Source organism: Panthera leo, chromosome B3, assembly GCF_018350215.1.
Source record: "Panthera leo isolate Ple1 chromosome B3, P.leo_Ple1_pat1.1, whole genome shotgun sequence".
Taxonomy (NCBI): domain Eukaryota; kingdom Metazoa; phylum Chordata; class Mammalia; order Carnivora; family Felidae; genus Panthera; species Panthera leo.
Genome location: NC_056684.1, coordinates 60942544 through 61501843, shown reverse-complemented (window position 1 = coordinate 61501843; position 559300 = coordinate 60942544). Strand labels below are relative to the sequence as shown.

The 559300-nt window shown below is 45.0% G+C and overlaps 10 protein-coding genes, 1 long non-coding RNA gene and 4 pseudogenes across 35 annotated transcripts; 8 read left to right on the top strand and 7 right to left on the bottom strand.

Moving 5' to 3' along the window:
- The first annotated feature begins 13019 nt into the window (after positions 1-13019).
- RTF1 (RTF1 homolog, Paf1/RNA polymerase II complex component) lies at positions 13020-64037 on the top strand. The gene is made up of 18 exons (XM_042942353.1): positions 13020-13217; positions 25178-25288; positions 39019-39166; positions 41238-41442; positions 46458-46572; positions 47262-47373; positions 54337-54472; positions 54961-55138; positions 56097-56179; positions 57510-57597; positions 57691-57798; positions 58381-58458; positions 59084-59205; positions 59400-59457; positions 59888-59965; positions 60460-60555; positions 61498-61609; positions 61866-64037. The coding sequence occupies exons 1-18, from the start codon at positions 13020-13022 to the stop codon at positions 61970-61972; spliced, it is 2133 nt and encodes a 710-aa protein (XP_042798287.1). The 3' UTR covers positions 61973-64037.
- Positions 64038-72624: 8587 nt separating this feature from the next.
- ITPKA (inositol-trisphosphate 3-kinase A) lies at positions 72625-81104 on the top strand. The gene is made up of 7 exons (XM_042940522.1): positions 72625-73138; positions 79014-79110; positions 79196-79412; positions 79544-79748; positions 79978-80079; positions 80336-80407; positions 80523-81104. The coding sequence occupies exons 1-7, from the start codon at positions 72650-72652 to the stop codon at positions 80724-80726; spliced, it is 1386 nt and encodes a 461-aa protein (XP_042796456.1). The 5' UTR covers positions 72625-72649; the 3' UTR covers positions 80727-81104.
- Positions 81105-81339: 235 nt separating this feature from the next.
- On the bottom strand, positions 81340-89414 carry LTK (leukocyte receptor tyrosine kinase). Its single transcript, XM_042943127.1, is given in 28 exon segments — positions 81340-81423; positions 81551-81844; positions 81936-82026; positions 82103-82237; positions 82344-82372; positions 82374-82421; positions 82771-82887; positions 82983-83014; positions 83017-83095; positions 83470-83535; positions 83537-83570; positions 84072-84267; positions 84724-84816; positions 85260-85412; positions 85950-86047; positions 86969-87132; positions 87135-87166; positions 87214-87287; positions 87289-87353; positions 87559-87581; positions 87584-87622; positions 87625-87694; positions 87831-87997; positions 88455-88553; positions 88556-88621; positions 88715-88762; positions 88765-88847; positions 89398-89414. Coding segments are annotated over 28 exon segments (2496 nt in total).
- A 2454-nt stretch (positions 89415-91868) lies between these two features.
- Positions 91869-109241, bottom strand: RPAP1 (RNA polymerase II associated protein 1). Of its 2 annotated transcripts, XM_042942351.1 has the most exons (25): positions 109202-109241; positions 108125-108381; positions 107668-107816; positions 107295-107384; positions 106472-106592; positions 105479-105700; positions 104421-104600; positions 103268-103383; positions 102888-102986; positions 101942-102043; positions 101549-101716; positions 101122-101307; positions 100863-100997; positions 100585-100755; positions 99907-100064; positions 99284-99442; positions 98958-99159; positions 98417-98526; positions 97900-98095; positions 97533-97685; positions 97186-97328; positions 95837-96593; positions 92664-92840; positions 92466-92525; positions 91869-92358 (listed from the first exon to the last, which is right to left on the bottom strand). In XM_042942351.1, exons 2-25 carry the CDS (start codon positions 108303-108305, stop codon positions 92209-92211), a joined length of 4185 nt encoding a protein of 1394 aa, XP_042798285.1. In that variant the 5' UTR covers positions 108306-108381; positions 109202-109241; the 3' UTR covers positions 91869-92208. The 2 variants fall into 2 exon arrangements, with proteins under 2 accessions (XP_042798285.1, XP_042798286.1); XM_042942352.1 differs by lacking the exon at positions 101942-102043.
- Positions 109242-109405: 164 nt separating this feature from the next.
- Positions 109406-150247, top strand: TYRO3 (TYRO3 protein tyrosine kinase). Of its 5 annotated transcripts, none has more exons than XR_006203634.1 (20): positions 109406-109542; positions 119317-119500; positions 119740-119840; positions 120608-120778; positions 122258-122344; positions 123143-123258; positions 125020-125197; positions 125891-126036; positions 126587-126731; positions 127118-127247; positions 127331-127431; positions 127926-128021; positions 128360-128440; positions 128887-128979; positions 129408-129529; positions 129956-130065; positions 130249-130408; positions 130622-130758; positions 132934-134562; positions 138647-138953. XR_006203634.1 is itself a non-coding variant. In XM_042942349.1 (19 exons), exons 1-19 carry the CDS (start codon positions 117377-117379, stop codon positions 133322-133324), a joined length of 2667 nt encoding a protein of 888 aa, XP_042798283.1. In that variant the 5' UTR covers positions 117356-117376; the 3' UTR covers positions 133325-134681. The 5 variants fall into 5 exon arrangements, 1 of the variants encoding a protein (XP_042798283.1); XR_006203632.1 differs by lacking the exon at positions 109406-109542 and adding an exon at positions 116984-117004; XR_006203633.1 differs by lacking the exon at positions 109406-109542 and adding an exon at positions 117354-117494 and having other exon boundaries at positions 138647-138955.
- LOC122222161 lies at positions 150208-150702 on the top strand (annotated as a pseudogene).
- A 22721-nt stretch (positions 150703-173423) lies between these two features.
- Positions 173424-341322, top strand: MGA (MAX dimerization protein MGA). 12 transcript variants are annotated; one of them, XM_042942329.1, is made up of 25 exons: positions 173424-173475; positions 248198-249328; positions 269836-270784; positions 271582-271660; positions 271778-271873; positions 283720-283851; positions 284302-284406; positions 285381-286039; positions 287372-287720; positions 309275-309501; positions 310596-310772; positions 311370-311442; positions 313186-313700; positions 316124-316421; positions 317698-318324; positions 321886-322176; positions 322365-323878; positions 326830-326960; positions 328506-328517; positions 329464-329515; positions 332284-332490; positions 334140-334251; positions 334536-334769; positions 335877-336053; positions 337412-341322. In XM_042942329.1, exons 2-25 carry the CDS (start codon positions 248265-248267, stop codon positions 338677-338679), a joined length of 9348 nt encoding a protein of 3115 aa, XP_042798263.1. In that variant the 5' UTR covers positions 173424-173475; positions 248198-248264; the 3' UTR covers positions 338680-341322. The 12 variants fall into 12 exon arrangements, with proteins under 12 accessions (XP_042798263.1, XP_042798265.1, XP_042798269.1 ...); XM_042942331.1 differs by lacking the exon at positions 173424-173475 and adding an exon at positions 241367-241682; XM_042942335.1 differs by lacking the exon at positions 173424-173475 and adding an exon at positions 241367-241706 and having other exon boundaries at positions 313186-313370; positions 316271-316421.
- On the bottom strand, positions 179833-180329 carry LOC122222156 (annotated as a pseudogene).
- On the top strand, positions 206526-206999 carry LOC122222157 (annotated as a pseudogene).
- Positions 284423-284666, bottom strand: LOC122223492 (annotated as a pseudogene).
- On the bottom strand, positions 339519-344402 carry LOC122222159. The gene is made up of 3 exons (XR_006203630.1): positions 344315-344402; positions 339701-339772; positions 339519-339606 (listed from the first exon to the last, which is right to left on the bottom strand). It is a non-coding gene; the product is annotated as an uncharacterized LOC122222159 (long non-coding RNA).
- On the top strand, positions 344080-397781 carry MAPKBP1 (mitogen-activated protein kinase binding protein 1). 8 transcript variants are annotated; one of them, XM_042942347.1, is made up of 33 exons: positions 345510-345587; positions 356421-356506; positions 357047-357230; positions 367280-367501; positions 369400-369491; positions 380290-380352; positions 380586-380643; positions 381399-381569; positions 381964-382101; positions 382357-382539; positions 383116-383276; positions 384088-384277; positions 384857-385003; positions 385217-385392; positions 386179-386270; positions 386541-386666; positions 387032-387102; positions 387241-387362; positions 387658-387733; positions 387847-387958; positions 388137-388200; positions 388460-388594; positions 388814-388950; positions 389156-389211; positions 391121-391360; positions 391791-391957; positions 392183-392328; positions 392432-392629; positions 392797-392881; positions 393164-393447; positions 393670-394266; positions 394707-394792; positions 395254-397781. In XM_042942347.1, exons 4-33 carry the CDS (start codon positions 367478-367480, stop codon positions 395479-395481), a joined length of 4425 nt encoding a protein of 1474 aa, XP_042798281.1. In that variant the 5' UTR covers positions 345510-345587; positions 356421-356506; positions 357047-357230; positions 367280-367477; the 3' UTR covers positions 395482-397781. The 8 variants fall into 8 exon arrangements, with proteins under 8 accessions (XP_042798276.1, XP_042798279.1, XP_042798282.1 ...); XM_042942343.1 differs by having other exon boundaries at positions 367280-367555; XM_042942344.1 differs by lacking the exon at positions 345510-345587 and adding an exon at positions 348034-348049 and having other exon boundaries at positions 367280-367555.
- A 124-nt stretch (positions 397782-397905) lies between these two features.
- LOC122222153 (bifunctional peptidase and (3S)-lysyl hydroxylase JMJD7) lies at positions 397906-415477 on the top strand. 2 transcript variants are annotated; one of them, XM_042942326.1, is made up of 25 exons: positions 397906-397994; positions 401591-401744; positions 401822-402075; positions 402689-402745; positions 403216-403311; positions 403509-403585; positions 406977-407049; positions 407353-407489; positions 407614-407745; positions 408103-408143; positions 408348-408390; positions 408649-408703; positions 409282-409412; positions 409658-409741; positions 410041-410078; positions 410660-410795; positions 411441-411577; positions 411788-412010; positions 412139-412256; positions 412553-412690; positions 412903-413007; positions 413179-413358; positions 413709-413875; positions 414360-414546; positions 414638-415477. In XM_042942326.1, the coding sequence occupies exons 1-25, from the start codon at positions 397931-397933 to the stop codon at positions 414847-414849; spliced, it is 3039 nt and encodes a 1012-aa protein (XP_042798260.1). In that variant the 5' UTR covers positions 397906-397930; the 3' UTR covers positions 414850-415477. The 2 variants fall into 2 exon arrangements, with proteins under 2 accessions (XP_042798260.1, XP_042798259.1); XM_042942325.1 differs by lacking the exons at positions 406977-407049; positions 407353-407489; positions 407614-407745; ... (14 more) ...; positions 414360-414546; positions 414638-415477 and adding exons at positions 403810-403969; positions 404066-406025.
- A 264-nt stretch (positions 415478-415741) lies between these two features.
- SPTBN5 (spectrin beta, non-erythrocytic 5) lies at positions 415742-461292 on the bottom strand. Its single transcript, XM_042942262.1, has 69 exons — positions 461182-461292; positions 460775-460942; positions 457938-458054; positions 455768-455925; positions 455005-455233; positions 453560-454197; positions 452149-452287; positions 451816-452048; positions 451430-451583; positions 451147-451347; positions 450860-451066; positions 450256-450456; positions 449411-449563; positions 446339-446469; positions 445865-446104; positions 445283-445570; positions 444061-444301; positions 443753-443892; positions 443478-443577; positions 442576-442746; positions 441854-442018; positions 441189-441403; positions 440613-440799; positions 440184-440384; positions 439812-439928; positions 438543-438700; positions 438014-438149; positions 437610-437755; positions 436718-436832; positions 436501-436611; positions 436105-436284; positions 435173-435376; positions 434847-434996; positions 434519-434623; positions 433954-434121; positions 433265-433414; positions 432952-433143; positions 432631-432726; positions 430877-430992; positions 430673-430787; positions 429764-429877; positions 429433-429554; positions 429007-429169; positions 428600-428788; positions 428249-428326; positions 427447-427619; positions 426346-426436; positions 426068-426214; positions 425309-425446; positions 424968-425224; positions 424596-424782; positions 424131-424340; positions 423450-423646; positions 423142-423346; positions 422655-422849; positions 421415-421570; positions 420957-421174; positions 420603-420792; positions 420206-420382; positions 419934-420038; positions 419461-419598; positions 419122-419190; positions 418519-418605; positions 418331-418422; positions 418100-418185; positions 417229-417279; positions 416908-417001; positions 416519-416670; positions 415742-415833 (listed from the first exon to the last, which is right to left on the bottom strand). Exons 1-69 carry the CDS (start codon positions 461290-461292, stop codon positions 415766-415768), a joined length of 11196 nt encoding a protein of 3731 aa, XP_042798196.1. The 3' UTR covers positions 415742-415765.
- Positions 461293-464944: 3652 nt separating this feature from the next.
- Positions 464945-552776, bottom strand: EHD4 (EH domain containing 4). The gene is made up of 6 exons (XM_042942305.1): positions 552435-552776; positions 530951-531127; positions 521466-521563; positions 487977-488389; positions 477969-478133; positions 464945-469094 (listed from the first exon to the last, which is right to left on the bottom strand). The coding sequence occupies exons 1-6, from the start codon at positions 552668-552670 to the stop codon at positions 468558-468560; spliced, it is 1626 nt and encodes a 541-aa protein (XP_042798239.1). The 5' UTR covers positions 552671-552776; the 3' UTR covers positions 464945-468557.
- Positions 552777-559300: the final 6524 nt, after the last annotated feature.

Genomic DNA, 559300 nt, shown 5'->3' with positions numbered 1-559300 from the left:
GAGCCTACTTAAAAATTTTTTGAGAAATCACCATCTTACATTTCCACCAGCAATGCACAAGAATCATTTTCTCTACCTCTTCAGCAACACTTGTTATTTTCTGTTTGTGTTTCTTTTTTTAGAAGGGCCATCCTAAAGTATGTGCAGTGATATCTCATGGTGGTTCTGATTTGCATTTCCCTATTCATTAACTGTTTAAGTGTATGAAACCCCATGGGTATTCCTTAGCAGTGGGGAAAGAGAGGCTGAAGGGAGGGAAATTGATCAAATCAAGAAGGAAGGATGTGAGAATGGCAGGCAAAAGAGAGGGTGGAGGCATTATGGGAGAGAATAAAGACAAAGGGTTGAGAGAAATTATTATTTTGGTTAATCCAGCCAGGTCTGTGCTGCCTTCTTTCTTAGCCTCCCAGGAGCTCCCAGGTAGTGGGCTTTACCAGAACTTAACTGTAGCTTTGTTCATAACAAAACTAAAACCCATCCAAATTAGAAATGGAGCCAACAGAGGACGGTCTTTTTATAGACATAAGGCAGCCAAATGCCTTGAAATGATAACATGACAAAAGAAACACAGTGAAGCAGACCAAGAACAGCCATTGCAAAGAGAGACCTTCTCACTCAAAGTGAGATGGACCTTAAAAGTATCATCTGGAGACGTGGAACCAGAGGACATTGTAGCTGCTGTGCATCAGGACATGAATGAGTAAAGCCCTGCAGTTACCTATGTTGCAGAGAGAAAAGAGGCAAAAGTGTTGTCCGGTCCTGGCCAACCTTAGTAGGTAGGAGGACCTTGATATACTTTCCAATTAACATTAATTGACATAATATATGTAAAGTGTTTAGCATATTTCTTAGGATTTTTTATTAGTGTTCAAAAAAAAAAAAAAACCCTAGCTATTATTGTTGAACTCTGGGACAGTCTCAGCAAGACATAGTCTAGTATAGGGCATGGCACCAAATGAATAATAACAGCACAGTTTGAGAGGAGTTCTAGCAGAGGCAGGTACCAGATACAGGGACGGGGTCATGAAGAGTGTAATGAACACTTATGGGCCAGACATTGAAGTTAACATTTTGGGGGCATTTTCCCTCTTAATCCTCACGGTGGTCCTGCAAAGTAGGTACTAATATTAAACCTGCTTCACAGGTGAGTAAACTGAGTCTTAAAGATGTTAAGTAACTTGCTGGTCGCAGGCCTGTCATAGCTGGTGAAATGGTGGAGCTGGGATTCACACCATGACTGCCAGTTATCTCCAGGGTACATGCTCATTATCCACTACTTTGTATCACATCTGCTTATTTGCTCACCTTAAGGAACAGTTCTGAGGGGAAGGACATGATGAGTGTTGAATGATAAAGCATTTAACAGGCAGAGAGGAGGAAAATCAACCCAGAGAAGGAAGCACACATGCGCAAAGGCATGGCATTATGCAACAGACATTATATCTGGAGAAATGTAAGAATTCTGCTTGGCAGAACGGTGACAATTTCTATTGACTAAATTAACACCCACAGTCAAGCCTAGACCCAGATATTTACTATATCATGTCTTTTATGCCTTACCACAATATTGTAAGGCAGATACTTTTTCACCTCTGAGGAGAATGAAGCTCAGAGAAGTTAGGTGACCCGACTAAGTCCACAGAAGCAGAGAGGTGGTAGAACTGGCCTCTGAATGCAAGTTTGGCAACTCTATGCACTTCTTTGGATTGCAGGGTGTGGTGAGGACCCTGCAGAGGGAAGGAAGCAGTAAAGTAGTTTCTCAAAGATTTTTTTTACTGTGACCCACAGTAAGAAATGAAATTTGTCGGGGCGCCTGGGTGGCTCCATCAGTTAAGTGTCCAACACTGGGTTTCGGCTCAGGTCATGATCTCATGGTTTCATGAGTTCAAGCCCAACATCAGGTTCTGTGCCGGTAGCACAGAGCTTGCTTGAGATTCTCTGTATCCCTCTCTCTCGGCCCCTCCCCACTAGTGTTGTCTCTGTCTCTCTCAAAATAAATAAATAAATTTTAAAACTTAAAAAAAAAAAAGAAATTAAATTTGTTATGAGCAAGTGTATACACACATATTAATAAGGTAGAATTTTCCAGGGTTTTCCATCCAGGTTTTCTACCCCTCCAGGCATATTGGAGGATTATACCTGTCAGCCTCCTTACAATTAGGCAGCCATACTATACAACTAGTTCTAGCCAATGGATTGTGAACAGACATGACATTTATCAATTTCAGGCCAGTGTTTCATTTCAGTTTTAAGACTATCCAACGTTCTCTTCCCCTGCTGCAGTTACTGTGAAAGTGTATACTGAGATTGATGCACCATAGCATCGAAACAACCCGCATCACTAATCCAACAAGAAGAGGACAGTTGCCCCAGAGCGTCTCTGAGATCCACAGCAGACTTTGCACGAGTGAAAGTAAGCTTGGCTGTGCTTCTCAGTAAAGTTCAGTAACCACTCTATTAGATCATAAATGGGGATAATGTGTTGTTCGTCTTTGTTTCCTTGGCACCCAGTTCAGTGCTTGGCACAGAGCAGGTGCTCAATTGAATGATTGACACCAGAATGTAATAAGTCAGGGAATCCTGGTTGTTGCTAAATAAGCCACAAGTTTGGCTTTTGATAAAGAATTTAAATTATGGAATTCATTTGTATTAGTGTTTCTGAATTACACTTATGATATAGGTCTCAAGAATAATCATACTAAAAAAAGTTGGCAAATAATTACAAAAATAATTTTATTTTTTAAATTTTTTAGAGACAGCACAAATGGGGGAGAGGGGCAGAGGGAGAGACAGAATCTTTTTTTTTTTAAGTTTATTTATTTATTTTGAGAGAGAGAGAGAGAGAGCACATGTGCATGGAGGGGAGGGACAGAGAAAGAGGGATAGTGAGAATCCCAAGCAGACTCCATGCTGTCACACAGAGCCTGACATGGGGCTCCATGTCAGGAACCACGAAATCATGACCTGAGCTGAAATCAAGAGTTTGATGCTTAACTGACTGAGCCACCCAGGTGCAGAGAGAGAGAGAGAATATCTTAAGCAAGCTCCATGTTCAGCATGAGCCTGATGCAGGGATTGATCCCATGACCCTGGGATCATGACCTGAGCTGAAATCAAGAGTCAGATGCTCAACCAACTGAGCTATCCAGGTACCCCTATAAAAATAATTTTAAAGATACAAGGTTTGGGCACCCCGGTGGCTCAGTCAGTTGAGCATCCCCCTTCGGCTCAGGTCATGATCTCACTCTTCCCAAGTTCGAGCCCGATGTCAGGCTCTGTGCTGACAGCTGACAGGCCTGGAGCCTGTTTCAGATTCTGTATCTCTCTGTCTCTGCCCCTCCCCCACTCGTGCTCTCTCTTTCTCTCTCTCTCAAAAATAAATAAACATTTAAAAAAATTTAAAGATATAAGGTTATCCTTATGGAAACATACTGTTCACTTCCTGGCATTCTGACATGCCTTCTAGAGGGTTTTGTGGGGGTTTTTTGAGTACAAAGGACCCATCAGGGTATGTACATATCAAATATACACACCTGTTATGTGTGCTAAGGTAGGAACAAAAGGTTATTAATCATGCAGCTATACTGAGAGAGGCCAGAGAGAGGGCTGGACTCATAACATCTTAAAATCAGTTCTCACTCACCAGAGGGAACACTTACATGCAAGGAAGTCCCAGGTTCATTGGATATGTACAACTTAGTCATGTGCTCAGGCTGACAGAGGTAGACGTTAACTTGTAGTCTCACATAGTGTTTTCTGACTCCTTTATGCCCCCTTGGCCTGGCTGTCAGGCCAGACTAACACTGCTGGGAGAGGTTACATTATAGGATAGTACATGTTGCATGATCCTGTTTTTGGATGTGCTTACATATGTGTCCTAAAAGGCCTGGAACAATATATACCAAACTGGTCCTAGGGGTTATTCTTGGGGAATGAGATTGGAAGAGAAGGGGAATGAGGATGAGAGCTTCTTTTTTACTTTATAAACTTCTGTATTTATATTTCTTATTTATAATCGATATACATTAATTTTTTATTTCAAAAAATAAATTTAGGGGTGCTTGGGTGGCTCAGTTGGTTGAGCATCCAACTTTGGCTCACCTCATGATATCACGGTTTGTGAGTTCAAGCCCTGCATTGGGCTCTGTGTTGACAGTGCAGAGTCTGGAGCCTGTTTCAGATTCTGTCTGTCTGTCTGTCTGTCTCTCTCTCTGCCCTCCCTCCCTTGCTCATGCTCTGTCTCTCTGTTTCTCTCTCTCAAAAGTAAACATTAAAAAAATTTTTAATAAAAAAAAAAATTTTAAACGGCCTGGGAGTGGTTGAAACTGGCTCACATTCTCCCGCAACTCTCCAAATTATATTTTACTCAAGGGAACAAAACCTAGAAACAGATGTAGCACTTCCTGGCATCCAAAAAAACACTTGTTGGGGCGCCTGGGTGGCTCAGTCGGTTAAGCGTCCAACTTCAGCTCAGGTCACCATCTCGCGGTCCGTGAGTTAGAGCCCCGTGTCGGGCTCTGGGCTGATGATGGCCCAGAGCCTGGAGCCTGCTTCCGATTCTGTGTCTCCCTCTCTCTCTGACCCTCCCCCATTCATGCTCTGCCTCTCTCTGCCTCAAAAATAAATAAACGTTAAAAAAATATTAAAAAACAAAAAAAAACAAAAACAAAAAAAACAAAAAAAAACACTTGTTGAATGAATAAAGAAAGAGCTTAGAGGAGACACTTAAGCTCTGCCCTCAATACAGCAGGAATTTACCTTCTTCCTTCCCTTTTGATTTCATCTTTTCCTCTTTTCTCTCTCCTCCTCTTTTAGGCTCTTCTTCTTCTTCTTCTTCTTCTTCTTCTTCTTCTTCTTCTTCTTCTTCTTCTTCTTCTTCTTCTCCTCCTTCTTCTCCTTCCTCCTCCCCCTCCTCCTCATCACCCTCCTCCTCCTCCTCCTCCTCCTCCTCCTCCTCCTCCTCCTCCTTCTTCTTCTTCTTCTTCTTCTTCTTCTTCTTCTTCTTCTTCTTCTTCTAAATCAATCAATCAATCCACAGTGCAGCAAAGGAGTTTTACGATGCCACACTCCTGGAGTAATACAGAAACACGGAAGTACATGAGAGGAGTGGGTAGGAAAATATGATTTAATTCACACAACGGGGTATTGGAGGATGATTTCAGGTTGAAAAAGACAGTCGTCCAGTCCAAGGCAGAGAAGTAAGAGGGGAGAAAGAGGAAGGAGCCATGAGAGAAAAGCATGGCATTATGCTGAAGGGAACACTAAGCTCAGAGTCTCCCCAGATGGCCACCTCTCCTCAAAGTCTGCCTGCTCATTTTATCACTGAAAAGTGATCAGGCTCTGGTAAACCAGTCCTACTAACCAAAGACAGAATGATTTATAATATTGACTAACAATTTACCATGAGCAGTAGGTCTGTCTGCCAAGCAATACAGTCTATCCCCATGAGGGAAAGCCTTCTTGGATTAGGGGGCTGCTTAGAGAACAGGGGCTTCGATGCAGATGGATTTGGAGGCTGTGAAGTGACATTTTCTCCAAACTATGAAAGTCTAGAATGTCACTCGCGGGCTTGCAGGAGAATGTGACTAGGGGCTCAGGGCCCCTCTCCTGAGGCCCTGGGAAGGCATTAGAAAACTCTCCCATCCCTAGACCCACTTTTGGCTACTATGTTTATACCTCCCTACCCCGTCTTGACCACATGTATGATCTCACTCCTCCACCTGTTTTACACTAAAGTTATTTCCACTGTGCTGGTTCTGATTGCCTTAGGTAAGCAGGCTGTAGTTGCTTGTCTACCCGACCAGGGAGAGGCACAGAACTGCTGACGGTGGTTAAGAGCACCATCCTAGTGTGGTGCCTGGGTGGCTCAGTTGGTTAAGCGTCCGACTTTGGCTCAGGTCATGATCTCATGATTTGTGGGTTCGAGCCCCACGTCCGGCTCTGTGCTAACAGCTCAGAGCCTGGAACCTAGAGCCAGATTCTATGTCTCCCTCTCTCTCTGCCCCTCCCCACCTGGCGCTTAGTGTCTGTATCTTGAAAATGAATAAAAATGTTAAAAAAAATTTTAAGAGCACCATCCTAGAGTCAGACTTGTTCCATTACTTACTAACTGTGTGGCTTTGGGAACCTCTCCATGCCTCAGTTTCTGGAAGGACACAGAGATTTGATATCCAGTAAGGAGGGACTTGCTGGCCCAAAAATGGCCTGTAGCTTTCAGATACTTCAGCATTTGGCTATGCTCCAGAAAGACCCTATATTCAAGGTCACAGCCTTTCCACATGGCCTACATCTAATGAATGACTAAAGCAGGGCTATAAAGTTCTGGCCATTTCAACCCAGTGTGGGACAACTGACCATCTGTTTTGGCTTCGGATTGCCCATGTGATTGGTTGACACTTGTCAGGTACACACTGCAGCTATACTTCTCCCACTTTTCCCTCCTTCTATGGTTGTCAGTCCTAGGTACACTCCCTAATAAATATTCTGCACACTAAACTCCATCTCAGAGTCTTCTTTTCGGAGAACCCAACTTACAATGATTGGTAGGGGTGATCTGAGAAAGCAGGCAATAAAATGTTTAGAAACAGGGTCACTTACCACACAGCTGGAAGTGAACATCTGGTGGTCCAATTGTTAAATATTTTATCATTGTTGAACAGGAATACTATGCTGGCAGAAGGGAATGTGCTAGCTGGTTTGAGGTATCAGATAAAATATGGGGGCCATACTAACTATAAGAATAATGAAATTGGGTCACTGTTATGGAAAGCCAAGTGTGAAAGCCAGAGGGCCTCTTTAATGGCGTATGAAGAGGGCTTCAACACCTATAGTGGGAGGGCAGGGAAAGCTGAGGCCCAGAATAATCATCAAAATAGTCTAAGATCCAATAATGTTAAACTCCCAAGTAAGGTAATTTGGCTAAAGACCCACAATGGGAAATAATGGGACATGATATATGGGATGGAGATATCTGATTGGTGCCCCTGAAGATCTTGAATTCCTAGATTCTCCTGAACCCTCTGAACATGCAAAAATAGTCCATCACCCAGCACTCCCCTCTTGTTTGTAGACAATGCAGAAGACTATACCCTGTACATGTAAGACTGCATGTACCCTTCTCAAAATCTGCTCTCACCTCCCTCAGGGATACTAGGTAGATAACCAGGGTTAAACACTACATAACCCAGTGGGGGACATATTGGGCCTCATAAGGGAGGAACACATTAAGGCACTATCCCCCAAAGAAGTTGCAAGAACTAGCCAAGCATGTAATGGCAGGAGCTAGGAGGGTAGCAAGGGACTGGATTCTGCAGGTGCTTGATCACGAGGACCAGATCATAAAATTGGATTAGGGAGAGTTTATTGATTAGGGAGCATTCTCCTGAGTTACAGCATTTATCACTCTGCCAAGGACCCAGGAAATGGTGCAAATGTGCTACGAGAATGACTCTATAGAAACATGGAAAACTACAGTCCACACGAAGTAAAAAAAAAAAAAAAAAAAAAAGCTAACACAAGATAGTGTAGAAAGGGATTTAAAAACTTAGAGAACAACAGTGAAGTAGATGTACTGGAGAAGATTGGAAATCCCACTGAATGATGACGTTCCATGGGAAGATTAAGAGGATACTCCACTTACCAAGGCCATAGGGAATGGGATGGTAAAAAGGTGCACGGGCATCACTGAAAGTTCAGTGCATACTAAAAATGCAGGCCAGCACTGACAGAAGAGACTGTTAGAAAACTAGGCTCACTAACAGCAATGGGGTGATAGGAACTTGAAACAAGAGGGCATATGGCAGCACTTAACTACCAGAAACCAGGCAGATGCAATTGTTATAATAAGCAGAAAGGGTGCAGTGCCAGCCAGGGAGTCCTGAGCCTCAAAGAACTATGGAGATGGTTAACAGAATACAGCATCTGCAAGGACTATCAGGGGTTCTCCTCAATTTTCAATCAGAAGAAATCAAGATTGGGTGATCAGAGGCTGAGGGCAGTTGCTCCAAAGAAAAGTGACACTCCTGCCCATCTTTGGATCTGAGCCAGTTTTCAGACCCTGAACTCATTAATTAAGAGATGGTCAGGTAACCAAAAGGAGGACCTTGCAACACCATAGCAAACATATCCAGTAATGGTTTCCCCCGTCCTTCTCTCAACGTTCACATACATACATGGCCATTTTCTGTCTTTCTTTTCTTTAAAAAGATTTTATTTATTATTTATTTATTTATTTTGAGAGAGAGACAGAGAGAGAGAGAGCAGGGAATAGGGAGAGAGAGAGAAGAAGAGAATCTCAAGCAGGCTTTAAGCTGTCAGTGTAGAGTCTGACACGGGGTTTGAGTCCATGAACTGTGAGATCATGACCTTAGCCCAAGTCGGACGCTTAAACGACTGAGCCACCCAGGCACCCCTTAAAGATTTTATTTTTAAGTAATCTCTACAACCAATGTGGGATTCGAACCCACAACCCTAAGATCAAGGGTCACACTGACTTTGCCAACCAAGCACCCTATGTATCACCATTTTCAAGTATATTTTTAGATATGGTTGTAAGGAACAGAATACAAGTTCATTTAAAATTGTTAGTGAATCCATAGTTTTTGTCATTATGCATTTTCTTAAACAACAGATGTTAAAAATGTCTTTTGTGCTCTGATGTGGTCTCCATAAAAAGGGAGGTTCTCCGAGCATTTTAAAAGTGCATGCCTGGGACGCCTGGGTTGCTCTGTCAGTTAAGTGTCCAACTTCAGTATTCTTTTTTGTTTGTTTTCTAATGTTTATTTTTGAGAAAGAGACAGTGTGAGCTGGGGAGGGGCAGAGAGAGAGAGGGAGACACAGAATCCGAAGCAGGCTCCAGGCTCTGAGCTGTCAGCACAGAGCCTGACACAGGGCTCGAACTCACAGGACTGCAAGATCATGATCTGAGCCAACATTGGACACTTAACCGACTGAGCCACCCAGGCGCCCCTAAGTGTCCAGCTTCAGCTCAGGTCATGATCTCACGGTTTTTGAGTTTGAGCCCTGTGTCGGGCTCTGTGCTGAGAGCTCAGAGCCTGGAGCCTACTTCGGATTCTGTCTCCCTCTCTCTCTGCCCCTTCCTCGCTCATGCTCTGTCTCTGTCTCTCAAAAATAAATAAACATTAAAAAAATATTTTTTTAAGTGCATGCCTTTTGTAATGTGTGTGCGTGTGTATAAAGGTAAGCTCTTGAGAGCAAGGATCTTGTCTTGATCACTTATTCGTCTTGTTCAGTATCTAGCTCAGTGCCTGAGGTCAGGCATATAGTAGGTACTTGGTAAGTATGTGTTGAATAAATATATGCACATGCAAACAGTTGTTTTGGTAGAGTGGGCGGATATCTTGGGATGTAGAATTTTACATAGTTCTTTTTCCTTTATACTTTTCTTTAACTTTTATTTAAAATTTTTCTTTAAATGTTTATTTTTGAGATATCTATCTATCTATCTATATACCTATATATCTATATCTAGATATATATATATATATAGATAGATAGATAGATATAGATATAGATATATATAGAGAGAGGGAGAGAGAGAGAGAGAGGGCACAAACAGTGGAGGGGCAGAGAGACAGAGACGGAATTCAAAGTAGGCTCTAGGCTCTGAGCTGTCAGCACAGATGCAGTACTCGAACTCACGAACCATGAGATCATGACCTGAGCCTGAGTCGGACTCTTAACTGACTGAACCATCCAGGCACCCCTCCTTTATACTTTTCTGTCCTTCAATTTATTTACAATAAATAGGAATATTTTAAGTAATTTTTTTTTTATTTTATTAAAATTTTTTCTTAATGTTTACTTATTTTTGAGAGAGAGAAAGAGAGCACAAGCAGAGTAGGGGCAGAGAGAGAGGGAGACACAGAATCTGAAGCAGGCCCGAGGCTCCAAGCTGTCAGCACAGAGGCCAGTGTGAGGCTCAAATACACAAACCACGAGACCATAACCTGAGCCAAAGTTGGTTGCTTAACTGACTGAGCCACCCAGGTGCCCCTAAGTTTTTTGGTTTTTTTTTTTTTTTTAATCTATTTATCTGAGGGAGGCAGAGAGAGAAAGAATGAGTGGGAAGAGGCAGCAAGCACAGGGAGCACAAGATTCAAAGCAAGCTCTGTGCTGACAGCAGAGAGCCTGATGTGGAGTTTGACCTCACCAACTGTAAGATTATAACCTGAGCGGAGTTCAGGATGCTTAACTGACTGAGCCACCGAGGCACCCCAGTAGGAATACTTTTTTTAAAAGTAATCTCTACACGCAACGTGGGGCTTGAAATCATGACCCCGAGATCAAGATTTGCATGCTCTATGGACTGAGCCAGCCAGGTTCCCCAGTAGGAATAATTTTTACAATCAGGAAAAAATATTCTAGCTGACATCTATTGAGGGCTTACTCTATGCCAGGGCTTACTTGATGCAAGGAAGTATTCTCAGCACTTTTTTACATATGTTAACTAACCTAAACCTTATTACAACCCAAAGAGGCAGGTATTATCATTATTCTCATTTACTGAGGGAAAACTTTCACAGGTTGGGTTCTCCAGGAACCAAATGAAGAGGAAGTTTAGAGCACAGCATATTTATTCATTCAATTTAGACACCGTCTAGGCTCAATATGGACCAACTCCAGCCCATGAATTATTAGAAGGGCTACCTGGGTGGTTCAGTTGGTTAAGCATCCAACTTTAGCTCAGGTTGTAACCTCACAGTTCCTGAGTTTGAGTCCCGCTGAGCCTCTGCTGTCAGCACCGAGCCTGCTTCAGATTCTCTGCCTCCCTCTTCTTCTGCCCCTCCCCCCCCTCTCTAAAATAAATAAGCATTAAAAAAATTAAAAGAAAAAAAAAAAAAAGATCCCTTACAGAAAGATTGAAATCAACAGATTTCACTCAAAGAAAGAACATACCCTTTTTTCTTGAGTTTTTAAGTAATCTCTACACTCAACATGGGGCCTGAACTCATGAACTCAAGATTGGAGCCACAGGTTATCCCAACTAAGCCAGCCAGGTGCCCTAGAACATATGTTTGTTAATTGCAGTCAAGGGACATTGACTTTTTTTTTAAGTTTATTTTTTTGAGAGAGAGAAAGAGAGGGGGGCAGAGAAAGAATCCCAAGCAGGGTCCCCACTGTCAGTATGGAGCCCTGCTCCATACTGAGTGTGGGGCTCAAAGTCATGAACCATGAGATCATGACTTGAGCAGAAGTCTGGATGCTTAACCAACTGAGCCACCCAGGCGCTCCTGGTCTTCTTCTATTAACACATTTAAAGAGGGTCCTCACAGAAAGCCACCGAAATTCAGGGTGGCTAGAAACTAGCCTGGTCATTTTGAGTCATTCTGGCCATGGGCTCAGTTCCAAGGATATGTTGGAGGAGAGTGGCCTAGGGGTTATATCTTATTCAAAATCTTTTGGAGTAAAGAGGTAATTGGACCCTAGGTTGTTTTCTCTACCTTAATCCTGAACACATTTTCAAGCTAACTGGAAGCAAATTGGACATTTAGGTATGTGTTTACTTCCAGGGATTCCTCTAAGTCTGGTATATTTTCTTTTACTATCACTTTACGGCATGCATGTTTGTGACATGTATTGTAGCTTATGGGAGAAAATAAAATTTATACAGTATAAGGGAAAAGAAAAAGGGAGCCAGAGAGCAAGGATTCATCAACCTGCCTGTGCCCAGTAATGCCTAGAAAAGACTGGGGTCTACTTCCTAAATTCACTACCAGAATAAAGAATTAATGGTCTCCCAAAAAGTTTTGAGAACATTTTCAAATTCTTATTGCTTATGCTCTCTACCCTATATTCAAAATCCCACAAAGAAATCACTTCTGAAATTGCCCTTTTTTGTTAAGTGATCTCTCTGCCCAACATGGGGCTCAAACTTATAACCCCAAGATCAAGAGTCGCATGCTCTATCTACTGATCTAGCCAGGTGTCTCTGAAGTTGTCCTTTTAATCAGCTGACCTCAACAGGTAAAAAACTGAACTTATTTCCTGCATACACCAGTCTTCCAAACTTCCTTTACACTTATGTTACTTATCTTGATGAAGCACCCACTCACCACCAATAAGATTAGATTCCTAAGCCAAATTCTAAGCATTATTTGTTTTGGACTTCGTCTTACCCCTCTTCCAACTAATATTCAATTCCTGGGAATTCTGTCTTCCAAATTATCCAGAATCCATCCACTTCTCTCCATTTCCACTGCCTCTTCCTTAGTTTGGGGCACCATCATCTCTTGCCATAATGCCAACAGCCTAAGTGGTCTCCTAGCCCTTAGGCTCCCTCTCTTCTAATTCATTCATCAAACTGCGTTCAGAGTAATCTTTTTAAAACACAAATCTAATAACGTCATCCTTCAGTTTAAAATTTTTCAATACTGAAGTTCAGGATTCTGATCATAGCTTATTCGGCACTGAATAATGTCGCCGCTGCGTTCCTCCACATACATCATATTCTGTGTTCCATAATGAACTTTATCCCTGAACCCAATTTTTTTTTTCAATTATCTACGGGCCTTTGCCCACGCGGTTCTCTGCTTGGAACATCTTTCCTTCTAGTCTTCTTTTGGGTAACTCGGATGCATCCTCCAGGTTCCAGCACAGGTGTCATTTGCACAACCCAGGTAGGCAGGCTTAATCCCCGACGGATGCCTTCTAGATGGTCCAGCCAACTTGTGTCTAACAGGCGGGAGGTCCCTGACATCGCCCCGACATTCAATCAGTGTGGGCCAGTTGAAAGACTTGTCAGAGAGGACCCAGATGCTCGCAGGCCCCGTCCACGATAGGTACGTAGCACACCAATCTTCGGGCGGGTAGAAGAGACACACCCAAGGTTTCCCGGCGCCCGCGCAGGGTATGGGACCGCTGTCCACTGCCCGGAACCCAGCCCTGTACGGGGCTCCGCCTCCCACGCTGCGTCGGGGGTGGGGTAGGGCGGGGTGCGGGGCGCCGGCGAACGGCGTGCGACGAGCGGGGGGCGGGGCCAGGGGCGGAGCGGAGCGCGCATGCGCGGTCGCCTTTGTGTGGGTCGAGCGGCGGCGGCGGCGGCGGCAGTGGCGGTCCCACTGGCAGGCGGGCAAGAGGGGAGTCCGGGCGGCGTCCGGCGTGGGAGCCGGGGGACCACCATGGTAAAGAAGCGGAAAGGCCGCGTCGTGATCGACTCGGACACGGAGGACAGCGGCAGCGATGAGAACCTCGATCAGGTGAGGGCAGGCCGCGGAGGCGCGGGCCGGCGGAGCGGGAGGGCTGAGTCCGGGCCACGGGAGCCGGGAGCTGGCCGGGCCCGGGGCCTCCCGGCCCGAGCTCCCGGCCCGCCCCGTGCCCTGACCTCCGCTGCCACCTCCTTCTTGTGTTCCCCGCAGCGCCCGGGGCCCTCGGAGTCCGGCCGGGGCCTGGAGAAGGAGCCCCGAGGACTTGGCGCCTTGGGCCGGGAGGCGGGGCAGGGACCAGGCTGGTGGGCCTCTGGCTTGGGGAACCAGACCGGTCCGTGATCTGCTGGGGCCAGATCGGAGCGGCGGGCGGCGGGCTGCAGGCCGGGCGATCCGAGCCCGGAGAGATAGGAAGTATTGCCCGCCAACCCAGGAGCCTGGGAGATTTGGGAGGAGGTGCAAGGGTGAGTGTGGGGTGGTGGGGGTGGGGGGCGAGAAGGTGTGGGCTCTGGAAGATGAAGTTTTTCAGACAAGGGGTGTAGACCGAGAGTAGAGACACTCTTAAACCTTCCGGGGAACCTCTGCCGTGCTTGACGAGAAAGACTTAGCTGTAGGCACAAATCTATTTGGCAACTAGGGTCGTTTGTGGTTGAGAAGGGTCCTTGTTGAGATGTCAGACCGAAGAAAACTCTTGGGAGGAGGAAAGTGGGCAGAAGTGGAGAAATATATAGAAGGATATGGAAGGACTATGGCTGAGGCCTCCGGGCTCTTTTCATGCAACATCCCAGAATTCTTTCTTATTTGAAGATTGTGCAGGAGCCATTGAAAGTAACTTTTGGTCTCACTGTCTTAAGGTTGAATTGTTTTTATATCCTAGAAAATACTGTAGGGAGGAGCTGTCCTTTATAGCAGTGCTCTAGTGATACTAGAAGATTCAAAGAGGATTCTTGCCATGTTTTGTGAACAAATGGTATGAAGAAAGAATATTCATGAAGTAGTAGCTTTATAAGTTGAGTAGAGAGAGTAGTGAATTTAGAATCTGAAATTTTGAGTTCCAGGCTGGCCATGCTATTTTTTAGCTATGTATCTTTTGGCTGTAACTGTAAAATCTAGATACAACATTAACCTTGAGTATCTAATTGGGCTATTACAAGGATCAAGTATTTGTAAGAATTAATATTGGTACAAGCACTTGCAAACTAAGGCTTTTGTATAAATGGCTTGTTGGGGGGTTTGTATTAGGCCACAGGTCTCAGGACTGAAGTATTAAGGCATGAAAGGGGTGGACTTTTGAGGGGGGGGGGCTGAAAATGTATTGAAAAGAGGACTGTTTTGAAAATGGTGGTAAGGAGGTGGGAAAGTAGTGGGGCTTTATCAAAGGAGGAAAACCTGTTTGGGGGTAGGAACTGAAAGGCTCCTGAAATTTACAAAAATATAAAAAATATATTCTTGGAAAAAAATATATTCTTGGTTTGGAAAAGTTTGGTTGATAATTTTAGACTGGCACTTAGGATTAGAACTTTTTTTTTCCTGATCTAGAAATGTAGGTATTTCTAATAATAACATCAGCTACCATTTACATAGTGTTTGGGGTGAACTAGTCAACCTCAATTGAGTAGTTTATTTACATTGTCACGTTTTCAAATGATGGTGAAGTTGGTACCATATTTTCAATTTTACATATGAAGAAAATGGAGATTGAAGAAGTAATTTACCTAGATTCACACAACTTGTCAATGGTAGAGTTGAAATTTGAACTGTATCTGCATGACTGCAAAGCCCATACTCTTCACTATACCAACTTAATCTGTTAGTCTTTTAATTTTTTATAGTGCAAAATGAGAATGATGTTTCATGATCATTTTCCATGTTGCTAGAATCCATGTTTGTAAAGTCCATTGAATAGTTTGGAGGATATTGTTACATCACTTGAAAAGATTATTTGGGCGCTTCCTTAGTAAAGCGCTCTGAGACTGATGATGAATGAACTAAGCTGCAAATTACTCTGTCCGTAGTGATTTTCCACAGAATTCTAACAAATGAAATGAATTGAGAGTTTCCTTTTCTGATAGAGAGGTTCTACCTGATCCACAAAGAGCCTATCCGTAGTGGACACTGGAAGGGATTGCAACTTTAAATCCAGCTTTATCTATTTATAAAAAGAAATTAGCGTAACATTTCTAAGTAATACCTAATACAATTTAACAGCAATTTCAACTTTTTCCTCTGCAACCACTCTCATTGGCATTCTTTTATCAGATGGGAACCAGATCAAAATTCCCTTTCCCTGCACATCCTAACAGAGGCACCAGTGCCTTGTATCTATCTATTCAGTGCTGTGTCAGACTCTCAGAGGAATCAAAAACAAAGATCTCTGCCTTCCATAAGTTATCACCAGAGACCTTTAGCAGAAGTCCCAAGTCAGGCTGGTTTGGGGGTCTTTGGAATCCTCAGAACAAAATTAATGCATCCTGGGCCTTTATAACCAAGATAACCTTGGGCTGCTCCATCTGGTTCTGGCTCTTCATTGGGGGTGTAACATCATGTTTGCTGTCTAGTGTAAGGTTCTTGTGGAAAAGACCATACTGCTACAAATCTGAGGTCTAGTGTGAGTGAAGCACAGTTAGAAAGGAGGTCCTTTGTCCCTGGGTTTTCCCGGTGGGAACCTAAGCCATTATGTTAGAAATATTACATCCGTCTTAGTCCTTGCTGAAACTGAGGCAGGTGAGCCTTCTATACAGGTTCTTCCTGGTGGTGGGAGGAGGACCACCTGTGTCAGAAGCTGCCTGAGTTACTTATTTAAAATGTACTTTGCAGGGGCTCCCATCAGACCCTCTTTGGATAGAGCCCTTGACTCTGCATTTTTACTAGGAACAGCCCAGGTACTTATTTTTGTGAATGATTGAGACCGCTGTCTACGTGCAGTTAATCTTTTTAATAAGACACTCTAAGTAGTTTGTTTGGGAGAGAAATAGCTTCCTCTCCCGGCCATAGTGTGTGCAGAACCGAAGAAACTCAACAGAGATGTTTGAGATGGCAAAGCTGTTGGCTTTTATAAATCTCTGAAGCTATTTGAATTGTTGGGATACTTTTTGTTGAGGCCTGTTTCTTTTTCCTTTCTTCATGATGGGAAGGAAGGTGTGTAGTAACTGAATCGAAGTAGCTTAAAATTGTTTTAACTTTAAAAGATTTTAAAAACTCAGACCTTTGAGAATTTGAAGGATTTCTTTTAACATATGACCTGTTAGTGACCTTATTTTTTTTATGTTGGGCACACCCTTTCTTCAACATTTTAGAATTGCAAATCCTGAAGATACTTGGTTTTGGCACCTTTTGGAAAAGAGTTTGAGACAAACCTAGTTTGTTTGTTTACCCCATCATGTACTTCCATGGAAATAATGTGTGTCACTCTTAATGGAATAATATTTATGCAGTGGGTCTTAGAAAATAGAAAGTATCCAAAGGTAATAAAGTAATAAGAGTTCTTTATTCAGATCAATACAACTCAGTATTTATAAAAACTTTACTCTGCCTTTCTCAAGAAAAAAAAAATTGAGCTACATGCATACTAGAACGCTTTATTTCATAATTTCCTTTCTTGTTTCAAATGGTGATTATGTTGTCATGTCCTCTTTTTCTCTGCTCATGATACTTGAAGTAGCAATAATTAAGTTTGTCTTTGAAAGAATAGGCCCCTAAGTATTTTCTAAGGAGTTATCTTTAGACATATGTAAAAAATACCATTGTTATAAAGTATCCTTCCGTAAACCTTCCCCATAAAAGTTGGGAACTTTAAAAGTTGTGCCTCTCATATAGTCTTCTTTATATTAGAGCAGAGTTTGGTAGAAGTCTAGGATGAAGAACTTGTGAGACGTGTCATTGTTGACTACTGAAGTTTTTTAATTTGTGTCATAGTGTTGCATTCAGCTTGATGTAACTCCTTTGCTAATTTCACTCACCTTTTCTGTGCAGAGAAGATAGAGTCCCATGGGAGCTTTAACAGAGAGGCTTTTAAGAAAAATTCAAAACAGATCTTTCACCCCCAAATCTGTTGGCGTACCACTTATTGCTCCCTTCCTAGACTATAAGTTCCTCAAGGGCAGAGATTGTTTATCTTTCAATAAATGTGCTAGACAGTGCTAGGCACCAGAGCAATTACTGGGTGAACAAAATGGAAACAGTTTCCACCTTCAGGGAGCTTAGAGAAAGGTGGGGGGTGGGAGGGGTGGGGGGATGGGGGGGAGGAGAGGAGAGGAGAGGAGAGGAGAGGGCAGGGCTGAGCCTGTGGCAGAGCAAACACTGCTCACTCAGAGAGTCACTTCCTCAGTTTTGCTAGAGGCTATGAGGGAAGAGCAAGGATATTGTGAGAGTGTGACCCTGGAGGGAGTAACAGTTAAATTGAAACCTGGAATATGTGTTAAGGAAAAGATTAGGAGACCAAAGAGCACAGAGACATGTTGAGTGTTCATGGTTGAGGGACCAGCATGCACAGAAGCACTGGGGCAGGAAGGACCTAGCACCCTAAAGAAACTGAAAGAAACACACAGTGACTGGAATATAACAAGTTGGAGAGAGAAGGTACAAATGAAGCTGCAGTAGTCTCTATTTGGACCCTTTGAAGATGGAAAAGTCAGTTTAATGAATCACAACCAGCATTAAAAATGAAAATGAAATTGAATCAAATGGAAAACATCAGGGTTACCTAGCTGTCTTAGTCAGTAGAGCACATGACTCTTGATCTTGGGGTTGTGAGTTTGAGCCCTATGTTGGGTATAGATACTAACTTTTAAAAACTAAAATTTTTTTAAAAAGAAAACATCATGTGTCAGACTTAGTAAAAAGGAGTATTGTTTTCTGAAACCTATGTTTCTTGTATACTGGCTCATGAGGTATCATTGATCTTACAGGTTAAAAAGTTTTAAAGTTGTTGGTAGGGCCATGTTGGCAACTTTAAGGACTTTGGACTTGCTTCTGAGGATGTAATGAGAAATCACTGAAGGATTTTAAGCCAGAAGAGGTGTTCAGATTCGTCTTTTAAAAAGTTTCCTCAGGCTGTTACGTGGAGAGTAACCTAGAGAAGGGACACCAGTTAGGTGGTAGAGAGAGGAGTTCAGGTGAGAGATGGTGTAGAGCAGAAGTTCAATTAGAATGGAAGTTCCAGGTAGGCAAGGTGGTTTGTTCACTGTAGTATTCCTGCACCTAGGACAGTGCCTGGTATGCAGCAGATACCCTGTCAATGTTTGTTAAATGAATGCTTGACTTGTACTGGTATGGTACTTACAGAGACAGCAGAAAGGAGATTTGATTGGACATAATATTAAGGATAAAATGAGAGGACTTGATGATTGAATGTTGAAGGTGAGGAAGAGGAGGTTCTGGCCTGAGATGGGGAACCTTGGGAAAGAGCAGGTTTAAAGGTAAAGAGCATGGGGGGTGCCTGGGTGGCTCAGTTGGTTAAGCGTCCAACTTTGGCTCAGGTCATGATCTCACAGTTTGTGAGTTTGAGCCCCGCATGGGACGCTCCGCTGTCAGTGCAGAGCCCACTTTGGATCCTCTCCCCTTCTCTGCCCCTCTCCCAACTTGCGTGGGCACACTCTTTCTCTCTCTATTTCTCTCAAAATAAATAAACGTTAAAAAAAAAAAGGTGAAGAAATGGATTCACTCTTGGATGTAGAGATTAAAGTTGTGAGATATTTAAGTGGAAATGTCAAGTGGGTAGTTGAAAATAATGTGTGCTTGGGGCCTGACTGGCTCAGTTGGTAGAGCATGCGACTCTTGATCTTGGGGTGATGAGTTCACACCCCATGTTGGGCATGGAGCCTATGTTAAAAAAAAAGCTGGAGGGGCAGCTGGGTGGCTCAGTCAGTTAAGCGTCCAACTTCAGCTCAGGTCATGATCTTGAGGTTCATGGGTTCCAGCTCTGCGTTGGGCTCTGTGCTGACAGCGTGGGGCCTGCTTGGGATTGTCTCTCCCTCTCTTTCTGCCCCTCCCCCACTCTCATAATAAATAAATAAACATTTTAAAAAATCTTGTCTATATTCCCGTCTCTCCAGGTTTTTGGGTTTTTGTTTTGTTTTTGTTTTTTTAGTTTATTTGTTTTGAGAGAGAGAGCATGTACACCGGCTGGCAGGGAGGGGGAGAGAGAGAATCCCAAGCAGACTCTGCACTGTCAGCACAGAGCCTGATGTGGAGCTCGAACCCACGAACTGAGATACATGACCTGAGCTGAAATCAAGAGTCAGACGCTCAACCAACTGTGCCACCCAGGTGCCACTAAAGAGAAGGTTTTTAAAAATAATAATATTAATGCCTGCCTGACACAGAGTAGGCACTTAATAAACCTTTGTTGAATATGCAAATGCTTCTTGGCATATCCACAGTGGAAAGTTTTTTGACTTTTCTGGTTACAGAAGAGTTAGAGACAGGAGATAGTGTCAGTTTGGGAGTTCTTGCTCCAACCCCTCTGATTTAATACTAATATCCCTTTAAGGGGTAGAAGAAATGTGCATTACTTAGAAAGTATATTAGAAGAGGGAACTAGATAAGAACAAGTAACAATAGAATTTTTTTAATGTACATTTTGAACAGGCTGAAAAGTGATTTTGTTAGTTTTATAACATTGTGGACATATATGGAACTCAGTATTTTATCTACAGTTATAATTACTTGGCTGGAAATATGAAGGATACGTTGCCACATTTAGTGCCAATCATGAGAAACATAAAGGATTGTTATACTCCCACTTTGGAATTACTTCAGAAGGGTTTTGTGTATATGTTCATTGTTTTAATTTGTTTTCTTTCAATAAAAATAGTAGATGCTTAAAAAAAAAAAATGGTAGATGCTTGTTGAGACACTTCCAACAAACCAGAAATACCTCCCTGCCTCAAAAACATACATACACACAATGGCTCCATTTCTTACTCCTGAAAAGTAAACCAGTGTCACCATTGGAATCTTATTCTACCTACAGTTTTGATAGGAAAGAAAGAATAAGAATTAACATCGCAAATTTAAACCTGTGTGAATTACCACTCTTCCCTCAGTATCTTTCTAGTCCTCCCTCTTCTCCCTGTCCTTATCCAGGTCACCATCCACTCTGATCACACTGCTCTGGATTCCTTCTGACTCCTTCCTGCACTTCCACCCTGGCCCCTCTGGTCTGTTCCTCTGTCATTTAGAGTGCTCTTTTAAAAACCGTCTGAAGATGGTTACTCCCCCTGAAACAATTTGATGGCTCCCCATTGCCTTCAGATAAGATGCATGCTCCTGATACTGCTTTATAAACCTTGAAATGATCTGGTTTCTTTTTACCTCTCACCAGTCCTACTCCATTCTCCCCGTTGCCTGCTAAGCTCCAGTCACACTGGTTCTCTTTCAGTTCTTCAAATACACCAAGCTGTTGCCAGCTTCAGGGCCTTAGCTATTCCATCTGGAGATCTCTGTCCAGAAAACTGCCCCTCTGTTTCCTCTTTCAGAGTTTCTAGTCTCAGCCTAAATACCATTGCCTCAGAGAAGCCTCCACAGATCACCGTATCTTGATACATTCCTCATTCACTTGATTCACTTCCTTCTTAGCACTTATCATAAGATATAGTGAATTGTTTCTTGTTTATTGTCTGTCTCCCTCACTCAATTTTAAATTCCATGAGGTCAAGGACTATATATCTTAAAAAGAATTTTTTTCATGTTTACTTATTTTTGAGAGAGAGAGCAGGGGAGGTGCAGAGAGGGGGACAGAAGATCTGAAATAGGCTCTGTGCTGACAACAGAGAGCCCGATGTAAGACACGAACTCAGGAACCACGAGGTCATGACTTGAGCCAGAGTTGGACGCTTAACCGACTGAGCCATCCAAGTGCCCCCTCTTTTTTGATGACTGTCTACAGGGCTTGGTGGTACATAATAGGTACTCGTAATAGGGTGTCCCTGTTTGCCTGGACTGAGGAATTGAGTTTTCAGGATTTGCAGTGCTAAAACCACGACAGTCCTGAGCAAACCAAGATGTTTGGTCACACTAGCCAGTAGTAATTGTTTACAGTAGTTATATTTGTGGAATGAATAAGTGAGAAAGAGTTCAGCATGCTAATTAGCCATAAAAACCTCTGAGGCTTATCCCTGTAGGCTTTTATTCTCACTTGTGGGGTGCAGACTATGTATCCCACTTTCATGTGATCATGGGAGATTTGATTAAAAAGAGGAGATTTAATTTCCTTTAAGTAAGTAAGAGAGAGCTAAGTTGCTTTATTACTGATCGATCCCAGCATAACATCACAAAACATGCAGTGTGAGTGATGGGGTTGGGGAATGAAATCTTAAGGTTTACGAGTCTTCATGTATTGATGGATTAGAATTCTAATCTTAACCGGAATGGTGCTATTTTAATAAACATTACGTTAGTGCAGTTAGACTTACCTTATTTTAGTGTCTTGGTTTTGGCAATCTGATTTAATGTTAAATATCGCTTTTAAGCAAAGTTGAGGAAACTGCTCTAGAGGCCAGATGTGGTATCCTGCACAGCCATACGTATACTATGTTGGGCATTGGCCTTAATTTAAGCAGATCTTTAGTTCATCTTAAACTTGATATTACATGCTAGCACCCGTGACTGCCATCCCCTTAGACAAATACTGCGATAAGTCGGAAGGTTTTCACTGGATGAGATGAAACACAGGGGCAGTGGTGAGAAAGAACCACTGGACACACAGAAACATCTCAACCAGCGTGGTACAGTTGAATCGGGCTGGCAGGAGAGAGCTGCAGCTGGACCCATGCATGTGCATGAGTCAGTTTTAGATTGGCTTTTTAAGTCCATGTGTTGGATCCGTCATCCCCTACAAGTAGTAAATCTGATGATGGTTTCTTCACGTATGCATGTTGGAAAGACTTTCCGTTGCACCTTGGTCTGTTGAGCTGTACTTGACAAGCCCTCAGTAGACTAAGGGACTTAATTGTAGAGTAGCCTTGCCATGTGCTCCCCCATTAACTTCTTGTGCAATTCTTAACTTGTGGAAAGGGTGTCTTTCACACTGTTAGGAAGGTCTTTGCTGTCACCATACTATTGTTAATATGGTATTGAATGTCTTAGGAGAAGAGGGACTGTGTCTATCAGATGCAATTGTTTGTTGATGAAAGAGCATAAACTCTACCATGGAATTGGCAGAGAGTGAGGGAGAGAGAGAAATCCCAAGCAGGCTCCACACTGACAGCACAGAGCCTGATGCCAGGCTTGAACTCACGACCCTGAGATCATGACCCAAGTCAAAACCAAGAGTCGGCCGCCCAACCTACTGAGCCACCCAGGCGCCTCTAGAGTGGAACTTCTTTAACAGGAAGGCAGTATTAACATTTTAACACTTTAGTTACAGTAACTTTTAATGGATGCCTGCCGCTTGTAATAGTTAATGTTTCAGGGTAGGATTTGATTGCTAGGTATCCAAATCCCTGTTATAGTGAGTTGGTGTAAAAACAGATTTCTAGGGCATTTGTGAACCTCAGGAAAGAGATAACGTATCAGAAATCTTTCTGAATTTTATAAACTTGCATTAAGGTAATGTGGCAAGGGAGATAATAGTAGAGGCCATCTGCCAATTACCATATAACTCAGAAATCCCCCTTCTAGGTATATACCCAAGTAAAATAAAAACTTACATTTACACAAAAACCTGTATATGAACATGAATTGCGCCAAAATGGAAACAACCCAAATGTTTTTCAGCTGGTAAATAAACTGTGGTACATCCACATGATGGAATACTCCTTAACAATAAAAAGAAATAAACTATTGATATATACCGCCCCATGGGTGAATATCAAATGCATTTTGCTAAGTAAAGAAGCCAGACTCGAAAGGCTACATACTATATGATTCTATTTATATGATATTCTACAATGGGTAGATCTGTCTGTAGGGTCAGAAAACAGGTCTGTGGTTGTTGTGGGATGGAGGAAAGGATATGAGGAGCAGTAATTTCCTGAAAAGAGCATTAATTTCCTGAAAGAACAGTCTTTTTTTTTTTAACACCAAAACTGTAACTCCAGTTGACCAAATGCAAATTACAGTGGTATTTGTGAGGATGATGGAACTGCCCTATATCTTGATTGTGGGAGTGGTTAAACTGTATTTGTCAAAATTCATAGTATACCTAAGAAAGGATAAAGTGTACTTTATGTAAATTATATCTCAAGTTTATAATTTTTTTAAAGATTTTATTTTTTTTTTTTTTTAATTTTTTTTCCCAACGTTTTTTATTTATTTTTGGGACAGAGAGAGACAGAGCATGAACGGGGGAGGGGCAGAGAGAGAGGGAGACACACAGAATCGGAAACAGGCTCCAGGCTCCGAGCCATCAGCCCAGAGCCTGACGCGGGGCTCGAACTCACGGACCGCGAGATCGTGACCTGGCTGAAGTCGGACGCTCAACCGACTGCGCCACCCAGGCGCCCCTAAAGATTTTATTTTTAAGTAATCTCTACACCCAATGTGGAGCTCGAACTTACAACCCCGAGATCAAGAGTCACTTGCTCCACTGACTGAGCCAGCCAGGCACCCCCTCAAGTTTTTTAAAAGACCATAAACACATACACATATTGCTGTAATTTGCATTTGGTAAATAGAAGTTATTGTTTTGGAGTGAATAAGTAGAATGTGCTTACGATCTTCAGCCTTTTCATAAAGTTGGTATGCTAGCTCTCGTTAATGAAATGAGAAGAGTAACATTTCATGACTGCATATGAAGAAGAGAGCGGGTCGGCTGTTAATCTGAGAAGGTCATTTTCTCATTCTGGCCAAGGAGAGTATACTCCTAAAATAGAAAGAGACTGGAAGAAGAAAATAGATACTTTGTAGCAGTCTATTATTTTAAAATCCATCTTTGCACTTGATGTATAATTGTATAGCACCATCATCATCAAGAAATAATACTGCTAGTATTTATTAGTTGTATTTTTCTCTTTTTTGGCAGAAGGGAAAAAATGTTTTAGACTGGTAGACCTTGACTGAATTAGGAGCTAGGATTCTATCTTCCACTAGTTTGAATCTTGGCTCTCTCATGTACTAGCTGTGTTACCTGGGTAAGTTACTTAACCCTTCCTGTTGCTTGGTTTCTTTATCTTCAAATGGGAATGATAAAAGAACTTACCTCAAGGTTGTCGTGAGTATTAAATGTTAGATACTTAGAAAAGCACCTGACGCCAAGTAAGTACAGTATAACATTGGACTGGTACTGATATTACAGAGATCAAGAAACAGAGAAGTTTCCTTTCGTGGCATTTTTGGGTGACTGGTCTGAGTTGGCAAGAAGTAACTGGAGAAAGGAACCATGTAAGAGAGCAAATTCTGGTTGTAGTCATGACACTTATTGGCACATCCTTCCCCTTCTAATCTGTCACAATGACCAGGACAAGGCAGAGGTGGTGAATGGAAACATTTGGGTTATCAAATTAGGATTCTCATGTAGAAGCCAGCACACTTACTGCTTGTTATCAGACTTGGGGTTAAACACCAAAAATATACCTCGTTTTTTCTGATTCAAGCATTCAAAATAAGAAATGATCTTAGAACCTTGGAGTTTGTCAGCTTATTCAGAACAGCCCACAAATGCTAATTTTCGCATGAATTACAGTAAGAGGATGCTTTGAGTATTAGTTAGCTATACCAGTAAGATCAATGAGCAGATTACCTTTGAAAACATGGTTCTTCTATCAGTTCCTCAGAATTGGTGCTTATGTAGCAGGTTGCAATTTGGGGGTACCCTTCAGTTCAGTTTTCTAGTCACTTTTCCATTTCAGACATACATTTCCCATTAAGAAGAAAGGGGCAGATTTTTGAAAACATTTCTTTAATGCTTAGGAATACTGGCACTTAGTCTGTTTGTGTGGTAAAAGTTCCCATGGTGACATTTTTCGATGGAAAGCACAAAAAGGTAGAAGAGATCTAGGGAAGGTGGGCATTTCTTGTCCTTGAATGTTTTTCTCTGTTGAACAAAATTCATGTGTCTACTTCTGCCCTGTTAGGAGCTTTTGTCCCTGGCAAAGCGGAAGCGCAGTGATTCCGAGGAGAAAGAGCCACCTGTGAGTCAGCCTGCAGCCTCCTCAGACTCTGAGACGTCCAACAGCGATGATGAGGTGGGTGTGCAGGGGCTTGGCCCCAGGGACTGAGTGGTATTTGAGGGTCCTGATCTGGTGGCTTCTGACAGCCGCTGTTCCTTAACCTGAGATTTTACTACCTAAGATCTGCGAGAACTTAGGGAAAGAAAATGGTGTAAAGAAAGCTCTTGAATTGTCATGTTACCTTGTACTGTCATTTACCTAGTGGGCCCCTCTACAGAGCACATGTGGCCATTGTTTACTTGCTTATTTCTAGCCCTGTTGCAAAAGAAGAGGCACAGCCTGTTAGTCTTCATCTCTTTGTTTTATTTTATTTTATTTATTATTTTATTATTTATATTTATTTATTTATTTCAACTTTTTCTTTCCATGTTCGTGTTAGAAAAGAAATTATTTTTTTTTTAGGTGTTCATTTATTTTGAGAGAGAGAGAATGCACACATGCGCCTGCTTGCAAGCAGGGGAGGGGCAGAGAGAGATGGAGAATCCCAAGCAGCCTCTGTGCTCTCAGAACCCAGTGTAAGGCTCAGTCTCACTAATCGTGGGATCATGACCTGAACCAAAATCGAGAGTTGGACGTTTAACTGACTGAGCCCCCTTGGAAGAGAAATTCTGTCAAGAATGCCATATGTTAGGAGCACCTGGCTTGCTCAGTTGGCAGAACATGCAACTCTTAATCCTAGGGTTGTGAGTTTGAGCCTCACGTTGGGTGTGGAGCCTACTTAAAAAAGTTAAAAAAAAGAAAAAAAAGAATGCCATATGTTAGTGGGAAATACTTTAGCAAGATAAGTTTTCTTTGGATGGATTGAATTGATGCCCTCAGAGTGGTGGTTGTAACTTTTAAGGAAGAAAATCCAGCTATTCATTGTTTAAACCAAGGTGATTTTCCCAAACTGTCTACCACCAAAAAAAGCCCTAAAAGATCTAGAACTTTAATGGAAGAGAGAGACAAGGGGAAAGTTCTTTGAAGCCCTCCTACATGTTCCTCTTTTGATTTAAAATATTTTTTTTCAGGCGTCCTTGGGTATGTCATTTGGTTGAGTGTCCCATCTCTTGAGTGTGGCTCAGGTCATGATCCCAGAGTCGTGGGATTGAGCCCTGCATCTGGTTCCATGATGAGTGTGGAGCCTGCTTAAGATTCTCTGTCCCTCTGCCCCTCTCCCCTACTTGCATGTGCATGCTCTGTCTCTATCATAATAAATAAATAAAGTAAGTAAGTACTTTGTTCCTTTTAGTAATTTCCTGGAGAGAGGCCAGATACCCCCTTTCTGTTGGATCTCAAACCCTGCAGTCTAGGAAAATGTATATATTTTTTAAGTTTACTTATTTATTTTGGGAGAGAGCGAGAACTAGAGAGAGCACAAGGGAGGGGCAGAGAGAGAGGGAGGGAGAGAATCCCAAGCAGGCTGCATACTTTCAGCGCAGATGCAGACTCAGCGCTTAATCTGCTGAACCATGAGATCATAACCTAAGTTGAAATCAAGAGTCAGACGCTTAACGGACTGAACCACCAGGCACCTCAGGAAATATTTTTTTTTAATATGAAGTTTATTGTCAGATTGGTTTCCATGCAACACCCAGTGCTCATCCCAACAGGTGTCCTCCTCAATGCCCATCACTCACTTTACCCTCCCTCCCACCCACCATCAGCCCTCAGTTTATTCTCAGTTTTTAAGAGTCTCTTATGGGGGCGCCTGGGTGGCTCAGTCAGTTAGGTATCCGACTTTGGCTCAGGTCATGATCTCGTGGTTCACTAGTTCAGGCCCCGCGTCGGGCTCTGTGCTGACAGCTCGGAGCCTGGAGCCTGCTTCTGATTCTGTGTTTCCCTCTCTCTCTGACCCTCCCCCCATTCATGCTCTGTCTCTCTCTGTCTCAAAAGTAAATAAACGTTAAAAAAAAAATTAAAAAAAAAAAAAGAGTCTCTTAAGGTTTGGCTCCCTCCTTCTCTAACTTTTCTTTTTCCCCTTCCCCTCCCGGGACCATGGTCTTCTGTTAAGTTTCTCAGGATCCACATAGGAGTGAAAACATATGGTATCTGTCTTTCTCTGTATGACTTATTTCACTTAGCCTAACACTCTCCAGTTCCATCCACGTTGCTACAAAAGGCCAGATTTCATTCTTTCTCATTGCCAAGTAGTATTCCATTGTGTATATAAACCACAATTTCTTTATCCATTCATCAGTTGATGGACATGTAGGCTCTTTCCATAATTTGGCTATTGTTGAGAGTGCTGCTGTAAACATTGGGGTACAAGTGCCCCTATGCATCAGTCCTCCTGTATCCCTTGGGTAAATTCCTAGCAATGCTATTGCTGGGTCATAGGGTAGTTCTATTTTTCATTTTTTGAGGAACCTCCACACTGTGTTCCAGAGCGGCTGCACCAGTTTGCATTCCCACCAACAGTGCAAGAGGGTTTCCGTTTGTCCACATCCTCTCCAGCATCTATAGTCTCCTGATTTGCTCATTTTAGCCACTCTGACTGGCGTGAGGTGATATCTCAGTGTGGTTTTGATTTGTATTTCCCTGATGAGGAGCGACGTTGAGCATCTCTTCATGTGCCTGTTGGCCATCTGGTTGTCTTCTTTAGAGAAGTGTCTATTCATGTTTTCTGCCCATTTCTTCACTGGATTATTTGTTTTTTGGGTGTGGAGTTTGGTGAGCTCTTTATAGATTTTGGATACTAGCCCTGTGTCTGATATGTCATTTGCAAATATCTTTTCCCATTCTGTCGGCTGCCTTTTAGTTTTTATTGTTTCCTTTGCAGTGCAGAAGCTTTTTTATCTTCATGAGGTCCCAATAGTTCATTTTTGCTTTTAATTCCATTGCCTTTGGAGATGTGTCAAGTAAGAAATTGCTGCGGCTGAGGTCAGAGAGATTTTTTCCTGCTTTCTGCTAGGAAATATTTTTAATGGAGTACTTACTTTGTTTTAAAGTTCCACTAAAGTAAAACATGTTTTTATTATAATGAAGTTTAATTAACAGAACAGTGTTTACCAGTGCCCTGCATATGTTAAATTAGGAATGATTGCATTCTGGTCGACTGTAGTTAAGTTCTCTTAATCTTAAATAATTTAATAGACCTAAAATTGTTTTCCACAGCAAGAGGTAGTGAGTGTGAGTTTTTTTCTGTTTATTTTTAATGGTGGAACTATAATTCCTCTCAAATTGGTAAAATAAATCTGTTAGAAAAGCAGTGGGCTCTTTGAAATAAGTTTTTGCTTTTTCATTTTTCTTAAAAAATATTTAGATAGTACAGGAAAATCCTGAAATAATTCCCTTTCCCACTATTCCTACATCAACTAGTTTTATTTTTCATGTTTCAAAAGTCAGCTTCTGTGAGTCTGTCCCCCACCTCCACTCCCCACCCCCCTGACAATATCCTGTGAAGTTTGAACTCGTGTTGAGTCTGGAATACCCTGTAATATGTTTTTGGTCTTTGCATTTTCTTAAGATACAAGCAATAACTATCCTTTGAGGTATTTGGTTCTCCATATTCCTGTCTTAGATCAGAGTCCCAGGTATGCACTTATTGTAGGGAGTCCCCTTATCCTTTTTAACTGCTTCTACCGGGAGGGTAGAGTCTGTGTCAACCCCACTGCATTAGAGGAGTCCAAAACGTTTACTAGAGTCATCCAGCATCTATAAAAACCTTTACAGCTTATGGTTCCCTTTGTCATTCATAGCTCCTTAACCAAGTCTGAATGTCCTCACCTTAGAATGCTACCCAACAATTTATGCACTTATTAGAGAAAAAGCCGAGACACAAGCTGCACCCTGCTCAGTGGGGAATGAAACTTTGAGTGACTTTCCCTCACAAAGTTCTTAATTCTTGCTGTTGCCTCCGGGTCCCAGGCCCACCTGCTGCTGGCAACTCTACTCCATTCACTTTCTCCCCCACCCCACTGGGAATAGCAGCCTCTATAACATAGTCATTCTGAAAGGTGCCACTTTGGTTTGCATTATCATCAGTCTTTCACCCAAGCTAATAGCTTAGCACAGATCACCTCAAAGTTAGGGTGAGTATTTCGTTATTTTGGACAGTTAAGCGAACTGTCCAAAAAGATTAAAATATATATTTTTAAAATCCTGACAACTACTGGAAAACTCAGTGGTATTACTGTGAACTCAGATTTATGGCTGCCTTAAAGATATTCTAAGGTCAGTAGGGGACTTCTGAGAGATCCTTAAAATGTGAAGTTTGAGATGGAGCCTCTTATTTTTCCCTCTCTCACAATAAATATTTATACATCTTTGTATTACTTCACATACTAAACTAATTTTTTATGTCTTCTGATTTCTGCTATGGCACTTATATCCTTATGACCTAGCTTTTTTGAAATTTGATTGTTAGAGGGGCACCTGGGTGGCGCAGTCGGTTAAGCGTCCGACTTCAGCCAGGTCACGATCTCGCGGTCCGTGAGTTCGAGCCCCGCGTCAGGCTCTGGGCTGATGGCTCAGAGCCTGGAGCCTGTTTCCGATTCTGTGTCTCCCTCTCTCTCTGCCCCTCCCCCATTCATGCTCTGTCTCTCTCTGTCCCAAAAATAAATAAAAAAACGTTGAAAAAAAAATTAAAAAAAAAAAAAGAAATTTGATTGTTAGAGTGGCATTTCTCAGGTGGGGAGCCTATGATCTGAACTCTGTACCAGAGGCTACTCTGGAGTTTTTTTTTTAAATACATCTCCCATCCTTTATCCTCTTCCATCTCTTTTATTATTTCTTGTCATTAGTAAGCCACGAATACAGATAGAAGTATGTTGGTCCCCTCAGATTTGCTAAGACAGAAAACTGGTCAAGAACAACTGAGTTAGAAGGTTAATGGGTGGTTTGTTATAAGAAGAGACATGCCCTGACTTTAGAGCCTGAAAGTATCTACCTAATTGACCTGGGGCAGGGAAGGTGTGGGGGCGGGGGGGGATAAAGAGAAGTTATGGACATTTCCTATGCAGAAAAAAGTGGGCACGTTGTACATTAAGTGCAAGGTGCCAGTAGGGAGGGAGTAGTAGATGTTTCTCATACAGTATCTTTGCAGGGAGGAAAACCTAAATTTAATGAAAGAGAATATACTTGTGTATTATTTTTTGGTGAAGAGATTATTCTCAGTGATATCTTGGGGGCACGTGTAAAAATAAGAAGCAGGACTCTTTATGTAAGGTTTATATTGACCAAGCTGAGAAATTGGAACGCACAGCTCAGTGGTAGGTAGGTCACAGTGCTATAGTGTGATGTTTGGGTGCTGTCATTTCCTGTCCCTGAAAGCATTTGATAGGGAAAGAGCCAGTAAGGGTGCAAACAGGAGTGGCAGAGAGGAAAAATAACAAGGTCAGGAGGAGAGAGCTAGCAATTGCTCATTGACAAGATGAGGTTTAAAAAAAAAAAAAAAAGGCCCAAACAAAAAAGTCCATTTGTTAGGAGGAACTGAGTCCTAAATCAAGTAGTTCAGAATCCTTTTTAAAAACATAGTGGATCTTGGGGCGCCTGGCTGGCTCAGTTGGTGGAGCGTGTGATTCTTCATCTTGAGGTTGTAAGTTCAAGCCCCATACTGGGTGTAGAGATTACTTAAAAATCTTAAAAAAGCACAGTGGATCTCCTAGAAACAGCTGAAACTAGATAAGGAAGCTTCAATTTTCTTGCTTGTAAAAATCACATCAAAAACCAAGAAAATCCTTTTTTATTCAGAGTTGAATAAAACTACATTAGTCAAAGTAAGGAGATAGCTGAATTATCTTCTAATACCCTCTGCCTAAGCAAGAATTATTTTTAAAAGTTTCATGTATAGTCTTGTTTTCAACATTTTTGAGAAATAAAAGCATTTGGCTCAGCCCTGTAGTTCAGTACTTGTCACACCTGTTTTTTATTCCCCAGAACTTCTGTCCATCTTCCTGCTGGTGGTTATGCCCCCACTTGCCTTTTGGAAGACTTTGCTCTTCTTGCTTTTCTCCCATTTCATTTTGCTCTACTGTATTTCTTTCTGAAGCTTCTTCCTTCTCTTTTTTTCTTATCTGATCTTTCAGGTTCTTTCATTTGGATTTAGTTTTGCTCTTTTTCCCCACTCTGTTATCTCTTGGCTGGTTCCAGTATTTTTTTTTTTAACGCTTGTTTATTTTGAGAGAGCACACATGAGCGCACACACGCATGAGAGAGGGGAAGAGAGAGAATCCCAAGCAGGCTCTGAGCTGTCAGCCCAGAGCCTGATGTGGGGCTTGATCCCACAAACCATGAAATCATGACCTGAGCCACAATTGAGAGTTGGACATTCAACCTCCTGAGCCACCCAGGTGCTCCTCCAGTATTTTTTTTTTTTTTTAAGTTTATGTATTTTGAGAGAGAGAAAGCATGTGCACAGGATAGGGGCAGAGAGCGAGGGAGAGTGTTCTCAGCCTAGAGCCTGATATGGGGCTCGATCCCATGACCCGCAAGCTCCGACCTGACCCTAAATCAAGAGTTCGACGCTTAACTGACTGAGCTACCCAGGTGCCCCTCCAGTATTTTTATACTATAACAGTTTGATGTTCTTTTACTTTTTTTAAAATTATTTATTTATTTATTTTGAGGGAGACAGAGACCATGTGAGTAGGGGAGAGAGAATCCCAAGCAGGCTCCACGCCGCCAGCACAGATCCTGACTCGGGGCTCAAACTCACAAAACCACAAGATCATGACTTGAGCCGAAACCAAGAGTCACATGCTTAACCAGCTGAGCCACCCAAGCATCCCATGATGTTCTTTTACCTATACGATGAACTATTTACTTTTAAATTCATTTAGTAACAGCTCCTCTAGGAAGTTGACTTAGCTATCCAAGAGCATTTTGTGATCGCTTTACCATACAGGTAATACCTAATTAGCACATGCTCTCAAGAAAGGCCTTCACTGCTAAGCTAATATTTCCCTGTGTGTATATTGGTTTATTGAAGTTTTGGTACACAGCATATCTCTGGAACAAGATGCTCCACATAGACGAATTACCCCAGTACTGAAACTAAATCTTTGAAAATTTAAAATATAAAATCACTATACTTGAAGAAATTTTTGAATACTTACCTGGCAGGGGAGATACCATGATCAGGAAGAAATTTTTGATAGGTATTAGTATATAAGTTTTTCTTGCTGATTTAGTCAACTATTATGAATGGCAGTTGTATTGTGAAATATGGACTTCCAAAATAACTGAGCTGTGTAGTTTATGCATTTTATGCCTTATCTTTCTCCTCTGTTAACGTAGGTAAGAAGTGGCCATCGTTCTCCCCTCTTGGTAGTCTCTCTGCTCCCATCTTCCTGCATCTGATCTGCTCTGGGGTCAGGAGACCAGATGACCCTCTAGAGTTTAGGTTGGAAAACTCTGCTTTAGTGTTTGAATTTAGCGACAGCTATTTGGATTGCTTACACCCTTTTTTTTTTTTTTTTTTTTTCCTCCCTTAAACATACTTCTTGGTTCTCGGCTATGTAGATAACCAGACAGTAGCACCTCTTTTATCTACACACCATAAAATCTCATCATTAGAATTTGGAAAAATGAAGTGATTTTCATGGACCACTTGCTCAGACTTGTTTACATTCTGACACTTCCACCAAACAGTGGAATGGAGGTACTGATTATCTTTCACATTTTTTTTTTTTATGACTTCTGTTTCACTTTTGTTTTTGTCTCTATACCAGACTGTAAGTTTTTGTGACTGCGTTTAGGGATTCTCTGTTTTCCAGTTAAATACATGTGATGCCTGATTACAGAATACAGTAGTATCTTTTGTACTTTGTCGGATTAATTACACAGTAGAAGGAAAAAGAAAGCCGAGCTATCCTTCATATTCTTTATATCTTTCATACTCTTTAATATTCTGTTACATTGCATTTACTTTTCAACTCTGCTGACCCTTATCTACCTTCAGGGGGAAAAAAAAACATAAATCAGGAACCATGTCCTCCCCATATACCTCTTTGCTGGCCACTGTCAAGGTCTAGAATAATGATTACAGAATCCTTTAGACAGTTGCTTTGACTTAGTATAACACTCAGTTTATGAAGAATCCTACACCTTTAAAAACCCACACAGTCATAGAGATCTGGATTCCCCTATTTCACTTATGAAAACAGGCTAACAGAAGTTCTGATTTCCTTTTCCCATCATAAAATAGTAATATCCTGCCTTAATACAGAACTTCCTGGATTCTGGAGTGTGCTGTGTACTTCTCTTATTCTGTCTCCTTTGAGTCTCAAACCACCCTGATAGGTGGTCAAGGCAGTATTATTATTTCTACTTTAGAGATAAGTAGTCTCAGGTTGAGGGTTAGGGCTGAATTCCATTTACCCCCAATTTCAGTGTGGTTTATCACTAGCCCAACTGTTCTTGAATACTACTCACCTCAGTGTATTTCATTTTACTTGTAAATTCATTTCAGAGTAACTGGCCTGCAGTGGTTTCTACTCTGGATTCTGAGACCTAGAATATGATCTTCCTTGCCCGTTAGAGATAACCTCTCTGAAATATATTTATTTTTTAAGTTAATTTATTTAATTTATTTAATTTGAGAGAACGAGAGCAGGGGAGGGGCAGAGAGAGGGAGAGAAAATCCCAAGCAGTCTCCGCACCGTCAGTGCAGAGCCTGATGCAGGGCTCGAGCTCTCGAACCACGAGATCATGACCTGAGCCAAAATCAAGAGTCAAATGCTTAACCAACTGAGCCATGCAGGTACCCAGCCTCTCTGAAATCTTGAAGTTTCTTTGCTTTTCTGCCTCAGGATGTTCAAAGTCCTCAGCCTCTCCATCTATCCAAGTCCAAAGCAACCACTTGCCATCCCATGTTCTTTCCTGTCTGTCAGCTGGGTGCCAATGAGGTCAGCTGCTTCTCAGAGTAGGACTTGCTTATACCACCCTCACATACTCAGGCTGGCACAGGGTTGTAGTACTAACCTCCCTTATATCATTAGATAATGCCATTATAGTAGTTATTACATCAGTGAGAGTCAAAGTGCTAATCTCTTTTAATAGTTAAGAAAACACCTTCATTCCAGTCTCTGTTTTAGGTTTTCTTGACTGCCTGCATACATGATGCTTTCTTGGTGGTGTGTGTCAGCCCACCTCCATGTAGAATGCCTGAGAGAACAGGAAGTCATGTATATGACAGTCCTGACTGGTAACATATATATCCTTGCCCTTTCCCAGATTGTTTCTGAGCACCTGTCACTGGGGGGGTGCCCTGGCCTTTGTACTCAGATGCCCATCAGCAGGAATTCATCTTCTCGTTCTTGCCTTCTGTGTGGTGCATTTTAGGGCATTTTTAGGGTCAGAGCAGAGCCTGCCTTTCAGTAGAGTCACAGTTCCCAAAACAAATTTTAAAATGCCTCATCATTTCCTGTACTCTCTGCTGGATGGGGAAAGCCTAAAAGTATCCCTTTTAATCCTGTCCTTTACTCTTTAGACTTCCATTTACTACCTACCACACTCTGACAGTGAAAGAATATTCCTTCTGTCTTAGAGTCAACAGAGTAAGGCTTTTGCAGGGACAGGGGAGCAATCTCTGGGCGATATAACTGGATTAAGATATTTCTGTATTAAAAAAATACAGATGTTGCTGTTGTTGATGTTGTTTGCCATAAGCCTTGACACTGTCCTTTATGGTTTATCAGAGACTGTGATCTTGGGAGAAGAGATGCTGAGTAAATATTTTAAATAGGTGATTAGACCGGAAACATTCAGGAACCTGTGGTTTATGAGAGTAAATGTAAAATATGACAAATGTGATCTGAAACTAATATACCACTGTATGTTAACTATACTGGAATCAAAATAAAATAAAATAACAAAAATAAATGTGATCTATTCTCCAGAAAAAAAAAAAAATCTTTGGAAGATTATTGGAACTCATTTGAAGTCTTTCTCTATGAAATAATAATACATGAGTAATAATGAGACTGGCCCCCAGATTTTAAGTGATTGTTTATCTTTGGGTGGTGAACTACAAGTGTTTTTTGTTGTTTTTTTTCTTTTTTTTTTTTAACTTTAAAAATGCTTTCCTGTGTATTCAAAGGTTCATATAATGAACATACATTGTTTTTAAAATTAGATTTTGGGGCTCCTAAGTGGCTCAGTCAGTTGAGGGTTGGACTCTTGGTTTCAGCTCAGGTCATGATCTTGTGGTTTTTTTGGGTTTGAGCCCCAGTCAGGCTCTGTGCTGGCCAGGTGGCATGGAGCCTGCTTAGGATTCTCTCCCTCTCTCTCCTCCCCCACACCTCCGCCTTTTCCCCACTCGTGCTGTCTCTCTTTCTCAAATAAAATAAATAGGTTTAAAAATTTTTTTCTTATTAATCTTTATTTATTTTTGAGAGACAGAGCATGAACAGGGGAGGGGCAGAGAGAGAGGGAGACACAGAATCCGAAGTAGGCTTCAGGCTCTGAGCTGTCAGCACAGAACCTGATGCGGGGCTCAAACTCACAAACCGTGACATCATGACCTGAGCTGAAGTCAGACACTTAACTGACTGAGCCACCCAGGTACCCCAAAATAAAATTCGATTTTATTTTATTTTTTTTTTTTTAATTAAAAAAATTTTTTTAATGTTTATTTATTTTTGAGACAGAGAGAGACAGAGTGCAAGCGGGGGAAGGGCACAGAGAGAGGGAGACACAGAATCTGAAACAGGTTCCAGACTCTGAGCTGTCAGCACAGAGCCCGACGCGGGGCTCGAACCCATGAACCGTGAGATCATGACCTGAGCCGAAGTCGGACGCTTAACCGACTGAGACACCCAGGTGCCCCTAAAATTCGATTTTAAAGATTTATCAAAAATTGGATACTTTTTTAGAAAGTAAATATACAAACACCTTAGTCCAGCCTCTCAGTCCTGAAAGGCACATTTGTAAGAATTTGTGTTCTTTGAAAAAAAAATCTCTCTTTTTTTCTTTTTTTTTTTTTTTTTGAGAGAGAGCTTGCACACACATCGGCAGGGGAGGAGCATAGGGAAAGGGAGAGAGAGAATCTTAAGCAGGCTTCATGCTATCAGCACGGAGCCTGACAGGCTTAATCTCATGACTGTGAGATCATGACCTGAGCTGAAATCAAGAGCCAGATCTTAACCAACTGAGCCACTCAGGCGCCCCTAGAATTTGTACCTTTTAAAGTAAAGTCACCTATGTTATTACAGTTCCCCTAAAACCCTGTCACATATAAATGAACTTGGTTGTTCGCCAGTGGCATGACAGACCCTGTTGAGTCAGCGTCATGGGAGATGAGGTCGCTTTATTGTCTCACTTCTTTTGAAATTGTAGGAAGGAAAAAAACGAGGTTCCCTTTGCTTGCTCAGGTTTAGCCAGGTCAGGAAAGCCCTTTTTAAGTGAAAACATTTTATTTTCTTCTATTTTTTTTGGTAATATTTACTTTTTTATTTTTGAGAGAATGTGCACGTGTGCTCAAGCCAGGGAGGGGTAGAGTGAGGCAGGGGGAGAGAGAATCCCAAGAAGGCTGCATGGTGTCAGTGCAGAGCCCAATAGGGGGTTTGCTCTCATGAACCACGACATTATGACCTGAGCTGAAATCAAGAGTTGGTTACTTAACTGATTGAGCCACCCAGGTGCCCCAAGACCTAGCCACCCTTAACACATGTGTGATGTTGGTAGCTAACCTTTACCCTCTCAGCCTCTTCATATTCTCAGTGGTAGAAGTACAAAGGGCCAAGACACTGGAAGAGGTTTCATAACTAACCAATAAATATTGACTACCTATTATGTTTGTTGTTGTGCTATTTCTTATAACCAAAGACAGTACAAAAGGTGTTTTATGCATTATTGCCTGTAGAAAGATACATATTGTCAGCATAGGAAGTTGATACATTTTAACTCAGTTAACTAAGAAATTGAACCCTTTGGCCTCTTTTGGATTCTTTCACACTGACCTAAAAATTATCTTCCTTGAGTGATTAAAATGTGAAATGGTTGAAAAGTAGGCTTCAGAGGAGAAGCATTGGGATTTCTTTCTAAATAGTGATGTAGGTGTTGAAATGTTAAAGCTTGAGAGGTAAATTCACTTCTAAAGGAGAGTTGCTGTCCATTCGTTTAATATATCATTCTAGAACATGTGGCTGGGTTTTTTACCCCCACTTTTCCCTTCTTCCTAACTCTTAAGTACACAAATAAGTAGCAATTAAAATGAGGGTAAATTAAAACAAAAAATCAAAAGATTAAAATCCCCTTCACAATATTTTAGTCTGGCAGTGTGTGGGTTCTTACGAATAGCTCATAAAGGAGGCACCTGGGTGGCTTAGTCAGTTGAGCATCTGACTTCGGCTCAGGTCATGATTTCACAGTTCATGAGTTCGAGGCTCACACCCAGCTCACTGCTGTCACCTTGTCAGTACAGAGCTCGCTTCTGATCCTCTATCCCTTTCTCTCTGCCCCTCCCCCACTTGCACTCTCCCAAAAATAAATACATATTAAAAAAAAAAAAAAAGAATAGCTCAGAAGGAACGTTTTTCTTTCTTTCTTCCTTTCTTTCTTTCTTTCTTTCTTTCTTTCTTTCTTTCTTTCTTTCTTTCTTTTTAAGTTTGTTTATTTTTGAGAGCGAGAGCAAACACATGCGCTTTCAGCTCAAAGCCCAGTGCTGGTTTCTGTCTCACAAACCATGAGATCATGTCCTGAGCTGAAATCAGGAGTCCAGTGCTTAGCCAGCTGAGCCACCCAGGCACCCACAGCAATATTTCTAAGATGGAAACACCATCAGAACTATCCCTCCCCCTGCCCCCAAAATACACCTCCAAAATAAATTTACTTCTGATCTTAACTGTTGTGAGGTAGGAGATTAATTTATGATTACATTATAGAAGAAGCAAAGACTTTGTTAAATAGTAAACGTAGACATTTTATATTAATACCGGATCTATTCAATGTGATGCTGGAAAGACAAGGATTATTTTTTGTAGTACATAAAATAAAGAGGTATGGTTTAACATAACCAAATAGTATTTGTGAATTTTTAAAGTAATCACATAGTCCTTTTATAATTAAAGTGCTTGATGAAGGCAATTTTATTGGCCTTGTGGTAATTGTGTATTACCTGCCTGTTATTTGATAACACAAATTTCAAGATCCTTCTATTTAGACGTAACATCTCCTGTGGATGATACAATTTAAACATCATGTTGTAGTGTTATATATTGAGGTTGAAAAAAGAAAAATAAACACATGTATATATATTTAACAATCTACTCTCTGCCTCCTTGCAGTTGGTACCAGTGCTCCCATCCATGCCAGGGATCGGCCCTTATCCTTTCTGTGCTTTGTACAGTTTTCTCCTGCTAACAAGCTTTATTCCCTGCCTTCCTGGGACCCATTCCAGAATTAAACCATCCTGTGTATAAAACCCGCACATACCAGCCCCTAGCAATTACTTCCCTCTCTGCCACAGGAAGCATTAGAAGCTGTGTTTTGTACCAACTTAGTTAGTTCAGTTGATTTGCCCTAAGTTTCACATCTTTGTATTTCTGTTGTGATTTAAAAAAAATAACATTACTTAAATTTTATGTTGATTATATCCGTTATCTACTATCTCTCAGAAATTACAAATTGGGAGTTCTGAAGTTTTAAAACCAGGGTTTCAAAAATCCATACCGTTCTTCATATAAAGTATATTTGTTTTGGGTCAAAAATAGTAGAGACTCTTGTAATCATTTTGATGAATATCAGAGACTCAACTCTTGACTTTTCTAGCTTTTCCCAATAAAGTGCCTGTTTCAGTTTTCCTTTTTCTTTTCTGCTTGTAGTGGACATTTGGGAGCAATAAAAATAAGAAGAAAGGAAAGGCCAGAAAAATAGAGAAGAAAGGAACCATGAAGAAACAAGCCAACAAAACTGCTTCCTCAGGCAGTTCGGATAAAGACAGTTCTGCTGAGAGCTCAGCCCCTGAGGAAGGTGAGCCAAGCAGCCCAGACCTGGGGGTGAACCCCCACTCTTGCCAGGTTGAAGCTACAGAGTCAGAAATGGGGGGGAAGGGGCCTGCATTACAGCATCGCCCCTGTCTTTATTGCAGTGGTCCATAACCTTTTCAGTGGTCATGGATCCTTTGAGAATCTGAATGAAGCAAGGAAAACAGATACAATTCCAAAGGGTTAGTGAGACCCCTGAAGCCCATCCAGGAAACCTATGAGGACTTCCTGCATTAGAGTCTCAACCCACTTTACCCTGAGTGTATTCCCCTTTCTAATGTTTTTTATTTTTGAGAGACAGAGACAGAGCAGAGCGGGAGAGGGCAGAGAGAATGGGAGACATAGAATCCGAAGCAGGCTCCAGGCTCTGAGCTGTCTGCACAGAGCCCAATGCGGGGCTTGAACCCACAGACAGCGAGATCATGACCTGAGCTGAAGTCAGACACTTAACCGACTAAGCCTCCCAGGCGCCCCTTTCATTTCTTTTCCTTTACACATGCATAGTCTGGCCAGGGAGAAAAATCCCTGAACCAGATACAAACTCTGTTTGAAAAAAAAAAAAAAAAAAAATGTTCTTGAGGCACCTGGGTGGCTCAGTTGGTTGAGTGTCCTACTTCAGCTCAGGTCAAGATCTCACAGTCCATGAGTTCAAGCCCTGTGTCGGGTTCTGTGCTGATAGCTTAGAGCCTGGAGCCTGCTTCAGATTCTGTCTCCCTCTCTCTCTGCCCCTCCCCTGCTTTCTCTCTCTTTCTCTCTAAAAAATAAATAAAGATTAAAAAAAATTTTTTTTAATGTTCTTATTTTGAAATCAAGTGCAGAATTTTTGCTAATACTAGAATGAAGGGGAACTTGTTCCAAGACTAGAATGATAAACTTTACATTTCTTTTAAGAAATAACATGTATGTACAAACTGGCTTGTATAGAATTAGTCCAACCTGGTTTTAAGCACATGCCTGTGAAGGTTTGATCAAATTGAGTCAAGCAGAGTTCTTATTAAATTGCTAGTTTAACTTTATACTCATTTGTAATGTATACTGCCTTTTTCCATCACCACTTATCCTGTCAAGATCCAGTTTCATTGGGAATTCACCAGTGTCATGACTCATTAAAACACCGAATTTTTTTAATACTAACTAATAGATGTAGAAGAAATGATAGAAGATCACTGTTTTTCAACCATCATGGTAACAATTGCTTTACTTAAGAATTGTGAGTATTAAAACCACTGGATGAAAGTTTGTTGGAGAACAAGCTGTTTACACAGTCTCAAAGTATCTTCTTAACTTCAAAGGAGAAAAGGGTGCCTTTACAAAGGAAAAAATCTGGGGGATACTACCTAACCAAGTAATCCAAATTACTGCCACTACTAATAGAACAAACATATGTCAGGTGCTTCCTGATGAAATATTTTAAAAAGATACTTTAAAAATCACTTATGGATTATTGCCAAAAATTCGTAACCTGAATAGTTTGTTGTTGAAACCAGCCAGCCCAAGTTGGAGAACATTTGACAACAGAATTTATTTAAATTTGAATTAGTTAAAAATTAAATAAAATTTAAAATTGAGTTTTTCAATGAGTTGTACTAGCCATATTTCAATTGCTCAGTAGCCACACGTGGCTTCTGTTCAGATAGACAGTATTTTCGTTATCACCTCACAGAATTTTCTTAGATAGTTCAGGCTTATACTCTTCAAAGATTCAATGGCATATGAGGCACCTGTCTGGCTTAGTTGGTTAAACGTCCGACTTCAGCTCGGGTCATGATCTCGCGGTCCGTGAGTTCGAGCCCCGCGTCGGGCTCTGTGCTGACAGCTCAGAGCCTGGAGCCTGTTTTGAATTCTGTGTCTCCCTCTCTCTCTGACCCTCCCCCGTTCATGCTCTGTCTCTCTCTGTCTCAAAAATAAAAATAAACGTTAAAAAAAAAAATCATTAAAAAAAAAAAGAAGAAAGCAGAGGTGATAGTGATTATCAACACTGGGTTGGGGTGGGGGGGTTCCCCTGTGTGGCCCTAGTCTTCTGTAGCATAACCTAATCTTGCGTTTCGGCCTTGTAGGTGAAGTGTCAGACTCTGATAGCAACAGCTCCTCCTCCAGTTCAGATTCAGACTCTTCTTCAGAAGATGAAGAGTTCCATGATGGCTATGGAGAAGACCTCATGGGTGATGAGGAAGACAGGGCCCGTCTGGAGCAGATGACAGAGAAGGAGCGAGAGCAAGAACTGTTCAACCGCATAGAGAAGAGGGAGGTGTTGAAAAAAAGGTAAGGTTGTGACTTCTTAATGATAAAATAATTCTCCAAAATTCACATTTGCAGCCCATCATCCCAGGATTCAAGACTTAGAACTTCTTATGATTTGTGAGTTACATATCTGATCATCTTTTCAGCATGGTTTATGTATTTTTGTTTAAAGTCTCAAACATTAAATTGCTTTTTGATAGTCAAAAGCTGCTTCGTTGTTTTCTGAATTACTTTTGCCTTATTTAAATGGTAAAAGTTCTTCCTTATCTCATAAAAGAATCTCACGGTAAAAATAAACATGCTTTGGGGCGCCTGGCTGTCTCAGTCAGTGGAGCATGTGACTCTTGATCTCGGGGTTGTGAGTTCAAGCCCCATGTTGGGTGTAGAGATTACTTAAAAAAAATTTTTTTAAAGAAATAAACGTGCTTTTTGTCTCTAGAGATAAAATTGTCCTCAGAAGTAGGAACCTTTTCTGCCTACTTAATGTCATGAAAGAAAAACAGAATTTGTTCTGATAGCAGTTAGTTCCATTTCATCTGGGAGCCTGGGTTCCCTTGTGGAGACCATATTAAGTATAGTAAGTTATCCTAAGCAAGAATGTTTGGCTTTCAGTCAGCTGCAAGTAATAGACATTTGTTTTGAGTATAAATGCTTCTGAGGTTACCTGTTTTGGAACAAACAGGACAGAAGAAACTGCTGGAATTGCCCAGATGGTTAGGGATGACTTAAAGTTTGTATTTCTTTACAGTAGAGAGCAGAGGGTCTTCTATAAGGCCATCAAAGCCCTATATTAAAATCACATAGTAACTCGAGAGTAAGGGGTGGCTTATCTCCAGCTTGGTTTTTATATTTTTCACCTTATATGAATGAGGCAATTGACTGAGTCAGTGCCTTTTTTTAGTGACTAGAGGAAATGTTTACAGAAATGATAAATAAGATGGAAGCTCAGAGCCATACACAGAAAATTGAGATTTTTTTTTTTGTAGTTCATTTGTTTAGCTATATGACAGTGCAGTGGTGTAACTCAGTAACTTTCTCCTTTTCACTTAATAAGTTTTTATGTGGATCTCATTTAATCTTAATAACGATCTTTATATGTAAACACCATTAGCATCCCACTTTATAACCAACAGCACCAGTAGTGAGATCCTCTGTTCAGTAATGAGATCCTTGTTAGGTTCTTCACCTATTGTAGGGCTGCCTCTTTTAAAAAAATTTTTAAGGGTGTGAAAGGCTCTGTGCTGACAGCAGGGAGCCCGAGTGTGGGGCTTGAACTCATAAACTGTGAGACAATGACCCAAGCCAAACTCGGACGCTCAACGGACTGAGCCACCCAGGCGCCCCAAGAGTCTTAGAGTTTTAGATCATTGATCCATTTTTAGATCATTTTTTTATGTGTTGTGAGGTAGGCATCCAGTTTTATTCTTTGGCATCTAGGCATCCAGTTAGTCTCAATACCACTTGAAGAGACTCTTCCTTTCCACAGTCTTGACACACTTTTCAAAAATAAGTCCTTACATATATAGGTTTATTTGTTACCTCTCAGTTCTATTCTTTTTATCTATATGTCTGTCTTACATGGTTTTGTTTACTGTAGCCATAGCCGTGTGGTCCATTTTTAACTTGGGAAGTGTGAGTCCTCCAACTTTGCTTTTCTTTTTCAAAATTGTTTTGGCTATGTGGGGCCCTTTGCATTTCCATATGAAATATGTAATATCAGCTTGTCCATTTCTGCAAAAGTGAAAAAAGCAGTTGGGATTTTTACAGTTGGGAAATTGTGTTGAATCTGTATATATATCAAATTTGGAAATGTTGCCATCCTAACAATATTAACTCTTTCCATGAACCTGGTATCTTTCTACTTATTTAGGTATTCTTTAATTTCTTTAAACACTGTTTTACAGTTTTTGGTGTAGAAGGCTAGCACTTGTTAAGTTTATTCCTAAATGTTGTATTCTTTTGGATGCTATTATAAATTGAATTGTTTTCTTTGTTTCATTTTCAGATTGCTCCTTGTAATATATAGAAATACAGTTAATTATTGTATATTGATCCTTCCCCTTCCAAACTTGCTGAGATCATTTATTAGTTTTTAGTAGATTCCTTTAGGTTTTCTATACATAAGATCATGTTATCTGCAAAAAAAGATAAATTTGGGGGCTTCTGGGTGGCTCAGTTGGTTAACGGTCCAATTTCAGCCTAGGTCATGATCTCACAGTTTGTGAGTTTCAGCCCTGAGTCAGGCTCTGTGCTGACAGCTGCGAGCCTGGAACCTGCTTTGGATTCTCTGTCTCTCTGTCTCTCTGCCCCTCCCCTGGTCACACTTTATCCCTCTCTCTCCCTCTCTCTCTCTCTCTCTCTCTCTCTCTCAAAAATAAATATTAAGACATTAAAATTAATTTTTAAAAATAAATTTTATTTCTTCCTTTCAAATATGAATTCCTTTTATTTTTCTTGTCCTCCTGTATCATGTTGAGGAGGAAGAGTGAGAGCATCCTTGTCTTATTCCTGATCTATGGTGGAAAGCGTTCAGTGTTTCATCATTAAGTGTTATATTACCTGTGGGTTTCTCATAGATGGCTTTTGTCCATTTGAGGAAGTTTCCTTCTACTCCTAGTTTGTTGAGAGTTTTTATCAAGACAGGTTGTTGGATTTTGTCAAAAATATTTTCTGGGTCTGTTGAGATAGTTGCGAAATTTTTGTGCTTTATTAATAATCGATATATTACAATGATTGATTTTCTTATGTTGAATCAACCTTGCATATCTGGGATAAATCCCACTTGGTCATGGTATGTCATCCTTTTTATAAGTTGCTGGGTTTCATTTTCTGCTGTTTTGTTGAGTTTTATGTCAGTATTCGTAAGAGATATTAAGCTATACTTTTCTTTTAATGTCATTGTCTCGTTTTGGTGTCAGGGTAATACCGGCCTCACAGAATGATTTGAGAAGTGTTTCCTCTTCTTTTTTTTTTGAAAGAGTTTGTGAAGAATTGGTGTTAATTCTTTTTTTAAATGTTTAGGAGGATTCTTCAGGGACACCATGTGGGCATAAGCTTTTCTTTGTGGGAAGTTTTAAAATTACTATTTCAGTCTCTTATTACAGATTAGTCTAGATTTTTCTGTTTTTTTCTTGAATCGGTTTTGATGGTTTTTGGCTTTCTAGAGATTTTTCCCATTCCATCCAAATTACCTACTGTTGCCATACAGTTGTGCATAGTGTTCCCTTATGGTATCTTTTTTATTTCTGTATGGTTGATGGTGTTGTCTCTTGTTTCATACCTGATTTTAGTAATTTGAATCTTCTGTCGTTTTATCTGCGCCAATTTAGATAAAGGTTTATCAGTTTTGTTGATCTTTTCAAATAGTCAACTTCTGGTTTCATTGATTATCTCTATTGTACTCCAATTCCATGTTTCATTAATTCCTGCCATAATCTTTATTAATTCTTTTTTTCTGCCTGGTTTACATTTAGTTTGCTCTTCTTTTTCCACTCTGTTAAGGTACAGGTTAAGTTACTGATTTGAAATCTTTCTCCTCCTCCTCCTCCTCCTCCTCCTCCTCCTCCTCTTCCTCCTCCTCCTCCTCCTCCTCCTCTTCCTCTTCCTCTTCCTCTTCCTCTTCCTCTTCCTCATCCTCATTCTCATCCTCTTTCTCCTCCTCTTCCTCCTCCTCTTCTTCCTCCTCTTCCTCCTCTTCCTCCTCTTCCTCCTCTTCCTCCTCTTCCTCCTCCTCTTCTTCCTCTTCAAGTAAGCTCTATACCCAACATGGGGCTTGACCTCACAACCCTGAGATAGGAGTCACGTGCTCTACCAATTGAGCCAGCCGGCCACCATCTTCTTTTTTTTTTTTAATTTTTTTTATTTATTTTTTTGAGAGAGAGCATGTGTACACACACCTCAGAGTGTATGAGTGGAGGAGGGGCAGAGGAAGAGAGAAAGAGAATCTTAAGCAGTAAATTCATTAACAGTTCTCTTTTATATTCCCTTATAAAAGTACATTAACAGCCTTAATTATGAATGAAAAGGACATAACAAAAGAAATTTGTGTACTGTGTTAAAAATTAAGTTAAAAAATTGACGGGGTTATTTTAAAGGGTTATGGAAAGAGTTTAGTGTTTTTTATATTCCTTTATTCCTTCCATAATGTTCCTTACATTTACGTACAAAAAAATAGTTTTGTTTTATAAAAGCCTGATTTTTGTTATAGGAAAGGAGCCTAGATTACCATTTGTTAAAGACAACAGGATGTTTATTCATTATGTTTGCTGGTATGGAGGTGGCGTTGTGGCATTTTTCCTAATGAAAGATGGAAAGTGGTGGGGTTTTTTTGCGCCCCCCTTTTTTAAGGTTTATTTATTTTTGAGAGAGAGAGACAGACAGACAATCCCAAGCAGCGTTCTGCACTGTCAGCACAGAACGCAATGTGGGGCCTCGAACTCACAAACTGTGACAACCAGACCTGAGCCAAAATAAAGGGGCGGACACTCAACCAAATGAGCCACCAAAGCACCCCTTGCTTTTGTTTTTGTTTAAAGATTTTGTTTTTAAGTAATCTTCATACTCAACATAGGGCTTGAACTTACAACCCGGAGATCAAGAGTCTCACGCTCTACTGACTAGGCCAGCCAGGCATCCCAAGAATGGTGTTTTTAAGATACAGCCTTTTCCTGAACACCTTTAAAATTTGACAGTGGCTCTCTGTGGTTTCATTCTATTTCCAATAGGACATCATTACACTTATCCAGAAATCAACTGTTATGTGAAGGTTGAAGAAGAGCTATGTGTTACCAACAGGATACAACAGTATCCTAAATATTTTCTCTGATTTTAAGTCTATTCCAACTTAATGCTTTGAACTATGTTTGGTGTACTTAGGTTCAATATTTTTAATGTACTTATGAGGAACATTGGAGTTTTCTTGGAGGAAACCGAAAGTTTAACTCCTTCCCCCTTAGTAGTTCCTTTCTCGTATCTAATAGAAATCAGTTTTTGTAAATATTTCATTGCCATCTAAAAACCAAATACCTTTTAACCAGATTTGAAATCAGGAAAAAACTAAAAACAGCCAAAAAGAAAGAAAAGAAAGAAAAAAAGAAAAAACAAGAAGAGGAGCAGGAAAAGAAAAAGCTGACACAGATTCAAGAATCTCAGGTAGGAAATTCAGTGGTTCTTGCTTACCCAAAAAATAAACCTCTGCTTTGAGTGTGTGTGTATGTAAAAGATGGTTTTATTTTTTTTAATGGTTTTATATAAATCAGCCTAGTTCAATTAGTGCAAGACTTGTCTTCATCTTATAGGTTCATTAATCTCTGGACATACCATTTCACCATTAGCTATGCTGTTCAATTCCTCAGGAATTGTTTACTCAAGTCTGCGTTTAAAAAAGGAACTCACTGCTGGGTGGGCATCCCTTAAGGGAAAGTTGATAAATGTCCTGTCCCAGGTAGCCAGGTTGGTTAGGATGTTCACTCAGGTGTATGTCATCCTGGACTTGGTAATAAATGTAGCTGTGAAAATTAGTCGTCTCTACATTCATCACAAAAAGCTTTGTTGACAGTGTCAAAAAAAAATATTAGCTGTGATCTAGAGCGTCCTTCCAGAAAGTGTTTATTCCTATAATTCTTAGGTTTTCTGATTGTCGGGCAGGTAAGACGGGGGCTGATTTTACTGCTCTATTCTCTTTTTCCACTAGGGGATGCTCTCTCCCCTTAAACAAGCTTCAGTTTCTAGAGCCAGTATAGATTCACATTGGAAAACGGAATGATTAATCGTTAGGTATAGAGAATGTTGTCATTAGCTATTAATAAAAAGAGCCATCCTACATATTTTTCCCTTCCCAGGTAACATCCCACAACAAGGAACGGCGTTCCAAACGGGATGAGAAACTAGATAAGAAATCTCAAGCCATGGAAGAGCTAAAAGCAGAGCGAGAAAAACGAAAGAACAGAACAGGTCAGTGGGGAAAATGTTGTAATGGCTACTTTGTGTCTCTCATTGTATGATTTGACTTTTTGGTGCCCATTTTTATGTCTCCCCCTTTTAGGACACCCCCCCTTTTTAGCTTTTTTTTTTTTTTTTTTTTTTTTTTTTTTTAATTTGAGAGAGAGAAAGAAAGAGAGAACCAGGGGGGGAGGGATAGAGAGAGGAAGACAGAAGATCCCAAGCAGAATCCCACTGACAACAGAGAGCTCAATGCTGGGCTCGAATTCACAAACCATGAGGTCAGGACCTGAGCAGGTGTTGGACACTTAACCGACTGAGCCACCCAGGCGCCCCCTGTTTTAGCTTTTTATTATGGAAAATGCTGAACACATACAGAGAATAGTATAATGAACCTCCATGAACCCATCATCCAGCTTCAACAATCAACTCATCACCAATCTTGTTAAATCTATACTCCCCTCTTTTATTGGGTTATTTTGAAGTAAATCACAGCATCATTGTATTTCACCCATAAATATTTCCATATGTGGCTTTAAAAGATAAAGACTCTTGTTTTAAGCATACTACAATATCCTTATCACATGTAAAAAATAGTAACAGTGACTCTCAGTATTCTCAATTATCTAGTCAGTGTTCAAATTTCTCAGTTGTTATATCATTAATACGAATTTGGTTGTTTGAATCAGGATCTTAAACAAAATCCACACATTGTGATTTGTGAATATGTCCCTGAAGTCACTTAATCTGTATAGATATTCCTATACATCTCTTTTTTTTCCCCCTTGCAGCCTATTTTGAAGAAACTAGGTCATTTGTTCTATAGTTTCTCAGATGTTGGGTACATCCCATCGGTGGTATTAAATGCATTGCTCTAATCTCTTGAATTTCCTGTAATTTCTAGTTAGAAAACTGGACAAATTCAGACTTGCTCTGTGTCTGTTTTTGTTTTTCGGGGGAAGGCTAAGTTTTAGGTGGTGCTACATTCTTCCATCAGGAGACACATAATATCTGATTGTGTCTCATTTTATGATATTACCAGCTCTATCACTTAGCTTTTACCACAATAATGTGAAATGAAAGACTATTCCAAACTCGTAAGTACTCATTTGCTCCTGCTCATGCATCTGCAGTTCAGGAGAGGGTTGCCTGATGTACAAGTTAGCCTGGATTGTCTCCAGGCTGCAGGTTGGGACCAGGTCTGTTATACCTATCTGTTTTTCCTCTGACCTCGGGCACATTTTTCTCATGATGATGATACCTAGGGCACATTCTTCTTATGGTGATGGCAGAAGTGTAATAGGGGCAGGCAGAAACATGAGATGCTTCTTAAGACCTTAGACTTGGAATTGGCAGACACAGTGTCAGGTGTGTGCATGTTTTATTGGCCAAAGCATGTCACATGACCAGGCCCATCATTAATGGCTGGGAGGACTATCAAGACATATGGCAAAGGGCATGGGTACAGAGAAGGGTGAAGAATTGGAAATAGTCGTACATTCTTTCCCCACAGCCACTGATAATCATTACCTAGATGTTTTAATTCATTATGAGTTACAAAATAATGATATTCTAATCTGTTATTCTTTCTTCATTTATTGTCTTCTTTCTTCACTTACCTCTGTAAACTTCTCATCAGCTCTTTAGTTATCATCAGGTACATTTTGTATAGGAAAGGCAGAATAAATGGTTGATTTTTCTCCCCCTTTATTTACTAGTTTTCAACAGATTGAGATAGTACCTCAGCAACTTCCAGAGGTGACCAACGAGGTTTGTTTGCTTATTTTTAAGAATATCCTTGTGAACTAATGGATTTAAACATACTTTTGTGTATTTTAATCCATTGCAATTATGTATTCTCAAATTGTCCCATCTTAGGGTCACCTGGGTGGCTCAGTAGGCTGAGCATCCGACTCTTGATTTCAGCTAAGATCATGATCCCAGGGTTGTAGAATCAAGCCCCACGTCGGGCTCCATGCTCAGCATAAGATTCTCTCTCTGTCTCTCTCTCCCTCCCTCTCCCTCCTCCTCCTCCTCCTCCTCCCCCCCCTCCTCTCCCCCCTCTCCCCCACTTATGCTCCTCATGAGTGCTCATGCTACTGGGTTGGTGGTGATTTCTAAGCCTTTTCAGTACACAGAGGTTGGATCTTTTTTAAAAGATAAATTTTATCCTTGTGAGCTTCATACTGATAAGTCCATTTCAGAATCAGAAAGCAGAAGTTTGTTTTGTTTTGTTTTGTTTATAACTGTGTTATTGAGATATAACAAAGGTGGTATACTGTTTACTCATTTAAAGTGTACCAGGCAGTGGCTTTTAGTATATTCACAGAGCTGTGCTATAAAACTCCATAAACTTTACAATGTTTCATTACCCCAAAAAGAGACCTCGTATCCTTTAGCCATCACCACCCCCAGACCTATCACTCCCCAGTCTTAGTCAACCTGTAATTGGCTTTCAGTCTCTGTAGAGTTGCCTATTCTGGACATTTCATATAATTAGAATCCTATGACATACAGTCTTTTGTGTCTGGCTTTTTTCACTTGGCATAATTTTTTCCAGATTTATTCATGTTGTAATATACATTGATTCATTAATGAATATATGCATTTTGTTTATCCATTCACCTGTTGATGAACATTTGGGTTCTTTCCACTTTTTGACTATTAAGGATAATGCTTCTGTAAGCACTTGAGTATAAGTCATTGGGTAAACATATGTTTTCATTTCTCTTGGGTATTTACTTACGAGTAGAATTGTTGAAGCATATGGTAGCTCTATGTTTGAGAAGCTGCCAGACTCTTTTCCAAAGAGGCTTCACCATTTTGCATTCCCACCAGCAATGTATAAAGGTTCTACTTTTTCCACATCTTTACCAGGACTTGATTGTCTTTCTGAATATAGCCATCTTAGTGGGTATAAAGTGGTATTTCAGGGGCACCTGGGTGGCTCAGTCAGCTAAGCGTCTGATTTCAGCTCAGGTCATAATGTCGATGTTTGTGAGTTTGAGCCTCACGTCAGGCTCTGTGCTGACAGCTCATAGCCTGGAGCCTGCTTTGAATTCTGTGTCTCCCTCTCTCACTGCCCTTCCCCAGCTCGCGCTCTCTCTCTTCCTCTCAAAAATAAATAAGCATTAAAAAAATTTCTTGGGGGTGCCTGTGTGGCTCAGTTGGTTGAGCATCCGACTTTGTCTCAGGTCATGATCTCACAGCTTGTGAGTTCAAGCCCTGTGTCGGGCGTGGAGCCTGCTTTGGATTCTGTGTCTCCCTCTCTCTTTCTCTGCCCCTTCCCCACTCGCATTCAGTCTCTCTGTCTCTCAAAAATAAATAAAACAAAATTTTTTTAAATTTTTTTAATAAAAATAAAAAATGTGTGTTTCATTGTGGTTTTGATTTGCATTTTCGTAATGATTAGTGCTGTTGAGCATCTTTTCATGCACTTATTGACCATTAGGGTATCTTTTTTTGATAAAGTGTCTGTTCAAGTCCTTCATCCATTTTTTGTTTCATTTTGTTTAGAGCATGGGCATGGGGGAGAGGCAAAGAGAATCCCAAGCAGGGTCCATGCCCAGGGCTCCATCTCACAACCTGTGAGATCATGAACTGAGCCAAAAACAAGAGTTAGATGCTTAACCCACTGAGCCACCTAGGCACCCTTTTTGCCCATTTTTTAATCAGGTTCTTAGTTTTTTGTTGTAAGTTTTTCAAATGTTTTGAATATTAATCCCTTATCAGATGTATGATTTGCAAATATTTTCTTCCATTCTTTAGGTTTCTTTTCACTCTTTTTTTTTTAAAAATTTTTTTAATGTTTATTTATTTTTGAGACAGAGAGAGACAGAGCATGAATGGGGGAGGGGCAGAGAGAGAGGGAGACACAGAATCCGAAGCAGGCTCCAGGCTCTGAGCTGTCAGCACAGAGCCCGACACGGGGCTCGAACTCAAGGACCTTGAGATCATGACCTGAGCCGAAGTCGGACACTTAACCGACTGAGCCACCCAGGCGCCCCGGTTTCTTTTTATTCTTGATGGTATCCTTAAGTGGATACAGTTTTTAATTTTGATGAAGTATAATTTATCTTAAATTTTTTTCTTTTGTTGCTTGTGTTTTTGGTGTCATATCTAAGAAATCATTGACGAATCCAAGGTCATGAAGCTTTCCCCTATGCTTTCTTCTAAATTTTATAGTTTTAGTTCTTACATTTACCTTTGATTCACATATGGTGTAAAGTAAGGATCTAACTTCATTTTCTTTTCTTTCTGTTTTGTTTTTTTGTTTTGTTTTTTTGGTTTTTTGGGTTTTTTGCACATGGTATATCCAATTTTCCCAGCACCACTTTTCAAAAAGTATCAACCCCATTCAGTGGTTTTGACACCCTTGTCGTAAATCACTTGACCATATATGCAAGGTTTTCTTTCTGGGCTATTTCATTGATCTATATGTCTGTCTTTTGAATTCATTTTAAAGTTACCTGTTACATGGGGCGCCTGGGTGGCTCAGTCGGTTAAGCGTCCGACTTCAGCTCAGGTCACGATCTCATGGTCCGTGAGTTCGAGCCCCACGTCGGGCTCTGGGCTGATGGCTCAGAGCCTGGAGCCTGCTTCTGATTCTGTGTCTCCCTCTCTCTCTGCCCCTCCCCCGTTCATGCTCTGTCTCTCTCTGTCTCAAAAATAAATAAACATTAAAAAAAAAAATTAAAAAGAAAAAATTTTAAAAAAATAAAAAAAAAATAATGTTACCTGTTACAGTTCCTATTTGTGTGATTGTGCTATCAGTTGAATACTGTATTTCATTTTGCTCGTGATACGTAGAGGTAACTTTTTATTATTATTTTGTTCCATGATTACATGAAATACAAGGTTCTAGGGGCACCTATCTGGCTCAGTCAGTAGAGCATGGCTCTTGATCTCAGGGTTGTGAGTTCCTGCTCCACGTTGGGTGTAGAGCTTACTTTAAAAAAAAAAAAAAAAGTGGGAGGTGCCTGGGTGGCTCAGTTGGTTGAGCGTCCTACTCTTGATTTCTCCTCAGGTCATGATCCCAGGGTCATGGGATTGAGTCCCACTTCGGACTCCACACTAAGTATGGAGCCTGCTTAAGATTCTCTCTCTCTCCCTCTGTCCCACTTCCCACTCACGTGCATGCTATCTCTCTAAAAAAAAATTTGAAAGAAGGAAAGAAATACAAGGTTCCAAATCAAGGCGTCAAAGCTACTAAACAAGGTATATTCAAAGAAGTTTAACATCTATACCTTTCTGTTTCACCCTTGGCCTCCCTTCTGTAACAGGCAACCACTTAAAAAATTTTTTTTACATTCTTCCTTTTTTTTTTTTTTTTTTTAATTTTTTTTTTTTCAACGTTTTTTATTTATTTTTGGGACAGAGAGAGACAGAGCATGAACGGGGGAGGGGCAGAGAGAGAGGGAGACACAGAATCGGAAACAGGCTCCAGGCTCCGAGCCATCAGCCCAGAGCCTGACGCGGGGCTTGAACTCACGGACCGCGAGATCGTGACCTGGCTGAAGTCGGACGCTTAACCGACTGCGCCACCCAGGCGCCCCACTTCCTTTTTTTTTTTTAAATAAAAGAACACAGATTCACCTTCCATCTTAAGTTAATGGTAGCTCACCATACATACTTTCCTCTACCTTGCTCTTTTCACTTAACTATAGATCTTAGAGGTTATTCCTTAGTTTTTATGTCACATGGTGTTTGGTAGACTACCTGTTTTGTTTTGTTTTGTTTTGTTTTGTTTTGTTTTTGAAAGTTCTTTTCCTTCTGTTTCAGGTCACTTTTCTTTTTTTCATGTTTTATTGATTTTTTGAGAGAGTGAGTACAAGCGGGGGAGGGGCAGAGAGAGGGAGAGAGAGGAGGACAGAGCATCCTCAGCAGGCCCAGAGCCCAACTTGGGGCTCGAACTCACAAAATGTGAGATCGTGACCTGAACTGAAGTCAGATACTCAACCGACTGAGCCACCCAGGTGCCCTGTTTTGCTTTTTTCAAGTTTTATTTCAGTAATCTCTGCACCCAACATGGGGCTCAAACTAATGACCCTGAGAACAAGAGTCTCATGCTCCTCTGACTGAGCCCGCCAGGCACCCCTAGACTACCTATTTTTATAAATAGAATTTTATTGGAAAGCAGTAGTGCCCATTTGTTTCATAATTGTTTGTAGCTGCTTTTTTTTTTTTTTTTTTTTTTTTAATGTTCGTTTATTTTTGAGAGAGAGCGTGCAAACGAGGGAGGGGCAGAGAGAGAAGGAGATAGAAAGAAGACTTGAAGCAGGCTCTGGGCTGACAACAGTGAGCCCAGTGCAGGGCTGTAACTCAAACCATGAGATCACGACCTGAGCTGAAGTTGGCGCTCAACTGACTGAACCACCCAGGCACTCCATCTATAGCTGGTTTTTATCTACAGCTGCAAAGTTGAGTAGTTGAAATAGTGACCCCATGAAGCACAAACCTAAAGTATCTGCTGTCTGCCCCTCCGAAAAATATTTTCTGACTCAGGATTTAGTGTGATGGCTTGTTCCTTTTTTATAGCTGCATAGTGGTCCATTTGGGTGGCTGTACTAGAGGTGATTCAGCCATTCCCCTGTGCAGACATTTGGGTTGTTACAAAAGACCACTTTAAATTGAAAGTAAAGTTTTTCTCCAAGACCCTCTAAAGACATCATAAAATTTTTCCCCATCTTTCTTGCCCGTCTTCAGGTGTCTTGAGTGTAATAACAGACACCTGTGCATAGAGTTGGTGACGCTTTCTGCCCACTTAGCAACAAGCATCCAGCCCCTTTTTTTGTCTGTTGAGGCTTGTGCCTGAATGATTTAACTCTAGTTTAACTCGCCTCTGTATATAACCCAAGTAATCACAGTGCAATCCACAGAGGACAGGGCTCCATGTCCCAGTTCTTTTTCAGGGATGAAAGATGTTTCAGTTTCTTATTGAGAGAACATGGGTAAACATTTCCCCTTTGATTTTAGCCGAGCTCCTCGCTAAAAAACAGCCATTAAAAACCAGTGAGGTGTACTCTGATGATGAGGAAGAGGAAGAGGATGACAAGTCCAGTGAAAAGTCAGACCGCTCATCCAGAACATCGTCATCTGATGAAGAAGAGGAGTAAGCTGTGTATATTTTGGTCTAGTAGTCAGGATTAGGTGGGTTCTTTGGGAAGAAGCTTAGTGTAGTTTCCAAAATCGTCTTGTTTGGATGGTGAACTTTGATTTGGTTTAGCACCTTCAATTGCAGAGCTGAGTTCCCCAAAAAATATGCTCCTGCCTTTGGCTCTTAGCTAACTGCACCCCTGGACATTTTGTCTGGGCCTGGCAGGTAGGAACTGACTTCATGTCATCCTCAGACCGTCTTGGAGCTTCCATTTGTTTTCTTACTCTGATAGGTTATCTGGGATGACCACGTCATTGAAGACAGTTCACAGTACCATTAGGAACAGGATTCTATTACCACTCTTTCCTGTTGCTTCATTTATTTCTTCGGTGGTTAATCACATGTACTTTGGTCAAGTCAAGTCTTAAGAAACTGGTAGTATTTATGTATCTTGATCTGTTTTTATGAGGAACACTTTTCTCAGTGTCCTTTATTCCTCACAGGAAAGAAGAGATCCCTCCCAAATCACAACCCGTCTCCTTACCCGAGGAATTGAATCGGGTTCGATTATCACGGCATAAGCTGGAACGTTGGTGTCACATGCCCTTCTTTGCTAAAACTGTCACAGGATGTTTTGTACGGATCGGCATTGGAAACCACAACAGCAAACCAGTTTACCGGGTTGGTGTTTCTTTCCTGGACAATTGTCCGTGTTTTAAATATAATGATTCTCAACTGGAATAGGAGCTGCTGAATGACACAGATCTGTCACTTTTCTGCCACCATTTGATGGGAAAATAGACTCTAATTGAGACGCCCATAGAATAATGACAGTCTGAGGTGACCAGAGATCCTTCATGAACTATTGACGGTCGTTGGAGCCCAAGGGTGGGGGGGGTTTGGATTTAGAATAATTTTCTTTCCCTTCCATATAAAAGCAAGAAGGGAAACAGCAAGAAGGGAGTATTCATTGGTTGTTACATAATCTGGAAGCTTTGTTCATTTGAAAAATAAATAAATGAAGAATTTCCATGTTACATACCAAGAGACTTCTGAAACAGAATTATATTGAGGTTTAAAAACAAAAACACAAAAAAACCACCCTCTGACCTAATAGAGGTGGTTTTGTGAGTTCTGGCACTGCTTCTGTGATCTGGATGGCTGGAACATAGCTGTTTGATGTTTTTTCTTTTTGTTTTTGTTTGTTTTATCCTGGGTTGTATGGTTTTAATATGTGTTTACCTCCTTCTGTGAGGACCAGCAGCCATGCCACATCCCGGAAAGCTTGACAAACAGAAACTGACCTCCATGGTCTTCATGTTTGATTGATAACACTGACCTCTGAAATCCCAAGTGTATCCCCTTAGTAAGGGAGGACTGGGTCAGAGGGGAAGCTCCTAATGGGCCCTGCCAGGCTAACCACCTCCTCTCCTGGCGCTCACTCACTCTGTGCGTGGGGCGCCTGGTGCTTGGCCATCTGGGTTGTAAACCTGAGGAAGGTGCCCAGAACGTCTGGCAGCTGTGGGCTCCTCTTAGTGCAGGGTCACTCTTTGTAGTTAGGTCAGGAGAGCCAGAGAGAGTGGTGTGGAGAGCTCTGAAAGAGTCTGTTTTTAACTGGTGTCTCTGTCCTTTCACTTAGGTGGCTGAGATCACGGGTGTTGTGGAAACCGCCAAGGTCTACCAGCTTGGTGGCACCAGAACAAACAAAGGGCTACAGCTACGGTAGGGGAGGTGCGGCGGTGGCAGCCTCTGCACAGGCACTGCCTGTTGGAGCTGTTGTTCTCTCCCAGTGTGACGTTTCTTGTTACAGTAAATTTCTGTTGTGCCCAGTGGGGACTTAGAGGGGAAACTTATATTCTGCCTTTGCCCGTAAGGAAAGGTAGGGTGTCTCCCTCTCACAGGGGAGATCCAGGACAAGACGTGATGGGACGTAGAGAAGGAAAATGTCAAGCTCCCCTCATCCCAGAGCCCTGCAGGCATTTCCTTGGTGACCGTGGTCAGGAGGCTTGCTTCTGTTTCTGGCTGTCACTAACCTCATCTTCTGACAAGTCAAGCCACCTTTCAGGACTTCGTTTCTCTTCAGTAACATATTTGCTGAGTGCTTGCTATCCGCCACTGTTCTGGGCATCAGGATAGAGGCAGAAACAAAGTAAAAACATGAAAATCCCTGCCCTCTTAGAGCCTGAAAATTCTAGAGACCCTATATGAAAAGGAATAGAAGTAGTTTGCCAGGATCACCGAAAATAACAGATAATAGACCCAGCTGTAGCCTGGCCTAATTTGGTCTCTGTGGTCTCCATTCTCTTCTCCTGGCACTGTCATCTTTCCTGGTCTTCTTGAAAAGGGCCAGTTGGGGGGCACCTGAGCAGCTCAGTAGGGTAAGTATCTGACTTCAGCTGAGGTCATGATCTTAGAATTTGTGAGTTCGAGCCCCGTGTTGGTCTCTGTGCTGACAGCTCAGAGCCTGGAGCCTGCTTCAGATTCTGTGTCTCCCTCTCTCTCTGCCTCTCCCCCACTCTCACTCTGTCTCTCTCTCTCTCTCTCTCAAAAAAAATAAATAAGTAAACATTAAAAAAAAAAATTTTTTTTAAAGCAGTTTCTTTCTAAGGAATGGAATTTCCTTGTCATTCAAATATCTACATAGTATTTCATATTCTCACTGCCAGTTGATTGTAACATTTTATTATAAATGGACTTTTGAAGCACTAGCCAAGTCGTTTTGTTGTTGTTTTTTTTTCCAGTGGTAGCTGTGATTCTTTATCCTGGCTGCCCATTAAACAGCCTGGGAGGTATTGTTTGTTTAATTTCATTGCCTGGTTCCTACTCCCAGAGATTCTGTTTCAGTTGAGCTAGAGTGATGCTTTGGCATTAGAGTTTTTAGATCTTCCTAGATGATTAGATGATTGGAATTTCTAGATCTTCCTAGATGATTCTAAGGGGCAGATAGGGTTGAGAACCACAGAGATAGGTGGTTCACAGTCTGGTAGTGTTGTTTTGCTGGTACTGCAGTTAACATACCCATTCTTGGAGATGCTTTCTCTTTTTTATGTAGGCATGGCAATGACCAACGAGTGTTCCGCCTAGAGTTTGTCTCAAACCAGGAATTCACTGAAAGTGAATTCATGAAGTGGAAAGAGGCGGTAAGTGGATAGATAGCACCTACCAATTGTTCATGAAGACCCTGAGAAAGTCTCTAAAATCCCTTAATAAGCTTTTATCATGTTTTGGTCTAGATGTTCTCTGCTGGCATGCAGTTGCCCACTCTAGATGAAATCAATAAGAAGGAATTGTCTATTAAAGAAGCTCTTAATTATAAATTCAATGATCAGGACATTGAAGAGGTAAGAAACCTGGTACCCCAGAGATTGGAGGTTCAGTAAGAACCAGTGTTAGAGAAGATCATGACTTTCTTTTCTTTCCCTATATCTTGATATGTTTAACTCTGCGTAAGGATTGAATAAGGATGAGAGAATATTGATATTACTACTTTATTTATAATTCATTAAGATTTTCTCTATACGCTCTCATTTGAAATCCTAGAGTAAAGACGTGTATTTAGAGTTCAAGGATCTGTTTTCTGCTAGGCTTGGTCCTTCATGAGTTTCCTTTCTCCAAAACATTTTGGTAAAATTCTTTGATCTCTGTTCTCTTGGACAGTGGCTAGCCTTACAGTACCAGGTCCCTGGGCTGCTGCTGTTTATTGGTGCATGTTCCTTCAGACTGTCCCAGAAGAATCTCCGTGACCCTGGAAGCAGCATAGTATCCCTTGGAATGAACTCGCTTTCTCTCTCTGGGGCATGACACTGCTGTAGGAAGAGCAGCCCCCTCTTAACTAGCTGCTTGCCTCCAAAATGGGCTCATTTAGCCTGTCTACAAAACTAGTTTAGGAATACCTCACTGCTGGTATCTCCTCTCTGGTACAGATTGTAAAAGAGAAAGAAAGGTTCAGGAAAGCTCCACCCAACTATGCTATGAAGAAGACTCAGCTGCTAAAGGAAAAGGTGAGGACTTGCGTTTGAACCTCTTTCCTCATCCTGAAAGGTGTAGAAATCAGACTTGTGTGTCCTCTGCTAAGTTAGTGGTGGCAAGATGGGAGGGAAATGCTGGGCTCCAGCATAAGCAACACAGGGCTTTCCAAGCAGTGAGGCAGCATCCCTTGGCCATTTTCCTTTCTATAAATTGAAATTGATTGTGTCTGTTCTGTTCCCCTTACTTTCTAGAAAGTCCCTTTAGTTTCGTGTGTAATAAGACAGAACCCAGGGTAATATGAGCACTGGGTCTGAACAAATGATACTGCCAAACCCAGCTGAGGTGGGTGGCTTTCCATTCTTCACATCACGATGGGGTGAGCCTTGTTAGGGTGAGTCAGCCCCATGGGGCCTGGGTTCCAAGGTTAATGTTAGATATCGCTGCAACCGGGGGCCCAGAGCCAGATAGCTATATGACAAGGTGTTACTACTGTAATAAGAATTATACCTTGCATTTGTAAAGTTTGTTTTCAGCGTTCTTTCCTATCTCCTGTCATTTGTTCACTGAGTGAACAAATGTCTTGCCTGTGCTGAAAGTAAGGGGATACTTGTTACAGAGCCAGTCATAGCCAAAAACTCACACTTCTCTCTTGTGCAGGCCATGGCTGAGGACCTGGGGGATCAGGACAAGGCCAAACAAATCCAAGACCAGCTGAATGAGCTAGAGGAACGGGCAGAGGCCCTGGACCGCCAGCGGACCAAGAACATATCTGCCATCAGGTGTGTTACTGATCTGTTTTGGTTGGGCTCCTATCCTGGACCCACAGACCTTGCCACAGTTATCAGGTGAGCCCGTGGCCTTGCACATGCTGTGCTTGCACTGGCTGCATGAGGCTCCGGGGTCAGGGGTCAGGGCTCAGTGGTTCCCTCCCTCCTTCCCCAACCGACTGACTCACCCTTTTACTCACCCACAGTTACATCAACCAGCGGAACCGGGAGTGGAACATCGTAGAGTCTGAGAAGGCCCTTGTGGTGAGTAAACAACTTTATTTGGATCCCTGAAGACATTTTAATTAATAAAATGATATGAAATCTTCTATACATCTTGCTCCAGTTAATTTTTTTAATTATTGAAGTAACATGTACTCTTCACATCCACGTGTTTGTGTGCACACATAGACCCATAAGATGTATTGATTTATAGTGAAAAGCAGCATTCTTCTGCCCTTCTTATCCCTCCCCATCCCATAGATTCTGCTCCACAGGTGTTCGTCTTTCTCGGTTTCCAGTTTTGTTCTTTTGTTGTTGCTCCCATATCTGGTCTGGTGTTCTTGAAGAGAAGAGGATGATACGTGACTTTGACTCTTTTAAGCTCTTGCAAAGACTGTTACGTATGTGTAAGCTAGGATAAGTGAAGGCGGGGAAGGAGACGCAGTCCTGTAACGCATGCTCTCTGTTTCAGGCTGAAAGTCACAACATGAAAAACCAACAGATGGATCCCTTTACCAGGCGGCAGTGCAAACCTACCATCGTTTCTAATGTGAGTGCCTAAAGAGGACGTTTTTAGTCGGGACCTAGATTCTAGGACATAAAATGAATTCCATTAGGAGATTAATAAGGAAGTTAAAAATAATGTTGTCTTAGTGGGATTTGCTTGCCTCAAACTCTTGGGTCTGGCTCTCTCTCTCTCTTTTTTTTTTTTTTTTTTTTTTTTTTTTTTTTTTAAATCTAGCTATAGGACCTATAGGTAGTGAAAACCTGGCATGGATTTGTAGAAACGTCTGGACTAACCCCTCTTTGGCAGGGTGGGTTTACCAATGTGGCAGACGTTAGGAATGTGTGGGCTGGGCCACCTAGGGCCAGGCTGGCCTGGGCTGGGCTTCAAAGCTTTTAATTGCCTCTTTTTTGCTGCCTTGAGGAAAACCCCACTGAGCTGCTGATGGGTCCACTGTGGTGCTTGTGATGTTAGTGGTGGTCGGTGTGTAGGACTCTGTGAGCTTTAAATCTCTAAAATAACTTGATTTTCTCTCTCAGTCCAGAGACCCGGCTGTTCAAGCTGCCATATTGGCCCAGCTGAATGCAAAATACGGTTCTGGAGTGTTACCAGATGCTCCAAAGGAAATGAGCAAGGCAAGTGCAGCACTGTCCTGTGGGCTAGACGCTTGGCTTCGTTGGGGCCTGATCTCTCCCACCTGGAGGAACATAGCCTTTCACTTGCAGCCCTTTCCCCATCCTGATTGTTTACAAATGTAATAAACAGCTACTGAATTTTAGTCAGACAACCTAAGTGCTAAACCCAACACCACTACTTAACTAAGGCCTTGATTACAGCTTTAGGCAACTGACATCTAGCCCTCTGAGCCACATTTTCTCCTATGTAAAATGGGGATAATACTCTATATCCTGCTGCTCCACAGGGTACTGGGAGGAACTGATGACACATAAGCATCAGACCGTTGTAAAGGTGAAAGCTCTTTGAAAACTGAATGTCAGGGGCACCTGGATGGCTCAGTTGGTTAAGCGTCCAACTCTTGGTTTCGGCTCAGATCATGATGTAATGGTTCATGAGTTCAAGCCCTGAGTCGGGCTCTAGGCTCATAGTGTGGAGCCTGCTTGGGATTCTTTCTCTCCCTGTCTCTCTCTGCCCCTCTCACACTGGCTCGCTCTCTCAAAATAAATAAATAAACTTTAAAGAAATTTTTAAAAAAAGAAAACTAGAATGTTAAGCAGAGAAACTGCCAATTTAGAAGCAGATTTTTGCCTAAGTTAGGTCTTTTCCTGTGGAGTGCACACTGTCCCAGGAATTCCTGAAATCTTGGGTCAGAAAGTAATTTATTGTCTTAAGCCCACCCTTTCTGCCCCACACCACAGACATGAGCCTTCCCTCTCCTCTTTCAGGCTTCAGAAAAGAAACCACCTTAGTGGCCTCTCCTGTCCTCCCTCTGAGGGAAGGAATCAGAAAAGGGCCTTAGCTTTTTTTTTTTTTTTTTTTTTTTACTATTAGTGGCCGCTGCTTCTTGAAGTCCTCTTGTATTTATGCTTTTATAGTTAGTTTTTCTCTTCACATTGCAGGGTCAGGGAAAGGATAAAGATTTGAATTCTAAGTCAGCCAGTGACCTCTCAGAAGATTTGTTCAAAGTACATGATTTCGATGTGAAGATTGATTTACAAGTTCCCAGCTCAGGTAGGTACAGGTGGGGGGAGTGGTGATGGCTGAGGACCAGATGGCAACATGGCTCTCTCGGTCAATGGGGAGGCCTGATTTTAGGGAAGAAGTGCAGGTGTCTACTCATCATTATTTATAGAGGCCAGAGTAAGCGGGGCTGTGGGCATGTTTTGAGAGGGAGCAGGGACAGTCAACCCGACTGGAAGGAGTGAAGCAGGAGACTCAAAGGACTTCGTAGGCGCCTCAGATGCCAATTTGCTCTTCTTTCCCACAGAGTCAAAGGCTTTGGCCATCACCTCCAAGGCTCCACCAGCCAAAGATGGGGCTCCAAGGAGATCTCTAAACTTGGAAGACTACAAAAAACGGCGAGGGCTTATTTGAGCGCACCCAGCCTGCTGCTTCTGACCCTGCATGCCCCATCACAGTGTCCCACCTTTCCTCTTTTCCTTTGATTTGCCCTCTTTGGGCTGGAGCAGCAGTAGAACTGGGAAGAGACTCTAAACTGCCAGTCATCTGTAATATAAACCATTTGCTGTATAGACCTCCCTTGTCTGCACCATCTCCCACCAACCCCCCAGGCCTCTCACCCAGTGTGGGCCTGGGCTCTCTTGGGTTTTATCCATGTCTTTAGATTTGTGTTTGCCTTTTTTTTTTTTTTTTTTTAAAAAAAAAAAACCAGCACAGTTCATTGGCCACTCTGCACACATTCAGTATTAGCGTGGAGCTGGGATTCTTGCTGTAGCCCCTGGGGGCAACAGCAGCAGCCCTGGGCGGCCTCCTCCGCGGGCTGCCTTGGACCCAACCATTGAACATTTGGCACCGGACACTTGTGGAGGGAGTGGGGACTGGGCACCTGCAGCCCTCCTCCCTCTCTCCTCATCTTTCTCTTCTTCCCATCTCTGCAGAAGAGAGGTTTTCAAATCCCATTTAGTTTCCAAAAAGTGTACATTTGTGGGGAGGGAGGGGGGGCTGTTTGAGAGAGAGAGAGAGAGAGAGAGTGTGTGTGTGTGTACGTACGTGTGTGTTTGTGTGTGTCTGTAAGTGCGTGGATTTTTTTATCATTTTTTTAAAATGCAGTACTCTTTGTATCAGTCTGTCATGGGTCTATAGCTGTTTCAGATTTTTTTCAGCTGTACATGAGCATCTGAAACTGCAAGAAAGAAACTCATTAAATGTGATTCTTCTTACTAAACAGGCCTGACTGCTGTAGCTGTGTAACATATCCTCCCCCACATCCTCTCCCCCCCCCACCTCCCCCACCTCAGAGAAAACACCCCAGTTTGCCCCCTGCCCTGTAGGCTGTGTCCTGGCAGGTGGGAGGGAAGCCCACGGCCAGGTAGCAGAGAAGGCAGTGCAGGTGTCTTGCTCAACCCATGGGTACAGCCTACAGCTTCTCGGCTGAACAGAGAGTGTCTTTTTCCCACCCCATGTTCTTGTCTCTTCCTAGTGATTCTGTTTTGCTCTTTCGGAAAGAATAATGTTTTGTTTTTTAAGAGAAAGTATTCAACGTGAATGTGGAGAGAACGAACACAAAAAGATTTAGGTTGCAAATGTTACAAGCATGTGCAGTTTTGTGTGTGTGTATACATATATATATGGTAAGCATATATATTGTTGTGCAGCTAGGGTGAGGCCAGCAAAGAAGTGTGTATGTCTTTATGAAATGTTTGAAAAGAGATAAGCTGACTGCTTGATAATCATTCTCAGGTGTAAAGCTCCAAGTGTAAATAAAAGTGGCATTTAACAAATCTTTTCAGAACAAAGTACAGCTGACTATATATACCAAGAACTAAGCTAAAGAAACAGCTGAGAGCTGCTGAGTCCCACAAGAGGGAGAGGAATTTAGAAGCTCTGCTTTGTACTTCATCACCCTACTTTTCTGTAAGGAAGTGGGATGATGGGAAATCATGGACTTAAGTTGTATTTAAACATACAAAATGAACTTGGTGACTCTTCTGGGTTTAGTAGAGCCTCGGTGTTGCTTTAACTTAGTTTACACTTTTTTTATTTTAAAAAAACAGCAATGGATGGTTTTTTAAAAGTATTGTGACTGTAAAATTGGTAAACTGTGACTGTAACATAGCTCTGTGGTAGCTGTGACGCAGTTCGGTTGGGCTAAGGTGGGCAGTGGACTCATTAAAATCATATATACTTGAATAGTCCATTGACCGAAACCCTTTATAGACTGTTGTGTAAATGTGGAATCACAGACTGCTAAACATTGCCCAGACTCCGGCAGAGCCCTGGAAGCTGCTGGGACCTCTCCTATCATGACAAACCTGGACTGTTTTTTCTTTCTGGTTTTAAAAAACATGAAATTATAGAATCCATATAATTTGCTGGAGTCATTCTGATCCACCATGTAGATCTGTATTTAGTATCATTTGGATTTGGAGAAGTGTCGATTACATTATGGCTGTGTAATAAAATTTTTATTAAAACTGCATCACACTGTAGCCACTTTGCCACTACCTCCCCACACACAGCTGCCAAAAGTTTCGTTCTGAGATGCCAAAACACAGCGAGGAGAGAAGCCAACCAATTTATCACCTGAGTCGTCTCCTTGGTGATTGGAATCAGGACTGAGAATTTGTCTCCAATCTCCACTGAGGCAGGGCCTCTGAACCAAGATCTTGACCAGGCAGAAGATGTTGGCTTTATTACACACCCCTCCTCCACAGCCCCCACACCCCCACCCCCAGCTGGGCTTCTTGGCTGTTCACTTGAGGTATTTCTTACGCTGGGGAGTTGCTGCCATGGCTCCCTACTCCACACCTCCCCCACTCCATGTGGTTTCAGTGTTGAAGGGTGCGGCACCTAAGGCTGTTTAACACATTTTTCACTTCCTTCCAAGAGGCAAAAAGGCCAATGTCCATATGCCTGGCTCATGATGTATAGGTCTGTTTGTCTGTCTTGCTTCTGACAGGTGCAGGGAAAGTCTGCCTGCAACTTCCCTTCAGAAAGAATGCTTTTGTTCTGTTTCTGTGAAGTCCCGAGCTGTCACTCAAACTGTACAGATATTTGTAAATAAACTTTACACCCTGTTTTAACAAGGGGATCGGAATTAATCCAAGGATTGCATCCTCAGTGGCAACTCTCAAAGTCACGTTTTCAAAGTCCAAGAAAGCCTCTCTTTTGCTTGGTTTCCCTCCTTCCCCTTCTCTTAGCCTAACACCCCCCAAAAGTGAAAGTGACTGCTTTCAACTCTTTAGCAACCTGGTTACCCAGAAGCTTCTCTAGTATGGTAGTTGTCTACAGCCAGGGAGCCCTCCACTTGGCCTGGTTTACTTCCTATCTTGGAAGATACCAGCAACCTTTAACAGAACTAGGTAGGGCCCTGATAACACTGCCTAGCCCTAGTGAGAGGCTGGTGCTTCCAAGCTTTCAGTTGGCCTTTGCTATGCTGTCTCCTGCCTATCATGAGTGTGCAGAGGGAACCCAGGGACTGGTGACCATGGAGAAAATACTGATAGCCTTTCATCGATCCCCCAAGCTAGGGAGATCTGGAACGCCTCCACTCCCCCATTCGCTGAGGATATGTCTCAAAACTTTCTGGCCATGCTTTAGGAAGCAAAATCCTGGATCATCTATTTCCCTTTATAGACGGGAAGGTGTGAGGTGACAATCAATGGTAGGATCCCAGTCCAAGCCTGCCTCTGGTATTGGGAGAGGTGGGTCCCTAGGGCTAGCCCAGCAGCTGTGCCCAATGAGGTTTTCTCCCAACTCATCAACACTCCCACTACCTGAGTGCTGGCAGCAGTGGGCTAGCTAGGCCCTAGAGAGCAGGGATTCTGAGCAGAAAACAGCCCTATCTGCGTCTCCCAGGATGCAGTGCCTTGGGGCAGGCATACCTGAGGGCAGAAAGGAAGCTGCCATAGGCAGAAAGATGTGGAAGGGAAAGAGGTGCAGGGTCAGTCAACTTCATCTTCTGGCCTTGGTGTGGGCAGCTTTCCTTGGGTAATCCTAGGTGGCAGTGTCCAGCACCTCTTGGGAACTAGGAAACCATCAACCCCCAGCATGGAGTTTTTGCGTGACTTCACTGACCACTGAGGGCCTCTGAGCTCCCTTGAGGAGGAAAGTGTTGGGGGGCTGGAGGGAACAGCAGCACTAAAAGAGGGCCAAGGGGTAGCCTGCCTTCTCTGCAGGGTTCCCCAGGCCAGCCCCAGTCCTGGCTGAGCAGAACCTGGAGCTGGTGTTTCTTGGCTCTGCGTGGGGGCTCAGCTACCGCAGCATAGGCACATCTAGGGATTCCAGATGGTGCTCTGGACCCAAAGGAGAGCCAGGAGCCACAGGACATTGCAGGCTCAGTACAGGGTTCATATCCCTGCTCTGCCACTTACTACCTAGGCCTGAGCTGGTTAACTCCTCTGAGCCACAAATCTCCCATCTTTACAACGTAAGATCCGTCAGAGTGGTCGTAAAGATTAAGTGTACCTTTCCCCAGAAGGGGTTCAATAATGCTGTTGTTAGAGCAGAGGCCACTGTTCTTGGGAGGAGAGACTTCAGGGGCAGAGTGGCGGGGGCGGGGGGTTGGGATAGAGTGGGCAGTGAGTTGAGGGACAAGGTAGAAGCTGTAGGAAACCAGGCAGAGTGGGGGGCAGCAGAACCGCCAGAAGCTGAAGCACTTAGTTCAGGAACTCCTGGCAGCAACCACCTCCAGGGTCAAGAAATTCTGCTTTCAGGTTGAGATTACGAGCGTGGGCACTGGAGCGGGTCTGGGGAAAGTCCAGGGAAGCAGAGCTGCTTTTTGGCCTGCCCTTGCTGCTTATGTTCTCTCCAGAATGGACAGTCTGAAAGTGGCTCAGAAGACTCCCACCTCACCACCACCCCAGCAATCTCAAAGATTGTGAGGCTTGACCTACTCACCACCACCAAGAGTAATTAAAACATACAAGCAGTACCAAACTGGAAAATATGTGTAAAGATGACTAAGAAAATGTTCTGATCTTTCCCACAAGGACTATCTGGATACCTTCTTTAAAATATCAAAGGAATTTTTTTTCTTTTTCAGCTGTCAGTGACCCTGGTTTGAAAAGTGCATGCAGAACAGACACATGAAAAGATGCTCAACATTGCTCATCGCATCATCAGGGAAATACAAATCAAAATCACATTGAGATACCTCACACTGGTCATAGTGGCTAAAATCAACAACTCAGGAAGCAACAGATGTTGGTAAGGGTGTGGAGAAAGGGGAACACTCTTGCACTTTGGTGGGAATGCAAACTGGTGCAGCCCCTCTGGAAAACAGTGTAGAGGTTCCTCAAAAAAAAAAAAAAAATTAAAAATAGAACTACGCTACGGCCCAGCAATAGCACTACTAGAAATTTATCCAAAGGATACAGGAGTGCTGATTCATATGGGCACAAGTATCCCAAAGTTTATAGCATCGCTATCAACAATAGCCACATTATGGAAAGAGCCCAAATGTCCATCAACTGATGAATGGATAAAGAAGATGTGGTATGTGTATATACATACATACACACAATGGAATACTACCCCTGGTGAAAAAGAATGAGATCTTGCCATTTGCAACAATGTGGATAGAACTGAAGTGTATTTTGTTAAGTGAAATAAGTCAGAGAAAGACAGATACATATTTCCACTCATATGTGGAATTTGAGAAACTTAACTGAAGACCATAGGGGAAGGGAAGGAAAAATAAGTTAACAAACAGAGAGGGAGGCAAACTATAAGACACTCTTAAATACAGAGAATAAACTGAGGGTTGATGGGTGTAAGAGGTGGGGGGGAGGCTAGGAAAACGGGTGATGGGCATTGAGGAGGGCACTTGTTGGGATGAGCACTGGGTGTTGTATGTAAGTGATGAATCACAGGAATCTATTCCCGAAGCCAAGACTACACTGTATATACACTGTATGTTAGTTAACTTGACAATAAACTATTAAAAAAGAAAAAAAGAAAGTGTAGGCGGAGACCAGGTCTTGCTCAGCCGCAGACACATTCACCTCTCACCTGGAATGCACTGGTCTATCTCCACTGATTTTCCTTGGAGAACACCTCCTCACCCTACAGAGCTCAGCCGAAAGGTCACCTCCTCCTGGAAGCCTTCCTTGATCTCCCCTCCCAATCTGGTTTGGGAGCACCTTCTACTGGCTCTCCCTAGAGCAGCACTCACCAGGTAATAATTTATGAGTCCCCACCCTGAGCCTGTTAGCTACTTGGGTCTGCCGCATATCCGCAGCACCCAGCGCCACCTGGCACTTAGGTAACGCCCAGTAAATGTGGTGGAGGGAAGGGGGGCAAGCGGATGTCCAGCGGAGCCGACGCGTTCTGGGGCATTCGATCCCACCTGTCCCTCCCATCCTGTCCCCGGACCGCAGCGCCCAGTCCTTTGGGACTCGACCAAAGCCAGCGAGAAACGCGGCTGCGGCAGGTAGGCCCGTTCACCCCAGGGCTAGTGTGCCGCCCAGCCCGGACGAGCCAACACCCTTGACTTGGGCTCGCCCACTGGGGCCGGCTGCCCGCACGTGCGCGCGCACCTCCAGCCGTGGACGCCAGCAGGATGCGCTTCCCGGCGACATCCCGGGTTTGGGAGCGGGGCCTCGGCTTTCAACACCCGCGTCTTGGGGCCTGCGCGCGACTTCCCGGTGGCTCTTTTTGTCCGGCCACCGGATGCCTTGTGGAGTCGGCCGCCTAGCACCAGGGGTGGAAGTCAGGCTGCAGAGAGGTCACCAATGGAATTAGGGGAGGCACCCACGCCCTCGGGCACAAGATTCAGGGAGATGTCCTGCGGGGCACCTCGGGGACAGAGGCCGACCGACGGGCACCCACAGCATTCTCAGAGCAGTTCCTTCGACCGACCGGCAGCCGCATCCCTGACCTCATATGCTCTCGGTCCCCTCTGCCTCCACTAGGCCGCGGGAGAGATCCTGCGGGTTCTGAGTTATGAAGAGAGGGAGGAGGGAGAACCACAGGAACACAGGCTCCTGGGAGGGATGGGAAACCTTGTTTCTGAAGTGTGTCAGGAGAGAAAATGTTCTTATTGCGCATACACAGGCGCGGTGACACATTTTGTTTGTTTTAAACCAGAGTGATTCAGATGGTGAAGGGTCAGCAAAGGCTGCTGGATCCCTAGCCCTGCTAAACTAGCCTAGCTCGAAATCCCAGAATATTCCCATCAGGTCTATCCATAATGAGGTCAAAGATTGCACGGGGAAGGAAGAGAAACCTTCTCAAAGAAAAGGGTCTGGGGCTGTCAGGTGAAAACAGCCATTCACTCCTCTTCCCAGGAGGAAGGAGACCTCCAATTCTAACCCCACCCTCAAGTTGCCATTGGCCCTGGCTTTGGCCAGTCCTCCAGCGCCCTCTCTAGTTTGTTCTGGGCAGAGATGGGACCCAGACCGACCAGGATGGGGAATGGTTGGGATGCATGGAGCCCCTGAAAGGGCAAGGTCTTAGTGACAGCCCCTTGGAAAAAGAGCCATATAGCACCCTGGGGCCTGTTTTCTGATGGGTCCTTTCTGGTTTCCTTTCTCCAGAAGACAAGTGTAAAATGATACACCACCATTCCATATAATGAAGGGAGGTCATTATAGGAACTACTCCTTGTATCCTTTTCACCTAGCACAGTGCCTGGTTTGAGGAAACTGCTCAAGGGAAGTTTGTTTTCTCTGTGAATCAATGAATGGATCACAGGTATTGTCACAAAATATTGGAATCTTGGGGTCAGGAAGTCCCTTGGAGGACACCAGTTCTCACAGAGCACATCTAGGAGTTGTTGACCAGAATAAGAACCTGTATCACTTGGTCCAGAGGAAGATTTGCCACCACCCTGCCCCCAACACACAGACACAGACACACACATGCACACACTATAGAGGCTCTGCTTTCTCTAGGGAAGCTTTCAAGGTCCCTCAAAGCAAAGGCAGTGCTCTGTCCTTTCTCCCTCAGGTGAAAGGGCCCGCCTGTGGCTCTTGGGAAGAAGAAATTAGTCCTGTGCCTGGCAGGGAATGGCGAGCAGTGATTTTACTCCTGCCCCTCAGGGTGGGGAGAGAGGGGCAGAGCTAAATAAGGCAGGTTGGGGAATGAAACCAAGCCTCCAGAAAACCCTCACCTCACACACCCTATTTTCCAGGCCTCCCCCTTTCCCAGCTTTGTGCCCACTGTCTTTACTGCCTAGGAGGGATGTAGCTCCCAGGCCTGATAAATCCCGAAAGCCATGGAGAGGAGTGAAGACTCAGACACTCTAGAGAGAAGGCCTCAAGGGTACAGGAGGATCCCTGAACTGAGATGCCACAGAAGAAGAGAGATCAGTTTTCTCATCAGACACATAGCTGGCCTTGTGAATAAGGCAGAGAGACGCACATGGCCTATCTCAGATTAGCCACCTCATGTCCATCAAAACCTTGCAACATTCCTGTATGCCCCCGTTTCCCATTTTTGCAACACACAAGAGGCCTTTCCTCCGTCTATATAGTAGTCTGATTTTCTCCACAGCACTCTACGCGTAGCCATCTACTCACAGCTTCAAGAACTGTGGAAACTGAGGCACAAACAACATGATTCCAGGATTTGAAAGGTCATTCCTGGCTCAACTAAGACAACATGAGACCCCCTGACTTGTCCCACTGCTATATCGGGACCCCCGGCTCTGCCCCAGTATGTGCCCCTATGCTTTCTGCCTGTAGTAGGTGGAGGCAGACTCTGCCTTCCTCAGATAAGGAACTAGAGACTGAACTATAAGATGCTAATAAAAGAAAGTATGCACGGCACAGGAATAGAAGTCAGTGGATCTAGCCAAGACTCTCTGGCTTTTCCACCAACTAGCTGTGTGGCCTTGTGCAAAGACTGTAACCTCCTGGGTTGAGCCATTTAACTCCTTTGTTACTTCTCCTGTGTTTTGAGGAGAACAGGATGCACCTAAAGGTCCTTCCCACTCTAAAAGTCTATGAAATTGGGGCCCCTGAGTGGCTCAGTTGGTTAAGCAGCTGCTGACTCTCGGTCATGATCTCATTGTTTGTGAGGTCAAGCCCTGCATTGGGCTTCCTGCTAACAGCAGGGAGCCTGCTTGGGATTCTCTCTCTTCCCCTCTCTCTGCTCCCTCCTCTCTCTAAATAAATAAATAAACATTTTCTAAAAAGTCTATGAAATTAGCTCTCATTTCAATACCCATTCCCAAGTTTGCCCTTACCTTTCCACTGAGGGATACTTAGAAAATATGGCAAAGAGCTCTTCTTTGGTTTCTGGGCTTAGGACAAGTGCCTAATAGAAGAAGAAAAAGAATTGCCCTTGAGTTTTCTCTTGGCAGCCAGCTCCTGGCTTGCTTGTGCTTCCAACATTGTCATATATATATATATATATATATATATATATATATATATATATATATATATATATATCTCACAAACATTGACAGGTGCACAGTGCATGTTCCCTCCTCTCATTTCCCTCCCACCTTTTCAGTTCTGGCGAGTCCTTGTTGACTCTCCCCATCCTGGGTTTGCCCCCAGCCTGCCCCTACTCTGAGGGCAGTACCAGTGCCACCAGAGACCAAGTAGCCCCGAAAGAGGGAAGTGAGTGCAGGAGACATGGCTTTTGAGCCACCAAGCTCTAGAGTACACCCTTCACACACATCCAGGCTCCTCTAGATCTCTGTGCCCAGAGAAAGTAGCCATGCCATTTCCCAGGTTCTCTGAATAGTCAAACTCCTGTATTTCCTTCTTTCTCTCCTTCCCCTCCACTCATCCTTCCACACTTTTACTTTCTTCATCAATTCCCCCAGGACCTTCTCCTTTTTGCTCTGCTGAAGCTTCCCATTTTCTCTCTCTGAACCCTCCTTTTGTCTCCTCCTGGGCCATCCTTGAATCTAGCTGAAGGGAGATGAGGGGAAGGAGAGCTTCTTTTGGCTTTCATCAGCATCAGAGGCAATCCTTCTGGGGCATCCTGCCCCACAGGGTCCCCAACAACCCTGAGGCACGAGGCACCTGAGGAGGGATCCTCCCCGGTGGCATTTTGGGGGAAGACAAGAAATGCTGTGAAATACAAACTCTACTTAAAGCAGCCCTGCAGTTCAGCCGACCACTAACTTGTGAAGTGGCCAAATACTGCACCACGATGCCACGGATGAGCCAGCGTCGTGACTCTCTTCCCCTGTCACAGCCACAACTCTGGGTCAGGTGAGGTTTTCCTAAATTTACAAAGGGAAGAGACGTCAAAGATCACATCTAGAGTGTGATGAACCTGAGACTGGCTCTTCCTACCACCCACACTAAAACTATTCTCATATTGTATAGATTTTACATCTTTCATTTTATTTTATTCTCATAGAAATCCTGTGAGGTAGACGACAACCCTGCGGAAAAGAATCAACAGTTCAAGGAGGTGAAATGACTTGCTTAGGATCACACAGCAGACTCCACGCTCCGAATTCCACAGAAAAAGGAATCAGAAGGCCACAGCCCCCGCCAGCCAGTAGCCAAGGGATGCTGCCCAGGACTGCGCCAGGACTCGCCGCGAGATTCAGGCCCCGCCCCCCTGACCTTGTTCTCTGCCAGCTGAGAAGTGGGGAGCTTGGGGGGAGGAAGCCTCAGGTCTTGCCCAGGACAGAGTCCCCACTTGGGCGCACGCCCTGGGGTGAGGCTTCCCCAGGAAGCTGATGGCCTTGCATTCCATGCTGAAGGAAAGCCCGGAGACCAGGAATCCTTGGCCCAGGATGGATCGTGGAAAGGAGCCGGAGGGACTGGGTAGGAGAGCGAGAGCAGGACCAGCTCCAAGGCAGTAGGGCCCGGGGGCGGAGCGACCCCTCCGGTCTCTTCGAGAGCGGGGACAGAGAGGCTGCGAAGGCCAGGCCCTGACTTTGTGTCCACGAGGTCTGAGCTTCCCGGTCACCTGGAGGAGCAACAGGGAGCCCTTGCAGGCCCGCGCTTTCTCTGAAAGTGAAAGGAGTGGGCGGGGGGCGCGGCCGAGGCGGGGCCCAGGCGGGCAGCCGCGCAGGCTCCGCCTCGGGGCAGTCTCGCGCCGGGGGCGCTGAGCGTCTCCAGTCCTCGCTGCGCCGCGGGCTGGTGGGCTTCGCTGAGGCTCGCGTGCGGGGAAATGACCCTGCCCGGGGGCCCGACGAGCATGGCGCGGCCGGGGGGCGCGGGGCCCTGCAGCCCGGGGTTGGAGCGGGCCCCGCGCCGGAGTGTCGGGGAGCTGCGCCTGCTCTTCGAGGCGCGCTGCGCGGCGGTCGCTGCCGCCGCCGCCGCAGGGGAGCCCCGGGCCCGCGGGGCCAAAAGGCGTGGGGGACAGGTCCCGAACGGGCTTCCGCGGGCTCCCCCTGCCCCGGTGATCCCGCAGCTGACTGTGACAGCCGAGGAGCCGGACGTACCCCCGACCAGCCCGGGGCCACCGGAGCCGGAGGGTGGCTGGCTCCCGGCCGTGGGCTCCTCACACCTGCAGCAGCCGCGCCGCCTCTCCACCTCGTCGCTCTCCTCAACTGGCTCCTCGTCGCTGCCCGAGGACTCAGAGGACGATCTGCTGAGCGACAGCGAAAGCCGGAGCCGCGGCAACGTGCAGCTGGAAGCCAGCGAGGACGTGGGTCAGGTATGGGCCGCGGGGGCGGGGCCAGCGCGGGGCGCGGGGGCTGCGTGCGGCGGACCCAGCTCTGACCTGGCTGAGCGCCGACTTCTGCGCTAAGCTCCCTCCGCCTGGGGTCCTGCTTAGCAGGAGCATGGGGTTCTCAAGGACGCGCTGGGCTGACCTCCCTCCTTGGCAGTTTTCACCCGGCTTCCACCTGCGGGTCGCTGCCCGAGCCCTGGGGCGTCTAAGAAAGAGAGGGAGGAGGAGTCTGCGACCGGTCGCGAGCACCGGGTAGGGCGGAGGTGGAGATCGTGACTTGCTGGCTGCGAAGTGGGGCTGAGGGATCGGAGGGGCTTGGTCTTGCCCCGCGAACTCTCGAAGAGAGACGGGTGAAGGAGTCTCCCTCTCTCCCCACCCCCTCTCCCGCGCGGCGGCCCCACCCCCCGCCGTTGCCACGGTTTCCCTCTCCTGAGTGGGAGTGGAGAGGCGCTCCAGGCTCTGCTCGGGAACCGCCGCCGTCTGCTCCCGGCGCCCGCACAAGATGTGGACGCAGAGAAGGGAGGGGCTTGGGGCTGGGGGCTCCGGTAGGGAGTGGGACGCAGCCCTCCCTGGGTTTCCTGCTCCTAAGGAAAGCCGGGAGGAGGTAAACTGAGGCTGAAAAGCGGGATCCGCCTGCTAGTCCCTACTCCGGTAACCTGGCTGTTCCGGTGCCAGGTTTGACCCTCAGATAACCCCGGCCAGGGTGCAGCGAAGTCATTCCCATGCCTGCCCCTCAGGGGTGTGCGGCGCCCGGGATAGCCATCTTGACCCCCTCGTTTTAACCAAGGCCAAATACTTTAAATAACTACCCGCGGTCAACGCGAAGGAGTTGCTCTACATCCACGTTATGCAAGTGTCCCTGGAGTGGAGGGAGAGGCGAAGGGCGTCCCGCAGGCTCTGGTGGTTCCGAGCCTGCCCAGAAGGGCGGTGAGAGCGGAGGACACTGGGCGCGGTGGGGAGAGCCCAGAGGCGCGGCCTCTGCCTGCTGAACCCGGGCTTCGCCGCTCGTTCGGACTGGATGAGGCGGAGGAGACCCTGTAACGACTTGCAATGGATCTGTGAATCAGTTACCCGCTGAGACGTACATTCTCCAGAAGGCAGCGTGGTTTGTAAGGTACAAGAGGGAAAAGTCTCATAGAGCAGGAACACACAAACGCGCACACACGCGCACACCCCGCCGCAGTCAGGTGTAGGGTGCGGGGAGTCCCTCTCTCCTCCGCGGATGAAAAAGATACCCCTCCCTGATCCGTGATCATTCCTAGTACAACCCTGGCTCACAGAGGGATGCGGGTGCCATCGAGGAATCTCCAAAGCCGTGGAATGTGGGGCAGTGAGAGGCCTCCTTTCCTACCTCCTCCGAAATCCGGAGCAGTAGTTCTGGGTGCACCGTTCCCCGGGTCAGATCTCTGACAGCGGAGAGGCGGGATCAGGAGAAAGGACGCCAGGAGGGAAGCCTACCCCCCCCCCCGCCCCCGCCCCTGTTTCCCTCTTCCGCCTACAGTCGGAGGAGGGCCCGGGGCCCAATCCTGCCTGCAACATAGGCACCCCGCCTGGGGTCAAGACTCCGAAGACCAGCTGCAGCCGTGCCCTAGGCGTCTTCGGCCGGCCTCTCCCTCGCCGAGCTTCGCCTTCTATCGGCGCAGCCAGGAGCTGGAGCAGAAGGCCGCTGCGGGCCCTTACAGCTCCAAGGCTGCGTCTCCCAGGCCCTCCCAACCCCCAGCCCGCCGGGGCCTCCCCGAAGGCAAACAGCCACGGAGGCGGCAGATAAGCCAGTAGGTGTTGACAGAGGCTGCCTGCGCCCGCGTGGAAGGGCCAAGCGCGGACTTTGCCTCACAGCCGGTCGGGGAGCGGCACAGAGTGCCCGCCTAGGCTGCCTTCAGGGCTTCCCTGGTCAGGAAGCTGAGGCCATCGGTTGGCTGACGGTGAAGGATGCGCTGGGAGAAGGGTCCTGCAGCAGAGCTCGGGAGCTCCCAGCTTGCCAGGCCCTGACACTAGGGTATGGGTAGATAATGGTATAGCTGGAAGCAAGAGGCGGCCCTGAAAGTCTCCACTTTGCCTCTGCCTGACACATCTTTCCCCAGCTCCTAGGAGCACCACACAGCCTGCCCAGAGCCTGGAGCTGGGCTCCGGCAGGGTACTATCCTGGGACTGGGCAGCCTGCCTCCTTCCTGGGGCCTTTCTTCTGGAAGAGGGAAAAGTCACGGGCAGGGAAACCCAGACAGATCAGGAGAGGAGTTGGGGGCCTATCCCCAAGAGCACCCAGCATGACTGTCCTCTTAGGCCTTGTCTGCCTCTTAAAACAGTTTTGGGGTGTTGCTGTAGGGAGGGTATCTGGCTCCTGTTCATTTGGTTCTCCTCTTTCAGTGCTCTAGGATGGGTAAAGAGACCTCGATGCCATCCTGTCCTGGACCCAGAACTCCCACACTTCACTTTTCACTAATTATAGAGCAGAATTTAGGTTAACAGACTTCCTTTTTAAAAAGCAAATGCCCCTGGGAGGGTGAAGTCGTGGGTCACTTATACCTTAGTGCAAATCATTTTATAAATTTAAACTGATTGCTCCCACCACCACCACCACTACCACCACCACCACCACCACCACCACCACCACCACCACAGGGAGTGCAATGGGAACATGAGGAGGGGGTTGGGCTGGAAGAGTGCTTCAGCCCAAGACTGAATGGCTGGAGGTAGGGAGCCAGAGCCAGAGTCAGGAAGAATGGGGATGAGTATCTGGTGTGCTGTAAGAAGCAGGAGTCCTCAGGGCTTCCAAATGGAGCTTGGACAAAGGAGGGTCTGAGGCTAATGTCCAGCCAAACCCTTCCCAGAGAGAGATGGTCCCTGTTTAGCCCCAGGGGTATGGATCAGAAGGTGCCCCTGTGACTTCCTCAAAGACTCTTTCACATAATCAGCTCTCCTGGTTTTTTTTTTGCCCCAAGATGCCCAGGCAGCCTATGGGTGTGAGTTGGTTTCCCAGACTTCTATGGAGGGTAGGCTGGACCCAAGGTTGGGGCTTTGGCCCTGTTTCCAGCTAGAAATAACAAATCTGCTTTTTGATATCCATATAATAAAAGCCTTACCTGCTCAAAAATATCTTCCTTGCTGTTGTTCATGTGCCAAAATTCCCGCCCACCCACTAAAGAATGACTCTTCAGGAGCCTTTTTGAATACATGCATTTTTATCTGCATTATGTTCCCTGGAGGAGGCAGCTTCCTAAGATGGATGGTGGTGAGTTCATTGATACTTGCATAGACTCCTTCCGTGTTTGACCATATCCCTCACTGGCAGGGGAGCTAAATTCTGTCCTACCAACCTCAGGAAGTGGCTGGGAGGGTTCAGATGAAACCCCCTTGTAACCTGCATGGCTGGAACCAGCCTTAGTTGCTGCTACTCTTGGCTGATATGATCCTCACAAAATTGGAGGAGAATAGGTGATGACCCCATTTTACCTCAGCTTGGAAGCAAATCAGTGCTGCGTTATCATGCATCAATCAAGTGACAGTAGCCCAGGACTGCAGGCACTAAATCTTCTACTGGGCCCACCTCCCACCTTCCATCCCCACTCACTGCTCTCACAAAATCCCAAAAGAAGGGATGGTGTGGTTCTCCCATCTCACCTAACCCAGGGCTGGCTCCCTCTTCCCCTGGGGTGGCTACAGAACTAGATATACCCTCCAAGTCCATTCTGGCCCCACTGTCCCCAAGCTTCTGTCAGTAGGCCCCTAAAGCTGCCTGAAACCATACCATTAAACCCATTCCTTTGGATGAAGACAGAGATGTCCAGCCAACAGAGAGGAGTTTGCAGGCAGATCTCAGTGTTTCCCCAGAGAGCAGACAGCCCACCTTGTGGCTGCAGATTGCTTCATCTTACACAAAGCGCTTTCTCATGCAGGGTCCCATTTGACCCCCAAAGGGAATTGGGGTGGTAGAATGGAGTTTGGAACCTGATGGAGTAATTGGGACATGGGGGAGGAGGTTGGGCTGGTAGAGAACTTCAGCCAGAAGCTGGGAGGCTGGAGGCAGGGAGTGAGGGGATGTTAACTCCTCTGAGCCTTGATTTCCTTCTGTAAAATGGCAATAATGCTACCACCCCATGCTCTTGCTTTGCATGTGAATGATTTGAAAATCATGAGTGGGAGAAGGGGGTATAGGATGGTGCCACTGAATACACATGGCGCATACATCTTCCTGGAATTTTACTTGAAGATTTGGAGGTGGGAGAGTTTTATAATAAAACTTGGATTTATTATGCAGCAGAATGCAAACCTTGCATGTATTTAAAGAGTAAAAAAAGGAGTTTTGAAAGAGATGTCATGTTTCTAGTGGGCTGCTTCTGGCTACACCCCCAGATCCCTGGGGGTTGGACACGTGATCACACCCTAGTGTGCCATGTAGGGACTTCAGTAGGAAAGTAGGAGCAGTGCTTTCTGATGGAAGATGAGAAGCGCCTGGCAGGCAGTAGGCGGTCAGTAAATGGTGGCTCGTGTTATGGCAGCAGCTCTATCCTCCCAGAGGAAACAGGCTCACACAGATGAAATCCTCACTTTGGTTCACTCAGCTAAAAAGTGACAGAACACATGATTCCAGTGCCCTGTCACTAACCCCTATCTCCTCCCCATGGGAAAGCAGCAGACTTCCCCTGTTTAGGCCAAGTTCTCCCTCTCCCTCTTGGAACTCTCTCTGATCAGGGAGGCTGTATTTCTGTGTTCCAGCCCTATAACTCCTGCAACACATATGCAACTCCTCTGAGGCAAGTACCCCTACGAGGAGGCAGCAGACACACAGTATGGATGAGCAAACCTGTGTACTTTAGAGGGTGGACACAGGGCTGATGAGTTTTGGGTGGGAAAAGGAAAGGTCCAGAGTATGAGCTGCTCTCTGAATTGGGTGGAGGCCAGAAGCCATGGTCATGAGGCAAGAAGCACACCAAAATCTACATTTCCTTCCCAGTTTCATCTAAAATGATAGGCTCTCAGCTCTGCATCCCATTTTCAAGGCTCAGGTTTCTGGGTCTAGATCAAAACCAAAGATGCCCCGAGCCTTGCCAACTGGTGAGGAGTGAAAAGGCATCAGGAATAGCAAGAGGGTCTCAGGGAGCCCTAAGCCATTCTTTTCCCAGGCCCTGCCAGGCTAGCCTCTCTGTCCTGGGCCTTTGCAAAAGTTTGTTTCCATGTTTGTCTCCCTAAATGAGAGTAACCAATGGTCCAAAGTGAACGAAACAAGAATCCAAATTTGTCCAGTTTCTGCTTCATGCCAAGGAATGGGGCTGGGGAGGATGGAGCCTGTTACACTCAAGCCTCATTTACTACTCATAACAACCCAGGGAGAGTGATTATTTCCCCATTTTACAGATGAAGAAACTGACACTCAGAGGCCTGTTTCTCAGGCCCCAGAATCTCCTGAGGCAATGTTAGAAATGCAAATTTTTGGCTCCACCCAGACCTACTTAGAATTTCCCCCTGGGGCAGACCTGAGCGTCTGCATTTTTTAACCGGGGTGAGCATCAGGTGATGTTCAAGCTCAGGAAAGTTCTAAATCCTTGACAGAGCACTTTAGTAACCTGCTCACACAGCTCAGAGCAGCAGGAGTGGGGTGCAAACCTGAGCCCTTTGGTATTAAATTCAAGGCTGTTTTCAGTACAGTCCATAAGCTGGATATCTGCCATCACCCTGTGCCCATCTCAGTGTCCTCCACATAGGCTCACAATAAACTTTCCTTGAGTGAGTGAGTGAGTGAGTGAGTGAATCGTGGGGCCCTAGCTACTTGCGGTGGGTTGGGGCAGGAGACCCTATTCCAAAGGAGGGAGGGCTTAAGCACTGCTGAGACGCCAACGTGCACGCTGGACCGTGTCGCTTTCAGAAAAGCCACTGGCAGAAGATCCGGACCATGGTGAATCTGCCCGTCATGAGCCCTTTCAAGAGGCGCTATGCCTGGGTGCAGCTGGCTGGGCACACGGGTGAGCACAGGGCAGGCGCCGGTGAGGTGGGTGGGTGTCTGGAGTAGGAAGGGACCAGGCAGCGCTAACTGGTGCCAGTCTGCAGGGAGTTTCAAGGCGGCTGGCACGAGCGGGCTGATACTGAAGCGCAGCTCCGAGCCGGAGCGCTACTGCCTGGCGCGGCTCATGGCGGACGCGCTGCGCGGCTGCGTGCCCGCCTTCCACGGCGTGGTGGAGCGCGACGGCGAGAGCTACTTGCAGTTACAGGACCTGCTCGACGGCTTCGATGGGCCCTGCGTACTTGACTGCAAGATGGGCGTCAGGTACACGTGTCATGCCTGGCTGGGCGCGCACACAGGGAGGGGATGAGCGCTCTCCCGGGTGCCCAAAGCCGCCCTGGACCGGGTCCAGGTGTGCGCCCTCTTACGCCCCGCCGCTGCCCGCGCCTCCGCAGGACTTACCTGGAAGAGGAGCTGACCAAAGCCCGCGAGCGGCCTAAGCTGCGGAAGGACATGTACAAGAAGATGCTGGCGGTAGACCCTGCGGCTCCTACCGAGGAGGAGCACGCGCAGCGCGCGGTCACCAAGCCACGCTACATGCAGTGGCGAGAAGGCATCAGTTCCAGCACCACACTGGGCTTCCGCATCGAAGGCATCAAGGTGGGCCAGTCCCGCTTCGCTTTGCAGAGCCCTGTCCCTCCCTCAGCCCTAACCCCGCCGTGCGGTATCTGCCCTGTTGTTGACCCCCACCACGAGGCACCCTCTGGCGGCCTTTCTGCGGTCCCTGCAACTAATGTCCTGGGAGGTATTGCTGCTCTAGTCTGATCCTCTCCCCTTGAGCTGAGGAGAGACACGGGGACCCTGACCCTTCCTGTCCCATCTCCTTCAGAAAGCTGATGGCTCCTGCAGCACCGACTTCAAGACGACGCGAAGCCGGGAGCAGGTGATTCGTGTCTTCCAGGAGTTTGTGCAAGGGGATGCGGAAGTGCTGGTGAGCGCCGGATCCTAGAACCCTGGGGTGGTGGGGAAACCTGAAAACGAGGGTTGCCCCTAGGTCATCCGGTTTAACTCCCTCGCCTGTGATCCGCACCCCCCCCCCCAATCGTAGCATTTATCCCACCTGGGGGCCTGTGTCTTCCTCACCACGGTATTTGCCATGCCAAGTATGCTTCGTGGCCCCTAATATTAGCAGAGGCTCAATTAGTGTTTAATTAATTTGCCTTCCTCTCCTACCCTGTTCTCTCCAGAGGAGGTATCTGAACCGCCTGCAGCAGATCCGGGACACCCTGGAGGTCTCTGAGTTCTTTAGGAGGCACGAGGTAAGAGGGGTGTAGGCTCAGGTGCGGGAGTTGTGGTCTGCGAGGGCTACAGCAGGATTAGGATGGGGGGCTTCTCCAGGAAAGGGGCGTGGCCTGACCATGTGGGGCTCGACAGGTGATCGGCAGTTCGCTGCTCTTCGTGCACGATCACTGCCATCGCGCCGGTGTGTGGCTCATTGACTTCGGCAAGACCACGCCCCTCCCCGACGGCCAGACCCTGGACCACCGGCGGCCCTGGGAGGAGGGCAACCGCGAGGACGGCTATTTGCTGGGGCTGGACAATCTCATTAGCATCCTGGCCAGCCTGGCTGAGAGATGAGGCTGGGCCCTGGTTCTGACAGATGGACCTGCGGCCGTGTCCACACCATGCATGCAGCCAGAGACTGAAACCCTGTGGTGCCGGGAGGTTCACACGGTTCTGAAGGCCAAGTGCCAACCACCATGGGACACACTGCACGAGCAGGGGGCTGTCTCCCATACAAGCCCCAGAGTTCCCAGAACCGATGGCACTAATTAACCCAGGGAGGGGGGGTAGGGAGGCTGGCTGGGACAATGGCCTCCTTCCTCAGCCCAGCTCTCTTGAGGGGGCTGCATATCTCTCTAGAGAGGCCAGATAATGAATTTTATTTCACAAACACTAGATCTATTGGTCTAACCTCCCACACTACAATGGACAGCCTTTGCCAATAAAACTCAAAGACACCAGCTTTGGTGACTCAGGCCTCATCCCCTCCCTCCTCTGGTCCCTTTCTTACTTCCCTAGCATCCTTCATGTCTAGGCAGATCACTGGAGGGTATGAGAAGAGCTCTTTATTAGAGGCATTTGTAGGGTTGAGGGCTGCCCAGATGAAAGACACTTATGGGTGGGGGAGGGAAGGGTAATCCAGAGAAGGCTTCCTGAGGGAGGCGATTTCAACCTCTGGTCCCAAAGATCAAAGGCTGGGAGTGTCCAAGCTCTTCTCCAGGAAGCCTGGGCTGGTTTCCAGGATGGGGAGTCCACTGGTGCCTGGCCAGTTCTGAGACAGGCCCAGACACGCAGTACAGACTGCAGGGGACAGAGGCTACTGGAATAACAAGCTACCTAGAAGCCTGAGGAAGAGTGCAGGGAGGAACCATTGCTACAGGCACTGCCTGAGTCCTCACCTTCCGGGCCCCAAGTGAGTCCTCACCTTCCGGGCCCCTTGGGGCCCAAGAGCCATAGGGGGGATTCCAAAGGTTCTGAGGTTGGAGGTCCCTGGATTTGGGGTCTTGGGACTCGAGGGCAGTCAGGGGCCAAGGAGGCTCCCTATTCAGCTCTTTAAGCTCTCCAGATTCAGTTCCTGGGCCCGTGGGGAATCTTAGGCCCTCCAAAGACTTGCTCCCCAGCCCAGAAGCCTTTTCCTCATCCAGAGTGGGCAGGAGCTCCATTGGCAGGAATAAATTCAGCACATCCGGGTCCTGTAATAGAAGGGCAGGGGAGCAGCTTTGTTTTATGGCTTCCTTCCTGACCCTCAAGATCAAGATGGTCAAGGCAGGTGAGGGGGCACACCTGAATGCAGTACTGAAGATGCTCCAAGATGCTGGCAAAACAGGGGCACAGCTGAGGTTGGTGCAGCCAACACCGTGTCATGGTACAGTACCTGGGAGAAAGGTAGGATTTTGTGCCCACCCATGGCTGTGAAGGACCTCCGTCCCTGGACAACACTCCATACTCACACAGGCCCTGGGCAGCCCCTGGGAGGGCCCATCTGTCCCCCTCCAGTGACAAAGTACAGTATGTCCTGGTTGGTGCACCCAGGGTAGGGCATGTAGCCTAATAAGAAGATTTCCCAGAACAGGACCCCGAAAGACCTGCATCATGAGTGGGGGAAGTTCAATGAAGCCCATTAGACACAGCCTCCCCTTTCCCTCATGTAAGGTGGCCCAAGGCCAGGGAAGGGGGCAGGCATGTTATCACCAGGAGTCTGTCTTGGATGTGAAAATGAATGCCCTCCAGAAAGGCCTCTTCAGGCATCTACTTGACTGGCAGCAGAGCCTACCGCCCCCCCCCCCACTCCTAATAACTGGTTCTACAGGAGGGAGGAGGGGAGTGAGACACTGCTCAAATGCCACCAGAGTGCTGGTAAATCTCTTGGAGCAGCAGCAGCTTTCCCCACGTCCCCAGACCCCACACCTGTAATATCATATTTTGCCATCCTGAAGTCCCCAGTACCAACCACTGGGCTGAGTCCAGTGCAGCCCAGCAGGCAGTTCCTGGCATCAATGTCCCTGCAGGCAAAAAAAAATCACTGCCAGAACTCAGAAGCTCTGACCCTGAACTATTTCTATAAAAGTTATGTGGAAAAGCTATTCCTTAGGGATTAGAGATTGGGCTGCTCCCCCACCTGCTCTGAGCCAGGATCACTCCCAACCTGTGGATTTTCCTTCAGGTAGTGGCAGCCCTGGGTTATGTCCTGAGCCAGCTGGAGCAGGTCCCACATGGCCAGAGGTGATGGCTGACCCTGGGTAGCGCAGAGGGTGTGTTAGTCCATGCTTGTTTTGGGACACATGGACAGGGTCTTTAGATGGGCCAAGAGGGCTGGGAGAAGGGTCTTACCAAGTGTGGCCGGTTGTTCCTCAGGAAACTGTTATGTCCCCTCTAGACCTCAACTCCAGCAGAATTAGGCGAGGGGCAGTCCAGAGTCTGAGCCCCACTCAGCGCACAATGTTCTGATGGTTGAATGTGCTGTGTGGGAGGTGCACATACCCCAGTCACTGACAGGGAAGGAAACCAGGCTCTAGGCTCCACAAAAGTGGAGACAGGCTCTGTATCCCTAGAACTGCTACCTCTCAGCTCCAGGGTGAAGAGAAGCTGTCCCAGCAGGCAGTTCAGTGCCCACCTTCCACCCCTGCCCCTGGGCCCAGGTGCACCTGATGCGGTGAGAAATCCAGCTCATCCTGACTAGAGCAGAGTTCTGGCAGGGTCTGGGGAGGAAAAGGGCTCCTGAGCTCCCCCAGACATTTCAGGAGGCCAGTTGATCCTAGCTCTAGCAACTGTTCCTCCCCCCATGGAGCCCTGCTCTACCCTGAGCCAGGAGTTCCACCCCTCTCCCCTTGACAGCCACCTGCAGGGGGTTGGGGTCCCCAGGAAGGCCAATTACCAGTCCTTCAATAGACTTCTCCCAAGGCGCCATGGCCCAGTGCTCTGCAGGAAGACAGGTTGGAAGGGAGAGGGTGGCTGGGCCTGGGGAAGGGTCCTGGAGGGTCTAGTGCCTCCTTTACCTCCCTTGCCACTCCCTATACACCCAGGTGGCCCTATCTGAGGACTCTGAGGCTTTTCTGCATCATGGCATCTCCCCAAGTACAAGCCCTGCAGAGGCAATGCTGACTGGCACAGAGTTAGGGCAGAAGAGAGAGCAGGTATGGGCTTAGGGTGAGGGTGGGAGTCTGTGATGAGGTTTTCCTTATGTCCTTGCAGATACTTGCTCCAAAGAAATCATGGGGTCCCTAGCATCCCAGGACTGGGGATGACAACTGACCTATACAAGTCACTGTGCCTTTTAGAAATTCTCTGGCCTCTGTCTCCTCCACAGAGGGGTTGAGGCCAGATTCTCTCTGGGAACCATAATTCACCACAGCAGGGAACGGGGTGGAAGAGGGAGGGATTCAGAGTGCATAGGTTCTCAGAAGGAGGGGGAGAACTCACCTGAGCAGAGTGACATTGGCTGGGGAAACCTCTGTAAGTCCTGGGGGCAGAGGCCAGGACTGGGCGGGGCCAAACCCCACCTGGCAGTAGTAGAGGTTGAGAGGTGTCCTGGTGGTGGAGGTTTGAAGGTAGCTCAGCTTGAGCTCAGGGTCATGCAGCCTCATCTACCACAGGCCCTGCCACTTCTTATGGTTCACTGAAGAAGATGGCAAGAAGATACCCACACTGTTTGCTACCCTTCTGCACAGGACATCTCTCCAGATGTCCATTAAGGCAAATGTTTTCCCTGGGCCTCCACAGCTACTTCTACTCTTAGAACCCTAGAGGAGTCCACCACTGCTCTGCTGGAAGCAGGGTTTTTGTTTTGTTTTGTTTTGAGAGAGTGGGCACATGAGTGCTAGTGGAGGAGGGGCAGAAAGAGAGGGAGCATAGAGGATCTGAAGCGGGGTTCCATGCTGACAGCAGAGAGCCCAAGGCAGGGCTTGAACTCATAAACAGTGAGATCATGACCTGAGCCAAAGTCGGACATTTAACTAACTGAGCCACCCAGGTGCCCCAGAAGCAAGGGTTTTGAAATCAGCCTCGTCTGTCCCTGGGACCCCGCGCAGCTCAGTGACAAGGTGGGCAGCCATACCTGTTGGATGTTGCTTACCCAGAATAAGAACCCCACACACCATAAGGAGGCTCAATGTAGAGGTCACAACAGTCACCAACAGAACCAGAGGGCCTGGTGAGGTGGGCAGGTCTAGGGAGAAAGAGAGATGCCTTCAGTGGGAAGCTTTTCTCTGTCCCCCTACCCAAATTTTACCCAGACCTCAAGACTCAGCCAAACTGTTAACTTCTCCATGATGCTTTCCCTATTTATCCTAGACAAAAGCAACCTTTCCTTTCTGAGAACTCCTAAAACATTTTAAACCTCCCATGGCAATTGTCACTTTAATAGATTTCTAAATCTAGATCTAGATAGATAAATAGGTAGGTACATAGGTGGATAGGTAGATATCACCCCTCCCATACTAGACCACTAGACTACATGCTCCTTGAGGGCAGAGCATGCACTGATGCATATCCAGCCTCCTGCCCAGCACCTAGAATGGTGCCTGGCACATACCAGTCATCTTTCCCAGCAGCCTACTGCTCCTCCCAGCCCGTGGCCCCAGGAGTCCAGACCTTGGACAAAGGCAGGACTTACCTGTAGCATGCATGTAATGTTACCTGCAGCTAGCTCCATGCCCCCTGGGCACATGCATTTGGCTAACCAGAGCTCTGCCTGCCACTGGCAATGGCAATGACTACAGCTGAGGAGGAGTCAGCTCTCTACCTCTCTGTGGCTCTCCATGACTATGAGTAAAACAACTGATACTGCAGGGTGAAGGTGGGGGACAGACATACTTTTTCCAGCTATGTGGTTAACTCTAGCCCTGGACTTTGAACAATGAGCAACACCAGAGGCATTGAAGGGGTAGGGGAAGGGCTTGCAGGACTCTGTCAAGTCCATATACTCCCTCTTCTGGGATCCTGGAGCTTGGAGGATTGAGTTTAAGAATTCATAGCAGGAGGGGCACACCAGGCTCTGTGCTGACAATATGGAGCCTGCTTGGGATTCTCTCTCTCTGCTCTTTCCCTGCTCACACACTCTCTCAAAATAAATAAATAAACATTAAAAAAAAAAATCATAGTAGGAGATATTTGACAAGCACCCCAGAATGCCTCATACTGGCATCACAATTGACCACCCAGTTCTTGACAACTCCCGTGCTGTCCAAGAAACAGGTGGTTCAGAGCAGAGTTGGTGGCTCAGATGGGAGTGGGCTCAAAGATTGAGGAAGAAGGCTAGACCCAGCTGAAAGCTGGGGGGGTGGGGGTAGGGGCCAATACCTGCCAGAGGCTGCAGAAAGCGTTCGCTGCAGGGGTGTATGAAGGATACCCCATCTTCTCCATCAACCCAGAGGATGTCAGTCTCTGAGGCCTGGAAACTGAAAGTGTTAGAGTGTTTGGCTACAAAATGAGGGAGGGAGGGGGGCAGGGGCATACAGATGGGAAACTGGCTTGGGAACAGTAGGGAAGCTGTTGTCTCCCTAGCGCGAATCCCCTGTGGCCCTCTCTACACTAGCATTACAATACCGGTGCTGCCCGCTCAGAAGTGGGAGCCAGGAGCCAGGGAGGTGGGATGGGCATAATCAGCTGGAACCTGAAGGCCTTGCTCAGGGACAACCTGAGCTGGGGCAACCTTCTGGTCCACCTAAAACCCTCTGATTTCAGGTCCTCAGATATAAAATGGAAGAGGCCCAAACCACATGTTCCATTTTTGTGATAATGGAGATGTGTATAAAGTACTCATGAACAGTATGGCTCAGACAGACCCCAAAGCTCTGTCTCTTTACACCAGTGATTTCCAAACTCTGGAGTGTATTAAAATCACCCAGAAGATTGATTAAAACACAGATGGCTAGGAGACTTCCCTAGAGTATCTGATTCAGTAGGTTGGAGAGGGGCTGAGAATTCGCATTTGTAACTTCCTAGGTGGTGCTAATGCTACTAGTTTAGGAACCACACTTTGAGAACTGCTGATTTAAATTATCCCTGACTTCCTGCCTCTCTGCTCGGCTTGCTAACTCAGCCAGCTCTAAGTCTTGCGGCTGCTGTAGAACACGGAGACCTGTGGTGATGAAAAAAGTCCTGGATTTAAATGAAAATCTAGGGAGTCCTGTCTGCTTGTATGAGTTCTGTCTGCTTGCAACTTATTTGATCTCTTTTTTCTAAGAGCTATTACTTTTATTGCTCTGGCCCAGGACAGGGCTCAAGCCCTTTCCCACCTGTCCTTTAGAGGGCTTACTCTAAGGTTCTCACTTCACTTAACCCTGGGAGCTGCCCAGCTGCCCTCCCCAAGAGTGCACCTGTCCGAGTAGCGGCCGCCGCCGCCTCCACCCGCAGTACAGGCCCCGCCGCCGCCCCCGAAACCTCCGGCCAAGTGTAGCCCAGGCCTCTGCGCAGCCCTGGCCGCCCCCCCGCCCCCCGCCCCCTCCAGCAGTGGACGGCCGGCCTGCGGAGAGGGGGCCTGGCCCGCGACGTCCAGCCGCCCCCTCCACCTGCGGGGCGACAGCAAGATGACTGGCAGCGAAGATGGGGGCTCTCCCCACGGCCCCGCTTCTCCCGCTGCTTCCGGGCGTCGCCGAGCGGCTCTCCAGTTTCTCAGGGGCAGTCTCGGTCCTGGCGCCTCAGGTAGGCCCGCCCGCCTCCTCCGGCCGCCACCAGCAGGGGCTCCAGCTCGCCGACGCGCAGCTATGGCGCCGGCTGCGCGTTGAGGGGCGCGCCCTCCAGCCGTCGAGGGAGGACCCGTGCATCAGGCACCCGAGTAAAGGCTCAGGGACTGGGGACCCCAAGTCCGGGACGCAGAGCGTGTGTGCGCGCGTTCGCAGGAGGAGATTTGGGACCCCAACGCGGAGCGCTGAGGGCGGGTGCTGAGCGCGCCGAGGCAAACACGTACCCGAAAGATGTAGGTGGCGCCCCGCCGCCTCCCGCCCAGCGCCGCGACCCCGGGACCCCTTCGGCCCCTCCGTCGCCGCGTGCTCCTCAGCGGTCCGAGTCTCTCCGAGACAGACGCGCTGGCTCTGCCGGCTCCCCTGGGGACATGGGGCGTCGGATGCAGCGGGGCCCCATGCTCCTTTCGCGGTGCGGCTGTCTTAACACCGCGGAGTGCCCGGCCCTAGCCCTACTCCTGCGGAGCTTAAGCCGCCTTTTCCCACGGGCCCCGCTTACTCGGGGACAGGCATCCTCTCCCCGCTGCCCCACTAGGATGTAAAGCGGCTCCCTGCGACCAAGGGAGAAGAGGGCGGAGACGAAGACGCCCTGCGCCCGCCACGGGTGGTTCTTGGCGCCTTTGCTCCCCGCGGCTCCGTAAGCTAAGGTCCTGCGGAGAGCAGGTGCTCGGTCCCCAGCCCAAGCATCTTTGGTCGTCGGGCTACCCGCCTGCGGCAGAGGTCGGAAACAGAAGCGGCTCCAGAATTTATCTCAGGGACTTAGGCTGTAGTCGATTTTGAAGGGTTGGGGAGACCCAGGGTTACACACCAGAAAATTAGATTTTACACTTACTTTAGCAGGCGTAATGGAGATGAGGGGAGGCTCAAGGCACCCGTTGGTGCCGCAGGTGGTTAGGGGCAATCCATTTGGTGGGAACAGGCTCCTAGATACTGGCTCACTCCGTGGCGACTATTGCCACCCTCCCCCGGTTCTGCTGGAAGAAGGGACAAAGTCTCCAGGGCGCACATGGTTGTAGAATACTCTAAGACAACGTGGTGTTCATGAGGCCGTTGGTCCCCTGACTTTAGAACCTCAGACTGGGAGGTCACCACCCACCTCTCCCTGCTCTGCACTTACAGGTACCTGTCAGTGCCCTGTCCCACCACAAATGTACGCCTTTCAGAGTCTTTTGGACCCCCACTGTCGCCACCAGGCTGCTGCCTGTGTACCACTTGTCACAGTTTGTGTGGGTCCTCCACAGCCGCTGTCCCCGCAGAAGAATAACCAAGGCCCTTCAGTGCCTGGAAGCAGGGAAGGAGGAAAAGGTCATATAAGCACCTGCCCTAGACTGGTAAGGTGAGCAGAGGAGAAGGGAGGAAGGAGCTTGGAGCTTACCTGGGGAATTAGGGGAGAAGCTGGCTCCAAGCCACTAGGTGGGGTGGTGATATTCCGTCTTGGGGGCTTGGAGCTGGCAGCCACAGGGGCAAGGATGATGGAAACGGTGCCTGGGACCGTGACTGGAGCAGAGACTGGCTCCTGAAAGGTGACAGTGAGATAGCGGGGTTGGGAGAGGGGGCAGGATGTTAAATGGGAGACAGAAGATAAAGATAGACAAATGCAGACACTTGCCTCTCGCAGCCATGCTCCTATCGCCACTCAGCCAGGGCACACCAGCATCTAGAAGCAGCCCCCCACCAACTGCTGTTGCTGAAGCCCCATGGGGTGCTGGCTGATACCTCTGCAAGTTTCTCCCCTGGGGAGTCCTTGTGAATGACTTGGGGGCTGCCCTGAGATTGTTCCTGCAGGTCCCCCACCCTTTCCTTGACTTAGCTAGGTAGTCTCACCCCCAGGCGGTGCTGAGACCCCAGGGCCTGTCCCTCCTTCCCAAGCTGAGAGATGGGGAACCTTGGATTGAGGTATGCACCTTGCTTCTGGGACCACTCCTGGAGCACTGACCCAGAAGTGTTGGCCTTGAGAGTTCCAGACCTCTGTGGGAGCCACAGGACCTGTCTGCCTTCACTGCTTTTGCCAAGCCTAGGAAGATGCCTCTAGCCAGGTGGTTCCTTGACAGACAGAAGGTACTTACGCATGGCTCCAATCCATAGCAGCAGCCAGCTCAAGCAGCCCATGGCTTGTTCAGCCTGCTGCACTGAGGGTTGTAGGCTCAGACCTTGCCACTTTGCCCGTCTTCCCCTTATAGGAGCCTCCAGCTACTTGCTAGACACTGATGGTCCTAAAGCCTGCCTGGCCACTCCCACCTAAGACCCTGGCCACTCCCATGCTGAAGGAGGGGAAGGTGGGGCAGGTGGGCAGGGAGGTCCCCACGCTTTCAGGAAGAGGCTTGGGAGCACACATCCAAGGGCTCCGTGTCTGGATCCACTGGGTTGGCTGCTGGCTGTCTCAGAGAATGAGGTGAGTGCAAGGTAGGGGAGAAAGTGCCCCCCACCCTTTTGAGGCTGGAGCCTGAAAAAAATGGCAAGCCACACCCTAGATACTTGCCCAAGCTTCTAGGTCTTTCTAACTCCCACATCGGGAGCAGTGTGGTGACTGCTTCATTGGTGGTGGGGTGTGTGTGTGTGTAAAACACATAGGAAGTGCTCTTTAAACAGCCCCAAGTTAGGCAGCATTACTTGTCATTACTTGTGTCTTTTCAGTGCCTTTGTAACTGAAAGGCCAACTCTCCAGATACTCTCAGAAACATGCGCCTCTGGGTTCACTTCATACATTGATTGCCTGTTGTTAACTCTGTACAATTTCTTACTGTGATGGGGTGAAAGCCTGAATCCTGATGTCAACGATCTAAGTGCCAGTACTAGCATTTCTAGTCAACAGGTGACGCTGTTCCGGTCACACTGTTCTGAGGCGGTTTCCCCACCACCTATAAAATCATATGAAGGGGGGATTGCTCTGTAAACCGCAAGAAACCCTGTAACTGTGAAGGTTACTTAGCCGTCAGGTGGTTTTGTGTCTTCTTTATTCTTTTTCCAAAGTATTAATTTTTTAAAAAGTTTTCTTTATTTATTTTTGAGAGAGAGAGAGAGAGAGAGAGAGAGAGAGAGAGAGCAGGGGAGGGGCAGAGAGAGAGAGAGAGAGAGAGAGAAAACCCCAAGCAGGCTCTGCACTGTCAGCACAGAGCCCAACGTGGGGCTCGAACTCCTGGACCATGAGATCATGACCTGAGCTGAAATCAAGAGTCTGACGCTTAACTGAGCTGCCCAGGTGCCCCCCAAAATACTAATTTTAAAGGCTGAGGCCTGTGTGTAATATAAAGCACTGGGGAAAAAAAGAAGTGACAGTAGTTAGCTAGTTGGTGAAGCCTCTGAATATATAGTGCTAGATAAAGACACTACAGTGATTTTGTAAACACTCTAGTACTCAGACCCTATTTAGCTCTGTTGGTATCCTACTATGAGGTCACAAAATTTCTTTGGTAAGGTTCCCGTAGGCCAGTGGTTCTCCAAGTGTGTGTTTGGGCTTGGATAACAGCGTCAGCACCACCTGGGAACTTGTTAGAGATGCAAATTCTTGGGTTTCACCCTAGGTCTACTCAATCAGGAACACTGGTGCACTGCCTAGCAATCGATTTAACACACCTGAAGACATTGCATTGCTGTTTGCAGATGCAGTAGCTGCTTAATAAACCTACTGGAGAATTCTGTGTGCAGCAGCTCCATTTATGGGAAATGGGTTCTCTCTGCCTGCTGATAGGGCACACTGCACTCACTCTGATGACCTGTAAACACACTATAGGTAATTCCACACAGAAAATGACACTCTAAGAAAGCTTGAGTGTTAGAATTCAGATGAAAGAACCTAGAAACTCTATCAAGAGATGAACCAATGAATCAGAATTCATGGTTTGATCCACTCCTTCCCAGCCCTTACCTACTACCACTCAAGTCCACAATGGAAGGGGTGTTGTGTGACAACACTAATAGACCGAATATTTGTGCCCTCCATCCCTGCCTCATTCGTAGGTTGAACCCTAATACCCAATGTGAGGGTATTTGGAGGCAAGGCCTCTGGAAAGTGATTAGGTCATGAGGGTTCCACCCTCATTTCCCTTCCACCACGTGAAGGCTGTCTACGAACCAGGAAGTGGGCTTTCACTAGAGACCAACTGTGCCAGCATGTTGACCAACTTCCCAACCCCAAGAACAGAAATGAATTTCTATTGTGTATAAGGCACTCAGTCTTTGGTATTGTTACAGCAGCCCAAATAGATGAAGAGACAGCTAGTGCACAGTCTGATTTCGGGTTTCTTCATATCTCAGATAGCAGTTAACAGACCATAAGAAGACAAGACGCCGACCTCATTAAGGATACTTATACATCAAGTGGACTGCCCAGAGTCCTTCCAGAAGTACCCCTTCCCAAGAGCATTACTCTGGCCCAGCTCTACTGCAGAACTAGGACCCATGTTTTTGTTTTCCCAGACGTAGGCTCTGTCTTCAGCTCTCCCATCTCTCACAGGAGCCCAGCTTCTCCCCTAGGATAGCCCATCTCTCCATACCAATCCTGAACTAACATCTGAAATCAGTCCAAATCAGATTCCCAGGAGATACAAAAAATTTTTATTTCAGTACACATCTACAGGATTTATGTATCTGGTCTGGGGCAGGGGAAGGAGGAGATATGTACATAGTTTGTCTGGTCTCCGAGAGAGGGGCAAGTTAGCCTTCACTTCCATACAGACCAGATCCTGAGTTTCAGACATCAGGATATAATGGGAGGGCTCACTCTGCTCCAAAAAAGCTCACACAGCCTGCTCCCAGGAAAGCAAGCCTTCTCCCTTGTCTCCTGCCCACCCTTAAGCCACAAAACCCTTCTGTCTGGCCAGGCCCGTGTTGGTGAACCCCAGGAGAATGTATCCATCTCTTCATCTGTAGCAGCCATACTAGGTCTCTGATACCCCATTTTGGAGCATCCCTGAGGTCAGTCTCTGGAGGTACTGCTGACGCAGAGAGGGCAGCTGGAGATACAGCTCAAAGCCTTCTGGGAGGGCAGGATTAGGGAGCTTATAGTGGAGAAGGTGCTGCCGGAGACCCTGCAAAAGGGGCAGAAACTTTATGAAGTAGGTAGTGAGATCCTATTGAGATTTCCGTGCCCCAAGACCTCTTCTCTTCCCACCCTCCAGGATGTGCCCCATCCTACCTCATTCGTCAGCATCCAAGTCTTCTGCAACATGCTCCTGCGGGCAGCCTTTACCTCGTCCTAGAGGCAGAACAGGGACAGGGGACACTGGGCCAAGGGCTGTACCCATCACTGGCCTTGTCTGGCCCTCATCTCCTCCCCAGATGACCCAAAGGCAGCTCAATCACAGTCTCCCTTCCTCCCTTCAGTATAACTTACTGAACTCTTTGGGTCCTGGGAGAAGATGAAGCTGTTGACATGAGCCACAGCCACAGCATAGAGTACAGGGCACCAGCGTGCACAGAGTGCACCAGTAACCAGGACACGGAAGTAGAGCTGAAGGAGGGCCAGGTTGTCTTCAGGAGGCTCTGTATAGTACTCCAAGGACACAGGCAACTGTGACAGGGGGAATGAGACATGCTGAGGGTGAGGGTGGAATGTCTATCACCGCACAACAGGGTGGATGGCTGGTGGTCACATGGACCAAATCATGAGGGCAGAGATCAGGTCCTGGACAGACGTCCATTCCTATCACAAGGATCAAGGTTAAAGACTAAAGAGCTGAGAAGCAGGGAAAACTGGGAAACTAAGAAGCAGTACTGAATTTCTACTGCCTACCACTACTTTAATCTACTTAAAACTTTCAAAATGTCACATTCACCTGCTTGATTACACTATGAAACCTTTCAAAAGTTCCTTTTCTTAGGACCAGTAACTCTCTAAAAAATCACTCTTAATTCCATGCAGAAAGGATTATGAGAGGGGCACCTGGCTGGCTCAGTCAGTGGAACATACCACTCTTGACCTTGGGATTGTGAGTTTGGATCCAACGATGGGTGTAGACTACTTAAAAAAATAAAAACATTAAAAAAAAAGTGATTAGGCACCTGGGTGGCCCAGTCGGTTGAGCATCCGACTTTGGTTCAGTTTATGATCTAGCGGTTCTTGAATTCAAGCGCCATGTCAGGCTTTGTACTGATAGCTCAGAGCCTGGAGCCTGCTTTGGATTCTGTGTCTCCCTCTCTTTCTGCCCCTCCCCCTGCTTGCACTCTCTCTCAAAAATAAACAAACATATGGGAATGCAAGCTGGTGTAGCCACTCTGGAAAACAGTATGGAGGTTCCTCAAAAAACTAAAAATAGAACAACCCTAAGACCCAGTAATTGCACTACTAGCCATTTACCCACGGGATACAGGTGTGCTGTTTCAAAGGGACACATGCACCCCCATATTGATAGTAGCACTATCAATAATAGCCAAAGTATGGAAAGAGCCCAAATGTCCATCAATGGATGAGTGGATAAAGAAAATGTGGTATATATACATACAATGGAGTATTACTCAGCAATCAAAAAGAATGAAATCTTGCCATTTGCAACTATGTGGATGGAACTGGAGGGTATTATGCTAAGTGAAATCAGTCAGTCAGAGAAAGACAAAAATCATGACTTCATTCATGAGGACTTTAAAAGACAAAACAGGTGAACATAAGGGAAGGGAAACAAAAATAATATAAAAACAGGGAGGGGGATGATACAGAAGAGACTCATAAATATGGAGAACAAACTGAGGGTTACTGGAGGCGTTGTGGGAGGGGGGGATGGGCTAAATGAGTAAGGGGCACTAAGGAATCTACTCCTGAAATCATTGTCACACTATATGCTAATTTGGATGTAAATTTTAAAAAATAAAAAAATTAAATTAAAAAAAATTAACAAACATAAAAAAATGATAATGAAAGAAAGACATAAGGTTTACCTCCAGTGGTATTTGTCATAGTGTTACTTCAAATAGCAGAAAATTAGAAACAATTTTCATGCCCACCAAGGGGTTGATAAAATAAACAGATGCACCTACACAATGAATTATTACATAGTAAAAAATGTTGATTTCTTAGAATATTTAATGATTGGGAAATGCTTATTATGTAATATTAAATTAAATGAAGAAAATTAAATGAAGAAAATATTATGCAGGGATCCCAATTTTATAAAAATATATATGTACATAAAAAGACTAATCCTTAAAAATGTATTTTTGTTTTTTTATATAAAATACTTACATTTTATATACATGTTAAATGTATTTATTAAAATATTTAAAGTTTACCAGAATAGGGCACCTGGGTAGTTCAGTTGGTTAATTGCCCAAATCTTGATTTTGGCTCAGGTTATGATCTCTTGGTTCATGAGTTCGAGCCCCACAACGGGGTCTGTGCTGATGGTGTGGAGCCTGCTTGGGATTCCCTCTCTTTCCCTCTCTCTCTGACCTTTGCCTGCTCACTCTCTCACTCTCTCTCAAAATAAATAAACTTTAAAAAAAAGTTTAGGGGTGCCTGGATGGCCCAGTCAGTTAAGCATCCAACTTCAGCTCAGGTCATGATATCGCAGTCTGTGAATTCGAGCCCCGAATCAGGCTCTGTGCTGACAGCTCAGAGCCTGGAGCCTGCTTCATTTTCTGTGTCTCCCTCTCTCTCTGCCCCTCCCCCACCTGTGCTCTGTCTCTCTCTCTCAAGAATAAACATTAGAAAAAATTAAACAAAAAGTTTACCAGAATAAGATATGATGAAAATAAAAACTCAAACCTTAAAAAAATAGTAACTCTCTACAGCTTATAAGTTTAACCCTTTAGCCTGATTTTTGAGGCCCTCTAAGATTTTATTAGCCTTGTTTCCAACAAGTTCCTAAACTAAAATCTGTTCTAGACTCCTCCCTCTTCCTACCCTGTTATACTCCTTCCTGCCTCTGAGCTTTTGCTGATGCTATTCCACTAGGTACATTCTTTTACTTTTTGAGAGAGACCTTGTGAGTTGGGAGAGACAGAGAGAGAGAGACAGAGAGAGAGAGAGAAAACCCCAAGCAGACTCCACACTCAACAGAGGGCTAGATCTCACAACTGTGAGATCATGACCTGAGCTGAAATCAAGAGGCACTTAACCGAATGAGTCACCCAGGTGCCCCTCCACTAGGTACATTCTGTCCTTCATCCTCAACAATCCAAATTCTATCCAACCTTCAGTGCCCAGGTCAATCTGCACTCTTCCCCAAAGCCTTCTGCTTATGGGAAGCCCACTTTGATATTTCCCTTTTCTGAATCCTGACCTAACATCTAAAATCTGAATAACTTTGAACGTTAGTTTGTAGCACGTCTCTTATCCAGGTTGTAGCAACATGAACAACGAGCTGTAGCTTGTTAATAATATCCAATACGTACTATATGCCAGATACTCTGTGGAGTATCTCCTTTCGTGGAGTCTCTTAATCTCCTCAAAATCCCCAAGAAGTGAGATAAGGAACCTGAGGGCCACCAAAGCTCCCCACTGCTCAGGACCACCCCCAAGGCCCAGTACAGGAAGGCCAGTACAGTACAGGCTGTGCTGGGCTGAGAAAGTACCTGGGTCAGAGGCAGGCCCAGAGCTCGCAAGGCTCCCACATGCTCCCCAAAGAGGGCAAGGCGCAAAGTGACACTGAACCGACGCTGCAGGGGAAGGAGAACCAGAGCTCCAAAGAGATGGTCCCCAAAAGAGACAGCCTCAAAATGCTCCAGGAAGTTGGCATAGAGGTCAGGGAAAGATGTCAGGCCAGGAAGCGGACAATCCAGCTTGAGGTCTGGCAGGACTTTAGGCTGGCAGAGCCGGGCAAGGAGAGCTGCCACCAGACGTTGTATTGGGGATTCCCGGAACAGCTCACTGTCTACCAGGAACACACACATGAGCCGTGCCAGGCGGGCAGCAGGCGGTACAGCCCAGAGGGCCTGGGGGCGCCAGCTTTCCAAGATGAGCACCCACTGCAGAGCCCGCATAGCTGTGCCTACTGTGTCAGCAGGAGGAAGCCCCGAGGGCGTGTCTGAGGCCTGGTGGTAGAGGTGGATCAATGGCAGGAAAGGCCAGTCGGTGGGCAGCAGCGGCTCCTTAGGCACAGGGAGCAGCAGGGCTGGGATTTGCCGTAGCTCCCCTCGGTACAAGGCCTGAGATGCTAGTAGGCTGGCTCGGGCCAGTGAGCAGTGGGTCAGGTAGCAGCTGCGGATGCTGGGGAGGTCCTGGCAGGCCTGAACCAGCAGAGCCCCTCGCCCACACGCAGAGTCCCTGCCACTCCCTAAGGACAGCCGATCAGAGAAGTCAGCTGCCTCTGGACCACCTGATGCTCTTTCCCTGCAATAGAACCCAAAAGCCAAAAATGAGGGTTTGAACCACGGCACTCTGAACACCATGCCACCTCTCCAGGGCTTCCCAGAGGTTCCTAGGTCCAATCCTGCTCCTCCCTGTTCCCCTAATCACTTTCTATGTTGTGTGTGTAGATTAAGAGAATGGATACTAAAGTCAGCTGCTTAGGGGCAGGTTTACGGAACTTCTCTGTGCCTCAGTTTCCTCATAGGAAAATGGGGATAATAACAATACCTATCTCATGGTACAAATGAAACACTTAAAATACAGACAGATACTTAAGGAGATGCCAGACACAAAGTTAGCACTCAGTAACTGTTAGCTATTACTCAAGTATAGCTAGTTTATGCACCTATTTTTAGCTATACAGTCACATTGAAATCACATTATAATTCTCTAACGTGGATATCTTCATCCTCACTTTACTGATGAGAAAATGGAAGCTCCAATAGATGAAGTACAATCCATGCAAGAAAGAGGATTAAACCCAGGTGTTCTAGCTCCAAACTCAGGGCTGCTCTGTCAATAGCCACAACAGCCTCTCAAAGGGCTGAGTTGATGTCACCAACCCTGGACTTACGGGAGGAACTCCAGACGGAATACACAGCTCAGCAGTAGCTCATGGGCGAGGTACTCACTTCCAGGCAGCACTCGGCTCAGCAGGGCCAACACCATACTATGATGGAGAGCGGCATTGACGGCCAGAACTGGCTGGACTGTTGCCTATGAACAGAAGACCAAGGGGTGGGAGGGTGGGTGGGATGTGAGAGGGCACAGAGCAAAGGGAAGTGAGAGTCCATGCAAAGAGGATATATACTGAAGGGTACAGATCCTGGGCACATCTAGATGGGATGAACTGCAGGGGTAGGGATTATGGGGGGGGGGGTGTTGTGGACAGAGGTGGAGAGGGGGCTGGGGCATACCCACCGCTCTCTGGGCCAGGGTGAGTGCCAGGTACTGTAGGTGGTACTCATGGCGCAAGGCCCACGCAGAGAAGGGAGTGAGTTGTGGGGCAGCCATAGGAGCCACACACTGGAGGAAGTAGTTCTGGAGTCCTGGGGCAGCCAATATGGTAGCCAGCTGGAGGAAAGCAAACTTGTTCAGATCTAAAGTGACTTTGATCTCTCTCCTAAAGTTCCCCAGGTGGCTGCCCCCTCCCCAGCCAAACTCAGAGAAATGGGTGCTGGCAAAAGAGACCTTTCTGCCTCAAGTGATACCCTCACCCTTTTGTTCTGACTCCTATCTTGCCCCTCCACCCCAGCCTCCAACCCCTAACCAGGTGCCTATGTCTCACCTGGCCACATAGCCCCTTGTGGATCCGGGCCAAGGTGTTGAAGAGAGACAGGAGGGCAGTGAGGAACGGGAAGGGTGAGGCTGAGCCAGCCAGACTGAGAGAGGGGCGTCCTCCTGTGCAACCCAGTGACACCAGGCTGGGGAGAGCTTCAGGGGCCGGAACACAGAACTGCGGGTTGCAGAGAGGGGAGCAGCATCTGGAGGCAGAATGAAGAAGCTGAGGGGGGCTCTGGCCTGATGTACATCAGGCTAGAAAAGAGCTGCTTGGTCTGCGACCAAGGCCCACAGGAACCTGGCTATATGTACCAGTACCCACATTCCTCAGAGCCCTCAAGTGCTGCTTGCTAGGGACTCAGGTTTCCTTCAGGCTGAGAAGGTCTACTTGGGATGGGCCAGGGAGCTAGATCTAGGAGTCCTACAGGGAGTCAAACGGCCTCCTCCCTACTGCCCCCACCTCCCAACCACACACACACACACACACACACACACACACACACACACACACACACACTACATACCTAAGAGAATCCCACAGGCTGCCCAGAGTGGGTGGGTGCAGTAAGGGTAGCAGCAGCCCCTCTGACAGGCGCTCCATATCCTGAAGCCAATCCCCTGGGCACAGGCTTGGCTAGAAGACCAAGGGGCTCAATGAGCTGACAGCAAAAGGAGATGCATTCTCCTAGACCCTGTGTACCCAGGCCAAGCCCATAACTTCCAAGAGCCCAAGAGTCAGTGTTTGTAGGCTTCTGCCTTCTGACCCTTCTGGAGAGAGAAAAGACCCTGAGGTTGCCCCGACACCCTCTGTCCTCAGAGCATGAAGTCTCCAGGGAGACAGAGCTGCTGCTTGGGGTTCTCTGGTCCCCACCAACACAGTTCCCTGACAGCTCCAATGGATATGGAAGCAGAAAGAGGAAGGTGGGAGGGAAAAGGCGGAGAATAGGAAAAAGTGGAATGGGGAGGTAGGAGTGGAGAGGTCGAGACAGAGGGAGACACAGGGTGGTATGTTAAGATGGGGGCAGGCGCCCAGGATATGGAGGAAGGTAGGCAGGCAACACTCACCTGCTGGCTCCAGGCCTGGTAGTATGCATCCAGGAAGAGTAGGCAGGCAGTGGGCACTGGGCCTAGAGCATGCCAATTCTCAGATCTGGGCAGCAACTTCAAGGTCTGTCTTAGAAAGGGCTCCACAAGGGGTTGGAGCCCGGACACCTGTGTCCAAGTGATCAAGGAAGGAGTGGCCGACAGACTGGCCTCAGCAGAGTCACTAGAGGAGTGCCAAAGGGGTCACAGTCAAGGTCTGGCTGCCTTGACTCCTCCATAAGGTCTACCCACCCTCTCACTCTGGAGGAGTGCTCCCACCTGTCCTGAAGCTCAGAGCTATAACATACCTGCTGGACTCAGGGACAGTGCTACTGGCTGCCAGGGTCAGCTGGGTGAGCAGAGTGAGCAAGGAGGCTATCCGCTGCACAGACAGGGGCTGAGGGGGCTGGGTGCTGAGCTCCTCTGGCACAGCCTGCAGGGCCCGCATCAGCACTGGGTATAGCTCCCTGGGGGAGAATGATTACTGCCTTTCAGTGTCCAAAGACACTGGACATGGAGACACATGACACAAAGCAAGGCACTGCCCCAAGGACCTGCAGTTTGGTTAAGGAGGCTTGGGAGAAAGAGGCCCCAGGGCTGGGCACTCTTGGAAGGCTTCAGAGGGAAGGAAGGCTGGAGGCTGAAGGGAATGAGGGTAGACCTTCCAGGCTTCCTTCCAACAAGGGATTTAAATCTGATTTCACAAAGCTACTAAGGCTGTTGTGCACAGAATGTGGTTAACTCGGCTTTTTTCTACTGTCCTCTGGCTAGTCCTGGCCCCCAAGCCTTCTTCATTCCTCCCAGAATCCCCTCTTCCTCATCCTCAGCCTCCCTCTGAGCTTGAAACCTTGAGCAAGGCTGAGTCATCAGATTAGGCCAGAGTACAGAACCGGAGAGGTCTGTAAGAGAGCCTACTCTTGTCTCTCCTCACCTGTAAAGGTCACTACCCTGGCCATAGGAGGCAGCCACAGCCCACAAACGGAAGGCCTCAGTGCTCAGCATCTCAGCTTCCTCTGGGGGCAAGGCCATTTCCTGGGGAGCCTCTGCTATAAAGCGGCACAGGCGGCTCCGGAGATCGAAGCTGCTCAGCTGAGGGTGAGAGGGCAGAGAGTCTGAACATCACAATCAGCAGGGAGCCCAAGTAGCCTCAGGTTCTCTTACTATGGAGACTGGCTCAACTCAACCCTGTTCCAGGCCACTCTCGTGCTACAGGGTCTTAACTCTGGACCAGGATGAAACTATCTCATCCATCCCTCCCTCCCGCTCCACCTTCCTTCCCTCTCTGCCTCTCCCCCCCTTCATTTTAGCAAGCACCTGCTTGGCCCCTTTTCTAGGGCTACTTGGCTATGGGTGACGGCCGCCCATCTGTAAGTGGCTCTTCTGGTCTGGGCCCATCAGTTAACGAAAGCACAAGTAGGCCTATAGGATACACTATAATCTAGATGACTAGGTTTCTGGCTGGTGGTTCCTACTGCATTTCTAAGCAACTGGATCAGAGATCAGAAAAGGAAGATGGCATGAGACAGTTACCCAGAGTCCAGAGGCCATGCTTAGCCCCCAACCCAGCCCTGTCTTAAGCCCCTCATCCCTCGACCTTTGTCCTGCTCACCAGCCGGGCAGCAATATTCCTACCAGCCGAGGCCAGGACACGAAGTAGTTTCATGGCAGTGGCACAGGGCACTTTGTGTAGACTGAGGACAGGCCCCACCCCCATGGGGGACCAGCTGGTGGGCAGGAACTCTCGAACCACGGTCTCTATTAGTCGAGGGCACTCCAGGACCTGTGGGGGTCAGGAAGAAAAGGGAAGTAGGGAAGTAGGGAGGCTGAGGGTCAGCAATGGGGTCAGCTAGGCTCTTTGTGCATTCCTTGTCTCCTTCTCGTTCTTACCCTTGTGGCTGACTCCAGGGAATGCCGGGCCAGACGGATGAGCACAGCCAGGATATCAAGGACCACAGAAGGGGCTGGGCAGGTCACCTCTAGCACGTAGCGCAGCCGTGGCAGCAGGTTGGTAGCCAGAAGCCCCTGGTGATCAGAGAGATAAACCCAGTGCCAAAAGCAACTGAGCCCCAGGCCTTGATGACCCCTCTTGCCTAAGATGTGCTCGCTTCGAGGTCATGCGACAGGTGCAGCTGCCCCAGCATTTTACCTTGATGATGTCATGTCGGGCCAAGTCAGATGGAGGCCGGTTTCCTTCCTCAGGGCTCTTTCTTTTTGCTTTTTCTGCTGGGGCCTCTTCATCTTCATCCTCATCGTCCTCCCTATCCTCCTGGCTGGGCATCAGAGGAAACGTCAAAGCTCCATGGTACCAGGAGAAGGAGCTATCGAGGAGCTCCTGACATGAGAGAGAAGGGTGTGGGAAGAAGAGGAAGGAGTCAGGCCCAGAAAAAGCAGCAGCAGCAGCCACCCACCCAGAACAGAAAGGCAAGGCTGCTGGGCTTTGGGGCCCATAGAAGGCAGTGGTGCTGCCATCCCATTCTCTGCTCTGCCTGGCAAAGCCTGGGCAGTGAGGGCATGTCCAGCAACAGGAGTAGGAATGCTGATGCCTCAAAGCCCTACTCCTATCTGTGCTGTACCTCATCTCCAGGAGCCACCAGCAGAGCCTGAAGAGCCCGGACGGCAGCTGCAATGACTGCGTCCACTCTGTCATCCAGGGAGAAGCGCAGCAAGAAGAGGAAACCAGCATCCAAGAGGAGGCGCAAGACACTGCCCACTAGCCGGTCCCCAAACTCGCCAGCCTGGGCCTTGGGGATAGGATAAAACTTTGCTGAAGATGTAGAAGTTAGAGTCTTTGTCCTAAACCCTTCACTTGCCCACCTATGACCCTGGGTTTATCCCATTCCCAGTCTGCCCCAGAGACAGTTGGTGTATGGGCTAAGGGGCCAGAATGAAAAGGGCAGGAGGTGGGGAAGTCTATGGTTGGGGGAGGAGGCGTGGGGACAGGCAGGACCAGCCAGCAGTCCACTCACCCTGCTGATGACCTGGGCCAACACATGCAGCGCTAGTGCTCTCTGCTGGGACACCTGGCTGCGCGTGAGGTGGAACAGCTCCTGCAGGGAGTACCCCGCTCTCTGGGGCAGGGACAAGAAATCAGCAGCCAGGACACAGGGCAGCACCCCAACCAATACACAGAAATGCCTCCATTCTAGGCACTGACTTAGTTGTCCAGGGGAAGGCTAAGATAAGTAAGTGATATCTCTTGCCTCTGCTCTCCATGGATCCTCAAACTGGTAAAGAAGATGGGACTTGCACACGAGTAACCATGCCATAAGGCAGATAGGGAAGAATTCAGTAATCAGTGTTTAATTTACAAGAGAAGAGAGAGAGAGAGAGAGAGAGAAGGGGGACCTGGAAAAGTGATGAGGTCTCAGTGGGTAGGTAGAGCTTTGATGGCCTGAAGAATAAGCCCTGGAGGTCCTTGAGCACACGGCGTACATGGCAAGTGGGCTCCAGAATGGCGCAGGAGTGAGGAAGGCAGAGCTACAGGGGCAGCGGGGATAGAGGGTCGGAGGACTGTCTTGCCAGGCTAAAGAGCCAAGACTATTCTGTGAGCAGAAGAGAGCCAGGAAACTTTCCGAGGCACGGCACAGCCTGAGCGGGGCCAGAGGGAATCAGTATGGCAGTCCCATGAGGGACGGATGGCATGGCTGAGAGAGTGGAAGACATGGTGACTGAGCAGGTAAGAGGGAGCAAGGCTCTCCTTTAGAAAGCCTCAGACGAAGCGACATAGAACTGGCAAGTTCAGGGAACTGAACGGAATGTGAAGGAATGAGGAGAAACATTTTGAGCCCAATAACCTATGGACACCAAGGCTGAGAACTGGAATAGAGTACACAGAAGGTCCGAGGCAACTGACCAGAGGTCCTTTTCCACTTGCCAAGAGCTGCCCAGTCCTCCCTGGGCCCCATGCCTCACCTCTGCCTCTTCTCCATGGTGGTGCAGGCCCAGATGGGTGGGCAGGTCCACATCAGGGGCCAGAAGCTCTCCCTGAAGACTAAATCGGGCCTGCATCCTCTAACGGGAAGAGAAAGAAGACTATAGGCTGGGGATGCAGCAACTTACCCATACCCACTCCTCACCCATCTCCCGGGCCTCCGGTCCTGACTCTATGCCTGAGTGGAAATGGAACTTCTTTGGCCCCAGGGGCCAGGCAGGGTGGTGGGAGAGGAGGAGGAGTGCAAAGGAGAAATGCTTCTCCAGCTCCAGGGAAGAAAATGGCCTGAGTCCTGGGTGCAAGGGCCCCAGCCCCATTTCCGGCCCACTCCACCCCCTGTAGGTCAGCTGGCCCTCCTCACCTCCTGCGTTTGCTGCCGCCGGAGTGGGGGCAAGTCCTGGGTCCACTGGAGCTTCTCCAGCTCCACAGTGTCCATGTGCAGCCATTCTTTGTGGGGCGTCACAGGTGGTGCCAGAGCTAGGAAGATGGAAGCAGAGTAGTAAACCCTAAGGGGCTCAGCTCGGTGGTCCACTGGGGTCCTGGCCATCACCCAGCGGTTGCCACATGCACCTCTGCCCAAGGGTCTGGCAGCCTCTGCCTTCAGCTATAGTTAAGTAGCATGGCCCAGCAGCTAGAACCCCTGGGAACTGGACAAATGTCTCAGATATGGGAGAACACACCTAGTCCAGGGCTCTAGCCCCTTGCTCATCCCAAGGATTTGCTGGAAGGGGCAAGAGAAAGTGGAGGAGGTAAGGAAGAGGAAAGAGAGGGAGCAGAGGAAGAAGGGAGGACCATATATATCAGGGACAACATAGCTCTCAACTGTCTAGTACCGACCTTCTCAAGAAGCAGGAGAGTGGGCAATGAGGGACAGCTATCCTGCTTCTGCAGGGCAAGATACAGAAACATACACCCAGGACACCCCCCTGCTTCTCCCCCCCTCCCCCGCCCAGACCTGCTCAGCTGGCCTGGACCTCACGGAGGGGCAGGAGGCTCCTGACTTCCATAATTCAATTTCTTCATTTGTTAATCACTAATAAAATAATCCAGGTCCTGGGAAATGAGTGCTCCCACTGGCCTCTCTGCTTTGGGTCTGGCATGTTCGTAAGGCCTGTGTCAGACTCTTCTCCCATCATCACCCTGGCCCTGCCATCTTGCTCATAACACTGACAGCAGAGGCAGAAAACTGTAGGGTGGCTAGAGCCAGGGCTGGGGCAACTCTTGCAAAGGCAGGCTGGAGATGATCTGCAGGGGGAGGGGCCATTCAGCCATCATGCTCTGCTGCTGCTTACCAGGGAAGAGCGAGAAGGAGTGGCAACAAAGCAAGAAAACAGGAAGCATATGCAGGAAGAATATATGCATCAGCAAATGAAGACTGATTTCCAGATGATAATGGAAGATTAATGTTAGATGTCAAGGACAGAGAAGATTCTCTTCTTTTCCCATCTGCCAAGCCTAGACGGGATACTTCCCTCTACTTTTATTCCCCAAAAGATGTACCCCTTTTTCCAAACCTGGGGCTTCTGGCTCCAGCTCGTCTTCCTGCCTGGGCTCACTTGGAGAAGTTGGCACAGTGGGTTCCTCTCCAGTGACCTCAACAGAGGGTCCTCCTGGTCTCTGCTCCTCTGTGGCCTTCTCTCCTGCTTGCTCATGGACATGGCTGTGGGACCTCAAGAAGGCAACCAAGTTGGGATCTAGGGAAGAGGATGGAAGGGACAGTGGGTGTTGGTGGATCCTCCCCAGCCTTGTACAGACCTGACACCTGCTGAATGTTGCCTGCCTATGAGTGCCAAGGCCAGGACAAGCCATTTCCTCCTCCTGGCCTGAACCCGCTGGGCTCTCTTGGGGCTTCAATGACCCACACCTGTCCCTAGGACCTGCCCACCCACCCTTCTCTCCATCTTTCACAGTCCCCTGGCCCAGGTTTCCACCTATCCCAGTGCTTGGCTCCAGATCAGAGGCCCAAAGTAAGTGGCTGTGGAATAAATGAATGAATGTTGACTAGAGCCAAAGAGAAGGCATTTAGGGGAACAGTTCCTCTCTCTTTTAGCTAATTTATTTACACACAAATATTTACTGAAACCTAATCTATGTATGCTCTATTAAGGTGCTAGATACACACTTTGGAACAAGACTGACTTGGTGCTACTGTTTTGGTGAATAGAAACTAGGAGGGAGGTATGGCAGAGTTGAGTGTCATATAATAGAACATGTCATAGCCGTACTAGATAGAGCATAACTACATTACATTAGAGTACGTTACACTAGAGTAGTACAGGATACACAGTGTAGTGGTTAAGAGCAGGGACTGTCAGACCTCACAGACCTAGGTTTACATCTCATCCATGTTCTTTACCAGCCATATGACCTGGGGGAGAATTTCTTCAAGATATGACACTCAGTTTCTTTTCATAAGTAAATGAAATTAGTACTTACAGGAACCATTCGAGGACAGAATGAAATAATGCATTCAAGTACTCAGCAAAAAGCCTGGCATACACAGTAAGCCTTCATTAATAAGTGGCAGTCCCTTCCTAGCCTGGCCTCGGCTGCAAAGACTGATATGCCATACCGAGCTGAGCTAGCAGCCGCTGCTGTTCTTGCAGGATCTCTTCAGGAGCCATGGCTTGTAGTTTTGCTATGTTCTCTTCATGGATGGTCTGGGCTTCCTGCTCAGCATCCTGGCTCCTGAGCCCCTTCCCTGTGACTAGATTGGGTCCCTGGAAGCTGTGGCTGCCCCATGGAAGCTGGTAGCCCTGCTCCCTAGGTGTGAGTGCCTCACAGGATGCAGCACCTGGAAGAAGTGTATGATTAGTTTCACTGCCTCACCCAAGCCTAATCCCGTTAGTCCTGGAGACAGAGGGAGGCCCCAGAGATTTCCCAGGCAAAGAGTGGAGGCCCCTCCCCACAGCCCACACCCCCACAACACAAACATAGGCTGGGCCGGGTGGTGACCTCTCTACTCATTTTTCCCCTTTTAGAGGGATGTTTCCCTAAGAAATATCCTACTTTCTGACTCTTCTCTTAGATGTCCAGTCATCTGCCTCCAGAAGCCTGCCTCCGGCTCTTCTGTTAATAATTTGCATCATTAAAGGAATCTTGGCCTTTATCTTTATTTTATAGTCCCTGCCAGATATCTCTGACTCCTTCCTTCTTCCTAGAGCCGAATAATGGCCTGCACTCTCCCTGCACCTAAGACTCAGATGTGGACCCAAGCCATCCATACTCAATAGTGTATGTAGGGATAAGGGACAGCTTCCTCTTCAGATGGCTCAAATGCCACTTAAATGTGCCTTCCTGGGTCGCCTGGGTGGCTCAGTTGGTTAAGTGTCTGACTCTTGATTTCAGCTCAGATCATGATCTCACGGTCCTGAGATTGAGCCCCATGTTGGGCTCTGCACTGGGTGGAGACTACTTAAGATTCTCTCTCTCTCCCTCTCCCTCCCCCCGCAAAATAAATAAATATGCCTTCATATTTGAGGGGGAGAAGACACATACCCAAAGGTGACTCTATGATTGTATATTAGAAAAAGGGCGAGCCCAAGCCTCCTCAACCTCAGCTTACCCTCTAGTGGATCCAGGGTAGACACAACTTCTCTAACTGGTGGGACCCTAGCTTCAGACACTCTCTTTGCTGCAATTTCTTGGGCAAAGATGCTTCTCTTACCAGATGTTGCTGACTTCCCCTATGGGCAAAAAGAAAACCCAGGTGACTGATGCTCCTTACCCCGTCCTCTTCTCAAACTCTTTACACTAAGGCCACTGGAACAAAGGGATAAAAGGGTCTTGCTTCATCTCCAAGGGTCACAACCCTATTTCTCAGAAAAAGCAGTGCTCTATAGGACAGGTCTTGAAGTCTGACAAATCTGGGTTGGATTTCTGGCTCCTGTATCTATTAGATGTGTGGTGTTGGACAAGTTATTTATCTTTTCAGGGTCTCAGTTTCCTCACCTGGAAATGGGGATAATGATACCTACCTTACACGGCTGTTATGAGGACTAAGTAACGCGTGTAAAGTGCTTAGCATGGCGCTGCTTTAACAAGAGGGTTGCTTATCATTATTCAGATTCTCTGCCTGAGGAAGATGCACTATGGGGCATCTGGGTAGCTCAGTTGGTTAAGTGCCGGACTCTTGCTTTCAGCTCAGGTCATGATCTCACTCACATTTTGTGAGTCTCAGCCCCACAAGCCCCTATCAGGCTCTGTGTTGATAGCACGGAGTCTGCTTAAGATTCTCCCTCTCCCTTTCTCTCTGCTCCTCCTTGGCTCACATTCTCTGTCTCTATCTCAAAAAAATAAATAAACATTAAAAAAAAAAAAGAAAAAGGAAGAGGCACTATAAGGCTCATCTGAATGTCCCCTAAGCACCATCTAAGCACCGTGCCTACCTGTCTCTCCTGTGAGCGATGGAACACAGGAGGGAAAGCAACGCCACTGGGCACAGGCAGATTCACAGCCACTGAACTTGTATCTCGTTCCTGCAGCAACAAAGCACAAAGTAGTGAAGATACCAAGCTTTCCCCAGACTGGACACTATCCCCCTAGCCCCAATTCTGTATGACTAGAGTCTCTCTCTAGGGAGAAATGGACCCACTTTGCTTCTTAGGGGACAGTGTTTCTAAAGCAGACCCCAAACTGACTGCAGGGGGAATAAAGTCCCACCTTTCTGAATCACCCTCTACTCCTAAGGCTCACCACCCCTACCCAAATATCCTTGCTGTCCTAGGAAAACTTGTCCTACTAAACAAGGGTGAGACGCACAACGATCTTAGTCAAGACAGCAGTGATGTGTTGATCGTGCCTATTCAGCCTCTCTTCAGGATCCTCATGTTCAGGCGGGGGACGGCCAGGGCTGGGTCTGGCTCTCTTCGGGGGAGCAGGAACCAAAGCTGGGGGCAAATCTGGGAGATCTGGGAAAGAAAAAAAACCTCAGATGTGAGGATACCCACACCTTTCCAGGAAGAGACTGAGGGCAGGAGGAAGCCAAAGAAAGAAGGGCAGTTGCCGTGGGGCCCTGGCTCAAGCTGTGTCACCTTGGGCAAAGTATGTAAGCTCTGTGAAACTTAGTTTCTGCATGTGTAAAATGGGGCTGCAGCAACAGAGATTATGCAGTGTCTGAAATAATGACGGGGAAAAATCCAACCACATCAGGAAGAGGGAGAGGACATTCAGGTCATATCCTCTCTCGTTCCTCAGCCTGACACCCACAATCACTCACTGTCCAGCGTCACCACATCCCGATGATCTTGTAGCAGAGGATGGTCCAGGTTAGTGTCGCCACCTCTCCTACTTCCTTTCTTCACCAGTTGTACTGCTGGAGCCGCACCAGCTGCAAGAAACTGACTCTGGAAACGCAGCAGGTCCACCTCTGACTCCCCTGGCTTTGGTCTGGACAGCATCTTGACACTCCAGCTGCCTCTCTAGAGCAACTCTTTCCAGCACTGCTTTGGTGTGGTGATTCTCTCTCATTCACACCTACAAGCAATAAAGTTGATAGCCCTCTGCAAGCGAATCCTGATTCTCTTTATTGTGTATCAGAGACAACTCTTTTCTTGGGTTCACATCAACTCATTTCTTCTCACTCATACCTTATTGCCATTCCCTCCCTATACAGCCCTCCCTGATGTCACCAGCCTAACAACAAAGTTTATTGCCGACTTAAAGTTGTTTACAATCTGTGGATGATAAAAATTTTCAGGAACAGCTGTAGGGAACCTAAGAAAAATGCCATCAGGAGACAGGCAGATAAATGTCATATCAAGGAGTAATGATTCTGTATCAAAATGGAGAGAACATGCCTGGCCTAAAGGTGTTCAAATTATTAAGCAACTACAACAACAACAACAACAACAACAACAACAACAACAAAACCTTGGGCTATAAAAAACAACATATAAAAATCATCTGTATTTTTATACACCAGCAAAAAGAACAATCAGGAAATGAAATTAAGAAAACAATGTCACTGACAATCGCATCAAAAAGAACAAAAACTCTTAGGAATAAATTTCACTAAAGGAGTACTTGTACACTGTCGGGCCTCACAACTGCCCCTAGGGCTCTGCGGTCGCGGACACTCCCGGACCACTCGAGTCAGCAAAGAAATCACCGGATCCCAGCCTATGCAGCCCGCTGATGGTGGGCCGCGGCCGGGATCTCCACACCGAAGAGGCCGCGGCCACTCCAGTGCACAGCAGATACATTCAGGGAGGCTCCAACAAGGAAGCTGGATACCCTACCCCAGAGTCCTCCCCCGGGGAACCCTGAAATCCGTCCCTCCAGCGCAGCCCCTTACTTCCTCTAGGATCGCCTGGGCGCCGCCATCTTGCCCCGCAAGTGCCACGCTTCCGCCGCCACCAGGTTTGAACATCCGCCCCGCAGCCCAGCCCCGCCTTTCCAGGGCCTGGCTCCACCCTTTCTGGGATTGCATTCTGGGCGCCCAAGACCCCCCGTACCCCCCTTTTTTTTGTTTAAGTTTATTTAAGTAATCTCTCCACCCAACTTGGAGCCTGGGCTCACAACCCGGAGGTCAAGAGTCGCATGCTTTTCCGGCTGAGCCAAGCCAAGACGCCCCTGCGCTCGGGACCCTTGAGGGGGAAGATGCACGGCTTGCCCTGCCCTCCACTACCCCACCAGGTAAACTCTATGCCAACACTGAGAACACTCATCCTTCGGATGTGCAGCAGACACAGGCCCTTCTACACACACGACACCCGTGACAGAAGGCAAAGTGTACTTCAGACGATCCTTCTGCACTCACCAGCCTGGATAATCACATCCTAAACCCAGCGCCCAAGTTTCTGGGCAGCACCCAGCAACCTACAAACACCAAGGTGACCTCCCCAGTGCATTTATTGGTGACCAAGAAGGTAAGCATGTAAAAGGAAAGGCAAGGCTTAAGGAAAGAAACACTGTAGGAGTGATGGTGGTGAGGAGAGAAGAAAACAGTCTCCTGATCCCCTTCCTGAGCATCCTGCCTCTGTTCACTGCAGTGTCTCTTCTTGGAAATCCTCTCTTTCTTCTCTCCCACACCCTACCCCTAAAGTCTTTCTCTCCCTTTAAGGCCAAGCTGAAGTGAACTCTAAAACCCCTGCCAACCAGGTCTATTCACTGAACTTTCCTTGAAATCTTACACCTGCACCACTTGTGTGGCTTGTTGGGAATGCACTGCCAATTATCAACTATTACTGGCCACCTTTTCACAAGCATGTATGCTATTCTCTTGAATAGACTGAGTTCCTTGGGGGCACCAGGCCCTCTTTGTTGCATCCATAGTGCTCAGCACCCAGCATATGGCCATGAAAATAGGACCTTAGTAAACCACTGCTTGATTGAAGGCTATGTTAGGGAAGCCAGTGTTAGTCCATTCATCCTTAAACTTTAGCAGGCATCAAAATCACTTTGAGGGCTTGTTAAAACAGATTACTGGGCCTCACCCTCAAGAGTTTCTGAATCAATAGGTCTTGGATAGGACCCAAACAAATTTGCATTTTTAACAAATTTCTAAGTATTCTATAGAATCATTCTTTAGTTCTCTTGGTCTCAACTGTAGCAGTAAATTTCAGCTACTAGTATTTAGCCATCTTTGGGGTCCAAAATAGTCCTGGGCCTGGTCAGAAGTTATGGGGAGTGAGGGAGGAGAACTGGAACCAGAAATGCTGGAAGAATGATAGTAGAAAATCATTGTTTGCAACCACCAATGAAATAATCGCTCCAGGCAACTATCATTAATGACTGATAAAACTATTGGGGGGGGGGGTGCCTGGGTGGTTCAGTTGGCTGAGCGTCTGATTCTTGATTCCAGCTCAGGTCATGATCCCAGGGTCATGGGATTAAGCCCCACATCGAACTCTGTACTGACAGTGCAAAGCCTGCATGGGATTCTCTCTCCCTCTCTCTCTGCCCTTCTCCCCTGGTTGCACTCTCTGTCTCTCAAAATAAATACATAAGTTAAAAAAAAAAACTGTTAAGTGAAAGGTTGATTAGGATTTTATGTATGATGGATCAGGTTGCCAATTTATGAACAACAAACCTTAACATCACTAAAAGTGAGACCACTGGACATAATGTGTCCCCGATGTGATACAATTAGAAGTAAAAACATTTCCCAAGAAAGTTTCATGCCAAAAAATTGGAACCAAATCTAGTGAAGCATCTAGATCTAACTACTAATCTACAGGAAATATGGGTGTTAGAGGAACATGTTAAATGATAACATGAGGATACAATTAACAAAACCCAAATTGTGGAAAATTCTACAAATGACCCAGTTTCTTCTATAATAGATTCTTCTCTTATATATTTACAAATACATAAGAGATTATCAATGAAATATATGGCCCTTCTTTGGATCCTGATTCAAACAAACCTAATATAAAAAGACATTTTTTGAGACTGTTGGGGAAAATTAAACACAAACTGGGTTTTATATGATATTAAGGATTTTTAAAAAAAATTATTGGGTATGGATGTGTTTTTTTGAAAAATAAACTTTATTTTAGACTAGTTTTAGATTTACAGAAAAATTGCAAAGAGTTTCCATTTACCCAAAACATAGTTTCTCCATTTTTTTAAGATTTTTTTTTTTTAAAGTAATCTCTACAACCAGCATGGGGCTCAAACCCACGACCCTGAGATCAAGAGTTGTCCACTCCACTAACTGAACCAGCCAGGTGCCCCTCATTTTTTAAATAAAGTTTATTTATTTATTTATTTGAGTTATCTCTATCCAACATGGGGCTCAAACCCACAACCCTGAGATCAAGAGTCATGTGCTCTTCCAACTGAGCCAGCCAGGCATGCCCCCCATTTTTAATGTTTTACTTCATTATTTATTCTAGAGAGAGAAGGATAGGGAGAGGGGCAAAGGGAGAGAGAGAGAGAGAGAGAGAGAGAGAGAGAGAATCTTCAGCAGGCTCCACACTTATCACAGAGCCTAATGCTGGGCTCCATCCCACAATTCTAGGATCCTTCCACTCTGAGACAAAGTCAAGAGTCAGTTGCTCAACCAAGTGAGCCACCCAGTTTTTTAAAGTAAAGTCTACCCCCAATTTGGGGCTTGAACTCAGGACCCCAGGATCAAGAGTCACGTGTTCTACTCACTGAGCCAGTCAGGTGCTCCAGTTTCCCGTTTTTAACATCTAACATTCAATGGTACATTTGTTAGACCAATGAACCAATATTGATACATTATTACCAACTAAAGTCCATATTTTATTCATATTTCCTCAGCTTTACCCTAATGTCTTTTCTCTGTTCCATAAGAACATTTAGTTGTCATGTCTCCTTAGGCTCCTCCTGGTGTTGACAGTTTTGTAGACTTTTTGTTTGTTTGTTTGTTTGTTTGTTTGTTTTTTTAATTTATTTTTGGGACAGAGAGAGACAGAGCATGAACGGGGGAGGGGCAGAGAGAGAGGGAGACACAGAATGGGAAACAGGCTCCAGGCTCCGAGCCATCAGCCCAGAGCCTGACGCGGGGCTCGAACTCACGGACCGCGAGATCGTGACCTGGCTGAAGTCGGACGCTCAACCGACTGCGCCACCCAGGCGCCCCTGTTTGTTTGTTTTTGATGAGTTGGACAGAGTAGTACTGGTAGAATGTATAGAATGTCCTTCAGTTGGGTTTTGTCTGATGTTTTTCTCATGATAATACTGGGGTTATAGGTTTTGGGGAAGAACAACACAGGGATGAAATGCTATTTTTATCACATTGTGTCAAGGCACCTACTACCAATATGACCTACGACTGTTGATGTTAACCTTAATCACCTAGAAATTTCAGATCTTTGTACTGTACCACCGCTGCTTCCAATCCCATCCTCTTTGGAAGGAAGTCACTCTGCGTGGCCCACACTTGAATGTGGAGGCTTGCTTCCTCTCCTTAAGGGTGGAGTGTCTACCTAAGTTATTTGTAATTCCTCTGCATGAGAGATTTGTCTATGCTCCCCATTAACTTATTTATTCAAAATATTTGGCCCTTTGATAGACCTCATCATTGTGTGTGGGGAGGATGGGGGAGGGTTTGGGTTTGGGTTTTTGAGCAGTTCTTTTTGGCCCTGTAAGATGCTCTGAGATCATTTTGTATATTTTGTGCCCAATCCTGGAATCAGCCATTTCTCCAAAAGTCCTTAGTTCCTTTTATTGGGAAGTGGAGTTAGAAATCAAAATTTGGGTGCTAGGTATGTTCATTGCTACTGAGGTGTCTTACTTTTAGGCCCTTCTCAACTGACAAAAGAAATATATCTATATATTGTTATATGTGCATATCTATAAATATTTCTATACATAAGCAACTGAATTTATATATGGATGAGGTTTTTATTTGTTAAGTCTGCTACAGTGTAATATTTATAGCTGAAATAATAATATGGCTAAGATTTGCTTTTAAGAACTCCAGGAAAACAACAAAAAATGGGAAAACAGAATACAATTGGCTAAGATAATCTGTGAAGTGGAGTGATAATTACATTGGGGATTATACTGTACTTTGGTCTCTACTCATATATATATTTAAAATATTTCATAATAAAAAGTTAAAAAAAAAAGTCACTGGCCAGGCTGTAGTTAAAGAGGATCAAAAAGAGAAATACAGACAGCTAGATATACAAACAAATATACTCACGCTCACACATATATTTCCTTTGTCAGTTGACAAAGGCCCTTACACATGGAACTCTTCCTTTCAGGGCCATTCCCTAGATGAAATTTTTTTTTTAATGTTTATTTATTTTTGAGACAGAGAGAGACAGAGCATGAACGGGGGAGGGTCAGAGAGAGAGGAAGACACAGAATCTGAAGCAGGCTCCAGGCTCTGAGCTGTCAGCACAGAGCCCGATGTGGGGCTCGAACTCACGGACCGTGAGATCATGACCTGAGCCGAAGTCGGATGCTTAACCAACTGAGCCACCCAGGCACCCGATTCCCTAGATGAAATTTTGAAGAGGACACATTTTTTCTTCCACACATTTAGACCCATCTGCTGTTTCAGAAACCTCAAACTTATTGCTCTCTCCTACCTCCTAAGTTTGCTTTTTGGGAAAAACTCTGACCATTTGAAAGTCCCTCTGTGACTCTACATCCAAGTTCGGTCTCTCCTAGGGATTTACCTTTCTGTTTCATCTTCAGCTGGGCAGGGAATGGCACTGTTTCTGACTCAGGAGCTTCAGGCAAGGGGTGTTTTGCAGGCACAACTGGCATCACACCTGCAGGCAGTTTTCCTCCAAGCCCTGGAGTGGATTCCCTGCCTTCTCTAAGGTGATGGAGAGCACAGTCTTCGACCTTCCCATTCCCTAAGTGGAATTTCCCAACTTTCAATGGGTCCCAAGGATCCATTCTTTCTTAGTAGCTGGGAAATAATGGGTCCTTGGTCACAGGGCAGTGAGACTACCTTGACCCCATCGCTCACCTTGGTTACTTCTTGGTCCACCCACTCTTGCCTGAGTAGGAAGGACAGGAAGGTCCTAACTGAAAAAGAAGCTGAAGCAGATGCTTCCTGAAACTGCTGGAAATTGCCATCAGGGAGTTCTGCTACTATGGGCAGATGGTTTTTATTTTTATTTCCAGGTTTGTCTGTGTCCTCTCTATCTATCCCTGGCCTCCTTGAGCAGTCCTGGATCATAAAAGGCAGAGTGGGCAGATACTTACTTCATCCAAGTAGGGAGATACCATGGCCCAACCTAGCTCCATCCATAATAATGGGTTGCTGCTGGCCTTTCCTCTCCCTGTATCCCCTTCTTACTCCCCTGGGATAGATCAGAGCTGGCTTTGGTACTGTTCTGAGGACAGGAACTCTTGGGACAGCTGCTCCTGCATTATGTCAAATACATTTCCTGTTGATTTGATTAGTTTCATTCGAAGCAATGCATTTATGAAAGGAAGGGAGATTTTGCAGGCATGAATTTGCACAGGCAGCCAACCTCCTTCAGACACACACACACACACACACACACACACACACACACACACGCATTTTCTCCCCATCCACCCACAAAGTGTCAGTCACATTTAGAGTTTGCACAAATGCACACCCTCCCTCATACATCACAATGCACACCCTCTTACCCACCTACACACTTCTTCCACAAAATCACACCTGCTCACATACCCTTAAAGCATGTTCCATGCCAGAAAGAGAGAGAGACAGAGATACATAGAGAGATGGGGTAGATAGGTAAGAAGAATGGGTTTCGAGGGCTCAGGAAAGCAAGCACTCTATGTGGGAGCTGGCTGGCAAGTCAGGAGACCAAGACCCCACAGTACCCCCTACCTTGTAAATAGAAATACTAAGAATTGATAAGGATTCAAAAGCGGGTATAGAGGAAGCAGGGACTCAGGGCTCCTGGCCCCACATGGAAAGTGTGCTGGCCCAGGGTGACAGAGATGTGCCTGAGGCCTACAGCTGAGATAGGAAGTTTGTGAAGGCTGTGAGTACAGAATGCAGTGGCATCCATGACATATCCAGGAAGCCTATTTTGACTGATGGGAAAGGATGGTCCTTAGGCTGGGATTCCCTGTCAGAGTTCAGGAAATGATGGGGAGGAAATGAGGGGAGAAAAGAAAGTGAAAGGTTGGGTTTGGGCTCTAGGTTCAACATCCTCTAGGAGAAGTATTTCCAGTGTCAAACAGAGTCAATAGGAGGAGGCTGCCTTTCATGGGAAACTTGAAATCCCCTGGAGAGAGGAGAGGTGGGGGAGATGGCCTCAAGCAGTGACAAGTGCTTAAGCGTAGAGCTGCAGCAGCCACTGTATTGCAGTCTTGCAGCCACTTTGCCACAGTCGTATGGCCCTGGCGAACCTGGCTTCAGCTCCAGACTGTTGTCTGCCTACCCTTATCCAACTCAGCCCAAACTCAGAAGCTGTGGATTCTGGAATGGAGCAAGTCTTTTCCTTTAAGAAAGGGTCCTGAAGCCCACCCACAGTACCCAAGAAAATTGGCAGAGTGCTCAGCTAAACCAGACTTGTGGCCCCTGCCACGTCTGACAGCCCTTCTGGAATCTCTCCCTGTGTTGCCACCTGGGGGCGCCCCCAGCTGGGTCTGAGGCTGCCACCAGCACTGCTGTTGTTGTTGTCATTAGTATAATTAATAAGCAAGCACTGATGGGGCCAAGTGGAGGAAGAGGCAGGCCCCTGCTGCTCAGGAGAATCCCTGATAAGATCCAGTGTGGAAACAGGAGGCTAAGTGGTTTGTCCTTCCTCCTTACCCAGCACTTCTGGAAGGGCCCTCTGGAGTAATCTCCAGGGGACAGGTAGAGGCAAGGGCAAGGGGAGGGAAACTCTTGGTAGGCTGCATTTGGAATCAGCTGTGTATCTTCCTGACAGGATGTCTTTGAGCACAGCCATCCCCCCGTGATTACTGTGGGGCAGGCCAAGCTCTGAGGCAATTATGAATTAATTTAACAGACATCTGTCTGTTTCTTTATGGAATGCCTATTGTGTGCAAGGTGGTCTACTAATAATAGCTAATGTTTTATTGGATTCTGTGAGGACGTAGCCAACTTCCACACCATGTCCTAGGGAATGGGGGATAGAAGCAGAGGAAGCAACTAGGAAGAATGACAGCCCTAAAAGATATAGGCCATTGGGCTTTGGCCTATGTAGAGTAGCAATGGGGATGTCAGATGAAACCTGAGGATTACCAAAAAGATCTTGGAAAACTCGAGACCCAAGGCTCAAGATCTTGGAGATAAAGGGGTGGGAAATGGCGCGCGAAAAAGGGAAATTTGGGTGAAAGCCTCAAGAAAGAAGCACGAAGGGGTGTTAGTCCAGTGGGGGAAGCCTTGAGTCACGATTTCGGGGCTCTGATGGTTGGGAATCTAGGGGACTGAGATGCTTTATGTCCTGAGAGGGGGGACGAGGTTCCAGCATCAGAGCCTGGACAAAAAATTGGGGTGCGGTAGAGGCTCGAGCGAGGTTTGACGGCAGGATCAGGAGTGCTAGGTTTGAAACGATGCTGGAGTGTGTTTAGGGAAAGGAGGGGCGTGGCTGGCTGCACCACCCGGGCACCAGCAGATCCTCGGGTCGGCACTGGGGAAGCTGGCCCGGGGTGCCGCCGCGGTAGGGGAGCCCCGCGGGCGGGCGCGGGCCGGGAAGGCGGCAGCAGGGTGGGCGCTCGGAGCGAGCCGCCCGAGGCTCCGCGGGGGGGCGGTACGAGCTCAGGCTTGCGGGCGGGCTGGTTGGGGAGGAGGCGGCGGCTCAGAGAACATGAATCAGCGGCGGCGGCGACGGCGGCGACGGCTGTGGAAGGAGCGCGGTGGCCCATCAGCGGCCCCGGGGACCCCGCGCTGCTGACGGCGGCCGCCGAGACTCGCTGCGCGCGCGGGTCTCGGAGGCGCGGGCCCCAGCGCCGCCCCCGGACCGGCCCCCGCCCCTCCCGCGGCCCTCCTCTCTCGTCCCTCCTCCTCCGTGCCTCCTCCCTCCTCTCTCCTCCCTTGTCGCTCGCGGGCCGGGCCCGGCATGGTGCGGCGTCGCCGCCGATGGCGCTGAGGCGGAGCATGGGGCGGCTGGGGCTCCCGCCGCTGCCGCCGCCGCCGCCGCCGCTGCTGCTGCTGGCGAGTCTGGCCGCTCTGCTGCTCGCTGAGCCCGCGGCCGCAGGTAGGGGTTGGTCGGGAGGCGGCGGAACGCTGGGGGCTGCGGAGGGGCGCGGCCGGGTGGGCGCCGAGGAACAGCCGAGCCGAGCGAGCCCCGGGCCTGGGCGGGCCGGAGAGTTGGGTGGGGGGACCGGAGCTGGAAGGCCGAGATTGGGGGCAACGCGGGGTGGGGGGGTCGGCTCTGCGCCGGGTCCGCTGCCGGCTCTCGGGCCGGGGCCCCACCCCCAACTTTCTCGCGTCCGGGGCTCTTCGGGTGGAAGGGAAAGGAGTGGGGCTGTGGGCTGAGCGGTCAGAGGGGGGTGTTCGGGACTGGATTTTCCCGCCTCGACGTACCTAGATGTTTACTCTCCGCTCCCCGTCCTGGAGACCCCAATTCTGCCCACCCTACACACGAAGGTCCCACTCTGAAACCACTGGAGCTGGACTGAACAGCCAGGAGGCACACCTGCACCATTGAGGGTACAGGGGCTGTGAGGGTGCCCGGTCACAGAAAACATCTGTACATACTATAGGTCCTGTACCCACTCAAAGCTTCCTGAAGCGGGGATTGTTGGAGAGGATAGGTTGGAGGAAGGTTGCTGGTCTTTGTAGGGGTTAGCCTCCTGTTCCCACATGGCCACTGAAGCATTTGCCGGTTGTGGGAGTGCTCCTCACAGCACTCTGCATCTCCAAGTTCACACTACACCCCTCTGGGACTGTTGGGTGTGTATGGGGTGTGAGGTTATCCCTCCTTGCCCTGTGACTGGCCCTGTGACACAGGCTAAAGTAGCAGCCATGGAGCTGGCACCTTGTTTTGAGACAGCACTCCCTGGTATATCAGATTCTCAGAGAAGGGAAGGGAAAGAGTGACAAGTATTTACAAGCTGAAAGGGTATATCTCAGAATTAGGGAGCCAAGGAATTTGCCTAGAGTTGCGCAGCAAAGGGTAGGAAGAAGCAGGACTGGATTCAGCTATGTGGATAGTTCACCTGCCCCTCTCTGCTTAAAAACATACCAGAAGACCAGGAGGGGTGTGTGTGTGTGTGTGTGTGTGTGTGTGTGTGTGTGTGTGTTCGCGTGCACGCGCTTGTGTGTGTGGATGCCTGCAGAAGGTAGTGCTCCACAGGGTGGCTCCTGTTGGTGTGACAGTAGCTCAGGGGTCTTGGACTCCCTGTTCAGGGCCCCTCCCCTGCTTTCTACCTCCTACCTCCCTAGCACCCGCCCCTGCACACATTCAGGTATTAATAGAGCGGGTGGCTGCCAGGAAGGCTGCCATGTGTTTGATCTGACGTGGTTCTGTAGCCATATGTTCTCCACTTCAGAGGAGCACCCCCTCCTTCTCTTCCTCAGCCTCCTTTCATTTGCCAAGGTGGGATGCGGGTTGAGGTAGGGGGGTGCCAACAGCAGTGTGAGTTCTGGCCTGAGACCTTGGGCAGGGAGCTGGCCGCCTGTTGCACTGGATGGGTGCAGCAGTCATTCCCAGGGCAGTACCCTGCCCCAGGTGTATAAGAATGCCCCACCTTTTCAGCCTGGCTTGTCTTCCTTCTGGTGGTTGGGCTTGAACTTAACATTGCCCAGTAGCGAAGTATGCGGAAGAGGTAACTATCTTAGAGCTGGGGGGAACTTGACAGTGGCAGAAATGGTGCCTGGAGAGCTTGTCACATTCCTCTCCCCAGACAAGGCCCAGGCCACCTTCCTTCCCACCCTGTCCAACATCTACTTTCTTGACCATTAGCTGAGAATGAGCCCTCCGACCCAGAAATTACGTTCTGGAAGAGAATAGGTGATATTTCCAGAGACAGGGGCCCTCTCAAGCATACTGACACCTTCTCCTTCCCACCTCTCAGGCCTGAAGCTCATGGGAGCCCCGGTGAAGCTGACAGTATCTCAGGGGCAGCCGGTGAAGCTCAACTGCAGTGTGGAGGGAATGGAGGAGCCTGAGATACAGTGGGTGAAGGACGGGGCTGTGGTCCAGAGTGTGGATCAGGTGTACATCCCAGTCAGTGAGCAGCACTGGATTGGCTTCCTCAGGTGCAGGACTGTGGGGGGAGGTGTGGCATGCCAGCCTGGGGGCAGGTTATGCTTTATGGGGGGGGCTTGGGAACTGGGACAATGCTGCTGTCCAGAGGTCTGGGTTTTTTGTTTTTTTTTTTTTTCTCGGCATTGTTTGGAAACATCCAGAAGTGGGGGCAGGCTGAACCCACTGAGTCTGCTCAGCACAGCTTCCCCTCTTGACCCTGGGAGGCGAGCCTGGTGTCCTGTTTCCACAGCCTGAAGTCAGTGGAGCGCTCTGATGCAGGCCGGTACTGGTGCCAGGTGGAGGATGGGGGAGAAACCGAGACCTCCCAGCCAGTGTGGCTCACGGTAGAAGGTGAGGAGGCAGGGACACAGGTGGGCATGTTGGCCTGGAGCAGGTGCTGTCTGCTAGTGACCACACCTCTGCAGAAAAAAGCTTGGTGGAAGCTGGGCTGCTCAACTCCCTCTGGGGCCTGACTGACCAGGCTCCAGGCCTTCCCCAGACATTGGAACACCATACCCATTGGAATCTGGGTATTTCAGAGCCAAGGGGGCAACTAGGACTTACAACCTATGGGGTGCAGTCAGTTTCAGTTGTCTGAGCAACAAGCCTCAACCACCCATTTGGGGCTGGACCCTGTTTTGCCAAGTGGCCAGGCCAGGAGGGATGGGGGAGGGGAGGAAGGATCTGCAGCTGCCGGAGCTCAGAGCTGTTCAGCCCAGGAAAACAAAGTGACTAAGAAAGTAACAAAGGGCCCTGAACGGGATCTGGGGCCTGCCAGCAGAACTCTGCTAAAGCTTCCGCCCACTCCCCCTCCCTTTCTGGCCCTCCCCCACTCCCCACCCTCTGCCTCCTCCCTTGCTCTGAGAAGGGCTGTCAGAGCAGGTCTGGGAAGAGAGAAGCTACCATGCCCAAGAGGACAGCATAAAGTATATTCCTAAGGTGCCCAAAGAAGAGAAGCTCCCTCTCCAGCTAGGTGGCCTGTTCTGCAGTTGACCCAATCATAAGGGCCTGTGGGACCTTCTGCATAGAGGGCTACAAATGGTAGCAAACTTGTGGTTTGGGGTGGTTGGAAACTGAGAGGTGGCAAGGCTCATTCCCCACCCCCCCTTTCTCCTTAGGTGTGCCATTTTTCACTGTGGAGCCAAAAGATCTGGCAGTGCCACCCAATGCCCCTTTCCAGCTGTCTTGTGAGGCCGTGGGTCCCCCTGAACCTGTTACCATTGTCTGGTGGAGAGGAGGCACAAAGGTTGGGGGACCTGCTCCCTCTCCTTCTGTTTTAAATGTAACAGGTGAGCAGCATCAGGAGGGGCTTTGAGCAGGGGTGGTGAGGCTGGCAGAGTTCAAATCTGTGTAAATCACCAGGTATGGTATTGTGAATGTCCAGAAAACACCCCAGTGCCTGGGTACCTGACCTGCACCATTACTAAGCTCATTGAGTCAGGTGTGCTAGGCTGGCAGATAGGCCGATTAGTGGTGATCCTGCTGGGTGTGTTTGGAGGGTGCTGGAGCCTCTCCCTGTCTTTCACAGTAGTCCAGGCCATGCACAGCTGGCCCTGGGAGATGGAATCGTGTGGAACCAGGGGCACCCATTCCCCCCACCCCTCCCAAGGGAAGGAGCCAGGAACCAGCCCACGCAGAACTAGGAGGAGTGTCTGGCAGACTTGCCTAGAAGACAAGAGTCTGGGGCTGCAGAGTGGGGAATGGCAGGGAGAAGGAAAGGTGGGGGGTGGCAGCACAAAGATACAGGAGCCGCCTCTCCTAATGGCCCTTTCCAGAAATTTCTAGACATTTTCTCAAATAACTATATTTATCCATACCTCCACACAGATACACCCAAAGCAGTAATGCACACCCACCTGGACCCCAAGATCCTCACACACATACTGAGGCTCGTGAGGTTCACTTATCTGTGAAATAAAGCTAAAGTTCCTGGTTGAGGCTTGAACTGACCAAAAAAGTTGAGAATCTGAGCTTGGTCTCACACACTGGAAGGTGGGAGGGACAGGTTCTGTTGTGCCAAGTGCCCTAGCAATATGAATCTTGAGAAGAGGTGGGCTGCGGGACCTGATGAGGAGGTGCTGGGCTGGAGCAGATTAGAGGGAAGTTTGGGTTCAGTTTTCTCCAGATGTACGTGGTTGGGACCTCAGACAGCCAGCCTGATAATAAGCACTCACTGAACTCCTACTCCACACATCACACTGTGCTAGGCACCACGGGGGATCTAGGGAATACAAAAGAAATAGAAGCCATCAGTCCAGCCCCCAAGGAATTAGTGTAATTGGGGAGACAAGACACATGCATAAAGAACTGAGAACTATTGCAAGGCAAAGAATCTGCAAATGTAACAACGATAAGGCATAGAGCAAATAAAGAAGGGCTCTGGAATGTGCAATAAAGGAGTGAACAGAAAAGGGAGGGAGATTTGTGCTATCTTCAGGAGGTGGGATTGAGGTAGGGGGGAGTAGTAGAACATTCCTCAAGTGTTCACTGTGCCATGCAATTTATGTGTGTTACGTCATTTGGTTCTCACAATTCTCCCATTTGGGAGATGAGAAGACAGAGCCCCAGCATTGGGGTTTATATCCAGGCGCATTAGACTCCAAAGTCCCTGTTGTTTCCAACATATCCCATTGTTTAGCCCTTCCCTCTGGCTTGAGGGACTTCTAGGATACTCAGATCCAGAGCCTACATATCCCCCTTCCCTGGTGGTCCCAGAATAAATGCAAGTTGCTGCTTAGGGGGCGCTGACTGAGGTTTTCTGGCCTCAGGGGTGACCCAGAGCACAGTGTTCTCCTGTGAAGCTCACAACCTTAAAGGCCTGGCCTCTTCTCGCCCAGCCACTGTTCGCCTTCAAGGTAGGAAGACTGGCAGGAGGACTGGTGGGGGGGAGGGAGGGAGGGAAGGAGAGTGGGCGAGTCAGGGGCGTTCTCAGCCAGCTGATGAAGTTACAGTCATTTGGTGTTCTAGCTTCCCGCAGCCCTGCTGGGATCTGAGGGGTGAGGGGTTAATTGGCAGAGCTCCATCCCTAGTGAGGGCACCTGAGACCCTGCCGTGGCTGAGATGAGAATAGAAACCTGACGTCACAGCAGATTTCCCATCACGAAGCAGAGTCCTTGCGAGGGAGGGAGAGAGGGAGCGAGCAGGAGATGGTCAAGGCTCATGCCCAACCTTGCTTCTGCCAGCCCCTGTGGAGGGAATGGGGCTGGGGAAAACAGCCTAGCAGGTTGATAGAGGAGATCCAAAGGGCTGGTATGCACAAAGGGAGGGAAAAGGGAGGGAGAGAGCCAGTGTGTGGAGGAATGGCTTATGGCTGCAGGGACAGCTTCTCATTTGTATCTCTCAAGGCCGAGGCGCTGTCCCCACATGCACCCACTGTCTTACCCTATTCCTTGGTCAGACAGGGCCCCTGATTCATAGAGAGGCGACCTCTCTCTCCAGCCAACGCACCCTCCTGGGTATGAGCAGCTATCCCTTACTGGTTGCTTGGCTTGTATATTACTATGGTCCTGGGAGTGCTGAGTAGCCATCGTTAGGTTGGGGGAAACTCTAGACCTTAGGGAGGGACTCAAGGCTTGACTCCCATGCCTTCTGCTTCCTCATATCCTTGATGGGCACTGAACTCCAGGGCACTGACTCTCACTCCCTGTCCACAGCACTGCCCGCAGCCCCCTTCAACATCACAGTGACAAAGCTCTCCAGCAGCAATGCTAGTGTGGCCTGGACACCAGGTGCTGATGGCCTAGCCCTGCTCCAGTCATGTACGGTCCAGGTAGGCTGAGAGGGAGGACAGACTCTCCTGGCCATGTTTGTTCTGTGGCTGCCTTGGTGGCACTTTGTTCGCAGTGGTATCACTTTTACCTACACTTGCCCATAGGACTTGGTTTCTGGCCCTGTTCAGGTGTTGCTGTCTTACCAGGAACAACTCAACCCACTGTCCCTTATTATAGGATACTCTGGTAACCAAGTGACTTGGCAAGTTGGCTCTAACCTGTACATTCTTCAGGCTGGAAAGCAGATCACTAGAGCAGATTTGGGATGCCTGGAAGGATTTTTCTTATGTCGGCAAAAACCCAAACCTTTGATTTAGCTGATACCTGTACCTTTATGCCCCACCCCCTGACTCATGCCAAAGAGAACAAGGGGATCTGAGGGGTTCTAAACACCAGAGAGTGGAAAATCTGGGTAAGGTAATAACAAAAACAAGAAGCAATGCATGAAGCCTTATTTTCATCTGTTTACTCAAAGGTATTTAATGAACACTTTGAAACTGTTCTAGGCAGTCCCCCGCCCCTGGCAGGAGAGGTCCCTGCTACTCTGGTCTATACCATTTAGAGGATGCCACTGTGGCCTTTCTTTGGCTGTACCCCTTGCCCCTGGGCAAGGAGTCTGTAGAGCCAAGGGGATATGCCTATCTAGATTATGAGGACACCCCCTTCCCTTTCCCCAACTGCCACACTACACCATATTCTAGATACTAGGGATGTCTTGCCTTATGGTCCCCAGTCTGCTTCCAGGGCCTGGCTCATCTTTGGTTTGTGCACCTCTAAGTCCAAAGGGCAGCCATTGTGGGGGATGGGTATGCAGGCAACATTGTCCACACCCGGGCATCTGATGTTCCTCTTGGTACAGACCCTTGGCTCGGAGGCTTCGTCTTGTGCCACCACATTCTGGCTTGGGAATTAAAGGAATCAGAGGTTTATAAATGCAAACCTGACCTTCCAGGTTGTTTGGAAGCTTTATTTGTCAATATACGAAGATGGAATATTTTATTTAATAATTTGTTAGCTGATTTATAACATTTAAATTTTTTTTTCAACGTTTATTTATTTTTGGGACAGAGAGAGACAGAGCATGAACGGGGGAGGGACAGAGAGAGAGGGAGACACAGAATTGGAAACAGGCTCCAGGCTCTGAGCCATCAGCCCAGAGCCTGACGCGGGGCTCGAACTCACGGACCGTGAGATCGTGACCTGGCTGAAGTCGGACGCTTAACCGACTGCGCCACCCAGGCGCCCCTATAACATTTAAATATTTAGCCCCATGGTACATGGGTCTCCATTTGTACTCTTGCCCTGGGCCCCCAAAATGTAAGAAGTCTTGGTTCATGGTGCCCATAGGCTCTCAGTTACTCTGCTCTTGAGAAACTGAGACTTTGCACTTTTACAATACATGATAACTCTTATAACCCAATTATGAACTGAGCATAAAAGGGCATGAGTTTTCTGGAGTAGATGAGAAAGTCTTTGATAGAAAAAGTGGTATTTGCACTCAATCTTAAAAGATGAGTTGGACTTTCCTATGAAGAGCAAGCAAGATCATTCCAAGCAAAGGAACAGCATTTGCAAATGCATGGAGATGTGGAACCTGGTGTGTTATTGGAGTGGTGGGCGGTGGGAGGGGGTGGGTTGCAAGTGTTTGCTGATAGGCTTGGAGGAGTCATTAACTCAAGATCCCCCACCCCCCATGCCTATGCCACAATACCATTTTCTATCTCCGTTCTCTCCCTCATTACTTTGCTGCTTTTCTGTAGGTGACACAGGCACCAGGAGACTGGGAAGTCCTGGCTGTTGTGGTCCCTGTGCCGCCTTTTACCTGCCTGCTCCGGGACCTGGCACCTGCCACCAACTACAGTCTCAGGGTGCGCTGTGCCAATGCCTTGGGGCCTTCTCCATATGCTGACTGGGTGCCCTTCCGGACAAAGGGTCTAGGTAAGGGACTTAGCAAAGTGGCTGGGCAGGGCTCCAGTGGGGAAGAGGTGATGTTGGCTCCAGTTCTGAATGAGGTTGCTTGAGAGAGAAGCTACCCGAAAAAGAGATTCCTGCCTCATTCAGCAAACACTGAGTGTCTGCTGCATGCCTATGAACTAGATAAATCCAGCTCCCTTCCCATGCAGCTTTAGTTCTAGGGGGGTGGAACAGACAAGCAGATTAGAAAAGATCAGATAATACCAGAAAAGATTGATAAAGAGTGCCCCAGGGTGGTCCAGGCATACCCCCGTAAAGAGACTGAGGTTTGAATGATAAGGAAGGAGCCACACCGGGGGGAATCAATGCAGAAGAGGGCTTAGCAAGTGCAAAGATCCTATGATAGGAACTTGCTTGTATTTCTCTTAGCAATTGCAAAGAGGCTGGTGGGGCTTTGAGGGGGAAGTGGTGAAGGATGCTCCTGAGGCAGTAACCAAGAGCAGCCCTGTACCTAGCAGGGTGCTGTGGGTCCTGCCTTTACTCACTGGTCCTCCACAGGATTAAAAGTGAGAGCAGTCAGGACTGGGAGGCAAGCTTTAAACCCCACCCGTAGCTCTCTGAGCTGTGTAGTTCTTGGGAGTTGGTTCCAAAGGCCAGCATGGGATAGTGATAGTGGGAAGGGCAGGGCTCTTAGTAGCCTTCTCTCTTCGGGTACAGCCCCAGCCAGCGCTCCTCAGAACCTCCATGCCATCCGCACAGACTCAGGCCTCATCCTGGAGTGGGAAGAAGTGATCCCTGAGGGCCCTTTGGAAGGCCCCCTGGGACCCTATAAGCTGTCCTGGGTTCAAGACAACGGAACCCAGGTAAGGGGCACCCAGGTAAGGGGAGACAAGCTTCCATTCTTCAGGTGTACCAGAGTCAGCTCTCAGGGCTCTAAGGCCTTTAGAGCTTCTGAATGGCCGTCCTTGGTGGGCTCAGCCTCCCACCACTCGAGTGAGAGGGAGTCCACTTTTCCCCACCTCCCCCTGCAGGCTTCTTCCCTCCTTATTGGATGGTGTCTCCAGTTAGGATTGCATCCGGTGGGTGGCTGCTTTGTTTGTAAAGCAGGAAGCACATTCCTGCACCAATTGGGGAGGGGAGGGTGCAGATAAGACCATCTTATCCCAAGCCTAGTTCCCTCCCATCCCCCACCTCTGCCAGCCAGGACTGAGCCTTGTTTGTGTTCAGGAGAGGCCTCTGCAGCCTGGAGCAGGAATGTGATGACTCCCAGCATGTTGTGTTCCTGAAGCCCCTGAACCCACAGTGTCCCTTGCCTCCTGTGTTCCTAGCTAGACCTTTTTCTGACTTTCAGGCCCCAGCTGGAGGCCTTTTCCTCAGACTCAAGTATGGGATGGGGGCTTTTCCTGGCTGCAGGGTGAGCTGACAGTGGAGGGGACCAGGGCCAACTTGACAGGCTGGGATCCCCAGAAGGACCTGACTGTGCGTGTGTGCGTCTCCAATGCAGTTGGCTGTGGGCCTTGGAGTCAGCCACTGGTGGTCTCTTCTCACGACCATGCAGGTAAGACCTACAGGGGAAGGGCACAGGGGAGCAAGGCTTTCAAGGGCAACCTAGACTGGTGGAAGGAGGCTGGCAGTACCTTTCCTGCTAATAGACCCAAAGACTCAGCAGTTGAGGCCAGGGTTGGTATTTAAACTAAAAGTCATTCTCCTCCCCCTGCCACAGGACTAGCATAGGAATCTCTGGTCGAGTTGTAAGTCCCAATAGCCAGGGCCAATCACTGACAGGATAGGAACTCTTGGGTCTTCCTTTGGAGCTGCTTTCCACTTGGGACTTTTATTGACTTAAGAGAACCTCTTGACCAGACCAGATGGCCATCATTGGAAAATTCTAAAGGGACTCTTTTATGTCAGCCTAGCTCATGCCACTCCCCCTGTCTCCCACAGGCCAGCAGGGCCCTCCCCATAGCCGTACATCCTGGGTGCCTGTAGTCCTGGGTGTGCTGACAGCCCTAGTGACGGCTGCTGCCTTGGCCCTCATCCTGCTTCGAAAGAGGCGGAAGGAGACACGGTTCGGGTAAGGGGGTAAGGACATGGAGGGAGAGGCAAGTGGTGACTGTAGATCTTGGAGCTGATTCCAAGTCCTGGGTTTCTTCTTAGGCAAGCCTTTGACAGTGTCATGGCCCGGGGGGAGCCAGCCGTTCACTTCCGGGCAGCCCGGTCCTTCAATCGGGAAAGGCCTGAGCGCATCGAAGCCACACGTGAGTGTGGGGAATCATAGGAGGAAAAATGGACTGTCTTTTTTTCTTCCTTTCTTTTTTAATGTTTATTTATTTATTTTTGAGAGAGAGGGAGAGAGTTCACCTGAGCTGAGGAGGAACAGAAAGAATCCCAAGCAGTCTCCACACCCAGCTCTGAGCCTGACAAAGGGCTCCATCTATGGGGGGCTTGATGCCCCCACCGTAAGATCATGACCTGAGCCATAATCAAGAGTCACAGGCTTAACCGACTGAGCCACCCTGTTTTTTGATGTTTATTTGTTTATTTTTGAGAGAGAGAGGGAGAGAGCCCCTAACTACATTCTTTTTGCTAGCTCATTAATTTGACCAGTGTGTCTGATCTACCCTCATGGATATCTCCATCCCAGCTATGGGAGAGCTAAACTAAGCTCATGTCTGCACTGAGGGTGGAGCCGGGGGTACGAGTCAGGAGCAGGAGAGGCCCCTCTCCTTTCTTATCACCCCTCTCCCCACAGTGGACAGCTTGGGCATCAGTGATGAACTCAAGGACAAACTGGAGGATGTGCTCATCCCAGAGCAGCAGTTCACCCTAGGCCGGATGTTGGGCAAAGGTGTGTGGGGCTGCACAGTGATTGGCAGGAGTGGAGTTTGCCATATCTGGGTGTGTTTGGTTGCTCCTGTCACTTTGGGGGTGTAGATTTAGGGCAGCTCCTATAAACAGGATCTATTTGTAAATGCCTGAGTTTGGGATGTTTGGAGGAATGGTGGCTGGGGATGAGGAGGACTGAGGAGCACTCCCAGCATACTCCCTTTGGCTGCAGACAAAGGAGCCTCCTGCAATGTCCCCAGAGTCTAGTGATTTGTGTCCCTGTGAAGGGTCACCTGGGAGGAAAGGAGGTGGGAGGCAGTAGGGCAAGGTGGCCTCACCGTCATTTGGGTCGGTTCCTAGGAGAGTTTGGTTCAGTGCGGGAGGCCCAGCTGAAGCAAGAGGATGGCTCCTTTGTGAAAGTGGCTGTCAAGATGCTGAAAGGTGAGTGAAGAGTAGTAGACATGGAGTGAGAAGTGGAAGGGGTGACTGATACAGAAGCAGGCTCTGCTGGGTCCTTAGACTTTCCAAGAAGAGTTACTCATCACTAAGTAGGATGCTGCCTGTGCCCTGTGAATAATTCAAAGGCATAAACCCACACAAGTTTGTGCCCTAGCCTTTGCTCTCTGCCATCAGCAGTGACTCCTCTGAGCTCATTCAGGGTGATTAAAGCTGTGGTTGCTTGAGCTTCTGGACTATCTAAACCAAAGGGAAGACCATTAGCAAGCAGAGAGGTTGTTGGATAGCCCCACTCCATGGGGGTTTCTCCTGCTCATGCCAGTCTGTTTCCTGAACCCCCTGGGAAGCCCAGGAAGGACAAAGCCTAGGAGTCTTGGATCAGAATTGTGGGCACATCTCCCTCATTCCCTCTCTCCTATCTTTTTTTCCAGCTGACATCATTGCTTCCAGCGACATTGAAGAATTCCTCAGGGAAGCAGCTTGCATGAAGGAATTTGACCACCCACATGTGGCCAAGCTTGTTGGTGAGCTCCTTCTTAGGGGAGGCAGATATACAATAGAGCTACAACTGTGTTCCGCCAAGGTGGGAGGGCAGCCTGTGGGAGAGAAGTTTGAACTTACGTGGTGAATAAGCAGATAGCAAAATAGCAAGGAGAGTCCTGGCTGAAATCTGATCAGACTCAGGTAAGGAATTTAGTGTGCAGGCCCTGTACCAAAGGTCTGCACATGAAGACTGCCCGTTTGAACAGAGGCAGAGAAGGAGGGGACAAGAAGATGCTCCAGAGATCTAGGGGCAGCCAAATCTTGAGTAGTCACCAGGCCACTGTGGACTTATGGAGAAGGAACAGAGCCAGGGCTAGAGGTAGGACCTAGCAGTTGGGAGGCTCACGCAGACCCCTAAGCTGTCTCTTGACGTTTATGTGCCCTGCTTCTGACTCTCCCTTGTCCCCAGGGGTGAGCCTCCGAAGCAGAGCCAAAGGCCGTCTCCCTATCCCCATGGTCATCTTGCCCTTCATGAAGCATGGGGACCTGCACGCCTTCCTGCTCGCCTCCCGGATTGGGGAGAATCCCTTTGTGAGTGCCTGGGGTGGAATGGCCAGGAGTTTGAAAGGGACAAAGACCCTGGGAGAGAATTTGGCTTGGTGAGCAGGGCTGATCAAGCTGGTTGGGAAGAGGCAGGTTGGGTTTTACCCTTTTTATGCTAGGAGGCTTCCTTCTCCCTCAGAGCCCTGCTGGGCATTTTAGTCTGGGCAAGGGCCCTTTCTGAGAGAAGAGATCTGTGGAATCCCACATGAGGAGTGTCTTGACTCTTGGGTGCTGTCTCTCTCTCAGGTCTGCCAAAGCTTCTTTGTCTTGGGAAGTCCCTCCATCCCCCTCCTTTCATTAATTCCAAGGACAGTCATTAGGCTTTCTGGCCAGAGAAGCCCCAGGGAACCCCATTCATCTTGCCCTGGCTGGGTGGGCAGATCTAGCCTGAGTTTGCTCTGTCTGCCCCACCAGAACCTGCCCCTGCAGACCCTGGTCCGGTTCATGGTGGACATTGCCTGTGGCATGGAGTACCTGAGCTCCCGGAACTTTATCCACCGAGACCTGGCTGCTCGGAATTGCATGTATGTGAATTCCGGAGGGCTTGGGTGGGAACGAGCAGCTAATGACAGGAAGACTAATGGTCAGTTCTCGCCTGGGACTGTATCTGCTATGCGTGGGGACAGCTGGGGAGCAAAGATACTCTGATTTTAGTATGGCTGCCAGCATGGGGGAAGGCTGACTCCACCCTCCAACACCCCTCACAGGCTGGCAGAAGACATGACGGTGTGTGTGGCTGACTTTGGGCTCTCCCGGAAGATCTATAGCGGGGACTACTATCGCCAGGGCTGTGCCTCCAAATTACCCGTCAAGTGGCTGGCCCTGGAGAGCCTGGCTGACAACCTATATACTGTGCACAGTGACGTGGTGAGCCGGGGAGCACAGTGAGGCCTGGTGGTAACATAAGCAGTGTGGCCCAGTGTGTGGGTGGAACTTTAGAATCCTCAGGGACCTAGCCAGGTCTCTGGGCTTTGGCTGCCCCCTTGTAACACCTCTATGCTCTAAGATGTGCTTGTCTTAGGGTTCTGCCCAGCTCAGGGAGCCTAATGACATCTCCCCTCCAACCTCGCTTTTTCCCAGTGGGCCTTCGGGGTGACCATGTGGGAGATCATGACGCGTGGGCAGACGCCATATGCTGGCATTGAGAATGCTGAGATTTACAACTACCTCATCGGCGGGAACCGCCTGAAACAGCCTCCAGAGTGTATAGAGGACGTGTGAGTGCCCTGGGAAGGGGATTCTGGGAGGAAATAGGAATTTGGGGGTTCAGGTGCTGGCTGCCAGTACAGCTGCTGGTCCAGTGGGAGCTCAGAACCTCAGTTGGACCTTTTGTTTTTTGGTCCTTGTCATTAGAGGGACCCCAAACTGCCTCTTTATCTGCCACCTCCTGTTTTCTTTCTCTCTCCCTTTCCCATCCTGTGTTTCTTGTTCTACCTTTTTTTACATGTTTTCTCCAGTTTTCAGGAGGAACCAGGAACCCTGAGGGCAGAAGGTACAGGGTTGAGCAACAGTGCAAGTTTCTGTCACCTTCTTCCCACCCCCGCTACTTCTCAGTCCCCAGCTAGTCTAAGAAAACCTCCTAGGCTGAGCCCTCCCTCCCCCTCAGAGAGGGCTGCATCAGGGCAAGAAAAAACTGCTGCTCTATCACATTCCTTGCTAGACAAGGAGGGGGCGCTGGGGGCGGGAGGTTGGCCTCCTCTTGAGGGAGTGGAGAGACCTAAGATCCTGGGGAGAAGGGACCTGCCTTCTTTCCTTTCTGGGAGCCTGGAGCCTTTGGGAGTGGGACAGGGTAGGGATACACCCACTGAATAGGGGAGTGTTGTGAGCCCCTCGTGACTGGAAGACAGTGTTACCAGCATTAGCTGGGTACTTTACAGGCATTCTTTCAGGTAATCCCCCTCTAACCCTGTTAGGAAAAGTCTGTCATTATCACCGTTTTGTAGATGAGGAACTGAGATTAAAGAGGTTAAGTAACATGGCCAAGGTCATACAGCTATTAAGTAGATGAGTTGGGATGTGAACCTAGATCTCTGTGATTTTGGAATATGTGCCTTTTAACCATGACACCAAATGGAATTTGTTCTAGTGTTATTTCCCACACTGTGCAAGCCAGAGTTTCCCTGGCGCCCTGGAGGACCTTTTCACTAGTACCGGGGGGAGGGCATCCACATTGATCCAGTGAAGGAATCTGCTCCCTATTTCTTGCTGTGGGGTTGGACCACCAGAGGTCCAAGAAACATGGATAGGTAGAGGAAGTCTCAGCCCGAATGGTGGAGTCCTGTTTCTCCAGGGCAGTGAGCTTGAAGTGCCCTGAACCTGGACTGTGTGTCAGAGGGAAATCTGAGCGCACTAGCTCGGCCTTACACCTCCTACTTATTCAGCACAGCTCAGGACATGGCAGGATCCGAGGTCTCCTTGTGGCTGTAGCCACAAGGAAGATCTGGAGCTGTAGAGGCTTTGCTGAGCAGTGGGGACCAGGCCCGACTTAGTTGCCTCCCAGGCTGGAGCTACTGTTGTCAACAGGGCGGGCGCTGGCTTCCTACCAGGCAGCCTGGTGGACAGGCGCCAGTTGGCTCCTAGCACAGCCTTGACAGTGTATCCCAGCCTGGCCACGTACTCATGGCCCCGACCATTTCCATGGCCTCCTCGATGTCTGGCACCATTCCTCCCATCATTGGGGGCCCTTGTCAGGAAGGCTAGTGTGTGGGGAGCATTTAGGGCTTCCTGTTGTGGGCACAAGGGAGTCAGGCATTTGTGCTGCCTGGATCTGGTCTCAGCCTCTTGCAGTTACTTCTTTTTTTTTTTCTCTTCCTTAAGCCTGAGGCATTCCCCAGGAACAGGGATAAGACCTCAGGGAATCTGTAAGGCTCCTGAATGTGTATGTAAAAAGTGTTCCTGCCCGGGGGAGAGGGCTGGAAGCTTTTCTAGGTTCAAATGTGTCCGTGAACAATGAAGATTTAAGTCTGCCTGAGTGGGTGAGGATTCAGGACAAAGGGCGGCTATTCAAATCCTTTCCATTAAAATAACAGTGACTCCAAGCTGTGTTCTGCAAGACAAAAACACTCCTAGTGCCCCCTCCCAATATAACATAGGAGGGACTCTTGGAACCTCACTTTCTACCTGCTTCTACATGTGTGACCTTAGTCAAGGTTTTTAACCTCTCTCGGCCTCAGTTTCCACATTGGTGAAATCGGGATCATTTATTTCACACATTTATTTGTGCGAAGTAAATAATACATGTAAAATACTTAGAAGAGTGCCTGATACATAGTAAGTGCTTTATATGGGTGTGTTAAAGAAAAGTTTTCAAACTCCTGGTTCTGTATGTTTAAGGGGCCTCAGCTTCCCCTTTGGGCTCCTCACTGTCTCCCCATACCCTTCTGTCTGCCTAGGTATGAGCTCATGTACCAGTGCTGGAGCGCTGACCCCAAGCAGCGCCCGAGCTTCACATGCTTACGGATGGAGCTGGAGAGCATCCTGGGCCACCTGTCAGTGCTGTCCACCAGCCAGGACCCCTTGTATATCAACCTTGAGAGAGCCGAGGAGCCTGTGGAGGGAGGCCGCCTGGAGCTGCCTGGCAGGGACCAGGCCAGCGGCGGGGCTGGGGATGGCAGTGGTGTGGGGGCGATGGGGGGCACCCCCAGTGACTATCGGTACATCCTCAGCCCTGGGGGGCTAGCTGAGCAGCCTGCACAGGAGGAGCAGCAGCCAGAAAGCCCCGTCAGTGAGGGCCAAAGGCTGCTGCTTCTGCAGCAAGGGCTACTGCCCCACAGTAGCTGTTAGCCCACAGGAAGAGGGCGTCCCGAGCCATGCTGCTGGCTCTGCTGGCCCGCCACTGGCTGAGGAAGCCCTCTCTGACCCCAGCCCAGGCAGCAAGGCATGGAGGCTCCTGTGGTAGTCCTCCCAAGCTGCGCTGGAAGCCTGGACTCACCAAATCGCCCAATCCCAGTTCTTCCTGCGGCCACTCTGGCCTGCCTGGTGTCAGTTCAGGCCTTGGCTGGGTGGAGGTGGGCCAGGCCTGGTTGTCTAAACCCAGGCAGCTGGCAGGAGGGGGGAGGTTATGTTTCCATGGTTACCATGGGTGTGGAGAAGATTTGGGGGAGGGTAGATCTAGCCCTGTGGGCCTCTACTCTCTGGCTGAGCTGCCCCTGCTGCTTTAGTGCATGCATTGAGGTGTCTCTGACCAGGGGCCTAGCTCTGCCCATGCTTGGGGTTTAAATTCCCAGGTTTGCTCCTCCTCACAAAGAGATGCCCTTGTATTATTCCCTTTAGGTGAGAGTTGGTAAGGGGTTGATACAGGCAGGTCCCAAGCCCTATGGTAGGAGACAGTGGGGCATTCTCAGGTCTGAATCGTTATCCCCTTCCTGATGACCCACCTACCCTGCCTAGGCCAGGAGTAAAGTGCAGCTTTACTGACCAGGTCACAGCAAGGCATGCTGGATTACTGCAGGCTACCATTCGCCCAGCCCATAAGGGCAGTGCACTAAGCCTGGCAAGAGGAAGGGGTGCTGTAGGCCCTGCCCAGAAATGCGTGGGGCCAGAGAGGAGTCCAGGAGCCCCTCTTTACGCCCTCCCACAGTCTGTCTGAGCATGCTACCAAATCCCAAAATATCCTAAGACTAACAAAGGCAGCTGTGTCTGAGCTCAGTCCTTCCACGCAGCATCCATCCCTTAGTCCCAATTTTCCCTCTCTGGAGACCCTCTTCTGTCCCAAGTCTCCAGAGAAAGAGAGAAAATAGGCCTGATGGCTGACGTGGGTGAGGGGGAGTTACTGGAGCCTGGACCCCAGCCCTGCTAGGGGAGCCCCCTGGATTGCATGGGGCAAGGCCCTTGCTGTTAGGGATATTTCCAAGCCGTTAGAAGCTGTTTAAAAACAGAAATAAAATTGAGAACTAAAGGCTCAAGGCTTTGTCTCTTAACTGTTTACTTTTTTCCAGATCACAAAAATGAAGCATCTCTACATAGAGAAAAGTCTGGAAAGACATATGCCAAAATGTTAACAGCTGTTATCTTTACATGATGTGAGTTAAGGACTTGTTTTCCTTTGTGCCTTCCAAGTTTTTTGCATTGAGCACAAAATGCTTTTGTAATTAGGGGCGCATGGGTGGCTCAGTTGGTTAAATGTCCAACTCTTGGTTTTGATGCAAGTCATGATGTCGGTAGTTTGTGAGTTTGAGCCCCACATTGGGCTCCGTGCTGACAGTGCACAGCCTGCTCGGGATTCTCTCTCCACTCTCTTTGCCCCTACCCCACTTGTGCTCTTTCTCTTTCTCTGTCACTCTCCTCTCAAAAATAAACTTTAAAAAAAAAGCTTTTGTAATTAGAGAAGAGCCCAAAGAATATTATCACATTAAAGATAATACATAGGGTGCCTGGGTGGCTCAGTTGGTTGAGCGTCCGACTTTAGCATAGGTCATGATCTTGCGGTTTGTGAGTTCAAGCCCCGCGTTGGGCTCTGTGCTGACAGCTTGGAGCCTGCTTCGGATTCTCTGTCTCTCTCTCTCTGTGCCCCTCCCTTGCTCACACCCTCTCTCTCAAGAATAAATAAAGATAATACATAGTCCTTGTAGACAATTAGGAAAATGTAGAAAATCATCCTACCACCTAGAGATAACCACCCTTGATCTTTTAAAATGTAAATGTTATGGAAAGGTTCTTTTTCTTGGAACAAGGACAAAGACTACTTTGGCTGTCTCCTACCCCTCTGTCAGACTTTCCTTCTATCATTGGGTGTGGAGCCTTTGTTCTCACCTTTACATTGTTGCTGGGAGCCAGGGGAAACTCAGGGGAAGAAATGGGCTAAGAGAATGGCATGCCTCTTAAGCATTAGAAATAAGAGCATAAAGTTTGCTTCCAAGTATTTCCACTGGAAAATTTTAGGTTAGAAGCTTTCAGAGCAAACTCATGAGAATATGTAGCAGGAGGCGTGAGAACTGGGTCCCTCTCTGTGTGGAGGGGTGTGGGAAGACAGGGAGGGACACAGGTATTGCCCTGCTGGCTGAGAGCAGTGGAATGAGGCGGGTGCTTCTGAAAGCAAATATCCTGAAAAACCTGTTGCTGGCATCCCAGATTCTGGTTCCCACGTGGATCATAAGACCTGAATTCACTTCCAGGGAAATGGCTTTCAGAATGTTTCCTGCTGTGATTGGCTTTAACTGCCTGTAATGATTATCTGTGTGGTAATGTTTGAGAATTCTTGATTGAGGAGACCTTTACTCTCAAATCATTATTTACCATTAATGGGCTCCTGTTACGTGCTAGGCACTGGGCCAAGCACTTCGTCTGTATTATCTCATTTAATACAGAGAACATTCCTGTAAGATGGGAATATAATTATCATCCTCCAATAGGGCAGAAATGCAGGATAAGTAACTTGTCCAAGGTTATGTGGTTAATGAATGGTCAATCAATTCAGGCTTGAAACCCACTAAATCAGAGAGTCCCCTAAAGACTGCTTTTTCCCTCCCTACCATTCCAGAGAGCACCTTAAACAGTTCTGTCATAATCATATTATCTTTTGGGTGAATGCAGGTCAGTACTAGGTACCTTTTAAAATGTACAAGAGTTATGATATGAGTATGTGTGTGTGTGACAAAGTGAGAGTCATCTACCAGTAATTAAATCTGCGTAAATAATTTTCTCAGCTCAGTCTCTTTTCCCCAAGTGTCTTGGCCCCCCATGATCAAGGGGTTTGAGGTAGGTGATAATAATGGCATTTTTTTTTTTTTTTAATGCTTATTTATTTTGACTGAGGCGGGGGGTGAGGGGTAAAGTGAAAGAGAGAGAGAGAGAAAATCCCAGGCAGGCTCCACACTGTCAATGGCTGACATAGGGCTCCTTTTCACAAACCATGATCATGACCTGAGCCAAAATCAAGAGCCAGTTGCTTAACCAACAAGGCTTTTTTATTTAAATTTTTTAAAATGTTAATATTTACTTCTGAGAGAAGAGAGAGAATGGGGAGGGGTAAAGAGAGAGGGAGACACAGAAAATGAAACAAGCTCCAGGCTCTGAGCTGTCAGCACAGAGACCGATGCAGGGCTCGAACCCACGAACCACAAGATCATGACCTGAGCCGAAGTCAGAAGCTTAACCAACTGAGCCACCCAGACACCCCATGATAGTGGAGTTTTTAAAAACCTTTTTTGGGGGGCATGTGGGTAGCTCAATTGGTCAAGCGTCTGACTCTTGACTTTGGCTCAGATCATGATCTCATTGTCATGGGATCAAGCCCTGTGTTGGGCTCCACAGTGAGTGTGGGCCCTGGTTGGGGTTCTCTATCCCTCTCCCACCCCTCCTCCTGCTCTCTCTTCCTCTCTCTAAAAAAATAAATAAACATTGAAAGAATAAATAAAAACCCTTTTTTTTGAAGTATAGGATTCATCCCCCAAAAATATGCCAATCAGAAGTGCACAGTCCTTAAGAATTTTTCACAAACAGATCCAAATAACCAGCAACCAGATCAAGAGACAACATTACCAGCACTCCAGAAGCAACTTTTTAGGCCCTGCCCCAGCCTCTGCCTCCTCCCCCCTCCCCAAAGGTAACCTCTATCCAGATTTTTAACATCATGGATTAAAGTACTTCTTTTTAAAGTTCATATAGAGTCATACAGGTTGGATTATTTTGTGTGTGCTTTCTTGCACTCTGCAGTGTGTTTTCCAGAATCATCTAACCACAGCAATTTTGAGAAGTGGGGGTCAAAAAGAAGAGACAAGAGTAGAACAGTGGTTTTGTTCTGTTTTATATTTTTGTTTTTTATTAATGTACCTAGCTCAGTGCCTCTCATACTTCAAACAAGATCCCCAGACAGATCACCTGGGACTCTTATTAAAATGTAGACTCTGATTCAGTAGGTCTGGGGTGGGACCTGAGATTCTGCATTTCTAACCAGCTCTTAGGTGATGCTGATGCTTCTGGTCCACACTTTAACGTGCAAACACTATTCTCCATCAATAATTTGAAAGGGTGCAGCAAGTATTTGCAAACTCGTTCAGTGACTGCAATATAGAATCATTCTAACAGAATAACACTAATGGAAAAGATTGGAGCATAATTTAATTTCTACATCTTATAAAATTTAATTACTTTTTATGTGTTTCTGATTGATATCTTTCTACTTTAAAATATTATTTTTTCAAATAGATGTCAAATACCCATGGTAAACAATTTTTAAAGTATAGAAAGGTAGGGGCAGCTGGGTGGCTCAGTTGGTTAAGTGTCTGACTGACTCCGGCTCAGGTCATAATCTCACAGTTTGTGGGTTCCAGCCTTGCATCGGGCTCTGCTGTCAGCGTGGAACCCACTTCAATAACTTTTTTTTTGTAATGTTTATTTATTTTTGAGAGCGAGAGAGAGACAGAGTGTGAACAGGGGAGGGGCAAAGAGAGAGAGGGAGACAGAGAATCTGACACAGGCTCCAGGCTCTGAACTGTCAGCACAGAGCCCAATACTGGGCTCAAACCCACGAACCGCAAGATCATGACCTGAGCTGAAGCGGGATGCCCAACAGAACCACCCAGGTGCCCGAACATGGAGCCCACTTCAGGTCCTCTGTTCCCCTCTCTCTCTGCCGCTCTCCTGCTCACTCGCTCTTTCAAAAATAAATAAATACTAAAAAAATACATGTAGAAAGGCAGACAATGAAAATAAGTTGCCTTGTGCTTAGCTCTTAAGTTTCTATTCCCAGAGGCAACCACTGTTACTGATTTTTTGTGAAATTTTCAATAACCTATACACTTGTATTTTTGTTTTGCACAAGTGGTAGGTTATTGTACATGTTGTTTTGCTCCTTTGCTCTTTTTATTAACAATATGTGTAAGTAAATAGCTAATGGTATATACTCTGGATATTGTTCTAAGTGCTTTCGGTATTTTAACTGTAATCTTCACAACAACCTTGTGCAGTAGATACAATTACTGTTTCCATTTTATGGATGTAATTCAAATCTAGTATACCCTCCAGAGCCTCTATTATGAAACTTTTCCCTAGCTGTATGTATGCATCTTTGCTCCTTAACATTGAACATTTAGGTTGTTTCCAATATTTTGCTATTATAAATAGTGCTGCAATGAACTTTTTAGGCATATCATTGCATACTTGTAGGGTTGTATCTATAGAAGAATTCCTAAAAGAAAAATTGCTGAAGGAATTTGCATTTTAAATTGTGGTTGATACTGCCAAGAACCCAAGAATCCAAGGTGAGTTCTGTTCATCTGGTAAGTGAGAGCAGTATTTCATTGTAATTTCAGTTTGCACTTCTCATTATAAGTGATACACCTTTTCGTATGCTCTTAGCCATTTTGATCTTTACTGTGAACCGTTTGTCATAGACTTTTTTACTAAGTTGTTGGTCCCTTGTTACTAATTTGTAAGTGTTCATTTTATATAAAGGAAATTATTCTTTTGTGGTACATGGTGTAGATGATGTTTTTGCTGTGGTTATTTGAGTGTGTATGTGTATAGGTTCTGGGTTTTGTGTCATACTTAGAAAGGACTTCTCACTGCAAGATTATTATTTTTTTCAAGTAGGCTTCACGCCCAGCCTGGGGCTTGAACTCACAACCCTGATGTCAATAGTCGGATGCTTTACCAACTAAGCCAGCCAGGTGCCCCATGCAAGAAGACTATTTTTAAAAACCTGCATTTTCTTCTAGTGCTTCTAAAGTTTATTTTTCACTGTTTCATTTTGAGTCATCTAAAATGTATTTTGGAATAAGAAGTGAGATATGGATCCAAATTTATTTTTTTCCAGATGGCTATCCATTGTCCCAACACTATATACTGAATGATCTATATTTTCTGCACACTTCTTTAATAATCCATCTCTATGTATTTATATACTTCTTTTGTTATATACTATGTTCACATATGTATTTGGGTTAATTTCTAGACTCTATATTCCATTTCCATGTGCCAGCACGACTACTGTAGATGTATTGTGTAGTTTTCCTACGTGCTCCTCTTATATTTTTTTGCAATGTTCCTCAAGGTTTAAGGAACAGCATCATGGGTGTTAGCATATGGGGATAGCTCATAGGGGATAGCATGCCTGCAGTCTACTGAAGGACTGCAGGTCTCCCAAGGCTTTACAGAGTGATTTGTCTATGATGTCATCCAGCAAGAAGGGACAGTCAGTCAGGATAAGAATCCAGGGATTTACCTAGTTCCTCTTTCCAATGCCCCAGCCTTAGAGGGTAGAGGTGGTAGAAAGACTGGATTGACTTTTTAGTCATCCTCCACAACTAACAGTTTTCTAAGTCCTATTGAGTCCATTCTCCCAATTTCTTTTGAATGGGTTCTTCCTGCCATCAGCATCCTCAGATCTCTCTCCCCTGTTCCCCAGACTGCTGCAACAGTTCTGGAAGCTTCCTGACCTCTCTCAAGCCAGACCAGTGACTCTGCCTGTTATAAAGTCCCATCCCTCAGCACCTGGGGAATTTGTCTTCGGGGCTCTCATTCCCCTTTTGTAATTAATTAGTTGTGATTATCCAGCCTCTCCCCATGTAAGTTGAGTGAGCACAGCATCTTGTTTTATTCATTGCAGTATCCCCAGCATCTTAGCCCAAAATCCTAACCTCAGTTTTCTAAAAATGGAAAGGTAGAATGGGAAAATAATATTTATTTTACAAATCCTTTTGATGATTAAGACAAAGGATCTGTGCCTAGAGGAGGGCCTGGCACGTACCCATGGTTCAGTAAGTAGGCACAATTTCTCACCTTTCCCTCAAATTACTGTTTTTCCCTGGGGTAAAGCATAAAGGAGAAGCTATCACTTCCCCTGCCACCCCCTCCCCAAGACACAGACAAGTGGAGAAAGACCCTGAATCATTAAAAGGGAGAAAGGAATTTTACGTCTTGACCCTTGAGAACCCAAAAGGCCCAAGTCAGATGGCCTTGCCTGAACTTTACTCAAGGGCTCCAGATATGTCGGGTGGGGGCTCTTCTACCCGAGTTTCTGACAAGGGAAGCCTGGGGCGGAGACTGAGGCCGGGGCCTAGCGCGGCCTACCCAACGGCTTGGCGGGCCCACTGGGGACCGGACCACACGCGGGGCCACGCGAAGGATCACGCGCGGGCTCGCTCTGCTCCGGCCTTTGCGGAGGCCTCCCGGCGGCCAGCTGGGAAAGGCTCGGCCGGGGGGCGGGAGGGGGGGGTGGGGGCTGCGGGACACAGGCCCCTTTGTCCGCGGCGTGGAGGGGACCCAGCTGCAGGCCCGCGGCGGAGCGCGGTTGGCCGGCGGGCACCGGGCTGCGGCGGCCTAGGGAGCGCTTCCCCAGAGGGGGCGCCCAGAGACTCAGAGAGGGGGAGCCAGTCAGTTCCAGGTCAGCTGGGTGGGGCCTCCCGCGACTCGGAACAGGGCACCAGCGCCGATGCCGGCGCTTCTTTGTTAAAAGCGGTCCAAGGTTTTTCTCTTCTGGGAGTAAAATTTCATTGAAGGATTGACTTGGCCGCGAGGAATATAAAAGAACTATGAGCTCGTTTTTCCGCCCTAGGAGCTTAGGTTTTGGGAAACGAGGAAAGCGTCCCTGAGTTTATCCTGAAAGAGCTAAGGAGCATGTGGACAGTAGGCGCCCTGGGAGGGAAGAGGAGGAGAGAGCTGGCGGGGGTGGCTGGAGCCATCTGGGCAGAGCGGAGGCCGGAAAACCTAGCCCGGTGGCTGGAGCCGTGGGGATGCCACACGGAAACAGGGTCTGCAGATGCTTACTGACCAAACTGTAGGTGAAGAGTCCGAGGAAATTGCTGAAGCAAGCAAGCAAACAAACCCATAATCCACTTCAACAAACAATTCTTCATATTTTTTAAGTTTGGTAGCAGAAATCTTTTATTAAAATGAAATATGTATAACATCAATATATAAAATGGTTGAAAATATATTGGTCCTCAAAACATTTAAGTCTTCATTGTTTGTTAGGAAATGCTTTCTTTTTTGTGACCTTGAGGTACCTTCATCCGGCTACAGAGAAAAAAACAAATGGAAAAAAAAAAAAAAAAAAGGATAGCCAGAATCCTTTCTTAGTTGCTGAAACTTCCATCCTAACATGGAACATATATTTCTACCAGCACTATCTCACATTACCCTGAGTTGCAAACTTGGGATGAGAAAAGTGTCAAACCTCGTGGAAATAGACTTTCACAGTGCACCAGTAGCGGTCTTCTAGAAATACAGTGAGTATTGTTGGAACTGGGCAGCTTTCTTCCAAACCTACTATTATTTCTTTTAATCAGGTCATGCCCCTTTTTTGATACCTAGAAACTATTTGACACTATAATCATTGTTCCTAACAGTCTCTGTTCAAGCACATACTGCATACCAGCTACTCTTCCTGTACCTTTGTAAACCTCATTATTTTTAATTCTCAACCATAGTATGTTTTAGCTTAGGTAGTGAACATAACTGTTTACTTTGTGTTTTGTTGTTGTTGTTGTTGTTGTTGTTTGTTTATTTTGAGAGGGAGCACAAGTTGGGGAGGGGCAGAGAGAGGGAGAGACTGAATCCCAAGCAGGCTTCCGGCTATCAGAGCAGATCCTGATATGGGACTCCAACTCACAAACTGTGAGATCATGACCTGAGCTGAGCTCAAGAGTCACTTAACTGACTGCACCACTCAGGTGCCCCCATTTTGTGGGGTTTTTCAAAATAACCTTATAATATTAACATGTTTAATCTTAACAATTATATAGGGTAGACACTAATCCTTATTTTAAAAAAAAATTTTTTTTTTTAAGTTTATCCATTTATTTTGAGAGCGCGAACTTGAGTGAGGGAGGGGCAGAGAGAATCCCAAGCAGGCTCTACACTGCGGGTGTAGAACCTGATGCAGTCTTGTACCCACAAACCATGAGATCATGACCTGAGCCAAAGTCAGATGCTTAGCTGGCTGAGCTACCCAGATGCCCCAAGATTTTTTTTTTTTAAGTAATCTCTACACCCACCGTGGGGCTCAGATTTACAACCCAGAGATCAAGAGGCACATCCTCTACCAACTGAGCCAGCCAGGAGCTCCCAAACCCTCAATATTTTTTCAATTAGAAAATATTTTGGGGCCGCCTGTGTGGCTTAGTTGGTTAAGTGACTGACTTCAGCTCAGGTCACGATCTTGCGGTTCGTGGGTTCGAGCCCCGCCATGGGATCTGTGCTGACAGCTCGGAGCCTGGCGCCTGCTTCAGATTCTGCGTCTCCCTCTCTCTGCCCCTCCCCCACTTGTGCTCTGTCTCTGTCTCTCAAAAAATGAATAAACATTAAATAAAATATTTTGAATGCTCGGAAAAGTTTTGAGACAAATACAAATCTCAGTCTTTTTCCATATTTGATTTTGATATTTTGGAAAGAAATAAAACATTGTAGATACGGTGGAAGCCTCCCAGGAACTACTCCCTGATTTCATTCCCATTTCTCCTTTCTCTCCCCAGACATGCATTATTTGAAATTGGTATCTATCTTCCCCTGCATGTTTTATTCTTTTCACTACATTCATATACCCATATATGAAATAAAAATACATCAATTTATTTTTAAGACTTACCCACTTTGATATGTAGGTCTAGTTCATTCATTTAAACTGTTACTTTTCATTGTATGATCACAACACAATCATTTCATTCTCCTATTGATGGACATTTGGTTTCTACTTTTTGTACTCTGAACAATGCTGCAATGCATATTTTTGCTTAGGTCTTATATACACAAGAGAGAGTTTCAGGCTGGTTTTTAGGAATGCACATCTCCAACTCTGCTAGATATTGCCAGGCTCTCACAGTGGCTATAAAAGTAACATTTTCACCAGCAGTAACTGAGAGTTCCTTTTGGTCCACAATCTCAATAGTACTTAGTATTGTCAGATGTTTTAATTTTTAACAAACCTAATGGATGTGAAATGATAATCCATTTCTGTCTTAATTTCTATTTCCTGAATTACTAGTGAGTCTGAGCATCTTTTCGAATGTTTATGGGACACTGGATTTTTCTTTCTTTGATTTGTCTTTGCTCATTTTTATTTACTTACCAATTATAGAAATCCTTTATGTGTTCTGGATCAATCGCATATCAGCTATATATGAGGCAAAAACCTTCTCTTGGTTGCAACTTTTCACTTTTTTTTTTCCTTTTGTACAGAAGTGTAAACGTTAACGTAGTCAAATGTATTGCATATTTTACTTAATAGCTTTTTGTGACTTAAGAAATTATTTCCAGGGCACCTGGCTGGCTCAGTCAGTGGAGCATGCAACTCTTTTCTTTTTTTGATGTTTATTTTTATTTTTAAGAGAGACAGAAACAGAGTACAAGCTGAAGAGGGCAGAGGGTAAGAGAGACAGAGCAGGCTCCAGGCTCTGAGCTGTCAGCACAGAGCCCAACTCGGGGCTCATACTCATGAACCATGAGATTGTGACCTGAGCTGAAGTTGGTGCTTAACCATCTGAGCCACCCAGGAGCCCCTGGAGCATACAACTCTTGATCTCATGGTTGTGAGTTCAAGCTCCACATTGGGTGTAGAAATTACTAAAAAATAAAATATTTAAAAAGTAGGGGTGCCTGGGGCGCCTGGGTGGCTCAGTCGGTTAAGCGTCCGACTTCGGCTCAGGTCACAATCTCGCGGTATGTGAGTTCGAGCCCGCGTCGGGCTCTGTGCTGACTGCTCAGAGCCTGGAGCCTGTTTCAGATTCTGTGTCTCCCTCTCTCTCTGACCCTCCCCCATTCATGCTCTGTCTCTCTCTGTCTCAAAAATAAATAAATGTTAAAAAAAAAAAATTAAAAAAAAAAAAAAGTAGGGGTGCCTGGGTGGCTCAGTTGGTTGAGCGTTCACCTTTGGCTCAGGTCATGATCTCGCAGTTTGTGAGTTAAAGCCCCGGGTCAGGCTCTGTAGTGACAGCTCAGAGCCTGGCACCTGCTTCAGATTCTGTGTCTCTGTCTCTCTCTGCCCCTCCCCCACTTGTGCTCTGTTTCTCTCTATCAAAAAGAAATGTAAAAAAAAAAAAAAAATTTAAAATAAATAAATAATAAAAAGTGAAAAATAGGAGGGGTGCCTGAGTGACTCAGTCGGTTAAACGTCTGACTTTTGCTCAGGTCATGAATTCAAGCCCTGGGTCACACTGTGTGCTGACAGCTCAGAGCCTGGTGCCTGTTTCAGACTGTGTGTCTCCCTTTCTCTCTCTGCCCCTCCTCCACTTGTGCTCTGTGTCTCTCTCACAAAAATAAACATTAATATTTTAAAAAAAATTGAAAAATAAAAAAATAGGGGCATCTGGGTGGTTCAGTTGGTTAAGCATCTGACTTTGGCTGAGGTCATGATCTCATGGTTTGTGAGTTCGAGCCCTGCATTCGGCTCTGCACTGTCAGAAGCTTGGGATTCTCTCTCATTCCCCCTCTCCGTATTTATTAAATAAATAAGTAAAAATTTTATTTATAAAGAAATAAATAATAAAATAAATTATTTCCTACCCCCAAGGTCATATAGTTTGTCTCCTATATATTGTTTTAAAAGGTTTAAAGATTTTCTTTTCAAATCAAAGTCTTTATATTTGTATATGGTATAAGGTAATTTAATTGTTTTTCTTATGCATGTTTAATCCCAGCACCATGTACTGACTAGACAAGAACAATTCAATTCAAAAAAAAAAAAAAAAAAAGAGAAACAACTATAGCCTGGGTACGGATGGGTGGGTGTAGAGATTTGGAGAGAGCTCTGAAGGGAAGAAATGGTTCCTAGGGCCCACCCAGGTCCAGTCTGGGCTCAGGGTCTCTACCTAGATGATGTTGTTGTGTCCTGGCATCAGAGACGGGTTTAGAAAATTCTGAGGAAGGCATTTCTGATCACCTAGACTGCTGTGGGACCTGGTTCCAAATTGGGATTTCCCACCCAATTGGCATTTCTGGCTCCAGCCATTCCCAACTACCCAAGGGAAGGCACATCAAAGCGTGGACTCCCTGAGGCAGGCTAATGTCTGGGGCAGGGAGCCTGCTTGGCAGGTCTAAGGGCAGTATTGACTAACATGGCTTTTTCCACCCATTTTCCCTAGAGCTAGAAGCTCCATAGGTCTCTGTCTTCCACATTTTTACAGGGAAGATTTTTTTCCAAAATCTGATATGTCACCAAATATCCAGCTTTCAAAATCCGGTTCTTTGTCACAAGCTACCTTTCCAATAAGTCAAAACCCTACGTTTTAGATTATTGTTATGGCAGCAACCTCATTTCCATGTACCAGTTTCTACATTATTAAATTATATGGTACACTGATATAACAAAGAGACTACAGAATACAATGGCTCAAACAAAATAGGAATTTCTTTCACTCTCACCCAGCCATCTGGAGGTGAATGGCTTATAGACAGCTTTGTTCCAGATGCTTATTCAGGGACCCAGGTCCCTTCCATCTTGTTCCCCCACATATTCCTAAGGTGTGAGGTGTTGACCTCTTATTGTGGTCAGAGCTGGGTTACTCCTGGAACTGCAATCTAGCTGCCAGTCTTTATGTCGCTCTGGTCTTCCTTTGGTTGATTTCTCAGAAAGAACTCATGAGAACAGCAGTCTCTGAGTTTTGGCAGTACTCTCAACAGTTTCTCTCTAGCCTTGATACTTGAAGATCAGTTTGGCTGGCTACTGAATCTGTGGTTCACATTTTCTTGTCATTGTCTTAAACATGTTACTGTATTACTTTCCGGATAAAGTGTTAACTAGCAAAAAAAGTATAATGTAATTTTTTCCTCTTGGCCTTTTTTTGCCTGGATGCCAATAACCATTTATTTTCTTTTCAAGTACAATAGTTTCAATAGACCATGTCTTTTTATTGGTCATTCTGGATCCATTTTCCCAGATACATGGCATGTTCTTTCAATATAGAGTTCCAAGTTCTAGAATAGAGCTCCTTTTCTGGTTGTATTCATAGAGTGGCTTTAAAATAAATCAAATCAGTAAATAAATAACCTTATATTTTATGAGATTTGCCTCTCTTGCTTCCCTCCCTTACTTTTATTTGGACCTACTTCCTATTTGTCCCTGTCCCTGGGATTTCATTCCCAGCAGCTTCTCCTTATTGAGGACCTAAAGAGCTTTGCCTTGGAAGCTTTGTTTGTAATTCTGAGAGCTTGTAGGACCCAGTCTGCCCCGTCACTATGAGACCTTTATTGGATCTTCACGGTCCTCATCAGTGAGCTGGACTCTGCAGGATCCCCTCCCTGCTTCCACTGAGAGTTGTCGATTGGGGGTTTGCCTGCTTTCAGGGTTGCCGAAAGCCGAATTCCTTCCCTTTGCCTCCCTCTGCACGGATTCTGATCCCACACAAGTCTTGTAGCTAACAGGGTTTATTCTTGCCAGCTTGAATTGTGGATTCAGAAGAATGCCTTGTTTATGGAGATGTTATCCATGGATTTTTGGTTGGCTCTCCCAGTTGCATTTTGCTGCCATGGTCGTCTACCCTCACTCTACTAATTTTGCCATATATTACATTTATTGTCATCCAACCCTAAATCTTTTATTATTTACCCAAATTTTCTTTATAACCCAAATAAACTACACCTCTGAACCCTTTTTTTTTAAGTTTATTAATTTTTTATTTTTTGTGAGAGACAGAGAGCAAGTGGCGGGGGGGGGGGGGTGGGGGACAGAATTCTAAGCAGGTCCCATGCTGTCAGCTCAGAGCCTGAAGCGAGGCTCGAACTCATGAACCTCGAGATCATGACCTGAATTGAAACCAAGAATCCGAAGCTTAACTGAGTCACCCAGGCGTCCCTACATCTCTGAACTCTTTTAGCAGCTATGTCTGTCAGTCTTTTCCCTTGGGTGGAGAAACTGCCCCAACCCCTGCTATAAGCACTGAGCCTGACTCTAGTTCCTGACCTAGGCTGAAGTACTTTTTGTCTCCTAAGCGCCTGGCTGCCTCCCCTGCATCTCTACTAGGATCCTCATAGCCCTGAGGCTTCAGTCCTACTCATGACTTTAGGTTTCTGTTTAGTTCAGGGCCACAGAGATTACAATCTTGTTTTTGAGCTCAGCACTATCATTTTGTTGTTTTCTTTTTTGTGTTTTATCTATCCCTGCTATGTGTTTACAGCAGAGGGAGTGCCAAGAGAGCGAACTCACAGAGCCATCTTGACTCAAAGTATCTCAAAAAACATTTGAATGCACAGTGCACGATGAACTGATGAGCCACTATGGGGATACAAAAATGAGTAAGAAAGGCTCTCAGTCTCAGAGAGATGAAGAATCTAGTGAAAGAAGGTGACCCATAACATGCCACCATAAAACAGACTGAAAACTTCTCTATGAGAAGTGGTTAGTAGAGCTGGCAGATCCCAGGAAGACTTGTGAGGGGGCCGAGGAGGGCTCCTCAGAGGTAGTAGCTTTAGAACAGCTCATTTAGAAATATGGTTGTGGGAGTGGATGTGGCAGTTTGGGGACACCATCTGTGAAACTGGAGCACAGGCTGCTTTGGTGGAGTGTGGAGGATGTATTGAAGGAAGAGGCTGGAGGTTTGAGCACAGACTGTGGAGTTCACACAGACTAAGTTCCAGTCCCGCCTCCACCACTAACTAGAGGTATGAGCCTGGACAGTGCACTTCATCTTTCTGAACCTTAGTTTCATCTATAGAAAGGGAATAGAATATCCCCTGCCTCAAAGGGTTATAAGGAGTGTAACTGTTGGTGATGTATATAAAGACACAGTAAACTCTTTTTTTAAAAAGCTTATTTATTTTGAGAGAGAGAGGGAGGGAGGGAGGGAGGGAGAATCCCAAGCAGGGCCTGAACTCATGAATTGTGAGATCGTGACCTGAGCAGAAATCAAGAGTTGGACACTCAACTGATTGAGCCACCCAGGTGCCCCAAGACATAGTAAACTCTTAGTAAGTAGTACTCATAACTATTATGAGCATTATGAAGGGTCTTGAATATTACGCTATTAACTTTTTTAAAGCTTTGTCAAGGTATAATTTACATACAATAACAAACTGAGCACTTTGCCATTTACTAGTCCTCCTTCTGTTCTCTGGAACAGTCCCTGGAATATTACCCAGACTGTAACGTCTCCAAAAATGTCTACTTGTTAATCTCGGGAACCTGTGACTATGTTAGGTGGCATGACAAAGGGGAATTAAGGTTGAAGATGGAATTAAGTTTGCTAATCAACTACCCTGGAGATGAGCATATTATTCTGGATCGTCTATGGGCCCAATGTAATCAAGAGAGTCTATGTGCATAGAAAAGGGAGGCAGAAGAGGGAAAAATCAGACTGTGTGAGATGACTTTGCTGGACATGCCTTTGAAGATGGAAGGGGCCATGAGCAAAGGAGTGTGGGCAGTCTCCAGAAACTGGAAAAAACCAGGAATCATTCCCCCCTGGAGCCTCTAGGAAAGCAGCCCTGCCAACACCTTGACTTTGACCCAGTGAGACCCACTCTGAACCTCTTTCCTCCCAAACTGTAGATAATAAGTGTTGTTTTATTTTATTTTGTAACAAATTAAAAAAATTATTTTTAACATTTATTCATTTTTGAGAGACAGAGCAGAAGCAGGGGAGGGGCACAGAGAGAGGAAGACACAGAATCCGGAGCAGGCTCCAGCTCTGAGCTGTCAACACAGAGCCTGATACGGGGCTCAAACTCACAAACAGCGAGATCATGGCCTGAGCTGAAGTCAGAGGCTTAACCGACTGAGCCACCCAGGTGCCCCTATTTTGTTTTATTTTAAAGATTTATTGGGGTGCTTAGGTGACTCAGTCGGTTAAGCCTCCGACTTCAGCTCAGGTCATGATCTCGCAGTTCGTGAATTTGAGCCCTGCGTCAGGCTCTGTGCTGACAGTGCAGAGCCTGGAGCCTGTTTTGGATTCTGTGTCTCCCTCTCTTTCTCTGCTTTTCCTCCCTTGCTCACGTTCTGTCTCTCTCTCTTGAAAATAAACATTAATTTTTTTTTTCAAGATTGATTGATTGATTGATTTTGAAGTAATCTCTACACCCAACATGGGGCTCAAACTCACAACCCCAAGATCAAGAGTTGTGCACTCCACCCACTCAGCCAGCCAGGTGCCCCAGAAGTGTGTTATTTTAAAACACTATATTCCTAGTAATTTGTTGTAGCAGAAATAGAAAACCAGTAGAGTCTTGAATAACTGCTTGTTGACTACCTGAATTAATGAATCAAGGACAACTCTACTACCTTTTTCTTATAATAATCCTAATTTTAGAGGAGAGAAAATTTAGTTTGGATCATGCCCTCTCCCCGTAAGCTACCCATATCTTAAATAACATGGACTTCTTGGGGTGGTGCTAAAGTGATTTTGAGGTTGATTGAAGAGTAAGTGTTTGTATTCCCCAAAATTCCTATGTTGAAGCCTCATTCTCAATGTCAGAGTATTTGGAGGTGAGGCCTTTAGGAAGTGATTTGGTCATGAGGGTGGAACCCTTATGAATGGAATTAGTGCACTTATAAAAGGGACTCCAGAGAGCAACCTTGATCCTTCCAGCATATAAGGACACAGCAAGGAGATGGCTGTCTCTGAACCAGGAAGTGAGCCCTCACCAGACATTAAATCTGCAGGTGCCTTAACCTTGGACCCCCAGCCTCCAGAACTGTGAGAGATAAATTTCTCCTTTGGCTTTTGGCTTGGATGAGGCAAAGGTAAAACTGTCTTTGGTTGTCCCTGATCCAGGTGCATCTGACACCAGCTGCCTCCACCATGCTGCCTAAGTTCGACCCCAATGAAATCAAAGTCGTATACCTGAGGCACACCAGTGGCGAAGTCCGTGCCATGTCTTCCCTGGCCCTGAAGATCAGCCCGCTGGGACTGTCTTCAGAAAGCGTTGGTAATGACATTGCCAAGGCAGCCGGTTATTAGAAGGGTCTAAGGATTATAGTGGAACTGACCATGTAGCACAGACAGGCCCAGACTGAAATGGTACTTTCTGCCTCTGCCCTGATTGTCAAAGCCCTCAAGGAACCGCCAAGAGACAGAAAGAGGCAGAAAAACAAGCACAGTGGAAATATCACTTTTGATGAGATTGTCAACATTGCCCGAAAGATATGGCACCGACCTTTAGCTGGAGAACTCTCTGGAACCATCAAAGAGATCCTAGGAACTGCCCAGTCTGTGGGCTGCAGTGTTGATGGCCACCACCCTCATGAAATCATAGATGACAGCAATAGCAGTGCAGTGGAATGCCCAGCTAGTTAAGGGCTACAAAAGAAAATATTTCAACAAAGGATCACTTGATAACCAATGGAAAAACAAACAAACAAACAAACAAATTTCTGTTTCTTATGATGGACCCAGTCTATGATACTCTGTTATAGCAGCACGAATGGATTAAAAAGGAGTTTGGGGTAATTCCCGATTGGATGCACCATTAATATAGTAATTATTTATTTTATTTTTTTTTAAGTTTATTTATTTGGAGAAAGACCGTGTGAGTGAGGGAGAGGCAGAGAGAGAGGGAGAAAGAGAATCTTAAGCAGGCTCCTGGCTGCCAGCACAGAGCCTCACACTGGGCTTAAACTCACAAAACTGCGAGATCATGACTTGAGCCAAAACCGAGTCAGACACTTAACTGACTGAGCCACCCAGGTGCCCCAACATGGTAATAATTTAAACCATATTCCCTTTGCTACACCTCTTGGTGGGCCAACAGAAGGCATGCTGACCCCCACAAAGCAGCTTGCTTTCTTCTTCCCTCTGGGTGACTTCTTGGGCAGGGGTTCTCAAAGAGGTGGAGGGAACAACATATCAGAGTCAGCTGGGTAATCTTACAAACTATAAATACCTACTACCCCCTTCTTTCTTGCCTCCTCAAGGAATCTTCCCTTCCTTCTCACCCTCCACCCCCTTGACAATTGTCTTTTTTTTTTTTTAATTTTTTAATCTTTATTTATTTTTGAGAGAGAGAGACAGAGCGCAAGCAGGGGAGGAACAGAGAGAGGAGACACAAAATCCGAAGCAGGTTCCAGGGTCTGAGCTGTCAGCACAGAGCCCGACGCGGGCTTGAGCCCAAGAGCTGCGAGATCATGACCTGAGCCGAAGTCAGATGCTTAACCGACTGAGTCACCCAGGTGCCCCAAGAATCATTGTCTTAAAGCAAATGCTATATGGGCAGAAGGGAGAAGTATACACATAGGGATATGCACAGAGAATTCTTCTGAATTAAAAAAAAAAATCTCAAAAAAAGAAACAAAGACCTCATTCTCATTTAGAGCTTGTTCTAACTCTTATCCTATGACTATGTTCAAGCTGTTGACTTTTTCCATGGCCGGATCTTTCCCAGAGCACAAAAAAGCCCCAGGAAGACTGAACCCAGCTGTGAGTTTCTTACCTTCTGTTCCTTTCTGTGTCACCTCAGATCCTGGGAAGACCAGGATCTGTTAGCTAGTTTTCCACCTGAATGCTAGAGAACCCTCCTGTCTTGCTTGGTACCCAGTCATTCCTGTTTTGCTTTGGGCAGGGTTTTGTGTCCCAGAGTTTGGAATTTCATTGTGCTATGTCTTATCTGGGTCTTTAGTAAATGGATCGCCTTGGCTTCAGGCTTATCTTGCAAAAGCCAGAAGCTTCCTTGGCCCTTTGCTGGGGTTGCCAGGATCAGGACTTCCTTTACTGACCCCTGTTACCTCTCTGACTTGAAATACCCTGTCTATAGTCCTTTTACCCCAGTATATCCTAGTCCCGTAAACAAAAAGGACTGTAGATAATCTTCAGGTTCCTTCTTAGCTCTGTGATTCTGGGATTCTTCTGTCTCTACCATGTTTTCAAGTCAAATTCTTAATTTTTTGGATGAAGAAGTCATATCTCTCCACTACATTATTCTCACTCAGTCTGCAGCTTATTTTCTCTAGAAGTTACTGCTGTCAGGATAATTGCCATTTTGCCCATGTCTGGACCATACAGTTTGTCTTTAGGGATCCCAAATACTTCTATCATTATTAATTGGGTAAAAAACAAAAAACCTTCTTGCCTTTTAGATTTGTTTTTTAGATTATCTTCTCTTAGCTGCTCTGGCAGTTCCTTTGTTCCAATCCCAAGGATGGTGATTCACACAGCTCAGGTCTAGCTCACGGTCCTTAGTCCTGCCCATTCACTGGTGCAACTCCTTTTCTTAGCTGCAGACATCCACTCAGTTGGGGTGAGGAAGTGAAAAATGGACTCCATAAGGCCACAATGTTACCTTTTATAATGCATATTTTTTTAAACATTCTTGAAGACATTCTTTAAAAGAAATGTTTTTAACATTTATTTATTAAAGTTTTTTTTTTTTTTTTAATTTTTTTAATGTTTATTTATTTTTGAGACAGAGAGAGAGCATGAACGGGGGAGGGTCAGAGAGAGAGAGGGAGACACAGAATCTGAAACAGGCTCCAGGCTCTGAGCTGTCAGCCCAGAGCCCGACGCGGGGCTCGAACCCACAGACCGTGAGATTGTGACCTGAGCCGAAGTCGGACGCTTAACCGACTGAGCCACCCAGGCGCCCCTATTAAAGTTTTTTTTAAATGTTTATTTATTTTAGAGAGAGTACAAGTAGGGGAGGCGCAGAGAGAGAGGGAGACAGAATCAGAAGCAGGCTCCAGGCTCTGAGCTGTCAGCACAGAGCCTGACGTGGGGCTCAAACCCACAAATCGTGAGATCATGACCTGAGCTGAAGTTGACGCCTAACCAACTGAGCCACCCAGGCGCCCCAACATTTATTTATTTTTGAGAGGTAGAGTTCGAGCGGGGGAGGAGCAGAGAGAGAGGGAGACACAGAATCTGAAGCAGGCCTCAGGCTCTGAGTTGTCAGCACAGAGCCTGACGCGGGGCTCGAACCCACGAACGAACCGTGAGCTCGTGACCTGAGCTGAAGTCAGACGCTTAACCGACTGAGCCCCAGGTGCCCCTTCTATAATATTTTAAAACAAATGTTAAACCAGAATGTAATCAGCTCCCAGCACCAGAAAGGGCATCTTTCTCCACAAGGAGAAGGTGTGTGCATGTACTCACCACTGTTGAAGTGGTCTCAAGGCATCATTTTGGCACCACGCGGGAGTAGAAGTTTGCAGATGATGTGTTCAGCCCAGCACTGTCCCTTCCTGAGGTCCTTGGGAGTACAGTAGCTTCTCTTGAACCATATTCCTTTCCAGCAGGAAGTTTCTGGGCTTTTCCCATTGCTACCATCAAGAAGTAGCCTGTGTGCCTGCCAGTCTGCAATCCCAGCACCGACATCCCTCTCATCAGCACCATCCCAGGGAGCTCCTGACTATGCTCAGGGTTTAATGGCCCTCGAGGGAGGCCACATTGGACTCCTTGTAGGTTTAGGTTATGTTCTATGTTAGCTATGAGGGGTCCCAGATTCAACCTGATTCCAATTCAACATTTCTAGGGGCTTAAAATCAATTCTGCCTGTCTATCGTTGGGCCAGAGATTTTTCTAGGATCATCTGGACTCCCTTGAGTTGCTGCCAACAGGCCAGCAGGGAAACTCCAGCCCAGCCCAGGTTGACTGGCCCTGGGACACCAGTGTGGTATCCTGTGGTGTCTTCCACTCACCAACAAGGTCAACCACAGCCTGTTCCTTGTGTTTCAGAGTCCTTACAGTGGAACTGTTTGGTTCCTGCAGGAGCACAGAAAGAAAACAGTGAGGAGGAGGAGTGGGGAGAGAAAGACTCATGCAGAAGAGGGAGAGGAAGTGAGTGATGCTGAGGGACGAGAAAAAGGCAAACAGCAACAGCAGCAACAGCAGGAGCAGAAAAAAAATAGGAATGTGAGGGCGGGAGGGAAAGGCAGAAAGGCAGGGTTCTGCTCATAACAATATTAACCCAAATTCCTGGGTAACATTTTACAGTGACCCATGAAATCTGGGTGAGAAAATAAGGAAGGAAGCTTGCAGTTTTAATTAATGGTAAAGCCTAGTGTTTCCATGGTCCCCATCCCTGGGAAGATCTATGGGCTAACTTCCCGGGTTTCCTCTGCAACACCCTTGGCAGTTCAGAACTGGGGAGACTAGCAAAGCCAAGTGGCTTTGCTGCACTCCTGCACCCCCATGCAGGCAGAGGGTCCCATATCACAAGGGTTGAGATACCAACAGCTCTCTGAAAACAGTTCACTTTGTCTCTTTCTTTCTTGACTTTTCCCTCTCATTCTGCTTTGTGTCCTCTTTTGTGGATCCTCTTGACTCGAGAACACTTTCTCGGGCCTTTTCACTAGAGTGCTGCAAAGATTGGATCCGCTCTCATAAAATGCTTTGCATGTTGCAAATTACAACAAAGGTGATCATTGTGATGGCTGTAACCTAGGACGAAATTGCTTCCTCAACATACAAGCTGGCAATCCCTCAGTCTGACTGTCAGAAAGGGTGCTACTGGTATGTTTTCAGAATTTCTCGATCTCCTAAGCCAGTCGGAAATGTTAATAAGAACTTGGAAAACAATGACCTGTTCACTGGGGTTGACATGAAGTTTGTCCTCTCAGTTGGTCTTGTTTTTGGCTCTCTGGACAATGGTCCACCTTGCATGTTCACAACTCATAGCCTTGCTCTCCCTTCATTTAGTTAAGCAAGTATTCTAGGGCCAAATTCCCCAAGAGCTATGGATCCAGGCTCTGCAAATCCATTTAGAATAAGTCTAGTTGGGCCCAGAACATCTGGACCCCATATAAATACCGAGTGAGTATATATGTGTGTTAGGGGCATTAACATGAAATTTGTACAGAAATAAATAATGGAGTAGGAAGGAGAGCTTTCTGTATGATTCTGGTGAGATAACTCTAACAACAGGAGAGTAGAACAAATGACTGAGAAAAGAAGAGCTGATCTCTGGTAGAACTGTAAAGACCAAAATCTATGTAGCTACGCAGTGACTAAGAGGGAATGAAATACGACGTAAACACTCAGGCAGAGGGTTTTAGCTTGTCCAGGAGCAGAAGTAACAGGGGAAAGACAGCCTTTCATAGTCTGTAGGTATCTTCTTCTGCTAGGAGAGGCAGACATTTGGTGGGTCTTCAGGGCAACATAGATGATTACTGAAAAGACATGAAGAGAGCTTCAGGTTAAACGGCACAATCGCAAGTCATCCTCAATCTGTGATTTATTTGCTCGTGTGGATGCACAACAGCTGTCTCTGATTAGAAACAGTAATTAGAACACTGCCTTCTTCTGTTTCGAAAAGTATTTGCTGACAAGTGAGAAGCCCCAAGGACTGCGGCTTGATAGCGGTGGTAAGTTGTTAATGTAATGGTTTTGACCTTCTCAACTGCGTCTGCTTTAGTGTAAGGCAATGCTTATCTTTACCCAACCTTTGCAAAGTACGGTTAGAGAAACTGTAGGCTTCTTTTTCCAGTAAAGGACTAGATGTTGCCATTCATCACTCCTCTTGTGTCTGTCCACAAGGAACAAAGAAGTAGGTCAAAACTTACCTACCCATCAGTCCCTTTGAACTGGCCTCTGCTGGAGGTCTCTCAAATGGCCCCAGTTCGTTCTTTCCACCTCATTGTAAGGAACTGGCCTTCCCTCCGTGTCCACCAGGAGGAGTCAGAGAGCGTGCCCGTCTGGGCGATGCCCGGGGCAGCCTTGCTTCCCTGGGTTTGCAAAACTTCCCACTGCTTCCTTTCTTGGACAGCAAATGCAGAGGTTAGTGAGCCTCAAGTTTGTTTCCCAGAGTGGGGAAGAAGGAAATGGGGGAAGGGAGCAGGCATATCAAAATGCACTTCCAGAACAAAAATGATTTCTGAAGCACATGGTGCTACCGAGGGAGAGGTGATGACAGCCTCCTCCCATTTCCGGAACAGCTCCCAGAGTTGTCTGTGGGCGGATTCACATGACACATTCTTACACCCAATTCCATTCTGTGCTGTGTTTGCTCCTTGTTCGCATCTCAGGAACAATGGATCTGTACATCTTTGTATCTGAGTTTGATTCCCAATTGGTTGTATAGCTGAATTCTAGGCTTCCCGGTTTGTAATGTATTTATGCCAGTATTTATGCTTGTGAGTCATGAAACCTCATCAAACTAGCTTTACCTGTGCATGTGAGCTGGAGTATTGAATTGTGTGTATGTCCATGTGAACCGGAATACTGAATTGTGTATGTCCGTACTTCAAAAGAATTATTTATCATTAAGAAGTTGCTATTCTTCACAATGTTTTCGTGTGAAAAAATATTGCTGGAGGAAGTAATAGCAATGATGCAAATTTGCCTGGAAACTGTTCTGAAACCAATTTGCCTTTCTGTGAAGTACAATTTGGGTTTTGGCATTTTTTGATTGATGTCTCTATATGAGGAGGTTTTTGGCTTTTTAGTGTTGCTGCTTTTCTGTTCTCACTCCTCTAGGAATCTTTGCCAACACACCACTGACATTTGAGGAAGAGAATAGAGACAGTTTGGCTTCTTGTAAATTTTTCAGTTTCCTTGGTGATGTAAATAATTATGGAACATATAAAAAGTTTTCAGCAAATTCAAATTTGGTTTTGAAAAAGCAGGTGCCAGAGAGCCTGGGTGGCTCAGTTGGTTGAGTGTATGACTTCAGCTCAGGTCATGATCTGGCAGTTTGTGAGTTCGAGCCCCGCATCGGGCTCTGTGCTAACAGCTTGGAGCCTGCTTTGGATTCTATGCCTCCTTCTCTCTCTCCCCCTCCCCCACTTGTGCTCTGTCTCTCTCTATCAAAAATAAATAAAATATATTTAAAAAAAAGAAAAAGCAGGTTTGTCACCTGTGATAAGGGCTGCAGGAATGGGCTCAGCAAGAAATTATCTTTTCCTCTTAAACTCACTTTATTATTTTTATTAATGTATGTTTATTTTAAGAAAGAGAGAGAGCAAGAGCAGGGGAGGGGCAGAGAGAGAATCCCAAGCAGGCTCCACGCTGTCAGCACAGAGCCCGACTCAGGGCTCAATCTCACAAACCATGAGCTCATGATCTGAGCCTAAACCAAGAGTCAGATGCTTAACCGACTGAGCCACCCAGGCACCCCTGAGACCACAATTCTTTTTTTTTTTTTAATTTTTAATGCTTATTATTTATTATTTTGAGAGAGAGAGAGAGAGAGAGAGAGAGAGAGCAGGGGAGGGGCAGAGAGGGAGAGAGAGAAAGAATCCCAAGCAGGCTCTGTGCTACCAGTACAATCTGATATGGGGCTCAAACTCACCAACCATGAGATCATTAGCTGAGCCAAAATCAAGAGTCAGATGCTTAACTAAGCCACCCAGGTGCCTCCTGAGACCCCAATTCTAATGGCAATATAAAACATGCTCTTTATGAGGTTCAGTAAAATTACCCAGGTGTGCGGGTGGCTTCAGGCCCAGCTCTGATAGGACAATTCCCTGCCATTTTCAGGTTTACTAGGAGACTCCTGTCCAATGGGTAGACCCAGAACCCAGGAACCTGAAAAGAAAGGCTGAATCACCTAAAACTGAGTGAGCAATTATCCAAATCTCAGATGTGGATTCTTCAGGTGGAGGAGTTCTCGCAGGAGAACATAAGCGCCTGCTTCTCTGGGAGAGGTCTGATTTAACAGTGCCCTCCTCAGTAGCATATTTTTCACTCTGGCTATTCTAAACTTTCTTATATTCTTCAAGTCCCCATTTTCCCTTTTTCCTTCCTTTCTCACCACTTCCTCTTTTAATCTTGCCAAATTGCCTTCCTCCCTTCACACCTCGTGGGGAGAAAAATGAGCTCTGCCATTTATTACCTTTTTCATATTGTTAAAGTTACCTCTCTTTTCAGGGACTCTTTAATTGTTAATGGGGATAACAACAGAACCCACCTTATGAGGTCGCTGTGGGGATTAAATGAGTTAATGCATAAAAATGTTTAGGCCAGCGCCATGGTGAATGCTTAGTAGATGTTAGCTCTTAGTATTACTGAGAAGACAAAGGTCAATACCATGAACTCCATCCAAACTCCTCTCCCCCTAAAAAATCACTGTCACTATCCATCACCACCTCCTTCTCCTTACCTCAGAGGACAAGACTAGCTTATTGTCTAAGTCTGTGCTCTCCACCCGTGTCTGGATTCCATCATTTCCTATCTCCTCAAGGGAACTGGTTGGATGAATTCTTTTCTCCCTCACATGTTAAATGGATTCCTTTTTCCTCACTCCCTTTTCTCATTCTCAAACAGGCTCAGGTCTCTCCTAGTTTAATGTTTATTTATTTTTGAGAGAGAGTTGGGGAAGGGTAGAGAGAGAGGTAGACAGAGAATTGGAAGCAGGCTCCATGTGTCAGCGCAGAGCCCAACTGGGGGCTCAAACTCAATGAACTGTGAGATCATGACCGGAACTGAAACCAAGAGTTGGATGCTTAACCCATTAAGCCACCCAGGCTACTTTCTATTTCTATGCTATAGTCTTTTACATATGCTATTCCTTTGCTTAGAACCCTTTCCCTCTCTCCCACAGTCAACTTCTTCTCTTCCTTGAACAATCATTGCCAACTGCCTTGAGCAGGTCAATTCTACCTGCTATATATATTTCATAGGAGTATGTTCCTCTTGGCAGCATTCATTATAAATTGCAATTTTATATTTATTTAAAGAATCCTTTGATTTGTATCTGTCACCTCAATAAGTCTCATGAAGGCAAAAACTACATGTATATATTTTGTGGGGGGGGAGCGGCATTGAAAAATGAATACAATTCTGTATCTCTGTTTATAACACTGTTTCACTCTAATGTAATAGTATGACACCCAATGTGGCTAAGACAAAATTCATTATTTTTCTCCCCAAACCAATTTCTCCTTCATACTTACCCATTTAAGAATGCTTCCTTGGGGCACCTGGGTGGCTCAGTAGGTTAAGCATCCAGCTTCAGCTCAGGTTGTGATCTCACAGTTTGTGGGTTTAAGCTCCACATTGGGCTTGCTGCTGGCAGCCTGTCAACACGGAGCCTGCTTTGGAAATCTGTCCTCCTCTCTCTCTGTCCCCTCCCCTGCTCACGCTCTCTCTCTCAAAAAATAAATAAAAAACATTAAAAAAAAATTTTCTTAATGTTTCCTTATTCTCTAGGGCACACAGACTCAGTTTCTTGCAGATATTCAGTTCCTTTTGCTCTCTTGTCTTCAACATTTAGGACCCTTCAAATCCTCACGTACTCTGGATTCTTTTGTAAGTCCTTGTATTCCAGCCTTTGGTATAGTGTCCTTAATGCTCAGTAAACATTTGTTAATATCAGATTTTTGGGATATCTGTAATGAAGAAAATGGTTGCAGCCATGATGTTGGGTGAGCCTTTAGAGACTGCCAAAGGGTGAGAAAGAGAAAGAGAGAGAGAGAGAGAGAGAGAAAAGCAGATAATGGAGGATGGCAGTGGATGGAGACTCAAGAGACACCTATACCACAGAAGGCTGGGAAACACCAGTAAAATAATGAAAGGAGCAAAAGGAGCCCCTGGCTAATGTATAATAATTCATTAATCATTTACTGAGCATCTATTACCTGCCCAGTACTTAGATTATGGTGACACAAAAATGAGTCAGAAGTTTTCTCTTTCCTGGGGTGCCTGGGTGGCTCAGTCAGTTGAGCGTCTGACTTTGGCTCAGGTCATGATCTCACGGTTTGTGGGTTGGAGCCCCACATAGGGCTCTGTGTTGACAGCTCAGAGCCTGCAGCCTGCTTTGAACTCTGTGTCTCCCTCTCTCTCTGCCCCTCCCTTGCTCACACTCTGTGTCCCTCCCTCTCTCTCAAAAATAAACACTAAAAAGAAAAAAAAGTTTTCTCTTTCCTGAAGAAAGTCAGAGTCTAGTAGATAAACATGTAAACAAAAACTTACAGTATAATGTGATAAGTATTATAATAAAAGTTCTCACAAAGTGTTCTTTGAGCAAGAGCAGGTGGTGACTAAGACAGTCTCAGCACAGGGATAGGGAAAGGTGGGTGTCACAGGATGACTAGGACTTGAGGAGCCTGAGATCGGGGAATGACATACCAGGAGGATAGAACAACATCAATAAGCCTGGGCCCGTGTGGAACTGCAAATCATTTTGTTTAGCTTTAGTGTAAAGGTTGGGAAGGGAATATCCTGGGAATTCAGGCTGGGGCTACTTTGTGAAGAGTGCCTCAGCAAGTGAGGATCTTAGTCTTTATATTCTAGTTAATAGAGAATCATCAAAGTTATTATTTTTTTTTACAACAACTTCATTAGGTGTAATTTATATACATTATAATATATAGATTTCAAGTCTACGATTCAACAGTTTTGATATATATATATATAGATATAGATATAGATATATATAGATATATATATCTATATCTATATCTCCTTATAACTGCTACTCCAATCTAGATATAGAACATTTCCATCATTCCTGAAAATCCCCTTTTGTGTTTTGCAGCTGATCCCACTTCTTTCCCAAGGCAACTAGTGATATGATTTTTATATTACCAGATGTTTTGGTTATTCATTGATAGGTAAAACACCCCAAAACCTAGTGACTTAAAACAATAAAAATCATTTATTGGCTCAAAATATTGTAACTTAGTTAGGGTTTAGTGGAATCATTGTGTCTCTGCTTTCTGTGACATCAGCCAAGAGAGCCTTGACTAAGGTTGGAGAATCTACTTCCAAAATGACTCACATGACTGGCAAGTTGGGATTGGCTCTTGGCTGAGAATGCAGCTAAGACTGCCAATAAGGGACTTTGTTTTTCTTCCACACAGCTGTTTGAACTTCCTCACAGTATGGGTTCCAAGAAGGAGGAACTAGAAGGTGCTAGTCCTTAAAAAAAAAAAAAAAAATTTTAATTTTTAATTTTTTAAATAATTTTTTAATGTTTATTTATTATTTTGAGCGAGAGAGAGAAAGAGTGTGCACACGTGCCCCCTCCCCCCATGCACACACAAATGGGGGAGGGGCAGAGAGAAGGAGAGACAGAATCCCAAGCAGCCTAAGTGCCATCAGCACAGAAACCAATGCAGGGTTTGAGCTCACAAACCATGAGATCATGACCTAAGCTGAGTATCAAGAGTCAGATGCTTAACCAACTGAGCCACCCAGGAACCCCTTATTTATTTATTTATTTATTTATTTAATTAATTTATCTATTGCCATCATTATTATTATTTAATGTTTATTTTTGAGAGAGGGAGAAAGAGAGTGCAAGCAGGGGAGGGGCAGAGAGAGAGGGAGATAGAGGATCTGAAGCGGGCTCTATGTGGGGCCCGTACCCACAAACTGGGAGATCGTGACCTGAGCCGAAATTGGACACAGCACACTGAACCACCCAGGTGCCCGCTTTTTTTTTTTTTTAATTTTTTTTTAACATTTATTTATTTTTGAGACAGAGAGAGACAGAGCATGAACGGGGGAGGGTCAGAGAGAGAGGGAGACACAGAATCTGAAACAGGCCCTGGGCTCTGAGCTGTCAGCACAGAGCCCGACGCGGGGCTCGAACTCACAGACTGTGTCATCATGACCCGAGCTGAAGTCAGACACTCAACCGACTGAGCCACCCAGGCGCCCCAGGGGCCCACTTTTTTAAAAACTTAAAAAAAATTTTTTTTAAGTACTCTCCACCAAGATGGGACTCGAACTCACAACCCCAATATCAAGAGTTGTGTGAGACAGCTAGGCGCCCCTAAGCTGCTAGTCCTTTTAAAGACTTAAGCCCCAAATTGGTACAGCGTCACTTCTGCCGTATTCTATAGGTGGTAGCAGTCAAAAAGCCAGCCCAAATTCAAAGGGGTGGAAAAATAAATCCCACTTTTCAGTGAGGACAGTGGCAAAGAAGTTGGGTCATCTTTTTCCAGTATATCATAAATTAGTTTTGTTGGTTCTAGAATGTCACATAAATGGAATCATATAGTGTGTATTATTATAGTTCTGGCTTCTTTTCTTCAGCATGTGTTTTGAGATTCCTCCATGTTGTTACATATATCAGTAGTTCATTTTTTTTTATTGTTGAGTAATAGCTCACTGTTAATGTTCATCCATTTTTCTGTTGATGGACATTAGATATTTCTACTTTTTGGTTATTTTGAATAAAGTTGGCATAAAAATTCTTGCACAACACTTTTTTTGAAGATATATGTTTTCATTTCTTTTGAGTAAATACCAAGAAGTTGAATTTTGGGTCATAGGATAGGTTTATGTCAAAAATTTTTATTTTATTTTATTTTATTATTGTATTTTATTTTTAAAAAATGTTGATTTTTTATTTTTGAGAGAGAGGCAGTTGAGGAGTGGCAGAGAGAGAGGGATGGATAATCCTAAGAAGCCTCTGCACCGTCAGCACAGAGCCCCACGTGGGGCTTGAACTCACAAAGTGTGAGATCATGACCTGAGCCGAGATCAAGAGTTGGATGCTTAACCGACTGAGCCACCCAGGCACCTCTTTTTTATTTTATTTTTTAAGAAATCTCTATGTCCAATGTGGGGCTTGATCTGAAGACCTCAAGATCAAGAGTCACTTCATCTACCAACTGAGCCAGCCAGGAACCCTAGTATATGTTAAAATTTAAGAAATTGTTGGGGTGGGGGCACCTGGGTGGCTCAGTCCATTGAGCATCTGACTTTGGCTCAGGTCATGATCTCGCGGTCTGTGAGTTCAAACCCCAAGTCAGGCTCTGTGCTGACAGCTCAGAGCGCCTCCCCCGCTCATGCTCTGCCTCTCTCTCTGTCAAAAATAAATAAACATTAAAAAAAATAAAAAATAAAAAAAAAGAAGTTGTCAGCGTGTCTGGATGGCTCTTTCGGTTAAGTGTCTGACTTGGGCTCAGGTCATGATCTCACAGTTCTCGAGTTTGAACCCAGCATGGGGCTCTATGCTGACAGCTCAGAGCCTGGAGGTTGCTTCATTTTCTGTGTCTCCCTCTCTCTCTGCCCTCTGCCCTTCCCCGCTCACACTCTGTCTCTGTCTCTGTCTCTCTCTCAAAAATAAATAAACATTGAAAAAAAGGTTAAAAAAAAGAAATTGTCAAACTACTTTCCAAAGGATTTTACCATTTTATACTCCCAGCAGCAATGTATGAGAGTTCCAGTTGCTCTAAATCTAGCCGACACTAGTTATCAAGTCTTTTTTTTTTTTTAATTTTTTAAAAGTTCATTTATTTATGTTGAGAGAAACAGAGCACATGAGCAGGGAAGGGGCAGGGAGAGAGGGAGAGAGAGAGAGAATCCCAAGCAGGCTCTGTGCTGTTGGTGCAGAGCTCGAACTCACAAACTGTGAGATCATGACCTGAGCTGGTCAGGAGTGGATGCTCAACCAACTGAGCCACCCAGGCGCCCCCATCAAGTCTTTTAATTTTAGACACTCTAGGAAGTATGAGTGGTATCTCATTGTAGTTTTAATTTGTATTTCCATGACAATTAATAGAATTTTGCATCTTTTTTGTATGCCTATTAGCCATTTGTAGATTTTTTTCTGTAAAGTGTCAGTTCAAGGTCCATCTAAAAATATATTATGTTGCTGTCTTATTATTGAGCTATAAGCCTTCTTTATATGTTCCAGATGTTTGTTCTTTGTCAGATGTCTGTATTGTAAACACGCATTAATGGTTTGGAAGACAATATTATTAAGGTTTTTGTTATTCACAGTTGATCTATGGAGTCAATGCAGTTCCAATTAAAATACCAGGGGGGGTTTCGGGGCACCTGGGTGGCTCAGTTGGTTGAGTGTCTGAGTTCAGCTCAGGTCATAATTTCAGGGTTTGTGAGTTCAAGCCCAGAATTGGACTCGCTGCTGTCAGTGCAGAGCCCACTTTGGATCCTCTGTCCCCTTCTCTCTCTGTCCCTCCCCTGCTCATGCTCTTTCTCTCTCAAAAATAAACATTTATGGGGTGCCTGGGTGGCTCAGTCGGTTGAGCGTCCGACTTCGGCTCAGGTCATGATCTCACAGTCTGTGGGTTCGAGCTCCGCATCAGGCTCTGTGCTGACAGCTCAGAGCCTGGAGCCTGTTTCAGATTCTGTGTCTCCCTCTCTCTGACCCTCCCCTGTTCATGCTTTGTCTCTCCCTGTCTCAAAAATAAATAAAACGTTAAAAAAATTTAAAAAAAGAATAGGCAATTAAAAAAAATAAAATAAACATTTATAAATAAATAAATAAATAAATAAATAAATAAATAAATAAATAAAATATCGGGGGGGGGGTTCATAGTAATTGGCAAGCTGGTTGTAAAAATTATGGAAATACAAAGGACCTAGAATAGTCAAAACAGTTTTGAAAGGGGTGCCTGACTGGCTCAGTCAGGAGAGCATCTAACTGTGGATCTTGGGGTTGTGAGTTTGAGCCTTGAGTCAGGTATAGGGATTACTTAAAAGCAAAACAAAACAAAAAAACACACACACACACACACACACACACACACACACACACACACAATTTGATCTCAAGACTGACTGTAGAGCTACAGAAATCAAGGCAGCATGGCATTAGTATGTGGAAAAATAAACAGGGCAATGGAACAAAATAGAACCTAGAAATAGACCCAAACGTATGTAGTTGATCTTTTTTTTAAGTTTATTTTATTTTGAGAGAAAGAGAGCATGTGCATGGGCAGAAGCAGAGAGGGAGAGAATCCCAGGTAGGCTCTGTACTGTCAGCAGAGCCTGATGACATGGGGCTCAATCTTAGGAACAGTGAGACCATGGCCTGAGCTGAGATGGGGAGTTGTAAGCTTAACAGACTGAGCCACCTACACACCCCTAGTCAATTGCATTTTGAAAAAAAGATGTTGTGGTAGGCAGCCTCTAAGATGGACCCTAATGATTCCTGCCTAACACCCTTATGTGATCTCCCTTTGAGTGTGGGCTGACAGAAGTGATAGGGTGTTACTTCTGGGGTTAGCTTTAAAAAAAGACTGGGGCGCCTGGGTGGCTCAGTTGGTTAGGCATCTGACTGTGGGCTCAGGTCATGATCTCACGGTTTAGCCTCAAATTGGCCTCTCTGCTGTTAGTGCAGGACCTGCTTGTGATCCTGTGTCCCCTCCTCTCTCTCCCCCTCCCCTGCTCAGGCTCTCTCTCTCTCTCTCAAAAATAAACACTTGACAAAAATAATAAAATAAAAATTAAAAAAAATTAAAAACAGAAAAAAGACTCTGGTTTACATCTTGGGCACACTCTTTCTATCTTGGGTGGCTTGCTATTGGTAAAGAGCTAGCTGACATGTTGTAAGGCAGCCTTGCAGAGAAGCCCATATGGCAAAAAATCAAGGTCTGCCCAGAACCACATGAATGAGCTTGGAAGCAGACTCTGCTCCTTGTGAATCAAATCAAGCCTTTAGATAAGCCGCAGCCCTGGCCAATAGCTTGCCTGCAACCTCATGAGAATCTTTCTTCCAGAGGCACCCAGGTAAACTGTGCCCAGATACCTTAACCATAGAAACACTAAGATAATAAATATTTGCTGTTTTAACCTGCTAATCTTGGGGGTAATTTGTTACACAGCTATAGATAATTAATACAGGGGCCAAAGTAATTCAAAGGGAGAAAAAGTCTTCAATAAATAGTGTTGAATCAACTTGATATTTTTATGAAAACAAAAAACAAAAAACAAAGACTCAACCCTACCTCACACCAAACACTACTATTAATTTGAGGTAGATATTAGACCTAAATGTAAGGGGCACCTGGCTGTCTCAGTTGGTAGAACATGCGACTATTTGGGGGTCGTGAGTTCGAGTCCCACAATGAGTGTAGAGATTACTTAAATATTTTTTAAAACTTCTGCAAAAAACACAGAAAAAAAATCCTTACAACTTTGGGTAGGCAAAGATTTCTTAGACAAGATACAAAACTAACCATTAAAGTAAAGGTCAATAAATTGGACTTTATTAATTTTTTTCATAATGGTTATTTATTTTGAGAGAGAGAGAATGGGGGGTGGGCAGAGAGAGAGAGGGAGAGAATGAATCTAAGTAGGCTCCATGCTCTCAGCACAGAGCTCAGTCAGGGTCTTGAACTCATGACCTGAGCTGAAATCAAGAGTTGCATGCTCAACTGACTGAGCCACCCAGGCACTTTATCAATCGTTTATTTATTTATTATTTTTATTTTTATTTTTTTAATTATTTTTAATGTTTATTTGTGAGAGAGAAAGAGCACACACAAGCGGAGAAGGGCGGAGAGAGAGGGAGACACAGAATCTGAAGCAGGATCCAGGCTCTGATCTGTCAGCACAGGGCCCAATGTGGGGGTTAAACCCATGAGCTGTTAGATCATAACCTGAGCCAAAGTTGGACGGTTAACCAACTGAACCACCCAGGTGCCCCTTTCAGTGGTTTTCAAATTAAGGCATTATATGATGAGATCTGTGCTTCAGAAAAAGAACTTAAATCTGGGAGCAGTGTAGAGGACTGTCTGTCTTTCTGTCTGTCTCTCTCAGACACACAAATGCCCAATACTAGTAATCATTAGAAGTGGTCAAGTCCAGTGAATTAAAATGGTAAATGATTATCAGAAAAATCAGTCTTAGCTTATATATTCATTCATTCCTTAATTCTATCAACAAATATCTTGTGACTTTCTTTAAAAAAAAAACTGTTGGGGCGCCTGGGTGGCGCAGTCGGTTAAGCGTCCGACTTCAGCCAGGTCACGATCTCGCGGTCCGTGAGTTCGAGCCCCGCGTCAGGCTCTGGGCTGATGGCTCGGAGCCTGGAGCCTGTTTCCGACTCTGTGTCTCCCTCTCTCTCTGCCCCTCCCCCGTTCATGCTCTGTCTCTCTCTGTCCCAAAAATAAATAAAAAACGTTGAAAAAAAAAAATTAAAAAAAAAAACTGTTAAAATATATATAACAAAATTTACCATCCTAACCACTTTTTTCTATTGTAATAAGCATTTTTAAGTGTATAGTTCAGTAGTGTTAAGTACATTTACATTGCGGTACAACCAGTCTCCAGAATTCTTTTCATCTTGGCAAAACTGAAACTCTGAAACCCTTTGTATGAGAACTCCCCATTAGCCCTTCTCTCCAGCTCCTGGCAACCACCATTCAATTTTCTGTCTCTATGAATTTGACTACTCTAGATACTTTGTTTAAATGGAAACACTGTTTGTCTTCTTGTGACTGGTTTATTTCATGAACCACAATATCCTCAAGATTCATCTATGTTATAACATGTGTCAGGTTTCCCCTCCTTTTGAAGGCTGAATAATATTCAACGGTATGTACATACCACATTTTGCGTATCCATTCATCTGTCCGTGAACATTTAGGTTGTGTCTATCTTTTGGCTATTCTGAAGACTGCTGCTATGAATCTTGGTGTACAAATATCTCTTCAATATCCTTTCAGTTCTTGTAAGTATATATTCAGAAGTGGAATTGCTTGATTGTATGGCAATATATGTTTTTTTTTTTTAATTTTTAAAAATGTTTATTTTTTTTTGAGACAGAGCATGAACTGGGGAGGATCAGAGAGAGAGGGAGACACAGAATCTGAAACAGGCTCCAGGCTCTGAGATGTCAACACAGAGCCTGATGCAGGACTCGAACTCACGGACTGTGAGATCGTGACCTGAGCTGAGGTCTGATGCCCAACAGACTGAGCCACCCAGTCACCCCTGTTTTGTTTTTTAGGAACTGCCATACTGTCTTCCATAGAGGCTGCACTATTTTACACTTCTACCAAAAATGCACAAGGGTTCCAATTTCTCCATATCCTTTTTGTTTTTAATTGGGGTGCCTGGGTGGTTCAGTCGGTTGAGCATGTGACTTCAGCTCAGGTCATGATCTCATGGTTCATGTGTTTGAGCCTGGCCTCAGGCTCTGTGCTGACAGCTTAGAGCCTGAAGCCTGCTTCAGATTTTGTGTGTGTGTCTCTCTCTGCTCCTCCCCTGCTTGCACTCTGTTTCTCTCTCAAAAATAAGTAAACAATAAAAAAAAAGACTTTTCTTTAAATGTTTTTTAATAGTAACCATTGTAAGAGGTGTGAAGTGGTATCTCACTGTGTTTTTGATTTGCATAAAAGAACAGTGATTTTGAGCATCTTTTCATGTGCGTATTGGCCATTTGTATATCTTCTTTGGAGAGATATCTATTCAAATTCTTTGCCCATTTTATTTATTTATTTATTTTATTATATTATTTTTAAAAATATGAAATGTATTGTCAAATTGGTTTCCATACAACACCCAGTGCTCATCCCCACAGATGTCCTCCTTAATGCCCATCACCCACTTTCCCCTCCCTCCAACCCCCATCAACCCTCAGTTTATTCTCAGTTTTTAAGAGTCTCTTATGGTGTTTGCCCAGTTTTTAATAGAGTTTTTGTTGCTGAGTTGTAGGAGTTCTTTGCATATTCTGAATATTAAACCTTTATCAGATATATGGTTTGCAGATATTTTCTCACTGGCTGTGTTTTATGTACCAGATAATTTTCAAGATGCTGAGAATACAGAGGAGGCTTCCATTCTCATGAAGTTTGCATTCTCTTGGGTAGAGATAGAAGGCAAACAATAAAACAAATAGATAAGATACTTTGAGAAAATGAGAAGTACCATAAAGAAAATAAAATGGGGTGAGGCGTGTTTGGCTGGCTCAGTAGGAAGAACATGCAACTCTTGATCTTGGGGTTGTGAGTTCAAGCCCCACATTGGGTGTAGAGATTATAAATAAACAGAAGTTAAAAAATTAAAAGAAAAAAGAAAAGGGGTGATAAAATAAAGGTGACCAGTGGGTGGAGGCAGTCCACTTTAGATAGGGTAATCAGTTAAGACCTTTCTCTTAGAAAAGATCTCAGTAATATTTTTAAAAGATCACTTTGGCTGGTCTGTGAAGAATGATTATGTGGTGAGGGGAGATGAAAAGCAAGGTTCCAATGACTGTTCATTCTTCAGGCTCTTCTTATTTATTTATTTATTTATTTATTTATTTATTTATTTATTGAGAGAGCTCACACATGCATGAGCAGGGGGAGGGGCAGAGAGAGAGGGAGAGAGACTGCCAAGCAGGCTCTGTGCTGTCAGCGCAGAGCCCCGACACAGGACTTGATCTCACAGACTGTGAAATCATGACCTGAGCTGAAATCAAGTCAGATGCTTAACCAACTGAGCCACCCAGGCACCCACAGGCTCTTCTTTTATACCATAATTGTCCCTCCTATTCTCCTGTTTCTAAATTTGTATTACATCGTGGTCATTGGCAATTGGAGTCTAACAAAATGGATTTTGGTCACTTGTAGCAACTCCCTCCATTTCTATGTCATTCAGTGTGTGCTAGATTACATGTGTTAATGGACAATCCCAAATCTCCGTGTCTCAGAACAATACAAGTTATTTCTTGTTCATACTACATATTCTCTGCTAGCTGGTTGAGGGTATTTGCTCTGTGTCTTCCATTTTATGGGCCCAATGCCAATAGCATAACCACCAGTTGGAGCATTGCTAGTAGCTGTGGCCAATGGAAAGAGAAAATGGGTAAACTGCACACTGGTATTTAAAGCTTCTTCATAGAAGTGATACATGTCACTTACACTCACATACAAAAGCAAGCCCTATAGTCACTCTGAACTTCAACAGAGCAAGAAAAAAACAATTATATCATGTTCTAGGAAGTTGGGGGAACCAGAAATATTTGAAAATAATATAAATGTCTACTAATACTTCCAAGATCTCTACTAGTACTCCTCAGCACTCAGTAAAATATCTGTCCAAAACTTCCAGACCATATAATTTCCTACAGAATATAATTAGATATATTTACTCATATTAAAGAAATTTATTTCACTCATTTTTATAAAGAGCATTCACCGTGTAGGACATTGCAAACCTTTTACTGGTCTCTTGTAAAACAGTGCAAGTGACACGTTTTGTATTCTGAAATCAACTTTAACTTGCTATTATCATTATAATGAAATATTTATATTTGTAGCGTCTGATAAAGATAAGGATTGAACTAATATAATGGTGGAAGAAGTGGAAATTAGGGTTTGGACTTAAAAGATGTTTAAGTATTAGAAATAGAACTTTTTGACCAATTAAATGTGGTAAACAGATGAGAAGGAACAGATAAGGAATTATCCTTATAATTCCATTAGGAGGTTTCCTAGACCGAGAGACTTACTGGAATGGTGGTGTAATTGCCTATGTAAGGGAAGGCAGTAGTAGCTGGTGTGTAAAGTGAAGGGATGGGTAGTTTCACTTAGGAAATATTAAATTTCAGATGTCTGTGGGAAACTCGCTTCAGCTAAACCCTCTTTTTGTTAGAAACGTATGAAGATACTGAAAAAGAAACCATTGGAAGGAGACTGGGAAGGGAACATCTAAAATATTGTGTTATATAAATGAAGAGCAAATTTTGAGGATGTCTTCACTCTGCGGTATTTAAATGTAAACAATTTTTAACCTACTTGAAACAAAACACTCCTCCACTCTCTAAGTGCCCCCTCCACTCTCTAAGTATCTCTGTATCATCATTATTTTACTTCAGTAATGTCTACAGTTCAGCATTTTAACATTAGTTAAGAGAAAAAAAAAAAACTTGAAACGAAGGAGGGAGATAATGTAACAATATGCACCAACAGATGGGCAACAGTCACCAAAGTCTAAAAAAGATCTGCAGTGTAAGAATCTGTTAGTGTGCCTCTAGCACTGTCTAGGGGAGAAACAGAATAGTGGAGAAAAAAGGATTCAAGAGTGTGCTGTTGGACAGAGTACAGGACACTGGTTAGAATACAACCTTTACAATTAACTAGTAGTCACATTTACAGAATGCCTCCAATGCATCAGGGACTGTGACAGGTGTTTTAAAATATTTTTATCTCGGAGTAGCTGGGTGGCTCAGTCAGTTAAGCATCCGATTTCGGCTCAGGTCATGATCTCGGGGTTGTGAGTTCGAGCCCCACGTCAGGCTCTGTGCTGACAGCTCAGAGCCAGGAGCCTGCTTCAGATTCTGTCTCCCTCTGTCTCTGCCCCTCCCCTGCTCAAGATTTGTGTGTCTCTCTCAAAAATAAATAAACATTAAAAAATTTAAATATTTCGGGAGCGCCTGGGTGGCTCAGTCGGTTAAGCGTCTGACTTCAGCTCAGGTCATGATCTCAACTGTTCGTGAGTTCGAGCCCCACGTCGGGCTCTGTGCTGCCGGCTTGGAGACTGGAGCCTGCTTTGGATTCTGTGTCTCCCTCTCTCTCTCTGCCTCTCCTCCCTCCCTCCATACCTCTCTCTCTCAAAAATAAAAAAATAAAAAAAAATAAAAAAAAAATTTAAATATTTCTATCTCAGAATCATCATAACAGTCGAAGAATAGGTGTGATTGCCCCCAACCTGCACTTACAGGAACTGAGGCTCAGAAAGTTAAAAAACCTGTTCAAGGTTAACGTACAGTAAAGGAGAGATATGCAGGTTCACCCAGATGGGTCTGACTTCAAGGCCTGGGCTCTTTCAACTATAGCCAACAGACCCCAAACTTGTGCATCAAAATCATTTGGAGAACATATTAAAACACATTTTCCAGTTTCCCACTCAAGATCGTTTCAGGAGATGGTAATATTAGTATAGTACTTTGTTCTCGTGGACGTTGTTAGGATTGAATGTAATCAAGTATATTGGAGTGTTTTATAACTTCAAGTTTAACATAGTTTTGCTTATAATTTAATGGTTTTAGGTTTTTAAAGGTTTTTTTAAAAAAGTAACCTTTACACCCAAGGTGGGACTCAAACTTACAACCCCAAGATCAGGAGTCATGTGCTGTACCGACTGAGCCAGGCAGGGGCCCCTTATGGTTTTACTACATGTAATCATCTAATTCCCTTTCTTTTGATTTTATAGTCAGAAAACAATTTTCTTTTCTTTTTTAATGTTTATTTTGAAAGAGGGACAGAGAGTGTGACTAGGGGAGAGACAAAAAGACACACACACACACACACACACACACACACACACACACACACACACAGAATCCAAAGCAGGCTCCAGGCTCTGAGCCTCTGAGCTGTCAGCATGGAGCCCCACATGGGACTTGAACTCAGGAGCTGCAAGATCATGACCTGAGCCAAAGTCAGACACTTAACTGACTGAGCCACCCAGGTGCCCCAATACTTTTCTGATTAAATAGGCTTATTGACTATCTTGAAACAAGAAAAGGGTGCCCCAAACTGTGTTTTGGCTCAGTAACCACATTGTTAATTAATACATTTAATTTCTACTTTATAAATCAGCACTCTTGTCAGTCTGACCAGTGCTAGTCAAATTCCCCAGCCTTAATCATCCCTTTGTTAACTGAAAAAATAGCTTTGAAATCAGAAGAGCTGAGGACTGGAGTTCATAGCAAAAGAGATATGAATTGTTCTAATTGGGGGCTTTCTGGGAGTAAAATATCAGGGTTTGGCCTGGAGGTCAGCCTGTGAATACTACAAAATTAACTCCTTACGATCTAAGACCACCTTTTTTCAGTATTAGCGGATGGTGTTTTTCTTGGTTCCAATATACCATAGCTAGAACAAGTAGAACCATAAAATGTAATATGGTCACATCTCTAGCCCCTTTAAAATACCTCCTGCTCTGTCTACCCCCACTTTCCCCAACAATAGCTGTAAGGTTAGCAAGAAAAGTCTTGTCTTCTATCCTAAGAGAAACTTCAAGCATTATTTCCACTCCCTAGTGGGATTTGCAGTTAAGTTGTACTTAAATTAGCATTATTTTCCACTGACCATAAAAAGCTGGTAGTTTCATTGTAGGCAAGTACTCTCACTGTGTGTTTGTTTGTTTTTTTGCAATATTCACAAAAGCACTCAGCAGGCACTAAATGCACGCTCCATGAAGAAAGGTTAAGCGGTTTCCCCAAGACCACAGAAAGGGAACAAGTGGGGGAAGGGGGCACTGAGAGTGCCTCTTCACATCCAGTCACATTCCCATAATTACTGAAGTCGCCTCATTCCCAGCCCAAGAACCAGGCTTTCAAGGGGACATGAAAGGAACACCCTGGAGGTGAGAGCCAGGAAATCGGGAGAGGTGCCTTTCCCGGCATGCTCTGCAGCACACTGAGGGGCGCCAGACGTATCCCGGCGTGCATCGGGGAGCGCCCAAGGGCGATGGTTCTCGGCTCCTGGAGAGGCACGCGAAGTTAAACCGGTAGGTGTGAGCTTACTTAGTTTTGAGACCCGGCTTTCTCGTTTCCCCTTTATAAACGTAACTCCAAAGCGGCGAAAAAGGAGGTCCTTTAACTACCCTCCCTTTCCGCGTGCGAATGACTTTCGGCGCCGCTTCGAGCACGGTGCCAGGTGATTAGCGGTTAGGGGTGGGCCTGAGCTAAACACGTGACCAAACCTGGCAGCCAATGACTAGCCGGGTGGTCCGGCAGCGCGAGGATTCCGGGACCCGTGAGCGGAGCGGCGCGTGGGCCCGTTCCGATCGGCCCTGGCAGGTACGCGCAGGCGCCTTAGTTGCCACGCGCCCCGTTGGTCCCACGCGCCCAGTGGCGTGTACTTGGCGCGAGGTGTTAAGAGTCTGTTTGGGTGTTTTTGTGGGGGGGGGGTAGGGGAAAATGGGGGGGGGGGGGCAGTGGCGTCACGTGGACGCCACAGCCAATCGCAGGCTGAGGCGCACCCACAGCTTTCCCCGGCGCCCCGGGGTGCGACGTGTTCAATGAGGTTCGGCTCAGTCCTCACGGCGCGAGCGCTCTTTCGAAGCGCGTGTGCAGCCTGTAAAATCTGGCCACGGGTTTTCGTGGCGTCCTGCCCTTCTGTGAGCACGGACGACAAGTTCTCGGCAAAATGGCTGCTGGAAAGAGTCGCCTAGCAGGGGGAGCGTTGGGGCCGCGTGAAGGTCACATGATGAGGTTGGCAGCGCGTGCTGCTGGCGCGGGGAAGGGGGAGGGTGGTAGGGGAGAGGCGTGGCCAGTCACGTGCCTTTGACTGAGCCGACCTGTGGTTTTCTTTAGCGTCTTTGCTGCGGTCTGATCCGTCTGCTTTTGCTCCTCCCACTTCGAAGCGTGGCAAGCGTCGGCGAGAGGCTGTTTGGTGTAGTGGAATGAGCTGTGGTCTGGGAATTAGGGGTTCTGGCGTCTAGGCCTTTGGCTTCTTTCGTAATGATCAAGTCCTGTTGCCATTCTCGGCTTCCATTTTCTCATTTGTATTCTGTGTAGGATTTTTTTAAGTCCTCCCTGTGGTATGTGACCTCTACCTAATCCCACAGTGTTATGCAGATAACAAAAGAATTAACAACGAAATGAGACGAGCCTGTCTCCCCACAAGAAGAGCCACCCCCCCACACACTATCCCTTCCATTACTGCAGTGATGTAGGAAAACTGGAGGTAATTTCTTGTAATATTTTGGGCATATTTGTCCATGTTTATCAATTGCATTTATACTCTGTGCCTTCCCACTCAGTAATGTGAAAAGTAGTCTGTCTTTTAGAGGGCTAGTCTCTGTGTTTCCTGGAAAGAAATCAAGAGGTAAGTAGTATTGTTCTTTAACTGTGGAGCTTGGAAACCAGTAGTTAGAAGGGATTTGCTAATGCCCCATAAGACTGACTAGAAGGACCTAGAAGTCGTCTTCTCCACTTGGTTGGCCAATATTTGTAAAATTGTTGAGGCTTCCTTGCCACCAGCCTTTGATGTTTTTCATGGTTTTCGCTCCCAGCTCTTCAGTTTACCAAGGGTCAGGGCTTTAATGAAATGAGGCAGACATTAATTATGTATTTTTCATATCACTTCTTATGTTTTGTCCTACCCTTTGATGTATCTTAAAGGGCCTTTGAATTTTGTGGGAGCACAGTCTGGAAAACCTTTTTTGAGTAATCTTTATAACAGTAGTTACCATTTTTGAACAGTTATGATAGTTAACATCTTTTTAGCTTAATACTTTATATATCTTGATTCATTTACTTTTGTTAACAAACCTATATAATGTGGGTACTATTTTCTCCATTTTACCAACAAGGAAAATAGCGACAGAGATTAACTTGAACTAGCTCATATGGTTGGTAATTTCACAGAATTCCAACCGTATTACCTTTTGAAAATTTGACAGAATGATTATAAAGTTCATTTGGAAGAATGAATCTGTAAAGTAAGAATCATTTTGAAAGTAAAGTGTGTGTGTGTGTGTGTGGGGGGGGGGTCTTGTACTAGTGATTATACAAATAAAACTATGATAAAACAGCAGTAGGTCTGGAATAGAGTAGTGAAACAATAATAAATTTAGAAGTATATAAAGCTATTTAGTATTAGAAAGATGGCATTTCACATTAGTTGAGAAGGAATTTCAAAATTGTGTTGGAACATTTGGCTGTTTGAAAAGAAAATAAAATGGAATCTTAAAATGTAAATGAAATCAACATGAATTAAATATTTAAATATAAAATGTGAAGTCGGGCGTCTGGCTGGCTTTGTTGGTAGAGCATGTGACTCTTGATCTTGTGGTTGTAAGTTTGAGCCCCATGTTGGGTTTAGAGATTACCTAAAAATAAAAACTTTAATAATTTTTTTAAAATTTTGTGTTTATTTTTGAGAGAGAGCACGCACGCACGAGTGGGAGAGAGGTAGAGAGAGGGAGGCACAGAATCTGAAGCAGGCTCCAGGCTCTGAGTTGTCAGGACAGAACCCAAGGTGAAGTTCTAACTCATGAACTGTGAGATCATGACTTGTGAGCCAAGGTCGGACACTTAACCAACTGAGCCACCCAGGCACCCCAAAAATGAAATCTTAAAAAAAAAAAAGTGAAGTCAGAGGATTACTACTTTAAAAAAATGGGTAAACATTTTTCGAATCTTGAAATGGGATGAGCTGTTTTAAGCATGACTGTAAAGGCAGAATCCATAAAATGGTGGATATTGTTTGAATAAACAACCTGTAGTTGGTAAAAACATTATGAAGACAAATTTATTCGCTTAGTATTGGTTTAACATATTTATGGAGTGCTTACCATGTGCCAGGCATTTTCTCAGGTGTAGGGGATCCAATGATGAGCAATGCTAGGCAGATGTGGGGGGGAAATTTTTGCATCATGTGTTGGACTTACAAGTATAATCTTAATATATCTAGTAGATGGGCAAAAGACGTGACTAGATAGATCACATACATAGAGAAATGAAAATAATAAAGATAAAAACATTATTTTTCATTTATAAACAAGTAACACAGAACAACTTGCTCCACTCTCCCCCACTTAGTCTGGCAGGTTTGCATGTATGTAATAAACTGTTAATATTGTATTGGCATAGGAGTGAGGAAATTCGCACACATACGCTACTGTTAGTGCATATTTATCTTTGAATATCGTTTTTGAAGGGCATTTTGGCTATCCCTATTGAAAGCATTAAAAACCTGTGTGCCCTTTGACTCACCAGCTTCTCTTGGTTAATTTGTAAGTTTGTAAAGATGTTTATTTAAGAGTTGTCTTTGTAGTATTTTTTATAATAGCTAAAATCTGGAAAAACTTAAATGTTAAATAATAGGGGATTGGTTAAGTAAATATGGTACTTTTATAGAGGAAAATACCTTATAGCCAATAGGCATGATCTAATGACTTAAAAGCATATATTTTGTTAAGTAAAAAAAAAGTTATGAAATTATATGCAGTATGATCACATTTTTGTAGGATTATGCCTATATGTGTCTATAAGTCTAAAATTTACATAAAAGTCTGAAATGGCATATATCAGGGGCGCCTGAGTGGCTCAGTTGGTTAAGCGTCCGACTTCGGCTCAGGTCATGATCTCACAGTTTGTGAGTTCAAGTCCTGCATCAGGCTCCGTGCTGATAGCTCAGAGCCTGGAGCCTGCTGTGGATTCTGTCTCTTCCTCTCTCTCTGCCCTTACTTAGCTCACACTCTGTCTTTGTCAAAAATAAAAATAATAAACTGGCATACATCAGGGGCGACTGGGTGGCTAAGTCCATTGGTTAAGCATCTGACTTCAGCTCAGGTCATGATCTCGCAGTGAGTTTGAGTCCCGCATCAGACTCTGTGCTGACAGCTCAGAGCCTGGAGCCTGCTTCAGATTCTGTTTCCTTCTCTCTTTGCCCCTCCCCCGCTCATGCTCTGTCTGTCTCTCTCAAAAATAAATAAACATTAAAAAAAATTAAAATGGCATACTTCAAATGTAAAGTAATGGTGATTTCATTTGCTTGGTAGGGTTTTTGTATGAATTTAAAAGAATAAACATTTTCTTAGAACAGTTTTAGATTTATAGAAAAACTAAAGACAATGTAGTTTCCATATATCCAACACCCAGTTTTCCATGTTAACATCTTATGTATGGTATATATGTTGTAAAAAATGAACCCCAATGAATATTGATTTATTATTAACTAAAGTCTGTAGTATAAGATTTCATTTTTTAAGTTTTTAACGTTCATTTATCTTTTTTTTTTTAAATTTTTTTTTTCAACATTTTTAATTTATTTTTGGGACAGAGAGAGACAGAGCATGAACGGGGGAGGGGCAGAGAGAGATGGAGACACAGAATCGGAAACAGGCTCCAGGCTCCGAGCCATCAGCTCAGAGCCCGACGCGGGGCTCGAACTCACAGACCGCGAGATCGTGACCTGGCTGAAGTCAGACGCTCAACCGACTGCGCCACCCAGGCGCCCCATGTTCATTTATCTTTAAGAGAGACAGTGCAAACTGGGGAGGGGCAAAGAGAGAGAGAGAAAAGAGAGACACAGAATCTGAAGCAGGCTCCATGTGCTGAGCTGTCAGCACAGAGCCTGATATGGGGCTGGAACCTACGAGCTGTGAGATCATGATCTGAGCTAAAGTTGGACACTTAAATGACTGAGCCACCCAGGCGGCACCTCTTTAGTTTTTATTTTTTTAAGTTTATTCATTTATTTTGAGAGAGAGAGTGTGTGTGTGCGACCACGGGAGGGGCAGAAGGAAAGTGAGAGAGAAAGAATCCCAAGTTTGATGAACCCAAGTTCAGTGCCGAACTCGAACTCAGAAACTGTTGAGATCATGACCCGAGCCAAAATCAGCTGAGCTCGAACCCAGGAACCATGGAATGGTGACCTGAGCCAAAACCGAGAGTTGGACACTTAACTGACTGAACCACCCAGGTGCCTCAGATTTCTTTAGTTTTATCTAATGACGTTTTGTTTTCTTTTGTATTTTTTTGAAGCTTATTTATTTATTTTGAGAGAGACAGAGACAGCATGAGTTGGGGAGGGACAGAGAGAAAGAGACAGAGAATCTCAAGCAGGCTCCATACTGCCAATGTACAGCTCCATGTGGGGCTGAACTTATGAAACTGTGAGATCATGACCTGAGCCTAAACCAAGAGTTGGGCTCTTAACTGAGCCACTCAGGTGCCCCTCTAATGTCCTTTTTCTATTCCAGGATACCACACAAAAAAGTTTTTTAATGTACCAATGCTTTTTATTATTTAAATTCCAGTTGGTTAACTAACACACAATGTAATATTAGTTACAATATAATGATTCATCAGTTCCTTACATCACCCCTGTGTTCATCATAATACTCCATCACGTATTTAACTATTCCCATCCCCACCCTCTTCCCTTCTGGTAACCATCAGCTTGTTCTCTGTAGTTTGAGTTTATTTCTTGGTTTGCCTGTCTCTTGTTTTTTGTTTTTTCCTTTGCTTATTTGTTTTTGTTTTTTAAATATCTATTTAATTAGTCTCTACATACAGTGTGGAGCTTGAACTTACAACCCCGAGATCAAGAGTTGTATACTCCACTGACTGAGCCAGCCAGATGCCCCTCATTTGTTTTGTTTCTTAAATTCTACATAATGAGTGAAATCATATGGTATTTGTCTTTCTCTGACTGACTTATTTTGCTTAGCATGGTACTCTCTAGCTCCATCCATGTCATCATAAATGGCAAGATTTCATTCTTTTTTTTATGGCCGAGTAATATCCATCGTGTGCATGTGTATGCGTGTGTGTATGTATGCCACATCTTCTTTTTTAAAATTTTTTTTTAAGGTTTATTCATTTTTTAGAGACAGAGCATGAGTGGGGGAGGGGTAGAGAGCAAGGGAGACACAGAATCCGAAACAGGCTCCAGGCTCCAAGCTGTCAGCACAGAGCCCGATCTGGGGCTCGAACCCATGAACTGTGAGATCATGACCTGAGCAGAAGTCATACGCTCAACCAACTGAGCCACCCATGTGCCCCTCACATCTTCTTTATCTATTCGCCAATCAGTGGACACTTGGGCAGTTTCCATAATTTGGCTATTGTTGATAATGCTGGTATACTAATTCTTTATTAATGGATGAAATTCCAGGGAAGAAGGTGTGAGAGGGGAAAAGGAAATGAGGTAGGGAAAAAGTGAAAACAAATAAGGAATGTGCTATCAAGATGGCTATAGCTTCACTGCAAACAAAGCTGATTGCTTGATCTTCCAAGGCATCTCCAGAGAGTTCACAGTAAGCTATTGCCTTTTAGCACCATTACACAGCCACAATACTTTGAGTAATTATGTCTCTTTGAGATCCTTTTAGCTATGATAGCTTCTCAGACTGTCTTTTGGCATATGAAAATTTATTGTCATGTTTTTACTATCAAAACTTATCATCTTGATTCTTCCTTCTGCCTTTGTACAAAGCAAAAAGAGAGACATTGGCTACTTTGACAACCGTAACACAAACTCCAGGAATGTCACTGACAGCATGACCTTTGTGACCAAATCCCACAACTGGAACCTCATCATTTTCTTCAATAAAATTCAGACAACCATCGTTGGGTACAGGGCTGTGATTTTTTTTTTTTTTTTTTTTTTTTTGTCATTCTTGATCAGCTGGACTCTGACATGCTTCCTGATGGCAGAATTTGGCTGTTTGGCTTCAACCTCTACTTTTTCCGGCACAATTCCCTTTGCATGGGAAGTGCCTCCAAAAGGGTTGGCCTGCAGGGCTGTGCCCAAATGGGCTTGCTTGTACTGTTTACCATGCCACTTCTGATCCCATCTGTGGCTATGGAGCTTCTTGGCAGTATGAAGACCATGACATTTGCCCATTCTGCCAGTGCCATGGGCCTGAGCAAAAGAACTCAGAATTTATTTTTGATAATCTTGGCAGTTTTGAGGCATACTGGTCAGTATTTTGTAATGTGTCCCTCATTTGGGGTTTGGTATTTTTCTCATTATTGATTGGGGTTAGAGTACAGACTATCAGCATGACTTATTACTCTTGGTGTCGACCTTCATCACCTGCCTGTGAGTTTTTTTAAAGCATATTTTGAAATACGTTTTTTTAATGTTTATTTTATTTTTGAGAGAGAATGAGTGGAGGAGGAGAGAGAGGGAGACAGAGGATCCAAAGCAGGCTACATCCTGACAGGAGAGAGCTCAATACGGGGCTCAAGCTCAGGATCTGTGAGATCATGACTTGAACTGAAGTTGGATACTTAGCTGACTGAGCCACCCAGGCACTCCTGAATTTGTTTTTCAAATGTTTGCTTTTCTGTATTTCTTTTTCTGTACTTTTTCTTAAAAAAAAAAAACAACAAAAAAACAACACAGGGGCGCCTGGGTGGCTCGGTCGGTTGAGCGTCCAACTTCGGCTCAGGTCATGATCTCACGGTCCGTGGGTTCGAGCCCCGCGTCGGGCTCTGTGCTGACAGCTCAGAGCCTGGAGCCTGTTTCAGATTCTGTGTCTCCCTCTCTCTGTGACCCTCCCCCGTTCATGCTCTGTCTCTCTCTGTCTCAAAAATAAATAAACGTTAAAAAAAAAAATTAAAACAAAAAACCAACTTGTGTTACTTGCAATGCAAAAAATGTTATAACCTTCTTTATGGTTATATCTGTCAATATTTATAGCATGTATAATCAGTACATTGAAAATTCTGATAATGTAGAAAGGATAATGGAAGTTATAGTCAAAATAACTGAACAAGTTGCTGACAGGGCTAATTATAGAAAGGAATTAAAGGCATTAGTATAGTATGGCTTGTTTTAACAGTCTTTAAACTATTTTATATCTCTGTTCTAGGAAGAAAAGCCTGATAATTGTGAAATAGATCTAAATCCAAAAGTGGGGAAGCAATTAGTTATGCATGACAGGAGAAAAATATAAATAAGATCAGGGGCACCTGGGTGGCTCAGTCGGTAAAGCGTCTCTTTGTTTTAGCTCAGGCTGTGATCTCTTGATTAGTGGGATCAATTCCTGCATCGAGCTTTGTGCTGATGGTGTGGAGCCTGCTTGGGATTTTCTCTCCCTCTCTCTCTGCCCCTCCTCTGGTTGCATACTCTTTCTCAGAATAAAAAATAAATTAAAAATCTTAAGATTAGACCAATTAAGTTAATTTGTTCATTCAAGAACAAATAATGAGCCCTGTCGTATGCCAATGATTATACTAAGTCTAAGGATTGAACAGTGAATAAGTCCTTTCTCTCATGGAATTTATATTCTAGTTAGACACTAATAAATAATATGATTTCCGATATTATAAAAATGCTGCGAAGAAAATATTATGAGAGAAGAGTGAGTGGTGGTGGTGGGTTTAGTGGTTCTTTTAGATAGGTTGTCAGGTAATGTTTCTATATTATTTCTGAAAGCTTGAGCATAATATGAAGGCTTGAGCATAAAGAGACCTGAATGATAGGGAGTGTGCCATACCACCGTGGATCATTTCAAATGGTGTGAGAGAATACTAATGCAAAGACTGAGGTGAGAATCAGTTTGTGATTTTCGAGGAAGTGCGAAAAGGCTGGTGTGCTATAGTTGGGAGATTCTTGCTGGAGTAATAATTGGAAGTGGTGGTGGTGGGATACAGTGGTAGGAAATGATACTGGGTAGTTGGTGGTTTCAAATGATATAGAGTCTGGTACACCAGAAGGGCTTTGTATTTCATTCTAAGTGTGATGGGATTCATTGGACAGTTTTATAAAGAAAAATGACACAGCCTAATTTATGTTTTAAAAAGGTCACTTTGACTGCTATAGAGATAAGAGGGATAGTAGGAGACCATATAGGAAGTCACTGGAATGGTAAGATGCAGTATGATGGCTTGGATCAGGGAGGCAGTGATGGAGTGAGAAGGGGTCCGATTCAGGGTACATTTTGAAGGTAGAAGGAATAGAATTTGCTGATAGGTTAGTTGTGGGAGGTGAGAGAAAGAGGGAATCAAAGATGATAAATTTTTTAGCTGTAGCAACTGGTGCCATGTACAGAGGTGAAAACTAGAAGGAGTTAGTTAGTTTGGGGTTTACTATGAAGAGTTGAATTGGATAGTGTTGAGTTTGAGATATTACTAGATATCTAGTAATAACCACTGAGGAAGCAGTTGACTGTTTAAGTCTGGAGCTTAGAGTTAAAGTCAGGTCCGTGAATATAATATACATTTGGGATGCCATCAGTATATAGTGGTTTTTTTTTTTTTTTAGTTTTTTAATGTTTATTTCTTTTTGAGAGAGAGAGAGAGAGAGACAGAGCATGAGTGGGGAAGGGGCAGAAAGAGAGAGGGAGACACAGAATCTGAAGCAGGCTTCGGGCTCTGAGCTGTCAGCACAGAGCCCGATGCGGGGCTTGAACTCACAAACCTGTAAGATCATGACCTGAGCTTAAGTCGGACACTTAACCGACTGAGCCACCCAGATGCCCCTGTATATAGTGTTTTAAAAATATGGGTCTCATAAGATCAGGCAGGGAGTAAAGAGGGCCAGTGACTGAGCCCTGAGACTCTGTTGAAAGCATGGACAGAGGAATAAGTTATACTTAGATTTCTTTTGTATCTTCATCGCCCCAATACTCAGCTTTGTCTATATGGTACAGTATTAAATCATGCCTTTAAGATGATTGTAATATGACCTCTTTCTGTTTTATGAACTGATTCTGCAGATTTTTGTCACTGCCTACCTGAAGATTTACACTTTGTGTCCATTACCTGGGGGCATAAATTCCAACTTGCATAGCTTTCATACCAGACCCATCATTGTCTAACTCTCCCTCTCCCTCCATATCCTGCCATGCCCAGTGTGCTCTGCTTGTATATAGCCCTGCATTTGCCAGGAGTACTCTTTCTCCCCTTCTTACTTTTTGCCTCAAACTCCTGCTCAGTCTTCAATGTCCAGCTTAAATTTGGTGCGTAATTTCCACAGAAGTTGTCTCCTCACTGCATGGTGCTTCTTCAGCTCTGTCGTTGGTACTTTAATTTATAGCAGATCACAAAATCAGTTGATATTTTGACTGGTTTTTTTATTCATTTGTTTTTTTTCAGTGCTTAGCATGTGGTAGATGTTCAATCATAATGCTCTGAAAAAGATTGGAAGTTTTGTTTTGGGAAAAGAGTAAATAATTACAACTAGATCTTACAATGCACAGTAGTATAGATTGTTAGCTGAGATTTTCAGGATTTTTTTTTAATGGTCAGTTTTTGGTTTTAATGATATTGTGATAGAATTTAGCTAGTACAAAGTTTAATGAAATGGTGTCAGAAGTCTTAATTCAGAGACATTTTAGGAATGTTTTAATCTCTAGGGCTGAATAATGCTTATTTCTTCGGAGGCGAGCTTTTATAATAGATTCTTCCTTCACTTGCCTACTTTCCCACCCACCTTCTCAGTAGTCAGGAATTCTATTTTAACATTACACGTGTACTTTGAGCTCTTTGCTAGGAAGAAGCCTAATGTAAAAAATCCAGTAGAATCAGCAGTACTCGCCCCAGGAATGTCCATTAAATTGTTGCGTAGAGGGAGGCTTAGTGGTGTAAATTGTAGGTGTGAGGGTTTCAGTCTGTGAGCTCAAAGTAGGGTTAATTATTTTGTCATTCAGTCCTAAGCATGTATTGAACACCTACCATATATGGGCACTGTATGAGGTGTTGTGGGGGACTCACAAAAGAAATAAAAGACATGGTTCTCTGCACATGAATATCTGACAACTTAGTGGAAGAACTGAAACGTAACATTAAAAAATAATCTTAACAAGCGGTGTATCATTAAGTGCAAAGTACTGGGGTATAAATCAAGGAGTTTGCATTTCTTAAGTACATAATTATATTCTCAGGGTTATATGCAGTCTTATCTTGCATCAGTTTTCAACATTTTGATTTTCAAACTCTGCATTTTCTCCTATCCTTTAACATTTTTAGTTTCATTAAGATACTGATTTGGCTCTTTGTTGGATATAACAAAAGCCCTATGTTGGAAGAGATTGTCCTGCCAGTACTTGGATTCAAACGTTTTATTTTTTCATGTCTGCAAAGCAAATATTATACATAATTTGAAAAAGGTAGAATGTCGTTTATCCTTTATAAGTGTGACTGTGGCATACTTTAATAGTTTTTCTATGTGTAGGTTTTCCTAGACGTATTTTTCTATCTAAAGGTGGGGAGAAGATTATAGAACATAGGAAACAAATTTTGTGGGTATGTGAATAGGAGTTTAAAAATACTGATTTTTGTATTTGGATTACAAAAGCAGTTTTATAATTCAGATTTGAAGAATTAAAAAACCTAGATAAACACAAAGAAAGAGATAAAAAAAGTTTTTAAAATATTTTATTTTTTGCATCCAACGTGGGGCTTGAACTCCCAGCCCTGAGATCAAGAGTTTATGCTCTCGACTGAGCCAGCCAGGCACCCCAGGAGATAAAAATTTTTAATATGCTATCACTGTTAACCTTATTGATATGCATCTAGGCTTATTTTATTTTATGCCTTTTTGTTTTAGTGGAAAGTTTTGTTCTTTTAGTAAATAAAATGAATAACTTAGATACCTTTAAAAGCAAGCGGCTATTGTCTTTCCATAAGGTTTATCTAATCAGATTAGTCTCTACACAGTTCTTCAGTGACTTCTCAGAATAAATGGAATCAAGTTGAGACAAGTTCAGATTCTTTAGCTTAGTACATGAAGCCTGCTACTGTATAGTTTATGTCATTTGCCATGCTTCTCCCTCCATACATAGCTTTGATTTATCTGTACTACATGTACTACTTACAGGCCTGTGGACAGGGGTTGGCAAACTTTTTCTCTAAAGGGCAAGATAATAAACTTTTTTTTAATGTTTATTCATTTTTGAGAAAGAGACAGAGCGTGAGCAGAGGAGGGGCAGAAAAAGAGGGAGACACAGAATCTGAAGCAGGCTCCAGGCTCCAAGCTGTCAGCACAGACAGCTAATGCGGGCTCGAACTCATGAACTGTGAGATCATGACCTGAGCTGAAGTCAGATGCTCAACCAACTGAGCCACCTGGGTGCCCCTTAAGCTTTGTGGGTCTTATTGTTTCTGTCACAACTATGCAACTCTGCTGTGGTAGCATGAAATCAGCCATAGACAACATGTAAACAAATGATTATGGCTGTGTTCCAGGAAAACTTTATGGGTGCTGAAATTGGAATTTCATTTAATTCTTGCATGTCATAAAATTTTATTTTAACTTTTTTTCAACCATTTAAAATGTAAAAACCATTCTTAGTTTGTGGGCTGTACAAAAACCCATGGGAGAACATGACTTATAGGGCTGCAGTTTGCTGACCCCTGCTCTAGTGTACCAAACTTGCTGTGCCTCTGTCTTACTCAGTACCTCCTACCTTCTGTATTCTTCCCTAATGTGACTGTTTTGCTCAAAACTACCTTAGATGTCGTAATCTCAGTGAAGTCACAATTTGTTTTAGATCTTTTTCTGGTGATGGAAATATTTTGTTCAGACCTCTGTCATTGTGCTTATATACAGCTGTATTTTTTTTTAAATTGTAGTAAAATATATATAAAATATACCATTGTAACCATTTTTAAATGTACAGATTTTTGACATTAAGCACATTCACATTATTGTGCAACCAGTCACCACCATTCGTCTCCAGAGTTTTCATCTTTCTAAGCTGAATCTCTGTATTCAGAAAATACTAGCTTACCGTTCTTTCCCTCCAGTCCCTGGAAACCACATTCTACTTCTGTCTCTATGAATTTAACTACTGTAGGTACCTCCCATAAATGGAATCATGCAAAATATTTGTCCTTTTGGAACTACCTTATTTCGTTTAGCCTAATGTCTTCAGGGTTCATCCGTGTCATAGCATGTGTTAGAATTTCTTTTCAAGGGTGAATAATATTCCATTGTATGTAGATACCACATTTTTTTTGTTTACAGCAGAATCTGAAGCAGGCTCCAGGCTCTGAGCTGTCTACATGGAGCCTGACACGGGGCTCAAACCCACAAGCCGTGAGATCATGACCTGAAGTTGGACACTTAACTGATTGAGCCACCTAGGCCCCCCTCTGTTTTCAGTTGTTATGAGTATATATCTAGAAGTAGAATTGTTGAATCATATTGCTTAATTTTTTGAGGCACTGCAGTGGTTGAACCATTATTACTGATGTTTTAAAATACTTTTTTGGGAATAATTTTAGATTTATAGAAAGGTTGCAAAGATCATACAGGATTTCTGTATACCCATCACCCAATTTACTCTAACGTTTACATTTTTTTCTTTTAAATGTTTGTTTATTTATTTTGAGAGAGAGAGAGAGAAGTGCAAATGGAAAGGAACAGAGAGAGAGATCGAGAGAATCCCAAGCAGGCTTTGTGCTGTAAGTAAAGAGCCTGATATAGGGATCCGTCTCATAAACTGCATGATCATGACCTGAGTTGAAATCAAGAGTAGGATGCTCAACAGCTGAGCCACCCAGGCGCCCCTCCCCTAATGTTAACTTCTTACATTACTGTGGTACATTTGTCAAAACTAAGAAACCAATATTGTTATATCACTGTTAGTAAACTCCAGACTTGACTTGGATTTCATTAGTTTTTCTATTAAAGTCCATATTCTGTTCCAGGATCTAATTGAGGATACTGCATTGCAGTTAGTCTGTATGTTGTCTGTTATACTTAATGTGGAGAGTGGTACATAACAAAAGGAGAATGTTTCTTGAATAAATTAATCACCTTTTAATTTCTCTCTCTCTCTCTTTTTTAATGTTTAGTTTTTGAGAGAAGGAGCACAAGTGGGGCAGGGGCAGAGAGAGGGGACAGAGGATCCAAAGCAGGCTCTTCGCTGACAGCAGCGAGCCCAGGGTTGGGCTGGAACCCACAAATGGCGGGATCATGACCTGACCAAGGTTGGTTGCTCAACTAACTGAGCCACCCATAGGTGCCCCCTCCCCCCTTTTTTTTTTCTTTTTTAAAGTTGATTTATTTTGAGAGAGGGAGTGTGTGTGCGGGGGAGAGGCAGAGAGAGCAGGAGAGAGAGAATCCCTAGCAGGTTCTGCACTGTCAGCACAGAGCCTGATGAGCTCTATCCTACAAAACTGCAAGATCTTGACCTGAGGCAAAACCAAGAGTTGGATGCTTAACTGACTGAGCCCTCCAGGCGTCCTATAATTTTTCTCTCCTTTTTTTGGAATGTTCATTAACCTTCCTTTAGGTTTAGTTAACTGATTTATTTTCCCTTCTTCCTTTCCTCTTCCTCTACCACCTGTTTCTAAGGTCCATTCCAATTTTTTTCACTATTTTTGAAGAAAAGTAATCATGGTATATGGGGCAAAGACCATTAACTATGTACTCAAATTTGCTCTCCCTTTTTTGGGGGCACACAGCTAGTCAGAATTCCCCAATCACTATTGTAGTTTGATTAGATCTCATGACTTACTTTCTCTAGTGGAATGTGAATGGTAGTGGGCCTGACCTCCCTCATGTGTTCTTTTGTTTGCCTCCCGTGGCTATATGGGATGTAACATCTGGGACAGCCTCGGAAGCCTTGTATTCAAGATAGAATTGCTGTCAGCCTCAGTCTTGGGATGACTCTGGAAGGGAACTGGCTTAATTAATGATCTGAATATTCACTCACCAGACTGGTAATTGGGGATCTCTTTGTGTAGCCTAGCCTAATAAGTATACTGCGTGCCTACTTTTGATTTGGATTTATATGAACCTTGATTTTTTTTTTAAAGTTTATTTATTTTGAGAGAGAGAAAGAGCAGGTGAGAGAGCAGAGAGGGACAGTGAGAGAGGGAAAGAGAATCCCAAGCAGGCTTCATGCTGTCAGTGCAGAGCCAGTCTTGGGGCTTGAGCCCATGAACTGTGAGATGATGACCTGAGCTGAAATCAAGAGTCGAATGCTTAACTGAATGAGCCCCACTAGGGGCCCCTGAACCTTGAGTGTTGATTTAATTAGCATTATATAATTATATTGGGAAGACTAGGGAATGGGAAGTGTGCACGTACATGGAGATGTGAAGAGGAAGGAGAGCTAGATCTCATATGGTGGGAAGTTAATAGTGCCTAAAACTGGAGAAAAGAAGAAAAAAACATGTAATGATAAGGAGATGTATACCAAAAGAATCAGCCATGAAAGTTGAAAATTTGACCCTGGGAATTGGGGAATTGTTGTAGTGGAAGATAACTGGCTTTTGTAAAAAGCCATTGTATGTATTTACCTCTTTAGTCTCTGTTCATGGATAACTTTGATAAAACGAAACAAACCGAATTGAAGATCCGGGTAAAGAACAAGAACAAAAAACCCCAGTCAGATTCTGAGTCTTCTTTACAAAGCCACAAAAGGCAATCAGTCACTTTTTGCTAAATATATCTGGTGATAGCTTACCGCTTTGTGATGAAACTTGTATTATTGTTGTGTGGTTTTAGAGGTCAGGGATTTTTCCTTGTACTGACATGAAATCATCCGTCCAGAAACTTCCATTCCAGGACCCTCTAGAGCATATGGAATATTTTATTCCTGCTTCCATGACATCCTTCAAATGACCCTTTTACATTATCTTCATAAAAAAAATTATCTTCTCACATCTTACATTTTCTAGGCAGTGATAATGAAAATCATTTTTGATTTTGAGACCAATTATCATCAAATCCTTGCAAATTCTTGTGGACTGTTCAGTGGCTCGTGACTGATTTTTGGATGTCGATTTGTTGGTTCTGCATAGACTTTCCAGGAATTTGAGGAAGTTCCTCTGGGCTTGGTGGTGCACTCTCACATGCCACAGAATTCTATCCTTACCAATAGGAAGGCAGTGTTCTGAAGAGAGCCCAGGTCTCCTACTCTCACCTCAACACAAATTCTTTTTATACTTGAGGTTTTGCCTGGAGTGATTGGATATGGGTTGTTTCTTTCTTATTTAAGCATGTTAGTCCTAATGTCGTGGGCTGTTGCTATCAATTTTGTCATTCTGCTGCAAAACCAACAGCTCACTGCCTATTCTGCCCACATTCCTCTGGAGAAGGAAGTGATGGCCATTCTGGTCCTTTGTTGCACTTACAGCAAAGGCTGGATATAACATGTGTGAAAGAATAGAGGAATAGTTAGTAAACTGTAGTATTAAAAGTAGAAAATACAGGGGTGCCCAGGTGGCTCATTTGATAGGGCATCTGACTCTTGATCTCGGGGTTGTGGGTTCAAGCACCACACTGTCTTGAAGCCTCCTTTAAAAAAAAAAAAAAAAAAAAATTAAAAGCTCTGTAGCAACTTGGAAAATATGTTCTCAAATTAATGGTAAATGAAGAGTAGAACACCAAATGCCAAGATTATTGCTTTAAATTATGAAAAAATTAAATATATATAAAAATATATATGTGCATATGGAAATTCAGAGTTATGGTTAGTGGTAAGATTGTAGGTATCTGAAATTATGTTATTTCTTGTTTTATTTTCTGTGTTCCTCTCTAGAAAGTAAGCTTTAAGAGGGTGAGGGATTTTTGTCCCAGAACAGTTCCTGGCCTATAGTAGTTTTTCAATAAATACTTGTTGATTATTTAATGAATTAATGGCTTTAATGTTTAATGCTCTGGTAATGCTTATTAAAATTAGACAAAAACAAAAAAACTAAGAAAATTGTCAATGATTTAAAAAAAAACTTTTTTAATGTTTGTTTATTTTTGAGAGACAGAGTGTGAGCAGGGGAGGGGCAGAGAGAGAGGAAGACACAGAACCTGAAGTAGGCTCCAGGCTCTGAGCTGTTAGCACAGAGCCTCACCTGTGGCTGGAACTCAGAAACCATGAGATAGTGACCTGAGTGACCTGATAGTGACCTAAAGTCCCACATTTAACTGACTGAGCCATTCAAGTGCCCCTCAATGATTTCAGTCTTTGTTTAATACATTGTAGGTTCTGCATATTCTCACCACCTTTACTGACCTCCTTTGGTCCTCTTAAAACATGATGCCCCAAGGGATACCTCAGTGGTTCAGTCAGTTAAGGGTCCAGCGTCAGCTGGATCAGGTCATGATCTCACAGTTCGTGGGTTTGAGCGCCGCGTCGCACTGACAGTTCAGATCCTGGAGCCTGCTTCAGATTGTGTCTCCCGCTCTCTCTGCCCCTCCCCCACTTGTGTGTGTACGCACGCACTCGCTCTCTCTCACTCTCAAAAGTAAACATTAAAAGGGGCGCTTGGGTCACTCGGTCGGTTAAGGGTCTGACTTTGGTTCAAGTCATGATCTCATGGTTTGTGGGTTTGAGCCCCACATCGGGCTCTGTGCTGACAGCTCAGAGCCTGGAGCCTGCTTTAGATCCTGTCTCCGTCTTTCTGCCCTCCTCTGCTCATGCTCTGTCTCTCTGTCTCTCTCAAATATAAAATAAAACATAAAAAAATAAGATAAATGTTAAAAAAGATGATGCCCCAAACAATATATTAGTCCAGATTTAGGCATGCCGGTTTAGCATATAGAGGAATTATTTCCTCTCAGGATCTGGATGCCATACCTCCATTGTAGAGTTTTTTGCAGATGTGTCCCACTGTTGGCTTATGTTGAACTTAATTTGTTGGTATTTAAAATTTTAGTTTTGCTAGGAGCATCTGGCTGACTCAGAACATGTGAGTCTTGATCATGGGACTGTTAGTTTGAACCCCATGTTGAGTATAGAGATTACTTGAAAATAAAATCTTTAAGAGAAAAAATTTAGTTTTCCTAATACATTTTATAAGAATTGCTAACTCTTTCCCCAGTGTGTTTACTTGCTGATACACTAGAACTGGCCAGCTTGCCTTTCATGTATTTTTGTCTTCCCTGTTCACTTTCACTAGAAGTGGTAATAAGTAGTAGAACATTTGGAGTGCCTGGCTGGCTCAGTCGGTAGAGCATGTAACTCTTGATCTTGAGATTGTGAGTTTGAGCCCCATATTGGACATAGAGCTTACTTAAAAAAAAAAAAAATTCAAAAGATGGGTAGCCAGAGAATAAAAGAAATAAAACCTCTGGAAATTTACACATTTTACAATTATTCTCCAAATAATTTAATGATGACTATATGTTTCCTAGGGGCCTTCTTCAGAATTCCTGAAAAGGCAGGAGGTAAGTACCTGGATAAAAATCAGAAACTGATCTCTTGGGCACTGTCTTCAAGTGACATTGCAAACCTGTTTTTTCCCCCAGGAAAATGCGAATTATAGTCTTATTCTGATTTCCCAACATTATATTCAAATTCTTGTCAACTCCTATAGGCCCTCCATTTTCCTGGTTGTCATTGATTTTTATATTCATAGACTAGGGGTTGGCAAATTTTTTTTGTAAAGGACCAGATAGTAAATATTTTAGGCTTTATGGGCTAGAGGGTCTGTGCCTCAACATTTCAGCTGTTCTCTTGTATCAGAAAAGCACCCATAGGTGATACATAAATGAATGAACATGGCTGTGTTTCAGTAAGACTATTTACAAAAACAAACATTAGACCAACTAACCAACAAACAAACACTAGGCCAAGTAGTTTGATGACCCTGATCATAGACCTTTACCATTCATGAAGATAGAATAATAGAAATCTAGGTTGGAAGTCATTTTCTTTCAGAATTTTTGAAGTTTTTATTTATTAATTTTGAGAGGGGAGGGGCAGAGAGAGAGGGAGAGAGAATCCTTAGCAGGCTCCGTAGACTGTCGTCGCACCCATAGACCTACGAGGGGCTCAATTTCATGACTTTGAGATCATAACCTGAGCCGAAATCAAGAGTTGGATGCTTAATCCATTGAGCCACCCAGGCGCACCACCCCCCTCTCGCCCCCCCTTCTGAATGCCTCTTAACAGGTTGCTTAAATTCTCATCACTTTCCTTATCAGTACAATAGGGATAATAAAATCTACCTCAGGCTTTTCTGAAGATTAATGAGATTAAGAATGTAAAGTGCTAAAAACAATGCTTGGCATATAGTAAGCACTTACTAAATGGTGATGTAATCATCATTTTACAAACTGAAATGCCTTTTTCAGTGGTTTTGGCAGGATTCCTATGGTGTGGAGTCTTTTTTTTTTTTTTTTTTTGGTGGAGTTTTGATTTCATAGACAAAGTCCGGGATAGCTTGAAGTGTTTGTTACTAGAAGATTTTAAGGTAAAGGAATGGGAATGGGATAGTCCTGTAGCCCTGAGCCCTTTCTCTCTAGGGAAAATAGAGAAAATAAGAGTCACATAGAATTTGGTCTCAAGTTGTACTCCCTGAGTTAGAGAGGTCAGAGTACACGTGTACCTTTCTCCCCGCTGGGTGACCTCTTACCAGGATTATTTGTGTTAATGTCAATCATAGTGTTTTCCAAGATGTTAAGTGTATATATATTTTCAAAATGAAAGCTTTTCAGCACTGGACATTACTTTTCAGTTGTTTTAAGGTGTTATAACTGCCTTTTTATTTTAAATAGTGCCAGTTCTTGCACCCAGCATTTTATATTGCCTCTGAGAATTTAAGATAATTAGATCAATAGAGGTAACCCAATATTGGTGCCATTTGAAATAGCAGATTTTTCCAGATTGAAATATTTTTATTTTTTTGAACATATTTATTTACTACTGATAACAATATTTTTAAATAACTCATTTGAGCAGGTTATTTTTCTTGGAGGTAACATTAATGGAATGGAAAACCTCTGAATTAATAATATGCATAAAAATTACCAATGCTATGATTAAGTTTGATGTATTTAAAACAATTATGTCAGTGATTAGGTGGCATAGTCAGAAAGTTATAGCAATATGTAATCCCAAGGAATCTAATAAGCTGAGGGAAAACGGAAATACTTCACTGATCAATAATATTAACTTATTGGAGCACTTGGGTGGTTCAGTCGGTTAAGCTGAAATATTTTTATATAGAAGCATACTTTATTTCCTAAAATTCTCCTTAAATTTTTTTTTTTTTTTTTTTTTTAATGACATTTGCCTTTAGAGTGGCATGCTGGTAAATGTGGATAAGATCAGACTTCTGCATTGTCTTTATGGGAAATAGGGAATCATAAAAAGCGTCTGTCATTTAAACATTTTTATTCTGGGGCACCTGGGTGGCTCATTTGGTTAAGCATCTGTCTCTTGATTTTGGCTTGGGACATCGTCTCATGGTTTGTGAGTTTGAGCCCTGCGTGGGACTCTGCGCTAGTAGCGCGGCGCCTGCTTGGGATTTTGTCTTTGCCTCTCTTGCTAGCTCGCTCGTTTTCTCAAAAAGAAGTAAATAAACTTAAACAAAAGGTTTTAATTTTGATGAGCTTAAGATTATGAGATACATTTGCCTTACACTCAAACGTCAGCAGCTTTAAATTCAGCTGGTTATTTTACTAGTGTTTGGTCCAAAGGTGTGAGAAATTCATCCCCATTCCTGGAAAAATAACCTACTTCTATGCCAGGCATTGTGTTAAGTGCCATTATCTAATTTAATTTCCTAAGTGGTCTCTTCGTCCTGACCTTGGTTTCTTATAGTATAATTTTAAAATAGCAGCTAGACAGGTGCTGTTAAATCAGAGATGGCTGTTAAAATGCTGTTAAGTCAGGTTATGTCATGCTGAAAACCCTCCAATGGCTTCCTATTTCTAGCAAAATGAAAGCTAAAATCTTTGCAGTGGCCTGTAGGGTTCTATGTTGACCTGGTCCCCTCTTAACTTCTCTGACCTCCATCTTTTACCATTTACCCTCTACTCTGCCCATCTCCTTAGCCTCCTTGTTTTTCCTTGATCATGCCCTTTCATTTCTGATGTCTTCTGTCTGGACCTGCATGGCTTGTTTCCTCAATTCTTCTATGTCTTGATTCAAATATTGCTTTTTTTCCCTTTCCCTCTTTTCTATTTTGTTTTCTGTAGCATTTATTACTAGATAACATATCATATATTTATTTTGCTTGTTTGATGTTTCCTTTATTAACATTTAAGTACCACAGGGCAGAGATTTTTGTTTGTCTTGTTCACTGCTGTTTCTACATCTCATAGAACAATGCTGGCATACAGAGTAAGTGCTCAGGAAATGTTTGCTGAGTGAGTGAATAAATTGCCACAATACTGTGACGTGAGCACTGTTACTGCTTTCTTTCTGCACATGAAGAAACTGAAGGCCAGAGAAGTTAAATAATTTGCATAAGGTCACAGCATTCTTACCCCGCCTGCTGAATGGCTTTATCTCCTATTATCTCGCCATGTCTTCTTTACCTAGTCATAGACACTATTTTTATGTGTGTGTGATTATCATGTACACATTCAAGCTTCTGTGCCTTTCTTCTTGTTATTTCCTCAGTGGGAATTTTCTTCTTTCTTGCTCCCTACTTAGGTAGAACTTTGCAGAAAAAAATGGTGATTTAGAGAAGAGTCAAGGGTATGACATTTGGGGAGGTGGAAGAATGAATGCTGTGAACTAAGGTCATATGGTGGGAAACACATGTAGTGTCAGGGAGCAGTTTGGCTAGAATGAGATTTTGTTTAGGGGTGTGATAGAAGGTACAGTTAGAGAAGGGGAGAGCATTAAGGCACTGTTACAGGGAACTTTGAGCTTCTGACTAAGGAATGGGTATTTTTATCTTGTTGCCCTTGGAAGGTTTTTGATCAGAAGAGTGATAATGCGTAACACTGCTTTTATAAAAATGTTTGATTTTGCTGTGGTGATAAGAATGGCTTAGAGTGGGAAGAAGCTAAAATTAGGAAGAAGATTTAGGAGATTATTATAGTGGTATAGTCCTGAAGTGAGGCAGTAAGGGCTGAAATTGAGAAGTGAGAATGGAGGGGCTCCTGGGTGGCTCATTCGGTTAAGGGTTTGACTCTTGATTTTGGCTCAGGTCATGATCTCATGGTTCGGGAGTTTGAGCCTCAAGTAGGTCTCTTCTCTTATAGTGGGGAACCTTTTGGGATTCTCTGTCTCCCTTTCTCTCTGCTCCTTCCCTGCTCACCATCTCTCCTTCTCCTATCTCAAAAATAAATAAACATTAAAAAAAGAACACAAAAACTTAAGATCCCACCCCCCCAAAAAAAGAAGTGAGAGTGGAAATTAAAGCACAGAGATGAGATAGTTAAAATATGGCTTCTAAAATTCAGATTCCTTACTGTGGTCTACAACATGCTACATGATCTTACCTTTCCCTATCTCTGCAACCTTACCTCCTGCCACCTTTCCTTTCATTCTCTAAGGTGTAGCCACATAAGCTGTTTCTTTTCTTTGAATGGGCTGTTTGTCTTCACTTCAGTGCCTTTTGGACTTACCTTCTCTTTGCCTTGAGTGTTCTTCTCTAAGTCTGGTTCCTTCCTGTCATTCAGTTCACAATTTAAATCACCTCTCAGGTCTTTCCTGATAACCAGGTTTAAAGCAACCTCCCTTATTGCTTCATTGTTTTTTGCTATCACCATAGTATAAAATCATTACTTGGTTTTAAAGAAAGAGTTTGCCTGGCATATTTTTTTTACTGAGCATATTCTTTTAATTTTTAAAATTATTTTTGGGGTGCCTGGGTAGCTCAGTGCACTGGTTAAGCCTCCGACTTCGGCTCAGGTCGTGATCTCGCAGTTCATGAGTTCAAGCTCTGGGTTGGGTCTCTGCTGACAGCTTGGAGCCTGGAGCCTGCTTTAGCTTCTGTGTCTCCCTCTCTCTCTGCCCCTCCCCCCTCATGCTCTGTCTCAAAAATAAATAAACATTAAACAAATCATTAAACATTTTTTAAATTATTTTTTCTTAAAAAATTTTTAATGTTTATTTTGAGAGAGAGAGCGAGAGAGCACAGAAACGGGAGGGCAGAGAGAGGGGGGACAGAAGATCTGAAGCAGGCTTTGTGCTGACAGCAGAAAGCCTGATAGGGGCTCAAACTCAAGAACTGTGAGATCATGACCTGAGCCAAAGTCAGACAGTTAACAAAGTGAGCTACCCAGGGCCCAGAGAGAGAGAGAGACAGAGACAGAGAGAGAGAGAGAGAGAGAAGAGAGAATCTTAAGCAGGCTCCATGCTGCTGGTGCAGAGCTTGATGCAGGGTTTGAGCTTATTATGAATCTTGAGATCACTGCCTGAGCCGAAATCAAGAGTTGGTTGCTTAACCTACTGAGCAAGATCAGTATAAAGTATGATCGGAGGGGAGTATTTATGGCAGGAAATGATGGGAAATAAAAGATGAAGGGACTTTTTGAGACCACTGTGTGGGTTATCTTGAAAATCAGGACACCTCTCTCACTCAAAATAGATCAACATTATAAAAAAGCATGAGGAAGGGGCACCTGGGTGGCTCAGCTGCTTGACTGCCTGGCTCTTGATTTCGGCTCGGGTCATGATCTTACGGTTTTTGAGTTTTGGGCTTTGTACTGACAGGGTGGATCCTGCTTGGGATTCTCTCTCTCCCTCTCCTTCTTCTTTCAAAATAAATAAATAAACATATATGTATATATAAAAAGAAAATCAGGACAGTTAATGGACACAGGTTAGATGAAAAGAATTCATTTATTTAACAAACTTTGTATTGAAATAAAATTTCAGAAACATACAGGATCATTCTTTGAGGTGGGTGAGTTAATTTGCAGCAGTATGGTTTATTCATTCTTTACAAAGGTTATTTAACTTTAGCTGATCCTTATACCAGATTCTTTTCAAAGGAGAGGATAAAGTCCTTATCTTCACAATTTTACTAAAATTTTACCTACAGTTCTTCTTTATTTTTGGTGGTAGATAAACATAAAATTTACCAATTTAACCATTTTTAATAGTACATAAAATATTTACATCATTGTGCATCACTACCATCTGTCTCCAGAGCTGTTTTATCTGTCCAAACTGAAACTCTGTGACCATTAAAACCACTAATTTTCCATTCTCTTTTTTTCTAGGTCTTGGCAATTACCATTCTGTTTTCTGTCTCCATGAATTTGACTTTGCTGGGTATCTCATATAAATTGAATCATATAAAATATTTGTCCTTTTTTGCCCCAAGCTCATTTTACTAAGCATAATGTCTTCAAGATTCATTTCTGTTGTAGCACGTGTTAGAATTTTCTTCCTTTTTAAAGCTGAATATATTCCATTGTATGGATATACCACATTTTGTGTATGTATTCATCAGTGGACATTTGGGTGGTTTCCACCTTTTGGCTACTGTGAATAATATTGTTATGAACATTGCAGTAGAAGTGTCTGAGTTCCTGCATTCAGTTCTTTTAGGTACACGCTCAGAAATGGAATTGCTGGATAATTTGGTAATTCTTTGTTTAACTTTTTGAGGAATCACCAATTGTTTTCCACAGTAACTGTACCATCTTATATTCCCATTTGCTATGCACAAGGTTCTAGAATTGCTCCACTTCCTTGCCAACGCAAGCAAATTATTTTCTGTTTCTTTGATTATAGTCTTAATGGGTATGAAGTGGTAAATATCTCATTGTGGTTTTGATTACTAGTATTTTGACAGGAATTGCATGAGTCTGTAGATTGCTTTGGATGGTAAGGACATTTTAACAGTGTTCTTCTCATCCATGATCATGTGTACTACCACTTTTTTTTTTTTTTTTTTTTTTTAAGTTTATTTTGAGAGGGAGAGAGAGTGCATGTGAGCTGGGGAAGGGCAGAGAGAGAGGGAAGGAGAGAATCCCAAGCAGGCTCTGTGCTGACAGCAGAGATCCTGATGTGGGGCTCAGACTCGTGATGAACTGTTAGATCATGACCTGAGCCAAAGTCGGACGCTTAACCGACTGAGCCACCCAGGCAACCCTGTACCAGGGTTTTTAAATCTAGTAAATTTTTAAATCTAGTAAATCTAGTAAATCTAGTAAATCTCTCAGTTGTCTTCTGGGTATAAGCAAAGGCTCTTGATAATATATCACTACCACTTAGTTTATCGCATGTTGATATAAATAGTAGTAGTAACTACCTTGTTATTAGAAGATTGTCATTAACTATTAAGTTATAATATAGGAAGCCACTTAGTTGGGATGACGGGCTCTAATTTTTCATGTAGATATTTTTTTATGATATGAACACCATTATAAATTATCCAAATGTTACATAATCTCTATCTGGAAGATGAAAATTATCATTGTATTTGTTTTCCTTGTTTTTTCTCCCAGTAGGAGGTATTTTTATTATATTTTCCAGTTTTGACCAGGGGTATGCTTAATAGTGGTCACCTTGCTTTTAACCTCTATTTGCTTTCTCCAGTTTGTTGATGCAGATGGACTTTAATGATACTAACGTAAGCCCTTCACTTGCTCACTTTAGCAGTCCCATAACCTCATGGTCACTGTGAATGGAAATATTTTCTGCTGTGGTTCACCTGATAAAAAGATGAGTCAAGGGGCGCCTGGGTGGCTCAGTCGGTTAAGCGTCCAACTTCGGCTCAGGTCATGATCTTACGGTTTGTGGGTTCGAGCCCCGCATCGGGCTCTGTGCTGACAGCTCAGAGCCTGGAGCCTGTTTCAGATTCTGTGTCTCCCTCTCTCTCTGCCCCTCCCCCACTCACGCTCTGTCTCTCTCTGTCTCAAAAATAAATAAACATTAAAAAAAAAAAAATAAAAAAGATGAGTGAAGTCAGTTAGACTTTTGCATAAGATAGAATATCAAGTTTTAATTTTTCTCTAAAAGAAATACGTCATAGGGGCTCCTGGGTGGCTCAGTCAGTTGAGCATCATACTCTTGATTTTGAACATTGTACTCTTGATGTTGGCTACTGTCATGGTCTCGAGGTTTGTGGGATCAGGCCCCACGTTGGGTTCTGCGCTGGCAGTGTGGAGCCTGCAAGATTCTCTCTCTCCTCTGTCTCTGCACCTGTCTATCAAATAAATAAATAAACAGAAAAAAACTCATTCTCTTTAAAAATAGAAAAAGAAATACCTCATAAATATCTCTAGAAACATGAAAGCCCAAAGCAGTTAACACTAAAAGCACTGAATAATGTGTTAATAGCTACATTAAAAAAATTGTTTTTAATGTTTATTTATTTTTGAGAGAAACAGAGAGTGGGGAGGGGCAGAGAGAGAGGGAGACACAATTTGAAGAAGGCTCCAGGCTCTGAGCTGTCAGCACCAGACCCAATGTGGGGCTTGAACTCAAAGACAGTGAGATCATGATCTGAGCCAAAGTCAGACACTCAACCAACTGAGCCACCCAGGCACCCAATAGTTACATTTTTAATCTAAGTACGGAGTCATTGTAAGGGTTGCCAAACACATCTGGTAATCTGAGCAATTATAATTGTGTACCTCCAGAGGAAGTGTGCAGTGACATTTGGTATCACTTTTTGGAATTAGCTAGAAAGAGTTGGTGTGCTCAATGCAAAATTTCTTCTGTCTTCCTGACAGTATATGTTTAAGTGACAGGCAAAATGTTAGCCTAAGCTTACAAACTTCAGAATGGAAATCTAGATGATAAGGAGGTGAACTCCTTAAAGAACTTTTTCACTTTTTATACTCTATGCATATTACAGAATCTGGCGCCTAGTAGGCACTTAGGAAACATTTGTGAAATGAAAGAATGTGAATGGTCAGTTGCTTTCAAACATTTATTCAATCGGGTAAAATGGCTTGTTCATTTTTGGTACCCCCCTTGCCAGGCATTTAATTTGTCTCTTCCTCTGTTCTGCTAATCACTGGAACATTTTTCTACATTACAAGACTTGTTGACATCATTTGTTGTGTCCTTTAATAATCCTTTGTCTCTTCTTTATCTTTCTTTAGTCTTCATTGTCACCTCTCCCCCCCCCCCCCCTTTTTAAAGTTTATTTATTTATTTTGAGTGAGAGAGAGATAGGGAGAGGGAGAGTGGTAGAGGGAGAGAGAGAATACCAATCAGGCTCTTCATGATCAGTGCAGAGCCCAATGCGGGGCTTGAACTCATGTTCAAGATTATGACCTGAGCTGAAATCAATAGTGCATGCCTAACCAACTGCACCACCCAGGTGCCCCATCTTTTTCCCTTTTGAAAATAATTTTGCTGTTGTTTTAGAGGAGATTAGGTGGGCAAAGAGAGAAGCACATCTGACTAGTCCACTGTGTGTTCAGTTTTTATTAACATTCAGTTAACATTTTAAACATTAAAGTTAACTTTTTTAGAGAGAGAGGGGAGGAGCAGATAGAGGGAGAGAGGTTCTATCCTAAGCAGGATCTATGCTGTCATCACAGGGCCCAATGTAGGGCTCAATCCTATGAACCATGAGATCATGACCTGAGCTGAGACCAAGAGTTGGATGCTTAAGTAACTTAGCCACCCAGGTGCCCCTATTCAGTTAACACTTTAATATAAGCATTTTCCAGTTAACCAACATCCTTCTAAATTGAGGAAACATACCTTAAACTTTTACTATTCCCTACTATTGGAAACTTGGGTGTTAATATTACTGTTTTGGTAAACCATAATAAAAATTTTGGTGCCTGGGGTACCTGGCTGGTTCAGTCAGTAGAGTATGTAACTCTTGATCTTGGGGTTGTGCATGCAAGCCCCACAATGAGTGTGGAGCCTATGTTAAAATAAAGATTAAAAAAAATTAAATTTTTTTTGGTGCGTAAAACTTTAAGTTTCAGGGTGTTTCCTTAGGAGCAATACTTAGATATAGCTTCTTGGTTGGAGGATATGAACATTTAAAGAACTATTAAGTAAAACTGTACGTGTTTACTGTTGAACATTTGAAGAATGTAGGAATATTATAAGAAAATTGAAGTCAGCTTTAATCGCACAATGCTGTAATATAACCACTGCTTTAACATTTCGGTGTATTCCTTTCTAGAGATCTATAGTGTTTATCTTAAACGTTTTTATTTTTGTTAAAGTTTATTTATTTATTTTGAGAGAGAGCTAGCAAGAACACATGAGTGGGGAGGAGCAGAGAGAGAATCCCACGCAGATCCTGAGTCGGGGTTCGATCCCAAGAACCAAACTGTGAAATCATAACCTGAATTGCTACTAAGAGTAGGATGCTTAACCAACTGAGCCATGTAGGTACCCCTTCACATTTTATTTTTTATAAAGATTTTTTTTTTAAGATTATTTATTTTGAGAGAGACAGAGATAGCACAAGTGGAGGAAGGGCAGAGATGAGGGAGACAAAATTCCATACAGGCTCCGCACTGTCAGCACAGAGCCCGATGCGGGGCTTGAACCCACCAACTGTGAGATCATGACATGAGCCAAGTCGGACACTTAACCAACTGAGCCACCCAGGTGCCCCCAAAAAAATGAAAAAAAATTTTTTTAAATGTTTATTTTTGATAAGGAGAAACAGGGTGTGAGTGGGGAAGGGTCAGAGAGAAAGGGAGACACAGAATCTGAAGCAGGCTCCAGGCTCTGAACTGTCAGCACAGAGCCTGACACAGGGCTAGAATTCGTGAGATCATGACCTGAGCTGCAATTGGATGCTTAACTGACTGAGTCACCCAGGTGTCCCAAGAAATGTGTGTTTAATTAGAGTGAAACTCTTGTCTTGTGTCTACAGTTAATCTCCTTACATTTTTTCTTAAATTCCGTTAGGCTTTTGTCCCCACTGCTCCTGTAGAGTTCTACTTTGTGACCATTTATCTCTACATTGCTAAATCCATCAGTCATTCCTCATTCCACATGGTCTGTTAGCAGCTTTGCCACAGTTAATTACTTTCTTGTTCTTGAACCTAACCATTTTCCCACTTGCTTTTCCAGGACATCACATTCTCCTAGTTCTACTCTTGTCTCAGGGTCTGTCCTTCTTGCTGTGTGCTAGTTCTTCCTTACCTCCCTCCTTTCAATGTTAGAATGCTCAGGGCTCACACCTTGATTATCATCTTAAAAAAAACAACAACAACTTTATTTTGGGGCACCTGGGTGGCTTAGTTGGTTGAATGTCTGACTGTTGGTTTCATCTCAGGTCTTGATCTGGAGTTTGTTATATCGAGCCCTGAGTCAGTTTCTATGCTGACTGCATAGAGCCTGCTTGAGATTCTCTCTCTCCCCCTCTCTCTCTCTGCCCCTTCCCCCTCATGCACGTGTGCACGTGCGCTCTCTCTCTGCCTCTGTCTCTAAATAACCTAAAAAGAAATAAATTAAAAAAAAATTCTTTATTTCCTACCGAGAATTGATAGGGCATTTGTTATGATGAGCACTGGTATTGTATGTAAGTGATGAATCACTGAATTCTACTCCTGAAACCATTATTGCACGTATGTTAACTAAGTAGAATTTATTTACTTATTATTATTTTTTTATCATTTATTTTTGAGAGAGAGCATGAGCAGGGATGGGGCAGAGAGAGAGGGAGACATAGAATCCAAAGCAGGCCCCAGGCCCTGAGCTGTCAGCACAAAGCCCGATGTGGGGCTTGAATGTACAGACCACAAGATCATGACCTGAGCCTAAGTCGGATGCCCAACTGACCGAGCCACCCAGGCGTCCCAACTAAGTAGAATTGAAATAAAAATTTGAAAAGAAAAAAATAGAAAGAGGGGTGCCTGAGTGGCTCAGTCACTAGTGTCAGACTCAATTTCAGCTCAGGTCACGGTCTCATGGTGAATACATAGAGTCCTTAGTAGGGCTCCACAGGGCTTCCACTGCTTGGAATTCTCTTTCTCTCTCTCTCTCTCTCTCTCTCCCCCCCTCCCTCCTTCCCTCCCTGTCTCTTTCTCTCTCTCTGCCTACCCTGCTTGTGTGCTTTCTCTCTCTCTAAACAAATAAAAAAAGAAAAGAAAAACTACAGAAAAAATAAATTCAAAATAAGAAAACTTTATTTCCTCAGCTTATTTAGTCTCTTACACAAACGACTTTTGAATTTGTATCTTCAGGTTTGGCCTTTTCTCCTAAATCTGGACTCTTGTATTCAGTTACCTACCCAATATCTCCAGTTGGATGTCTAATAGGATTTTAAATTTGTCCAAAACTGAATTCTGACCTTTTTCTACCTCCAAATCACCCCCTTGGAGCAAGCAGTCACACGGTAGTCAAGCTGTGGTTACCCTGTCTTGACTTAATTTATTAATTGTGTGTGTGAATAGCTTACAGAAATGGCTTAGAATTAGAGGGCAGTTAAGCCTTGTGGTTTAGCATACTCAGAAAATATGTGTGATCTCATTTTCAATTGTTGTTCCTCTCTAACACTGTTCTTTAGCCTTAATGCTTCCTTGTTATCCCTCAAACACTCTGGGAAAGCCTCCATCTGCAGGCCTTTGCCTGGAATATTCTCTGAAATATGGCTTATTCTCTTCTTTATTTAAATGTCACCTTCTCAGTGAGTCCTTAACCACAATGTTTAACCTTATGACCCTTTGCAATGCTGCTAATCTCCTTTTCCTACATCATTTCCATAGCACTTAGTCACCATTTAACATATATATTTTTTATTTAATTTTATTTGTCTCTTCTCCCTATCCCCAGACTAGAATCCTGTATAAACAGTGGGCAGGACAGTGACTTTTATCTATTTTGTAGACTCTTGTATCCTCTGGTACCTATAAAAGTGCCTCACATGTGGTAGAGGTGACTCTCGAGTGTTAAGAACATAGCATAATGTTATTTAAAAAGTTAATGCAATAATACCTCATGCTCTTCCTTTCTGACGGGGGCTGGCACAATGGCTCCTGCAAGGAATGGTGGTGAGAATAAGAAGGGCCATTCTGCCATCAATGAAGTTGTGACCAGAGAATGCATTATCACCATTAACAAGTGCATTCATGGAGTAGACTTCAAGAAGTATGCCCTTGGGATCTGCAGTGAGCATGGAGTCTGCTTAAGATTCTCTCTGTCCCCCTATCCCTTTCTCCCTTGCTCATGCTCTCTCTAAAAAAAATAAAAATTAAAAAATTAAAAAAAAGTGTGCCCTTTGGACCCTGAAAAAGACCCATAAATTTGCCTTGGAGGAGATGGGAACTCCAGATGTGTGCATTGACACCAGGCTCAGCAATGTTTGGGCCAAGGGAATAAGGAATGTTTCTTACCATGAACTGTGTGTGTTTGTCCAGAAAACATAGAATGAGGATTCACCAGACAAGCTCTGTATATTGGTTACCTTTGTTCTTGTGACTACTAAAAAAATCTGCAGATAGTCCACGTAGACGAGATCTATCTGCTTGCTGGTTGTCAAAGTTATAAGACCACACTTGCATGCGCATGCATGCATATACACAAGCCAAATGCAGTTTTAGAACATGACTAGAAATGTATCTAGAATAGTACTAATTCTTGATTTGGGGGGGTTCAAAGACAGTTTTAAAATTTTATGAAAGTGGGGCACCTGGGCGGCCCAGTCGGTTGGGCATGGGACTCTTGATTTTGGCTCAGGTCATGATCTCACAGTTTGTGAGTTTGAGCCCCCATTGGGTTCCATGCTATCAGCACGATCCTGCTTGGGATTCTCTCTCTTTCCCTCTTTTCTCTGCTCCTCCCCTGCTTGTTCTCTCTCAAATAAACTTAATAAAATTAAAAATAGCTTGCTTGCTTTCTAAACTTCTTTATTTTTCCATTTACTTATAAAGTTATAGATTTATGGATGTATATAATTAGTATATATGTGTATAGTTTCTTTATTTTCCATGTTGTTTGTCTTAGTTTACAGAACTTAAAATTTTTAATGCAGTCAAATCTGTATTTTCTTTGTTTCTAAGCTTAGAAAATGGTTCTACCTTCTTCTTCCTGCCCAGAGATTTGATAAATATTCACTTTTGTTTTCTTTTAGCTTTCTCCTCAAAGAATGAAAGGGTGTGTTAAGACCATAGAGTTTAGGAAATCATAGGCTTATAGTTAGAAACTGAGGGCATGGAAGTGGCAGAGATTGTTCAGGGGGAGTGTTTAGCCAAAGAGAAAAGGCTGGGACCATGGGGAGGGCCTCAGAAGAGAACCAACAGGTAGGTAATTTGCAAATGATGTTAAAAAGGAAGTCAGTGGTAGGAAAATGAGAGAGGGACATAGCAAGAGTCCAGGAGTGATGCAAGTTTTAGGAGGAGTAGAGTGATCAGTAGTGTCATTTAGCTTAGGACAAAGATTGAACACCTAAGGATAATAACTGAAAAGCGGTTATTGGATGTGGCCACTAGAAAATCACTGGTGACCTTTAATAAGGAATATTTTAGTGAAGAGATGAAAATGCAGTACAACTCTTAAGGGTTTGGTAGGGAAAGAGATTGGGTCACACCTTATGGGATAGGAAGAGTTGAGGATTTTTTTTTTTTTTTTTTTTTTTTTTTTTTTTTTAAGGGGAAGAGTTGAACATATGTATAGAATGTGGAGATGTAGTTACAGGATAGGGAGATATTGTGGTTTGGAAAAAGGAGTTAGTTGATTCTGTGAGCAGTTGAGGGTTCTAGGCTTAAGGATCTGGTAGGGAACTAGTTTTAGAAAGGAGAGATACCTTTTCCTTTAAGATGGATAGGGTGGAGATAAGTGGCTGAGGACATAGGACTAGGAGAGAGAAAATTTGGAGGTGATTATGCCTGATTGCCACTTTTTAGCTATGTGATTTATAATCAATGAACAACTTAGGTTTTAGTTTTCTTATTGTAAAAGAATATTAATGCTTGCCTTGACTGTTTTATAGAGAATGTGAGTTAAAAATGAAGAAAGTATATGTTAAAATGCTTTAGAAACTTAAAATGCTATACAAAACTATGGCTTATTGTTAGTAAAGTGTTTTGAGAAAGGCATTTGCTTTTTCAAAGAGTATATAAAGCTTACTAAATCAAAATGTTTGAAACAGCAAGAAGGTGCTGAGGATTCTGGTGTTGTAGGACCAAAATGTGAGAGTCTTAGGCCTCTCAGTCTTTGTCTTCTATCTGGAAAGGTTTCTTTGCAAGTCAGGAACATGTTTTAATAAGAACTGCTGCTGCTATTAGCACTTGAAATCATTTAAAATGTTGATGGTGGGAATAATTCGTGGAAAATGTGTGGGAAGAAGTCTACCTAGAAACAACACAAAGTGAATTTTTCAATGGTTTAAGTTTGGGATGAAAAGGCAGAAATTCTGAATTTTCATGTGTGTCTTCTGCTTGTTCACTTCTAAAAATGTTTGAAAAAACTTTTGAAAAAACCTGAACTTCAAGTTTTTATGAAGTCTTAAAAGATTTGGTGCCTCAGATTTATTTGTGCTTAGCTTTTTTCCACCATTTTTCTGTGCCACCATAATGATGCACATGAATGTCCTGGCAGATGCTTTTAACAGTGTTAATTAACAATGCTGAAAAGAGAGGCCAACACCAGGTTCTTATTATGTCAGGCTCCAAAGTCATTTGGTTTCTAATGGTGATGCTGAAGCATGGTTACATTAATGAACTTGAAATCATTGATGATCACAGAGCTGGGAAAATTGTTGTGAACCTCACAGGCAGGTTAAACAAGTGTGGAGAGATCAGCCCCAGATTTGACTTACAACTCAAGGATCTAGAAGATGGCAGAATACTCTCCCATTCTGCCAGTTTGGTTTCATTGTACTGACACCCTCAGCTGGCATCATGGACCATGAAGAAGCAAGACAAAAACACACAGGAGGGAAAATCCTGGGATTCTTTTTCTAAAGATGTAATACATACGTGCAAATAAAATGCCTCAATGGGGAAAAAAACTTTTGAAAAAACTTCAAGTTTTTATGAACTCTTAAGAATCTGGTGCCTCATGGCGCCTGGGTGGCTCAGTCAGTTAAGCATCCGACTTTGGCTCAGGTTATGATCTCATGGTTGGTGAGTCCGAGCCCCGCGTAGGCCCAGAGCCTAGAACCTGCTTCGGATTCTGTGTCTCCCTCTGTCTCTCCCCCTCCCCTGCTCTCACTCTGTCTCTCTCTCAAAAATAAATAAACATTACGGGCGCCTGGGTGGCTCGGTCGGTTAAGTGTCCGACTTTGGCTCAGGTCATGATCTCTCATGCGTGTGAGTTTGAAACCCGCGTTGGGCTCTATGCTGACAGAGCCTGGAACCTGCTTCGGATTCCGTGTTTTCATCTTTCTCTGCCCCTACCCCGCTCACGCTCGCTCTCTCTTAAAAATAAATAAACATTAAAAACAAATTTAAAAACGAGAAAAATAAAGACAGGAAAAATGTTAATTTGACCTGATGATTATGAAGTTGTGGTGACCTGGGGTGCCTGGGTGGCTCAGTTGGTTAAACATCTGACTTCAGCTCAGGTCATGATCTCTCTGTCTGTGAGTTTGAGCCCCTCAGTCAATGAGGAGTTATGACTAAAGGATCAGAAGATACTAGTGATGAGGAGAGGATATATCTGGAACATGGGGTCCCATGGGGGAACCATAAAGGAGGGGAACATGGGGACCATAAAGGAGGATGATCATGATCTGGAAGCTGCAGTAGAGAGGCAAGTGAGTGCCAATCACTGCTGGCTCTGTGGGGGTATGGACTGCAGTAAAGAGAGAGCTGTGAGAAAATCTTGATGGTAGAGCCAGGTTTAAGTGAAGGTAAATAAGTAGAAGGAACATTGTTCAAAAAGGTTGAGGGAGTCTGGGATTTGGTAACAAGAGAATGATTATTTTCTTGGGCATAATGGAAAAGATTTGGGCAAGTGATATTATGGAAGGAACCAGGGCTGAGGATATTTAGACAAGAAAGGTAGATCACGGTGGGGATATTACTGCCTTTGCATGTTGGAAGTTTTTGATTGGGCTCACTTGTCTGAACTTTGACACAAATTATTTTGATACCGAAACTGGTTTAAAATATGTGACTTGATCGCATAGAGGTGATAAAGGCTTTTATAAAGTTAATGGTAAGGGTAACAAAGGCCATATTCTGGGTGAGAGATTTCATATCCTCAACAGAGTTGAAGTCCCTCGTTAGGTAAAGGCTCCCAGGAAGAATGTGGTCAAGGGCTGGTTGTGTCCAAGGATTCCCAAGATGCTTGTAGAAGGGTTATAAGCCCATGCTGGGATGGATGTCGTGACAAGGATCATTTTAGAATAGAGTGATTGTCAGTTTAAAATTGAATGGCTTGTGTATGTAAACTGGAAGCAAATGGAAATGAATAACTATGGTTTTAGGATGTTGGGATATGGGTTAATTTTAAAATTTAATTTAGTATATATATATTTTTTGGTGCTGTGACTCGGATTGATTTAAAAATAATTTTTTTTTTAATGTTTTTGAGAGACAGAGACAGCGTGAGCAGGGGAGGAGCAGAGAGTGAGAGGGAGACACAGAATCTGAAGCAGGCTTCAGCTGTCAGCACAGAGCCTGACACGGGGCTTGAACTCACAAGCTGTGAGATCATGACCTGAACTGAAGTCAGATGCTTAACTGACTGAGCCACCCAGGTGCCCCTACTTTTTTATTTTAAAATGTGCTAGAATTTTTGAAAAAAATTAAAATTAAAGAGAAATGAATATGGATTTTTGGAGAGTTTTTTAATTAAAATTTTTTTTTAATGTTTATTATTTTTGAGAGGAGAGCACGCGTGTGTGAGTGGGGAAGGGGCAGAGAGAGAGAGAGGGAAACACAGAATCTGAAGCAGGCTTCAGGTTCTGCGCTGTGAGCACAGAGCCTGATGAGGGGCTTGATCCCACGAACTGTGAGATCATGACCTGAGCCTAAGTCAGATGCTCAACCGACTGAGCCACCCAGGTGCCCCAGGAGAGTTTCTTTATGAATTATGAATCTTGGTTGCAAGTGACCAAAAACCCAAACCAAATTGGCTTGAAAAGAGAATACTTTGTCTTAGGTTACTGAAAAGTCTAGGGAAAGCACTGACTTCAGGTATGGCTTTTGTAGTTTAGATGATGTTGATGATGTTACCAGGACCTAGTCTCTTTCCTTTTCTGAATTCAGATCTGCTCTCCACTATGTGTTGATTTGATCTTTAGGTTTCATATAGCAGTAAGGTGACTAAAATAGCTCTAGTTGTTGTCTTTCCAGTTCTGGTGTAGTAGAAAGAACTTCTCTTCGTCCAATAACTCAAAAGTCCCATGCTTGACTGTCATTGACAAGATGAGCCATGTGTCCATCTTTGATCTAGTTATAGCTGGGGGAATGTGATGCCCTGATTTGCCTGTATCTGGGTGACTAGTATTTGTAGGTTTGGATCAGTATCTCTCCTGCTTTGGACCCCTTTATGTACAGAGGAATAGTCTTCTATGTCTGACTTTTCCTCTAGGTCTAGATTGCTTCTGTTTTAGAATAATCTGGATATCTGAGATTTTGTTAAGTTAGTATTTCTACAACAAATGCAGTCATTACTGAGCTTTGTTAAAGACACAGTTGCAGGTACTTTTGGCAGTTCCTTAGATGAATAAACCTAGTTTTTGTTTTCAAGAAAGTGACGGGTTATTGGTGTATGTTATGCTTCTTTCCATCACAGGTGACAAAGAGATATTTGGATTTCTTTAAGAACTGGATGTTCATTTCACACATCCACATGGTAAAAGGGAGCCTGGAATGCCATAATTAATCCAGGATAAACAGTTTGGATCCACACCTCAGACAGACTGGAATATATGTAGTTAAGGAACTGGAGGAATCCGTTGAAGCTATAGAGAATATATTTTCTTATAGCCTTTTCAGCATGTGAATTTGTCATTTTTCCCCTGCATTAGAGTTTCCTTTCCTCTACTCTCCTCCCTTACCCTCCCCCTCCTCCCCTCTCCCTCTCCTCTACCCCTTCCTCTCCACTCCTCTCTTTCCTGTCCCCTCTCCACGCAACATGGGCTTGAACTCAGGACCCTGAGATCGGGAATTGCATGCTCTGCCATCTGAATCAGCCAGGCGCTCCTCTATTAGGTTTTCTTAATGTCTCTTTTGGTCTCTGGTTATACCATTCCTGTTTCATTCATCCCCTGACTTCATCCTTTTCTTTGTATATGCTTTTCCTTACCTTGTGTCATCTCATGTATGCTTTCTGTTAGGTCCTTTTCTCTGGAAATGGCTCAGATTCTCTTCTTGATTCCTACCTATGCAAGTCCCTCCTACTGCTTCCCATTCAGTTGAGAGAGAGAGAGAGAGAGAGAGAGAGAGAGTGCATTTGCATCTAAGAGAATCTGTCTGTCATATCTGTTGGGCTAAGCTCTTAGCAAGCTCTTTCCTCCTAGGCTGATGGCCATTCTGCAGGATTGGTAACCTTTTGGGTCAGGTGCATGCCTGTGTGCCAGGGTTGTGTGGAATTTATATGGAGATTAGGAGATAACAGGAAATAAGAGGCCACAATACAGCTCCTTAACTTGCAGGGGGCTGTTGGTGGAGCTTTTACCTTAAGGGGGAGCTGTGATTTTGTTGATCAATCTGGCAAGAACTAGATTATTTCGAAGAAGGCCATTGTTTATGTCAGCAAGGGCATCCAGATAGGCTCCATGAAAGCACTAGACTTCTAAGAATGAGAAGATTTCTGTAGGAGGAGATTAGGGAGAATGATGTTGATAGACTATGAAGACAGGGAGAAGATGCTATAGTAGTGGAAATTGTAACTGCAAAATGTTCAGGTAAAGTATAGGCCATACAAGAAAGAAAGATGAATCCAGAATATTGAGGTCTTGTTTATGCTGAAGCTAAGGAGTGTAGGTGCAACCTGGAGGTCATTGTTTAATTGTCTTGAAGTTCTCACTAACCTTAAAATCACTATGAGAATTTACAAATGAATAAAGTTCAGTCTAGAGAAGTGTTGTAATTCATTTCTTGCAGTTAAGATGGTATGACATTTGAATTTGAATTTTGTGACATTAGTATTCTGTTGTTAAATATTTATTTATAAAACTTCTGTGATTTAAAAAAGTTTTGATACAATTCACATACCAAAAAGTTAACCAATTTAAAGTACACAGCCAGTGGTTTTTAGGTGTATTCACAGTTGTGTACCCATTCTCACAGTCAATTTTAGAACATTGTCATAACCTCAAAAAGAAGCCTTATTCCCATTAGCAGTTACTTTCTATTTCCCCCAATGTTCCCAGCCCTGGGCAACTACTTTTCTACTTTGTATCTGTATAGGTTCATACAATGTGAGGTCCTTTGTGATTGAGTTTCATGTATCATAATGTTTTCATGTATTACCAAACATATATATGTATGTGTGTGTATATATATTCAAAATATAACCATATGTATGTGTGTGTGTGTGTGTATATATATATATATATATATATATATACACACACACACACATACATATATATATATGTATACATATATATGTATGTGTGTGTGTATATACACATACACATATGGTTATATTTTGAATTTCATTAATAAAAAATTTGTGGAAATTTGTTTTTTCTCCTGTTATATAAGTACGTACATAATACCCTATTTTGCCTTTTGCTTCACAAAGCCTAAAATATTTATTATCTGGTCCTCTACAGAAGAAGTTTGGAGCCCTTGAGTTAAAGCATTATCATTAACTGATAGCTATACAATGTTGGACATCAATGAACTTTTCTAGGTCTTTGTTTCCACATTTATAAAAAAAAGAGGGATTGAAGAAAATCTATATGGTATACCTTCCAAATCTAATATTCCAATAATAATAGTACCTTCTGTATTTACTTCATATGATAATATTTTGAATGAGAGCTTAGGCCAGTTTATAAAGTATAAAGAAATGTTCTACTACCCAAAATATGAAGAAATACTTTATTAATACTTGATCACAGAAGATGAAGTGGTTCTGAGACACCTGGCTATACACATGCAGAGGAATGAAGTTGGACCCCTACCTCATACCATATACAAAAATTAATTTAAAACAGAACAGTGATCTAGGGGCACCTGGCTGGCTCAGTCGGTGGAGCATGAGCCTCTTGATCTTGGGGTTGTGAGTTTGAGCCCCATGCTGAGTGTAGAGATTACTTAAAATCTTCAAAACATATATAATCTAAGCATAAGCATTAAAATTATAAAACTTTTAGAACAGGGAAAATCTTCATGACCTTCGGTTTTGGACCCTATTAAGATACTGAAAAGACAGTCCACAAAATGGGAGAAGATATCTGCAAATCATGTATCTCATAGTGGTTTAATATCCAGAATATATAAAGAATTCTTACAGCTCAACAACAACCAAAAAAGCCAATTCAAAAATCGGGAAAGGATTTGAATAGACATTTCACCAAAGCAGATATACAAATGATCAATAAAAGCAAATGGAAATATGCTCAAAGTCATCAATGATTAGGGAAGTGCAAATCAAAACCCTAATAAGATACCACTTCACTCACACTAACATGGCCATAATCAAAAAGACAGCTACTAACAAGTATATATAAGTATTATCATATGGTATTTGTCTATCTGATTAAAGTAATGTGCTGAAGTTTATCCATGTTATTGCAAATAGCAGGATTTCTTTTTTTTAATGGCTGAATAGTATTCATACACACAAGTATATAGTCTACACACACACACCCAAGTATGTATCACATTTTCTTTATCCATTCATCTGTTGATGAACACTTGGGTGGTTCCCTATCATGTATATTATAAATAATGCTGCAGTGAACATGGGGTGCAGATGCATACCTAGAAATGTATATGTATATGGAAATGGAATTAAAGAATCATATGGTAGTTCTGTTTTCAGTTTAAGGAACCTCCATACTGTTATCCATAGTAGCTGTGTCAATTTGTAGTCCCGCTGGTAGTGCACGAGGGTTCCTTTTTCTCCACGTTTTTGGTGGCATTTGTTATCTCTTGTCTTTGTGATGATAATCATTCTAACAGATGTGTGGCATGGGAATGGACATCTTGCATATTATTTTAACTTGACAGCATGGTATATGTATATAGTTTGACATTACTTGTGATTCAAATCATGTTAATTTTCATTGAAAGGACTTTGTTGCGGTATAAGTTTTGCAGGTAATCACTTTTGATATTAGGTTGAATTTATTGAGAAACATTATCAAGTCTGTAGGAAAAGTTAATTTTTTTAAATGACTTTGAGAAGAGCTGCATTTTTAATTTTTTGTAATGTGTATTTATTTTTGAAGGAGAGAGAGACAGCATGAGCAGGGGAGGGGTAGAGAGAGGGAGACACAGAATTCAAAACGGGCTCCAGGCTCTGAGCTGTCAGCATAGACCCTGATGCAGGGTTCAAACTCATGAATCATGAGATCATGACCTGAGCCAAAGTTCGATGCTTAACCGACTGAGCCACCCAAGTGCCCCAGGAAAAGTTAATTTTTTTTTTAAATTTTTTTAACGTTTATTTATTTATTTTTTTTAATTTTTTTAATGTTTATTTATTTTTGAGACAGAGAGAGACAGAGCATGAATGGGTGAGGGGCAGAGAGAGAGGGAGACACAGAATCGGAAGCAGGCTCCAGGCTCTGAGCCATCAGCCCAGAGCCTGACGCGGGGCTCGAACTCACGAACCGTGAGATCGTGACCTGAGCTGAAGTCGGACGCTCAACCGACTGAGCCACCCAGGCGCCCAACGTTTATTTATTTTTGAGACAGAGAGAGCATGAACGGAGGAGGGTCAGAGAGAGAGGGAGACACAGAATCTGAAACAGGCTCCAGGCTCTGAGCCGTCAGCACAGAGCCCGACGCGGGGCTCGAACTCACATACTGCGAGATCGTGACCTGAGCCGAAGTCAGATGCTTAACCGACTGAGCCACCCAGGCGCCCCGAAAAGTTAATATTTAAAGCTGTTTTGGTGTTCAGTAATAGTAATTAAGGGTAGTTCTTCTCATTCAGAAAAATTTCAGCTAGAAAAAATTGCAGTAAAGCTTTACCACTGCTAAGCCTGCCAACTTCTTAATGGTAAGGCAATTGGGATATTCATCTTCTATTTCTGACAAAAATTCATGGAATAAAGGACAGTTAAGTCCATGAGAACAAAGTTAACTGTTTTCCTCACCAGCGTTAACTATTGATACTACTGGTTGAGTAACACGTGATAGGTGTTTTCTGCAGACTGTTTTCTGGTGAATATTGCAGTGAATAACTGTAGACTTTAAACGCCCTAAATTTTCATGAGCTTTGTAAATTTGTCCAGTTAAGACTTTTCTCTGCCCACATGTATTTTTACCACCATCAGTTGTAATTCATCTTAGCTGATTCTACTTCAGGTTGTACTGAATTAGTGTTGTCCCAGAATCTTTGAAAATATTCTTGCCTATTGTTCCATGCAGATTTTTCATACAAGCTAATTGTAATTACTTAATTACTTCAATTAATTACTGTATTAACATCTCAAATAAATGATAATAACTGAGAAGTATTGGTAACTTCTGTTGATTCATCAAGAACCAAGGTAACACTCAAAATCATTTGCCTTGAGATAGTGTGATTACTTATTTATTTATTTATAAATTACTATAAATAAATAATCAATCTCTACACCCAGTGTGGGGCTTGAACTCACAATCCTAAGATCAAGAGTTGGATGCTTTACTGACTGAGCCAGCCAGGTGCCCTGTTTCTTAACCTATAGAATTTTTTTTTAATCTTTTTTTTTTACGTTTTAACTTATTTTTGACAGAGAGCGAGCAAGCGCGAGCTGGGGAGGGGCAGAGAGAGAAGGAGACACAGAATCCGAAGCAGGCTCCAGGCTCCGAGCTGTCAATACAGAGCCCGATGTGGGGCTCAAACCCATGAACCATGAGATCATGACCTGGGCCACAGTTGGACGCCTAACCGACTGAGCCACCCAGGCGCCCCTAGAGTATATATACATTTTTTTTACTGACACAGCTATCACTGTCTTCAACTCTTAGAGCTATTATTCTTGCCAAAAGGCTTGTAATCTTAAATAAATTTATTTTTATAGATGCATTTCTTTGGCTGCTATAAACATGATTTAATTAACTCACTGTTGATATAAGATGCTTTCCTTGTTTGGCTAACAAATGAGCCACTCAGAAGTTTACTTTGATTGCATCTTCATTTTTATTTTTGTGAAGAAATTCAGCTGTGATGAGATCTACTATTTAAATTTTCTAATTTTTCTGACTGTGTTTTCCTGTGAGTTGGAAATATTGTGCTGAGTGCTTAGTCTGGTAATGTTGATGTAGATAGATTATATTCTCAGCACAGCTGTGGCGGCATTGCATGATAAACAATGCTTTGCTATCTAATTTGATAATAAAATTATCTGTACTTCATTGTATTATGATATTTGAAGCTCACTTTTTATCTTGTTTTGACATGAAGGGTATGCTCTAGTAATGAAAAAATGGGGGCGCCTGGGTGGCTCAGTTGGTTGAGCGTCCTACTCATGATTTCTGCCTGGGTAATGATCTCATGGTTAATGGGTTCAAGCCCAGTGTTGAGCTCTGTGCTGACAGTGTGGAGCCTGTTTGGGATTTCTCTTTCTCCCTCTTTCTCTTTTCCTCCCCCCTGCTCATGCGCATGAGCATGTGCTCTCTCTCTTGAGCAAGCTCTGTCTGTAAATAAACATTAAAAAAAAATGTATGGGGGCGCCTGGGTGCCTCAGTCGGTTGAGCGTCTGACTTCGGCTCAGGTCATGATCTCGGGGTCTGTGAGTTTGAGCCCCGCGTTGGGCTCTCTGCTGACAGCTCAGAGCCTGGAGCCAGCTTCAGATTCTCTGTCTCTCTTTCTCTCTGCCCCTCCACCGCTCATGCTGTGTGTGTGTGTGTCTCTCTCTGTCAAAAGTAAATAAACATTAAAAAAAAATGTATGGCAGTAAGTATAGTGCTTGGGAAGCTTTCAAGTTATAACTTCATCACTGTTATTTCTAGTAGTGTTCTGAGCAGCAGCACAAAACCATTTGAATGCCATATATGGTTTTGTAAATACAGAAGTTTGCCCTTGTAAAAGCAGCAAAGACAATATGTAAATAAATAAATGTGGCAATGTTTTAATAAAACTTTATTTATGGACACTTAAAATTGAATTATGGGGCACCTATGTGGGTCAGTTAGTTAAGTGTCTGATTTCTGCTAAGGTCATGATCTCACAGTTCGTGAGTTCAAACCCCACATCGGGCTCTGTGCTGACAGCTCAGAACCTGGAGCCTGCTTCCGATTCTGTGTCTCTCTCTCTCTGCCCCTCCCCTGCTGGACTGTATCTCTCAAAAATAAATAAACATTAAAAATTTTTTTAAGTAAAAAAAATTGAATTATAAGTCACATTATGAAACATTCTTTTGATTTCTTTACAACCATTTAAAAATGTAAGAACATTCTTAGCTCATAGACTGAACAAAAACAGGTTCTTGTTGGCCTGTGGGCTGTAACAGTTTGCCAACTTCTCCCTTAACCCAAAAGAATAAGTTTAATGGGAGGAAAATCATGCTGATGGAGTTAGGTCTCTGAGAGAAATAAAGCATTCTTATCTTATTGACAATCTTTAAATCATACCATTTCAACTGGTTTATGTCAGGATTGATATCTCCTTAGAAGAGAAAAAAGAAAAGACAAAGAGATTAATAAGAGTTTATGTAGTTTAGTTTTTACTTATTTAAGAAAAGACTTGTACAATTTTGTGTTCTTAAATTTTAATTTTTAATTTTATTTTATTATTTTTTTAATGTTTAGTTTTGAGAGAGAGAGAGCGTGCAAGCTGGACAGGGGCAGAGACAGGGAGACACAGAATCCAAAGCAGGTTCCAGGCTCTGAGTTGTCAGCAGGGAGCCCAATACGGGGTTCAAACCCACAAACTGGGAGATCATGACCTGAGCCAAAGTCATATACTTAACCCTGTGCCACCCAGGTGCCTCTGTGTTGTTTTTTTTAATGTTTATTAATTTTTTAGAGCGGGGAAGAGAGATAGCAAGTCAGGGAGGGGCAGAGAGAGAGGGAGACAGAGGATCCAAAGCAGGCTCCTCACTGACAGCAGCGAGCCCGATGTGGGGCTGGAACTCACGAACCACGAGATTATGACTTGAACCAAAGTTGGCTTCTTTACTGACTGAGCCACCCCGGGTGCCCCACAATTTTGTGTTTTTTGTTCTCTTCACCTCTTAGATTTCTGAGTTTCTAATCATAGGCTTTTTTATGTGAAAATATTATACAAATAGGAATTTTCTTTCCCCATAAGAAAAATGTTTTAAGATTTTTGACTTACTAGTAAATGTAGAATAAATTTAAAAAATGGGATGTACTTATCTTAGTTTTATTTGTAATTTAAATTTTGACTGATTTTGCACAAGATAGAAAATGAGTAAGTCTTTATATTTGTAACTTACAGTTTCTACAATTCTTAACAAATTATGAGGTTGTAGAAACTTCAATAGAGTGGTATGAAATTGTAAGTAGATGGAGTTTATCCCCAGGGATGATTTAGGAAAACTAGGTATACTCTTATTATAGGTATCGTACAAAATCCTTTATGAGGATTGGGTGAAAACCAAATAATACTTTGTTCCCTCTTATTGTGTGCAAGTGTGTGGTAGTGATTGTTCATTCTTTTAAAAAAAAATTTTTTTTTTAAACGTTTATTTATTTTTGAGACAGAGAGAGACAGAACATGAATGTGGGAGGGTCAGAGAGAGGGAGACACAGAATCTGAAACAGGCTCCGGGCTCTGAGCTGTCAGCACAGGGGCCCGATGCAGGGCTCGAACTCACGGACCGCGAGATCGTGACCTGAGCCGAAGTCGGCGCTCAACCGACTGAGCCACCCAGGCGCCCCTGTTCATTCTTTTCAAAAAAAATTTTTTTAATGTTTTTATTTTTGAGAGAGAGAGAGCGCGCATGCGCGCTTGAGCATGAGTTGGGGAGGGGCAGAGAGAGAGGGAGACACAGGATTGGAAGCAGGCTCCAGGCACCGAACTGTCAGCACAGAGCCTGATGCAGGGCTCAAACTCCCAAACCATGAGATCATGACCTGAGCTGAAGTTGGACACTCAACCCACTGAACCACCCAGGCACCCTTTTTAAAAAATTCTTTTAATGTTTATTCATTTTTGAGAGACAGAGACAGAGCACGATCGGGGGAGGGGCACAGAGAGAAAGGGAGACATAGGCTCCAGACTCTGAGCTGTCAGCACAGAACGTGATGCAGGGCTCAAACTCAGGAACTGCAAGATCATGACCTGAGCCAAAGCCAGGTGCTTAACCTACTGAGCCACCCAAGTGCCCTAGTTGTTCATTCTTTATTGTTAATTTTTAAAAACGTATTTTTGATAGACTATTACTAGCTTCACTGTTAGAGGTGCATTAGATTAATCAACGCCTTGGAAAGATAAGAATCAGTACAAATGTGAGTTTATGTTTTGATGAAGTTAGCTGTATAAATGAAAGTGATTTTTGATTATTTTATTGATTTTTTTGGTAATAAACTTAGCAATTATATGGATTTCCTATTTTCTTGATTTTCTTAAAAGATATTTTATCTAAATTAAAAAACAAATTTTTAATGTTTATTTTTGAGACAGAGAGAGAGCATGAGCTGGGGAGGGGGATAGAGAGGGAGACACAGAATCTGAAGCAGGTTCCAGGCTCTGAGCTGTCAGCACAGAGCCCAATGTGAGGCTCGAACTCATCAACCACAAAATCATGCTCTGAGCTGAATCGGACCCTCAACTGACTGAGCCACCCAGGTGCCCCTTATCTAAATTTTTAGTATTTTATGTTTTTATTTATTTAGTGCTCTTTATTCATAAAGAATATTTATTGCTGAAAGATGAGGCGCCCTGCTGGTTTGATTGGTGGAGCATATGACTCTTGGTCTTGGGGTTGTAAGTTCACACCCTAAATTGGGCATAGAGTTAACTTAAAAAAATAAAATCTTTTTTTTTTAAAGAATATTTATTGCTGATAGAACTTTAAGATTATATCTAATTCGTGGAAGTTTAGCAACTGAATTATTACAGGGTCCTGGTTTTTCACCAGTTGGAATTACTTTGTAAATAACTATTTCTGAAGAATTTTATATACAGGATGTTTTCTGGATAGTTTATTGTTAATGGCTTTAAACCTTTGTGAATAAAACCTTTTTCCCCCCCAATTGTGCCTGTCTATTGTTAATTTTTTTTCATCATGATAAGTGTACTCTGTAATCCCATTTCCTATTTCCCCATACCCCCATCCACCTCCCCTCTGTTTAACCATCCATTTGTTCTCTATAGTTAAGAGTCTCTTTCTTAGTTTGTGTCTCTTTTTTTTTTTGCCCTTTGCTTGTTTGCTGTGTTTCTTAAATTTCACATATGAGTGTGTTCATGGGGCATTTGTCTTTCTCTGACTTCTTTTGCTCAGCATTACACTCTCTATCTCTGTTCATGTTGTTGCCAATGCCAAAGTTTAATTCTTTTTTATGGCTGAATAATATTCCATTACTATACATACCACATTTTTATCCACTCCTCCCTTGATAGATGCTTGGGCTCCTTCCATAGTTTGCCCATTGTAAATAACGCCGCAATAAACATAAGGGTGCCTGTATTCATATGAATTAGTGTTTGTATATTCTTTGGGTAAATACACCCATTAGTGAGATTACTGGATCATAGGGTAGTTCTCTTTTTAATTTTTTGAGGAAACTCCATATTATTTTCCACAATGGCCACACCAATTTGCATTCCCACCAATAGTGCAATAGTTCCTTTTTCCCCACATTGTCTTCAACACTTGTGGTTTCTTGTGTTTTTTGATTTTAGCCATTCTGACAGGTATGAGGTGATATCTCACTGTAATTTGAATTTGCATTTCCTTGATGATGAGTGATATTGAGCATCTTTTCATGTGTCTGTTAGCAATCTATATATTAAAAGACTTTTTTGGGGGGAGAGATCAAACCATTTTATTGAGGGGCTTTGGGAAAAGTTCGAAGGGGAAGAGGACAGTGACGTTCGATGTCCTCTGCCTGGCTGGCATCTTTCCAGCTATCTATTTAGAGAGTGTGTATAAGTGGAGGAGGGGGAGACAGAGAGAGAGCGAGAGCGAGAGCGAGCCTGATGCTGGGCTTGATCCCATGACCCTGGGATCATGACCTGAGCCCAAATCAAGAGTCAGATGCTCAACCAAGTGAGCTACCCAGGAACCCCAAGACATTTTAAGTTTAAGTGGAGAATGGAGAAAACAACTTTAATTTTCAGGATGAATTTAAAAGACTTAAATTTAGGGTTCTGTGACAATTTTTATAAATTGTTATATATAATTGTCTTGGTTATTGTAGAAAAATATTTAAATATATGTACATCATATGATGCAAGTAAAAGACACAGTTGTTGCTCTGTACATCAACTTAGAGTGGTGATTTTTTTAAAAACTTATTTTTTGATAGAATAAGCAGGGGTGGGGCAGAGAGAGGGGGAGAGAGAATCCCAAGCAGGCTGCACACTGTCAGTACAGAGCCTGATGGGGGGCTCAAACTCAAGAACTGTGAGATCATGACCTGAGCAGAAATCAAGAGTTGGACGCTTAACCTACTGAGCCACCCAGGCTGCCCTGGAGTAGTGAGTTTTGAAGACTCTTAACTTTCTTTTCTTTTTTCTTTTTTTTTTAAATGTTTGTTTATTTTTGAGAGACTACAAGTGGGAAGGGGCAGAGAGAAGGGGACAGAGGATACGAAGCAGGCTCTGTGCTGACAGCAGCGAGTCTGATGTGGGGCTGGAAGTCACGAACTGTGAGATCATGACCTTAGCCAAAGTCTGATGCTCAACCAACTGAGCCACCCAGCACCCCTAGAGTGGTGATTTTTGACGAATCTTGACTTTTCAATCTGTTGTGCTAAGTTTTCTAGTGCAAAATCTTTCTTGAGACTAATCCTTTTTTTTTTTTTTTTGTATTTATTTTTGTGAGAGTACAATGGGGAGGGGGCAGGGGAGGGGACAGAGAATCTTAAGCCTGCTCTGTGCTGACAGGCTGATAGCAGTGAGACTGATGTGGGGCTTGAACTCACAAACCATGAGATCACCACCTGAGACTCACCCCACTGAGCCATCCAGGTGCCCCTTAGACTGATCTTTTTAAAAGTTTATTTTATGTAGTTGCTTTAAAAATACAATACGTGACTAATATTTTTAAAGTTATAAGTTAATTTGTTAAGAATTAAACAAGGGCACTTGGGTGGCTCAGTCAGTTAAATGTCTGATTTCATTCAGCTCAGGTCATGATCTTGTGGTCTGTGGGTTCGAGCCCCTCATTGGGTTCTGTGCTGACAGCTCGGAGCTTGGAGCCTGCTTCAGATTCTCTCTGACCCCCCCCCCCCCCCCCGCACTTGTGCTCTGTCTCTCTCTAAAATAAACATTAAAAAAATTTTTTTTTTAAAGAATTAAACAATGGATGGAGTACCTGGGTGGCACAGTTAAGTGACTGATTCTTGAATTTGGCTTAGGTCATGATCCCAGGATTGTGGGATTGAGCCCACGTGGGGTCCGTGCTGAGGGTGCAGCCTGCTTAAGATTCTCTCTCTTAAAAAAACAAACAAACAAAAATTAAACAATGGCTAACAGTTATTGGGGGCATCTAGCTGGCTTCGTCAGTAGATTATGCAACTCTTGATTTTGGTTGCCTTGTGTTGGGTATAGAAATTACTAAAAAATAAATAAACTTAAAAAAAGCAACAATGGCTAAGTTATAGAATGAATGTTCTGTGTGGCACACGTACCTTACTCTCTGCTTTAAATTGATTTACACTTGGGGCGCCTGGGTGGCTCAGTCAGTTAAGCGGCCAACTTCAGCTCAGGTCATGATCTCGCGGTCTGTGAGTTCGAGCCCCACGTCGGGCTCTGTGCTGACAGCTCAGAGCCTGGAGCCTGTTTCGGATTCTGTGTCTCCCTCTCTCTGACCCTCCCCTGTTCATGCTCTGTCTCTCTCTGTCTCAAAAATAAAATAAACGTTAAAAAAAATTAAAAAAAAAATTGATTTACACTTTATTTAATCCTCTTAATAGGTCTTTGATGTAGGAACTGTTGTGTTATTTCCATTTTAAATATGATAAAACTGGGCACCTGGCTGGCTCAGTGAGAAGAACATGCAACTCTTGATCTCAGGGTTGTAGGTTTGAGCCCCACGTTGGGTATAGAAATTACTTAAAATCCTTAAATAGTTTTTTTTAATGTTTATTTATTTTTTGAGAGAGAGAGACAGAGAGTGTGAGTGAGGGAGGGGCAGAAAGAGAAGGAGACAGAATCCGAAGCAGGCTCCAGGCTCTGAGCTGTCAGCACAGAGCCTGATGTGGGGCTCGAACTCAAGAACAACAAGATCATGACCTCAGCTGAAGTTGGATGCCTAACTGACTGAGCCAGCCAGGCACGCCTAAGTAGTTTTTTTTTCAAATGTTTATTTTTGAGAGGATTACTTCCAATCTTTAAAAGAAAATAAAGATGAGAGTTGCGTTGGTGGCTCAATTGGTTGAGTGTCTGATTTTGGCTCAGGTCATGATCACAAGGTTCGTGGGTTCAAACCCCACGTCGGGCTTTGCGCAGACAGCTTCCAGTCTGCTTTGGATTCTGTATCTCCCTCTCTCTGCCCCTCCCCCACTTGCACATGCTCGTGCTTTCTCTCTCTCTCTCAAAAATACACATTAAAACAAAAAGATGCAAAACCGAGGCACCAATAAATTAAGGAATTTGCTTAAGTCACACAATCAGGAGTGGTAGAATTGGGATTCACTGGAAGTCCAGAATCTTTGTTCTTAACCACTTCATGGAACTGCTTTGGTGTGTCTGCTGTTATCCTTCTTTTTAAAGCTTTAATCCCTTAAAATGTGCATTTCAGAAATCCTACTCAGAGAAATACCGTTACTCTTTGGAGTCTTGGTGTTTCTTCTGTTGTTATTGCTCAACCTTATCTGTCTACCCTCCCATCACTTCTCCTCTTTTTCCAGTAGTGAGAATTAGTATAGATCAAGGGTAAATAAAACTAGTGAAATAGGGAAGCCAGGGGTCTATTAGTTTTGGCTCTTGAGGAAAAAAATATAAAAAGTTTTACATATATGTAATTACTGAAAACATTAACTTAAAGATAAATGTCTAATTATCAGAGACACTTCCAAACAACTAACAAGCAGAAACAAAAGGCCAGGACCCTTAAATAACCTACCTTTTATAAACACCAATCTTTTCTCCCCTGTTGTTAGGTGGTGAACATTTTAGCAAGTTAGTGTCATATTGTGTCATTCCAGGTTACTGGAAAATTACTTCAGTAATCTGTGTGTGTACATTGGTTAGGGTTGTATTTTTCACATTGAATCACAAAAAAGTTTGAGAAATACGTATATAGTGTATATAATACCAAATTTATTTTTTTAATTTTCTGAGTTCCGTGCAGACTCTCTTCCTGTACACTTTAGTTCTTTAGGTTTGTTTATCTCATTTGATGAGCTTCAGGTAAAAATATGTTGATGTTCTCCACATTTACTTTTTTGCTAGCCCCTCTTCTCTTTCAGCTCTGGTGGTTCTTAACCGTTTTTGGGGGGAGGTCATACACTCCTTTGAAAATCTTATAAATCTTAATGGACTCGCTCTAGAAGATTGCTACCATACATACATTACACAAAATTCTCACAATTTTGGGAGTTTTGTAAGACATCCTCCCCTAAGATCATTTATGGATTGATTATGGAGGTGAGTGCCACCTCCAGATGAGCTCTCTGAACAATTTAATTTAATATAATTCTTCCAAATACATCAATGATTTCCTAGTCTATATCTTCATATGTGTCTCTCCAGAGCACTAGACCCTGATATCCATTTACTTACTGGTAATCTGGATGTCCTCTTGCATACTCTAATTTGTTCATGGGCTATTTTTATTTACTTATTATTTTTTTTAATGTTTTTTATTCATTTTTGAGACAGAGAGAGAGCGAGACACAGAATCCACAGCAGGCTCCAGGCTCTGAGCTGTCAGCACAGAGCCCGATGCGGGGCTCGAACTCACAGACTGTGATATCATGACCTGAGCTGAAGCCGGACACTTAACCGACTGAGCCACCCAGACGCCCCTCGTTACTTATTTATTATTTTTTTTTTTAATTTTTTTTTTAACGTTTATTTATTTTTGAGACAGAGAGAGACAGAGCATGAATGGGGGAGGGGCAGAGAGAGAGGGAGACACAGAATCAGAAGCAGGCTCCAGGCTCTGAGCCATCAGCCCAGTGCCCGACGCGGGGCTCAAACTCACGGACCGCGAGATTGTGACCGGAGCTGAAGTCGGACGCTCAACCGACTGAGCCACCCAGGCGCCCCTATTTACCTATTTTTTTACTGAAGTTTAGTTGATACACAATGTTACATTAGTTTCAGGTGTACAACCTAGTGATTGGACAAGTTTATACATTATGCTCTGCTCACCACAAGTGAGCACCAACAGTAGTCATAGAATTCTATTATAATACCATTGAGTATATATTGTATGCCATACCTTTTATTCTGGTGACTGATTCCATAACAGTAAGGAACAGTTATTCTATAACTGCAAACCTGTCTTTCTCACTCTGCACTATTCTAGTTTTATTTATTTTTATTTGAGAGAGAACATGAGCAGGAGAGAGAAAGAGAAAAATCGTAAGCAGTCTCCAATGGAGGGTTCATTGGCATGAACCTGGGATCATGACTTGAGCCCAAATCAAGAGTCAGACACTCAACTGATTGAGCGACCCAGGCCCCCACTACTTTTTATTTTAATCCACGAAACTATGTGTAGTTCCCTTGAACACATTCTTATTCTTTGAGACATTCTTTCCTCCTTAGCTTCTGTGAGGCTACTCTCACCTATTTTTTTCTTATTTCTGTAACATCTTCTCTTCCTCCTCCCTTGATTCTACTTAAAAAAATTTTTTTTTTGTTAATGTTGGGAGCGCCTGGGGGCTCAGTTGGTTAAGTGTTGGACTTCAGCTCAGGTCGTGATCTCAGGGTTTGTGAGTTTGAGCCCCGTGTCGGGCTCTTTGCTGACAGTTCAGAGCCTACAGCCTGCTTCGGATTCTGTGTCTCCCTCTGTCTCTGCCCCTGCCCCGCTTGCTTGCTCGCTCTCTCTCTCAAAAATAAACATTAAACATAAACATTAAAAGAAAATGTTTATTTTTGAGAGAGAGAGTGAGCGAGCAGGGGAGGGATAGAGAGAGAGAGAGAGAGTGAGAGTCCAAAGCAGGCTCCACGTCTTGAGCTGTCAGCACAGAGCGGATGATGCGGGGCTCGAACTCACAAACCTTGAGATCATGACCTGAGCCAAAGTCAGATGGGTAACCGATTAAGCCACCCAGGTGCCCCCTCTTTGATTCTGCTTTTACTGCTTATCCTCTAAATGTTTATTTTCCCAGGAATCTGACCTTAACCCTTTGAGCTTTTTTCACTATATACATTTTGGATGAACTTTTCCAAATCCCTGGCTTCACTTACTCCCTAAAACTTTGCATGTAACTAAAGTTCACACCTTTACTATCAAATACCTATTAGACATTTCCACTCAGATCAGTGGTTCCTAAATACTTGGGGGATTACATATCTCTTTAAGAATTGGATTAAAGAGGGGCTTCTGGGTGGCTCATTCAGTTAAGCATCCAACTTCAGCTCAGGTCTTGATCTCTCTGTTCCCCAGTCAAGCCCCATGTCAGGCTCTGTGCTGACAGCTCAGAGTTTGGAGCCTGTTTCAGATTCTGTGTCTCCCTCTCTCTCTGCCCCTCCTGACTTATACTCGGTCTCTCTCTCTCTCTCTAAAATAAATAAACATTAAAAAAATTAAAAAGAATTAGATTAAAGATAGATCTTTCTCCCCAGAGAAGTACACACGTACCCCAAATTTTGCATACCAGTTTGGGATGTTCATATCCCTCGCCAGAGCTCCTTCTTGGACTCTGTAGATATCTGTGGTCTCCTAATTAATTTTTAGAAATGTTTGTTTATTTTTGAGAGAAAGATGAAGTGCAAGCAGGGGAGGAGCAGAGAGAGGGAGATACAGAATTCAAAACAGGCTTCAGGCTCTGAGCTGTCAGTACAGAGTTGGATGTGGGGCTGGAAATCATGAGCCAGGAGATCATGACCTGAGCTGAAGTTGGGCGCATAACAGACTGAGCCACTCACGTGCTCCTGTGGTCTTCTAATTAACTTGTGACCTAAGATGGTCCTAAGCTGCCTTAAATTCAGCATGTCCAACATTGACACAATCATCATTGCCTCTAACTCATTTTATTCTTATCCCTCTCACATATGCCTCTAAATATAATCATTTGGCTTTTAATTATGTACTAATTTATTCATTCTGCAAATATGTGAATGCTTTATATCTAACACAGGGTCTAAGTATATAGTGTTTTTTATTTTTTAATTTTATTTTTTATTTTTAAAAATTTACGTCCAAATTAGCATATAGTGCAACAATGATTTCAGGAGTAGATTCCTTAATGCCCTTTACCCATTTAGCCCATTACCCCCCCACAACCCCTCCAGTAACCCTCAGTTTGTTCTCCATATTTATGAGTCTCTTCTGTTTTGTTCCCCTCCCTGTTTTTACATTATTTTTGTTTCCCTTCTCTTATGTTCATCTGTTTTGTCTCTTAAAGTCCTCATATGAGTGAAGTCATATGATATTTGTCCTTCTCTGACTGACTCATTTTGCTTAGCATAATACCCTCCAGTTCCATCCACGTAGTTGCAAATGGCAAGATTTCATTCTTTTTGATTGCCGAGTAATACTCCATTGTATATATAGACCACATTTTCTTATCCATTCATCCATCAGTGGACATTTGGGCTCTTTCCATACTTTGGCTATTGTTGATAGTGCTGCTATCAACATGGGGGTGCATGTGTCCCTTCGAAACAGCACACCTGTATCCCATGGATAAATGCCTAGTAGTGCAATTGCTGGGTCATAGGGTAGTTGTATTTTTAGTTTTTTTGAGGAACCTCCATACTGTTTTCCAGAGTGGCTGCACCAGCTTATGTTCCCCTGAGTACATAGTGTTGAACAAAACAGACATAATCTGTTTTCTCAAAGCTTACTCTATAGCCTAGTGATTAAAAGCATGAACTTTCGGGGATGCCTGGATGGCTCAGTCGGTTGGGCATACGACTCTTGATTTTGGCTTGCGTTACGATCCCAGGGTCGTGGGATCAAGCCCCGAGTTTGGCTCTGCGCTGAGCATGGAGCCTGCTTGAGATTCTTTCTCTCTTTCCCTCTGTCCCTCTCCCTTGCCCATATGTTCTTTCTAAATTAAAAAAAAAAATAAAAGCGTGAACTTTGGGTTCAAACTATGACTCCTTAGTGCTTTATGACTAACAGTAAATTATTTAATCTGTCTATACCTTAGTTTTATCTCTGAAATTAGGATAATAGTAGTGCCTGCTTCATTGGTTGTTAGTATTAAATGATTTAATATGTGTAAAATGCACAGTAAATGTTAGCTTTTATTATTTGTGGAGGAGATAGACATTAAATGATCCTAAATATATATATTGATGAAGGTCCTGAAGTAACAGAACAGGGTACTGTGAGAGAGAATTTAGATTTGGGGGTAGGGATACCATTGCTACAAAAGTTGGATTTAGACAGACCTGAAAGATGAATTGATGTTAACTAGGTAAAGATTTGTGGAGATTGGAAGCATTCAGGTAAAAGAAAAGGTGGTGCGAAGGCCCGAGGTAGTAAAGTGTTTGGAGCATTTGATAAATAGAAGGTTATTGTATGTGAAGTAAGGCAAATTAGGGGGAGAAAGATGTGAATACAGAGATCTGTAGTCCATATTATAGAGTTTGGATTTTACTCTGAATGAAATGAGAAGCCAATGGAAGCTTATGAATGGCAGAGACAGCATGAACTGATTTATCTTCAGAAAAGGTCACTTGATGCTGTGTGGAGAAGGGATTAGAGAAGAGCTAGAATGAATGCCTAGAGATAAAGTTAAGAGTCCATTGGGTGGGGGAAAGAGTCTGTTGCAGTAGTCCAGGTAAAAGCTGTTGACAATTTAGGACTAGGGTGGCAGCAATGGAGGTGGAGTGAAACATTTGGATTAGAAAACATTTTTAAAAAATGTTTCTGTTAAGTTTGTTTATTTATTCAGAGCATGAGCAGGGGAGGGGCAGAGAGAGGGAGAGAGAGAAAATCCCAAGCAGGCTCTGCACCATCAGCATGGAGCCCAGTGTGGGGTTCGAACTCTGAAACCATGAGAACATTACCTGAGCTGAAATCAAGAGTTGATTGCTTAACTGACTGAGCCACTCAGGTGCCTTGGTCTACACCATCTTAAGCAGTGGCCACAGGTAATATTCTTTTTTTTTTTTTTTTTTTTTAATATATGAAATTTATTGTCAAATTGGTTTCCATACAACACCCAGTGCTCATCCCAAAAGGTGCCCTCCTCAATACCCATCACCCACCCTCTCCTCCCTCCCACCTCCCATCAACCCTCAGTTTGTTCTCAGTTTTTAAGAGTCTCTTATGCTTTGGCTCTCTCCCACTCTAACCTCTTTTTTTTTTTTTTTTCCTTCCCCTCCCCCATGGGTTTCTGTTACGTTTCTCAGGATCCACATAAGAGTGAAACCATATGGTATCTGTCTTTCTCTGTATGGCTTATTTCACTTAGCATCACACTCTCCAGTTCCATCCACGTTGCTACAAAAGGCCATATTTCATTTTTTCTCATTGCCACGTAGTATTCCATTGTGTATATAAACCACAATTTCTTTATCCATTCATCAGTTGATGGACATTTAGGCTCTTTCCATAATTTGGCTATTGTTGAGAGTGCTGCTATAAACATTGGGGTACAAGTGCCCCTATGCATCAGTACTCCTGTATCCCTTGGATAAATTCCTAGCAGTGCTATTGCTGGGTCATAGGGTAGGTCTATTTTTAATTTTCTGAGGAACCTCCACACTGCTTTCCAGAGCGGCTGCACCAGTTTGCATTCCCACCAACAGTGCAAGAGGGTTCCCGTTTCTCCACATCCTCTCCAGCATCTATAGTCTCCTGATTTGTTCATTTTGGCCCCTCTGACTGGCGTGAGGTGATATCTGAGTGTGGTTTTGATTTGTATTTCCCTGATAAGGAGCGACGTTGAACATCTTTTCATGTGCCTGTTGGCCATCCGGATGTCTTCTTTAGAGAAGTGTCTATTCATGTTTTCTGCCCATTTCTTCACTGGGTTATTTGTTTTTTGGGTGTGGAGTTTGGTGAGCTCTTTATAGATTTTGGATACTAAGCCCTTTGTCCGATATGTCATTTGCAAATATCTTTTCCCATTCCGTTGGTTGCCTTTTAGTTTTGTTGGTTGTTTCCTTTGCTGTGCAGAAGCTTTTTATCTTCATAAGGTCCCAGTAATTCACTTTTGCTTTTAATTCCCTTGCCTTTGGGGATGTGTCGAGTAAGAGATTGCTACGGCTGAGGTCAGAGAGGTCTTTTCTTGCTTTCTCCTCTAAGGTTTTGATGGTTTCCTGTCTCACATTCAGGTCCTTTATCCATTTTGAGTTTATTTTTGTGAATGGTGTGAGAAAGTGGTCTAGTTTCAACCTTCTGCATGTTGCTGTCCAGTTCTCCCAGCACCATTTGTTAAAGAGACTGTCTTTTTTTCCATTGGATGTTCTTTCCTGCTTTGTCAAAGATGAGTTGGCCATACGGTAATATTCTTAAAACACATGAGTTTGAGTATGTCTTATATCTTCTTATAATCCTTTGGATCACTCTTTTTTTTTTTTCCTATAAGATGAAGTTCCCAACTCTTGATTGCTAGGTGTACTGTATAAATAGGGTTCCCTTTGCCTTTTCTAGTCCTTATAGCTTTGCTTCTCTACAGATCATGGGCATTTTTAATTGTAGCCATATTACAGTAATTGTGCTTCCTGAATGTGTTTCCTCTCTAGTTCCTCTGTCTTCACCTAGGCTGCTTTCTGTCTCAAATGCTTTTCTTCTGTACCTACCCTGCATGTCCTCTTTCATGCCTTACTAATTTCTACTCATTTTTACTTTCTCAGAATTCTCTAACTTTCTCAGTCTAATTTATCTGCCCTGTTTTTGTGTTTTCATTGTACCCTGGGCAGAGAGCCATATTTACTAATAGGATTCTTCGTTTTGCCTTAGTTTTTGTTTACTGATGATTGGTTATAGGAGTATTGGGTGTCTGATAATTAATTGCAAGCTCTTGAGGGTAGGAAAGTCTGTCTTTGTGTTCTAAGATCTATACATGATGAATGCTCAATAAATGTTTGACTTGAATTAGTGAATATTCTGGTCTTTTATATAGCGTGCCTTTGTACAAATTGTTCTCTGTTTAGAATGCCTTTTCCTTTGCTTTGTCACCTTCTGCACATCCTTTAACACTAAGCCTTACTTGATACCTCGGTGACAGTTCCTCCTTCCACCATGCTCCTATTCTATAGTTTTTCTTTTCAGTACCCTGATAAATATTTGACAGTACAGAGTAAAGATCAAATGTCCATTGATAGATGAATGAATAAAGAAGATGTGGTGTATATATGTATACACACACACACACACAAACATACACATGGAATATTACTCAGCTATAAAAAGAATCAAATCTTGTCATTTACAACAACATGTCTGGACCTAGAGGTTTAATGCTGAGTAAAGTAAGTCACTTAGAGAAAGATGAATAGAATATGATTTCACTCATATTTGGAATGTAAAAAACAAAACAAATGAGAAAACAGGAAAAAAAAAAGAGCTAAAACTTAGACTTTTTATTAAAAAAAAAAAACTTTTGTTTTTGAGAGAGTTCAGGAGGGGTAGAGAGAGAGGAGAGAGAGAGAGAATCCCAAGCAGGCTCTTCATTGCCAGCCTTGAGCCTGAAGTGGGGCTCAAATTCATGAACTGTTAGATTATGACCTGAGCCAAAAATCGAAAGTCAGACATTCAACCGACTGAGCCACCCAGGTGCACCAAAACAGACTCTTTAAAAAAAAATTTTTTTTTTAATGTTTATTCTTGAGACAGAGACAGAGTGTGAACAGGGGAGGGCAGAGAGAGAGGGAGACACAGAATCTGAAACAGGCTCCAGGCTCTGAGCTGTCAGCACAGAGCCCGACGCGGGGCTCGAACCCACAAACTGTGAGATCGTGACCAGAGCCGAAGTCGGATGCTTAACCAACTGAGCCACCCAGGTGCCCCCAAAACAGACTCTTAATACAGAGAACAACCTGGTGGTTGCCCCAGGGGAGGTGTGTGGGAGGATGAGTGAAAGAGATAAAGGAGATTAATAGTACATTTATCTTGATGAGCACTGAGAAATGTGTATAGAATTGTTGAATCATTTTTATTGTTTGCCTGACACTAATATAGCATTGCACGTTGATTATACTTGAATAAAAAAATAAATGTTTGAGTGAATGTATGTATATCACGAGCATCATGTAGTTGTAGATTGAATAAATATTTCCTAAGTGTCCAATTGCATTTCACAGTGTAGGTTACTTCTACATGGTACTAATCTTACCTGTTGCATTGACTTGTACTTCGGTGTTTTATACAGGCAGTCCTATCTCCAAATTCTGGATAATTTTTACAGTTCTTTATTTACTGACTGTGTAGATGTTACCTGCCATGCTTCCTTTTCTCTCTCATTAACTTTATTTTTACTTTATGACCCGCCTCAAAAGTCCACTCTTCTTTGTAGCCTTCCTAGATTCTCTAGGTTGTGTGTGTTCCTACAGTATTCCTAGAAGGCTTTTTCCAAACTGCTAACAACAGTATTGCAATGTGATCATAGTGTGTCTTTATCTAGAACTTGAGCTTCTTGAAGGGACTTATTTTTATTCATTCCTTTAATCCTTGTTCAGTGCCCAGTTGGTGCTTAACAAATATTTATTAAGCTGATTGTATCCTTATTTATTTTATTTGTGCTTAGATAACCCAGAGAATGTTGGGTAGGACTAAGTCTTGGGATGAAAAATCTTGTCTCTGTGTAATTTCTATGATTCATGGTCTATATGCAGTAAAACCTTGGTTTGTGACATAATTCATTCTGGAAACATGCTTGTAATCCAAAGCACTTGTGTATCAAAGTGAATTTCCCCATAAGAAATAACAAAAACTCAGATGATTTGCTTCAGAACCCAAAAATAGTCCTATAAAAATGATTACGATACTGAAAATACAAAATATAAAGAAAAATAAATTAACCTGCACATACCTTTGAAAACCCTCATGGCTGCTGTGAGGGAGACAACAGAGAGGAGGGTTACTGTGGAGCATGACTTTAACTATCACTGCTATCTATTGGCTCAATGGAGTCTTTTTTTTCTTGCAGCTTAAACAAGGAACCTGTCCAGTGACACTTGCTTTTGCCTCATTTTGAGGATTTCATGGAAATGTGACATTGCATTGTCATTAAACAGACACATTGCTCACACTGCTACAGTCTTACTCAGGTGGTGCTTTTTTATTCAGGTGGTGCTTTTCTACAAAATTTTGTACCATTGCTCACATTTTACACATCTCCCTAATCTCATTTGAAGTGAGGGTTTCCTCCGCCTTTTTCTCCTCCTCCTCTGCAGATGAGATTCAGACATAGACTTCTTAAAATCTTGTAATTTCGGCTACTCGCATAATACCTTATTCCTACTTCTTGATGATTTCTTCCTTAAGCTCCATTGTAATCAACTCCTTCTTACCGCCTTTTCAACCTGTTTCTGCCTGGGGGCCATTGTATACGCTTGCACAGATGTTGATTACAGTACAGTGTTAATAAACTCTTGTCATATACTGTATTTAATGTAACTGGCAATAAGACAGCAGAGGAAAGGGTCTCTGTCTGCAGGCAGCCTGACCTAGACTGAAGCAAAGCATTCCTAAGCTTACTCTTGTATGGAAAAGCAAAGGACTGTCCATAGGTGCTTTGAAGCGACAAAAAATACACTAGTGGCAGTTGTGAGCACCCCTTCTAATGTCCCGAAAAATCTGAATTCTGTCAAACACTGCGGCGTGAGACTGAGCATCCGAGCATGGGAGATGATCACCCGTAACCCCTCAGAGAGAGAGAGAGAGAGAGAGAGAGAGAGAGAGAGAGAGAGAACCATTGGTTCAGTTGTGATCATATGACACTTGGCATTGTGTACTACTCGTATTGCAAGTCATTGCTCATTTTTCAAGTTAAAATTTATTAGAAATGTTTGCTCATCTTGCGGAACACTTGCAGAACCAGTTACTTGCAATCCAAGATTTTACTGTATAAGTAATTTGGATAATGTATTCAAGGTGCTTGAATAATCTTTATATTCTCTATTTCAATACAGCTTTCTCCTCTTCTTTAACAGGTGTTCCCTGCCCTCCAGTGGTTATATCATGGCTAACATTTTTTTAATAAACATAAAGGTTATAAAATCCTTTTACGGTGTTTATTTTTAAGTCATATTGAAAATCCCAATAGGTTTAATTTTCAGGTAAAACAATGCAACCCCCCCCCCGCCACCGTTTTCCCATATTCTGATATGCCTAAAGCCCAACTTAAACTAAGTATAGCTTAACCTGCCTATTCTTTTGCCACAATGAGCCACTATGTGTCTCACAGTTTATTTTTTTATTTTTGAGAGAGCGTGGAGAGGAGAGACAGAGAGAGAGGGAGATGCAGAATCCAAAGCAGGCTCCAGGCTTCACACTATCAGTGCAGAGCCCAACTCTGGGCTTGAACTTACGAACCCCAACATCATGACCTGAGCCGAAGTCGGACATTTAACTGACTGAGCCACCCGGGTGCCCCGGTGTCCCACAGTTTTGAAGTATGTAGTGATTAGTTGGGAAGTTCACTCAGTCTGACCTTGGTTCTTGGTTTCACTACATTGTTCTCATGTAGCTATGACAATGTTCTAGCATCTTGCTACCGTGCAGAAACTATCATCTTGTTTTCAGAAACAATGTCCCTCCCCCCCCCCCCCCCCCCCCCCCCCTCCCCAGCACACACTCACAGTAGCTTGCTAATCGTGTGGCTATTCTTTAGTGTGGATTGCTGTATCTCCTGGCTAACATCCTTTTCTTTTCTGTTACTGATGAGGAGAGGCTGACTCTTAATTTATTGGCAAGGTGACTTATACCCATCCTATGCCTTTTGTAGGTTATTTTTTCTCAGAAGACCAAATCTTAGCTATCTAGGGACCCTGATGGCCAGCAGTTATTTCTAAATACTTGCTGCATAGTTTTCAATAGTATATCATGAAATAAGGACAATGTAGTAAATTTTTCATGTATCTAAATTATTAAAAATAAAAGATTTATTATGAGCTGTACTTCCTAGATTTTTGGTCTTAAAATACCCATTATTTTAAGAAAGAATGGTAATAGTAGGTGGGATACTTTGTAGCATAAAAATTTCCGTCACCTTTGATGGTCAACTAAACATTTTTTTTAAGTTTACTTATTTTGAGAGAGCACCGTGTGTACCTGCACACGTGCTCATGACCGGGGGAGGGGGAGAGACAGGGTAGTGTGGAGCCCCATGGACTGACAGTAGAGAGCCTGATGTGGGGCTCCATATCATGAACTGTGACCTGAGCCAAAACTAAGAGTCTGAAGCTTAACTGACTGAGCCACCCAGGCTCCCCAACTAAATCTTTTTTTGAGGGGAAATTTACTGATCTGTAATGTCCCAGGAGTCTAGGAACTGCTATGTTGACCATAGATCACTTCTCTGAAGCATTATGGTCTTTCATGTAAAGTAAGTATGGCTTCTTTTACATGCATTTGCAGACAGTTTTTCAGTGATTTTTTCTGTCATAGGCTTCTTTACTTTTGCCTGATTCCAGCTGTGAAATTTACTTGCTGTCTCCCAGTCCTCTTTGGCCAGTAGTTCTACTTTCTGTTTTTGTAAGTTCTCATGTGTGTTTTAAATCTCCATGCAGCTCTAAGCTTAGGTAAATTTCTTCCTGTTTTTCCTTTTATGCTTTCCTAGATAAGATGTTTCTTTTAAGGGCTTAGTAGTATGTAGACATCTTTTATTGTTTATATTTCTTTTAGATCCATTCTTTTTTATTTTGTAATTCATTTGAAACTAGCTTCTTTTTTTAAAGTTTATTTTGAGAGAGAGAGCATGTGTGCATGCATGTGGGAGTGGGGGAGGGACAGAGAAAGAGGGGGAGAGAGAATCTTAAGTAAGCTCTGCACTGTTAGTGCAGGGCCCAGCTCGGAGCTAGAACCCATGGACCCTGAGATCATGATCTGAGCCGAAATCAAAAGTAGAGGCTTAGCTGACTGAGCCATTCAGATGCCCCTGAAACTAGCTTCTTAAACTTCATTTATGTTACCGATTTCTGACATTTTTCTTTTAGGTCTTAGTAAAACAAATTCACTTTTACTAAGGTATCCTTAAAATTTTTTTTTAATGTTTCTTTTTGAGAGAGAGAAAGAGAACACAAGTAGGGGAGGGGCAGAGAGGGAGAGAGGGAGAGAGGATCTGAAGTGGCCACTGTGCTAATGGCAGAGCCTGATGTGGGGGCCAAACCACAAGATCTTGGAGGTTAAGAAAAGTTTTCTGAGGTGACCTAGCTTAGGCATGAAGGGTGGGTAAATAGCAGGTAGGTTTGAGGCATCTGGGAAGATCTTAGCAGAGGGTGAAGAACATGATTATAAGGGCTTAAGATATGAGGCAGCAAGGGGCAATGGCATTTCTTAATGAAACTGAGCTGAAGTCCGACACTTAACTGAATGAGCTACCCAGGTGCCTCATCAAGGTATTCTTTATTTTATTTATTTAATCAAAAAAATTTTTAACATTGAGAGAGAAGAGAGAGAGAGAGAGAGACAGAATATGAGCATGGGAGGGGCAGAGAGAGGGGGAGAAGACAGAATCTGAAACAGGTTCCAGGCTCTGAGCTGTCAGCACACAGTCTGATGTGGGGGTCGAACTCACAGACGAGATCATGACCTGAGCTGAAGTCGGATGCTTTAACTGACTGAGCCACCCAGGTGCCCCTCCAAGGTATTCTTTATTTCTGAAGATATTTACTGTTTTTTTTTTTTTCTTGTAGATGAGTATAAACAGATGGCAGTCTTTGTTACAACTTGTTGCTTTTATTATCAGATGGTAAATTATAGAATCAAAATATTTCTTCCATTGCAAAGAATTTGCCTTTGTTGGTTTTCTGAGTAATAGTCGTTTGAACACCATTCGGGCAAAAAACAGTCAATAAGTAATTAGACTTTCCTAGGAAAATATTCTTATCTCCAAGTATCTGTCAAAAATATTTATCCATTTCTCTAAGGAGAAATAATTTGTGGTGAGAGTCAGTGATACTAGTTTTGTTGTTATTATTTTGGTACTAGTTTTTTCTAATTACAACTGTACCCCTTTGGAAAACATGGTCAAAGCAGAATGCTTGTTTGCATATGTAACATGAGTATGGTTAAATGATATATTATGATCCTGTTTTCCAGACCCTAAATTGTTGGACATTCAGTCAGTATTTGATACTTGCACGGAAAACTGGGACCTGTGGTTTCATACTCATTTATTCAACAGATAATATGTGTTTGCTGTTTCAGGCATTGTGTTAGGTACTGGAATAGAGTTGATCTAACAGTCTAGTGGGCAAGACATTAATTAATACATAGTTTTAAAAATAGTTAGATTTGTGGTAGGTGCTAAAAGAAATATAAGGTACTGTGAAAGCATGTTACAGGGAGACCACCTCTGATCTTGGAGGTTAAGAAAAGTTTTCTGAGGAGGTGACCTAGCTTAGGCATGAAGGGTGGGTAAATAGCAGTTAGGGTTGAAGCATCTGGGAAGATCTTAGCAGAGGGTGAAGAACATGATTATGTGGGCTTAAGGTATGAGGCAGCAAGGGGAAATGGCATTTCTTAATGAATGCTGATAACATTCTGTCACATTTCTATCGTCTTTTACATCCTTTTTTTTTTTTTTAAACATTTTTATTTTTGAGGGACAGAGAGAGACAGAGTGAGAGCAGGGGAGAGGCAGAGAGAGAGAGGGAGACACGCAATCTGAAGCAGGCTCCAGGCTTTGAGCTGTCAGCACAGGGTCTGATGTGAGACTTGAACCCACCAACTGTGAGATCATGACCTGAGGCGAAGTCGGATGGTCAACCAACCGAGCCACCCGGGCGCCCCTATCCTCTTCTACATCCTTAACGTCTCTCATCATTTTTTAAAACATACTTTTCATCACATTACTATGCTGGTTAAGAAAGTTTTAAAGCTTTTTATTTAGTACATTGTTAGCTCCTTGAAGGCAGGATTTTTGCCACTTTAAAACAAAATTTTTGTTTTAATGTTTATTTTTGAGAGAGAGAGAGAGAGAGTGAGTGAGTGGGAGAGGAGCAGAGAGAGAGGGAGACACAGAATCCAAAGCAGGCTCCAGGCTCAGCGCAGGGCTCATACTTATGAACAGTGAGATCATGGCCTGAGCTGAAGTTGGGATGTTTACCCGTTTGAGCCATCTAGGCACCCCACTTTTTGCCACTTTTAATTCCTTAGTCCAGGTTTCAGATATTGGAGCTAATCATATTTTGCCCCTAGATAGGAGTTGGTTTTAGTTGCAGTGCTAAATGGTAGGCAAGGATGGGGTTGTGTGTAAGCTAGTATGATTCTCTTTTTTTTTCCCTTGTGCCTACTACACAAGTTTATTGCTAGTGAAGGAATTTTTTTGTAAAAAGCCATTTTTGTAAACTAGTCTGTATGTAGCTGGTTTTTATTGTGTTAAGATACTGTAAATAAGACCACAACCCAGGGATTTTGGGGTATGTGTGGGTGATGGTTTGGTCTAAAGATTTAAGATGCTCAAGACCGAAGATTTTAGTCATTTTGAGAGAAGTATGTCACTAGTAGATACTGGAACTGAGTAAGTTGGATCTGAATAGATTGGATAAGGAATATAGTTTGTTATTTTTTTAAAGTGGATCCTGTTAAGTTGTGCCAGCTCTTCAGAGTTCTGGTGTACACATCTGAACAGTGCATGAAGTGCTAGTCTTTCCTCTATCCTCAGCATATACAAGGCATTCAAATACTTGAATAGGAAAAATGTGCATGTAAGTGGAATAGGGCCTTTGTGTTTATAGAGCAATCTCGGATCAAATTTGTGTTTATATTCCATGCATTCTCTGTCCCTACCTCCCTTAATATTTAGTAAAATATCTTTGAAAGCTCAACCAAGGGAAACCAAGGGAAAGATTTTTATATTAGGCTGGATGAACAAGGGTGAGCTATGATAACTGAAATGAGAGAATTTCTTTTTTTTAATTAAAAAAAAATTATTTTAGGGTTGCCTGGGTGGCTCAGTCAGTTGAGTGTCCGACTTCGGCTCAGGTCATGATCTCACGGTTTGTGAGTTCGAGCCCGCGTCGGGCTCTCTGCTGACAGCTCTGAGCCTGGAGCCTGCTTTGGATTCTGTGTCTCCTCTCTCTGCCTCTCCCCAACTTGTGCTCTATGTCTCTCAAAAAATAAATACATTTAAAAAATTAAAAATTAAAAAAATTATTTTAGAGGGAAAGCACCAGAGCAGGGTGGGGTGGGGTGGTGGGGGGGGAGTGGGGAGAGAGAGAATCTCAAACAAGCTCCACACTGTAAATGAATAGGCTGACTGGAGGCTGGATCTAATGAACCATGAGATCATGACCTGAACTGAGTTGGATGCTTAACCAAGTGAGCCACCCAGGTGCCTGAAGTGAGAGAATTTTCATAGCAAGGTGAAACTCTGGAGTGTCAGCTTTAGCAGTTACTTAGCTTGGCACTCTAAACACTTGGGTTATATAAAAATGCCCTTTAAAGGAAGAAGTTTTTTTTTTGTTGTTGTTGTTGTATTTTGAGAGACATTGCTCAAGTGAGGGAGGGGCAGAGAAAGCAGGAAAGAGTGAATCTCAAGCAGGGTCTGCACTGCCAGTACAGAGCCTGATGTGGGGGCTCATTACCATGAACCATGAGATCATGTGCTGAGCCAAAATCAAGAATTGGACACTTAACCAACTGAGCTGCCCAAGCACCCCAAAGGAAGTTCTTATATATATCTATCTATCCAAAGAATACAACCAAGGACCCAAGTTTGAGAAACACTGCCTTAAAAGTTGAGTTTAGCCATTTTAAGAAGGTACTTGAAAAAGCAAACCAAGAAGTGGTTTCTTGGTACTAGCATGTTAAACCAAAAATGGGCCACTGAAATGGTGTGCAGTATCATTTTTAGACTAAATGAAAACAACATAAGTTCTCAGTTTTTTTTTTTAATGTTTATTCATTTATTGAGTGAAAAAGTGCATGTGCTCATGAGCAGGGAAGGGGCAGAGAGAGAGGGAGGGGTAGAGAGAATCCCAAGTAGGCTCCTTGCTAAAAGTGAGATCATGACCTGAGCCAAAATGAAGAGTCAGATGGTTAACCGACTGAGCTACTCAGGCACCTGCTCCCGTTTTTTTTTTTTTTTTTTTTTTAAGTTTGAGAGAGAATGTGTGAGCATAAACATGTGCACATAAGCAGGGGAGGGCAGTGAGAGGAAAGAGAAAACTCCAGGCAGGTTCCATGCTCAGTGCAGACCCTGATGCGGGGCTCAATCCTACAACCTTGTGATCATGACCTGCACTGAGGTCAGGAGTCCGTTGCTTAACCAACTGAGCCACCCAGGCACCCCTCAGATCCTTGGTGGTACATCTCTAGACCTTTACAGGTTAGGCAGACCCTACTTTGAAAAAGCTATGGGTAGTTTTATCTTTTCCACTAGGAGATCCAGTGCTGAATCTTCAAAATATGCTGCTGGTTTGAAAAGATCTGGCATTTCATAATGTTTGCTTGTTGTAGGGAGGAAGAAAATCTCCATTTTCCTTGTCTCCCAAGATGTTCCTGAGATTCTCCAATGAGTGATACCACTTATGTTAACTTGTCTCTTTTGGGATGTAACTACCACTGCGTATAGTTGTTAACCAGTAATCATTTACATCTTAGAATCAGATGCTTTAATGCTAAGTCAACATATTTTATTCCTGACTTTAATTTTGTATGAGGAAACCTTAGATCCTTGAGAGGAAGGTATTCTTGGAAGAAGTGGGAGATTCTGACAAGGCAGGAAAAGAGGTTTTTGGGGTCAGGAAAGAGGAGTAAGGTGTCAAAGAAACTGGCACTTTTCACTTTGCCTAGGATCTTGCATATTATTCATTTGTTGTGCTCATGATGCCGTTGACAGTGCCTGAATGGGGATTTCAGAGGATCTTCAGAAGCCTGTAATCTTTAGCCTACACATTTTCCAGTCCATACTAATTCCAGAAGTTTCTTCCTATGGTGCGGCAGAGGGAGTGCCTAATGAAGAGAAAAAAGACCCTTCTTCCTAATATGCCTGGAGTCCAGCTCTGATCAGTCCTGTTGGGATAAGCCTCTTCCTCTTGGCTCCTTTCTTTCAAATCCCTCATTCTTCTTCATAGTGTTTTGTATTAAGTCATCTAGCAATTAATATGTTCCCAATTCTTGCTAATTCTTCTAAGAGTGAAAGAATACAGTTTGGAAATACGGACCACAATTTCTACCCTTAACTACGGACTTCTATTTTGCCTCTTCTAAGTTTAAACAACTTTCCCTTTTTACTTGAGTGTTAGCAGCTCAGAAGAAAGAGTGGCTGATAAAGGGTAGGGAAGAAAAAATAATTTTTGATGTTTGGGAGAAATACTTTTCCTTATTAGTTCAGCAGTGGCCTGACATAATATTCAGCAGTGTTCCCTTTGCACTTCATAGCTTAAATATCTTGAACAAACAAAAACTGAAAACACAGGATCAAGGCATGAAAGCTTAGATAATCTATGGTGCAAAATTCTTGTTTCCACCTTTTACTGTTTTATTAGGACAGCTTTCATCTTTAGATCAGGCAAGTTAGTGGCAACTCTTCTTCCTTTCCCATTTGGTAACGGAGTTTTCGGTCTCCTTCCTACTTTCCTAGTGTTCTTCGGTCGTGGATATTGCAGACTCAACCACCCCCGTCTCGGTCTTTTCTTCAAGGTTTCCCGACGGTCTGGCGCTATCCAAACCTACAGCACATTGGGGAGGACGATCACGGATTCTTTTGATGAGCTCGGGAAGCCCCCCGGGGCTGTGGAGTCAGATGTGGGTGGGGCTGGGTGCGGCAGGGGCGGGGCCGCCGAGGAGCCCGAGGGAAACGTTGGAGGGCACTTTTTTGAGAAAGCCCGCGGGCGCAGGTTTCACGGTTTTCACGAAGCCTTCGTGTGTGAGGCTGAGGGAATTGGGGTGCCTTCTTCCTCCCTCGCCTTTCTTGATTCTGGAAGCTTCATTAGGCTTTTATCGGTTTCTGGGACCCGAAAACCAGCGGCTTCAGCTCCAGGGGCGGGTCCCAAGGGTCTTGTCGCTGCTCCGGGGCCGTTTGGCCTCCTGGTGTTGGGGGAGGGGCGAGGGAGGTGCTGCTCGCGCCTCCTTTTGCGCTTGCGCGGTGGGCTCTGAGCGGGTAGGAGCGCGTGCGCGGTGACGTGGACGTCCGGTGCGCGCGCAGGCTCTTCAGCTGGAGCGGACACACGGTGTGCGAACCGAACAGAATAACCCGCCCCCAGCGGGATGTGAAGGACTACGGGTGAGGCCGGCCACGCCCCGCACGGTAACTCTCGGGCCTGGGTGGAGGGCGTCCTTTTACTACTGGCCCGATTGGAGTTTTTCGAGAGTTTGAAGCGCTTGTGGATTTGAACAGCGTGAGAAGCGTTCCTTGTGCGATCTTCGCACGCCCCAGCCAGGCCCGGCCTTGCGCGGGGCGCCGTTGGCGCGCGCCTGTGGCCCCCTGAGCGAGGCTGCGCATGTCACCTCGCGCGCGTCCCCGGCCTCACTTCCGCGTCGCGCAGCAAACTCACTGGTAACATCGACGCCAGAGAGAGCGGCCACGAGGCGGGCGGGGTGAGAAGCGCCCTTGGCGCGGCTCTGCCCTCGCGTGCGTGGGGTGCCGCACCGCATGGTACGCTCCGCATGATGACTTTCAGCGCCGCGCGGGGCTTTAGGTCGAGAGCTCTGCCTGTGCGCTTTGCATTTTAGAGCTCAGGTCTCGGGGTTCAAAAAAACTCTGAGGGAAACGGTGCTGACGTCGCTTTTTAAGGAGCTGTGTGCAGCTTTTTGACACCTGTGTAAACGTCTCTTTAGCTTGTAATTTCCGGGCAAGTTGTTTGAGGCAGGACCGCGCGTGAGTTTAGTAAGGAAGGCGAGGAAGTGAGCCGTACTGGAGTGGGAACTCGGTAAACAAAGACCGGTGGCTAGTAAGTGCAGAAATGAGGGCGGGGAAAACAGGTGGGAAGAGCAGGTGTTATTTTCCTTTTTCCTCCGTGGGCAGCCTTTGGTTAGTTCTCTGTTTATGAGGTTTCCCGCGTTTGTTAAATTGTCAAGTAGGTGTCTGCTCTCAGTGGTAGGTGGGTCTGGGATATAACTAAGTTTATTTGAGCGCTAGTAACCAAAGTCGAGGGATGTGTGTGCGAAGAGTATGGAGAAGTTAGAGATCATTTCATACCAGATTAAGAGTGGAAAATGGTAACGTCTTTGAAGATTTTTGCTTTGCTTTGGGAACCCTGGGGATGCCTCCTTCTGGGGAGGGTGCAAGAAGGGGGGATGAGGGAGGTCTCAAAGGAGGGGGTGACTGATGGCAGAACGCGAGTGACCAAAGTACACCTTCTTCTGAGGGAAGACCACACTCCCAAGGTTCGCCTCGCCGAAGCAGACACGTGGATGAAGAGAACTCTCGCGCCCACCCGCGCGCCACCAGTGGGTGTTGTAAAGCTTCTCAGGCTTCTGCGGTGTAATCCCTGGCAAATACTGCCTGTTCTGCCTCTTCTTTTTGGGCACGACGCCGCGGCTAGGCTGCAGGGAAAGTGCCTGGAGGCGGCGTGACGACTGCTGGGAAGGGGGCTGGCCCGAGAGGGCCGGGTGGCTGGTTCTGTAGTCTCCACGGTAACAGAATGCGACTGGATCCCGCGGAGCGTTCGGCTGGTTCCGGCCGGCGGCACGTGATCTGTCGGGACTCTTCTCCGGAAGAGCTTTCCTTGCGGCATTTTTTCACGTGGTTGTCGGCCAGCTGGCCTCTGCAGTTAAAAAGCGGTGATTGTGGGCCCTTGATAGTCGACGGCGACTGCTCTTCCTGGGGACTGGCAGGAGCCCTTTTCACTTACAAGGGTATGGGGTCAGTGTTGGTGTTTCTTCCAAATGTGGTTATGTTTCCAGCGGTTATGTGGGTAGAGTGGGTTGAGTTGAGCTAACAGAAAACACATGTTTAAGACGGGTAAATTCAGTGCCCTGGGTACTCAAAACGGTGGCTGTTTGATACTATCCGTTTCTGCCATAAAAGTTCTTCAAATTCTGCTTATGTAACTGCTGGGACCTGAGAACTTGCTAACCCTTTGTTGTTAAAGGACCATTCTTACGAATAGAAAATGTTCCTGTAGTTAGTATTAACTAATGGTATTTGGGGAGAGAAGGAAGGGGGCATACTCTTAGGGAAATACACTTCTTGCCTTAACACCAAAGCATTTCAGGTAGTATTTGCGATTTCCTTTACAGGGCTGTGGTAATGATAAAATGCCCAGGATGTTGTTTGGTCTGGAGTAAGTTCTTACTAATGATATAACTATTAAAATCAACCTAATGGTGAAGAATTGGTGGTTGGCTATTTTACTGTTTTTGCCACCATTTGCTGTCATTTTTTTAAAGTAATGGTATTTTGATTGGGTGTTTTTGGGGTGGGGGGAGTGGGGTGGGGCAGGGAGCAGTCATTGAATTGGGTAACTACCTAATGAACTGTTGTATTTTGTAAGTTGCAGGAGGGTCATGGCTCTTGTAGTTAAACATTTCCCCAAGAGGTCACTGGTGAAAAGACGTTTAGGGTAGGGATTCTGAAATTGTAACAGTTTGTTTATGGCACTTGCCACATTACTTACCTGAAAACAACATTCCCTCTGAAAGCTTGTGTGTGTGTGTGTGTGTGTTCTGATGGGACTTATTCAGAATGTTAGAGTATTTGCCATCCACAACTAAACTTACTTCCTGGGCTCGTTATTATAATTTTATTACGTAGATAAATGCTTGATATTGAAAAGTTGAACTGAGGTTTTGTTTTGTTTTGTTTTTTGTAATTGTTTTCCTTAAAGTGTTTAGAGAGCCAGATATAAGGTATTTTAAAAATCTTGCTGGGAATAGATTTATTTCTGCATGAGTAACCTGATCCTTCCTAAAGTACATTTGATTTTTGTAGTTGGTTAAAGCCTTAGAGTGTTATATATGTGTCTGAAATAGCTGAATATATTGAATTGACTATCCTTTGATTATAAGATCCTATATAGTATTCCAGAAGAATAGGCATGCTTATATTGGGAGTCTGGTATGGAGGGGCACTTGGGTGGCCCAGCTAGTTAGGTGTCCAGGCTCTTGGTCTGATCTCAGATCTTGATCTTAGGGTCTTGAGTTCAGGCTCCTCATTGGACTCATCCCTGGGCATGAAGCCTACCTAGAAAACAAAAAAAAGATTGGTATGGAGTAAGAACTCAATTCCTTTCTCCCATATCAGTAGCAGTGTATAGCAAAATAAATAAGTAAATAAATAAATAAATACGGAGATTGTTTTGGTCATAAAGTAGGTCTTTGGTTTTTTAATGCATTTTAACTAACCCATGGAATACTTTGATTGGAAGGTTTTTTCAAAAAACGACTTGGACAAATCACTAAGTCTGAAAATTATTTTTCCTGTTTTCATACACATTTTTACATTAAAAAATTATATTATCTGTGCACAGAGTTGAAATAGGGCAGGCTGACTTTTCTGTACTTAATTTTTTTTTTTTTGTTTGTTTAGGCAAAAGGAAAAATCTGAAATGTGTTTATGTGAAGTTAGCATAAAATTTACTTCAATGCATTCTGTAACACTAAATGGGATTTCTGTCAGTTGAATATTTGACGTGTCATAGATTTTTAAGAATGCTTTTTTAAAGCACTAGTTAAAACTTCTTTGCCCTAGTTTTACCTGTAATCTGAAAACCAAGATTTTAATTTTAGTATTATAGACGGTAATGTGTAAGAAATTCTAAACCCTTTTTAATACTCATAGGTTTGGAATATCTAAAAAGATGTTTAGGTAGTTCTTTGCCACTAAGTTCTTAGTTGTATTAAGTAAATGTACTTAAGAATGTTTTACATAATTGCTCACAAAAATGGTGGTTTGTAAAAACAAAAACTTTGAACGTTATCAACTAAGTATAGGAATTTGCAGTTTGAATTATATGCTTTTGTAGAGGTATTAGTTTTTGTGAATTTTCTAAGCCTTACTTTTTAACGTTTATTTATTTTGAGAGAGAGTGCAGGGGGGGGTTGGGCACAGAGAGATGGAGAGGGAGAGGGGTGGAGGGAGGGAGGGAGGGAGGGGGAGAGAGAGAGAGAGAGAGAGAGAGAGAGAGAGAGAGAGAGAGAATCGTAAGCAAGCTCCACATTGTCGGCGCCTGGAGTCTGATGTGAGGCTTGAACTCATGAACCGTGAGATCATGACCTGAGCTGAAATAAAGTTGGATGCTTAACCTACTAGGCCACCTAGGCGCCCCTAAGCTTTATTAATTTTATAGTCCCCTTATTTTTTACTTGTAGGTCTATTTTAATTTTGCTTTATCAATCTCTGATGCTGCCTAAACTTACTAGTTTTAGGAAACCAGTGAACTTAATTGCCTTAAGCCTGAGGCAGCTTTTGAAAAGAATCACCCTAAATTTTCTCTCTTAAAAAAATAAGCTCTAAATGAGAGAAGAAATTGTTTTTTCATCTTTCCTGGGTATTAGTGCTTTAGTGTAAGGAAGTGGGATTCTATTTTTATATTTAGCCATAATAGGAAACAGTAGCCAACCTTTTTGAAGTCTTGACTTTTAAAATATCTATTATCCTTAGGCTAATTGTGAATATTTTAAGTTTTTTGGTCATGTGGCCAGTTCTCTAAAAAGAGGTAAAGTTCAGATCATATGATTTTGCTGCTTGTCAGTAGCTCTGATGAAAGATAAAATTAGACTTTTTAATTAAAGTGAGTAGCATCAATAAAAGGCTGATTTGATTAATTAAAATTACTGACCCACTTACGCAGGAGTAGTGATGTAGCATCTTTCTTTTTTGTGTAAATGCTAATTAGAGATAACTTTATATCTTGTAGAATATTTAGGTAATTGAACACATCAGTTGAATTTAACAACCTGACATTTCTGTATAACTTTTTATTGAGATATAAATCACGTAACATAAAATTTCACCATTTTAAAGGGTACACTTCACAGATTTTTAGTTACTGAACATTTCTGTCACCCCCAATAGAAACCCCATACCCATTAGCAGTTGTCCCAGTTATCCCTCTCTCCTTCCCCTGGCAACCACTAATCTACTTTTCATCTCTGCAGATTTGCTTGCTTTAGACATTACATATAAATGAAATCATATGTGTGGGATTTTATTTTGTTTCATTTTTTTTAATGTTTCTTTGTTTATTCACTTATTTAATAATAATAACAGACAATATGAAGCAGGCTCCCCGCTCTGAACTGTCAGCACAGAGCCTGATACGGGGCCTGAACCCACGAACTGTGAAATCATGAGCTGAAGTCAGACACTTAACTGACTGAGCCACCCAGGCGCCCCCTTATATGTGGGATTTTAGTTAAATAAGGACTAATTTTAATTAATTTTCAAATATATTGTATGTTCACAAGGTAAAAAATTTACAGTGTTACAGTATGTTTTTTCCCACCCACCCAGTTTTCCCTTGATATAGCCAACACTAGTTCTTTTCCTATCGGTATAAATAGTAGGTATGTGTGAAGCAAATACATACTCTATTCTTTCTTTAGCTTTTTGTTTTTAATTTTATCAAGAAGTGTAACATAACCTATAATTCTTTGGAACATTTTGCCCTTAATATATCTTGTAGAGTAGGAGTCCATAAAACTTATACATTGTTTATTTTATGTTTATTTGTTTATTTAATGTTTATTTTTGAGAGAGACGGAGGCAGAATGTGAGTGGGTTGGGGCAGAGAGAGAGGGAGACATAGAATGTGAAGCAGGCTCCAGGCTCTGAGCTGTCAGCACAGAGCTCGACATGGGGCTCGAACTCACGAGCTGTGAGATCATGACCTGAGCTGAAGTCGGATGCTCAACTGACTGAGCCACCCAGGCACCCCTGTAGTTTTGATATTTTCATGTTGCCCTGTATCATAGAGATTATGTTGTCTTACAGTCTCAGCATCTGGTTAGATGAGAATGCTGGTTGATTTACACCCTTTCCAACACCTCTACCAAATTTTGACTTTTGCTGGTGTGATGGGGTAAAAAAAGTGTCAGGATGGTTTTAATTATGTATGTCTCTTATTCTGACATTACGTTTTCATAGGTATTTTCTTTTGTACACTTTTTGATATAATACAGTACTGCAAATGTCTTTTCTATCTTTTATGATTAGTTTTTCTCTAGTTTTACTGTAAGAATGCAGTATATAATACATATACAAAATATATTAATCAATTGTTTATATTATGGTAAGCCTTCTGTCAACCATGGTTTATTAGTGATTGAGTTTTTGAGGAGTCAGAAGTTATACACAGGTTTTCTTTTATTATTTTTTTTTAACGTTTTTAATTTATTTTTTAGAGAGAGAGTGAGAGTGCAAGCGGGGGAGGGGGAAAGTAAGAGGGGGATAGAGGATCCGAAGCAGGCTCCACACTGACAGCAGAGAGCCTGATGTGGGGCTTGAACCCATGAACTGTGAAATCATGACCTGAGCCAAAGGTGGACGCTTAACTGACTGAGCCACCTAGGCACACCCATATAGATTTTCACCTGTGCATGCAGGAAGGGGAGGTCGGTGGTCCTAATCCCTGAGTTGTTCCAGGGTCAACTGTAATTACATTAAAATGAATTTTAAAAAGATAATTTAATAATCCAAAGTGAATGTCATTACATTGATAGAAAGGCAGAACCAAAGTCTTCAAAGAGTTTAGGAATATGTTTTGGGGATAGCATAATTCTTGTATTTTTAACTAAATAAACATTTACTTGATTAAAGTGCTTTTGTTTTGTTTTTTTGTTTTGTTTGTTTTGTAGGCTGGGAAGTCTGCTGTGACTATGTGGTGACTACAATTATCTTACTACTGAGTTTCCCACTGGAATCATGGAGGAGAAACAGCAGATTCTATTGGCTAATCAAGATGGTGGTACAGTGGCAGGAGCAGCACCTACCTTCTTTGTCATCCTAAAACAGCCAGGAAATGGCAAAACTGATCAAGGAATTTTGGTTACTAATCGGGATGCCTGTGCTTTGGCTAGCAGTGTGTCATCACCAGGAAAATCTAAAGGGAAGATTTGCCTTCCAGCTGATTGTACTGTGGGAGGAATCACTGTCACCTTGGATAACAATAGTATGTGGAATGAATTCTATCATCGAAGCACAGAGATGATTCTGACCAAGCAGGGAAGACGCATGTTTCCATACTGTCGTTACTGGATAACAGGTTTAGATTCAAATATGAAGTATATCCTTGTCATGGATATATCTCCTGTGGATAATCATCGTTATAAGTGGAATGGTCGCTGGTGGGAACCAAGTGGGAAGGCTGAGCCCCATGTTTTGGGGAGGGTTTTTATTCACCCAGAATCTCCCTCCACAGGTCATTATTGGATGCATCAACCAGTATCTTTCTATAAACTTAAACTTACCAACAACACACTGGACCAAGAAGGGCATATCATCTTGCACTCTATGCATCGCTACCTGCCAAGACTTCATTTGGTGCCTGCAGAAAAGGCTACTGAAGTGATACAATTAAATGGCCCTGGTGTCCATACTTTTACCTTCCCACAGACTGAATTCTTTGCAGTAACAGCTTATCAGAACATTCAGATTACCCAGCTGAAAATAGATTACAATCCATTTGCTAAAGGGTTCCGGGATGATGGGCTGAATAGTAAGCCCCAGAGAGATGGAAAACAAAAGAACAGCTCTGACCAGGAAGGTAATAGTGTTCCCAGTTCTCCTGGTCAGCGGGTCCGTCTTATAGAAGGTGAGGGGTCAGAGGTACAGCTAACAGATTCAGATCCTTTATCAAGGGGTCATGAAACATCAGGCAAGGGTTTGGAGAAGGCTTCTCTTAATATAAAACGGGACTTTCTCGGCTTCATGGATATTGATTCAGCATTGGGTGAAGTTCCTCAATTGAAACAGGAGGTTACTGAAAGGTAGGTTAACAGCTTTTCTATTCTTAGAGATAAAAAGGAATATTTTGGATTTAACATTGGTTGTGTGGACTGCTGACTTGAGATATTGATAAATGCAAGCTACTATAAAATATACCATAGTGTTTACATTTTGTGAAGAGACAGCTTATTTTTTTGTAATGAGTATCAGTTGGGTTCAGGATTTAGAATTATAGGCAAATTAGATGGTATTTCACAACGGGAACCTTTTGCTCATTTAGATTTAGAGTTTGAGAATTTTTAGGCTTAGGATTTTTTTTTATTTTTTATATTTTATTTTTAATTTATTATTTTTAACGTTTACTTTTGAGAGAGAGAGAGAGAGAGCGAGAGAGAGCGCGTGCGCGAGCAGGGGAGGGGCAGAGAGAGAGGGAGACACAGAATCCAAAGGAGACTCCAGGCTCTGAGCTGTCAGCACAGAGGCCAATGTGGGGCTTGAACTCACAGACTGCAAGATCATGACCTCAGCCGAAGTCTGACACTCAACCGACTGAGCCACCCAAGCACCCTTGTTTTATGTTTTTTTTAAAAATACTTTATTTTTTAGTAATCTCTACACCCAACATGAGGCCCAGGCGTCCCTGGATTTTGGCAATCCTAATAGGTGTATAGTAGTATCTCATTATCTTAATTTGTAATTCTCTGATGACCTATAGTGTATGTCTTTTTATACACTTAACTTGCCATCTGTATGTCTTCTTTGGTGAGGTGTATGTTAAGGTCTATAGCCTGTTTTAACCTTTTTTTTTTTTTTTTTTTTTAAAAGCATTTGTTCATTTTTTGAGAGACAGAGACAGAGTGTGAACAGGGGAGGGGCAGAGAGAGGGAGACAAAGAATCCAAAGCAGTGTCCAGGCTCTGAGCTGTCAGCACAGAGCCCAATGTGGAGCTTGAACCCATGAACTGTGAGCTCATGACCAGAGCCAGAGTTGGACGCTTAACCAACTGAGCCACCCAGGCGCACTTGTAGTCCATTTTAAAATTAGACATTTTCTTAAGTTTTAGCAGTTTTTTGTATATTTTGGAAAAGCAGTCCTTTATCAAATGTGAGTTTTGCAAATATATTCTCCCATTCTGTGGCTTGTTTTTTTTTTTTCATCCTCTTGATAATTGTCTTTCGCAGAGTAGTTTTTTTATTTTTTAGGAGTTTTCTTATTTTATGAAATTCAGCCTATCAATTATGTCTTTCACAGATCTTGCCTTTGGTGTTGTATTTAAAATGTCATTATCATACCAAAGGTCCTGTAGGCTTCCTCCAATGATATCTTTGAGAAATCTTACAGTTTTGTGTTTTATATTTCAGTTCATGATCCATTTTAACTTATTTTTTGTGAATGGTGGAAGGTCTGTGTAGATTCAGTTTTTTGCATGTGGATGTCCTGCCATTTCTGTACCATTTGTTGAGAAGACGATCTTTGCTCTTTTGTGTTGTTTTTTGCTCCTTTAACAAAGATTGGGTGACCACACTTATGGGGGTCTATTCTGTTTTATTTATTAAAAAGTTTATTTTCATTTATTTATTGAAGTTTATTTTGAAAGTGAGAGCGTGAGTGAGTGGTGGAGGGGCAGAGAGAAAGAGAGAGGGAGAGAGAGAGAGTGTGAGTGAATCCCAAGCAGGCCCTGTGCTGTCAGTGCTGAGTCCCACATGGGGCCCAGTCCCAGTACCCTGGGATCATGACCTGAACTGAAACCAAGAGTTGGACACTTAACTGACTGAGCCACCCAGGCACCCCAAATTCTTTTTAAGTTCAAATCCACATGTTCATTGCTGGTATATAGGAGAGTACTCTTTTGTATATTAACCTTGTATTCTGCAACCTTGCTATAATAGCTTAGTAATTACAGAAGTTTTTTGTTAACCTTTTGGATTTCCTACCTAGATGATCATGTTATTTGTGAACAAAGGCAGTTTTCTTTATTAAAAAAAATTTTTTTTTAATGTTTATTTTTGAGAAAGAGTGAGAGAGACAGTGTGTGAGCCAGGGAGGGGCAGAGAAAGAGGGAGACAGAATCTGAAGCCGGATCCAGGCTCTGAGTTGTCAGCACAGAGCCCGATGTGGGGTTCGAACCCACGAACTCTGAGATCATGACCTGAGTCGAACTCGGACACTAAACCGATTGAGCCACCCAGGCACACCAAGGCAGTTTTCTTTCCTTCTCCCCAGCCAGTCTATATTTCATTTTCATTTCTTGTTTTATTGTACTAGGTAGGATTTCCAGTATGATGTTGAAGTGTGAGAGGAGATATCCTTGAACTTGGGAAAGGTTTTAGTTTCTCATATTTCATATGATGTTAGCTTTAATTGTTTAATGGATATTCTTAACAAAGTTGAGAAAATTTCCTTCTAATTTTAGTTTACTCAGTTTTTAATCATAAATGGGTGGTGGATTTGATCAGATGCTTGTTTTCAATCTTACTGATACGGTCATCTGAATTTTCTTTTTAAGTCTGTTGCGATGGATTACATTAATTGATTTTCAAATGTTGAATCAGCCTTGTGTGCCTGGGATACATCCCATTTGCTTATGATGTATAATTCTTCTTATATGTTGTTGGATTCATTTTGCTATTTTGTTAAAGATTTTTGCGTCTGTTCATGAGAGATGACGATCTGTCATTTTCTTAGAATGTCTTTGTCTGGTTTTGGTATTAGGGTAATGTTGGCCTCAGAGAACGAGTTAGAATTATTCCCTCTATATATCATCTGGAAGAGCCTTTAGAGAATTGATTTAATTGCTTCCGTAATTGGGAAAATTCACAAGTGAATCCATCTGGGCCTGGTGCTTTCTGTTTTGGAAGGTAATTGATTCAGTTTCTTTAATAGAGGCCTATTCCGATTGCCTATTTCTTGTGTGAGTTTTGGCAGATTGTTTTTTTTCAAGGAATTGGTCCGTTTTCATCTAGTTTGTCCAATTTGTGGTCAGAGTATCCTTTATTATTTTCTTGATGTCCATGGTATCTGTAGTGATATACTCTCTTATCACATTGTATATTTCTGATTGTAGTAATTTGTTTTCTCTTTTTATTTTTTCTTATTAGTCTGGCTAAGGGCTTACTGATTTTATTGATCTTTTTAAAGTAGCAGTTTTTGGGTGTTTCTATTCTCCCAGGTCAGTTAGGCTCTAATAAAAACTTAGTAGGTTAGGCTCTGGTTAACTAGTTTCTCTAGAGGTCAGGCCTTATTGTTAGGAACAGAGTGCTTCCCCCTGCACTGCTGGGTTTTCTTTTTTTCATGAGAGGATATTTACTGTGAGCACCTGGTCTAGCTCCTGGAGGTAAAACTCATAAAAGTGTGAGGGCCCTTCTGTGACTGTGTTCCACTGGGGTTTTTAACATTCATATTTGTTCACACTGAGCCTCTAGCAATTTGTTGGTTATAATTCAGGTTTTTCTACTCCAGCGCTGGTTCCCAAAATGGTTTTTACTTGTCAGTCTGTTCTACTAAAACCCTGACCCCCTGTATTCACCTATCTCAGTAGTTTGCCACTGTGTCTTCACCTCTCTTATGGGTCCAAAAAGAGTTGATTTATTCAGTCTGTTTAGCGTTTTACTTGTTTAGGACATAGTGGCAACTTCCAAGCTTCCTAACATGTGGAACTAAAACCCAGAAACTTGACTTATTTGGAATGTTGGAGCACAAGTTTGGCAGAAATAAATCCCAGCTCAGTATTTTTCCTTTACCTTCCCTTTCTCACTGAATACAAATCCTATTAACAATTACTATTCTTTGAGTTTGGAATCCCCATGTTCATGAGTTTCCCTTGACTTGTTTATGGACAAGTCAGTGCTTTGTGTTTTCTAAGAATTGTTGTTGGAGTGAATGCTACTCAATTTAGAGTTTTGTTTTTTCTTTTTTAAAAAAAGCTTTTTAAAGTGTTCATTCTTGAGAGAGAAAGAGACCATGAGTGGGGGAGAGGCAGAGAGAGAGAGGGAGACAGAATCTGAAGCAGGCTCCAGGCTCTGAGCTGTCAGCACAGAGCCTGACATGGGGCTTGAACTCAAGAATCATGAGATCATGACCTGAGCCAAAGTAGGATGCTTAACTGACTGCGCCACCCAGGTGCCCCAAGTCTTGTTTTTTTCTATCAAGGGAAAGTTCTTTTCAGTTTTTGCTTATCACTGTGGTATTTTTATAGTTGTAACTAGTGAATGCTGTCTATAATAACTGATTTTCCAACCATAGTCTAATCATAATCACCCAACACAATTAAAAATGAATTTGAACAGTTTGCCTTCAGTTCACCTTTTTTTATTTAAGTAAAAAATTTTTAAAGTTCATTTTTATTTAGTTTGAGAGAGGAGAGAGAGAATCTTAAGTAGGTTCCACTCTCAGCACAGAAACCAGTGTGGGGCTTGATCTCATGAACTGTGAGATCATGACTTCAGCTGAAATCCAGAGTCAAGAGTTGGATGCTTAACCAGCTGAGCCTCCCAGGTGCCCCTGATTATTGTAATTTTTGTGGTATGCTTTGAAATAGAGAAGTATGTTTCCCAACTTGGTTCTTTTTTTTCAAGCTTGTTTTGGCTATTTGAGATCCCTGGAAATGCTGTATGAAATTCAGCTTCTACAAAAAAGACCATTGTGTTTTTGATAACTGTTAACACTATAACTGTATGTTGCTTTGGGTAGTGTTGTTACCTTAAAAGTGTTATGTTTTCCAGTCCATGGACATGGGATACCTTTCCATTCAGGTCACTTTTAATTTTTTTAATGTTTATTTTTGAGAGGCAGAGGAAGGGCAGAGAGAGAGGGAGACACAGAATCCAAAGAAGGCTCCAGGCTCTAAGCTGTCAGTACAGGCCCGAAGTGGGTCTCGAACCCATGAACCATGAGATCAAGACCTGAGCAGAAAAAGTCTTAGGCTTAACTAACTGAGCCACCCAGGTACCCCTCTGTTTAGGTCTTTAATTTCAGCAATACTGTATACTTTTTAATGTAAAAAAGTCTTTGCTTCCTTGGTTAAATCTATTCCTACATATTTTACTCTTGCTTTTTTTTTTTTTTTTTAATGTTTATTTAGTTTTGAGAGAAGAGCACAGGGGATGGGCATAGAGGGCAACAGAGGATCTGAAGTGGGCTCTGTGCTGACGGCAGAGAGCTCGATGCTGGGCTTGAACTCATGGAACCATGAGATCCTGACCTGGGTCAAAGTCAGAAGCTTAGCCAACTCAGCCACACAGGCGCCCCTGTATTTTATCCTTTTTGATTGTATTGCAAATAGAATGGTTTTCTTAATTTCCTTTTTGAAAAGGAAATTGCTGTGTTTTATATTGTGTATTGCTCAGTATAAAAACATTCATTCTTACATGTTGATTTTTGTATCCTTTGCTTTGCTGAATTTATTGATTTTCTTGCTATGTGTGTATTTTTTAGAGTTTTCTATATATAAGATCATGTTATCTATGAATTGACATAGCTTTATTTCTTTTCCAAATTGAATGTATATTATTTCTCTTTCTTGCCTAATTGCTGTAGCTAAAAGTTCTAGTACTATATTTAGAAGTGGTGAAAGCTGGAGCATTGGGGTTTTAATTTGCATTTTGCTAAGTTGGTAAAGTTGATTATCTTTTTATATACTTACCAGCCATTGGGATTCCTCTGGTGATCATAGATGTGAGAGTTTTTTCTTGGACACCATTTTTCCCCTTTGATTAGTTTGTTTACCCTTTGGCAAAACCCATGTTGTTTTAATTAGTATAGCTTTGTAATGGTAGTTGCCTGACTTTTAGATTCCACCTAGGGTCCTACTCTACTCCACCTTTTAAAAAAATTAGTCACTGTTCTTACCTGCTTTGATGTGTTTATTATTTTGTCTCTATTGCAGACATTATTCTTATAAATGTTGGAATGCCTTTCCCTCCAGTTTTGCCCTTATTTGTCAGACTTTCAATTTTTTAAAAGTAATTGGATACTGTTACTTCTCAGTTTAACTCTTCAGAGTCTACTGATTGCCTTAAAAGAAAATATTAAGTAAAAATAGTATTATTTTGTTTCAACCCCAACTATTACAATCTGCAGTTTAGTTCTGACATTAACAACTGAGCTGGTGTTAGTTTCCACAAGTTTGAAGACATGGTCCCCTAGAAGACTGCCCCTACTTCAGATAGCTGCCTTAAGTGGTGTCTCCAAGTTACTTGGACTTCTTAACATTTGGCTGCAAATTCAGAGGTTCTCATGAACACCCTCAGGCTTACTAATTCCCTAGAATAACTCCATAGAACTCAGGAAAGGACTGTATTTATGACAGCAGTTCATTATAAAGGATGCAGATTAGAATCATTCATATGAAGAGATAGAGAGTGAGGTCAGGAGGGTCTCAAATGTAGAGCCTCCATGCTCTCTCCCCAGGAGACCTGTAGGGTGTGTCACCCTCCTGGCATATGGAAGTGTTCACCAACTAGGAAACGCCTTTGAGTTTTGGTGTCCGCTTTTGTTAAGGTTTCAAGTAGGTGTGGACTAAGTCACTGGCCAGGTGATTGAACTTAATCTCTCCAGCGCCCTTCCCCTCCCTGCAGGTCAGGTTGCTTTGTAGCCCCAATCCTCTAATCACAGGGTGGGTCCTTCTAGTGACCAGTCCCCATCATGAAGCTTTATAGGACCTCACTGTTGCGTTACCTCATTAGTGTAGTCTTAAGTGTGATCCAGTGGGCTCATGAATAATACAGACACTTTTATTTATTTATTTTTTTAAGAGAAAGAATAGAGTGCCCACACCCATGCATGGGGAGGGGCAGAGGGAGAGAGGGAGAGAGAAAGAATCTTAAAAAGGCTCCATGCCCAGAGCATCTGATGTGGGATGTGGGGCTCCATCCCTGGACTGTGTGATCATGACCCGAGTGGAAATCAAGTTGAGTGCTCGACTGACTGAGCCACATAGGCTCCCCTAGCAAAGACACTTCTATCACTTAGGAATTTCCAAGGGTTTTATAGAAACTCTATGTTAGGAACACTGGATGAAGACCAGGTAAGTTCATTATATGATAAGTATATACACATAATTTAAAAAGCTTAAATAAAACCACATGGTGAAAAAGACACTCTCTTGCTTCATTCCTCTTCACCCCCTACAGTTCTTCTTAAAGGAAATTTGATTTTTCACTTACAGTCATTTCTAGTGATATCTGTCTCTGTCTAAATCATATGCAGTGCCAACTAATTATCATATTTACATGTTATCCAAGTCTTTCAGTTTTTCTTCCCGTCAGTACAGTCGTCACAAAAATATCCATTTTTAATGCTGTGATATAAATTTTCTATACTGTTTAGCCAAATAGTGTATCATAAACACATTTTCTTGTATAATTTTGTTTTTTAGTAATTGTTGCCATATTTTTTCTTTCCCTTAGTTTTCTATATGCCTAGTGGTAATTCTTTTCAAATTCTTTTTAAAATTTATTTTTTATTTTTCTGATGTTTTTATTTATTTTTGAGGTAGAGAGAGACAGAGCATGAGCAGGGGAGGGGCAGAGAGAGAGGGAGACACAGAATCCGAAGCAGGCTCCAGGCTCCGAGCTGTCAGCACAGAACCCGACGTGGCCTCGAACTCACCGTGAGATCATGACCTGAGCTGAAGTCGGACGCTCAACCAACTGAGCCACCCAGGCGCCCAATTCTTTTCAAATTCTTAAGTTAAACTTGAAATTTCTCAGTTTACTTAGACACGCACACTTCATCTAATTAACGTAAAATTTTTTTTGTCTCCTGAATACTATCTTGAGTTGCTCTTGTCTGCCTTTGTCAATCTGAACTAGTTGTTCTCTGAGACTGTAAAGGTTTGGGATTTCACTTTGCTGTCATCCTGCTGACTCTGCATTTAACATTGTTTTATATAGGTCCTCCTATTTCCTGTATCTTAAGTTGTCTCTATTGCTTTGTGTTCTCTTTTTTTTGGTCAAGTACATCTTTTTGTTCCCTCAGAAAGAATGTATGGTACGTAGAATTTTGGAATATTAAAATCACTTCTGATGGAAATAGTAGTGTCCTTTCAACTTGCTTTGCCCTTTTCAACCCTTAGTTTTCTTCTTGCGTGGTGAAAAGTAACTTTGTTATATCCTCCTGCTTTATATATTTGGTTGGGTATAGAGTTCTTTGCTTGAAAACGTGTCCTTGTGTTCCAGTTACCTGTTGAGAAGGTTGTTGTTTTTTTTTTTAATTTTATTTTTTATTTTTTAAAATTTACATCCAAATTAGTTAGCATATAGTGCAACAATGATTTCAGGAGTAGATTCCTTAATGCCCCTTACCCGTTTAGCCCATCCCTCCCTCCCACAACCCCTCCAGCAACTCCTCCAGTAACCCTCAGTTTGTTCTCCATATTTATGAGTCTCTTCTGTTGTGTCCCCCTCCCTGTTTTTATATTATTTTTGTTTCCCTTCTCTTATGTTCATTTGTTTTGTCTTTTAAAGTCTTCATATGAATGAAGTCATATGATTTTTGTCTTTCTCTGACTGACTGATTTCACTTAGCATAATACGCTCCAGTTCCATCCACGTAGTTGCAAATGGCAAGATTACATTCTTTTTGATTGCCGAGTAATACTCCATTGTATATATATATACCACATCTTTATCCATTCATCCATCGATGGACATTTGGGCTCTTTCCATACTTTGGCTATTGTTGATAGTGCTGCTGTCAACACGGGGGTGCATTTGTCCCTTCGAAACAGCACACCTGTATCCTGTGGATAAATGCCTAGTAGTGCAATTGCTGGGTCATAGGGTAGTTCTATTTTTTGGTTTTTGAGGAACCTCCATACTGTTTTCCAGAGCGGCTGCACCAGCTTGCATTCCCAGAGGTTTTTTTTAGTAAGCTCTGTGCCCAGTGTAGGCACTAACAACCCCAAGATCAAAAGTCTCATGCTCTAGGGACTGAGCCTGCCAGTCCCCCCCAACCCCCACCTTGAGAAGTTTGATGTCCTTTTGATTCCTGGTCCTTTGATGCTCTTAACATCTTTTGTTGATTTCTCATATTATGAAATTTCACATTGATAAGCTTTGGTGTGGTTCTCATTGTTGTGTGCTGTGTTTTTTCAATCAAATTCATGTTCTTTAGTTGTAGGAAAATATTTAGTATTATTATTTTGGTAAATTTTCCACTTAAGGTTTTCTGTTGGATGTTCAATCTCCTGGATTGTTTTATATGGTCTTTTTTTTTTTCCTGTCATTATCTTTTTGCTCTACTTTACATGAGGTTTTCTTGATTTAATATCTAACTTACTGAAGGCTTTTTTTTTTTTTTTTTTTTAACATTTTATTTATTTTTGAGAGAGAGAGAGAGAGACAGAGAACAAGTAGGGAGAGGCAGAGAGAGAGGGAGATACAGAATCCGAAGCAGGCTCCACGCTCTCAACTGTCAGCAAGAGCCTGATGCGGGGCTCCAGCTCACAACTGTGAGATCGTGACCTGATCCGAAGCCCGATGCTTAACTGACTGAGCCACTCAGGGGCCCCGCTTACTGAAGTTTTTATTACAGTCACGATTACAACCATGTTATGGTTTCTTCAGTCGGTTGAGCGTCCCGACTTCAGCTCAGGTCATGATCTCAACGGTTTGTGAGTTTGAGCCCCATGTCAAGCTCTGTGCTGACAGCTTGGAGCTGGAGCCTGCTTCAGATTCTGTGCCTCCCTCTCTGTCTGCCCCAACCCACTCACGTTCTGTCTCTGTGTCTCTCAAAAATAAATAAACATTAAAAAAAAATCAGATTTCTATTATTTTTAAAAATTTTATTATTTAAAAACCATTTTTCTTAAAGTTTATTTTTGAGAAAGAGAGAGAGAGCATGAGTGGGGGTCGGGGGGAGAGGCACAGAATCCAAAGCAGGCTCCAGACTCTGAGCTGTTAGCACAGAGCTGGACTTGGGGCTCGAACTCATGAACCTTGATATCATGACCTGTGCCAAAGTTGAACGCTTAACTGATTGAGCCACCCAGGAGCCCCTGATTTTTCTTTTTTTAAGCTTATTTATTTATTTTGAGAGAGAGAAAAATCTCAAGCAGGCTCCCCAGTGTCAGCACCGTGCCTGATGCAGGCTCCAGCTCAAGAACTGTAAGATCATGACCTGAACCGAAATCGAGTCAGTTGCTTAATGAGCCACAAGCACCCTAGATTTCAATTTCTTAATTTCTCTTTTTCTTTCTTTCTTTCTTTCTTTCTTTCTTTCTTTCTTTCTTTCTTTCTTTCTTTCTTTCTTTCTTTCTCTCTCTTTCGGGAGAGACAGAAACAGCATGAGTGGGGGAGAGGCAGAGGAGGGAGGGGGTAGAGAGAGAATCCCAAGCATGCTCTTCACTGCCAGCACAGAGCCTGATGTGGGGCTTGAACCCATGAGATCATGACGTAAGCCAAAACCAAGAGCTGGACGTTTAACCAACTGAGCCACCCAGGCACCCTAACCCAGATTTCAGTTTCTAGGAGCTCTTTGTTTTCTTCTGCATTTTACATTTCCTTTTTCCAGTGGATTTCTTTTTTCTGTTAATCTAATAACCAGTTTCGTGGAAGGCATTATGTTATAGTTTCTTCTAAGGTGCGTCAGTAGTTACTTGTACATATGTTTATAATAGCATCTATTAAGTAACATGTTGTCTTCTTGTATGTCTCATATACTGGTGTGTAAATTCCTTGAATATAGTGACTGTGCTTTATTTGTTTTGGCAATAATCCCTGTGCCCAAGAAAATATAATGGCATGTTTTAGGTGCTCAGTAAATGTTGACTGAGTTTTATCTGTAGCACTTATAGCTTTTTAAATGTGTTTCAGAGTGATGGCACATATTCTATTTATTTGTTGCATTGATTATTATCAAAAAAGTAATCCTTTTTTTAAAATTGTACAAATTGTTGGTTTTGCTTATATTCTTGCTTAAATAATCTTTCACCTAATTTATTTGGATAGAGGCTTCTTAGAAGTATGAAATTTCAGGGTTCTTTGCAAAATCCTCCTGCCAAGACAAATTTTCATGCATTATGCATAAAGTTTTTATTGGAAGATAAGGAGAGATCCTTTCTGAGAACCTTTCTAACTGAACAAGTTTAGTTTCCCAGGAAAATGTGAAAGCAATTACTGCAGTAACAGCCAACATCTAGCTTCATGAAGTTCTCTGCTACTGAAAACAAAATTCAGGTGGTGTGACTAAGGGAAAAGAAAATACAGATTTTTTTCTACATCGTGGAAGTTATTATCTTGAAATTGAAGATAATTAGAGAACTTTCATTAAATGTTAATCCTCAATTAATTGATAGAGAATGACATTTTTATGAGTTTATTTAAAAATTCACATAACAGGGAAAGGAAAAAGAGGGCTTGTTTTGCTTATTAGCCTTTTAAAAAAAGGTGAAGGAAACTGGATTGCAAAATTATAAATTTGTTAAAAAGCCTTGAGTTGTCCCTTAAAACAGGTGGATTTTATTTCTTGTGCTTTTGATTTTAGCCATTCTGATAGGTGTGAGGTGATAAGCTTATGGCTTTGATATGCATTTCCCTGATTTGTGATGTTGAACATTTTTGTTGTGTTGGCCATCTGTAGGTTTTCTTTGGAAAAATGTCAGTTCCTGTTCTCTGCCCACTTTTAATTGGATTATTACTATTTTTTAGTGTTGACTTGTAAAAGTTCTGTATATATTTTGAGTATTAACCCCTAATTGGGTATATTGTTTGCAAATATCCTCTCCCATTCTGTAGGTTCTTTTTATTTTGTTGATGATTTCCTTTGTTGTGCAAAAGTCTTTATCTTGGTGTAGTCCCAGTAGTTTAATTTTGCTTTTGTTTCCCTTACCAACGGAGATGTATCTAGAAAAATGTTTCTGAGATGATGTCAAACAGATAACTGCTTGTGTTTGTTTTCCTCTAGCAATTTTATGGTTTCAGGTTTCACATTTAGGTCTTTGTTTTGAGTTTATTTTTGTGTATGGTGTAAGAAAGTGTTTTAAGAAATTAGTGTTGGTGAGGATACGCAAAGGATCGCTTTGTGCACTGTTGATGGGAATGTATGCTGGTGCAGCCACTCTGGAACACAGTATGGAGTTTGTAAAAAAAAAAAAAATTTTTTTAATAGGATTATCACATGATCCCTTAATCCTCTTATTGGAGGATTACCCCCCAAAATTGGATTACCCCTCCAAAAATGAAAATACTAATTTCAACAGATATGTGCTACCCCTATGTTTATTGCAGCATTACTTAACAATAGCTAAGATATGGAAAGAACTCAAGTGTCCATTCAAAGATGAATGGATAAAGATGTAAATACATACAGTGGAATATTATTCAGCCATAAAAAAGGATGAAATTGTGCCATTTGCAATAACAAGGATGGATCTAGAGTATATAAAGCTAAGTGAAATAAATCAGGGAAAGAAAATATATGATTTCACTCAAAATTTAAGAAAGAGAATTTCAGAAAAGAATGTAGAAGGAAAAAAACCCTAAAAACCAGATTCTTAAATATAGAGAACAAACTGGTAGTTGCCAAGGAGAGGTTAGTGGGGGGTGGGTAAAATAGGTGAAGGAAATTTGAAAAAAGGTGTGGATTTTATGTTACATAATTTATAAATAAAGCTGTTAAACAGGTAAAGAAAAAGCCATTTTTCACCACTTAAGTGAAATTTTTGCAGGGGAGAAGTTCAGGCAACTTCAGACTTCAGACAGATGTTCAGACAGAGCTTGGCTTGGGATTCTCTCTCTCTCTGCCCCTCCCCCACCTGCACTGTTTCTGTGTCTTTCAAAAATAAATCTATAAGCTTAAAAAATAATTGTAAACTGTTGTATTCTCCCAGGTTTATGCAAGATTATTCATTATGTGTTAGATTTCATCAGGGAATCCATGGAGTGTTCTTTTTTGGCAGGTTTCAAATCACAAATTCAGTTTCTCTTTTCTGTTTCATTGACCCCCCCCCCCCCCCCCCATTTTTATTTCCTTCTTTTTACTTGCTTTTGGTTTAATTTGCCTGTGTTACATTAGAATGGGGGTTAGCTGACTGAGACCTCGAGAACCATACCTAGCCTGCCATTTGTTTTGTATGGCCTGCAAACTAAGATTTTTATATTTTTAAATAGGGAAAAAGTAAAAGAAGAGTAATGTTTTGTCACCTGTGAAAACGAAATAGAATTCAAATTTTGGTGTCCCTGATTTGGAATCCAGTTGTGCTTACTTGTTTAGATATTGTCTGTGTTTCTTTTATGTTACAGTAGCAGAGTTGAATAGTTGTAACAGATTGTATGGACCTCAAAGCCTAACATTTTTACTATCTAGCACTTCACAAAAAAGTTTATCAACCCCTGACTATTATAATTGATTTAGACCTTTTATTTAAAGGTATAAAATTTCCTCTGAGCATTGGTTTAGGTACCTTCTGCAAATTTTGATACATTGTATTGATACTTAGTATCGATTTATAGCTTGATTCTCTTGTTAGAGAACATGTAACTTAAAACCTTTGAAATACAAATTTATCATATCTTTGCTTTATTGTCTAGCATATGATTAGTTTTGGTTAATACTAAGTGCACTCTTGGGGCCCCTTGGGTGGCTAAGTTGGTTACGTGACTTTGGCTGAGGTCATGATTTTGTGGTTCATGAGTTCTAGTCCCACATCAGGCTCTGTGCTGACAGCTCAGAGCCAGGAGCCTGCTTCAGATTCTGTGTCTCCCTCTCTTACTGCCACTCCCCTGCTTGCTTGCTTGCTTGCTTGCTCTCTTTCTCTTTCTCTTTCAAAAATAAATAAACATTAAAAAAATACTAAGTGCACGCTTGAAAATTTATGTATTACGTAGTGTTTGGTAGTTTTCTCAGGTAAGTATGACAGTATTGTTCATTTCTTCTTTCTCCTTAATTGTCTGTTTGTCTGTATGTCCTATCGGTTACCGAGAAAGGTGTGTTAAAATCTCCCACCAAAGTCATGTACTTGCCTGTTTTTCTTTTCAGTACTAAAATTTTTTTGCTTCAAGTATCTTGAAGCTATATGATAAGGTATATATATACTTTAGGATTCTTGTCTTTTGGATGAGTTGAATCCATAAAACTTTTACAAGGTTCCTCTTTATCTTTGATGATACTTATTTTTAAAGTCTACTTTGATGTTATTGAGCCACATTGGCTTTCTCATTTTGTTGACGTGACTTATCTTTTCCCTTCTTTCACTTTGAATCTGTCTGTCTGTCCGTATATTCAAATTGTGTGTGTGTGTGTTTAAACAGCTTATAGTTGGAACTTTTTGTTCACTGTTAAAATCTTTTGACTTTTATTTAGGATATTTTGTTCATTTACATTTATTTTTATCGCTAATATGGCTAGTTTTTAAGTATTACATCTTGACAATTCCATTTTTAGAAGTGGTTTTATTAGTCTGCTCAGGTTGACATAACAAAATAGCATCAACTGTGGCTTAAACAGTGAAAATTAGTTTTCCAGCAGTTCTGGAGAATGGTTTGGAATCAAGAGAATGGTTTGGCAGAGTTCTATTTCTTTTGAAAGCTCTCATCCTGGCTTGTACACCGCTGCCTTCCAGCTTTGTCCTAATGTAGTGTGGGGAGTGATCTTTCCCTATCTTTATGACATTATTTAACTTTAATTACATCTTCAAGACTATGTACAATCACATTGGGAGTTAGAACTTTAACATATGAATTTCAGAGGGACACAGTTCAGTGCATTGCGGTGTTTGTAAAGATTATAGTGTGTGTCCTTATTTTAAAAGTGGAATTCAATTAATTATAACAGGACTTGAAGAGCTAATTATAAGCATTGTTCTTATAATTTGTGTCTTTGTATATATGTTATAAAGTCCTCAGACACTTACTTTATTTGCTTTAAACAGTCAGTAGTCATTTAAAGAACAAATGTTTTATATTTACTCACATCTATTTTTCATTCATTCTTGGATCCATTTTCACATTGGTTCATTTTCTGTCCATTCAAAGAACTTCTGTTAGTGTATATTTTTAACTTCCTAAAAATTGAGATTAACTCACTGCCATAAAATTCACTCTTATATTTATTTTTTTAATTAGAGAGAGAGAGAACTTGAGCTGGGGAGAGGGGCGGGGTGGGGGGGGAGAGAGTGAGAGAGAGCATGTGCACGTGCGTGCGAACATTTCAAACGGCACCACTCTCAGCGTGGAACCTGACGTGGGGCTTGATCATGACTGTCAAAATCAAGAGTTGAACTTGGACGCTTAACCTTACGAGCCACCTGGGTGCCCAAAATTCACCCTTTTAAAGTGTACAGTTTAGTGGTTTTAGTATACTCAGTAGAATTGTACAGCCATGACCAGATATTTTGGGACATTTTCATCACCCCAAAAAGAAAACTCCTTGCCCTCTGTTAGTCATCACACCCCATTTTTTTTTGCATCCCCTCCTCAACCCCACCCCATCCACACACAACTGTCCCCATTTTGTCTATATGGATTTGTCTGTTTTGGACATTCATATAAGTAGAATTATATAATATGTGTCGTCTTTTATTTAGCATAACATTTTGAAGGTTCATCCATGTTGGTGTGTGTCTATACTTCATTTCTTTTATCTCTGAATGATAATTTTGTATGGGTATGGCACATTTTACTTAATTCACTGATCAGTTCATAGACATTAAGACTATTTCCACTTTTTACTTTATTTTTATTTTTAGTTAATTTAAAAAATTTTTATTTTTATTAAAAAATTTTAAGTTTATTTCAAGAGATATGGTGGGGGAGGGGCAGTGAGAGAGGGAGAGAAAATCCCAAGGAGAGGCTCTTTGCTCTCCTTGTAGAGCTAAACATGGGACTTGAACTCCTGAACAGTGAGATCATTACTATGAGATCAAGAGTCACATGCTTAACTGAGCCACCCAGGTGCCCCCTACTTTTTAGCTACTATGAATAACATAAGCCCATTCTTTACCCACTGAATTGTTTTGGCACCTTCGGCAGTTGAAAATCACTTAATATAAATGTGCAGTTCATTACTAGACTCTGAATTAGGTTCATTTGAGCTCTGTGTTTAGTCTTATGCCAGTATCGTCACACTGTTAGTTTATTATAGCTTTGATAGTTTTGAAATTGGGAAATACAAGTTTTAGAGAACTTCATTCATATTTGTCAAGATTTTTGGGGTTATTTTGATATCCTTGCATTTTCATATGAAATGTAAGATCAGCTTTTGAATTTTTATACAAGTTCCAGGTGGGATTTTGATAGGAATTGTGTTGAATCTGTGGATCGCCTTTTAGGGAGTACTGCTGTTGTACCAATATTAGGTCTTATAGTGCATAAACACAGGGTATTTTTTTTTTTTTTTTTATTAAAGTTGTCTTTAATTTTTTCCAAAAGTGTTTTTTAGTTTTCTTTGTACAGGTTTTATACTTTTTGGTTGAGTTTATTTCTAAGTAATTTAATCTTGCTGCTTCTATTGTAAATATAAATGGAATTTTTTTCTCTTGCATTTGTGATACTTGTTTCTCATTTGTAGAAATAATGTCTGTCTGTGTATTAGTTTTGGATCTTGTAGTTTTACTAAACTCATTTATTAGTTCCAGTAGTGTTTTAGCGGTTTTATTTGTATTTTCTACATACAAGATAATGTCATCTGTGAATAGAGAATTTCACTTTTTCCTTTTTAGTCTGGATATTTTTTATTTCTGTTTCTTTCCTGATCACCCTGGTAGAGGCCTTTAGCACAATTGAGTCTTAAGTTGCAAGAGCTAACTAACATCCTTATCTTGTTTCTGACCTTAGGAGGCAGTAGTTCTTGTACAGTCTGACTTGTTTCAGCTGTTAGAAAATGTCTTTATCTTTGAAGTCTTCTTTTGTTGGATACAAAACATTAGGTTGATTCTTTCATTACTTTATGATGGGTATCAGTCTATTGTTTTCTGACTTAAATTGTTTTTGGTAAATAGTTTTTGGTAAATTGTTGTTTTTCTACCATAACGTGTCATTTTTCCTCTGATGTTTGTAAGATTTTTCTCTTGATCTTTAATTTTTGGCAGCCTCCTCTTTACGTGCCTAGGTATGGCTTTCTGAAAGCCATTGTATTTATTCTTCTTGGTGTTGGCTGAGCTTCTTGGATCTGAGGGTTAAAACTTTCACTTTTGGAATTTTTTTTTTAATTTAAAAAAAAATTTTTTTTAACGTTTATTTATTTTTGAGACAGAGAGAGACAGAGCATGAACAGGGGAGGAGCAGAGAGAGAGGGAGACACAGAATCTGAAACAGGCTCCAGCTGTCAGCACAGAGCGCGACGCGGGGCTCGAACTCACGGACCGTGAGATCATGACCTGAGCCGAAGTCGGGCTTAACCGACCAAGCCACCCAGGCGCCCCAACTTTTGGAATATTTTTGTTCTTTTTTCTCTCCAAATGCTTTCCTTTCTTAATGCCTCTTGAAAAGTGCAATTACTAGTATGTTAGGTCATTTGATGTTGTCCCTCAGATTTTTGACCCCCCCCCCCCCTTTTTTGGTATCCTTCTTTTTTTTTTTTTTAAATATTTATTTATTTTTGAGACAGCACGAGTGGAGGAGGGGTAGTGAGAGTGAGGTAGACACAGAATCTGGAGCAGGCTCCAGGCCCCGAGCTGTCAGCGCAGAGCCCGATGTGGGGGCTCAAACCCACAAACCACAAGATCATGACCTGAGTCAAAATCAAGAGTCAGATGCTTAGCCCACTGTACCATCCAGGCCCCCTTAGGTGATTTGCTTAATAAATTTCAGCTCATTCATGGATTCAGATGTGTTAAGGAAAGGATTGTGCTCCTCTGTGTTAGGAACTTGGAATCTAAGTGCTGGGAGACTGTAGGTTCTCAGTTTTCAGGCCAGCTTCTGCATCACCACTTGTTATTCTGCGGGGGTGGGGGGGGTAGGGGGTGTAGTAATTGGTAGGAATAAGGACTAGTTTTCTGTTTGGGTTTCTCTAGATTCTAGTCTGTCCATTCTCAGGCATTGAAAGTTTGACTAGTTCCTCTGTGTCAGACTAAAGATCCTTTGTCTGTGACTGCTTTTTTTCTTCCTTCACTTTTGCTTCAGGCAATGTAAATGGTACTCAGGGTTGAAAGCAGTAGTAATCTGCAGGTCTCCTAGAGAAGGCTGGTCCCTGTCTAGAATTCAGTTTATTTGCATTTGTGACTGTAGGTCTTCATTGCCTTTGAAGAAGAAGAAAAAGATTTTTTTTTTTAAATTTATCTGGTGTTTTCTAATTGTTAAGACACAAGTGATTATCTTTGTAATCTTCTGCATTCTCACTTGGAAGTGGAAGTCTTCCACTGAAGGATTTTTGAGTAAGGTCAAACAAGATCTTAAGTTGTGCAAGAAATGAATAACTGTACATTGTTGTTATGGTTGCTTTTGTGTATTTGAGATAAATGAAAAATTTTACCAAGGTAAGTGATTCTAATTGGACTAGTGAGTAGTATTAACATGTCCTCAAGATACATTGGTACAATTTATATGCTTTCATTGGTTTATTGGGAGGAGGGGGAAAGTAAAAAGATGATTTTTTTTTTTTGGTGATGAATTATAAACACTGAATTTACCTGGGTCGTATGTACTTGACTTCAGCTACCCTAACCTTTTATTTAGAAAGAGTTAATGGTTGATTCATTACATTGAAAGTGAGTTTTTCTGTTTCAAAGTTGAAAATAACCTGGCAACAACATTGTGAATATACTAAAAAATACTGCTGGCTTGTACATTGTTAAATGGTTAAAATGTTTTTTTTTTTTTTCTTTTTTCTTTAATTTTAAACATTTATTTATTTTTGACAGAGAGAGAGAGACAGAGGATGAGCCAGGGAGGGGCAGAGAGAGAGAGGGAGACACAGAATCCGAAGCAGGCTCAAGGCTCTGAGCCGTTAGCACAGAGCCCGACGCAGGGCTCGAACCAAGATCATGACCTGAGCCGAAGTCGGACGCTCAACTGACTGAGCCACCCAGGCGCCCCTGTTCTATGTTTTTTTAAAAATATTTTATTTTTTAGTAGTCTCTACACCCAACATGAGGCTTGAGCTTACAACCCCAAGATGAAGAGTCACATACTCTACCAGCTGAGCCAGCCATGCTCCCTGTTATGTTTTATGTTTTATGAATTTTATCCCAAAACAAATCAAGCAGTTTGAAAGTACTTCCCTGTTGTTTATTGCAATTCTTTTTTTTTTTTTCCTTTTAAGAGAGATAGTGCCAGTGGAGGGGTAGGGGGGAACAGAGGGAGAGGGAGAGAGTGAGAGAATCTTAAGCAGGCTGCACACCCAGCATGGAGCCTGATGTGGGACTTGATCTAACATCCCTGAGATGATGACATGAGCTGAAATCAGGAGTTGGACGATCAACGGACTGAGCCACCCAGTTGCCCCATGTCGCAATTCCTTTTTTTTTTTTTTTTTAAAGTTTATTTATTTTGAGAGGGAGAGCGTGTGCATGGGCACAAGTAGGGTCAGGGCAGAGAGAGGAGAGGGAATCTCAGGCAGGCTCCTCACTGTCAGCACAGAGCCTGATACTAGGCTTGAACTCAGGAGCCATGAGAATTGTGACCTTTGCTGAAGTCAGATTCTTAAAGTGACTGAACCACCCCAGGTGCCCCCTATATTGCGATTATTTTTTTATTTTTAATTTTATTTTTAGTTTTGAGAGAGAGAGAGAGAGAGAGAGAGAGACTGAGCATGAGTGGGGGAGGGGCAGAGACAGAGGGAGACGCAGAGTCCAAAGCAGGCTCTAGGTTCTGAGGTGTCAGTGCAGATCCCAATGTGAGGCTTGAACCCACAAAATGTGAGATCGTGACCTGAGCCCAAGTTGGATGCTTAACCAACTGAGCCATCCAGCTGCCCCACAGTTCTTTTTTTTTTTTTTTTCAATGTTTGTGTAATTTTGAGAGGGTACACGTGAACGGGGGAGGGGCAGAGAGAGGTGGGGAGACAGAGGATCCAGAGTGGGCTCTGTGCTGAGAGCACAGGGCCCATCCAGTTGGTGGCTCAAACTCATGATAATGGGGCTTGAAATCACGAACTGTGAAATAATGACCTGAGCCGAAACCAAGAGTTGGACGTTTAACGGACTAAGCCACCCAGGCACCCCCCCCCCCCCATATTGCAGTTCTTAATTGTAGTGGACACTGGTTTGCTCTTTATTGTCAGTGGTTAATTGATGTGTCGATTAGTTCTAGAATTTAATTTTGGGTCAGTGCCAGCTGACTTTCAAAATTGAGTGTATTTGAAAAATAAGTGTTATATCTGAGTTTTGATTTAGTGATACTGTACTCATTTTTATATATTTTTTATGAGAAATTGATGAAAATTGTAAAAGTGTGATGGTGGTAAACTGCTTTTGAGAATCTTGTTAAGTTACACTTTTTTTTTTTTTGAAGAATGGCTCATAAAATCTTATGTGTTGCTTGGTTTCCAGTAGTCTTTCTTTTTTACTCCTGAGTCTTACTGATAATGCTTGGTTTCCAGTAGTCTTTCTTTTTTACTCCTGAGTCTTACTGATAATTTTGCCCTTTTTAACCTCCCTCCCCTGTCTCTTCAGTCTTGTTGCCAACAATTTTGAAGACGGCTCCCATGTAACATCACCATTAGACCCGGATGGAAACTTCAATGTTGTTATTAAAGAGGAACCTGTAGATGATTATGAATATGAGCTTGCTGAGTGCCCAGAAGGGGTAACTGTAAAACAAGAAGAGACAGATGAAGAAACAGATGTATACTCAAACAGTGATGATGATCCTATACTAGAGAAACAGCTAAAGAGACACAATAAAATTGATAACCTAGAAGCTGACCATCCGTCTTCTAAATGGCTACCCAATAGCCCATCAGGTGTTGCTCAAGCTAAAATGTTCAAGTTAGACGCTGGAAAGATGCCGGTAGTCTATCTGGAGCCCTGTGCTGTCACTAAAAGCACAGTGAAGATTTCTGAGCTCCCTGATAACATACTTTCCACATCTCGAAAAGATAAATCTTCTATATTGGCAGAATTAGACTATTTGCCTACATACGTTGAAAATTCCAATGAGACTGACTTCTGCTTAGGCAAGGAATCAGAAAATGGTCTTAGAAAACATTCACCAGAACTTGGGGTGGTACAGAAGTATCCCTTACTTAAAGAGCCTCAATGGAAATATCCTGAGATATCGGACAGCACTACCACAGAAAGAATACCTGACAGTTCAAAGAATTCTGCTGGAGACTCATTTTTTGGAAAAGAGGACTTGGGCAGAAGGAGAACAACTGTGCTTAAGATTTCAACAGTCACCAAGGTTGTGAATGCTAATCAGAATACCCCTTCAAATGTCTCCGGAAAAAGAGGAAGGCCACGAAAATTGAAACTTTCTAAGGCAGGGAGACCACCTAAAAATGCAGGAAAGTCTTTACCTTCTACAAAGACCACTCCTATAGGTCCTGGGATTACCTTTCCAGATGTGAAGCCTGATCTGGAAGATGTGGATGGTGTTCTCTTTGTTTCCTTTGAATCAAAGGTAAGATCATTTTCAGCTTTCCTTCTAGGGTCAAATAGTGATTCTTGAATTACATACTAGTTGATAAATAACTCAATCTAGTTCTTTCAAATGCAGCTATTAATGTGAGGGTATATGTGTGCGGAAAGGAGTATCTCGAAAATGTTCGGTTTTATTACAAGGCACCACTTAAGATATTTGTTTGAATGGACTTAAATAATTATGTATACTTAGATCTCAGTTTTTAATTTTTATACTGTGTTTAGCCGGAGTTTAAAAAATCATTGGATCCTTGTGGCATTTACATTATCATGGACTTTAAAAAAGCATAAATACATGAAAAGTTGACTAAATGTTTTGGGATACCCCATCCTCTGATACTCATCAATAACAGAGTACCCCTGGAGAACTAAATGTGGTCTTATAAATACTGTTGTCTCACACATGGATAGTTTCTTTATTTTACTCCCAACTCTTCAACTAGATTATTTTTCTTTTAGGTCTTTTTAGGAGCCTGGTATTTCAAAATTGGCTTACAGAGATGTTGAATTCTCTTGAGCTGGTCTTTTCCTCTTTCCTTGTTAATTGCTGAGTATGCAATATATATAAACTGTAGGAAATCAGTATGTAAATTGGCATAAATGTCATTTTATGTCAGCTGAGCATATTCAGAGTTTTTGACTTCTTTTTTTCCTTCTGATCATTTAAGTGCTGTTAGTATAGAACATTTAGAAAATACCAGAAATATCAAAAAACATTCCTGGTTTACTTTTAAACTTTTAGAAATGATATGAACTTTTTTCTTATTTTAAATACAGGAAGCTCTTGATATTCATGCAGTTGATGGCACAACTGAAGAACCCTGTAGTCTTCAGGCATCAACCACAAATGATCCAGGTATATATAATAGTATAAAAGGAGAGATACTTCCGATTTGGCTCTAGAAATGAAAGATAAAATGTTAGTTTTTCTTTAATATATAGTAGCTTATGTCATTGTTTGTTTTCTGAGTAGGTTGCAGAGCAAGAATTTCCCAGTTGGAAAAGGAATTGATAGAAGATTTGAAGGCCTTGCGGCACAAGCAGGTGATACATCCTGGTCTTCAAGAAGGTAATATTGTCTAAAAAAATATACAAGCCAATTTTCAATTTTGTTCTCTCCTTTCTCTCTCTTTCCCTTTTCTCCTTCCCCCTTTTCCCTGTTTTTACTCCTCTCCCCCCATCCTTAATTTCATTTCTTTTAGTGCCTCTCTCAGCTTGTGTATTTCTCTGATTCTTACTCTTAAGAACATGTCAATATGCTTTTTATCCTAACAAAAATCTTTCCAACTCTGAAGATACTGTCTGTGAAGCATATAATATCTTATGCATGTAAAAAATGTATCATAGTAAGAAAGTGTTTTCTTTTCTCTATCTTACAACTCCATATTTTCTTCCCTCATTCTCATTTGTAAATTTTAGTTGTTTTTGCTTATGTGTGTTTTCTTTTGAGGGCAGGGTTCTACTTATATACTTAGTAATATGTTTAAGTGTGTAAATAGAATACTTTCTCATTGTGTGGCTGTAAACATATTTTGTGTATTTTATGTACTGCTTGGGACTTTAAAAATTTTACTGTTTTATTGTAATAAATTGTCTTGGCTTTTATTATGTTGCTTAGTCCTGTATTAAAAAAAAAATTTTTTTAATGTTTATTCATTTTTGAGAGAGGGAGAGACAGAGTGCAAGCTGGGGAGGGGCAGAGAGAGAGAGGGAGACACAGAATCCAAAGCAGGCTCCAGGCTCCGAGCTGTCCACACAGAGCCCGACGCGGGACTCGAACTCACGAACCATGAGATCATGACCTGAGCCGAAGTCAGATGCTCAACCAACTGAGCCACCCAGGCGCCCCTTAATCCTGTATTTTAAGAATGAAATCTACTACGGTAATCCCTCTCGCCCCTCTTATGTGCAGTCTCTCTTTCCATGGTTTCACATATTAGAAGCAGATGATCCTCCTTCTGATGTATCGTCAGAAGGTCATTAGTAACCTAATGTTGTGGTACAGCACTTACCTTATTCACCTCACTTCATCACAATTTATCATCAAACATCATCACAAGAAGAATGTTGAGCACAGTGTATTTTGAAAAAGACCACATTCACATAACTTTTATTCGAGTTTATTGTTATAATTGTTCTATTTTATTGTTGTTTTCTCTTACTGTCCCTAATTTATAAATTAAACTTTATCATAAATATGTATGTATAGGAAAAAACATTGTGTATGTATGTGTGGGTAGGGTTTAGTACTATCCGTGGTTTCAGGCATCCACTGGGGGTCTTAGAATGCATCCCCTGTGGATTAGGAGGGACTACTGTGTATTTATTACCATCATAGTAACTCTGACTTTCCATTTACACTGTAAATGAAAGATTGTAAGCCATGCCTCAATTTTTTAGCTTGTTGTATATCTGATTTTAGGTGTGCTTCTTGGAGTAGTTTATTCAGTTTTTGACTATTAGTTTTCCTTTCAAAGGAGCGTCTAGTTGTTTTACATTATATAGCACATCATTTATATGAGAGTCTAAGCATTATATGGTAACAAAATGATTTATGAAATGATCATTCAATTTGTCAATTAGCTCATAATACTTGAAAAACTTCTGCTTTAATATGAGACTCCTTGTGACAGTGTGATCTTAAGGTGTGCAAATCTCAATCCAAGTGATAAAGACTAGGTACAATGGATTTTTAATCGACAGTTACAGTCAAATAGTCTTACTGGTAAATAGCATTTATTATAATTTATTGTCAGCTTTCATATTTTTTTTTAAAGTTTATTTACTGATTTTGAGAGAGGCAGAGAATGCAAGCAGGGGAGGGGCAAAGAGAGAGAGGGGGACAGAGGATCCGAAGTGGGGTATATGCTGACAGCAGAGTTGCAGGGCTCAAACCCATGAACTGTGAGATCATGACCTGAGCCAAAGTCTGCTTAACTAACTAAGCTACCCAGGCCATCCCTGTTGTCAGTTTTCATTTCTGCTGTTATATTTAATATTCTTAATCTCTGTCAGTTAATTTATCTTTTATCTTTTTTCTTCCTTCTACTTGGATTTTTTTTTTTTTTTTATTGTTGTTATGTACTCTGATAATGTATAAATACCTGTCAACCTTACCTTTGTTTTAGTCTTAGTGCTAGAGGTAAGTATATTCAGTGCTACCTGCTGGTCTTTTTGCTTTGGTTTGTTTGCCTATTAATTCCTGGCTGGTTAAGATTTGAGTTTGTTTTTTCCTTCCCTTACATGCATTGTAGTCAAATCTAACGTTTTCTTCTTGGTGTTGGGGGTTCAGAGTCAAATGCTCCTGGAAACTAAGCAGGTTACCCAAATGAAAGAAGCCTCATTTTGTGGATGAGGTTGGACTGTGGCAGTCTAGAGCACAGGTGCCTCTTTTTTTTTTTTTTTTTTTGTTAATAATTTTTTAATATTTATTTATTTGTGAGAGAGAGACAGAGTGTGAGCTGGGGGGGGGGGGGGGTGGTGGTGGTGGTGGTGCGGGGTCGGCCAGAGAGAGGGAGACACAGACTCTGAAGCAGGCTCCAGGCTCTCAGCTGTCAGCACAGCCCGACACGGGGCTCGAACTCACGAACCGTGAGATCATGACCTGAGCAGAAGTCAGATGCTTTAACCGACTGAGTCACCCAGGTGCCCCACAGGTGCCTCTTCTAAAGGGGCAGTCCCATCTGTAGATTTTTGTCACATGGGAAGGTTGGCCCATTGTTTTCAGAATTTGTCATTGTTCAGTAGACTGAAATCAGCATATTTGTATAATGATGCTCAATTTCTAAATGGTAGAAGCTGATACTAGATTTTTTTTTTTTACTAGTTAAAAACATTTTTAAGTTTATTTGAGAGAGCGCAAGTGCGAGAGAGAGTGGGGAAGGAGCAGACAGGGAGAGAGGACATCCCAGGTAGTCTCTGCACTGTCCCCACAGAGACTGATTTGGGTCTCCATCCCACAGACTGTGAAATCATGACTTGAGTTGAAATCAAGGGTGGGACATGTAACCAACTGAGCCACCCAGGCACCCCTCAAGTGTATTCTTAGTTTCATTTTTTTTTTAAACCATTAAATCTGTAATCTATATGGTACAATTCATAAGGTGTGAGATAGAGCTCTATTTCGGATTTTTTTTCTCTATTTTATTTTGGCAGATATCCCTGATTCCTCATCCTTTGCTTCTTAAGACTTAGAATTTCAGAATAACTTCCGTTGGCTAAGTATTTGTAGTAACTGAGTGATGATGCCAACTCCAGGTCCCTTTAAGGTCCCTTTCTAAAAATTGATGATTCAAATAATTTGTTAAGTTTCAATTAAATAATGTCATATTTCTTTGCTTTTCTAGTAACTGTGGAGTTTCATTATTTAAGAATTTATTTATTTTTTGAGAGAAAATGTGCGTATGAACAGAGGAGAGGGAGAAAGAATCTTAAGCAGGCTTCATGCTGAGCATGCAGCCTGATGCCGGCTTGATCTCAGGGCCCTGAGAGCACGACCTGAGCCAAAATCAAGAGTGGATGCTCAACTAACTGAGCCATCCAGGGGCCCTTCATTACTTGTTATAACAAAAGGACTTAAAAAATCTTTCTGAGCTGAAAACTTGAAAAACTTTTGAGCTTGCTTTGAAGTTGTGGAAAACATATTAAGCCTGAGAAGGTGTTACCGTTTTTGGTGTTAGTTTTGTTGCTGAAATAAGAGTCTTAATTTTGTTTTCCACAGAACTATATTTTTTGTCTCTACTATCTTCACTACATCCAAATTGATTTATTTTTTGTCAAACTGAAATTATCATCAGTTTTTGACCTTTAAAAGTACTTTTTGTAGAAGCATTTCTCATTCATTCTGCCAAGTCAGTTTTATGTCAATTTAATAGTTTTAAAATTTTAGGTAAGTTTTATATTTGTAGAAAAATTAGGAACATAGGAGTTTCCATATACTGTTCATTCAGTTTTCCTTATTGTTAACATTTAACATTAGTATAGTGCATTTGTTACAGTTAGTGAAATGGTATTGATATATTATTATTAACCGAGGTCCATACTTCATATGGATTTCCTTACATTTTTGGTCCAGGATTCCATCTAGGAAATCTCTTTCAGTCCTCATGTCACCTCAGAATCTTGGCTGGGACAGTATTCAGATTTTCTTTGTTTTTAATGTCCTTGACAATTTTGAGGAGTACTGGTCAAATATTTTGGAGCATGTCCTTCCATTGAGATTCATCTGAATTTTTTTCATGGTTAGACTGAGGTTATGTGTTCATAAGAGGAAGATCACAGAGGTGAAGTGCCATTCTCATCCCATCATATCAAGGGTACATTTTATCAACATGATTTATCATTGACCTTTCCATTGACCGACCTTTGGAAGGAAGTCACTGGGAAGCCCATATTTAATGAGTGGGGAATGATGTTCCACTTCCTTTTTTTTTTTTTTTTTTTTTTTTTTTAAAGTTTATTTATTTTGAGAGAGCTAGAGAAAGAAGGCAAGTGGGGGGAGGGGCAGAGCATTCCAAGCAGGCTCCATTCTTCAGTGCAGAGGCAGATGCTGGGTTCAAGCTCAGGAACCATGAGATCATAACCTGTGCTGAAATCAAGAATTGGATGCTTAATCTACTGAGCCACCCAGGTGCCCCATATTCTACTTTTTGAGGGTGGAGTATGTGGATAAATTATTTGGAATTCCTCTGCCCCAGAGATTTATCTTTTTTGTCCAATTTAAAAAAAGTTTTTATTTCCAGTTAACATCCTTTGTTATATTAGTTTCAAGTGTACAACTTTTATTTATTTATTTAAACTTTTTTAAAGTTTGTTTATTTTGAGAGAGAGAGAGCACAAGCTGGAGAGAGAGGGGAGAGAGGATCCCAAGCCGACTCTGTGCTATCAGTGTCAAGTCCGACATGGGGCTTGAACCCACGAACTGTTAGGTAATGACCTGAACCAAATTCAAAATCAGACATTTAACTGACTGAGCCACCCAGGTGCCCCCAAGTGGCCAATTTAGTGATTCTGCAATACCATACATCATCCAATGCATTGTACAAGTACACACGGTAATCGCTATCACCTATTTAATTCACCCCCTCCAACCCCCTCCTCTCTGGTGACCAGTTCTTTATACTTAAGAGTCTGCTTAAATTCTCTTTCTCTCTCTCTTTTTCCCTTTGCTCAATTGTTTTGTTTCTTAAATTCCACATACGAGTGAAAATATATGGTATTTGTTATTCTCTGACTGACTTACTTTGCTTAGCATTATACTCTAGCTCCATCCATGTTGTTGCAACCTGTTTATCATATCAATATTAATTTTTGCCAGTTATAATGTTAAATTCCTTTATGGTAGTCTTTCTAGAGCTCTGTGACTCTCGATTTTAGTTAAAAATACATTCTTAGTGTAGTGTTAATTAATGGTTAATTGGAGTTTTTCTTTTGTATATATCTGCCTTTTTTTAAGTTTAGTTTTGAGAGAGACAGAGAGAGGAAGTGTAGGGCAGGGGAGGACAGAGAGAGAGGGAGAGAGCAAATCGCAAGCAGCTGACAGTTTGGAGCCTGATGTGGAACTCGAACTCAGGAACCATGAGGTCATGACTTCAGCTGAAATCAAGAGTTGAATGGTTAACCAACTGAGCTCCCCAGGCTCCCCTCTATATCTGCTTTTCTTTTCTGTGTTGTTTAGTTATGTAGGAGTTAATTCCTCTTGAGTGTGTTTTTGTGGGTACTTTATATTTTAGTCGGTTTAGCTGGGACAGGCTTTTTTTTTTCTTTTTAAACTACAGTTTACCCTAAGGTGACTGCCTTTGAACCTAAAATGTAGCTTTTTTTTTTTCAATTCTGTCTTTATGAGTCTTTTTTTGTAATGGTGTGATAATATGTTTTTAAGAAGTAGCTCCTAATCTGGTGAAAAAGCAAAAACATTTAGGGGTATAATTTAGTTTAAAATGCCATATGTGGTGGGGCGCCTGGGTGGCTCAGTCGGTTAAGCGTCCGACTTCGGCTCAGGTCACGATCTCACGGTCCGTGGGTTCGAGCCCCGCATCGGGCTCTGTGCTGACAGCTCAGAGCCTGGAGCCTGTTTCAGATTCTGTGTCTCCTTCTCTCTGTGACCCTCCCCCGTTCATGCTCTGTCTCTCTCTGTCTCAAAAATAAATAAACGTTAAAAAAAAAAAAATTTAAAATGCCGTATGTGGAAAGAATTTTATGCTTTTTTTGAGATATGCTTTCTGTGAATTATTTAGGTATCTTATGTTATGCAATGTAATCTTATAGGAAACCAACTAAGTCTATAGGTCTCATGTATGTGTTAATTGGGGAAGGATTTTCTTGCAGGACAAACATTTCAGGATAGTATAGATAAGCTAAATTGGGAATTACTTTGAACATTGTCTCTGTGCCATTGACTTCTCTACTTTTATGACTAAAAATCGATTCGTTTATTATTTATTTATTTATTTTTAATGTTTATTTTTGAGAGAGACAAAGCACGAGTGGGGAAGGGGCAGAGGGAGTGGGAGACACAGAATCCAAAGCAGGCTCCAGGCTCTAGGCTCGAACTCACAAACCGTGAGATCATGACCTGAGCTGAAGTTGGACACTTCACCTACTGAGCCACCCAGGTGCCTCTGATACGCATATTTAAAATAGGTGTGCACTTTTTGTGGTTTTTAAGTCTTGCTGTCTCTTTTGGGGGTAGGTGGAAGTTTAAGATACAAGTAAACACAGACAAGAAAAGAGGAAAAACAGTTTCTAAATTTGATTGTGTGGGTCTAGATTTTGCATGTCTACCTACTTGGTTGTGTGGGTACATTTTTTAGCAACTTAATTCCTTTCTTTTTACCATCAATGTAGGCAGCTGTTCTGGCTTCCCCCCCCCCCCCCCCCAATAATAATGAGTATTTTTCTCTTCTCAAAGCACTGGGGTATCTCATTTCATCCATTTTTAGGATTCAGTTCTCATTTGAATTTCTGGCAGTGTCTTGCTCTTTGGTTCCACTCTGCTGTCCCATCCCACCTTTCCTAGTTAATTCTACTTATTCTAACCTAAGTGTTAAACCTTGTGTAAAATTTTACTGTATTCCCTTGGGCTTTTTAAATGCCATTTCTTTTTACTTACCTCTCTTAGGACTTATTTACCCTATTTTAACTACTAATGAGTCCATTGGGAGAATGACACTTAAAGCTCTTTGAATTTTGGGAAATGTCTTTTATCTCTATTACCATTTGTATTACAGAGTATTTCATAGAAAAGGTGCAGTAAATACTTAAAACATAAAACCCAGTGTGGTGAATTGATATTTTACTGATGAGGAAGCAAAAGCTAAGAGAAATTTAGCCCAAACACAAGATTAGAAACCAGTTGTTTTGACTCCTATTCTTATTTCTCCCTGATTTGTTAGAAACATGAAGAAAGAATATTTTATTTTTTAATTTTTATTTCTTTTATTTTTTTTTTTAGAGAGAGAGAGCACTCGAGAGTGAGAGAGAGGGAGAGAAAGAGATAATCTTAAGGAGGCTCCATGCTCATTGCAGAGCCAGATGTGGGGCATGAGTCCCTGACCCCAGGATAATGACCTGAGCTGAAATCGAGAGTTGGATGCTCAACCAACTGATCCACCCAGGGTGCCCCTATTTTAAGTTTTTTTTGTTCTTTTTCTTTTTTTAACGTTTGTTTATTTTTGAGAGAGTGCGAGTGAGGGAGGGGCAGAGAGAGAGAGAGAGGGACACACAGAATCCAAAGTAGGCTTTAGGCTCTGAGCTGTCAGCACAGAGCCCGATACGGGACTCAAACCCACTAACTGTGAGATCATGACCTGAACTGAAGTCAGACACTTAACTAATTGAGCCACCCGCGTGCCCCTAAAGATTGTATTTTTTTTTATTTTTATTATTTTTTTTTTTTTAAATTTTTTTTTTTAACGTTTATTTATTTTTGAGACAGAGAGAGACAGAGCACGAACGGGGGAGGGTCAGAGAGAGGGAGACACAGAATCTGAAACAGGCTCCAGGCTCTGAGCACTCAGCACAGAGCCTGACGCGGGGCTCGAACTCACGGACTGCGAGATCGTGACCTGAGCCGAAGTCGGACGCTCAACCGACTGAGCCACCCAGGCGCCCCTAAAGATTGTATTTTTAAACAATCTCTCTACCCAGTGGGACTCGAACTCATAAACCTGAGATCAGGTGTTGCACAGTCCACCAACTGAGCCAATCAGGTGCCTCTGGAAAGAATATTTTATTAAAAAAATTTTTTTTTTATATTTATTTTAGAGAGAGAGAGAAGGGCAGACAGAGTGCGAGCAGGGGAGGAGCAGAAAAAAAAGAGGGAGACAGAATCTGAAGCAGGCTCCAGGCTCTGAGCTGTCAGCACAGATGTGGGGCTTGAACTCACTAACCATGAGATCATGACCTGAGCCAAAGTCAGACACTTAACCGACTTGAGCCCCCCAGGGACCCTGGAAAGCATATTTTATTGATGTTAATGTTATCATGTCAAGTGATTAAACTAAAACAACAACTATTAATTTTAAAGAACTGGACTTATAAACTAAAACAGAATCGCGATCTAGCAATCTTCTGTTCAGATAAGTTCTGTGTGGAGGATACCCAAGTTGCCATAAGAATTTGTGGCTCATAACCTATCTAATGCCTTCACCTTTTAGGGGACCAGTAATATGTAAGCCTTTTGGAAACCTGTACCTATGATTTAAAAAAATCTTTTTAGGGATGCCTGGGTGGCTCAGTCAGCTAAGTGACTGACTTCGGCTCAGGTCATGATCTCGTAGTTCGTGAATGTGAGTCCCACATCGGGCTCTGTACTGACAGCTCAGAGCCTGGAGCTTGCTGAGATTCTGTGTCTCCCTCTCTCTCCTCCTCCCCCACTCACACTCTGTGTCTCTCTCTCAAAAATGAATAAATATTAAAAAAAAAAAAGTAAAAAAAATTTTTAAAATTCTGTTTATTTTGAGAGATAGAGAAAACACTCGTGTGTGAGAGGGGAAGGCATACATAGAAAGGGAGAGAGAGAATCCCAATCAGGTCCTGTGCTGTCAGCGTAGAGCCCAGCATAGAGCTTGATCTTAGGAACTGTGATATTGTTCATGATGTGAGTCGAAATCAAGAGTCCGATGCTTAACCTGAGCCACACAGGTGCCCCTGTACCATCACTTTTTTAATGGCTATTACTACAATACAATACTACAATACTTAATACTTTGAACTACTTCAGTTTTGTTAGCATTTAAGGTAAACACTTTTCTGCACAATAATATAAAGCCAATAATTCACAAATGAGGAAATCCAAATTAGAAGATTGTCACTAGTAATGGAAGAGTACATATTTAAGAATAATAGGATATAAATTTAAAGCAAAAGATTGGAACAAGTTTTTTTAAGTCCACTGATATCAAATGTTGTAGAGAAACGATCAGCAAGAGTTCTCATGCACTACTTACTGGAAGGCGTGTAAATTGAAAGTAATTTGGCATTATCTAGTACACAAGTTCCTAACCTAGTGCATTTTGGCACATGGTTATCTATGATTTATGACAGATAATATGTTCTTGAAATAGTGATCTCAGAATGGCCAGGCATGACCAAGGGTAATTAATAACTATAGAGCTAGTTGCCTCCAGCTACAAGCATCCCAAGGTTTATCCCAGTTTGTATAATTATCATTTTCTTATGTGCCATTACACCAGAAGGATTCAGAAGAAGTGTATCATTAAACTTCTTAGCAGTAAAGATCAGACTCCACTCTGCAGATGAAATAGATGAATTTATTAAGAAGTGTCAGATGATTTACAGAATCTTCTGAAAGGCCAGAGAAACAGACCCTAGGACTGTGCAATCAGGAAAAATGCTCACAGTACATTTGCAGACTGCTCATACAGGCAGTCCCACAACAATGGACAATCACCACCATTTCAGTATAGACACGGAACACAGTATACTTATAACTAGGACCTTGGTTACTTTTACCTCTAAAAATCCTTGGCCAGAGGCACCTGGGTGGCGCATTTGGTTAGGCGTCTGACTCTTGATCTCAGCTTGGGTCATGATCTCAAGGTTTGTGAGTTCGAGCCTTGCATCGGGCTCTGCACTGAGGGTGCAGAGCCTGCTTAGGATTCTGTCTCTCTCTCTCTCTGCTCCTTCTTCTTGGTACTCTCTCTCTCTCTTTCAAAAAACAAGCTTAAAAATTCTTGGGCAAACACTGTTGCCCTCATTTACACAATTCTGCAGAGTATCTCTTCATGGTGTTCTCTCCTAAATTGAGGTCTTTCATGGGAACACCTGATTGGCAAAACCTGGGTTACATGACTGCATGCAAACTGCAAGGGAAGTTGTAAAGTGAGTTTTTTAAAATACCTGCCTTGAAGAGGTTGGAGTTAATGGGTAAAACTATCTGCTAGAGGAAGGGTATTCAAAATATTTTGGGCAGCCACAAATATGTTGAGCACTCACAACATTCAATACAATTGATAGATAAACAGACCCCATTATATAGCAATTCCATTCCTGGGCAAATGCCACAAGGAAAAGCTAAATGCATTAGGGAAGGTCTCACACATGTTCACTTGTACACAATGTATAATTACACTGTAAAGCATTGTTTGTAATTTTTTTGTTTTTGAGAGAGGGAGAGAGGGTACAAGTGAGGAAGAGTCTGAGAGAGAGGGAGAGAGAGAGAAGCGGGGCCCACCTGTAGTGGGGCCTGAGCTCACCCGATGCCAGACTTGAACTCATGAATTGTGAGATCATGTCCAAAGTCAAGTCAGATGATTAACTGACTGAGCCATCCAGGTGCCCAGTAATATAATTGTTAAAAGTAGGAAATAAATAGATGAAGGGGTGTGTGAGTTACAGACTTCCAGTTATGGAATGTGTAAGTTATGGGGATGAAAAGTACAGCATAAGAAATACAGTCAGTGGTATTGTAACATTGTCAACTATACTCTAATAAAAAAATAGGCAGCAACCTAATTCTCATCTCCAGTAGAGTGATGAATAAATTAGGAGTACTATATATTCATAATCTGGAGTAGTGTACAGCACTGAAAATAAATGATCTAGAGATAAAGCTGTCAACATGGACAAATCTCAGATCTAATATGTTAAGCAGATAAACCCCACAAAATTATAAAAGGATATGCTAAATAAATACTTTCCCAAAAGATTGCCTCTTAAGTAACCACAAATAAGCCATAATATTTATAGGCTCAGTTAACCATTAGTATCATTGATAATAAGGGGATTTGCAGCCATAATTCAGGCCAGAAGCTTAGTAAATGGCCAATTTGTGTTAAAGGCCCTAGAAAGTCTCTGGATCACAAAGGATTAAAGCACAAATGATCTTAATTTTACTGTGTTTATGTATTAGTTATCTATTATTGCTTAACACATTGCCATAAAGTTAGCACACATACTGTCTCAGTTTCTTTAGGTTGGGGGTTTGGCATGGCTTAACTGGGTCCACTGCTTCCTGTCTCACAAGGCCTTAATTGAGATGTTAGGTCTGGTTTCTCATCAGAGGCTTGACTGGGGATGGATCTACTTTCATTTTCTGTCAGGTTGTTGGCAGAATTTATATCATTGCAGTTTTAGTAACATGCACTCATATTATCACATACACACTAATCACACACATCCTATCCTTTTGGCCACATTCCGCCTATTAGAAATAAAGCCCAGGCCCTACCCACACTCAAGGGAAGAGAGGAAAGGATTACACAAATGTGTAATACCAGGAGGTGAGGATCATGGGTCGCCTTAAAGCCTGTCTGCCACTTTTTGTTTTTATTTCATTTCTGCTCTTCCCTCTCTCCCTGTATCTCTAGTAATATCCCCTCTCTCCACCCCAAAAGTTAAAAAGAAACAAAACCAAAACCAACCAGTGTGATTTGTGCTTCTTTTTTCTTGTAGTGGGCTTAAAATTGAATTCAGTGGATCCGACAATGAGCATTGATCTTAAATACTTGGGAGTACAGCTGCCTTTGGCTCCAGCCACTAGCTTTCCTTTCTGGAACCTTACAGGAACCAACCCTGCTTCTCCTGGTGAGTGTGTAACATTTGTAAAGTCATCTTTTGATATATATAAAAAACTACCTTTGTTTAGAGACATGTAGGATGATATTATTAATGTTTATTTTGAGAGAGAGAGTGTGTGTACCTCTAGGATGATATTCTAAATCTTTTACCTAGTGGCGTAGTCTTAATGGTTTGTACATTTCAGATTAAGTCTTAGTGAATAATTCGGGGCACCTGGGTGGCTCAGTTGGTTAAGCATCCAGCTCGATTTCAGCTCAAGTGATATCACTGTTCGTGAGTTCAAGACCCACACTGCGCAGAGCCTGCTTGAGATTCTCTCTCTCCTCTGTCTCTGCCTCTACTGCACTTACACTTTCTCTCTCAAAATAAATTTAAAAATAGCCTTAGTAACTAATAGATATTAAATATTGGTTGGTTTGAATTTTGGTCATTTTTTTTTTACTTTTTCTTTTATAGATGCTGGATTTCCCTTTGTTTCTAGGACAGGGAAGACCAATGACTTCACCAAAATCAAGGGATGGAGAGGAAAGTTCCATAGTGCTTCTGCATCTAGGAATGAAGGTAATCAGCTTTTTAAAAAAATTGCAAATATGTTCTGAAACATGTGGCCAAAGCATTGTGTTAAAAGTAAGTCATGGTTGTTTTTCGTCCTCTCTTCTTTACATGCTTCAGATAAACTGAAAATAATTGTCTTGCTGATTTCTGTTCCTTCCCATGTTCCATATCCCTAGCCATGTCAGGCTTAAATAATCCCTGTACCCTTTTTAAACTGATAAGAACAGAAACTACACTTGATCTTAGCCAAAAGGCCGAGAAGCCATTCCCCTGTACCCTTTTTAAATTGCATTTCCTTTCTGTAACTCCTGCAGTTCTAGTAAGTATCATTCTCAAGTATTATTTCATAACTGTGTACTTAAGAGCTGTAGAGTGATTCCTTAAAACATTACATTTCCAAGTAAATTTCTAATCCAAACATTTTGACTATATGCGTATTGATCTTTTTTAGTGCTTTTCCCACTGCTCTTACTTGCAGTTTACATTCTAACCAAATAAATTTACCCTGTGTCCAAAATAGTTTTCTCATCTTTGAATTCTTGTACATTGTTACAATAATATAATGCTTGTCTGTCTACTACACTTGCAGGTACTGCAATCTGTTAATCTGTTAATCTCTTGGTGTTCTGTTGAGGTTTGATTTACATACATTTTTTGCTCTTATATTTTTACTTAAGTGTGATTTCTCTCAAGGTTATAAATTGTCAAAGGTTGTAGACTCTTACCTTTCAGTTAATTATTACTATTGTTAGCATTTCACAAAAATTAATGATAAATATATGCAATGAGGTAATTTTAGGTAACAGATTTTAATGTAATTAATGTATGATTCAATCTCTTCACTTGGTTTTATATTTTTTTCTTCCTTCTAAGGAAGATTCAGTGGCTTGTAACTTAATGCTCTCAGCCTTTTTAAGTGTATTTTCCTAGAGATCTAAAGATTGGCCCGATTTTAAGTATCTGCATCTCTTTATTTCTAGGTGGAAATTCAGAGGGTCCCCTGAAAAACCGTTCTGCTTTCTGCAGTGATAAGCTCGATGAGTACTTGGAAAATGAAGGCAAACTGATGGAAACAAGCATGGGTTTCTCTTCTAATGCTCCCACATCTCCTGTGGTATACCAGCTTCCCACCAAGAGTACCAGCTATGTACGAACACTTGACAGCGTACTAAAGAAGCAATCTACTGTTTCCCCTTCTACCTCCTATTCTTTGAAGCCTCATTCTTTGCCCCCTGCCTCTCGAAAGACAAAGTCTCAAAACAAACAGGCAACTTTCAGTGGCCGAACTAAATCATCTTATAAATCCATTTTACCATACCCTGTTTCACCAAAGCAGAAACATGCTTATATGATTCCAGGAGATAAGGCTGCCAAGAATTCTTCAAGTACTATCTCAGAAAATCAGGTGAATAACTTTGTTGTGCCAACTTTAGATGAAAATACATTTCCAAAGCAGATTAGTTTGCGGCAGGCACATCAGCAGCAGCAGCAACAACAGGGAACTCGCCCTGCAGGCTTGTCTAAATCTCAAGTGAAGCTAATGGACCTGGAAGACTGTGCACTTTGGGAAGGAAAACCAAGGACCTATATCACTGAAGAGCGAGCAGATGTATCCTTAACAACTCTACTTACTGCTCAAGTAAGTATCTGTTGTTTCCCAGAAGCATATTAGTTTATGGTTGGAAAAATTACGTTAGTGTGGGGCAATGGGGCTGGGCTTTATGGCAGGAGGATCAGCATTTAGTTACCTTAGTGATAAATAAGGAGATTCTGTTGTCTTCCATATTTGTTATTCTTTCTAACTAGACACCCCAGTGTAGATCTCCTCCTGCCAGTAGAGGGAGACAGTACATTCGTATTTTTGGATGATGTGTGTCTCCTATATAAAGTCATCTGGCCATTCTGAAAGTCTCTAATTTCATATTCTAGCATGTGGGCAAGTACAGTTGCTTATCGTGTTAGAACAGCTTTGAAAGTTCTCCTTAAAACATACTACATTTCAGAAAATTAAAAAATATTCTAAACCTATGGAGAAAAAGCTTTTATAAAAGTTTTATAAAATTTTATATTAAGACTTTTTCACTTATTATTGATTCACTTATTTTAGAAGCCTCTGGTGCATGTGAAATGGTACAATAGCAAGTGACTATTTTTTTGTCATGAAATTTGTGTACCTTACCTTTCATTTTTAAATTCTGTGACTAAATTCCTGACCTGAAGATCATCAGATGTTGGGATTGAATACACAATGTGCCCTTTATTATTAATCATTTTTAAAGACAGTTGTGCACATATTATTCTATTCATTTTTGATTAGTTACTAAAAAGCACATGTCAGCAAACTATTTCCTTAAAGGGCCAGGGAGTAAATATTTTAGGTTTTGTAGGCCATACACACTCTGTTGCAGTTACTCGACTCTGTGCTGCTGTTATGCTGTAAACATTATGTGTTTCAGTGAAACTTTATTTATGAAACAGGCCAGATTTGCCTGTGGGTCTTGTCAACCTCTGCCTTAGAATATTATGTGTAATTTCTATTGAGAATAAATTCATCATTGTTGATATTTTGGCTCATAATTGATTAAAATATTCTCTTGTCTCTGCTATGCATTAAAATGGGAGATTGTACGCAGTTCGTGAGTTCAAGCCCCGCGTCGGGCTCTGTGCTGACAGCTCAGCCTGGAGCCTGTTTTGGATTCTGTGTCTCCCTCTCTCTCTGCCCCTCCCCTGTTCATGCTCTGTCTGTCTCTGTCTCAAAAATAAATAAACGTTAAAAAAAAAAAAATTAAAATGGGAGATTGTTCAGAGTCCTGGTTACATTCATGTTTTGTCCTTTAAATCTACTGCTAATCTTGTGCCATTAATACTGAGTATTCAGAGTCTGAAAAGACAGACCAATATATGACTTGTAAGCTGTTGGTGGTATGGGAGCATGATTTAATCAGTTTACAATTTTCTGTTTTAACTTTAGGCATCTCTCAAAACTAAACCCATCCACACAATCATAAGGAAACGAGCCCCTCCATGCAACAATGACTTCTGTCGATTGGGTTGCGTGTGTTCCAGCCTAGCTTTGGAGAAGCGCCAGCCTGCTCACTGCCGCCGACCAGACTGCATGTTCGGATGCACTTGTTTGAAAAGAAAAGTTGTACTTGTTAAAGGAGGATCCAAATCTAAGCATTTCCAGAGGAAGGCTGCTCATCGTGATCCAGTATTTTATGATGCTTTGGGAGAGGAACAAAGAGAAGAAAGAGAAGAGGGAGTCAGGGAGGAGGAAGAACAATTAAAAGAGAAAAAGAGGAGAAAGAAGCTGGAATACAGTGAGTATTAATTGAGAATTAAAACTATAGTTTCATTTTTTAGAAAAGGTTGGTTATTTATTTCAAATGATACTGTTACTTTAATCCTTTAATCTGTGATCTAGTAAGAATTTTGAGAAATTCTCATCCTTAAATGTTCTTTCTTTGTGGCTTATATGATAACATAAACACACATGGACACAGACACACACCTTTCTTAAATATAATTTCTTAAATACAATTTTTCTTTTGTGGATAGGTTTTTTGTGCTAAATTTGAATCATTCTCTCATTTGGACTTCAGAATGCCTTTAAGTTTCACCCGTTATTGTGTTTCCCTTCTCTTCCCATGTTCTTTCAATATACAGGTGATCAGTATAATACATAATTTTCTCTCCATTCCCCCCCCACCCCAGCTTTTATTGAGGTATAATTGACAAGTACAATTGCATGTACTTAAAGTGTACAACATGAAAGTTTGCACATGTATACTTTGTGAGATGATTACCACAATGAAGTCAACTAACACATCTCATTATTTTCTAAAAGAAGAAATTTGCAAGAAGACTCTGGTCCTTGTTGGAGCTATTCACCATGTGATAGGAGTTTTGGGGATAGGAGAAAGGCATAATTGAGTTCAAAGCATTACATACTATTTTGAAATGCTGATTTTTCCTTTTTCATAAAATATGTAGACCCACCAAGTTACATATTATACCATCCTTGATTTTTTCCTTTCTCCTGTATTTTTTTGTCCAAATATATTGAATATAAGTTTGCCATGTAATCGAAAATTTTTTTGCTTGCTTGCTTGTTTGTTCATTTATTTATTGGAGAGCATGAGTCGGGGAGGGGCAGAGAGGGGGTCAGAGGATCCGAAGTGGGCTCTGTGCTGAAAGGCTGACCCCAGTGAGCCTACTGTGAGGCTTGAACTCTTGAACCACTAGATCATGAGCCGAAGTCAGATGCTCAACTGACTGAGCCACCCAGGTGCCCCGAAGATTTTTTTTGCTTCTTAGATTATTAGGGGACTGGCACTCCCCTTTTTGGCAGTGTATATTTACATTTGCTATTGCTTGTCATATCAGTGTAAACGTCAGTCACAGTGGATGTTTAATACTTGAGTGTATGTTCCTCCAGGATTTTCTGTTAATACACTTGTGTGCATACATAGGGTCCTCTAGAAATGAAACTACTGTGTATGTGGTATTATAACCTTTATAAATTTCCTATCATAAAGTTATGTTCTGTTTTCCGTATCAACAAGTATAGATCTATATTCTAATTTTAGCTTTAATAGCTTCATATTATAGTCCTTTTGTTTGGACATTTAGCCTTTTTGTATTTTATTGTAAACAGTACAGTGTTGAACATTCGTGTTCATGGTAGGCTATTGAAAGTGGAATTCCTGGGGCGCCTGGGTGGCTCAGTCGGTTAAGCGTCTGACTTCAGCTCAGGTCACCATCTCACGGTCCGTGAGTTCGAGCCCTGCGTCGGGCTCTGGGCTGATGGCTCAGAGCCTGGAGCCTGCTTCCAATTCTGTGTCTCCCTCTCTCTCTCTGCCCCCCCCCCCCCCCGTTCATGCTCTGTCTCTCTCTGTCTCAAATATAAATAAACGTTAAAAAGTTAAAAAAAAAAACAAACAAACAAAAAAAAGAAAGTGGAATTCCTGTGACAGAGGACTTTAAAGATTTATAGATCTTTCTAGGGTTGTACCAAGTACACATTTACCATTAGTTGGATAGTGCCAATTTTTCCAAACTCAACACTGGATTTTTCTCTAATGTTTATTTATTTTTTTGAGAGAAAGAGTGCCAGCAAGGGAGGGGCACACAGGGAGAAAAAGAATCCTAAGCAGGCTAGGCTCTGTGCTTGTCATCACAGAACCTGGCGTGGGGCTCGATCTCATGAAACGTGAGATGGGCCTGAACTGATATCAAGAGTGAGACACTTAACTGACTGAGCCACTCAGGTGCCCCTAAGATTGATTTTCTTTTTCTTTTGTTTTAAATGTTTATTTGTTTTAGAGAGAGAGCGCAAGCATGAGCAGGGGAGGGACGGGGGGGTGGTGGGGGGGAGATACAGAATCCGAAGCAGGCACCAGGCTGTCCACACAGAGCCCAACGTGGGGCTCGAACTCACAAACTGTGATATCATGACCTGAACTGAAGTTGGACGCTTAACTGACGGAGCCACCCAGGCATCCCCTTCAAATTGATTTTAAATCCTTCCTAGGCAAAGTGGTTTCCCTTTAAAAGGGTTCAGGATATCTTCTTTATTCTTTAAAAAAAAAATTCTTCTTGATGTTTATTTTTGAGAGACAGAGAAAGAGTGTGAGCAGGCAAGGGACAGAGAGAGAGGGAGACACAGAAATCTGAAGCAAGCTCCAGGCTCTGAACTGTCAGTGCAGAGCCCAACGTGGGGCTCGAACTCATGAACGGCAAGATCATGACCCTAGCTGAAGTTAGACATTTAACTTACTGAGCCACCCAGGCACCCCTTCTTTATTCTTAATGGTACAAATGTCAGAAGGATGCGTTTAGATAAAATCTTCTTAAAGTTATTACTGCCTGCTATTCACTGGAATCTTTTAATTTGAAATTTCATGTCCTTTCGAGATACTTTTTTCCATCATTTGTTTGACTCTTTGCTTTCTCATTTTCTTCCTCTACAATTCCTCTAAATCATCCATAGTTTTTTTTTTTTTTCCTTACCTGTCTTTTTTCAAAACAGACTGAAAGATTTCTTTGTCTTCTAGTTTTCCTGTATAATTTTGTTTGGCTTTGGTCTCAGTAACATTTTGCCTCTAAGAACTCTTCCTTATTTCTATTCCTTTTTCGTAACAGTCATAACAAAAATACCTTCTCTCCTTTCCTCATCTTCCCTAACAGTACAAGAAAACTGATGGCTCCTAGAGCGTAGTAAGTCATGTTTCTTAATAATGTTCTATACCAATGGGAAAAACAAAAAATGCTATGATAATTGGCTGGCTTTTGGAGTTTAATTAAGGTTAAGGATAAGACACAGGGCAAATGCATTAACCAAGAAATCAAACTAATAAATCCTACAGATAACACAGTTTTCATATTTATGTGGCTTCTATAACTTACTCTTGTTATTTTGAAATGGAAAAGGGTTGCCCTAAGTGCAAAATGGGAGAAAACTCATTAAGGAGATATAGATAGAACTAAACTAATAATTCTATGTTGTATTTCATTCTAAACCTTTTGAATCTTATTTTTATAAAGATCATTTAGGTATATGGAGGCAGTATCTTATTTAAACACTGAAATAGCAGTTAGAATAGCCTGGCACTGTTTATAAAATAGGCAGCAGAGACTAGAAGAAGACCCAAATGTAAATATTTTTCAGTTTACTAAATTATAGGTGACATTTTAAGCCAGTAGGAAAGGATTTATTGTCAGTAGGTAGTGGTACAACTGGCTAGCCATATGGGGGAGAAAAGATTCCCTAGTATAAATCTCCCATCAAATAAATTGCAGATCATATTACCTATTTTTAAGTCCATTTATTAATGTATTAGTATTTTTTTAATCTTGAAGATAAAGACATTCTAGCAACACTCTATATGAATGAGATCATATGGTATTTGTTTTTCTCTGACTTCTTTTGCTTAGCATTATACTCTCTAGCTCCATCTAGGAAATGCCAAGATTTCATTTTTTCTTATGGCTGAATAATATTCTGTTGTGTATATATATATATATAGAAACCACATCTTTATCTACTCATCAGGACACTTGGGCTGCTTCCATAATTTGGCTGTTGTAAATAATGTTGCTGTAAATATAGGGGTGCATGTGTCCCTTTGTATAGTATTTTTGTATTTTTTGGGTAAATACCAGTAGTATGATTTCTGGATAATAGGGTAGTTCTATTTTTAACTTTTTGAGGAACCTCCATACTATTTTCCAAAGTGGCTGCACTAGTTTGCATCACCAACAGTGCAAGAAGGTTCCTTTTTTCCCCCCACATCATCTTTAACCCTTGTTTCTTGTGTTTTTGATTTTAGCCATTCTGACAGGTGTGAGGTGATATCTCATTGTAGTTTTGATAGCATTTCCCTGATGATGAGTGATGTTGAGCATCTTTTCATGGTCTGTGGGCCATCTGTATGTCTTCTCTGGAGAAATGTCTGTTCATGTCTTCTGCCCATTCTTTAATTGGATTATTGGTTTTTGGGTGTTGAGTTGTATCAGTTCTTTATATATTTTGGATACTAACCCCTTTATTGGATAGGTCATCTGCAGGTATCTTCTCCCATTCAGTAAATTGCCTTTCAGTTTGCAGCGCAGAAATTTTTTATTGTACTTTTATTTTTACATTAAAAACATTTTTTTTAATGTTTATTTATTTTTGAGACAGAGACAGAGCATGAACGGGGGAGGGTCAGGGAGAGAGGGAGACACAGAATCTGAAGCAGGCTCCAGGCTCTGAGCTGTCAGCACAGATCCCAACACGGGGCTCGAACTCAGGGACTGCGAGATCATGACCTGAGCCAAAGTCGGATGCCCAACCGACTGAGTCACCCAGGTGCCCCACTGTATTTTTATTTTTAAAAAATATTTATTTTGAGAGAAAGAGAACGTGAGCAAGAGAGGGGCAGAGAGAGGGAGAGCGAGAATCCCATGCAGGCTCCACACTTAGCAGAGAGATTGCCGTGGGGCTCTATCTTCACGACCACAAGATTATGACCTGAGCCAAAATCATAAGTTGGTTGCTCAACGAACTGAGCCACCCAGATGCCTGCAGAAACTTATTTTGATGTAGTCCCAGTAGTTTACTTTGTGTTATTTCCCTTGCCTCAAGAGACATATATAGAAAAGTTTTGCGACAGCTGATAATTACTGCTTTTATTGTCTTCAAGGATTTTTATGGTTTTAGGTCTTAACATTTAGGTCTTTAATACATTTTGAGTTTACTTTTGTTTGTGATGTAGTTTAGGAAAGTGGTCCAGTTTCATTCTTTGACATGTAGCTGTCTATATGTTTTTATGTCAGCACCATACTGTGTTAATTACTGCTTTGTAGTATAACTTGAAATCTGGAATTATGATACATCTAGTTTGTTTTTTTTTTCTTTTTTTTTTTTTTTAATTAAAATTTTTTTCTTTTTCTTTTCTTTTCTTTTTTATTTTTTAAAATTTACATCCAAATTAGCATATAGTGCAACAATAATTTCAGGAGTAGATTCCTTAATGCCCCTTACCTGTTTAGCCCATCCCCCCTCCCACAACCCCTCCAGTAACCCTCAGTTTGTTCTCCACATTTATGAGTCTCTTCTGTTTTGTCTCCCTCTCTGTTTTTATATTATTTTTGTTTCCCTTCCCTATGTTCGTCTGTTTTGTTTCTTAAAGTCCTCATATGAGTGAAGTCATATGATTTTTGTCTTTCTCTAATTTCACTTAGCATAATACCCTCCGGTTCCATCCACATAGTTGCAAATGGCAAGATTTCATTCTTTTTGATTGCCGAGTAATACTACATTGTATATGTATATACCACATCTTCTTTATCTGTTCATCCATCGATGGACATTTGGGCTCTTCCCATATTTTGGCTATTGTTGATAGTGCTGTTATCAACATGGGGGTGCATGTGTCCTTTCGAAACAGCACACCTGTGTCCTGTGGATAAATGCCTAGTAGTGTAATTGCTGAGTCATAGGGTAGTTCTATTTTTAGTTTTTTTGAGGAACCTCCATACTGTTTTCCAGAGTGGCTGCACCAGCTTGCATTCCCACTTAATTAAAAAATTTTTAATATTTATTTATTTATTTTGAGAGAGTGTGTGGGAACTAGGGGCGGGGGCAGAGAGAGAGAGAGAGAGAGAGAGAGAATGAATGAATTCCAAGCAGGCTCTGTGTGCCATTGTAGAGCCAATGTGGGGCTCTAAGTCAGGAACTGTGAGATCCATGACCTGAGCTGAAATCAAGAGTTAGATGCTTTCACCTCTTTGGTTAAGTTTATTCCTAGATATTGCATTGTTTTTGGTGCAAATGTAAATGGATTTGTTGTCTGTCTTTCTTTTTTAAAAAAATGTTTTATTTATTTCTGAGAGAGCCCAAGCAGGGGAGGGGCTGAGAGAGAGACAGGGACAGAGGATCTGAAGCATGTTCTGTGCTGACAGCAACGAGTCTGATATGGGGCTCGAACTCACAAACCCCGAGATCATGACCTGAGCCAAAATCAGACTTGCAACTGACTGAGCCACCCTGGTGCCCCTGGATTCCTCTTCTTAATTTCACTTTCTGCTGCTTCATTAGTATTATATAGGAATGCAACAGTTTTCTCTACATTGGTTTTGTATTTTGTGACTTGACTAAAATCACTTATTAGTTCTAGTAATTTTTTGGTGAAGTCCTTTGGTTTTTTATATATAGTATCATGTCATCTGCATATAGTGAAACTTTTATTTTTTCTTTACCAATTTGACTACCTTTTCTTTCTTTCTTCCTTCCTTCCCTCCTTTCCTTTCCTTTCCTTTCCTTTCCTTTCCTTTCCTTTCCTTTCCTTTCCTTTCCTTTCAGTTTTCTTTATTCTTGAGAGAGAGATAGGGTGTGAGCAGGGGAGGAGCATAGAGAGAGGGAGACACAGAATCGGAAGCAGGTTCCAGGCTCTGAGCTGTCAGCACAGAGCCTGATGTGGGGCTCAAACTTACAAACTGCGAGATCATGACATGAGCCGAAGTCGGACACTCAACCGACTGAGCCACCCAGGCGCCCAGGCTGCCTTTTATTTCTAAAAAAATTTTTTTAATGTTTATTTTTGAGAGAGAGAGAGAGAGAGAGAGATACCAAGTGTGAGTGGGGAAGAGGCAGAGAGAGAGGGAGACACAGAATCTAAGCAGGCTTCATTCAGTATTTGAGCTGTCAGCTCAGAGCCTGACGCAGGGCTTGAACCCATGAACCTGAGATCATGACCCGAGCCAAAGTTGAACGGTTAACCAACTGAGCCACCCAGGTGCCCCAGCGGCCTTTTATTTCTTTATTTTACTTAATTGCTGTGGCTAAGACTAGGACTTCTAGCACCAAGTTGAATAAAAGTGGTGAGAGTGGACCTCCTTGTCTTGTTCATCACCTAAGGGGAAAAGCTCTCAATTTTCCACCATTGAGTATGATATTGGCTATGGGTTTTTCATATAAGGCCTTTATTATGAGATATGTTCCCCTTAGATGTACTTTGCAGTGAGTTTTTGTCATGAATAGATGTTGTACTTTGTGAAATGTTTTTTCTGCATCTTTTGAAATGATCATAATGGTTTTCATCCTTTGTCTTATTGGTGTGATATATCATGTTGATTGGTTTGCAAATATTGAGCCCCCTTTGCATCCTGGGAATAAATTCCCACGTGACCGTGGTTTATGTTTGTTTTCAATATATCATCTGATTCTGTTTGTTAATACTTTGTTGAGGATTTTTGCAACTGTATTCATGAGACAGATTGGCCTGTAGTTCTTTTTTCTGTGGTATCTTTATCTGGTTTTGGTATCAGGGTGGTAATTGACTTCATAGAATGAATTTGGAAGTTTTCCTTTCTCTTATATTTTTTGGAATAGTTTGAAAAGAATTAGCATTAAGTCTTTAAACATTTGGTAGAATTAGCCAGTGAAGCTATCTGGTCCTGAATTTTAGTTTTTTGGGAGTATTTTGATTACTGATTGACTTTCATTGCAGTTAACTGGGCTTTTAAAATTTTCTATTTCTTTCTGCTTTAGTTTTGGTAGGTTACATGTTTCTAGGAATTTATCCATTTCTTACAAGTTGTCCCATTTGTTGTCAAGTAAGTTTTCATAATATTCTGATACAGTTGTTTGTATTTTTGTGGTGTTGATTGTTATTTATCCCCTTTAATCAGTTTTGCTTATTTGGGTCATTTTTTAATTTTTTTATTTTTTAAATGAGTCTTGCTAGAGGTTTATGAGTTTTGTTGATCTTTTCAAAGAATCAGGTCTTGGCTTCATTGGTCTGTTCTTTTGTTTTTTTTTTTGAGTTTCTTTGTCATTTATTTTCTGCTCTATTCTTATTTCCTTCCTTTTGCTAGGTTGGGTTTTATATGTTGTTCTTTTTCTAGCTCCTCTAGGTGTAAAAGTTAGATTGTTTGAGATTTTTCTTCTTGAGGTAGACCCGTGTTCCTATAAACTTCCCTCTTAGAACTGCTTTTGGTATACATTTCAGATTTTGGACCACGCTGTTACACTGGATGTTTGAATTATTTTGAAAACCTGGTTCGGGTGGGGATCAGGTGAATGTTCAACTTAGAGCTCTCAGCCAACAAAATTATAAATCAAGTCTGTGCTTAAAATAAAGATATCTTATGGGGCGCCTGGGTGGCTCGGTTGAGTGTCCAACTTTGGCTCAGGTCATGATCTCACCGGTTTGCGAATTCGAGCCCCGCATCGGGCTCTGTGCTGATAGCTCAGAGGCTGGAGCCTGTTTCGGATTCTGTGTCTCCCTTTCTCTTTCTCTGCCCCTCCCCTGCTCGTGCTCTGTCTCTAAGAAGTAATAAATAATGTTAAAAAACAAAACAAAGATACATTAAAACATACAATGATGCATGAGGTAGGCTTCTTAGAAACTTCTTGGGATTTCTTGAAGTTGTGCTCTGGAAAATGAAAAAGAAATTCAAGAAGCAGGAGATGACCTTTAGTGAAGAATGGACCCCATCCAAGATGGGAAAAATGATCTTAGGATGACAACTACATAGCAAGACAAGGAAGCAACTAGTCTGATATAAAGTGGAAAATAATAAGATGCTGAGAAAACTATCTTTAAGGAGGTAATTGATTATTTTAAGAAATAACATGGTTAAGGCATGCCTGGGTGTTTCCATTGGTTAACTTTCCAACTCTTGATATTGGCTCAGGTCAAGAGATTCAGGAGATTGAGCCCGAAGTTGGGCTCTGTGCTGACAGCATGGAGCCTGCTTGGGATTCTCTTTCTCTTTATCTATCTCTCTGCCCTGCCCCTGCTTGCACTCTCTCTCAAAATAAAAAATAACTTGGATAATTCATTGTTAGGTGAAGGTCATGCAAATGATTTAACATTTGAAAATAAACAGTATAGTTCATTATTACCATAACATACTTAAAAAAAAATGATATGTTATCATTTCAGTAGATATTTAAGGAAACGCAATTAACACTGGAAGTTAAAGTTTGTATAGGAAAATTATGGTTCCACTATAAATCATTATTTTTTTTTCTTTTTAAGTTTATTTCTTTTTGAGAGAATGAGAGCATGTGCACACCAGTGGCAGGGGAGGGGCAGAAAGGGAGGGAGAGAGAGAATCATAAGCAGGCTGCACACTCACAGGGCTCTATCTCACAAACCATGAGATCATCACCTAAGTTGAAACCAAGAGTCAGTCACTTAATGGACTGAGCCACTCAGACTCCCCTAAATCAGTATATTTTTTGGTAGAATTTTGAGCAGTCTGGAAGGATAGAGGAAAATGGAATCTGTTCATCTGGATCAGGTGAACAAATTTAGTAATATAGAAGTACATTTCCTCTGCTAAGGGATCAGTCACATTAGTTGACTCTGCAAGGATTAATCACATAGGCATACTTTTGTTGACTCTGCAAGGATTAATCACATAGGCATACTTTTGTAAGCTAATTGATTTTTTTGTTTGTTTTTAGAATTGATATAAATGAATATCTAAAAGTCTAAATACAGGGGCGCCTGGGTGGCTCAGTTGGTTAAGCGGCCGACCTCGGCTCAGGTCATGATCTCGCAGTTTGTGAGTTTGAGCCCCGCGACGGGCTCTGTGCTGACAGCTCAGAGCCTGGAGCCTGTTTCAGATTCTGTGGCTCCCTCTCTCTGACCCTCCCCCGTTCATGCTCTGTCTCTCTCTGTCTCAAAAATAAATAAACGTTAAAAAAAAAAAAAACTTAAAAAAAAAATAAAAGTCTAAATACAGTTTTAGAACAGAAATTAGCAATATAAAGTGTAGCAGACACAAGTTGAGAGTTTTAGGAAGCTAATTTCCTTATCTTTCGTCACACTGAGTCTTTAGCTACTGCTAAATCATGAGGTTGAGGACAAAATGTTTAATTTAGGATTACTGAAATAACCACCAAAATGGAACACAAATGTAAAAGTAATCACTTGTAGGGATGTGACACTGGGTATGGTGTAAGACTTGTTTTCATTTTTGTTTCCTTTTGTACAGTTTGAGTTTTTTCATGTTTATGTATTCATTCTGTAGCTAATATATAAGTTAAAAGTTAGTATTTACAATGCATGAAATTGAGGCATTTAATAATACATTTTTTCCCCTTGTAGTAGACTTAAAGATTTTCTGCTAATATTGGTCCATTAATCCATTGGTGTGAACAGAGGGAAATTACCATTATTAAACAGTCTTTATGCAGAGCACTTGATAGGGTTTATATCATTTAAATCTTGCAACCTTTTATAAGAAGGTTTTTTCCATTTTACAGATACACTAGTTGAGTGCTTAGGGAGTTTATGTAACTCCTTCCTCAAGGTCACCTTGGTTTTAAGGGAGTGGTAGAGATTTGAACCCAAGTTTATCTGACTTAAAAGTCTTCATGTTTTTTTCCTACTGTATGCAGTATGATTTTTGAAATTTGGCGTTCACTTGATTATCATATATTTATGCTTTTGTTTGGTCAAAAAATGCTGATGATGTGAAGGTACTGTGCTTAGTTAGCTACTGTGGGTGGTACCAAGAGAAAGGATAAAATATGGCATTCCTGCTTTCTTAGCCCACTTAGAGTTTTGTTGGAGATGTGTATCTATAAGTTACCTATGTAAAGGGAAGATCAATAAAATTGCTATCTGTAGCCAGACTGATTAGGAAAAAAGAACACACAAATTACCAGTATCAGAAATGATAAATGATATTACTTACAGACATTCAAAGTTTAATAAAGGAACAATTTTATGACAGTAAATTAGATGAAATGGACAAGTTTTTTGAAAGACACAAAGCTACCAAACTCACTTAAGAAATAAGTAACTGCCTGCCCCTATACTTGTGAACTTGTAGGGAAAAACTCTACAGTAATGACTCTAGGTCCAGATCCGTTCACTGATGAATTGTCAAAACATTCAGGAAGAAGTAATGCCCATCTTATACAAATGCTTTCATAAAGTTATCTCGTTCCATGAGACCAGCATTACCCTGAAACTAAAACCAGCCAAAGACATTACGAGGAAATGGCAGAGTAATATCTCTCATGAACATATGTAAAGATTATAAATTTCAGTTTTAGCACATACAATCCAGGAATGTATTTAAAGGACAGTATATCCTGATCAAGTGGGATTTACCCCAGGCTTGCAAGGTTGATCATCCATTTGAAAATAATCAGTGTTGTTCGCCATTACCGTAATAGACTTAAAAAGTGTGTGTGTGTGTGTGTGTGGGGGGGGGCATATTAACATTTCAATAGATATTTTCACAACTTGACAAACTCAGTTGGCAAATTTCTGGTAAAAATTCTTAAGCACATTAGGAATAGAAGGAAACTTTCATAGTCTGATAAAGAGCAGCTATGAAAACTTGTACAAGCAACATATTAATCATGAAAGAGTGCTTTCTTCCAGTGATTAGAAATGATGAAGAATGTCTTCTTTTGCCTTGTCTATTTAGTATCATATTGGAGGTCTCAGCCATTGGGGTAAGGCATGAAATAGAAAATGTATCCAGATTGGAAAGGAAAAAGTAAAATTGGCTTTATTCATAGACAGGAAAATCCTAGGAATCTACAAAAAACCTACTAGAACTGTGTTAGTTTAGCAAGTTTGTAACATACAGTAATATCAGTAGACTGTATATTTATACATATGGTAGTAACAACTGGAAATTGAAATAAAAAGTACCATTTAGAATAGCATCCAAACAACTCAAACATTTAAATATGAAGCTGACAAAAGTTGCGTAAGACTTTTTTACTAAAAACTTGAAAACCTTGTTGAGAGCACTTTTAAAAGACCTAAATAAATGGAGGGGTAGACTGTTTTTATACATCCGAAAACTCTTTTGGTAAGATAGACTTTTCCATAAATTAATTTGTAAATTTGATGCTATTCCAGTCAAAATCCCAGCAGGCTTTTCTTGTTAGAAATTGGCAACTTGTTTATAAAATTTATATGGAAAAGTAAAGTATTTAGAATAGTCATTTGATAAACAATTTTGATAAAGGCAAACATAGTTGGTAGACTTAGACTATCTGATTTTAAGACTTACTGTAAAGCTGAAAAGTAATTTGGGTAAAAAAAAGACACAAGGATCAGTGGAACAGAAGAGAGAATTCAAAAGTTGTTACACAAAAATACAAGACCAGTGAGTTTTTGACACAATTCCGAGTCCTTTTAATGAGGAAATAATGATCTTCCCAACAGGTGGATCTGGAGCAATTGGATAGCTAGAAACAGCCCTTCCCTGCCTCCAAAAATAAAAAGAGAACCTCAGTCATAACTTTACATTATAGATAAAAATTAGCTCAAGATCTAAAAGTTAATGTCTTAAATTAAATATAAGTGCTTTAAGCTATACAATGTCTAAAAGAAAATAAAGGAAAAAAATCCTTTGTGACCTGTGGCTCATAAAGATTTTTAGAATAGGACATCAAAACCACAATTGTAAATGTCAAAAAGTGTAATGAAATTGAAAAAACTTGCTCTTCAGAAGGTCTGTTCAATAAAAGAGAAGCCATAAACTAAGAGAAATACTATAAAAAACATGCAGCCAACATATGACGTGTATCTATAATAAATAATTCTTAAAACTCGTTCAGAATACTTAAAAAACTCAGTAAGAAGGCAGTCAGCAGAATTTAAAAAATAGAAAATTGAAACACTTAACAGATATATAGACACTAGATCAGGCACATGAAAAGATGGTTGTCATCAGTCATCATTAGGAAAATGCTTATTAAAACCATAAGGTAGCCCTCCTCCCTGATCAACAGATAGCTACATCTTCTGGTGTAGTGACAGCTGTGTCCCCAAGACAGGATGGTAAAAGTCAGTGTAAACAGGTATCAGAGGGCCTCCTTTCAAGGGCAACCTGGGCTATACTGAGGACCAGATTGTTTTCTGCAACTTTAACCCTCACAGCCACTCTTCCACCTTTGATGCTACGGGTAGCATTGCCATGATTGACCGCTTTGCCAGACTCATTTCCTGTTATGAGAATAAATTTGGCTACGGTAACTGAGTGGTAGACGTTATGGTCTGCATGGCTTCCAAGGAGTAAGAGCCTCCTGGACCAGTAGCTCCAGCAAGATCTAGAAAAGAGAGGTGGGGAATCCTTGCCCCAACTCATCCCCCAAGATGCTGAGAATCTCCCGATGTCTTTGCAATTTCCACCTCTGATCCCCCGAAGAAGAGGAGGGGCTTAGGGAATCCCTACCATGTTATATACTGTGTTATATATATTAAAGCCTATTGTACCCAGCCAGAAAAAAAACCTACAAGGAGATCCTACCATATACCACGAACTGGCTAATGTTACAAAGAGTGACCATCCCAAATGTTGATGAAAATATAAGCCTTTGGAACTCTTGTGCGTAACTGGTGGGAATGTAAAATGGTACAGTCAACTTTGGAAGACAGTTTGCTAGTTTCTTAGAATGTTAAAAATATGTCTGTCAAACAATGGAGTCATTTCATTTGTATGTATTTACTCAACAGAAGTGAAAGTGTATGTCACATAAAAGTCTTTTACATGGGTATTCATAACTGCTTTATCTGTAATAGCAAGAACATTTGAAACAACCTAGGTGTTCATCAACAGGTTAATGGATAAAGACATTTGGTATAGATAGAAACAACGGAATCATCCTCAGCAATAAGATGAAAAACTATTGATACACACTCAGGAACAAGATCAATCTTAGAATAATTACACTGAATGATAAGCACTTGGCTTCAATCTCACCCCCTAAAGTTAACATTTTTATTACATCTGTGTAAAAAAGAAATAGAAACTAATACATAGATTAGTGGTTGCCTGGACAATGGTTGGGATGGATGTTGGACTCAGAGGGAAAGATGGAGGGATTACAAAGAAGTTATCCAATTACAGTTACAAGGAATTCTTGGAGGTGTGATGGTTGCCTTCACTATCTTCATTGTAGTGATGGTTTCACAGGAGTATATGTATGTCAAAGTTCATCATGTTGTATATGGTACTAAATTTATCAATAAAACTGTAAAAAAAAATAGGTTTACTTATATAGGAGTATTGAAGGCTGTTGAATACTGAAAAATGGAATTTATTGTACAATCTATGTTAAAGTTTTATATACGTTTACAAAGGGGTACCGTGTTATTTAAAATGATATAGAATATTTCAAAACACATTAACAATATGAAAGAAATTTTATATCAGGAAATGCTGTAAAGCTGATGAAAATTCAACATCCATTTAAAAAAAAATTTTTTTTAAAGTTTATTTATTTTGAGAGAGCGTGCACACATGCAAACAGGGGACAGGCAGATAGAGTGTGGGAGAGAGAGAGAATCCCAAGCAGGCTCCATACTGTCTGTGCAGAGTCTGTCATGGGGCTCCCATCTCACAAACCGTGAGATCATGACTTGAGCCGAGATCAAGAGTTGGACACTCAACTGACTGAGCCACCCAGGCACACCTCTGTTTTTATTTATTTTTATGGTGACAGAATGCACTCAACATAAACTTTACCATCTTAACCAGTTTTAAATGCACAGTTCAGTGGTACTACATATGCTCACACTGTTGTGTAACAAGCATTATCACTGTAACTTTCCTTATGTTTTGAAGCTGAAACTGAACCCTTTAAAAGAATAATTCCCCATTTTCCTCTTCCCCAACCCCTGGCAAACACCATTTTACTTTTTGTCTTTATGATATTTGGTTACTTTTAGTACTTAATCTAAGTGTAATCATTCAATATTTGTCTTTTTGTGATTGGAACACTGGACATTTGAATCTAATAATGTGGTAACTCTGGAATCAGATTCTCCTCCTTTCCCAGGGTTTATTTATTTTGTTACTGCTTTTGTTTTGTTTTGATTGTTGTAGGTAGTCTGTGCTAATGATCATCTTGAAGTATATGTAAACTTGTGTTTTCAGATCTTCTCTGAGCCTTTTTCTTGGCATGCATAGTCACTATCTAATTTTTCTTGTATTTGCAGTTGATTTTGAATGTCCTTGTCTTTAATATCTGGCTCTTCAAAGGGGAAAAAGTGAAAATTGATGGGGGTGAAGGGTGCTGGTTCCTTGGAAGTCACTTAAGACAGAAGAGGAAGGGCTTGCAGTATTGCGGGGAGGTGCAACAATAGTGGCTGCCTACCTACCTCTTTGCACCTCTGATCAGAAGCAATCAGTGGTCAGAGCATAGACCCCTGATGGAGGATAGGACTCTCTTTGCCCACTCTGGCTCCCTCGAGCTTTGTGCAGGCTACTTCAGGAACACATGTGCCACTGCCTGCTAAGTGGACATGAATGAAGAGATAATGAAGATGGGGAATGGGCAGTTGATACTGTGCTAAGAACTGAAATTGACCACAGTTAAGGACCATTTACTGTCCCAAGTCTTGCCTCGGAAGTTGCAAGCCTCCAATAGTCTCTAGGATTCCAGAATAGTTACATTAGGCAGATTTTGCCTGTGCAGTTGTTTATAAATGAGCAGATTTCCTGGTGCTACCTGTTCTTTCATCTTCCCAGAATCCTCTCAACATCCATTCTTTATTTTATTTTTTTTAATGTTTATTTTTGAGAGAGAGCGAGCAAGATTGTGAGTGGAGGAGGGGCAGAGAGAGAGAGAGAGACAGAGACAGAGACAGAATCTGAAGCAGGCTCCAGGCTCTGAGGTGTTAGCACAGAGCCCGAAGCGGGTCTCGAACTCAGGAAACGTGAGATCATGACATGAGCCAAAGTTGGACGCTTAACCAACTGAGCCACCCAGGCACCCGTTAACATCCATTCTTGGTTTTCAGGGTGGGTAGCAAGTGAAACAATATTATAAAGATGTCACTTCTCATTTTTATTTGTAATTTCATTACAATCTAATCAAAATCTTGACAGAGTTTTTTATGTGAAACTTGAAAAGCCAGTTCTAAAATTTATATGGAAATGCAAAGGACCTAGAGATAGCCAGGTAAAGCCAGGGTAATCTTGAACATTGACAAGGTGGGAAAGTTTGCTGTATTGGATATCAAAACTAATAAAATGACCACATGTAGTACAGGGTGATGCTGGCTTGAGTATAAAGTAAATAGGTCAGTAGAACAGAATGGAGAGGATACCGTGGATTCAGATATATATATGGACACTTAATTTGGAGGAAATGGCAGAGGAATATGGAAAGGATGATCTTTTAAAACTGTAGTAGCCTCATTGAATATCCACATGGGAAAAAGCCAAAACTTCATTTATTTACTCATTATACATAGAAATAATGTCTGTGAGATTATAGACCTAATTGTGAAAAGCTAAATAATCCAACTCTTGTAATATACAAGAATATATGTATGATCTCACATTAGGAAAAGATTTCAGTATAATAGAAGAAAATAATCATTAAAGATTAATACACTTTATTAGTTAAAAATGAGAAATTCATGTCTTTAGGACGTTAAGCAAGTGAAAATGTATGGTACAGTGAGAGAACAGATATTTGCAATATCTGACTAAGGACCTATGTCCAGAAAATGTAGAGATGTCTGTATATTAATGAGAGTTAAACAGTCCCATAAAAAATAGTCAAGGGGTGCCTGGGTGGCTCAGTTGGTTGAGCGTCCAACTTCGGCTCAGGTCATGATCTCTCAGCTCCTGAGTTCGAGCCCTGCATTGGGCTCTGTGCTAACAGCTCAGAGCCTGGAGCCTGCTTTGGATTCTGTGTGTCGCTCTCTTTCTGCTCCTAACCCACTTGCGTTCTGTCTCTGTCTCTCTCAAAAATAGACATTAAAAAAAAAAAGTTTTTTTTTTTTTAAATAGTCAAGAGTTTTAGAGGTACTTCATAAAAAAGGATGTTGAACATCTCATTCTTGGTCAGAGAAATACAAAGCAAATCCACAGCAAGATTCCATGGCATACCTGCCAGAATAGTTAAAATTAAAATTTTATGATGGAAATGTTAATTGGTATAACCATTTGGGAAAATAGTTTGGCAATATTTTCTAAAGTTGATGATTCACATGCCCTAGATTTAATTGTTTGCAATGTAATCAGCAGAAGTACTTTTTTTAGGATTGTTTGTGGTACCATGATTCATAGACGCTAAAACATGAAAGGTATTTTAATATCCCAGATATTTTACCCCAGATATTTTAATAACATTAGAATGGATAATAGTATGAATAATCAGAGTAGTACATGACAGTAAAAATAATTACATGGGTAGCTGGAACAGCATGGTTGCATTTTACAAATAATATGTTGGGCTAAGAAGAAGTGTAGGCAGAGTAATACATCTCTGTGGTTACATTTATATAACTTTCAAAATTGGGCAAAATTAAGCTGTGATATTTAGGGGTGTGTTACTCGGCTTGAAAAAGGAAAGTGGAGAGGAGGCTATCATGTAAGTGATTCTCTTATGGAAAGGAATTGTGACTGAGAAAGGTCATGCAAGAGGGGTTGTTGGCAGTATTTCATTTCTTGACCTGTATAGTGTTAATACAGGTATATATTTGTTAATATGTTTTAAGTTGTATATACCTTGTTTTTGCACTTAATTGGGTATTACATTTCACAATAAAAAGGTTTAAAACACATACAAAAATGGAGGGAGAGGAATATAGTATGCTGATTACTAGCATAGCAGTTTTCTAGGACTTAGCATAGCAGTTTTCTAGGACTTCTGTATCTAAAACTGTTCATTTATGGCGCAACTGCTATGGTCCCTGCTAAGAGTGACAAGAGGTAAGATACAATTAAAATGAAGTCCCATGTCTGAGAAGTTACTGTCAGTTTGACAAAACACGTATGTGGTAAATATATAGATATGTATTTACTGTAATTTTAAGTGCCACAGTAACAATTGTGCCATAATGTTTTAAGTGTCATGAAGAAAGGCTTATTGAGAACCTGGAAGACAGTGATAATGCTAGGAGACCTTGGTGAGGTAACATTAGGAGGTATTTGAATAGAAATTAGGGGATACGATACCACTTTTCTTGATAACAGGTTTCTGTTCTTGGCTCTGGATATATGCCATTCTGGTTCTCCCCTTAATTCTGCCTTTGGTAGCTCTTTTTCTCCTGAGTTTCAGGTGAAGGGTAGGAGGATCACTAGTATATTGTGAAGGGGAGCGGAGAAGTACTGTTATCTTGGATTCCAAGCTGTGTAAAGGAAGCAAGTGGACAGTGGGCTGATGAAGTATGAGGAATTGATTTGTTCTTTGTGGGGAGTCTGTCCATTTTCATGACTTCAGATGTAGTCTCTGCCATTGACAGTTCTGATTTTTTAAAGTTTTTATTTATTCTTGTAAGAAATCTCTACACCCAATGTGAGGCACAAACTCACTACCCAGAGATCAAACTCACATGCTCTTGGGACTGAGCCAACCAGGTACCCCAGCATTTCTGATTTTTATTGTGTGCCCTATTTGATGATGTTGCTCGCACTTCAGTCTTTCATGTCCTGAACAGAACTGAACTTTACCCTTCCCAATCAGCTCCTTTTATGAATTCTCTTGTTTACAATAAGCACACCATTTTCCCCTTTGTCTGCACTTCGAATTTTAGAGTTGTCTTTGATTTCTATGAGGAATTAAGATATCTTAAAATATTTTAAGAAGTTTCTTCTGAAATACTGTGCTATCTATTTTGTAGCCATTTTCAAAAGAAAAAGTTGAAATGGAACCTTTGCTTAGTATAATCCTTACTTACAGAGGCTTAAAAAATCCTTAAAGAGCTTGAAAGCTGTCAAAGTCTATAGTGTTTGCCCTGAAGGCACTTTTATTTTTATAATAGAATTAATATGTGTATGAAATAATTAGCAACACTAAACAATAAAGTTGTTATCAAATTAGTGGTATAGCCTTTGTAAATACCCATTTCCATTGTGAAGGCATCCCTGGTTACCCTTTTGAAAAGTGGAACACTCCTCCCTCAAAATACATAGTCATACAATAATAATCACTATACATTACCACTTATTTCCTGTCTGCTTTTTTTTCTCCCCTCATAAGCACTTACCACAACCCAGCATATTTTCCTTATTAATCTTGTTTATTGCCTGTCTCGCTCTCTTCCCCCAACTTAAATGTAAGCTACATGAAGCCCAAGATTTTTGTCATTGTTGTTCATTATCGTACCTGCAAAGTCTGATACATAGTAGACATTGAAATACATGAATACTTGGGTGTTAGAAGCCTTTGTGGATTATGTGATAAATGAATGAGGTTCTAATAGTTGGTTAATAGATGTTACCTGAAACTGGGTTTGCCTCTTGTTGGTTGTCCACCCAAAAGACACAACCAGGCCAAAGAACAGGGAAAGAAAAGGTTTTACTTGTAACAGGTAAGGAGAACAGCAAGAGTATGTTTCCTAAAGTAGTGTCCACTCAAACAACAAAATTGGGTAAGTTTTAAGCTAAGGGCACATGCATATTTGTGAATGGGGCTTGACAAAGGAGAGTTCTGTATAGAATTGGGGTAAAAGTCATCCTTCATGGACAGAATCCAGGTCCTAGTTGATTGAAGCCATGAGGGTCAGCAAGGGTTGGCGTCATTAATTCTCTGCTCCAGTTAGTCCACTTTCAGAGTGCTCAAAGGGGTTTAAATCCTGCAAAAACAACTCAAGAATGTGCTATAGGTCAATGTTTACTTTTGAAACAGCACTGAGAATTTTACCATTGATACAGTTCAGCTGTTTCCTGGTCTGGTAGAGACCAGCTTTTGGATTCACTTTGTTACCTTAAAATCCTTAACTACGAGGTTTTTGCGTTTTTTTGTAATTCCAACCCCTAGGAAATTCTGCAAGAAGTGTGCATGGACAAGTAATGCTGATATGGCATAGATCACAAAAATGGGTGGGGCCCTAAAATGACTTATGTTAAGAAAGCCATGTCTGTTCTTTTTTCCTCCGGGATCCCTAACCTTATCTACCTACACAGAGACAGCTATAACTAGCTAAATAATTGGGTCAGTCACTTTCCAGCTCTGAAGATTTTACTCTGTTTTAATCTCTACATACTCAACATTTTGTGGTTATGCTCTGAATGATGTTAGCCTTAGGAACCCTTTAGATAGTTGTTTTTTAGGGGAGTCTTAATATTCACAACAAATATACTTTATGAAATCAGGTTGCAATTTTGATTTCTGCTTTATTATGAAAGATAAATTGAGCTAAATACTTAATTAAAAAATTTTTTTTAATGTTTGTTTATTTTTGAGGGGGAGAGGGGCAGAGAGAGAGGAAGACAAAATCTGAAGCATGCTCCAGGCTCTGAGCTGTCAGCACTCAGCCTGATATGGGGCTTGAACTCATAAAACATGAGATCATAACCTGAGCCAAAGTCGGACATTTAACTGTTGAACCGACTAAGGCACCCAACCGCCCTGAGCTAAGTATTTGAATTAAATGTGAATGCTACTCAGTCACGTTTTATGTTACTGCAGGCAAAGATTTTGGATTTTAGATTTGGAACCAGCTATGTTCTCTCTGAGGACCGACCATTAAAATGCAAAATACAATTTTGGTTTCTCTACTGCTATCTTTGGGAATGGGAAGTTTGCTTAGAGAATAAAAGCTGGTTGCCTCTTAACCTAGATCCTCCATTTAATTTGATTAAGTAATGATACCTGTTTTACTTTGTGTAGACCTTCTTGACAGTATGATTTCATCTCTGGTTCCATTGCTTTTCCATTGATCTATTTTTGCTTCTTTGCTGAGATCAGGCTGTCTTTTGAATACATGTTGTTACCAGAGGGCACAGTAACAAGCTGTGTCTCTGGAGCCAGATTGACTGGGTTTGATCCTGGTTCTGCCTCTTGTTGGACTCCTGAATCTCAGCTTTGGCAAAATGGGAATAATAATGTCTCTAGGGCTATTGTGACAATTAAATGAGCTAAAACATAATTAAGTGTTTAGAATAGGTGTGGAGTAAGGTTCAATAAGTATTTGTTTTATTTATAAAATTAAAGAGTGTAGTATAGAATGATTTTTCCAGGATAACAGAAGGCCTTTTCTGATCATGCTAAATCTAATAGCATCTGTTAACTCTTCATTCCTTACCCTGCTATATTTTTTGGTGTGGTGCTTACCATTACTTGATATTAAATGTTAAATTTGTTTTCTACTACTGGATTGCACACTCTGTGAGGGCAAGAACTTTGTTTTCCTCATAGCTACCTATGTTCGCTCTAGTGCCTAAAACAGTTATCTGACTTAAAATAGGTATTCAACAAATATTTGGTTAATAGATGAATAAATTAAGGTGTATGATGGCAACTAAAGATTTTTTTAGGGGGCATCTGTTAGGTTGTTTTCATGAGTTACTGCTTTCTGTGAGGTAGCACATTTTGTTTTGGCGGTGCCTGTGAGCTTCTGTTGCCAAAGGCACCTGAAATCTTATTCTTCTTTTTGTTAAGCTATATGTGAAACAGAGCCTGAACAGCCTGTTCGACATTACCCATTATGGGTGAAAGTAGAAGGTGAAGTAGATCCAGAGCCAGTTTATATCCCAACGCCTTCTGTCATTGAGCCGATGAAGCCGTTGTTGTTGCCTCAGCCAGAAGTTTTACCTACTACTGTGAAGGGCAAACTGCTCACTGGAATTAAACCTGCACGGGCATATACTCCCAAACCCAATCCTGTGGTAAGCCCAGAGTTTCATCTTTTATTGCAAGCTACAAAAATTGTTTGTAAAGATAATGGATTTCAACCATATTTTTGGTTTATATTCTGTGAATCATTTTGCTTTCAAGTAAAATGTCTGTAAGCCATTGGTCTTTCTGATTTAATCAGCCTAGTTGCTGGCATAGAGATGTCATAAAAGTAGAGTGAATGGTAGTAATTCTTAAGGATAGCCAAATCTCTCTTCAAGAAGATCATAAAAAGTTGTGGGGTTTTTGTTTATTTTGTTTTGTTTTTAAACATGACCAGCAAATTTTTAAGGGAGAGGGAGAAAAAAAGCCTTCTGAAGAAGCTTCTTATTCCAATAGTGTAGAATAATTAATTCAGATATACTACATATTGTTAGTGGGAAAGCATTAAGAAAAGTTTTAAGAAATAACTCATCTTTTTAAGGCTATTTTTTTAATATTCAGGTAACAGTAAAGTTCAAGATATAAAATAATTGTTGGCATATGACTATGAAGATTGATAGGTCAAAGAGCTGATGGTTCTGTTAAGAGCTTAAGCATTTGTGATTATTAAATCCATTTCAGTCTTCCCAGTCCATTAAATTGATGAAAGATGCTTTAGTACAATGCTATTCAGTGTGGTCTCTGTGCTGGTCTTAGTGCTGATCCACAACTATTTGTTATGAGTCTGATGAAATAAGTCTAGAAAATGAGAGTAAATATTTAGAAACTTAACAGCAACTTGATAGAGTAATTTTATGTGTATTAAATCTAATACTAAACAACTTGGGTTTGTATTTTGCGTATCTTTTGTTTTTCTAGAAACATTTTACAAAAGGATCAGTCTGTGTTGGACTGGTAATTAAGAAATATCCTTCATTGCAGATAATTGGAGAAGTGCTACTCTAATGGAATGTCACATTTCTTGATAAAGAATCAAATCCTTTCTGACTTTCCAAGATACAGCCCATAATAACTGTACTTCTTAAAATTTGCATTTAAAAATTTCAAATGTTGTAACAGAAAGTTTAAACATCCTTTTCCTTTTGGAGTCTAGCATATTTTTTTCCTCCAACATATGGAATGTTTTGTTGTATGGAATTTACAGATTCGGGAAGAGGACAAGGATCCAGTCTACTTGTACTTTGAAAGTATGATGACTTGTGCTCGTGTTCGAGTATACGAACGGAAAAAAGAGGAACAGAGACAACCGTCACCATCACCATCCCCATCATTGCAGCAACAGGGCTCATGTCAGTCTAGTCCCGAGAACTGTAGTGTAAAGGTGAATTACTTACTGCATAATTTGTCTTTTTAAGTTCCGTTACCCTGTTGCTGGTATTAGAATTTACCTTGCTATCAGAATAATTTAGAGTAATTCTTGGAGGGCAGAGAAGTCTTACATGATGTGCTTATCAATTTGTTTCTCTGTGTATCTGTTCTAGAGAATAGTCCCTTAAAGTTATTTAAAGTATTAGTCTTTCTGATGCTGAAGTAATTTTTAAAAGTTCAAACATTTGTTTTTTATTAAATTATTTATCTGTAATTACCTGGATTTGTATCTTTCTGCATTAGTGAATTTTCTAAATAACTGAAACTTGTTCCATTAAACATTAAATATTTTTCCTTCTTTACTACAATACACTATAAAGTGTGTAAATTTGATGACTCAGTCACTGTCACAGGACGTTAGAGAGCAATACTTGTTTTTGCTGAGGGTTGTATAATATTGATAGTAATGCAGCTGTACATATAGATGTGAAGCTGTTGCCACTTAAAATCTTTTGCTGTTTCAGACTTCTTTGAGAGATTTAATGTTTATGTTCTTGTCTCTATTGATAATAATTATGTGTTGAAGTATTTGTGTTATTCCTTTCTTTAGGAGCCTGATTCTGAACAGCAGCCCTTGAAACCAATCACCTGTGACCTAGAGGATGATTCTGATAAATCGCAAGGTCTGTATGAAAATTAAGTCTCATTTTAGAGTAATTGTGGGTGGGGGGGTAGGGGGGGACATATACCAGAAGTACCAATCCAGAATATTTTTACCTACCCCTTTTTTTCTATTAAAAATAGATAGATAAGTGTTTTCCTATTGTTTGGTCTGTTTATCACTCCTAAGAAAATTCATTCATGTTGTTATGGTGGGTTGTTGCAAGAGACATTTAAGATGAGGTTTTTTAAACCTCTTTCCAAGCCTCAGCAACCTTGGCATCATTATTGAAAATTTCCCTCAGGCTCTCAGTAGCTGCTACAGTGGGAGAAAGGAGGGAATATTACTGATTTATCTACCAAAGGCTAGAATTACTGTAATGGGAGGTAGTGGCTATGGCATTACCTACTTGTTTTTAGTTTTGCTTCTTAACACTTCAGACACTAGCAGCAGTACTTCCCAACGATTTTTTTTTTTAAATGGCTTGATATACAAAATGATAATGTTTTTATGCCACATTGAGATATGTGGAAAAGACTGCTGGGGTGGAGAGAACCTGCTTGAGAACACAACCACCTTGAAGTCTGAGGGGATCTATATCCTGACATACTTGTAATGAGCACATTGGTTGGGAGGCTCTGCTGTAGAAATCTAGATGTCTAGTAAAACAGACATCCAGTTAACATGTTGGTTAGAATAGAAGTACCTGAATGATCTGCATACAATGTAGAAATGATGCAATCATATCTAAGAGGCACAGAAGTAATTCAGAAGTATTTGCAGTAGAAACTATAGGTAGACCACACTTTTTTTTTTTAAACCACAGTATTCTCTCTTTTGCTGTTCTTTAGGGTTGACTCTACCCATCACATGTTAATAAAACATCTTGCAAGTATCTTTGCTTTGCTATATGGATAGCAGAACAGTAAACTATAAATATTCTTAATCTTGGTTATGGGTCATGCTTTGTTTGCAAGATAACACTTTCTTACATAATAGTCATGGCATTTTGAGCACCTGGGAGGCTCAATTGGTTAAGCTTCTGACTCTTGGTTTTGTCTCAGGTCATGATCTCACAGTTTTAGGAGTTGAACCCTGTGTCAGGCTCTGCGCAGTGAGTTTGAACTCTGTGTTTGTCAGTGCAGAGCCTGCTTGGGATTCTCCCTCTCTCTCTCTCTGTCCCTTTCCTTGCTTATGCTCCGTTTCTCTCAAAATAAAGACATAAACTTAAAGAAAAAAAAGTCACAGCTTTCAGAACAGTCTCAAGGTGGGACTCCCTTTTTTTTTTTGAGACTGCAGGGGTCCCTGGGTGGCTCACTTGGTTAAGTGTCTGACTTCAGCTCAGGTCATGGTCTCACGGTTTGTGGGTTCAAGCCCTGCATAGGGATCTGCACTGGTGGTGCGGAACCTGCTTGGGATTCTCTCTCCCTCTCTCTGTCTGCCCCTTGCCCACTTGGGCATGTGTGCACTCACTCTTTCTCGCTCGCTCTCTCTCTCAAAGTAAACTTAAAAAAAAATTGTTGGAGACCCCAGACAGCAGAGTATCTTATCATAGTCTGATTCTCTAAAATATTTCTTTTTCTTGGAAAAGTCCCAAATTTGTGAGTGTTAAATTACCACTGAAAGTACGTGGGATTCAGACACTGGGCAGCTTGTTCAATTTCTATGCCCTTGGCACTTTTCTGAGAACTCAGGGAAAATAAGAATTTTTCGAAGTTCAGTACAAAATTGTGTGATGCAGAAGTATGTTTCAATTCTTTATCAGAAAGAAGCTGGAAGTCTTCCTGCAATGAAGGAGAGTCCTCTACCTCCTATGTGCATCAGAGGTCACCAGGTGGTCCCACTAAACTGATAGAAATCATCTCAGACTGCAACTGGGAGGAGGATCGGAACAAGATTTTGAGCATCTTATCCCAGCACATCAATAGCAACATGCCACAATCACTTAAGGTGGGCAGCTTCATCATTGAGTTGGCTTCTCAGCGAAAGAGCCGGGGTGAGAAGAACCCTCCTGTTTATTCTTCTCGTGTGAAAATCTCTATGCCATCATGTCAAGACCAAGATGATGTGGCTGAGAAATCTGGATCAGAGACTCCTGATGGTCCATTATCCCCTGGGAAAATGGATGATATCTCTCCTGTGCAGACAGATGCCCTGGATTCAGTAAGGGAGAGATTACATGGAGGCAAAGGTCTGCCTTTTTATGCAGGGCTCTCTCCTGCAGGGAAGCTTGTGGCCTATAAGCGTAAACCCAGTTCAAGCACATCTGGGCTTATCCAGGTGAGAATTATCTTTAATCTGGATGTAGCACATTTTTTTACTTAGGTAACATCTTGATTTTTCAGAGCCCTTAGTGGGCTTTATATCATTTATCTTTACATTTCCTGGGAACTGGGTGACAAAATCTTCTCTTTTTGTAATAGGCCTAGTACCTAGAGTGAATTTTTGGCACATTTACAAATAGAAATGTAGAGCCCTGTTTTAGCTTGTGATTTTAGGTCTAGTCTTAGAAAGTTCCTACTCTTACAACTTTATTGCTTGGGATCTAGTGATACTTTGACAACTAAGCAAGGATAGTAAGGGATTCAGTCTAGTTTTTTGTTATTGTTAGCACATAGCTTTCAAAACAAAACAAGGTAAAATTGGTATTTAGTAGCAGTATATGTTCAGAAACTTGGAGAAGATTTTAATTTTGTAGAGTGTCACTCAAATGTATAAAATTAAAAAAAGAATTGAGCCACAGTTTACTTTTTTCCCTTTATTTGATCCATAGGATTTTTGCTAATCACTGTGTAGTATAAATAGGTCCTTGCTGTTTAGTAATTCAGGCAGATTATGTTAGTAAAAGTACACTGGCATCTAGAAAATCTTTGCAAAGAGAGGTTTTGAATTAAAATGTAATTATAGTAAAAAGGTTTTCTCCTTGCTCAGTAACATTAAATGCACTTTTATATCAGAGTAGCAAATGTATATGACATTCTTGCTAAGGTTACTTGACTTTACTAGCTTGACCACTTCCCTGGGCTAAGGACTATTTCGTTAATAATATGACTGATAGACTTAATTAAAAACCTTTTATTGCAGTTTATTCTTGATGGTGCTATATAACTGCTTCTGTTGGTATTTCTTAAACTCCTAATAATAAGAACAGTGTTTTCTTCTTCATTTATTTATTCATTGATAATTTTGAGAGCAGAGACTTACCTGAGCTCATTTCTAGTGAGACTTGACCCACTGAAATAAAGGTATAGAAATTTGTGTTCTCCTCTCCTGTCTAGGACTCAGAAAGCCATCATAAAATGTGAACTTGAATAAGCAGTCAGGTCACTGTAATGGAGACTTTGGGAAAGCTATTGAATAGTCTTCAGAGCAAGTCCCAAAGGAGCAAATAGGGGTATCTGGCCTAGACCTCTAGAAACCCTGAAAAATGATAGTAAAGTTTCCTTTAGTCTGGAAAGATCACCTTCTTTCTGTCAGACTCAAGGCAGAGGTGTTCCTGATCTGTATGGGAATAATCAACAGTTTCATGTACATAGTGAAGAAACTATTTTGTGTCTTTGAGGAGAGAGTGGCTTGTTTTAGCTATTCGCTGTGCTGATTTCCTATTAATTTAGAGACTAGGAGTTTCTCCACCACACTTCACCCTCTCTCCTTTTTAAATGATGGGAAGGAAGGACAGAAGAGGATGTCTTCTCTAGTCTAGGACTTTGAGAACATGGGTAAGAAACTTGGGAAGTTTTTGTTCTTTATTTTTTAAAACAATCTTGCTGCCCCAGATGGGCAGTATCAACTCAGGCAGTAGAAAAAAATCTTTTTTTCTTTTAATTTTTTAAATGTTTGTTTATATTTTGAAGAGAGAAAAAGACAGAGAGAGAGCGAGCGAGACACAGAATCCAAAGCAGGCTCCAGGCTCTGAGCTGTCAGCACAGAGCCTGACATAGGGCTCGAACTCAGGAACTGTGAGATCATGACCTGAGCTGAAGTCAGATGCTTAACTGACTGAGCCACACAGTCGCTCCATGGAAATGAAAAATCTTTGTTTCAGTTATTGATAACTTTCTTCTGATGGTTCAGTGATTGTTTTTAAAGTTATAAGTGAGTTTCTCCTAGCATGTATCTTGAGCTCAAGTTTTGTTCAAGAGATGACAATATCTTCAAAGTTGAGTTTTTTGAAAACTGAGGGGACCTTGTGGCTTAGGTATTATAACGATGGTTTTCTTATAACTTAAAAGTAGACTCACTGTTTATTTTGCAAATATGAAGGATGCTTGAAAGGACCCTTGTGAGAGGGCTTCATTATGCCTCCCTGGTTTTTTCAGAGAGATTCTGTGAAACACAGTTACTTAATTTTTGCTGATTGTTAATAGTTTAGCCAGAATTGCTTATTAAGTAAAACAGTTGGATGATTCATTAGATTTAATTGTATCTCTCGCATATGTAAGAGCAGATATAATGAGTTTTTAAGATTGTTTCCAAACTACCCAAAATGAAGATGAGATTAGTTCAGAATATCAGATGGCAGCTTTTTTTTTCACCTTCTAATAACTCAGATTATATGACAAATGGAAAAAGTCCATTTCTTTTTCCTTTTACATCTGAATAATAGACTTTTAAAACCTTGTAAAAATGAAACCCCTGTCAAGGGAGATAAGTTAGCAAGAGAATTTTATCTTTACAGAATTTCTCTTTGCCACTTGTTTCAGGTTAATGGTAAGAGTTACCCGCAGGCTAAGTTGCTATTGGGACAGATGGGGGCATTGCATCCAGCCAATAGGCTAGCTGCTTATATCACAGGCAGGTTGCGACCCTCAGTCCTGGACCTCTCAACCCTCAGTACTGTCATCTCCAAGGTAGCATCCAATGCCAAGGTGGCTGCATCCAGGAAACCACGTACCCTGTTGCCTTCAACATCCAATTGCAAAACGGCATCCTCCTCTGGCGCTACAACAAATCGCCCTGGGAAGAATCTGAAGGCATTTGTCCCGGCAAAAAGACCAATTGGTAAGTTGGACTGTATGTATGTTTTAGAAAGGCTTGTGACTTGGTGCTTGACCAGTGGATACAGGTATGGAGTTTGTGAAAATGAGAGAAATGTAGAATTTGGCATTATTCTTATTCTTGATGTCTGTCTTGCCTGAATTTTTTTTCTTTTTTGGTAACTTCCCTGATGACCTATGATACTAGATAAATTGAATTGTAGTTAAAATTATTTCCCAAGTTTTAGACTGGTTGTATAAATATAGAAAAGGCTTAGATTTTTAATTTTGTTTTTAAAAAAGCAAAACATATTCTTAAGTACTTAACTCAGTGTTTCTTTTATGGGCACTGGTACTTTTGTAACCAATCATATGTATGTTCCTTGAACTTACGAAACCAGGGGGCTAGCAAATCAAAGTGGGTTGAGTTAGTGGTATAGACTTAGAATAAAAGGTTCTTGTAAAACAGAAGCTTGGAAGTGTTGCTTTAATGTATTCATCCCTGTTCAATGAATGAAAACCTTTTTTGTTTAACATTTCAGTGCTAGAATCTTTTAATAAATTACCTTCTTGAAAGCGTTTGTGTTTTCAGTATTTAGAGTATATATAGTCGGTTTATTGAATTCTTCTTTTTGTTGTTTCAATTCTATTTAGGATTATTAAGTAAAAGCTTCTGTTCTGTATTCTTATTCCTCTGACGGGAATTTGGAATCTCTGGCTGAATGCTGGAGTTGTGTGAAGATGGAGGACAAGCATTGTATGCCTTAAAAAGAACCCATTTTACCTTTTAAAAAAAATAGCTTTTACTGGTGATTTTCAGTCCTATCTTGCCCTCTTTTGAAACTGTCTTTATACATTTTAGAAATGTGCAAACTGTAACTGTCTAATAAGAGGTAGCAATAATAAAGAGGTGGAGGTGCTAGGACAGGAGGAAGTGGTGGAAACCTGTTTTAAAATTAGAGTTAGGGCAAAAAATCTTAACTTCCTTCACTGTTTTAGATGGTGAAGTTGTGAGCTGTACATTATCTTTTTAGTGTCCTGGCAGTTCGGCTTTATTGCATAGCCAAAAGAATTTTAGCAGGAACACACAATTTTAATCCCTTTCTTAGTATTATAAAGATTTGGTTTGGGTTGAGGGAAGTGTTTGATTTTTGTGGGTGGAAATTGGCAGGTATATTGCAGATAGGTAGTACCTGTAAGAAATTGACCCAGTGGTGCACAATAAATGTTGATAAACACAATCACTAAGAGGATAAAGTATGAGAACTGAAGATTTTTGACCTGCAAATTTTTATTTGCAGCGGCTCGACCCTCTCCTGGTGGTGTGTTCACACAGTTTGTGATGAGTAAAGTTGGAGCCCTGCAGCAGAAGATACCTGGAGTTAGCACACCCCAACCCCTAACAGGGCCACAGAAGTTCAGTATCAGACCTTCTCCAGTAATGGTCGTCACACCTGTGGTTTCTTCTGAGCCAGTTCAGGTGTGCAGCCCTGTGACTGCTGCTGTCACTACTACCACCCCTCAAGTATTTTTAGAGAATGTTACTGCTGTGACATCTATGACTGCTATTTCTGACGTGGGAACTAAAGAAACTACTTATTCTTCTGGTGCCACCACTGCAGGGGTTGTTGAGGTTTCTGAAACTAATGCCAGCACCCCTGTAACACCTACCCAGTCTACAGCCACTGTGAACCTTATCAAAACGACTGGGATAACTACCCCTGTGGCTTCAGTTGCTTTTCCTAAGTCTTTGGTAGCATCTCCTCCAACTATAACTCTTCCTGTTGCTTCCACTGCCTCCACCTCCATAGTCGTGGTGACCACAGCTGCATCTTCCTCCATGGTGACCACACCAACTTCATCTCTGGGCTCTGTTCCCATTATACTCTCGGGAATTGATGGGAGTCCACCAGTGAGCCAGAGACCAGGTAAGGCCTAGATGTTACTAGCTGGTTTTACCATACAGCTGTGTATTTAACTTTATGGGTTTTTTTTTTTTTTTTTAATGTTTGTTTGTTTGTTTGTTTATTTTGAGGTGGGGGAGATAAGAGCTGGGGAGGGGCAGGGAGAGAGAATCCCAAGCATCCTCCATGCTGTCTACACAGAGCCTGACATGGGACTCCATGTCACAAACAGTGAGGTCATGACCTGAGCTGAAATCCAGAGTCTGACTCTTAACTGACTGAGCCACCCAGGCACCCCAACTTTATTTTGGAGATAAGTTGAACAGCCTTGACATGTGGTTTACTGGGGTTGGAGATTTTCCCAGGAGAATAAAAATTCTCAAAAATATTGTAATGGAAATGTTGGCTGAAGGATACTGAAATAATGTATGTGGAAGTTGAGCTCTGAGCCAGTAGAGCAGCCATCAGGTTGGGCACAGGAGGAGGTGCACTGCTGTGTGTTGAGAGCTAGGAGTGCACATCTTTTGAGTAACCCTAATGTAGGTGTTCCTTTTTCGGGGCGTGGTGCTTCTTTGTAATTAAAAAAGTGAGATCAGAGAGCTTCTCCCATGCTTCAGCCAAGCTAAGGGCTTTTTCTCCTTGATTAAGATTAAAATTCTAGGTCCTTTTGCTTAGTAAAAGTCATTTGTGAATCATCCCAACTCTCATATACTACTGATATTATTCTACTACTTATTATTATATGTGAACTGATTGAGATTGAAATAAGGCATATTTATTTGTTTAGGAATCTATATGTTTATCAACTTTTCAGTTAAAATTTTTCTTACATTGGCTTAGGTTAAGTGAATTTGAAATAGGACTATCCTACACTTTTGTAATTATTATTTCCTAATTGAATCCTAATTCAACCAGCTAAAATAAATGATTCTCTTAGTGTACTCAAAGAGAATTACTATGTAAAAGAGTGAGAGACTTTATAAGATTTAAGGGGAAATAAATAGCCAGCAGTAAATCTGTCTTGGTTATTGATATTTTTCTTATTAAATACTGCCTTTATTGACATGGTTCAAATTTCTGTTGATAGTTCAGAAATGAAGTGACTTTGGAATTAGTTTATAGAAAGGAGGTCTTTTCAAAGTTTAATTGAATCACAGTATTAAATTCTTCTCCTTCTGCCTTCTCCCCACATGTAAACATAAAAACACTGGTTAGCTTAATAAGTAATTTTGGAAGTGAGATCGTTGTTGATTGAGTTGTTTTAATTTCCTGCTGAATCTCAAGGTTTATATCTTGTCATTTTATCATATTTTCTAAACAATATGGGTTCTGATCTTTCTTTTTAATTCTGTCATGAAACTATAGTTTAGCTTTTTGTAGTTCATTCTCAGATTTCAGTCACTCAGAATATACATTCATGTATTTTGCTCTGATTTTCATTTGTACTATTACTATTACTATTTTTATTTAAATTAACTCCTTTGTTTACTTAAATGTTTTTTTTTTTTTTTCAACGTTTTTTATTTATTTTTGGGACAGAGAGAGACAGAGCATGAACGGGGGAGGGGCAGAGAGAGAGGGAGACACAGAATCGGAAACAGGCTCCAGGCTCCGGGCCATCAGCCCAGAGCCTGACGCGGGGCTCAAACTCACGGACCGCGAGATCGTGACCTGGCTGAAGTCGGACGCTTAACCAACTGCGCCACCCAGGCGCCCCTTAAATGTATTTTTAAAAGCAATTTTTCTGTAATTGGAAACTAACATTACTTGTGGTAACATAGGGTTAACTCTATAAATACCCTGGAAACAATAGTAATAAAAAGAATTACATTCTAGCTAGCTACCATTTGTTAACATGTGGCTTGCACTCTCTCTCTCTGTTAGTGAAGAAAGCTAGAAAATGCTGATGTGATATCAAAGACTGATGTTTGCTTCTGTATGTTATCAGATTAAAATTGAAAAATTACTTTCTCACAATGTGCTATGGTGTTATTCTATATTCATATACCACCTAAAAATACCTTCTCTACTACCAGTTGAGGAAATAATTAATTTTAACAAATTTTCTTATCTGCTCTTTTTTTAAATGGAGTGGACTCAGATAACTGCTACTTCTAAGTGTGTGTAATTTTGTTCTGGGCTCATAAAAAGGATCCCAACTCAGGCACTTAGACATCTGTGACTTTTTCATTTAACTTCCCTTCTTTTTCTCTTTTCCCTTCTCACCCTCACCTGCATTTGAATAAACAATCACATATTTAGTGTGTGTATTTTAAAGGCTGCTTTCAGTCTCTGGGCTGGAGTACTTTGGATTTGAATCAGTTTCTAAAATGTACCTTGAATAGAAATGGTCAGGAAATTAAGAATGCTTTAACATTCTTCTTACTTCACATGAGGTAGATGTTTTTTGTTTAAATTGCACACTTTTTCCACCATGAACAGTTTGGTCTTTGCGTTTTATTTCATTTTCAAGAGTAGTTCTGGATCTTCTGTATAATTTGTCCTGTAAATGTTTGGAACATAACTTACTTTTAGAAGTTTGATATGTTTTGTGGGCAGAGCGCCTATCTGACAGAATATCACATGTTAAGGGGATTTGTTTCGTTTGTTGATTTTTCTCATTAGTGATGAACTGAGGAAAATATTTATTAATGTTAAATAAGTTAAACTAATTTCATTGGTGATGTAAAATTGGTTTTATTTATGCTTACTATTACTGTTATTCGTACCTTTTTATCCCCATAGCCAAAAATCTGTCTGTAGATTATCCCTACTATTTTTTTCCATGTCTTAAGTATTTCTAAATAATCTCTTCTAAACATTAAAGTGCATCTTTTGATACTATCAATGGTTTGAACATTTTTTAAGTTCACATCTTCTGCATTAAGTTTTTGCCTTTTCTGTTTGTTTTAAAACTATCCTTTGCCTCTTCCTAACCAGGCTCTATATCCCTGCTTTTTTGATGTCTCTCTTAATTTCATTCCATTTTGGGGGGGGGGGGGGTATGTATTTTTTTTTCCTTTTGAAAAATAATTTACACAGATCTTTACACTTTGGTTATTTGTCAGTGAATTTTAAAAACCAAGGAGTTTTTTTTATACCTCATGACTTTTAGTCCTTGACTTTATCTTACTTGAGTATGACCTAGGAAATGAAGTCATAAGTCCAGTAAGTGTGTTAACAGCCTGAATTTTAAGGTTAAAGAAGAGAATTTTATCTGAATGATCTGTTTAACTTTAATGGAAATCCAGATTTAGAGGCCTGCTGTGTTTTTTGTTAGGCCAGAGACATTATCTCTGTAAATGCACTTCATGACAATTGATGCTTGCTTGCTTTTTTTTTTTTTTTTTTTTTTAATTTACCATTTTGAATATAAGGCCCTATAATGTCTGGTTGATAATTAGATTTTAAGATAAATTGTTCTCAGCCATGAGATTATTTAATATATGATAGAGATACAAGATTTCACCAACTATATAATTCATATTAGAATTTATTTGTAGGGTGGTCAGATCCCATGTCATAATAATTTTTTGCTACATGTATTAAAGGAAAATTCTGATGTTTTCATTTCTTGTTTTTCAGAAAATGCCCCTCAGATTCCAGTGGCTACTCCCCAGGTCTCTCCTAACACAGTGAAACGTACTGGACCTCGATTATTGCTGATTCCAGTGCAGCAAGGTTCTCCTACTCTTAGACCTGCCCCAAACACACAACTTCAGGGGCATCGGATGGTCTTGCAACCTGTGAGGAGCCCAAGTGGAATGAATCTATTCAGGCATCCTAATGGGCAGATTGTTCAGCTCCTCCCTTTGCATCAACTTCGAGGCTCTAATACTCAACCCAACTTACAGCCTGTCATGTTTCGGAACCCAGGTATAAATTTGGAGATCTTTCTAATGAATTTTTCTTTGGTGGAATCATTTGGCCATATGACTTGTCAATACACTAAGATTTTTTAGTCTCAGAGTTAACCTGTCTGGAAAGAAAAGCACTTGTAGGTCTTGATGTGGGCAGTGGTAATTAAAAAAAGTTTTTTTGTTTTTTTTTTCCCCTTTTACCAGGCTCTGTGATGGGAATCCGGTTACCCACTCCTTCCAAACCTTCAGAGACTCCACCATCTTCTGCTTCGTCCTCTGCTTTCTCTGTTATGAATCCTGTAATTCAGGCTGTTGGGTCTTCTCCAGCAGTGAATGTTATCACTCAGGCACCATCATTGCTTTCTTCTGGACCTAGTTTTGTGTCTCAGTCTGGTACATTGACCCTGAGGATTTCCCCTCCTGAACCACAGAGCTTTGCAAGTAAAACAGGCTCTGAAACCAAAATAACCTATAGCTCAGGAGGGCAGCCTGTTGGTACAGCCAGTCTTATTCCTCTCCAGTCTGGTAGTTTTGCTTTGTTACAGCTCCCTGGACAAAAGCCTGTTCCCAGTTCCATTCTTCAACATGTTGCTTCTCTTCAGATGAAGAAAGAGTCCCAGAGTGCAGACCAGAAAGATGAAACAAGCTTTTTAAAAAGAGAGCAGGAACCCAAGAAGGCCCTGCAGTCAGAAGGAGAAACTATAGATTCTGAAGCTAATATAATAAAGCAAAACTCAGGAGCTGCTGCCTCAGTAGAAATCCTGAGTGATTCCTTAGGAGATGGGGGTGATAATTTGGATGAAGAATCCCTTACAGAAGAAGGTCCTATAACTGTTAAACCCTCTGAGCACTCCTATATCACTGGGTCACACATAGGTGAAGACTATAAAGATGGAGATGAAGAGCTTGGGATTCGAAATCATAAGAGTTCCAAAGAAAAACGGGCTGTTCTAGAAGTTAAGACCACTTCCAAAAAAGCCAGCAATGTGACAGTCCAAAGTGCAAGTAATGTACAGCTTAAAAAGCTTGGTGATGTGAAAGTGGAACAGCAGAAAGGGTTAGAAAATCCAGAGGAAAACTCAAATGAGTTTCCAGTCATCTCTAAGGAAGAACGTAAGCTCGAATTATCAGGGAGCAAAGTTGGGGAGCAGCAGTCTTTTCCACAGCCAGAGGCCAAGGAGAAGGGATGTGGAGACTCTCTGGAGAAAGACAGTATTAGGGAGAGGTGGAGAAAACACCTGAAGGGCCCTTTGACTCAGAAATGTGTTGGAACTAAGCAAGAATGCAAGAAAGAGGCAGATGAGCAGTTAATTAAAGAAATAAAGACTTGTCAGGAAAATTCAGATGTGTTTCAACAAGAACAAAGCATCTCTGATTTACTTGGAAAAAGTGGAACTACTGAAAATGTCAGAGTTTTAAAAACTGAATGTGATTCTTGGAGTAGGATTTCTAGTCCTACAGCCTTCTCCATTGTTCCAAGAAGAGCTACAAAAGGGAGCAGAGGGGAAGGACGTTTTCAGGGTCACTTACTGCTGTCAGGAGAACAGATAGAACCAAAGCAAGAGAAGAATGGTGGACGAAGCAGTGCCGACTTGACTGTTTTGGATTTGGAAGAGGAGGACGAGGAAGAGGAGAATGAGAAAACCGATGATTCTATTGATGAGATTGTGGATGTTGTTTCTGACTACCAGAGTGAGGAGGTTGATGATGTAGAAAAGGTGGTGAGCCCATTTTTGTTGTGACTGAAACCTCAAGAATTTAAATGATTTATTAGAGACAGTAGCTTTCCCAGAAGATCACTAAGACCTGATACATTGAAATGGATGCCTAGGTTTAGATTATGATTAAATGACTTTATAGTTTTTAGGCTGTGTCAGTCAGGTAACATTTATTGAGCTTATATTGTTCTTTGAGACTTGTCTACTAGTATGGGAAGGCTGGCTTATTCCTTTGGGGGATAGATGCTTGAGAGTCCCTTTCAAGTTAGGTTTTAAAAAAAAAGATTCTAAAACTACTACTCTCATTTCTTCTCAGTTTTTTTTTTACATTTTCAATGTGAAATGACTATAGCCTATCCGGTAGACATATAAAAAACAGTGAATGGGTGACCTTAGAACTTACCTACCTGCATTTAGAGAGATGTTTTTCTTTTTGGAGAAAAATGAAAAATACCATGCAATATTTTAATATAACCCTGCCTTAAGTTACTTTTTTAATTATCTCCTAAAATTAGTTTCTAGAATTTATATTCTGAATTTGCATCATCTTCCTTTGTAATATGACCTTTATAATTTCACAAAATTTTTCTGAAGCCATTTTTGTAGGCTTCCTATTTAAGGTGGTAATCCTACCTAAGTGAGAAGCAGTATGATACAGGGCAGGAGTTGGACAAACTTTTTCTGTAAAGGGCTGAATTGTTAACATTTTAGACTTTGCAGGCTGGATGGCTTGCTGTTGGAATTGCTCAGTTGCTGTTATGGCATGAAAGCAGCCATAAACAATACTAAGTGAAACAGTGTGGCTGGCAAGCTTTGATTTGCCGATGCCTGACAGTGGGGTTTGATGTAAAACTTAAGGATATTATAGCCAGCTGCCTATAGGGTGCCCTCAAATCTAAACTGTGTCCCTCTCTTTAGGAGCAGATAATATGGCCCTCTGTGGTGATTTTCATGCAGTTGGTTGTTTTAGAATCTCACTTCCATGAGATTCAGCCTCTGTATTATCTGGTCTTTCTCTGTTAATGCCTAACTGCCTTAATGCAGATAAAATATAACAAAAAGACTCCTATTTTAAAACTCTAAAATGTTTAACTATTCTAATGTTCCTATGTTGGTTTTTTCTGTACCTCAGTCGTCTCATTTGTAAAATGAGGATCTAGCTCTACAATTAGATGATTGTATACACATTTGCCTTATCTATCTGTAGCCTCATCTTTTTTGAGGACAGGTACCTGTAGGTAGCTGAAGAATCTGAATTCATTGAGTTTAAGAATTATAATTCTGCTTTTTGCAGACTCTCCCATTGTAAGTCAGCCTGGGTAAGCATCAGACCAAAGACAGTCCAACTTTAAAACCAGTGAAAACTATTGCTATCAGTAAAACTGACTTATAATAGAACTTTTATTGTGTCTTAATCAAGGGTGGCATTGCTTGGATTTCCTAATAGGGAATCTGACATACAAGGTACAGTGACCTTTTTCAAAGTAAGGGCATTATATTAAATGATCTCTAAAATCGAAATTCTACATTGTATTTTTGCACTTGTGTGACACGTTATGATATCTTTGTGCATGTGATTATTATATTGGAATAGTGTAAGGAAAGTAGCAAGTAGTCTATTTAATTTCAGTCTTCCATTGTGAAGTTTATTGGATATTATTTACAAAGCCTGCAGTTAAAGTCATGCAGTAGGCAGACATTCTTCAGTTTAAATATAAGGCATTTACCTACATTATTATTCAAACTCTTTAGATTCTGTCAGGACACTGTTGATTTAGCTTCCTAAAGTTAATATATATTATTTGCATTGTTTAAATTCAATATACATTGTTGAAATTGTGCTTAAATTGGGAAACATAAATGATGACTTGCATTTAGTGTCTATCAGCTTATGGAACCTATAATTCATGGGGGTAAGTAATTTTTCCATCAAGTGTAAACAGAATTAATGAGGTTATTGGGATGCTTCGTTTTGAGTTGTGTCTCTCAGGTATACTACAATTATAGATAACATATTCCTGCTTTAGTTTCTGGCATAGTAAACACTACTTTTAAAGGTGGACTTAAAAATATCTGTAGATCCCAAAATCCATATGTTCTACTGTTTACATGAAATACACAATAAGCTTCCATGATAGGTGCTCAATAAATGCTTACTGATTGACTCTTTTTTTGTATTATCAAGTATGACAAGCTTGGGGTTTTTCAATACCTGAAATTCTTCAAAAGCTATCCTTGTGCGGGATTGAGAGGCTTAGAAGACTGGGCTACATTCTCTATTCATATCTGCATTGAGTCTGTCTTTGTGGGTGACACGGGGTTAGCCGTGAAGCACTCTTTTTTTTTTTTTATGTTTATTTTTGAGAGAGTGAGACCGAGCGTGAGCAGAGGAGGGGCATAGAGAAGAGGGAGACACAGAATCTGAAGCAGGCTCCAGGCTCTGAGCTGTCAGCACAGAGTCTGATGTGGGCTTGAACTCATGAACCGTGAGATCGTGATCTGAGCTGAAATTGGATGCTTAAATGACTGAGCCATCCAGGCACCCCAGTCCTGAAGCACTCTTAAAATAGAACCTGAATTTTTCTCCTTTCTCCTTTTCCATTCACCAGATTTTACTTTATTGCTCATTAATCTTAAGATTTATGAAGCTTTAATATTTCTGTAACCTGAATTTTTCCACTAGAAATAACACTGAAGCATCAATATAGTCTGATAATGTCTGTCTAGTATGTATCTATGATTTTTAATTCAGTGCTTGGTTGTTAGGTTTAACATATGTTGTCTTCATAACTTAATTCCTTCTTACGATTAACAAGTTTAGGATCACCTGTATTCATGGTATAAAGTCAGTGTTGGGCCCTGGTTGATTTTATAAGGGGAGCATTCAGTTGAAAAGTTTAGGTGTGCTTACTTCCCAATATTTTATTGACTTTTGGAATGCTTTATTTCAGAATAACTGTGTAGAGTACATTGAGGATGATGAGGAGCAGGTGGACATAGAGACTGTGGAAGAGCTCTCTGAGGATATTAATGTTGCTCACATGAAGACCACAGCTGCCCAAACGCAGACTTTTAAACAGCCGTAAGTCTTAATTTCTCTTTGGATTTTTGTTCTTTGTTATTGTTTTTGTGACCATAAACAAAACTAAATGTTCTGTTTAGGAACTCTGGGTAACTGACCTGGTTCCTTTGTTCCTCTAGCTTTTTTCTGATTAGTAGATGAGGAGGGAGCTGGAATTCAGAGGTAATTAACTTGCCTTGGTTATTGCTACAAGACCATGTGTGAATGTGAATAACCTGTGCTTTTGGAGCCTGACACGTTGGTATTAAAATACTAGTTTTGTATGTAGCTATTTAAGCTTGGGCAAGTCGTTAATCTGAATCACATTTTTTACTGATTAAATGAGGAAAATGCTCCCAATTTGAAGTGTTCTGTAAGATAATATATGCAGCTGGAGTAACTGACACTAGCGGACTACTCAACAGAGGTTAGTTCCTTTATCTTTTAAGAATAGGCATTAAATTCTAAATTTGGTTACTTTACTAGTTGAACAGGTAAGATACAGTTAGGAAAATTTTTGCCTGTTCACATGATGAGACCAAAATACAGTATGATAACTTGCTTAGGAAAGTTTATTCCATTAGTAAGCCTTGTATTGGGGATTGTGGGGTGTGAGAGAACGATGGAAAAGAAGATAGGAGTTCTTATTGTGTGCCAGACATTGTGCTTTTTCCTGTTATCTGATTCATGATGTAAACTAGCCCTGAGTTGAGAAAGAGTAATTCTTTGTCTCTGGTGATGCTGAGAAGGTGTAAGGATAGAGAAATAGGCCTAGTAATTTTCTTCATTCCAGAGCTATTTGGAGGCTACTTCATTTGCCTACTGGTTAAGATTGAAATAGTTTAAGTCTCGTAAAAATTTAATTAGATTTAAAGTTAGCAGAATTGCTGGATAGAAGTTCATTATACTAAAATTGATTTTCTGAACATGAGCAACAAACAAAAAAATGTTATCCAAAAGATGCCATTTATAATAGTAACAGAAAACCTGTTAGGGAGTATTAACAAAACCTTTGTAAAACTTCTATAAAATGTTATTGCAAGACATTGAAGATGAATTCAATAAATGGAGAGAAAGAATAGTACACAAAGAGCACAAACTGTAAAAGAGCGGATTGGTAAACATTTACAAATTTCTCTCTGTCGGCACACCATGAAAACAGTGAAAAGACAAATTCAGACTAAGGAAAATATTTGCAGTACATGTTTGACAAAGGATTAGTATCAAGGACATGCAATAATTATTTAAATCTGTAAGAAAAAGTTGATGGAGTAGATAAGTACATAATGGATATTACAGGCAGTTCACAGAAGAGGAAACCCGGATAGCCAATAAACACAAATTTTTTCAAACTCACAAGTAATTAGAGATATACATGTTAAATCACAGTGGCTTCATTAGTTCAGATCCATAAGATTAGCAAGTAATTGTGATTTCTGATAGTACTGTTGTGTCTAGTTGTGGAGCGATGGGAACATACTGCAGGTGGAAATGTAAATTGGTGCACTTTGGAGAGTAGTGTGACATGACTAAAGTTGACTTCCACACATTTCTTCCACTCAGCAGTTCCACTCCTTGGTATGTATACTCTGGAAAAGTTCACACGTATGTACAAAGGGACATGCATGGGACTGTACATTGCAGTATTGTTTGCCATTGAGTAAATTTGGAAATAACCTAAATAACTATTAGAATTCTGAAAAAGAAATTTCACACTTTGAAAATTCACACTTTGGAATACTGTATAGCAGTTAAAATGATTGAACTAGAACTGTGTGTATCAATATCTTAGATGTAATGTTGAGTGAAATCAAGTGAAGAAAGATTCACTATATTGGGGGGGGGTGCCTTAGTGGCTCAGTTGGTTAAGCATCTGACTCTTGATTTTGGCTCAGGTCATAATCTCTTGGTTTGTGAGTTTGAGCCCTACATCAGGCTCTGTGTTGACAGGGCAGAGCCTGCTTAGGATTCTCTCTTTCCCTTTCTCTCTGCCCCTCTCCCCTGCATCACCCCCCCCCCCCCCAATAAAAAAGAAAGATACACTATAGTGTATAATGTTTAAAGTGCTACATAATATTTTTTATTTAGGTATACATTACTAGTAAAACTGCAAAGCTATGCATGGTAAAAACTCCTTTTGGGAGTGTTCACCTATGAGAAAGAAGAGAGGAAGGAATGTGATTGGGTGGGCTGCACATAAGATCTCCTGTATTTTTGAGATGTTTTATTCCTCAGGCTGGGTGGTAGTCACCTGGTTGTTCATTATGTATTTTGTTTATATAGTTTTGTATGTATGAAATATTTTATGTTTGAAAAAGTAATTAGCAATTGTAGGGACTGTTTGGCACAGAGGAAAAAAAGCACACTGTTGAATTAAATTATATTGCCACATATATATAGGGCCTTGGCAAAAAGAAGCTGGTTACACTTTAAACAATTTGGGATGGTTTTGTTTAGTGTAGCTGTGAAATAGGTCTTGGGTTACTATTTCAGTAAGACATTGGAAAATATTGTCTTTACCTAGGTGCCGTACCCATATCTCTGCAGATGAAAAAGCTGCTGAAAGGAGTCGAAAGGTATTTACAGTATGTTTAATGACAATTATCTAATAAAATTGATAACATTTGTAATTAGGGTTTAAAATAACGTTAGTTATATTAGCTATGACTTTTTTCATGGCAATTTTTTACCAGTGAGTTAATAAAATCTGTTTCTTTTTCTTAATGAAATTAAAGTATTAAAATGCTTCCTCCCCTTTTAATTTTCTACTACTCCCAGATGATAGAATATTCTAGAACAATTAAAATGGTTATGGAGTTGATGAAAATTGATGTGCTTACTTGAAAACGAATCCTATACTCTTAATTCTCTGTGTGATGTGAAAAAAAACCTGGCAATTTTTCTTGTTGAGATTCATGATTTTCAGTATCCTAAAAAATTATTCTCTGAAATGATGGGTAGCAATTCATGGAGCCATTAAATTTGGAACCTCCTTTGATTTTCTTAGATGTCATTATACCATAATTAATCAAGGGGTTTTTTTCTTTATCCGTACTAACATTATGAATGAAACAGAGTTTGATTATTTAAACCATTTTCCAGTTGTTACTCTGCCTTTTTGATTTAAGTGGTAAAAACAATTCTGGAGATTGGGTTGAGGTGGAAAGTGGTATTTAAGTCGATTTTCAGAAACCACTGGGTGATTAGTCTCGGTTTGTTTGGGGGGGGATACATAAATTACATTATTGTAATAATTTTGCATGTATTACTATATTGTATTTTTTCATTCATCCTAAAATATTTTCAGGTGTAAGAATTTTCATTATAGCTTGTATTCACAAGCCATTGTTTATACCCTAATTATTATTACATGTAAATCATTTGTAGTGTTTTGCTATATGTAAACTCGATTTTAATTTTCTATCTTGTATCTTTTTATTTTCCCATACTATATAATGCACAAGGAGTTTGACTTTAGAGAGACAATGATTTTATATAAGAGTTTTGGGGTACTATCTGGATTGTGATAAAGGCCAACGGTGTCAAAAAAAAAAAGGGTAATTAGAGACATCAGAAGGGGAAAAACAAAACCAAGAAACTGTAGAAGACTGGAAATGTCATTATTACTCGCTTTGAGTAGTAGTCACATTGTCTTAATATGGTAGCCACTGTTAATAATTTTTTTCAAACTTCTATAATCTGTGAACAAAGTATGGAAGACTTGCAGTTTTGAAAAAATGTGTAAGTAGAAATGACAAATTGGAAGGTGAAAGAGAAGAGAAATAGAGGGAAGAAGACATGTAAGGATATGAGTGCTTGATATCCTCGTTTTACAAAGAGACACTGTTGATGAGAAGTTGAGATAGAATTATACTCAAGTTACAAAGGGATCAAGAGAAGAATTAGAATTAATGATACATCTATATTAGGAAGATGGGATTGCAAGAGGTGGGACAGTGGCGTGAGCTAAATCTTGTGCATAGCAGAGAGTAGATAGATAGCATTGAAAATTAGAAAGTATAAGCTTGGGGCACCTGGGTGGCTCGGTTAACCGTCCAACTTTGGCTCAGGTCATGATCTCATGGCTCATGAGTTTGAGCCTCACGTCAGGCTCTGTGCTGACAGCTTGGGTCCTGGAGCCTGCTTCGGATTCTGTGTCTGTGTCTCTCTCTCTGCTCCTCCCCACTAATGCTCTGTCTGTCTCTTTCTCTCTCTCTCTCTCTCTCTCTCTCTCTCAAAAATAAATAAACATTGGGGCGCCTGGGTGGCTCAGTCGGTTGAGCGTCCGACTTCAGTTCAGGTCACGATCTCACGGACCATGAGTTCGAGCCCCGCGTCGGGCTCTGGACTGATGGCTCAGAGCCTGGAGCCTGCTTCCAGTTCTGTGTCTCCCTCTCTCTCTGCCCCTCCCCCGTTCATGCTCTGTCTCTCTCTGTCTCAAAAATAAATAAACGTTAAAAAAAAAAAAAAAAAGAAAAAAAATAAATAAACATTAAAAAAAAAAGAATAACCTTATCTTGTTTCTTACATAGAGTATAGATTTAGGAACTAGAAAAAGCCTAAAAGAAACAGAAAGTTGTTGTTTTTAAGGATCCAGATACATGTATAGGGCACAGTTGGTTTTCATTATAAGCTCTTCAAATATTTATATTTAAAACCCTATATGCGTCTGTTCTTTTCAGTGATAAGTAACTTGTAAAAGTGAAGTAGAATAAATAGGAGAAAGAAGTCTAAGGCATACTGAGGGTCAAGAAAGACTTTGCTGAAAAATGCAAAGTTTGACTTTTAAATGTTAAGTTTTGGAGGATAGGGTGGGAGGAATGGGTGCAAGCCACCATCTGTCTGTGTAATGGCAAAGTGGTGTGAGATTGCATAGTGTGTTTTGGAAACTTCTCGCACTTTGGAATGGTTGGAGAGAAAGGTGGTTTAAGAAGAATGATAGTTGATCCGTCACCAAATTGTAAACGATCTTAAAGCTTTTAAGAAAAATATTTTAAACCTGTTTTCCATCAGTTAAGATTCTATTGAAATTTTTATGTAATTTGTGTCATGAAAAAAAGTTTTAATAATAAATTACTTGCATAAGCTTTTTTTTAGATTCCCTCGCCTCGTTTTCTTCCTCATTTGAGAACAATTGAAATTTGAGCTGAAAAGTGATTTACACTGTTGCAGTTAGATTTGCAGCAGGATAGACTTATAGTAAGATGACCAATATTGAAAGGTTGTTAACAATAGTCCAGACAGAAGATGGTGGGTATCTGGTATGGAACAGAGCCATTTAGGATGGAAGAAGAGGGCAGGTACAAATGAAAGATAATCAGGTGGCTATCTTTTGTTTGCATAGGCTCCACCAATTCCTCTAAAACTGAAGCCTGATTACTGGAGTGAAAAACTACAGAAAGAAGCAGAAGCTTTTGCTTATTATCGCCGGACACACACTGCCAATGAGCGTCGCCGGCGTGGTGAAATGAGGGATCTCTTTGAGAAATTGAAGATTACATTGGGATTGCTTCATTCTTCTAAGGTTTCCAAAAGTCTCATTCTCACTAGGGTAAGTGTTCTCTATAAATGACCGACGAACGAGAATTTGACTAAGAGAATCTTCTAGAGCTACTATGAGAGAGAGAATCATCACCCTAAGAGGGAGATTGAAGTAGAGCTTGTATTTAACATTTGAATGTGGACTAGTGAACTCCCAGCAAATCCTGTAAGGGGAAGAACCCTTAAGCTGCTGAGTCAAAGTAGTTTTTTATTGGAAGTCAAGTTCTTAATCGGCAGGCAGAACTATCTTTACTTCAGATTAAGTCAGAAACTCTAGTTGACTCTAGAGTTGAATCTCTTTTGGTGTTCTCCATAGCACTAGAACAGTTTAAGAGCACAATGTAAGTGATATTTTAACATAGTTTTTAACAATTGCCATCCATTTTAAAAGAAAATCTGAAATATCTAAGGTAATTTCATTTAAATTGCTTTTGAGTAGAAGTTGGAGGAGTATAAGGCAAACATTCATATTCCTGTAGAACACAGTTATTTCAGCCAGACTTTACTTAGACTAGGAGGTGATTTTATTTTTATTTTTTAAGATTTTTGACGTTTGTTTATTTTTGAGAGAGCGAGAGAGAGAGAGAGAGAGAGAGAGAGGGGCAGACTGCAAGCAGGGGAGGGGCAGAGAGAGAGGGAAAGACAGAATCAGAAGCAAGCTACAGGCTCTGAAACGTCAGCACAGAGTCCAATGCGGGGCTTGAACATGAGGTCATGATCTGAGCCAAAGTTAGACGCTTAATCGACTGAGCCACCCAGGCACCCATTAAGATTTTTTTTTTTTTTTAAAGTTTATTTGTTTTGAGAGTGAGGGAACAGGAGCGGGGTAGGGGGGACAGAGGGAGGGAGGGAGAGAGAGAGAGAGAAAGAGAGAAAGAAAGAAAAGAAAAGAAAAGAAAAGAAAAGAAAAGAAAAGAAAAAAGAAAATCCCAAGCAGGCTCTGTGCTGTGCTCCAATGTGGGGCTTGAACTCACGAACCTCAAGATCATGACCTAAGCTGAAATCAGGAGTCAGATGCTTACCTGACTGAGCCACCATGCACATGCCCTGTAGGAGGTGATTTTAAAGTTGATTATTAGGGGCGCCTGGGTGCCTCATTTGGTTGAGCATCCCACTTTGGCTCAGGTCATGATCTGGTTTGTGGGTTCGAGCCCTGCGTTGGACTCCTGGAGTCTGCTTTAGATTCTGTGTCTCCCTCTCTCTGCTCCTCCCCTGCTTGATTTCCCTCCCTCCCTCCCTCCCTCCCTCCCTCTCCCTCTCCCCCCCCTCCCTCTCCCCCTCCCTCCCCCTCCTTCTCCCTCTCCCCCTCCCCCTCCCCCTCCCCCTCCCATCTTTCAAAAATAAAATCTTAAAAGGAAAGTAAAGTTGATTAAAATCAAAGCAGAGTAAAATGTTTTATATCTCCTTGTAGTAGTAGAAATACCTGTGAACCACTCAGTGATGCTCTTTGGAAATAATCATGTTTCTTAGAAGAATAAGCCAGAAAACCTCCTGCAGTTTAACAGAGAAGTTTCCGAAGCATCAAGAATTGTTTCAAATGACATTATAAAGTTTTCTAAAATACTCGTCAAACTTTTTTCATTAAAGAAATTGAGTAGGCCTTACCTGTTCTTAGGAAAGAGCGAATCAATTTACATGACATTAATTTCTTGTTTGTAGGCATTCAGCGAAATTCAGGGACTAACAGATCAGGCAGACAAATTGATAGGACAGAAAAATCTCCTGACTCGAAAACGGAATATTTTGATACGGAAAGTATCATCTCTTTCAGGTGAGATATGTGAATGATCTCTGGTAAAGAATATAATATAACGTCTTTAGTGAGGAGTAATCCTTAGTAGACTTTTCAGATATTAGTTTATGGCTTGGTTCCCAGAGTTAACAGTAGAGTTACCTTTTGACTGGGTGAGGTGTTTCTTCTGGAATATAATCATTCTTGGTTTCCGTAATTTTGGGGAATATAGTTAAATCAACTGGATTTCAGTTGACCCTATTTCTCATTATGTGGGGTCATATAATGAGCCGTGTGATGGTTTATTCCTTATCAACCTATAGGTAAGACAGAAGAAGTGGTCCTGAAGAAGTTAGAGTATATTTATGCAAAACAACAAGCACTAGAGGCACAAAAAAGAAAAAAGAAGATGGGATCAGATGAGTTTGATGTGTCTGCCAGAACTAGCAAACAGCAGGAAGGATCTTCTGCATCATCTGTAGATGTTGGACAGATGTTTATAAATAACAGGAAGGGGAAACCTTTGATTCTTTCCAGAAAAAGAGACCAGGCCACAGGTAGGAGAGACATGTTTTGCTTTTCTTAATGTAGGTGAACATCAGTTTAATTCAGTGGACTGAGTCTTTTTTTGGCCATAATTTTAGATTTAATTAAATGAATTAAAGATGGGTTGTATAAAAAATATTAACCACATTAGATTTTAGTTTCTAACTTTATACATTCAAGTAAATCCTAAGAAGTTACCAGTTATGGTAACCTGTAAAACCTACTTTTGATAGCAGTCAGGTTATTCTAATGTTTCAGTGAGTATTTTTTTAAGTTGTCATCTTTTCAGACTTTAGTACGTAAACTCTTGATTTCCCCGTAATTCTGTTCACAAGTTGAGGAAGTTTGGGTCTTTATTTGTCATGCTGAAACTAATAAATTGGAATTTTAAAAAAAATCAATTTTGTTGAGTCAGGCTCCATTTTCATCAGATTGCCTATCATTTGCTGTTAAGGAGCAAAAGTAAATTGGTTTTAAGTTCTTGTTCTCTCCTATCTTGATTTTGGAAATGAGGCTATATTGATTTTATATTACTTGTTTATATTCTTAGAGAATAGTGTATCCTTTTTTACTCTTTGGGTGGCCCATTGTATCAACCAGGATATCTAAGAGAAAAGTTGTGATGGATACTAAAATATGAGTTAGTTTTAACATTGCAGATTCAAATGATGTTATTGCTACGAAAAGATTTTAATGATCATTTTGTCTAGTCCACCTCATTTCATAGATGGAAAAGCTAGAGGTTTGAGAGCTAGAAACTTAAAGTACTTTGTTAGAGGTGTATAAGGAAAGCAAGCCTGGGGATAGGATTTTGCATGCCTTTATCCTGATTCACTGTCAAGACTCTTGGGACCATTCTGTTGAAAAAGTGGTTCCTTAGCTCTTTTCCTCAACATAAGTTCTGTCCCTTAGGAGAATCCATAGACAGATAACCCATTACACAATGAAAAGTGGTCAAAAAATCAATTGCCAGTTGAGGCACCCTAACTAAATTTGAAATTTTACCCCTTGCCTTTTAAGTCAATGTGTGGTTTTAGGGATATTGCCTCGGCTTCTAGGCTATACTAGCATTAATTGCAGACCTTTTATCCTTAACAAATTTCTCATTTTCCTTACAGAAAATACCTCACCCTCTAACACTCCACACACCTCTGCCAACATCGTGATGACTCCGCAAGGGCAATTGCTCACCTTAAAAGGTCCTTTATTCTCAGGACCAGTGGTAACTGTTTCTCCTGCTCTCTTAGAAACAGATCTGAAGCCTCAAGCTGCCACCAGTGCTGTGGCTCAATCAGGTATGTTGTAAGTATTGTCCTCTATGGGTAGTAAAAAAGTTATCCCTGATATCTCACTGTGAGAGAGAAAGCCTTTGAATGTGTTCTGTAACGATAAGATCTCTTATGTTTGCATTTGCCTTGGAAAGAGATGACCCTCTTTTTAAATTTTTTTTTTTTTTAACGTTTATTTATTATTGAGAGACAGAGACAGAGCATGAGCAGGGAAAGGGCAGAGAGAGGAGGAGACACAGAATCCGAAGCAGGCTCCAGGCTCCGAGCTGTCAGCCTAGATAGAGCCCGACGCGGGGCTTGAACCCACGAACTGCGAGATCATGACCTGATCTGAAGTCGGACGCTTAATTGACTGAGCCACCCAGGCGCCCCTGACCCTCTTTTTAGAACATGTTTGGCTCTATTGATTTTTTTTTTTTTAAACATGGGATTGGGAACTCTTTCGTGATTTTTAGTTAATTCTGAGTAGGAAAAACACTGAAAATATTTGAAAGTAAAAGGAAGATGAGGAGTCATTGTTTAGTTTTTGGCATTGACAAATACTTATCAGTCTTACGTGGTATTCTGAGATGGTGCACTCCTAGGTTACCAGCCGGATTCAATTTGAGCATGACTCCCTTTTGGGGATAAGGAGTAGAGTTGGAAAGGAAGTCTCACTTTGATGATTTAGGTTTAAGGCACCTCAATTTCTGTTAAGGCAGAAGGGTATCTTTATCAGTACTAATATTGTTAAAGTCACTCTGGAGTGGTCATCTTTTCTTTTACAGTGCTGCCTCTAGGGCTTCATTTTTCCCTCAGAGTAGCAGTTAATTGGGTGAACAGAATCAAGATGCATGTCTGCTTCAGTATAAAGAATTAATCAGGGAGCTTTCCTATAAAATAATTAAATAAAACTTTTAATATCAAAGAATATTAAGCAGTCCTTTGGTTAGATTTTACCTATTTTCTTAGGTTGTTTTTTTTCCCCTTTTTTTCCTAATGTTTATTTTTGTGAGTGAGAGAGAGCACGAGTGGGGGAGGGGCAGGGAGAGAAAGAGGGAGACACAGAATCTGAAGGATGCTCCAGGCTCTGAGCTGTCAGCACAGAGCCCGATGCGGGGCTTGAACTCATGAACCACGAGATCATGACCTGAGCCGAAGCCAGACGCTTAACCCGCTGAGCCACCATGCGCCCCTACCTATTTTCTTGTTAAGCTAGGTCTCCATAATTTGAAGAACTAATAGTTCCTTTCATCTTTTTTGATAAAAGTAAACTGGTGAATTTTGACTACCAACTTTCTGAGAGATCTCAGGTCATTGGGTATGAATGAGAGAGGAATGCTTACTGCTGTAGAACTAAATGAATTTTTTTTCCCCCCCCCCAGAAAATGACGACTTATTTATGATGCCAAGAATTGTTAATGTGACATCATTGGCCACAGAGGGAGGTTTGGTAGATATGGGTGGCAGCAAATATCCTCATGAAGTTCCTGATGGCAAGCCACCTGACCACCTGAAAAGTACTGTCAGGAATGAAGATAACTCCTTTGAAGATTCGGGTAGAATCTCTTCCAGAGGCAGCCATAGAGATGGCAGAGTGGCACTGGGTCCAACACCAGTTTTTCTGGCAAATAAAGATTCTGGTTTTCCACAAATAGTTGATGTTTCCAGCATGCAAGAAGCACAAGAGTTCTTACCCAAAAAGATTGCTGGTGAAATGAGAGGTATTCAATATAAATGGAAAGAGTGTGAATCTAGACGGGAGAAACTGAAGCCAAAGGAGTCCACATTTCATAAATTGAAGATGAAAGATCTCAAAGACTCCAGTATAGAGATGGAACTGAGAAAGGTAGCATCAGCTATAGAGGAAGCAGCGCTGGATCCTGGCGAACTGCTAACTAATATGGAAGATGAGGATGATACTGATGAGACACTGACTTCTCTGCTCAATGAGATTGCCTTTCTTAATCAGCAACTAAATGATGACTCTGTTAGCCTGGCTGAACTGCCCAGCTCTATGGATACGGAGTTCCCAGGGGATGCTCGACGGGCTTTTATCAGTAAACTTCCTCCTGGGAACCGAGCGACTTTCCAGGTTGGCCACTTGGGAACTGGTTTGAAAGAGTTGCCTGATGTACAAGGGGAGAGTGACTCTGTCAGTCCTCTCCTCTTGCACTTGGAAGATGATGACTTTTCTGAGAATGAAAAACAACTTGCAGAACCAGCGTCTGAGCCAGATGTCCTTAAGATTGTTATCGACTCTGAGATAAAGGATTCCCTCCTTTCTCACAGGAAAGCCAGTGATGGAGGGAAGAGTACTTCTGGTGTCCCTGCAGAGCTTGAAAATGTGTCCTCACCTCCCATCCTACACATGAAGGCTGGCCTAGAGAACAACAGCACAGATACTTTGTGGAGGCCTATGCCAAAGTTAGCACCTCTAGGTTTAAAAGTAGCTAATCCTTCTAGTGATACAGATGGTCAGGGTCTCAAGGTGATGCCTTGTTTGGCACCTATAGCTGCCAAAGTTGGACACAAAATGAACTTAACAGGGAATGACCAGGAATGCCGGGAGAGCAAGGTGATGCCTACATTGGCACCTGTTGTGGCCAAATTGGGCAACTCTGGGGCCTCACCAAGTTCTGCAGGGAAATGAACTTTCCTGTCCTCAGGCAGAAGCCACGCTATGAGGGAAACCTCCTTTCTCTGTAGGCATCTGTTTATTTGTGTCATGGAACTGTGATCCTTGACTTTGATGCAGTGGATGATGGTAGAGAAAGGGGGGTAGGGTGCTGACCTCGGTATAAGAAATTACTACTATGAAATTCTGATCATGTTAAAATGTGTTACCTCACTTGTGGTGCTGGGTCTCCTCATCCTCTCTAAGAAGATGTGATCCATTACTGAACACGAGGTGCCCCTCTTACCCAAGGAATTCATAACAAGACTCTAGGTCCATAGTGGTTCCTAGTTCTTCCCTCCCAGAGAAAAAGCTGCTTGAGACTTTGCAGTTGTTATGGGCTGAGTTGTAGTGGATAGCTATTGTTTATGTGGCTTAAGTCTGAAATCCAAGGAATGTGATGCACTCGGGCAAAGGGATCCAGAAGAGAGTTTTTAGTTGGTGGTTCGAGTAGGGTGAGAGAGGATGGGTACCATGGAATACCAAAGTGAAATGCTTTGTGTCATTCAGCAAAATATTCTCTTCTGTCATATCCCAAGTAGCTTCCATTTCCTTATCTTTCAATCAGAATTACAAATCCAAGCCTTCTGGTAAAGTAGGAATGCTTTTAACTTTTATTACTGAGGTGATTATTTTCAGATGTTAAAATACTAGCTCTCCCTTACTGAATGTTGAAAAGACATTTCACGGTACCAGGGGTTTCTACCTGGGATACATATTTTGGAAGTAGGCATGGAGGGAGCCCTCCCCTTTTCACATATCACATCACTCAAGAGACAGCTAGAATGAAAAGCATTCCCTGCCCAGACCAGAGACCGCGGCCAAAAAAAAAAAAATTGTGGGGCTGGATATTTCCCAAATCACACCAGCCTCCTGGTGCTTGAAGGTTTCATTCACTTTTACCTGCACAGGATGTAAAGGAAAGAAAAGTCACAGTAGGCACTCTTTACCAGGGAAATGAGGCAGTATTTGAATCACAAGATATATTTTTTATTACCTGCTACCATGGATTCAATGATCTGTAGAGCTTTTTCACTCGTAAGCTGTCAGGGTATGGAGGACTGACAGCCTGTAAAGATAAAGATATTTATATTTTTGTATAGTTGTTTTCATAGATTTCTCAAAGGCTGAAGTTTTCAACCTAGAAGATGAGATTTGTATTGAGTATAGAAATGATGTTTCCTATCTAGTTTGTAAATAATCATGGTGCACTTGAGGGGTCTCTTAGAAACTCCTGGGGGCAAGAATCACTATTCTGAAAATGTATAGATTGGGATTTAGCTGCTGCATTTTGCCTTTCTTAAATAATTATATTTTGGAATGTAACCCCTGTTCTGTCTTCATTGACAGGATTTGCTTGTGTTGTGAAACACTAACACAAGAGCTTCCAGTGCCTGGGCTGTGCCTAGGTGATGCTGTTTCTTCTACATCCCCCTTGCCTTCTTTATGCCAAATCCCACTCAGCAGATCTTCAGATGTAGGTTGTTGAGGCCAGCTTTGGAATAGTTCTAGCCAGTGAATTAGTACTTCCATGGTTGGTTCCCTTTCTAGTAACTCTGGTAATTAGATTGAAAAGGGTGGAAAAATTTCCTCTGCAATTGCAGTGGGAGCAAATTCTTTGTTGTTATTGTGCTACTTGCCTTTCTAGACCTGCTCATCAGCATTCAACCTTCCCTCCTCTAAAAGTTACTGAAGAAGCTTGAAGTAGGTAATGAGTGCCCCTTAGCTTCTCATTATCCCTCCCACTATTTACCCAGCAGAGTTCATTCAATGCCTTAGCCAAGGAGTCCAGCACCTGTCTCCCCTGCTAATAATTGACCTTGGAGATCCTAGTATTTTAATCCAGGTATAGCAGTTTCCCATTATTAACTTGCTTGTCTCATCCTCACATTTCCTCCTGACTTCCCAAGGCTCTTGTTATGGCTTTTGAGGGTCAGCCAAGGAGAAGGCAAGTGAGTGAATAATCCTCAGGAAAAGAAGGACCATTCTGCTTCTGAACACTTTTCCCTTTTTAGAAGAAAGTAAAGAGGTAATAATCAGTTCTTCATGCAAAGATATTTGACTCTGTTCATGCAAAGATGGAAATGAGAGATGATTCCAGGTCTGCAAGAAGGCTGCAGATGTCCTTACAAACTCCCAGGATAATGGTGGTTTCAAGACCTCTTAGAACGAGTAAGTTGTGAAGGCTAATTTGAAGGAGGGCTCTATCTTCAGAACAGTCCGGCAGTCTTGACAGAAATCTCAAATCTCCAAAAACTCCTACCCTTTAACCTTACCCCAAGAGAAACTGATCTATGAAAATGACATGTGTGATTGTGAAAGATGTAGTTGAGTGAGAGGAGTTGAGGAACTGGGAGGATAGTGAGCTCTCACCCTAACACTATAAGAAGCATGATCTCAGTAGACCAATAATTCGCCTTTTTATACATCTGTAAATAAATGGAATGTTTTTAAGAATATAATTATGTCAGATTTAGCCTTTTCTTTTATATATTAAATATATATCTTTCCTTTTCTGCTTTTGAAAAATGACTATTTTTTTAGAAACGTAAGAACAGAAGTTTGGTGAGTGGAAGGCAGAATGTATAAACTTGAAATAAATCAGTTATAATAATGAAAGGAGGACTTGGTGTTGGGAGGTTTGTGCTGAGTTGGAGTAGAGAAATCTAATACCCGGAGTCATTTGAGAGAGGTACCACTGAAGTAATTTTATCATAGGAATTCCTTACTGTTTTCAAAGTTTCTGACCTGCCATTTGGAGAGATTTTTGCCAATCCTTGTAGCGTGTTTTACATGGAGACTTCAAAAATTTCCACAAATTGACAGCAAATGTTCGTCTCAAGAAGTTGTTCAACAGTGAGGAAAGACTAGCCTCATAATACCAATGTGTGCAAGGTAATATATCTGTTACCTTAGAGAATAACAGGACATAAACACAATCTCAGGGGCTAAGGACAGATGTTTTTAAAGCAAGATATATGTTAACTAGTATCACGATTTACGAAAGATTTTATTTATTAAAGGGGTCCTTTAGACGTTGCACTACTCTAAGATCACATGGTACAGTGTTTTGTGTTTTTTTTCTTCTAATTACAATGGTTTTAGATATTAAGAAGGAATGGGATCAGGTGAATTGAGAGGTAAATGCACTTTGCAGACGGGTCTGAAAAATGGTGATAACCCTTGTTCCTCATGCCCACATTAAAAAACAATGCATAGAGTAGGCTGCACATTTTCAGGTACTTCTGTAGAGAATGATGGATAACCAAGAATCTGAGTACATTTCTTGCACAAAATGGTTGATTTTGAAGAAAGTGGTTGTAAGGGCATCAGTACTTCATGTTACTGTTCTATTACCTCTAATGAAATTTTACATAAATATGAATGGCTGGAAACAGAGGAAATTAAAGCTGAGGTATACAAGACTCACTGCCATTTGGAGAAAAAAAAGATCAGTCAAAAATGCATTTTTGAAACTAAGAGGGAAATAATTTGATACATACAACTTTTAAGCTGAGGCATAACTGACTGAACTGCTCTGCAGAGATATACAACCATTGAGTAATAGTGTAATGGAGGCGTGTTTGGAGGGTGAGAAGGCTAAACCACAAAATGATTTGGGAATTTTGAGACAAATCTAAGCTCTACTAAATTCTTCTATCAATACAAACTCTGCTATTAGAAGAGATTTTGTTAAATATTTGAAAGCAGTCTTGGAAGCATTGTTTTGAGATCCATTCTGTTTCCAACTGCAAGCATCAATCTCAGCTGTCCGACAGTGCCTTGCATGTAAAGGTGCTCAATAAATAATTGAATTGATGAGCAAATGTTTACTCCAGCCTGTTAGTTTTCCAGGGTCTTATAATTGCACCTTTTTGCATGTTAAGCCTAAGGTGAATTTTAAAATCTGATCTAATGAGCATAGTGCAAAACAGACAATTGTATACATCCATTCCCAGACAGAATTTTAAAATCTGACAACCATGTATGTTTAGGACACACACAAGCAGAATAAAAAGTGAAATAGTGAATGGATGGTGAAATACTTAATATAAGGGTCAACTGCATTTGGAGGGTGGGTTGGGAATTATTTGGAGAAAAGGGAAGAATGGTTTTATTCACACTGGACTTGGGACTGCTATTTTCTGAGGAATTAATTAAGCATGGGAACAGTCTAGATCCTATTCCCATATTGTCTATTCAGAAGCTGCAGGGTACCTAGACAATAAATGTACTAAATGGTGAAGAATTGATAATATGTGGTTTTGGCCTTAGACCGGGAGTACCCAGATTCTAGACTTAGAATATCTCATTACACTGTTCTCAGTTTTATCACCTTGGTCATTTTAGACAATGAAATTAGCTTGGATTTGCCTCTACAACTTGAGCTTCAGATGAGAGTAATTTGGGGGACATTTTCTCTAAGGGGGTAAACCAGGGTACCTTTGGACAGGAAATGACCAATGACACTTTGTAAGCCCATTCACCTGGCCACAAGTGGTAAGTGAGAAAACCAATAGTGGACACAAAAATTGGTCCACAAAAATTGGAGAGAATTAGGGAGACTCTTGAGTGTGGAGGCAGCAGTTGGTGGGGCATGTAGCACACAAGTAAGGACAGCAGGTGGCACTATTTATTAGTGTTACATTGGCTGCTACCCCCTCGGAGGTAAAAGTAGCAAGAAATTTAAAGAACCAACTCCCCATTTAATACTCTTGGTGGCTGACGCTTGCTTCTTCAGATTTGAGAAGTAAATGTGAAAATCCCATTTTGTGTGTAGTGGAAGGGTAGGAAACCTCATGCCATCTAGGTGCTTTTCCTGATTTTTGTTTCAACTTGTGAGCTTTGCAGATCTCATTTTTAAGTACATGGCTACCATACACACAAGCGCATACCTCTGCCAAATGGCTATACAAGGAATGGGTTTAGGGGTTCTAATCCTTTTGCTGACATGTCATCTCCCCTAGGGGTTCCAAAGATTTGGATAGGGTGAGACATATCCATGTACGGTTTCTCTGGGGCCCAAGTCTTTTGGCTCACATTAACCTTTCCATAGGTAATTTCTTGAAGTAGCAATGAGGCCAAAAGGCTTCTAGGAAATAAACTCAGGTTGAGACACCTATGGAATAATATGAGTGTTTCTGTGCGCGCGCCACTCCGCACCCCCAGGATGAGCTCGAAAAAATATATCACTAAATATAGCGCCAACAAGCTTGACCGTGACCTCGCCAAAGCAACAGTACTAGGGAAAAGGAGCAAATCTTGACATGAACAAATAAAAGATCTGGAGCAAGAAAGTCTGTTAACTCCAGGTGAGAGAGCGTGGTGAGACATTGGAGCCTAAAGGAAACGTTATTTCACAGGCACATTCACTTGTCTCTCCCTTCCCTCGCACACCTGAAGCTCAGTTCATGGCTGTCATCTCCCGCCCCCTTTTCTATCATGGCCAATCAGATTGCCCAGTTCAAAACACTTCTTAGCGATCTTAAGAGCTATTCAGGAGTCATTTGCACGCAGGTCTACGCGCCGGGAAGGCGGTGAGCAGAAACGATTCTAACCGCTTTAAATCCCAGCACTTGGGGTCGATGGGAGCAGACCCTTAAAGCTGTACCTCAATCTTATAATTTTGAGCAAGGAGTTGGTTTTGGCTAAGGTCTCTCGGGCTTCTCAAATGCCAACCGCAGCACCGTGGGGGCGTGGTTAATGTCTTGTTGGGACTCAGGGAAGTGCAGTTCTCTGGAGGACGAGGCCTGATAATACCATAAAAGGCTGGTTGTCTCACTTCTGAAGGCACGTTCGTTGACCTTCCTTTAGGAGCGATACCCGCGATTGCCCTGTGCGGAACCCTTAGTTCTCGAGTCTTGTCTCTGCTTCCTAGCTTCATTGGCTCCGCCTCCATAAGCCTTACTGGTCCACTCTCAGAACGCCCTCCTGGATACAGACCGCACCCCCTCGCCTCGACTCCGCCTCACCAGCCCGTAGCTTGGCCCAGGCGGTAGTTCGCGTTTTGAGCCGTTCGTGCCACCATAGCTGCTGCTGCTGCTGCCGCCGCGGAGCTGAAATCGCCGAGCGCGATGCCTGAGGGCGCTGTGAGCGGGGTGGCCCCCGCGCCCTGGGGCTGGTGAGGCTGGGCCCGAGCGGGGGCGCTGGCGAGTAGCTGGGGCTGCTGAGGGAAGTGAAAGAGAAGGGTCCAGTCTCCTGCGGAGGGCCAAGGGTCGGGGTGGGGGAGGGAGGCTCCCGTGGCAGAACCGGTTGCCGGGCCACAGCGAGCCCCGCAGCGCCGAGTGTCCCCACGGCCGCCAGCTCAGGTGTCCAAAGCCCCCGGCGGGACTCCTTAGTGGCCTAGGGGACCTCCTTCTTTAGACACCGCAGTTGCCATGGGAACAGTTGGGCATTAACGGGGACCAGACCAACCACCAGCCCTGCTAGGGCCAATCCCATCCCTCCGGCTAAACGCCTTTGGCAGGCGTGGGCCTGGCATTTCTTTGCAGCTCAGGCTTGCCCCCCCCCCCACCCCCCCTTTTTCATGGGTTTGTCCTTCAGATGTAACAAACAGCGCGGTGCTAGAAGGCAGCTATGAGAAAGAGGGAGAGGGTAATACCTAGAGATAATAGCTGCAGACACGACTAGGCAGAAGGTAAGGTGGCCTCTGCCATCTCAGGTCAGTGGGAGGGCATACTGGAAGGACCTGTGGAGTGGGAAGGCAGTGCTGCTTTTGAGACAAGTCCCAAGATTGGGCCAGGAACTGTCCCCTGGGGCTCCTCATCATGATGGCTGTGGAAGGGTCAACCATTACCAGCCGGATCAAGAACCTACTTCGATCCCCATCCATCAAATTACGCAGGAGTAAGGCAGGAAACCGGCGAGAAGACCTCAGCTCCAAGGTGAGTCCTGGTATTGGGAGGCACTCCTTTCCAAGCCTCCCCTCCTCTGCTCCATGTTCCTCTTTTGCCTTCCTCTTTCTTAGGAAAGAGGAGAACTAGAAGCTCCTGTTGGCTCTAAAGGAGCAAGTGTGCCCATTTCTGCCCCTTAAGAAAACAATGATTTGGTTTTAGGTTAAAGGAAGCAGCAGTGGGCATGGTGAGATTTCTCCATGAAGACGAATAGGAGGAAGGCAAGCTGGATTCAGTTGTGGCCTCACTACAAACTAAGTCTGTGCTTGGGGAAGCCAGTTCATAATTGATGACTCCGTTTCCCTTCTTGGAAGAGAGTAGTGGGACCACATATCCTGTGAAGGGCTGAGTTGTGACTAATGTAGCTGCAGGTGTTAGTGTCACAGCTGAGGTTATGCACGACAGGAGTAGCAGAATGAACACCTAGTTTGAGGAATTGATTTGGTAAATGCGTTTGCCTGGGGTCAAAACAAATTTATTTGCCTTTTCTAGAAACCTAAATTAATTTAACTGGAGCCTCTTGGCTTCTTAGGAATGATAACATGCAAGGAGCCCGGTATCTACCAGTAAAACAGACCTCCTGGTTTGTCCTTGAACATTGCCTATCTCATTCGCTCTCTGCCAAGAGCCACATCCCACCCTGCTGCAGAAGTTCCTCAGAGGCCTAGTCCCTTTCCATCCCCTCACTTGTCTGAGTATTGGCTTTATGCTTTCTTCAACTTTGTTGAGCCTCCACAACTTTGGGAATACAAAAGTAGACTCAATTCATTTAATCCCTAAAAGAATCTGGGACTTTGTTCCCACAGGATCAGATTAGACTTTTGTGTCATATTAGCAGCCTATAAACACAGTAGCCTTGTGTGGTGCAGGATTGCTACAGGGAGAGGCATTTGAGACAGCAGCATTTTACTGCCTTGCCTGTATCTCTTCAGAGATGAATAAAGCCAGTGAGAAATGATTTAGAGTGCTAATGTACAACATGGCAGGATTGTGGGAGGACTTAGTTCAGATCTCTATCCTTTAGCAGAACCTTACTTGGATTTGGTCAAAGGGAGAACAGCTTTCCTGTATGTTTCAGCAGGATGTTTCAATTCAGTTGAAATTGGCTATAAGGTTCCACCGCAGTGGAGATAGTGACCTATATTAGGAGTCTAATAGGAGTTCATTGTTCGTATTCTGCAGAGGTAGGAGTAGGTGCCTGGAACTTAGACACTGTCTTAGATTTGACAGTGTTCACTCACTTACTATGTTGGATCATTCTTAGTGCTGCAAGTGCTCTTATTCTTGGCTGATAACTTGACAGTGACTACCACTATTAGAGCAATCTTCTCATATCTTTTGACCTCTTTTTCTGGCCAAGAGTGGTATAGGTAGTAGAAATGTATGATGGGAGTTTATTCTTCAGTGTTAATACTTACTATAATTCTGGTCTGGAATCCAGAAGGTACTGTCACCATTCTTTAAAACTTCCCGTATCACTCATCACTAATGCATTCAACAAATGCTTATTGTGTGCCTGTTATGTGTGGAATCAGTGATGAGTAAAATATGCTGGCCATCAAAGAGCTTGTGGCTAGGGGCACCTGCGTGGCTCAGTACTTAAGGGACCCTTGGTCTCAGCTTAGGTCTTGATCTCAGGGTTGTGAGTTCAAGCCTTGTGTTGGGCTCTGCCCTGGGCGGGAAGCCTACTTAAAAAAATAATAATTCTAGGGGCGCCTGGGTGGCTTGGTCGGTTAAGTGTCCGACTTCGGCGCAGGTCATGATCTCAAGGTCCATGGGTTCGAGCCCCGCGTCGGGCTCTGTGCTGACAGCTCAGAGCCTGGAGCCTGTTTTAGATTCTGTGTCTCCCTCTCTGCTCCTCCCCTGTTCATGCTCTGTCTCTCTCTGTCTCAAAAATAAATAAACGTTAAAAAAAATTTAAAAAAAATAATTCTAAGAGCTTGTGGCTAGTCAGACAAACAAACAAATAATTACAACATGGCATGTTGAGTGCTTGTCTTAGAAGTAGGCCTAGAGGTGTTAAGGGCAGCACAGGGGAGGGATCAGCTTAGGGCAATTAGGAAAGACTTCAGAGAGCTTGGGATGCTTGAACTGTGAGTCCTGAGGCAAGAGAGGAGGAGAAACTCTCTAGGAAGACAGTGAAAAAGAGAATCCTTGTGGCATCACCATTAAACATCCCTGTTTCAAATAGGAATTCAGTGTTTCCGACTGCTTTAAATGGCTTTGTTTGTCCTAGAGCTGTGAATGAGGGGAATACTTAGCTGAAGTTGAATGACTCTTGAATAGTCTTGACAGCAAGAGGGCTTATGTCTCTTTTTTAGCACCCAAAAGTATTTGCTGTCTTTGTGTGCCTAGGACCCTACAGATGCCTGATCACCCCCCACTCCTTATTGAAGACTCTACCTAAGATGACTCTAAAAGCCTGCCCTGTAGCAGTCCATCTAGGATCTGAGGTATAAAGCTTAGTGAGCTGCTCTAATGTGTGTTGGCTGTGGGTAATCATGGTAGCAGTCAGAAAGCTTGTGATTCACAGATAACTAACTCTGAAATAAAATTTGAAGACCAGAAGACATAGGCCTTTGAGGATGGTTGTAGGGGGCAAAGAAGGTGACAGAGGGCCTTTATGGAGCTCTTACCTCAGATAGCCTGCTGCTTTGAGTCATATTGTTCCTCCTGTCTAAAGTAGCCTTTTCACCAAATTCTCCACTTACTTTTAGATCCAACTCTATATTTACTGGAGCCATAGAGCCTTCTCTGATTAGCCCCGTACCTTGGGACCAATCTCTAATTGTTCTTTTATGTATGTCTTCATTTCCTTCCTTCTTTCTTTCTTTCTTTCTTTCTTTCTTTCTTTCTTTCTTTTTTTGTGAAATTTTAAAATATTTATTTATTTTTGAGAGAGAGGGAGAAACAGAGCACAAGTGGGGGAGGGGCAGAGAGAGGGAGACACAGAATCTGAAGCAGGCTCCAGACTCTGAGCTGTCAGCACAGAGACCCAAGGCAGGGCTTGAGCCCATGAACCATGAGATCATGACCTGAGCTGAAGTTGGAGGCTTAACCAACTAAGTCACCCAGGCACCCCTGTATGTCTTTCTTTTTACTTTTTACTTTTTTTAATCTTTATTTATTTTTGAGAGAGAGAAAGACAGAGTGTGAGTGGGGGAAGAACAGAGAGAGAGGGAGACACAGAATCCCAAGCAGCCTCCAGACTCTGAACTGTCATCACAGAGCCTGACAGCGGGCCTCAAACTCATGAACTGCGAGCTCATGACATGAGCCAAAGTCAGACACTTAACCAACTGAGCCACCCAGGTGCCCTGTGTGTCTTTATTTCTTATGGTCAAGGGCCTTGCCTTTTATTTCTTTCACATCACAATACAGTGTAAGGTATGCAGTAAATACTAAATGAATAAATGAATGAAAAGAATAAATGAATGATGTCAAATATAGTGGGGATAAACGTGGAATTCCAGAAGAATAGGAAATAATTAGGAGCAGATTTGTGACCTCTTTAAAGAGAAATTGAAATTAGGAATAATGTTGAAAAAGAAGTAGAGATGTAGCCTATTTAGGAGTGAAGAGCCCAAGTGAGAAGGGGAAGTACATATATGCAGAAGGTAGTGCTCATGAAAGACTTTTTAATTCAGGAGAGACTTAGTTGAAAATATGGCTTAAATATGGTTAGAAGCTTGAAATGAAAGCCAGTAGAAATGGGGGTTGAGAGTATTGATTGAGAAATGGGTAATTGAGAGCTGGGATTTGTATTAAACTTTCTCTAAGGGAAGGAAGTCTCTGCACTGAGATAGAATTGGAGAAGAGTAATTTGAGGTTTTATGCCAGATCTGCTGAGTCTCGATGAAGTGTAACTCAAAGTTATCAGTTGTAAACACCTTTCAGCTTCAAATCCTGTACAGTTGTCAGTTCTGCCTTTCATCTCAGCTGAGGCTGTGTTTTCCTTCAGCATGTGTGTGCTCCGGGGAGCTAGCCCTCCCCCTCTTTTCTTCAAGCTTCCGGAAGATTTTTATGTGGAAGGAGCTGGGTCGTTTTTCTGTTTTAACAAAGGACAGAAATGGAATGAAGCCGAGCAGGCATGATTTCATTGAGGGATACAAAAGGATTGCCTGTGCTGGAGAGCCGTTAGATTTTGAAAAAGTAAGTGAAGAGGTTTTGAAATCCTCCTCCTCCTTAATAGCCATTTATCCAGTCTGGGGTATGTATTCTTCCTTTGAAAACAATGGGCAAGATGACTTGGAGCTTTCTTCTAGTTCTCTGTTTTTATGGATACAGCTCTAATGTTTTCTCTGTCTCATTTTCCCCCACAATTTGCTCATGTCTCATTGTATGGTGGAGCCTTTTCATATGTGGCTCTAAGAAGAGTTTGTGTAGGGGATTTTCATGGAAGAGAAAAAACTGGCAATAATCTAATTTTCGCTTTTGCTTAGTGTTTGAGTCCAGGTATTAGTACTGAAACTTTTTTTATTATTAAGTTTATTTATTTATTTTGAGAGAGATGGAGTGTAAGCCTGAGCGCAAGCATAAACGGGGGAGGGGCAGAGAGACAGGGAGGGAGAGAATCCCAAGCAGGCCCTATGCTGTCCATGCAGAGCCCAACGTGGGGCCTGATCTCATGATCCTGAAATCATGACCTGAAACAAAATCAAAAGTCAGACACTTAACTGACTGAGCCACCCAGGTGCCCCAGTCCTGAGACTCTTTAATCTGCCTCCTTGGTGGTGGGGAAGCATATTCATTTTCAAAGCATTCATGGATCAATGGTTCAAGCTTGATGGCTCTCGACTTAGGAGAGGAGACAGGACAGCAGTGAGATAGGATATTTGTGCAGCATTTCAAAAATGCATATTCCTGGGCCCCATCCTAGCTATATGGAATCAGAAGCTCTGGGAATAGAGTTTAGTGGTTGTGGATATATTAAGCTCCACCAGAAGTCCACTGCTGGGTTACGAACCCCTGGCTTAAGTGCTAGGACCCTGAAGTCTGTTGGCTTCATACCCAAGTCCTCATTGAGGCTTCTTGAGGGTATAGAAAGCTAGTCCATTAAGTATACTCTTTTCCTTGAATAGTTATCTCCACTGTGTCTTTTAGACGGATTGCTCTGTAAACTATTATGTCAGAGATAGATCTGAGAGAACTGCCCTGTTGTAGGGTCAGATATGAGGAACTGATAATTGCCTTACTAAGACAGATCAGCAGGAATTTCCTCTGTGGGCAGGAATAGGAAACTTTATGATAATATCCCTGAGTCCTGGCCAGTTTTTTATGTCACCATTCCACTACCCACTTCCCTTGGCACTCATAGGAACCCAGAGTTTTTAGTGTTTAATACACACTCCCTGGGCTCCCCACCTACAATTAGATGACAAAGGATAGAGGGCCCCTGTGGGCAGGAGCCCTGCCGCTCACCAGCCTTTGTGAATGACCTTGGGCAACTTCTTGCCGAGTCTTCTGTCACTGATATATTCCTCAAGTAAGGCTTGTAAAGTGTCTTGAGATCCTCAAAACAGGTGGCGTGCAATGAAAAGTGTGAGGTGTTCTCCTGGTTTTGTTCCTTTGATCTCCGCTTCATTTCTCCTTCCGGTGCCTGCAGCTGCCCTCAGCCTTCAAAGTGATTCTCACTGGAGAGAGAGAGGATTCTTCTCTCACCAGCCCAACTCTTCCTTTGCTGTCTAAAATAGCCCAGGCTGTAAGTTGTCTTGCAAAGCCTTCCCTCATCTACTTGGTCTCACTCATTTCAGAGTCTGACGGCACTGCTGCTTTCCAAGTTTCTTTTCCCCCCTCACTTGTAATTTAAGGCAGGTGTCCCCTGTTGGATCAGTTTGAGTCACTGTCTTATTTCCTGCCCATATTTTGAATGTCTTTGGGGCCATTGGGATTTCTCTGCCTTCACTTCTGTCTTCTCTTTGTCACCTGTGTGTTTTCATTTCTTGACTTGTGAGAAAATGTTGGTAGAAGTGAGCCATCAGCCTGACTTCTGTGACCTCTCTGTCAACCCACTGAATCTAAAGTTGGGCTTGTGGCTGTTATCACTGCCCCTTTGTTTGGAAGACAGTCCAGGGCTTGAAATTTGGGACTTTGTTTATTCAAACTAAGCCTCTCTGGGAACGTGGTCTGTTGCATTGTTGTTCTCAGAGTATCTGTTGGTTTTACTCTATGGGCTGACTGCAATGTTGGTAAGAAAACAAGCTACAGTGTTTTCAGTAGGATTTGTTGTATTATACATCACATTCCCACTGCTACAAGTTAAGTCTCTCCTCTGGGCTCCATTGTTTAATGCCGGACAAGGCCGGGTTTTCTGTCAGCTTCCTTTTACAGCACTTGTCAGTAGAGTTGTGTAGTGAGAGCCCACCTGCTTGGATGTTTGCTGAATCGAGTCCACATTGTAGGTTTTACCTTAACTTCTGTTACCTCTTAAAGAAAGCTCCGGTAGGGGAGGGCCAGAAATAAAGTGAGTATGACAGACACATTGGACACTGTGGATCTTTAGGGTTGGTATTTTTGAGTGTTCACATTTCCCACACCTTGGTTTCCTTCTTCCCAACAGTTATATCAGCAAGTCTGCAATGCTTCTTAATTGGCTATATCATTTTCCTCTTGTTTTGAAGGGCACTTACAGAAGACTGAGTTCACATCACAGGATGGGTATCTCCTCTTAGACTTCTAGGGAGTAAATTCCACCCCCTCTCATTTTATCACACAGAATGTTTGTAATGCTTCTCTGGTCTATAAAACAGTGGGTTTTTTTTAGACTAGATTTCTAAGTTTATATACTTTAATCTCTTCCTAAAACTGGAATGAAGCTGAAGATGGTTTCCCTTCCCTGCCCCTGCTTTCATAGCTGAGATTTAAATTTACTTAAGATCTTGGAACACTTAGTGAAACCACATGGCTGATTTTTTTTTTTTTTTTTCCACTGTGTCACATTCTCTTTTGGAGGAATCCTGAGAAGGGAGTTTCTTAGGTTCTCCTGGATTTGAACATTGCTTCTCATTCATGCTGAGTGCCCTACAATTTCTAACTTCCCATATGTCTCATCAGGCTTTGAGTTTGATATTCCTTTAGTGGTGCCTCTGCTCATTTCCCCATACACTCAGCTGACCCTGTTAAAGGTGCTGGCACTTCAAAAACAAAACACACTTTAAAAAATTATGAAGTATAGCAGATACAGGAAAGTTTGTGAGGTATTATAGTATAATATTGTATGTAATTCTAATATAGTCCCCCACGTAATCACCACCCAAAGCCAAGAAATGGAGCACTACCAAGGTGTTGGCAGTTTCTGAGGATGTGATGCTAACAGTGTCATCAAGGTAGGTGAGGGTGGAGATGAGGTTTATGTGTTATGTGGTTAATATGTTTTTTTTTTTTTAATATTTTTAACGTTTATTTTTGAGACAGAGAGAGACAGAGCATGAATGGGGGGCAGGGTCAGAGAGAGAGGGAGACACAGAATCCGAAGCAGGCTCCAGGTTCTGAGCTGTCAGCACAGAGCCTGATGCGGGGCTCGAACTCACGGACCGCGAGATCACGACCTGAGCCGAAGTCGGATGCTTAACCGACTGAGCCACCCAGGCACCCCTAATATAGTTTTTCCCCATCCATTATGAATTTGTGCTATTCAACATTCTCAGGCAGTGTGCTTACTGGAACCACTTTTTCCAACTTCTGTTGTCAGTGCTTCCTTTCCTTATCTTACTCTCCTAAAATCATACTAGAAATAATAATACTTGTAGTGGTAATAATGACTAACATTTATTGGCTTTTGCTGTGTATGTACTGTGCTAAGCATTCTACATATATTATCTCATTCATGTTTTACATCACCCTACAATAAACACTGTCACTGTCACCATTTTGTAGGTGAGGAAACTGATGCTAAGAGAGGTTAGGTGGGTAGCTGGTGGTTACATAGCCAGTAGGTGGAGGGACTAGGATTCAGACCTTGGCTATCCTAACTACAAAGCCTACCTTAATCTTTTTTTTTTTTTCTAAATTTCTTTCTTTATATTTTTTATGTTTTATTATTTTGAGAGAGAGAGAGCACATGTGCATGAGCGGGGGTGGGGTGGAGAGAGAGAGAGAGAGAGAGAGAGAGTGAGTGTCCGAAGCAGACTCCACTCTGCCAGCACCAAGCCCGATGTGGGGCTCGATCCTATAACTGTGAGACCATGACCTGAGCCAAAATCAAGAGTCGGATGCTCAACTGACCGAGTCACCCAGATGCCCAGCCCACACTTAATCTTGATTCTGTGCCTCTCCCAGGGAGTCTTCGTGTGCACAGTGTGACACTGAGCATATAAGTATGCCTAGTATTGCTATAGCCAAGAGTTGCACCCTGCGTTCAGCTTGGAAAAGGGCAGTACCTGAAAAAATACACGTTTCCCCCAACTTTCCCCATAAAAGTTGATATAATGAATTTCTCAGACTGTTGTGGAGTCATCACTTGGTAACCCTCCTTTATACCTCTACATCCTTGCTTTTCTTCTCACCCCAACCCCCGATTTCCACTCCTTGCCTTGTGGTACCATTAGGAACAGTTCAACTTGTGGTTCTGTGGGTACGTGAATGTCAAGTTGACAGGGTGCAGTTTAGTGGCATTAGATGACCTTAAGCTGAAAGTAGTTGCTGCTTCTCTCTGGGGTTGGAGCGAGGTGGGGGAGTGCAGTGGAGACCAACAGATGCCTTGCTTGTTTGGGTGTGTGGGATTCGTGGCCCTTGAACCTGTCTTGCCCTTAGTTGGCAGTTGATTGTGTAGCTCACACTCCTGATTACTTGCTAGTTCTACCTACCCCAAACCTCTCCTTTTTCTCTGTACTCCACCTCTTTGTTACTCCTGTGCCTGTCCCTACTCACAACTGATCGTATCTTTGAAGCTGTGGAGAATCGCTGAGTTGAAATGCCTATGTTCTATGGGGAAAAAAATGGATCTAAAAATGCCACGTGCCGGAGCCAACCTGGATGATGCCAAATGGAGTTCAGTGAACATGAAAAAGAGCAAAAATGAGGCCATTTGCCCACCTGACTCTGGTTGAAAGGCTCCAAGGTTGCTTAGTTCCTTGAGCAAGTGTCTTGCCTCACCTCATCTCAAATTTGTATTATTTTGATTTCTTTTCTCAAATAGGCAGTGATGATAACATCATGGGTAAAAAAGCACGGGATCTTAATACATGCTTTCCTGCAGCTGCCCCAGTTAGTCTGAGGAGAGGAAGCCCCAAGCCAGGTGGATTGGGTGGAGGGCAGCCCACAGGCAGTTTGTGATCATGGGGGAGGAGCTCAGAGCATGCTCAGAAACTCTGACCCTTGCCACCTCTCAACTGCTGCGTTGGAGAAAAGCAAGCAGCTGCTTGTCAGAACTAAGTATGCAACAGGCAGGCTGTGGGCCTCCCTCTGTTAGTTACCCTGATGCTCATTGGTCAGGTTCTGTTTGGGAAAGCACACAACATCTAAGATTGTTTTCATATGACATATAACCTGTTGCAGAGTTTTCTAAACACGTCCTTTCTCCTCATGATGTCCTTCCTTCCCCAGGCTTTTTGCAAAGCCCCCACAGCAGCTGTCTTAGACGCTTTCCCTCATAGCAAACCCAGAACTGGCTAGCGAACATGGTTTCTAAGAGTTAATGTGCAGACAGAGGAGTGGGTAGGGGCAAGAGGCAGTGGTCTTGTTAAAATGCAGATTCAGATTCAGGCCTACCCTGGAACTCTGCAATTTTACCAAGCTCCCAAGTGATGCCCGTGCTGCATTTCCTTGAGTCAGCCATATATTGAGTAGTCAGGCGTGTGTGTGCATGTGTGGGGGAGGGAGCTGGCTTCTCTCTCATTTGTAAAATTAGAATACTGATGGCTTCCTCCTTGGGCTGTTGTGAGGATTAAAGGAGATTTAATGAATGTGAAAGCACATTGTAAGGTCTAAATAAGTTTATAGCTGTTAAGGGGTTGCTAATATTATCAGGGTCCATGGATTTCTAGAATATTAAGGAATTTTTTTCTAATTTTCTGGCAAGATTTTATTTTTTCAAGTTTCCGTTTGTGAGAAGTTCTTTTTTGCAGGTTCAGCCTCTTCTGTTCCAGCATTGAATCATCCTCCCTGTGTAGCTTTTTATTGTGACCTATCCTCAGTACCTTTTTCTTGCCAATATTCTAACTTTTATTAACAATCCTGACCAAAAGGAAGGCTTTGCAAATATTTTTTTTTATACGAACGACTGTGTAATTTATTATTTCAGGGCTATGAATATGAGTTTTGGGAACTAAAAAAGTCAAAACAGTAAACCATGGGTGGATGGGGATGAAAGTCCTAATTTACCTAATTTACTATGTCTGATGAGAAACCACTGGAGTGATGAGCATATTTTTTAAGAGCAATACCTTCTCTAAAGATAACTTTTTTCTTCTTTGGGAGCCAATTCATTTGTATTGAGAAATAATTCAGGAAATGAATTAGTCCTAGAGCTTCCTTTCAGACTAAGAATTCAAAGGCAGAGTGAAAATGTGTTAATTTTATAACCCATTGTTTTAAGTGTCTAATGTAATAAGAGTGAAATATTCTCTTTAATGTTTACTTAAAGAAGATATCCACAAAGATGTGGGGAAACAAGTGCATTCGTACCCTTACACAGTTGGTGAGAGCATACACTGATCCAGCCTTCCTAGAGGGAAGTTTGGTAATATCCATTAAGAGAAGAGTTAGTAGATTCATATCTTTTGATCTAGCAGTTACAATTCTGGGATCTGTTCTATGCAAACATTCATACCACACAAACGTGTATATAACTGCTTTTTTTTTTTTTTTTGGTGTTATTTACAATAGTGTAATATTTGAAATAATTCAAGGAACCATCAGTAGGGCATTGGGATACATCATAAAATGAAGTACCATCACCTTCCTGAAAAGAGGTCAGTCTATATGTACTGATGTTACTGATGTGAAAGGGTATTCAAGATATATTAAGTGACAAAAAGCAAATTGTATAACTGTCTTTTATGTTAATGACTATTTATATTTTTGTTAAAACATGTATGTTAGTATATGCATAGAAAAATAAGTGAGGCTATAAATACCAAACTGTTGTTAATATTGGTTACCTCAGGGAGGGTTAGTAGATTATGGTGGACATTCACTGTCTGCATTTCTATATTTCTGTAATGTTGGAAATTTTTACAGTGAGTCTGTATTATTTTTGTAAGTAGAAAAAAAACCCAATAAAAATAAAATCCTCTAATTGAAACATGTGTATTTCATATTTAAATCTAAAAATTTAAATTTAAAAATCTATGCTCACTCAAGCACAAAATTATGCACAAATGTGAAAAATATATGTGAAATAATAATAAACTCGGGTTTTTTTTAAGTAATAACAGGGCATAAAAATGTTTTCTCACAAATTCATCATTAACTTGTTGAATTTGAAATAATCCATTGTTTGTATCTTCCAGAAATATTTCCTTGGTTAGCTTTGGTAAACAAAATATTTTTTAATACTTTCTGAAGTGCATGTGCTTTCTGAGAAGATTTTTTACACAAGAAGTATAGAGAAACATAAGGAAGAAAACAAATTCATAATTTCAACATCCAGAACAACTGCTTATAGCTACATCCATTTCTGAGTACAAAGGACAGGTAAAACTCTTTTAAAATAATAATATTATCACTTTTATTTAAAAAGTTATCTCTGATGTTTTTAGAATTAGTCTTTAATTATAATTTAAGTCAGATTTGTGAAGAGCCATGCCGTGCGTGTATTTACTGAAGTCAAGGACAAAACAGTTTTGTTTGTAATCATTTAAAGCACATGGATTATTCCATTCAGTCCTTCCCCAGTCTTTCTGGAAAAGTACCAAAATCTTGCTTCCTGCTCCACCTTCTAGGGCTGGCTGTGAGAGATGGGGAATTCTCTAGGAGTTTAAAGAACTTTACGGGGTAAGATGAATCGAAGACTTTTCACAAATATTTTTAAAGTATTAAAAATAGACTCAACAAATACATAGTAAACACTGTGCGCTGTGCTATAAGCATAGAGTTGTAGATACAGCCTCTGCCTCCCAGGAGACTAGTAGGAGAGAGATGACAGATCCATAAAGAACTTCTGTACAAGGTACTAAGTAGCACATACCATCTGAATGATGCAAATTAAGTGCTTCTGTAAGAGTACCAATGAGGGAGGAATCATCCTGGCCAGGGTGATCACGCAAAGAGTCACAGGGGATGTGATATTTGAGCTGGTCCTTGAAAGGAAGGGTAGGATTTCAGTAGGGGGTGGTGGAAGGGAAGGGCATTCCTGGTAGAATAAGAATGTAAACTAAAGCCCCAAAGCACCTTTCCAGAATAGTGAATAATCCAGATTGACAAATGCACATGATTCATATAGATGAGTAGTAGGAAATAGAAGAAAGGTAGGATCAGTTGACAGAGAGCTGTGGTTGCTAGGCTAAGACATTTATAATTTATTTAGTTGGCAGTAGGAGCCATTGAAAGTTTTTGAGCAGGGGAGGGACATGATCGAAGCTCTGCTATAGAAAGATTATTCTGACAGGTTGAGGGAAGGGAGGACAGGGTCTGCAGTAAGGAAATTGATTAGAAAGCCATTGCTATATATAGGAATGTGGTGCTGAAGGCCTAATCCAGGGTGTTGGCGTTTGGATTGGAAAGGAAGTGAGCGTTTTATAGAGAATAGCATGTTGAAGAAACCTTCTTTCTTCCCAGGGGAGTCTCATGGCACAAGTTGGCATGATTACCGGGGTACCAAGAGTTCTCCCCATTCTCCTTTTTGACCCAGATTACGCATTCACTTCGCACACTTAGTCCAGATAAGGAACAGTTAGTATTTTCCCTGGTTACAAAGTTTGGAAACCATGAGATTAAGAAAACTCAGGTGTGTAGAGTTGGTGAATGAGGAGGGATCAGACCCTTCTTCACATGATCAGATTTTTAGTTCACAAAGCGTTGTTTGTGGTTCTGGTCTTGCTGTAGAGAGCACTGACTCTAGAGAAGAAAAAAACTTTTTTCCCTTGTTCTCGTTGCTTAAATTGAGGTACCTTCTATCCTTGCCTTGCTGATAACTGGAAGAGAGAGAGAAGTGCCTGCTCTGTACCAGGCACTGTGTTGTTAAAGCTGCTCTTTGAACTTGGGTGGATGCTGATGGTTTTATTATAATTGAGTGCTTTAGCTAGAGGCCCTGGTTTCCAGAACTCAGATTTGAGGTCTGATGCTGCCCTCACCTTGTCCGCCATTTGCATACGAAATTGGATTCTCCTGCTTCTGATATTGTAATGTCCCTTGCCTGGGAAGTGAGTGTCAGCTGTCCATGTTGACTGTAGGTTCTAGTGCTGGCTGGACATGAGCAAGCTGTGACCAGGTGGGATACTCTGACATTGGAAGACCTCTATTTCTTTTTCTCTGCCACCATTCAGTGAGGAGAGGTCATAACCCATTTTTTAGATCCATTTTGGCTACTGATAAAACACGCTAATTAAAAAAATTTTTTTGATGTTTATTTATTTTTGAGAGAGAGCTCAAGCAGGGGAGGGGCAGAGAGAGGGAAACACAGAATCCAAAGTAGGCTCCAGGCTCCTAGCTGTCAGCACAGAGCCTGACACAGGGTTCAAACTCATGAACCATGAGATCATGACCTGAGCTGAAGTCAGACGCTTAGCCGACTGAGCCACCAGGCGCCCCAAGACCTGCTAATTTATAGGGATGCCTGGCTGACTTAGTCAGTAAAGCATGCAACTCTCAATCTCAGGTTGTGAATTCAAGCCCCACGTTGGGCATGGAGTCTACTTAAAAAAAAAAAAAAAAAAAAAGACTGGCTAGTTTTTTAAAATATGTTAAAGGTAGCAGGAGGGGACCTTATTGCCCTCTACATATCCTGTGCCCTCTGCCTTCTTCCTTGGTTCTCAGACCTGTCCCTGATGCTACCACAAAGGCATGGTGACTTCTCATTTACTCTTTCACACAGATTGCGCCATTTTGGTGGTTTTGGAGAAACTGAACTTCCTCCTCAGATCACCAAAGTTTCTGGAACCAGGCAGACAGACCTAGATCTAAATCCTGGTTCTTGCACTCACTACTTAACCTGATTCCTTCATCTATAAAATGGAGATAATACTAGTCCTTTATAAAGTTGTCAAGGGTATGGGGTGGCTGGCTGAAGCATGCAACTCTTGATCTTGGAGTCATGAGTTCAAGCCCCATGTTGGGCATAGAGCTTACTTAAAAGAAAAACAAACAAACAAACAAAAACTTGTCAAGGGTATTCAATGAGACAATCTTGTAAAGTACTTAGCACAGTTCTTCCGCAGAGTACACATTCATTGAAGGATAACTCTTACAGCTGTAGATCCTGTCTCTGCATAAGACCATTCACACCCTATGGGTCTGGATATTCTTTTATTTTTATGTTTATTTGTTTACTTTGAGAGGGAGTACACGTGTGTGAGCACAAGTGAACACCAGTGGGGGATGGGCAGAGAGGGAGGGAGAGAGAATCCCAAGCAGCCTCTGTGCTGACAGCGGATTGATCTCACAAACCCGTGAGATCATGTCCTGAGCTGAAATCAAGAGTCAGACACTTAATTGATTGAGCCACCCAAGTGCCTCGGGTCTGGCTATTCTTGTGAAAATACTCGGAAACGTTGTTTCCTCCTTAGTCCCAGGAGGGACTGAAATTTGAAAATAAGAAGGCAAAATGCTTTAATTTAAAAGTTCCCTACCTGATTATTAGAGCCCCTTGGAGAGCTTGAATATGCAGATTCTCAAACCCAAGTCTATATCTATTGATTGAGAATCTTGTGGAGGCAAGGGATGGAGATAGGGCAGGATTGATATCTGAAAAAAAAAACAAAACCCTGTTAAACCCTATGAGTAATTCTATTGGTAGGCCAGGGTTGGGAACCTTTGTTCTCTAGTCTTCAGGGGTTTATGGCTAGAGGTCACCTCCTCCCAAGCGGTGGCAGATTTACCTTCCTAGAAGCTGAGGCTATTTTAATCCCAGCACCAGAGAATTGGCTCAGCTCCAACGAATGCTGAACTCTAAGCTCGGGAGCCTGGTTTTTCTGTCATATTGGAAGTTATTTGTTTCTGGGAGCCTTTGTGGTACAGACATTGGAACTACAAATCAGCCAGACAGGATAGAGACCAGGAGCAGAGTGAAGAGGCAAGATCTGTTCTACAGTCTTGGAGTGGCCATCGTGTCCCTTCCTGCCTCTGACCAGATGGCACTTTGGACTCTGAAGGAGCAGGAGTGAGTGAGCTTGGGCATGATACCCGCCTCCCCGCCCCCCCTTCCCAGGCTAGTCATTGGGTCTCCGTCCAGCTGGCTAAGTCTCTGCACAAAGCCTGTCGGCCTTGGGCTTCCTCTGTGGCTTTTACATAAGCAGCAATTCTCAGAATCTGGTTGAGAATCTGCTTTGTGAGATTAGAGTGTAGTGTGTGGGCAAGAGACAAGCATAGTTATTCTTAACCTGCGGGAAGGGAGGGAAAGGCGGAGAGTGCTCTGCCATGGACAGGTCTGTGACATGCTTGTTTATAGAAACAGCAAGCCCATGGTTTGGCTGGAATGACTTCTAACTCAGGTATTTATAACTTGTATTAGTGGGATTGAGAAGTGGAGAAAGAGAGAAGGAGGAAAAAAGAAATTGGTGGCAACAAAACATGGCAACAAACACAGAGATCGACTTCCTCCCAGTTGCTGGAGTTTCTTTACCAATTTGAGATCAGCTAAATCCTAGATGACCCTGGTCTTTTGTGGCTCTGGCCTCTTAGTTCTCTTTCTTAAGGGAGCAGCTGCTGACTTGCCATCGAAGGCTCCCTGTAGTGGCCTCTCACACTAAGAAAAGAAGAGCAAATCCAAACCAGTCATTAGTTCATGGGCTCAAGCAAGAAGCCCTTCTCTAGCAGTGCCATTGTCTTGGCTCCACAGACTGGATCTTCCATTGACTAGTGCCTCTACTCTAGCTCTTGTGGACTGATCGGATCTAGGGATGAGAGAGAAAGAGAGAGAGAGCAAGTAGAAAAGCTTAGACGGCCCTGCCCCAGGGTTCCTGGGATCACGTGTTTAGAGATTTGGGCCTCTTGGGACTTTGTGCTGTGTGCCACCCGTGTCGCAGATGGCTCTAGAGTCTGGAGAGTCCTTTTTGTGCCTCTTCCACTTCTTTTTGGCACTTCTATCAATTACCCCTCTTTTCTGGGAGCTCTTCCCTTCCCTGGCTTCCTGGGTCTCCTCCTTTCTCTCTAATTGCCTAGCATCCCTACTCTAAAGATAGGTGTTCTCCATGGTTCTGTCCTTAGCCTCTCTCTCCCTTCCCATCTTCTCTTGTACTTTCATGATGGTTTTCACCTCCATGTGAGTATTTCTGAGATGCCCATTTCTAGCCCTGATCTCTTTCCCAAGCATTTAATTCCGTGTTTATGTTGCTAAAGTGAATGTTTGTGATTCCTACTAAATATCCCTCAAGTGTCTTAGATTTAGCACGTCTAAAATAGACATCATTGGCTCCCATCCTTCCTCCTTTGTCCAGACCCAGGTCTGCTTTCTGATCCTGGCACCATTTCTTTTCATGTTCCCTATCTCTGAGATTCAGAATTTGAGTCTTCTGTCTTCTTCCTTCACAGTTGTGTGGTGGCCATGCTTGCCAATTCTATTTGCTTTATTACTTTTTAATCCATCATGTCTTTTCTGCTCTCACTATCTTCATGCTAGTCTAGATCCTCATTACTTCTCATCTGAGCTATTGTAACAGCCTTCTAATTGGGCTTCCTGCCTGTATTGTCTCATATACATCATCACCAAAACATAGCTTTGATTGTGTCTCCAGCTTGATACCCTTCAGTGGCTTCCCAGAGCCTACAGATAACCCCACTTAGTTTGGCATTCAAGGCCTTTCCTGGTCTGGTTACAGTCTACCTCTCCTGACTTACTCTCCTAATACAATCTGCTTTCATCATTGCTCACCTGCTCTGTTATTTCCTTCTGCCAAACTTTCGTTCATGCAGCTTCTTCTACTGAGAATTCCTTCTCTCTGTATTTCCACCTGTCAAGATCCTACCCTCACAGCAAGCAAGGCCATGGTCAAATACCATCTCACCCTCCAAGAAAGCTTCCTTGTTTCCCTTCCCTGATCCTGTTCAGAAATCATTCCTTTTCCTCCTGTTTGAGCACTTTATATAAATCTTTCTTTTGACCCTTATCACATACCAGATTGTTTTATATTTTCCCTAATGGATTTTGAGAGTAGAGGGTAGAAGCTATGTATTCTTCGTCTTAGGATCTCCCATAACATCCTCGTGATTTTCAAACTTTTTTGAGAATGACCCACATTAAGAAATACATTTTTTTTAAAGAGAGAGAGAGCGTGTGCACAAGCAGGGGAGAGAAACAGAGGGGGAGAGAGAGAATGTTAAGCAGGCTCCATGCTCAACATGGAGGCCGACGGTCAGGACCTGGACAAAATCATGAGTCTGACGCTCAACCGACTGAACTACCCAGGCGCCCCAAGAAATACATTTTATATTGTGACCCAGAATACACACATCCCTAAACAAAAGTTTCATGATCAATACTTGCCCTTACTACATGCCATGGGATCTATTTTGTGTTCTGTTCTGTTTATTCATTACGCACTAAATCAGTCAATTTCGAGTCTCATTAATAAGTTGCAATCTGCACATTGGAAAATTTTATTCTATCTAGTATGAGTGACTGCCCTGTCTATTGCCCCTGAGCCACCTGTTTTTTCCATCTACTTTAATGAGAGCCAGAAGAGCACTTAAACAGTTGGCTTTAGGCTTTCCTTGTCTCTTGGGAATAGGCTATTATGAAGTTATCCCTTTATCTCATTAAGTTGAGGGATAATTTTGCTTTCCTTTTTTCTCTCAGGAGGATACAATACTGCCCTGCCTAGTACATGCTGGGAGTGGTGGGCATTCAAGCCCTCCTTTGCAGTATATCTCTAGTAATTCTACCTTCCTGCACCCTCACTTCTGGGGACAGATGACACCCTGTCTCAGGTTGGTGTAGGCTTTCCTCCATCTCAACACTCTCTACCTGCTAAAGCAGAGGCTGGGTTGCATCTTGAGTATTTTCTCTGCTTCTAGGCTATGTTTTGGATGTGGAGGAGATCACTGTAGATTATGACGTGAGTGCTCTCTTCTGAGTTTTTACTTGTGCATGAAGCAATATTCCTAGAACTGTGTGGCTGTGTCAGGGTACCAGCTGCCTGGAGCAGTCGTATCCCAAGTCACTGGACATAATCAGTTACCTGGACTGGTGTGTCTTTTGGGCTGTGTTTCACTGGCATTTGGGCTGTGAGGGTTTATAGCTGAATTTTCTGTTAGAACTTTAGGCCCCACCCCAGACTTTGAGGATAGCTATTTTCTCATAGGAGCTCTTCCTTGCCTCTGTTTCTGAAGTGATGCTGAGGCCGCAACTCTCACACCAGTGAGCTTGCTTCCTTACGTGGAAGAATGCTATAGTGTTCACGAGGGACTAGGTCACTGGTTCTTAAAGTATGGTCTTAGAATCCCTGGTGTCCCCTTTTAGGGGATCTATGGGATTCCCCCCCTTTTCCAGTTACATATTCAAATGAGGCCAGATTTTCTTCATCTTCACCTAGAATAGCGTATCACAACCGATTGAATGCAGATGTAGATAGGAGAATCCAGCTGTTTACTATTAAACCAGACATTAAAGAGATTTGCAAAAATGTTAAATAGTGCCACTCTTCTCACTGAATTTTTTTTCTTGTTTTGGAAAACAGTGTTTTTTATTTTTTCTTAACATTCGTTTTTGAGACACAGAGAGAGACAGAGCACAAGTGGGGAAGGGGCAGAGAGAGGGAGACACAGAACCAGAAGCAGGCTCCAGGCTGTGAGCTGTCAGCACAGAGCCCGATGTGGGGGTCAAGCTCATGAACTGTGAGATCATGATCTGAGCCGAAGTTGGATGCTTAACCAACTGAGCCACCCAGGCGCCCCGAAAATAGTGTTATTTTTAATAAGAATATTAACATGTATGGATTTATTATTTTAAAATGAGTTAACAAATATTTTAAAATATTTTCATTATAATTTCTAATATACTGATACAAACAAAAGCTCTTTGGGGTCCTTGATAATTTCTAAGAGTATAAAGAAACCAAAGAATGTATGAGACCAAAAAGTATGAAAATTGCCAGGCTATGTCATGCTGTGGTAACAAAATCACCTCAAAAATCTCCCTGACTTAACAGATAGCTCATTTCTTGCTCATGCTCATATTCAGTGTGTATCAGCACAGGGGTTTTGTTCATTAAAGTTACTCAGGGCCCTAGGCTGAGGGGGCCCTAGCCTATCACCTGCTGCCATGCTTAGCAGTCAGGAGAAGGGATACACACAGTGGTTCTTGAAAGCTTCCCCTGGAAGCGGCATGTCAGAGTATTGTAAAAGTGTGCAGTCTTGGAAGCACTTAAGTGAGAAACCTAAATCAAACAAAAACTCATATTCTTGAGTTCTTTGTACCCGCTCCCCCAACATTGTTGGGTAAGTGTCAAAACACCATTGCTTAAGGATAAGGAGAAAAGTCAAGGGTGTGAATTATAGAATGATGTTGCTCGTGAGGTACTGAACCCCATGCCATGTCCTAGACCCTATCTTTTCTCTCTTTTTAACATTTACTATGTGGGGCACCTGGGTGGCTCAGTTGACTGAGCGTCCAACTTTGGCTCAGGTCATGATCTCGTGGTTCGTAGGTTTCAGCCCTGCGTGGGGCTCTGTGCTGACAGCTCAGAACCTGGGGTCTGCTTCAGATTCTGTGTCTCCCTCTCTCTCTGCCATGCCCCCCTTCACACTCTAGCTCTTTCTCTCTCTCTCTCTCAAACAAACAAAAAATGAATAAACATAAAAAAAAGACTCCTTAAAAAAATTTACTATGCAATATTTAAGATATATAATAAAGACATATGGGATCATAGAATGAACAATGTGTGCCCACCATCAGCTTAAGAAATGAATACCTGTACCATTAAGCTCCCTTTGTGCTCATCCTCATCTGCATAGTAAGACAGACGGTAAGTATGTGGACAGAAATATAATCAGTGTTGGGTCTGTACCTGAATCTAAGTGCTATGAAGAAGATAAAACAGGGTAAGTTAGGTATAGAGTGATAACAGTAAAGCTAGTTTGGAAAGTCTTTTCCTACGAGGAGACCTTTGAGCAAAGACCTGCGTGAATTAGCTGTGTGAATAGCCAAGCAAGGGAAGAGCATTTTAATTGAGGGAATAGCATATGCAGAACCTGAAGCTAGAATCTGCTTGAGGTGCTTCAGGCAGCCAGGATGGCTGAGGTGGAGGAAGAGGGGGAGGGTGAAGGAAACGAAGTCAGACAGGGAGCCAGAGGCCAGATGATTCAGGGTCTTATAAACAGGGTAAAAGTATTTGAATTTGAACTTAAGGATGAGAAGCCCATGGGCTTTGAGCTGAGTAATGACGTGATCTCATATATTTTAAAAGAATCACTGTGGCCTGCCATATTGAGAAAAAGACTCTGGGAGGCAAGGCCTGAAGCGGAGAAAATACGCGGGAATTATAGCCGTAGCCCAAGTGAGAGATAACAGTGACCTGAACTTAGTGGTGTCTTGTTGACTGTTTATAGCCTCTCTGAGGGGACAAAAAAGAGCCCTGGTTTGTAAATTTGCTGATTTTCATGGTGTAAGTACTCCCGCTGTGTTGATTTCAAGCTGTCAACGTGCTGTCCCTGAAAGAGGAGGTGGGAAAGGAAGTGCACCGTCAGCTGTCGTGAGCCAGTGGAAGCTGGCTTGAACTTGGGTGTGGTTAGCTGGTGGTGTGTTTGCAGGGGGCGCCCAGGTCTGTCATTTGTTATGGTAGAAGGGAGCTGCGCCACCTTTTTGGAAGGAGAGGATATGGAGGTTATGACGGGGAGACAGTCCATTTATAATTTCCATTGTGCTGGGCCTTTTAAAATAAGCCTAGATGTTGGAGGCCCTGCAGGAGCCTTGGACTCTCTGAAATCCTTTGAAAGTGGAGTTCAGCCCAAAACCTCCCTGCAAACAGGAAGCTGGTTTGAGTTAGAACATAAAATAAAAACCAGCTGATGCCCCTGAATGTTTTTCCCCTGCTCCTCCCACTCGACAGAGCCAAAGGAAACTGCCTTTTTGTTTTTGGATAGTTGTTCAGAAAGTCAGAAAAAGCCAAAAACCATAAATCCTTTGAAAGCAAGCCAACTTTTGAGCCCAGGCAAACTCCTGCGCATGGGGTTTCCTAGCCCGGATGTCTGTCCCACTGCCAGGAGTCCTAGGAGGAAAGTGCGTGAGGAACACAAAGTTGCCAGAGATCAGAGCCTGGAGCCCAGGCCCAGCAGGAAAAGATGGTCTGTAGCAGGTTTCTCCAACTGGAGCTTCCAGCCCATTTGTAGGTCATGAAATCAATAAAGTGGGCCATGACCAGAATAATTTTGTAATGAAATAGAATGTAATAGAAAATAAAGTATATTACATGCAATAAGAGTATTATTTTGTGAAACTTTGATTTCATTTTTATGCAAATGCACACATGTACGTGTATCTATGTACTGGGCCATAACATAAACTGTCTTTCTTACTGTGGCTTGTGGCCAAAAATATTTGACCAACACTGGTCTTAAAGGTGTGAGTAACTTACATCTCCTTCCTGCTTTAGCTTGCTGTTGAAAAGTCCAAGCTAGTTTCAGAATGAATCTTCTGTGGAGCTGGATCATCTGCCCACAAAACACCTACCCAAATTCCTGTCAGAGGGAAGGAAAGCTGAGAATCAACAGACTGGTCTGATTCTTTGGGACGAAAGCTGAGGCATAAAGGAGGGATTGATGCAAATTTGGATCCAAAGGACTTGCCTAAAATGATTCACTGGAAGAGAATAGAAGTTGAGCAGCCTTTTAGCTCACTGCACTTGATTCTGCTGACCTTTTCCATTTTTGTGGGTAATGCTAGCCTTGGGTTCCTCTCTCTCTTCTCTTCTCTCTGTCTTGTAGGCAGTTGGTACAGCAGGGATGTTCCTGAGAACCCCTCCTTCTGGGTTAGCTGGAGGCACAGTGCCAGGATGGGGAGTGGTGCCCTGAACTGAGTGTCCCCTGGACTTCCCCAGGGGTATTTGTGCTCTCCAGTCAGTCTGCCTGCTGCTCAGGCTGTTCAGAAAGGTGACTGGGTGCCAGGGCATCATGAAGCTGAGAAAAAGTGAGGAAGGAGGCATAAGGTAGGGCGAATGACCAAGAACATAGAGAGTAGGGGACAGTTAATTTATCCCACACTAGGTTTAGTGCTTCAGGTAGGCCCATGGTAACTGACAAGTCTGGTGCTTGGCAGGTGGCTGTGGGTTGGTATAGTGCCCTGGGAATAAACTGCCTCTTTCGGTGAGTAGACATGTATTGGAATTGCTGGTCCACATCCCCAGGAAGCACAGAAGACTCTTGGGGACCTTCCTGGGGAATAGGTTTTAACTATAATGTCCTAGGAGATTTATTTTGGTCTTTGGCCACCATAGGGAATTTCTTTCCAACTAATTCAAACTAAAATGGTCCCTGGAGATAAGAATTTATACCATCCCTCTAGAAGGATTTTGAATTCTCCAGCTGAGACAATAAGAGAGGAGGAGAGATCCTAAAGCCACCTAATTGATTCTGGGTTTCCCCTCTCTAGAAACTGCCCTGGACTAGGAGTAGACCACCCTGCTACAGACATAAACACCTCTGACGTGTTTCTGGTTCACACCACCTAAGGCCTCCGAGACTTGTAGCAGAGCACAGTCTAGCCTGTTTACATGACCTTTCTGCATTCAGATGCCTATCTCTTTGAGTCAATGGAGAGACCAAGGACATGTCTGGGGAGGGCCAGTGCAGTGAGTCCAGACAGTACTAGAGGGTACTGGACCTGGAGTGACAAGCAAGATGTTCTGTAGCAGAGAGTGAGGTGGGGTGAGAAGAGGCTCCAGGGCAGCCTGAATCTCCCATGGGATCATCTAGCAGAAAGGCCAGTGAACTAATTGAGGTTAGTCCAGTGTGTGCCCTGGGGCTGTAGCCAGTGTAGGGTAACAGTATGGATGGTGAGAGTGATTGTGAATGTCCCATGTGGCCATGTCCTATCAGAATCTCTGAGCACTTTACACGTATATCCCTTGCATCTCTGTGGGAGTTGTGGCTTAATAATAATAATTAGAGCACTCTGAACATCTGTGCTTTGTAAAACACAGCATTAAGCCATGTTTCTGTCTCTCAGGCGCATAGTCTGAATGAACTGGCAGATGTTGGTGGGGGGAGGTGCAGTTCTCTGATGGAGGGGAAGAACACGATGGGATGCAAAGATCAGGGATATTATGAGTCACCTAATTGCTACCTAACATTCCTCTGACTCTTGGTGGATGACAGTAGCCTTTCTTTCATGCCTGCCAAGGCACAAAGATTAGTAACCTCCTCTGAATCTCATAGACAGGAGAGGCCAGTGTGGGGACCCAAGGCTTTATCTTGTAAATGGAGCCTTCATGGATTGGGGGAGTGCTTGTTTCTCTGTGGCCATGAGCTGAGCTTTCACACTTCATTTTCTTTCCCATGGTCCCCACAGAGTGAGCCCTCTTAAAAGCCTTCGGTACACACTGGCGGTTCCCCATGTGATCAAGGGGCCTGTGGCCAGACCAGAACCTGGAGAAGTCAGTGGCCCCATTCTCTTGAAGAAAGCAGTCGGCATTTGCTGGACGGTCGTGGGTACCTTCAGTACCTCCTTCCCAACTTGGCTCTGGCCATGTGTCACTTCTCTGTCTTGCTCTAACAGGTGACCTTGGAGAAGGTGCTTGGAATAACAGTGTCTGGAGGCAGAGGACTTGCCTGCGATCCCCGATCCGGTTTAGTTGCCTACCCAGCTGGGTAAGTAAGTACATTGGAAGAAGTCTTATTGCATGGGAGTTTAAAGCCCTGCTAATAAACTAGTGAGGGTGGGCAGGGGTTTTTGGTATCTTTTGGGAGACATGTCCTGGTTTACTGTTTTGGTACCACTTTTGTAAAGGAGTTACAGGGCCAGGTAAAGGCTCTCTTTTGAATGTTGTCCTTGTTGCCATCCTGTCGTGCTTTTTGGCCATCCACCCACACATACAGAGTCACACTTTATCTCACACGCAGTTCCCAACACCATTTTTAATATCTACCTTCTGGTCACCTTTGAAAACAGCTTTATTGAGTTGTAATGTACCACACAATTTGCTCATTTAAAGCGTAAAATTCAGTGTTTTTTTTTTTTTTTAGCATATCTACAGAGTTGTGCAACCATCACCACATTCAATTTTAGAATATTTTCATCACCCCAAAAAGACTACATACTCATTAACAGTCACTCTCCATTTACCCCCAAGACCTGCAGTCCTAAACAACCGCTAATCTACTTTGAGTCTGTATAGATTTACCTGTTCTGGATATTTCATATAAGTGGAATCATTCCATATAAGTAGAATATTTGGCTTTGTGTGACTTTTTTAACTTAGCATAATGTTTTTAATGTTCATACATGTCATGGTAGGTATCAGTACTTTGTCTTTTTATGGCCGAATAACATTCCATTGAATGGATGTCCCACATTTTTTCTGTTCATCAGTTGATGGGCACTTGGGTTGTTTTGACTTTCTGGCTGTTTTATGAAAAGTACTGCTTTGAACATTTGCCCATTCTCATCACTTGGAGAGATGTCAGTGCCATGGGAGAGCTGTAGGGTTCGGCCTCCTGGGTGACTCATTTGGTTAAGCATCCAACTTTGGCTCAGGTCATGATTTCACGGCTCATGAGTTCGAGCCCCACACCGGGCTCTGTGCTATCAGCGTAGAGCCTGCTTCAGATCCTCTGCCCCCCTCCTCTCTCTCTTTGCCCCTCCCCTGCTTGCACTCTCTCTCTCTCTCTCAAAAAGAAATAAACATTAAAAAAATAAAGGAAGAAATAAAGGTGGGGTTTTGGGGCTGGTGTTCTTTCCCTTGCCACCTTTTTACTCCTCTGCTCCTGCAGATGGGAACCCCCCAGCCATAGTTTCTTTAGGCTTTTGCAGAAGTGTTTCTTTTGGAGGCTTGGCAACTTTGCTGCTTCTGGGTCTCTCTGTCAACCCCTGTTCCTTCCAGCAAGGCGTGGGAGCACAAAAATGGGAAGGCCACACTGGTCTCCCTTTCTTCCCCCACTGTCAGCTTGGGAGTGCCAAGTTTCCCAGTGTGATTTCCACAGCAACTCTTGTAGTTTTTGTACCAGTATGTGATTTTCTTAGTTTTATCATCTCATCCAAAATCTACTTTTATCAAGAACTTATTCTGGGGGCACCTGGGGGGCTCAGCCAGTTAAGTTTCCAACTTTGGCTCAGGTCATGATCTTGTGGTTTGTGAGTTTGAGCCCTGTGTCAGGCTCTGCACTGACAGCACAGAGCCTGGAGGCTGCTTCGGATTCTGTGTCTCCCTCTCTCTCTGCCCCTCTCTAGCTCACACTCTGTCTCTGTCTCTCTCTCATAAATAAATAAACAGTAAAAAAAAAAAAAAAAAAAAAAAAAAAAAGGAAAAAAAGAAAATTTATTCTGTGCCAGGCACTTTGTTAAGCACTTTGCAAGGAATGATTTTATTTAATACTTAGAGCAACCCTGTAAAGTTGATACTGTTATCCCATTTAGAGAAGGAAACTAAGATACAGAGATGTTAAGCGGTTTGCTTAAGGTCACACAGCTAGTGAGTGTCTGTATTGGGATTTCAACCCAAGTAGTCTGACTACAGAGCTCTTAATCTTAAAATGGCATGGGGTGGGGGAAGATCTGACTTTCTGCTTATTTTTAAAGGTTGCTTTTCGTGTAGCCGTCTGCCTGCCGTACGAATGAGAAGAGCCCAATTTATGGGCATCTCAGTCTGTGCCAGGGAAACTTCTGTCCCTGAGTCCTCGGGCCAGTGTCTCTCCTGAGTGGCCCGTTGGCATTTGATGTATGCAGTGGGGGTGCTGTGGGAGCTACACTGGCTTTACTCTGTAGAGGCTGAGCTGGCCTCCTTCTCCCTGACCAGAAGCAAGTTGATGAATGACCTCTGTTGCTGCCTACCCTGTGCAGCCTGCCTCAGGGGGATTCCACCCATGCCTGCCCCTGCCTGGGAAAGCTGGGTTCCTTCTTGTTGGAGATGGGGCTGGGGCTGGATGTGAGGTAGGCAGGAAAGACCTGGGCTGCTGCTTGGTACGTGCTGAGCCTCGCGTGCCTGCCCTAGGGATTGTGGATGCCTGCTCCCCACCTCTTTCCCCCATGCCCCTGTCTCCAGGCCTGGTGCCTTTAAGAATGTGTGCTTCTGTTTGTGGGCAGGTCCCAGCCTGGCACGTGTGCCTGGCAGTCATTAACCTTCCAGGTGGTGTATGGAAGCTTCCCTTCTGTGACATCTAGTAGGTTCCCTCAGTGTGCTTGGCTTGGGCCAGCCCTGGGCAGTGAGTGCCATGATCTACTCCCTGACCTTCTACATTCCTCGAACTTCAAGTTCTCCTTTTGTAAATGGCGTCTTTTTGAATGTTTTCATTTTGCTGTGCGCTAGAGCTCCCTGTTGCTGCTCTGGGGTGTCTGGGGGCCACCAAAGTGTATGTGAGCCAAGCAGGCTCTTTCCCTTCTTCTTTTCCTAGCTGGTGAGCCTAACCCCACCCCCACTCTCTAGTTCCTACTGTGCTTGTTGCTCTAGGAGCTGCTCAGGTATCCTAGAAACAAGAAGAAAAACAAAGCTCAGAAAAGTCTCCCAGAGGCCTAGAGGCAAATATCAAACCAAAACAAAGTTTTCTGAAAGGAAATGAAACAGCTCCAAGAGGGTGGGGTGGAGGGGGATGTGTGTCAGGCAGAGGTGGGTGAAGTCTCTGGGCAGAGACCCCTCAGTTTTAGTGGCTGCTGCATCTCTTCTCCAGAGTCCTCCTCCCTTTGCTGTTCTCTCCACAGAAAGCCTACCCTTCACCTGTCACACTTCGAGCCCCCCTGCTGCAGGAGGCCAAGTGGTCCCCAGATAGCCTCTTTGAGGGATTCAGTTTAGTTGAACATCCATAGTTGACTTGGGCCCCTTCTGGCCTAGTGGAGGATTTAGGGGCTGTAGAGCCCAGCATAGTCCCCATTGCCACGGTGGGAGCCAGTCAGTTCTGAGAATGGCTTTCCCTTGACCGCCAATGCCAAAGTTCAGGGTCTGGCCTGGGTGACTGCTCTGGGCAGGGCAGCTACTGAAGTGGGGGTGTCCTGGAAAGATAACCTGCTCTATCCAGCAGCCCAGAGGAGGACTCTTGGTTGCTTTAACTGGGGAGGAGGAGGGGAAACCTATATTTCCTGAGAAGACCCTCCATTCACTCAGCCCATATTGGAAGTTATGCTGAGGTCCCCAGCTCCAAAGCATTGGACCAGGTATGAAACCACAAAAATCTCTCCCTGAACTGTGTTCTAGTGGCATCTCAGCTGAAGGAGCACAGAAGCACCTTTGTACTGTCTGTGGCAAGCCCTGAGTGGGGGTTTGCCAGGGAGTGTGTGGGACTATGGAGAGACCAGGTGGCCACGAGAGAAGATGCTTGGTACTTTGTGCCCTGGTGGATGTGAGTCTTGTGTGTGAGGGGCACTCACAAGCATCAGTCTCCTCATTGCCAGTCTTCTGGTTGTTCTGTAAGTCTCACACCTGAAACTGAGGCCCCTTACTTCTTCCTCAAATGGTTTGGTCATAGATACCTTCATTCATTTGTTCAGCAGATATTTGTTGAAAACCTGCTCTGGGCCAGGTGGTATTCCAGGCACAAGGTATATAGCCATGAGTAGAACAGGAAGGGTGACTGTTTTGTGGGGTTTAGGTTCAAGAGGGACAGGCAGACAATATGCATGTAAACAAATAAATGAGCAAGAGAATCACAGAGATGGTAAATGTTCTGAAGAAAGTAAAGCTGAGTGATGGAAGGGAGAGTAAGTGAGTGATTAGTGGTTTGTGTGGCGGGGGATGGGGCCGGACAAGGGGCTACTTTAAGACTGGGTGGATAAAACTCAGTGGGAGGTAAAATGCAGCTGCTGTCTGAATGACAAAGAGGAATGAACACATGAGGATCTGACACCAATGTGGACCAGGTGGAGGAAATCTCTAGTGCAAAGGTTCCAGGGAAAGGAGGGATCGACTCACTTGTTTCAGGAGCTGAGCAGTGGCAGTGGTGGCTAGATCATAACGAGTGAGAGAAAGGTGGTCAGACACTGCATTTTGACCTGGCTTGTAAGTCTTGCAGCCCACGGAGATTTACCTTTTGTTCCAGAAGGGGATATGTTTAGAATCCTCTGGGTAGAGAGAAATGCACTGGTAGCTCTACACAGGTAACCATGTTATTCACTGGGTTATTACCATCAAGTCTTTCTCGTGTTTTTGAGGAGGGACTTGTAAAATGTCCCAGAAACAGAGATGCCAATGGATCTCATGACCTGGCCTAAGAGGATTACTTATTTGGAAGGTATTGGATGGCAAGTACCTAAAGAGGACCATAACTGAGGATGCCTTCGGAAACACCCTCATTCATTAACTCTTAGAGTAATTAAAGCTATACAATTTTCCAGAGGGACAGTTTATAATTCCATTCCTGGCTGAGGACCCTAATGAATCACTAGTGCCCAGCAGGTCGTGTATGGGATGTCATAATTGGGGTTCCTGTTGTAAGTGCTGACTCCCTGGATAGTGCTTTCCTTGTTAGTGGTGTACCAGAGTACCCTTCCAGAAGACGGACGGCAGCACCATGCTGGTAACTCTGTCCGTTGTCTTCTTCAGTTTCCACAGCAATTCCGTGAGGTAGATATTATTCTTTCTGTTTTACAGATGAAACTGAAGGAAACTGAAGTTCAGAGAAGTTAAGGAATATGCCCAGGATCACACAGTATGCTAGTAGATGGGTCTGCCTGACCCCAGTTTTCTTGTTTCCACCATCATACTGCTGCCCTCAAGTGTCAGCCCTAAAAGCTTAGGGTAGGGGAGAACCATACACCTGCCCCAGGTCCCTAGTTCTCAGTTCTGCTATTCAGGAGATTCCTTGGCTTTGAAATCTGATAGCTACTGACTTAAAGATGTATTCACTCATTCACAAATATTTATTGAGTGCCTATCTTCTAGGCCCTGGGGATGTAAACAAAACAGACAAAAATACCTCCTTCACTGAGCCGGCAATCTAGTGATGCAGATAGATCTCTTCCCTCCCAAAAAGTTAACTTTACAGAATATTACAGGTTGATGAGTGCTTTGGAAAAAGTGTAAGCAGTGAAAGGGAATAGGGAATGGGGGTAGGGTATGAGGTTGCAATGTTAAATAAGGCTAGAGAGTGACATTTGAGTTAGCCTTGAAGAACCTCTTGTCCCTCTGATTTTACCTGGTCTGAAAGAACTTTAAGGCACAGGGTCACTGCTTGAATCTACTGTGTCCTGCTCCCTGCATGTGCTGCTGTGTTCGTTGCTCATCCCACGGTTCTTTCATTTCTGCCTTCTGGAGGATGGTTGGTAGGAGGTGGATCCTGTGGGAATGCCTGGCTTTTCATGATGGCAGCAGGCTTGAACCTGTCCAGAGGAGGGGTGTGTTGAGGGCTTGGCCCTTTCTGGTTCAGAGGAGTTGCTGGGCAGTGGGCCCAGCACCTGGTACTGGTGCTCCACCACGTGACTCCCGGGCTGAGGCCCCAGGGGACTGAGGCCTCACTGTCTCCTTGCACCTGCACCCTGGGGTTCTGCATTACAGGACTCAGGCAGGCGGTTGGGCCAGCCCAACCCTTGTCATGGATTCTAGCCAACAGTGCTGCAAGGGCACACATGAAAATGACTGCCTGTTGTGCTGGGCGAGGTCAAGGGCCCAGGAGGCCGGAGGCAGAGGGCCAAAGACTGATGCAAACTGCACCCCACCCTCTTCTTCCCTGCAGATGGGGAGCTTGCTCAAGGTCAGAGAAGACTGAGGTGGCTCCCACATCAGTGTTGTTGGGAGGACCTCAGCCAGTGGGGCTAGTGGGAACCTTGGATGTCTTTGCCAAGTTCTGCCGTCATTTCAGCACCTGCGTTATTGTCCCCACAAGTGGAGCTGTGACCATGGGGTTGGTCTCTTTCTTCCTCTATGTTGGGAGGTTTCCATATTTGAATAATTAAAAATTTCAGTTTAGAGGTCTATCTCTTGTCTATCTCTTGCACGTTTCTCTCTTTTGCTTAACTCCTCAATGACATACCTGAGATTTTTCTAGGCTAATGGTGTGTGTATGTGTGTATGTGTGTGTGTGTGTGTGTGTGTGTGTGTGTGTGTGTGTGTATGGCAGGGGTAGGGGGTGTTAGAGAAGGGAAGGGTTACCTCACAGTCAGTAATCTTTCTCTCTACATTGTGTTTTTACACACACATGCTGCTCTCTTTCCTTTCCCCACCATGGAGCTGAACTTGCCAGGAGGAGGAAACAAGATGTTGTGGTCAAGCAAGACTCAGAATTTGTGTTTGGTGACTTGGAAAGCATTTTAAGCAGTCCAATGCACTGCCCTTGGAAAGTCACGATGCAGCTTTAGGATGATGGGTTTAAGGGAAAACTCAAAAGCATATCATAGAGCCCTCATCACCTACCTTTTCTGGATTTGGAGTGTGGTCAGCTGGAATATGTGTCGGGTCAGGTTGAGTCAGATCAGCCCTCAGCTGAAGCCGTTTGCCATGGTTTATGTATAGCTATCAGAAAGCTAGGTAACCTGTAACCACTCAGACTAGAAGTCCCTGCTAGAGAAATGAGCCTCCAGAGACAGGCCTCCTCAGCAGGTCGGCACAGATAATAAGAAAGTTAGAAAACATTGGTTGGGTGGAAAACTTGCTAGGCTTTTCATGATGGTGGCAGGCCAGGGTGTACATATGAGTGAGTGTGTGTGTGTGTGTGTGTGTGTATGTGTGTGTGTGTGAATTTTTGCACACTGAATAAAGTATTAAAATCCAAATATCTAAATCTATGAACTCGGAACTATAACTGCTATAGTTTTCATCTGCCCTGTTCTGATTTTAAAAAAATTCTGTAGCGTAAATCCTTTTTCCCCTCAAAGTGCCCCACTCTTCTTTCCCTTTTCTCACAGGCTCCTGTCCAAGCACCGTGCATGTTAGGTCAATGTGTTTCCCCTTCTCTCACCTTCAACTTCACTTTCCTCTTCTTTCCTCCACTCACTTGCAGTCTGCACTCCTTAGAGCACTGCTTCTGGAGTCCTGACTCTCTTCAGCTTTAGCTGAGTGGCCTTGAGCCAGTTACCTCACTGTTCTGATCTCGGTTCTCCATCTGTATAGTGGGGATAATTGTACCAGCATCACAAGGTTGCTGTAAGGATTAGCTAAAACCAGACATCTAAGCTGCTTGGCAGAGTGCCTGCTACTTAGAAAGTGCTTGATAAATGGTAACTCTTATTACTGAGCCCTGCTGTGTGGAGAGCAGAGGACCGGCTACTAAAGGAGTTCATGTTTAAAGTTCATGTTCAGAGTTCACTGAAACTCTTGTGTGGTGCATCTTAACTTAGCCAGGAGATGTCACTTCCATTTTCTTTCCATGCTTCTGTGCCGCTGTTCTAGACACTTGAGGTGGTTTCTCTCCATGTTTCCCCCATCCTTTCCTTGCTACCTTCTAAGCTTGGTATCCCTTAAATGAATGAAGATGCAGATATTTTCTTTCTCCAAGCTTAATCCTGCTCTCCTTTCTTGGCTGCCTTCCCAGAACAAAAAATAAAGCTTCCTTTGAAGTTTTTACCATTACTGAGGTCCTAACAGGACTCACCTCCATTCTTCCAAAGGAAAAACCTGACATAGTCTCTTAGTACCTCTTCCCCCACTGCCAGGAGCCCCCTTTCAGCTTCCTTTCCATGCTTAAGGAATAGTAATATTAGCATTTGCCATTTGCTTGGCTCCTGCTCTGTGTCAGAAAAAATCATTTAATCTTCACAGAAGTCTGATAAGCTAGATCTCAGTGTCTCCTTTATTATAGATAAGTAAACAGGAGTGTGCCTTACCCAGGGTCCCAGGGCTGTACATGCCAGAACAAGGAGTAGAACCCTGGTATCTACCTTCAGAGCGCACAGTGCCCCTCTGGCCCCACACTGCCTCTGAGGATCCAGATGTCCTCAGTCCCTCCCTCCATAGAAGACAGGCGGGGTATGGAGTAGGGACAGCTGGGCCTACGGATGCCCCAGAAGACCTAGCTAGTGGACCAGGGGAGGCATTCTTCCATTTAATAAGTGGTTTTTGAACAACTGCAATAGGGCAGCCTCTGCTAGGCACAGGAGACAAAGCTGTGAGCAGAACCAGACCCAGTTCTCATTCTCACGAAATGTACAATCTGGTGGGAGGGTCGTTAAAATAAGTGTAAAGTTGCAGCTGTGATAAATGTTACAAAAGATTGATACACTCTACTTGCTACAAGAGCATATACTGAGGCCATTTGACCTGAGATCTGAAAGAGGACTAAAGATTAACTAGTTGGAAAAGGGAGAGAAGAATGTTCTAGGTAATGGAAACAGTTCTTGCAAAGGAGCACAGCAAGTTAAAGAGAGTGAAGGAATGTGGTTGGAACATGGTTCATGGTGAAGCTGAAGGGTGGGCAGGGGTCATACCACCCAGGGCCTTCGTGGGCACTTTAAGGAGTTTGGTTTTGGAAGCCCCCCAGGGATGATCGTCCGGGAGTGACATGATCAGATCAGACACTCACGTGTGTTTGATGTAAAGAGCATTGAGAGTCAGGAGACCTGGGAGTCCTGGCTCTGCTCTCTATAGGAGTTTTCTGAGCCTAGGTTTCCTCATCTCAAAATCCTGGAGGGTTGGACTCAGTGATGTTTAAAGTCACCTAGCACAGTGCATTTAATTAAAAAAAAATTAATGTTTATTTATTTTTGAGAGAGAGAGAGAGAGAGAGACAGAGTGTGAGCAGGGTAGGGGCAGAGAGAGACGGAGACACAGAATCTGAAGAAGGCTCCAGGGCCTGGGCTGTTAGCACAGAGCCCAACGTGGGGCTCAAACTCATGAGCCATGAGATCATGACCTGAGCCAAAGTTGGATGCTTAACCGACTGAGCCACCTAGGCGCTCTGCACAGTGCATTTAATTCCTTCCGTCCTTCCTTCCAGCTCTAAGGTTCTATGAGTCTGTTTTGCAGGAATTAGGTTCCCTGTATCCTGGATTGCCCGTAACAGAAGCTAGGCAAGTGTGCGTGGATGTGTGTGTGTGTGTGTGTGTGTGTGTGTGTGTGTGTGTGTGTGTGAGTGAACAGGGGAGAAAGAGTGATGCGGCACAGAGTTTCCAAGGGCCTTTGACTTTTGTCATATATTTCAAACCCTATGACATGGCATTGCACAAGGGAAGCAGGAGACTAGAGATTGGTATAAAGAGAGAAAGGAGAAAGGAATGAAGAAAAGGGAACAAGGTAAGATGAGATGGGGAGAGGAGAAAGCAAACAGCGAGGATTGATTTGGGGAAGGGGTCAGAAGAGAAGATGATGTGACTCAGGAATTCCAAGGCTTTGTTGCTCAGCCTGGCAGTTCTGGGCATATCTAGTACCTCAGAGATCCTGGTGACCCCAGAGATTACTTGTGGAATTTGCATATTGAAGTGGTTTATGGAGCTTAACGTGCCAAGCACTCGCTAGCAGCTTGTACTTGCCTTTGCTTCAAGTTTCAGCAGGCATTGGAGTTCCTATTAAACAAGGTTGGGTCTGGGGGATGTCACCCTCTGCTCAGTGTCTCCCCGTGTAGCAGGCTTCAGGCTTGCTCCTGCCAGCTACTTACAGTACTCATGAAGTAGTAAGGTGGAAGGGGCAGCGGGCCCAGGCCTGCTGACAGCCAAGGAGCCTAAGAGAGAGCACTGCCTGCCTATGGCTTCGGGCTTCCTGCTTTGACTCCTGTCACCTGGCCTCCTCTCTGGAACCTCCTCTGGAAAGTCAGTCTGAACCTGATCCCGTCCAACCTTGCTGCCTGGTCAGAGAGGGTACTCCCACCCTTCTCTGCACAGCAGGCAGGCTGGCGGAGTTCCAGATCGTCTTCTGGCAGTCTGGAGTGCCCTTCTCAGGCTCTTTGCCACAGGGGATTCTCAGGGCTGGGCACAGGAGTTCCGAGGCACTGAACAGGCCTCCCCAGGCCTTCTTGGGCTCTCTCTGCCCCTCCCTCTAGTCTTACTGAGCCTTCCAGCAGCTCTGGCCTCCTGCCTCCCACCTCCTTCCTCATCTGGCACGTAGAGAGTATGGGGCCAGCTCCTGCCAGGTACACATGTGGGCTCACACATGAGAGGCCTTACCCCTCCTTGGAGCACAAACTCTTGTCATACATGTGGCTCTAAGCCTGTAAACTGGCTGCTGCTGTGCTCAAATCACGTGTACTCTTCCCTCCTGCACCCCTTCCTGGGCTCTGTGTAAGGGCTGTGGGAAGGCCTGTGTCCTTGCTGCCCTTTGTGGGTATGGCCAGAGATGTTACTGGTATTTAGGGACCTGGTGGGATAGGCTTCCAGGGAGCCTTCCCCCTCATGGGGCTGCAGAGATAGGCCCTTGTGAGTGGGGAAGGGAAGCAAGAAGAGGTTGCCAGAAAGCAGTTGCCCTCAGTAGCAAGCAGAGCCCCTCTCAACTTGCACTCCACAGCTCCCTGTGCTGAGTGATGGGAATTCCCAGGTGGCCTGGGTGCCTCCTAGGGGAGCTCTGGCTTGGAGCTAAGCCTGTTGTCTCACTTATCTCCTCAGGTGTGTGGTCGTGCTGTTCAATCCCCGGAAACACAAACAGCACCACATCCTCAACAGTTCCAGGTAAATGGGGCTGGGCCCTCAGGGAGCACCTCCATTTCCTGGGAGTTGTGAAAAGGGCACTGTCTGGGGTCTTTGAGGGTCTGAGGACTGGGACCTGGTTGGGCCCAGGATCAGAGAGCAAAATGCCACTATGTGTGCCATTAGTGTCTGCTCACCTTGCCTCTTGAGGGGACTCTGTGGGAGCCAGGTTTAGGCCTGTCAGTGCCCCTCTGAGCCTACCTCATATCCTGCAGGAAAACCATCACTGCCCTGGCCTTCTCTCCTGATGGCAAGTACCTGGTCACTGGAGAGGTGAGTGAGGAATGGGGGCTGTAGTCCTCTGAGGTGGGTGAGTGGCCTGGCCTCAGCAGAGAGCTACAATCCTAGGCCTCGTTAGGGCTGCTGGCACTTTGGCTTCCTGAACAGATGCTAAATCCTAGTCTTTGCTCTGCCTGAAAACAGTGGTTCTTAAACCTTAGTGAGAATCACCTGGTTTGCTTGGTGAAGTACACATTGTCAGGCCTGCCCCCAGGGTTTCTGACTTTATAGGTCCGAGATGGGACCCCAAAATTTACATTTCTAACAAGTTGCCTAGTGCAGATTCTTCTGCTGGTTTGGGAAGCAGGCTTTGAAAAACCACTGCCTTAAAATATTCCTTATCTCCAGAGGCCCCCTGCTGGGCACATGAGGGATACCTCTGTGTTCTCAGGCTTACAGGGAGGCAGAGGAGGCAGAAAAAGGCATGAGTGGTAGTGGTTCTCAACCTTGGAGACCCATCAAGAATCACTCAAGGAGTTTTGAACAAATACAGAGGTGCACACCCTGACACAGATATTGAACAAAATCTGGGCTGTTTTCTTCCTGATGATCATTGTCCTGAGATATTTATCATGTTTTTTAAAATACCTTTGCCCCATAATAGCGCTCTCCTCTTGACTCTTGGCCAGGGGTCATTAGAGAGATTTTATTGAGTAGCTGGAGGGGCGGGGGATGAGAACCCCCACCCTGAAAGGCTTGGGGAGTCTCTATGCCTCTGGCCCTCACTTCCAGTTCTTGCCTCCCTGCAGAGTGGGCACATGCCTGCCGTCCGGGTTTGGGACGTGGCTGAGCATAGCCAGGTGGCGGAGCTGCAGGAGCATAAATATGGCGTGGCTTGTGTGGCCTTCTCCCCTAGCGCCAAGTACATTGTCTCCGTGGGCTACCAGCATGACATGATTGTCAATGTCTGGGCCTGGAAGGTGAGTAGACTGGGTGGGCTGGCCTGACAGCCTCGTGGGAGTTCAAGGACCAGTCAGGGAGCCAGGAAGCTGCTGATCTGAACCCTTCACTCCACTCTGCTAATCTCAGTCTCATTCTAGAAAATAGCCTGAAGCAGAAAAGAAAAACTGTGTAGCCAGGTGTGTGGGTAGAAAGGGGCTAGCTTTATGCCTTTGAGGATCTACAGAGGAAATGAATCTCTTCAGCCCCTCAAGAAAGAAATTCTTCTCTCTCCCTTCTTTTCTGACCAAAAAATCTTGGAAAGGAGCCCTTTTTAAGTACAAATCCTATCTAACCCCTCCTCCTTCCTTTAAACCTCTTTCTTCTTAGCCCCAAGAGGCAGAATTTTGATTCTTCCTTTGGCTTTCCCTCCAGAAAAACATTGTGGTGGCCTCCAATAAGGTGTCCAGTCGGGTGACAGCAGTGTCCTTCTCTGAAGATTGTAGCTACTTTGTCACTGCAGGCAACCGGCACATCAAATTCTGGTACCTCGATGACAGTAAGACCTCAAAGGTGAGCTGCTGAGGCTGGAAGTAGCCCCAGAGCCAGGGCCTGCTCAGCCCACCCCAGGAGACCCTGTTCACTTGGGCCCCTCTCTGCTTACTGAGCAGCCATACAGAACTTCTGCATGAGCCAGATGCTGTCCGGGCCAAGGAGTAGTCTCAAAGAGTGAGGGGGCCTTGCTGCTTCCCCTCCTTCTCCCCAGGGTCTAGTTTGCAGGGGCAGGCTCTGGGGTGGACAGGTGGCAACTGTGGTGTGTCTCCACAGGTGAACGCCACTGTGCCCCTGCTGGGCCGCTCAGGGCTGCTGGGGGAGCTGCGAAACAACCTGTTCACTGATGTGGCCTGTGGCCGAGGGAAGAAGGCCGACAGCACCTTTTGCATCACGTCCTCAGGGCTGCTGTGCGAGTTCAGCGATCGGAGGCTTTTGGATAAGTGGGTGGAGCTGAGAGTAAGCACCTCTGTCCCAGTGGGTAGGGGCTGCCCGTGTGTAAGCTCAGGGGAAATCTGATGCCTCTGGCTCCATACCAGGGTCTAGGCCCTCACGCATGCAGGAGGGAACCCCAGGAGAGAGAAGCTTGTGGGAGCCAGAGCTTGGCCTAGTTCCAGCCCTTGGAGATCTCTATAACTGCCTCCTCTCTGCTTTCTCTTTCCATCTTTCTTTCCTCTGCTTCCCTCTTCTCAGAATACAGACAGCTTCACAGTAAGTGGTACCTAGACCCTCCTGTCTTTCTCATGCTGTTTCTTTCTCTTTGCTGGGCTTTTCCTTCTTTGTCCTCTGCCAAAACTTCTCGTGACTTAGAAGGGTCCCTGACTCCCATCCCCCAATTGCACGTGGCTGTAGGCCCTCTGGCCACCTGCTGCTGGAGGGAGGGGTGTCTCTAGATGACAGCTGAGGGGCTCAGGCCAGAGCTGCTGGGGAGCTTTTTCCTCGCCTCTGCCTTGGCTGGTCCTTCCTCTTGGCAGGTGACTCTTGAGGAGGGGTTGGGCAGGTGACCCTTGCTGACCTGAGCCCTTCTGCCTGCAGACTACTGTGGCCCACTGCATCTCTGTGAGCCAAGACTACATATTCTGTGGCTGTGCTGATGGCACCGTGCGCCTCTTCAACCCCTCTAACCTGCACTTTCTCAGCACGCTGCCCCGGCCCCATGCCCTGGGAACAGACATTGCCAGCGTCACTGAGGCCAGGTGAGCTGTGTGGGCCCCCTGCCTCCATTCAGAGCCTCACCTTGGGCCCAGCCTTCCCTGGCTGTGCTTCAGGAGTCAAACTGAGGAGTGTATCAGTGCCCCCATGATTGCCAGCACCACCTCTGTAGACCAACAGATTTGGGCTTATTGATACTAGTGCAACCAAGGAGGCTGCACACCGTGGGAAACCGGCGAGTGTCTTAGGAAGGGGGGAGGGTAGGTAGGGCTTATCGTAAGATTTGGGCTTGTATTAGATGATTTTAGGAATGGTTCAAGGTGTTGAAGTTTTGCTCTGGTTAGATGCTGTCAGGAAGTACAGGCAATTCTACAATTGGACTTCTTAATAATTTTTATCTAAAAGGTGGAAGGGAAGATACGGGGCTAAAGCTGTAATTGGTAAAGAAGTAGCATTCAATCATGATAGATGGGAATGGAAATGTATGGTCATTTTTGTGGTTTATACAGTGACGTGTGTTTATCTGTCCTCAGACACAATTATAGAGGGGTCTTGTTTTTGTTCTGTTCCATCATGGCCGCAGAGGTACCTTGTCTGACTTTCGTGTTCTCTGACACTGTGTTCATCACGAGAACACCGAGGTCCAACAACTAGTGCCAGGTCAGGGGTCAGCTCCTGGCTGACAGCTGTCAGAGACCTTTTTCTTTCTCAGGCAGCTGCCCCTTGCAGGTCTGGAGAGGGTTCCTCATGCTCCCTCTGCTCCTTCCTTTGTTCTTTGGCTTCTGTTTTCATTCTTTTTAGTCCTCCATTTCATCAGCTCCTCACTCACTGTTTGCCCTGTCCTCTTCCCCACAGTCGCCTCTTCTCTGGAGTGGCCAATGCCAGGTATCCAGACACCATTGCCTTGACTTTTGATCCTACTAATCAGTGGCTGTCTTGTGTATACAACGACCACAGCATTTATGTTTGGGATGTGAGGGACCCCAAGAAAGTGGGCAAGGTGTACTCAGCTCTGTATCATTCCTCCTGCGTCTGGAGTGTGGAGGTATGTGGGCTGGGCTGGCTTGGGACTGACCAGGTTTGCTGGGGTACCATTGTGGGGCAGGAGGTGGGGATCCCTGAGGATGCCTTCATATTCCTGCTGCCTCCTTTTTTCTCCAGCAACATCCCTGTGTATCCGCATATCTTCATGGGTCCTGAGGATTGAGCTTGAATTTTACTGCTTATGTATCTCAGGCTTCTTCCATTGTATCCCTGTCTATCCCCAGCTTTGCCTCATCCTGGGCTGGGTGATCTTGGACAAGTTACTGAAATTGACTGAACCTCAGTTTCCTCAACTATAAACTGGTGCACCTGATTACTCCAGTTGTCCTAAGGATTAAATGAAATGATATAAGCGGGAGATATAGAAGAGTGCCTGGAACATAGCGGGAGCTTTGTTAAGGTTTTTGCCCTTAGTGATAATACAGAGTATCTAATAGTTATGGCTTGCTTCCTATGTGACAAACACTGGGCTAAGTCTTGGCCAGCATCCTCTCTTTAATCGCATTCCCTTCCATCTCCTTGGGCAGGTAAAGGACTGCCCCCTGCATGGAGATCTGACTTTGTTCCCTCTGCCCCTCAGGTCTACCCTGAAGTGAAGGACAGTAACCAGGCCTGCCTGCCCCCAAGTTCCTTTATCACCTGTTCCTCAGACAATACCATCCGCCTGTGGAACACAGAGAGCTCCGGGGTACACGGCTCCACCCTGCACCGAAACATCCTCAGCAATGTGAGCCCTGAGGCCTTAGGGCATCTACTCCCTACTTAATGCCCCCATCCCCTCAGCCTTCACACCCCCTTCTCAGGAACTGGGTCTCTTCCAGCTCTGGTTTGGCTGGGCTCTTTGAGCCAGGGGTTTATCTTGTCCAGCATTCTTCTCCCTTTGCAGCTGTACTGGGTCAGGCCTGCCTAATTCACCTGCTATTCTGACATGCTCCCCTAGGACCTCATTAAGATCATCTATGTGGATGGGAACACTCAGGCCCTGCTGGACACCGAGCTGCCCGGAGGAGACAAAGCTGATGGGTCCCTGATGGATCCCCGTGTGGGCATCCGCTCTGTGTGTATCAGCCCCAATGGACAGCATCTAGCTTCTGGGGACCGTGTAGGCACGCTCAGGTAATGCCAGGCCTGGAGTGGTACTGACTGCCTCCCACGGCACAGGCCGAGGGAGTTAGGTCCTGAAGGACGGAGCTTTAGAAAAATTGGCTCTGAAAGATTGGGGAACAAGATGTCTATATGCACGAAAAGATAGTAACTTTACAATGAAGAAACCCAGCAGAAACCATCCTAACCAAGTGAGTAAACTTAACATCCTCATGTCAACCTCATGAAGCCCATAATATGATGTGCTAAGATGGACATAGCATGGTTTCTGTGGTATTCTTGCCCCAAATGCATAAACTCAGTTCAATCATGGGAAAACATCAAGCAGACTAAAACTGAGGTATGTAGGACAGAGTAGTCAATACTTTTCTAAAGAGTGTTGAAGAGTGATCAGTACTCCTCAAAAGCATCAAGGTCATGAATGATAAGGAAAGACTGAAGAACTGTCACCAACTACAGGTGATAAGGAGAAACAACAATTAAATGCAAGTTGGACTCTTGATAGGATCTTGGATCCAGAAAAAAGGCTTTGTGGAAAAACTGGTGAAATTCAAATAAAATCTTTAATTAATTAATTAATACTACTGTACCAATGTAAATTTCCTGCTTCTGGTATTTGAACTGCCGTTAATATGAAAATTCTCTATACTCATTGCAATTTTTCTCTAAACCTAAAAGTTCAAAAATAAATAAAAATACAATTTTAAAAACAGGTTAGAGGGAAGGTATAGCAGAGAATGGAGGGTGAGCCTCTCCTCTGGTAGCCTGTCAACACCCTCTTCCCTCTCATCTTTGCAGAGTGCACGAGCTGCAGTCCCTGAGTGAGATGCTAAAGGTGGAGGCCCATGACTCAGAAATTCTATGCCTGGAGTACTCTAAGCCAGACACAGGTAAGAAGGATGCCTGGGATCTAGCCCAGAATGGCACAGGGCCCCTCCAGTCCTGCTAGTGCCACTTACGTCCATCCTGGCTCTTGGATGCGGGACTGAACGTCATTTGAATCACTTGGTATTGCAGGTTTAGAGGAGGACAGCTCCATGCCTGCTGCATGGTTCACTTGGCTCAGAGTTATGGGGCTCAGTTCCTGTGGTCCTTTTGCCGGGCCCACATAGGGGTTTGCTCTGGGCACTCATGGGCTGATAGAGTTCTTTCAACCCCAGGTCTGAAGCTGTTGGCGTCAGCGAGCCGGGATCGGCTCATCCATGTGCTAGATGCTGGCCGTGAATATAGCCTGCAGCAGACGTTGGACGAGCACTCATCCTCCATCACTGCTGTCAAGTTTGCAGGTGGGGGCAGGGCAGTTGAGACACATCTTGCCACCTACCACCAGTATCCTCCACCCCTATCTCCTGCCTCCATGAGAAGGGTGTGCCAGTCACAAGGATGTGTGGGACAGCAATTGGGAGGCCTGGAGCTGGATGGGAAGACAGGTGGAATGTCGACTATCAGTCTAGGTGACTGTGAGCCAACCAGGTTGGCTGAGGAGAAAGAGAACAGAAAGCTTAGGTTTGGAGGAAGTGTCCTGATTTAATTGGTTGTCCTGGTCTTGTGGAATAGTTCAGCAGTGGGGCAGTATGGAGGGAAGGCAGAGGAAGGGCTGGCCCCCTTGTGGTGAGAGCTGTGGTAATAGCTAGGCCCCCCTCCTCCATAGCCAGCGATGGGCAAGTCCGCATGATCAGCTGTGGAGCAGACAAGAGCATCTACTTCCGAACTGCACAGAAGGTGAGGGTATGGGGCTTCCCTGAATAGGGCAGTGGTTGGGGAATCTCAGTCGTTCCCTGAGCTGAGATTGTAAGAGGTGAAGGGAGGTGAAAGCCGGGCTCTCTGGGCCTAGTGAGCCCACACGTTCTACCCCTTCAGTCCGGAGATGGAGTACAGTTTACACGGACGCACCACGTGGTACGGAAGACGACCCTCTATGATATGGATGTGGAGCCCAGCTGGAAGTACACGGCCATCGGCTGCCAGGACCGAAATATTCGGTGGGCGTCCCCTTCTCAAACCATCTAACCACCTTCCTTTGTGACCTCCACCCATGTGGCCTGAGGGGTCAGCTTTAAGCAGCTGTCTCCCCATTTCTGTCTTTTTGTCTAGGACTTTGTACCCCTTGAGCCTGTAGAAAGAGCACTTTGCCTTACCCAAGAGGTGGTAGCCTCTTTGGTGTTGGGGAGTGGCTCTCAGAGAGAACAGGGCTGGGACTGAATGCTGGGGTCTCTGTCATCCAGGTGTGCTTGATTGTGGCCTCTTCTTCATGTGAACAAGAGTGTTTCTTTACAGGATCTTCAACATCAGCAGTGGGAAGCAGAAGAAGCTGTTTAAAGGATCACAGGGTGAGGACGGCACTCTCATTAAGGTAAGGGCCCAGCAGGATGGGCTCTGGACCAGAGAAAGGAAGGACAGGGGTAGTGGGTGGAAAGGGACTGGTGCTTCCCTTGTCCTCTGCCAGCTGTGTGTCCCACTCCTCAGGTGCAGACAGACCCCTCAGGGATCTATATCGCCACCAGCTGTTCTGACAAGAACCTCTCCATTTTTGACTTCTTCTCAGGCGAGTGTGTGGCCACCATGTTTGGCCACTCAGGTAAGTGTTTCCCCAATAATCTATGGCTGGAACTTTACTCTTTCCTCCTTTAGTTTCTGGGGACCTAGCAGAGCTACTCGCCCCACCCCTCCCACCAATCATTGACCTCCACTGTTGGGACAGAAGCTTGGTGGGGACTTTAGAGTGGCTCATAGGCCGTATTCTTTGTTCCTCACAGAGATTGTCACTGGCATGAAGTTTAGTAATGACTGCAAACATCTCATCTCTGTGTCAGGGGACAGGTGAGCAGAAGCCAGCTTCCCTGAGACACAGATTTTTCCTCTGTGCCACACATATACCCAGCTCCCTCCCCTCTTTTCACATCAGTGATGTCTCTGGGAAGTAGGGCTGAGCAGGGGTCTTTCTTGGCTGGGCCTGATGTGGGGCTAGAGGGTGGCCCTGGTCTTCTTGACAGCCCATGAGGAAGGGGAACTAGTGGTGTGCTACCTACCCCAGGTCCTACCCTACCCCTCCCTCACCCAACTCTGTGGCTCTATCCAGCTGTATATTTGTGTGGCGCCTGAGCTCTGAGATGACCATCAGCATGAGGCAGCGTCTGGCCGAGCTGCGCCAGCGTCAGCGAGGGGGCAAGCCACAAGGACCATCTTCTCCCCAAAGGGCTGCGGGTCCCAACCGGTGAGAACAGAGTATGGTTATGGGCGAGTGGTGGGTGGGCATCTAGACTGCTTGCTGTGATCTCCGTGCTACTCCTTTCTGCTCTGGACTTGACATTCACCTGTACCTCCCAACTCCTGTACCCCCCCAACACACATTTCTTACCTGAAGACTCATAAAGGTTGGCCTCTACCTGCATTGAGTCTCCTCTCTCCATGACCTTGCTTGTCTTGGACTTAGGCATGAGGCCCCATCGATGCTGTCTCCTGGACCAGCTCTGTCATCAGACAGTGACAAGGAGGGAGAAGATGAAGGCACTGAAGAAGAAGAACTGCCAGCTCTTCCTATCCTTGCCAAGGGTACCAAGAAAGAGCCAGGTGTGTGAAAGTCTCATGTAGGGCCAGAGAGGCACCAGTTGGCACAGTGGCCAGATATGCCCTTTCTGGTACTGTGGGGGTGAGGTCAGGGTGAGCTGAGGAAATCAGAGCATCACTGTGGCCACACAGGTATGGGTTGATGTGGAGCCAGGGCTCTGGGTGGGTGGGCTGGAGATACTCTCTCTGACTGCCTGTCTCTGTCTAGCCTCAGTGCCTGGCCCAGTCCTGCCCCGAAGCCTGTCCCACTGGGAGATGAGTCGGGTGAGTCACCATCGTTATAATGCCCTTCCAAGGTTATAACAGGCGGAGGAAGGTGAAAGTGGGCTCTCTAGGCCTGCTCACATGCTGCACCCCTTGAGTTTAAGAAAGGGCCTTGTGGGAGAGTCTGAGCAGCTTGACTGGTCCCAGGTTACAGATGATGAAGCCTAGGGGTCTCCTTCCTGCAGTCTGGGTGGGGTGGCCTGCAGGGGTGAGTCGCCACTAGAAGAAGTGCTCCACTTGTTCAGCTGTCTGGAGGCCTGGGAGTAAACCTGAACAAAGAACAGGTTGAGGTGGGGAGTAGAAAAGGGGTGTCCGAGCCAAACTGTTAGAACTGCAAGAGGGGCTCCTGGGTGGCTCAGTTGGTTAAGCGTCCAACTCTTGATTTCGGCTCAGGTCATGATCTCATGGTTCATGGGTTCGAGCCCTGTGTCGGGCTGTCTGCTGTCACTGTGGATCCTGGTTCGGATCCTTTATCTGTCTTTCTTTCTGCCCCCCACCCTCTCAAAAATAAATGAACATTAAAAAAAAAAAAGAACTGAAATTCGAAAAAATCAAAGGTGCAAAGAATAGAAATCTGGAGAAACTAGTGTTTTTTTTTTTTTTTTTTTACATATATAATTTATTGTCAAATTAGTTTCCATACAACACCCAGTGCTCATCCCAACAAGTGCTCTCCTCAGTGGCCATCACCCACTTTCCCCTCTCCCCCAGCCCCCATCAACCCTCAGTTTGTTCTCAGTATTTAAGAATATTTTATGGTTTGCCTCCCTCCCTCTCTGTAACTTTCCCCCCCCAACTTCCCCTCTCCATGGTCTTCTGTTAAGTTTCTCAAGATCCACATATGAGTGAAAATATATGGTATCTGTCTTTCTCTGACTACTTTTTTCACTTAGTATGATACCCTCCAGTTGCATCCACGTAGCTGCAAATGGCCAGATTTCATTCTTTATCATTGCCAAATAGTATTCCGTTGTATATGTAAACCACATCTTCCTTATCCATTCATCAGTTGATGGACATTTAGGCTCTTTCCATAATTTGGCTATTGTTGAGAGTGCTGCTGTAAACATTGGGGTACAAGTGCCCCTATGCATCAGCACTCCTGTATCGCTTGGATAAATTCCTAGCAGTGCTATTTCTGGGTCATAGGGTAGTTCTGTTTTTCATTTTTTGAGGAACCTCCACACACTGTTTTCCAGAGCATGGAGGAACTAGTTTTAAAGACCCCACGTTAGGAGGTAAGCTCAGAACTTCCAGAGTAGTTATTTGGAGGGAAAGGGCTGTGAGAGGACTGGGCAGCTACTTCAGGGCAGCCCGAGGCGGATACAGACTTTCTGAGCAAGCCCCACAGCAGCCCAGCCCTCACTTGGGCCACATCAAGACTTCAAGGAGCAGCGCCTTCATTGTTAGCAGCAGCTCCATGGGATAATAGTGGCATGGTGCCTCTGGTGCCTTCTGACCAGGCCAGGGGCTCAAGGCTGGACTATTGGTTTGCCCTTGGTGCCGTGAATGAACTTAGAGCCGTCTTCTGGGTAAGGGATTTTGTAGAGATTCCCAGCTCCAAGGTGTCCGTGACACCAGGCGAAGGCTGAGACTAGAACATCGAAGACATGACGTAGAGTAAAGCTTAAGAACATGAATTCTGGACCCAGACTACCTGAGCTGTAACCTGCAGGCAGGCCCCTTACTGTCTGTGGGACTATACAGGTTACCTAAGTCTCCTGTGTTTCAGTTTTCCCATCTGTAAAAATGCGGAGAATAATACTACTGACTTCATAAGGTGGTTGTGGGGATTAAGTGAGCGAACACATGTAAATAAAATGCCTGGCACACAGTAAGTGATATATGAATGTTCACTGATACTATTGTATGGTGGTTGTTAACTTCCCCCTCCTCTGCCCCACACCAGGCACAGGAGACGGTGGAGTTCCTGGCCCCAGCTCCTGTGGCCAATCAAGGACCCAGAAGAAGGAGCCGCTGGGCTCAGCCAGGCGTGGAGCTGAGTGTCCGCTCCATGCTGGACCTGCGGCAGCTGGAGACACTGGCCCCAAGCCCTCGAGACCGTAGCCAAGACTTGCTGGCCATGACCCCGTCTTGCCCTGGGAAACATGGTCAGCAGGTCCCTCCTGAGACCTCACATGCTAGCCAGGTGAGCCAGCTTTCTCCCAGCAACCTAGAGATCTCCAAGCAGCCTTAGGCAGCCTTATGCCAACAGCTGGGCCCTGAGCACTGGGCCATCTATGCTTGCTCTGCTCCTGTGGCACATTGGTAGCCTGGACTGCAAAGGTTCAGGCTGGCTAGGCTGTGTGGTGTGGTGATTGGGGTGGTACTCTTTGCCCTGGGCCAGGTTTCTTCAAGGGCTCATGATATTAAGTGGTGGCTGAAGGTTGACAGCCTGGAGTGTGACAGAATATTGTTATTCCAGAAGCTCAAGAACAGTAGCTGGAGCTATCCTCAGAGCTGGAATATTCAGCTTCCCCCAGAACTTACACACACCAAATCCTTGCCCACCTCCACCTCTTTTCTCAGACCTTTTCTCATGTCAGCATCCTCAGTAATGCCCCTTTGTGTGTTCCCAGAACGAAAAGCCCCCTCGGCATCAGGCTTCCCAACCCTGTTCCTGCCCCCACATTATTCGATTGTTGTCCCAAGAGGAAGGGGTCTTTGCCCAAGATCTGGAGCCTGCACCCATCGAAGATGGTATTGTCTACCCGGAGCCGAGTGACAGCCCCACCCTGGATACCAGGCAAGGGTCCTTCCCTCATCAGACTTCAGAGGCTATGCAGTCTTCCCTTCCTGTGCATTCTTTATATGGGAGGGCTGGCCCAGGATACTCAGGGCTTCCCTGCCACTTCGCCCCTGCCTCATCCCCAGTCCCACTCACAGGTCGGGGAGAAGGAAGCCAGATGTCTGGTGGGGCTGCTCACCCCTGCTAACTGCCTCTTCTTTCCCCTGCTGGCCCTCCTGAAAGTGAGTTCCAGGTGCAGGCTCCAGCCCGAGGGACCCTGGGAAGAGTGTATCCAGGCAGCAGGGCCTCCGAGAAGCACAGCCCTGACAGTGCCTGCTCTGTGGATTATAGTAGCAGCCGCCTTTCCAGCCCTGAGCACCCCAACGAAGGTGAGGCTGCAGCTTTGAGGGAGGTCAGTGGACTGAGGTGGGAGTGGAGGCTCTGGCGACAGGTTGGTGCAGCATGATGCTTCTGTCCCTTCCCCACATCCAGACTCTGAGAGCACGGAGCCCCTGAGTGTGGATGGCATTTCCTCAGACCTTGAAGAGCCAGCCGAGGGTGATGAGGAAGAGGAGGAAGAAGAGGGAGGCACTGGCTCCTATGGGCTACAGGAAGGCAGTCCCCATACTCCAGACCAGGAGCAGTTTCTAAAACAGCACTTTGAGACTCTGGCCAATGGGGCTGCTCCAGGTGTGGTCAGAGGGCCAGTATGTGGTCACTGTAGTCTTCTCTCCTTCCCTCCTTGCCTGGATGAGAGGGAGGGTACAAGGGTAGGCCATGCCCTGGGTTACCTTCTAGGGGACGCAGAATCTGGCACCAGGGCTTGCTTCACTTCATAATTTCTGTCACCCTGGCAGGGGGCCCGGTCCGGGTACCAGAGAGGACAGAGTCTCGGAGCATCTCTTCACGATTCCTGTTGCAAGTGCAGACCCCCCCACTCAGGTACCTCTCCCCACAGCAGCTCTTACTCTCCTACAAGGAGCTCTGGCTCACTTGACCCCCCGGCCCTCCCCAGAGGGCCAGTCCTGGCTCTGGGGCCGCATGCCACCCTCCTCTCTCCAAGGCTGCTGTCTTCCCATGCTCAACAGTATTTTGCACTCCCAAGTTTGGGACGACTGGCCTGCTGGCTTTGTGCCGTTCCTTCTCTCCCAGCGCTTCTCCTCATGTTGGCAAAGGGGACTCCTAAGCCTCCTCTGGGCCTTCTTCCACATTTCCTCCCTGTAGGGAACTGTCTCCATCTTCCTCAAGCCTGCCGCTGCCATCGAGACCAGTCCAGATGCTGCAGGCTTCGGGTGAGCAGCTGAGAGGCAGTGGTGCCAGTCCTCCAGGAGCACCCCCAGAGGCAGAGCCCTCCCCTGGAAATGGTGGCCCCCAGCAAGCAGTTCCTGTGCTGTTGCCACGACGCCGTCTCAACCCAGATAGCAGCTGGTCTCCCAAGAGAGTGGCTGCAGCCAGCCCCTTGGGTGGACTCCAGAAAGCCCAGTCTGTGCAGAGCCTGGTGCCACAAGGTGAGGAGCCTGGTGGGCTCAACTCCAGGGTGTGGGGAGTGTGGAGCACATGAGCATGCTAGAGGAAGGAGGGCCTGATTTAGCTCTGATGTGTCACTGTGCTTGCCACTGGGTGTCCCTTAGTGGGTATGTGTGGGGAATAGCAACTCTTAGGGAGCTGAGTCTTTGCACCTGGGATGTCTTCCTCACCACCTGACCTGTATGTCTCTGTCTTCTCTGCAGATGAGGCCCCTCCACCGGGCCCATTGCTCTTACGGGAGATGGAAGCCCACGCGGGCCTGCGCTCCCTGCCACAGGCTGATGGCCGTCTTTCTCAGCCTCACTCCTACCAGAACCCCACCACCAGTTCCATGGCCAAGATCTCCCGCAGCATCTCTGTTGGGGAGAACTTGGGGCTGGCAGCCGAACCTCAAGCTCCTGCTCCCATTAGAGTCTCACCGCTCAGCAAGCTAGCCCTGCCCAGCCGGGCTCACCTGGTCCTGGACATTCCAAAGCCACTGCCTGATCGTCCTACCCTGGCCACATTCTCACCTGTTACCAAGGGCCGGGCCCCTGGTGAGGTGGACTGGCCTGGCTCCCCAGCAGGCCTGGGAAAGGCTCACAGTACATCTGAGAGGCGGGCCTGTTTGGGGGAGGGTGCCCCTCCCAAGCCTAGGACAGAGTGCCAGGCTCAGCCTGGGCCCAACAGCCCCTGTGGCCAGCAACTGCCGGTCAGTCCCCTCTTCCGAGGCCCTGAGAACTTGCAGTCCCCAACCCCTGAGAAGACTCCCAGCCCCATGGAATGCACCAGGCCAGGGGCAGCCCTGAGCCAGGACTCAGGTGTGCACAGCTCTCCAGCTCTCATCTCCTGCCCCATCCTCTTTCTCCTGTCTCTGCTGTCTCCTCTCTGGCTCCATCCCATTTCTGTTCATCCAGCCTCTGGTGTTTTTGTCCTGTCTGCCCCTGTCTCAGTCCATAAGTCACACCCCTGATGGTGAGACACTCCTGCCAATCTTCATGATCTCCTTGTGACCCATTTGCCCCTTCAATGCTTCTGGCCCCTGGGGCTGGGGCTGGCCCTCCTCTCTGGACCTCGCTTTCTGTGTGGTATTTGGGGGAGGGGCGTTGTTGGGGAGGAAGGAGGCAAGAAAAGGGACAGTGGGCAAGTGGAGGTGGTGTGATCCCACAGGTAGGCCTCTCCAGCAATCAGTGACCTCTGGGTGGGAGGCCTGAAAGGGCAGCTTTGCTGGGCCTTACTGAGTTGTATCTGTCCCTCCCAGAACCAGCAGTGAGCCTGGAGCAGTGCGAACAACTTGTGGCAGAGCTCCAGGGCAACGTACGCCAGGCTGTGCGGCTCTACCACTTGGTACGTGTTGGACGCCTACCGTGGGGGGAGACAGAGTGCTAGCTGTGTATCCAGAACAACCATGCTAAGGCTCTTCCACTGACAGATGGGTGGAGCAATCAAGAACATTCTGGGCAGAGTAGGTGAGGGAGGTAGAGGCCATTAGGCCGGGGCTCTTGAATCGCGGACCTATTGGCCCTAAGAGCCGGAGACTTTCTCAGCCTGGAGGGGTAAGGGTGGAGAGACCATATGTCCTAGTTTGCTCAGGACCATCCCAGTTTATGTCTGTTGTCCCAGTATAATTATTCATTGTATCCCTTGTCATATTCAAAACCTATTTGGCCAACTTAGACATAGGGGGCAGTCCAGCAGGGCCTTCTTTGGAGGCAGGCTAGACCTAGATGGGGCCCCTCCCTTTATACATCCATTGACAGGATGTTCCTCCACTGTTCCTCCAACTCACTTCCTGGGTCCTCCTGCAGGTGGCTGGCTGCAAGACGCCCTCAGCAGAGCAAAGTCGCATCACCCAGCTCCTCAGAAACACCTTCTCTTCAGTGAGGCAGGAGCTAGAGGCCCTGGCTGGCGCAGTGCTGTGCAGCCCGGGTGGGAGCCCTGGGGCTGTGGGGGCTGAGCAAACACAGGCCCTGCTAGAGCAATACTCAGAGCTGCTGCTTCGGGCTGTGGAGCGGCGCATGGAACGCAGACTCTAGTTCCAGAATCCTATTCCAAGTGAATGCTTCCCTTATTCCAAACTGTAGCCCCTGCTCCACTCTCCAAAACCTGTGGGGATGCTTGGAGTGGATCGCAGGGATCAGTGCTCAGAGGGAAAGCAGTTTTCCCAGCTACTCCTCATGGGGCCCCTGTATTTATTAATTTATTTCCCTGACTGTTGCCTCACTTTCTTGGAACCCCTGCCTCCACAGCCCCTTCAGTGGCTCATGCAGGGTAGGTCTTAGATCTTTGTCATCTTGGTGCTGTGAGGAGTAGGAGGGCAGCCTGCCCCATCTGGGGGAAATCGGGAAGGGCTGGCCCTCTCTTCTTAGAAGCCATTTGAAATTACTGCAGGGATCAGCTCCCTGGGGTGGAGCACACACAGGGTATTTGGTGGGGTGGAAGTGAGAGGCCACGTGGCATTCAGTGCCCTTCAGCCAACAGCGGAGCTTCACCTCTACCTCCACTTCCCTTCCCACACCAGCTGTACTCCCCTGGCTGCCAGAGCAGGGGGTTATGTTTTCCCCACTTCCTGGCAGTTGTGTAGGGCAGAGCCCTCTAGTCCTCCAGGGCGTTCCTAGCCATCAGGAGGCTTGAGTTGGTGTCAAGGCCTGAGCCCCCACATTCCACTCCCATCCCCCCTCTAAGAGAGCCCTAGCATTATATCTCTCCCTGTGCCCCCTTTCTCTCCTGGCCAGAACTTGTGGAGACAGCTGTGGGATGTTGCTGCGGGACAGTAAAGCCCTCTGCTGGGCAAACATAAAGCCCTGGCCTCCTCTTCTTAGCCCCTTGGTCTTCCCTATCCTCCCAACCCTTGTCCCCAACAGGCTCCTAGACCCAGAGGCCACCTTCTCCTTGCATCCTGAGTGATGCCCAGTCAGAAGCCTGTGTTAGAACTTCTCTCATGGTTTACAGGGCACCAGCCCACCTTCTAAGGACCTTAGCCACAGAACTGTACACACAAACACACACACACACACACACACACACACACACAAGTTGAGTGTTTATCGCTAGAGTACTTGGCTGGCTGATGTGTGCCTGGTTTCCCTTCATGTACTACTCCTGCTTCACCACCCTGGCTCATATGGAACTACCAAGGAGCACAAAAAGGACTGGAATGTAGTAACCTGAATTCTGGATTCTTGGTGTCCACAACCTAGCTGATGTGAGATGGCTTGTTGGTTCCTGGTTCAGGTGGAAGGAGCCTCCTCAAAGGCAGTGCTGGGCACCCAAGATGCTCTGGATGCTGGAAGTTGAGGGGAGGGGGAGGCACATGGGAGTGCAGAAGGGGCCAAGAGACACACTGGAAAGGTGGTAGGTGGGACAGGTATGTAGTAGAGGGCAGGGGGTAGATTAGAATTAGAAGGGCACTTGTTAGGGGTGAGGGGAAGGAGATAGGGTACAGTGGGCTAAGGTAGAGTAGGACCAAGTAGTGAAGCAGTGGTTGAGGAATTGGGGTGAAGAACACGTGTCTCTGGGCCCTGCTGCTTCTCTCAGCCTCAGGTAAGTCAGTGTAGCTTTTCTGAAGTTCCAGGCCACAACAACCTATTCTCCCATGGACAGGCCCTGGGGCCCTGCTGGTTCAATAGGCAGCAACTTAGAAAGTTGGTTTTTGTAGAGTGCCCCGCTCTTGTTTGCATCAGCCAGAGTGCACCAGAACAGATGAAACCTAGTTCACCACCCCCACCCCCCTTCTGTACTACTACCACCTGCATGGCCACACTGCAAAGAAGTCCTGGCCCCAAGAACCCCTGCGGCTGAGGGTGGACCCTGGCAGGGCTGCAGCTGCCCTTGTGAGGGTTAGAAGTCTACTACCACTCCCCCAAACGGTACAACAGCCACAGATCAGCCCCAATAGGGCTCAGGCCTGGCCCTCTGGTCTGGGCTCTTGGAGATCCTCAGCCAACCAGTCCTTCAGAGGAGGGAGCTAACACTATCGCTAAGGTTTGTGAGAAGGTGGCCGCCCTTTCCCTACCTCAGCTGAGCGCTTAGGTGGGAGAGGGGGTCTTGTGGCCGCCGGCGCCCGTCCCCTTCTGCATGTCTGAGGCCACCGGCAACTGCCCCCCCCCCGCCCCCCGAACAGATTTGCCCTGACCCAGTTTTGAAAACCTCCTTATTTATAACTTTTATACTTTGTTCAGGCCATGGGCGCTTCCCTCCTCCCGAGGTCTCACGGGGCAGGGGCCGTTTTTAACTCGTCCATTTGTATTGATGTATGAACTCATCAATAAACACAATCATTTGTTAAATCTGGGATGCCAGCGAGTGCGGCAGGCTGGAGACAGCACAGCGCCTCTCCCGCGGCTTGGTTAGCAGAATCCGGGTGCGCTGGGGGCGGGGGAGAGGATGGCGCTCCGAGGCCGCGAGGCTCCGCGGCGGGGGGCGGGGCGCGGCGGGGCGGGGTCTCAAGGGGAGAGCGCGTGGCCGCAGAGCGGCGGCGGCGTCATGGCGGAGGCGGCTTTGGACGCGGTGCGGAGGGAGTTACGAGAATTCCCGGCCGCCGCCAGGGGTGAGTGGGTTCGCGCAGAGGCTGCGACCGTCTTGCGTCCACCGCCGGGCTGTCTCAGGACGTGGGCGGGACCTTGGGCATGTGGGGAAGCAGAGTCCGGAGTCGGGTGCGCCCTGGCCCTCCTGGGCCGCCCACACCACATTTACCCCTAGTTCGTGTTTTCAAGGAGCGCAGACGCTCGTGCACCTAACTCGTTGCTGGCCCCACTCGGATCACTCGTCTGTCCCAACCTCGCTCCTACCCCCGTGCTGGGGCCTCAGCTCCCCTGTTCCGGTGTTCGCAGGTCCTCGTGGCTTCCTGGCGTGTCTTGACTCTACTCCCAACGTTTGGGCCAGTCTTCACCCTGGTGTATTTCCCACGGTCAACCCGCCCGGAATAATGGGGCAGCCTTCTGTTGCCTGTCGTGAAGTCTTGAGGTGGTCAGGTGTTCCCTTTCAGAACCCCAGCTGGAACGCTTTATTCAGGAACAGACTTCTCCAAGGTGGTGCAGAGCTTTGGGAAAATTGTAGGCAGCTGTACAAGTAATCACTGGCTCTTCCCCTGGTTGGTTTTTATTTTGCTCTTTCCCTCTCTTCCGTTTTTTTTTTGTTTTGTTTTGTTGTGTTTTTTTGTGTTTTTTTGCTTTTTGTTTTACCATTAATTAACAACACGGACACAAGGTTTAAAAAGCAACGGATTTATAATGTGAAGTAAGCACCCCTCCCATTCGAGGCCCCAGTGTGAATCCTTCCAGAAATAATGTTTATATCTACACATACACACACGCAGCACTATATATATTACCCTTTTGTTTACAACTGTTAGTCTGCTAAACACTTTTTTGCACTATTATGTATCTTGAAGACCACCCCATATCCTTCTTCCGCAATCTTTTTCACCTTGTGTACTTGTGGTAATTTATTGAATCAGCCTATTATTGATAGACATTTAGGTCATTTACAGTCTGTCTTTTTGCTAGTGTTGTAACAGATACTAGGAGCACCTCAATACTAAGCACCTCAATGTGTGAGGCTCTGATCAATGTGTTTAGGATACATCACTGAATAAAATTTCTGCCCTCCCATACCTTACATTCCAAGTGAGGAGACAGATCATTAACCCTAGTCACACTAAATGAGTAATAAGTAAATTATATAGTAGAAGAAATGGATTAGAAGATAAGTGTTGTGGGGGGAAAAATTAAAGCAGAATAAGAGGTCTCAGGCCAGGGGTTGAGTGGAGGATATAGGTTGAAATAAGATGGTCAGGGTAGGTAGGCTGCCTTGATAAAGCCACATTCAAGCACAGGCTTGTAGAAAGGGAGTGAGCTGTACAGACATCTGAGAGAAGAGCATTGCAGGTTGAGGGCACTGGGGCAAATGCCCTGAGGTAGGAGTGTGCCTGGTGTGTTCATGGAACAGTGAACCTGGAACCTGGAACATGCCAGTGTGCCTGGAGCAGTCATTCTGCGCATGTGTGAGTATTTTTGTTGGTTAAATTTCTAGCAGAAGAATTGTTGGGCCAAAGGAATTGTTTGAATCCCTTTTGAAATTCTCTCACATCAAAGCCTCAGAAGGGAGCAGTAGTCGTTATCTACAGGAAGTCTTTTAATTGGTGAGGCAGTAAAAATTCAGTAATGGCAGGAAATACAAACGGTGAAAAGAAAGGCAGTTTCCACGCATTTTAGGAATTCCAGTGGGAAAAAAAAAAGAATTCCAGTGAGAATAATAGATTTACTGAGCCCCAAATCACCCTCCCAAGATGACTGCTTTGATGGACTGGCATGACTGGGAAGGCCCTTTGCCAGTTTGCTCTCCCTTGCTCCCTTATCTGCTTGGCAGGTACCATCTTACCTCTCTGGCCGGTGAAGCAAGCACATGTTCCAGCTCTTCCCTTTTCTGTTTTCTTGGGCCTACCAGGGTCTTCCCACCCAGTTCTAATTTTTGAGCTAAAGACATTTACTTTTCAACTGAATGCAAAGCAAAGATGACTGGCATGGAGACCTCAGAGGTGAAAATTAGTGCAGTGGCTGCCCACTGGGGCCAAGACATTCAGGCTAGATCTCAAGGATGAAACAAACAAAGCAAAGCCCTGTGTACCCTTTATAGAAGCCAGGAGAAAGGCATTCCCGTTTGTGGGAGCAGTAGGAACAAAGTTTGGCACCACCTGAGTAGAGTGTGGTAAGGGGCAGGCACCAGACAGGAGGAAACCAGACTGGAAAAGTAGGTTGGGCCTGATCATGTATCACCTTGAATGCATGCCAAGGCACATTATAATTTGTAAGGAGTAGTGGTAAGCCATCAAAGGATTTTTTTTTTAACTAGGGGTATGACAAGATGAGATTGTATTTTAGGAAGATGATGGGGGCCAGGGTGAGGGATGCTTTTGAGAGGGAGTGGAATGAAACCCCAAGGAAACCAGTTAGTTCACTGCAGCGATCAGCCAGTCAGGAGATGTTGGAGACTTTCTTTCAACCATTAAGCCAGTATTTGTTGAGCACCTGCTGTGTGTTAGGGACTATTCTAGGTCCTGGGGGGTATACCAATGAACAAGATTTGCATCCTTACCCTCATAGAGCTTACCTTCTATTCTAGCAAGAGAGATCAATAAACAATTTGGATAAGTGAGATATATAGTATGTTAGGTGGTGATGAATGAAAGAAGGAAAAAAGGAAGAAGTGTAGGATTGTTGGGGACAGGTTACAGTTTAAAAGGGTGGCCTGGGAAGGAAACCTCACTGAAGTGACATTTGAGGGCCCAAAGGAGGTTATTTGAATATGGATACCAGCAGAGGAAAGGAGGGGGGTGGTTGGTAGAATCAATAGGACTTAGAGACAATCCATAGGGGTGGACAGAAGTGAGGGAGAAGGAAGAGCCAAAAAGAATAGATTTGTGAGAAGTGATACGGGGCCCTACAGACATCTGTGCAGATGGCACACTGCACAACTATAAATGCACATGGTAGTCTTGGATCTCCTGAGGATGGTGATGCCGTTCAGGAAGATCAAAAACACAGTTCAGCCCTTACTTTTCCTCCTGTGGTTTCCTGTAGCAGCCTGTTTTCACAGTTAGGTTGTAATCTTCTTGAGGTGACAATAGGATCATCCCTTGATACTCTGCATTGGCTAAATCAAGTACTGAGTACATTCTAGGGCTTGGTAAGTATCACTGTTGGAGGGTGCTTTCCAGAGCCTGACTCACCCACACCAGCCTGTGGCTTTGGGGCCTCAGCACCACTCATTCTGGAGTTCTATGTACTGCCTCCATGTTTCCCTTTCCTAATGGATGCCATGAGGTTGGACACTGCAGAGTGGGAAAGCCGTGGGGTTCACTGTATAGGGCTGGACATGGTCCCAAGGAGGGTATGGGTTGTGGGCTGAGCACCATCCCCTGGTCCATCCTGGTGTGTTTGTGGGTGCTTCATGCTTTCTGCCTTAAATTCTCTCCTCAATTTTCAGTTTCTGGTTGTCCAGGGTCCCTTGGTCATCAATGGGCATTATCCAGTGATAGTAGTGTGTCTTGCCCAGGGAGGGCATCTTCTACACAGGCATTGGGGCAGCAGCTGGGTGCTGTTGGGTTCATAACCCCACCCTACCCCCACCCCTTCTTTCTCTCAGAGCTCAGTGTGCCTCTTGCTGTGCCTTACCTGGATGAGCCCCCCACTCCACTCCACTTCTATCGGGACTGGGTCTGCCCCAATAGGCCTTGCATCATCCGCAACGCCCTGCAGCACTGGCCAGCTTTGCAGAAGTGGTCCTTCCCATATCTCAGGTGGGGGCTGCCCCTGGGGGGATGTTGGGTGATACTTTGTGGTATTTGGACATGGGCTGAAAAGTCCTTTCCTCCAGAGCCACAGTGGGCTCAATAGAGGTGAGTGTGGCTGTGACCCCTGATGGTTATGCGGATGCTGTACGAGGGGATCGCTTTATGATGCCTGCTGAGCGTCGCCTGTCCCTGAGCTACGTGCTGGATGTGCTAGAGGGCCAGACCCAGCACCCAGGAGTCCTCTACGTGCAGAAGCAGTGCTCCAACCTGCTCACCGAGCTGCCCCAGCTACTGCCTGATCTAGAGTCCCACGTGCCCTGGGCCTCCGAGGCACTGGGTGAGTGGAGGCAGGGGCTGGGCAGGGAAGAAATGGGAAGGACAAGCAGGAGTCAGCCCTGCTTGCTGCTTCTTCCTTTGGTGATGACTTGGCCCATACTCTTGGCCCCTCAGGGTCAGGTGCTATGCACTAAATGCTCAAGTCTCCAGGCCACAACTTTGTTTTTGTTTTTGTTTTTAATTAATTTATTTGTTTTGAGAGAGAGAGAGAGACAGCGTGAGTGGGGGAGGGGCAGAGAGAGAGGAAGAGAGTGAGAATCCCAAGCAGGATCCACAGCCAGTGCAGAGGCCCACACGCGGCTTGAACTCATGAAACTCCAAGATCATGGCCTGAGCCAAAACCAAGAATTGGATACTTAACTGACTGAGCCACGCAGGCGCACCTCCAGGCCACGACTTTGCATTGAACTACTGGACATTGTCACCCTTCCTCTGCCACAGGGCAGGAGGCTCCTTCTGGAGCTGGCCCTCCTCTGCCCCTTCTCTCTGTTCTCTCCCTGTGAGCTCCCTGGCTCCCCCAAGATTCTGATCCAGCATCACTGTATGGTGGTTATTCCCAGCCTGGCCTTCGAGGATGGTCCCTTCTGACTTGATCTCTTACCTCTGACCTGCAGGAAAGATGCCTGATGCTGTAAACTTCTGGCTGGGGGATGTGGCTGCAGTGACATCCTGTAGGTATCAGGGGAATACAGAGGTGGGGGAGGAGGGAAGAGGAGGTCAAGAGTGGAAGGTTGGGTCTGGACGGAAGTTTGACTGTTTTCTAAGATTTATTCTGGGGTTCTGGGGTCTGGGTGTAACAGAGCGCGTCCTGATAGCTCAGATTGGGGAGGGTCCCCATGGCAGTGGGGCGTGGAGGAGACTGTTTCTTCTAGGTCTCCAGAAAGCTCTCCTGAAGGGCAGCTAGGTCGGGGTGAACTCAGGAAAACTCTGTTTGCTTGGATTCCCCCCTTGGTAGAGATGAATGTCAAGCAAATGTCAAGTCCCTGATGGAATTCTGCCTGACTCCTTGGCATCCCCTTGAGCCGGCTTTGACTTTGTGCGATCTTCTGTTATACCACCTGTCACATCTGTCTTGTAATTTGTCCCCTCCTGTGTCCTGCCCCTCATAACCTTGCCCACTGGGCCTTCTTTGTATTGGCAGTACATAAGGACCACTATGAGAACCTCTACTGCGTGGTCTCTGGAGAGAAACACTTCCTGCTACATCCACCCAGTGACCGGCCCTTCATCCCCTATGGTAGGGGACTCAGCCCTCAGGGGCTGGGGGACAGGTGGCCCAAAGTAGAGGGAGGGCAGCAAGGGCCCTGGTCAGGGTGGTGTGCCAGGACGGAGGTGTGGGCACAGTTTTTCCACTGCACTCAGGGAACAAAGGGGAGGAACTGGCAAGCTGCAGGCCACTTGAGTGTCCCTGTACCTTTCTCCTTCTGGTTTCAGAGCTATACACACCAGCAACCTACCACCTCACTGAAGAGGGCTCCTTTAACGTGGTGGATGAAGAGGCCATGGAGAAGGTATCTGCCTTGTTCCTGGGACCTGGGGAGGGAGAAGGGTAGGAACCGTGTCTCTGAGAAGGCACAAAAGAGCTGGGGAGGTGGCACCTTAGTCTGAAAAATCCCTAAGTCTGGGCCTTCCCAGTGCTGAACAGGGCAGAGCTCATGGTGTTTACCTTTGGAAGGGACAGAGCTGGAGGGCCGGGGGCTTTGGGACTGTTCCCTGGCATCCACTGTATCCCCAGGTACCCTGGATCCCACTGGACCCATTGGCTCCAGATCTGGCCCGGTACCCCAGTTACAGTCAGGCCCGGGCCCTTTGCTGCACCGTACAGGCCGGTGAGATGCTCTATCTGCCGGCCCTGTGGTTCCACCACGTCCAGCAGTCCCATGGCTGCATTGCTGGTGAGGAGCTGCCCAGTAGGGCTGCTGGGGGATGGGTTTGGGAGGCAGTAGGTTTGGAGGGGGACCTTCACGCTGAGGTCTCCATTCTCCCCACAGTGAACTACTGGTATGACATGGAGTATGACCTTAAGTACAGTTACTTCCAGCTGCTTGACTCCCTCACTAAGGCCTCAGGCCTCGACTGATGGAACCCTGGTGAACGTTGCCAACGACAAGTGGTGGAAAAGGTCGTGTCCCTCCCAGGCCAAGTCACTTCCAGAGGCAAACTGGAGTCAGCGTCTGCTGACTCCTGGCCCATCTCAGCTTGGAATCTGCATTGGAGGATTTGGGTGATCTGGAGGTCCAGAAGGTGCCAGGCAGGTCTGGGTGTGAGCTCCCAGGAAGTTACCACACAGGTGAGGCAGCTGCCTGTACTGGAGGAGGAGTGGGACTTCTGGTGCAGCCTCTTACCAGCACCGTGGGCGACTTATCACCTTGGAGCATTGGTGTCCTGTCTGTAAAACAGAGACAATGATGGGTCCTACCCCATGGGGTGTTGTGAGGCTTGGAGAGAGATCTTTAAGGACCATAAGGGGCTGGCACAGAAGAAGTGTTCAATAAAAGGTGGCTTTGATTCATGTGTGCTGAGACTCCCTCTTGAAGTTGCCTTCTGTGGTCTGGTGAGGGCTGGAAGGTTCAGGTAAACATTTCAAGGTGACCCTGATTGGGGGTGAGGCCTGGGTCCAGGCTTGGGACTGAGGACCTCTGCTGCCAACTCCCATGATAGCCACTGCAGCCCCTCTCAGGGCAAGCGGTTCTCATTTTAACTCTGGTGCAGACCTCCCTGTCTTGGCCTCTAAAGCTGTGCCTAGCTTTGCTCTGGCCTTGTTTGCTCTCCTCCACCTCCAGGGAAGCTGTTGGGGTCTGGTGCCGAGGGTCACCCCTGTTTCTTCCACAACAAGCATAGGTAGGAGGGGACAGAAACCCCTGCCCATCCCCGCCGCAGGGTCTCCACACACTCAAGACTCCCTCCCTCCCTGCACCAACCCAGACCTGGAAGAGCCCCTTTCCCGGAGAGCCACTCAGAGGCCTCATCATCCTAGCCACCCAGTGCCGAGGGTGGAGGCAGCCAGGCACGGGGCTTGGGAGGGGGAGGGCTCTTTCGTGAAACAAACCGCGCCCCTGCCAGGCGGTGATGGACCTGGGGCACCCGCTTCACATTAGCCAAGTACTTCAGTCAGGGCCGGGCATTCCTGTCCTACAGGCACCGGAGGTTGTGAAAGACCCTGTGACAGGGGACAAGGCTTATCCATTTGGTGCTGCTCTGGGTCCACTCCCTGCTTTCCAGATGTCAGTGGCCCTTCTAGGTCCAGGCACAAGAGCAGGGTTGGGTGGGGTAGGTGCTGATGGTAACGCCTAGAGGGAATGGGTCTTCATGGGTGGTAGGCCCCCATTACAGGGGCCATGTAGGTTTAAGGTTCCTCATTTCCTTGACAGGTGGCTTGTCCTGGAGTGAGTGTGAGGCTTGGGTGGAGTGGAGGCGGTTGGGAGGGACCAGGGAGGAGCTTGGGGCCAACTGGCACATTGTTGGCTCCGCGTTAAAAAGCCGACAGTCTTCGGTCCTGCGCCCACTGCCTGTCATTTGTGGCTCTTGAGGACTGTCTGTCTCATGGCTCTGGTAAGACCTGCTGGGGCCCTGGGCCCCCAGGCTGACCTTTGTTCCCTCTGGGGTCTGGTTAATGCTGATTCTTAAGAGGAGCTGTGGGTTTCCCCAGGTGTAGAGAGGGGACTTTGCCAGACTTGGTCCAGGGTGGTGAGCAGAAGCCAGGGAACGGGCTGGGTCTTGGGATAAGGGTCATCCTGAGTTCTTCCTGCCCTAGAGATGGGCTCCAGGCAGAGTTCTCAGGGCCATGGATTTGGGCTACTGTCCTGGGGTCCCAGAAGGAAGTGGCTGCTCAGGTGCTCTTGACTCAGTTGCTTGGAGGGTAGGGGCCCCAGGGCAGACACTGACAGATGAGCTTCCCCGGCTCTGCCCTTCAACTCCATCCATCAAGACCCTTCTGAGGCAGGGCTGAAGGCCAGGATTAGTTGGCACAGGCTTTCCTGGCACACTTGCCATGGTTTATATCCCTAGACTCATGATTGTGGGTTTGGATGGACCTGCTTGGGGGTCCTCTTTAGCCTGACCTGTAGCACCTGGAGGACTTGAAAACCTGTGTGTGGTCTGAGATGCTAACTACTGTTCATAGTCAAGCAGAGAGCCCATTTCCAGAATTGAGTCCTGGCCAGGGGTCGAGAGGCTGAAAACCAACTCTGTGCTCCTCACTTCTACCTCTCCAGATAGAGGGTTTGCTTAACCAGAAAATGCCTCCGTTTAAGCTGCTCAACCAGGGGAGCAGCCCCACCAAGGGGCCCATGGCCAGGCTGGGTCCTGACATGCCTCTTCCCCTCCCTCTGTAGCCTTATATTCTGCTGTTTCCCCCTCCCCCCTGCCCGCCCCATCACGGGCCTCCTGCCAACTAAGACCGCCTCAAGGCAGCTTAGCAAGGGGTAGCTGGAAATGTGGGGTGGAAAGATTTAAAAGACACTAAACCAGTAGCTAGAAGCAAGTAAGCTGTGGGGTAGAGAGCATGAGTCGAGCCGTCCTGGTGCAGTCTTGGCCCTGGACCTCAGGCAAGTGACTATGTAGGCTTTCTGTCTTTCTGTGCTCCAGTTTCCTTGTGGGATTGGTCATAATTAGTCCCTACACACAGCATAGTTGTGTGATTAAAGAAGTTAATGTACATAAAGCCCTTGGGCCAGCGCCGGCCCAGAGTGTTGTGTAAGTGTTGGCAGGCATCATCAGTAGATACCATAGCCTCCTTTCCATTTAGAGCTCTGATGGGTGGAGGGCAGCCATGTGGCTGGGAAGGGCTGATCCCTTTGGTTCAGAATTAGTCCTGGAGGGGGTACTCTGGCCTCTTCTTTGGCCCTTGTTGGCTCTGGGCCCAGCAGCCTGCAGCAAGCCTGACCTGTCCCTCCTCTGCAGGCAAAGGTGCCTGGGACCTGCCTGCTCACCATTCGTGTCCTGCAGGCCTGTGGCCTGCCCTCGAAGGACCTAGGTGAGTGCTGGGCCCAGGGAGGACAGTGGTTCTGGAACTGGATTCAGACTGGGACAGGGCAGTGGGAAGAGATATAAGTAGGGCTGGGCGTGCAAGGGTCCTGGAGAGGGTGCCAAGAGGAGGTGCTGGGTGGAATGTGGGGTTGTGCCTCAGCTTCTTGCTCTTCCTGCCTCCCGACTCAGTCCCATTCTGAGGGTCTCCAGGCCTCCCAGGGCTGCCTATAATGGAAGGTCATGGACTCTGGGAAGCTGGGCTGGGTCAGGCTCTTGGCTGTCAGCAGGCACTTGTCCCTTCTTCCTGCAGTAACCCCCTCTGACTGCTATGTGAGTCTGTGGCTGCCCACGGCCTCTAGCCATAGGCTGCAGACACGCACGGTCAAGAACAGCAGAAACCCCATCTGGAATCAGAGCTTTCGCTTTCGAATCCACAGCCAGCTCAAGGTGGGCCAGGTGTCAGCCCCTGCCCTGCCCGTTGTTCCTGCCAGCCCTTGCTTTCTGCCATGGCCCCACTCACCTTCCTATCCCACTCCTCCTTCCTGCAGCCCCTTACTCTGTTCCCTTCCAGAATGTGGTGCAGCTGCAAGTCTTTGACCAGGACCTTCTGACCAATGATGACCCCGTGTTGTCGGTGCTATTTGACGTGGGGACTTTGCGGGCTGGGGAGTTCCGCAGAGAGAGCTTCTCACTGAGCGCTCAGGCAAGGCTGTGCCCAGGGCAGTGGAAAGCCTCAGCCCAGGGAGGGGAGATCCTTTGCAGGGGAGCTGGGTACATGGCCCTTTTTTCCAGTGAGTGGTCCAGGCTTCCGTGGCATCCAGAGGCTACTGTCAGCCAGGAGTTGCTGTCCACAGGAATAATCCCATCCTTGACCCTCTTTCTTGGCCCCTCAACCAAGGGCAGCTTTTGGGAGCTACCCAGAGAAAGTGGACAGAGCAGGGTGGAGATGGACATTGGCTCTCACCACCTCTCGGGCCCCAGCAGCCCCACTTGGCATGTGTGTTGAAATCTACACTCACGCTCCTCAACCTCTCTAACTTTGTTTTCTTCCTCTCTCCAGGGTGAGGAGCGGCTAGAAGTTGAATTTCAGCTACAGAGACTGTGAGTCAGGGGCCACTGGGCACTTCTTGGGTGGGAGTGCTTCTTTTGGGGGAAGGGCAGAGTCCAGTGTACCCAGAGCGTGCCCAGAACTGACACCCTTCCCTCTGAGACATCCAGTGGTGGTAAAGGAATGCTGTGGCCTCTTTGAGGGGTGAGAACCTGGGAGCCTGGACTTGCACTGAGGGTCACTGGTGTCCTTTTCAGGACAGACTGTGCTGAGCAGCTTGTCACCAATGGCATTCTGGTGGTAAGTTGAAGCTCCTCCCTCATGCCATCTGCTATCCCCCTCCCTGAAGCTTGGGGCTCCCTTGGAGATGCATGGGTAGAACTGAGTTGGGGGAGGTCCCTGGGATTTTGGTTCCTTAAGAGGACACAACCTCAGGCAAATGGTTGGTGACTCAGGGCCAAGGTAATGAAGTGCTGAGGACCAAAACTAGGGTACTGGGAGGTGGGGGCCTCTAACAGGGCAGGGGTTCAAGTCTGAGGGGCTTTTTTAATGACTCAGGCCCGGGAGCTCTCTTGCTTGCATGTTCGACTGGAGGAGTCAGGGGACCGGAAGGGTAAGTCTCCCACCTACCAAGATAACCCCCAGCCCTCTGCCCTTGTCTTCCTCTTTCTTTTTTTTCTTTTTTCTTTTTAATTTTTTAATGTTTATTTATATTTGAGAAAGAGACAGTGTGCCAGTGGGGGAGGGGCAGAGGGAGACAGAAACAGAATCTGAAGCAGGCTCCAGGCTCAGAGCTGTTCTCACAGAGTCTGACTTGGGGCTTGAACTCATGAACTGTGAGATCATGACTGGAGCCGGAGTCGGACGCTTAACCAACTGAGCCACCCAGGTGCCCCTTGTCTTCCTCTTTCTGTGGGGATCTTAGAAGGGACCTTACATTAGCTGCCCTAGACTTTCATAGGCACTGGTAGAGATTAGGGGCAAATCCATGCTGGGGCTCCCCAGGACCTGTGTCCCCTTAGTCCTTGGAGAGGCTGTGATGGGGGCTCCATCTCTGAGCCTTGGCCTGTGCCAGTCCTCCTCCTCAGGGTGGGGGGGAAGTACCCTTCAGGCACCTTATGCAAGACACTCTTGGGCCTTTGTGGGCCAGGATCTTATTCCCAGCCCCTCTGCTCTGGTTCCTATTTCCAGAGTCCGGGGGAAGAGTTCAGCTCATGGTTCCTGGGTCCTGTGAGGGTCCGCAGGAGGCCGCTGTGGGTGCTGGCTCCTTCTGCTTCCATTGCCCCGCCTGCTGGGACCAGGAGCTGGATATTCATCTGCAGGTAGTGTGCTGCTGAGGTGGGGCCTGCAGAGTCTTTCTCCCTCTTTCTTCTAGCCGGTCCTTCTGCTCATGCTGAGCCCCTCACCCCCTCACTCCTTGGCAGAATCAGGCACACTGGGAAGAGTATGGGGTCTAGGTTGGCCTCTTATCCCTCTTCCAGCTGCTGCTTGTCACTCCCTGGGGCAATGGGTGAGATCGCTGCTGGAACAGAAGTGATTCTTAGGTATTCTTTCATCCTTCCTACAGGATACCCCCCAAGAGCACCTGAAGGTGCCCCTGAGGGCCTTGCCCTCTGGCCAGGTGGTGAGGCTTGTCTTCCCTACGTCCCAGGTACTTGATCACCCGGAGGAAGAATGCCAGAAGCATAGGCAGGGCTGGGCCCCATGCCTTATAGGGGGCCTGCGGTGGTAGGAGCTTCAGTCTTAGGGCCATGCCCTGCACAAGTGCTGAGCCAGGTTCTGAGGAGAGAGGGGTCCTCTGAACAGAGCTGCCTTGAAGCCTCAGACCTTGTCCCTGTGGAGATGGCCGGAGGCCCGAGGGAGCATGGGAGCATCATAGGGTGTGGCTCAGGCCAGGATGAGAGGAACATGGTGGCAAACTTTTGTGACTGAAGTGTTCATGGTTTTTAGGAACCCCTGATGAGGGTGGAGCTGAGAAAAGAAGACGGGTGAGAGCTGGCTAGTCCCGGGGAGAGGGCGTGGGGGAGAGCAGGCAGGCACCTGCACTTGAACTTGAGGCACAGAGAGGGCCAGGAAGCCACAAGAGAGAAATCATGCTCCCTTTGGGTGGTGGCGATTGTGGGTGGACCGTAGCTAATAATCTTCATGAGACAAGAGAAGTCACCCACCCTGGCCCTTCTTCACATGCCTGGAAGACTAGCCACGAAGAGGTGGGAACACTGTTTCTTGTCTCCGCTGGAGTCATTTTTGGGTGGGTAATGGAGAGAAGCTGAGAGGTGGAAGTAGATCTATGGTGGTGGGTCCCACCCGGGGGCCTTTTTAGGCACCAGCATTTATAGTTGTGGGAATCCATTTTCTTGCATTCCCCAAGTGTCCCCACCTGGGTCTAGGTGCACCTTCTCTCCATCATACCCACACATGTCACACTTCTGTCCAGACATGGGCAGGAGTGTGGTTTGGGGAGAGGAGAGAGAGATTTGAGAAGTGGGCTTCTCAGGTGAGGCAGACCCGGCTTCCTTTTCTGTAATGAGGCCGGGAGCTGCCTGATGGTTCCTTCCTTCCCACCCAGACCCAGGGAGCTGGCTGTGCGGCTAGGCTGCGGGCCCTGTGCTGAGGAGCAGGCCTTTCTGAGCAAGAGGAAGCAGGTGGTGGCCAAGGCCCTGAAGCAGGTCCTGCAACTGGATGAAGACTTACAGGAAGATGAGGTCTGTGGGCTGGGCTGCCTTGGATGGGCATCCTCAGTCTTCCTCAAGCCCAGAGCTGACTGTTTCCTAACCAGACCGGAACTTGGCCCTGCCTCTTACCTACCTGCCCTGCTGTGCCTCCCTCTCACTTGATGTTCTTGGCAGCCTGATGCCATCAAATGCAGAGCATTGCATGAGGCACCTGGAGCTTATAAGCTGCCCCATTGGGCTAGCTTTCCTTCTCGCTTTTTTTTTTAAGTTTATTCATCCATTTTGAAATGGAGACAGTGTGAGTGGGGGAGGGGCAGAGAGCAAGAATCCCAAGCAGGCTCTGTGTTGTCCTCACAGAGCCCAACAAGGGGCTTGAACCCATGAAACCGTGAAATCGTGACTTGAGCCGAAACCAAAAGTCAGACTCTCAACTGAGCCAGCCAGGCACCCTCTTTCTCATTGTTTCTTGATTTTTGGTCTGGTCCAGGTTTTGGGACTTGGGTCCCATCTGACTCATCAGTGAGCCATGTAGCCTGAGGGCAGCCTGCTGGGGTCAGATCAGCTTGGGACACTTTCTAGGGAAATGACTTCTCCTAATAAGAGGGAAAGGGGTGGATGTTTGGGAGACTACAGCCCTGATCAGACCTTGACTGACCTGGCTGTCCTCTCTTCCAGATCCCTGTGGTAGCTGTTATGGCCACTGGTGGTGGGATCCGGGCAATGGTTTCCCTGTATGGGCATCTGGCTGGCCTGAAGGAGCTGGGTCTCTTGGATTGCATCTCCTACATCACAGGGGCCTCTGGCTCTACCTGGTGAGCTGGCAGCACGTTGAGTGCAGGAGTTTGGGGGTGGCAGTCGTAAGGCTGTTGTGGACCCCATAGGCACCTCTGACCTAACTGGGAGAAAGGATGTGCCAGAGAGGAATGTGCTTGGGGGGACCATTGGAAGGTACCTGCTAGTCTGTTGTTCTAGGATAGAGAGTCCGAGGTGTGCGATGACCTCCTGGGCTTTGGCTTTCCCAGGGCTTTGGCCAACCTCTACGAGGACCCAGAATGGTCTCAGAAGGACCTGGCAGGGCCCACCGAGTCACTGAAAACACAGGTGACCAAGAGCAAGTTGGGCGTGCTTGCTCCCAGCCAGCTGCAGCAGTACCGGCAGGAGCTGGCCGAGCGTGCCTGCCTGGGCCACCCGCCCTGCTTCACCAATCTGTGGGCCCTCATTAGTGAGGCCCTGCTGCACGATGAGGTACAGGGGGGCGGGTGTATGGCCAGGGCATGGTTCAAAGATGGGGAACCGCCCTGGGTAGCAGAGATGGGAAAGGCCCCAGGCACCAGAAAGCACAACTTTAGGTTCAAATCCTCTCCTTCTACCAGCCCCATGACCATACTCTCTCAGACCAGAGAGAGGCCCTGAGTCAAGGCCAGAACCCTCTGCCCATTTACTGTGCTCTTAACACCAAGGAGAAGAACCTGACCACCTTTGAATTTGCTGGTGAGTAGCCCGGAGTGGAGACGTGTGATCTCGCAGCTGGCAGGGTGCCTGTGTGTAGGAGATGGGTGTTACACCCTCCCCTTCTGGGCCAGGTCCCATGCCTTCCAGAGATTATTAATCATCCCACCAGAGTCACTCAGGCTTTGGGATGGGGGTGGGGCCGTTAGGTTCATGCTCAGGGTGCCTGTAACCAGCCTGAGCCTCTAGGTCCCCAGGCTTCCCTGGTGTGAAGCCCGTGGTGGTTGAGGGTCCTGGAGTTCTGAGCCCCGCAGTGAAGCTGTGTGGTCTCCTCACAGAGTGGTGTGAGTTCTCCCCCTATGAGGTTGGCTTTCCCAAGTACGGTGCCTTCATCCCCTCCGAGCTCTTTGGCTCTGAGTTCTTCATGGGGCGCCTGACCAAGCGGCTTCCTGAGTCCCGAATCTGCTTCCTGAAAGGTGAGAGGCCTGGGAGGTTAGGGAAGCGGAGACAGAGGGGAGAACGGGCCTGGCGAAGATGGCAGGCACCACCCCCCCCAAACCCACCCTCAGCTCAGTCATGGGGATGCTTCCCAGACTAGGATGGGCCGTGGGCAAGAGTCAGGTTGTGATTGGGTAGGGGCTCTCTCCCCCTCATGTCCTTTCTGTTCCTCTTGTGTCCCCTTTCTCAGGTATCTGGAGCAATCTGTATGCAGCCAGCCTCCAGGACAGCTTATACTGGGCCTCAGAGCCCAGCCAGTTCTGGGACCGCTGGGCACAGGATCAGGCCAATTTGGGTGGGTGCCTGGGCTCCTTGTGAGCAAGTGGAGAGGCCCCCACAGGGGCTGGATCTGGAGGAGGGTGGGGGTGGCTCTCAGGCCTTTGGGAGTCCACAGAAGCTGGGGTAAAAGTTTAGGGGTCCCAATTTCCTAAAAGATGCCCTACTTTCCTCCTTCTTAATTGAGCAGACAAAGAGCAGGTTCCTCTTCTGAAGATAGAAGAGCCTCCCACGGGGACCGGCAAGATTGTTGAGTTTTTTACTGACCTTCTGACACGGCGCCCACTGGCCCAGGCCACACATAATTTCCTGCGTGGTCTTCAGTTCCACAAAGACTATTTCCAACAGCCTTACTTCTCCACCTGGAAAGGTATCTCTTCTCTCTCTGGTCCCAGCTTTCCATGGGTCTGCCCATGACCACCTGAGCTTTGGGTCCCTGGTCCAGATATCCACACTCTCCAGCCCGTGGGCCCCAAGCTCCTTTGAGCTTAGTTCACTGGGCTGCTTGGATCAGCTACCCTTTTTCCTCTCATTTGTGGATCAGGGCCCATCTGTGGCATCTTGGGAAGTGACAGGCCTACTTTTGGTGGGAGAGAAGAGGGACCAGAGGGCAGAGTCGGATTCTGCCAGTAGCAAGGAGCTAGCATTAGGCCAGAGGGATCTGGTGGCCTCAGCACCAATGATAGCTGCTTTTCCACCCCATTCCCTCAACTTTTCCAGCCACCAAACTGGATGGGCACCCCAACCAGCTGACACCTGCAGAGCCCCATCTTTGCCTGCTGGATGTTGGCTACCTTATCAACACCAGTTTCCCGCCCCTTCTGCGGCCCACACGGGATGTGGACCTCATCCTGTCACTGGATTACAACCTCCAAGGAGCCTTTCAGGTGAGCTTTGGGCAGACGTGGGAGACCGTGCTGCCCTAGGCCTGGCCTGACATCCTGGCTCCTGCCTCTGGGGATGTCTGCCTTGGAGTCCAGTATGTGGTCCACCTTCCCTTAGGGGCTGTGACACTCTGTGAACAGTGTCCTATGAACTGTGGATCCTGTGAATTTACCACTAGGGGGACTTATTCTGCTCAGGAAGCCAGATGAAGAAGGAGCTGGTGATGCCCCTTTGTGGCACCTGCCACCCCCATTCAGTCTAGACCTCTGGATCCCTCTGCTCTTTTTGTGTTGGTCCGGTGAAGGTTTTTGCAGAACCTGGGAGCAGTTAGCAGCCCCGCGCAGCTGAGGGGTTGGAGCCCCTTCCACAGTCCGGCCCGGTGCCAGGGGGTCTGAGTTGGTGTCCAGGTCCCACGCATCCCAGCTGACCCCCCACTGGCCCAGTGTTGGAGCCCAGCCATCTGACATCACTTCTGCTGCCCTGCAGCAACTGCAGCTCCTGGGCCGGCTCTGCCAGGAGCAGGGCATCCCTTTCCCGCCCATCTCCCCCAGCCCAGAGGAGCAGCGCCAGCCTCCGGAGTGCTGCTTGTTTTCTGATCCAGACCGCCCTGATGCCCCAGCAGTGCTGCACTTTCCTCTGGTCGATGCCTCCTTCCGGGAGTACTCGGCCCCTGGTGAGCCCCTCCATCCTGTCTCTCCACAGTGCACCCCCCCCTCCCCCCCAGTGCACGTCCTGTCCCTGTTCTGCTACACTGTCTCCACTAGGCATCCAACGGACACCTGAGGAGAAGGGGGCCGGAGAGGTGAACCTGTCTTCATCCAACTCTCCCTACCACTACACGAAATTGACCTACAGCCCGGAGGACATGGACAAGCTGCTCCACCTGACACATTACAACATCTGCAACAACCAGGAGCAGCTGCTGGAGGCCCTGCGTGGAGCTGTGCAACGGAAGCGCCGGCAGCACCGGCCGTAGTGATGACGCTGCCCCGGCCGGGACTCCCCACTCCCCTCCCAACACTTTGTCAGACTCACTCCCTGTCCACCTGGGTGTTCTGGGTGAGTCGGGCAGAGACCGTCATCACCAACGGTTCCAGAGCCTCCGCAGCCTGGATGGGCCCCCCTGGCCCCCTCGCGCTCTGAGGGGCTCTGCCAAGATATGTGCCTGGCCCTACCCAGATAGGGCCCTGCAGCCACCAGCACCCTCTCCACATACTTGCAGGTAGGTTGAGGGTTTTAAAAGGGCTGAGAGCCCTGTCTCCTCAGCTGGAGGAGGTTTCCTCTTCAAGGAGAACATTCAGAGGTGGCCGGAGGCAGACCTGGGGGCCGTTACTGACCATATTTGCAAAAGTGTTCAAAGCTATGTGACCCTTTCCCTTGCTACTTTGAATAGTTGTACAGAGTGAAATAGAGCGGTTTATGTATCACAGAGGATCATACAATGTGAGATGTTAATGGGTTATCTGTCATTGCTGCCAAGAAGAGACAGGTCATTCCATGCTCCTGGTTGCACATAGCAAGGACTGGTTTGAACATCTCCCCAGGGGTACCTCACCGAGCTAGATAGCAGGTCAGTCCAAACCTCCCCTGAAGAGAAGGCCATGTCTGCCACGCTCTCCAAGCAGGGAGGTGGCCAGTTTGGCCTGGGCAGGGTTGGGGGGCGGGGTGGTAGTGGAGGGAGTCTCTGCTACTGGAGCCCTGGCAGTGAGTGACACAGCACCCCTGTCCCACGGTGGTGATGGCCACCCCCAGGATCTGAAGAGCCAGAGGCAAGTCCTAATGGCATAACCTCAGCAAGTTGTGACCTTGGTAAAGGCTGCCTCTTAACAAGGAACTGTCTATTCCAGAATTTGGTCCTGAGGGGCCTGGCAGCAGAGTCTCATTCTGTTCCCCTAGAGGCTGTCCTTGTTTGTAGCCTCGAGGTTTGGTGCCATCTCAGGGTTTGCTTCAGGGCCCAGACCTGTTGGGAGAACAAAGAAGCAGAGTGAAATTAAGGCCTAGCCTCCCAAGAATCTTTGTCGAGCATTGGTATGCAAGGGCTCTGGCCTCCCTTGGAACTAATGATGACGTGGATCCTGGAAGCTGACAGGCAGCTGCAGGAGTGACAGTGGGGTATGGGGCATATGGGAGAGGACTGGGTCTTGTGGCCGAGCTCCCTGTGTCTGCTCTCACCCAGTGATTCTCGGGCCCTGTCCTGAGCATGGGGCTAGAGTCACAGCAGAAGAAATGATTGCCCTGGTAGCCTTAGAAGCTACCATCCAGGATGAAGCCTATTCATTCAGCAACATGTGCTCCGAAGCCTAAAGTGGAGCCCAAGGGCCCTGCGGGACAGGCTTGCAGAACTGCCAGAGACTATACCCGCGGCTGCCCTCCGCTGTGCTGTGAGTGCCCCTCAAGCCCAACAGGGTGGGGTCTGTCTCTGTGCACGGGCATGACCGCCTGGCTTCTGGCCCACTCTAGGACAGTAAGGCTTTCCTTTCGCATTGGAGCAGGGAAGGGCAGGCAGAGAGCAGGGTACAGCTGTCCTGCAACATGGCTTCTGTCTTAGGAAGAGGAGACCAAGGGGTGAGAGAGGTGGGAGCCCCGGAGGACAGAGCCAGGCAGGCTTTCTAGCATATGCAAAGGGACCCCTGAGGGGCCTGTACCTTGGGCTTGGCCTGGGCAGGAAAGGCGGTGGAAGACTTGGGCAGGTTCCTGGGCAAGGCCAGCAGCCTGCAGCAACTCCATGGGCTGCAGCTGACCGTCGGCACTTACATGCGGCTCCCTCACTGAGGTGGTCAGGGGCCAGCCTTGGAAGCTGTGGGGAAGAGGAGCCTCAGGGCCTGGACTCTGTTGCCATTACTGAGTGAGCAGAGGTTTACACCAAATGAGGCTGGTGCTAGGGTTTTCTATTGCTGAGGGTCTCAAATATGGGCATTACCCCTCACCCTAGCAGTGCAGGTCTGAGTCTCTGGCTCTTGGGCTTGAGAGGGCAGCATCTGTGCCAGTGATGGGGCTCAGGATTCACATCTGCCCATATACCCAGCTGTCCTACCTGAGCGAGGCGGCTGTCTTGGGCGCCCTCTCAGCAGTGTGCTCAACAGTGAAGCCCAGAGGTCTGGCTCGGTGCTCCAGGCTCAGACAGTGGGCTGCAGAGCACAGAGAGAACAATGGTGAGCCTGGCCCAGATGCTAGGCCCTCTGCAGACAGCACACTTTCCTGCATGTTTGCATCTCTGTTGAAATCCTAACCCCCAGGTGATGGTATTGGGAGGTGAGTAGGTCATGAGGGTGGAGGCCTGACCAAAGAGTAACCTTGCCCCTTCAACCAAGTGAGGACACAGCAAGAACTAGGACACCCACAAGACGACTCTTACCAGACATGCAGTCGGCTGGTGCCTTGCTGTTGGACTTCCCAGCTTCCAGAACTGTGAGAAATAAACGGTTCTTGTCTGTAACCTGCTCAGTCTGGTATTTTTGTGAAAAGCAGCCCACACAGACTAAGCTACAACTGCTGCAGGAGGCTCTGTACACACCAGGAGGGGTGGTGCAAGGCCCCCCAGTGCACCCCATCTCCTAGAAGGCTGAGCGCAGGTGGGCTAAGAAAGGCTCAGCCTGGAGGAGATCCAAGATCCCTTTGGGATTCTGGAAGGACAGGCTCAGAGAGATCCTAGGGGGCCAGAGACTGAGGAATGGAGCCAAGAACCCAGAGAGACTGGGAGGAACAGGAAGGGACTCCCACCTGGGCAGTGACATGACCGGAATACACTGTCCAGGTGGAGCCTGTCAAACCACATGGACCAAGAGATTCCCGGTGCAGGGGTGCTTTCCAGGCATCCCTTGTGATAGAAGTGGGTTTGGCCGTTGTCCGTAGATACCCCAAGGGCAGAACATTCAGAGCTATTTGAGGACTCAAAGGTTCGAGAAGGTCCCAGGGTCGCACAACAAGCCTAGGAACACTTGGGTGTCAGAGAGGCACACTCCACAAAGGGGGTGGGATAGGACCAGGAGGCAGCCAACAGGTCAAACATGGCCCTACTTCTACTACAAATTAGCTGTGTGATCTTGGGCAAGTTGTTTACCCTTTCTGGGCCTTAAATTCCTAGTATCTTTTCTCAAGGTCCCACTTACCTCTCAGGCTGTAGAGAGGATGGTACCTCTATAGCCTGAGAGGATGTAGGAAACCACAGCCTGGGGTCCAGGGAATCTGTGCCCCAAGTCCCACCCCAGGCTTGCCCTGGTGCCTACCTGCCGTGCCACTCAGGGCTCGATGCCAGCTCCAGGCATGCTGTTCTGATGGTGCTGCATACGGGATCTCCACCCCACTGCTCAGCCTGCTGGGCAGAGAGCCATGGGTCAAAACTCTGCCTCCCATGGGGGGGACCCCCTACCTCGAGCCTCTTGGCTGCTCTTGTGAGGCTGTGCCTGCTGGGTCAGGATGTCTTGGGGCCATTGTCTGTCTCTCCTTGTGGGCCTCACCTTATGGAGAAAGCATATTTCCTGCCACTCCAGTACCTCAGCCTCTCACACTGGGCTCCTGTGAGATCAAGGGTGTCCACGGGGGCCATGTTCTGAGAAGAGAGGCGAGAGGGGTCACAATGGCCATGTCCACTCTTCTCCATGGGCCTCTCTGTCTTCTGCCTCGCCTGTATTCCACTGCCCAGTACTTCTGCTGCAGTCTTCTTATCCCAGAAGAGGCTCAGGGAACTGCCCCCCAGGGTCCCACAGCAGCAATCCCAGGGGCTTGAGCTGGGCTGTGGAGAGAAGGGGGTGGGTGAGGTGACATCAGCCGAGCATGGAGGGGAGGCTGCAGCCTGGCCTTATCAAACCTGTGTATCTCCAGAGGCTCCCAAGCAAAGTCCTGGACTGGTCCAAGGTGTCCATGGGGAAGAGGGAGCCAGGGAATGACATGTAGGGAAACCAGGAAGAGGAGGAAGAGGGACTCGCTCCCCACCTGGGCGGGGGGGGGGGGGGGGGGGGGGGGGGGGGAGGGGTGGGGGCAGAAGCTATCAGGTGTCTTAAGAATGAAACTATCTTGGGGCATCTGGCTGGCTCAGTGGGTACAGCATGTGACTCTTGATCTTGGGGTTGTGAGTTCAAGCCCCACATTGGGTGTACAAATTGCTCAATAAAATATATAAAGGAAAAAGAATGAAACGGTCTTAAGACTCAGGGGTGTGGGGCCAGGGTGCCAGGCCTTGATGGCCCCTTGAAGCCCAAGTGGTTCTGTGGAGGAGAGCTGCCTGGAGAAGGAATCTCCTGGTACTGACCTGCCTCTCTGCAGGCCATTGCTGCTTGAGCTCCAAAAATCCTTCCATGGTGGGGGCACCCTTTGCATCCTGAAAGTGCAAGAAGGGGCCCAGGAAACATCCAGCAACAGAGGACAGGACCCCTCTGGAAGGTGGGCTAGGAATCTACCCCTTTTTGACCACTTCATTCCTGGGGAATCTCGGTTCCTCTGCCCAGTGTCCCCAGCACCCAGGGCCTCAGCGCTGGCTGTGGGGTGTGGGCCTTACCCCTACAGCCCCAGCCCCACTGGGCTCCTGCTGCCTGGCTGCACGTTCCAGGAAGAGAGTGGTGGCCAAGGGTGTGTGTGACCCAATGGGGACACCTGGCTGCAGGTCCCTTGTCTCAGCCAACTGTACTGGCCCCCAGCTTCCAAGAGGCCTATGCTGGAGGGAGGTAAACTGGTGGCCAGCACTCCCGGGTTTCAGCCCTGTCCCCTGCTGCAGCAGCTTCTGTTCCACCTTGGAAAGGGGAGTAAGGTGAGCCAGATCAGCCTCTGCCGCCCCGGATCCCTCCCAGCTGGAGAGTCCCTATCTCCTCATTAGGCTTCTCTTCCTGCGTCAGCTCAGGAGACTTCCCTGTCATCCTGGTCCATGGTGGGGCTCTAACCTACCAGGACACGGAGGTGACAGGACCCTGCAGCTGGCTAGGCAAAGAACAGGTTTTCCTGGGGGGTCAGATATGTGGGCTCCGTTCATTGGGGAGGTCCCGACTCTCAGGCTGAGGCCAGGATGCTCCCACCCCCAGCCCTCAGGTCCCTAGATCCCAGTGTACTCTCACCCCAGCCTCCACTCACCCCTGTCTCCCTCTGCAGTTGGGCAAACTTCTCTTGCCTGGCTGCCAGTGACTTTTCTAAGTCATGGTGTCCATGGAGCAGCAGCTCCACATCGGCCACCGAGTGCTGGGGAGAAGTAGGTCAGGGTGAGGCCCGGCTCCAAGGGGCACCAAGAGCCGCACCTTCCCTGTCCACAGCTTGGCGTGGCTGTTCAGGGAGCAGAGGAGGACTAGGACCTGCCCTTGGCCACAGCTGCCATCGCGTAGCCGGTCAATGGTGGGGCCTTGGCTCACCCCGCAGTTGGGGTCCAGCAGCAGGCCCTCCCGGGAGGCCAGCCAGGCCTCGGCCTGGTCCAGCTCCTGCCGCAGCTTCTGCAGGCCCAAGCTCTCCTTGCAGCGCTCCTGGCGTAGGGCGCAGGCCTCCGCCAGTGCTTGCAGCTGCCCTTCCAGCTCCTGCAGACACCCTGTCACCTGGTGGGAAGCGGCGCTGTGGGCCAGACGCTGGAGCAGAAGCCCTGAGGCACGGCGGGGCTGGTGCCCAGCACACAGGTCCAGGAAAGGCCCAGACCCTCCCCGTCTCTGCCTCCTTTGCCTGCCTTCTCTTCCTGAGGGTTTCTATTCCTGCTAGGGGTTCCTTGGGTGGTTGGACTCCCTCCCCAGCTCAACCTCTGGCCCACCTTTGTGCTCATACCTCGGGGGACATGAAGTGCCCACTGTCCACCAGCTGCTGTCCTTCCTGCCGTACGTCCTGGGCCCGAAGGCAATATTCCTTGATTTCTTGCCCCAGCTCTTTCTGCTGCACCAAGAGCTGCTCGGCCCCCACCAGGTCCCCAACCAGCTCCTGTGATGAAGCCAGAACCTGCTTCTCCTGAGCCCATGCTCTGGGGGTAGGGAGACAAAGCTGCTGTCAGGGCTGGGAGGGAAGCCTCAGGAAGCAGGGCAGGAGCTGGGCACGGGACAGGGGAGTCCAGCTCCCCGAAGAGCTGGGGTGACCCCCACCCCGCAGGGCAGAGCTGAGCCAACAGCAGGGCAGGGTGCCGCTTACAGCAGTTCCCTACAGCGGCCGAGGAAGGCATGGCCCCGGGCGGCCTGCTCCAGCTGCTGACCCTGCTCCTGGGCCTTCACGTCCAGGGTGGCCCAGGCATCTTCCATCTTGGCCAACTGCTCAGACAGGCCCACCCGAGCCACAGGGTGTAGCTGGCCCAGTCTGCAGGCCTCCATCCGCATCCGGGCGACCTCCTTCTCCATAGCTGCCAGCTCCCTCTGCCACCAGAACACATGATCAGGCCTCACCCTGGCAGCCTGATACATGCTCTTCATTTGGTCCTCTCAGAGGAGTCCTGATCTGCTTCCTGGACTCTCCCAGGCCAACTCCATTCTGTTCCACCACATGGGCAAGCACCTCCCGGCTGGGAGGGCCTTCCCTTCTCCCCTCTGAGGGCTCCTTACCCACCGCTTGCAGGGAGGGGCTCTGAGGGGCAGACAACGGGCACGGGCCCTCACCTCCAGGCACCTGTGCTGTTGCTGTAAGGTCTGCACCGATGACAGATTGTGGCCACAGATGTCTCTCGCCATCAGGGCGACCTTCTCCTGCATCCAGCCCTGGAGCTGGGCCACTTCCTGCTCAAAGCCAAGAACTTCACAGGCTGTAGCCAGGCTCTGGGAGAGGAAAGAGGGCCTGCTGTGAGTTGAGCTCATTCCTAGGACCTTTTCTTGCTGGAGACATGGCCTTGTGGGCCACATCCTTTTAAATAAGAAGGATCAGGGTGCCGGGGTCGTTCAGTTGGTTCAGTGTCCAACTCTTGGTTTCGGCTCAGGTCATGATCTCATGGTTCAAGGGTTTGAGCCCATGTTGGGCTCCGTGCTGACATTGCAGAGCCTGCTTGGGACACCATCTCTCCCTTGCTCTCTGCGTCTCTCCTGCTCACACTGGCTCTCTCTCAAAATAAGTAAGTAAATAAATACATAACTAACTAACAAGGACCGTGGGCTTGGTGATTCACTCATGACCACCAGGTACAGAAAACGTCCTCAATGTGGCAGGTGCTCAATGAATGTATGATATTACTGATGACGTGGCAGGGCCTCAGGGGGCATTCTGTGACAAGAGGGTCTTCGGTGTACAAATCACCAGAAAGGCAGAAATGGAGCCTCTGAAGCAGGGGGGGGAACGGGTCCATCCACGGGGGAGGAGGGAGGAGTTTGGTTTTCAGGGAGTGGCTGGCTAGGAGGAGAGGGTCAGCTCAGGAGGCTGCCGAGGCTGTCGGGGGCTCGGGGGGCAGGCTGCTTTCACAGAAGCAGCTGTGGCTGACCCTGGTTGTGGAAACAACAGTGAAGCCATCACACGGGGCACGTAGGTTAGGAGAGCGAGGGAGCGTGCCAAAGGAGCCAGCTAAGTGCCAGTGGTTAAGGAGAGATCAACGTGGGATGTATCTTAAAGCCTGAAGCCTGTGTTTAGGGAGGCTTTGAGGGGATCTGAAGCCGGCCACACCCGCGTTCTGTTTCTCCCTGGAGGTGTGAACTGCACCAGCAGGAAACCAAACTGGTGGAGAGGGCTGGGGTGCCGTGGAGGTGCAAGATTTTGAGACTTCCCGTCTGCTTAGTGTTGGGAGTTAGAGGCAACTACCTCCCTCTACACACACACACACACACACACACACACACACACACACCCCTGGGCGGGCCTGCTTGTCCCTGGCTCAGGCAAAAGGGACAGGAATATCTGTGCACTCGGTGCACTCACCTGTGTGCGGGCTTTCATTGCCCTGTCCAGCCTCTCCCAAGTCGCCTCGATGCGACTCCTCTGGGCTTGAATCTGGGGCTTGTGCCTGCGTGCTGTCCGCTCCAGGGAGCCTGCCAGCTCCCTCAGGGCCTGCACCTTGGCCTGGCCCAGGCTCTGAACTTCCTTTCTGAAAGCATCAAACTTCTCTTCCTGCACCTGTGAGAATACAGTGCCAGGGAGGGTCACTCTGGAGGTGGTGTCCAGGAGCACTTGAACCTCATGAAGGGCTTGGCGGTACCTGCCAGGTCCCTCATCAGTACTGACTGAGGCAGTGGCTCAAGTCCCTGGGCTCTGGCTCTAGTTCTATAGGGATCCTCCCAGAGCCCGGAGACTCCCTACTTCCCCTCAGCTTACCCTTTCGCCTTCCTCTCACCCAAGTGCACACTTTCTTTGCCCTTGCTCAGCAGGCTCAATCCACTCTTCCCAGGTTTGCTCATGAGTGACTCGCCTTGGCAGCCTCCAGGTCCTGCCCGTGGTCCTGGGACTCAGCAGTGGCCACCTTGCTGACCAGCCAGGCGTCGAGGAGCAGGGCCTCCCGTTCCAGCTGGTGGAGCTGTAGCTGCTCCTGCAGACCCTGCCGCCTGCCTTCTGCCCTCTGCAGCAGCCCCGAATGGGCCTCCCTCGCCGCCCGCATCTGGGCCAGCACCCTGGGGCTGTGGCAACAAGGACAACCCAGCTGGAGCCCTTCTTCCCTCACGTCCCTCTGTAGGGAGCACCCTCCCTGCACCGCCCTAGGTGGGCCCGGCTCCCACCCACCTTTCTGGGTTCTGTCTGCCCTCAAGGAGAGCTGTTGTCTGCTGTAGCCTCTCAATTCGCACGCTGAACCCCTCTAGGTCCCTCGTGGTGGCCTCCAGCTGCCGCAGAAAGGTGCGCGTGGCCTCGGCACTCTGGCCCACATCCTCGATGTCCAGGACACGGCCCTGCTCTTCCAGCCAGGATTCTGCCTCCTGGAGCTGGTGTGGCACAGAGGAGGTGTTCCCTGGGTGCTGGCCTCCAGGGCTCCCAGCTTGAAGCTCATGGTCTCGACATTCAGAGCAGGGGTTCTCACCCTGGCTGCACCCTGGAATTACCTGAGAGCTTTTACACTCTCTGTGCCTGGCTCTCAACCCTAAAGATTTCTGGTTTGATCTGGAATGGAACCTGAGTATCAACCGGCATTTCTTACAGATTCCAGGTCACTCTGATACAGAGCAATGGCTGAGAGTCATTGGTTTAGAAGAAATGGCACATGCACTAAAACCGAACCCAGGGAGGGGCCTGTGTTCCGGATAACATGCGGCATCGACAGCTTGGGGGCAGGGGACCACTTAGTGCACGTAAGTGAAGATGCACAGAGAGCCTGGACCTCCACGTGGGGGTTACCTTCCAGGCCTGTGTACACTCCGGGTGTCCTCATGCCCAGGCCCTGCCCTTTTGCATCTCACATCAGCCCCTCACCTCCGTCAGGAACTGCTGGGCCTCCTGAGCCTGCTGTAGCAGCAGCCGCCTCTGCATCACCTGTGCCCGCAGGGAGCCCATGGCATTCTCCAGCTGCTGTACCCGGACAGCCACATCACAGGCTGAGTGCCCAGCCCGCACTAGCTTGTGTCCTGCGTCCACCACGGCCTGAGTCAGGGCCTCGTGGCTGCTGATCTCACTCTCCAGGTTCTGTGGAGGCGGAGGAAAACATGACCACGATGCTACTGGACGCTCCTCAGGGGGCCCCAGAGTTGTGCTAGAAGCCTCACAGTCTCCCACAGACTCGCCCCCAAATTGTTCCCTGACCATATGGCCAACAAAGAACCTAGGGTACCCCCAAAGCCCCACCAGAAGCACAGAGCTCCAAGCACCACTGGCTGGCTGAGTCATGTGCTCAATCTGAGGGCAGCCCCTCCCTGCTCTGGGGGGGGATGGTTCCCACACCTGGTGCTTCTCTTGCAGGTGCCGCACGGCGCTCAGGCTCTGCCCGCAGTCCTGGGTGGCGGCCAGAGGCAGCCTCTCCTGCACCCATGCCATCTCTTCGTCAGCATCCCTGAAGAACTGCGAGAGGCGGCTCCGAGCCTCCAGGGCCTCTCTGCGCTCCCGCAGGGGCTCCCGAAGGCTCTCAAACCTGCAGCAGTGGAGGCGGGGCCAGGGCAGGTAGGGGCCACGGTCATCAGTGTCAGCATCAGACTGTGGCCCAGAGCTCACCCACTCCGTGCCCCTCAGCGTGGGGTTGGGGGGAAGCCCGGAGGAGAGCAGCTGGAGGGCAGGGAGGAAGGGGGGGGGGAGGAGGATGCATGTGCCCGGACCTACCTCCGCAGCAGCTTCTGGGCCCGGTCTTCCAGATCTGGGGCGAGGCAGTGGCCTTCCCGCGTCAAGACCTGAGCCTGGCCCAGCAGCAGCTGCACCTGCCCGGCCTGCCTGTCTACTGCCGCCTCCAGCCCGCCCTGAGTCCCCAAGAGCTCGTCCAACCCGGGCTGGTCCCAGCCTAGGATGGGGGCTCTCAGCATGACCTCCACAGGCTCCAGCCAGCTCTCTAGTCCTTCCACACTCCGCCGGAGACGCAGGGCCTGGGGCAGAGTGCGAGGTGGGCACAAGAGGGAGAGGCCTAGCGCCCCCCCCCCCCGCCGCACACCATGGTTCACAGGGCCCACCTCGCAAGCTTCCTGAAGCATGGCCGCCTTCCTCCGGCTGTTGGCCTGCAGCCTGTCCCAGAGCTCTCCCAGCTCCTGGAGCCGTTCCCGGATGGTCTCTGAGGCTGGGTGGCCCTCCTGCAGCAGCCTCTGCCCCTCCTATAGCAACACAGGGCACACCTCATGGACCCAGCACTGCCGGTGCCCCGGGACTTGTGCTGGCTTCCACTGCCAGCCTCAGGGCTACGGTCTGCGCGCTAGCTGTGCGATCTTGGGCAAGTTCTGTAACCTCTCTGAGCTCATGTTCCTTATCCATATGATGGGGATGACACTGGTTGTTCTGTTTAAATATTTTGTTTAAAATATTAAAAATTCTTAACAGGACGCTTAACACGACAGGGAGCCAGCCTGGGGTCAGGACCTGCTCTCTCTAGGTGGGAGACGGTAAATGGAAAAGGTGCTACACTTTGACTCGTTTACCCACAGGACTGCTAGCTGTGCCTTTCTCTATCCCCTGATGTCTTTCCCAGAGAGCTTTAAAAACTATCCCATCAAAACGTCATCTTTAAAAATCTTGAAAAGGCACTATTTTTGGAGAGGGTGCCCTAGGAAAGCTTCTGCTTCTCGCTACATTTTGGTGCTTAGCATGGTGGTTGTATACAGAATGCACTCAGTGAAGGTCGGCCATCCATTACTATGGTTCAGAGCCACTGCCGGGGCTCTGTGGGGTCGCCCAGTGCTCTGGCCTGCAAGACCGTCCCATGACCCCCAGGGCCTCACCACCTGCAGCCTTTGTTGGTGGTGGACACTTGTGTCTAGCTCGGCCTGGAGACTCTTCTGCTTCCACAGCTGTGTCTGCAGCAGAGCTGGGTTCCTCCAGCCCTCGTCCAGGGCCACCGAGTCCTTCTCCCTCAGCCACGTGGCCACCTGGACACATAAGAGGACCAGGCTCGGCTGCCTCAGGCTCTCCCCTTGGCCTAACCCTCTGGGCTTGCCCTCTCCCCGGGGCAGCTCCTTCCCCCCCACAACCACGACCCACACCCCAACCCCAGGCCAACCTCCAAGGAGTCCTGCAGGAATGTCTGCAGCTGCCCGAGCTCCTCCAGCTGGCGGCGACGGCTCGCGGCTCGCTCTATGAGTGCCTCTTTCCTGCCAGGAGGAGGGTCTCGTGGGTCCTCAGGTCCCCTCATTGGGGCTGGCGTGTGTGCGTGCCTTTCCAGCCTGTGACAGCCCTTCTTATGTATCAATACACCCTGAGGCCGGGGTCTCCTTTGAAATGGAGAGCCATTCTACTACCGTCTTCACTAGTGTCTGTTAGGGGCTGAACCGCGTCTCCCACATTCTTATGTTCAAGTCCCAATTCCTGGTACCTCACAAACTGACTGCATTTGAAGACAGGGTTTTAAAGAATTAAGTTAAAATGAGATCATTGGCTTTGGGCCAATCTTTCTTGATCCAAAAGTCTGAGAAGCTGGATGAGGTAGAGGAACCAGATGGGCTTTTATGAGGAAAAAAAGGCAGAGCCTGTGTCTCAAACTGTGCCAGCTTCGCTTTTTTTTTTTTTTTTGAGAGAGAGAAAGAGAGAGACACACAGAGACAGTGTGAGTTGGGGAGGGACAGAGAGGATGACACCGAATCCGGAGCAGGCTCCAGGCTCTGAGCTGTCAGCATACAGTCTGACATGGGGCTCAAACTCACCAGCTGTGAGATCATGACTGGAGCCAAAGTCAGATGCTTAACCGACTGAGCCACCAGACGCCCTGCCCGCCGCCCAGCTTCATTTAAATGAACACCAGAAATCTGCCAACCTGCCTGAGTGGCAGGTGCCGTGCTCAGGTATCAGGGGTGCCTTCTCAGTCCTCACCACAACCCTCAGAGGCAGGTACTGTTACCCCCTCCTTGTAGACACGGGACTCAGTGAGGAATCTGCCCCAGCCCCACCATGAGTGGGCAACACACAGGAGCTTGGGAGTACCCGGCCCTGCAGGGCCAACGCCTAACCACTGTGCTCTGGTCCTGCCATTTCATTTGGCAATTCTCTGGTTTCCCAGTTCACCCTTCTTTGTAAAACTCCCTTTTATCTCCCCTGGGTGACCACATGCTGTGCTGGGCAGGCGTGCTGGGGGCTTATCCCACCCACAGCCTGGAGCCAGAGGTACCTCAGGAGCAGGGCCTGGCACTGGCCCAGGGCCCTCTGCGCCTCTGGGTGCCCACCCCGCTGCAGGCTGTGGGCTGCCGCCTCCAGGGCACTGATCTTTTCAGCCTGTGCCTCCAGACCCCGCTCAAGCACCTTGTGCTTCCACAGGAGGGTCTCCACATTGGCCGAAGGGTCCTGGAGGGAACAGGGAAGTGGATTCTGTCCACAGGGCTGTGCCTCCCATCCCAAGCTCTCTGCTTTCCCACCTACACCAAACACTCACCCACACAGTGAGCACTCTGCCCCAACACACCCCTCCAACTCCCCAAGGCCGGATGTGGCTTTAGGACAGGGATTCTCAGCCAGGGAAGGTACTAGGGATGAGGGCCGCTGTCACAATTTGCCAGGCAGGTGGAGCTTTTTCATGTAACAGGAATGCTCCCTCCTCTGCACTCCCGGTAAGATTGGGTCAGCGCAGGACAAGCTAGCCCCCAGGTTTTCCGAGGTCTCCCCTGAGTCAGGTTCGCCTGCCACAGGGATTGGGACAGAGGTTGGAAGAGCAAACCTCGGTACAAGGAAGTGAGGAGGGCAGAGGTGAGAAGTGGGGGAAGGAGGCAAGAATGGGTCTAAGGCCAGAGGCTCACCCTCTAAGCTCCCATGACATCCCCGTGGGGCCTAGCCCCAGGCACACAAGAACTGCAAACATGCATGGGGAACAGACTTTTCAGTGACCCCCTCCTTGGCCTGAGGAGCTTAGACAGCACTGGTTGACGTGACCCCTAACGCTGCTTTTGTAAAGCCCCCTCACTCCTGCCGGCACCTACCCCCAGACCCTCACTAGCTGGGCAGTCCTCCCGGCTGCAGAGCCAACTTTCCACCTGTTCCATAGAACTCAGAACCAGCTGTCAAGAAAGGAAAAGGCAAAAGGAAGTGAGCAGAGGGTCCAATCACTGCAGGTGGACCTGTTTGTGCCCAGAGGAGACAGACCAGGGACCAGGAACCTGGTTCAACAGAATGAGTCCACGGCAGGCAAGAGCTGCCTGTGCAAGCTGAGTGGTGGCTGCTAGGTGGTGGGAAAAGGCCCCGGTATGGCAGCCTTTTTGGGTTTGGCTTTGACCAGGGACAATGGGGGTAGCACCCAGCCCAGGGGTGGGGGCAGGATGGAGGCTGCCTACCTGGAGCTCCAAGGCCTGCTGCAGCTGGTGCTGGTGCCCCTGCCAGGCCCTCTCCAGGGTGTTCAGCTCCTGGTCTAAACCAGCCAGGGCCTGGAGGATGTCGGGGGTGGATGGGTGCCCATCTGCAAGCAGTCGCTGCCCAGTGCTTCGGGCCAGGCTGATGCTGTCTCTCTGGGAGTCCAGCTCGGCCTGTAACAAGACTAGGTTCAGATCCAGGAGGCTGAGGCTCCATGAGTGGGAGGGAGGAGGCCCAGTGGGGAGGGGAGAGGCGGGAAGACAGCAGACTGGGTGGGATGGAAGAGGAGAAAGGCAGAGGCAGGTGAGGGAGAAAGAACCCAAGGGAAAGTTGGGATGAGTATATGGGAAAGGGCGGGGAGGAGGCGAGGTCCCAGGATCCTGACCCTCACCTTGAGCTCCCAGTGCCCCGCTATCATGCGCTGGGCCTCTGCAGGGCTGCGGGGGGTGCTTTGGGCATCCATCTCAGCCCGCAGCCTCCGGGCCCAGACCAGCAAGTGCCGTAGCATGGCTTGCAGTTTCTGGGCTTGGTGCAAGGCATCCAGTGACTCCTTCCTGCCCACAGGGTTCATCTGCTAGTCCTGGGGCCTTGGAGCCCCTCTCCCCCCCACACCCACATGTGCTTTCCATCCCTGAATCCCCTTAGCCAGAGAAGGGCCCACAGGCTGGGAACGAATAGAGTGACAATACCAGCGGTTATACGAAATGGATGGAGGAAGGCGCTCAGGGGAAACCAGGGTCGGGGAGAGTAGAGACTGAGATGTTGCAGGGGCTGAGTCTGTGAGGGCAGTGAGACAAAGAGGCCTGGGGGTTTGTACCGTTTCTGGGCCCCACTCCGGAGCTGCCACCAACTGTCCATCATCTCCCTCTGCTTGTGGCTGAGGCTATGGGCTGCCCCAGGGCTTCTCTGGCAGAGGCGGCCCACCTCATAATCTAGGGACTATGGGGGAAGTCAGACTCAGGGGCTGGGGCAGGGAGGCAGGTTGCACTCAGGGGAGCCCCGGCTGCAGGAGGGCCCCAGCCAACAGGGGGTGTACCCACTCTGCTGGCTTTCAGGTACCGAAGCCCTCCTGCCCTGTATATGCCCACCCACGGTCCCACAGAGGAGGCACCCCGGGCCTGGGCCCACCTCCATACCCAGATGCACACCTCCACCTGGGCCTGGATGAGGCCCATTTCCTGCTCCAACTCCTTGTGTTTCCGTATCAGCCTCTGCACGCTCTCCGGATCTTTCCCACAGTCCAGGGCCTGGACCAGGGCGGCCTGGGAAGGAAAGCAGCATTATTGGCTTCGCCTTTGCCCCAGCTCCTCCCTCACTGCAGTGGGTCACCGGGACCGTGGGGTTTCTGCGTGAAAAGCAAGTACCCAGCCTGATTCCCTTCCCAGTGCCCTCAAGTGACCAGAGGCCCCTTCCATCTGTGAAGGAGGAAGATTCCCAGGAGAGACTAGGGGATGGAGTTTCTTCTGATCTAGTAATCTCTGTTTGTGGGGGGAGCCTCCTGTGACTCATATTCCTCTGGGGAGAGCTAGGCATGGACAGACAGCATGGACACACAGGACAGGCCTGGCTGGCTATGGCAGGAACTGCAGGAGTAAGGACAGCAAGGCAAGAGCCCTTTGCATGCCCAGAACAGGGCACCATCTGCGCCACACGGGACTTCCCGGGAGGCACACAACCTCACTTTCACCTCTGGCAACATCTAGCCCACGTTTCTCCGTGGTTGCTGACGGGCTCCGGGGCAAACCTCCTGCATGCTTTGCACTTACTCAGGGACAACAGAGGGAAGGGTGCGTTGGGGGTGGTGGCGCTCTGGCCTCTTGACTCACAGCGTTTCTGGAAGCCAGGTGGGCCAGCCTCCGAGCCCGCAATGGGGGCTTCTGGGGCCCAAAGTTGACATCCTGAGAGCCCCTGGCACAGCCCCACCCCCACCGTGACGGACCCCTAGCAGTATCTCCCTCCACTAGCCCAAGCTGAAGAGAGAGAGACCAAAGGCGAGACCCATGTAGATTCCCGGTGAGCGTGCCCCCAGGCGGCTGCTGTGGTCTTTCACTACTTACCTTTTCCCCAATCCGCTCAGTGAGGTCATCCAGCTTTTCCGACAATGTGTGTGTCTCCAGAGCCCCTTCAAGCTGCCGTTGGTACCGGAGTAGGTTGTCATGGAAACTCTTCCACCTGGCAAGGAGGGTGTAAGGCTGAGTCAGGTGGCCCTCCAGCCCCTGCCTCCCTCTCCTAGCCCCACCGCCTCCCACTCCAGGACTGGCCTGTTGTTCAGCTGGTGTCGCCGCTGGCAGACGGTCTTGACTTGCTCAGGGCACAGGTTCTGGAGCTTCCGGGACAAGTCATTGATGCTCCTGATGTGGGTGTCATCCACTGTGTCCTGCAGGGTGAAGTCACTGGCAGCACCCATCCCGAGCCCTGCCTTGGCAATGCAGTCAGCACGTGGAGGGGCTGCCTGGGCCCGAGAGAGGGCGAGGAGCAACATGTCTGGGGAGCGGAGACAGCTGCACCCCATGCCAGGTGCAGTGAGCAAGATGCACTTGGGGCCTACAGCCCCGGTGTCATCTCTAAGGCTAGAAAATATGTTCCTGGGTCAGAACTGGGCAGGGCGGGTGGGCAGGCACGCGGTGACTAACAGAAGCTTTAAAGTTAAAACACAGCTTCTCAGGATGAGAAAAGCAAAGCAAGGGGTGGAATGAAATGGCGAGCGTGGGCCTCCTGGTGTTGGATTGTCTCCACCCCTAGGAGTCACCAGGCTGAGGCTGCCACTGCTCCGACACTGCGAGGGGCTTACAGGTCCAGGGGGAGAGGTCCCTGGTAGGGAGAGGGTTGCAGGTGTCCTGCCCCTGGGAAAGGCAGCTTGTAGAGCTTAAATTTCCAAAGCACTTCCCTAGGAAGTGTCTCATGCGAGCTGGGCAGGGAAGGGGGTTCCTCTCCTACAGATGCCAGAGCAGAGCTTAGAGGCTAACGTGGCTCATCTGTGGCAGAGCCAGGATTCGAGCCCAGCTCCTTGAGTCTCTCTGGCGCTCTTTCTACCCCAGCGTCTGTCAAGGTGGCTGTGAATTCCACCACCAGAGAAGGGCAGCATGGGTTGGGGCACTGCAGCCTGTCAAATGTCATACACACTTACATCAAGAGGGAGGAGGTTAGCATGTTTGGTCTCTAACACCTGAGTAGGACTACATTTGCCTAAGTTCTTTCATCTATTCCACATAAGAGAAATAGATTTTGGGGGATGCGTGGGGGGGGGTGCGGTGAGAAGGTGAGGGGCTGAATGAGGGGTCCCAGCAGCTGCAGTTGAAGGATTACCCACTACACGTGTATTTTTTTTTTTTTAATTTTGAAGTAATTACAGATGCACAGGAAATTGCAAAAGTAGAATGGAGAAGTCCCACGTACTCTTCCCCCATCTACCCCCAAGGGGAACATCTTTTATAACTGTGGCATAACATGAAAACCAGAAATGGACATTATAACTTTTTTTTTTTTTTTTAAGTTTGAGAGAGACAGAGACAGTGTGAGTGGGAGAGGGGCAGAGAGAAAGGGATAGAGAGAGAATCCCAAGCAGGCTCCGTGCTGCCAACCTGGGGCTCGAACCCACAAAACTGCGAGATCATGACCTGAGCAGAAACGAAGAGTTGGATGCTTAACTGACTGAGCCACCCAGGTGTCCCTAGACTTTACAACTATTAACCAGACTACAGGATTTATTCAGTTTGTCAGTTTCCACATGCATGTATCTGTGTGTGGAGGGGGGAGGGAGGAACAGTTCTCTGCAGTTTTATAACGTGTAGATTCTGGTAACCACCACCACACATACATGCTCCCTTTAGGAGGCAGGTGTTATCCCTATTTTAAAGATGAAGAAACTAAGCCTTGGTGAGATAGGGGGCCTGGCTAAGCACATGCAGATAGTAAGCACCGAGCTGGGTAAGACCCACACGGGGTCACTACTCTGAGCCTTTAAGTGGCCTTTGGGGATGAGTTGGCTGACCTCTGCCCCACAGGGCCCCCATACCTGGGCCCAGACTCCTCGGAGCTTGTGGAGTTGCCTACGGAGCTGCAGACAGTGCCCAAGGTCCTGGCCCAGGTCGCCCATGTCCACCATCGCCTCCTGCCGAGGCCGAGGGGTGAGGGTCTGTGGGAGGCGTTCTGAGTCCCAGCCCCATGTGTACCCAGCCCCTGGGGCAGTATTGGGGCAGGTGGAGATTTGGGGAACTTCCTGATGGGGCTCCTGCCTGTCGGCAAGCCAGGGAGCTGCAGGCCTGGGGCTCCTCACCCCCATCTCTCAGCTCCTCAGCCCCACCTCCAGCTCTGTTCCTGCCTAGCTGCATCTCACCGTCTCCTGGATCCAGGCATCTGCAAGGTCTGCTTTCTGCAGAAACTCCAGGAAGTTCCGTTTGTTCTCCAGGTCCTGGCCCCGAAGAGCCACTGCCTGCCTTAGCTTCTGCCAGTGTTCCTGCAGGACCCGCAGCCTCTGGGAGACTTCTCCTACCTGAGGGTGGCTCTGTACCACGAGAGCCTCGCCATCCTGGAAGACAGGACACCCGGAGAGCTTGCCTGTCGCCCCTCCCCATGCTTAAGACCTTTCCCTTTGGCGACCGAGAGTCCACACTTTGGGGTAGGACTGGGGCCAAGGGCCTGGCTGTTACCTTGGTAACAGAGATTATCACCTCCTCGTGGGCCTGGACTTCAGCCTCAAAGGTCTGGTGTTTCCGCAGATGTCTCAAGTTATCTTTCAGGTCCCCAGGACAGATTGGCTCTTTCAGCTGCTGGACTCGCTCCTGGATCCAGACCTGAGCCTGGTGGGGGTGGGGATATGTCCCATAATGCTGATACTGTTTCAGTCCATAGAGAAGTCCCACATATCTACTCTCAGCTGTGCCCAGGTAGTTGACTGCTGGCCCCAAGAGCTGAGCTAGGCAGTGCCTGGGAAATGAGATCCAGTGCTTCTAGCCCAGGAAGACGCGTACCAGGCCTGGCTGGTCCCCCGCCCCAGGGAAGGGGCGGGCAGGGCCCTTGGGTGGGAACTCATTTTGGAGGCAAGCCTGGCTTGTTCCTAGGCCCTAGATACTCGGTTCCCTGCCCCTTACCCCTTTCTTCTCTTTGCCCTAGCCCTCACGAGCTCAGGAAGCAGTGGGGTCTCTGCTCATAGTGTCTCTTAATCAAATGTCCTGGGTCCCAGCAAGGCCTCTGGGAAAGCCATTTGACCTTCCAAACTTCAGTGTCCTTATCAAAGGGGTGCGGTGAGGCCCGAATGAACCTATGAAGGTGAATGTCATCTGTACACTGTAAAATGTGGCCCGAGCAAAAGGCACTGGGTTGGAGGTGGCCCTCTGACCTGGGTCACGGCCGTGGTGAAGCCAGTCAGCAGCAGAGAGGTGTGCAAGGCACGTCCCCGGCTCTCCGCCAGGTCCTTCACTCGAGCCCGATGCTCTAGTACTGTGCGGAGCCCATCCTGCACCTTGGGACCCCCAAGGGTCTTCGCCTGCTCACACAGAGCTGCCTCCTGCAGGGCAGGGTCGGAGACACAGTGCACTGCTTTCTCACAATGGGAGGCTGAAGCAGGGGCTGGCTCACAGGGAAGCCTTCCCCTCAGCCCGACATGGCCCAGGGCTGGCTGGTTCTCCCAGAAAGCCAGAACCAAGTCCCACAGCTACACAGTGACCAAGTCATGTAGAGCCAGGTATCCCTGCTGTGTGGCCCTCATCCAACTCTGCTCAGTCAGTTCCAACCAGGCACCCCTAGTCCTACAGGCTGCCCCCATACATCAACATTACCTGTGGGTATGCACCAATCACTCCGTGTCCCCCATTTACAATTCTCCAAAGCTCCTGGACTCTGCCTCCTTTCCCTCCAGTCACCCCCAATTTCTGACCATGCCAAATTCTCTTTGAATCTATTACCTGCTCATCTTGGACAGTCAGAACTTTCTGGAAGGTCTTGTGTTTGCGCACCAACTGCTCTGCCTCTTCCACTGAGCTCCCCAGGGCACTTGTTTTCAGGGAGACCTGGATCAGCCCATGGGAAAGTCAAAGAGGCCCTCAGGGACTGTCCACACAGCTGGGGCTCCCACCCCCATTTGCAGCCATCTGTGCTAAGGCAGCACACAGCCTCTGGGCCTCCTATCAGGGAAAAAGCCAGGGTCCCGGGAAGCAAGGAAGCCAGTGGAAGTGAGAGGAAGCAGGAAGGAGAGAGCATGGGGATAGGTGCTACAGGGTGAGGGGGACCTGCCTCTTGGGCTGTGAGGATCTGATCTAGGAGGGTACACTTCCTGAGGAAGATCTGTTCCTGGTACATGGCTTGTAGTTTCTTTTCCTTCTGTTCCCAGGCCTGGAACATCTGTTCCCGCTCATCCTGCAGGCCTTGCAGCATTTCCCGGACCTGGGGATGTGCATGTGGGGAGCCTGCGTTGGGGAGAGCCGCATGGACAAGATCGAAGCAGGTCCTGAGGGAAGGCTCTGAAGGGAGGCCGGTGTGGCACAGTGGGGCAGGGTGTGAGGTGATCAGGCTCAGACTAGGTCAGGGCAAGCTGGGGGGCATCAGAAAAAGGGGCCCACCTCCTTGATGGGTGTCCCTGCAGCCAGAAGCACCTGCTGGCCCAGCTCGGAGGCCCTCTGGTGCAGTTCCTCCCGGGCTTCCAGCTCTGCCCGAAGCTGTTGGTGGGCGACGAGTTTTAGAAGGCCACTGCTGGGCCCCCTGGAGCTCTCCTCTCCCTGCAGCTCCTGCCACACTCTGGCTGCCCAGGAGGTGTATTCCTGCACCTGGGTCCCCAAGAGATGGAGGGGGAGAGTGGGGTGAGATCTGGGCTGGGTGGCAGAGAACCGGGCTCTGAGGCCCAACTACAGTCTGCCCAGATGCACTCATACATCAGAGTAACTGAGCTGTCCCAGGTCAGAGCCTCAGGTGAGGCTCATGGGGCCTTTTGTCACCAGGTTCCTCTGCTGTCATCCAACCTAATCCTTCCAGGTCCACTAAACATCTACATTTGCCAGACTCATCACCCTTTGCTTTTGGTGCCCCTCCTGCTTAGAAACTCCTTCTCCTCCCTCCCATCTCTTCCAAGCTCACTTGCTCTTCAAGGGCCAAGGCCTTGTTTGTCTCACGAAGCCTTTCCTGGCACCATGACCTCTTGCCACTCACCTTGTCCTCTGGATTTCTAATTTAATACTTATAAACTGCCTTCTGTTGATGTGTGTACACATCACACAGAGCTAGAGGGGCCTTGGATTTTTGTCCAAACATCTCATTGCGTGGATGAAGAGGGGTCAGTGACACAAAGTACAGAAGTTTTGCAAACTTCAGGTACTCACAAATAGGTATGTTGATGCTCTTCTAACTCATGTCCATACTGGGTTTCCCTCTAGAGCTGGAGGACCTAGTTTATGATGCACATGCACCATGATACATGCGTGCGTGCATGCGCGCGCGCACACACACACACACACACACACACACACACACACACCACCCAAGAGTAAGGAGCCCTCACTGATCTGTGGAAACGGGCCAGGAGGCACGCCCGCTCCAGCTGAGTCCTGCGCTGCTCCGTGTGTAGCTTCAGGGCCTCCCAGGCCTTCACCAGAGCCTGCTGCCTCTGCTGCACCGCATGGGCCTGGGGTCCCCGACCCAGCTTCTGTACCCTGCTCGCAGTCTCCAGCAGTTCCTGCAGCTGGGGTCAGGGTGGAGCATACGGAGGGAAGGGTCATGTCCTCCTAGAGGCTGAAGGGCCAGCCTGGCCCGCAGACTCCTCCTTGGGCCATGCCTGGACATGCACGGTAGGCCCAAGTGGAGGCCCCGTGGGAGTGGAGAAAACCCAGGGGAAGAGACGGGCAGGCCTGAGTGGCCTGTAGGGGCCTGAGTGGGAGAGGCCGTCAGGCTGGCTCACCTGCCGCCCAGTGCCCAGGAGCTCATGCTCCAGCTCCTCGTGTCTCCTCAGCTGGGCCTCCAGCCCACGCAGGTCTGAGGCCACATCACTGGGGAGGCTTGTGGTCTTCTCCTGAGGAGAGGAGATGGCCAAGGTCATCAGGAACAGAGGGTGGGGCACCGAGGCTGGGGCGGATCCACTTCTAGAAAGAATTCCCTTCCTCCCTTCAGGCTCATACCTGGACCTGCCTGAGGGCTTCCGACAGATCTCTGTGAACTCTGAGGGTGACCTCGGCATCTTGGAGCCGGTGGCCCTGGGCCTGGGTCAGCTCCCGCAGCTCTGACCAGGAAGCCCTGTCCCCAGGCATGTGGAACAGCAGTAGGAGGTCACCCATTGGCCCGGCATCTCATTCCACCATTAGCTAGTCTGGTCAGCCCTCCTCTTCTCTGGGCTGCACCCAGGACTGGCCCAAAGCTCCCCTTTATAACACCCTTCCCTGCCACTGGGCCTGCCTGCAAACCTGCCTCCCGGAGCCTTTCTAGCTTTACCACGAATTCAGCCCTTCACTGCTGCCATGCTTACCACTTGATTTCTATGCTTTGTGGTACTTCTTCCACCTTGTATATTCCAGTCTCAGTATGTCATTCAAATTATAAATATTTGAGGGCAGAGGCTGCATCTTCTCTCCTTTTTTCATTTACTCAGCCCACTCTCAATGAGCTGTTAAGGCTTCCGCCATGGCCAGTGTCCATGTTGGGGGTCATGGACAAATCATGGCGTTGCCTCAAAGCCACAGGCTGCGGGGGGCGGGGCACACCAGCCAGGTGGCAGGTAGGCAGACTGCACAGCTCCTACCCTGAGTCCTGGGAGCCAGTGGTTTGGAAAAGTGTCCCTGGGGGTCTGGGCAGGACTCCCTGACCTGCACACCCAGCCTTGCCTCCCTCCGCAGGCCGTGGTCACCCGGGGTTCGCTCGGCCTCCCTGGGACCGGCCCCCTCTCCAGATTCCTTGGGGGCAGGCAGAGCCAACATGGCCCCAGAGCATCTTACCCGCTCTTTGCACTCCAGAAACTGCCCGCACCGCTCGCTCCCCCCAAACCCGCAACCCTGGCCTAGCCCACTGGCCACTCACTGCAGGTCCTGCTGCCTCTGGTGGGCGTCGGGGGCAGCGCGGTGCCCGAGCTCCAGCAGGCTCTCTACCAGCTGCTGGCAGGTTGCCACCCGCTGGCCACCCAACTCTACTTGGCGCTGAAGCTTTGCAAACTTGGTGCGGAGGTGCTGAGGACAAGAAAGGAGTGGGTGACAGAGTGGCCCCCTGCTAGGGAGGCAGCAAGCAGCCCAGGAAGCAGGTGGCTCATGACCGTCGGGCAATGAGGGGTTGGACAGCCACCGTGCCCGCACACTCTCCTCAGAAGGCCTGTCCTCAGCCAGGGCTCATGACCCCCCTGGCCCCCTTCTCCACAGCCCCGCCAGGCTGTCCCATTGCCCTCACTCTCCTGCCACAGGCTATCCACCGAGCCCTGGCCTTCCTCTCACCAGGACGTGCTCATGGTCTTCTCCGAGGCTCTCCCCTTCCCTGGCCACCTGCTTCTGGCTAGCCAGCCAGCTCCACAGCTCCTCGGCCTCTCCCATGAACTCATGCAGCTTCAGAGTCCCCTCCAGCTCCTGGCCCCTGTGGGGACAGCCCGTAGTTCCCACAAGTCAGTTGCATAATTCTCCCGGGGCAGCTGGCTGGGCTGAAGGAGGGAATCTGAAAGAGTTTATTCGTGGTCTCTGCCCAAGCCTGTGGCTCTGGATTCAGGAAGAATCCAGCCTAAGAAGGACAGTGCAGGGCAGTGGAAGGTACACATGTGGGGAAGAAAAGAGCGTAGGGAGCTAGGGGCTGAGTTCCACTGGGCCTCACTGAGGACTTGATGGAAGGAGGTGAGTAACACACAACAAGGACTCATCTGAGGCGTCTCCGTGGGCCTGGGGCCATGGGTTCCTTCCAACTCAGAGTCACAGTACAGGAACAGTCCACTGTGGCTAGACTCCCCGTACCCAGAGTGGGTACGGTGCCCCTTACCGTGTGATTGCCAACGCCTGCAGCGCCTGGAGCTGCTCCCGAAGCCTCTCCCGCACCACTTCCAGCTGCTCAGGGGCCCCGGGACCAGTGAGGGTGTGGGCCTGCTGGTCAAGCTTCTCCATGGAGCTCCAATAAAGAACCAGCTCCTGCTGTAGGGCCTGCCGGTACACGTGGACCCGTGCCAGGCTCAGGGTAGCTCTGGGTGGCTCACTCATCTATACATCCATCTACCTACCCATCTGTTCCCCCACTGATCCTCACACCCAGCCATCTACCCATCTACCCACCCGATGATCTACCCATCCATTCATCCCCAACCCATCTGTCCAGCCATGCGTCCACCATCTACCTACCCGATACTGATGGAGCTCTTACTGTTCCATCAAAGTGAAGACATGATGGTGCCCTCAGAGGGCTCACTATTTAGCAAGGAAGGGTAAATGCTGGGTAATTGGAGGGAAAGGGTAAAATGCTGGCTAAAAGGAAGGGAGGGCACAGGCACAGGAGGCTCTGTACTAGACCCCAACAATACAGTCTACACAGATGGAAAGAGGTAAGTGAGCTGCCCAGGATGACTTGGGACACCAAAGCTCCACGAGGTCACAGCTCCAGGCACACCCCGTAGGAATGGCTAAGAGTCCTCAGTCACAGGACACGGAAACACTGACCATGAGGGCTATACAGAAAATAATACCCAGATAAGAGGACATTTCAGTACCATCCCGAGCCAGCATTGCTGCAGGGTCTAATGCTGTGTGATCCTGAGAGTCCGATTCCAGGAAGGAGGAGGGTGGTCCAGGCCTCTCTCCCTTTAACTAGAGAATGCTTGTAGAGGAAGATAGGTTTCTGGAGGGCATTTAGTTAACTCAAAGAATGACATTCAAAGTGTGGGAGGGAGAATTCTGCGGAAAACATGGAGAGGGTTAGAACAGGTGACCCCAAGCGAGGACAAAGTACTGGGGCGAGAGGAAGAAGAGAAGGCAGAGAAATCCTGAGGCTACAGGGGTATAAACTGGTCAAGGGACTACAAAAGGGGGGCAGGGGTTCTTCAAAGTGTTGCCTCTGAAGAAAGGGAGCACTGGGGAGGAACAAGGGTCTTGCATGATTTGGGGTTGGGCAGGAAAGGAACTGGCCGTGTTGTCAGGAAGCAAGAGCAGGGCTCTGTGCCTCTTAGTAGTAGATGTGCCTTTTGGGAATGTGACAACCCTCTCCTCGTGGCTCATCGACACCCTAGTGCAGACTGTGCGGAGGATGCCTGGAACATGGTACCTGGTGCTTCCCAATGAGCCTGGCAGTGGCTGCCTTGTCTCCACCATAGTCCTGACTGCTCACCAGTGGCCATTTCTCCTTCACCCAGTCCTCCAGTTCTGATGCAGCCAGAAAATACTGCCAAGAATTAAACCACTTCACCTGGACGATCTCACATAGGACCCTCCACCACCCCTTGTGGACATGATGCCAGGCTCTCCAGCAGCCAGCACAAAGAGGGTTCTGTGCCTACATGGGGACCACCCAACCTCCTGGGCCAAGGTTCTCACCATTGACCCAGTGCCCCAAGAGTCCCAGTCCTGCACACCTCACTCACAGAGTTTGTCTCCCTTCTGCCACTTCCCCTGATCCTGTGAGCTCTCTGCATCTTACCTGCTGGACAGCAACAGCCTGCTGCAGGCACTGGGCCTGTACCTCACACGTCCGTTCCAGCTCTGCCCAGAGGCCTTCCAGCTTCTGGCACTGCTCCATGACACTCTGGGCTTGGGGGTGTCCCGAGGCTGCGAGGCTCCGTCCGGAACCCAGCACCCATTGCACCTGTCCCTGGTGGGCTTTCACCTGTGCCTGGAGCACCTGCCACAGAACAACATGAGGAGCTGCCGCCTCTGGGGTTCCCTTTGTCACGGGGTGCCTGGAACGGAGCCGTGGATGCGGCTCTGGGCCCCACCGAGACAACACTCCTGGGCAGGGGATAACTGAGGGCAGAGACTTGGAAATCAGGACACCCTGAGCAGTGACAGAGGGCTTCTAAGGTCTAGGAATGGGATGTCAGGGATCCCGGGAGAAAATGGGGGGCACTACCTCATGCTTGTGGCAAAGTCTCTGAGCACCATTCAAGCATCTGGTAGAGCTGGTGGAGCTGGCTCTGGGCATGTGCTCAGCCACCCAATTGAGCTCCAGGTCGCTCAGCTGGTAGAACCGGTACAGCTCAAGTGAGGCCTGCAGCTGTACGTGCCGAGTGGCCAGATGTTCCCGCAGGGACTCGAATCTGGGTGGACACAGAAGAGATGGCGGATGCTGGGAACAGATGGGGACAAGACCCTCGGTGCTTTGTGTAGCCCAGCCAGGGACTCACGAGGAACAAAGTAGGGATGGGGCAAAGCCTCAACTGGTGAGGGGGAAGCGGCTGGAGAGGGCTCAAGGCCCAAGCTTTCACTCAGTTGACCTGTATGACTTCCGATTTGGGGTGCTGGGCATGCCTAGCTGGGGTCTCCGGTCTTCCTATCCCAGAAACGACCCCTCTTGTAAGGGACAGAGATTTGGAGAACTCAGGTCCTGCAGATGCCACCGCAGGGCTCCCTGGGTGGAATCAATCCTCACGTTCACATGGTGGGGGTGGCACACAGCGGAGTAAAGATGGAACAAGCAGGCGGGTACCTCTGCAGGTACTTCTGGGTCTCTTCCCTGACGGTCTGGGAGGTGAGTCCCCGCTCTGCCTGGGCGACGAGGGCAGCCATCTTGCTGGCCAGCGCCTGGCTCTCGCTTTCCAGTTGGCAGTGCTGTTTCTGTCGCCGCCGGCTTGAGCCCAGGTCCTGCCCTGGTTCTGCACTCTGCAGAGCCCCCTCCAGCTGCTCCATCTTCTCCTTGGCATCCTGAGGAAGGTGCAAGGTGCTGCACTAGCTCTGGAGTACAGGCATGCAAGTTCTTGGACTCTGACACCACGCTGCTTGCAGCTTAACAGATTCACCGAGGACCTGCTGCCTCTACCGTCGTCCACCTCCCGCCTTCCCCCTGAGCCTCATGACCACTCCTGTCCCCTCATGCTTCTTCCTCCATGGGGATGCAAGTTGCGGTGACCACACACATGGGGTACACAGGAGACGATTCTGTATTGGCCTACAGGAGGGCAAAGCCAGGCTCAACTTGCCATAGGCTAGAGGCCTCTTAAGACTGCAGGACTTCCCAGGGCTAATCCAGAGTTAGTAGAATACCCCAGACTCCTGCTCCGCAGCCCGCCCCCCCCTTCCTGTCCTGCCTGCTCCCACCCTGCCTGGCTCAGTGCAGGCTTAGTCTCCTTCCCGTGCCCTGTCCCTCCAGCTGACCTGCAGCAGCCGCAGAAGCTGGGTCTGCTGCCTAGCTTTTTGGAGCTGGTCCCCACGCTCTGCCATCTTGTGCTTCAACTCTTCCCACTTGTCACTCAGGCCCTGGAGGCTGCCCTGCACATCTGCCTGGGCATGGAGCCTGCTGCTCAACAGCTGTCTCCCAACCTGGGGTGGACGCAAAGACCAAGGGAGTTTCGTTGAGTTGCTGGTACCATGAGCGGCCACAGCAAGCTGGACCCAGGTGGCAGAGGTGGGGGAAGGGGTAGCTGGCTACAGGCTGCGTTCCACAGGCTTCCAGGGCTCAAGAATTTCATGTGGCCCCAAATCTTGACAGAGGTGAGAGGGCTTTCCTCTGATACCACCAAGTAGAGCAGAGTAAGCGGGGGGAGCAGGCATCAGACTATGGTAGAGAAGGCTTTGTTCAGGTAGACGTAGCAGGCATTGGAGCTGCCCTAGGAGCTGGGGGTGGGGTGGGGGGGGTGGGGTGGGGGGGGTGGGGTGGGCTGGGCTGGGCTGGGCTGGGCTGAGCTGAGGTTGGTGGGGAAGAGATGATGGATACTTTCTGGGCTGGTTTGGGTGCCAAGACAAAGAGGTACCCAGCCGAGCAGAGGATGAATCTGGGGGATCCTAAGTCCGAGGTAGCAGTAAAGAATCTGAAGGGGAATTCTGGGCTGGGAATCTGAGGAGGAGGAGGCCCTGTGCCCTGTGTCCACTGCCCCCACCTGCTGCAGGGCCTCCATGTGCCCGTAGGTGGCCAGCAGCGCTCGCTCAGCTGCTCTGTGCAGCTTGAGTTGCTGCAGGATGTTGCTGGGCTCTTGGGAAGGCCCATGTGCTGCCATCAGCCCCTTCTCCTCTATCCACAGCATCAGCTCTGCCACATCCTGTTTCCATTTCTGCTCAAGAACCAGGAGAAAATAGGTCTTACAACCAGGGCTGAGGGGGAGGGGTCTCACAGACTCCCAATGGCCCAGATCCAATCCTATGTGCAAGGGGGGGCTGGGGTTATTGCTCCCATGTGGAGACAGGGAAGCGGAGATCAGGACAGAAATGTTTCTCCCTCACATTACTCCCTCACAGTAGGAAGATGCCCGGGGACTGATGGCCTGAGCCCCATGGTGTCCTGTGCCCAGATAAGAGGAGCACTTGAGCAGTGCCTGCTCCCCCAGCTCACATCAAATGATGTGTGATCATTTCTCTCCTAATAGGCTTATGGTAGAGGAGGCCTGTGGATTGGTGCAGCTCTGAGCCCCTATGGGGGCTGAGCAAGTATCCGGCAGAGCCTAGGTCTGCAGCTGGTGCCCATGGCCCATGCATGAGCCTAGAGTGTGGCCAGAAATGATGGGGAAGGGGCACAGTCAGATGAGGGATGGCAAGGAGGTTATCAAGACTTTGGGTCCAGTCTTGACTCTGAACAGTGTGGCCGCAGCTTGTTTTCTTTATCAGGAAAAATCCGAGCCATAATGCCTGTCTCACAAGAAGCGCTATGAGGGTCAACGACCTAACATGTGGGAAAATGCTTTGGAAACTATCAAGGGCTCTGCAGAGCACACAACTGTTAGTGCAGTGATAGACTCCTAGGCACTCCTCTTGGGGAGGCCTCGTGCACCTGGGCTGGCCCCCTCACCTGGAGCTGGAGGGAGGCCAGCAGCTGCCTCTTCCTCTGCTCACTCCTCTCCTGGACCCCAGTCCACCGTCCCTGGATGCTCTGCAGCTGCTCTCTGACCCTGGAGGCCGGGTGGAATGGGGGAGGGTCTAGGGAGGTCTCCACTCTAAGGCCCACCGCAGCCTGGGGTGCACCCTGCCGCTCCTCCACTCCCCACACTGTCCCCCGGCCTCAGGGCCACAGGCTTTGTAGGCTGAGAAAGGGTGGTAGGCGCTGCCCAGACCGGCCTTGCTCACTTGCGCGCAGCAGGGTGTCGGCTCTGGGCCAGCTTCTCGCCACGTGCCCGCAGAGCCTCTGCTCGAGGCCCAAGGATGCCCAGCAGGTGTCCAAACTCTTGGTGCTGCTGCAGCAGGCTCTGGGCCTCCCCCACATCCTCCTGGGGGTGCAGAGACCTGGGGTCATGCTTGGGATGACAGGGGTCAGCACCCTATCGCCCACTGCCATCCCAGGGCCGCCAGCACCCCTCCACCCCTGCCTACTGACTTCAAAGCTCCCTCCAGTGATGGGGAAGCATCACCGCAGCCCTGTATTCCAGACTTCCTACCCCAAGGCGGCCCTGCCGCAGGAAGGCCTCGTGGCTGGCACAAGTGGCAGTGAAGTCATCTACATCTCTGCTGAATCTATGCAGCTCCAGCCCCTCCTGCAGCTGCTGCCGTCTCTGCTCCCAGGCGGCCTGCAGTCCCCAGCCTCGCTGGCTCAGGAGCCTCAGAACACGGGCCACCTCTTGGGAGTCCGGAGAGTCCGAGGCTGCAATGGGCTGGCCCCGGGCCTCCAGCTGCTGCAGCCTATCCAGGACGACAGGAAGGTGGTCAAACCCCATCTCCTTCTCACCCCCCTTCCTCCCCTCTCACTGGGTCATTTTGGAGCTCTGATAGAAGGGTAGCTGGCAGGAGGTCTGAGGCCGGTTAGACCCACTGGTTCACTTGTTCCATGGGGCAGCTGTGCCCTGGCCCACTAGTGATGCACAGAACGTAACAGGCCTCGCACACTACTGAGGTCTCAATACTTTCCCTGCTCCCGGTTTGTTACACCCTTGCTCCGGGGGACCATCCCAATGCCGATGCAAAGTCAAGTAGAAACAGCACTCAAACCGCATACATGCCTGACTGCAAGGCCACTGCCAGGCCATGAGTATTTACAAAGGGCCCACAGGCACACAGCTTGAAGGCTCCACTTCCTCTGAGCTGATGCTGCCCTGAACCATTTGTAGAGTCTCGAGCACAAAGGACGGGATGGATTCAGTGACCACTTGGCTACCTGTCAGGATCTCTCGTGCAGGGCACAGCCTGTAGACTGTACCGGGTGACCCTGCCTGCCTGAACACCCGTAGCATCGTCCCCGCAGGAGGAGAGGCCTTGCCATGCTGAGGAGTTGGCTGTCTTAGTCCCATGGGGGGAGGGGAGGTGGTCCTGAGCCATCTGACTCCAGGGGTTCCCATTCTGGTTACCCAGAATTGCTTGGGAGACTAGGCTGTCCTGATTTCAAACAGTCCATCAAGTTCACCTGGATGGGGTATGGCCAGGTCTACACTTGACAGAACCTTCCAGGAAGTTCAGATTCTGCCCTGTGTCCCTCCCTGAAGCATTCAGGACACCGGACCAGTGGTTACGTCCCCCTCCTTAAAGCCTGCCCCAAGCACCTGTTGGACACCAGCCTGGACTACAACCCTGAGTGATGCCCTGCTTCCTGCCTCTCCCTCTCTGATGTCCTGTCCCCACAGGCCTTAGCCGGCCTGAGGCACATCCTATCCCGCCTCCCGTCCGGACCTCTCCTGCTGCAGCCGTATCTCCTCCAGAAGGTCTCCATGCTCCATCAGCAGCCTCTGGGCCGAGGCCATGTCCACCGCCTTCTCCTCACTGTGCAGCCGAGCCCAGACGCCCTCCGCCCACAGCAGCAGTTGCTGGCTGTCCTGTAGGAAGCTCTGCCGTGTCCATGCCTCGGCCTGGGCCCTGGTCTGTCGGGCCACGTGCTGCTGTACCTGCTCCAGCAGCCCCTGCAGCGTCTCCACCTGTCCTCTCAGGCACTGATTCTCTGTGGGGCCCGCTTCTTCAGCTCTGGGAGATGGGGCCCACGGCCCAGTCAGTGCCCTGCCCTGGGCCTGGTGTCTGGGCTCGGAGTCCCCAGGCAAAGTGGTGTTGACTCTGCACTCCTGCCTCCCCCTCACCGTGGGACAGCAAGCCTGTGTGGCCTGCCCTTTCCCCATGAGCATTTTCTCACTCCGTGTCCCCACCTGTGCCCCTGCCCTTCAGACAGCACATCCAGCCTGTCCTCCAATTTCTGTCCCATTCCTCATGCCACAACCCTGCTCAGTCCTCCCCTGCCTCCCAGGGCCCGAACCCAGGCCATACTTTATGGTGATCCTCTGCAAGTGGTACACGCTTCTCTCCAGTGCCGGCATCTTCTGCTGGGCCAGCTGCAGGACACGGTGGCTGTCCTCTGACTGCCCCAGCTCCAGGGTTTCCAGCCGGAGTGTCAGGTCTCGCAGTTGGACCTGTGTGGATCTGCACTTGTGCAGAAAACTGCACACGTCCGTGGTGCGTGCCAGCTGCATTTCCTTCTCTTTCTTCAGGGCTTCCAGCTGCCCCCACCTGAGCAGAGCGAACAGGGATGTCTCTGTCACAGGGACATCTCCACAGCCATACTGGGGCCGCGGCCGGGGGTTCACACAATAGCTGCTGCCGGGCTGCCTGTCCCCATGCCCTCTCCTGTCTCTGACATGTCCGGTGTTTCCTCCTGGCATCTCCAGAGGCACATCAGCAGGCGTGCAGGCCCGGGCAAAGCATCCAGCCTGTCCCCACTGCTCTGTGCTCCCTCCGTCTTACCTCTGGCTCAGTTCCTCCTGCTGTTGCTGAATTCTGGGAGCATCTTCAGGACATCTCTGCTTCAGCTGCTCAGCAGAGCTGCTGACCTCAGTCAAGCAGCCCCTTCCCACAGCCAGGGCAGTGAGGAAGTTCTGGGGAAAGGAAGACCCAGGGCCTGAGTTTCTTCTCTTCCCACACCGCACTCAAGACTACAAATGACCTGATATGCTCTGCTGTGCAGGTGTCTGAGCAGCATCCCTCTGGAAGGACTGGGGTCTCTGTCCTTAAAGGGCTGGGAGGGCCCTTTAAAAATTCAAGGCTAGGTATCCAAATTATAAAGCAAGAAATAAAACTGTTATTATTTGCAGATGACGTGGTATTATATATAGAAAACCCTAAAGATTCCACCAATGAAGTGTTAGAATAAATGAATTCAGTAAAGTTTCAAGGTACAAAATCAATATAAAGGAATATTTTGCATTTCTATACACTAATAATGAATGAATCACCAGAAAGAGAAATTAAGAAAACAATCTCATTTACAATTGCATTAAAAAAAAAAAACAACAACCTACGAATAAGTAACTGAAGAGATAAAAGACCTGTACACTGAAAACATCAATGAAAGAAGTTGGGAAAAAAAAAAACCCACAAATGGAAATATATTCTGTGCACATGGATTAGAAGAATTAACATTGTTAAAATGTCTAAACCACTCAAAGCAATCTATACATTTACTATAATCCTGATAAAAATTCTAATAGCATTTTTCACAGATATAGAACAATCCTAAAACTTGTACGGAAATGCAAAATCCTAAAATTTGTGTGGAATAGCCAAAACAATCTTGAGGAAAAAAAAAGTCTTTCTCAAGACATCAGTTAAGGCATCACGCTCCCTGATTTCAAACTGTATAGTTTACTATAGCAAACTGTAGTAATTATTTATAATGATCAAAATAGTGTGGTATTGACATAAAAACAGACAAATAGATCAGTGGAACAGAATAGAGAGCCCAGAAATAAACCCATGCACATACAGTTGATTAATTTATGACAAAGGAGCCAAGAATGGGGAAGAGATAGTCTCGTCAATAAATGGTGTTGGGAAAACTGGACAGCCATGTGCAAAATATGAAACTGGATCCCTATCTTAGACCGTACACAACAATAAATGCAACACCCAAAACAAATAATCTGCTTGCAAAACAGGCAGAGGACCTGAACAGACATTTCTCCAAAGATGACATACAGGTGGCCAACAGACACAGGAAAAGATGTTCAGCATCAACCCTTATCAGATCACAATAACAGCAAGATGTCACCTCACACCAGTCAGGATGGCTGTTTTCAAAAAGACTATAAATAGGGGCACCTGGGTGGCTCAGCTGGTTAAGCATCTAGCTTTGGTTCAGGTATGATGTCATGGTTCGTGAATTTGAGCCCCACGTTGGGGTCTCTGCTGTCAGTGTGGAGCCTGCTTCAGAACTTCTATCTCTCTGTCCCTCCCCAGCTTGTGCATACTCTCTCTCAAAAAAAAAAAAAAAAAAAAAAAAAAGGGTTAGAGGGGCTCCTGGGTGGCTCAGTCGGTTAACCGTCAGACTTCAGTTCAGGTCATAATCCACAGTTTGTGGGCTTGAGCCCTGCATCAGGCTCTGTGCTGACAGCTCAGAGCCTGGAGCCTGCTTCAGATTCTGTGTCTCCCTCTCTCTCTACCCCCCCCCCCCGGCTCACACTCTGTCTCGCTCTCAAAAATGAACGTTAAACAAATTTTTCTTAAATAAAAGATTAAAAAATGGCTAGAAATAAGTGTTGGCAAGAAGGTGGAAAAAAGGAAGCCATTGTGTTGGTAGGAATATAAACTGGTGCAGCAACTATGGAAAATAATACAGAGGTTCCTCAAAAAATGAAAAATAGATCCAGCCTATGATTCAGCAATTTCACGTCTGGGTATTTAATCCAAAGAAAATGAAGACACTAATTTGAAAAGATAGCTACACCCCCATAATCATAGAGGCATTATTTACAATAGCCAACATATGGAAGCAACCTAGTGTCCAGTGATGGATGGACAAAGAAAATGTGGCAAAGGGGTGCCTGGGCGGCTCACTTGGTTAAGCTTCTGATTCTTGATTTCAGCTCAGGTCACAATCTCACTGTTTGGTTTGTGAGATTGAGCCCCCAGTCTGGCTGTGTGCTGGTATCAGGGAGCCTGCTTGGGATTCTTGCTTTCTCCCTCCCTCTCTGCTCCTACCCTGATTGAGAGCTGGTGGGTATACACATGCTTTCTTTCAAAATAAATAACAAACCTTAAAAAAAAAAAAAAAAAAAGAGGGGCGCCTGAGTGGCTTAGTTGGTTGAGCGTCTGACTTTGTCTCAGGTCATGATCTCATGGTTTGTGAGTTAGAGCCCCACACCAGGCTCACCAGCCCACTTTGGATCCTCTGTCCTCCTCTCTCTCTGTCCCTCCCCTACTCATGCTCTCTCTCTCTCTCTCTCAAAAGTGAATAAACATTTATTAAAAAATAAAATCAAAACCAAATGTGATATACATATATACCACTGTACAAAAGATGGCATTATGCCAAAAGATGGCATTATGCGGTGGGTGAAATGGGTAAAGGGGGTCAAAAAGTGCCAATTTCTAGCTATAATGTAAGTAAGTCATGGGGATGGAATATATAGTTTGGAGACTATAGTTAATAATCCTGTGTTGCATTTTTGAAAGTTGCTAATAGAGTCCATCTTGAAAGTTCTCATTACAAGAAGAAAATTCTGTAACTATGTGTGGGGGTGGATGCTAACTAGACTTACTGTGGGGTACATTTCACAATACACAGACATACCATTATGTTGCATACCTCCAACTACTATCAGGTTGTGTATCAATTATACCTCAATAAAAACAAAATAATTCAAGGCCAGAACCCTTGCTTCTTCTTCCCAGACAAGACTACAGTTAACATGGAGAAGTGGGACACAGGAGTGAATAACGGAGAGGCAGGAGCAGGCGGGGAGGGAGAAGGACAGGAATTCGGAAAGGCCGCAGGGCCAAGCAGCCAAGACGCCCACCTTGGCTCCACAGGGGCAGTACCTTATACTTGAGCCGCGTGGCTTCCAAGTCATCCGCCTGGGGCTGCAGCATTTGGAGCAGTGCGGTCTGGTTCTCCAGCCATGACTGCAGCTCTCCACATGAGTCATAGAAGCCAAATAGGGCCACTGCCTCCTCCAAGTGAGCTCTGCGGTGCTGAGGAGAGGCCGGCCCAAGGTTGGGGCAAGGGCCAGTTTCCCCCTAGGGCACTCAGAGCAGGACCCCATACCCTTCCCCCCAGGGTGAGAGAAGTCCCCTGCCCCACTGCTGGGCCCTGCGCCCTCTGTTGGAGGTCCAGGGGAAGGAGCTGACAAGAGCTTGATGTCAGGTCAAGGGCCCTGGTAGAGTGTGCTCTTTTGATCTAGCCCTTGGCTCTTAGGGACAAGTCACACTTCTGTGGGACCTGGCGCTGCCTAGCCCCGCCCTTCTCCCCTCCAGGCTCTCCTCCAGCCATCTGCCACTCTCAGCTTCACTTCCAGGCTCCAGGCACTCTGGTCTTTACTCCTCCAGGGCCTCCTGCCTGCCTGGCGATAGGTACTGCCTAGGGTATGGTCTCCCCCATCTCTCCTGCCCTCCCCCTGGCTTTGCCTGCTCTCAACCTCTCCTTGTTCCAGTCACAGCCTAAATGGCCTCCCCTCAGAGATGCCCTCCCTGACTCCCAGCCTGACCTGGGCTTCCATCACACCCACCACCATCTAATGACCTGTTTCTCCTCTTCTCTGCCTGTGTAAACTCCTTGGGGGCAGTGAGCACGTCCAGTCAACTGCTCTGTCTCTGGACTCCCGGTTCAGGGTCCAGTACAGAGTAGGTGTTCCATGAACATTTCTTGAACAAGAAGTGTTACTTACCTTTGCCAGGCCCCCCAGGCCCTCATAGTCCTGGTTCAAGCAGTCCTGTGTCTGGAGTATGGTGTTAGGGTCAAAGTCAGGGTCAAGCTCAGTGGAGAGGACCATCTTCTGAGTGCTTGGGGGCCCAGAGTGGCAGGAAACCTCACTCCAGGTCCGGAGGTTCCTCGGGCCTTCCTTTGGAGAGCTCAGGGCAGATACCACCTGTGCTGACAGGACACAGGGCAGTGTGTCCAGAGGGGATTCCCCTAAACACGAGGCTTGGCAGGGTGGGGCCAATGGTTGTACCTGGGGTGGTTCCAGGAGGGACCCCATTAATGCATGGAAACTGGTGGGCAAAATGAGCAAAACCAAACTATCCTCGGATGACTTCTACAAGCATGCAGACAAGATTCCACTAATCGGACTGGGGCAGCCAATAAGAAGTTGCTGAGGAGGGGTGGGGCACCCCAAGCCGGAAGCGAAGGTTCCCAGGTCAGGGGCCACAAAAGCCCTCCCATTTCCACCCTCTGTGTGTGGGCATGGGAGAGGGGGCATAGTACTCAGACCACATGTGCATTTGGTGCTGGAGGCCTGTAGTTCTGGATCCTTGCCGTCCCACACGTACGGTAAGCGACACTTGGGTTGCGGCCGCCCGCGCCTGCTCGTCCAGTCGCCGTAGCTCCGTCCCGAAGGCGTGCAGGCTACGCTCCAGTCGCTGGTGGCGCAGCAGCAGGGCCTCTGCGGCCATCTGGTCCCGCCCGCGGGACGCGCTCTCCAGGGCCGACTGCTGCTCCCGCAGCCACGAGGCCGCGTCAGCCGCATCACTGAAGTACTGCGGGCAGGAGGGCAGGCTGGGCACGCGGCCGACCCCACACGCCTGCCCGGCCCCCCCTGCATCCGCAGCCTAACTACCTCCTGGACAAGCATAGCCGCCTGCAGCCGAGCGCCCCGCCTGGCTGTGGAGGCCCGGAGCCGCTGCCACGCGCCCTGCAGTGCCTGGGCCCGCTCCCTGGGGTCTGGCCACGTGGGGTGCCCGCGGGCTCCCAGGTCGCATCCCCTCCGCACGAGATCAGTGCACATGGCCTGGTGGTGGCGGAGCTCGACTTCCAGGGCCTGGCAGGGTACAGAGCTGGGTGAAGGGAAGGAAAGGGAAGGGCCAGGTGGGGACTGGGGCAGGGCACAGGGTCACACGTACCTTGTGTTTCTGCAGGGCTGCTCTGATCTGGCTAAGGTCCCGGCCCAGGGATTCATCCTCCACCAGCTGTTCGTGCTCCCTCAACCAGGTTTCCTCCTCCTCACAGTTGTGCAGGAACTCTGCCTGCTGCAGGGTCTGCTCCAGCAAGGTGCGCCTGAGGGATGGCAAGGGGCACCAAAGGGACTGGGGAGGGGGCTCCCCACCAGGCTCAGACACTCCCCCTTAGATAGGAGTTTTCTTTTTCCTGATAACAGGGAACAGAAGACTTAGAGGTGAAGGTCAATGTGGAGGAAGTTGCCAAGTTAGCAGTATTTTAACCAGGGCAGGAGGTAAATTGGGTTCCAGAAAAGTTCTAGAGAAGGTAGGAGAGCTGGGTGAGCTCTTACCGGGCCCTTAGAAGAGACACCAGGCTCCCGTGAAGCTGGGCCAGTGCCTGGGCCTTGGCCTGCAGCACCTCCACAGTAGTACCCAGGGAGGAGTCCAGCTGCGAGGTCTGGAGGCCAAGATGGCGCACATGGGCCCCGTGGGCTGAGACCTGGGCCTCCAGCAGGTCATGCTTCTGCAGCAGCTCCACGGTCTCAGCCAGCTGCTGCCCACAGGCCGTGGAGCTGGCCAGCACCTGGCCAGGGATGGACAAGTGATCACTGCTGTCCCAGAGTGCTGGGTCATCACAAGTGTTGGTGCTGTGTCACCCAGGGGCCTGCTGGTCCAGGGCCCACCTGTAGCTCCTTGAGCTGGTTGGAGGCAGTCTCCACCTCCTGCAGCAGGCTCAGCACAGCTTGCACACCTGCCATCTGCTTCTTCTGCCCTTGGAGACGCCGAAGGAGTTGCTCCCAGCGCCCAGTGATCTCCAGTTGCCTGGAGGATGTGAAAATAAGGGGTGGGGTGGGGTCTTCACTGGGCTGGGATAGGGAAGCCACCTTGGGGTCTACACCTGGTGGGGGTGCTTGGCTGTCATGGAGGAGCCTGAGCCCAGTGACTGGGGGCTTGGAGCATTCTAGCCTATGGCTGTCGGGGCACTGTGTTCCTGCTTCTTAAACACAGGCAGAGAAGCTAGATGGAGGGTCTGTGTGGCTCAGGCCAACAGGGCCCCCAAACCTTTCCAATCTCCATCTCCGATGATAGCAACTCCATCCTTCTAGGTGCCTGGGCTAAAGGGCTTGATAACTGAATTTCTCACACCCCCATCTGATCTGTCTGTAAATCCTCTTGGATTCAAAATATATGCAAAATCCCACCATTTCTCATCACCTGCATTGCTTCTCTGGCCTAGATTATTGCAATAGCTGCATAAGTGGTCTTTGCTTCTGTCCCTTCAGTCTGTGCCTGACATGGCATCCAGAACGATCATTGTCGAACAGGAGTCAGATTGTGCCACTCCTTCATTCCAGCCCTCCCGTATTGAATTCCCCATCCTTCTGTGAGTAAATCCCATCTTTACTGTGTCCTACAGATCCCAGCACGATCTCTGCCCCCACCCTTTGCCCCTGTACCTCCTTGACCTCAACCACTACTTGTTAACTTTGACCAACAGTGGCCTCCATGCTATTTTCCAAACGTGGCAGGCATGTGTCTTCCCTATGCCTGGTATAGTGTGTCCCCGTATCTCTACAGCTGGCCCCCTCTTCTGGTCTCTGCTTCTTCCTGGTCTTTGCTCAAAAGTCAGTCTCCTCTGGCCACCTGATCTAACCCCCGCCCCCCATGTTGGCACCTCATAATCCCCTATCTTTTGTTACCATTTTTTTAAATCACTATTGCACGTACTATATATCTATTTTAATTTGTCTGTTTTCCTTAGTAGTGTGTAAGTTCTGTGAGGGGAGGCATTATGGTTTCTCCTCCTCACTACTCAATCTCCAGTGCCTAGAACTGTGCTTGGGACGTAGTAGACAACAAATACTTGTTCAGTGAATGAGTTGATAAGAAGTATCTAGAAAGGGCAGTGCTTTACTAAAAATGGGGAATTGAGGGCGCTGGAACTTCAGGCATCGGTGGGAGTTAGATCTTTTAAAGAGAGCCCTGAACCTATAGATCAGACCTCTATGGCCAGGAATGGGCACAGGTAAACATAGGGATATGATAGGAAGGCCTTAGCCTGTTTTGAGGATGATTTCCGCACCCCAGGCTCACCTGCGGGCCACATCTGCCCAGCCATGGTGCTGCTCCTGCTGAAGGATGTCTGCGATCTCGGCCAGGGCCTGGAAGCGCCCCTCCTGGGGCAGGATGCTGGCCTCCAGCATGCCCAGTCTCTGGGCAGCTGCATCCACTGTGGCCAGGCTGGCTGGCGGGGCAGCAGCTGTGGCCTGGTCCAACATTTGCTCTGTGTCCGTCAGAAAGTTCTCCCTGAGGGCTGCCTTGCGCTGGAAGCGCCGGGCCAGGGTTTCCAGCCGCTCTAGCTGTAGGATCCTCCGCAGCAGGGCCTGGCTTCTTGAGGCCTCTGCCCGCTCCAGGACTGCCCAGCGCTGGGACAGCTCTGCGGGGCCCAGGCCCTCGTGAGGCAGGAAGAGCCTGCGATTCTGGGCTCGGAGTGACGTCTGCAGCCGGAAGAGCAGGGCCTCTATGGCCCCTCGCTGCTGCAGCCGTGGTGGCTTCTCCTGGGTGCGGAAGAAGGCAAAGGCCACCAGTATCTGACGCATGGCAGGCAGGGAGTCTGGGAAATCCCGTGCCTCTAGCTGCACCTCCTTCTCTGCAATCCAGCGCAGCAGGTCGGCCACCAGCTGCTCGTACTGGGTCTGCAGCTCCTCTGTCTCCTGGAGCTGAAGCAGGATCTGGGGGAGGCACGGGAAGGCCTCGGGCAGCACCTCGGGGCAGGCCCTGGAATGGAGGTGCTCCCCTTTTGGATGCTCGGTGACTGCCAACGTTGCCCAGGTGGGTGGAGGCTCTTTCCCCTAGCTGAGGTTGCACTAAAGTGGGGTCCTCCCAGCCCCCAGAGAATCAGGTTTGCCTGCATTGCACACTTAGACCCAGGAGTGTCGGGCACCCGCCCTGTTTTCCTCCATCTTATTTTACCCCATTTGGCCTCACTTCTGGGGAATACTATTCTTTTTCTGAGCCACCTTTCCCTTTCCTGAGGCCCCCACATCCCTAAAACAGCTCAGAGCCCTTGGCCTGGATCTTCTCCCCCATGCCCAACCGAGACACCAACCCTGAGAACAGCCTCCCCAGGCTTCCATGCCTGCCGCTGTGCCCAGAGTATGAGAGCCCCGAAAACATGGACTGCGCCCAGCACAGCTGCTTCTGTGCTTGTCCTTGCAGAGTCTGGCTCTCTGAGCCTTTCAATCTCATTAGGGGCTTAACAGCCTACGAGCAGGGGGAGAGGGGAGGGACTGGAGATGATGGTGCTCACCTGGCTTTCCCTGTTTGCCAGGCACTGTGCTCACACTCCCAAGCACTCATAGCAGCCTTCTGTCACCCCAAGCATTATGGGCTCCAATGGACAGAGGACGCACGGTAAAGTTAGGGGACATGGCCAAGGCCACACAACTAGGAAGTGGCAGACGCAGGCTTTAAACCTAGGTCTGACTCCAGAGCCCATGCTCATCTCTCCTCGAGGCCACCTCTGCTCTTTCACCAACCTTAGCGAGTCTCCTCTGGACAGTCTGCTCGTGGTGCAGGCGGGAGAAGTGGTGGTAGTAGAGGGAGACGTAGGTCATGATGGAGCGTTCATCGGGCTGGAGAGCAGCCACGTCCTCGGGGTCCAGCAGCTGAGCAATGCCCAGCTCCTGCTCAGCTACACGGAAAGCCAAGTCGAGGTTGTGTAGTGGGTGCTCGGGATGCAGGGAGCAGTAGTCAAGCAGGTCTGGCCTGGACAGAAAGCAGGCAAAGCTCTTCACCAGAGAAATTTACTGCTTGGGTTTAAGTAGACTTGTTACAAAGGCAAGCAAGCTCCTATTGGCCACCTGGGTATTGGTTTCCCCTGCCGGTAACCTGAGACCCTAATGAAGGAATAGGGCACCTGTAGAGAGAGGAAGGCTAATTTCCCTCAGGGGCCTGGCTTGTGGGTAGGGGGAGAAGCTCAAAAGGGTAGGTACTTGCGAGGGAGAGGACTGAGAATAGAGTCAGCGATGACACAGACATTGGAGAAAGGCAGGGGTCAAGGCAAACCTGGCCAATTCCATGAGGTTTCCTAGGAAAGGGCGAGGGCCTTGGCCATCAGCCATCTCTACTCCCAGGTCCAGGGTTCAGGGCCCAGAGGGATGTGGGAGATGAGCAGGTTGAGGACCCAAGCCCATTCTCGGTAGTTGGCTTGGTGGTGAAGGCCTCCAGGAGGGAGGCTGAAGCCGGCCTCAGGCCAGGTCGGGCTGGGAGGGTGCTGGGTCTGCTCTCCCTCACGCGCACCTGTGTGCATGGATAAGGGCACTGAAGCCGAGTCCGTCACTCCAGCTGCGGGAGAAGTCGGTGATGTTGACATTGGCATAGCAGGCCGTCTTCCGCTGGCACCAGACCAACAGAGCTTCCTTGGCAGACAGTAGGGCTGCGCTGGCCCCAAACTCCTCCTGGAAGGGCAGGCAGGATGGTGGGTCAGCATGCGACAGCTGAGAAGGCAGCGGAGCCGGCAGGCCGCCGGAGAGGCGGGTCAGGCCTGGTTGTGATCCTTCTCCCCCCACCGCCTGGAGGCAGGTGCAGACTGCCCTCTATTCGGAGCACCTGATTTTACTTGATTTCATTTGTGGTGGGCAGGGACTGGGGCTGAGAGAGAAAGCTTCTTCTTCCAAAGAAGTGTGTTTCTCAGCCCTTCTGATGGGTGGGGCATTGTGCTAACTGACCCTGGGTCCCAGGGAACTGAGGCTGGGGTTTGTTAGACTGGCTCCAGGTTCCCTTGGGCTGCCTTCCAGCCAGGTCCAGGGCCCATGCACAGGGCTCTCCACCACCCACACGCAGCCCTAGGAAGCCGGCACTATTTCTACTCTAGGGATGACATGAGGAGGTGCAGAGGAGTATTTAGGAAGCTCCCCAGCATCCCTCCACCGACAGGACAGGGACTGGCCTGACCAGGAAAGGCTGGCAGCTCACCCGTCTACCTCCTCGATGCCTCACACGGCTGCTGAGGGCAGAATCTGAGTTGCTTCTTCACGCTGGGCAAGGACATCTTCACCGGGTTTCAATCCCCTCCCACCCTCCTTGTTCCTCCTCCTAAGAATTTCCTTTGTTCTGTACTCTCGGGTCCACCTGCCCCCACCCCTGCCCCACCCTCTCTCTTCTCAGTGCTTCTTTCCCACCTCCTTTCTCCCTTCTACTCCCCCTCCAGCCTCCATTCCTGCCTCAGTGGTACTCTCCTCCCCCCACTCCCTCCCTCACACCCCAAAGTTCCTTCCCTTCCCCTCCACCCCCAACTCGTGCTTCCTTTCATTTGCTCCACTTCTCCACCAATTCCTATTTATAAACTCAAAATATCAAAGCAGGGCAGGCTGCATCTCCTCTCTTGCCCTTAGGGCCCCGGAGCTTCGGTGGGCAGCAGTGTAGGGCGAAGCGTCCAGGCCTAGAGCAGATGCCCTAAGTAGCTGGACTAGGCTGGCAGACAGGAACCAGGAGAGGTTCTAGGCATGGGCGTGGGAGGGAACAGAGTCAGCCTGGTCCAATTCTGTCTGTTTTTCAGGGAGCAGAGCCTGAGCGGTCAGGGAGCAGGGTGACCGGTCAGGAGACGATGCACCTGCTGCCCCCCCAGGGAAAGGGCAGCTGAGGCACCTGGAGCTGGCTTGGGGGACTGAGGAGGAGAGGGTAGCTACGTGAAAGGGCTTGAGGCCAGCTAGAAATTCATCCATCCATTCAGTCATCACATAGGCCCTAGGCTCTGGGGACACAGCCAGGCAAATCTCCTGTTCTCCTGGGGCTCACAGTCAGATCATGGGGTTCAGGGGTCCTCCGGGATTTGAGCCAGATCTGTGGCTTCTTTTCATTTGGATTTCATCCTCTAGGTTGGCTTTTCTAACGCATTGGAATTGAGTCTTATGTGGGGTTTTGGAAACCCCAATTGGAAAAGTTATGAAAATTGATAAATATAAGGACTTTATGTTTTTGCTCTTTCCAATTCAGTCCTGAGAAAACAAAAGGTAGAACAGAGGAGGATAGGGGATGGTGTCTTTGGTCTTCAGGTGACTGGGGCTTTGGAAACTTCTGGGATTGGGACGCCCTCCACATGTTTAATTTCTCCCAACAGCATATTAGAGGTGTAATGGAAGTTACAGATTTTCAGTGCCAAGTAGGGAAGAACCAGTCAGGAACTGGCACTGGTTGTCACCAGGAAAGGCAGGCACTGGCAGTCACCTCAACCCCTTACTTGTGAATGGCTTGTCCCAGACTGAAGTTTGTGAACCTAGCTGTCACTTCAACATATTACAGTCTCTCTGACATTCTCAATCCTTTGCCCATGGTTGAAGAGTGGGTATTAATTGTGTGAATGCCAGGGTCTGCTGCGGGGACCCTAACAGGTGGAAAAGCTCTGTCCCCAGGGACCTGAGGGGAGGCTGGGGCTGGGCTGGGTGATTGGGTGTTGGGGGCTGGGACATACCCTGTCCAGGCAGATTTGGGAAATCTGGAAACGCAGAATGATGACCCAGATGAGTCCCAGGATGAGTGTCTGGTCTCCGTCCACGATGTTCTCTGGCCCAATGAGGGGTATTGGCACCTGTGGGCACAGTTGGCTGGGCTCAGCTGTGAAGCCCGTGTGCCAGAGGAGTCTCAGAGTAACCAAAAGTCCAGGGCACCTGTTGCCAGATGGCAGGGTCCTGGAATCTGTCCTGCCCCAGGACGTCCCCAAGCGAGAAATAGGCAGGGCACAGGTGAGGCAGGTGAAGCTTTTCTAAATGGTTGCAGCTTTGGACTCAAGTCCTCCTGGGAAAGACCCCAGCCTGGTGAACTGGGCTGGACCACTGGGGTGGGGAACTCCCTGTGTGTGGTCTACAGGTAAACACGGGCCAAGATCGGTGGTTCAGCCATGGGGGCTGGAAATGAGGAGTCATAAATAGTCAATAAATGAACTCAATAGACCACAGCAGCTGTCTGCCTCCACCTCTTAGGGCATCTTGGAATCTCCAGGGGGTGCTTGGGTCCTTGGTTCCCACTTCAATCTCAGCCCTCTTCATTAGTGTTCCATCTCCTGTTAAAACGTCAGATTCCCAGGCCCCACCGATTACTCTCTTGGGCCAGGGCCCAGGATTCTGCATTTGGACAAACACCTCGGGTTCTTCCCATGCACTAAAGTTGAAAACCTGCTGCCCTAGATCTTACCACATGGACAGGGAGGAGGAGCAAATGAGGGGAGAAAGGAACAGAATAAACATCAAAGCTGCAAGGGACCTGGGCCCCTTCACCTTCTGGATCCATCTTCCTCTCCTCAATCCCAGGGCTCCGAGGCCTGTAGGATTCTTGCAGTTCTTGGGATTGTTAGCACAGGCCTTGGGGCCTTTGTACTGGCTGTCCCTGCTGTCTGAAAATATTCCCCCCTGTAGCCACATGGCTACTTCCCTCTCTTCTTCTAAGTCTTAAACAGCACTTTTTCAATGGTACTTTCAACGGCCACCTTATTTAAAATCACAACCCAAGGACTAATTCCTCCCGCTCAAACACACATGCTTGGCCCCCTCACCCCGCTTGGGTGGGGATCTTGGTTTTGTTCCCTAGTGTCTCCCTAGCAGAGCCTCTGGCATATAGTGGGTAATGGATAAGTATGCATTAAATGGAGAAAGAAGAGGAGAGACTCCCATAAGACCTGGCGGGAAGCTGGCTTCGGCCAACCACCTGCCTGGTGGCTGAGGCTGCATCCCTGGGTACTCCCGTGGGTACACTTTGTTGTGTCTGTCTGGTCTCTGAAGGGTCCACCCCATGCTCCAGCCTTCTCCTGGCACACCTGAGCCCTTCTGCGCTCACCTCAGCTTGGAGTTGGAGCATCTGGTCAGTGGGGTGTTGGAGTCTGCCCATACCAGCTTGTGAAGGCTGATCTTCCCGCTTGGTGTTTGGTGATACCCCGCTGGTAGCTTGGAATCAGCCGTGGTAGGGGTATCAATGCCACAGAAACCGGCAGGTGCTACAAACGAGGGCTTTTATTCCCTCTGCCCTGAGAGCTGATTGGTAAACATTTACCGGCGCCCGGTGACCTGGGTTAAAATCAGTTGTCTTCCCTGAAACTGCAGGCCCCTTGCAGTCGGGTCTGGGCTTTGCTGATTGTGGTCCCCAGAGCCTGGCATGGAGTGTCCAGCAAATGACAAGGTCTCCAGAAATGAGTGCACCCCACATCCTGCTACTCATCAACCCTGTGTTGGGGTAACAGTATGTACAGTGGAGGCAAGCTGTCACCTTCACAGACTATGCATCAGTGACATGCTATGTATCAAAGCTCGGGGGGAGCTGCAGAGCCTCTGATGAGGGCCATGGGGCTCCTACTCTTCCCACGTACCTGGAGGGGAGGGGGCTGGTTCACAGGCTATTGTCCCTGGGACCAAAAAGAGCATGGCATTCTGTGACTGTCAGCTGTCTGCTCCTCCCTGTGCTTGGGGACCGCAGTGCCCCTGTTATTTGCTTTGGTTTCTTACCTCCCTGGCCTCTCTCCAGCATGCCAGGCTCCCAGGGGCTATGACTTCCAACCCAGGACTTAAGTGACACTCAGGTTCAGCCCAGCCAGTTCCAGCTCAGTGGCTTGCAGCCTCCAGGAACAGCCACCTCATGGGTTCAGTCCTGAGCCCAGGAGCCCTATGGGCTTCCCAACCTGGTTCTCAGTATAAATCACCCTTGTCCAGCCCCCTGACACTGGCCATGAGGGTCCTTCCATGTCCCTGGAGCTTTTGCCTCCTTTTAGTGACTATTTCTTTGGGCTCTTTCTTTCAGGAGACTCTGCCTCCCTCCTGTTTGCTGTGGTCCCTCGCTGCTAAGTGATCCAACTTCTCTAAGGAAGACCTGCACCCTCTGCTGCCTGGCTCAGTTTCCAGGGTTCTTCTCCTGTGTTCTACCCTCAGCCTGCCTCCCCCAACCCCGCATCCAGGATCTGCTGGCCCACTTACCATGGGTCTTGCCTGGTAAACTTCCTTATTTAGGAAAGGAGAAGTTAGAAGTACACGGAATCTGCCTGCTGAGAATTCTCTGATTCCCTTGTTTCAGTCAATAGCATATTTCAGTCCCGCCCACGGGGATGAAGGCTGTTTCTGCTCCCACCGGTTTGGGGCCCTCTAAGCTGGCAGTACTGTTCAAGGAAGGGCTTTGCTTTCTGCGTCTCTGTATCCTAGCTGCTATTCCCGGATTCAGGCTCCAGATCTTCTGCTCTGCCCTGGCCAGCCCAGGAAAGATCTGGTAGTCCAGCCTGTCCCTGCTGCCCACCCCAGCACCTGGCCCAGAAGCCCTCTCCCCGGTGCCCACCTTGGCCCTGAGGAAAGCCAGAGCTCGGCTGCTGTTCTCTAGGAAGTGTACTCGCATGCGGCCCCGGCTGGGGGGTGGCAGGGCCTCCCCCGAGATGAGCTCCAGCAGCCGCAGTAGGTGGGTGCCATCGGCCAGCTCTGTGTACAGGTTCTGGATCTTGATGCCCACCTGGGAGGGGTGGGGAAGAGGCACAGGGTCAGCCCCCCTCACCTGTCTGGCCTATCCCAGGACCTGGGAGGTACAGCCCAGAGGGTCTTCCTTAAGGAAGGAGCACCGGACTCATCTGTGTTTTGGGGTCTGTGAGACGTCTCAGCCAGATGACCTCACAGTGGGCCCCCAGAGGCCACTGACCAGGGAGCTGGGGGGACAGCAGAGGATGGCTGTGGGACACACTCAGCTACACTCACCCGGCCGTGCTGGAAGATGTTGTTGATCCAGTTGGTGAAAGTCTTCTCCTGCATCCGCATGTGCTGTGCCTGGAGCTTGCGAATGTGGCTCATCTCATACGCAGAGTCCATGGTGGGACAGGGCTGGGAGCACTACCGTGGGGCTCTGTGGCTGGCCCCCTGCTTCAGGCACCCTGTAGCCCCAAGGAGCTGCTGGGGACTGTGGGGCTGACCAGCCCTGGGGCCTGCAGCCTTATGGGGACAAGAGGCCACTGGATATTGCTCTAAGCTGGAGATGTTGAGGGGCATGGAGGTTGGAGGAGGAGCGTGAACTGTCCCCACATCTGATGGTGGGGGGGGGGGGGTTGCAACTTGGGGCCCAGCCAGGTAAGGTTCTGGGGCTCCCAGCTGGTGCCCTGCACTTGAGTGCCTCTGAGCCCTTTGTCCCACCCCACTTTCCAGATTCTTGGGACCACAGGGATGGGTTGCTGCCCCTTGGGATGAAAAGCGCAGGTAGAAAGGAAATAGGAAACCGCTCACCTTGGTGTTGTCTGTGCCTGGAAGGAGACCCTACTGGACAGATGGAAATGGCAGATAGCAGGGGCTGTGTGGGGAGGGAGAGAACCACAGGAGAGGCCAAGGCTGGAGCTGGGGCCACGCCATGGCCCTCCTCTTGAGCGAGTGGGGCAGGGGTGACGGCACACAGCCGGCATTGTCCTCCCACCTGCCAGAGGGCATGGCCCGGACTGGGAGGGGGTGGCTCAGGAATGCTCCAGACTGTTGCTCCAGGAGCTCCTCCTTCATCCTCCTCCCACCTCAGATACCCCCAATGTCAGGTGGGGGTCCTCGCTGTCAAGATGCAGAGGCCCATGGGATGGGCCTCAATTTGGCTCTGGGTGGGAGTGCCGTGGGGGTGTTACAGTCCAGGTAAAAGGCATCTAAATGGCAGAGCCTCTGGTCAGAAGCTTCTGCATCCACATTCTGGGACTGCCCTTCTGCACCCCTGCAGGGCCTCTTTGTGAGCACCCACAGGGGTGGGATGGGAGGGATGCTGGGCCATAGCCCTCCCATCCTGTCCAGGGGAATGCCACCATAGATGGAGGAGAGTCCTTGGACCCTGGGCTTGGCTTTCCAAGCCCTGACCTGGCCCAGGGCCGAATGGTGGGTGCTCCCTCATGCCCAGGGGCCACTTTCTGAAGTGAGCTCTCCTCTTGGGAAGGAATAACTTGGAGCTGCAAAGGCTGTGGAAATAACAGTCTTCTCCAAACCCAGAGACACAATGTTCACTCTTTGGAGCTTCACGGTGAGGCCCCCAGCACCTGTGCTTCCACAGAACTGGCTAAGTCTCATGACTCATGGCTCAGTGCACGAGCTGTGGAGGCGGGGGGAGCCTGCAGGCAACTCTCTTTCCTTCCCTGAGCAATCTTGAACTGCATGCCAGAGAGTTCTAATTTGAGTGGCTTCACAGAATGTCTGGCTAAACTTGGGGTAATAGTCACTGGTCTGGGGTGGGTGTCTGTAGGTTCATCCAGCAGCCCAGGAGACTCTGAGAAGAGGCTCAGGCCGCTGTCCCTGACACCCAAGGACAATGAGAGGATCAGCATGGCAGCCTGCCCTTGACAGTTGAGCAGGACAAAGCAGCCTGGAACCTCAGGCCCGTGGCTGGGAGTGAGACACATGGTGCTCTTGTGGGGGGGGGGGGTGGTGGGCAGCTCCCCTGCATCTGGGAGGAGCTTCCTCCTCTACTGCCCTCCCCCTGTGAGGTCCCTCCTGCCACTGGCTGGCATCCTGATGTTGGCATGAGCCCGGGCTTCTTCCTCGCTCATAGCCCCAGATCCAGTCAGTCCTCTGTGGGGGGTGTTCCATGCTCCCCAAGAGCTCCACAGTCTACCCTCCTGCCCCGTCCTGCACTGCCCCTGCAGGGCCCCATCACCGTTCCCTGACTCATCATTCTGCCTGCACATCAGCCTATGCACCGCCCTGCCCCCTCCCCACCCCCTCCCCCGTTTACCTCCCAGAACTCAGCCTTGCTCATACCTATGAAGACTCCCCATTGCCCAAACAGGACCAAAGCTTGCCTGCCCACATCTGGGCTTCAGCTGCTCTTTCAGCTTAGAACATCCCTTCTGTTTTCATTGTCCACATTCTCCTGTCCTATCAGCCCCAGTTAAAATCCTGTTCCTTCTAGCAGGTTCTCTGCCACCTGCCCCCTCCTTTCCAGCTTGTTTCTCCTCCTATTGAGACCCTTGGCCTGGAGCATCTTGTATGATGTGACCACCAGAGGGCAGGCTGGAGCGCATGATACTTTGCACACAGAGCTCAATAGAGGTGGTTGTATTGGTTGTTGAGTGGCACTGGGGAACTGGGTTTCTTCCTCCTGAGCTCGAATGCGGCTAAGCCACTGTGCGTGCAGCAAGCACTGGCTCCTCTTTTGCTGTAACTGATTGCAGCCCCTGCTGAAATGAGAATCCCTTGTTAGTACGTAGTTTTGCATTATTCATGTTGCAAATAACTAAAACCTCAAGTCAAATGTAAACAGTATAAAAGGAATGTATTGGCCCAGAGGTCTGAAATGTCAGCAGGAGGAGGACTTTAGGTGAGGAGTTTATTTTTTATTTTCTTATGTTCATTTATTTTGAGAGAGAGAGAGAGGGAGAGAGAGTGCAAGAGAGTGCAGGGAGGAGCTGAGAGAAAGGGAGAGAGAGAGAATCCCAAGCAGTTTCCGTGCTGATAGCTCAGGGCCCAGCTCAGGGCTCTATCTCATGAACTATGAGATCATGACCTGAGCTGAAATTAACTCTGACACTTAACTGACTAGGACTAGGCACTCTGTCACCCCAGGTGAGGTTTGATCCCCAGTTCAAATGAGGCCACCACAGGCCTGGACTCCCTCTGCCTTTTTCAAGGCTTCCTTCACCTTCTTGATCCAGAGGGTGGTTGCTGCGAGCCTAACCTCACTCCCCTGTCCCCAGTCTCTGGGAACCCCTCTCAATGCCATTTATATTGTTGTACCAATAGGCTTGCTTCTTTACACTGTCTGGTTCAAAGAGAGAACACCCCCTCAAGAGCTGGAAGGGAAGTCTGAGGGGCTTGGCTCTCATGGGCTTGAATTGAGCCACATGTCCATTCCTGAATTTGTGACCAGAGGATGAAATACTCTAATTGGCTCAAGACAGTCAGGACCCACCTGGAGAGGGGTCTATCTCACCCAAAGCTTGTGGCTCAGACTGAGTGGGGGAGTGCTCTGAGAAGGAAATTCCAGGTCTGGGTCACCACAAGGGTAGATGGGTGACAGCAGGAAAAACCCAGGTGTCTGCTCTGGGGATGTGTATCTGCACCTGTGAGGTGACAAGAGGCAGGAACAGTGCCAGCCAGGGGGCTCCAACCCTAGCACTACTGCAGCTTCAGGCGCAGGGACTTGCCTCCAAACTGGAGAGGACATCGTGGCAGGTGCTCTCTCCTTTGAGAATGCTCAGTGATGCCCTCCCTAGCCTCGGAAGGGTCTGTCTCCATGGTTCCTCCAGTCCAGCTTTCCAGTCATCCTCACTTGGGGCTTGGTCCTGGACCTGACCTCTGCTGGGGAGCAGATGGAGTTGCTTTCCGGCTAAAGATGGCCCATTTTGGGGAACGTCCTGGCTTAGAGGACACGGGAAGAGTTGGGGGTCACAGGGATGGTGCGCAGCAGGAATGCACCCTCCCCCTAATGCCTTGGATCCCTGCTTTACTGCTGAGACAACTGCCACACAGTCACGGGAAAGCCAGAGCCAATGGAGGAAAGCTAGCGAATTTTTCACAAGTTTATTGATCAACAGATTGTGTCTTTTTTTATTTGACACCTGGAAACAGGATTACAAAAAAAAAAAAAAAAAAATAGAAGCATTGTGTATTAACTGCATTGGCTAATTGACATGTAACCTGATACACTCTTAAATTAGGCCCACGTTCACCTGGATAAACTCAGTGGTTATCTGTCCTAAGAAGGTTATTTCTCTGCTACATTCCACGGAGGAAATACACAGTGCCGCTGTTAAATGCTTCCCTTTTTTCAAGACAACTCGTCTGGGGTACTGCTCTGGGAGTACCGAAGGCGTGTAATGGTGCAAAGTGGGGAGGTCCCAGTGGTGGCAGTTGGGCCATGACTGGTGGTGAAACCCCACGCTGGACAACGGACTGCGGTACGAGACCTTCCTGGTGTGGTGGAGAGGCGACTCCCCGGGGGAACCAGCAGAACATGAAAAAGGGCTGTGCTCAGCGGCAGTGGGGCCACGGTTCTGCTGAGGCTTCTCCAGTGGGCTGAAAATGAGCAGGGGTCGAGAGGAGGGCGGGAGGCATTGGCATCTCCTCATGTGCTCTCTGACCCACCTGGAAACCCAGTCCCGGACACACAAGAATTCAGCTCCTCAAAGGCCCGCCATCCTGCAGGAGGAGTCACGCCTCCAAATCCAAAGATGTGATAGCTGCATAATGACAAGGGCTCCAAGGGGAACCCAGTCCAGCCCTGGAGGGATGGGGGCCAGCTAAATGAACGGCCCTCCCCACTGAAGAGCGACCAGTCCTGGGCCCTGCATAGCGCAGTAAGGAAGGTATCAGTATACAATGCTGGGCTGGAGCCTGAGGCTGGAGCAGGTTGGGTGTCCCCACGTCACCATGAAACTGGAGGTTTTTGATAGGTCTTGGTGCAACGTTTCTTTGCAGATAGGTTCAGGAGGGAGGGCCTCATTAGTAGGCTTACGACTTGGAAGCTGTCTTTGGGAGGATCAGGCTGAACTTGCTTTTTCTCTTGAACTCAAGGCTGCAGAGGTTTGTGTTATGCAGCATCTTGTGAAAGCAGAGTTTCTGCCGTGGAATTGTGGAGAGCATGGGGAGTGTCACAGCGCTAGAGTTTACCTGCCTCTACTACCCCGCCCAGCTGCAGACACTCCGGGGAGGGGGTGCTTTGAAAACTGGGTGGTGTGGGGAGGACCACGTGCTGGGTCAGTGTGAGCAGATTCGGGAGGGCTCTGCCGTCCCCCAGCCCTGCTGCACGAGGAGGGGTTCTGGACACAGACTCCGGGAACTTTGTGCGGGTCCTGGGAAGATACGGGTCCTCAGCCTTAGCAGCCATCCCTAATGTCCTCCAGGGACATTGCTCTTTCCAATCAACTCTTCGTGATGACTGACTTCATGTTGTAAGAGATGTTAAGAAAAGTGGGCATGTGACTTCTTTTCTTTTTTCTTTCTCAGCAGGGAAAGCATGCAGCTGCCTGATGTTGTCCCACCTGAGCGTATGGGGTAGGGATCACAACACCACCAAGAGAAGTTTCCTTTCCTGTAGAAAGCAGACACCTCAGTCTGCTGTCCTCTAATATAGTTTTCCCGTATGTCTCTGCATAGACAACACTTGGCCATATCTGCATATATGCATGTTGACAAGTGTCAAGAACACATACTCATGTGGTGCATGTATGTGTATGTGTTTATATATGACAACTGAGAAGATTAAAGGAGCAGGATAGTTCTGAGTGGAAAATCAGCTAACCTTGGCACCTCTAAACCTTTGGACCGATGAATTCTCTCTTTTCTGTTTTGCCCTTTGGTGGGCTCCCTTGTGGGTACACCCTGGGGCAGTCCTCACGCGTTCACCAACCCATCTGCTAATATGAGAGTAGTGACATTATAAACCTCTATAGGTTTCTAATGAATTTAAAAGTGCTCATTAAGACTAAAAATCATATTATGAATTTATTTCTCTTAAAATGACATTATTTAAAAAGTGAACTAGGGAGTGCAAGGGCTGGCATCTGGATAAATACTTCCCCAAAATAAAAAAAAATTGACTCTTAATTCTGTACTTCTGACCCTGATATCACCAGTAACATCAGGAAAAAAAAATGTGGTTTTTGGAAGGCTCAGGCGGGACTGTTCTGACTTCACTTCACTTCGGTGCTGGTGGGGCCCCATGCCGTGCAGCCATCACCATTTTGCGCCTCTCTTTTTTTAATTGCATAAATAATGATGAAATGAATACCCAAACTGCAGCCCACGAAGGAGGGAAGGTGGTAGTGAGCATTAACCACTTCCATCTGACAGGCAGTTGAGTGTGTGGACCAGAGAGGTTTATACCAGGACTCAGAACACTCAGAAACCCACGTGCGGGATGTGCCCCAATCCTGCCTTGTGAGGGGCATGCATGGTTTGAACCTCACAGCCTTTTAAAGAAAAAGGTTTCATATGAAAGATGCCATCCTATTTGTATAAAGGCTTTTCCTGTAAGAAAGAAAAACTGGACATAATAAAGATGCCTATTTCTTTTCTTTTCTTTTTTTTTTTTTTTTTTATAAAAATAGCGTCTAAAGCTAGAGAATGACCTTTTCTACCTGACACCCTGGGGCAAGCTCACCTCTCGTTCCCTTGTGTCCCCAGACCGAGCACGCGGCAGGCACCAAGACATGGTTTTGCTGAATTTAAATCCTGCCATCGTCCAAGGGGCCTTGGGGACCTGTCACCACACTAACTGATGACTACAGAGAACCACCTCATTCCTTTACTATAGTTTGAATATGATATAAATAGACTTTGCTACAAATTACTGGACAGACCAGTAAGAAAAACCAACCTTCAGACTCCAGCATGATTTGAATACTAGAAATCTTGCCAAGGGCTAATAAAGGTTCTGATTTCCAAATTCCTAACCAAATGCAATTTTGCTGGGAAGGGCCCAGGTTGGGGGAGCTCTGGGTGGGCTAGTCAGGGGGGGTGTCAGGTGTCACAAATGCTCTCTGCTGGCCTGGTTGCCTGTGCTGCTAGAGCCTGCAGGAGGGACAGGGGTGCACACAGGCAAAGGGGACTCTCCTTTCACACCCAGGGGAAGCAGTCTTCTCTTTGGTAGGCGGTCTGGAGACAGCAGAAATGCTCTGTGCTCTGCTGTTTTCCACTCTCAATACAACAGGAAATGAAATAAATAAGATCAACTTTGCTCCTTCTGGGTGACCTCTAAGGGACAGACAGGGGCCAAGGCAGGTGCACAATGATGTGGTCCAGTGCGGAAGGCTCCCCCTGCTCCAGAAAAGCCCCCGGCTCACTCCCTGTGGCTGTCTGGCTGTGCACAGCCCGCTTCCACGTCTAGGTCTCTCCAGGCCTCAGAGTACTCTTTGGTCAATTTCTCTTTTTTCTTAACCCTTCAATCTCCTTATCCACACCCTCCTCCCAATATTTTAATAGAAACTCGGGGAATTTTAAAGGTGAAAGAACCTCATCTAGTGTCCAGTGTGTGCCCTCCTCATTCCATAGGTGGGGAAACTGAGGCACAGAGAGGGCAGTGCCTTGGCTAGGGTCAGTGAGTCAGCAGTGGCACGGGCCTCAGGCACAGGTCCCTGATGCCTACCCCCCCGCTGCCTGCCCTGTGAGCGGCCCACCCCTCAGTCGGCCTTCGGCAGGGACTTCCTGTGGGAGGGGGGCACAAGGTGGGGGGGCAGGCTGTTGGGCAGCTCGTAGCCGTCGAGCTTGATCTTGATGAGGTGCTTGGCCAGTGCGAACTCCTCCTCGTCCAGCATGCCATCACAGTCACAGTCCGCCAGCTTCCAGATCTTGCCCAGGACGCTGTTGGGCAGCTTGGATGTCACCATCTCCTTCTTGGCGTTGACGCCCGATATCTTGCCATTGACAGGCGACAGGGTATAGAAGAGCTCGTCGTAGACGGGCTTGTCTTTGGCCACCACCCATTCTTCCTCATCGGCGCCCTCCTTGGCACCCTCCCCGTAGCCCTGGTTGAAGGGGCCCTCGGTGGTGCCGTCGAAGGCGCCGCCCTGCACGAGCTGTGTGGGCATGCTCATCTCCTCCTGGCTGATGAGGTGCATCAGGGACGAGATCTTGCTGCTCAACATGTTGTCCACTGCCTCGATCAGCTTGGGCTTCAGCGAGTGGAATTTGGTGAAGTCGTAGTTCTCGAGCTGTTCCTGCAAAAGGAAAAACCACAACTTGGTCACATGCCCTTTCTTCAGGAAGCAGATAGGGTCGGCTGTTGTCATGGGGGACGCCAAAACGCCGGGGCAGTCGGGGGAGTCCCGCAGACCAAAGAGTTCAGCCAGCTACGGGTCGAGGAGGCTGATGAAGTCATCCGAGCAAATGTCCCCAACAAAATAACAGTTGTAGCTGAGCAAATCCAACATTTATAAGAACAAGCCAGGAAGGTACTGGAAGATGCTCGCAGAGATGCTGACTTGCACCATGTAGCTTGTAATATAGTAAAAAAAACCCGGCAACATTTATTACCTTTATAAACGGGAGAGTGGTCAGCAGTATTTTTCTATTATTTTTCCAAAGGGGACAAGTTGTCCATATGACCTCCTTGGCACCTGCAAGCTACAGCATGACTTGTCCTGGACTCCGTATGAGGATATTGAGAAGCATGATGCTAAAATCAGCATATTGGCCAGCCAGTGGCCCTGCCTCCAAGCACTGAACCCGCCTTCCAGGGACTGACTGACTGAGAGAGGTCTCTGACAAACAGGTCTCACAGCAAGGACTTATCACTATCACCTCCTTGTTGCCCTGATTTTCTGCCTTGATGGGAGGGGGCATGAGAATTGAGGTCTTGTGGGGGAATCATAAACTTGAAAGGAGACACTGTGTGTACATAAATGCTGTTGTAATCACTTTCATTTCCAATGGTAATGAATCATATCAGTCTCTTTTGGTATCCTCTGGGTTACTGGTACCCAACCAGTCACTTTCAGAGTATTGGCCAGTAGACTTTCCTTCTCCTTTAACTCCATCTGTTCTCCCGTAAGTCAGAGCATTGGAGACAGAGGGGTGTCTTCTACCCACATAAAGGTTGGCAAGGCTTTTTCCAGAGAGGACTGTTTTTAGTCTTTTTTTGTAACTGGAGGTGTCTGAGATTGGGTTGAGGTTGAACATGGCAGGGGGAGGGGGAAAGAGAGGGAGAGAGGCAAACCATAAAACAGACTTTAACAATAGAGAACAAACTGAGGGCTGATGGAGGGAGGTGGGTTGGGGATGGGCTAGATGGATAATGGGGATTAAGGAGGGCTCTGGTGATGAGCACTGGGTGTTCTATGTAAGTGATGAATCACTAAATTCTACTCCTGAAACCTATATTACATTATATGTTAACTAGAATTTAAATAAAAACTTGAAACTTAAAAAAAAAAGGAAGCAGATAGGGAGTGGGATAGCGGGAGTCAGAATTCTCCTCTAAGTAGACATCCCATTCCTGGGCTGTTCCATAGCTTTCTCTTTGGTGGGGACCCCACATCTGAATTCACCAGATATAGGAGTGGTTTTCAGAATAAGAAACAAGATGCATGGAATGCAACTTTTTTTTTTTTTTTTTTTTAATAGTAGCTAATCTTTGGCTAGTGGCCACACAAGTGATAATCCTAGGGCTTTTGGGTAAACTTCCTTCAACCTTGCTTTTTAATTAAAAAAAATTTTTTTTAATGTTTACTTATTTTTGAGGGAGAGACAGAGTATGAACCCAAGAGGGGCAGACAGACAAAGGGAGACACAGAATCCGAAGCAGGCTCCAGGCTCTGAACTGTCAGCACGGAGCCCAACATGGGGCTCGAAGCCATGAACTGTGAGATCATGACCTGAGCCAAAACGAAGAGTTGGATGCTTAACTCACTGAGCCACTCAGGCACCCCTCCTTTTTTTTTTTTTTTTAAGTTTTTATTTATTTACTTTTGAGAGAGAGAGAGAGAGACAGAGAGAGGGGGGCAGGAGAGAGGATCTGAAGCAGGCTCTGAGAGGACAGCATAGAGCCCAATGTGGGGCTTGAACCCATGAATTGTGAGATCATGACCTGAGTGGAAGGCAGATTCCAAACCGACTGAGCCACGCAGGGGCACCTTGCCTTTTTTTTTTAAAGTGCTCTAGAGATTTAGCATTTTATCTTTTAAGGTGATCTTATGATACACTTCTGTTGATCTTTACAACAATGCTGGGAGTAAGGAAGGGCAACTTTGAATAACTCTGTTTTACGGACAGCACACAGGGTGGACTAGACCCCATGGCCCCTGCCTCTTGACTAATGCTCTTTGTACTGTAACATGAAGCTTGTCAGAGGGACTGATTTAGGTAAAACAATTATTTAAGGATTTTGTTTTTGGGTCAGTTAAAAAAATGTTTAAAGTACAAACAAAGTAAAAGTTGAAAAGTACAAAAAAAGTAAAGTACAAACAAGTAAAAGTTGAAACTGCTAAATAGGAGAAGAGTAGAGATGGGGAGGGCGAATGGAAATCCAGCCAAGAGAGCTGAGTATCACCAGCCAGCAGTGCAGAAACATGTGCACTGGGGAGGGTCCTAGGACAACAATTGCCTGATTTGGAGGGGAGCTGACTATAGATGCCACACAAGCCCTGTGGATAGCTCTGTAGAAATAGTCCCTCCTACTTTGGTTCTCCTTGGTTATCCACCCATCCATCCATCTATCCCTCCATCCATCCATTCTTCCACCCATCCATCCATCCATTCATCTATCCATCCATCCATCCATCCATCCATCCATTCTTCCATCCATCCATCCACCCATCCATCCCTCCTTCCTCCATTGACCCATTCAACATTTACTGGGCATTTGTTATTGCCAGGCCCTGTTTTGGAGCCTGGGATAATATAACCATGAAGAGCCATAATCTCTGCCCTCAGGGAGCTTATGCTATAAGAGAGGGAGAACGTTCTAGTTTATTAGTTTTTTTTAGATCCTTCTTTCAAGAAGGACTTGGCTTAGCTTACAGTGAAAATATGGTAACATGAAATAGAAGAAAGTCATTAGAAATGGAAAAGCTAAGGGGCACCTGGGTGGCTCAGTTGGTGAAGCAGTGGATGCTTGTTCTTGGTTCTTGAGTTCTGTGTCGGGCTCTGTGCTGACAACGCAGAACCTACCTAGGATTTTCTCTCTCCCCTTCTCTCTCTCTGCCCTTTCCCAGCTTATGTGCTTTCTCTTTTAAAATAAATAATCTTAGGGGCGCCTGGGTGGCTTGGTCAGTTAAGCGTCCGACTTCGGCTCAGGTCATGATCTCACGGTCCGTGGGTTTGAGCCCCGCGTTGGGCTCTGTGCCGACAGCTCAGAGCCTGGAGCCTGTTTCAGATTCTGTGTCTCCCTCTCTCTGTGACCCTCCCCCGTTCATGCTCTGTCTCTCTCTGTCTCAAAAAAAATAAAATAAAAAAATAAAAAAATAAAATAAATAATCTTAAAAAACAAAAAAGAAATGGAAAAGCTAAGTAATTAAGACAGAGAGGAAAGGGACCATTACATCAGACATCTAAGGTGAGAAAAGTTATTCTCCTCAGCTGCCAGGTTGCTGGGGGGCACACCCCCTCATTGTCTGAGGGAACAAACCACCTGTTTGTTGCAAGAAAACAAACTTTGCCTGAATTGTGAGAGTTACCTGTGGCTTTTTATGATCTTTGAAAAATGTCTTCAACAGCAGTTTTGCCAAATAAATGCAGAAAATTCCAGATATGCAAGTTTTTATATGGACTTTATGTAAAGTATTTCTGTTAGGAAAATTCTAGAAGGCCAGCAAGGGGCCATCCAGGTGTACAATTTTCTGGAGATGAGGCAGGGAGACTCTTGAGTAAAAGAGGTTTCATATACCCCTCAGACCTGACTATTCTGGGGAGAAGTAATGTGATAGGCAGGGAGAGGGAAACAAAAGCAAAACTTCGTGCAATCATAAATATCACACTTTTTTGTTGTAAAAATTTGGGAAAAAACTGATAGACAAAAAATGTAAATCACTTATAACTCTTATCACCCAGCAATAACTTCTTAAAAAAAATTTTTTTTTAATGTTTATTTTTTGAGACAGAGATAGAAACAGAGAGCGAGCGGGAGAGGGGCAGAAAGAGAGGGGGACACAGAATATGAAGCAGGCTTCAGGCCCTGAGCTGTCAGCACAGAGGCTGATGCAGGGCTCGAACCAACGAACCGCGAGATCATAACCTGAGCCAAAGTTGGATGCTTAATTGACTGAGCTACCCAGATGGCCCCCAGCAATAACTTCTGCTAATGTTTTTTGAGCACACATTTCTAGCCATTTTTATAAATATACACATGCACATAAACACACACACACACACACACACACACACACACACACACACACTTTAACTGAACTAAGACCACACTGCTTGACAACTTGGATTTTTAAGAAAAAATGTATCTCATCTTTCTGTGATAATAACTTTTATACAATCTTATTCTTCATCTTAATAGCTATCTAATATTGAACTGTACAGCTGGGCCATTTTGCCTTTACCCTGTCCCATGTGGTTGGACATTTAGGTTGTTTCCAATGGAGAGTCAAAATTGTGGTCTCTAGAGTATACCAGCAGGGCAGACATCCTGTGCTGTTGTTTAGAAGCAGAGCCTTGAGCTTCACATGGAGGGACAGAGCTGAAAGCCAAACGGCTTGACAGACCTCTAGGGAGGTGCCTCCAACACTCTTCTCAGCAAACTCTGGGGCCGTCAGGTCTCAGTGTGGTGTGGGCTTAGTTTCTACACACATTCTGATTTGTGTGTCACTATTCTCACTGACAGGCCGTGGTCACCTGCAATTCACTCCAAAACCAGCTCTAAACAATGTTACCAACACTTTGGGCTCTTATGGCCAGTATCTCAGTCAGCTGGGGGAACTGAGAAGAGAAAGCCCAGGAGGAGAGAGCAGGCAGCCTACACAAAAATCTGAGTGCTGCTGGGGTAAACAAGTCTGGATTCCCCTGGGTGCACGGACACCTACCCTATTTCCTCATGAATGAGCCTGAGCTCTGAGCGCACACAAAGCTCCTGTGTCTGGCCAAGCAGACGAATGAGGGCGGTGTCTGCCTGAACTTTCCACCCGCCTGCAGGGTTCGCGGATCCAGACTATAAACCTCTGGAAAGCTGGCAAGAAGAAACGGCCACATGTTTGCAGGGGTGGACAGGAAGTAACAGCAAGCAGCCACCCTTGCCCGGAGGGCACATAGGAAATCAACCCTAAACTCTCATCCCTGGGGTACCCCTCACCCCCAAGGCCTGACCAGGGAGTGTGGGGTACAAGTTAAACCACTGCCATCTCTGCCCCTCCACCAAGTTCTCTCCAAAACAGAAATCTTTTTATTGGGATGAATACACACTGGGGAACTTAAAGATTTACCCTTCAACAGTTGTATCCATCAAAGCCACTGAGCCCTGGATCCTGGAACTTCTCCCTCCCAAGCTACAAAGGTCAGTTCCCAGCCCAGTTGTTGCTGGGCTATCTCTTGCCCACTTCCTCCCAGAATTCACTAGAAGCAGTTCTCCAATTTACAGGTGGGCTGAGCAGGTGGGGACGGCTCTGCTGCCCTCTGCTGTTGAAACGCTGCCACCTCATCAGCTGAGGGGGCCAAATTCTCCGAGGACAAGTGAGTCTGCAATAAAAGTGGCTTTGCTAGCATTCTCCAGTCTGGACCTATCAGTGTGGTAAATCACATTCCCTCGCAAAAGAATGCAGGGCAGACACAGGCTGCTTCACCAGCAGGTCGTGGGCCTCTCCCAGCACTGGGCAAAAGCCTTCAAGATACACTCAGTTTATCGCTACAGCTAAGAGTCACCCCAGCCAGCCTGGTCTGTGAGAGCACAGGGAGAACAGAGACTTAAAGCTGGCATCGGCGAGCTCTCTGAGTGACCCTGAGATGTGGAAAGATCATAAAAAAGTGATCTCCACACTTAGGTCCCCAGTGTTGTCCCAGATGTAGTCGATGTGAGCTTAAACACCTGTGTTGAAGGGGATGTCAGATGCTCAACAGACTCAGAGATGACAGAGGCCCTGACCCACACCATCAAGCCCCCAAAGCTTCCTGGGTGACAGCAAACTAGCTGGAAGTATCAGGCGATGGTAAGCATGCCCTATGGGCTCCAGGCCTGCCTTGTTCCTCGAGGAGTCCCTGAAGGGACTGGGGTGGTGTGACGAGGGCCTGGCCACTCTCCCATGAAGGAATCCCTTCCAGATTCCAGGGGCTTGCTCTGAAAACTGCTGGTCTATTCATAGGCCCTGTGGCTTTCTGGGTTAGGTCAGGGTCTGAGAAATTCACTACCCTACCGCCTGCTAGGATATGAACACACACTAACTTCTCAGTGAGCTCATCTAACACCTTTTCGTTGGGCACCTGCTACAGCCCAGGTGCTGGGGGTATGGCAGTGAACGAGACGTGGATCACTGAATGCCTCATGGAGCTACAGCCTTATGAGGGAGACGGCCACTGTATAAATAAATCGACTGCTTGGAAGCGCAACAGTGTTGGTGTCGTAACAAAGAGCACATGTCCTAACAGGAGGCTTTGCTGCCAGAACTCCATTGCCAGCCACAGTCATAGTGGCAAATACTGTAATCCAGGGCAGGGATTTTTGTTATTTGTTCACTGATTTATTCCAGGGACCTAGAACAGTGCCTGGCCATGGTAGACTTAATATTTCTTGGTGACTGAGTGAATGAACACAGGTGAATGAGGATACCTGTCAGGTGGCACTCCTTGCATCAAGTCCTAAGGCACTCAGGTGTCTAATGAAGGGGCTAAGGCCTCTCCTGAGATGCTAGAAGAGCGGCACATGGCTTCCTTGTTTTCTTCCTCAGGGACTGCCCTTCTGCTCCAGCTGAGAGGCCTGGGCTTCCTCTGACATGGCCAGGCCCAGGCTAACATGGTCATGAGAAGCTCTCGTAGCGGTTTGCTACTTGCTTTATGGGAGTTCCTCTGGGGACAGGTTGCAGGTCCTGAAAGGAGGCTTACGGTGGCTTCCTGCTGGGCTCAGTGGTGCCTCAGGTCTTTGGAGCAACATGTTCCTGTGGGTGGCAGGCTAATGAGCCACAGAAGCCCCATTAGGCCAGAGTACACATGACGTATTTATTCATAGCTTTCATTTCAGTCAAGGAACCAATTTCCTTTAAACATATCTGAAGGATGTGGGGCGCCTGGGTGGCTTAGTCGGTTAAGTGTCCAACTTCGGCTCAGGTCATAATCACACGGCTCATGAGTTTGAGCCCCGAATTAGGCTCTGTGCTGACAGCTCAGAGCCTGGAGCCTGCTTCAGATTCTGTGTGTGTCTGTCTCTCTGTCCCTCACCCGCTCACGCTCTGTCTCTCTCTCAAAAATGAATAAACATTAAAAAAATTTTTTTTAAATATCTTAAGGATGCAAGGAAACATGTCCCCTCAGTTTGGTCATGTGGTGTAGGGCATAACCCAAGGGTGTGAAGGTGAACCCGCTCAGGAAGACTGCTCCAGAGGCCCCAGTAGCCCAGCCATCTTGTGATTGGACAAAAAAAAACCAATTCTTCCTCTGAGTACAGGGATACCTATTTCATTTCAGGAAGAAAAAAAAAGATATTCTGGATTTATTCTGAAGCGAGCTAAGTCATATCTGACCAGAGCATATATTCCACATGCACTTAGCACCCTGAACCCTGTCATCACAAAAGGATGACCCACTCCTATGTTAATGTGTCCTTTACAGAAAGTTTACATTAAAAAACTCCTCAAGGTCAAAGCTTCCCCTCTTAATGCCTGTTGATCTTTGCCTCCACTCCGTGATCTCTCCTCCTACGCCCTCCTGAGGCAGCCAGGCAACTCACAGGCCCACCTTCCAGCTGTATATCTCCAACCACTCTTCTTTCAGCCCCGTCTTCCTCTGTGGCTCAAGGCAAAAGTTGAGAACTAGAGATCTCCAGGGTATAGCCAGCATTGCAGGGATGCTCTGTTTGGCCTATGTAGTACTTTTGAAAGTTTGAGCTAAAATTTGAAAACCAGGGGACTTTAGGCACAAATCTAGATTTGCAACTTCTCGTGAACCATCCAGGTCTATGCTCCCACAAGGCGGTGGCCATCGGGGCAGGTCAGGCCTTCTCCACCCACTGAAGCAGGGCACAGACGTCCCAACCGGCCCCTGTGGTGGGTCCCCATAAGTCCTCACTGTACTTGCAGACTCGTTTTCCTCCTGCAAGAATCATATTTCTCAGAATCCACATCTTCATCAAATGTGGGAAAACGAGGGGGTCAAAGAGGGCGACGTGGGTTTTCTTTCCCTGGTCTGCTTTCCAGAGAGGACTGTGGCCTCTAGTGCAGACAGGTCCTTGCAGTGGACAAAAAGCTGGTCAGTCTGGCTCTGTGAGGAGCCAGGTGGGTGGCCTCACTTGGGAAGATATGGTCAGCATCGATGTGTATATCTAACACCACGGCAGGGCGGTAGACGCACTGGTCAGGCCAGGATGAATGCAGCACCCATTCGGGCTCATCTGGGGCTGCCCAGGCACAACTCAGGGAGACCCTAAAATCAGGCCCAAAGTTGCCCAACGCTGACCCGTAAGCACAATCTTTAGTGAGCACAGCTTGCTGTGCCCAGGGAAGGCCAGCAATGCCCCAGGAGCCCTCGGAACTCTGATTAGGGCTCTGAGCCTGCAGAAGCACTGTTGCCTGAGCATGTATTACCACAGTGCCTCGCAGCGCAGGCTTGCGGAGGCTGCCTGGGGTGACCTCTGAGGTCAATGGCAGCTCTCGTTACCTTAAGGTTCTGGGATTCCCCAAAACAGGTGTCACTTAATGCCAACACATGGCCTGAGAGGGATGCTCATCTGATTTTTTCATGTGACCTAAATTTACTTCTTGAAATGTGTCCCTTTTTGGTTAGTTTTGGGCGCCAGGCAATCTCTGCTTTACTCTCAGAAGCCTGTTCTCATGGATCACCATTAGGAAGATGCATTCGTGGCGTTCTCTATCCTAAACCAGGAAACCGTAATGTGGACCCAGCAACCAGCCAGACAAGGTCACATTGATGTTGCAATAGGCTCCCAGTACCTGCATTGCCTTGACCTCTGGGAAGTCCCCGGCAGAAATCTGGTATTCTCGCTGCAGCTGAAGGTAGATTTCTGGCAATCTGCTGATAAGCTCTCTCTTCTTGTTTTCCTTTCCGAATACACTTGGCATTTCCTTCTTCAGATGGCTGATGATGTAGGCATGTACCTGAAGGGGTATATGTCAGTAAGGACGTGTTACTTAGAACTGTATCAGAAAGACAAACAAGATGGCATCATAATACATAACAGGCTCCCATATTCAGGGCCACAGCCCTCAGGACAGGAGGGTAAGGATCTGGGTGTGGGGGGTGGGGGTGGTGGACGTGGTGAGACACAAAGGACACATTACAAGTCTGTTTCTGGGCATGTAGAATGTGAGGTACATGAGGGAGCACCAGATGGCGCTAAGGGTGCCTGGAAAGAGGGCCCCAAGCTCCAGATAGAGCTGGTCTGGGTGCTGGATTTGAGAGCTGGAGCAGAGGTGGTGACCAGAGCCACAGGAATGGTTGTGACCACGGAGGGAAAGTGAGCCAAGAAAACCCCCCGATTAGGACCAGGATGGGGAGGAGCCAGAAAAAGACCTCAGGAAGTGGAATGTGACAGATAAGGGCTGTGGGAGGGGAGAGTCAGGAAGAGATGACACCTAAATTGGGTCCTGAAGACAGGTAGGAGGGCTGTGGCTGTCCAGGAGAGGGAGAGCATGGATGGCGGTGTGGCAGTAACACAACAGGGGCCGTATTTGGGGCAGTGCCGTGTGTGTGGCTGCTACACATCTCAGAGGCAGGGAAGTAGACCACTGCGCATGCCAGGAGCTGTGTAGGATTAGAATGAGCATTGGCTAACCTAACGTGGTGCTGATGGGCTGATGACGTTTCTGGGAGACCAGAGAGGCCAGAATAATGCCATGAGTGCCCTGCTTCCTAAGTGGGCTGGTGGTGCTTGCCTGGGGATAGGATGGGGCGACAGGCTTGGGGAAGGTCTCTGGCACAGTTCAGTTGTGCCTGAGGGGCTATTCCGTGTCTGCGTCTGTGCAGAGAGTGAGCGGGGTGGGTGGCGCCTGGGCTGAAAGACTGGTGATTAACCACAAGACCTAAAAGAAAGTTTCAGCAGGGCTGGTGCCCAGGAGCACCAGGAAACGAAACTGAAGACTGATGTAAATGTCTGATCTGACGTAAATAGTTAATCTGCATAGAAATCTGTACCCAGTGGACAGTGAGATGAGAGAATTCCTGTAACCTCCCCATGGAGGGTGTGAACTCCGGGATCTCTACAGGTGGCACTGAAGGAGCCTAGCTGGCTTAGCCGGAGGAGCATGCAACTCTTGATCTTGGGGTTGTGAGTTCGAGTCCCATGTTGGGTATAGAGAATACTTAAAAATAAAATCTTAAAAAAGAAAAAAAAGATGGCACTGAACTCTTTTCTGCACAGGACTAGCTGCATAGGACCACCTTCCTCTAGGAGAGGAACCCCTGGGGAAATGAGGCGAAGGCTCCATAAACCCTGATCACCTGGCACTAGCCCGCCCAGGACTGCACCCGAGGGGTAGTGAATCCAGCTTGGATGGCTCTGCTTGGCTGTGTCACCCCCTTCCTTAACATTTCCACTCTTTTTAAAAATTTTTTTTCTTTTTTTTTAAGTTTATTTATTTATTTTGAGAGAAGGAGAGATTGCATGAGTGGGGGAGGGATGGAGAGAGAGAATCCCAAGCAGACTTCGTGCTATCAGCATACAGCCCGATGCAGGGCTCCAACTCACAAACTGTAAGATCATGACCCGAGCCAAAATCAAGAGTCAGACGCTTAACTGACTGAGCCACCCCGGTGTCCCTTTTTAAAAAAGTTTTTTAGATGCTTATTTAATTTTGAGAGAGAGAGAGTGCAAGCAGGGGAGGGGCAGAGAAAGGGACACACAGAATCCGAAGCAGACTCCAGGCTCTGAGCTGTCAGCACAGAGCCCAATGAGGGGCTTGAATTTATGAACTGTGAGATCATGCCCCAAGTGGAAGTCGGGTGCTTAACCGACTGAGCCACCCAGGTCCCCCGAACATTTCCACTCTTCTGCTGATTTCCAACTTTAGGACGTGAAGAAATGTTCATTACAAAATCTCTGTTTGTGTATCAGAATTCTACAGAGTAATTTAGAAGTCAAGAAAATAACTAAAAATAGGAACGGATGAAAAGCAGAACAGTGATTACCAAAAGAAAATGACTATGCAGCTAGGGAAAATCCTATTAAAGAAAACAGACTTCTGTAATCTTGTGGAAGAATGGAAATTGAATAAAGGGGATAAGCAGAGACATCCTCTAGCTCAGCTGAGAGCCTCTGTGTATGGACACACACTGGGCACAGCCAAAAACATTCTGCTACTTAAAATAAGTGCGTAATGTAAATGCTGACGTGCTCAGACCAGACAACGCTAACTTTCCCATCTATATAAAGGTCATTTAACAGAAGCACACAGTGTCCTGCCTGGCTACTGATCACAAGTACAGATGAGAAGAGATGTGTCTGAACCTTTCTGTTACTAGTAAACTTATTTACTTATTTTTTCACATTAAAACAGCTTAAAATTTTTACATGATTCTTTGGGATAGAGAAACCCCAAATTTGGGAATCCTTTATTTAGAGTGTTGGACTTTAGCTGCATTCCTGAGGGTATGATGAATAAGTGGTAAGACTAGTAATTTCCTTGCCTTGGACAATGAATGTCTGGCTCGGTTTGGTGGGGTTGGGGGAAGGCCGTGGCTAACATCGAAGGACTTGGAGGGGCTGCCACACTCCAGTGGAGAACCAGCTGCTCACCAGCCGTCCTTGTGTCATTTCCTTGGCCTCGGTCCTACTGGAACCTCTGGACTGGGCCTATGGATACCTCTCCCTTCCATGTGCAGGCCTGTCCCACTCTGGAACCAGCCCCAACTGAAGTAGGAGGTCCCAAGCTGCGTAGTCTACTACCTACGAGGGCTTTTTACTGAACCCCACCCCAGATCCCAGCCCAGGGGCTGTGCCAGACCCCTGCAGGGCTCCCCAAGCTTCCCTCACTACCTCCTAAGGTGAGCCTTTTGAGTTGCCGGGCCTCTGCTCAGGGAAGGCTGACTCCCCACGCACCCCCCAGCTCCAGTAGGATTGGCACCAGTTTCTAACACTGCTTCACTTGGCCTGACTGTGGGTGATGTGCACCTGCCACAGTTCTCCACCCACAGCCTGGCACCTGCTCTCTCACCTCAGCCCTCATGGTGTTCATTGGCTGATGACCAAGGCTCCCGGATGATGGGCTGCCATTGGACACCAGGCCTCCGGTGCCCTGACAGGAACTGGCCGGTTCTTGCACCAGGCCCCCATTCTTTCCTCCTTCTACTTTGTCTGGCACTGAGTCAGGACCCTCAGGTACCTTGTTCATGCTTGCAGTCTGCTCTCAGCCTCAACCTCCACTTCCAGAATGTTCTACTGGCCTATTTTGTGAGAGTCTCCTGTGTGCTGCCTCTGCATGGCCAACCCCTCCTGCCCTTCCATGGACATCCTAAGACAATAACACAGGGTCAGATACTATTGTACGGGCCCTGCCTTTAAGAAGCTTATCAAGTCATAAGGTAAATTATAATCCTTAGAGTCATGGAACATTAAATCTGGAAGGGACCCCCTGTACCTAACTGAACTCCTGGTTCCAGGAAATTCATATGACTTACTCAAGGTCACAGAGCCAGTTAGAAGGTGCAAAGCCGGCACTGGCATTCAACTGTCTCATTCCTGTCCTTACAGACTTAATTGCTTTCTGTGGGTATGAATTAAAAAATGTTACTAAAGGTGTTGGAAATCTGGAATTGAAAATGAACTGTGTCCTATGGGACAACAGTGTGGGAAACTGAGACTTGAGGCTTTTGTTTTGGCTTGAGCCAAAAACTTTGGCTTTTGATTGTCCCTAACTCCCAGGGACACCATGGGAAGGGCATTTGGTCTCCCTCCCCTCCCACATACAAATGCATACATTATGGCACACAACACTATGAACACCACATGGGATGTGGGTGAAGACAGCACTCTTCTGGCAGGATGGCACCTTGTAATTTTCTAAAGACTTTTGGTAAACAGAGGGGACAGCCTGGAGGCTCATTCCTGCCCTTCTGTGTCAAAGAAGTCTTTCCAGATAAACACAGGACTGAGGGCCAGACCAGGCGATGGTCCTGGGGAAGGAGGTGGAAACAGTCTGAGATCTTTTCCTCTTTATAATGACAGAAAACTAACTGAGAAGAAGGGGGACAGGAAAGACAAGAGGGAAGAGAAAGAAGAGAAGGAGAGTCATGATGAGACCTGGGGCTGGAAGGCCAGGTTCACACCCTGCCACCCCTGCCTCTTGTTGAGCAATGCCAGGTGACTCTAGCCCTCCACCTCAACTTACTCATGCACAGACTGGGAGTTTTAACTCCTACCTCACAGGGTTGTGGGTACGAGAATCAAAAGAGATCATGGATTTGGATACACCAGGAAGAGGAGTAAAAATGTTACTTGTTATTGCCTAATGGTCAAAGACCAACAGCTGGAGGGTTCCGTAATGCCAGAGAAGGCTTGTGGTTGTTTAGTTCTTACTGAATAATGAATAAACTCTTACTGAGTTATTAATAGTTACTGAAAAATTAATAAGTTCTATGTATTTGAATAGTAATAGGATGAATCTGGGTCCCAAGAGCTTCATTCACAAGTCAGTGACATTGAACCCTGGTTGGCTTTTGAACATTCTTATGTATAAAACTGGGAAAGCCCCACTTCATCCAATGGTGATGACTGAGGATAGCTCAAGTGGATCACAATGTCAGTTTCTTTATGGGCTATAACTCAATGAGCAAAAAGAGATGTCCTTCCCTTTATTATTTAAAAAAAATTTTTTTTAACATTTATTCGTTTTTGAGGGACAGAGAGAGAAAGTGCATGAATGGGGGAGGAGCAGAGAGACAGAGAGGGAGACACAGAACCTGAAGCAGGCTCTGAGCTGTCAATACAGAGCTCCAAGCAGGGCTCGAACTCACAGACCGCGAGATCATGACCTTAGCTGAAGTCAGACGCTTAACCGAATGAGCCACCCAGGTGCCCCAAGATGTCCTTCCCTTTAAATATACATGGATTTATATCTAGTTCACATACATGCTCTGCTACAATTGCATTAACTGTGTCCAGTGACAAGTGTTCATATATATCCAAGGTGGAGAAGCATGTACTCAGAGTGATATTGGATATATCCATCCTGGTTGTGGAGGGCAACCTCAGGCTGGAAGCTTCCAGTGTTTATGGTCAGTAGGAGTGGAAATCCTCATGGAATTTGGGGAGCAGTTTGGAGGGGAGGATTCAGGCTGGGAGAACATGGTTCCACACTATGTGTAGGTCATACTATGTGACCTCATCTGTTCGCTAACACAACCTGTTAGAGACCTGCATCTTTGTAGGCCCAGCTTAAAACTTGCATAGAGCATTTAACATCAGGGGATCAGCATATTTTAAAATTGGGTTTATGGGGATATAGAAAAAATCAGTTAATGCACTAGAGACCCAAAAGGTGGACCCATGGGGTAGTGAGACTGTGAGACTGTAAGAGGCAGAAAAAGGCAGCTCTTGGTTCCCATGGAGCAGGGGGTTTGTTAGTCTGTTGCAGTCAAAGCTGGCACCCATAGCACCTGATTCTGAACAGCTTAAAGGGGACTCAAGGGGGCCCACCCACTCATTCATTTGAGGTCAACCTTCAAAGAGACAGGCTTCCCTACATGGACACAAATACTGACACACATACCCACAGCTGACGGAGCTATTTTTAAAAGTCCCTTGGTAGGCTAAGCATTAGTGGGTCGCCATCGGCCACCGTAGAAGGATTTTCACACCTTAGCCTGGGTCCATTTGGTGAATTTCAGAACATCTAACTTCTCTACAGAAGGAATTGGCAGTGCAGAGAGATTGGAAAGCTGGGCCCTGGGTTTTACACGTGACTGGAGAACATGCTTTGAAGACAAAACTAAGTGCCACAGAGCTAGGGTGAACCCTGAAAATCACTGACCTCTCCTTTTCTTTCTCACTTTTAGCTGTTGCTTCCTTAAATGTTTTTTTTTTTGTTGTTGTTGGGTGAAGATCTGTAAAGGGGTGGGAACTTTTCCTACTCTTGGGCAATGTTTATAAAGGGTGGAGTCCTCACTTTTTATTTTTGTTCGTTTATTCCATAAGCATTATTATCTGGAATTTATTTTCAAGAGCCTAATTTCCCTATTTTGGCTATTTTAATTATAGCTGAATAAAATTGAATTATATTTTTTAAATACTTTTTTGGGCTTTCCCAAAATAGCCCAAAGAATCATGAAATGAGCATTGATTAGCATTTTAGATTGTAAACAGTCTTCAAAAAAGGATGCCTACTGATATCATGAAGATGTGATCTTTGAGGTTAACCAAAAAACCCACTCTAAGGTTTTCTCATTCCTTGAAATAGAGAGTTGTGAAAAAAATATATATATTAAGAAGAAGCAGGGAAACCATTACATTTCAAGAGATCTTTGGTAAGAGTGACATTTTTCAATTATTAAAGTGTCCTTTTTAGGACACCTTGAGTTTGATCACTGTGGAACCCAGCAGGACATTAGTGATAACACTTCTTTTACTTCTGGATGGGATGTGACTTCTGTTGAATTAAGGTGTTCTATAAATAGATACAGGGCACACCCCAACCCAGATCTGACATCTCCTAGGTGACATCTGAAAACTTATCCTTCGCATGTTTTCAAATTGTCAGCTTGATGAACCTCTAAACTTTGCAGGGTTCCTGTGGATAAACAATTTTATAGAATACACAGAATGGCAGACTAATGCAGAAAGCAAGGACACGATGAGAATCTATAGATGTTGTCCACTCCGCATTTCAGGTAAATGGTTTCCAGACCAAGGAGTCAAACTAACTACGGCTTGAATTTATATTTTACAACTTATGGGCTGTAAGGCCTTGGGCAAGTTACTTCACCTTTCTGAGCTACAGTTCCCTTGCATGAGAAACAAAGATGATGCCCAGCTTTGTGCAGTTATTGGCGGGATCAGATGAAATAACACATGCAATACAAATTGTAGAGCTTCTGGAATACTGCAGACCCTCAGTAAGGTTGGCTTACAAAACCGGATCAAGAGAAATAAAGATCAATATACCAAAATCAAAGAGCGTTTTCCTGAAATACAAACACTGAGAAGAGAAAAACTCAGGCGACTGACTCCTTGTCCACTTAGGCAACAAGTTTACAAATGGCCATAAAATCGCAGATGGTGTAAAGCAGATGACGTTGGTTAGTGGCTAAGGCCACTGTGTTGAGTTCTGCTTCTTATCTGCCTGAGACTGTTTCCTGTCCCCCTTCGCAGGATGGTACCGCCCAGCACACTGGCACTGAGAGGCTCAGCCTGGAAACATCCATACTTCACACATTTTCCTTTATGAAAAGGAACAAGCCAGATACTATTCTTAGGAAGAAAAAAAAGACAAGCTTTTTTCCTAGAAGTAAGCTCAGCAAGTTGACCGCCCCTGCCCCCCACCCCCTGCATCTACACAAGGCTCTCATTATTCCCAGTGTCAGTACAGAGCAGCATTCTATGGCCACGCTGATCCATTCAGAGGGCCTGATGCTCAAGGAGGGCAGAGAAGTCCCAAAGCACTTGGCACGCCCAGTGAGCTCTTTGCTCTTTATTTATTTATGTGACCGAATACAGCTGCGTCTTGAGTCACTAGGCCTTCAGCAGTGACTGGTAAAATAGAAATGTCCACGGGCATTTATAAATAGTTAAAAAAAAAATCTTCAAATCTCCAAAGCTATCACATGATATCTCTGCTTTGGTTATAAAATAATGTTGGGTATTGTGTATCCTGAAGGGTAAGTTCAGCTGTATCAGCTGAAGAAGAGAAATATCACATGCTAAGGGGTTACCAAATGGGGAAAAAACAGACTTCGTGCCACTAAGCATTAGGCCCAGGACTAGCACACAAGAGAAACCAGCAAAGCTGCAAATAAGTGGATTTACAAACTGGTTAGCACCACTGCCTTGCAGAACTGGAACAAAGTGGCCGTAGCTCCAGAAAGGGAGCAGCCTGGAAGAAAGGATAAAGAATGGTGGCTCGCAGGTGCACGGTGACTGGGGATCAGCTGGGTGATCCAGGAGTCCAAGTGAGCATGCACCGGGAGTGATGGCAAGCAGAGAGAAAAAGAGCAGATGGAGGTCCTACATGTATGTGGAGCTGCAGCAACCGGGGCGGCATCTCTTTGGCTATAGAGAGATGCTGCTGGGTGAGCATCCTGGCATGAAGATAGAGGCTGCTGGGCGATGATGAGGAGGCGTAAGAAGGCCAATCGCCTGCCCGCCTGTCACCCACAGCGAAGGCCTCTTGCCTTTCCTGGCCAAACCCCCTCCTCAGAGCACGGTGTCCACACCTCAATCAGCACACAGCTCACCACTCTGTAATGGGGGGTTTGGGGCCTCCTCTTCTACCAGCCAGGCTCCCCAGTCCCGGCCCAGGGGTGCTGAGCAATACTGACTGAATGAGGCAAGGGGTAGTGGATTCTAGAAGGCTGGCCTGCTGGACCCCATGGCCAGACCAGAAGTCACTCTCTGTGCAGCAAGAGGATAAGGGAGGGGACATGGTGTCTTCGCCACCAGAAGACAAAGGGGAAGTAAGCTGGAAGTACCCTGACCAGAGTATGAGTGGATTTGGAGAGTCAGGCCTGTGGACTGGTTTTAGCGGACACGACAAAGGCACAGGGTGAGGTTGAGAGCAGGAGGGCTGTCTTTTGGTTCTAGTGTTGTTACTCATGGATTAGGTGACTCTGGAGAAATCGTTTATTCTACCTCATCCTTCTAAATTGCAGGAGTGGATAAAACTCTGGCTTCGAAATGTGGCTGATTATCAGAATCACCTGAGGAGCTTTACACACACACACACACACACACACACACACACACACGCATGCACACACTCACATATACACACACAGACATGCACAGACACACTTGAATCAGAAGCTCCTGGGCAGGGCCTGGAGCTTAAGCTCCAGAGTGCTTCTGATGATCATTGAGACTAGACAAACTCTGGGGGCACTTACAGCAGTAGAGGAACAGGATTTTTTTTTTAAAGCCCCAACATGGGGCTAGAACTCACAGCCATGAGATCAAGACATGAGCTGAGATTAAGTGTCATACACTTAACCAACTCAGCCACTGAGGCGTCCCAAAGGAATATGATTTTATGAAATGTGCACACAACTTTTAAAGAACCATCTTTTCTTCCATACTTTTTCTTAGAGGAGTCATGTGCTGTTCTCTCTTCAGAGACGTGACAGAATCAATGACAGTCCTTGAGGGTGGTTACCAGATGACCACTTACCCTGTTGGGTACCCACCCCTGGGGCTGCTGAAAGGTTCAGCTACGAGGCGGAAGAGCCCAGAGGCCTGGCGGGCATGCTTATAGGCTCCCAGCCAGAATGGGGATGGGGTGCCACCCCCAAAGCAGCACACTCCGTGGGCCAGGCTGAATCTAGCTTCCTGCCTGGCTCCAGGCAGTAACATCGGGTTCTCCGCCTTAGACCCAGGGTGACTAATGCTGGCATCTCAGCACCATACTGGTCCCACCAATGCCACCCCTCTGGTTCAGCTGGCTACATTCCCACTGGGCTAAGAAAATAGCAGCTTCCAGGTGGTAAGTGCATGATCCCTCCTGTGTGCTCTGCAAGCCAGGTCACCCTGAATCCTCACAAGCACCCTATGATGTGCTCTTACTGGCTCCATTTTACAGATGAGAAAACAGGTTTGGAAAGGTTGACTCATTTGCCTAAGACCACAGAGTAGGAGCCAGAACCTAAACAGATGTACTGATCTTGAGGCTCCCTTCTTAACCTCTTCTGTGCTCCATTCCCGAGGTCCCCTAGAATGGAACCTCTCCCACCCCCACCTTCCCTTAGAGAGGAGAGAATGGGAAGCATCCCCTGCTGCCCACCGTGTCTCCTTGGCTCACCTTGGCCAGCCTCGCTCGCTTGATGAGGTCGTTGAGTTTGCGCACGGCCGCCTTCTGCGGAAGGCTCTGGATGTCTCTGAAGAGGTCCTGGGCCTCGGCCTCGAAGAGCCGGCGGTTATCAGTGTTCTGTAGGGGCTGTGCCCAGAAAGAGCCGATGTAGACTCGAAGGACCTCGGGTGTGTTGATGACCTTGCCCAGGGACCACATGAGGGCCCCGTAGACGCGCATCAGCTGCTGCGTGTCCACTTGGTCGGCCTTGTTCAGTACCACGCGGATCTTGTCATCTTGGCCGCGGAAGGCCTTGATGGCCTCTGAGAACTCGTCTGAGATGTCCAGTTTATGAGCATCGAACAGCAGGATGATCCTGTCGACTCGCTCTGCAAACCACTGTAGGACCTGGCAGAAGTCATAGCCTAGGAGGAGAGAAGGGCACGTCAGTGTGGCCGACTGCTCAGAAGACACATTTACTAGCAGAGCTGGGGACTCACTGGTTCTCTGGCAGCTGCCAAGGACAGAGCACTTCTTTCCAAGGAGGCAGTGGAGGCTCCATGGACTGAAAATCACTTCAAATGAGTCCCCTGGGGCTGGATGCATTCAGGAGATAATGCTGAGGACCCTAGGAACCCTTCCCTGGGAAGAAACAGGAAGTGAAAAGGTGCTCATGGGCACTTTGATTGGGCATCGCTTACTTCCTTATCTGTCATTTCATTTGGTCCCCACGAGTCTCTCATTTCACCTGGTACAGTCCTGGGGATGAATGGCAAATTTGATCAATGGCTCTGTAAAACCACAGGCCCTGGGTCAAAAGTTCTCCCTTCTACCAAAGTCTCACTTTTCTGAAAGAAGCAGAAATGGTGAAGGAAGAAAACCCGGGGGCCACTTGAGGTCTCATGGGGGGTCTAGTAAGCACAACAAAAGAAGAATTATCTTCTCCTATCCTAAGTTTTTAAGAGTGTTAAGGAGGCCAAAGGTTGGCCTGCCCAAAACTTTGACCAGCATTTATCATTTGGACTATTTATACCTTAAGTAAGTTGTAAATATTAAAAAAAAAAAAATCATGTCTCACAGCCATTGTGTGAAATGTCTTTTGCCAATTTCCTTTTTAAAATGGCTAGGCCCACAACAGATTCTGTTTAGTTCGGTTTGGCCATGTGACAGTATACTCCAAATCGTGCAGCTACATAAACACTCCTCACAGGCCATGGTCAAGGCCTGTTTTGGGCATCTCCCTGGGGAGGCAGAGGCCCATGAAAAGCAAATAAGAGGAGACTAGTGCCACCAGGTTTATTTAAAAAAGTTTTTTTTTAATTTAACATTTATTTTTGAGAGACAGAGAGAGACAGAGCATGAGCAAAAGAGGGTCAGAGAGAGAGGGAGACACAAACTCCGAAGCGGTCTCCAGGCTCGGAGCTGTCAGCACAGAGCCTGACACGGGACTTGAACCCACGAACCGGGAGATCATGACCTGAGCCGAAGTCAGACACTGAACTGACTGAGCCACCCAGGCGTCCCGACCAGGTTTATTTTTAATCTCAGTCTCATTAGCTGTGGACTCAGTCTCAGTGCAGCCCAGTTAAAGCCCAGATGGCAACTTTCCTGACGCCTATTTGGTGCTATCACCCCTTATTTAATAGATTTTGAGAACTCCCAAACACACATAAAAGTCTCGAAAACAATATGATGAATGCTGATATACCCAACCCATAACTTTAATAAATTTTGACACTTGGCATTGTTTGCTTCAGATACTTTAAAGAATTTAAGTCTACTTTATTTATATTACAAAATACTCATACAGCAGTGAGGATGAATTGGATTTTCACTTGTCAACACAGGCCAATCTCCAAAAGACTGGTGAGTAAAAAATCAGGTTTCAAAAGAATGTGTACAGTAGGATAACATTCACATAAAATGTTAAAAAAACAAAGCAATACTCAAGAGCCAATGGATACATACTATACAAACATACAAAAATATTAATACCAAATTTGGGATACTGACTGACTCTGAGGGATCTGAGGTAGATAAGAATGTGTCTAGGGAATGATCTATTTTCAAAAATAAAGGGGGCCGATTGACTAAAGTTTCCATAAATTTGAAGAACAGGTGTAAGGGGAGTAGCTGAAGAAAGAAAGGATTCAGACACAATTTTAATAAGGAAAACAAAACCTTCAGAAATGCTGAAGCCCCCCATAGACCCCTCCCCAAGCACATCCCCCAGAGGAAAGCACCACCCTATATATGGTGTTTATCATCATTATATGTTTGTATATTTCCCGTTTGTGCCTTTCACTTCTCTATTCTGTCTTTCATGGTGGCACTCCCTGATTCCCTGGGGACAAGGAAGGCAAAGGTAATTGTCAGAATGTGGGCCAGAGTTTATTTTGATCACTATCAGTAGTCAGGTTAGAACAGAGGAAAATCAAAGACCTACTGAACGGGGTCACACTGTAGTATGTAAGGATTCAGAGTCAAGATTTCACTCTGAGCTCTGTCCCTGCAGGGCCAGAACATAAGGCCTCCCAAAGTGGTTCTGTCATTTGAGGCAGACTTGGGTGCCAGAGAGCCCCAAACCCCAGGTAGGAGAACCTCAGCAGGTGAATGATGATGCTATGCCCTGGTAGTCAGGTAAGATGTTTTGGAAGTGACCACTAGAAGGAGCTGCATGTGGACACTGGAGTGGACGCAAGTTGAGTTTTGCTGAACACCCTTCCTATTGGGAGGGGTGGGGTCCCCTGCGCATCACAGAAGCTGAAGGTGTGGCAGGCAGTCCCTTACCCTACTCTTTGGCAGTCTGCGGTACAGGCAGGTGATCTAGAACCAGACAGTCATCTCCTTGCACCAGAGGGGGGTGTTAAATCTTGACAGAAGGATGCAAAGCCACAGGGAAAATGAGAATTTATTCATGGCAGAGGAGCTGAGTTGACAGTCCAGTGGTGGTGGATTCCTAAGCTAGTTTTTGAGACTAGCTCTCCAACGTACCCATTAACTCGGTGAACAACCTGATTTTCTGCAAATTTCCTTTTCTGCCTCAGGTAGCCAGAATTAGCTTCTTTGATTTGCTACCAAAAACCATGGCTGGTGCATAATTTTCTCCACATGTGAGTATTTCTGTTCAGAAATACTCTTACAATCAGTGCCAAGAGAGACTTGCCGCTCCCCTCACTGTCACCAGTGGCACATGTGCAAATTCAGCCATGGAGACACGCATCTCTTCCTCCAAGGACCACCCGGATTGAGTGGCTGGCCTTGACATTACCACGGATTTAAACTTCCACTTAAATTTGGGCTCCTATAGTTATTTTAAATGTCTTTTTAAAAGACATCACTCCATGAAATAAGTCAGTCAGAGAAGGACAGATATTATATGTTTTCACTCATATATATGTGGATCTTGAGAAACTGAACAGAAGACCATGGTGGAGGGGTGGGGGGGAGTTACAGAGAGGGAGGGAGGCAAACCATAAGAGACTCTTAAACACAAACTGAGAACAAACTGAGGGCTGATGTGGGGAGTGGGGTAGAGGGGAAAGTGGGTGATGAGCAATGAGGAGGGCACTTGTTGGGATGAGCACTGGGTGTCGTATGTAAGCAATGAACCATGGGAACCTACCCCCAAAACCAAGAGCACACTTTACATACTGTATATTAGTCAATTTGGCAATAAATTATATTTAAAAAATATAAAGATAATCTTCATTTTGAAAAAAAAGAAGGCAAAAATCACACACACAAAATAAATAAGTCAAAGACATCATTCTAATACTTCATTGAAATAAAAAGTGGGAATAGAGCTGCCAGATGTAAGTTTACTATAAGTGAAGCCATTACTCATCTTTGGAGGAATGGCTGCATGGCCACATTTTCTTGTTTTAAAGTAACAAGGAGAGAGGTGCCTGGGTGGCTCAGTCGGTTAAGTGTCCGACTTCAGCTCAGGTCATGATCTCATGGTTCGTGGGTTCAAGCCCCGCGTTGGGCTCTGTGCTGACAGCTCAGAGCTTGGAGCCTGCTTCGGATTCTGTGTCTCCCTGTCCCTCTGCCCCTAGCTTGCTTGCACTCTCTCTCTCAAAAATAAATAAACATTAAAAAAATTAAAGTAATGAGGAAAACTTAAGGTACAGGTAGATAGAAGTGTATTCTATTAGTCATCATGCAGGTGTAAAAGGATTATTTGTTACATATTAGGGAGTATAATCAAAGGTGAAGAAATCACTAAGTGTCTCAGACACTAAGTGTCACTAAGCAAAGAATTACCACAGCTGGGAGAGGTTGGTCAGCTCATTTTTCTTCCATACACACTTGTTGTTATTATTATTTTACCATTTTAACCATTTTTAAGTGTACAATTTATTGGCATTAAGCACATTCACATTGCTGTGCAATCCCCGTCTCCAGAAGTCTTCATCTTCCCCAAATGAAACTAAGTACCCATTAAACATTAACTTCCCTTTCCTCCCTCCCCCCAGCCCTGGCAGCCACCATTCTATCTTGTCTTTATGAATTTGACTACTCTAGGTACCTCATATACCTGGAATCGTACGACATTTGTCTTTTTGTGACTGGCTTATTGCATTTAGCACAATGTCCTCAAGGTCCATCCATGTTGTAGAATTTGTCAGAATTTCTCTCCTTTTTAAGGCTGAATAGGACTTGCTCAATTATTCTTTGTAATTTAAGATAGGCACCAAGTACCTATCTACCAAAAAGTTCCAGCTGATTTTACTTTACTTTTTAAAAGTTTTCTATTATTTATTTTTACACTTATTTATTTTTGAGAGACAGAGAGACAGAGTGTGAGTGGGGGAGGGGCAGAGAGAGAGGGAGACACAAAATCCGAAACAGACTCCAGGCTCTGAGCTGTCCGCACTGAGCCCGACGCAGGGATCGAATCCACAGTGAGATCATGACCTGAGCCTAAGTCAGATGCTTAACTGACTGAGCCACGCAAGAGCCCCATTCCAGCTGATTTTAAAGAAATGACTTAAAATTAATGATGTCATTTAATCTGCCCGCTGAAGGAAAGGTGACTCAGAAGGATCTATAGATCATTGATTCTCAAGATGTGCTCTTGTATTAGATTCATATAAGGCGCTTGCCAAAGTTTAGACTTGTAGACCCCTCCCTAAAAGCACAGAATCGGAATCCCTGAGGCTGGACTTGGTGATGTACATTGTGCAAACCCTCCAGATAATTGCCATGTTTGGTGGTTTCAGGACTGAGTACCAAGGCATGGGATGGTACAGCTATGTCTACATCATTGTTGGTCAGCAAAACGCATTTAAAGTAGTTTCTTTTTATTCTAAAAAGGTACCAATAGATGGTTAGATGGTGCATCACAGAATTGAGGAAACATGGAATTTAAATCTGCTTATTTGAAGATGGATTTTTAAATTAAAAAAAATTTTTTTAATGTTTTTATTTATTTTTGAGAGAGAGTGTGAGCGGGGGAGGAGCAGAGAGAAAGGCACAGAATCTGAAGAGGCTCCAGGCTCTGAGCCGTCAGCACAGAGCCCGACGTGGGGCTCAAACTCACAAGCTGTGAGATCACGACCTGAGCTGAAGTCAGACGCTCAACCTACTGAGCCACCCAGGCGCTTCTGAGATGGATTTTTAGATTTATGAAAGTTATCCTGTCTTTGCTCACACTGGACCTTAGTCCTGGTGAGCCCTTCCCCTCTGGCTTAGGATCTAGAAATGTAGCCTAAATCCTTATCATCCTTCAAATACACCTGGCCAAACCTTGATTCAGTTCCATGTTACTTAACTTCCTTAAGCTCCAATTCTCTCATCTGTAAAATCGAGCTGTTGAGTAATTATATGAGAAAATGCTCTTAATATGCTCAGTATAATGTTGGGACTTTTGTAAACTCTCAGTAAATATAAACTTTTATTATTGTTTCTGTGCCCTCCCCCCAACCCCAACCCCTGCTTTAGGTGAACTCAATTGCTTCCTCATTTGAGCTCCCTGAACCTCTTGCTTACACTTTATAATCAGATGGATGTATGGGTCTCTCTTATAGCATCATAAATTCTTTAGCCGCAGGGGCCATGTCTTCCTCATGGTCACACAAGACATGGTTAACAGTATGGGCTTACTCTTTTTCAAAACTTAAAAAAATTGAGATATAATTGACATATAACATCATCTTATATTAGTTTCAGGTGTCCTAAGAAATCTCCTGACAAAGCGCTTCCAATTAAAAACAGTAACAACAACAATAAATCCTGAGTCAAAAGCAGTTCATAGGAAACAAATGGAAGGCAGTGGTCAGATTTTTTTCCTTTACTGTCGTTCACTTAGGATAAAAGATTTTTGAGGCTCCCCTTCCTAACCTGTTCTTATCTTCCAGTGGGGGAAAGATCTAGGCACCAGCAAAGAATACGGAAAGAAACAAACAACTGCAGTGAAATTTACTGATGATAGTATATATAGTATATATAGGGATTTCCTCATTCTATAATTTCTAAGAGAATATTATGTGCTTATACGCATGATTTTGTATTACCAAATCATTACTCAGAAACTTAAAAAAATAACCTAGTGGTTTTGTTTACTGAACTTGTGAGAGTACATTACAAGTTATTTAAGATAGACAAGTCAATACATCATTAATGATAGGAAACTCTATGATCAATTTGTAAAGAGGGCCATGCATATTTCTGCTTTAACCGTAAGTATAAGAGTGATCATAGTTGGAAAGTTATAGACAATAATAATAATAATGGGTAGTGCTAATAATATGCTTACTAAGGCACTGTTCTCATCAGTATACATATATTCATTTACTTAATCTTCACATAAGTCTAGGGTAGGCACTATGACTACATTCATCAAGATTACTGTTTTTGCAAATACATATTTCTATACTATGTAAAGTTAATGCAGATTAAACACAATTAGAAACAAGGTGGTAACTAGGTGATGGATGTGTTAATTAGCTTAGTTGTAGTAATCGTTTCACTATATATGTACATTAAACCATCATATTGTACATCTTAAATAAATACAGTTTTTGTTTGTCAATTATGCCTCAACGAAGCTGGAAAAAAAGAAAAAAGTACAGGCTTTGGACTCAGCTGCCTGGAGTCTAATCCTGGCTCCATCACTTCCTAGTTTTGTGAGCTTGGGCAAGTTACTTAACCTCTCTGTGTTTCATTTCCTCATCTGTAAAAATGGGGCTAATAATGGCATCCACATACCTCATGGGGCTTTGAAGTTAACATACTAGAGACATTTAGAATCATTCTGACATCTAGAAAGCTCTCCAAAAGCTTTCAAGTTATCTACTGTTTTTTTTTTTTTAATTTTTTTTTTAACGTTTATTTACTTTTGAGACAGAGAGAGACAGAGCATGAATGGGGGAGGGTCAGAGAGAGAGAGAGGGAGACACAGAATCCGAAACAGGCTCCAGGTTCTGAGCTGTCAGCACAGAGCCTGATGCGGGGCTCGAACTCATGAACCGTGAGATCATGACCTGAGCTGAAGTCGGACGCTTAACCAACTGAGCCACCCAGGCGCCCCTCTACTGGTTATTTAAAAGACCTTTGTAACAGGTGCATGGTGGGAGCATAATAAATGTTGAAGGATGCCTGGTTGGGACAAAGCATAGTCTTCAGCCATGGAGAAAACGCAATTAATTAGGGGAAAGGTGACAGGGCAATGATGCTTGAGCCAAGTGAAAGAATCAGTGTTCAGAAGACAGCTAATGAAAGACACAACTGAGCACAGAACTGCCCACATTTTGTAGAGCTGCTGGACCCTCAAAGATCCAGAGGCCTTTCTTTTCTTGTTTGTGAAACAGATGGAGTTCTACCAGTTGGTCTTTAAGGCCCTGAGTTGCTCCTAAAATAAAGCTATGATTCTAATCACAGACACTCCCTGGCTTACAAAAGTCCTGTGTGTAGCCAGACTGGCCGGGATAACCAGAGCATACACTGGACCCAGTGGGGGGAGAGTAATGAATTTTCGCGAAGATTCTGTTACAGAGGGTGGTCAGGTCGCTATCATCACTAGACTTCAGCCACACTATGCTAAGGGGGTCTGGGAAAGAACTACCACTTAAAACAAAGTTGAAAACCAGTGGCCTTGAGACTACTGAACAAAGCCCTCGGCTCTATTTTGTTTGGCCTACATAGGGTCTTTACTTTTGGAGTTGACTGTTTTTGGTCCAGACACGCACTGTTATTTTTTACAGATAGCCCATTCCACCTGGCACCCACTTCTGAGTGGAAATACCACAGCTCTGACTCAGACCAACCTTTGCCTCTGAAAAGCCAGCCCCAGCTCCTGGGCTCCTGAGAGGGTCTTGTAGCTCTCCAGAGAACTGTACCATCTGAGGTCACAGGTGTTTCCCCCGCTGGGCTGTGATCACTCAAGGGTAGGGGCCCTTTTACCCTGCTCTCTACAGTACCAAGAAAGTGCTCACCAAGACCAGCCCTCAGCAAATGCTTCCTGAAGGACTGATTTCTGTGGAAAACTGTTGCAAAATCCCAAAACTGGCTTTAAACAACCTTTTGGGACACCTCTCTCTCTGGAACTTAGAAGTGCAATAAACATTTTGAAATTCAACAATACATTTTAAATGGAAAGTCAAAAGTGGATGAACTAATAATGATCAAGTGCCCAGGATGTGCCTGGAATGGTTGCTGAGGGACATATGTCTGTAGAACAAAGGCTGCTGGCTTTATCCATAATAGCCCCAAACTGGAAACAATCCAAATGTCCCTCAGCAGGTGAACGGATAAACTGTACAGTGGAATACCGCCCAGCAATAAAAGGAATGAGCTACTGACACACAGCCACTCGGGTGAATCTCAGAAACACCATGCTGAGTGAGAGAAGCCAGACGCTAAAGAATACACACTGACAGGAAATTCTAGAACAGGCAGAGCCAAGCTGCAGTGACTGGGAGCACATCAGTGGTTGCCTCTGGCTGAGGGCGGCTGGGACTGACTGCAAAGCGGCACGGACAAAGAAGAACTTCTCAGGGAGATGGGAAGTTTCTATTCCTTGATGATGGCAGTGGTTACACGGGTGTGCATTGGTCAAAACTCACCAAACTGTACAATCAAAATGAGTGCATTATTATGTTATACTTCAATCAAACTGACATAAATAAATACATAAGAAAGGAAGGGAAGGAAGAGAGAACAAATTCAAGGCTGCTAAACTTATTTAAAGATACACATCTCCACAAACTGCTGAATGGACAAGGAAGTTGAAATCTGTTCATCAAGGGGACTGCACAGCGCATCTTGCTGGGCATAGAGTTGAATTTAACTAAAGCAGGAGCCCTATGCTTTGGTTGAAATCAGTCTTCACCAAAGAGGTTATTGTAAAATTTGGCTCATCCACTGGAACTTTGAGAATTGTGTAATTTCACAAGTGTCCGACCTTCTGGCCAAGGTGATAAAGTTTCTCACGGTGACGGGTCAGGGATGAGAAGCTCTGAGTTTATGAGAATCCGTTCCAGCTAGGTAGAATGCAGCAGACCCTGGGATACATTCAAAGGTGTGTGCATGCATGTGTGTGTGTGTGTGTGTGTGTGTGTGTGTGTGTGTGTGTGTGTGCATGTGGGGGTAGTGCATGTATGTGTGTATTAATGAGTATGTATGGAGGGCATAGGAATCAATATCATAACAGACTTGTCCCATGGTGCTCAATGTATTTTTAACATTTATTCATTCAATTATAGACATTGCAATTCTATAAGACTTTTTTTTAAATGTTTATTTATTTTTGAGAGCAAGTGGGGGAGGGGCAGAGAAAGCAGGAGACAGAGAATCTGCAGCAGGCTCCGTGCTGTCAGCACAGAACCCAACGTTTGAGCACAACTCAAACTCATGAACTGTGAGATCATGACCTGAGTTGAAATCAAGAGTTGGACGCTTAACCAACCAAGCCACCCAGGCGCCCCATCAATTCTATAAGACCTTCTAATGGAACTTTTATTCGTCTAGAACAAAACAAGAGATGTCATCAATCCAACTGGTTAAAAATGTAGTTTCTATTTGCAAAGGGACCCACAAGCTATATAGCTGAGAAAGAGGATTTGTCCTGTGGAAGATCCCAGCTTGGCATCCTGGCTCCACATTCTGGGAACAAAAGGAGGGGGCAGGAAGGAACGGGCCATTTTTATCCAATCAGGGGCTTCCATCACAACCCCCATGGAAACCATGGTCTCCATCTGAAGGCACCCACCAGGAAATGACACCTGAGATTAGAACAGTTGCCCCCTGGCTCAGGTAAATATAGGGCGGGGGCCTTGAGAAAACAAATTTGGCAGTCTGTTTTTAATAGAACAGGAAAAAAAAAAAAATGCTTAAATTCCTTCCCAGAGCCAAGTTGCTAATTACATGAGTTTTAAACAAGATGTGTGTCAATAAAAGGACGCAAGATAATGCAGGACAGCCAGAACTGAGGCCAGGTTCCTCCTGCCCATGCCCCTGGCCCCATTCTTGGGGTGGGCAAGGCCACTTGCCCAGTTGGACATGGCCCAAGACTCTGCTCAGACCTCTCCTCTTTGGCGGGGCACTGGCCTGCCCCTTGTAGAACTAGCAGCTCCTGTCAAATGTCAGGTCCCTCATATCCCAACTGCAGCTGTTACTGGGCTGATTTGTTTGTGCAACACTAGCCTCTCTCCCAGAAGTCCCTTAGGTGTCATATCCATCTTTGTGTCCCTCCAGCACTTAGTCGATTGTCCAGCACAGACTGTTCACACAGCCATTGTGAATGTGCCAGTGGTGCCTCTTAACTGTAGTTCTTGTCCCCGGGGTCCTTCCTTTCCAATCTCGTCCTCACATGATTCCCACCCCTTCTCAGAACTCAGAGACAATCCCCAAAACTTTGGGTGCCCTGATTCCTTCTAGAGCAAATGTTTACAAATTCTCCATGACTAGTCACCACATTATCCCTCCGGCCTTTTCTCAGGGGCTCTTGCTAAACCTCACCCTCCTCTCCCCATAAACCACACTGGGCTCTTTGCTGTTCTCCAAAAGCATTCTGCATCCCCCTGCCTTTGCACCTTTGCCCAGACTTTCTTTAGCTCCAAATGCCCTGCCCCTTTTCCATCTCCAGCTACCCATCCCTCTGGGTCACTTCCCTCTGGGACACCTCTCACCTGAGTAGAATGGATCCTCTCTCCCCATTTCTTCCTGAGAAGATATGTGTTCTGCTGCAGCCCATCCACTACACTAAATTATAAGCATCCTGAGAGCAGGGGCCAAGTCTTAATCATGCTTGGAACCCAAAAGCCCACCACAGGATACTTTGTACTATTTAAATCAGGTTCCCTGCGACGTATTCTTATAGCACCAATGATTTTTCTTTCATAACCCTTATACTTTCCAATGATATATTTATTCGGTGATTATAAGACAGAAACTCTATGAGGGCAGAGACTCTCTCATTCCATTCACCACTGTATACCCAGTACTCAGTACCTACTATTGAATGCAGTAGGTATTCAAGAAATTTGGTTTATTCCTCAAAAAATGAAAAACAGAACTACCATATGATCTAGCAATCCCACTTCTGGGGATTCAGAAGAATTAAATTTAAGAGAATTTAAATCAAGATCTCAAAGAGATATTAGCATTCCCATGTTTATTGTGGTACTATTCATAATAGCCAAGATATGGAAACAACCTTAATGTCCTTCGGCAGACGAACAGATAACAAAAATGTGGTTTATACATACAACAGAATATTATGCGGCTTTAAAAAGGGAGATTCTGCAACATGGATGGAGCTGGAAGACATTACACTAAGTGAGATAAGTCACTCACAGAAGGACAGATACTGCATGATTTTGTTTACATCAGGAATCTAAAATAACCAAACTTGGGGCGCCTGGGTGGCTCAACTGGGTAAGTGTCCAACCTCGGCTCAGGTCACAACCTCATAGTTTCTGAGTTCGAACCCTGCATTGAGCTCTGTGCTCACAGCTCAGAGCCTAAAGCCTGCTTCAGATTCTGTGTTTCCCTCCCTCGCTCCCTGCTCTTCCATGGCTCTCTCTCTCTCTCTTTCAAAAATAAATAATAATAATAAAAACATTTAAAATAACCAAACTTGGGGCACCTGGGTGGCTCAGTCGGTTAAGTGTCCAACTTTGGTTCAGGTCATGATTCCACAGTTTGTGAGTTTGAGCCCTGCATTGGTCTCTGGGCTGACAGCTCAGAGCCTGGAGCCTGCTTTGGATTCTGTGTCTCCCTCTCACTCTGCCCTTCCCCTGCTCATGCTCTGTCTCTCTCTCTCTCTCAAAAATAAATAAACACTGAAAAAAAATTTTTTTAAATAACCAAACTCATATAATCATAGAGTGGAATGGTGGTTGCCAGGGGCACAGTGCGGGGGAGGGGGATGGGACGTTCTTAATCAAGGGGCACAAAGTTTCAGTTAAGTAAGAGGAGTAAGTTCAAGAGATCTGCTGTATAAGATGTGCCCAGAGTTAACAATGCTGTACTGAACACTCAAAATTTAAGAGGGTGGATTGCATTTTAACATTATACATATATACACATACATACATACATACATACATACATACATACATACATACATAAAATCTGAAACAGTAAAATAAATCTGATTAACAAAGTGAATTAACTTGAATGAGAAGTATAATTGATTTTTAGCACATTAGAGGGTTTAGTTGCTTAAATAGTTCTGTGAGTTTCTAAAAAAAGAGCTGTTACTAATTGTAGGAAGTACAAATCATCTCAAAATAAACATCAGATATCTGGGATTGCTCAGGTATTAAATATATATTTTCAAAAATAGTCACTGTTAACAATAGCAGCCACTTCAGTTAAACATGTGCAAGGAGTCCTTGTATCATTTCCAGGCTGAGTTTACTCTGCAACTGGAAAAGGCTGTTTCTGAAAATGTGATTGGGGGTAGGTACAGAATGATAGCAAAAAATTAATGACGGCAGTCAATATGACTGAACTCTCTCAATATTCCTGCACTGTCCCGAGAGCTTTCTTTTAGCACACTCTCCATAATCCTCACAATAACCCCATGAAACAGGTGCTATTATTGTCCCCCTTTTACAGGTGAGGATACAGAGAATCAGAGAGGTTAAATAACTTACCCAAAGTCACACAGCTATTTCCTAAGAGCCATGCTTCAAACCCAGGCACTTGCATCCCACAGCCTGTGCTTTTATCCATGAGCCCAACGTGGGGCTCAAACTCATGAACTGCAGGATGGTGATCTGAGCTGAAGTCAGATGCTTCACTGACTGAACCACTGAGGCTCCCGCTTTGTGATATTTTTATTATTTATTTATTTATTTATTTATTATTATTTTTTTTAATGTTTTATTTATTTTTGAGACAGGGAGAGACAGAGCATGAACAGGGGAGGGTCAGAGAGAGGGAGACACAGAATCCGCAACAGGCTCCAGGCTCTGAGCCGTCAGCACAGAGCCCGACATGGGGCTCGAACTCACGGACTGCGAGATCATGACCTGAGCCGAAGTCGGCCGCTCAACCGACTGAGCCACCCAGGCGCCCCTTTGTGATATTTTTAAAAGTAGTTTTCTAAGTGTTCTACAATAAATATATATTATTTTTGTAATAAGAATAAGCATACTGTAAAAATTGTTCGTCCATATGTGACTCGGATAACAATATTACTAAGGAAGGTTTTCCTTTTCTTCTATAATGGCGTTTCTAGCTAGGGTCTGGATTTCTAGCCTTTTCCAGCCTATCACCATCTCAAGAAGGCCTGTGGGTGAAGTAGTACCTTTGCAACTACACATAACCTCCGGGGGAAGAGGCAGTCCTCCATCAGCTGTACTTGCCTGAGCCATGGAAACAAGCTGGTAAGGAGAGGAGTCACAGACACTTTGCTCTTGCTGGCCTCTCCATTTCCTTTCACCCCTAGCCAGCTCTCCCCACAAAGCTGATCAGATGTGCAAGTGGTTTGGGGGTAAATAGGGGCGGGGAAGGGCTCGGCAGTGAGTGGGGGTCCAGGCTCCCGCTGGGGGTGGGGAGGGGCTGATACTAAACCCTGTCCTGGAGAACCAACAAGATAGCCAGAGAAGAGAAACAGACAAACTCCGTGGCCTCCATATCTGCACACACTGTGGAAGTTCAATGAGTGTTCACCTCCAAGTGTTCAGCTGGTAGTGGCTACCTCTGAGAGACTATAACTGGCTACAAGAAGATCCGTGTGGTTACATAGCTCCCTGTTTCCCTGTGCCTGGCCTGAGGGGGTTTGGCCACTGAACATTCCACAGTTTAAATAAAACCAAGGACCAAATCTGTCCTTGGATGGGCTTGGTGTTGTTTATTTTCTATTTCCTCCCCCAACTCCTTCTTCCTTTGGAATTTAGTCCAAAACTCTGTGAACTAACTTATCAGGATCTGTTTCCTCCTAAAATAAACAAGCTAACCTCATAGCCTGTCTCTTTTTCCTCTGGGGATGTTGTAAAGATAACGATGGGACAGATGGGGGCCATGTGACCCCGAAGCTCCTTACATCAAGAATCACACCATAGGGCAGACAGGTGGGGAATGGAGAAAGGTTCCATTTGAGTATTGGGCCTGATGAACACTGTGGCATCTGGTCATGTGACCAAGTCAAAGGGAAAATTGGGTTTCATATCTTGTTTTCCTTATCAGGCTAAAAGTCAGGTTAAGAAGCAGGTCCATTTAAAGAGGAATGAGCCCTGGAAAAAGACAGCAACATTATGAGGCATTTTAGGCTCTTTGCTGCAGAGAGAATTTGCTGAAAATTGACCAAAAAAATCCTACAAGTTCTGGAGCCTGGTTCAGCCATTTCACTTTGCTGGGCCTCAGTTTCTACATATATCAGATGGGTTAGTTGATCAGTAAGAATTCTTTCCAGATCTTAAGTTAACTATACTAGGTATCAGCTAGTTACATTACCGGCATAAGAATGTAAAACCACTCAGGTGGCTATAGGAATACTCAGTGACTACATCTAATGATAAAATTACCATTAATTATCAAAATAATCATTAATTAAAAACTTGTCACTTGTTAATTTGGCACCCAACTGCAAACAACTCTGGGCTGGAAGAAATTACCAGAGGAAAAGTCACAGAATTGGAGGCATTCAAGAATGCTTAAGAGATCATCAGATCCAACCTTCTAATAATACAAGTAAGAGAATCCAGGAATCAAGTGTCACACCCATGGAGACTGCCCATTCCTCATTTTCCAATGGAGGCAAAATGCCAGTAAGACACAATCTCCACTCACGTGTGATGAGGCTAAATATTTACAAACACAGCTTCTACCTCGACAATACATCTTGTCATTTCGTGGTTCAGAAGGGCAAAAAGACAATATTTCTCCAAGCTACCATTTTCTAAAGAGAAATGTTAAACCAAGAATATGACAACTGGTGGGGTCAACAAACAGTTGCAAGCCACTTCTGACCCTCGATACCCTGCCCTGCCCTTTTCCTCCTTTTAAACAATTCCAGTGTTACGTGAGTGTTCTGTGAGCATTTGGACAACAGCCAGTCATGAAGGCCAGTGCCAGAAACTAAGTTATCAGCTAACCTGCTCCTAAAGCCAAACTACCCAGAGATAGTTATTTCTGGGTTTATGTCACAGATAGAAAGACAGATCAAGTCAGTGGGGACCATATTAATCCACACTGGGTTCTTTACTTAAAAAATGGCTCAATTATTTTATTAAATAAAAGTACACGTAGTTACCCAACGCTATTTCAAAATGGTCAAATGCCTCCAGAAAGGAAATACCTTGAAAATATTTGTAAATATGCAAAGGTGCTCAACCACACTGATAGTAAGAATGAAAATTAGAATTATAATGAGATACCATTTACCTATTAGATAAGGCAAAGATAAAGGGAAGATAAGGGGAGGGGAATCAGTAATGCCCTGAGTTGGGGAGGGTGTGTGGTGTAAACAGGCACTTTTGTATCGTTGGTGGGAATGTGAAGAGGTACATCTTCTAGACGAGGCATTTTGTCACCAGCTAACACAGTAAAAAGACCACAGTTCCTTTTGACTCAGCAATTTCACTACTAGAAGTGCATCTATTTTTTTTTTTCAATTTAAGTATAATTGACATGACATTGAAGTATAATTGACATTATGTTAGTTTCAGGTATACAACATAGTGATTTGACAATTCCATACAGTACTTTTAACCTCTGTGACTTATTTTATTTTTAAAGGTTTATTTATTTTTGAGAGAGAGAGAACATGGGTGTATGTGCAGAGGAGGGGAGAGAGAGAGGGACAGAGGATCTGAAGTGGGCTCTTCGCTGACAGCAGAGAGCCCGATGTGGGACTTAGACTCAAGAACCATGAGATCGTGACCTGAGCCGAAGTCAGATGCTCAAAGGACTGAGCCACCCAGGCGCCCAGTTTTTAGAACTGGAAGTGTGTACCTCTTAATTCCCTTTATCAAGTTCACCCATATCCCACCCACCTTCCCTCTGGCAACCAGTTTGTTCTCTGTACTTAAGAGTCTGGGTTTTTTTTGTTTGTTTTGTATCATATAGTTCCATTTGCACCCTACTGTGCAAACTATATATTTGCACTGTGTGCAAAACTATATTCTACAGCACTGTTTGTAATAAACTGCCAATGATCAGAAATGGTCTGGATGCCATCCATCAAGAGGATACCAGCTGTTAATTTGGGCACATCTACACGATGGACAAAAGAAGCAGCTCTAAGGTCCTGACACAGAGCACTCCAAGATTTACTGCTAAGTGGAAAATTCTTGGTGCAGAGCAGCGTGCAGGACTCTCCTGCTCTGGGAGGAACCCCGAGACACTGCTGGCAGAGTTTGCTCTGCAAGAGGAACTGGGGGTGTGGCTGGGACACTCTTCACCATCTAACTTCCTGAAACTTGAATTTTTCATCTCAAATACGTACACACACTTGTGCAACATGGCGCTATACTGAAGAAGACTACAGAAAGGTGAAATGCTGAATGATGGTCTGATTTGCACTTTACTTTGTGATTTGGATTCAAGCAGGAGGTGGTTTTGTGAAAGAGGCTAAAATAATCCTGGCGAAGTGGAGGTTTCTAGAGGAAACTATGTCATGGAGCATGTGAGAAATATCCCCAGATACCAGAAAGAAGATTATGGAGAAAAGAATTGGAAAAGTGACAAGAGCCGGGGCCCTTGGCCACAAAAGGACACCTCGTCCAGGTCACTGTCTTCAGCAGGTTTTCCCAGCTCCCTTCCTGGGCTGCCTTCCCCTGGCATTCTTTCCACAGGCCTATTGTCAAGTTCACATATTTCCTTTATCGTTCCCTCTCCGTTTTTGGTTTCCTGGAAAAGCAAGGTCCTTGCCGGACTGAGTCCCAGTACCTGCCACTATCAGCTCTCCCTGGGAAAATGTCGGAGCATGTGACCGAGCTAACTTGCACACTCCGTCCATCTATTCTGGGACCGCCCAATTAATTCCATGAAGCGAACAAAGCTAAACCACTGCCGAATGGTTAATAGTTGTTATGTCACTTTATCCTCAAACAGCCCTGGGAGGGAGAATTTGGTCCCTTTATAAAAGCATGAACTGAGGATCCCACAGTCAAGTGGGGGTGCCAGGATTTGAACTCAGGTCAGCCTCCGCCAGGGCCCACAGAGAGCTTGCCTGCATTTCACCACCTCCCTCTCTGCTTCCCTGGAAAACAAAAATGCCCCTATTTTCAGCATGCGTCTACATCCACTGGCTCAACAGGCCTAGCCGCCTAGTGCCAGTGCGTGAGACCTGACTTCCGGCCACACTCTGGGGCCTCTTGCACAATGCACGCTTCATTACTAAAGTCTGTGGAACACTTAGGTATTTACACCAGTTATTCAGACCCTCACAAGATCTAACTCTGTGAAGAAAGTATGTTTCTTCCCATTTTACAGAGGAGAAGACTGAGGCTCACAGAGGTGGAGTAACTTGCCCAGGTCACCCAGCTGGTAAGCAGAAGTGCCAAGGGAAGTGGAAAAACGTCACAGGCCAGTGTTGCTCCTCACTATGCAGCTCCACCTTCACCTATAATCCTGCATTTTCTTTTTCATTTAAAAATTTTTTTCAAAAATATTTATTTTTGAGAGAGAGAGGGAGAGAGACTGACAGTGTGTGAGCAGAGGAGAGGCAGAGAGAGAGGGAGACACAGAATCCGAGGCAGGCTCCAGGCTCTGAGCACCCCCGATGCAGGGCTCGAACTCACAAACCATGAGATCATGACTTGAGCCAAAGTCAGATGCTTAACTGACTAAGCCACCCAGGTGTCCCTATTCCTTCATTTTCAATCTATCACTCCCACCCTCCAGTCTGGGGGTCTCCTTTGGTGCACAGTGAATGTGGGGAGAGGGCTTTTCCCACACATAACAATCAGGATGGAGGTTACATAACAAGAATGTCCTCACTGGGCACCTGGGTGGCTCAGTCAGTTAACCATCCAACTTCAGCTCAGGTCATGGTCTTGTGGTTCATGAGTTCAAGTCCCCATCAGGCTCTGTGCTAACAGCTCAGAGCCTGGAGCCTGCTTTGGATTCTGTGTCTCTGTCTCTCTCTGCCCCTACCCTGCTCATGCTCTGTCTCTCGAAAGTAAATAAACATTAAAAAATAAAAATAAAAAAAAGAATGTCCTTATTATAGCAGTAACTTTTGAACATCTGAAAATGTAAATGAGAAATCTCTTCTTTATTTTTCTTTAGAGGTTCCTAAAACTCCTAACTTTCAAAGAAGTCTAGAGATGTTGGGGGTGCTCCTACATGGAGTGAAGGCACAGGCAGAGGACAGCAGTGTCAGCCCAGGACTCCCTGTCAGGTGCCCAAGAGGCTAATGCAACAGCAGTCACCGGGTCGCCCAGGGACCACGGTGGGGCGGGCAGTTACTTCCGCTTCCTTTCAAAGCCCTCGCCTGGGAGGATGTTGGTTAGTTACAGAGCCCAGCTGAGTGCTGAGCTGCCCCCACCCCATCCAAGGACCCCACCCCTACCCTATCCTCCATCCTGGCCTCCGAGAGGGCAGCGTTCACACTGAAACACAAATGTGGGGCACAACTCAAGTCCACTTTGGTAGGTTTCCCAACTTTGTAATCATTTCTTCTTTCACTTGGCTTGGGGGCGGCAGAGCACACAGGAAAGGGCAGACTCAGCACCACCCCGGATTCCTAAAGTGGGGATCTGTCTGCAGCAGAACTCCTGGACAGGCTGCTTTCCAAGCTCCACTGCACACTCCCCCATGTTGTTTGTGCTGAGGCCAGAAGTAGCCTGTTAACAAGTTCCCTGGAGCCTGAGTATCCCAGCAGGAGGGCTTCATTGCATCATTCGGACTCATCAGCTCCAGGGCAGAAGGGGGATGGAGAGATGGCGCCCTTAGGACGGGTCCCACAGAAGAAGAAATGACCATGACAACCAGGGAAGAGAAAACCAAGCAACCAAACAAACCCAAAGGAGCGGAGTGGCAGACCCAGGGCTGGTTCTGTTACTGCTCAGTACAAGAACTCCTGGACGCTCAGAGCAATAATTCTAGGTAATCAAGAAAAGGTTAAAAAAGTTCATCCCTCAATGGCTTCTGATTTCTTTCAGAATAAAATTCATGTGCTTCCCTCAGGCCAACAGCTCACCCCAGTGGGCACCCCCCTGACCTCAATGCCCACCACTTCCTGGCTACTTAACGAGCCTCTAGCCTTCCCTGGACCTGTCAGGTCTTCCCTACCCTTGGCCTTTGCCTACAATGCCCTTCCTCCAACTCCCTGCCAGGCTAGTCCTTTTACTCTTTAGGTCTTAGCCTGAATGCTACCTCCTCAGAGACACCTCCCCTGACTCCCCATCTAAAGTAGGATCACCCCTGCTGTGGCACTCAGCAATTACTTTCTTCAAGTCTTTGTTTGAGCTTGCATTTGTTTTGTATTTCTGCTCATCCATCGCCCTCCCTGGTGTAGACTGCAGGAAGGTGTGACAGGGTCTATCTTGTTCTATTAAAAGTGCCTGATACCTGACACATAGTATGTGCTTAAGAAATGGACCAGGAGATGGGGTGGCTCAGTCGGTTGAGCATCCGACTTCAGCTCAGGTCATGATCTCATGACTCGTGAGCTGGAGCCTTGCGTCGGGTTCTGTGCAGACAGCTCGGAGCCTGGAGCCCGGTTTGGATTCTGTGTCTCCCTCTCTCTCTGCCACCTCCCCTGATCATGCTCTGTCTCTCTCTCCTTCAAAAATAAACAAATATTAAAAAAAAAAAAGAAAAAGGAGAAATGGACCAGGAGGAACCCAGCAGAGTTTGGTGCGCGGCAGACATTCAATATAAGGAAACCTCTTTCCCTTTCTACTATCCTTTGAATGAGAATGCAGGGCAGTGTGTACGGGGTCTCCCAAAGACTACCATCAAAAATCGCTGAAGGTAAAAAAACCTAGGAGGTTTGGCGTTTGTAGGGGGAGTGCATCAATGACAAAAACATGCCCCATCTGGTATCCTTCCCCAGTGCTGCCTTCTTGTGCGTGTGTTTGTGTGCTTGTGTGAGAGAGAGACAGAGAGAGATTGAGAGAGATGTTCTCCTGGTTTGTGTCTTTGTCTCCTGTGGTTAAAAGCACACACTCTGGAACGAGGCTGTCTGGTTTGAATCCCACTCAGCCACTTACTAGCTGTTTTGATTATTAGTCACCTTAAAACTAAGTGGCGTAGGGGTTGCCTGGGTGGCTCAGTCAGTTAAGCATCTGACTCTTGGTTTCAGCTCAGGTAGTGATCTCACAGTTTCATGAGTTCAGGCCCCGCATCTGGCTCTGTGCTGGCAGTGCAGAGCCTGGTTGGGATTCTCTCTCTCACTTGTGCTGTCTCTGTCTCTCAAAATAAACTAACTTAAAAAAAACTTAGTGGCTTAAACAACAACTTATTACTTTCTCAGGTCTGAGGGCTGACTGGGCTCAGCTGGGTGGTTCTAGATTGAGGAGTGTCATGAGGTGATAGTCAGATGGTAGTTGGGGCTGGAACCATCTGAAGGCTCACCTGAGCTAGTGTCCTTGATGGCTTCTTCCCTCACACCTCAGCTAGGCTAGAGGCGGCCTGAGCCTCCTGGCCTCTCCATGTGACTAGTCTGGACTTCCCTCACAGTATGGTGGTTTTGGGGTGGTTAGACTTTTTAGATGTCAGTTGGCTGCACATAGATCCAGCTGGAACTTTCAGGACTTCTGAGTTAGATGTGGGGTCATGAAGCATCACTCTTGCTGAATTCTCCTCAAAGAGTGAGTCCGAAGGCCATCCTAGATTCAAGGGGAGGAGACTACATGAGGGCATGAATATGTGGAGGTACAGTTCACGGTGGTGGGGGTGGTGGGAGGATGAGGCTTCTTTTGAGACAAGCTATCACCCTTCTGGAAAGCCGTTTACCTCTTTGTGCTTCAGTCTTCTCTCCTATGAAATATGATAACAGTTCCTACCTCATAGAGCTTTTGTGAGGAGCAAATGAGTTAATATTATATGGAAAGCAATTTACAATGCACTGTGTAAGTATTAGCTATTATTATTATTACTTAAAGGAGTAAGGAGCAAACCTTTTCTCTGATTAACCTCTGTATCCCAATGTCTATGAAAGGTTTGATGATCATGAGTTGCTCTCTACAGGATAGTAAGATAAGTGACCTTCTCTCCACCAAAAAAAGTTGTTTTTCATTTCAAAGGCCAGGTAGGTTTGAAGTTTTGGTAGAAGCAGTCGTTCCTCGCGATCCAGTGTGCATTTAAAATATTCATAAAAACTAAAAATAGTTACCAGGGCTTGGTAAATGCCATTCTGAGTCACAGTGATGATGGGCTCCCATTAGGGACAGAAGCAGCAACACTTGTGGTGTGGAATTTCCTGTGGCAGCGGCGGAAAAGGAGCCATGAATGCATTTGTCAGCAAACTTCCCCGAAACAAAAAGGAACCAGGATTTCCTGTTGGAGGCCCAAGAAACGAGTGATGTCCAAGACCTCACACCCCAACTGGCCTTAGCACTGGCCAGAAAACAGGATCTGCCAACAAATCATCGGTGGTCAGCCCCATTCCCTGGGGATGGACACTTTTTTTTGCTGCCAAATTCAAACAAAGCTCTGAAACAAGTCATTGAGCTCAAGCTCTAAATATAAAAATGGCTTCATGAGGGCATAGGTTCTCTTCTACGGAATTCTTTAACATATCACCCCTTTACCTCACACTCCTCAGTGTTTCGTGCGGCCTTCAGGACAAAACCCAGTCTCTCCTGTCACACGTGCCCACTCACCACACGCCCATATTCCAGCCACATGCACAACTCATGTTCCACGAAAGGACCTCGGCTCACACATCTTCCCCTGTTCTTGCACACACCCTTTCTGCTGCGTGGGAGAGGGTAACAATAGTAAGGAAGGGCAGCCATGGTTACCTTTCTCTTGACTATGAACCAGACAGGTGCTGTGGTAAAAGCTTCACTCCATCATCTCATTGTGTCCATACCCTATCTCATAAGGCCCTGAACTTGCTGGCTGATGAACTAACTGACTTACCTGGAAGCTCTGATCAAGAAGTGCTGTCTCATAAGGTTAGATACATATAGATCAATGAAATAGAATTGAGAGAGCAGAAATAAACCATAGGTCTAGCCAACTGATTTGTCCTTTTTTTTTTTTTTTTTTTTTTTTTAAGAGAGAGAGAGAGTGAGCACAAGCAGTAGAGGGAGAGAGAGAATCTTAAGTAAGTTCCATGCCCAGTATAGAACATGACGTAGGGCTCAATCTCATGAGATCATGACCTGAGCCTAAATCAAGAGTCAGATGCTTAACTGACTGAGCCACCCAGGTGCCTTACAACCAACTGATTTTCAACGCGGGTGTCACGACAATTCAATGGGGGAAAGTATTGTCTTTTTAACAAACGGTGCTGGGACAACTGGATACACACATGCAAAATAATCAAGGTGGACCCCAACCTCACACCATAAATAAAAATTAACTTAATATGGACCAATGACCTAAATGTAAGTGCTAGCACTATGAATCTCTTAGAAAAAATATAGGATTAAATTTTCATGAGCTTGGGTTAGGCAAAGTGACAAAAATCAAAACAGATAAATTAGCTTTCATTAAAATGAAAAAATTTTGTGCTTCAGATGATACCATAAAGACAGTGAAAAGACAACCCAGGACATGAGACAAAATATTCTCAAATCAATATTTGACTAGTAGAGAGGATACATAAAGAATATTAAAACTCAACAATAAAAAGACAAACAATCCATCAAAAATGAGCAAAGAATCTACATATACATTTCTTCAAAGAAGATCTACAAATGGCTAAAAAAGCACATGAGAAGATGTTCAATATCATTAGCCATCAGAGAAATGCAAATTGAAACCACAATGAAATACCACTTCATACCTACCGGGATGGTTCTAATCAAAACAACAGTGTTGATGAGGATGGAGAGAAACTGGAATGCTTATATTGTGCTGGTGGGAATGTAAAATGATGCAGCCTTTTTGGAAAACTGAGCCATTCCTCAAAACATTGAGTTACCATATGACCCAAAAATTCTGCTCTTAGGTATATACCCGACAGAATTGAAAATGTATGTTTTCACAAGAACTCGTACATGAATAATCATAGCTGCATTATTCAAAATGGCCAGAAAAGTGGAAACAACCCAAATGTCCATCAATTGATAAATTCATAAAATGTCACAGAGCCATACAAGGAAATGCTATTCGACCATAAAAAAGGAATGAAATACTAATACCCATTACAACATGGATGAACCCTGAACACACTGTGCTAAGTGAAAAAAGCCAGATACAAAGGCTACATATTGTTTGATTCCATTTATATGACATGTCCAGAATAGGCAAATCCATAGAGACAGGAAGTAGATTAGTGGTTGCCAGGGTCTAGGGGGTGGGGGAGAATTGATAGTGATTGCTAATGAGTACAATGAGTTCTTTTTGAGGTGATGGAACCATTCTAAAATTGGTTGTGGGGATGGTTGCACAACTTTTTAAATATATAAAAAAAACTATAAAAATATACATTAAAAACATATATAAGAAATATTTAAAAATATTTAAATATATAAAAAAAAACACTACTTGTTAAAAAAAGAGAGAGAAAATGCAAAAGAAAAAAAAAAAACAAAGGAAGAGGGAGAAGAAGTATCCTTTCTCTTAGCAGCTTCACTGACTACCTACCGTCCACTACCCACTGGGGGGGTGGTGGGGTCCCCTACTCATTGAACTTCTTTACCAGAACTCCTGTAACACACAGGATCAGAGTGGTTTCTTTGCAGGTCCATCCACCCCAAATGAGTATGAGTATCTGGGCCAAGGCCTGTGTCTAACTCATTTTGAATCCTGGCATCCAGGACAGTGCTTAGCACCTCGTGTATAATCTGTATAAATGTGTGTTGAATGAATATCTCTAGCATGCCCCTAAAGTTACCCATCACTTTTTATACCATCACTTCTTTTAAAATAAAAAAAATATCAAAAAGATCACATACACACACACACACACACACACAAAAGTCTGTTATTTTAAAATTTTCTTTCATCAGGGGTGCTTGAGTGGCTCAGTCGGTTAAACATGCAACTCTTGATTTCAACTCAGTTCCTGATCTCACAGTTGGTGAGATTGAGCCCCATGTTGGGCTCCATGCTGACAGCACGGAGCCTGTTTGGGATTCTCTCTCTCTCCCTCTCTCTCTCTCTCTGCCTCTTCCCACTCACACATGCTCTCTATCACTCTCTCCAAATAAATAAATAAACTTTAAAAAAATAAAAAAATTCTCTTTCATCTAATATTTTTTAAACTGGACAATCAATTAAAGTGCTATCTATTCTCTATGGCTAGAGGGACATATGGTTTCAAAATTTAAAAGGTAACCATCAATAAAATAACCAAGGTATGTGGGGAAAAAGGTAGGAACACTTATCTAAAAATAGAATATTCAGTCCCCAAACAGCAAACTCTACATTTCAGATAACTTGACAAAAATTTGTCCTACTCTATGAGACAGAAGACTTCAAGAGGTGAGAAACCAATATAAACCAATATAAAGGCTGATTAAACTCAGCCTTTGAAAACTCCTTGGCCTTCAACAGTAACAACAACAATAATGCAATAATATGATGCAAGTAATAACAGCTAACATGTATTGAGCACTTACTGTGTGCTAGGTGGGGCATCGTTTTCTGCTTTCTATGTATTAACTCAATTACAACAACATGATGCATGAAGTACTGTTACTCTCCTTTTACAGAGAGACTCACAACTTCCCCGAGGCCATGCAAGTGGTGTACATGGCTAAGCCGAACTAGACCCAGGGAGTCCATTTCGATTGTCCATGCTTCCCGCTATACTACATTCAGGACTTCAGTCCCTTGACTGGACCCAGGAAAGTGATTTGTTTGATTCTGGGTTTACAGACTGGTTGATGTAGGCAATAGAAGAGACCTCAGGGAAAAAAATAAAATAAAATAAAATAAAATAAAATAAAATAAAATAAAATAAAATAAAATAAAATAAAACAAAACATGAATATTCAGGAACTGAAATCCATGTGTAAATATCTGACAGCTGAATATCTATTATATTATATATTCCTTATATATCAGGTGGGACATATCTGAATAGACAATGTGGTCAGACCAAACTTGTAAAACCTTGCCCCACCCCACTCGGAAGACTGGTTTCCTCTGAGCTTTCAGCCACAGTCAGCTTGGAGAGTAGGGCAGCTCTACCTCAGCCCCTATTGTTGAACTTGGTGTCTCATCTGTTTCCTTCCTGTACCTCATGACTATTTACAATGATTTATTCATTCACCCACCTGCTGGTCTTATCAGACCCTCCCATCAGAATTTAAATTCCATAAGGGCAGTGACCATGTCCATTTTTTGTCCTGCTGTTGGTTGAATGGGTAGTAAGTGTATTGAGGTGACAATCTGGTGCATCAGTGACTGGCTGGCTGACCACACTAGGCAGCAGCCACTCCAGGCAGGGGCGTACCTTGTTCACCTTTATGCTCTCAGTTCCTAGCTTGGTTCACGGCACATAAGAGCTTAATACATCTCAGAGGAACTTGTTCCTTAATGAACTGCTGTCAATCTAGTGGGCAGTCTCTATTGGTGTGCCTCAAAGCTTGCTCTTTCTTGAGCCCTCTCTGCCCAACTTCTAGATCCAAGGGTGAAGGTCCAAGGACATGCTGATGAAGCCTGGGAATGCCCTGAAGCTGGGAGGAGCCACAGTGGACAAGGAGAGGACCTAAGAGAGCATGAACTGTGGTTAGACCCAAACCCCAAGAAACAAAACAAAAAATCAAGAAGCCCTATATCAATCATGGGGTGGGGAGTTGGGGACAGGAATAGCACCTATGAGGGCCACATGTCCAGTGAGGTCATGTCACCGCAGTCTCTGGTGTTGCAGAAAAGCTGGGATGCTCCTGAGCTATATCTCATTCTTTTAGGGAAAAGACTCCTTCCTCTTGTGTATGTGTCTGTTGTCCCCCTGGGCCCTGTGGGTCCCTAAGCCTGAGAGAGGAAGTCATTTTTATCAGGCAGCCCTAAATATTCTCTCTCCTTTCTTGGGCCACCTTCAAAATCTGGCTTTTTGTCTTCCAACTTCCAAAGGCCTGTTAAATAGGAGTGTCTGTACGCTCTTGATTACAGTTTGTTTGTACCTTTGCTATTTTTCCTGCACTTTTATTAATTAATTCCAGGTTGGATTTGCACATCCCCTTTCCCTGGGTCTGTCGGTTCTTTTGTGATATTATGTTTTGGGAGCTTTTGCTGAGTTGTCAGACCCTTGAAACTGCTTATTCACATATCCTGTCATATGTCTTCAGATGCCTTTTTTAATCTTGAGGGCCTTCCTTTATGTTGCTAAAATCAAGAGGACTTAAGGGTGTCTGTATGTAAATACTAAAACATCAATCAATGATTTTTGAAGCTAATGTGATTGTTCTGTTATTTGAAGCACAGTTCGATTCCTTCTGTTGAATGTACTACCATAATTTATTGTTTACTAGCAGGACACTTTCTGCCTTTTTATTTTTTCCTACCTACTCAGTTGTATTTGTTGACTTATAAAGAGAAAGGCTTATACAGTGAAGGACTTAGACATCAGAAGAAGATACTCTCAGATTTTTCATTGACAGGGTGCTGTTCCTGGAGGAACAGATAGATTTGTTGGAAAATTAAGACCAAGAGTTTTTTCTTTAAGAGTTATTTAGAATTTTTAAAAAATTCATTCATTCATTCATTCATTCATTCATTCATTCATTCATTTTTGAGAGAGAGAGAGAGAGAGAGAGGCAGAAAGAGAGAGCAGGGGAGGGGCAGAGAGAAAGGGACAGAGAGAATCCCAATCAGGCTCCACACTGTCAGCACAGAACCCGATTCGGGGCTCAAACTCATGGACCATGAGATTATGACCTAAGCTGAAACCAAGAGTCAACGCTTAACCGACTGAGCCACCCTAGGGTCCTCCAGGCACCCCTAGAGTCATGTAAATTGTTAAAAGAGGACAATTGTGTTACTTTTGTTTACCAAAGTGAAGTCTGTTGAAGGCATCACAAAACCTCATGCTTTCAGGAAATCACAGGAGTAATTATTCACTGCCAAAACAGAGCCTCCACATGCTTACATGCTAAATAGATGGGCACGTACACCAGGTGCTCCATTAGGTTTCTTTCACAGTGTTCTCCTTGTCAGACCGGGACATTATGATGAGAACCAGAACCCAGAGGTTTGTACCAGGAGTTGGGAACACACTTGTGTTCATGCCACGTCTAGAAATAAGTCCTAGATGATGTTTAGGTTCAGCATGAATAAACAGTATTTTGGAAAGTAAACAGGCCAGGAGCCAGAATAATAAGAGAGTAGGAATGAAAATAAGGATGTGTGGGTAAGTGTGCTCTCTTTTCTCATCACATAAAGTCAAAAACCTGGATGTTGTCATGAGGGGCAAAAGATGTTTCCTAAAAGTGACCCGACTCACATTTTACTCATACCTTTCAAGCAAATAATTTAGAAAATCTTGAGAATTGAAACAGTCTTTTATTGACTACAAGAATCAGGAAAAGCTTGTAGGACTTTTAGGTAGCTATTACTTGATTAGCATAAAATTATTATAAATATATCAGAACATTTTTATCCATGCATGATGGATATTCTTTATGTCAGCCAAGAAAGCTACAGTTTAGTCACGGAACTCAATCCTTTGTTCCTAAAGATTTTCTGCTAACTATAATTAAAGCAAGGAACATCTGAAGGATAATGGGTTTCCATATGGAGTATACTAAACATTGTTTCAAAATCAATTATCCTGGTGGGTTTTATTTATAGAGCTTCCAAACAGATTTAGGTAACACTCCCCCCAAATGTTGACTGTGCATTCTTGTTTTACTGTGAAAACCCAGCAGGGAGGCAAGGGGTCCAGTGATCTGATTTCTAGGGCTGGTGTTAAGATTCTGATGAGGACAAGGATGGGCTGAGGCACATTCTAGTTGGTAAAGGTCACCTCTTCCTTCCTTCCTTCCTTCCTTCCTTCCTTCCTTCCTTCCTCTCTTTCTCTTTCCCTCCCTTCCTTCCTTTTCTTCCTTCCTCTCTTCCTCCCTTCTTTCCTTCCTTCCTTCCTCCTTCCTTCCTTCTGTCTTCCCTTCCTCCCTCCGTCTTCCTTTCTCTCTTTCTTTCAATCTTCATTGCCTATTTCACCCATCCCCCCATTTGGGAACCAATGGTTTGTTCTCTATAATTAAGAATCTATTTTTTGGTTTCTCTCTCTCTCTTTTTCTTTTACTCATTTGTTTCTTAAATTCCACATATAAGATATGGTATTTGTCTTTCTCTGACTTATTTCATTTAGCATTATCCTCTCTAGCTCTATCCATGTTGTTGTAAATGGCAAAATTTCATGCTTTTTTATGGCTGAATAATATTCCATGGTATATATACACACCACATCTTCTTTACCCATTCATCTATTGATGGACACTTGGGCCGCTTCCATAGTCTAGCTATTGTAGATAATGCTGCAATAAACATAGGGATGCATGTGTCACTTTGAATTAGTGTTTTTGTGTTTTTTGGGTAAATACCAAGTAATGTGATTACTGGATTGTAGGGTAGTTCTATTTTTAATTTTTTGAGGAATCTCCAAATTATTTTCCACAGCGGGTATGCCAGTTTGCCTTCCCACCAATAGTGCACGATGGTTCCTTTTTGCCCACATCCTCGCCAACACTTGTTGTTTGGTAAAAGTTACTTCTGACATAAGAGTGGATCTGCCATGTTTTGCCTCAAACCTGAGACCACAAGATATGAACTGTCATGTAGAAATGTCGAGTGTTTCTTCCCGTCACCTACGACTTTGGCTTAGAGAGGAGCCATGAATGAACACTATGTCCTCCTTCTGATCACAATTCTCTCTCTACTCAGCACCAGATACAAGGGAACCAGAGTTATGTCAGGAGACAGAAATAAGCCAGGAAGAATGGAGCTGCGGGTGAGGTGAGATTATACTACTGAACCCTGTGTTGAGAGTCCCTATTTTTGCTATCACCACTAACACATCAGGATTCCTTCCTAGAGCTGCACCCTCACTGACCATCTGGCCCCTAGAGCTCTGGACACCTGGGCAACACCGTGGGGGTTCCTGGAGGATGCCAATGATGATGTGGGGCCAGCTTGTCAGTTCTAGTCCCGCCTTCCCATTCGACTCCCAGCAAGGTAGCACAATGCTTCACCACTCCATCTGCCCTCGGCCTTTTCCTATGCTGATGGGGAGATCTCTGGGTGTGGTACAGTCAGCACGTCTTCCTGGGGGTGCTCAGCAGTCACCGGCCCCTCACCGCCTCCCCCGCAGCCGCACCACCTACCCAGAGTGCTCTCACTCTCAGCCAGGGCTGCAGAGCCCTGCAGCTAGAGGGTGGACCCACAACATCTTCAGCTTTTGGCGACTGCCTGAAGCACCCATCCTCTGAGCCTATTCTCCAGAAGTAGCACCCTGTCAACAATGTTTACTGTTCACTCCCCAGATGTCAAGCTCAGTCACCCATCTGCCTAGCAGCTGGGGAAAGAGTTCTCGTGATCGTTGGAAGGCTCTGCTTTCCCAGGGGAGTGAGGGCACGTGCGGTTTACTTGGCCAGGGCCGAGCTTCTGTCAGTGTGTGAGTATGAGCAGGTTTAACGTAGACAGCAAATCCCCAGGATTAGCCTGGTGCAGACATACAGCTCAGCACACGGTGGCTGTTCTCGCACTGCTATTACGGATACGCACCTAAAGAGACTTTTTTTTTTCTTTTTAATTTCAGAGAGAGAAAGAGTGCGCGTGAGTGAGGGAGAGGAGTGGAGGGAGAGAAAGAGAATCCCAAGCAGGCTCCATGCTTAGCACAGAGCCTGATGCAGGGCTCGATCACGACCTGACCCGAAATCAAGAGTCAGAGGGTTAGATGACTGAGCCCCTAAAGTGGGACCTGCTTGTTGAGGGTTAATTCATCAACTGCACCAAGGGACAAGGAGAAGGCACAGCAGCTGCTACCTTTCCTCTTTTACAGACAAAACACCCGTAAGGAAGTCAAAGCCCCGCTAATAAAGTCAATAGCAGATGTTCCAAATGTCCTGCGGGGTCACAATTTGTATCTGCCACCTCATCCAATGTTGACATAAGCGACCAGTGAAGGTGGTGGTGTGATTTATGAAGCTGGACGGATGGAAGCAGGAGGAGTCTGAATCAGAATGTAGCACTGTCTGCAAAAGTATCAGCTAAAGCAGCTCTAAAGCAGTATAGACTCTTTGGAGTTAATGTGCTAAAACTGTCTCCAGCCACCAACTGTCCCAAACACAGTCTGGTACTCAAGCTTGGGAACTTGAGCCACAGTGCAGAACGCTGTCATTGTTTGCAGCTCTCGGTCCTTCCCCACCAGCTGCTGTATATGTCAGGGTGGCAGGGTCCGCCTGAACACTGCCCGCTTGGAACCGTATGTGCTATTTCTGTGCACAGGATGTGAGGAAGTACTGGGCCAGGATATGAATCAGATTCCTATAAAGTGTTAAAAAGAACTGGTCTTCAAAGCATCCTGAAAGCATCACCCCATGCTACACTACTATAAAGAATCTGTAGTCTGAAAGACACTTGTAATTGCTCAGCAAAGAAGAAACCCTGAAGAATGTGGGTGATTAGAATTGGCCAAGTGGTAGATGCAGTAAAACATGGATGGCTCAGAAAAGCTGCGGGACACGGGTTTGCTTTATTTTCGTTTTAAAACAAAACATTTTATCTGCAGAGCAACTTTTATGGTGCCAAAGGAGTGGTCCTAAACTGGCTCTTAAAAAAAAAAAAATCTATTGGCATTGAGGCATAAAGGTACAAAAATGATGTCTATCTGTGGCAGTATTTATAACAGTGAAAGATTATTAGCCATCACAAGATCCACAAATTGGTTAAATACACCATGTTATGTCCCTTTGATGGACACGAAACAGCTGTTAAGAGGAATAAAGTAATTTGGACATACTGGCATGGAATGATGTTTGTGAAAGACCATTACGGCAAAAAATCAAGTGGTAGAAAATGTGCTTGGAAATCGCATTTCTGTTAAAAATAATATGTTCGTATATGCACAGGAAAAAGTCTCTAAGGAGCTGGAGAACACCAGTAACAATGGTCAATTGTGACAGATTTTGTATGTCCCTATTCATTGCTTGAATCCTTCATAACAAACATTACCTTTATGACAGAAAATATAACTAACAGACATTTATGAGAAAAGAATAGTATTATGCTGGGTTTTTCTATAAGCAAGGTACTTGGAGGCCTCAGGGAGGCCTAATTGCCCACGGAGTCCCTGACCGAATGGGTGAAGGCCCAGCAAAGCGGTCCCGAGCTCTCTGAGAGTCCGTGGAGGCTGCAAAGTCAGCATTCCTGAAATGCCATGAGAAAGGAGGGCTTGCAGACCTTGGGAGCCTTTCTTTACCCATCTTGGAACCTTGCTTTCTAGCTCCTGGGAGTGTCCCCGCAGCCTACGTAGCTGTACTTCTGCTTCATTAGGGCGGGGGGAGTCCACTGCCTAGCCAGAACCCCAGGCCATGACCCCAGACAGGTCACCGCTCAACCCTGGCACTTCTAAACACAGTTTTACTGACTTGCTATTCAAGGAGTTGTGAAGAGTTATCAGGGACAAGTGGAAGCAGCAATTCATCTGCTCTGTCTTTTCCCTCCTAGCAAAGCTTTGAAGGACTAGACTTTGTTTCAAGGGCCAGGGGCACCTGACCTGCCTCTGTGACTGCGGGAATCCAACCTAGCACCCTCCCAGCCAGGCATCTCCTCACTGTGAGCAAGCTATGTCCTCGGGGCCGCCCCTGATGGCCCCTTCTCCAGGAGGGCGGGGGAGAGAGCAGGCCCATCTATTTAACCACAGTGCACAGGGCTAGACAAGGTTAGGGCTCAGCCTTGTTTTTAGGTGGCTGAAGAAGCCCAAATTCACCATCCTTCACAAGCATTTTCTACTCTCTGTTCATCTCTGAACACCTTCTAGTCTCTCCTTCCCCACTGCAGGCCTCCCTTAGGGAGTTCCTACTCACCCTCCAGGTCTTGGCTCAAATGTCGCTTCCATGGGGCATCTTTCCCAACACCCCAAGGCCAGGCCAGGTCCCCTTCCACCCTCGACACAAGGCCCTCATCTCAGAGCACTTATCCCAGTTCTCTCTCTCTCTCTCTCTCTCTTTTTTTTTTAAGTTTATTTATTTATTTTGAGATAGAGAGAGCACAAGCAGAGGAGGGGCAAAGAGAGAGGGGGACAAAGGATCTGAAGCGGGATCTACACTAACAGCAGTGAGCCGGGTGCGGGGCTGGAACTCACGAACTGAGAGATCACGACCTGAGCTGAAGTCAGACACTTAACTGACTGAGCCACCCTGGCACCCCTCAGGTCTCATTTTCTGTTTCCCTATGACGACTCGATTTACATCTGTCTTCCTCATTAGAACATTAGCTCCTTGAGGGCAGAAACTAACCGTACCTGTTTTTGCTGCATCCCCAGCACGCAGCATAGTGTCTGGCTCCACAGATACCAATAAGGGCTGACTCATCACAAGGGTGCCACAGAGGCCACGGGCCATGTGCCAACAGGGAAGGGAGGACGAACAGGGGAAGGGCTTCTCTCCCTGGCCGTGACTACCTATCTCCTTTATTCCCATGTCTAAGGGAATGGTTAGTAGTGATATGCATGTCCCCTCTGAGAAGATTTACACTAGGTAGGCACTAGTGGCAAATGGCAGTGTTTAAAGGAATGAAGAGATTACCAGAAAGTTTTTCAGTTGAAATGAGAACCTTTGATGCCATGCATCCTGGTGGCTTCTCAGAGCCCTACAGCTCTGGACACCTGAGCTTCCCAGGGCTGCTGGAGGCATCCTGGTTGAGGGGGTGGGGTGGGGTGGACAGAATCTGACAGAAACAGAAACCCTCCCCTGGCATGATAGCGAGCCTCAGCAGCAGCAGAGGAGGGTTGGGACAGGGGTGGGCACTGACCTCGGCTGATGCGCTGCTTCTCCCCAGACAGGATGCCGGGACTGTCGATGATGCTGATGCTCTTCAGGACCTGATTGGGCAGCTGGGAGCACATGAATCTGGAAGAAAGGGATCAAATGTGGGATCAGGAACTACATATCTCTGAGCTCTGAAGAGTTCCTTGGCCTCTCAAGGTTACCGACATGGTCTGTACAGCGGGAACTTGCAGGGCATTGACAGCACCTCCACTGGGGCCATGGGGACGGGATGCCGGACCCTTGGGCAGGTGTGGGAAGGTGCCTTGGTACCTGCTGCCACCAGCCACCAGATCCTTAACTGTTAATTTTGATTTGAGCTGATATTTGCTGAACACTTGATGTTTACAAACATCGTCTCATTTGTTCCTCACAGGAACCCCTTGAGGAAGAAATTCCTGTTAACATCATAGAAGGTAAGTAACTTACTCAGCATCACTCAGGGCTGGAACTTAAGCCTAGGTTAGCTTGACCCAAGCCCGTCAGCATCGCCTGCCCCTTCTCCAGGCTTCTCCTTGGCCAAACATCCCGGGCTTCTCCTCCCCGGGGAATCTCATGACTCCTCCAGGGTCACTGCCCACTGTCCAAGCTCCCTGCCCGGCTGCTGCCCACTCCCTACTGGGACAGTGGAAGTACCAGTGGCCTGGGGGCTCAGCATCCAGGCCAGTGCCCATATGGCTTCAGGCCCAGCACAGGGCAAGCACCTGTGGGTAATACCCCAAATCCTCCAGGTGCTTTGGAAACCAAGGGATACCCTAAGAGTGGACAGAGTGGCAGGGGCGGGGAAGAGTCCTGGCCAAGCGTCTCAAGCCTCTTTCCTTGGCCCTCACTTGCCTGTCACCGTCTCTTCCTTCTCATCCCAATCCTCCTGCTCTCAGCTGCCCTGGTTTCCACCTCATGGAAGCAGAGGGGAGTGGAAGAAAAATATGGCCTGTGGGTCAGCAGACTGGGTGCAGGCTCAGCTCAGCCTTTGTCAGAAATTTGCTGTGGGATCCTGGACAAGGGCTTCCCGGCTCTGGGCCTGTGTCCTTATGTATAAATGGAGACACTTGGACAGGGACTGGTGAGGTCCTTTTTAGCTGTAATACTGAGTAACTCTAGAGTAGCGGAAGGAAACACTTTGATACTTTTTCACCCAGGCAGCAGGGCTCAAGGTGGCTCTCTGGTAGGCACTGTGTCTGTTCTCAGGCAGACACTGCAGAGAGAGTGCCTCCCCTTTTCCTGTATTGTAAATGGCTAACTTCTGCATCTGTGTGGGCAGAAAGCTGGAAAACCCTCTGTGAAAGCTCAATTCTTCCATTCAGGGGAACTGGTGGGATCACTCAGAAAGTAAGTATGCTGGGAATGCAGGACAGGGATGCCATGCTGGCCTTCACAGTGCACACGGGGCCGGCACAGCCCCACGGGCAGGGTGGGGGCGCAGCCGCATGGCGAGGGGTGGGCAGTCCTGAGCAAGAGGTACAATTACTGACATTTCAAATCAGCTTGTTTTGAAGGTGCTCAGGACAAGTTTCCTACACATTCTTTCCTACCTTTTCAAGTCAGCCCAGGAAAATGTAGGAAAAGATACTATCATCATTTTGCAGCTGGAAAAGTTGAAGCACAAAGGAGTTATGACATCTTGAGGTCATATCGTTAATGCATGGCTGGCTGGAGACCACAGACTAATATTTCTGATGTCAGCTGAGTAGAACTGAATCCATAAAGTTAAAAAGCTCACAACGTTAAAAATAAAGGGCCAAGTTAATTTAAGAAAAGCCCCTCATTTCTGATTTTCTCCTGCCCATCGTGCATCCTCCAGACCTGTAAGTAAACCCCGCTGCCCAACACTGGGAGAGCAGACCCATGAAAATAAAGTACACAGAGATAACGAAGCATTCGTTCTTTGTAAGTTCACAAAGAAAAAAAAAGAAAACCACCGCATGTAATGCTCTAGAATCGAGGTAGGAACAGAGTTCTGAGCACATCCGCGGTAGACCGCGTTTCTTGTCAGTACCGATTCAGTCTCTTACCACAGTCCCATCCTTTTTATTAGATGGCTTGAGGTATTTGACAGTGCTGAAGAATCGCACATATGCGAAACTATTTTACGTAAAGTATTCCTGTGAGAGGCTGACCTTTCTCCAAAACCACAAGCTCACACTCAATATCAATTTTTCCAAAACACAAAACCCCTAGATTCTAGTGTGAAGTTAACAGAGGGATTCAAAATTTATAAACTGTCCACTCCCTCTCTGCAAAGTGACAAACTTTCGACAACTCCCCTGCCTCCTGACTCAACAGCAGAGACAAAATCTGTGAGCCACAAACCAAGATGTGGTCAGATGTGGTGACATTACCACACAATAAACAAGACAGCAGGCTGAGTGGCCCACAGGGGTAATTGCAGAAAAAGGGAGGAGGGGGAAGAGAAGGGAGGAAGGAGAGGGGCAGGGGAGAGTGGGGAGAAGATGGGGGGGGGAGAGGAGCAGGGAGCTCTCCAGGAGCGTCCTGAGAGGGCATGGTTGGGTTGTGTGTGTAAAAGCAGACTACACTCCATGAAAGAAAGCAAGGAAGCCTCGTGGGGGAGGGGGAAGGACTGGGGTGATGGTGGTGGGGGTGGGGGGCAGGGGTGGGGAGGTAGGGGGGCGCACAGAGCAGAAGTCAGCTTTCAGACCCCCATGTGGGGGCAGGCCTCATACACTGGGGTTGGAACCACACATATTTTCTTAAATAATTATATTGTAACCAGAAAAAACCCTAATGGAACACTAACTTTTAAGCTTTAAGAAAGCAAGGTAAAAAAAAGGTTATTTACTGGGTGTCTTCTTGTCAGCCCTCGGTCAGGCCTTTCTTGCTTATGTTTGTGTGCTGAAATGTTCCCAATCACAGATTTGCTATCCCAAGATGGATTTCCTACCCTTGCCAGAGTGACTAACATAAATGTACCTGTGCCTTGCTTTCTACATTTCACACAAAATACGCAGACATGTGCTGGCTAAGCCCAGGAGCCTCACAGAAGCCATTACGGAGTGTTTCCTCATTCAGGGCTGACCTGATGCATCTTGTTCTGATAAGAGGAGGGGAGGATGAGCCCAAACCCTGTGCTTGACCCCCATTCCCTGCCACTCCCACACCCCAAAGGCTCAGGGGTAGCAGAAAGGGGGCTGGATAAAGGAATAGTCTGGGCTATAAGGTCTTGCTGCCTAGTAAAACAAGGAAGTGAGAGGATCAGTGATTTTTAAGTTGCCTCTAAATGCTAGCATTCCAATTCGATGATCAATATTTAAAAAGAACCAGGCAGTGCCCTAATGCTGCTTTTGGTTTCCAAGCAATATAGTGATATCTAGCAATTACAGTAGTAATAAAATGGCACAAACATTTAGTGCCCACTCACTATGTATCAGGCAATGCTCTAGATACTTTCTGTAGACATTAACTCACTTAATCCTTGCCACAACCTGAGAGGTAGGGGCTGTGCACTGCCATTTACGCAGGAGGAGACTGGGGCACATGCCAAGTCACATGGCTGTAAGGGATGGAACTGGTATCTAACCCACTAGTTTGGACTCAGGCCCAGGTTTTCGACTACTAGGCTGCTACCAGCATTTCGTGCATTTGAGCCACTGCTCTGTGCCTTATCATAGAGGGCGACATTCCAAAACAAGGGAGTGACGTGCTGTAGCCCTGGAACTCCCCACCCGAGGCTCCCTTGTGACTTGCTCTGGGCCCACTGCTGGAGGGCCTGGAAGCAGAAGCCCTTGCTTACTCATGTTGTAAGCTCTAGGTGTCTGAGCAATTCTACCAGCCCCAGAGCTCCCAGGTTGTCATCAGGTTCAAATAAATGGATGCTGACAATGGAGAGAGTATCGTGCAGTTTCAAAGCATCTTCTTCAACCACAGCTCACTCACTGATTAGAGTAAGGCATAGTAAACAGCACACCAGACACAAAAAGACTTTGACAACCAACCCATGATAATTGTTACATTAAAATATCATAGTTCTTGTTACATGGTCCTATCACAAAAGCTGATCTAACCTTCCACTGCCCAGGAAGAATTTCACATCCAGACTATAAAAAGCCCACAGTTACCTCTTAGATTGAATCTTACAGAATTACCACTGTTACAGAATTACTTACATCTTTTACAAGTAAAAGATGGTGGAATATTGGCAATTTCATGTGGTCCAACCTAAGGATGATACTTTTCTAAACCAAGCCTCTCTTTCCTGACTCCCACACCAGGGAAGTCCAGGGAGAAAGACTGGTTTTCTGGAATGTCAGGGCCAGGACCGTGCAGGCAGCTGCCAATGAAGAACTACGGTTAATGACCTGGCAGCTACCACAAATCTTGAGGTTAAAGATTAATGGGAAGTGCTTCAGGGGGATTATTATGGATAAGCATGCCATAAAACAAAGAAGTAAACAAACAGAGCCAGTTAATCATTCAGATTTAAAAAAAAAAAAACAAATTTGCTGGTGATTCTTGGCAAAAGTCTATTTTCCTTAATCTCTGAGGCTAAATTAGCTGACAGAGCCAGCTTGTATCTGGACTGATGCTGTATACTTGAACTACATCTGTTAAAAAAAACTCCCAATGGGACTAAGTGACTATGTAACATTCATATATTTAAAAAACAAAACAAAACAAAACAAAACAAAAACCTCCACTGCTAAAGTCTCATTTAATTACAGAGAGGCAAAAAATACAATATAAGTCCAAAATTACACATAAGTATTCTATTATTGCTAAATCATCATGCAAATGTGAGATAGTGGGGTTTTTGTTTTTATCACCACCATCATCAGGACTGGCTAAATGGACGGGTGCACAGAAGTACCCTTCAGATTCCTTTAGCTCAAAATCCCTAGGGCCACTGATAAAAGTTACTTTTCAAAAGGAAACAGAGGCAATGAGGAAGTAAATGAGATTAAAAATTTCTTCTGTGGATGACTACAATTATTTTTTTAAGTTTATTTATTTTGAGAAAGAGAGAGCATGAGCAGGGAAAGAGCAGAGAGAGAGAGAGAGAGACAGAGACAGAGAGACTCCGAAGCAGGCTCTGTGTATCAGCACAGAGCCCTATGTGGGGCTTGATCTGGGATCATGACCTGAGCCAAAACCAACAATTGGACACTTAAACTACTGAGCCACCCAGGCGGCCTGTGGATGATTACAATTTAAAATTAACACTAAACTAGATCCTAAACGAAAAACAATGTCTGCGGCTATCTGGACTAAAAAAAACAAAACCAACAAACAAAAAACCAACAAAACAAAAAAAACCCCAAACCACCCTGTTTAGAAAAGTAGATTAAGGGAAAAACATAACATCCAATTCAAAAGCAGACTGGTTGGGGGGAAATGTCAGATGCCAAATGTGACACTTCTAGAACTGACCAAAATACCCTGGAGCCTCCCAGGACTCGTGCCCTCGGGTGGGGCTGGTTGTCCATCTGCTCCTGTGTGAGCTGGAACTGCCTCCTGATAACAGGCTGTGGAGCCATTCCCATGGAGCAGCTCCACGACAGGCCTGACTGTGGAATCCCTCTCGAAAGTAAGGTAGCATGGTGGAGTTTCAGAATGTTGCATTGAAGTTGTTTTCAGGGGCGCCTTGGGTGGCTCAGTCGGTTGAACGTCCGACTTGGGCTCAGGTCATGATCTCACAGTTCGTGAGTTCGAGCCCCACATCGGGCTCTGTGCTGACAGCTTGGAGCCTGGAGCCTGCTTCGGATACTGTGTCTCCCCTTCTCTCTGCCCCTCCCCTGCTCACGCTCTGTGTCTTTTTTTTTAAAGTTGTTTCCATAGAACTCTTGTTGTTCTAGACTCAACTCCTTTTACTGTTTGAGTATGGAATTTCTATAATTTGAAGCTGCCTTCTGGGAATTTGTCTTCTTTTCTCAAAAGTGTACATAGCCCCTCTGTTGCTTTCTTAGAAACCAGCCTTACATGTTGAAATGCAGGCTGCACTGGCTTGCTTAATGCTTTGAGGCTGGTGTCACCTTGTGAAGTACTAACTAACCTCTTTTAAAGATGCCCTTGGGGGCATATCTTCAAGCCATGCCCCGTAGTGAGAGGGCCAGGGTAATGAGACCTATCCCGTGGGTGATGGTAGTTGCTTGGTGGGTCTAGGGAAAAAATTCTCCCCTGTGGACAACCAATTCCCATTCCTACTAAGTACGGTTATTTTGACCTCGTTCCCAGAAAGTATGCTGTGTAAAAAGAAGTTTGCCTGCCTTTACAGCTAGCCTTGCTGGTGTTCCCATAGGGATGCTGTAATTACATACATACATTTGAGTGCCCTGTGCTAATTGATTTAAAAAAATGTTTATTTAGTTTGAGGGAGGGAGGGGGAGGAAGAGAGAGAGAGAGAGAGAGAGAGAGCGAGAGAGAGAGACAGAGACAGAGAGAGACAGAGAATCCCAAGCAGGCTCTGTGCTACCAGCACAGAGCCCAGTGTGGGGCTCAATCTCATAAACCCAGAGATCATGACCTGAGTCGAAATCAAGAGTTGGAGGCTTAACAGATTGAGCCACCCAGGTGCCCCAAATTGATTTTTTCTTACATAAGCCTGGGGGAAACAACAGCACTGTTGTGTGGCTATGTCTTAGTCATACTGTTTACTCTTAAGTGCGATGAGGTACATCCCTTACACGTGAGCCTCACATATGCCTGGCCACCAGCATGGCTAGAACAGAAACTTCTTTGCCAGGGCTTCATGAGGTGGAGGGTGGTAGGAGGGAAGAGGAAACTGAATTCTAATCTTGTCTCTGCCTTTTCTTGGGTAAGTCATTTTACTTCTTTGCTTTCAGTTTTCTCATTTGTAAAACAGCCACGGTAGCACTGTTTTATTAACGCAGGAAAAGTAGTGTATACGAAATCATTTATCTCTAATTTGGGACATAGTCATCACCTTTATCATTATGGTTAATGGGTTATATTAGGGACAGCCTTAAAAGTTAGGGAGCAGCAGGCAGTGATTCTCAGTCCAAATGTCATTCCATTCGGCCGTTCGGTGGTCACTAGTTGGGACTCTGGGCCATATGGCCTGAGCTCCAATCCCAGCACTGCCGCATATCAGCTGAGTGACCCTGTGGAAGTTAGATGAACTTCTATGCATCAATTCTCCCTGTCTACATTGGGGATAACAGCAGCATGCATGTCACAGAGTTATGGTGACGATTTACAGCTAATATGCAAGTAAAGTACCATATCTGATACCCAGTAAATGCCATATATTATTTGATAGTAGTTTTCTATATATTCTCAATTTAATTAACACTTGATTATATAAGGCATGGATTATTTTCAGCAAGTTTTAAATCTCAGATAATGGACCTTGCCATTCAAAATTTTCTTTTTTAAAAAAAAAGTTTATTTATTTTGAGAGAGAGAGAGAGCACAAGTTGGCTGGGGGCAAGAGAAAGGGAGAGAGAGAATCCCAAGCAGGCTCCACACTGTCAGCACAGAGCCTGATGTGGGGCTTGATCTCATGAACCATGAGATCATGACCTGAGCCAAAATCAAAAGTCAGACCCTTAAATGACTGAGCCATCCAGGCATCCCCCCAAATTTTCTTAAATGCTTCTTTTCCATACTCAGATATCTGCTGTAGGTTTAGGACTTGAAAAAAGATAAATTTGTTGGGAAAGTAAATCATCTGCCAAAAGAAAACAAGCCAACAGCCATTCTTCCAGGGTTTTCCTTTGTGAACATGGACTCCATAAAATAGTAATTTGAAAAAAGTGGCAGCTTATTTCTTTTTTAAGCCTTCGTTGGGCAAAAAGAGAGTAAGACTAAAGGCAGTGGGAATGAAACCACAGGATCCCAGGCGATCTTCCATGGAGAAGGACCTTGTGCCCTGCACTTTCCAGGCCTCTGGAAGCATCTGGGGCCAGTCTTGAGACAGGAGGCCTGGCTGTAGCCTGCTCTCTGACCAGGATGCCCCAGGAGGCCCTGAGTGGGGAGCTTCTTGCCCCACCTCCCCTCAATTGTCTCAGGAGACCCTCTGGTGTTCTCCCACCTGGGTTCTAACCCCTACTTCTACCCCAGGAGAGGCTCTGGTGGCAACCAAGGCTGTTCTGGAGATGAGGAGGAAGTCCCTCCCAGAGCATCCTGCAGGTGGAAAAAATCATCTGGACAGTATTCTGTAAACCACTGTCAGCAGTAAGATGGAATTTCTCTGTGAGCCCATCTACATCATCTGTGCATTTCTATTTATCCCACTGCCATGCTCCCTGGCTGCCATTTGGATGCCTCCTTTAATTTGTGATAAGAGCATAAGAAAGCCAGTAGAGCCCAGTTTTTCCCAGAGGCACCTGGGCTGCCCCTGGCAGAGCCACCTGGGCTCTTTGTGCCTGGGCACAAATTTATCCCCTAGTCCTTGTGAATGGTGCCTTCTGGAGCTGGGTGATGGGTGCCTCAGCCTCTGGGAGGATAGCAGTTGGCTGGAAGCCTTTATTCTTATTTTCTAAACCATCTAAAAAGAAGTATAGTTCAGGACTTTTGTCTGTCAGCTCTTCCTAAAGGGGTTGAGATGACCCCTCCCTGGCTTGGCACCCCCACAAGCCCACTCCCCCAGAGTAACCAGTCTAAGGCAGGAGATTCATAAAAGAGGGGAAGGGAGAGGTGAGGGGTATGGCAGGAGAGAAGAAAGGGAAAAGGTTTAAAAAAAAAAAAAAGCTAGGAGTGACAAAGAGAAGGAAGGAGAGGGAGAGAAGAGCAGGTCATGTCCAAGAGCGCACAGCTACTTCCAGGACACCTGCTTGCCTCCACATCCCTCTGTATCACTGGGAGCTCTGGAGAAGGGTACAGGGTGGTATAAATAAAGCTCATCTCCAGTTAAGACAGAATCTGAGGTGTCCCATGACTTCACATCTGTAATATCATGAGCAAGTAACAAAATTAACTTTTCGTGTGGTTTTGCCTCTATTTCCCCTGCCCTTGCCTTAATGAGTAAGGAAGCAGCTCAGAGTGAGGGAGTGAGAAGCCTAAGGGGCAGCCAGGCAGGCAAGGTGACCTGTCCTGGAATAATCAACAGGCTGAATGTGGGGGTCAGGCGAAACCCAGGGGTCATCTGGGTTAGGTTCTCTGTGCAGGACGCCCCAGCACACCATGCCTGAGAGGTGGCCATGCAGCAACCGCTTAACACTGTCAGTGATGGGGAGATCACTTACTCACAAGGCAACTGGATCCATTTCTGTGCACATGAAACTATTAGAAATTTATTCCTTATACTGTGCAGCCTTATAATGTCTAATCCTGGGGATTAGCTCTGTCCTCTGAAGCTACCCAGAATGGGTAATAAATGATCATTTTCTATGATAATCTTTCAAATATTTGAATACAATAAGCATATTCTCTATAGCTTCTCTGTTCTAGAACAGACATGCTCCATTCTGTTTTTGAACCTTTATATGTAATTGGCAAGAATTCAAAGAAAAGGTTTAAACAAAGGTTGACCAAAGATAGCAGTTAGCTGGTCCTTACCGATTCAGGAAAGCATTTCCAAAGCGACTAAGCTTTCGGAAGGGCTTTTTGGGGTCCACGACTAAAGCGTTGCCTGGGGTGCTGCCCTCAGTCTCCCCGTACATCACAGCGATGAAGGAATCGGTGGTGGGCTCTGGGCCAATCCTCATGCCTGGGAAATCTTGCTCCAGTAAGTATCTGGGAGGGAAAAAGAAAAGAAACTTGGCATGTTGTCACAAAGCAAGAGGCCAGGAAGCTTCCTGGGGCTACCAATTTTTAACATAATCATTTAAAGCCCTAGGAATATAGACCCCAAGAAAAGGAGAATGACTGGCATTTTACTCTTTTACTAATGACAAATTTTCAAAGCTTAAAATCTACAACCTAAGTCTCCCCCCACCCGTATAAGAGGCTTTGTAACAGGTCAGACATCTTGTAGACTTCCAGGAGCTTCTGAAAATGTACCTTTCCTTAGCACAATTCCTGTTTCAGGTTCCATGGGCACCATAGGCACCACCCCAGGGAAGTGTACCCAGCCAGCTCCCGTTGCATCCTGCTAGAGCCTGCTCAGGACCACCTCCATTTGGGAAGTGTTCCTGTCCTTCCAGTGTGTTGGGCACACCTCTGTGGGCCCAGGGCACCCTGTGCCTGCAGCCATCATAGTGTTTACCAGGGGCACTGGACTTCACTGTTTGTGGGCCCTTGCAGGCTGGCCCGTGTCTATGGCTAGATGCCTATTCCCAGCACCCAGCACTGTACCTGCCCACAGAGGGCACTCAGTGTTGTGAATGAAATAATGAACCCTTTCCCTCTTTGTCACTAGCAATCAATGTAGCCGTCACATCCTCCCTTGTGCATTTTACAGCTCCCTTGGGTTCCTGGAGGTCATGGCCATGGAAGATGATCTCCAAAGAATTCAGCAGCAACAGAGGCTGCTATGGGCAATGGGGTTGAAGGAGGCAGGGGGCAGGGGTTCAGATTAAATACTGCCAGGGCCATTACTAGCCTTATGTGCGAATTGGAAAAAGATGCTCCTTCCTCCAGGTAGACCCAGCCCTGCACTAGGATTTACAGCTTGGCAAGCTAGCTGGATTCCACCCCCGCCCCCACATGCCCCTCTGCCCAAGTGCCTTCACGTGGCTTAACCTGTACAACTGCGCACAGTGGGCCTAGCAAATATCATTGAGGGCTCTTATTTTAGGGGGCTGAGAAGACCAACCCATGTGATACAGGCCAAAGACTGGCTCAGTGGGGTTGTGGCAAGGTAGCCAGAAGTAGAGTGGTGGGGAAAGTCTGCTTTCTGTGGGAAATGCTTGAGCCCTAACACAGCTCCCCTCCACCACCAGCACTTCATTCAGCTGAAGCCACTCAGAGCCCCTCCCTGCCTCCCTCTTGACCAAGATTTTCTTTCCATGAGGAAGGAACCCACTAAAGAGTAGTTATGGCAGGAAGGTGAGCAAACACTACTCCCTCCTTCCTTTGCAACCATGAGGAACATGAAGAAAAGAGTATTTTGGAATACATTTCCCTCATCCCCAAGCAACAGGTGGAAATGCAACAGCTTCAGAGAACACTCCACAGTGACTGTCAAAAATAATGGGGGGGGAGGCGGGGAGTGGTGGAGAAGAATCCCTGTTTGAGGTGATTAGGGCAGAGCCATGTCCCAGCCCCTCCAAGGAGATGATCCTTCACCCTGCACAACTTTCTCCAGCTCCCCAATCCTGCAGCCAACAATCTATTTGGTCCTAGCCTGGAGTGCCTAGGCATTTAGGCCCCTAGTCCTAGGGGTGCCTGGGTGGCTTAGTCGGTTAAGCATCTGACTCTTGGTTTCAGTTCAGGTCATGATCTTATTGTTCATGGGTTTCGAGCCCCTTGTTGGGCTCTGCGCTGATAATGCAAAGCCTGCTTAGGATTCTCTCTGTCTCAGCCCCTCTTCTGCTCACGCTTTCTCTCTGTCTCAAAATAAACAAATGAACTTTAAAAAGTAAAATTAAGAATAAATGTCCTGACTGATCAAATTTTGGCCCAGAACCTATGATTTTATTTCCAGGGATAGAAGGAACTGCATTACCAACTGTCCAACACCATTTTGCCATCTTTCTAAGAATAAGAAATTAGGTCACCCCTTACACTTACGTTTTTTATGTCAACAAAATTGAAATTGCTTAGCGATCTTAGCAAGCTATATTCTAAACATCTAATTGATCTCATTGCTAGTTTCAATGTCGTCCAAAGTTTCTATCTTTCTGTGAAGTTGTGGAGCACCAGAATAGATAACATTTAAATATGTCCCCTACATTTTGAGGAAATGTGAAAAAACAATCGGATAATAGCACAGCATTTACCAAATACTCACTATTTATGTGGAGTACAAAGGCCCTCCACACGCACAGTTGTTCAGTTGTTCTGAGTGTTGTGATCCCCGTAACACTCTGAGGTGGGCACATTTTACAGTTGGGAAAACTGGGGCATCAGAAAGGCTAAGCAACTTGCCTAAAGTCACACAGTAAGTGTTTCAGTGGAAATGGAATGCAGGCAGGTGGACCCCAGGTCTTGTGCTGTCTCCAGATAATGTTTAATTAAAAAAAATTTTTTTTTAACATTTATTTGTTATTGAGAGACAGAGAGACACAGAGCATGAGCAGGGGAGGGGCAGAGAGAGAAGGAGACACAGAATCTGGAGCAGGCTCCAGGTTCTGAGCTGTCAGCACAGAGCCTGATGTGGGGCTCGAACCCACAAATCACAAGATCATGACCTGAGCCGAAGTCAGATACTTAACCAACTGAGCCACCCAGGCGACTCTTGTTTAAATTTTTTTTAATGTTTGTTTATTTCTGAGAGAGAGAGAAACACAGCATGAGCGGGGGAGGGACAGAGAGAGAGGGAGAACACAGAATCTGAAGCAGGCTCCAGGCTCTGAGCTGTCAGCACAGAGCCTGATGTGGGGCTTGAACTCAAGAACTGCGAGATCACGACCTGAGCCGAAGTCAGATGCTTAGCCGACTGAGCCACCCAGACGCCCCATCTCCAGATAATGTTTAAACCTGGGTTTGAGCTGGTGGTTTGCTCAGAGATGAGGAGCACAAGGGGGGTTCAGGGCCCTCATGCAGAGGGTGGCACTGGCCACAGGCAGCACCATCTTGTATCTCCTCAAAAGTGAGAGATAAGAGCTCTCCCAGCTGTCTTCCGGCATGGTCCTGGGGCTGCCCTAACAATGAGGGGCCAGCTCTCCCCATTCTCCCCAGAAAAAAGCTGCACAGAGAAGGAGCTACTTTTCAGAACATGTTCAAATTTAATTTTTTAAAATAATTTCAGAACTTTTTCAGGCACCTAGTAGACTAATAAATAAATACGCTTAGGAACAGAAATGTTCATGTTTACAAATTCTTGTGACATTCCTCACAAATCTTAGAAATACTGGTGGAAGTCAGCAACAGCATCTCACGTTCTGTAAAACTCTAGCACTTGTAGAGTGTACGTAGAGTGTGTGGATCTCACATGCACACATGAATGTGGAATTTAGGTTTTACAGCTCCTCTGGGATCTCAAGTCTGAAGTCATTCATCAGCAGAGCTAGAATTCAAGTCCAGAGCACACCCCTCCCAAGTCCACTTAGACTTCAAAGCCCCATGGCCTGGATGAAGCTATATGCCAGGAGATCTGAGATCTGTGGGACAGAGGAAGGAGGATGACCGAGGAGAGGAGCCAGGACTTAGAAGAACAGCAGCCAGTGTCACCAGGCTCCCCGCAGCACACACAGTTCTCACAAAAGGGTTATGTTCAAGTATTGGTTTGAAACTTGACAGGCACTTTCCCATAGAATCAACGTTAACAGCAATGGCTGGCTTGCAAGATAGGCTGCAAAGGTCACACACACCGATAAAATAGACAAAGCAGTCAAGAACTGTAGCACTACCTTTTGGGGGAAAACCCGATATTGAGTTCCACGTTGGGGGGCTCTCCGCAATCTTGCCCCTTCTCACAGCCTTCCTAGGCATGGGCAGGGGGAGGGCCCTCCAGCTCCAGAACCAGGGAGGTGAGGGTGGGGCTCAGGCAGGGGTGGAGGGGCCAAGGGATGCTGTAGTTCAGCTATGGGTCCTCAGTGGGGCAGTAACTCACATGTAAAGGTGTATAAGTCAGGCCATCATCGCCAAGGAGAGTCTTAAACACTTCCTGATGTTTTGTTTATATAGAAGCACAGGAATCCCCACTAACTTTGGAATAATAGGGGTTTCAGTGAAAACCCTGAAGTATGAAATTGTTTAAAGAAAAGTGGGTGTTTTTGGGATGAGCACTGGGTGTTGTATGGAAACCAATTTGACAGTAAATTTCATATATTAAAAAATAAAAAAAAAAAAAAAAAAGAAAAGTGGGTGTAAAAAAAAAGAAAAGCAGTTGTTTCTTTTTTTTTATTGTTTTTTTTTTAAGTTTATTTATTCTGAGAGAGACAGAGACAGCAGCACAAGTTGGAGAGAGAGAGGGGGAGAGAGAGAGAGAGAGAGAGAGAGAGAGAGAGAGAGAGAATCCCAAGCGGGCTCTGTGCTGGCAGTGCAGAGCCCAATGCAGGGCTCAAACTCGCAAAAACTGTGAGATCATAACCTGAGCTGGAACCAGGAGTCAGAAGCTTAATCGACTGAGCCATCCAGGCGCCCCCTTACTTTCAAGTCATGATGTGATCGAAGCTAGAACTTCCTAAGTAGCAACCCTACCAGACGGAACTTTAATACATTATTTTTCAAGTATACTTAAATATACTTTGGTATATATTTGACAAAGAAATATTTGCCTTCTACAGCAGAGAAGCAGAACTAGGAAGAGGTATTGTATAGCTTGCTTACATTGTTAATTCGCTTAGTGATACTTTCTCCCACAGATAATCAACAGCCAAAATTCAGTGTTTAATTTCATTATGAAAGCAATACCAATTAAAGACATAATGTATTACCACTGAAAGAGCTCATAATACTCAACACTAGTGAAATAGTGTAGTAAAATAAACACCTTTATATGTAGTAAAATAAACACCTTTGTATATAATCAGGTGGTCTAACCTCACTGAAAAGAAATTTGATACTTTGTGTTAAAGGCCTTTAAAATGGGGATAGTTCTACTTTTTGAAACCTATCCATAGGAAAAATCCTAGATACATGAAAAAGATTTTTGTGTGAAGATATCCACTGCAGCATTATCTGTAATAGCAAAAAACTTAGAAAAAAAAATTGTGTTCTCTTTCCATGGCTCTCCCGTAATATAAAGTTCACTTATTGTATTTAAGACTTCATATTCCCTATGTCCACCTGTAGAGTTATGCTGCGGGAAAGCAGGGCTTTTAGTCTCTGTTGTTCACTAATGCTTCACACTTGCTTGGAACAATTTCTGGCACACGGATGAGGTAATGAATGTTTGAGTGTCTGATTCCACTGGCCTTTATACCACCTTTTCAATAGGCCAATGCTATTCCCACCTCAGGATGGCTTGGAGGGCCCTCCCGCAGACATCTGCATGTCACATGGCACTTCCCTACCCTGACAGAGTAGCCTCTCCAGTCTGGTCCCCCTGCCCACCTCCCCATTACCTACTCAGAGCACTTATCAGTAGCTGACATTCTGTCATGTTCTTGTTGGCATGTCACTGTCCCAGGATGTTAGGAGCACTTTGAGAGATGGGCCCTCGTTCGTCTGGGTCACCACCATATCCTGGCATTTAACATGGTGTCTGGCACATAGTAGGTGCAGAACCAGTGTCTGGGGACCGACCAGCTTTCTCCTCGCCCTCATCCAGGTAGCCATCTGGCTCTGGCCTCCGTCCCTCACTTTTCTGCCTCCTCATCACACCTCGTGTGGACTCTGGCCACTTAGTTCTGCCCAGCTGCCTTCCAGCCTCCCTCTCCCCCATCTGTCCTGCAAGATCAGATTCCTCTTCTAAAGCACCACTTTAACCCGACAGCCTTCACCAACCACCCAGTCCTTCCTGGATGACTTCCATTCCCCCCACAAGCCACCCCCTTCTGCCTTGCCCTCTGGGTCCTTGCTCCTCAACTACTACAGGCTCTCTTCCCTCCTTGATTAGTCTCTTCCAGGGAAATTTCTGCCCCTCACTTCCCTTATTTCATTCCCTCTGTTTGGCAGGGAATCATGTCTCAGGGTCTCTACTCTCTATCCTACTTACTCTGTCAAGTCACTTTGCAAAACATCTCCTCCTGTGGGCAGTCCTCCCTCCCTGAGCACTCCAGGACTGTTTTTTTTCTGGCCACTCCCCAACTTCCCTTCTCTTGGGAGCACCTGGGATTGTGGTTATTTGTGGGCCTAGCTCCTCTTTCCTGATAGGCTGACATTTCCTTCAGGGCGCACGATCCACATACTCAGAACTCTGGAGCCCCAAACTCTCTTAGGAATCATTTGGCTCAACCCTGGGTCTTTATAGATGAAGAACCTGTGGATTAGAGCAGGCAATGACTTGCTGGTCAGACTCGCTCTGTGCAGGGCTTGGAACCTGGGGTTCCTCCCGCCTGGCCTGAGGCTCTTTTGCTTTTACACCAGGCTCAGCCCCATTGCTCTGGGCTTCCACATAGCCCCCATACAACCCTATGTAGGACCTGTCAGATACATGACTTAATATATGACACTCTAAGCTGACTTCCCACAGGAATTTTACATTGGAGGGTGGTGACACTCAGATACACTTATGTCACACTGCCAGGCAGGCAGGCACAATCCTATGCAGCGAGGGAACTAAGAACAACCAGGGCACAGAATATCCGACACGAACAACGTGAGAAGAAAGCGATGAGGTACAAAACCAGCAACCTTGAAGAGTCTGAGTGGATCCCGAGGTACAATGTACAAAAACAGGTCACCCACAGGCACAAGGCTGACCAGCTGTGTTAAACTTTGACATATCAGAGGCTTTCTCAGAGCTATAAGCTCCGGGGACTTGGTGGTGTTATCTGCAAAAACAAGAATTCAAAGGAACAAGAGGCCACAGGAAGACTCTAGAAGAGCATCACCGTAGTTCAGAGCCAACAAGCCCACTGCACAGGCATCCTGTGCATTAGATGGATTTTTTGTCCCAGGCTCCACCTTGTTCTCCTTTTCCTGTGTTCTCAGAAAGGGCTGCCACTTCCAGTGGTGATTACTCCAGGAGTCTCGAGCCAAGCCGTCAACGTGGAAAAAGACAGACAACTGGGATTCCAAGTAGCTGGCGGGAGGGGTTGGTGGGGAGGATGGGAGATCTGCCATCTCCTCGTCCCTGTTTGTGGAAGACCATGGCGTGGCCTCGTCCCAGTGGCTCCTGGGCACACTGGCCCAGCCTAGGTTCAAGGAGCTGATCTCATGCAAGAGTATATGTGGACAGAGTCTTTTTCCTTCTGTTGCTTACATTAGAAAAAAAAAAGATTTTTAATGTCATAGGAAAAAAAAATGTCACTTGTGACAAGGGGAAAATAAATCTTCAGGACAATGAAAGTCCCTCAAAGTACTCTTCTCAAAGACGGGCTTAAAAATGGGGTGCCTGGCTGGCTCAGTCAGTAGAGCGCACAACTCTTGATCTTGGGGTTGTGAGTTAAGGCCAATGTTTGGTATAGAGATTACTTTAAAAAAATAAAACCTTTTGGGGCACCTGGGTGGCTCAGTCGGTTAAGTGCCCAACTTCGGCTCATGTGATCTCACGGTTTGCAAGTTCGAGCCCCGCGTCGGGCTCTGTGCTGACAGCTCAGAGCCTGGAGCCTGCTTTGGATTCTGTGTCTCCTCCCCTCTCTGCCCCTCCCATGCTCATGCTCTGTCTCTCTCTGTCTCTTAATGAGAAATAAACATTTAAAAAAACTAAAAAAAATAAAACCTTTAAATCTTTTTTTAAGAACGACTGAAAACAAACAAACAAGGTGCATTATTCAATGATAGACTTCCAAAACTCTAGCTGCCAATTTTTTTTTTTAAATTTTTTAACGTTTATTTATTTTTGAGACAAAGAGAGACAGAGCATGAACGGGGGAGGGTCAGAGAGAGGAAGACACAGAATCTGAAACAGGCTCCAGGCTCTGAGCTGTCAGCACAGAGCCCGACGCAGGGCTCGAACTCATGGAACACGAGATCATGACCTGAGCCGAAGTCAGCCACTTAACTGACTGAGCCACCCAGGCGCCCCTCTAGCTGCCAATTTTGTCTCCCCTGGGTATTCATCCAGGCATTCTGTCTAGGTTCTGACTTATCCTTAAGATAATAGAAAAGGCATTAATTATTTTAGTAAGACAGTAGTCTCCCCTTACAGAGGGAATACATTCCAAGCCCTTCAGTGCATGTCTGAACCCTATATGCACAATGTGTTTTCCTGTTACACGCACCTATGATAAAGTTTAATTTATAAATTAGGAACAGTAAGAGATTAACAAAAATACCAAATAATAAAAGAGATCAGTTATAACATTAAACTGTAATAAAATTATGTGAATGTGGTCTTTCTCTTTCCCTCAAAATATCTTACTGTACTATTCTCACCCTTCTTGTGATGACATGAGACGATAAAATGCCGAGAGGAGGTGAGGTGACCGAACGCAAGCATTGTGACACAGCATTAGTACCATACGTCAAAAGGAGGATCATCTGTTTCTGGACTGCGGTTAAGTGAAACCACAGAAAGTGAAAGAGTGTATAAGGGGTTGGGGGAGGCTACTGTATACCTAACTTTCGAGGACTTGTTATGTGAAGTCTTTATCTGAAAAGACTATTTTATCCTAAGCACTTTATGGGGTAGGTTCTACTTTTATCTCCATTTTACAAGGAAAAAATTAAGGCTTGCGTAGGTTAAGTGGCTTTGTAGAACCTAGATTTCTTACTAGTCCTGCAAAAGCACTACTTGCGCTAAATCAGAGCTCGAGAGGCTGAGTGAGCCTGCAACAGGTTACAGGAATGAGCTCTGTGAATCATAGCAGATATACAAGTCTAAGACTTTTTAGTAAGTATTCAGGAACCAAGTAAGCATTCTAAAAAGTAATATGCCACATCTATTTGGGGTGTTTAATGAGCATTATTTTTAAATTTTCAAACCAAAATCTAGAGAAATGGCTTGTGTCATGATGAGATTTTTAGGAATGTTTGTGCATACATTGGCATCTGTAGATAGTTTAAGAGTTCAGTTCATTGATAAGGACTGGGACTTTTTTTTTTTTTAATTTTTGTTTATTTTTGAGAGAGAGAGAAACTGCGAGCAGGGGAGGAGCAGAGAGAGGGAGACAGAGAATCCGAAGCAGGCTCTGTGCTGTCAGTGCAAAGGCTTCAAACCCAGGAAGTGTGAGATCATGACCTGAGCCAAAGTCGGATGTCCAACTGACTGAGTCACCCAGGTGCCTTCGACTGGGACATTTTTAAAAAGAGCATTCAACTAACTGCAACAGTCATTTTTTTCTTTCTTTTGAGTATTAGTTACTAAGGCTTTCGGCCAAATAGATGTGAAAGAAATATATAAAGCACAGCTTTTCAGTTCAGTGGAGAAGCAGTTGTATTTTCTTATTTTAAAATCCAAGGCTGTGAGTTTAAATACATTTCAGTTTAGAGTAAGTGTTGGAAAGCTTTACGTAATGTGTTCTTTATTGATATTACTCCGTCCACCATTTCACTAGGAGAGTAACCGAAAAGAAAGGGTTAGTCCTTCAAGTTTGATTTGTGTTGAATCTAGAAATGATGTTTCTAAAGCAGTTTCCTTTGTTTATCTTCATGCTCAATACCAAGAAATGGAAGAGAGAGAAGAATCAAACGTGTTATCGCAAAAGTCTTATAAAATGGTCAAGAATATATAATGGTTTCCTAGTAAGTTACCACCACCACCACCACCACCACTTCTGGATGCCACCAAACAACAGATTATTATGAAACCACACTGTACAGTTTGTTTATAAGGCATTTCACACGTGTTTTATCTCTTCAGCCTCACTGTGGTTGGAGCAGGTGTTTTAGCCCTGCTTAGGACAAGGTAAGCAGCTTGCATGAGACCGCATTAGCACAAGATGATGACTACTTCTAACATTTTGATATATTTCCATCCAGTCATTTTTCTGTGAATGTAATTTTTTATTTATAAAATTGGGATCAAAATGTTTAAATACTTGCATCTAGATTTTTCACCATTAGTTTTGCCTTGTGCCATCAGAAATTACTTGAAAACAGGGGCACCTGGGTGGCTCAGTTGGCTAAGCGTCCGACTTCGCCTCAGGTCATGACCTCGTGGTTTGTGGGTTTGAGCCCTGCGTCGAGCTCTGTGCTGACAGCTCAGAGCCTGGAGCCTGCTTCAGAGTCTGTGTCTCCCTGTCTTTCAGCCCCTCCCAAGCTCATGTTCTGTTTCTCTGTGTCTCTCAATAATACATAAACGTTAAAAAATTTAAAAAAAAAGAAAGTACTTGAAAACAATTTTTTAATGGCTGCATACTATTCTCAGATGAATTTCCTGTATCCTTACTCTTGGGCATTGATATAGCTTCCCATTTCTTGCTATTATAAATCATGCTGAGATAAATATCACAAACATCTCACGTCGTTCAAAATTTTAATCTTTTTGAGTTACTGAAAAACTAAGCCAGGCCAAGCCTCATTTCCATTTTAAAACTCTATGTCTTCCTTAAGTGTAAAACCTAACTTTTATTTTCATTTTTGTTTCTCCCTTAGTTAAATCATGGACATCTTACGGCCAGGGCTGCTTGTTCAGATGACATCATCTTTGAAACTGCTGTGCCTACGAAGGAATCTACATTAGCCTGTGGGATCAAGAAACTGGAATTTGCTGGATAAAGCTGTTTCACAGTTCTATTTTTCCAGCTATGAATGCTATTTAAACCACGCAGGGCTGAGATGTGCTTAAGGCACACTGCTGTCTAACATGTGCCTGTACCCGGAGCTACTCAGGTCTGCCTTCCATGCTATTCTGGAAGGAGGGCAGGAGAAAGAGAAGGAAAGAAAGGGAAGGAGATGAAAGGGAGTGGAGGTTCACTGGAACAAAAGGCAACATGCTTCTCCATTTTTTATAGTCCTGTTAATTTTTCCAGTCATTCATTTGCTCACACATGAAGATCTATTAAGTGTCTTCTATGTTCGGTGTTGTAATTTATGAATGTGATGACAGACTTTGTTTAGGTTGATCTGGGAGCATTGGAAAACTACATGAGGAGGCTATAGAACACAGCACTTCCCAAAGTTACTTAACCATAGAATCCTTTTTGAACACCTATTAATAATCTCTCATAATTGCCTTTCATAGAACACAGGGTTAAAAGTAAAAGGAAAAAGCTCAACATCTGTTCTAGTTTTTTCTTTTCAAATGAAATTCTTTTCAAATTAGTAATAGAAAGATAATTTCTTAATGTGATTAATTTATAAAATATTAAACCAATAACTAACATCATATCTTAGGGTGAAATAACAAAAGCACTATCATCACAATTAGAAGCTTGATATGGATGTGGCTTCCTAGTACAATAAAAGATGAAACAGAAGAGGAAAAAAAGTAATCATGAATATAATCGATACAGCTGTCTATCTAGAAAATCCAAGAGAATCTACTGAAAATGTCAGAATAACTTCAATCAAATGAACAGATACGAAACAAAAATGTGTAAAAATCAGTAGCTATCTTGCATACTTGCAGTACCCATCTAGAAAATATAAAGGAAAAAAATCTGATTCATTAAGAGTGAAGGAATATAAAACACCTAAGAACGGCATTAATAAGAGTATACAGAACCTATATGAGTAAATCAAACACCTTTCTGAGAGGTATAAAAGGTCTAAGTAAGAGCCATGCTGAGTTCCTGCTTGGGAAGAGCAAATACCAAGATAAACGCAGTTCCAATACAAATGGATCCCAAAGGGATTTTCTGGGAAGAATCTAATAAAGTAGTTTTAAAGTTCTTCTGAAAGAATAACAGGAAATGATGATTGACAGTATTTAGAAAATAGAGAGAAATGAGATCAGAAGGGTCTGTGTTACCATTTAATTAAAGAATGTTTTAAAATGACAATCCTTAAGACAGTATGGTCTGGGCATAAGAATCTACCAACAGAACAACACAACAGGAGTGAAAGGTTCCAAGAGATCCCAATATAACTCATTGTGTTTCCAAGTGGATTAAAGAGTTAACTATTGGAAAGATTTTTTTAAATTTAAGGATTCTGTAATATTTAAGGATTTTCCAGGGACATCAAAGACATCATCAAAGAGGAAGAAAGTGTTTGAGTTGACCACAAATATTAAATATATCTCCATGTCAAAAATGATAATAAAAAATTAAAAAGGCAAAGCTCAAACTGGAAAAACATAATTATGACAAAAGACTAAGAACCGTTATTGAGCAAAACATTTAAATATCTACAAGATAAAATGTAGTTGGGGTGCCTGGGTGGCTCAGTTGGTTGGGTGTCCAACTTTGGCTCAGGTCATGATCTTGCGGTTTGTGAGTTCGAACCCAGTGTCAGGCTGTGTGTGGACAGCTCAGAGCTTGGAGCCTGCTTCGGATTCTGCACCTCCCTCTCTCTCTGCCCCTTCTCTCTCTCTCTCCAAAATAAATAAACATTTAAAAAAATTAAAAAAAGACAAAATCTAGCACTCCAAATGAAAATTGGACAAAGTTCACAAACAACTCTCAAAGAAATAGAGATGATGACTACACATTTTAGAAATTCAACTTCACAGTAAAAAAAAAAAAAAAAGGCAAATTAAGAAAAATTTTTTCCTATCACGTTTATTTGTTTTTAATAATAATGCCTAGTTTTACTGACAGTTTGGTGAAATAATAATCTTCATATTAGACTCTGTGGTGGGAGTCTAATTTGGAATAACTTTTCTGAAAAAGGAACATATGTATATAGACATAGTCAGAATAAAACATGTAATGTTCTATTTCATGTGCAACCTTGGATGGCAAGTAACTTGTTCTGCGAGTGTCCTGCAAGATGAGCAAAGATTTCTAATAATTTTAACTTGATAAACGAGCGATGTCTTGCAACACAAGTAGTATGTGATGCCGAATATCACATGATCACAACTGAACCAATGGTTCTTGAAATTCGCTTTGATATATAAGTGCTTTGGATTATGAGCATGTTTCTGGAATGAGTTATGCTCGCAAACCAAGGTTTTAGTGTAAAATATGTATTATTTATATGTTATATATATGCATGTGTATGTATATATATATATATATATATATATATATATATATATATATATGTATATGTATAAAATCAGGAATATATATAAACCTGAAAAATATTTATACCTTTTGATGTAGTAATTCATACTCAGCAGAATAGGCTTTTTTCTAACAGGAAAAAAAAAAAACTAGATACACAAAGATTTATAAGCCAAGAATGTCCACTGCAATATTATAGATAATAGCATAAAATTAGAAACAATGTTCCAAGCTGTATGATAGACTAGGGTGCAGTCATGAAAGCTATTTCTGAAGATTACTTAAGAAAAAGTTTCATATCATATTAAGCGAAAAGGGCTGTTTATTAAATTGCATTTTTTGCATAATTACCCGTTTTGTAAGCATGACTTCCATGTCTTCACCTAGGTCATTTGTTAAAAATGTGAACAGATGGAGCTTGGACCACTTGCCATAGAAGGGCCATCAAAGTGAGACTCTCTTCTGGTTTGAGACGGATCTACTTCTCAAGCTTAAATGGTTCAACTATCATGATTCCATTAGTTGAACCTTTGTCTTTCAGTGGTTCCCAAATATTTCCTGCAGGAAACTACCTAAGAATTACTCTGAGAGGTGGTTTATAAAAACCAAAAGCAAACCAAAACAAAAATAGGTTTTTGACCCTCTCCCACAGAGATTCCAATTCAGGGGGTCTGGATTAAGACCCTAGAATCTGTTTTTGGTCTCCCAGTGATTCTGTCCAGCAGCCAGATCCAGGAACCATAGCATTCTAGTTCATAATTTTCCAAGGTTTTGAAAAATACTGAATGTCTTCTAGAAGTAAACTTCTAAATGTGAGTTAAGGAAGATAATTTCATAATTAAAAAACAAAAACAGGGGTGCCTGGGTGGTTCAGTCAGTTGAGCATCCGACTTCAGCTCAGGTCACGATCTCATGGTCCATGAGTTCGAGCCCCGCGTCGGGCTCTGGGCTGATGGCTCAGAGCCTGGAGCCTGCTTCTGATTCTGTGTCTCCCTCTCTCTCTGTCCCTCCCCCATTCATGCTCTGTCTCTCTCTGTCTCAGAAATAAATAAATGTTAAAAAAAAAAGAATTTAAAAAAAAAAAAAAAAAACAAAAACAAAAACAAAAACAAAATACATTTCCCCTTACATTTCTCCTAATCCTGTGGCATGGCTGCCATTTGTCAGGTAGATGATGTAACAAGTGAGCAAGAGGTTAACCTGCAGTGTCTCCCAGATGTGATTACTGCCACCGATACCACATTCACCCTGTCCTGGCACCCCCACTCCCCTGCTCCGAGCCCTGCCTCTTCTTAGGTTTCTGAAATACCAGCTACTCCCTTTCTATAGGCCCCTTCCATCTACTTATAATAGGCTTTCACTGGAATGCCCCAGACCAGGGCACGGCTCCTCCCCTCCAGTACCCAGTTGCTGAGAGTTTTCTATATTTGACACTTTGCCTCCCACTCATTCCTCAACCCACCGCCACCTGGCTTCCATCACCACCACTTACGGGCATGGCTCTTGCCAAGGTCACCCTGGCTCCTGATGGCTAATCCACTAGATCCATTTCAACCCTTTTCCCAGAAGCATCTGACCCTGTTGACCATGCCTCCTCTTTCTGTGGCGTTTGTGAGGGCTGCCTGAAGTCTCATCTGTTTAGCAAATGCTTTTCTTTTTTGTCGCAGCACCCTGAGGAGCCACCTTTCCCCGCCTCTTAGTCCACATGGTTTGGGGGCTGACCACCCCACTGCAGGCATGGGTATTTCATTCCCCTGGCTTGAGGAATTGGTTCATGGATGGATACCAGGGCTAATCAATGAGACTCAAACCTAAGACTGTTGCAGAAACCGTTGGGAAAAAGGTTCCTTTTTTCCCCTTGGGGTTGCTGAGCTGGCAGAACGTGAGTCTGGATTTGGAGATGGCCAAATGCCCACCCCAAACTGCCATGAGAAGGAAGCCAACATGAAGAAGGCAGCAGAGCTGAGAGACAGAGACCAGATGGCGCCACTCCGAGTCCTAGGCCAGGCCTGAAACCAGCACACCCCGGTCTCATCGGTTTCATGAGACAACATACCTTTTTACTTAAGCCTTTTTCAGTTGAGCTTCTGTTAATCACAAGCAAAAGAGCCCGACAATGGCTCCAAATTCCCATCTTTCCCTGGCAGTGACTCCACCTCTCTGGTGCCTTTTCCCCGTGTCTCCACAGTAACTCTTCCTTTTACTCCCAGATCCATATGTCCAACCCCTCGTGGACTCTACACCTGGGTGTCCACTTCAACATGGGTTTAAATGTAAACTCAAGTTATGCCCCCACTCATCCTCTCCCTGTGTCCACATCTCAGTGAATAGCTCCACTGCCCACCCAATTATCCAAGAAACCTGGGCCTCATCGTTGACACTTCTTGCCCTCATTTCCTGGTCTCGTTTGGGCAGCTAATTCTGGCTCATTCCTCAGGGCTCAGCTTTTAGGCTGTGTCATCAGGGAGGCCTTTTCCAACCTCCAAGCCTGAATGAAGGGTCCTTCCTATGCTCCCATCCCAGCCTGCACTTCTAGTGTCATAGCTCTTGTCACTCAGAGCCCTAATAGCTTGTGGATTCTTATCCATATTCCCCATGAAACTAAGTTCTGGGATAGCCAGGCCCTTCCTGGAAACCAATATTATTTGAATAAATGGACACTAGGATATACACGTATGATCTTATATATTATAGATAGTCCATTCTTCTGTAAAAATCAAATATGTCGGCATTTCAGAAAGATCCACAAAGGGCATGGTGTTTGGCAGAGCAGACTATCGCTTCCAGGGGCCCCAGTGCCTAGCTGACAGTAAAACCACTAAACTGGGCTCACGGTGTTTCCTTAACAGGATTTTCTTGGTAAAACTAGGCTGACTCCTAGGGAGTGCCTTCACTTCTCTTTGCTTTAATAACTGAGTCTAGAGTTTATCAAAGGGATGAAGTAGAGCTTTGTTCTTTAATAGAATCTATGCTCCCCTTTTTCTGAAAATGGGGCCATTTGTCTGCTTCAAGTTTTCTGATACTCCTCATATTCTTCATAACTTCTTAAAAAGTACCAAATACAGTTCTTTGAGCACAACTACATGTTCTTCCTAAATGGCCCTGCCATCTGTTCCCCGACCTGGGTATTTACTGGGCCATGCCTGTGCAGCCCCTGGAGGGTTCCTCGTCCTCTGGGCTTGAATCCCCTCAAACACCACAGGGCTCCCTTTCCCGTCTCTGGATCATTTGTTTTTGAGAGAAAAGGAGAAAAAAGACTAACAGCTGACGAGTTCTGCTTTCTGTGAAAGTTATAGCAAGAGTCCCAAGAAGTGGGTCTATCACTTCCTGATTCTTTTTCTTGTTCTAATCCTACCAAAAAAGGCCTTTTATTGCCCAAGGCATTTTTGCCTTCCCGGCCACCAGCTTCTTAATGCTTCAAACTGTCCATAAACTTTGTTTCCACACTTGCATATGCAACTCATGCCCTCTTTCCCCTCTAGGAACACTATATTTAAGTGATATTTAAAGTTTTAAAACACAATTACTTTATCAAACATTTTATAGGAAAATATTATAATTTGATTTTACTAACTTGAGTGTTAAGAAGAATGAACATGTTTGTACACTGACAAGAATATACAGGGGAAAAAACATATTGTGGGGATTGTGTGATAGCTAATTGTACTCTCAATTCCTTCATATCTACTCCTCAGTTCCTTTCCTTCATGTGTTTTTTTTTGTTGTTTTTTTAAGTTTATTTCTTTATCTTGGCGAGAGGAGTGGGGGGAGGAGCAGGGAGGGAGAGAGAATCCAAAGCAGGTTCCATGCTGTCAGCACAGAGCCCAGCTTGGGCCACAAACCGCGAGATTATGACCTGAGCCAAAACCAAGGGTCGACACTTAACCAACAGAGCTACCCAGGCGTCCCAGTTCAGGTGTTCTTTTAGCTTATTCCCACTTTTTTTGGCTTGACTTCTTGCTGGCAACCATTTTTATTTTAAATTATTGTATACAGATGCAGAAATTACCTGACTGGAACTAACTGCAGAATTATGGAAATTAAAGAAATCACAGGATGCTGAACTGTTGGAAGACTGAATTGTTTGCTACTTTTAATGGAGATATGATTTATATACTACCATAAAGCTTACCCTTTCAAAGGGTACAATTCTGTGGCTTTTAGTATCTTCACAAAGTTGTGCACCTAGTACCACTATCTAATTTCAGAACATTTTCATCACCCCAAGAAGAAACCCTGTTCCCATTAGCCATCACTCTCTATGCCTTTTGCAAAGTGGATATCCTATTGTCTACCATCAATCATTTGTTGAAAAGAATGTTCTTTCTCCCACTGAATTGTCTTGGAACCCTTGGAAAAACAAATTTACCAGACATACGGGTTTATTTCTGGACTTTTGATTCTATTCGGTCATTCTATGTCTATCCATATGCTATTATCATACTGTCTTGTTTATTGTAGCTTTGTAGCAAGCTTTTAAATGAGATGTAGCTTTGTAGCAAGCTTTTAAATGAGAAAGTATGAGAACTCCAATTTTGTTCTCTTTCAAGACTGTCTTGTCTATTCTGGATCTCTCACGTTTCCAAATGAATCTTAGAATCAGCTTGTCAGTTTCTGTAAAGAAGGCAGGTGGGATTTTGGTAGGGAATGCACGGAGTCATAGATCACTTTGAGCAGTACTGCTCTTCTAAAAATATTAAGTCTTCCAATCCATGCACATGGATGTCTTTCCTGTGTTTTGTTGTTGTTGTTTTAGGTTTTCTTTAATTTTTTTTCAACAAAGTTTTGTAGTTTCCAGTGCATAAGTTTTACACTACTTTTGTTAAATTTATTTCTAAATATTTTATTCTTTTAGATATTATAAATGGAATTATTTTCTTAATTTCAGATTGTTCATTGCTAGTTCATAGAAATATAACTGATGCTGTATATTGATCTTATATCCTAACACTTTGCTGAATTTCCTTATTTTACAAGTTTTTTTTTTTTTTTAGGATTTCCTTAATCCTTAAGATTTTTTATACATATGATCATATCCTTTGTGGAAAGAGATGGTTTTACTTCTTTCCAATCTACATTCCTTCTATTTCTTTCTCTTGTCTAATTGCTTTGGGCTCTACCCTTTTAAAGCATATACAGTTTCTTGAGTGACTTCCCTCTTTTTTCCTCACTAGAATAAATTTTTCTGGGAGGGACAGGATATAGGAGGAAGAGAGAAAATGGAGCTCTTTGAAACCAAAATATGCAACCATGGCTTGATTTCCAGTGAGCCTCACATCTTCTCAGTGGAAATGTCTTCCTTCACGGCAGCTGGGCCCAGGAATTTTCTAGGGGAACCTGTGAAATCTGTTTTCCTCAGATTTTGGATGCAAGTCTGACTGAGCCCAATATCCACCCTTCCTTGGCTGTTATGTAGTCTAAGACAACATGGCCACTTTCCCCCATGCCAGTCTCTTCTCCTTTTTTGGCCAACTCTTTCTTGCTGTTTAGAGGCAGAGTGAGCACCCATGGTTTCTCTCATGGCATTCTCTGTCTTCTGAGAAATAAAATTGTCAGTAGGACAATAGGTTTATCAGCTGCTCTGTTTCTATCCAAGGAGACTTTGACAAATAGCTCCATTACATCTGAAGTCTCCTTCTGGGCCAGTTTTGTGACCCATGTTAGGAGGGTCTACCAACTCTCCCTCCATACACATCCAAAAATAAGTGTAGTTTTTGGCACTCAGGCTCTTCATCCACCCCATCTAGAAGACGTTTTTATTAGAACAAGGCACACATTTAGTTTCCTCACTCCAGATGAAGTTCTGGCTCACCACGTTTTAGAGGAGCTCTTACTTCTTCCCAGTCATGGGACAAAAGGAAGGAAGAGTACAGTTTTAGTAAAGGTATGCAATGCACACCAAAAGCCTTGCTGAATGGCTTTAGAATGAGAGAAGTTTCCTTCCTATCAGTGCAGGCTGTGTGTTACCAGTGACCTCTTGGGATATACAGGAAGCCAAGTGGATGAGAATCTTTTACTATGTGGATAAGTATGAACACAGCCAAGTATGAACTTCTAGTGTTCAATGGCTAGTAGCAAACAATCCAGCCACTGACCAGTTTCAGAGAAAAGACAGACATGGATGCAAGCAGGATCCAGGATGGTCAGCACCCTGGGCCAACCCCTCTGCTTCCCAGTGGCAGGGAAGGGTCTAGAGAGGAGCTGCCCTTTCATTTGGGGATTCCCTCCCAGGAGTTAAATCTCTTCCTCCTAGCTCCACTATGAAACCAAACTCAGGTCTCTGGTGCCTCACCAAGCTTCCTGTCCACCTTGATTTCCTTCTAACCTCACAGGTCCAGTTTATGCCCACTGCCTAAGGACAAAGTCACTTAGGTAAAGGAAGGTCTCAAAAGCAAGTGACTTCTTGGTAAGGTGACTCCTCCTTCACCCTGAGGTTGCACATGGCTCCAGTGCCTGAGAAGTGGTCCATTTGGATGATGTTGCCAGGAGTCAAATCTCAAAATCCTTCTTAAAACTATGCTTAGCTATTCCACAAAGCTCCCTTCAAATGATGAAAAAGAAGAGTGAGGCTATGAGAGCAGAGAGATGGCCACATCACATCCAGGTGGGTACAGCACCAACAGGGCTCCCTGATCACACACAGAGCACAATAAAGCCTCATGGCAGAGACAGACAGGAGGAGCTGCCCAGGGTACTGTGCATATGTCACTGCTAATGTCTGCAATTATTGTAATTACAATGCTAGCTCCTTATCTTTTACCTGTATATTTCAAAAGGCCCACCTCCCACTCTTGTCAGTCACAATACTTCATTTTCCCATATACTTAAAAACTGGTTCTATTACTAAGACCTTAAAGGTATTGTTTGTCATCTTTCAGGGTACCAGTGACTAGAACAATTCTATGGTTTGAGTGTCTGGGGTGATATACTGAATACTATTTTCACTTTATTAATAAGCACCACATAAATCAGCTTAAAAATTATTTCCCTCAGTCTTCCTTTACATTCACTTTACTATCTAGAACAATATTTCCATAGAGTATATTTGCTTTGCTCATTTCATTCATAGTGTATCTGTAGGTCTGGATTGAGCATATTTCCTGTAGTGACAAGTACTCTATTTGTAGGAACTATTTAGGTCACTGGAGTGGAGAAAAAGAGGCCGCTATTTAATAGAAATGGCATATATCCAAATATAGATGCAGTTTTCTGAACATCTATTGAACATCAATAATGATGAGATTGTTACAGTTTCCCAAACCCTAGACCCAAACCTTAAATGATTAGTCACTTTGTTTTAACTGACACAGGGTTTAACCCAGGAAAACAAGTTTCCTAACCAAAGAAAGTAAGTCTTAAAAGTATCTTACTTCTGCTTTAGAAGTAACACAGTCTCTTCAAAAGGCAAGTTGTTTCAATGTAAATTATTTCCCAACAAAAATCGCTTCAGAGGAAGGTATATGATTTGAACCCTAGCGCATGCACAGTAACTGCTTTTAGAGACAGAGTGAGCATGACAAATATTTTCAGTTGTCAAGGGAGGAAGGAATGACCCACCTAAGAAATGGAAACTAACGAATAGTAATATGACACTCCCCCTTGGTTCCACTGGGCGCTAGCTGGGGCTGCTACACACAGCTAACTTCCTTTGGTCGGATAAAGGCGAGGCTGTGCAAGAACTGAATAAAAGCGGCCTCTCTACCCACTGGCCCCAACAATGTGTTGGGGGATGGCAAGCAAGGACCTCAAAAGAAAGGGGCACTGGAAATACACTCTACTGTTGCCATTCATTCATTCGTCATGCGCTGGGGGCTTAATTCTCCAACTATGACTCGAGAGCCCATTCTGATACCCCACACCTCTGTCCCCATTTCTAGCCCTAGGCCTCACTCGCTCATCAAGAAGATGCTTATTATAGCCTCGCTCTTCTCCCTCCCTTCCCCGGGTCCCCAGGCCACGGTGACAAGATAAAGCCAGCCAGAGGAGTGCCTTAACAAGAGCAAGGAAAGAAGGCTCAGAGTACACAGTGAAGGGGTTCCAGGGACCTTCCTGACAGCGTGGGGGTAGAGCCAGCCCCTTCTGGGGCGGCCGCGCCCCGGGGCGAGGCTGCGGGCACCTGGGCACCGCGCTAGGGGCGGGAACCTGAGGTCACGCCGGAGCTGGAGGGGGAAACAGCAGCGAGGGGATTCCGCACAGGGGAAGTGGGCACTGCAGGATGTCCGAGGGCGGCGGGACGCTGGTAACAACACGCGCACACGTGCTGAGGACCTCTAGCACCTAGGTGGTGGGAGCAGGGGTCCCGGCGGCATTGAGGAGCCGGCGGGGCGGGTTACCTGATGAAGGTGGTCTTGCCCGTGCTGTACTGGCCCACCAGCAGGATCATGGGCTTGTTATCGAAGTCGGCGTCCTCCAGCGCTGGCGAGTGGAACTCGTGGAAGCGGTACGCCTCCTCCAGCGGCAGCACCTTGCGCAGGTAGAGCGAGCGCAGGCCCCCAGTCACCGTCTGCACTGCGTCCGCGCCGCCCGCGCGCTCGCGCCCGCCAGCCTGCCGCCCCATCCAGCTGAACATCCTGATGCAGCCTGTCCGCCCGTCGCCGGTTCGCTCCCCTCGCCCACCCTCTCACACCCCGCGTTCAGTCCCCGCTCAGGGCTCGACCCTCCCCGGCTGGCACTGAGCTGCTCCGGCCCCTCTCGCCGCCGCCCGAGCTGGCCCCGCCTCGCGCAGTCGCAGCCAATCGCTGGTCTCTGCGTCACGACAGCTCGTTTACTATTCAGAAGGCTCTCTCAAGTCCTTCCTCATTGGGCCGCTGCCAGCGCGTCTCAGCCAATGGAGAGGAGGTTCTTAATGAATTATTGATGACGGAGTCCGTCGGCGGACTGGCTGGGGAGAGGGTGTCTCCACAGCCCCGAGGCTCAGACTGGTCTCGGAAGCGCCCCCTTAGGTCGCCGGGGCCCCACCTCTGGCCAGGTGGCGTCGGCTTCCGGGCAAATCTGAGCTGGCAAAAATGAGCCTCCGGAGGCTGCTGAGTCTCCTAGGAAGTTTACTCTTCCCAGGCTTATGATACTGGGGACAAAAGTTCGGAAAGTTGACAGACAGGTTCTTTCTACTCTCTGGAAGGTTATTATTTACATATTTTGTTAGTGAAGAGATCTTGACTAAAGGACATACTGACAATATTTGACTAAGGGGAAGAAGACTCCAATCTGCTTGGGTAGATGTTTCTCCTACTTCACACTGCCTCCACTAAGTTCTGGATGAATTGAAGGCCTCTTGCCCTTAGTTTTCTTTATTTGATTTTCTGTAACATTAAAGATTTAATCTTCATCCTCATTATTACCACCTAATTACCACATGTTGACATGTAAAAGAGTTACTGTTACCTCTTAGTTGTCTGTGTTTCCAGATTAAAAGGACGTATCAACATTGAGACTGGGAGAAACAATCAGCCAGCACTTTTGGCGTTCTAGGTAACAGTTTGAGAATATTTCTCAGTTGTTTTAGAGCATTTCTCAAATATCACCCACGGAGCCCCCTGGATATAAGAATAACCTGGGATACTTGTTAAAATGCAGATTTCAGGTCATCACCCCCAGACCCACTGAATTAAAATATTGAGGAGGGATGGAGCTCAACAAGTGCTCCCAGGTGATTCTGACATACCCTAAATTTGGGGGAATATGATGCACAATAGTACTTCTCTAACTTGGTAGAAATGCAGATGCTGATTCCGGGGTATGGGGCATGGGTTGAGACACCAGACTGCGTTTCTAATAAGCTCCCAGGTGCTTCCAATGCTGGTTGTCCATGGGCTATACTTTGAATGCGAGGGCTGTGGTGAAGAGAGAACAGGACTTGGCATCAAAAGACCTGGGTCTGAATCCTGATTACATATATTAATGGCTATGTGGCTTTAAATGCAACGAGCTACCTCTCTGCCTCAGTTTCCTTGTTTGTAAAAGTGGGAACTCCTTTGGAGTTGCTATGTGGATTAAATATTTAGAGGAAGCTGTATGTAACTAGGGAAGTGAAAAGACAGCCAAAGGAAAATGAACTTAGATATTGTCTCATGTCAAAATAAAACAAAGATTGAAATGTGAAAATGAAAACCATAGAACTACTAGAAGAAGGTATTTGTGAAGATTCATTAAATTTTGAAAGGGAAAGCTTTTCTGATCAAAACCAAATACAGAAATTATGAAAATAAAGGTTGACAGGTTTGTCAACAAAAAAGTAAAAGCTTTAGTGTATTAAAAAAAACAAACAAACAAACCCATATAAACATACTCTTTACCATATGATCCAGAAATTGCACTCCTTCATATTTATTCAAATAAGTTGAAAACGTATGTCTGCACAAAAATGGCACATGGATGTTTATAACCCTTTATTCACAATTGCTAAAACTTAGAAGCAATGAAAATGTCCTGTACTAGGTATTCTTCACTATAGTACAACCAGATGATGGAATATTATTCAGTCCTAAAAAGAAACACTCTATCAAGCCATGGAAAGACATGGAGAAACCTTAAATCCACATTACTAAGCAAAAGAAGACAATCTGAAAAGGCTACATGCTGTATGATTGTAACTATGTGACATTCTGGAAAAGGCAAAAATATGAGGACAGTAAAAAGATCTGTGATTGCCAGGGGTTCAGAAAGAGGGAAGGGTGAATAGGAAGAACAAGAAGATTTATAGGGTCGTGAAATAATTCCGTACGATAATGTAAAGGTGGACACATGTCATTATACATTTGTCCAAACCCATTGAACATATAACACCAAAAGTGAACCCTAAAGTAAACTATGGATTTTGGGCGATAATGATGTGTCAGTGTAGACTAGGTTCATTGATTATAATGAACTGTGGTGTGGGATATTGGTAGTGGGAGGCTATGTACTGAGGAGGCAGGAGGTGCATGGAAACTCTCTGTACTTTATGGTCAATTTTGCTATGATTCTAAGACTGCTCTAAAAACTTCTATTAAAAATAGTATATATAAAAAATAAATTCATAAACAAAGGTAAAAGGAAAAAACAAATTGGGAAAAATATTGCCAGACATATATGAGAAATATATTTAATGAAGGATATTAGACCTTTAAAAAGCTACCATAAAATTATTAAGAAAGAAATGAATACTCCATTATAAAATGAGCAGAGGACATTGACAACTAACAAAACAAACATTAAATAATGCTAACCTCCATTAATGATCAAAGAAACATAAAGTAAAAATAAATAGGTAACATTAAGAATGGTAGACTTTTGGGGCACCTGGGTGGTTCGGTTGGTTAAGTGTCAGACTCTTGATTTTGGCTCAGGTCATGGTCTCATGATTGGTGAGATCCAGCCCTGAGTCAGGCTCCACACTGACAGCACAGAGTCTGCTTGGGATTCTGTCTCTCTGTCCCTCCCCTGCTTGCACTCTCTCTCTCTCTCTCTCTCTCAAAATAAATAAACTTAAACAAGAAAAAGAATGGCAGACTTTTTTTTTTTTTAATTTTTTTTTTCAACGTTTTTTATTTATTTTTTTTGGGACAGAGAGAGACAGAGCATGCACGGGGGAGGGTCAGAGAGAGAGGGAGACACAGAATCAGAAACAGGCTCCAGGCTCCGAGCCATCAGCCCGGAGCCTGACGCGGGGCTCGAACTCACGGACCGCGAGATCGTGACCTGGCTGAAGTCGGACGCTTAACCGACTGCGCCACCCAGGCGCCCCAAGAATGGCAGACTTTTATTTTTTTAAGACAATGCCTAATGTTGCCAAGAGTGTAGAAAAAGGTACCATCTCAGACATTGCTGGATATGGTGTAAGCTGGCATTTTTCTGGAGTCCATACTTATCAAAAATCTTGAAAATGCACATTCAAGTCTTCTGCAACATCATACTTAATGGTGAAATAACTGAATGTTTTCTAAGATTAGGAACAAAGTAAAGATGTCTACTCTTATCACTCTGATTTAATGTTATACTAGAGGTTTTAACCAGTATCCAGAAAAGCAAAGCATATTCCAGGTTAAATAAGAAGAGGTAAAATTGTCTTTATTTGCAGAAAATATGACTATTTATGTAGAGAATTCTATGGAACCTACAAAAAAAAAAGCTACTAGGACTAATAAGTGGGTTTAGGAAGGGTACTGGATAGAAGATACATACACAAAAATCAGCTATGTTTTTGTATACGGGGAGTGAATTGGACAGTGAAATAAAAAAATCAATGTCATTGGTAATAGATTCAAAACTATGAAATACTTAGAGATAAATCAGATAAAAACTGTACAAGGTGTATACACTAAGAACCACAAAGCATTTCTGAGAGAAATAAAAAAGGCCTAAATAAATAGATATATACCATATATCATGCTTATGGATCAGAAGATTCAATATTGTTAAAATGTCAATTTTCTCCAAACTAATATATATAGATGTAGTGCAATCCCAGCAGGCTTTTATTTTGGTAACAATTGACAGGCTGATTCTAAAATTTATATGTAAATGCAAAATACCTAAAGTAGCCAAAATAACTTTGAAAAAATTAACAAAGTTGGAGGACTTACGCTACTTAATTTCAAGACTTATAAAGCTATGTAAATTAAGACAGGTGGTATTGGTAAAATGATAACAAATAGAGTTCATAAATAGACCCACACATATATAGTCATTTGATTTTTGACAAAGCGCAAAAGCAATTCAATGGATAAAGGAAAGTCTTGTAATCCATAATGCTAGAACAATTGGATATCCCATGCAAAACTATAAACTTTGATCCATGCCTTGCACTATATATAAAAATTAACCCCAAATGACTATAGACATAAAGGTAAAACTTAAAATTATGAAACTTCTAGAAGAAAACATAGTAGAAAATCTTTATGACATTATGCAGGGAAAGGTTTCTTTGGTGATACCAAAAGCATGATCCATAAAAGAAAAAAATTAATAAACTGGACTTCATCAAAATTAAATACTTCTGACCTTTGAAGGATACTGTTACCAGAATACAAAGACAAAGCAAAGAGTAGGAAAATATATTTTCAAGTCACATATATATAGTAAAGGGCTTGTATCTAGAATATAAAAAGACCTTCTTAATTCAACAGTAAGAAAACAATCCAATTTAATGGAAAAAATATTTGGACAGGTACTTCACCAAAGAAGATGTATGGGCAACACATAAAAAGATGTTAAACATCACTAGTCATTAGGAAAATGCAAATTAAAACTACAACAAGATACCTCCCTATTAGAATAGAATACCTCCCTATCAGAATGCCCAAATTAGAAGACTGATCGTATCAATTGTTGGTGACAACGTGGAGCAACTGGAACCGTCATACGCTGATAACAAAGTGTAAAATTATACAACTCCTTTGGAAAACAGTTTGACAATTTTAAAAGGTTGTTTTTAAGTTTATTTATTTTTGAGAGAGAGAGAGAGAGAGAGAGAGAGAGAGCGAGCACACATGCATGCACAAGCTGGGAGGTGCAGAGAGAGAGGGAGACACAGAATGTGGAGCAGGCTCCAGGCTCTGAGCTGTCAGCACAGAGCCTGACGCGGGGCTCGAACTCACGGACCGCGAGATCATGACCTGGGCCGAAGTCGGCTGCTTAACCGACTGAGCCACCTAGGCACCCCAGTTTGGCGATTTCTTAAAAAGTAAAGCATATACCTACCACATGACCCAGCAGCAGAGGAGCATAGGGAAGAATTACAAAGGGCATAAGAAAAGTTTTGAGGGTGAAGCATTTGTTCATTACCTTAATTGTGGTGATGATTGACAGTTGTATACACCTGGCCACATTAATCAAATTGTGTTCTTTAAATATGTATGAGGGGCGCCTGGGTGGCGCAGTCGGTTAAGCGTCCGACTTCAGCCAGGTCACGATCTCGCGGTCCGTGAGTTCGAGCCCCGCTTCAGGCTCTGGGCTGATGGCTCGGAGCCTGGAGCCTGTTTCCGATTCTGTGTCTCCCTCTCTCTCTGCCCCTCCCCCGTTCATGCTATGTCTCTCTCTGTCCCAAAAATAAATAAAAAAAAACGTTGAAAAAAAAAAAATAAATAAATATGTATGATTTATTGTGTATCAGTTATACCTTTATTAGTTGTTAGAAATGCTCATACTTCTAGACTCAGGAATTTTATCCTCAGGAAATAATCAATGTAAAGCTTTATCTAAAGAATGCTTATCAGCATAACACTTGTAAGAGTGAAAAGCTATAATTAGATGTTTCCCCATGGAGGATTAATTAGATAGGTAATGGATTCCTATGCAGTCTCTGAAAGCTGTGTCAAATAAAAAGAATATTAATAACCTGGGAAAATACTCAGAATATATTTTTAAGTGTAAACAAGGCAGATTACAGAAGTGAATACATTCAATTACTATGGAAAACAATATGGCGATCCCTTGAAAAATTAAAAATAGAACTATATGATCCAGTAATTCTACTTCTAGGTATATATCCGTATATATCCAAACAATTTAACAGTAGGATCTCCAAGAGATACTTGCACATCCGTGTTCATAGAGGCAGTATTCACAATAGCCAGGAGGTGGATGCAACCTGTTTCCATTGATGGATGAATGGATAAACAAAATGTGCTATATATATAATGAAATATTATTTAGTCCCCAAAAGGAAGGAAATCCTGTCACATGCCACAATCTAGATGAACTTTGAGAACATGATCCTATGTGAAATAAGCTAGTTACAAAAAGACCAATAGTATATGATTTCACTTATCTGATGTATCTAAAATAGGCAAATTCACAGAAACAGAACATAGAATGGTGGTTACCAGGGGCTGGAGGGAGGAGGAAATGGGGACTTGTTCCTTGGTATAGAGCTGCAGTGTTGCAAAACGAAAAAATTCAGGCGGTCACAGCAATGTGGTCATAGCTAACACTATTGGACTGTGCACTTAAAAATGGTTAAGGTGGCAAATTTTACATTATGTATATTTTACCAACAATTAAAAAAATGAATGTATAGCATTTTGTACTATTATAAAAAAATTAAGGCATCTAAGGAAAATTTGGGAAGGATAAACCCCAAAATAATAATGATCTCTGGGTTTTGGAATGATAAATGATCTGAGTTTTCTTCTTGATACACTTCAGCATTTTTATTTTCAGATTTTACACAAGAATCATGTTCTCGTTTTATTTATTTATTTTTAAATGTTTATTTATTTAT

Excerpts from the sequence above, each read along its gene's own strand:
- ITPKA (XM_042940522.1), top strand. The coding sequence starts at position 72,650 with ATGACCCTGCCCGGGGGCCCGACGAGCATGGCGCGGCCGGGGGGCGCG. Across the intron at positions 79,111-79,195 it reads GCAGCTGGCTGGGCACACGG|GGAGTTTCAAGGCGGCTGGC; the intron begins GTGAGCACAGGG and ends GCCAGTCTGCAG. Across the intron at positions 80,080-80,335 it reads AAGGGGATGCGGAAGTGCTG|AGGAGGTATCTGAACCGCCT; the intron begins GTGAGCGCCGGA and ends TGTTCTCTCCAG.
- TYRO3 (XM_042942349.1), top strand. The coding sequence starts at position 117,377 with ATGGCGCTGAGGCGGAGCATGGGGCGGCTGGGGCTCCCGCCGCTGCCG. Across the intron at positions 129,530-129,955 it reads GGATTGGGGAGAATCCCTTT|AACCTGCCCCTGCAGACCCT; the intron begins GTGAGTGCCTGG and ends CTGCCCCACCAG. Across the intron at positions 130,409-130,621 it reads ATACTGTGCACAGTGACGTG|TGGGCCTTCGGGGTGACCAT; the intron begins GTGAGCCGGGGA and ends GCTTTTTCCCAG.
- LOC122222153 (XM_042942326.1), top strand. The coding sequence starts at position 397,931 with ATGGCGGAGGCGGCTTTGGACGCGGTGCGGAGGGAGTTACGAGAATTC. Across the intron at positions 413,359-413,708 it reads TTACTTCTCCACCTGGAAAG|CCACCAAACTGGATGGGCAC; the intron begins GTATCTCTTCTC and ends CAACTTTTCCAG. Across the intron at positions 413,876-414,359 it reads ACCTCCAAGGAGCCTTTCAG|CAACTGCAGCTCCTGGGCCG; the intron begins GTGAGCTTTGGG and ends GCTGCCCTGCAG.
- EHD4 (XM_042942305.1), bottom strand. The coding sequence starts at position 552,670 with ATGTTCAGCTGGATGGGGCGGCAGGCTGGCGGGCGCGAGCGCGCGGGC. Across the intron at positions 531,128-552,434 it reads GGCAAGACCACCTTCATCAG|ATACTTACTGGAGCAAGATT; the intron begins GTAACCCGCCCC and ends TTTCCCTCCCAG. Across the intron at positions 469,095-477,968 it reads CAGAGGTCAAGGCAATGCAG|GAACAGCTCGAGAACTACGA; the intron begins GTACTGGGAGCC and ends TTCCTTTTGCAG.
- SPTBN5 (XM_042942262.1), bottom strand. The coding sequence starts at position 461,292 with ATGGACTCTGCGTATGAGATGAGCCACATTCGCAAGCTCCAGGCACAG. Across the intron at positions 451,348-451,429 it reads CAGCCCTGCAGAAACACAAG|GCCCTGGAAGTCGAGCTCCG; the intron begins GTACGTGTGACC and ends GTACCCTGCCAG. Across the intron at positions 430,788-430,876 it reads CGACACCAGCTGAACAACAG|GTGGAAGAGTTTCCATGACA; the intron begins GCCAGTCCTGGA and ends CCTCCTTGCCAG.
- MAPKBP1 (XM_042942342.1), top strand. The coding sequence starts at position 345,471 with ATGATGGCTGTGGAAGGGTCAACCATTACCAGCCGGATCAAGAACCTA. Across the intron at positions 369,492-380,289 it reads TTAGTTGCCTACCCAGCTGG|GTGTGTGGTCGTGCTGTTCA; the intron begins GTAAGTAAGTAC and ends TTATCTCCTCAG. Across the intron at positions 391,958-392,182 it reads AGCCCCACCCTGGATACCAG|TGAGTTCCAGGTGCAGGCTC; the intron begins GCAAGGGTCCTT and ends CCCTCCTGAAAG.
- RPAP1 (XM_042942351.1), bottom strand. The coding sequence starts at position 108,305 with ATGCTGTCCAGACCAAAGCCAGGGGAGTCAGAGGTGGACCTGCTGCGT. Across the intron at positions 102,044-102,887 it reads ACCATGGAGAAGAGGCAGAG|AGAGCGGGGTACTCCCTGCA; the intron begins GTGAGGCATGGG and ends TCCCTGCCCCAG. Across the intron at positions 97,686-97,899 it reads ACAAGGGGCTATGTGGCCAG|CTGGCTACCATATTGGCTGC; the intron begins GTGAGACATAGG and ends GCTTTCCTCCAG.
- RTF1 (XM_042942353.1), top strand. The coding sequence starts at position 13,020 with ATGCGCGGTCGCCTTTGTGTGGGTCGAGCGGCGGCGGCGGCGGCGGCA. Across the intron at positions 47,374-54,336 it reads AAAACGAAAGAACAGAACAG|CCGAGCTCCTCGCTAAAAAA; the intron begins GTCAGTGGGGAA and ends CTTTGATTTTAG. Across the intron at positions 58,459-59,083 it reads CTCAGCTGCTAAAGGAAAAG|GCCATGGCTGAGGACCTGGG; the intron begins GTGAGGACTTGC and ends TCTCTTGTGCAG.
- MGA (XM_042942329.1), top strand. The coding sequence starts at position 248,265 with ATGGAGGAGAAACAGCAGATTCTATTGGCTAATCAAGATGGTGGTACA. Across the intron at positions 271,661-271,777 it reads ATCAACCACAAATGATCCAG|GTTGCAGAGCAAGAATTTCC; the intron begins GTATATATAATA and ends TTTTCTGAGTAG. Across the intron at positions 284,407-285,380 it reads TTCTGCATCTAGGAATGAAG|GTGGAAATTCAGAGGGTCCC; the intron begins GTAATCAGCTTT and ends CTTTATTTCTAG.